Consider the following 576,716-nt stretch of genomic DNA (forward strand, 5'->3'; position numbering starts at 1 on the left):
AGGAAATATTTTCTTTCCTGCTATACAAGCAACCATATTAGATCTTAACCGACCCTCAGTGGCACCACTCAGGACTCAAACCTTTCATTGTCCTGAGCTTTTGTTTGATTTATAAAATTTATAAGCATTGCTGGCCTACCCGGTGAGATGTTCCTAATGGTGGTGGTGGTGGCAGCAGCGTGTCAATGTGTTGAGAGGAAGAGGTGGTCTGGGAAATTCTGCTGAGCAAACTTCGGGCCTATTTCCACCCCCTAATTAGTCCACTCCACTCAACTGGTTCACACACTGAGTGGGTCTTTGGGTGTTGTTCCTGGGTAGTTGTTTTGGGATCTCTTCCAGTGGTTTGTCAGTATCTCCTTCTGGTCCAAGGAAGGAAACTTTGTTAACCTTAGCATTGACCTTCAGAATATGTTTGTAACAGCGCTGCTTGTAATGTAATGTAATATATGAGGTTCAATTAAAAAAAATTTTCACTGCCTGTTTCTATTCTGACCATTTATTCAGTTTCATGGTCATTACAAAAAATATTTTTTTTACATGAGGGGGGTGTCAAAAAATGATGGGCCCCGGGTGCCACATACCCTAGGTATGCCACTGTACCATCCAACTCCATTGCTTTGTTCACCTTCAGTTTAACTAGCACAAACACAATCCTTTGAAAATCGAACAGGGTCTACCACACCTCTTTCACTATTTGTGTTTGTCTTCTGCAATCCTCCTCTCGGCACTTCAGCTGTGAACACAGAACAGAAATATTTGTTGAACAATTCAGCCTTATCTTTATTAGCTTCTACATATTTTTCCTTTTCACCTTTGAGTCTCACAATGCCACTTTTGCACTTCTTCCTATCACTAATATACCTTAAAAATGTCTTCCCCTCCCTCCCGTTTTAAAGTGTTGGCTATTTTTTCTTCCATTAATATCCATTTCTATCTTTGCTTTCCTGACTATTCAGCCAACTTCTCTTAATTTTTCCATTTTAGCCTGTCTTCCTCGTTCTACAATCTTTTGTAGTTTATGAAAGCTAGGCTATTTTTCATTACCTTTTCAGCTACTACTTTTGAGAACCAAAGCAACCTTTTTTCCCTTACTTTCCTTACAAAATGGTTTGCTGCCCTTAAAATAGCTCCTTTCAGTTTTGCCCATTGCTTTCCTATATCTTCCAGATGTTCCCATCCAGACAATTCCTTGATGTAATCCCCCATCTGATATTAATCCACACCATGAAGTGATCACTGGATGCCAGATAGTCACCCACTGTAACATCAGAAACACTTTCCCCATTTGTAAGCACTTAGTCCAGTAGGGCCCCATCCTGCATGGGTTCCATTACCAACTACCGGAGCAGTTCTTCTAGAACATCCAAGATTTCCCTACTTCTAGAGGACCCCCACAAAAGGGATACCCCAATCAACATCTGGCATGTTAAAATCATCTATTAGCAATACTTCTCCTTTTATAGCTATATTCTCAATGTCTTCTATTAAATCAATCTTCTATTAAATATTTGTCTATGAAGAAGGCCTGTATATTATACCAATGTAAATACATTTTCCATTCCCTCTTTCTAGATTGACCTATAATGCATCTTCCTGTCCCTATAAATCCTGCAATTGTGTGGCTTTAATATGATCTTTAACATGTCTCTGTGATAGTCACTAAATCCAACTCAACATTTTCCGTCACAGCCTTTAGATCCAGAACCTTGTTTCCCATACTTTGAGCATTGGTATTCAGACCTCTTTTCCCTTTTGTGTAGAGGTATTTAGTGATTCACTTACCTGAGGGTTTATACTCACCTGGGAGCTTTGAGCATTCTACCCCAACGATTCTAGTTTAAAGCCCTCCTCCGCAGGTTAGCCAGTATGCTGCTAAAGACACTTCTTCCATTTTTTCACCAATGCACACCATCCCTGCTCAGCCCTTGGTCTAGAATGCACACCATCCCTGATCAGCCCTGCTCATTCCTTGGTCTAGGAAGCCAAAATACTTTTGATGCCACACAGTCATCTCATGGATGCGAGCTTCTCTGCCTGGGCCTTTACCCTCAACAGGGAAGATAAATGAGAATTCCACCTGCACACCTGGCTTCACCTTCTCTCCCAGAGCCACAAATTCACTTTTGATACATTTGGAGGGGTACCTAGCACTGGGGAGTGGCCTAAGACCCAGTGTCATCACGGTAGGAGAAGGAGGTGATTTTAGTACCTCCTACTCCCAATTTCAAGGTACGGGGGCACGAGGGCCTCGAGGGGGAGGGGGAAGGGGAGGGTGGCATCCAGTGGCAGGAGGTAGTGGGCATCCTTCATACCTTTTTCTTTGGTGGGGGGAGGTCTTTCTGGGCATGAAGAAGTGGGCATCCCTCCTGCCATTTGTTTCGGGGGAGGGAGGGAGCGGGCAGGCACCTTTGGGATAGGAGGGAGTGGGCATCCCTCTTGCCTTTTTCTTTGGGGGGAGAGGGTGGTCTTCCTGGGCAGGAGGGAGTGGGCATCCCTCCTGCCATCTTTTTGAGGTTTGTGTGTGTGTGTTTGTGTGTGGCAGCTTTTTTAATAGGACAGATGGTGCCCAGAACATCTGTTCCATTAAAAAAGAAAGCAGAAGCCCTGACAGCAGTGACAGAAAAATTGGCCAACAGTGATTGAGTCGCTGTCTTTAGTGAATCTATCCCTATGTCACTTAGATGCTGCCATAAAGAATACGCCTAGTGCACATAAATTGTCAATCAGTGGTGCCATTGAAGCACTCATGTGCCATATACTTCTAGGCACCAGCTTATAGAATTGCCCCAAAAGCCCATGCTTGTATTGCATATACATACAAGTATACATATACTGTAATAGAAGTTTAGATTTGTAAGCAGTATGTACATTTTTAAAATAAATAACTGAAAAATCATGTCTTAAAATATCAGCTCCTTCATATTCTTATTTAAATGTATATATCCTGTTGTTACTGTATGTTTTATTGCATAATGTACCTTTCTAGATTATGTTGCTATTGAAAATACAGTAAATTAAATAATAGTAATAATCATAATAATGAAGAACAAATTCATTACATAATTGAAATCTTCCTTATTCCAAAAGGCACAGAAGTCTAGCTTTTATCTGCTAAAACCCCACCCCAAAAAACCCCCCCAACAAACAAACCTGCATTAACCAAGAAGGATCCCGGCGTAGATCTAAAATTCTCCACATAATTTTTGTTCCTACCTTGAATAGATTCTGAATGGCTGTTTGCCACATCCTTCAACAGAACAAGATTCAGAACTGGATGTGTGCCCATCTATTCAGATGCTGCTTACATACCCTGGGAGAAGAGCCTGTACTCTGTTTTTATGCTCATCTGAAAAGGAGGCCTGCTGTTTCACGTAGATTTACATTTCATTTCATATTCAGTTTCCAATGGAGTTTCATTCAGATCTTAATCTAATACTGCATTTGGTTTGTTTCTTGGCTTTAAGAAAATATCTGTTTTTGTAAGCTTTTCAATGCAGTACCTGCTTCTCCATCCCATATATCAGCATTTTTATCAAATCCGTTCATACTGTTTCTCTTATACCAATGTTGCCAGTAGTCATGTTTTGGTGCCTGAATTCATTCTGGGCTGAACAATTCACTTCAGGGTCCTTTTACTAAGGCGCGCTAGCAGTTTTAGCGTGCGCTAAATGCTAACGCATCTGTTATATCCTATGGACACGTTAGCATTTAGCATGCGCTAATATTTAGCGTGCGCTAAAATGGCTAGCACGCCTTAATAAAAGTATTCCTTAATAATAGGTCACATATGTGTGAACATAAGAATTGCCATACTGAGACAGACCAAAGATCCATCAAGTCCAGTATCCTGTTTCTAACAGTGGCTAATCAAGTTGCACGTACCTGGCAAGATCCCAAGGAGTAAAACAGATTTTATGCTGTTTATCCTAGGAATAACCAGTGGTATTCTCCAAGCCATCTCAATAATGGCTTATGGACTTTTGTTTTAGGAAATGATCCACACATTTTTAAATCTTGCTAAGCTAACTGCTTTCACCACATTCTCCAGGAACAAAGTCCAGAATTTAATTACACGTTGAGTGAAGAAATATTTTCTCTAGCTTGTTTTAAATCTATGTACTACTTAGAAACTTCATCACATCAGTCCTAGTATTTTTGGAAAAAGTAAACAAGCGACTTATATCTACCCATTCCCCTCCACCTAGCTTGCTAGATGTCCAGGAAAGGGTTTTGATTATCGGCACTTGGACGTCCCAGTGAAAAAGACATCCAAGTGCCGACTTAGGCAGTTTTTTGGGATGTTTTCAGGTTTTGGATTATGAGTACCATAGAGTCATAAAAGCAAGTAGAATGTTAGGAACTATTTGGAATGGGATGGAGAATGAAATGGAGGCTATTTAAATGCCTCTGTATTGGTCCATGGTGCAGTCACACTCTGAATACAACGTTCAACTCTTGGCTATCAAATCTTAAATAAAAATATAGTAGAAATAAGAAAAACACAGAGAAAACCAAAACAACCTAAATGATAATGGTGCTGAACTGTTATTTTAAAAAAGACTAAACAAGATATAGCTCTTCAGCTTGAAGAAGAAATGACTGAGAGGAGATCAGATCGAAATCTAAAATCATGAGTGGGGTGGAATGGATAAACCGAGCATAGTTATTTAACCTTTCAAATATTGCAAAGATAAGAGTGCACTTCATGAAACTAATAGGTCTGAATAGCACATTTGAAACAAACTGGAATTTTTTATTTTTATTTTTTTGTCTTTGCTAAATGTGCACTCAAGTTATGAAATTTATTATCAAATGTTGTCAAAGCAGTCAACAAGGCTGAGTTTAAAAAAGGGTTTAGATGAGTTCATGAATGAAATATCCATTAACTATTGTTAACCATGTAGGCGTGGGAAGGCCATTACTTACCTCTAAGTATACTGTACAGTAAACAATAAGAAATGAATCTGCTCTTTAAGATCCTGCCAGGTGCTTGTGATATGGATTAATCACTGGCAGAGAAACAATGTTGGACTTGATAAACCTCTGGTCTGACCCTGAATGGCACATCTTATGTTATGATGTTATTATGCCTTTAAACATACTACGTAAGTTATGGACTATATATTAAGTTGGGAATTTTTTTGTGTTTCAATGGTATTGATGGTATTTTTTCTAATTTTATTTTCAAAGTTAATTCTTTGTAATTAATTGATAATAAATTAAAAAACAAAAAAAACCCCAAAAAACATACTTCGTTTAGCATTCATCTGAAAAATAGTACAGTATTCTGTTAATTCTCACTGGTTGGGATAGATACTTCAAGTTATATTTCTCCTTACTCTAAGAAATTAGACTAAGGGCTCCTTTTACTAAGCTGCGTTAGGGCATTAACACGCGGAATAGCGCATGCTGAATTGCTGCGTTCGTTAGACCTTAACGCCAGCATTGAGCTGGCGATAGTTCTAGCCACGTAGCGTACGGTAATATCCTGCATGCGCTAAAAACGCTAGCACACCTTAGTAAAAGGAGCCCTAAGAAACTGAACCAAGAGCCTCTCTGCTTTATTATTTATTGAATAATAAAATGCTTTCAGTAAAATCATGCAGCTTACTGACTCAATAGCCAATTGCATTTATAGTCAAATTTGTACAGCTGTAGTGCTGTTTTCTTCAATAAATCTAAATTAGATATTTCTTAGACCTTTCCCTTGTTTCTCTGCGTACAAAAACTGATGACTCCTCTCCCCCTCGCAGTTTATGACTCCATAGTAGCTTTGAAGACATTCTAAGAAATTGTTTCAGGCAGCCGTTGAATTGGAAACAGCCCTCCATAACAGTGAGCAAATAACCTAGGAACCTCGGGTTCCTCCAATAAACAGATCTATCAACTTATGCTAATTCAGATCTGTCTACATTAGTTGTAGCAGATTTACTGCAAGATTGGGTATCAATACCTGCATTATCTACTGATGGCATCAATGATTTGGAATTAAAAGGAAAATAAGGAAATAAAAGCACTATACATGCACATATAGGACAGACAGCCCCTCTTCCATTATACTCATAGTTTGATCAAATCATATTATTTAGGAAGGATAGCTGTGGAAACAGTAGCAGAAAAAAAGGGAGGGATGACAATTTATGTTCCTGAGAGATCTAGAGTCAACAGCAGCATTAGAAAGAAGGAAAAGATAGGATGGTCTCAAATCTCCAGACATCTACCAGCCAATCTATTTCTTTAAGAGGAGAGCACCATCTACAGCAGTGCTTTTCAACCATTTTACACCCGTGGACTGGCAGAAATAAAAGAATTATTTTGTGGACCAGCAAACTACTAGGACTAAAATTTAAAAAACCCTTTTCCACCCCATCTCCGTGAGCTCGGTCATCTCAGCAACTATAGAAAAATAGACAAATATAGTGCAAAATATAGACAGCAGATATAAATTCTCAAAACTGACACGTTTTGATCACTAAATTGAAAATAAAGTCATTTTTCCTAACTTTGCTGTCTGGTGATATCATGAGTCTCTGGTTGCGTTTCCTTCTGTCTGTGTATCCTTTCTTTCTTTCTGCACTCAGGCCCAAGAATTGTCCCTTTCTATTCCCTCCCTCTTTCCTTCCTATGTCCTTAGTGCCCCCGGTGCCTCCTTCTCATGTCTTTAGTGCCCCCGGTGCCTCCTTCCCATGTCTTTAGTGCCCCCAGTGCCTTCTTCCCATGTTCTTAGTGCCCCTTCCTGTCTTTAGTGCCCCAGTGCCTCCTTCATATCTCTTTAGTGCCCCCAGTGCCTCCTTCCCATGTCCCTCTCACTGCCTTCCACTCTTTGTCCCACCCCCACCCACGAAGCCAGCCTGCCTGCCTGTCTACCTTTCTCCTTCCCTCCCTGGCCAAAGCCAGCCTGCTTGCCTGCCTACCTCCTTCCCTCTCTGCCCCGCAAAAAAAAAATTAAAAAAAACCTCCCTCCTTCCTTTCCCCTGCTCTTACCGTCCTGCTGCTGCTGCTAAAGCCTACAGAAAGTCTTCTTTCCGACAATTGGTTGGCCCAGAACATCCTCTCCGATGTCAGAATTGACGTAGGAAAGAAGACTTCCTGTTGGCTTTAGCAGCAGTGGCAGGGCGGTAAGAGAAGGGGACCCGAGGAAAGGAAGGAGAGAGGAACAGGAAATGATCGCCTGTCCCGTTGTCCCCAAGCACAGCTTCAGGATGCTGTCTCGAAGCTGTGTGTGGGGACAACGGGACAGGAGGTCTGAAGCTGTGCTCGGGGACAATGGGACAGGCGATCATTTCCTGTCCCTCACTTTAATCTTGCCGGCCCTGCGTGGACTGGCAGAAATTTCCTGCGGACCGACACCGGTCCGCAGACCTGCGATTGAAGAACAGTGATCTACAGCTTCCAGTGCAACTGTGAAAAACCTGTTGTATGCTCCCTTCTCCAGAAAGGTGCAAATTAAAAAAGGTGGAAGGGGGAGGAAGAAGAATAGCTGGCTGCACATAAAACCAGCTCTGCGGGAACTTTGTTCCCTGCCGAGAAGTATTTTCAGTAGCTTTTACAATTACAATTTACAATTGTTTAAACTTGATATACCGCTCTATCGAAAAGGTCTAAGCAGTTTATAACTAGTAAATAAAACACGAAAGAACTCCATTACTTATAGGAAAGTAGAATATACATCAAAGCACATAATCACAGAGACCTTCCCAGGAGCCTACATGGTTTATAATTTAATTTTAAAGATCTTATAAGACCTTTCCATATGAAGATCCTTTCCTGCCTGGTTAAATTTTTTTTGAATATTGGGCCTTTACCCCTAAATCAGGGGTGTCCAACCTGTGGCCCAAGGGCCGCATGTGGCCCCGTGAAGTATTTTGCCCTAGTCGAGGGCGATGCAGTGTTTTCCTCTGCTGTTCCGGTTGTTTACCGTCTTGCCGGCTCCCTCCTCTGTCTTGCTGCAGTGTTTGCGCTTTTGTGCGGTCCCAGAAACATTTTTTTCGGCCAATGCAGCCCAGGGAAGCCAAAAGGTCGGACACCCCTGCCCTAAATTCTATATAATGTGTCTGAAGTTGTGCATGTATATCAGTGAGCATAACTAATGTACACATATAACTTAATTGATAATTGGCCTCATCATCAATGATAATTGGCAATTACATCATAATTTATGCTAATTGGGTCTAATTTAAAGTTAAGTTCACAAACCTTTTCTCCAGTGTCAGAATTGATGGTGGGGGAAGGCGTGTGAGTTACTGCATGTACCGTTGTGGCCCGTCGTTGTGTGGAGTTGCTGCTGTTGTGGGGGGGGGGGGGGAATGGAGTGTGTCAGCTCCAGCTTAGTGGCAGGGTTGGCTTCGGGAGTGGGGATGGTACAGCGGGTTGGCAGACAGGAAGGCATCCCCGGCGGTGGTGGCTTCAGTTCCAGCTTGTGGCTTCTTTGGACAGGTCGGCTTCAGGGGAGGAGAAAGAGGTGGGGGCATAAACTCGACAAATGGGGGCATTAACTTGGGACATAGGAGGGAGGGAATGGAAAGGGAGAATTGATGGGCATGAGTGTGAATGAGAGATGGTGCACATGGGGAAAGGAAGAAAGGAAAATTGGGCATAGAGAGAGTGAAGTAGAGATGCGTGGGGAATAGAAAGAAGAGAGGGAGATATGTTTGATATGGTCATAGGCAGTGGAACTTTTTTTGTTTGGGGGGGCCCAAAAGCTCTGCCCAGACTCCACCAAAACCCCACTCCTGGCCTAACCCAAGCTCCGCCCCTGACCCCAACCTATAATAATGATAGTATTAATTGTGATACCATTTTTTCCATCCATTTTTCATATATACACACAATATAATCTTATTAACAACACATAATGGTTTGCTATACTTAATTTATCTATATTATTGAAATTAAATATGTACTTTTACTTTATTAGTTATGGGGAGGAGGGGAGAGAAAATAATTGTTTTCAAATTATTTGTGTATTTAAAGTGCGTTTGTCAAGCCCGGTCGGAACACCAACGGTGGCCAGCGTTTCACATAATGCTGCCTCAGGGTGTATTAAACAGATCGTTAGCTTTCAAAATGGGGCACGCTGAATCGTGTCTCCTAATAGAAACGCTGGCCACCGTTGGTGTTCCGACCGGGCTTGACAATCAACTACATAGAAAAGATAAGTTTGAGTCATCTTTGCATTTTAATTTATGACCACTGGCTATTTATTGATATTTATATTGCACAATATAGAGCTTTATTAAGCTTCATTGGAGGTTTTTGCCAATGAGGTTCTCCACCTGAAAACCTTATATCACTATTGTGGTGGTGGGAGGGCTTTGTCTGAGGCTTTTCCTCCTAACAGTGGCTCTGCTGGCTCATGTTCTAGCAATACACATTCTCTTACATTTCATGTGAACATGTCCTTAGATGTCAGACTCTACATGCATTATTACACCTGAGAAATAGAAAGAAATTCATTTATTCCTGAGCAATGCAAAATATAGACAGCAGATATAAATTTTCAAAACTGACACAGTTCAATCAGGAAATTGAAAATAAAATCATATTCCCTACCTTTGTTGTCTGGTGATCTAATCATCTTTTCCCAATCTCTGGTTGCACTTCTTTCTGTCTGTGTTCTTCTGCTTCCATGGCCTTCTTATCCATTTGCTGCTTTTCTTTCCTTCTTCACTTTCTGCCCTACATTCATCTTTGGCGTTAACCTTTAACATTCAACTTTCTTACATTTTTCTGCTTTCTTCTCAAAATCTACTTTTCCATGTCTTCCCTTCCTATCAAGTTTCAAGTTTATTAAAAAGTTTGTTATACTGCTTATACAAATTTCTAAGCGGTGTACAATAATAGTAAAAAAAGGGGAAAACGTTAAAAATTACAACCAAACGAAAGACCACTGAAGACAAAAAAATTAACTCCACACAAAAGGGGAAAAGGGAAGAACTACAATATTTAAAATAAAGTACATTTAAAAGGAAAAAAATAGTAGGAAGGGAAGGACTGACAATTTTCTCTTTCTTTTTCCCTATTCCCATCTATCCCATAAGAAGCATTTCTTCTCTCTCTGTTCCCTGCCACACCCATTGCACCTCTCTCTTCCCCCTTCCCCTTCATCCCTGTGCACCATCTTCTCCCTCCTTACACCCTGAAATGGTCTGGCATCTTTCTCCTCTCCCATGGTCTGGCATCTCTCTCCTTCGCTCCCTCTTCTTATGGTCTAACACCTCTCTCCTCTCCTTCCCGCAATCTAGTATCTTTCTTTTCTCCTTCCTTTCTCTGGTCTCGCATCTCTCTTTCCCCTTCCAGTGGTCTGACAACTTCCCTCCCTCTTCTTATGGTCTAACATCTCTCTCCTCTCCTTCCCACAGTCTGGTATCTTTCTTTTCTCCTTCCTTTTCCTTGACCGGCATCTCTCTTTCCCCTTCCAGTGGTCTGACAACCCTCTTCTTCCCGCAGTCTGGTATCTTTCTTCTCTCCTTTCTTTCTCTGGTCTGGCATCTCTCTTTCCCCTTCCAGTAATGTAATGTAATGTAATTTATTTCTTATATACCGCTACATCCGTTAGGTTCTAAGCGGTTTACAGAAAATATACATTAAGATTAGAAATAAGAAAGGTACTTGAAAAATTCCTTTACTGTCCCGAAGGCTCACAATCTAACTAAAGTACCTGGAGGGTAATAGAGAAGTGAAAAGTAGAGTTAGAGGAAAAATAAAAATAAAATAAACATTTTAACAAGACAGCATTGATCTAAATACTTTGGAAGGTAGAAGAGAGGAGAGAAAGGAATAGAAGCAGAAGGGGGAGCCGTTGAACAGTAGAATTCTGGAGAAATTTAAATGATAGAAATAGAACAAAACAAAGACAAAAGGCAAAACAATAGATAAGATTAAAGATAAATCATAAGCTGGAAAGAAAAATAAAATAAAACTTTGTCTTCAATCCACGGTTTCAGCGTCAGTGATTAAGTGGAGCAAGTAAGTTTAGGAGGAGCGATTGACGTTTCCAGAAAGGGCTTCTTCAGGGAAGAGACTTGGCAGACAGTCCCAGGATGCCTATGTCTCCTCCCCTGCGATGTTCTCTCATCCATGCATTCCCTCCCAGACACACTGCCCGTGCCCCAGCCGCTCCAAGGAGGCTGCCCCAGATGAGGCCCACGGTGAATGCAGGATTCTCTCCTCTGCGGGAAAGCCGCCCGGAGCCGAGAGTCGATCTTCTTAGCGGATTGCATGGGGGGAAGAGTTCACACTCTTGGTAGGATCGGGTCTGTGTGCTCTCGGTGGTTGTGGCTGGTCTCGTTGCTGCTTAGGTGTAAAAGCAGTTGATCTCCACTGCTGCTGATATTTAAAAGCAGGCAGATTGATCTCTCCAATGGACTGCAGGGGGAGGATCGGGTCTGTGGGCTCTTGGTGGTTGCGGTAGGTCTCGCTGCTGCTTGTATGTAAAAGCAGTTGTTTTTCTGACAACTCTCTCCTTCCATCACCCTTCTCCAGAATCTGACATCTCTCACTTCTTTGAGTCATCTATCCTCCTTCCCAGGGTAATATTTTTCTTTCCATCCTCTCCACTACTATCATGTCTAACAATTTTCCCTCTTCTTCATTTTCCCATGTATACCATCTCTTTTTCCCTCCCACTCCATGCACCTATGTACAACAATTTTATTTTTCTCTTCCATCCCCCACTGGCAGCATCTCTCACTCTTTCCCCCACTTCCCAGCACTCCTTCCATGCATCATATGTCCTTCCCAACCTCCTCCCAGCCCATGCAACATCTATCCTTTCCTGTCTCCACCCAGCCAGTGCAGACTCTGTCCTCTAACACCCTCCCAGCCCATAAATCTGTCCTTCCCTGTCTCCCCCAGCCCATGCAGAATCTGTCCTTCCCAACCCCCTCCCAGCCTGAGCAACTTATGTTCTTCCCTGCCTTCCCAACTGCCCTCCCATTCCATATTTCTCCCTTTTCAACTATCCTATCCTCCTATATATCTCCCTCCACCCCCAGGTCCATCATCTCTGTTTTTCTCTATCCTTTTTCCCTTCTGGTATATCATTCCCCTTTCCTTCACAGCACTCCACATTCAACTACTCTCTTTTTCTATCCCTCCAGACCATCACTAGTTCCCCCATGTTTCTGGCCCTATAAGTCCTTCCCCTTCACTTCCCACCTGGCACATCTTTGAAACCCATCCTCCATTCTACTTAGAAAAAAAAAAACAGCCTGATCTCCCCCTTCACCTCTGTTTGCATTTTTGTTATAGGGGAATGCTAGCTGTGGCAGCGATTCTGAAACGCAGCCTGCGGCCTTCCTCACCGCATTCCTTGTGCTGCAGTCTGTCCAGGCTAAAAAGGAAATTGTGTCATTGGGGTAGAACACAGCACAAGGAACGCAGGGAGGGAAGCCGCAGGCTGCATTTCAGAGGCACTGCTGCAGCCGGCATTCCTCTGTAACAAAAATGTCAGCGACTTAGGACCAATAGGCACTATTAATGTAAATTTCGAATGAAGACTATACTCATATACCAATATAGAACCAGCAAGAAGTTATCTTACAGTTTTGACAGACTTCATTCTGTCTAATTCAGCAGTACTTAGGACCGGCACGTTTAGCTGCACTGTTTGTACTCCCCCCTCCTAACACTGGCCCTGCAGCTCCAGACTTCCTGATTCCCACACCAGCTCTGCAGCTCCACCACCAACCAGCATCTCACACTTCCGTGATGTCAGCGAGTCGGCACAGCGTTCTCGAGAGACTACGGGAACTCCCCACAACCATTTCTTAATGGCTATCTGCACGGGGCAGGAGCGTAGGAAGATCGCTCCTGTCACGAAAACCAGCTAGACCACCAGGTAAGGCCAGGATGCCGGGGGGAAGACAAAAATATGGGGGTTTTTTTCCCTCCTCCCCCCTCCAAAAAAAAATCGCAATTATGTGAAATTGCGAGTAGGGAAACTGCAAATGGGGAGGGGGAAGTGTAGTTGTTACTGATTGCATATTTTAAAGTCATCTGCCTTGACTTCTTTGAAAAAAGACCACAACTATAAATGATAATTAACATTTTCTGTGCGTACAGTGTGCTTCGTGGTTTTTTTTCTGTATTATGTATTAATAAGATTATGGGCTCCTTTTACAAAGCCACGCTAGCGGTTTAACGCGCGTAATAGTGCACGCTAAACTGCCAGCCGTGCTAGCCGCTATCACCTCTTCTTGAGCAGGCAGTAGTTTATCGGCCAGCGCGGGGGTTAGTGCGTGATTAAAAGTTGCATGCATTAAAGCCGCTAGCGCGGCTTTGTAAAAGGAGCCCTATATTGTGTGTATATGAAAAATGGATGGAAGAAATTGTGTTACAATTAGTACTATTATTATGGAGGTGGGGATCAGGGGCAAGGGTACTCAGTTGGTATTTGTTAGGCTTAGCGGGTACTTGGCTTGAAGAAGTTGAGGAACACTGCAGTAAAGAACTTTTCCTCACAGTGTCTTTGTGTGAACATGCTGTGATTATTTTACATCTTCCTAGATGTGGTAAACTTACGTTCAGAATTAATATAAACATTCTTAATAATCTTTGAACAATCTAAATTCTTTTCCTGTCCCTTCCCCGAAGTGCTTGCTTTATTTTGATTTATTTTGTATGACTGATAAATGGCTTTAAGGATAGTTGTGAATACATTTTTTGGCATTAGAGGGCTTATTGCAAAGTTCATCTACAAATTAAATGTCTGAAAAAAGTGATTTCTGGCATGAGATTGTGTTTACAATATAAAAGTTCAAAAATGTGTTTTGCTTTTGAAAAAAGAACTCACAAAATGTTCCATCTAATAAGGATTAAAAACATACATGCCAGACATGTTGCATTTGCATTTTTAATTTTTGGAATTTAAAGAAGAGAGACATAAATTGATGTTTTTATACAGAGATTAATTTAATTATAGAAAGATATTAAACTAATTCACTACATCTAAAGAATTTACAGGGTTTTTTTTTTAAAAAAAATAATAATTTTTCATGCTTATTAGATATAACTAAAACCATTTTAATGCAGTTACCATGAAATAGTCAATATTTTCCTATTTAGAATTAGCATTTCTTCCATATTTTGGCAGTTTATAAGATTATAAAATGGATAGCACAGAGAGTTGTTACATTACTCTTATGGAGTTCAGAATCTAGGGCAGGGGTGTCAAAGTCCCTCCTCGAGGGCCGGAATCCAGTCGGGTTTTCTGGATTTCCCCAATGAATATACATTGAAAGCAGTGCATGCAAATAGATCTCATGCAGATTCATTGGGGAAATCCTGAAAACCCGACTGGATTCTGGCCCTCGAGGACCGACTTTGACACCTGTGATCTAGGGCATCCTAACTTGAAGTTTTGCTGTTTTGAATGAGATGCTATGACAAAAATAATGTTCAAGAACTAAAGCACATTACAAGACTGTGGTTGTTCAGTGGGTCCCAGTACAGGAATGACTGCACTTTAGAGAATGACACAGGGAAAAAAATTTGTCCCCGTCACCGCCCTGTCCCTGCGACCACTGTCCCCACCCTATCCCCGTCCCTGCGACAACTGTCTCTGCCATGCCCCCGCAACTGCTATCCCCGCAATATCTATACAAGCCTCAGTACTGTAATATTTAGCTTATTCCTTCCTTATAAATAAAAGTTCTGGCTGCTGAATTAGAGAAAGAGATGTTCAGCTGGCAGGGCTTTGTTTATAAATTTTTATCAACACAACTAATATACTACTTTATCCTAAAGCAAAAAAAAGAAAAATAAATAGAAAATTGTTTTTCTACCTTTGTTGCCTGGTTTCTGCTTTCCTCATCTTCTCATTCAATTCCTTCCATCCACTGTCTGTTTTCTCTCTGCGTCTTCCATTTGCTCTGTTACTGTGCTTCTCCTACTGTGCCTCTCCCTTCACCCCCCCCCCCCCAATTGGTCTAGCACACATCTTCTTCCCTCCATTCCCCCCATAGTCTGGCATCTCTGACTTCTTCCCTTCCAGTGTCTTCTCCCCACTCTCTGTTCGCCATTTCCCTTCAGCGTCTTTTCTCCACTCTGTCATCCCTATTTCTCTTCAGCATCTTCTCCAGACTCTTTCTTCCCCATTTCCCTTCATTGTTTTTTCATCACTGTCTTCCCCATTTCCCTTCAATGTCTTCTCCCCACTCTGTCTTCCCCATTTTTCCCTTCAGCGACTTTTCCCCACTCTCTGTACCCCATTTCCTTTCAGCATCTGTTCCTCTCCAGCCCCCTTCAGCATCTGTTCCTTTCTTTTCCACCACCTCACCACCCTTCAGCACCCCTCGTGCGGCCCGAGAATCTCCCTCCCTCACCCTTACCTTTTTGGCGCAGTTTAAGTTACTTTCCAGAGTAACTTGCTCAAACCGCCCAAGCCTGCCTGCAGGCACATGCGTCTGTGGGCAGAAGCTTCTCCTCAGGCACAACCGGAAGTTGCGTCAGAGGAGAAGCTTCCACCCACAGACACACGCGACTGCTGGCAGGCTCGGCTGGCTTGAGCAATTTACTTTGGAAACTAACGCACCGCGAAGGTAAGAGGAAGGGAGGGAGGGAAATAAATTTGGTAGGTAGGAAGGAGGGAGCAGGCCGCGCGCGATCGGTGACCGCGGGGAAAATGCCATTCACCGCACCGCGGGGCTATTTACTCCCAAGGGAGTTACATCTAACTCCAAACTTCCTCTACTTCAGGAAGCAGATGATAGCTTGGTTCTTCACCTAAGCCTTTAATACAGGACTGGCTTGCTATACACACTGTAAAATAAATCAGTTCCTTATATCTTGTTTTACTGTATAATCAATTTGCCTGAGTCTTGCCTTCCTTCTCTTTATCCCAACGGACCCTGTACCACCCATCTTGTCTCCTTCTAATAATTGCACTTGTCCTCTCATCTATAGGGCAAGCTGTATTGTAGAAACCTATTAGCGTTATACTATGTTATTTGAATGTTCTAATGTGCACTTATTAATTTCATAAGTATTATGCTGACATTGTATTATATCTCTCTTATCTTTCTTATTTGAATTTCAGTTCTATTATAAATATATTATTGAAACAGTTTAATATTATCTCAATCATACAGCAAATCTTATATCACGTTTCCCCAAGGGCACTAAAGGAGTTTTTTTAAATCTATCAACTCAGAAAATGTTTGAGATCTGAAAATGGTATAAAGTTGAATTTGGAGGGTAAGATGTTAATCTCTCATGTTAAGATTGGGGCAAAAATGCTGTCTGTAGCAGGTGCCAAGCTTTGAAATGCACTGCCTGGTATTCTGTGATTTTGTGATGGGAGACTGAATTTTAAGAAAATGTTGAAAACAAAATTATTTGTTAATGCCTTCATGTGCTAATGCTATTTGCTGCTGAAGCCTTACAGTCCTGTAAATGTTTTTAAGGCATTTTGTCTTTCCATCTTGTTGGATGAATTTGAAAAAAGGTTTTAATAATGATACTGTTAGTTAACATTTTATTGTGTTTGTTCTGTCGAAACATGTTTTAGTATTTTTAATATGTATGCATGTAATTTTGTAAACCGCATAGTTTTTATGCGGTATATAAATTTTTAAATAAATAAATAAATGGTAGTCCTATTATTAAGTTTCAATATGCTGATTTTGATTTTACTTCACTCATTGTATTTGTTTATATTTTGTTATGTTATTACTATTATGCTGTTAACAAAATCATTTTTGCTGTAAGCTGCCTTAGGTGAATCTCTTCATAAAGGTGGTTAATAAATCTAAATAAAGAAATAAAGAAATCAATCAACAATGACATTAATTGTTAGGCATCTGTCTAAGATAATGCCTTACTGCTATAGCGACTAACTACAAAGGGAGTTGAACATGTGGGTGGAGTATGGGTGGGTCAGCTATCCATGTATTTTATAGGATACCATAGAGAGAGGGTCCTACCTAGTGTCCCTTTGGTTAGGAGAAGTGGTGCTCCTATGAACCACCTTAGGCAGCAATGAAGATTTGTGGTAGCTTGACAGGGAGTGCCAATAGCAAGACCTTCAAGCACTGTAGCAGCCAGTCCCCTGTTCCATCGGGACTTTCCATCTGCAAATAAGAGTCAGCTGCCTCTCTGGCACAGGTGCATGGCCAAAGAGGCATGCCCTAAGGGGCATGCTTTACCCCTTGGAGTTCCAAGGATAATGACTTTTGGATTTTTTTTTCAATTTTTTCTTTGTTAAATAAAATAGAGAAACATAAAGGAGCTGTAAGATCGAAGGTGTCTACATCAACTGTTTTGGTGCCTATAGATAAACTTATGGTTCATTTTGGAATAAAAGCTGCATCTGGAATACAGGTACTCTCTCCACTTGAAGTCTCTTTGAGTCCTTCCAATAGAACTCCTCTCCCTCCATTATTTCTTCAAGAGGGAGGGATTTCCCAAGCAGTTTCCCTTCTTCTCAGGGGCCAATACTGAGTTCATGGCCTCGGCTTCAAAGTGAAACAACAGGGAACTGATCTCTTGGTCACTCCTGCAGTGGATCTAACAGTTTCCTTGGAGGATTTGCAAGATATTAATACTACTGGATCCGTTCTTCTAGTTACTTTTCTTCATGAAAGTGAGAAGTCACTAGAAATGAAAACATACTTGAGAAGAAAGGAATTGAGCTTCTGTAGTGCAAAAATAAATATATTTCCTGATGTAGCCAGGGCCACTCAGCTCAGACATAAGGCTTTTTAGCCTTGAAATCTCAGGTTGTGGTCAGGGCTGCAATGTTTTTCCTTAAATACTATTGTAAATGCCTTGTTACTTATCATGGGAAGAGATTTTCATTTTGGGAATCACTTCAGTTAGAAAATTGTATTGTAGAAATGTATGTAATAAAATCTTTAAATAAAAAAAGAATACTATAAATTACATGCATCAGGATATATCTATATATGAACAAACCCTTCTCTCCTAAATATTACAACTCACTTAAACTTGCAATAATCCTAATATGCAACACGTGTGGTGATTGCTATATGCTCAGAGACCCAGCGACTCCATGAGATATGGCTATCAAAAATAGTCCCACCGACCATTCATTTCATTTACACTTTGTGGGATCTTTTTAATGCATGCTGCATACGCTCTATTATTCTCAAAAAGCTTCCAAATGCTAAAACCTATCTCAAGCTTGTATGGACCATGTTTTGTTCACTGCTTCAGGGAACCCAATGTGAGATTCTCATACAAAAGTGCCAGATCCCTCTGTACTTAGGAAAAAAAAACCCAAAATCTTTGCAGTTCAAAGACATGCTAAATCACGCTATGGGCTCCTTTTACAAAAGTGCATTAGGGCCTTAACGTGCGGAATAGTGCACGCTAAAATGCCACATGCTAGCCGCTGCCGCCTCCTCTTGAGCAGGCGGTAGTTTTTCAGGTAGCGCACGCTATAGTGTGCGCTAATCCGGTGCGTGTGCTAAAAACGCTAGCACACCTTTGTAAAAGGAGCCCTATATCTAAGCATACCATCTTATGCTGCCATTGACATAGCATAAGAATGCATCTAAATATGGATGCAACAATGCTTACGCTAGTATTGTATAATGAAATCTTGTTTCCAAGATATTCCTATAGAATTGGTCAATTTATAGAATTGCCCTGATAGTCTCTCTCTGTCATTATTTTTCTCTGTTTCTACAAATTCCAGGAATTATATGAGTGCTGGAGTATTACCTCATTGGCCTGTGGTAAAAACCTCTATTGCTGCTTTTGTAAAATCCGGCATTAGTTACCTAAGGGGTCCTTTTACTAAGGCGTACTATCTGATTTAGCACACGTTAAAGATTAATGCGAGCTAAATGCTAAGAGGCTCATAATCGAAAGAGTAAAACATCCAAAAACTGGCCTAAGTTGGCACTTGGACGAACATTGTCAAAATACGTCCAAGTGCCGATAATAAAAATGGGTTTTGGATGTATTTCTAAACGACCTAGGCCTTCATAGTGCCACTGAATGACCAAACCTAAACGGGGCATTTCAGGAGGAGTGTCGAGGGCGGGAGTTGGGCGGGACGTGGACCGGCTTAGACTTAGTTGTACAGCATGTATAACCGAAAGTTATACAGCCCAGGATCGACGGAACTTGGACGTTGTGACTTAGACCTTTTAAAACATGGTCTAAATCACAAAAACCCACCTAAAGTCACCAGATAAGCACAGGAAACACATAATAAAGACACCCATACACTACCCCAGTGATCACCGACCCCCCAACCCCATAAAAATATTAATCACACCTTTAAAATTCAGCCTCCAGACCTGGCAGCCTGGCATAGGAAAGTCTAGTCGTCCAGCACAGAGGTGGCTTAAGCCATCTTGAGGGTGGGTTAGGGACCCATGGAGAGGAGGACCCATGCCCATAATCACTGCATTGATACTTAAACATGTGCACTCACCTATACACCCCCAAAACCCTTTTGTACTGGCATATAAGTGGCTCCTGCTGCCATAAGGGCTATTAGGGTGGTAGATAAGTGGGTCTAGGGGATTCAGGAGGTGGTTTGGGAGGCTCAGTGAGCTGTAGTGAGGAGAAGACATGGCACCCTTTTTGTGAAGTTCACAGCAGTGCCCTGTAAGGTACACCACTATATAGGTGCCATATCTGGGTGTTCAGTCCATCACTTTGTAGACCCCTCCCACATCCAACAGGGCTTGTTCCAGGCATTTTTTACTTGAATGAAAAGTTGGATGAAAATGTGATATAAAGATGGATGATTTAGCGACTTGGACGATCAGATCAGCAGGACGATTTTCAAAACAAAAAAAAATTTTGGACGTATTTTTTGAAAATGTGTCCTAGGCTGTTTTTTACTTTGGTCGACTTGTGACTTAGACGAAAACGGACTTAGACATTCCTTTCGATTATGCCCCTCCACGGCGCCTATTGCACGATGTAAAAGTGTTATGGCTTATAAAAAAAAATCAACGCACATGAGAAAATAGAGATATTATCGCTGTGGTCCCACTAAGAAAATAATAAGAATTATTGGGAAAAACACTACCACAAAAATGGATTCTAAAAATCCTAAGAACAAATCATGTGAGAAAACAGAGATCTTATCGCTGTTGTGCCAATAAAAAAAAAAGAAAACAAGAAGAAAATCCCAACACAAAAAGAATGCCAATCTAAAAAAAACAATATAGAGACATAAATAACTAATAGCATACAGGCATAAATGGGTCACAACTATGGGGGTCTTAAAAATATTTAAAAGACTGAAACAAATAAACTGCATAACAGATGCATAAAATAAATGTAAAATACTGAAAATGAGGTTCCACAAATAACTAAAGAAAGAAAATATATAGATATATGAGATATAAAGTAATTGAAGACAATGAAGAACAATAAAGAAACATTTTCTCTACTGTATTTTAATTTTCTTTTGGTTTGCAAGACAAGCAAGTCAGCAACAGTTTTTCTGTTTTTGGCAGTCTATCAGCCATTTTATTCAAGGCAGACACAGCCTCTGCATATTTAACTGACACTAATATTTCAAAGCTGATCTGTGAAGTATTTATTCAGCATGCTAAACAGATGGGTTTTCAGTTGTAAGATGATGCTACTATCAGAAGCCTTTTAAGCAAATTGCTTTTGCAACTTTATTTTCATAGCACCAGATGCAATGAAGGGTTTTTGTCAGTAGAGAGTCATTTTGTGGTCACATAAACCAGTTCCAAGACTTGAATGACATCAGCCAACAAGTCTTTGTTAATATCAGCCAGCAGGCAAAGAAAATTTCTGATAATGCCTGGCTCAGCAGCACTCAGTGTAGGGAAATCTGAAAAAAAATTGTTTCCGTTGATTTCAGTGTTAACAGCGCACTGGTACATTATTTACTGTGTATTGTTTAAGCATTATCAATCGATTGTTAATTTTCAATCATTTAGCCAATGCTACAAGTCTTTCTGAGGTGTCAGTAAGTTAGTAGTAAGCTAACACCATCCAAATTTGTCTGCTGTAGTTTGTGAGGCAAAACAAAATTCAAATTGTGACACAAACATTTATTTATGTGTATTCTTGAAAATCAGTTTTCATATTACTGGCATTGTCTATGGTGAATTCATTGTCTTGACATTGAATAACAAACTTGTCCAAGATAGGCTTTACTGTCAGTTTTATATTTTCAAAGGCACAATTTATATTCAATGGTCAAATAGCCAAGGTACATGATTTAATTATCAATGTACTATATAGTCACAGTTTAGCTATGGTTAAGAACTTAAGAATAGACTTTCTTGGTCAGACCAATGGCCCATCAATCCCAGTACCCCGTTCTCATGATGGCCAATCCAGGTCACTAGTACCTGGCCAAAACCCAAGGAGTAGCAATATTCCATACTACCAATCCAGGACATGCAGTGGCTTCCCCCCTGTCTTTGTCAATAACAGACTATGGACTTTTCCTCCAGGAACTTGTCCAAACTTTTCTTAAAACCAGCTACGCTATCCGCTCTTACTACAACCTCCAGAGCGTTCCAGAGCTTAACTATGTGCATAGTTCAAATAAATCAGTATTAGCCAACCTTGCTCACAGAAGTTTATTTTTCCTGGGGGAGAAGAGGATGAACCCACCCACCAACATTTTTTTTTTCCCAGGTGGAGGCACCAAGCACTAACCAACTGAGGGACCGATGGAGATTGCCTTTGGAGATTCCAGCCAGGTCAAGCCCTGAACTCAGAGCCATACTGAAGGGGAAATTACACATAGAAGTGCATAAAGAAAGCAAACCATCTACCTGGATATATGACTTTTGAACATCTCTCACCCTCTTTCTGGGTAAAAGTATGCATTGGTGGTTCTTTGAGTTTCACTACAGTTGCTCTCTGCCCCTTCTCCCCCTAAAAAAAAGGAATTTCAACCTAGGAGGTCACTTGGTCTGTTTAATGGTTAAACTTGACCTTGGAATTAACTATTTAATATTCACTAAAGCCAGCAGAACTCACTTAAGACAAATTTTACTGAGTTTCTGTACTCAAGAACAGTCTGATTTATTGTACTCCTCTGATCTGCCACTGTTTTATGACTTAATTTTTGCAACACCTTCTCTTGGCCATTTAATAAATGTTCTATTCTTCACAGCTTGTATTGGCCAGATTGCATTCCATTTTACTGTTCAGATAATTGACATTATAAAACAGGGCTCCATTTTATAGGATCTGGAATGTATCTCTTCTTTCCATTTCAGCTGATTGTCATTTCAAAACAATGCTCCAGGCATGCTATCATTTAAAGACATTACCTAGCACTAGCAGAAAACTAACTATGTTCCAACAGTGTTGAACCCAATTTTCTATAATTTGGTATACAAGAATAAGTGATTATGATGGCTGCTATAGTCCAAATAATGTTTTAACTCCCCTAAATCAATACAGCCCCAAGAAGGGAAAAATCAACACAATAGTCAAAGAATCTCCTCAATAAAAGCACTGGAATAGGTGAACAAATAATGCCTAATTATATATAAAAATACTGTTTCAATTTCTTATTTTTATATATGTAAAAATGGAAAACCATCAGCAATGTATAAGCAGTAAATTGAAAGCTCTCTGCTTAGGTGCCACTGCACTACCATTTCAGTGAAAAATCCATATTATCCATGTTTTTGAGCCAATCAAACATTATCGGTTTGCCTCGTTATTTGTTGAAGCTTTTTCCTGAATAGAGGTTGGTTTAATGTATTTAGTGCTGTTTTATAATCATGTGATTGGTGAAGCTTTTTTTTATTGAGGGGTGAAGTATGTTCATTTTTTTGTTTAAAATTTGGAGGAAAATATATAAGCAATATATTACTGTTTTATTGTGTTATGTTTATTATATATTTTTTTATGTTATCTGTATTTTGTGTTTGTGATTTTGTAATCTGCTTAGAATTTAAACAGGCTAGAATTTTTAGTGACATGTTTGCATTTGAGATCACAGAATGCTTTAAGCATCGTTTCCACCATTTGAACATAGTCTGGTGCCTTCCTTTTCCTAAGAAAATGCTCGATTACATTATTCAATGCTATCCATGCACTTTTCTCACTCTAGCATAAAAATCTAATTTGAGGCAAACTGTTTTAATATTTCAGAGATTGTGATAACATTCACTCCAAGCATTAGAAAATATAGCAAAAATATTAAATTTTGCATTATAATGCTCTTTTGCCAAAAATCAGGTTATACAAAAAAATTAAGGTCAGTTTTGAATTCAACGACCCCAAATCACTATAGAACACCCACTACAATTCATGCCCCCAAACCGCTGTTGCATAGTGTAATTAAAAAACACAAAAAGGCAACCTAGTCACATCAAGGTTTGTGTGGGGGACGCTCAAGACGCCAAAATTGGCTCGCAACTAACAAACCAAAATAGGGTAAATATAATATAGGGTGCTCTCAGTGTGAACCCTCAGTGATAGGAGCACAGCTCCGACACTTCACTTCTGGGTCAAGGCGGTAAGCCTCCACCCACACACCATCATTGAGCACCCTGAGTATGCTGAAATTAAAGGGACCTGAGTCCACTGAATCAAACAAATCAAACAATCAAAGTGAGTAAATTAAACTCAACACCAACAACCTGAGCGACCCCCAAACAAACCCTGCCAGCCAGACCCCCCGACTCACACAACAAAATCAAAAATCACCATGCAAAAATCAAATGAACACAATACTTATCTGAAACTATCTCACAAACTAATAAAAGCAAAAAACCGCGCCAGGAGGAGAGGTTCGACCGCGCTGGTTTCGGGAGGAGCCCTTCTTCAGGAACCTGACCACCGACGGAACACGAACAAAGAGGTCGGCTGGAGGGTGGGGTGCCCGGGCGGAAGAGCACGCCGCTTAAAACGGATCTGTAGGTGACGTTTAATTAAACGTGTAATTAAACATATTTTGAGCTTAATATTAACCTGGAGTCCTCTAAACCCCCAAAATAAAAGTCCCAATCACCTATAAACGGATGCCTAAGTGACGCCTAATTCATGTCCACCTAACTTACATCTATATAGCGTTCAGCTCACACTCAAAAACAGACCTGGTATTACAATGCCTACATTTTAGGCATTAGGCAGACGCATTAACCCGCTCAGTAGCATGAGATTCTGTAAATGGATGTCCAAATCAAAGCCACTCCCACAGCACAACTACACCTAATTTCTAGGACGCAGCAATTTCCAATGGGCATCCATGAAATTGTGGATGTCTATTTGTAGAATCGCACCCAGCATTTGGACATCTAAGTTCCAATTAATGCTTGTTAAAGTCGTTGATTGAACATAAGAACATAAGAATTGCCGCTGCTGGGTCAGACCAGTGGTCCATTGTGCCCAGCAGTCCACTCGTACGGCGGCCCTTAGGTCAGTGCCCTAACTGAGACTAGCCTTGCCTGCGTACGTTCTGGTTCAGCAGGAACTTGTCTAACTTTGTCTTGAATCCTTGGAGGGTGTTTTTCCCTATAACAGCCTCTGAAAGAGCGTTCCAGTTCTCTATCACTCTCTGGGTGAAGAACTTCTTTACGTTTGTACGGAATCTATCCCTTTTAACTTTAGAGAGTGCCCTCTCGTTCTCTTTACCTTGGAGAGGGCGAACAATCTGTCTTTATCTACTAAGTCTATTCCCTTCATTATCTTGAATGTTTGGATCATGTCCCCTCTCAGTCTCCTCTTTTCAAGGGAAAAGAGGCCCAGTTTCTCTAATCTCTCACTATACGTCAACTCCTCCAGCCCCTTAACCATTTTAGTCACTCTTCTCTGAACCCTTTCGAGTAATACTGTGTCCTTCTTCATGTACGGTGACCAGTGCTGGATGCAGTATTCCAGGTGAGGGCATACCATGGCCCGGTACAGCAGCATAATAACCTTCCCCGAACTGAGCAATCCACATTAAAAAAAAAAAATAATCCACATAAAAACCTTAAGGACCTAGTCCACTGAAAGCGTAGGACCCACATTATTTGGATGCCTACGTAAGTAGACGTTCACATTTTGAATGCCAAAGTTAAACATCCTTTAAAGAATTTAGGCCAGAATCCTGGCATTCTAACACTGGGCGTAAATATTTAACAAATAACAAAACACCTCGTTTGTGGAAGCCTCTTTGTGTTATATAATTATCTTATTAGAAGATGTAAACTCTAAATATTTAAATTGATTCTCAAAGAGAAATTCAATAGAGGGAACCCACCGTGAGATGAAATATCCCCGCAAAACCTTGTGTCACACCCTTGAGTGAAAATCTAAACAGGGCCACCGCTACATCATATTTTCTCCATGAGTTATTTTTAAATATACAAAAATTCATATATCATCTTTATAATAGATTTTGAATAATGTGTTTAAATCAAGGAGACTTCTGTTAAAATAATTGTTAAAGCTGAAAAATCAAATATTTATTTTTAACCTGTAGCTCTATTAATGTAATGAAAAACTTTCAGGAGTCAGCTGTTTTTTGGGGGGGGAAGCATGGCTTAGAAACTACCCAACAAGAGTTCTCCATTTCGTTTCTTCATAGGGGGTAGATGCCAATTCCATTATAGAAAGCATTAATGAATCAAAAATGTGCTCAACAATTAAGGGCCTGTTTTAGAAAGCCCAAAGCCCATAGAGATTTGAAGGGCTTCGGGGCTGTTGCTGCGTGGCTTTGTAAACAGGCCCTAAGTATTGTATCGAGTGCAAGAGAAACAGCTCCTGAACATTCTTTTAAAGAGGACAGTCCTTGGCAATGTACTCTCGAAAAAAAAGAAAATCTGTTGACGTCACTTATAGAATAACTTTATAGTTGAAAAACAAAAGACAACCCTGAAAAATGTGCAATACCACACTATAAAGAATAGCATCTGTTTTAGATATGATGTTGTTATTTTTGGTCGTACCAACCACTCAGCCTTTTCTTTTTTGGCCTTTTCCGAGTCTTTTGCTAACCTAAATATTTTAAAACACCCCTGACCCAGTCATACCCCTCCCATGGCCACATCCTCTTTTGTGTTGAGCACATGACATTTTAGGGGCATAGAAGAGCGCACAGGCAGATGCATGTACAAATTCAAACTAATGCCAACGAGGTGCCAATCAAATCCAATTAACACCAGTGATTGGTTGTTAGCACCCCATTAACTAATTAGTTTGTGTGCACATCTGGGCTCCATTCCCAAATTTAGGAACACAACTTTAGGTATCCCATATGAAACCTGGGGCTCAATTAGCAGCTTAGTACTGGCATGATTCTGGAAAAGCTCCCTGCTTCGTTCACTGCATCAGGGACATGGGAAGACTCACACACGACTGCCATAGCTGCAGTGCAAATGAGCATGCTTACGACCATTCAAAAGATGTCAGCATTAGCACTGGAGTTGCAAACAGAAACACCTCAAACCAATGATGTCATTGTATTGACAATAACTTTATATAAACTGAGAAAGTGATAACAATCCCTAGTAAAGAATGTAAAAGAAGCAGAAAAAGGATTGATACAAAAAGCTGATACAAATTTAAATACGTGGTCATTGAGTCTCATGGTAAGTGACCTGCTGTGGTCTATCACCTCTTTGTAGTGACGTAGGAACAACCTCAACTACAAACCATTTAGTTTGACCAAAATTGTACCCAGGACACAAAAGGAGCAATCAAAGCTTACTAGTACCTGGCCAAAACCCAAAGAGTAGCAACGTTCCATGCTACCGATCCATGGCAAGTGGCGGCTTGCCCCATATCTTTCTCAATAACAGACTATGGACTTTTCCTCCAGGAAATTGTCCAAACCCTTCTTAAAACCAGCTACGCTATTTGCTCTTACCACAACCTATTCTCTGAGTGAAAAAATATTTTCTCCTATTTGTTTTAAAAGTATTTCCTTATAACTTCATTGAGTGTCCCCTAGTCTTTGTAATTTTTGACTGAGTGAAAAATCGATCAACTTGTACCCAATCTACTCCACTCAGGATTTTGTAGACCAATCATTTCTTCCCTCAGCCGTCTCTTTTCCAAGCTGAAGAGCGAGACCTTTTTAGCCTTTCCACATATGAGAGGAGTTCCATCCCCTTTATCATCTTAGTTGCTCTTCTTTGAACCTTGCCTAGTGCTACATGTGGAACAGTGGAAAAATAAAGTAAAATACCAAAACATGCTATAAGTAATATAAAATTGGACCAGCTTTAAAGGACATAGTAGAATGGCTGACAATACAGAAATATGTAGCCATAATATCACTTAGAGTTTCTTACAACAATAGTTCACACTTGGAAAGCAATGATTTTTCAAAGCTCTTCAGCCAATAGTATTGCCAGGTTGCTGCAATAATTCACAACAGTTATTTTCTGAATGGAGATTGCACAGGGAAGGAGCTTAGGAGTATCATACTGCCCAGATTCACCGCTGGATCACTAGGTATACTTGGATGGGTCCGAGAGGGAGGCAAGAGGGGAGCAAAGGATGGGGTGGGGTGGAGCTAGCTGGGACAGGACGTGGGAGGTGATCTCTCCTGTTCTGGCTCACCAATGGACCACCAAGGCTTAAGGTAGACCAGGGAGAGGCCTACAGCACTCAAATATAAACTGAGCCCCCCCCCCATTTCTTGGCCCCAAAAATCTCAGTTTAAATTTGAATATATACAATATATTTTAATCTTATATACAATAAAAATACATTTAGCAGTGTGGATATAAAATATGAAAAGTAAGACACCAAATTCAATGATCAGTTTTGCCAGCAAATTTAAAACAGCATAATTTGAAAAACTTTGAGCATAACAAACACCTAATTCAAGTTTTTCTAGTTTTATCCCTAAACAACTCTTACTAAGAGGGTTTTACTTCCAGACTAATACGAGTTGGGACAGAGGGACTACAGTGCGGACATTGTTTAGCATTAGCAGAAGGAGATTAGAAGATTTATCAGTTTAGCTCCAGATGGTCCATTATTGCATGTGTTTCTGTGACTGTGTCCACCCCTTCGCATCTGTTAAACTCAGAATTCCTCTCAGGTCTGATTAATTCTCAAACCTAAGCTTTTACAAGATAGAATGAGAGGGAACAATTTAATCAAGCAGGTTGCAAACAGAAAAGAATGCGGTAGGGAGTCTGGTACCTGAATAACATGTGACATTTTGATGCATTCTGAACATATAATTATGAGATAATCTATCCTTACAGGTAGCCAACAAGACATACTTCACTTTGAACATTTTTTTCTGTTTCCAAGTTTTTCAAAGCACCCTGAAATGAAAGTCAAGCAGCCACTGAGCTTAACAGTCTTTGGTAATTCATCAGGAAAATTCATTTATTCAAAGTCTTAGTAAAATCTCAAGGCAGAATATTGAAGAGTGAACACCTTCAACAACATAAAAATACCATTCATTAATTCACACAATGTATGATCCTGTGTTATTGCTAAAACAGAGTGAATTAACAGGTTGTAACAAGCAGGGAAAGCATGTGTACTGTATACTGTATATATTTGTATGTATGTGTGACTGTTTGGGTGTGTCAACACATGTATGTTTCTATTGTGCTCCTTTTCAAAGCACATAGACTTACACAGTTACATTGAAACATATGTCTGTATAGAATGACACGGGGACAAAATTTGTCCCCCATCCCCGTCCCATCCTTGTGAGTTTTGTCTCTGTCCCTGCCCCATTCCTGTAAGCTCTGCCTCAACAACACAAGCCTCAACCACTTATGCTTTTAAAGTGTTTGAGGCTTGTGCAGATGAGGACAGAGCTTTCAGGAACGGGGCAGGGACGGGAAAAGAACTTGCCAAGATGGGAAGGGAAAATGAGTTTCCGTGGGGATGAGGAAAAATTTGTCCCATGTCATTCTGTACTGGTGTGTTTAAATATGAGTATGTGTGTGTTTATATCTGTGATGGTTCTCTAGGCCCGATATTCAACACTATTTAGCCAGCTGGCTAAATAGCATATAGCTGACTATCTGTTGATAATCAATGGGAGATCGCTAGTATGGCAGGGAAGCCCCTATCAGGCCCACAAACCCTGCTGCTAACTCTAGTTCAGCCAATCCAAGGCCTATGCCTACAGAGGGAAATAGGGTGGTAAAGCCTAGCAGACAGGTTTCGGGTCCTTCAGAAGGACAACTGATAGGGACCAGTGCATCAACAAAGCCATGCTGCACAAAAGAACCCTATTATTCCTTCCCTAAGATTACTGGTAAAGCTGTCTATAATTCCCTAGCAGTGGAAGAGAGTACTCAAAGGGTTAATGAAAAAGGAGGTGCCAGTAGAGCTGTTCTGCACCAAGACCTGCAGCAGCCCGGGGGGTGGGGGGGTGGTGAGAAAATAAATCCCTTCCACCTGAGAGTTGGGGAGGGACCAGTTTTCTCAGGCACAGAGGCAGAGAAACAGCACAAGCTGGGTAGAACAGGCTAGAGAATCCCAGATACCAACTCCTACTCCTCACAGGAGTGTTGTACAGGTTCCTGGAGAAAGGTTTTTCAGGAGAGGAGAGGGTTGGCAGAGGAATGATAGTAAAGCTGGCAGATGTAAAGTGATTTACCCACAGGTAGAAGGTAGGGGGTTGGGAAATGTTGAAGAGGAGCCAATTTAAATAGTGAGTGAAGAAGAATCTAGCGTGGAATGTGATTTTGAACCAGAACAAATTATGCCAGATGAAGAAGTGTTTGAATGATCCAGTAGAAGTTAGAAACGTATATGACAGGCAAGTCCAACAGGTAGATCATGATCTACTTGTAGATTGCGGAGGGGTCAGAGGTAGATCGCCAGTCCCAATTGGCTCCATCTCTCTAGCAGTTCACTCCGTCGCTAGGAGAGAGCTCGTGCTGGCAGGTCGTCTGTCGAGGGCTTGCCGCCACTGCTGATCCTTTGCCTGTCTTTTTCCCTGCCTGAGGGTGTATTGGGGGCACTTGTTGATTTTGTGCCAATAGTTTGTGGGTACCCCATGGGGCTGCTACTTACAATGATATGCCACAGGCTCAGTGTTATACCTGGTCTCCTGGCTCTCAGAATCACCCATTCCTGCCCCTGCCCCAACACCCCATAGAAGTGTGTTACATACCGGGCAATATCCATTTGCCTGGGCTTTACCTTAATACACTTACCGTATTAGTTGTGTCGTGTGCTGGTCTTTGGTCGCTTTATAGTTCGCTTTCATTAAATGTTTTTGGGCAGACACAGCAAAGTGTCAAGATGTTGGTGAGCTTTTCCAATTTTGTTCTAACTTGCCTTCAAATTGGTTCAAACCACTGTGACTTTTGCTTGCCTCTGCAATTTTATTTCACCTTGCCTTTGCGTTGATTCTGCACTGTGTGCAAAATTTATTTAATTATGTGTGGTGGTATTTGAACTTGTTTGGCGGTATTTGATTTTATCTGGTTTGCTGGACAGGTGTTTGAGCCTTTTTGATGATTGTTTGGTGGTATTTGATTATTGGTGCCAGTATGATGAATTCTTATTTTTACATTTGAACTGCATGTGTGATTTTGTCACCTCCAGTCCTTGTATTGCACATCATCGCAAAGTTCTGATTGTCGGTAAATTGTCATAGCTTGTGACAGATACCAAGAAATCCTATGGTAAATGGCTTTAAATATCAAAGTTAATGTTTTGAAAATGATGCGTAATCTCACAGGTAACCAGTGCAATTTCTTCAACCAAGGTGTTATATGGGAGGGGGAGAATACTGCTCCCAAATTTTCTAACTTCACAAATTAGCCTTGCAGGCCCATTTTAGACTATTTATAAAGCTTTGCACTAAACTGTTGGAAATCCTAAATATAGGACATTACAATAGTCTAACTTAGATAAGACTATCATCTGAACCACGATCTTGAAATCATATGTTGACATCATCTATTTTAAATGATTTAACAGTCATAACTGGAAAACAGTAGATTTGACAACCGACAAGATTTGATCCTTCATGCTGAGTGTTGAGTCTAACCAGATCCTTAGAATTTTCAGCTTCAGTATAAAAGCTGAGGGATTTAGATTTGTTAGAAACTGGGCAATCTTCTGGGAAAAGGGGAGCTTGTTCCGAAAGGATGGACTCCACCTTAACCGAGATGGAACCAGGCTGCTGGCACTAATGTTTAAAAAGGAGATAGAGCAGCTTTTAAACTGAGATGCGGGGGAACTCCGACAGTTGCCCAGGAGTGGATGGTTTGGTATGAGGTATTCTTGAAGGATACTATTGAAAGAAGATATTTAGGGAGTCCCAGTGCAGAGGTTTCAATAATGGTGAAAGAAAGCCAGGAGGGTTTAAGATGAAGGCTATTAAAAGACTCAAATTTTCCCTGTCTTCTCAGCAGCCTGTAGTTACAAGGAAAAAAACACAATTTTAAGTGTCTGTATACAAATGCCAGCAGCCTAAAAAATAAAATAGGAGAGTTAGAGTATATAGCATTGAATGATGAGGTAGATATAATACCTGGTAGAAGTAGGACAATCAATGGGACACTGTATTACATGGGTTCAAATTATATTGCAAGGATAGAGTAGATTAAATAGGAGGGGGTTGCTCTATATGTTAAAGAGGGAATTGAATCAAATAAAATAAACATTCTGCATGGCATAGATAGCAGTGTGGAATCCATATGGATTAAAATTTCATGTGTGAAGGGTAGGAATATAAAGGTAGAGTTATAGGACAAAATGAGCAGAGAGATTAAGAAATGTTTTCAGAGATTAGGAAAATTTTCTCTTTCTGGCTGCTCTGACTATCTTGTATGGATATGTGAGTGGAAGATTCCCGAGGAAGCCAGTTGGTGAAACAGGGATGACCCTGTTTAATCTCTGCTTTGCCTCTGCATGAGAAGTGGAATCACAGTTGAGATGACCCAGGAAACAGCCTTTGAATGACCAACAGAAGACTGTTTAGAGCCAGAGCAAGCTAAGTAGTTTTTGCATCATATTTTTGCAGTGTATGGTCTTGAGGATGACCTGCCTGCATTATGTTGCTCTGTGCACCTGCACCCTTTGAGCCTTTAGCAAATTGCATCTTGACTTGTGTTTTTTTTAATAATCACATGATTACAATTGAGAACATATTGGGAGATTTTTTTGATTTATGAAGCCCATCTGAGATCTTTTTTTCCCATTTTCTTGAGTCTCAAAGTTATGTATGGGTTTTGAGCAGGAGTGAAGCAGTATCACAATGCTAAACTAGTCTCCTGTTGTGTTGTATGTGGATAAGATTACAGATTATATTGATTTCAATTACCCCAACATTGTCTGGTTAAATGTTATGTCGGGGAGTGCTAAGGAGGTAAAATTCCTAGACAAGCCACTGCTTGCCCTGGATTGGTAGCATGGAATGTTGCTACTCTTTGGGTTTTGGCCAGGTACTAGTAACCTGGATTGACCACCGTGAGAACAGGCTACTGGGTTTGATGGACCCAGTAAGGCTATTCTTATGTTAAGCTAACTAGGGAAGCTGGGTGGATTGTGAGAATATATGTCTGCTGTCCTCGAAGAACACTTGCTACAGGTAAGTATCTTTGCTTTATCTGAGAACATGCAGGTATAATATTCATTCATGTGGGACATCCAAGCTTCCAGGAACATGATTCTGGAGAAAACATGATCCTGACAAAACACAAGAGGGTTGGAGAGAAAGTTGGTGCTGATTTTGCAGAACTGCTTGTCCAAACTGACTATGTCTTCTGGAGTTTTCTTCTAGACAGTAATGAGAAGTAAAAGTATGGATTGAGGACTAAGTACTCACTTTGCAAATGTCTTCAACAGATGCAGAGCCAAAATGAGCCGCTGGACATTGTGGATTGTTTTACTGCCCTGAAGCATCTGTCCAGCCTGAGTATACATGGAAGAGATAAAGTCTGCTAGCCAAGTAGAGATGATTTTCTTGGTAGCAGGAACTCCAAATCTATTAGGGCTAAAAATCACAAAAGCTAGGAGAATCCTCTATGAGATTTAGTCTGATCCAGGTAGTATGCCTTTTGAAAATCCAGATACACAATATTGATCAGCTCACCTTTATCCACATGTTTATTCAAATAAATCTAGTAGATTGGTGAGAAAGAAAATGCAGTAGATTGGTGAGACAAGATTTCCCTTGACTAAATCCATGTTGGCTTCTTCTCATTAATCCATGATCTGTAATTTTGTTCTTTATAATAGTCTCTATCATATTGCCCAGCACCAATGTCAGACGCACAGGTCTATAATTTAGTGGATCACCTCTGGAACCCTTTTAAAAATGTGGGTTATGTTGGCCATCCTCTAGTCTTTGGGTACCATGCTGCATTTTAAAGATAAATTACAAATTATTAACAATAGCTCTGCAAGTTCATTTTTCAGTTCTATCAGTACTCTGGGATGTACTGTATACTACAGCCCTCAGAATATCACATACAGATAACTAGGGCCTCTTTTACAAAGTTGTTGTAGTGATACTGCCACAGTAAACACACCAAAGCTCATAGGAAGTGAAGGGCTTTGGTGTGTTTACCATGACAGCATCACTTCCTTGGCTTTGCACAAGAGTGCTTTTCTCTCAGTCATTTCCAGGAACCTTGAAACCTATATAGGCAATCCTTAACATGTAATCCGCCTTGGTATAAGGTGGAATAGGAATAATAAACTATAAAAATGAAGCATGCCAACTTATGTCATATCAATGGCTGGTATAAGCTGGTTCACCTAAATGCACCATACAATGAATGCAACTGATATGGGCATATCACAATTTATAGAATAACAACACTTCCATGCTCCACCTATAATTATACCCCCTTGCAGTAATGCACTAATCCAGTGGTTCTTAAAGCTGTCCTGGGGTATCCCCAGCCAGTCAGGTTTTCAAGATATCCCTAATGAATATGCATGAGACAGATTTGCATGCCTGTCACCTCGACTGGCTGGGGGTCCTCCAGGAAAGCTTTAAGAACCACTGCACTAATCAATTCATGCACACCAGCAATGGAATAGCACTAAGTGTATAACTTTCAATTACTGGCAGCATCACATAGGTCATGCATGTAAGTTCTATTTGGTCTTAAATCTAGGCATCAGCTTATGGAATTGTCATATACACAGATTGGGAAATTTCTATAAATGACACCTAAAGTTAGATGCTAATTCCATACTCAATGTTCAGTGCAGAAATACAAAGTGACAAAATGGAGCTGAAACAGAAGATTGACATAGAAAAAAAACCTTACATACCCAGTTATCACCTAAGTGTATCTGCACACAACAACAAAGGGGTATTCCTTTTGGAAGGACAGGGGAGGGTCAGGGGTGTTCCATAAAACTGAATGCAATATTATAATATACCATAAAAGTGTACCCAGCTTGCATAGCAGGATTTACACCTAATTTCAGTTGATTTAAATCTTCATGCTCAAAGTTGGGTGCAGATTTTGGAGACCGATGCTATTGTATAAAGACCAAGCGTTCCAAAAATACTAGGGCTAGGGGGCATGCAATGAAGCTACTAAACTCTACATTTAAATGTTTCTTTAGTGTGTAATTAAAATCTGGAATTTGTCGCTAGAAAAAATGTTTCTTTAGTGTGTAATTAAACTCTGGAATTTGTCGCTAGAGAATGTGGTGAAAGCAGTTAGCTTAGCAGGGTTTCAGAAAGATTTGGGTAATTTCCTAAAAGAAACGTCCATAACCCATTATTAACAGGGCCTTTTGACAATCTGCTGCTTATTTTTAGGAAATGCAGAATAAAATCCCTTATTCCTTTGGGATCTTGCCAGGTACTTGTGACTTGGATTGGCCTCTGTTGGAAACAGGATGTGGACTTGATGTCCCAGTATTGCAACTCTTACGTTCTTATCTTGGTGTCCAGATGCCATTATGAATAGGCTGTCTCTGAGGATGCCTAAAAGGAGGCACTTATAGAACTGCATCCTTTGTAGTCTTGCCTATGCCTCAGCCAAACTCTTTTGCTAAACTTACAAATACCTACAGTGGCATAGTAAGGCGGGGGGTCTGCCCGGGCGCTGTCTTAGTGAGGGCACCAGTATCCTCATCTCCAACCCACTGCTCCTTCCTATTCCTTCCCCACTGTGCACACACCTTCACTCCCCTCCCCCCAACTATACCTTTACCTCATCACTGGAGAGAGCAGCAATTCCAAACTGCTGCTCACGCCAGCATCAGCTCACCCTCTGATGTCACTTCTAGGTCCCACACCTAAGAAGTGACGTTAGAGAGAGAGAGCTGATGCTGATAGTAAGTTGGTGATGTAGCTCACATTGGGAACGTTAAAGAGGTACGGGGAAAGGAAGGGTTACATGTGTGAATGGCACAGGGGCAGAGGAGGGGCACTACTGCCCCGATCGCCTCGCGCCCTCACTACACTACTGAGTACCTAAAGCTCAGTCATGAATAGAAAGTACTTATACATGAGGATCATTTTATAAGACGTATTGTATATTAAGGCCCTGATTCTACAAAGTGCATCCCGATTTTAGGCGGCTGTAGGCATCCTACAGCTGTCTAATCAGCCAATCGGGATGCACGTTTTTTTAAAAAATGCTCCCCAGGCAGGCCGCCTATATTTAAGGCGCCTCCGGGAGCCTAGGGAGGCCCGCAAGATGCCTAAGCTCGCCTCAGGGCCTTAGGCAAACCTAGGCAGCTCTACGCGTCTCCCTAGTAGAGGAAGAGACGCTTAAAATGTAGGCCAGCAAAATGCTGGTCTACATTGTAAGTAGACGCGGCTGCTATACTTATCGCGGCAAGAGATCTCCCTGCTGCAATAAGTATAGCGGCCGCGGTCTCCTGTCCCATCACCAGCAGGAGGATGCCCAACTCCTCCTTCCGGAACCCCCCGGGCCCCCCCTCCCTCCCAAACTGGTAATCACCGGCAGGAGGATGCCCAACTCCTCCTGCCGGAACTCCCCGGACCCCCCCTTCCCCCAAAACTGGTAATCGCTGGCAGGAGGATGCCCAACTCCTCCTTCCGGAACCCCCTGGACACCCCCTCCCCCCAAACTGGTAATCGCCTGCAGGAGGATGCCCAGCTCCTCCTGTCAGAAAGCCGGACCCCCTCCGGACTCCCCATGCTAACGACGACCCCCCCCCCCCAGCTAACCTCCCTCCCCCAACTAACCTTTAAATGTTGGTCGGCTGGACGGGTCTTGCTGCCGTCCAGCCGACAGGCCAGCCTCGTGGAAATGAGACGGGCCCGCCCATTCCCAGCCCATCCCCGCTAAATCTAAGGCCTGATCGGCCCAGGCTCTAGAAGCTTGGACCAATCAGGCCTTAGGCATAGCGGGTCTGCCCATCCCCACTAATCCTAAGGCCTGATTGGCCTTAGACTTAGCGGAGATGAGCCGGGAAGGGGCGGGCCCGTCTCATTTCCACGAGGCGGGCCTGTCGGCTGGACGGCAGCAAGACATGTCCAGCTGACCAACTTTTAAAAGTTAGTTGGGGGAGGGAGTTTAGTTGGGGGGGAGGGCGTTAGTATGGGGGGTCCGACTTTCCGGCAGGAGGAGTTGGGCATCCTCCTGCCGGCGATTACGAGTTTGGGGGGGTTCCGGGGTTCCGACAGGAGGAGTTGGGCATCCTCCTGTCGGCGATTACGAGTTTGGGGGGGTCCGGGGTTCCAGCAGGAGGAGTTGGGCATCCTCCTGCCGGCGATCAGACAGGCGGCCGCTATACATATCCCTTGCCGCGATAAGTGTAGCGGCCGTGTCTAATCTAACCTGATTTTCTAACTGGCGTCTGTACCATGGATGCCGGTTACAGAATCGGGGTTTAGTGTAGGCCCGATTCTGTATAGGACACCTCTTCCGGGCGTCCTATACAGAATCAGGGCCTAAATGTTTATTCTGGCATAAATGCAGGACAAATCCTTTAACTATTACCCCCATATTGACTTGTATGAACAAAATGTATCCATTCACAAAGGAGAAATAAAAAAAATAAAATGTATGTAATTAACACCCAATGCTGACCACACAAGAGCTGTTGTATATTGATCCATTAATTTTTAATTGCATTTGAGGAAAACAAATGAGGACAGTTCAATTTAATTGACCTTTCAGTCATGCAATGTATGCTTTGTAATTTGATATAGGAACTTTTAGAGAGAAGTCTGCTGGGAGACTCTCCGACATTGATGTGCGGGAGGTGGCTCTGGGAAGACTCCTGGGAGCCCATTAAATTATTAATCAAAGAAAACATTGTCTCACGGAGTGGACAGAGCTGGCAAGAGCCCCTTGCGATAAAATTGGTAGTACATCATTGCTCACTGAGGGCATGACTTTAAACAATTTAAAAAATGACCGACTGTGAGCTCATTTGATAAATCATTAAAGCTGCTCTTTTTGTACTAAGAGCCTAGAGAGGGTGCTGATGCATTCTGTAATCCTCTAGTCTACTTTATTGATGCCCTCCTTTTTTTCATCTCCAGGGTGTATAAAAAAAAGGTTTTAGAAACTTTGGAGTCTGATTAAGTGAAGAAAGCAGAGTGATTTTCTCATCAGGCGCGAGTTAGTTTCCCCATTGTAACAAAAACTCCTTGAACAATTTTGAAGCACTAGGCACTCCTGGGATTTCTACACCACAGATCTTAAGAACTACAAACTGAAAGTAATTAAAGGCTTTGTTGTATGGTTTCTTTTTCATATCATTAGGAATATTTTTTTTTTATAAGGCATCAGAGTTAAAGGCATCACAAAAACATTGTGGACTGAGGAAAACGTCTGGGACACTGTGCTACCGGGATACAAACTATACCACAGAGCAGAGTGGCTCAAAAAGATGGGAGTATTGCCATATACATCAAAGAGGGAATTGGATCTACTAGAGAGAACATGCCACAACAGACAGATAAGATAGAGTCTGTATGGGTCAAAATTCTGGGAACAAATGGTCTGGAAACGTAGATCGGCATCTACTACCGACTCCCAGGGCAGTCTGAAGAAATTGATGGAGAAATGACGGACGAGATTAAACGTAACTGCATTAGAGGCAACACAGTTATCATGAGTGACCTCAGCTATCCGGGGATAGACTGGAATGTAGCCTCGGGCTGCGCTAGGGAGACCAAGTTCCTGGATGCTTTAGGCGATTGCTTCCTGGAACTACTTATCAAGGAAAATACAAGAGTAAATGCAATTCTGGACTTAATTCTAAATGGACTGTGAGGACTGGCACAAGATGTAGAAGGGATGCTGGGAAACAGCGATCACAACATGATCCGCTTCGACCTGGACGCAGGGGAGAAACATCGGTCCAGAACGACGGCCACGGCACTGAACTTCCAAAAGAGGAATTACGAAGGGATGAGACTCATGGTGGGGAAGAATATTAAGACGAGGATAAGCACTGTAAAAATGCTAGAGCAAGCTTGGTCCCTTTTTAAGGACACAGTCACCGAGGTGCAAAATCTATATATACCGTGTATCAATAAGGGATCCAAGAGGAACCAGCGTGGCTCACTGTAGAGGAAGTGATCAGAGACAAGAAAACTTTATTTAAGGAATGGAAAAAGTCAAGAACGGATGAAAACTGGAATAAGCACAAACAACATCAACGCAGGTGCCATAAGGTGGTAAAAAGGGCCAAAAGAGACATCCAGGAAAAAATAGCCAAGGAGGCGAAAAACTTCAAGATGTTCTTTTGATATATTAAGGGGAAATGACCCATGAAGGAAGCAGTGGGACCATTGGATGACCATGGAATAAAGGGAGTGCTAATGGAGGACAAAGCAATCGCCGATGAACTGAACACATTTTTTGCATCTGTATTTACCAAAGAGGATATACACAGCATATCGGAACCCATCAGGCTATATGCTGGAAACAAAGACGGAAAGCTGACAGGATTGATGGTCAGTCTCTTAGCTGGTGAAGGGCTATAGACCTTCAACTGAGTTTCTCTGGGGTTCCATGGTTCCCCATACCACTATATAGTACCAGGCAGCAACTTTGTTAGTTCTGGTTTGGGTCCCAGGAATTCCTGAATCCTTGTTCCAAAAACAAGTGCTCTATTTTGCCATCATTTGGAAGTATAGGCAGGTTGATTCTTAAAACTGCAAAAACAGTAGAATGCTTGGCAGGGAAATAAAATCAGGGTCTCCCCCTGTGAAATGGAAGGCCAGAGGAGGGAGAGTATAAAAAACAATTTTGGCAGGAAAAGCAGGACCTCAAGCATAAACCCCTCCTTTACTTCCATAGACTTTGGAAGGCTTCCAGAAAATTCTGGTGTCAGGAAATCTGAGGCAGTTTCTAAGCAGGTATAGGAATCATAGAGAAAATATTCCACAGGTTAAAAGTTTACAAAAGGAAAACCTAGTAGCTCTAGAGTTGCTTTAAAAAATGGAAACAAGATGCAGGCATAAACTCCAGGCAGCCTGCTTTCATTTCCTGAGCACCTATGACAGACAGATTGTCACAGAAGATTGTTACCAGGTAAGACCTGGACTGGAGGCATGGAGGGTAGAGGGGTGTCTGCATCAAAATAAAAAGGTCCGGTACAGGTGTTTAGTTTAAATTTTAAGATGACTTTATTTTTTCATTTTATATTGTAGTGCAATTCAAAACATACAAACAAAAAAACTCTATTTGGTGGCTAAACAGCCTGTTAGCCCACCATGCTTATTCACTTTACAGTTCAAGAAAAGAAAAATATGACAACTTCAAATAGCTTGCCTCTGGAGCAATTCTCAGGGTGTAATTAGCCCTCTCACCTTAAGCATGAGCTTCTTAACTTTTCTGTTACCCTTAGTTAATCAGAAGCAGTCATTCTTAATTTCTTTGTTACTTTGTTTTGTGAGGCAACCCCACATTATCAGAAACAACTTTTACTTCCCCAAGACTTCTCTCTGTAACCATGCCCTCAAACATGCTTAATTTTTCAGGCTCCATTTCAATATCCTCCACTGACATTTATTCTGGCATTTTCATCTCATATTAAGTACCTTCAGAAGAAAGATTAGAGGCTTCAGTTCTGAGGTTTTATACCTGCTTGTTCTGGGAAGTGCTGATCTCTGCCTTCTGAATCCGGGTTTGCACAGGTCTGCTTTTCCTCCAGGATTCAGGCATGCTGTATGTTTGTGGCTGCCTCCTGGGCCTAGGGACCACACCCTTTTCTCTAGCATGGGGCTGATTGCCTCTCACAATACTTGTGGTAGTCTGGTGCTTTGCTAATGAGCCTGGATAGCTTCTCTTCTCACTAACCCTGCCCCAAACAGAGCTGAATGCAGGGGCTAACCCCTTTGTGGGTTTTGCTATCCTCTGCCTGGTACATGCTGGTACCTGTAGTTATTTGCCTTTAGCATTTCCTACACTAGAACTAGGCAAGTATAATTGGGTCACTTTTGGGTTGCCTTTCACTGGAGATAAATTCTGCAGGGCAGTTTCCCTAACTTTGGGGTGCGCTAACCGATTTAGCGTACACTAACCAATTTAGCAGACGCTAATTGATTTAGTGCATGCTAAAGATTAGCATATGCTAAATGCTAAGGCACCCGTTATATTCTATGGGCGCCTTAGCATTTCAAACACGCTATATTGACTAGCATGCGCTAAATTGGTTAGCATGCCTTAGAAAAAGGACCCCATAGGTAAGGTTCTTGTTCTTTGAATCAAAAAGACTAGTGATACTGTTGTATGTATGTTAAGAGTTTTTTTTTCAGGCTTTGTATTATTTTACATTGTGCCTGGTAGTGGAGAAATTTATATTGCCATTATTCAGATATTCCACAATAAAAAGAAAAAACGCAGCCCATCGTATAATAATATAAAACAGAAAAAGAGTGGGGAAGGTAAACACCTAACTTGAAGGACAATTAATTTATTGATAACATACAAATACCTAAGACATATAGAAAAGATGATGCAAGCGTACTTGTTCTGATCTGCAGCTGTTGCTTAGGGAAGGTATAGTTTTTGCAGCTGCAAAGCATGTTTACATTTAATTCATGAGTACTTCTATATACTGTGTTAGTCCAAAAGTCTGTGATGGTCATCAGATGTAGGTCACATCTTTGTGCATTATCCATCAAAGGTTTCCTGACTGAAGAATGGTTTGAGAACCATGTTTGATAGAATAGTAGCTTAAATGTGGCAGGTAAGAGCAAAACATACAGTATTTGATAGGTTATGTTTATTATTTACAGTATTATACATTTGATATCCCGCTTAATGCAATAGTTCAAAGCGGCTTACAAACCAAAATGAAATTAGGTACTTGAAAAAAACTACCCTATCTGTCCCGAAAGCTCACAATCTAGCTAAAGTACCTGATTCCGGTAGGGCGTTTTTTTCTGGATTGATGGATGTCCCTTTACTCTGTTATGTTCTGTGTGTACTGGTTTGCTCAATAAAGAAATATTATATATAAAAAAAATAAAAAATTAAAATATGTACAACATATAATACATTTCTAAGATTAAAAAAAATAGAAATAATGAAAGAAGATAAAAAATTAAAAAATAAAACAAATTTAAGAACCCTGCCATGCCTTCCCCATGTAACTAGCAGTGTGCCTCAGGGCTCGGTTCTTGGGCCTATCTTATTCAATATCTTCGTAAATGACCTGGAAGAAGGAACGACCAGTGTTATCGTCAAGTTTGTAGATGACACAAAGCCATGCCGGGCAATCAGGTCACAAAAAGACAGCGAGGAACTCCAGAGAGATTTGAAACGACTTGAGAGATGGGCAGAGAATTGGCAGATGAGTTTTAATGTAAAAAAATGCAAAGTGATGCACCTGGGCAGCAAAAACAAGGAGCATGAGTATAAACTGTTAGGTATAACATTGGGGAAGAGCGAACAAGAAAAAGACCTGGGGGTACTAATAGACAGGACCCTGAAGCCGTTGGCTCAATGCGCAGCGGCAGCAAAGAAAGCTAACAGGATGTTAGGCATGATAAAGAAGGGAATCACGAGTAGATCAAGGGAGGTCATAATGCCGCTTTATAGAGCAATGGTCAGACCACACTTGGAATACTGTGTCCAACACTGGTCTCCATACCTAAAGAAGGATATAACACTGCTGGAGAGGGTGCAGAGGCGAGCGGCAAAGCTAGTAAAAGGTATGGAGGACTTGAGCTACAAAGATCGCCTCAGAAAACTGGGATTATTCACCCTTGAGAAGAGAAGACTGAGAGGGGATCTGATAGAGACTTTTAAATTACATTACATTACATTACATTACATTAGGGATTTCTATTCCGCCTGTGCCTTGCGGTTCTAGGCAAATTACATTATGGAAGATATCTGGGCAGTTCCAGTAGAATTACATTTCAGGATAGGAGTATATTACAGTAACAGTAAAGAGTTATGATACTTCAAGTTCACAGAAGATAATACTTATCACAGACGTTATTACATATAACAGAAAATGCATTTTGCAGAGGTAATACATGGCAACTCGATCGTTTAAATCGGGTGTAAAGTAGAAGAGTTACAGTACATTTTAGGTCACAGACAAAGAGATAGTATAGATGGGTGTTTCCGAAGTCGTTGGTTGGGAACTCATTGGGTGGTGGTTAGAGTGATGGGAGATATTTTTTGAACAGTAGTGTTTTTATTTCTTTGCGGAACTCTTTTATGTCTGTTGTTTTGGTCAGTAATTTTGAGATGTCAGAGTCTATTTTAGCTGCCTGTGTCCCCAGGAGATTACTAAAAGGAATCTACAAAATGGAGCAAGCTCACTCACCAGCAGGGAGAAAGGATGGTGAGCATGAAACAGCGTTATTCACATTGGCAAATGTGACTCAGACTCGGACCAGAGGTCATGGCCTGAAGCTGAGAGGGGACATGGCCAGGACAAATGTCAGAAAGTTCTGCTTCACACAACGAGTGAACGCCTGGAACTCTCTCCTGGAAGAGATGGTGGAGGAAACCACCATTCTAGGATTTAAGAGAAAATTGGATGCACATTTTCTTGCAAGACACATTGAGGGATACGAGTGACTAAGGTATTCGCCAGGGTATGCCTGGCTGAGCCTTCGCTTGTGCGGATCACCGGACTAGATGGACCCCAGGTCTGATCCGGTGCAGTCATTTCTTATGTTCTTATAGCCCTTAGCAATTAGCATGCTGGAATATATGCACACAAGTGCACACATACTTGCTTTCTACATAGCCTAGAAAAATAAGTTTTCCAGTGTAATTTCTGAACACTAGCTCCATAGGGAGGATTTCTTTCAGCTATTTTTTTTTTGAGTGATAAAAGATTTGTATTGATCTGGTTCAAAATAGAGTTCTGGGATACAACACTAGAAAGTGAGCCTCATGGGAACTTAGAATGTCTGCTACTGTCAAGTGCCTGGAAAAAGCAAGTTTGTCCAGTTTCCCAGCAGTCATCCTATGGGGATCTCACAAGGTTAAATGGCAGGAAGAAGACTATGCAGTGGAAATGTGTTAACACTGTTGTGTAATCTTACACTTTCTCTAGGGACAGTTTAAACTTCCCTTTCTTCATGAAATAATCCCTCATAGAGGGCAAAATAAAATTGTCCCTTAGCAGTCTTAGGTAGGGTTACCAGAGGTCCGGGAAAACACAGATATGTCCTCTGTCTGGGCTCTCGGATGGACTTTCCAAAACCTGGCATTTGTCCGGGTTTTGGAAAGCCCCAATGAGCTCCAGCTGCATCTGGAGGGCCTCTAAGTATGTGCGGATGACATCACAAACATCCCTGCATGCTCCAGGCCCTCAAGATGTGGCTGGATCTCGTCCGGAAGAAGAGAGGAGGCTTTGTAGGGCTTGGGGTAGAATGGGGCGGGGCTATAGGCAGAACTGGGCTGGGCTAGAAGCAGAGGTAGATGGGGCTGGGCTGGAATGGGGTGGGAAAGGGCTGAAGGTGGAGTGGGGTGGGGTCATGTATCTGGGGTTTCCTGGAGAAAAATATGGTAACCCTAGTCTTAGGCAAGTTTCATTCTATGCAATTGTGCCTGCTGTCACATTTCTCTCTGTCTAGCTTATTCACCCATCTGTATGCATTCTGTAGGAAGTCTATGAGCGTCGGAGCATTTAATGTCACTGCCGGCGCTAAAACCGACGCTATGCCTTTGTAAAAGAGGGGGTTAGTCTAAATTCACAAAGTTGCATAAAGGTTCCTGAATTTTTTTTCAAACATGCTTATATTGCTGGATCTTACAGCTAAAATTTTCTCATATTTAGCATACAAGAATAACATAGTCCACCAATTATTATAATCTAATTTTGAAAAATCTTTCCAATTAGAAAGTATTATTTTAATATCAATCACTATTAAAGTTTTTAACAACTGCATCTTATAAATGTCTAACTCCTAAATAAATGTCCAAGACAGCGTTAATTGGAAAAATGACCTTAGCACCTATTGCATGGTTCTTAGTGGTGCCTAACATCTAAGTGGGCGTTTTTATGAGTGGAGAATGACTTAGGTGCTGCTAAGTGCGATTCTCCAAAAACTTAGGCACCTGACCTATATTTCTGGCACCTAAGTTTTTACAAAGGCACTGCTAGATGTGATTTTATAAACTGCTATGAAACTCAATAAAAATTATTAAAAACAAAACAAAATGGTGCCTAAACATGATTGACACACAGCTGGCCCTGTGACTAAAATGTAGGCACAACCATTTATATCAACTGAAACCTAGGGCCTGTTTTACAAAGCCGCGCGGCAACAACCCCAAAGCCTTTTAAATCTCTATGGGCTTCGGGGCTGTTACTGCACCGCAGCCGCTAGCACGGCTTTGTAGAAGAGGGGGCTAATGTAAATGCCTGTACCTAAATTCTGCATGGATCAGGCTATTGTGTAATAATGCATGTAATTTATAGGAACGCTCACAGTCTATCTACACCGCTCCTATGATCATGCTGCCTTTCAGATCCATGCATTAGGATTTGCATGCACTCCCCAAAAGTTCGGGGAATGTGAACAGCGCATGCGAACTGGATATAGTATGCCCTTCTGCCGCTAGAGGTGTCTAGCAGTATGCTTTGTGAATCAGTATGCCAACGGGTGTGCAGCTGAGTGGTCACGTTTTGTTCTGTGCGATTTTGTAAGGTTGTGTTTTAGTGACTCGGCGGATTTTGATATGATGCATTTTACTGAGCAAAGAATCTGCATCAAATTTTGTTTCAAACTTTAAAAAACTGCTGCAGAAACCCATCATATGTTCCAGGAAGCTTTTGAAGATAATGCCATGTGCCAAAGCAAAACCTTTCTTTGGTACAAACACTTCAAGGACAGGCGAACATCTGTCCACCAATGCTCCAGGCTATCGATTCGCAGAGTAAAACTCCTGCTTGCTACCAGGAGTTTAACTCTGCAAATTGATAGTCTGGAGCGTTGGTGTCATGGCCCTGAAGCAGTGGCTTAAATGCCATGAAACGATCATCGGCCTGGCTCTTTCTAACTAGTTTGACCTAAGGGCTGCCGCGGGAGCGGACTGCTGGGCAGGATGGACCACTGGTCTGACCCAGCTGCGGAAATTCTTATGTTCTTATATTCTTAGTTTGTTTTATTCTAGTTAATTTTGACTATTTTCAGGCTCCCAGCTGCCAGTAATAAGTTATATGCGAAAGTTTTTTTGCCAGTGATGCTTGAGTGGAAGAGTGTGAGAACACCTACCTCTCTGTGTCTTAGGCTTTTCTTTTGCCTTAAAATACTTTTTCTGGCATTGGTCTATACTGACCAAAAAGGAGTGATTTGTTTTCTAGTATATTTTCCCTCCATTCCTCATTTTTGCTATTTGTGGAACATTATTATAGAAATATGTCTTAACTGTATGAATTCTTACAATAATTCAACACAAATACATATGTCAAGCAAATATTTTAAAAAATGCATATTTTTCTATAACCCTACCTCTGACTGACATCGAAAAACCACAAGCTGTTCACCCCAACCAGACTGGATTCAGGCAGCACCACTCCACAGAACTATCACTGATTGGACTAACTACAAATATTTTGTACCACCTTGACCACCACAAGTCTGTGGCCCTCATCACTCTAGATCTTTACGCGACATTCAACACAATAGATCATAAACTTCTTTTTCAATGACTGTATAACATAGGAATCATAGATCAAATCTTAGAATGGTTTACATCTTATTTTTCCGACAGGACTTCCACAGTGATTTTCGATGGGTGGGTGGGGGTATGGCTATGGTATGTCTGGTGTGGGGGGGTATGCCTGTGTATGTTTGTGGGGTGTGTGGGGAGGGTGGGTGTGGGAGTGGGATGAGGTACCGGGGACATTGTGGTTGGTAGCACATACTCAATCTGCGGCAGAGTTTAGCTGGGCATCCAGATAGTCTGTGGTTATGGCTGATTTGAAAGTGACTACGCTTAATGTGGATGGAGTCAAGTCTCCCATTAAGCGTTCACAGAGTGGAGTTAGAAGTAATTCTAACTCCACTCCTTCAATGTTTGGTATCCCCCTGGGTTCTATCCTGCCACCCTTACTGTTTAACATTTTTTTGGCTCCTCTCTTAACACTTGCCCAATCTATAGGGTTTGCCATATTTGCACATGCTGATGATATTCAATTGGTTCATCCAATAGACCTTAATGACCCTAAAGAAGTACCTGTTAAAAACCAAAAACTCACAAAAATTCATGATTGGCTCAATGCTAATATGTTAGCCCTAAATGTCAGCAAAATAAAGGTCCCAGCAAAAGAGGGTCAATCCCTTACAAAGCCGATCTCAATCTCAACTACTCCTCTGCAAATAGTTCCCACCCTCAAACTTTTAGGTGTCACATTTGATACAAAACTAACATATTATAACCAAATTAGTACAGTTATTCGTAGCTGTTTTCAAAGATTGCGAATGATCCGCTCCCTCTCTAAATTACTTAACCCTCAATCCATTAATATCTTAATTCATTCATTGATAATTTCTCATCTAGTCTACTGTAATTCCCTCTATAAAGGAATAACACAAAAAGAAATTAGGTTCCTGCAGATCGTGCAGAATACAGCTATTAAGGTTATATTTAAGGCCAAAAAATATGACCACGTCACGCCGTTATTTACCAAGGCCCACTGGCTTCCTATGAAACACAGGATAGCATACAAAATCCTTCTGTTAACATTTAAAATCCATTCTCCTGATTTCTTGACTAGAGTACTGATTGCTCACAATCCCCAAAGAACCCTCCACTCCATTTCCCAAAACCTTCTTGCTGTACCTTCCCTGAGACATAGTAACACAATGCGGCCATACATTTTTTCAATTACCGCTCCCACTTTGTGGAACGCCACTCCAAAGTATTTAAGAGAAGATATGACTATTTTAGACTTCAAGTCTAATCTCAAAACCTATCTATTCAAGGACACTTTTAACGTTTAACCATCTCTGTAACACTGGGAGATGTAATGGGTCAATTTTGACAAATTGAAAGCAGCAAATTGCCTGGACCAGATGGTAAACATCCCAGAGTACTGATAGAATTGAAAAATGAACTTGTAGAGCCTATTGTTAGTAATTTGTAATTGTTCTTTAAAATCCAGCATAGCAATGGAAGAATGGAGGGTGGCCAATGTGACACCGGTTTTTCAAAAGAGTTCCAGAGGTGATCCAGGAAATTATAAACCAATGAGTATGATGTAAGTGCCGGGCAATATGGTAGACTATTATAAAGAACAAAAGGACAGAATACAGTATATACATAAGTATAGATTAATGAGAGAAGGTCAACGTGGATTGAAAATCCCTTTGGTTGTTATAGCGATTTCCAAGAGCTTACCAAAAAGGAAAACTCCTCAATACTTAGTTCTGCAATCAAATGGCAGTTTATTTAAGTCCATTAGCAAAACATGCTGCATATAACCAGTATGCAGAAGGGGAAAGACTGTCTCATAACAACAGTGTAAGAACAAGGCTTTTTCCAGATCTGTTTGCTATTACACTGATTTTTATAACATTTTCATATTTCCTTATACGCTTTACACAGAACCTCTACTTTGCATTCACTCCACCTGCTTACTACATATATCCAGACACATTTTCTTGGAATTACTTGTTTATTGCTCTTGTCCCACCAATTTGGGGAATTTTCAAGAGAACTCACAACTCTGCAGCTCAAGCTCGAGAGATTTCTGTTAAAGATTACTGACCATGGTCACCTTTTACAAGGCCCCAGGTGCATTCCACTGATAACTGGAGGCCCCTCCACCCCTTCCTAGAACTTGTTTTTCTCATCAGTCTTCTGATACATTGCTTCATGCTTTGATGATTTTCTGCACGTCTCTGTAACTGTGCTACTTCAAGTTTATGTTGTTTTCAAACTTCAATCTCCTATGCACCCCAACTACCAGTTCAGAGGTAACTGCAGCCATTTTTCTTTAAGGCAGATTTACATCTACCTCTTCAGGATTTAGTCAAGGGAAAGCTTGCCTCACCAATCTACTGTATTGCTTTGAAGGGGTGAATGAACATGTGGATAAAGGTGAGGTGGTTGATATTGTATATTTGGATTTTCAAAAGGCATTTGACATTGTGTATTTGAATTTTCAAAAGGCATTTGACAAAGTAGCTCATGAAGAAACTTTTGAGGCAATTAGAATATCATGGGATAGGAAGTAATGTCCTATTATGAATTAAAAACTGATTGAAAGACAGAAACAGAGTAGGTTTAAATGGTCAATATTCTCAATGGAGAAGGGTAAATAGTGGGGTTCCCCATGAGTCTGTGCTAGGACTGCTGGGAATAAGTAATGAGATAATGAAATTTGCTGATGACACTAAGTTATTCAAAGTTATTAAATCACAAGAAGATTGTGAAAAATTGCAAGAGGACCTTGTGAGACAGGGAGACTGGGCATCAAAATGGTAGATGACGTTTAAATATAAGCAAGTTCAAAGTGATACTTGTGGGAAAGAGGAACCCAAAATATAGCTAAGTGATGCAGGGTTCCACATTAGAAGTCACTGCCTAGGAAAAGGATCTAAGTGTCATCACTGAGGATACGTTGAAACCCTCAGCTTAACGTGCAGTGGTGGCTAAGAAAGCAAAGCAAATAGAATGTTAGGAATTATCAGGAAAGGAATGGAAAACAAAGATGAAAATGTGATAATGCCTTTGTATCATTCTATGGTTTGCCCATACCTCAAATATTGTGTGCAATTATTGTCACTGCATCTCAAAAAAGATATAGCAGAATTAGAAAAAGTGCAGAAAAGGGTGACAAAAATGATAAAAGGGATGTGGCGACTTCTTTATGAGGAAAGGCTAAAGCAGCTAAGGCTCTTCAGCTTGGAAAAGAGGCAGCTCAGGGATGATATGAAAGAAGTCTATAAAATACTGAGGGGAGTGAAAAGGGTAGATGTGAATCATTCATTTACTCTTTCCAAAAATGCTAGGACTAGGGGGCATGCGATAAACCTACTACCATATATACTTGAATATAAACCGAGGTATCATTTTTCTCTCCAAAACGGGGAAAAAAAGGTTGACTTGAATATAAACTGGAGGTTAGAAATTTGGATTATCATGGTGATCTAATCTATAACAAGCCAAAGAAATATCACCAAAATGTTTCACAGAAAGACAGGGAAAACCAAGCACAGGACTGTTGAATTGATGATCTTGATTAAAATTTTATTAAAAGTCTTCATAATGAAAGTGATTTGGATCAGTTATCATTCAAATTAAAGCACAGCAAAAATTTGTGGTATGGACCCAACAAGGCCCGTGTTTCAGTAATAAAAACCTTCTTCTGGGGTCCAATATTATGCCACAAAAAATAAGATTTGCTGAAAAGCATCCAAAGAACTGTGAGCTGGGGTACGGAACGCTGACAGTGCAAAAGAAACTCTGCATGGAGACCTCCTCTTTTCTCAGCTGATTTCCTTAGTGCACTTATATCGCTGCTAACTGCCTTTTTATCACAAGATATCCTGCAGCATCACATTTGGGCTGCTTTTACTCACAGCGTTCGTTTTGCACCATCAGGGCTCTGTACCCCAGCTCACAGTTGCGTAGAAACATAGAAACATTATGGCAGATAAAGGCCAAATGGCCCATCCAGTCTGCTCATCCACAGTAACCATTATCTCTTCCTCTCTCTGAGAGATCCCACGTGCCTATCCCAGGCCCTCTTGAATTCAGACACAGTCTCTGTCTCCACTACCTCTACCGGGAGACTGTTCCACGCATCTACCACCCTTTCTGTAAAGAAGTATTTCCTTAGATTACTCCTGAGCCTATTATCTCTTAACTTCATCTTATGCCCTCTCATTCCAGAGCTTCCTTTCAAATGAGAGACTCGACTCGAGCACATTTACATCACGTAGGTATGTAAACATCTCTATCATAACTCCCCTCTCCTGCCTTTCTTCCAAAGTATACAGATTGAGATCTTTAAGTTTGTCTCCATATGGCTTATGACGAAGACCACGCACCATTTTAGTAGCTTTCCTCTGGACCGACTCCATCCTTTTTATATCTTTTTGAAGATGAGGTCTCCAGAATTGTGCACAATATTCTAAATGAGTTCTCACCAGAGTCTTTATACAGGGGCATCAATACCTCCTTTTTCCTGCTGGCCATAACTCTCCCTATGCACCCTTAAGATCATCACATACAATCACACCCAAATCCTGCTCTTCTGTCGTGCATATAAGTTCTTCACCCCCTAAACTGTACCATTCTCTTGGGTTTTTTGCAGCCCAAATGCATGACCTTTCATTTCTTAGCATTAAATTATAGCTGCCAAATTTCAGACCATTCTTGCTGAACTCAGGACTTTCTTAAGAGATCAGACTCCACAGGTGACCCTTGAGGGGAGGAATGCTGGCCTAGTGCCTAACCCTGGTTCTAAGAGAGAGGTTATAGAGTTATTTGGATGCTTTTTCAGCACATCTTATTTTTTGTGGCATCATCATATCAAACCCCAGAAGAAGGTTTTCATTACTGAAACACAGCTCCACACCATAAATTTTTGATGTGCTATAATTGGAATGATCAACTGATCTGCATCACTTTCACTGTGAAGATTTTTTTATAAACTTTTTATCAAGATCATCGATTCCACAGTCTGGTGTTTTGAGTCAATCTATAAACACTGTTCACCTTCCTTCCCCATCAATTATCTTCTAAGTCACTAAACATAATATAAATATCTATGATGAATATATCCCAAAGCTAACATATTGACAACAAGGCCCCTCCATAGGAAAATGCAACTACAAGTAACCACAAATGTAAACAAATGTAGACAAAAAATCAAACTTAAACCTCAAGAAGCCATATGCAGTTCAACACCAGAGAAAGAGAAACAGCACTCTACACTTTGGAAAATAAAAAGAAAGCAGTGTAAATTTACAGTAAAATTGTGCTTTCAGTTCATTAAATTAAAAATAAAATTATTTTTTCTACCTTTGTTTTCTGGATATTTTATTCATATTTATCCCAGTTTCTGCTTTCTTCTGTTTTTTCTTAATTTTTTTCAGGGTCTTCAGTCTATCTGCCCTTTCCTTCCTCTCCTACATCCATCTCTGACTTTAACCTTTTCCTTTCAGTTTTCCTGCATTCATTTTTCTGCATCTCTATCTGCTTCTATTTCTAGCTTTCCATCTCCCTCATCCTTTTATTCTCCAGCATCTTCTCTTTCTCTCTCTTTCCCCCTTTATTTTCACTCTTCTAACCAGTATCTACTGTCTTGCCCCCCTCCATCTAGCATATCCTCTCCCCTCCTTCCTCCAACACATCATCTCTTCCTCCACCTCCATCCAAGATCTCTTCCCATCACCGTTTCCCTTTACCACTTCCAGCACTACCTACCTGGAGCTCTAGCTCTGGGAAACGGAGTTGTGGGTTTTGGGCAGGCTTGAAATGCAAGGCAGGCAGCTGATTCCTCCCGGCAGTAGACATGGCAGTTATCCATGCTGTTTGCCGGCCACCGGGAGAAGGGGGTAGTGAGGAGTCAGCATGCAGCTGGATTGCGATGAGCCCTGCCATCGGTCCCAGTCCCGCTAAACCATCTGGCAATGAAGAAACCAGACACCGCTGTGTCTTCCCCCTTGCCAAGTTACTATAGGCTTTGCCGGTTTCAACCCCACCCCTCAAAATCAGGAAATAACCAGAGGGGGAAGGGCAGAATCAAGACCAGCAGTGCCTATAGTGACTTGGCAAGGGAGAAGGCTCCATGGCGTCTGGATTCTTCATTGCCAGATGGTTTAGTGGGACCTGAACTGGTACCGGAACCAAAGGCAGAGCTCATCACAATCCAGATGCACTGCTAACTCCTCACTCCCCCCCTCCTTCCAGTGGTTGGCAAACAGCATGGACAACCGCCATGGCCGCTGCTGGGAGGAATGAGCTGCCTGCCTCACATTTCGGGCCTTCCCCGGACCCGTGACTCCGTTCTTCAAAGTCAGACTCCTGGTAGGTTTAAATTTTTATATACAATATATATATTTATTTTAGTTAAAATACTCATGTAGACTCAAATATAAACCGAGTCCCCCATTTCTGAGTCATTAATCTGGCACCAAAATCTCAATATATATGATAAGTAATAGATTTAAAACAAACTGGAGAAAATATTTCTTCATGGAATTAAATGCTGACATTTGTTGCTAGAAAATGTGGTGAAATGAGTTAGCTTAGCAGGGTTTGAAAAAGTTTGGATAATTTTATAAAAAAAAGAAGTCCATTATTGCGATGGCTTGGGGAAATCCACTGCTTGTTCCTAGGATGAGCAGCATAAAATCTGTTGTACTACTTGGGATCTAACTAGTTGCTTGGGACCTGAGTTGGCCACTGTTGGAAACAGGAAACTGGGCTTGATGCACCTTCAGTCTGTCCCGGTATGACAATTCTTATGTTCTTATGAGATTGTTTCACTGAATTTGAAAATGGAAATGTGGTTTATAAAAGTTTTAAAGTAAAATAAAAAGAACACTGTTAGTTTTGTAATGTATTTATTAGCTTCCCCCTGTTCCCTGTAATTGAACTGTAGTGCTTCCATTCACCATGCTGGTCTCAGATATAATGACCTAGCTTCTTTACTATTCCCTTGAATATAGCTCAAATAGCTTATGATGCAATTATGAAGAAGCTCAGGTCTCATAAAGAAAAACTGTAATTAGGTATCTGGCATACTTGCAGCAAGAATATGATTCCTCCTGACATGGATAGCCCAGATCAATTATGTTGTTTAGACTAATAAACAGGTTTTGTAATAAAGATGACTGTGAATTAATTAGAGATATAGCACGGTAGTTTTCATAGAGAATGATGACATCAGAAGGCAATTGTTCTACCATAAAATGAAAACACGTATATTAAAACTTACTAATGCAGAGAGAAATCATAGGGAGTTTTTCACTGAGTTTTGCTAGCTAGTTAATACATGTGAGGAATGGAACAGAGCATGCCTTGGACAGGTTGGGTGTGGTCAGTTTTGACAGCCAGTGCATTTTTATAATTGGCTCAATTCTCATACCTAAATTTCCAGCTTAACGAGCAAATCTTGTTGGTTTTTTTCCGAGGGGGGTGCTGAAAAGTTCTCAGTCCAACCAGGAAGAGAATGACAGAGAGTCATGAAACTTACAAGTTATTCCACATATTCACCCCTAAAGTTCAACATACTTGGCACATCGGGTCTGAAGTTTCTGTAACCCTTCCAAAAATATTCTGATATCTGGTCTCTGAAATATTGTTCCACTGCTGCAATCACCTCCAAATCACTTGAAAATTGTTACCCTTTCAAACTTTTTTTAAGATTTGGAAACAGAAAATAGTCAGATGGAGCTAGATCTGGTGAGTAGGGTGGATGGTCTATGCAACCCCAGCTGCATCAAAACATCTATCATTTTGCCAGCTTTGTGAGCAGCTGCATTGTCTTGCTAAAAGAGAACTCCTTTCCACAGCTTCCTTCTCCTTTTTTCTTTCAATGTCTCCTTTAATTGCCACAACAAATTCCAGTAATATTATACATTAATTGTTTGGCTCCTTGGAAAATAGCAAGTCCTTAAAGCACCCTCCCCAAAACATTGTGGCCATGACCTTTCCTGATGACTTTTGGGTCTTGAATTTTGTTGGTCTTAGAGAACCTGAGTGCTGCCATTGCATGGACTGTTATTTTGTCTCAGGATCATAGTGATGTAACCATGATTCATCAATAGTAACTAGTCATTCCAAAAGATTGGCACCAGCTCGCTCAATCTCCACTCAACGTCATTTCATGTCAGCATTCAAACATTTGGGCACCTACAGCTTCTGCAAACCCATCTGCTTGTAGATTATACACCCATGTTCCCTGGATATCTGTAGTATCTCAGCAATTGTTTTAGCCAATATTCACCAATCTGCCAAACTCAGGTCATAGACATGGTCAACAATTTCAGGAGTTGACACCATTTGTGGCCTCCCAGACTTTCCTGCATCTTCAGTTTGCATATCACTTCTTCACTGTGGAGTATGATGGGCATTTGTCTCTCAATGTTTGCATCCTACATTCATGGATTTCTTTTGGAGTTTTTTCTGCAAGAATAAGAACTTCATGACAACTCAGAGTTGCACACTTGAAAATTTCACACATAAAAACATAAGAATTGCCGCTCCCAGGCAATGATCTAAAACAATGTGAAAACAGCATTACGTTTCTGCAAATTGGCATTTTGCAAAATAAAATAGCACTCTTTTCAGCTACAGTGGCAAAATAACGTTCACAATCTAGGAAGTTGGTTGGACTGAGAACTTATCAGCACCCCCTTGCACATTTAACTGTATGTTATCTGTCCTCTTCTGAAGCAGTCTGCCCTTCATCTCCTAATTCATTAATTAATTATATCCAGAATGGATTACTATGCAGTACTCCCCCGAAATTCACAGGGGTTCCGTTCCAGGAACATTCACAAATTTCAAAAAACAGCGAATACAGTTTTTCAGCTGATTGAAGGCAGAAGAGGGCAGCTGGGGTGCCGGCAGGTGCTTAAATTGTACTTACGAAGCTGGGCACATTTTCCGATCACCTCTTCCTGGTACTAAAGTCATGGTTATACCAATCAGGAGCTGCTTTGATATGCCAGATGGCGTGTCAAACCAGCTCCTGATTGATGTAACCATGACTTTAGTACCAGGAAGAGGCGGTTGGAAAATACCACAAATTACTGAGTCTGCGATTTGCGAACCGTGAATTTGCCGGGGTTTACTGTAACTCTATGTATTAAAGCTTACTACAGATTCAACTTAGAAATTTGCAACTCATTCAAAATACTTCTTTCAAACTCCTTCACGGTGCCAAAATATTGAGTAAATGACCCCACTTCTCATTGGGGAGCACTGGCTTCCCATTTCCTATTGCCTCCTCTTTAAGATTTAGACATTAGTAAACTAATCTTTTTATTATGGGATCTTTTCTTTTCTTATAGTTTATTAGCTCCTTCCCATTCCCTTCAGTCTTCTCATCATAACCTACTATCCCTTCCCAACTTCAGATACGTTCAAACGAGTCCTGGTGTTTTAGAGTTACAGTTCTTACTCTATGGAATGGTGTCCTATTTCACATTAATGCAGAAAGATATATAGAACATCTATAAAGTTTTCTGAAAGCATATTATTTCTCTTCAACTTTTCTTTCAGATTCAAAGCTATTTGTTTTCTTTTCCGGTGCTCCGGTTGCAGCATCTTCACACCTAGTTAACCTCCTTCACTACTCTCACCCTTCTTTTGTACCTTAGGTTAAATGTTTCTCTTTATTTAATCATTATAGCCTAGTTTCCTTTTGTATCATTCCTGATCTTTATTTCCTGTATAGGTTTTAATTTGTTTGCTTGCTTATTTATTTTAATTCAGACTGCTTAGATAATTTATATTTATAGGCAGTATATAAAATAAATATAACTATAATATTTTAAAAAATCCTCATCATATCTCTTCTAAAACCTTTACTTTAAAGTCGCATTGTGCAGAGTCCATGACGCACTCCACTGCAGCCCCATTTCCATTGTTTCTCTTGAGGAGACCTTATGTTTCCATGGCAACACTAGGGGCTTTAAATCACTCTAGTTTTGGCACCATTTTTATATTTTTGCGAGCTGAAGGAATGCTTTGCTGCTGTCATTAATATTGTCCATGATACCTGAAAATTGGAAGGTGGCCAATGTGACACCGATGTTTAAAAAGAGTTCTTGGGTGATCCTGAAAATTATAGACCAGTATACCTGACGTCGCTGCCAGGCAAAATGACAGAAACTATTATAAGGAATAAAATTACCAAACACATAGACAAACATGGTTTAATGGGACAGAGTAAAAACAGGCTCAGCCACTGGAAATCTTGCCTCACTATTTGCTTAGCCCTTTATTAGGCATTGTTGCTCAGAAGCAATGTGTCTTCCATGGTTCCTATGGGAGATCTGCATCTCCAAATGCCTGTAACTTGGCACTGTTGCTCTCGTTCAACAGAATCTGACAAGAAGATTTGTAGAGTTAACATCAAGAAATATAATTTAGAAATTAGAATTGCAAGAAAAAATTACTACGGGGTTAGGATAGCTAGTTCAGATAATCAAAGTAATATCCTTTTTAAGCTCTGGCGTTCATTAACCTTAGTGAGCACAAATTTAAAAAAAAACTGTATTCCAACTGCAAAGGAGTTAGCAAATTTTTTTTTAATAGTAAAATTACACTCATTAGAGATAAATTTCCGGTTGTAAACCCTGATGACTTCCTTTTAAGCCCCAATAGGCCAACGGTAATTCCAGTGGATCATTTTTGGAACACCTTTGATCCTGTCTCAGAAACTTATGTTTCAAAATTATGTAAAAAGTTGAAAAAATGCAGTTGTAAATTGGATCCATTTTCTTCTTATCTATTCGGGGATACTCCTTTACAAGCTGTTATATGGCTGACTTCATTATTAAATCATTTTCTTGAAAATGATTACTTTTCATTGAGTATGGGGAACATAACTTTGACACCGTTATTGAAAAGCGCTGATCTGGACCCTACAGTTCCCTCTCATTATCGTCTGATCACAAGTATACCCCTTTTGACAAAAATGATGGAGTCAATTATTTCTGGCCAACTTTCCAACTACTTGGAGAAATTTTCTATTTTGTTACCATTTCAACATGGGTTTAGACCAAACTTTAGTACGGAGACTCAACTATTATCATTAATCTCAAATATTCAAAATTTACAGATACAAAATAAATGTGCAGTATTGTTGCAATTTGATCTGTCGGCTGCATTTGATGTCATTCATCATGACATCCTGATTCGTATGTTATCAGATATTGGTTTAAACCAAGTTGTACTGAATTGGTTTAGTAAATTCCTCTCATTGCGATCTTATGAAGTATATTTGGAGGGTGAGACTTCCTCCACTTGAAAATCCAGCTGTGGGGTGCCACAGGGCTCTCCACTGTCGGCAATCTTTTTTAATGTATATATGACTTCTCTGAAAATTTTTTACCTTTCATCAGCAGAGACTATATATATCTATGCAGACGATATTTGCATTTTAATAAAAGTTGATCCTGATCTTAACAACCTGGTCCCTTTCTAAACTTCAGTTGCTTTGGATTGGGCCAAAATTAGAAAACCTCCCTTCCTTTGTTACATTAAAAACAGGTATTGCATTACATACATATTTTTCATCTAGAGTCCTGGGTGTCATCTTGGACTCATCAGTTAAATTTCATGAACAGATAAATTCCTTGACAAAAAAGTGTTTTTTTTTAGTCTGTGCATGTTGAGGAAGGTCAGATCACTATTCCATCAATAACATTTCTCAGTATTGGTACAATCCACTGTGCTTTCTCAGCTAGATTATTGTGATTCAGTTTATTTAGGCATTAAGCAGACCAGTCTAAAACGACTTCAGTTAATACAGAATACTACAGCTAAGCTCATTTTTGGGAAACAAAAGTATGATCATGTTTCCCCTTTGTTGATAAAGCCTCACTGGCTCCTAGCTCGCTTTAGGATCCAGTTTAAATGTGCATGCATGATCTTCAAGCTTCTCTATGGAATATTTGATCCTTTTGTCCTCTTATGTTGGAATACCCTTAGACTTTGTCTTTTGAGAAACACACAAAGATATAAGTTAACCTTCCCTTCCTTTAAGGGAATTAAATCTGCTGGGAAGCTCAGTCGATCTTTTGTTTTCAAGTTTGTAGAGATCTGGAATGAACTTCCTGACTCCATTAGGCTTTTAGGCCAGCTGCAATTATTTTGTAAATTCCTGAAAACTTTGTTGTTCTCGCAATTTTTAATGGTTTAGCTATAGCCTCAACAAAATATTACAGTTATTTTTCTTATGCTTTTCTTATGTACTTTAGTTTTTAATTAGTACTTCCTTCTCCTATGTTTTTTGCTATGTACTCTAGTCTTAATTATATGTGAACTGAGTTGAGCTCCACTGGGAGATGTCCCGGTATATAAACCAAAGATTAGATTAGATCAAGTTATATAAAGCAGCCGTTTCACCATCTGCCAATTAAAGAATTAATTTCTTTGAAGGTGCAAAGAAGTATATGGATAAAGAAGAGCTGGTTAATGTAGTGAATCTAGGTTTTCAAAAAGCTCTTGAGAAAATTAAAAAGCAAAGGATAGGAGGAAGTGTTTTCTTGTGGATAGGAAACTGGTTAAAAGATAGAATGCAAAGGTTAGAAAGGTAAACAGTGGAGTGCCCCAGGAATCTGTACTGGGACTGGCGATATTTAGCATATATATAAATGATTTGAAAATGGAAAAAGTGAGTGAGATGATTAAATTTATAGATGACACAAAACGATTCACAAAACAGACTGTGAGAAATTGCAGGAATATCTTAGGAAATTTGAAGACTGGGTATTGAAATGACAGATGAAATTTATGTGAAAAAAGCAAAATGATGCATATTGGGAAGAACAATCCAAATGACATATATAGAGGTACTTTTACTAAGGCGCGCTAACTGTTTTAACGTGCGCTAAATATTAGCATGCGCTAAACGCTAACGCATCCATAGACTATAATCTAGGAAATAGGAATTATTAGGAAAATGTGAATTGTGCATTATATGAATTCTGATGTCTCCCCACCTCTATAATAACTATTGGTGTTCAATTTTTTCACATTTTTTAACGGGTTTCAGACATGCCATTATTGTACGCCCACATTTTTTGGCGATACAAAATCTTCCTTAGTGGCTATGGCTATTGGCTTCTTCATTCACCCATGTTTTTAATACATTTTTTTATATATACGTTTTTTTTAAAGTGCATGATATCTTCATAAATATTTGTGAATAAAAGTATTCTTGCTATAAAATTCAACTTATCTTAAGCATTCTTTAGTTCCTTTATAGGATCAAATATCGGGTAGGGGCTTGTCACATCGACATGTTTCGCCATGAAGGCTTTATCAAGATATATACCCCTATAAGAACAAAAGAAAACATAATAAATCCCATCGTTTTTCACACAAAACCTCATCTTTTCTTAACTTTAAAGGGGACCAGCTAGTATAATACTTTCAAAACTATGCGCTCACCCTTTTTTTGTTTGTTTTAACCGACCATCCCGATGTCAAAGTTTTTCTGCTCTACCAAAGATGGCCGCGGCGTCTTTTTTTACAACTTTATACCACCCCCACTCAATGACGTCACTCCTTCAACTAACGAATCAGGAGCATACATTATAACAGGGAATTCCATTCCACTTCTTGATTTAACCCTCCCGGTGTCACCGTGTTTAACCTATAGATCCATTTTTGTTCTAACCAGTTTAATCTTTTCCTGTAGTTTCCACCCTCCCACCCCTCCTTGATGTGAGCTATAATCCGCCATCTTATATCCGTGCTCCGATGCCCTACGGCCTCCCAATGTTCTACTAAAGGGGCCTCCATCACTTTATTCACTATTCTTGATTTATGCTCATTTAGTCTAATGTTCATCTGTCGGCTAGTTCTACCCACATATAGTAGATCACAAGGGCATAATATAATGTAAACTACATTATGGGTTTTACATGTGGTAGTCGTGGTCGCTGTGATCTTGATCTCCCTATGTGGGGGCCGCCATTCAAGCCCTTCTATGGTGCTCTTGCACCATTGACAATGTTGACAGCTTTGGTGACCCAAGACAGTTTGTGCTTCGTATGTTTCTGTAAAATATCTATGTCGTGCCAGGCATTCGCCAATATTTTTTCCCCAACGATAGGTTATTGTGGGAAAATCCTCAAAAACATTAGGAACAGTTTTCAAAATATACCAGTATTTCTTCATACTGTTGACTAAATAGTTCGATCCCGTATGGAAAGGCAGTACACACACCATTCTAGAGTTTTTTTCATCACATTTCTTTTGATCTTCTCCTTCCTCCATTTGGTTATTCAATGACGGTTGTAGTAGTAGCTCCCGGTTGGCGTATTTAGCTCTAAGGAAAGCTTTACGTATGGCTCGGTTTGGATACCCTCTTGCTTTAATACGATTCTCCAGCAATCTAGATTGGTAACAAAGTCCTGATCTTCTGAGCACAAACGCCGCAACCTAAGAAACTGCCCTACCGGTAGATTGTATTTCAGTTTATATGGATGGTGGCTGTGAAACTTTAGAAGAGTGTTTCTGGATACTGGTTTACGATATAATGACGTAATGAATCTTCCTTGTTCAAAACTTATTACAAGATCCAAAAAATTTATCTTTCCAAAACTATAATCTGCTGTAAACTTTATATATTGATTTAGACCATTCAGGGCTTGGACAAATGTTAGCAAGGCCTCCTCAGTATCTCTCCAGATGATGAAAACATCGTCTAAAAACCTCCTCCACATCAATACTTTATCAAAATTTTGCATAGTGTAAATCAAATTGTCCTCCATGCTGGCCAAATATAATGTTGCCACCGAGGGTGCCAGCGTCGCCCCCATTGCCACACCCTGAATTTGAAGATAATATTCTCCATTAAACCAAAAGTAATTGGCTGATATAACAAGTTCTGCTAAATCCAATAGAAAGCTGGTATGTATTCTAGGATTTTCAGTCCGTTTTTCCAAGACATCTTTAATGATGTCCAGCGCTGCTTGTTGTGGTATCATGGTGTACAAGGATGTTATATCCAAGGAGGCAAGCACGGGGATATCTTCAAATGATTCAACCTCATTTAACATAGTAATGAAATGAGAGGAGTCTTTAATAAAGGAAGGAACCTTGGTGACAAATGGTTGTAAAAAATAGTCCACAAATTGTGACAATGGCTCCAAAACTGAGCCTTTTGTGGAAACTATTGGTCTGCCCGGGGGAGATCTCAAATCCTTATGTACTTTCGGGACCAGATAGAGTTTTGGAGTAGTGGGCCATTGCTCCCTTAGGAAACTGGCCTCTTTATTAGTCAGCATACCATTTTTTAAGGCCAGCTCTACTATATCGTTTATCTTTTCCATAAGGGGGACCCTCGGATCGGCCTCCAATTTTCTATATGCCACATTATTACTCAACTGTTTATGAGCTTCCTGATTATATTTTTCTCTACTCTGTAATACCGTGGCCCCCCCCCTTATCCGCCTTCAAAATTATCAACTGTTTATTCTCCACCAATTCCCCCAAAGCCTGTCTCTGGTTTTTATCCATATTCCCCTGGACAAAACGGCCAACATTTTCTCGTTCTTGCTTTTCTAAATCCAATAATACCAATTGTTGGAAAGTAAGGATCATGTGAGGAATATTTCCCGGAGGTAACCATTTACTGGGAGGTTTTTTTATCGACCTATCAATACTGGGAGGGTTGTCCTGAAAATAAATACGGAGTTGTAATTTCCGTAGAAATTTAAAGAAAGCCACTCTCATACCAAAAGGGTCATAAAAGATGGTAGGAATGAAATTTAGACCCAATTGAAGAACTTCCTCTTGGTCTTTATTCAGGACAACTTCAGTTAAATTTATCACTGTTGGCTGTTCCGTGTCACCGGACCCACTTGGCCCCTCGTACTTACATTCCGCCCTCTTTTTCCCCCTCTCGATCTGCCTCTTGTCACCCCTAAAAAAGGTTTGGCTGTTTCATTATTTATATTAGATTGTCCAGCTTCATTCCCTCCTTCACTTGAATATTCAGAATCATCTGACGACTTGTCAAATGCTATCTTCTTCTGTTTAGTCTGACGAATATCCTTCCTATTCCACGTATAAACTTTTTCATTGATGTAATCAAATTCGTCTCTTCTGAATTTTTTTATTTTTGATTGTTTCAAAGAGTCTCTAAATGTAGTCAAAGATTGTTGGAAATCATTTAGATTCTTTTCAAATTCTTCAGTAGGGAATTTTACTTTTAGTTCTTGTTCCATCTTGTCTAGCTTAGTCCTTAACTCCTCCTCTACTTTAGTTGTAGTTTCGACTATTAATACCATTAAATCACGACTACAGCGATTTAAAATGGCAATCCATTTCTCCAAGAAGCTTTTATCGTTATTAAATAATCGCGGTTCTTTTAACATCCTCAACCCCCGGGGTATCATTGCTTTCTTCAAGTACTGTATGAGAGTACTCCCATGTAATTCAGCCCTTATTTTTCTTTTCTGGACACTCTCCCAGTCTTCCCAAAATGTATGTGATCCAGCTTCGCTATTGTCCTCAAGCAGGGCTGGTCTTAACAGTAAATTTTGAACATACTCCTCCGTATATCCTATAAACTCTGCCATATTTGGCTTCAAAATTTATAGTAACTAATTTGAAAATCTCTTTTAAACTAAAACTCACACCGCATAAGTAAATGTCCCAGTCTATTCTCTTTACATCAGTCACCTTTCTATATCCAACAGTTTAATGACTGATGTCTCCCCACCTCTATAATAACTATTGGTGTTCAATTTTTTCACATTTTTTAACGGGTTTCAGACATGCCATTATTGTACGCCCACATTTTTTGGCGATACAAAATCTTCCTTAGTGGCTATGGCTATTGGCTTCTTCATTCACCCATGTTTTTAATACATTTTTTTATATATACGTTTTTTTTAAAGTGCATGATATCTTCATAAATATTTGTGAATAAAAGTATTCTTGCTATAAAATTCAACTTATCTTAAGCATTCTTTAGTTCCTTTATAGGATCAAATATCGGGCAGGGGCTTGTCACATCGACATGTTTCGCCATGAAGGCTTTATCAAGATATATACCCCTATAAGAACAAAAGAAAACATAATAAATCCCATCGTTTTTCACACAAAACCTCATCTTTTCTTAACTTTAAAGGGGACCAGCTAGTATAATACTTTCAAAACTATGCGCTCACCCTTTTTTTGTTTGTTTTAACCGACCATCCCGATGTCAAAGTTTTTCTGCTCTACCAAAGATGGCCGCGGCGTCTTTTTTTACAACTTTATACCACCCCCCACTCAATGACGTCACTCCTTCAACTAACGAATCGTTTTCCTGTAGGAAAAGATTAAACTGGTTAGAACAAAAATGGATCTATAGGTTAAACACGGTGACACCGGGAGGGTTAAATCAAGAAGTGGAATGGAATTCCCTGTTATAATGTATGCTCCTGATTCGTTAGTTGAAGGAGTGACGTCATTGAGTGGGGGTGGTATAAAGTTGTAAAAAAAGACGCCGCGGCCATCTTTGGTAGAGCAGAAAAACTTTGACATCGGGATGGTCGGTTAAAACAAACAAAAAAAGGGTGAGCGCATAGTTTTGAAAGTATTATACTAGCTGGTCCCCTTTAAAGTTAAGAAAAGATGAGGTTTTGTGTGAAAAACGATGGGATTTATTATGTTTTCTTTTGTTCTTATAGGGGTATATGTCTTGATAAAGCCTTCATGGCGAAACATGTCGATGTGACAAGCCCCTGCCCGATATTTGATCCTATAAAGGAACTAAAGAATGCTTAAGATAAGTTGAATTTTATAGCAAGAATACTTTTATTCACAAATATTTATGAAGATATCATGCACTTTAAAAAAAACGTATATATAAAAAAATGTATTAAAAACATGGGTGAATGAAGAAGCCAATAGCCATAGCCACTAAGGAAGATTTTGTATCGCCAAAAAATGTGGGCGTACAATAATGGCATGTCTGAAACCCGTTAAAAAATGTGAAAAAATTGAACACCAATAGTTATTATAGAGGTGGGGAGACATCAGTCATTAAACTGTTGGATATAGAAAGGTGACTGATGTAAAGAGAATAGACTGGGACATTTACTTATGCGGTGTGAGTTTTAGTTTAAAAGAGATTTTCAAATTAGTTACTATAAATTTTGAAGCCAAATATGGCAGAGTTTATAGGATATACGGAGGAGTATGTTCAAAATTTACTGTTAAGACCAGCCCTGCTTGAGGACAATAGCGAAGCTGGATCACATACATTTTGGGAAGACTGGGAGAGTGTCCAGAAAAGAAAAATAAGGGCTGAATTACATGGGAGTACTCTCATACAGTACTTGAAGAAAGCAATGATACCCCGGGGGTTGAGGATGTTAAAATAACCGCGATTATTTAATAACGATAAAAGCTTCTTGGAGAAATGGATTGCCATTTTAAATCGCTGTAGTCGTGATTTAATGGTATTAATAGTCGAAACTACAACTAAAGTAGAGGAGGAGTTAAGGACTAAGCTAGACAAGATGGAACAAGAACTAAAAGTAAAATTCCCTACTGAAGAATTTGAAAAGAATCTAAATGATTTCCAACAATCTTTGACTACATTTAGAGACTCTTTGAAACAATCAAAAATAAAAAAATTCAGAAGAGACGAATTTGATTACATCAATGAAAAAGTTTATACGTGGAATAGGAAGGATATTCGTCAGACTAAACAGAAGAAGATAGCATTTGACAAGTCGTCAGATGATTCTGAATATTCAAGTGAAGGAGGGAATGAAGCTGGACAATCTAATATAAATAATGAAACAGCCAAACCTTTTTTAGGGGTGACAAGAGGCAGATCGAGAGGGGGAAAAAGAGGGCGGAATGTAAGTACGAGGGGCCAAGTGGGTCCGGTGACATGGAACAGCCAACAGTGATAAATTTAACTGAAGTTGTCCTGAATAAAGACCAAGAGGAAGTTCTTCAATTGGGTCTAAATTTCATTCCTACCATCTTTTATGACCCTTTTGGTATGAGAGTGGCTTTCTTTAAATTTCTACGGAAATTACAACTCCGTATTTATTTTCAGGACAACCCTCCCAGTATTGATAGGTCGATAAAAAAACCTCCCAGTAAATGGTTACCTCCGGGAAATATTCCTCACATGATCCTTACTTTCCAACAATTGGTATTATTGGATTTAGAAAAGCAAGAACGAGAAAATGTTGGCCGTTTTGTCCAGGGGAATATGGATAAAAACCAGAGACAGGCTTTGGGGGAATTGGTGGAGAATAAACAGTTGATAATTTTGAAGGCGGATAAGGGGGGGGCCACGGTATTACAGAGTAGAGAAAAATATAATCAGGAAGCTCATAAACAGTTGAGTAATAATGTGGCATATAGAAAATTGGAGGCCGATCCGAGGGTCCCCCTTATGGAAAAGATAAACGATATAGTAGAGCTGGCCTTAAAAAATGGTATGCTGACTAATAAAGAGGCCAGTTTCCTAAGGGAGCAATGGCCCACTACTCCAAAACTCTATCTGGTCCCGAAAGTACATAAGGATTTGAGATCTCCCCCGGGCAGACCAATAGTTTCCACAAAAGGCTCAGTTTTGGAGCCATTGTCACAATTTGTGGACTATTTTTTACAACCATTTGTCACCAAGGTTCCTTCCTTTATTAAAGACTCCTCTCATTTCATTACTATGTTAAATGAGGTTGAATCATTTGAAGATATCCCCGTGCTTGCCTCCTTGGATATAACATCCTTGTACACCATGATACCACAACAAGCAGCGCTGGACATCATTAAAGATGTCTTGGAAAAACGGACTGAAAATCCTAGAATACATACCAGCTTTCTATTGGATTTAGCAGAACTTGTTATATCAGCCAATTACTTTTGGTTTAATGGAGAATATTATCTTCAAATTCAGGGTGTGGCAATGGGGGCGACGCTGGCACCCTCGGTGGCAACATTATATTTGGCCAGCATGGAGGACAATTTGATTTACACTATGCAAAATTTTGATAAAGTATTGATGTGGAGGAGGTTTTTAGACGATGTTTTCATCATCTGGAGAGATACTGAGGAGGCCTTGCTAACATTTGTCCAAGCCCTGAATGGTCTAAATCAATATATAAAGTTTACAGCAGATTATAGTTTTGGAAAGATAAATTTTTTGGATCTTGAAATAAGTTTTGAACAAGGAAGATTCATTACGTCATTATATCGTAAACCAGTATCCAGAAACACTCTTCTAAAGTTTCACAGCCACCATCCATATAAACTGAAATACAATCTACCGGTAGGGCAGTTTCTTAGGTTGCGGCGTTTGTGCTCAGAAGATCAGGACTTTGTTTACCAATCTAGATTGCTGGAGAATCGTATTAAAGCAAGAGGGTATCCAAACCGAGCCATACGTAAAGCTTTCCTTAGAGCTAAATACGCCAACCGGGAGCTACTACTACAACCGTCATTGAATAACCAAATGGAGGAAGGAGAAGATCAAAAGAAATGTGATGAAAAAAACTCTAGAATGGTGTGTGTACTGCCTTTCCATACGGGATCGAACTATTTAGTCAACAGTATGAAGAAATACTGGTATATTTTGAAAACTGTTCCTAATGTTTTTGAGGATTTTCCCACAATAACCTATCGTCGGGGAAAAAATATTGGCGAATGCCTGGCACGACATAGATATTTTACAGAAACATACGAAGCACAAACTGTCTTGGGTCACCAAAGCTGTCAACATTGTCAATGGTGCAAGAGCACCATAGAAGGGCTTGAATGGCGGCCCCCACATAGGGAGATCAAGATCACAGCGACCACGACTACCACATGTAAAACCCATAATGTAGTTTACATTATATTATGCCCTTGTGATCTACTATATGTGGGTAGAACTAGCCGACAGATGAACATTAGACTAAATGAGCATAAATCAAGAATAGTGAATAAAGTGATGGAGGCCCCTTTAGTAGAACATTGGGAGGCCGTAGGGCATCGGAGCACGGATATAAGATGGCGGATTATAGCTCACATCAAGGAGGGGTGGGAGGGTGGAAACTACAGGAAAAGATTAAACTGGTTAGAACAAAAATGGATCTATAGGTTAAACACGGTGACACCGGGAGGGTTAAATCAAGAAGTGGAATGGAATTCCCTGTTATAATGTATGCTCCTGATTCGTTAGTTGAAGGAGTGACGTCATTGAGTGGGGGTGGTATAAAGTTGTAAAAAAAGACGCCGCGGCCATCTTTGGTAGAGCAGAAAAACTTTGACATCGGGATGGTCGGTTAAAACAAACAAAAAAAGGGTGAGCGCATAGTTTTGAAAGTATTATACTAGCTGGTCCCCTTTAAAGTTAAGAAAAGATGAGGTTTTGTGTGAAAAACGATGGGATTTATTATGTTTTCTTTTGTTCTTATAGGGGTATATATCTTGATAAAGCCTTCATGGCGAAACATGTCGATGTGACAAGCCCCTACCCGATATTTGATCCTATAAAGGAACTAAAGAATGCTTAAGATAAGTTGAATTTTATAGCAAGAATACTTTTATTCACAAATATTTATGAAGATATCATGCACTTTAAAAAAAACGTATATATAAAAAAATGTATTAAAAACATGGGTGAATGAAGAAGCCAATAGCCATAGCCACTAAGGAAGATTTTGTATCGCCAAAAAATGTGGGCGTACAATAATGGCATGTCTGAAACCCGTTAAAAAATGTGAAAAAATTGAACACCAATAGTTATTATAGAGGTGGGGAGACATCAGTCATTAAACTGTTGGATATAGAAAGGTGACTGATGTAAAGAGAATAGACTGGGACATTTACTTATATGAATTCTGGTCATTGTATCTCAAAAAAGATATTACTTTTTGACGTGACATTTAAATCCAAGTTTAGATGTTTTACAGAAGACGGACAAAAATCCAGTACCAAACATGCCCATTTTCAAAACCGTAAATATCTATCTTGTTTGGTTTTTTTAATGGATGTGTTTGTGCTCTGTGCATCAATCTTTTGAATCATTTTTGAAAAAAAAAATTGGGGGAGAAAGGTTAAGGTCCCCCATCAACCAAATCTTTTCAATGGCAGCTTTTCCATACTGAGAAGTAGCAACATTTCAAGCATCTAGTATTTTCACATTCATCTCCAATATACTCACATCAGTAGGGGTAGGGAGGTCGCCTGGGCCAGGAGGGTTTGGGCTCCCTCCTGGCCCGATCGTATCGGGGGGTCGCAGCTGCCGCGGGGCAAGAGGGCTTGGGCTCCCTCTTGCCCCGATCGTGTAGGGGGAGGTCGCGGTTGTCGCGGGGCAAGAGGGCTTGGGCTTCCTCTTGCCCCGATCATGTCGGAGGGGGGTGGTTTGACATGGCAGGAGGGCTTGGGCACCCTCCTGCCTGGATCGTTGTGGGGGGGGGGGGATTCTGTAACCGGTGTTGTTTTTGACAGAATCCAGCTTTTAGGCGAAGGACTGGCTCCTCCTTCGCCTAAAAGCCCTTCTGTTGGACGTTTGGGGCTTAGGCGTTTTTTTGTTTCATTATGGCTAAGAAGTGTAGACGTGCTGTGGGTGTACTTTTAGACATAGTGGAGATTGGGCGTTTAGGCAGAGGAAGGCCATAATCAAAACATGGACGTTTGTTTTGGTTATGGACACTTTCCCTGCTTCTGGGTTGAACGTTTAAGGACTTAGGCCAAAAGCGGACTTAGACGCTTTTTTTTGATTATGCCCCTCCACACGTTGAAAGTAGAAGCAGGGAAAATGTCCATTATAAAAAAAAAAAAATGCTACCATGAATTTTCTCAAATAGATAGAAATAAACCAGAAGTACAGAATATCAGCAATTGCTGAACTCAAGATTACAGTGATTCCCCCCCTCCAAAAAAAGAAAAAAGGATGCTACCATGTTTAAAACTCAAATAGCTCATGATGGTGCCTTACCTTAAAGTTTACTAACATCCTTCCTGACAATTTTTATGTTTTTTCTTTATAGTTATAGTTAGTTTATTTGATATACTGCTTTTCTTAACAATTATTGTCAGATCAATGCAGTTAACACTGGAGGCCTCTTCTATCAAACTGCGCTAGCAGTTTTTAGTGCAGAGAGCCACGCTGAATGGCCCGCACTGCTCCCGACACTCATATAAACTCTATGAGCATTGGGAGCAGCACGGGCCATTCAGCGAGGCTCACCGCACTATAAATTGTTAGCGCAGTTTGATAGAAGAGGCCCTAGGTGCTTAAAACTTCCCTATCTGTCCAAAAGGCTCACAATTTAACTAAAGCATCATATTAAACATTTAGGGGTCATTTACTAAGGCACGCTAAATGCTAATGCGACCATTATATTTTTTGGATGCGTAAGCATTTAGTGCATGCTAAATTAACTAGCATGCCTTAGTAAAAGACCCCATTATTAACATACTAACATATTAACATTTATATAATAATATATATTATAAATAAAATATATTATAAAAATCAGGAAACAGTTATAGTGGATCCATGGCAAGTCATTGGGTGGGAACAGTAACCAGTCAACAAAAAGACGGGTGGGGAAAATGGAGGGTGAGCGATAAACATATTTTGCTGACATTTGTTACTCATACAGTCCATTTGTTCCCCACCCGGTTATTTTAAGTTCAAATCTATTTTATTAAGCAACAGTAAATACAACAGCAATAACAACCATGGTATGCATTTTCATCAAACACCCGCGGAGGACTGGACTCTTATGTCCTCCCCGGACCCACCATACCCCCCCCAACAAAGAAGCCCCTACCCCCCCACCCACCCCTCCCCATCCCCCCACAGATACAGAAAAACTCGTAAGCAGGGAACAGCAGAGACACCCATAAGCACAGTTTCAGAGGTGGAGTCTATTCAACACCCGGCTACGACTCCACCCGGTTATTTTTAATGCATACACATATAGTTTAAACAAAATCTCAAAGGTAAACAAAACATGTTATTTTTCTTTGAAAATTCATATAAAGTATACACATCAAACACACTCTTGTAGCTTGCAACTATAAAAGTTATTTGAAAATTTCCCTTGAAAGCCTCATTATTTTTGACTAGATTTAGATATCCCTCCTCTTATTTCATTATAGGAAGTCAGTACATCTTAAGTCCTTACTGGCTTTTTGATATAAATTTAATATTCTAATGGGACATAAAAACACAAGATCATAAGAATAGCCTTACTGGATCAGAACAAAGGTCTGAGCCCAGTAGCCCGTTCTCACAGTGGCCAATCCAGGTCACTAGTACCTGGTAAAACCCAAAGAGTAGCAACGTTTCATGCTACTGATCCGGGCAAGCAGTGGCTTGCCTCATGTCTTTCTCAAAAACAGACTATGGACTTTTCCTCTAGGAAATTGTCCAAACCCTTCTTAAAACCAGCTATACTATCTGCTCTTACCACAACCTCTGGCAATGCGTTCAAGAGCTTAACTATTCTCTGAGTGAAAAAATATTTCCTCCTATTGGTTTTGAAAGTATTTCCCTGTAACTTTTGAGTGTCCCCTAGTCTTTGCAATTTTTGACGGAGTGAAAAATCGATTCACATCTCCCCTCAGCCATCTCTTTTCCAAGCTGAAGAACCCTAACCTTTTTAGTCCTTCCTCATGAGAGGATTTCCATCCCCTTTATCATCTTGATCACTCTTCTTTGAACCTTTTCTAGTGCCGCTATATCTTTCTTGAGATAAGGAGACCAGAATTGAACACAATACTCCAGGTGAGGACACACCATGGAGCAATACAGAGGCATTATAATATTCTTAGTTTTGTTAACACTTCGGGACTCCAAATATGAGATACAGTGTTCCCCTGCGAATTTGCGGTTCGCGAATCGTGGATCCAGTCTTACGCAGTTTGCTCCAACTGCCTCTTCCTTTAGTAAAGTCGGGCTACACCAATCAGGACAAGGTGGTTGGAGCAGACCACGAATGATTTCCTTTACCCGCCGGCACTCCAGCTGCCCTCTCCTGCCTCTCCAGCTTCCCGCTCCTATCTTCCCTGCCTAAAATTTGCAGGGGGTCTTAGAACGGAACCCCCACAAATTTCAGGGGAGTACTGTACTCATATTAATTCAAAATGCACTAACTGCTGAAGTTCCCGATATACCAAGCAAAAAGATTGAAATGATGATATATATCATTAATCATTTTACCAGGGTAGAAGAAAAATGTTTGGAATGGTACTATTCATTAACTACAATATGTAGAATATTTGAGTTCAAATGAAAGAACATACACTAATCTTTGTCAATGTAAGGTAATAGTATTAATGGCCTTTTGTTAAGAAGGTAGTAGGAATGTAGAAGAACTATTGTAGTTATTTATTGAGATAATAACTATTGATGTAAAAGCATAAAAATAGCATTAGCTGAATTTGAAAGCATTGAAGCTTTACATTTATCGAGTCCATTAAATGTGTTCTTGTAGATTAAGGCAACATTGGAACATTTTGTACACAGCTTTTATTCAGCAACTTTTTCTTCAAAGAAGCAAGTGCAAAAAGTTTAGTATGAGCTCACAAATTTCAGGGAAAACTTCATTCACAGTGACAAATTAGAAAGTATGAAAAAGGCAGCCTTAAGCCCCTTTTTTCTTACACAAATGTATATGCTGTGGTGAAATTCTAGAACACTGGAATTCGCACCATTGCTCAGATTGTCCAAATAAAAACATCAACTCACATATAGTGGCAAAAAATGATCCGAAGCTTTATTGGTGTTAACAACAAATCTTAATAAAATCAACATATCAACATTTTCCAATACAGTATAGCTTAGTCACAAAATTCTAGAGCTACTCGGTGTCGAACTAGCTCCTCTTCCAAAATTTTCACCCATATCTCAATTCCCTTTCAGCAAGACTTGTGGTTCTGCAGAGTCCGGCCGCCACCCATGGCGGTGTCGCACATGAGCAGTTAAACAAAATTAGTCACCAAATCTGTTAAATAGCCACACTGATCCACAATTGTTCTCCAACCATCAAAACTGCAACCAACCCCATCCCCCATACCCCACGCTACCCCAAAACCCTCCAACCAGCTAACCCCACAAAAAAAGGGGGAAGGGCAGGACAATTTTCCTCACCAACCTAACCTTCTCACACTCCCTTCAAACCCCTAATAATCAACTGCCTGCCAGTTCTCTTCACAAAGCCCTCCAATCGCTAAACCCTTTCCCCAGTCAATCCTAATCCACTCACCAACCTACCACCTATCCCTTCATCTCTTCCTTTCACTCCTCTTCCCCTTACTTAACCTGCCTAACAACCCACTATCCACTCCCTTCCCCACCTGCTATTATTTAATTAACCCTTTCCTTTCCTCCCAAACAATCTTCACTTGCTCATCCAGTGTTATAAGCCCGCAGATGAATCTGCAAGCCACTTAACTGGATGACTTCAAATCTTAAAACATCTCTCTTCAATAATGCTTATAACTAATTAAGGGGTCCTTTTACTATGGCAAAACATGACTCATATGGAATTGTTATACTCAATCTGACATTTAAGCCAAAAGGATATATTTGTCCACATTAAATTTCATCTGCCACTTGGACGCCCAGTCTTCCAATTTCTTTAGATCTGCCTACAATTTTTCACAATCTGCATGTGTTTTAACAACTTTGAACAGCTTAGTGACATCTACAAATTTAATCACCTCACTTATCATTCCAATTTCCAGATCATGTCTAAATAAATTAAATAGCACCGGTCCCAGCACAAAGCCCTGTGGAACTCCACTGTTTACTCTCCTCCACTGAGAAAAGTGACCATTTAACCCTACCCCCTGTTTTCTATCCAATAACCAATTCCTAATACACAACTGAACTTTGCCACCTATCCCATGACTCTTTAATTTTCTCAGGAGCCTCTCGTGAGGAAATTTGTCAAAAGCTTGCCTCCACATGTAAGTCCCACTATTCTGTGTACCTACGCATGCAAGAGGCTCAGAATGACCTCATCGACTTCCTATGAGGGTCAGAGCTGTTACTGCCACAGCCGGTGTTATAAAACACGCTACAGTTTTGTAAATGTGTGTGTGTGGGAAGGAAGGGGGGGTTAATCCTTATGTTACAATACATAAAATACTTCATATGCAGATTATGACAAAGGATTTCAGTTAGCTAAACATGGGAAAGCTAATTGAAAATAATTAGCCTTCAAATGTATTTTAAAATTTATTAAAGAGTCCTCCTTTCTCAACTCTAATGGTAGGCTGTTCCATAGAATTTGGACCAAATAAAAAAATACACAATTTCTAGTTGATAGTCTAAAACAAAAAGACAGATCTTTTACACAAAATTCTACCCAAACTTCAAAAATACTTAGTCAGTAGGGCTATAGGAAACAATTAAATTTACCTTATATTGTTTAAAATTAGTCACAAATTTACAAGAATAACAAGGGTGACTTTTGATGCCAGCACTAGTGAATCCAGTGGTGAGGATACTCAGATCTCAAGAGGTGCATCACATGACCCCCACACAACAATGCAACCTTTTGTAGGCAAACCCTTGGGACCAACTGTAGGTATAATAAACAAACGCATGTATCACTTACAAACACAAGGATCAACATATTACCCATCAGGACCAACATACCAGGCACAGCATACTCGCCCAATGACTCGTTCACGGAGGAGATGGAACTAGCAGTAATTAATATCTCTTCAAAGTCTCTAACATGTAAACAACTGAATCTTTTACAACGAGGCTTGTCATTTGTTCCAACAACGAGAATGGATATGTTTAATATCATGGAAAGTTTGAATCAGTTTTTCATACTCTTAGGTTAAAGGTATTTTTTTAAAGATCATGACACATATGATGATGACTCTCGAGTTAAGAATCCCAAACAATGGTTACTGCCTGGTACCATTGATCCAGTTATCGACATCTTTCAAAGATTAGTCATTCAAGATATACAAATAACTGTAAAATCACTGATATTCCACTCAAATCAATCTAGACAAGAACGTTTAGCCTTAAAAAAACTCCAGGAGGATACCACGCTGATAATTAAAGCAGCTGATAAGGGTAGGTCGGTGGTGGTGATGGATTGTGATACATATGTGAGGGAGGTTAATCATCAACTACTGAATATTACTTTTTATCAACCTTTAGAAGACAATCCAACTCCTCAATTTAAAAGAGAAATTGATGAGGTTCTTATGAAGGCTCTAACACTGGGTTATTTAACAAAAAAGGAACATAAATTTATTTTGGTCCTTTTTCCTGTCACACTTGTCTTCTATTTACTGCCAAAAATTCATAAGAGTCTTCAAGAACCCCCTGGTCGACCTATTATTTCCTCTAAAGGGTCATTATTAGAACCTCTGTCCATTTATGTAGACACTTTCTTGCAACTGTTTGTATCTCAAGCCCCCTCATACATACGGGATTCTACCGATTTTATGCTGAAATTAGATGCATGCAATATTAATAATGACACACAATTGTTGTTAGTTCCGGCTGATACTGAAGCACTCTATACTAACATTCCGCAGGATGATGCTCTTAAGATTGCAAAGAATGTATTAAATGCACAAATAACATCATGTGTTTCACCTACTGCATTTTTAGTTACCCTACTTCAGTTTCTCTTAAAGAAATTTTTTTTCTTTTTCAAGACAAATATTTTTTGCAAATAAAAGTTACGGCCATGGGAGCAAAGGTTGCTCCTGACATTGCTAATCTTTATGTCAGTAACTTTGAAAAACAGTTTTTACCCCTTAATCCATGGAAGACCAATGTTATATTTTGGAAGCGGTTCATTGATGATGTTTTTATAGTCTGGCAGGGTGACAGTGATCAACTAAAATATTTTTTTTTGTCTGTTTGAACCGATGTGATGGGAATTTGAAATTCACGTTTGATTTCCATGACAAACAGATTCATTTTCTGGATTTGAATATTAGACTGGAAGAAGGAATTTTCATGTATACAGTTTTTAGAAAACCCACAGATAGAAATACTTTATTACATTATGCAAGTCATCAACCGTTACATTTTCAATGAAACATTCCAGTTGGTCAGTTCTTGCAGTTATGCAGAATCTGTTCCACCATACAAAACAAGATTTCTATCACGGGGTTATCCATCTTCAGTGATAAAGAAAGAATACAAGCAGGCGAGATGGGCAGAAAGAATGTATCTGCTCCAACCACAACAAAAAAAAGACTACCACTCGAGTAACTTGTGTGCTTCCTTATGTTTCGGGAATTCAATATATCAGGAAAAGCATAACAAAATTTTGGCATATCATCCAATTGCATGATGTGTTTAAAGAGGCTCCACAATTTTCCTATACTAGAGGCAGAAACCTTAAAGAAATTTCTCTCTCTGTCTTATTTACCAAGCAGTGATAGGATGGTGTGGACATTGTAGTTTATGCAAATGTTCCTTCTCAGGCTCTACAATACAATTAAATACACGTACTATTAATTTGCGTCACAACTCTTCATGTTTGACATCTCAAATAATTTATGCAATTTGGTGTCCTTGCAATCTAGTATATGTAGGTGAGACCACTCGATCTGTAAAGTACCGTTTGATCGAACATCGTTCACATCTTAAACAAGGTGATATGGCCGCACTAATGGTGTCCCCATTGCCTTGAGCAAGGCCATAGTTTTGATATACTCAGGTTTGTTGTTTTAGAAAAGGTTCAAACATCAATTTGAGGAGGTAATACCAATGCTATTTTAATTAAGAAAGTAAAATGTTGGATTTATTACCTACAAAGCTTGGATTAAACAGAGAATGGGATATCTAATTTATTATTTAGTGTTGATTATTATTATTTTGATACCATCATTTTGATACTATCATTTTTTTACACAATCTTAGATGCAGTGTTCGTTTCTATTAAAATTGGGTAGTATGTGGATTGTTGGTAAAGCTGATTGACAGCTGAAATAATAAATATAAGCCTTAGGGCTTTAAATCACCATAGCGACTCAGATCAGAATGCACGTATAGTAAATAGCGCAGTGACGTTCTCTGTAAATGTCACATGTATATGACCAGCCATTCAAAAATGTCCAGTTCCCCTGACCTTGAGAAAGTTCAGCAAAACATGTATATGACGCCATGTTGCATGGAGGGGGAGCTAAAATAGCAGCAGCGGTTTTCCATCTCCTTCATTGTAAATCGCTGCAGCAGGTCGCACTATTAACGAAACAGGCTCTGTGAGTATAAACTAATATGAACGTTTTAGAAGTCTGATTGGGGAATTTTGATTGGTACGAAAGGAACCATAGACTGTTTGGTTAACAATTCATGAGGAGTTCAGTTGAGATAATGGAGCTGTGTTTATCACGGTTGGTGTGTTTTATGATTGGCATGCTGCTGTTGTAGTTTTTGCAGAGATATAACAATCATGCTGAGTGGTCTGTTTGGCGGTTTATGTCAGTAACTGATTGGTTACGTAAGTAGTTATTCTTGATTAAGAGTTCTCACATATAATGGTTAAGATGGGTGTTTATCACACTTGGGTAATGTGTAATTCACAACCACTCTTCAAACATGTAAAAGGTTTAGGTTTAAGGTATTTTATATAGTAATTTATTGTTTGTAATTATAGGTGACATGGATTACAGCAACTAGAACTTCACCCGATGAAGGGGGAAATGCTGATGACTGAAACGCTCATGTAAAAATGGAGCGTCAGGCAGTTATAATCTAATAAACCAACGTTGGATCAGTAAAAGATAAGTGTTGCTGATATTCATGAAGAAGTTTTAAGAAAGCAATTAAGAGGACAAATTGATGATGATATATCACTTTACTTAATAGATTAGGCACCCTATGAAATGTTATGTAAACATTACTATGCAATTATTTTTAATGAAATACTAAACTAAATTAAATTAAATAAAATAAAGACATCATATAATTAATTAAGGGTTGGGAAGGAGGTTCTTGGTATAGATGATTATTTACAACTGAAGAGAATACGGACCTGGGATAACATGTTATGGGAGGCCCTATGCATTGAAATCGGTTCATACAGTATGATATACCACCCTCCTAGTTTATGTATTATTTTTTTTTAATTAATTCAAAGATTTATGTATAAATGAGATATAGATGTAGAATGGTTGAATCTGATTATAAAAGAACAAATGAGATTCAAAAGTATGTTTGTGACTAATTTTAAACAATATAAGGTAAATTTAATTGTTTCCTATAGCCCTATTGACTAAGCAATTTCTAGTTGATGCCAGATGAGCCTTATAAATATGCGGTAAAGCTACTCTATTGTCATTCAGTGACCTTAATAATTGATGAGGAGCGTAAAATAATACTAACGACAAAAGATATGGAGGCTGCATCTCAAACAGTACTTTATGAGTTAGAATATAGAATTAATTTTAAGATTTTGATGCTATCGGCAACTAATGAAATTTTAAAAACAGAGGAGTTACAAGATCCCTAATATGTAAGTTACCTAATAGCTGAATGGCAGTATTCTGCAAAGTTTTTAAATGTTTCAATTGCCCTGCCATTATCCCTGCATAAATTAAATTACCATAATCCAATTTAGATAACATAAAAGCATGTATTAATCTATGTAAAGAATTCTCATTTTAAAAATTCCAAATAAGAGGGGAGGCAAGATGGTGTCTGAGAAACACACATAGTTGAGAACTCCTGATCTATAGGGGAGATTTTTTACCTTAAAAGTTGTGAAAAATGAACTTTTAATGCCCAAAAGAAGAGTGAAGCAGAGGGGTATCCATCCAACCGTCTCAGCTATCTCAACACCGTGTCAGACTGTAATAACAGCATTTATAGTCAATCCTTCCATTTCAGGCACATCTGCTGCTGTGTTGGGGGAAGAACACAGCTTAGACGGCAAATTTTCACTGAGCCCGCAAGGACCACACCCCCTCCAATGCCTGCAGAGGTTTCAGCGGATCAGATGCTGTTGGAGGGCCCCCAAAATCTCTTTGGTGAGGTGCGGTCTGAACCCAATTCTGACCCGGAAGTCAAACTTATAATGCCGACTCTGATGCTGGAGCCGTTGCATACTTGGACCTTTCTGCCTGTGAGAACGAGCGATGGTGAGAGAGAGGACCAGGCTGCTGTAGAAGCAGCTGAGGAAAATCAGGCATCTATTTCCCCCCTCAAGCCGCTTGAGAGACCACATGGAATCACAATGGATTTGATCTGGACTGAGATAGAAAATCGACATGCGGTATATACTAACTTTGTGATAATTACTCTAAACTTATCCTGCAAGATGAACCAACTAGAGTCATCAGTTCAACAGCAAAAATTGGATTTGGCTAGGTTGGAGAAGTTAACGAGCGAGACAATGGCCCTCTTTTACTAAGGTGCGCTAATCAATTTAGCACGCGCTAAATGCTAATGCGTGCATTTTAGTCTATGGATGTATTTGCATTTAGCGCACACTAATTCGATTAGCATGTGCTAATCGGTTAGCGCACCTTAGCAAAAGAGGGGGAAAGAGTTTAGTTACTCAACAAATAACAGATAAAATTATGATCCTCAGGAAGATTGAAAACTTAGAAAATAAAAATCTGAATTTGAAGGTTTTAAATTTTTCAATATCCAAGTTTATGAGCTCCTTTTATCAAGCAGTACTAGCGGTTTAACACACATAATAACGTGTGTTAAACTGCCAGCCGCACTAGCCGCTACCGCCTCCTCTTGAGCGGGCGGTAGTTTTTGGCCAGCGCGGGGGTTAGCGCATGATGAAATGTCGCATGCGTTAACCCCTCTAGCATGGCTTGATAAAAGGAGCCCTATGTTTCCTCAGGATCTCTTTAAGAACTTTATGATTAAAATTTTGAAAATCCCAGAGCCTAATCTTCCGCCTTTGCAGAGAATATATTTTTGAAAAAAATTAAAAAGAGATAAAGTTGAATTGAAAATATCGGCTATGTTGGAGTCATCTGAGATTGAAATAATAGGGTGAGCGACACTATTAGTCTCTCTCGTTTTTTATGAAGATAAAGAAATGTTGTTAAGTTATATTATAACTTAAAACAAGTCTCCTATTTAGGAGAGAGGATATATATATTCCCTGATGTCTCGAAGTGGACATAATCTAGGAGGAAATAATTTCAAACATACTGTGAAAAAGTGATTTCTTTGGGAGCGGTTTTTCAATTAAGATTTCCTTGCAAATGTTTTATTTCCTATCAGGGAAATAAATATATATTTTTGAACCTGCTCAATTAGGCTTTTTCCTAGACGGTAAAGGGATTTTATGGCAATCCAAAAAGAACCACGTTAGAGTAGTGTAGAATTTATATAATTGGTAGGATAAAATATGCTCTATTTTCCTGTAAATTTGAATGTATTGCACTTTCCCAATGAGTTTCTTCTTTTCTTGCTTCTGCCCTCCAAAGGTGGACTATAATAATAACTATATTTTCTGATTTGTTTATTGTTGCTTAAGTAAATAGTTTTACAAAATTTTTGTATTTCAGTATTTCTTGCACATGTGTTTTTTATTTATGGAAAAGATAAATAAATAAATAATAATTAAAAAAAATCAAAATAGCTATAATTTGCCTCAATGCTCCAAACCCTTTCCCAATCATTGTAGAAACCTGATCTTCAAATTTTAAAATGACAGTCAACTAATTCCCAAATATCTAAAATGGTTTACCAGTTTTACATGATGCTGATCCAATAATAAATTCAACTGTGGTGACTATCACCTGTAAGACAATGTGTCTTAGACACATTTAATACATGATTATTTTCACTCAACCTGTGTGTTTATTTATTTATTATAATTAATATTTCAGTAAACCATAAAAAATCCAAATAGAAGCAGAAAATTACTATTTACGAGGGGGTGCTGAAGAGTTCTCAGCCCAACCAAGAAGAGAATGACGTGGATATAGTTCTGAAACAATGTCAAAACAAAGAACTTCATTTTTGCAAATTGACACTTAACAAAACCACACTCATTTCAGCTACAGTGGCAAAATAACTCTCAGAATTTAGGAAGTTGGTCGATTGGGCTGAGAACCTTTCAACACCCCATCGTAACATTCATATGAATGGCCCCATAGCTGTTTTTGCATTCTTTGTTACTAAGGCTTTCTTCTAAAATAATACAGCTTCTTCCAGCTCTCCTTAGGCACACCTAAACAAATATTTATTAATCATTTACAGAATGGCTTTGTGAACTGGTTTTCCAGTCATTCTCTACTTATAGGTTTATTTGTGCCTCATGAAATATGAAAAGAACAGAACATCATAGTAAACTAGAATAAACAAAGTAATGATACTGCTGAATAGCCCATTCAGACACGGTTCAGTTTTTGTTTTCTTCCTTCATGGCATTTCTGGTTATTCATTCCCGTCTTTTGTTGTGGAATTGATTTGATTGTTAAAATATAGTACAATTATACCGTTAATTGCTCAGTCTCCATGCAGGAACAATCTTTAGGAGGACTGAAGAAGTCATTTAGATGTGGATATATAAAAATCAATACAAAAACACAAGTTTATATTGCTTCCAACTTTGCAATAGTATTAATAAGATAGTATACCACTTGATCACAAATTATTCTTATGATTCTCTGTGATATGCATTGAAAAATGTGTTCATTATGCTGTCACATGTAGAGCAGTTCAGGGAGGTGCTTTTCTCCTATTTTATTTCAATGTGGAAATAGCTTAGGGCTCATTTTACTAAACTGCGGTGGAACATTTTTACCATGGACTGACAAGGTAAATGATCAAATGCTTATTCAATTCCTTTAAGCATTAGAGCATTTACCTCACTGGCCCATGGTAAGTCCTACAACAGTTTAGTAAACGCCAGTGTCAGTTAAACAGGAGCTTAATATGTTGTACTCTTTAAAGAAAGGAAATAAAAACTATACTCTTCAAGAAATCCCTTAATAAAGCTTAATACCATGATAAAGTTTAACCCCCCTCTTACCATCCCCTCCCTAACCCCAGATCCTACTTTTCCCTCTCTTGGAAACCTTCTCTGATCTAACGTTGTAACCCTTCTTCCATAACTCTTTTTGTAATGCTTTGAACCGAAAGGTAATGGCGGAATAGAAATCTGTAAAGTAATGTAATGTAATGTAAAGAGGTCATATTTTAAATGTCTTCCCATGTGTAAAGTCTGTTTTGGACACCAGAGGTTGTGTACAAAATTATGCATCACTATCTTCTGGTTTGAAATAGCTAGACTCTTCAAAGGATGCTTTAGGCCATATATGACCCCTGACTGAGGCTCTACTTGCTGAAACACGGTCCCATGTCAAGTCTTTTGCATGCTGCTTTGCTGAGTTTCCTAATAAACCTGGATATTCTACTTTAAACTGTCCCTCTGGTGGTTTGTTGCAAGTCCTTCATCCCACCCCCATAACTCAAATGTCTGTGCAAATAAAACAGTATTTAACTAATTTCTGAAGAGCTGGTAGAGTGTTCCAGATCTGTGATCCTTCAACTTATAACATTGCAGTTCAATAGTAAACCAATCTAATCTCTTAACAAGAAGGAATATCCAACAACAGCTGATCAGAAACTGCCATGGAGAAGAGTCAAATGGGCTATTTGGAGCTTTGCAGTACAGGTCTTCTGATCTTCCTCCCCCTGGAACCCGATCTGTGGAGTCCCACAAGGCTCAAATCTCTCTCTTATCCTTTTCAACATTTATATGTCTTCCCTCAAACTCCTCCATTTCTCCCCCCTTGAAACACTTTACACTTACGCAGATGACATCTTTGTCCTCCTTGAGACCGACCGGAACCTCACCAACCTCTCTGCAAACATATCCTCATGTATTTCGAATCTTTAATCCTGGGCCCACATTGTGCAGATGAAACTGAACGAATCCAAAACAAAACTTCTCTGGCTCGGCCCAAAATTGGACCAACTGCCCACCTCCATCCCGCTGCTAAGCTTATCTTCGCAAAAAGCAAATTGGACCACATCTCACCGCTTTTGTCCAAGCTCCACTGGCTTCCGATAATCTCCAGAGTCCACTTCAAATGTACCTGCCTTACTTTCAAGATCCTACACGGCATCCTCCCCCCGTTTATTCCTCTTTCTTGGAACTCCTCTCACCCCAATTCCACCAGATCCACCCAAAAACTGAAACTTTCCTTTCCCTCTCTAAAAGGCATCTCCCTTGTAAGAAAACTAGGTTCCTCCCTCCCTTTTAGAATCACTGAGCTCTGGAACAACCTTACCTCCCCACTTAGGAATCTGAGCTCCCTCCAACTCTTCCGTAAACATCTGAAAACCTGGTTATTCTCAAAAATGTAACTCTTCCTCCCTCTCTGTTTACTCTAGTCCTCTAAATTTCCTCTTCATCTTTCCCTCCACTGGAGTTCCTTTCCACCCTAATTCTTGTTAACCGTATCGAGCTCTGCGAATGTTGAGATGATGCAGTATACAAACCTAAGGTTTAGTTTAGTTTAGGTCACTCAGTTTGCTTTCAATCTTCTGTGTAGGATCTGTCCTTCTATGCATGACCAGTTTGCTGGGTTCCTGGGTAATGGTTCACATTAGTGTTTCTCCAAGCTGAAGATCCCTTGCCACATTATAATCCTAACCTCGCTTTCACTCCCCAAGCAGACCTCCAAAGCCCCCATCCCCTGATCAACCTCCTGAATACCCAATCATACCCCTTGATCGGGTTCCAAAACTCACTCCCCACCCCCAAATAATCCTCCCATGCACTTTCACTTGTTATTTGGCAGCTTGACTCCCAGAAGTAATACCATAGGACTACCACTGAGGATTAGAGCTAGCATGTTGAACCAGAGCCAGTAACAAGCAGAAGCATCTGGTGATCACACCACCCCTTCTCCCCCACTAATCCAAGGACCCTCTAGAAAATGCAGGGGAGAAATCAGAACATTCGTAGAACATTGTTTCCAACTTGGACATTGAAAATGTCTGGTTAGCCCCAGGTAAGTGATTTAAACAGCTAAGAACCATTTCTGACTATTTAAATCTCTTTGAAGATTGACCCCTTTGTGTTCAGATTAGCCCTGCTTAGTACAGTTAAATACATGGTCTAACAACTTGGTCCAAAAATTGTGCCAAATGGCTCAAGCCAACTCTGGTTTTAGTGCTGTCAAGATGTTAGCAGTACAGTCAAGGATGACATTATAAATTTTGTTATCTTCTACATCATTGCCTTTACTGATTTACTTATTAAATTTATAAAGTTATAATCCCAGCCAATGCCTGAGGCAGAAAAGAGAACATACAAAAAAAAAAAACAAAAAAAAAAACCCCAATATAATTATTTACTTCAAGACAGATCAATTTGCTAACTACAACAAACATCATATTTTCAGGATGCATTTGAAACAAACATATTTTTAATTAGCTATTTGTACAATTTGGATGCTGCTTTAATTGCAAACTGTTAACAGAAAAACACAAGTAGGATCAGAATATTAGAGTTGGCCAAAAGTGGCCTAAATAAACAACCTACCTGCAGAAAGTGAGCTACTCCAGTGATAACACTCTTTTTAGCTACAGTGGCAAAATAATGCTCAGAATTTAGGAAGTTGGGTGGGTGGGCTGAGAACTTTTCGTCTCTGACTATTCATAAAAATGTTGATATTTCCAAACTTTCTCTGGATAACTTCTGGAATTATCCAGACAAATATTTGTGTTTAAAGAAAGACTTCCTCACAGTGCTATTATTTCATCTGGCCAATGGGCCAACAAGGCAGCGTTTGAAATGTACTGGGTGTATGGTTTGAGTTTAGCCAGGCAGTGCTGAAAACCAGCATTGTCTAATTAAACCTAGCCAGGCAAATATGGCCATTAGCAGAAGCTGTCCTAAGATTAATTAGATATCTTTATGCAGTTAAGTTTCTCTAGTTATATTCAACGGTGCCATATACTGTATATCTGGATATACTCGTAGTTAACCAGATGAACATACTACTACTACTTATCACTTATAAGGCGCTGAAAGGCATACACAGCACTGTACATTTTGACATTTATAGACAGTATCTGCTCGGAAGAGCTTACAATCTAACTTGGACAGACAGACATGACATATAGGGTTGGGGATGCAGAACCCAAGGTGAGAGGAGTTAGGTGTCAAAAGCACTCTCAAAGAAGTGGGCTTTTAACTGGGCCTTGAACACTGCCAGAGATGGAGCCCACCATTGGGATTTGGGTAGCTTGTTCCAAGCATATGGCGCAGCAAGTCAGAAGGGATGGAGTCTGGAGTTGGCAGTTGAAGAGAAGGGCACAGAAAGGAAGGACTTACCAGCTGAGTGGAGCTCACAGGGGGGGGGGAATCATAGGTGGAGATAAGTGAAGAGAGATAGTGAGGAGCAGCTGAGTAAGTACATTTGTAGGTAAGTAAGAGGAGTTTGAATTGTATTCGGAAATTGATGGGAAGCCAATTAGGAGACTTTAGGAGAGTGTTAACGGCGGCTCTCCCAGAATATGAGTCGTGCAGCTGAATTCTGGATGGATTGGAGGGGAGTGAGATGGCTAAGTGGAAGGCCTGAGAGTAGCAAGTTGCAGTAGTCTAAGCACGAGGTGATGAGGGCGTGGATAAGTGTTTTGGTAGTGTGCTCAGAGAGGAAAAATTCCTATGAGCGTCCAAGTAACTGCCGCATCTGGTGCTAAATATGCTAGCATGACTTTGTAAAGAAGGGGTTTAGCTAGTTAACTTTGTTTCTTGCCACACTGTACTCAACATAGCCTCTCAAGAAGATAGGTAGTGTCGGATTGGCTTTAAGTGAACTTAATGCTAAAATATTTATTTATTTATTTAAACATTTAAACTAAACTAAACTAAACCTTAGGTTTGTATACCGCACCATCTCCGCGTGCGCAGAGCTCGGCACGGTTTACAGAGGTTGAGAGGAAAGGAACTACAAAGAAAGGGTATAGGAGAGGGACTGAGAAGATAGAGAGGGGCAGGGAACTAGAGAACGGGAGGTGATTAGATTTTTGAGAAGAGCCAAGTTTTCAAGCGTTTACGGAAGGATTGGAAGGAGCTAGAATTTCTGAGCGGGGATGAGAGGTTGTTCCAGAGTTCCGTAGTTCTAAAGGGGAGGGATGTTCCGAGTTTTCCTGCGCGGGATATACCTTTTATAGATGGGAAAGATAGTTTCAGTTTTTGGGAGGGTCTAGAAGAGAGCGGGTTTGATGAGTTCCAGAAGAGTGGGATAACGGGAGGAAGGACGCCATGTAGAATCTTGAAGGCTAAGCAGGCACATCATTTCTACACCACCTGATCCTAGGTGGTTTCCAAAAAACGAACAACTAAAATCAAGCTGTGTTAACATTTACACTTTTGTCAAACTGATAGGCCTATTACATAAATGCATCAGCAAATAATTGTGTCTTCAATAGTCGTTTAAAGCTAGCACGTTCTACACAAAGATGTAATTGACCTGGCAAGGCATTCCATAGTTTCACCCCCAGCTATTGATAAAACAGAAGCTCTAGTATTTGCATAATGTGCTTTTAACTCACTATTCACTGCCAACCTCATCCCATTTTCTGATCTCTGGTCAATAATTAACAGTCTATCATTCAATTTATCTACAAATGTGATACTGTATGGACTGTAGGATACTTCTCTATCAGTATGTCTTAGATAGGGTTACTAGATTTTACAAACGTAAAATCCGGACCCATGGCCCTGTCCCTAGGCCCGCCATGTTCCACCCAAGTCGGACCCCATTCCACCCCATCCCTGCCCCCATCCTCTTCTCGTACTCAGAGCCAAGCTGGGATGACATCTGCACATGCGCAGATGTGACGTGATGATATCACATGCAGGCGCATGTGACATCACTGTGTTGCATCTGCGCATGCACGGATGCCCTCCTGATGCGGTCCTGAGCGGGAAGCTTTTCAGAACCCAGGAAAAGTGCTGGGTTTTGTAAAGCCATCCGGATGCCTGGACAGTCTTCTAAAAAGAGGACATGTCCGGGTAAATCCAGACATCTGATAACCCTAGCTTTGACCAGGGGTGGGCAACTCCAGTCCTCGAGGACCAGAATCCAGTCGGGTTTTCAGGATTTCCCCAATGAATATGCATTGAAAGCAGCGCATGCAAATAGATCTCATGCATATTCTTTGGGGAAATCCTGAAAACCCAACTGGATTCCTGCCCTCGAGGACCAGAGTTGCTCACCCCTGTCTTAGACTCATTATTGAGAGACCATCTTCAAGGACAAAAAGATGGTTTATTTTTCCTTTCAGTACTTCTTTTCTCTGTACTCTAATTCTGCCACCCAGTGGGTCATCAATGACAATGGTAGCTGAAGCATTATGGAGTCATGTTGGCTCAGAACAGCCCAAAGACGAGGAACCATTTCATTTACAGCAAGTCATCAACACAGTCAGCTCTAAAGATAAGAATTATAGGTCACAATTCATTGTGTGTTCCATGGGATCTGATGTCCCTGAGTGTTCCAAAGCCCACAAACCCTCATAGTTCATCTACAGTTTATTTTATAAATAAAGCAAATAGACAAAACAACTTTGAATCACATGCTTGGCAAACTTTGCACCCTCTGCCTTTGTTGATAGCGACTGAAAAGGGCCTAGGGGAAACTGGCAGCAATAAATCGGAAATACAGATAAATAATACCTAGCCAATGAAATCCAGTGATTTTTACTGGTAATGTGTTGCATCCGCAGTAATACATTGTGGTCCAGAAAGAGAGAAAACTGATAAATAATCACAAAGGAAGATTATTCTGAAATGACAACCTGAGTATTCCACTTAAAAATGATTTTCCTATAACATTTAGAAATCCAAGGCAACACATTCTCAGTTACTGTGCATTGTACTATGATTTATTAATGGCACTATTTCTTTAAAGCAAAAATACAAGTTAGGCTGGCATCTCACACTAAAAGGTTTATTGTTTTTTTTTCTCAGAGCTCGTAAGCACACATTGCATGTTTTCTTTTTTCCTCAACTACAGCATGACAATATCAGCCAAGCACAGCTAAATTAAATGTAATACAACTGTGCACTTTAATAATTCAACCGTAGCTTATCACTGAAACCAACTTGTGATGCTCAAATGCAGTCTTCTCAAGATTATTCCCTTCCATTATGTTACCCAGATTTTTAAAACCGTCATAAAGTAGCAAATTACCACATTGTGCATCTGCTGAGGCATTATCATAAATAAGCTGAAATAGACAGAAGCTTGCTCAGTTCTTTCTTTAGCTGGACCACAAATACGGTATGCTTTCCTTGGAACTGACTGCAGTGGGAAAAGGTACCTTGCAAACGTTGCTCCTTTGACTTACTGTCGATATGTCTTCTTTCATACTTTAAAATCAATTGCTTGCTTGTACAGTAAAAATAAAGTGTGTGCATCAGGTTCTATTTCCTGAGCAATCAATGTCCAGGAACGAGATCTGGGAAATAAATGAGTGCATGGGATAAAATTCCAGTGGTTTTGCACAGTATGAAACTAGGTTCATGGAGTTGTTTTCACTCCAAAATTTGTATCCACTGATCAACTTGGCTAATTTGGGCTTTTTTTTTTTTTTTCTTTTTTGGTGAATAAAGTGCTGATGTGATGCAACAAGATGTAGAGAGGTTAGTTAAACCAGATCCAGTGGTACTAAGCAATGGTGTAGATAACACTACAAAGACATAGGGAAGGCAATGCTTATAAAAAGGTCAGATCTAATATGCAATTTAGGGGCAAAGTTATTAAGCTTATTAGGCCCTTAACACATGTCAAAGGGCTCTATCATAATTTAAATTACTGTAATGCAGTGACAACTATGGAGCTTATTTCTGAATCATATGGACGTCTCAAACATCCAAATTTCAGTTTTACAAAGGCAGGAAAACATAAGAACATAAGAAATGCCTTCACCGGATCAGACCGAGGTCCATCCTGTCCGGTGATCCGCGCACACGGCGGCCCATTTAGGTACTCCTTTTTGGAGACCGGGATACCCCGTATTCCCCAATACAATTTACCATAAGGTGTGCATCCAACTTGCGCTTAAAACTCGGAACAGTAGTTTCCGCCACAACTTTCTCCGGGAGAGCATTCCAAGCTCCAACCACTCGCTGGGTGAAACAGAACTTACTAACATTTGTCCTAAACCTGCTGCCACTCAGTTTTAGGCTATGACCCCGTGTGCGTGTCACCTCCGAAAATGTTAGTAATGCTGTTTCCTGGTCTATTTTATCAAATCCTTTTAATAATTTAAAGGTCTCTATCAAATCCCCTCTCAATCTTCTCTTTTCGAGGGTGAATAGTCCCAGTTTTCTGAGGCGTTCTTCGTAACTCAAATTCTCCATACCTTTGACTAGTTTCGTGGCTCATCTCTGCACCTTCTCCAGCAGAGTTATATCCTTCTTAAGGTATGGAGACCAGTGTTGGACACTGTATTCCAAGTGAGGTCTGACCATTGGAAGGGCATGCTGTGGGTGTGTTTTGGGCAGGAATAGAGAGGGCCCAAAATCAGGACATTCAGCATTGATTAATGAACAGGAAGAAATGCCCAAGCTTATGAAGGACGCACTAAGTTAGACATGTTTCAGTCACATCCAGGGTACAAAAAGATGCTTGACTGAACAACAGACAGCTGGAGAGATTAAGGCATGACGCCTCCCCCAATGGTTGCTGTCTTCCTCCCTCACTCCTGAAAGTGACACTGCAAGGGGATATCAGGTTGTATGATGGCTTCAGGTGTTACAGACATTGGGGTCCTTTTACTAAGGTGTGTTAACCAATTTAGCGTGCGCTAAAGATTAGAACACACTAAATGCTAAGGCGCCCATTATATTCTATGGGTACCTTAGCATTTAGTGCATGCTAAATCGATTAGCACATGCTAAATCGGTTAGCGTGCCTTAGTAAAAGGACTCCATTGTTAGCAAAAAGGAAGCAAGACTGAGGAGTCTCCTAGTAGTTACTGCAGTGGATGTTGAACCAATAAAACCTAGGTTCAAGTCAGTGGCGTACCAAGGGGTGGGCGTGGGGGGCGATCCGCCCCGGGTGCCAAGCCCTGAGGGGGGTGCTCCTGGTCCGGTCCGGTTCTCCACCCCCTGCACTGGGTGTCGCGTCTGGAAACAGCCTGCAGCAAGATCGCGATGCCAGCGATCTTTGCCTGCTTCGACTGTTTCCTCCGCCACGGTCCCGCCCCTTCTCTGATGTCAGGGGGGGTGCAGGCATTCAAGGGGGACAGGCAGGCCTTCGGGGGGGGTGCAGGCCTTGGGGGGGGGACAGGCCTTCCAGGGAGGGCACAGGCCTTCAAGGGATGGACAGGCAGGCAGGCCTTCAAGGGGGGGTGCAGGCCTTCTGGGGGATGCAGGCCTTCAAGGGGGGGGCAGGCCTTCAGGAGGGGCAGGCCGTCAAGGGGAACAGGCAGGCAGGCCTTCAAGGGGGGGACAGGCCTTCAGGGGGGCAGGCCTTCAAGGAGAACAGGCAGGCAGGCCTTCAAGGGGGAGCAGGCCTTCGGGGGGGGGGTGCAGGCCTTCGGGGGGGTGCAGGCCTTCAAGGGGGGGGACAGGCCTTCAGGGGGACAAGGCCTTCAAGGAGAGCAGGCAGGCATGCCTTCAAGGGGGGGGACAGGCCTTCAGGGGTGGGATGCAGACCTTTAAGGCGGGGACAGGCCTTCAGGGGAGGGGGGCCCTGGTGTAGAAGTACACGGAGGGAAGGGGGAGGGGTTCAAAGAGACGTGCATATGCCGGACTTTGGGTGGGAAGAAATAATGGGTCTGAAAATAGAGGAGAGAGAGAGAGATGATGGACATGGATTTTAGGGAGGGAAGGAACAGAAAGGGAGAGAAGTTGGACACAAGGGATGGTGTGGAGGGGGGATAGAGATACTGGTTAGGAGGGTAGTTGGGAAAAGAAAGAGAGAGATGGTGGACCCTGGGGTGGTGGGGAAGGAGGGAGAGCTGCTGGATGAAAGGGTAGTTAAGAAAAGGTGGATCTGTGGAGGGAGACAAAAAAAGGTAAGATGCCAGACATCCGGGGGAGGGAAGGGAAACGGAAGGGGAGGACAGAAATGGCAGATGGAGAAAGAAGAAAGAAGGAGACCCTGGCAAGCAAGTTATCAGAAGACAACCAGAGCCTTGGACCAACAAGATTTGAAAAATAACCAGACAACAAAAAGGTAGAAAAACAAATTTTATTTTCTGTTTTGTGATTACAATATGTCAGATTTGAAATGTGTATCCTCCCAGAGCTGGTGTTAGACCGCAAACGTGAGCTAGGATTTAACAGAGAGAGGAAAAGTCCTTTTGTTTCTTTATTTTATGTACACCACAGCACCAGTGTGGTTAGGAGAAGCCAAAGGGGGGTGAAAAAGCTATAAAATAAACCCACCAGGATGTTTGAAAAAAACACCCAATTGGGCAGGAAAATCGAATCGATAAACCAATTCAATAGGCTGAATCGAATCGAAATTTTTTTTCCTGAATCTGGCAGCACTAGTTTGCGCTACTGTCTTAGACTTTAGGACCTGGGATTGGGGAGAGATGGCATCCTCAGTACTTTATAAAGCAAGTGAAATGAGGATTTGGTCGGATTTTTGAAGGGTCTGCACTCTGCAGAAGAAAAATATTGTATAGGCCGGGGACATGAGACAGCAGGAAATGGGAACTTTTCTTCCTTCTATTTTTGTGAATGGAAAGGCTGAGGATGTCAGAGAGTTCAGTTAAAATATGTGCTTTATAAGAAAATATAATAATGTGTTTTATAAAGTTTATAGCATTGCTGGCCTACCCGGTGAGGTGTTCCTAGTGGTGGTGGCGGCAGCGTGTCAATGTGTTGAGAGGAAGAGGTGATCTGGGAAATTCTGCTGAGCAAACTCCGGGCCCATTTCCACCCCCCAGTTAGTCCACTCCACTCAACTGGTTTACCCACTGAGTGGGTCTTTGGGTGTTGTTCCTGGGTAGTTGTTTTGGGATCTCTTCCAGTGGTTTGTCAGTATCTCCTTCTGGTCCAAGGAAGGAAACTTTGTTAACCTACAGAATATGTTTGTAACAGCGCTGCTTGTGTGGCATTAGTCTATGTAGTGATCGAAAGAAAAAAACAGACCTTTGCACATTTTTGCACTATATGATGGGTGTATGAGGAGATTCACATTTCCTGCACAGCTAAGTCCGTGTGAAGTTACCTTGTACTGTATTTGACATCTAGCAAAGTCTCTGTTTGGAAGGAAAGATCTCAGCTTAAAAATGAAGTGGGCAGAAGTTATGGTAAAAGCAGATAGCGTAGCTGGTTTTAAGAAAGGTTTGGACAAATTCCTGGAGGAAAAGTCCATAGTCTGTTATTAAGACATGGGGAAAACATCTGCTTGCCCTGGATCGGTAGCATGGAATGTTGCTACTCTTTGGGTTTTGACCAGATACTAGTGACCTGGATTGGCTTCCATGAGAACATGAGAATGGGTTACTGGGCATGATGGACCATTGGTCTGACCCAGTTAGGCTATTCTTATGTTATGTTCTCATCTGTAGGGGCCTTTGTTTTCACTTCTTATTTTAATGCATTTTTTTTCTGAGAACTTATCAGTGTTTTTTATAATGGGAACAAAAATGGAAGAGAATGTGTGTGGAATGGGGGGAGTAACTAATTTCTTCAGCTAAATAATTCAATCCACCTCAACCAGACATAGGAGAACTCATGCACCATTCACACACCCTCCAACCAAAAACGTCAAAAGAAAAAAACAGTTTGACAACCTCCTAGCCATTCGAGTTTGACCTCGACCACAAACTACAAAACCTTCAAAAAAGAAATAAACACCCTTCTATTCAAAAAACACATAAAAAAGAACTAACACAATCAGAACTGTCCCAAGCATCACCTGCAACTACTCCATATGTACTTCTGATATCATGACAATTCAGACATAATTTATGTTATGTTATGGTATGTTTGGAATAATGGTTACATATATGAGGTTCAATAAAAGAAAATTTTCACTGCCTGTTTCTATTATGACCATTTATTCAGTTTCATGGTTATTACAAAAAATATTTTTTTACATGGGGGGGGGGTGTCAAAAAATTATGGGCCCCGGGTGCCACATACCCTAGGTACGCCACTGGTTCAAGTTTCACTTTAACTTTTTTTTTAATGAACCCTCCAGAAACAGAAAAATATCTATTGTAGCTAAATATATAGCCACTTACAAGCCTGATAGCTAGCTATTTTTCTGTTCCTGTAGGGCTTACAATTATAAAAGTAAAGAGCTAAAGCAGGATTTAAACCTGGACCTCTTGAAGCAAAGTCCACTGTACTAACCACTAGGCTACCCCTCTACTCTATGGAAATGCCTATATGGCCATTCTTCTAAGAATGCTGCCAGACAGATGTCTGTCCCTGTTTTTTTGCCATTCATACCCTGTTTCCCTGATAATAAAACCTATCCCGAAAATAAGCTCTGGCGAGATTTTTAAAGATGCTCCTAGTATAAGCCCTACCCCCCAAATAAGTCCTATTTAAGATCGACCCCCCCCAAGCCCCCCCCCCAAATGTCCCCAACACTTTCTGACTCCATCCCTGACACTAGTGCTGCCTGATTTGCTGAAAAACATGGACTCATCGATTTAGCAACCCCCACCCCTGATGCTTTAGGAGGCCTCAGAGTGAAGGTATGTCAGTTTCATGGTGGGAGGGTCAGTAGGGTTCTGCTGCACAGGGGGATGGGAGGGAAGGATAGAAAGATGCTGCACAAGGGGATGGGTGAGAGGGGAGGAATGATGCTGCACATGGGATTGGGGTGGGGGGATAAAGGAAAGAGGAAGAATTGGGGTGGAGGAGATGAAGGGAGAGATGATTGTTATACATGAAAAAAATAAGACATCCCCATAAATAAGCCCTAGTGTGTTTTTTGGACCCAAAATTAATATAAGACCATGTCTTATTTTTGGGGAAACACGGTATGTTGAACATTCCAGTTTGCAAAATGGCTGTTCATGTTGGTTGTCTTCAGTACAAGGACTTTCAACTCATATTTTTGAACAGGAAATCCTGATGGAAAATACATGTGAGATGGAACTCCATGAGCTTGAAATCTCTATTTTCACTTTGGCATCCTTTTGAAAATGCTCCTCTAAGTCACCTGGGATAAATAATGAAATACAAAACATGCAAATGCAAATAAAGCAGCTCATTACTGTGTAAATTCTATAGTACAACTTGTGGTGAACATTGTTATAGTTGGAAAAATGTCCCAGCCAAAATCTTGGGCTATTTTATTAGGAACATTGGGCCTCAAAGACAAATCTTAAAGGGGCCATCAGAGCTGTTAAGCAATCAATGATCCCAACCCCTCTCAATATTCTATTCCCTTTGATCATCCCTCAAACCCTCTGATCAAAATTCCAACCCCTTCAATCATTCCTCAAACTTACCTACTCAGCATTCCAGCCTCAATCCAAAGCCCCACCTTGAACTAAAGCCCTACCCTCTGAGGCATATCCCGATCCCAAAGTAACTCTTCCCTCTTGAAACTTGGACCTCTCTGGAGCTATTGTTCCAAGTTCCTGGCTGTCTAGGGAGTTCAAGTACCATATAATGGCTTCTAATACTCCTTAAGAGAAAGGAAAAGGGATCTCAGAAACCTGCTCAGGAATTGACATGCAAGGAATGACTCCGAGACTTATAGGTTCCAGATTTCAATCATCAATCTACAATAACCTCTCTCATGTGTGATATGTCCAATGTGAACACATGTATACCTTATATTGTGAAATACACTGTGTTAAGGGTATTACAATGTTTGTGCAATAAATCAAAACAAAAATTCTAGTGCCTTGTCTATTATTTCATACTCTACTGTGGATTACCCATACTGAATTTTCTTTATTGTCAATTGAACATTATCTTGGTACCAACTCAATTATAATGTCTGCTTACTGACTTCACACTTGTCTAACAGTAGAATTCCAGTACCATCAAACTGATGCCCAGTAGCCTTGCAAGACTACCACTACAGATCACGTTTCCTTATGCATGCCAAAATATCTCCTTCCTAGAACTGGGAAACTTGGCAGGTCTGAATAATGGGCTGATGATCAGGCTAGTTGGGCAAGTAATTTTATCCCTCCATTGACTCTAGCACAAACTAGAAATTGGGGGCAATTATATAACTGGGCATCACAAGTTAATGTAGGCACCTAGATGTAGGGTGCTATTAATTCTATGACACAGCTGAGCACTTAGATTTCATTACAGAATATTAGCTAATTCAGCATCTCCATGCCTACATTTAGGCTCCTACTTATGCCATGTCAATAGGTGCTGCCTACTCATACTGAATTCAATGTGTAGTCTACTCTCAATCTCTGCATATACCCTACCCAGTCCTTGCCCCATCCTGTACTGAGCAGCTAGCACTCGACATTTACTGCAAAGACTGTTTTAGTGCATACTAAGCAATACTTTGAGCTACAGCTTATGACTAATGCATGTTAAAACCCATGCTGCTTGGTGCACCTATCCTATCATTTCATCAGTTTAGCATCACTTTCTTAACCCTTCCCTGTCATTTCTTGCACCCTTCCCTCATTTTTTGTGCCTTTTCTGTGTTGATTATTTCTAAGTGATATAAATGTATATAATAGATTCCACTAGATGTGACCCTGGACTATATAGTCAAATATGCAGTACCTTACAATTATCATTAGGGGACAGGCACCATCCTGACCTGCAGTGACTGCTTTCACTAAGGTCTACAATTATGGCATGTCGAAACCACAGATGAGCCCTGGGAGGTTAGGTGGGGTTTATGTGGCAGGAAGCAGAGGGTTTTTTTTTTTTGAAGAGGATAAGGTTTTCTTTACGGGATCAGGGATGTTGATGACAATGTCTGGTTTTTGATGGGGGATATTGGGGTATTTGATAGAGGTGTTGTTGGGTGTTTAATGGAGGTATCAGGTGAGTTGATGGTGGATCAGGTTTGTCATGGGGGTCTTGGTAGCTTGAGTTTGGAGTCAGATTGTGCATAGTTGGATGATTCAGTGTGGGGGATTGCAAAATGTATTTATTTATTCAATTTTCTATATTGTTCTCCCAAGGGAGCTCAGAATGGTTTACATGAATTTATTTGGGTACTCAAGCATTTTCCCTCTCTCTCCAAGTGGGCTTACAATCTATCTAATGTACCAGGGGCAATGGGGGATTAAGTGACTTGCCTAAGGTCACAAGGATCTAAGTGGGTTTGAACCCACAACCTTAGGCTGCAGCTTTAACCATTGTGCCACAGAGGAAGTAGGGTGTACTAATATGGTATGGTGTAATATTCTTTAAAGTTTGGACCAGTATTACATTACGTGTGATGCATGCAACATAGCGCCTCTGCTTAACTGTGTCTTAAATGCATTTCAGCTGGTAGCCACACCTTCCACATGTATAGCACTGCCTTTGCACTTACTGCACATTAATTTGTACGTTAAATGTGCGAGAAGTGCAAAGTTTACTGAACTTTAATAAAAGAGTCCCCTAATTTCATTTAGCCCCAGAATACATTTAATTTAAAGAAGGCTTAAAAATCAGGTATCCTACAGCAGAAGTGATTTGTAATCCAATATAAACATTTTTATTAGAAGAAATAAATATTATGGTTCTACTGCGGTATAAATGCTCAAAAGTCAGGAAATGTTGAGCTGTAGGCATCTCAACAGCTGTAAATCATAACCCTTTTGCTCTGGCTCTATATTACACTCACAAATGATTTTCCATAACATCATGCCGTAGATATATGAATCCATAAAGATGGAATTTTGCTTTTACTGACTCAAATTCATTTCACATTATCATATATCATAAATGAGATCCAGAATTGTTTTCTCATAGTAAATTAAAGTTAAAAGTTCAAGGCATTGAAAAATATTGAGGGATTTAGATTTCATATATAGTGAGAAAAGAAAAACATTTGAGTGATTCAAAAATTTGGGGCTAAAAAGTATAATAAAATGACCACAGGGATTATATATTGCCATGGGGAGGACTTGAATCACATTGCCAGTCAGGAGTCAGTACAGTGGCAGTTTCAAAGTCAAGATCTTAGAAAGCTGCTCAGAGGTAAGGATCTTTTATTTATTTAATTTTCTATACTGTTCTCCCAGGGGAGCTCAGAATGGTTTATGTGAATTTAATCAGGAATTTTCCCTGTCTGTCCTGGTAGGCTTACAATCTATCTAATGTACCTGGGGCAATGGGGGGATTAAGTGACTTGCCCAGGGTCATAAGGAGCACTGTGGGTTTCAATCCACAACCTCAGAGTGCTGAGGCTGTAGCTTTAACCACTGCACCACGCTCTCCCCCCTAATGACATGGCTTTCTGGTATGGTATGCTAGTAACCACCACCCCCTTCCCCAGCCTGGCATCCCATCTGGATATTCTACTTGTCCTTCTCATTCAACAGTGCTGAAGGCAATGTTCACAACCTTAGTGCTTCTCAATCCTGTTCTGGAGGTATACCTAGCCAGTTAGGTTTCTAGGATTACTACAATAAACATGTATGAGGGATATTTGCATACAGTGGAACTTCAACAAATGCACATTTATCTCATGTATATTCATCATGGCAATCCTGAAAACCTGACTGGCTAGGTATGCCTCCAGAAGAGGGTTGAGAAGCATTGGTGTAGGGGAAACCCATGCTATCGTTCAATGTTAATGTCTAGGGCCTAATTCTATATACTGTATGTCACCTAAAAAATCTACATCAACATGAGCTTTGACGGAGACTTCAGTAGTTGGAACTTAACAACAGTACCGGGCAGAGCTTTGGATTCTTGCCCAAAAATAGCTAAGGAGAAGAAGAAGAAAAAACAACAACAAATTTTTAGATTGAATCAGGTTGGGCAGACTAGATGGACCATTTGGGTCTTTACTGCCGTCATCAACTATGTTACTATGTAACTAGTGTAGCACAAAGCACAATTCTATTAAAAGTAGATGCCTATGATAGAATCATGCTTAGTGTCGCTTAAGCCTGCTTAGGCGGCGCTAAGCATTCTAACATTTAGGCACACCCTATTTATGCCAGAGTTTTCTTTGCCAAAATGCTTGTGCCTAAGTTATGTACCCAATGGCACCTAATTAAAAAAAATATGCCTACCCATAATCCACTCCTAACAATGCCCACTTTTAACTATGCACTTTGCACTAGGGCCCAGATTCTATAAAAGGTGCCAGATCAGGGCAGCTAACTTAATTTTTTTAAATGCATCATTAAAAAACAATTTTTAAAAAATTGTCATTTGTAACTAACTCAGTAGGCATCCACACCAGTGGTCCCCAACCCTGTCCTGGAGGACCACCAGGCCAATCGGGTTTTCAGGCTGGCCCTAATGAATATGCATGAGAGAGATTTGCATATAATAGAAGTGACAGGCATGCAAATCTGCTCCATGCATATTCATTAGGGCCAGTCTGAAAACACGATTGGCCTGGCTGTCCTCCAGGACAGGGTTGGGGACCACTGATTTACACCATGGCACCTACCTGAAAAGTAGACATGGTTAGGGGCAGAGTTTGGGTAAGGATTGAGTTGGGCGCCAATATTTGAGCCCATGAAAATCCTGGCACCTAACTCAACTTAGGCACTGCTAGGCATGATTCTACAAATGGCGCCTAGCTTTGAATGATATAAGGTTGGTGCTGTTTTCCTAGGTGCCTACTGAATTAGGTGCCATTTATAGAATCAGGACCTAGATGTCAATCCAATTAGTTCCGATTGGTTCCAAGTTAGTCTGTTACTCAATTGTTAGGTACCTACATCAGATAGGTGTGCTGCTATAGGTGTCTATCTTTAGGCACACTTTATTGAATTTGGAAGCTAGTACAGTGTATTTCAAACTGTGTGCTGCAGTACACTAGTGTGCCACGGCAGATTCTAGGTGTGTCGCAAGACAATGGTGAGGAGGAGAGGCACCAACACCAGCTGACTGCCTACAGGATGTGCCTCTCACCGTGAGAGGCATGCCCTGTGAGCAGTCAGCCGGTGCCAGCACCGCTCCTCTTTGCTGGTGCCTTTCCTCCTCTCCTTCTCCAGCAACCCCGCCAGCGGGAATTGGAGACACAGGACCACGGTTGAAGAACATCCACGCACGCGCGGATGTCAAAATGATATTGTCACACACGTGCAGGACATAATTGCTTCAATGTACGCACATTTTCGGATGCCCTCCAGCCACAGCCCTGCGTTCAGTATTCCGCAGCTTCAAAAAGTCTGCAGCGCACTGGGCTAGTGACTAGATTCAGGTTATATTTGACTGCATTTTATATGGCTTTGTTTGAGGATTATAGTTATACTTTTTTTAAGTTTCGTAAATTGTGAATAGGATATTGAAAAATGGGGAAACTTCAAGATCAGGCTTCTCCAAATTCAGTCCAAGTTCAGCCCAAATTCAGTCCAGACTTTCAGGATAATGAATGTGCATGAGAAAGATCTGCATGCCCATTACATCCGTTGTAAGCAGATCTCTCAGCCTTCGAGGATTGAACTTGGACAAGCCTGCTTTAGATGATTACAAATCAGGGCTCATAATGCTGTGACTGGATGTAAACCAGTTCTAACTGAGCTGCAGATCCAAAGGAGCAGCAGGAAAATAGCCCATACTTACGGAAATGTTTAGGAACAGCATGGCAATGAAATCCTTCCAAGTCAAATTTACACTTTCCTTTGACAAATATTTGAAGATGATCACCATCGTTAACATGAGGCTATTTCATTTCTAACAAATATCAAAGGCAGACAAGAGAAGTTTGTAGTAATTCACTTTACATTTACCAAAATCTAGATTTTAAAATGCAAATATATGTGATTATTAGGAAAGGGCATATTTATGTTTATAATTAAGCTTAAAAAAGTGTGACTGCAAAACTTGAATCTAGTCACTAGCCCCCAATTTCAGTATGCCTAAAGAAAGACACCTATGTTAGCGCACTTAGCTGATGTAGGTACCTAACAATTGAGTAATAATAATAATTATATTCTTATATACCGCCAAAGCTGTAGTAGTTCGAGGCGGTTTACAATAAAGAAAAGCTGGACAATCAGCGAATATAGTTACAGTGTAAAGTCATCAAAATACAGGAGCAGGACGCAGGTAAGGCATAAGAGATCTTGGGGGCACAAACAGAGTGAATGAAGAGGACAGCTAAGAAAAGGATCTAGATTTTAGAGTGAAGAACTTTAAATATTAGAACAGAATCTTAGCTTTGATTCTGAAGGAAATAGAGAGTCAGTGGTATTGTAAGAGAGGACTAACATGCTCATAAAAAGATATACATGTAAGAAGCCTAATGGATGTATTGTGCACTGACTGAAGCCTTTGAAGAAGAGACAAGGGAAGGACAGTGTAGACTATGTTGCAATAATCCAGGCATGATGCCACCAGGGAATGAAGCAGAGTCTCATAAGATCTCATGCAGTGGCATAGTAAGGATGGGGGAGGTCAGGGCCGCCATCAGAAATTTCTGGGCCCCTTACTGAGCAATCCTATTGGGCCCCCCACGCACCCCTTCCCCCCCCCCCACCAACCCCTCCCTTCTTCCATGGGCCGAATACACACATACTTTTCTCTGTCGCCGCACTCTTTGACCAAAAGATTTGTAAGCCTGCAACCACGTCAAGGTAGACTCTTTCAGCAGGGCCCTAACCTAAACTAAACTAAACTAATCTATACCTATCTATTCTAAACTAACATATGTCTAATACTGAACTAATAACAAACTAACAAACATCTGCATAATAAATAACTAATAAATAATAGTGCTAGTATCTATAATTCACTTTTGAATGTAAAATCTCAGTTAAGGATTTCTTTTGACCTTTGTAGGCCAGAAGTAGATCACAATTGCACAATATTTTTTGTAACAAGTATTAAATGTGTTTTTATAAATACTGTAAGCTTAATAAATATATCAGAAAAAACTACACATCTGAGCGCATATCTGAACATACACATCTGTATGATCCCATCCTCCTCTGCTTGCCTATAGCTGCATCATGCATGTTAAAAATGTATGATATGTTGATATGTTCACCTTCCTTCCTTCCCATCCATCCTCCTCAGCCTGTCCTTACACATCCACAGCTGCATGTTAATGATGATGTATATGTTATGATGATAAATAAGTGCATATGAGCACATCATTAACATGCAGCTATGGATGAATATAAAAAAGAAACAATATTCTGTACAATTGTCTATTTATAAATCAGCGTCTTCTCCCCATTCTTTCTTCCCCATTTCCCTTCAGCGTCCTCAGCCCACTCTCTCTCCACTTTCCTTCAGCACACGCACATAAAAACAAGCAAATAATTTATATCATTTTCATTCTATTCATTCATAGAAATTAAAGTCTAAATAATGCCAGTCACATAACAAAACATGATTTTACAAAAATAATTCCCTGCACAGTCAAGCCTTCAAGGATTACCGTATTTTCACGCAGATAACGCGCACCCGTGTAAAACGCGCACACGGGTATAGCGCGCAGAAACCACGATTTTATGTACAAAAACTTTTGTATACCGCGCTCACGGGTATACCGTGCATGCAGCCCGACTGTCCTTTCGCCCGCCCCGACTCTCCTCTGGCCACCCCGACTCTCCTTTCGCCCTCCCCGCCTCTCCGTGCGCTGTCCCAACTCTCCGTTCACCCTCCCTGACTTTCCATGCACTGCCCCGACTCTCCGTGCGCTGTCCCGACTCTCCGTTCACCCTCGCTGACTTTCCGTGCACTGCCCCGCCTCTCCGTGCACTGTCCCGACTCTCCGTTCACCCGCTCCGCCTACTGGTGGGGCCTAAGGTGCGTGGGCCAATCAGAATAGGCCCTGGAGCCTTAGGTCCCACCTGGGGGCGCGGCCTGAGGCACATGGTCGGGTTGGGCCCATGTGCCTCAGGCCACGCCCCTAGGTGGAACCTAAGGCTCCAGGGCCTATTCTGATTGGCCCACGCGCCTTAGGCCCCACCAGTAGGCGGAGCTTTGGGACGGATGGGCCAATCCGGCCTCATTCCGTCGTTGGCTGCCTGCCGGACAGGCGGGTTTGGCTCCCGTCTGTCCGGCCAACTACCAAAGGTACGGGGAAGGGGGGTGGGGGTGTCGTGGGGGTCGGCCAGGGGGGTCGCGGGTCGGCTGGGGGGGCGGTCGGAGGTTCTTGGGGGGGGCGGTCGTTGGAGGGAGGGGGGTTTGCGTCGAGGGCAGGAGGGCCTGGGATCCCTCCTGCCCGTAATGTAGTGCGGGGTGGGGGTAGGGGGTTGCCGTGGCCAGGAGGGTTTGGGCTCCCTCCTGGCCCGATATTGTCGGGGAGTTGGGGAGTCGGCCGGGCAAGAGGGCTTGGGCTCCCTCTTGCTCCGATCGTGGATGCGGGTGCGGGTGGGAGCGTGTGCGAGCGGTCGTTCGGGGTGGGGGTGCGAGCGGTCCTGCTGGGGGGGGGTGAATCGGGCGTCGGGCGGGGTGGGAACTATGTAAAAAAATTTTTGTATACCGCGCTCACGCGTATAACGCGCGAGGGGTATGCGTGGTAGGTAAAAACGCGTATAACGCGCGCGTTATATGCGTGAAAATACGGTACTAGATGTCTTTTAGCAGTTCCCCTCCCTCCCACCCCCTTACCTTCGTGGCCAAGTCAAAATGATCTACCAACAATAAAATTTAAAAAAAACAAAGCACGCTGTACGCAGAGAAAATGTTAATTATCATTTATATTTCGCGGGTTTTCAAAGAGGTCAAGGCAGATGACTTTATGCAATGTCACCTCAGTAACAACTATACAAAAATAGACAAATATTCCTCCTCCCTTTTTACTAAAACGCGATAGCGGTTTTTAGCGCAGGGAGCTGCGCTGAATGCCCCATGCTGCTCTCAACGCTCATAGGCTCCCTGCGCTAAAAAACGCTATTGTGGTTTAGTAAAAGGGGGCCATAGTGCAAAATATAGATAGCATATATAAATTCTCATAGCAGACACATTTTTGATCACTAAATTGAAAATAAAACCATTTTTCATACCTTTGGTAATTTCATCAGTCTCTGGTTGCACTTTATTCTTCTGACTGTGCATTCAATATTTCTTCCCTTCTTTCAGCCTCCTGTATGCTTCCTTTCCTCCAGACCTCATTCCCTCCCCAAACTTTTTCTTTGTTTCACCCTGCCCCTTCTTTCTTTTTCTCTCTCTCCATACCCCCTTTCTTTCTGTATGTCTGTTTTTCTCTCTCTCACCCTGCCCCCTTCTTTCTCTCTCCACACCCTCTTTCGTTCTGTATGTCTGTCTTTCTCTCTCTCTCTTTCCGTGCCCCATTTTTCTTTGTTTCACCCTGCCCCCTTTCTTTTTTTCTGGCTTCCTGTCCCCCCTTTCTTTCTTTCTCCCTGCCCTCCCCTATGCCACCACCATTGGGAAAATGCTGCCACCGCCACTGGGGAATAGGCTGCCACTGCTGCCATCGGGAACAGGCCGGCGCTGAGTTCGCCCTGATTCTCTTCCCCGCGGGGCCGACCAACTCTCGCCACCCGACGTCAATTCTAACGTCGGAGAGGACGTTCTAGGCCAGCCAGGCAGCAATTGGCTGGCCCAGAACGTCCTCTTCGACGTCAGAATTGACGCGAGTGGTGAGAGTTGGCCGGCCCCACAGGGAAAAGCAGAGAGAACTTGGCGCCGGGCTGTTCCCAATGGCGGCGGTGGCACTCAAGTGGCTAAAGAGCCGCATTTTGCCGGCCTAGGGAAAACACTGGAGGGTGGCCAGCTGTGCACCCCCTTGGGACGTAAACCCGGGGTGGGGCGGGGCAGGGCGGACCGCCCCCCCACCACCCTGGTATACCACTATCTGTACCTCACTCCCTCCTTATGACCAAAAATTCTCCTTTCTTCTATTCCCCGTGTACACAACCATCTCTTTCCCTCCTTTCCTCTCTCCCAAGTCCATGCCTTCTGTGTCCAAAAACCCATTCCCTCCCCCACCTCAGCATCTCTTTCCCTCCCTTCCTCTCTCCCAAGTCCATGCCTTCTGTGTTCAAAAACCCATTCCCTCCCCCACCTCAGCATCTCTTTCCCTCCCTTCCTCTCTCCCAAGTCCATGCTTTCTGTGTCCAAAAACCCATTCCCTCTCCCACCTCAGCATCTCTTTCCCTCCCTTCCTCTCTCCCAAGTCCATGCCTTCTGTGTCCAAAAACCCATTCCCTCCCCCACCTCAGCATCTCTTTCCCTCCCTTCCTCTCTCCCGTCCATGCTTTCTGTGTCCAAAAACCCATTCCCTCCCCCACCTCAGCATCTCTTTCCCTCCCTTCCTCTCTCCCAAGTCCATGCCTTCTGTGTCCAAAAACCCATTCCCTCCCCCACCTCAGCATCTCTTTCCCTCCCTTCCTCTCTCCCAAGTCCATGCCTTCTGTGTCCAAAAACCCATTCCCTCCCCCACCTCAGCATCTCTTTCCCTCCCTTCCTCTCTCCCAAGTTCATGCCTTGTGTCCAAAACGCCCTCTCTCCCCCTTTTTGTGTTTCGCGTTTGCCTCCCAGCCCATCTTTGCAACTTTCTCAGCAAAACGGAGCTCGAGCCGCGAGGCTTGTCTTCTGTTTCCTGCCTGCCCTACCGCGCACAAATAGCCGACCGGAAGTATTCTCCGACGTCAGCGCTGACGTCAACGGGCAGGCTTTGCTTAAGCCCTCCCTCCGACGTCAGCGCTGACATCGGGGAACACTTCAGATCGGCTATATGTGAGCGGCAGGGCAGGCAGGAACAGAAGACGAGCCTCGCGGCTCGAGATGTTTTGAACTCCGCGGGTCCCCCGTCCAGCTCTCTCCTGTCCACCTGGGGCAGACCGCTCCCCCCCTAGACTGTGGCCTAGGACCCTGGGGGAGCCCGGGCCTCCTGTCAGCTCCGGGCCCCTGAATGCAGGACTGGTGGTACTGCCCTGATGGCGGCCCTGGGGAAGGTGTCCCGCCCTGGGCGCCATGTTGTTGGGGGCGCCGGCACTCCTCCTCCTCTCTGCCCTCCCACCTCTTACCATTCCTCCCCTCCACTTCTTTTCCTCCATACCTCTCGTTTAAGTTTTTCGCGGCAGTCAACAACATGCTCTTCGTGACCCCATCGGCTCTCCCGCTGATGCCACTTTTGGGTGCCACGCGTAGGAAGTGACATCAGAGGGAGAGCTGATGGAGTCACGAGGAGCACGTTGTTGACCGCCAGGAGCAACAACTTCAACTAGAGGTACAAGGGGAAAGGAAAGGGGGCGGCATATTTGGCAGGTGGGATCAGGGAAGGATTGAGGGGCATTGGTGGCAGGCAGGATCGGGAACCTCTTACCCTCGCTACGCCACTGATCTCATGTCCAAATAATGGTGCACAAAGGGGACATAATGAAGGGATTGAAAGCACAATCTGACCACTGATTTTATCTGGGCTTCAAAAGGTAGATGAGAGTCAAAAACTATATCTTGCTATTTGTAGGATTCAACCAATGTAATGAGAGTTCCATAGAGAGCTAGAGTACGTGAAAGGGAGAAAGGACTGTGAGTGATAGTCAGTCCTTCCTACATAGATAATTTCTGGATAAAGTTAGAACAGCAGAAAGGTGCACTAAATGCTGCTGATGGCCAGATGTGAAATAATTCACTGATCTGAGTATTTTGCTCTGTTCATTATCCAGATACCAGTATTTGAATATCCATATTTATTTCAACTACAGTGGCTGGCATTTAAAAGAACTATTGAGCACCCCAGTTGAACACTGACCCTAGCATCTATTCTGTGATATGTACTGAAATGTGATATGTGATATGTACTGTTGTTTTGTGGAAAGTCTTAGGGCTCCCTTTATTAAGTCGCGCTAGCGGGGTTAACGCGCGTGACTTTTCATCACGTGCTAACCCCCGCGCTGGCCTAAAAGCCACCGCCTGCTCAAGAGGAGGCAGTAGCGGCTAGCACGGCCTGCGGTTTAGTGCGTGGTATTACGTGCATTAAACCGCTAGCGCGCCTTTGTAAAAGGAGCCCTAAATGTTATTTCATATTTTTTTAAGAAAAAAAATGACAGTTTTGAAATTAGTTATAATTTACAAGTTTATTTTATTATAGAGTTTTGTTTTTTGCACTTTTTCAATCATATGGTTAATTGGCATAATTCAAAGATTGGCATGCATTTTTGGGACTTTATTACTAGAGAATGTTTGATGTACTGTAAGAAATTGCATACAGCAACTGTTATTTAAGGACATGCCTACTGAAGAAAATAATCATAACTACTAATTTCCTTCCCTGAATTCTGGAAACAGGGTTTTTAATTATAATTATGATGGTGGTAATTTAAATTCATTTACAAAAATGGCTCGTAAAATCAAAAATTAATTTAAAAGTAAGAGATGCAATACTGAAAATAAAATCATTCACTCATTTCAGACATATCCCATAATGACATTTTTAAAGTTCCAGTTCTAGCCTGCTGTGTTAAAAGCTTAATAGTTCCTATGGCGACCACAGGGCCTCCTGGTGCAGATTACAGATACTGGTCACTTGAAAACAAATGTTTTCTATGGTGCCCTAGAGATGACTGAAATCTGTAATGAGCTTTCAGAACCATGAGGCAGTTCAGGAAGGATAGGAAAAGAAAGAGTGACTAAATTAGTCAAACCATGCAACGTTTTGATAATATCACAATTATAAATTGGTTAATTGGTGCTGATAATTGAAAGCTTCATTAAAAAAAACAAAGAAATAATAATTTGTCATTATTGTCTAACTCGGTAGGCATCTACACCATGGCACCTACCTGAAAAATAGTCATGATTAGGGGCAGAGTTTGGGCAAGGATTAAGTTAGGTATTTTAGGATACAAAAAGGATGGAGTCGGTCCAGAGGAAAGCTACTAAAATTGTATGTGGTCATCATCATAAGGTGTATGGGGACAGACTTAAAGAGCTCAATCTGTATACTTTGGAGGAAGGCGGGAGAGGGGAGAAATGATAGAGACGTTTAAATGCCTATGTAATGTAAGGAAACTCTTCAATGAGAGGGCATAGGATGAAGTTAAGAGTTGATAAGCTCCGGAGTAATCTAAGGAAATACTTTTTTATGGAAAGGGTGGTAGATGCATGAAACAGACTCCTGGAAAAGGTGGTGGAGACAGAGACTGTGTCTGAATTCAAAAGGGCCTGGGTTAGGCACGTGGGATCTCTCAGAGAGAGAGAAAGAGATAATGGTTACTGCGGATGGGCAGACTAGATGGGCCATTTGGCCTTTATCTGCCATCATGTTTCTATGTTTCTATGAAAATCTTGGTCTAATAATCTGGTGCCTACCATTATGATGCCTACTGGCACCTAACTCGATTCAGGCACCGCTAGGCATGATTCTACAAATAGTGTCTAGCTTTGAATGACATGAGGTAGGTGCTGTTTTCCTAGGTAGCTACTGAATTAGATGCCATTTATAGAATCAGGACCTAGATGTCTGTTGTAGAATAACGCCTACCAAGTTAGGCACATAACTTTCAATTCACTCCAATTAGTGCCGCAGTTGAGTGCCGATTATTATCAACATTATGGAAACTAAGAACCATCAGAAAGTACTTTGATGCAATCTCATTCCGCTTACTGGTCCAATCCTCCATTCTGAGCTTACTTGACTACTGTAACATCATTTATTTGGGAGTCCTTCAAAAAACCATTCAAAGACTCCGAATCATCCATAACTCGGCAATCCGACTGATTTTTGGGTTAAAAAAATGGGAACACATATCTCCCTACTACCAAAAACTCCACTGGCTGCCCCTTGAAGCAAGAGTGCTGTTCAAATTTGCCTGTCTCTGTTTCAAATCCATTCTTGGATCGGCCCCCATGTACTTGGTTCCCCATTTTAACTTAGATTGTTCATCCAGATCCACCCGCAGAGTATATCTGTTTAACCATCCAACACTAAAGACCTGCCGTTACTAAAGATACCTGAACAGAACACTTGCTTTCCAAGCAGGTCAACTGAACGATTGCCTGGGTAATATTATCACGCACTCCTCATCCTACCTAAGTTTCAGAAAATTAGTAAAAACAACCCCTCAGCTCAATGTGCAGAAGTGGCAGCTAAGAAAGCAAATAGAATGTTAGGAATTATCAGGAAAGGTATGGGAAACAAAGATGAAAATGTTATAATGCCATGGTATCGCTCTATGGTACGTCTGCACCTCGAATACTGTGTGCAGTTTTGATCGTCGTATCTCAAAAAAGAGGTAGAGGAATTAAAAAAGGTACAGAGCAGGGTGATGAAAATGATAAAAGGGGATAATTTCCCTTTGACAAAATGCTAAAGAATGCTAATGAAGCTACTAAGTAGTAGATTTGAAACAGACTGGAGAAAATATTTCTTCACACATCATGTGATTAAACTCTGGAATTTGTTGCCGGAGAATGTGGTGAAATCAGTTAGCTTAACGGGGTTTTAAAAAGTTTCAAGCTTAAGGGCTCCTTTTATGAAGGCGCATTAGGGCCTTAACACGGGGAATAGCACACGATAAAATGCCGAATGCGCTTGCTGCTACTGCCTCCTCTTGAGCAGGTGTAGTTTTTCGCCTAGCGCATGCTATAGCATGCGCTAATCCAGTGCATGCGGTAAAAACACTAGTGCACCTTTTTAAAGGAGCCCTAAGTTTCAAGTTTATTAAAAAAATTATTATACCGCCTAATCAGACTTCTAGGTGGTGTACATTAATCAATAAAACAGTCAAGTTAAACATATAGTGGCTTGCAGATTAATCTGCAGGCTTATAACACTGGATGAGCCAGCGAAGATTGTTTTGGGGGGGAAAGGGTTAATTAAATAGTAGTAGGTAGGTAAGAGGATGAGTAGTGGGTTGTTAGGCAGGTTAGGTAAGGGGAGGAGTGGAAGTAAGAAGGTAAAGATAGGTGTAGGTGAAACCGTGCAAGGATTGGCTAGAAAAAGGGGCTTAAGGATTGGTGGAGTTTTCTGAGGAGATTTGGCGGGCAGTGGAGAATTAGGGGTTTGGAGGGAGTGGGGAAGGTTAGGGTTGGAGGAGTAAATTGTCCCACCCTCCCCTTCCCTATTTTGGGGGCTCTCTCTTTGGTGGGTTTTTGTTTTGGGGGTGGGGTGGGTGGGTAGGGTTGGTCGCAGTTTGGTTGTGGAAAAAATTATATGTTGGGGAAACAATTTTGGATCAGTGTGGCTATGCAACAGATTTGGTGACTAAATTTTGTAACTGCTCATGTGCGATACCGCCATGGGTGGCGGCTGGACTCTGCGGCACCGCGTGTCTTGCTGTAAGGGAATTGGGGAATGGGGGAGAATTTTGGAAGAGGAGCTAGTTCGACACCGAGTAGCTCCAGAATTTTGAGTATAAGCTACACTGTTTTTTGAAAATGTTGATAAGTTGATTTGATTAAGGTTTGTTCTTAATGAAAATAAAGCTGCGGCCCATTTTTTGCCACCATATCTGAGTTGGTGTATTTTATTGTGAACAATCTGAGTGTGGTGCGAATTCCAGTGTTATTGAGGGAATAATTAACCAAACGGACAAACTTGTACAAAAGGAGAAAAGGGGTCGAACTACAATATTATAGGTTTGGATAATTTCCTAAATGTCCATAGGCTATCATTGAAATGGCTTGGGGAATCCACTGTTTATTCCTAGGATAAGCAGCATAAAATCTGTTTACTGTTTGGAACTATCTAGGTATTTAGGACTTAGGTTGGCCACTGTTGGAAACAGGATACTGGGCTTGATGGATCTTTGGTCTGTCCCAGTGGCAATTCTTATATTATGTTCTTACGCTCCTAAACCCACATGGATTCCCAAATTGAAAGCAATTCCAATTCAACCCCAGAAGTTCCATATTTATCAATGACACATTCTGATTTACCAGCAGAAGGTAGGCTTACCACAAGGAGCAGGGCACTATTATTATTATCTTTGAGCTTTGGAGTAGGTGAAAAGTGAGTTAGAGGTCTGAAGGATTCTATTAAAACTCCTAAAAATGCCTGATCTATGAGGTGCCAAGCAATATGATACCACTGGCAGTAGGATGCCTTTGAATTAAGACATCAAAAATGATAACTTTGGAGGAAACTAGAAGCAATCAAAGTCCCTCTTTGGCCAGGTATCATAGATCTGAAAGAATGCAGATCATAGAAAAGAAAACAAATACTTTTGAAAGTTAGATGATGTAATTTAGAGCTTGTAGGGAGAAACTTGATAGTGATTGGGAGAATCAAAAGTGGAATTCAGGAGCCAGTAATCAAGAATAATGCATATTTATGAAATGAAATGTAAAACGTGTGTAAAATCAAATCAGACACTAGAACACACAGTTTATTAATTTTCCATTAATTAAAATTATTTCTCTTTTGGGGTTGTTTAAAAGATAATTCCTTAAAGTCTCCAAGTAGCAGGTTTGTCTGGCCTGAAGGGCTTATTATCTTCCATTCTTTAAAAGAAATAGGTAGCTACATGGAACTATTGTCTGTTCCTCAGGAAAGCTTAGCATTTTGCTTTTCCTGCAATTCTCAGATGAGCAAGTAATTGTAACAGCACTTTACCACTAGCAATTACTTTCTCCTTCCTTTACAAAGCTGAACTAATGTTTTTAGCGCCGGCCGTGGTGGTAATACTTATATGCTCATAGGAATGCTATGGGCTTCGGAGCTGTTACCGTGGCGGCCGATGCTAAAAATGCTAGCGTGGCTTTGTAAAGGTGGGGGTTAGTCCTTACACAGAATAAAGACTTGCTTTTCTGCCTGCTTTTAAAAGAACAAATAGCTATTTGTTAAAATTAGGACCTATCCAGATGTGGCAAAAGCTACAATGAAGAATAGAATATTTCTCTTGAAAAGAATACATGTAATGTATTCTTTGGCCCTCTTTTGCAAAAGCGCTAAGCGTTTTAGCGTGGATTTAGCATGCACTAACCATTATCCATAGGATAAAATGCACACGTTAGCATTTAGTGTGTGCTAATATTTATATAAAGCTTAGCGCACCTTTGTAAAAGAGGGGGGTTTGTCTTTCCTGATATAAATATTTTGTAAAATATTGCATGGCTTTCTTTTTTTCTTTATACCTGTCACGCCACTTCGCCTTCCCAGGCTCTAACCGTACACGCAATGCCCACCTGTTTGCCTACCCCTCCCCAAAAGGATGCATCTACAAAAGATTCTTCGACAAAACCCTCTTTTTCCAAGCTGGCAAATGGAATGACTGCTTGTCCACCCTCATCTCTCTTGCCCCAACTTATCTATCCTTCAGGAAATCTCTCAAATCATACCTTTTTGATAAATTCCTCTAACCCCCGCCCTCCCAACCAAACTAATAATCCCAACCTCGCCTCCCTCCCTGCCCTTCTTCCCCGGTTGTTTTTCCTTTCCCCTTTCTGCACCCCCCTTGCAACAGTTATTGGATCATTTTGTAATTGCCACTGGCTTATACCATACACTTGATAACTAATTCTCTGTACCTTCATTGCATATGTACAGTTCTAATCTCCTTGTAAATTGCTCTGAACTGTTTTCTGATATTCTGTAACTTCGCTGTAAATGTACAGTCTCTTAACCTGTAAACCGCTCTGAACTGTTTTGTGGTATTTCGTCAGTCGTAAGGCGGAAGTCATTATGCCATTGTATAGATCCATGGTGAGGCCCCACCTGGAATACTGTGTGCAATTCTGGAGGCCGCATTATCGCAAGGATGTGCTGAGACTGGAGTCGGTGCAAAGAATGGCCACCCAGATGGTCTCGGGACTCAAGGATCTACCATACGAAAAACGGCTTGACAAATTACAGCTATACTCGCTCGAGGAGCGCAGAGAGAGGGGGGACATGATCGAGACGTTCAAGTATCTTACGGGCCGCATCGAGGCGGAGGAAGATATCTTCTTTTTCAAGGGTCCCACGACAACAAGAGGGCATCCGTTGAAAATCAGGGGCGGGAAACTACGAGGTGACACCAGGAAATTCTTTTTCACTGAAAGAGTGGTTGATCGCTGGAATAGTCTTCCACTACAGGTGATTGAGGCCAGCAGCGTGCCTGATTTTAAGGCCAAATGGGATCGGCACATGGGATCTATTCACAGGGCAAAGGTAGGGGAGGGACATTAAGGTGGGCAGACTGGATGGGCCGTGGGCCCTTATCTGTCGTCTATTTCTATGTTTCTATGTTTCTATTGCGGTATACAAAAATAAAGTTATTATTATTATTATTATTATCTTGGTCAGTCCTATGTGTTCTTAAGTGACAGACCCATATATCCAAGAGAGAGAGAGTTTTCAGACAGTCCTTACTTTTGTTTTCCATTCAGATCCCTCTATGCTGTGATTAAGTTGCAAAAGCATTCTACTGACCTACAGACAATTTTTCATGCACTCGTAACCTCCTGACTCGATTACTGTAATTCCATACTAGCCGATCTTTCACAGTTACTACAAAATATAGCCATACGCTTCCTATTTCATCTCAAGAAATCTGTGCAAATCTCATCATACTTGCTTCAACTTAACTGGCTTTCTGTGAAATATCACTTTCAATGTAAAATCCTCAAGTTGACTCGCAGTGCCATTTATACTGGACCCTCCTTATTTGGCTTCCACCATAGTTGCTTACAAACCGACTCATCATTTACAGCTCTCTTCAGAATTCCATCTCAGGCTTCCTTCACTTTCTCAAGCTCGGCATGAATCTACAGTACTTGCCAACCTGCTTTCTTGTATTGTGCTCTTTCTCTTTGGAATTCCCTCCCCTGAAACTCTGCATACTGAGCCCAGACAAAATAGAGTGCCCTTATAATTCATTTATTCAATCTCACTTTCAGTTCCAAGTCCTAAGGCTACATGGTTGTAGTTATCCTTATAGCTTATTGTTTATAGTGTGCCTTTGTCCAAGGTGGAGATAAAAAAAAAAACAAAAACAAAAAAAACCCCACACAATAACAACAATCAAAAACACATGCAAAGAATGTATAAGTTGCAAGGGTTCCAGAGTCCCGGGGTGAACCAGTTCAGTATAAATTTGATAAATGAACATAGCCTCAAATATATGTGAAAGCCTCATATAAATGCTATCAGATCTGACAATGATTTCATGAGCTTGGCCGCCATTTTTGAATAGAAGCGAAAAGAATCCTGATGTGAATGGTGTACATCCCTGTAGCAGCTGGGAGGTGAAACAGGCATTCCCTGTTGTGAATTATAAATATTACTAGTCGTTAAGCCTGTTACATTAACGGGTGCTAGAATATATGTGTGTCTGTCTGTCTGTGTTTTTTTATCTCTCTCTCCTTGGCCGCTGTCTGTGTCCTTCTGTCTCCACCCCCCCCCCCGAGCAAAGTTGTCTGCCTCCAGCACACCCCTCCCTCCAAAGCAGCCCCCTTTCCCTCTCCCTAACTGTCTCTCCATGGCCCTCTTCTGTCTTCCCCCCCAGAACAAAGCTGTTTGCCCTAAGCACACCCCTACCCCCAAAAGCAGCCCCCTTTCCTTCCTCCCTAACTGTCTCTCCATGGCCCCTTCTGTCTTCCCCCCAGTGCAAAACTGTCTGTCCCCAGCACACCTCCCCCCCCAAAGCAGCCCCCTTTCCCTCTCCCTATCTCTCCATGGCCCCTTTGTCTCCCCCCAGCACACCCCTCCCCCAAAGCAGTCCCCTTTCCCTCTCCCTGTCTCTCCATGGCCCCTTCTGTCTCCCCTCAGCACACCCCTCCCCCCAAAGCAGCCCCCTTTCCCTCTCCCTCTGGCCCCCTGTATTGATTCCCCTGCTTACCTTCCCTACATCCCGGCGTCTTCTGGCCTGCTCCAGGCCGCGATCGTGGTGGCCGGCCCCAGCGAACCTCACAGGCCTCTCCCCAACCCGGAAGCACGCTCCCTCCCGATGCGATCCCGTGCGTCAGAGGGAATGTGCCACCGAGGCCGGAAAGCGGCCCGCGAGGCCCGCCAAAGCCGGCCACGATCGCAGGCTGCCCCGAAGAAAAGGATCAGCGACAGCGGCAGCAGCAGCGGTGAGCGAGGGCGGGAGGTGAGGTGCTTGCTTCCGGTTGGTGAGGAGCTTGCTTCGGATTGGTGAGTGAGGAGGGGAGTGGCCAGAGTGATCCCTGGCCGCGTTCTAAAATGGAACGCATCCACGGATCAGAAAACACGTCGCCAGGGATCACAATTTTTCAAGAGCGCATGCGCGCTCTAGGGTTTTATTATATAGGATGGATTGTGTCCAAGCTTGAAGATGCAGGATTTGTGATAACAGCTAAGTATTTACAGGACTATAACGCATGTTTTTGCTAAAACTGCATTCATTGTTTGAACTCTTTGAGCTCCTTTTACAAAAGTTCACTAGGGTTTTTAGCACACGCACAAAATTACCGCACACTATAGTGCCAGGTTGCCGAAAATCTACCGCCTCCTAAAAAGGAGGCAGTAGTGGATAGCATGCTCTGGAATTTAACACATGCTATTGCGCGCGTTAAGGCCCTAGCGCACCTTTGTAAAAGGAGCCCTTTAAGTCATACATGGGACATGGTTAAAGCCTATTTTTTGACGATAAGGGAGTTTTTTTTTCTGACCTATGAGGTTGAACTGAGGTCTTTTTCTCCCTTTTATATAATTTTTTTTTTTTTTTTAATATTCTTTATTCATTTTCAAAATTACATTAAGTGTTAAAATATATTCATTCACATTAACCATAAATACATCACTTACAAACAATCATTGATACATTTCATAAATTCTTATCCCCTCCCCTATCCCCTTTTATATAATTTTTGATTAGGGATTTTTTGATTACCGTATTTTCGCGGATATAACGCGCGCGTTATACGCGTTTTTACGTACCGCGCATACCCTTCGCGCGTTATATGCCTGAGCGCGGTATACAAAATTTTTTTTACATATTTCACACCCCGCCCGATTCATCATCCGGAAGGACGCTCGCACCCCCACCCCGAAGGACCGCCGACTCCCCGACAATATCGGGCCAGGAGGGAGCCCAAACCCTCCTGGCCACGGCGACCCCCTACCCCCACCTCGCACTACATTACGGGCAGGAGGGATCCTAGGCCCTCCTGCCCTCGACGCAAACCCCCCTCCCCCCAACGACCGCCCCCCCCAAGAACCTCCGACCGCCCCCCCAGCCGACCCGCGATCCCCCTAGCGACCCCCACGACCCCCCCACCCCCCTTCCCCGTACCTTTGGTAGTTGGCCGGACAGACGGGAGCCAAACCCGCCTGTCCGGCAGGCAGCCAACGAAGGAATGAGGCCGGATTGGCCCATCCATCCTAAAGCTCCGCCTACTGGTGGGGCCTAAGGCGCGTGGGCCAATCAGAATAGGCCCTGGAGCCTTAGGTCCCACCTGGGGGCACGGCCTGAGGCACATGGGCCCAACCCGACCATGTGCCTCAGGCCACGCCCCCAGGTGGGACTTAAGGCTCCAGGGCCTATTCTGATTGGCCCATGCGCCTTAGGCCCCACCAGTAGGCGGAGCTTTAGGATGGATGGGCCAATCCGGCCTCATTCCTTCGTTGGCTGCCTGCCGGACAGGTGGGTTTGGCTCCCGTCTGTCCGGCCAACTACCAAAGGTACGGGGAAGGGGGGTGGGGGGGTCATGGGGGTCGCCAGGGGGATCGCGGGTCGGCTGGGGGGGCGGTCGGAGGTTCTTGGGGGGGCAGTCGTTGGGGGGAGGGGGGTTTGCGTCGAGGGCAGGAGGGCCTGGGATCCCTCCTGCCCGTAATGTAGTGTCGGGACAGCGCACGGAGAGGCGGGGCAGTGCACGGAAAGTCAGGGCAGGTGAACGGAGAGTCGGGACAGCGCACGGAGAGGCGGGGCAGTGCACCGAAAGTCAGGGCGGGTGAACGGTGAGTCGGGGCAACCAGAGGAGAGTCGGGGAGGGCGAAAGGAGAGTCGGGGTGGCCAGAGGAGAGTCGGGCAGCATGCGCGGTATACCCATGAGCGCTGTATACAAAAGTTTCCGTACATACAAGTGTGGTTTCTGCACGCTATACCCGTGTGCGCATTTTACACGGGTGCGCGTTATATCCGCGAAAATACGGTACTTTGTATTTTTCATGGAGTGTTTTGGTTTTTGGTGGTAGTGATTGCAAAAGGGCTTTCCTATCAACACTGGAGAGTACAATGAATTATAAGCTAGCAAAACTGCTTCTGTTCAAGTGCACCAATACCAATACCAATACCATGTGTAAGGTTCATCTCTAGATCTTTCTTCAATTTATATTTTGAAGGAGGCTCCACCGTCCTTCAAGATGGCTATTTATGATTGGATAAACGAGATGCCATTTAAGAGCCTCTTTCCTACTGATTTGAGAGAAATTGTTCTGACCCCCAATATTGAAAGATCGAAAGGGAAAATTAGATCAAGTTTCAAACTAAAGATCAGTGGTATCTATACCATTTTTGATAAAAATTCTGGAAGGACTTGCTAATAATTAACATCATATTTAGATGTTTGATATTTTGCATTCTCCACACTCTGGGTTTTGAGCAAGTTATAGTACAAAGACTCTCTTAGGAATAATGATGGATAATGTAAGATCTCAAGTATCAAGGGGGAATAGAATTTTGATCTTACAGTTTGATCTTTCCAGCATGTTGGATTTGGTTGATCATGTTTTACTATTAAGATTGTTAGATTATATTGGAATTAGGGGGGATGTTGTAACATGGTTTTTGTCGAGATCATATAATGTTAGGATGTATTCAATTCTGTTGGGAATTTGGCAGCCAGCATATAGGATCCCTCAAGGATTCTCATTGTCACCTTCACTCTTTAATGTATTTTTACATGTTTTAGGTATTGAATTAGAGAAGTTTAATTACTCTACATTCATATATGCTGATGATATTACAATACTGCTACTTTTTTTCAAGTAATACAGATCAGCTACTACAAAATTGGTTAGTAGTCTTTGTCATTAAGCATATGGGGTCAGACTTACCCCTCTCTTTTACTAAGGTGCCCTAACCGATTAGCGCACGCTAAACGCTAATGCGTCCATAGACTAACATGTGTTAGCATTTAGCATGCGCTAATTTGATTAGGGTGTGCTAATCAGTTAGCACACCTTAGTAAAAGAGGGCCTTAGAGACCTCAATGTGTATACTCTGGAAGAAAGGCTGAAGAGAGGAGATATGATAGAGATGTTTAAATATTGCTCCCACCTTCATTCATAGACTATTGATCCCCTATACTTCTCTGAGATTACTCAGGTCTACTGACCAACATCTTTTGATAGTTCCCTCACTTAAAACCATAAATACACGGTGGCAATTTATTTTATCCGTCACAGCACCCCAAATATGGAATTTACTCCCAATTCATGTACGGGAAGAATATAATTTAGATAGATTCAAGAGCAAGTTAAAATGCTTTCTTTTTAAAGATGCATTTGACAACTAGAAAATTAGATTAGGTGCATCAACTGAATTAGTTCTTAATTTCCTTGAAGCTCACTGCTTTCCTCTTTCCTATTGTTTTTTTCCCTTACTCATCTTATTTACTATCATTAACTTGTATTTCTTTCCCTATTTTTTTCCTTTTGTATCATGTTTTGTCAAGTCAGTCGTATTTATCTGGTCTGTTTCCCCTCAATAGTTATAATTTGCTATTTTATTGTTTTGTACATCATTTAGAATTTTGAATAAGCGATTAATCAAATCCATAATAAACTTGAAACTTGACAGAAATATAAAGGAGGTGAGCCTTTTTCAAATATAGGAAAACTCTGACATGAGAGGGCATAGGATACAGTTAAGAGGTCATAGTTTCAGGAGTAATCTAAGGAAATACTTTTTTACAGAAAGGGTGGTAGATGCATGGAATTGTCTCCCGATACAGGTGGTAGAGGCAAAAACTGTGTCTGAATTCAAAAAAGCATGGGACAGGCACATGGGATCTCATAGGGAGAGGAGATAGTGGATGCTGCAGATGGGCAGATTGGAAGGACCATTTGGCCTTTATCTGCCATCATGTTTCTAGGTTTCTAAGTAAGAACAAATACAAGTCATTGCATCAGTGTATGGTTGAATTTCAATTGAAATTAAATAAAGGAAAACTATGTGCTCCTTTTATGAAGCCGCGATAGCGGCTTTAACGCGCGTGACATTTAATCACGCGCTACCCCCCCGCTGGCTGAAAAACTATCGCCTGCTCAAGAGGAGGTGGTACCGGCTAGTGCGGCCGGCGGAAGTTGGGGAGAATTTGAAAGTACTTTGATCAACATCATTTTTGACTATTAGTCCAATCTTTGTTTTTGTCAATGATTCATTATTGTAACATCATTTATTTGGATTGCCCAAAATCTATTTTATGTAAATTGCAAACTCAACAAAATACTGCAATTCAGTTGCTTTTTGTATTGAAAAAGGAAATAGAATTACACCATATTTGTTGAAGCTCCATTGGCTTCCTGTAGAAGCCAAAACACAGTTTAATTTTTTTTCTATATGATGTTTAAAATTCTATGAGTGTTGGAGCAGCGTTTAGAAACCTCTACGATGGCTTAGTAAAAGGGGGTAAGTTAGGCACCTTCCGTTAGGTGCTTCTTACAGAATTTTCCTCTAAGTAACTAATGCCTCAATTTACCTGAAATATGAATTTAGAAAACAAAAATGCTTGAAGTTTATTCTTTGAATTCAGTTGGTATGAGACAATTGAATAAATCTCACTAAAATTTGTTTTTAGATTGACGATAGTCCATTATTACATAATGTAATGCAGGCTTTGTTGCAAAATTCATGAGGGTCATAATCCCCTTTGTTTAACTTAACATGCAAAGTCACCCTCTTAGGGGGTCTTTTGCAAAGCTATGGTAGTTTACTCTGCCATGGTACATGCACGAAAGTCTATTCAGTTCCTATGGACTTTGGTACATTTACCTGAGCAGCATCACTGCTGTGGCTTAGTAAAAGGGGTCCTTAATGTTGCCAGTGTTAATATTTGTAGATTTCTGTGTTGTTTGAAGTTGATAGTACTTTTAGATTTTATCGTGTCCTCTGGGAGATTTGGTGATTTCAACATTGCATTTTCCAAGTCACAGGATCTGATATTATTAATATATCATTGATATTATTTTTGTGTTTCAAATATTTATTAAGAAACTTTAGAAATTTTATAAGTATCAGAGCATTTACCATGCTGGCTCATGCTAAAAATCCCTAGCATAGCTTGATAAAAGGGGAGAATAATGAGCAACAAGGAACATGCTGTAACGTTGAATAACTTTTCCATTTTTTAACACAATTGCATTCTGGGTGGCCGCCGATAGCAGCGCCATTTACAGAATCCCACCCTAAATGCCAAGCCACCCATTCTAATCCTATGGACAGCTTAGTATTTAGCATGCACTGCTCGGCAGCACAGCTTTGCAAAAGGACCCAATTGAATCCTATCATCTGAGATCTCATAAATTAGGTGAATATATGCAAGCTTTAGGGAAGATCCATAGGTTCAAATACTCTGCATTGGACTTTTGGGGGAGAAAAAGCTTATTGATTCAATTCAACAGACCAAACTTTCACATACAATTAAATAATGAGTTTACAAATCCTTTTTTTTTTCCTTTAAGAGGAAAATAGATTTGGGATGAGATCTACATTTCCATAAGGTAAAAACCAGATATAAAGATAAAATACTATTCATTCATAAATCATAACAGAGAACTAAACCAAAAGAACACACAACATCATAAATCCTATTCAAATACCTTCAAGAAATACCTGATTCAGCAAAGACCTCCTGAGCATAATCTAGATTCTATGATTTAATAAAATTCTCAAGATGGACAGGTTCATTGAAAATAAAATATGTTCCATTTCAATTCACACTATAAATAGGGTTCTATTTACAAACTTGGCGGTCCTTTTACTAAGCTGTGGTAAATACTAACCCCCCACCTTTTACAAAAACTGTTGCACGGTTTTTAGCGCCAACTTTGGTGGTAACAGCTCCGATGCTCATGAGCGTTGGAATTGTTACCGCCGTGGCCAGCATTAAAAATGATGCTATGTTTTTTTAAAAGGGGGGAGACACATGCTTACTGCAGATTAAAAATCTACTCTTGGGGGGCACACTCAGGTGTCCCATGGTAGTTTTGAAATCTGCCTCCATTTCCCATATGCCTATGAGCATCAGAGCTGTTATCACCTCACCTGGCGCTAAAATCTATGCTATGGTTTTGTAAAAGTGTGTGTGTGTGTGGGGGGGGGGAGGGGTTAAATTAGGCCAAGAAGACCCTGGCTTAATATACCAGCACCTAACATTATGACGCCTACCAGTGCCAAAGTCATGTTAGGATCCGCTTGGCACGATTCTACAAATAATGCCTAACTTTGAATCACATGCCATAGGTGCCATTTCTAATGGTGCCAACTGATTTAGGCACTGTTTATAGCAGTGTCCCGGAAACTTTCTCAAGCTGTGGCACACTAAAGGTAGTGGCCACAGCTCAAGACACCAAGAAATGCATGAAGGCCCTTAAGACAGGCCCTGAGATGCCAGTGGGGGGTACCAGCAGGGAAGAAAGGAGAGAAGGAGAGGCACCGGCTGATTGCCCACAGGAGGTGCCTCGCGCTGAGAGAGGCGCTGGCATCTCTCCTCCTCCTCCCTGAAATCTGAGGGGGCACACAGTTTGCGATACACTGGTTTACCCTAACCTATTGTATTTTCCCTTTGTGTTGCACTTTTCTTTAACGACTGTAGTTCTTCCTCACTTTTCCATTGTTTGAAGTTGGTCCATACGTCTTATCTGTGCTTTATTATGACACTTGGATTTTGTCCAATAGCCCCAGTTTTAATATGTTTTTATGTAATTTTATTGTACACCGCTTAGAAACCTGATTAAGCGGTTTAAATTTTTTTTAAAATAAACTTGAAACTTTATAAAATCAGGGCTGTTCTGTGCAGCTACATTGCTGGGTGCCAACCAATTAGCACCTGATTAGAATGGGAACCTTATTGTCTAAAATAATTGGTGTAGGTAAGTGTTCCCATGGTAATGGCCATGTGCTAATGAGGAAATTAGTGCATGGCCATTAACTGAGAAAATGGAAAATTCGGCCTTTCTACAGCCACACCCAAAGTGTGCAGGAAAGCCACTCACTGGTTATAGTGCTGGTCACTTTTTATAAAATAGCAATCAGCATACATTTTATTGGGCAACCAAATTTGGATCCATTTACCGGAACTGATCTATTGAGGGTAATTTGTAATATTATTTAGCTTGGAAGTCAAAGCAGATACCTATTTCAGATCTATTTTATAAAGACAAGCAAGCATCTGTCTTTATAAAACAGCATCATAACTAAAATGTTCTTGCATTCATTTACACCTGATGGGCAGCAGGCTGGGCAGTAGGCATATGAGCACAATTCACTACAATTTGTCTGCTCATACTGTCTGATAAAGACAGTATGAGCACACAAATTGTAGCAAATTCTGCTCTTTAAATTGCTTGCTCCATTTCTTCAATTTTCAAGAAATACATTTGCTTTCTCTTTGAGATTTCATGTACATTAACATTGAAAACGTTTGTCAGGTCACCCTCAGAAATGTTTCAAGGACTTTTGGGACCAAAAGAAGAATTATTTTTAGAGCAACCTTCATTATCCTTTTCTATATAATTTTACTAACTCTATGACAGACTAAGAACAAGTGCTGCCATCAACAGCCTGAAAAATTATGTAGTTTAGAGCATTAGAAATGCATTTTAACTAGTATATTAACTTGCTCCATCTTCCTAATTACATACCTGGCATACATAATTAGATCTCCTTTGAAAAAAGAACACCTTCATTGCATTGTTATATGATGGGACAGCAAAAATGTTTTGAAGTGCTATTCTCTAAAGTGTTTCTTCTGTCCAATATGTACAGCAAGGTTCTTTACAAATTCATACTACTTTACCAAAAATTCCAGATGATTAGCAGTTCACCTGGGCCCCGGTTCTATAAGTGCGACTCCGTGCAGGTCATAGTCATTCATGGCAAAATGCCAATGACCTACAAGCCATTAAATATGATGCAGTCTTGGGACAAAATGGCACTCATTGTTGAAGCAGATTGCCTTCTCAAAAAGGACAAAAAAAAAGGTCCATCTGCCAATATTGTCCAAATCTCAATTTTTGAAAGGCAGAATTTGGATCTTTTACACTGCAGTGTGTCCAAATAACAGCATATATCCAAAAGGGGGTTACATTTTTTGTGAAATCACTAATTGCAAATGTACGAGGGCTTTTTGCAAGTTTAAGATGTGCATATGGATTATAAAATTACCTCCACAGTAACTTAAAAGGCCAAAAGGATATAGGGAAATTCAATAAATAGCACTCAAAAAGGGTGTTATAAAAATTGGCACCAAGCAACTATTCTATAAAGAGTATTCCCCCTCTTTTACTAAGGGGTCCTTTTATCAAGGCGCGGTAGCGGTTTAACATGTGGAATACCGCACGTTAAACCGCCTGACACACTATTACCTAACGCCTCCATTGACGAGGCATTAGGATTTTAGCCGGCTGCGGGGGTTAGCGCATGATGAAATGTCTAATGCGCTAACCCCACTAGCGCGGCTTGATAAAAGGACCCCTAAGTTGCACTATGCTTTTTAGCACGCAGTAAATATTAGTGTGCGCAAAGCTCTAATGTGCGCAAGTTATCCTATGGTCGCGTTAGCGGTTAGCGCACACGATTTAGTGCACGCTAAATGTGTGCAAAAATGCTTAGCACACCTTTGTAAAAGAGGTCCTATGTGTCCTTTGGAGGGTAGCACATTGTGCCAATTCTCATGTCTAACTTTAGGTGCGAGACTTATGCCTGCTGAAACTTTGGTGTAAATGCTGGCACCCAACCTAATATTCTATAACTGCACGCATAACTTTTCAGAATGCACCGACACACCTATGCCCCTCCTATCACCACACCCCTTTTTGAGAGCCAATGATTGGTTCCTGACATGCAGTTACCAATGGTCAAGAGCTTGTTATCCAATTAATCTGCATACAAATTTGTCAGCACATCAAATTGTGGGTACCATATACAGAATCTGATGGGATAGCCGGCATTTACTTCAATCATATAAATGTTTCTGAATATTAGTGTTGTAATTTTCATATATGAATAAAAAAAAAAAAAATACTTTACATTTTTCTTTACTTCTGCTGCAGAAATTTTGCTCTGCAGCTATGTATTGATGAATATATCACAATTTGTACTTACAGTGTTGACTGTAGACTTTCTCATCAATCACAGCAAAAAAAACAAACAAAACAAAACCCAAAACCCAGCTGGATCATAGAAATGGATTTGTCATGCTGTAACTTCACTAGATTAACATACTGCAATGTGCATCAAGTGTTGAAAGACCGACTGAACGGAAACAAAATTTCTAAAAAGTGCTGGTGGACCTATTTAATTTTAAATGTAACCATTCTCCATTTGTTTCCCCTGCACAAGTTATTAGCTGTCCTATATATCTCACCATCTCTTTTCTCCTGTTTTATTTTCCTGCATTTTTCTTCAATTTATCTTCTCTTTCTTAGTGTTCATTTTATCTCTCATCTTCTTTTACTTTGGGCTCCTTTTACAAAGCCGTGCTAGCGGTTTTAGCGGACGCACCAGATGGCTAAGCGCGCGCTAGCCGAAAATCTACCACCTACTCAAAAGGAGGCGGTAGCGGCTAGCGCGCACGGCAACTTAGCACGCGTTATTCCACGCATTAAGGCCCTAGCGCAGCTTTGTAAAAGGAACCCTTTGTTTCTGAACACATTTCTATCATTTTCTCCTACTTCATCCCAGTGATACGTATACTTTCTTTCATTCCTTTGTTATTATTCTTTCACGTGTTATAATGTTTTTCTTATTCTGTCTTATATACTTTGCATGCATATACTTAGTCACGGCAGACACATGCAGACACTTATTCACAGTTATGCAAAGTTAAATATGCAGACTATATATGTTCACTGAATTGCAAGCATCACACATGTGTTTAATTGTAGACACCCTAAGAGGTCAGAAGCACGGTTACTTAAGTGGTTTTATATTAGATACAAACGATGAGAATCCCTTTAATTTATAAATCTTACTTACGTCTCACCTCTGAACATCTCTGAGATGGCATATACAGTAAGTAGCAGTCAGAATCTTGAATGGGTTCTTTGATATCCAAAGGCATGAGATAATAAGGGGTTTCTTTTCATAAACAATAGATGTGCAAAAGGCAGCATAAATTGACACTTGGACATTTTAATCACCAAAACATTCAAGTGCCATTTTTTTTTTTTTTAAACTAACCCCCTCTTTTAATAAAGTGCGCTAACTGATTTAGCGTGCACAAACTGATTTAGAGCGCGATGAGTGGGTTGGTTGGGCTGAGAACTGTTCAGCACCCCCCCCCTCGTAAACAGTATTTCAGTCACCTCGTTTAGAAAAGTTGGATAGTTGCCTTTGAACTCTTTCATCTTTACTAGCAGATTTGTGACCTTCATCTTGCTACTTTGGTCAACATTGTGCATTGCCAATTCAGGCTTACAGTGGTATTAAGATAATGTGGAACAGTCTCAAAAAGCTATATGTCCCCTCACCTAACAAGATTGATAAAGAGCTTAGTGGTTTGGGCAAAGCAGCGAGCAGAAGAACCTAAAATAGCCCCATCTGTTATGAGTGTCTGCTGCTTCACTATACTTGCTTTGGGGCTCATTAAAAGCAGCTGGCTTGTCAACTTTCGAAATGGAAAATCTTTATTAAGAAAACATAATAATGAGATGCAGACCACTGTCTTTTTCTCTGCCGAGGTTGTAAACTCTGTTACTCATAATCAATAGGATCTTCCATTTCATTCTGGAAAATGTTGACATAATTGTCTCTTTCTAACTAGTAAGTTCTAACACAGAAATGAGAATGTATACCATTGTGAGATCCAAACCTCCAAACTAGCAGGGGCATGCAATTTGCAGTACAGTTGTATCATAGCACATCTTTCTCTCTTGCCTCCATCCTAATTTGATTTATTTATATATTTTTTTAAAAAAATTAATAAACTTTTAACACAGAAAATCTAAAAATCCTTGATGGCTCACAATATATTCAATATTTTAAAACTCATAAAGCGCACATATATAAAAATAAGATAATGACATCTCATTGTTCTTATAACTTAGTAAACATATATAATTGCTTCTAAATAAAACCAAAATATATAAATATCATATATTTTGCATTACTGCTCAAACTTCTTCCCCATTGTTATTGCAGTTGAGTTTAATGGAAATTAGGTACACAGATTATAGAATAGGGTTCAAGGCATTTCTGTGCATAACTACTAATTGACTCTAATTAACAGTTGTTAAGGCCAATTGATTGATTCCCTAGCACCAATTAAGGACCAATTAACCTATTAAGTTATCATATATTCTCAAATATAAAACGAGATTTTGAGGCCAAATAATAGCGCAAAAATGGGGGTTTTGGTTTATATTTGAGTCCACCAGATAGTCGGTGCTTTAATCCTCCCTTTCCTATAACAGGCGATGCTTTTCTGCAATTCCCCCTTCGATGCTCTCCTGCACACCCTCCCCCAATGACCGGTGCTCTTTTTTCCTATACACCCTCCCCACACATGATGATCCGTGCTGCTGCACTCCACTCCCCCACCCCACCACTACCACAGCATTATCCTTACCACTTCGGCACTGAAGAAAGCTAACATTGTTCTCTGAACTGGGCTGGTGCGGGGCCTTGAACATCTTTACATGCTCAAGGCTTGCCAACTTCCACCATCTCCAATAAGACAGAGAGGTCAGGCCACAACATTTTGAACTTAAAATTTTGTACCATAAATTTACAAAAATATTTAAATGGCAGGTCTATAAACTGGGTGTCTCTCTGCTTAGGGATACCTCCTATAAACCGAAAGGCTTGTGATTTGGCTAATTTCAGGCATTGCATAATAAATGCAGGGGGAGAGGAGAAAGGAGAGAGATCATTACCATACTTAGATATTTTTGAAACATTTCAATAATGATCATTTCTAGTTGTGTTAGCCCTTAGTGAGCCTATTTTTTTAATCACTTTTGAAAAAAGCCCAAATGAAAATTTCAAACAAACAAGCCATTAGCATATAAAGGCAGCCAGCATTCTTAGGAAACTGGCCACAAACATCTGAACAGAACAGAGGGACACTTTAGGGCAGGGGTAGGGAACTCCGGTCCTCGAGAGCCGTATTCCAGTCGGGTTTTCAGGATTTCCCCAATGAATATGCATGAGATCTATGTGCATGCACTGCTTTCAATGCATATTCATTGGGGAAATCCTAAAAACCCGACTGGAATACGGCTCTCGAGGACCGGAGTTCCCTACCCCTGCTTTAGGGGATACTGCAATGAACGTCACATTAAAAAGTTCCAGGTACACATCTCACCATAACCTTGTATGATGAGCCTTCCATAACCCGCTGTACCAAGTTGTATACCACAACAATAGCCCTTATGCTTGCAGGTGTCATCTTTATATAGGTACAGTAGGTTTTGAAGGGCGCACTATACAAGGGGGGATTGGAAGCCTTTTTGTAATTTTACAACCAAACTCAAAGCAGTTTACATACAGATACTTCAAGCATTTTCCCTATCTGTCCAGGTGAGTGAACAATCTATCTAATGTACCTAGAGCAAGGGAGGATTAAATGACTTACCCAAGGTTACAAGGAACAGCACAAGGTTTGAACCCAGCACCTCAGGGTGTTGAGGCTGTAGTTCTAACCACTACAATGCATGAAATGGCAGCAGATTACTATGGCAGAATATGCATTATTTTCTGTCAATACAATTTTTTAAAAAAACTCTGTAGTAATTTGCATCCTTTTTCTTTACTGTTTGAGGTATTGACGTTTGCACAGTTCTAACTGATAGCTTATTGCATTGACATAAGAACATAAGAATTGTCGCTGCTGGGTCAGACCAGTGGTCCATCATGCCCAGCAGTCCGCTCACGCGGCTGCCCCCAGGTCAAAGACCAGTGCTCTAAATGAGTCCAGCCTCACCTGCGTACGTTTCAGTCTGACCCTTAGTGATTTAAGGATATGTTTTTAAAAAGGCAAGATAATCCAAGGTGCAGAATTGTGTGACATGCACTATATTTAATAAACATAATAAAGAATAATCAATAATCACCTTACCTGCTGATCCAATTAGCTTGGCTTAATAAGAAGCATTTAGATTCATGCAATGGTGAAGAAAAACTTATTTGCCAATTTCACACAATCCCTATAGCAAATATCACTTTAATCTCATTATTTCCTTTTTAGAATATCTTTCTTTCTGTCACTGAAACAAGCTCTATCATGCTCCCAGAATACGCTTACAAACAAGAGAACAGAAGCAGAGAGTAGTTCTCTACTATTCAATAACAATAATATTGGCCTTCATTAGCAATCTATTGAGAGTGAAAGAATTATTTTGATTTCATTGCAAAGTTTCTTCAGCTCACATTGATAATTGCAGACTTGTGAAGACAATGACAGGTCATGTTGCTTGGTGAAGTGTTTTGATTCGGGATTCATTTCACAGCAAACCTTGACGGTGAGGCAGTGAAAACCATCGATAGTTCAATGTCCAAGCTTTTTTTAGGAAACATGCAAATGCATAAAAAGACAAGCCTGGACTGGATTTTCATAAACAACATCAGCTAGTGAGTTATTGGATCTTCACTCTCCTCTGTTTAGTTTTAGTCTGCAATCTTTGCCAACATTTTGCTTCTGAGAGTCATATTTCCTTGGAAAAGCTAAGGACATATCATCATCACAGTTGTCATACATCAATGGCAACAATATTTGAAGTATACCAATGAAATGACAAACCTCTTATCAGAAATGTCTACATGAATACAAAAAGAGCTATCAGGATAAAACACACTATGAAGAGGCCCATCATTCACAGCACGCGGCCCTTTAGGCAGGAGGGAGTGGGCTTCCCCCTTGCCAATTTTGCATTAGAAGGTACGAGGTATCAGATGATGTGGGGGGCGGTGTTGTTTGATAGGTGGGGTTGGGTGATGTGGTAGGGTGTTGTCTCATGTCAAGGGTATCGGATGATGGGGGCCAGGAATGTTGAGGGATGTGGGGAGGATGTGTGTGTGTGTGGGGGGGGGGGGGGGGTCAGGGGAAGGGTGTAAGGCTCCAGCCAGCAGGAATCCCCAAAACCGGCTCAGCTGATGTGGATTTCTCTGCCATAAGTTGATGGTAAGCCCTCAAAGTTTTTCTCCCTGTCTCTGGGTGATGGAAGGGAGTCATGACCACTGGGGGTGTATGGGGGGGAGGGGGTCATGCCTTAAATCCTCCAGTGGTCATCTTATCAGTTTGGTCACCTTTGAGGCACTTAGACTTGTTTTGCTTTGGTCTTAGACCTGGCATGTAAGTTCCACCTAGGATGTCCTTGAAAAGCTTTGATTATTGCTTCAGTACGTCCAGGTGGAAGTCCGCCTCATTCCCGCCCATAACACACCTCCGAACACAACCCTTTGAGCTCTGGTTGCACAGCAGCTTAGAAGTACTGCTGAACGTCCAGAAAGTTTGTTTTGATTATCGGCACTTGCTATTAGGATGTCCAAGTTACGACTTAGACAGGTTTTTGGATGTTTTAAAGTTTTGATTATGCTTCCCCATATTGTCTATCTTTCTCTGCAAACATTATTCCTTAATTCTATATATCTGTGCATGTGCAGATTGGAGCACACAGCCAAATTGTGTATGTAATTTAGGGCTAGATTCACTAAGCAAACCGATCGTGTACCGATCGATTTGTGAGCCCTTTGCGACCAAATTTCCCTCCAACTCCATTCACTAACACCTATAGCGATCCGATCCCGACCCTCCCTTGCAAATTAGCAAAACCCCATGCAAAATAGCCAAGCGATTGATTCACTAACAATTGCTTGGCTATTTCGAATCGGGTTTTACTATTGGCAAACCCAACTGCTGCAGACCTTTCAGCAACTGAGTTACCAACAGGTCTGCAGGTTTTTTTTAAAGGCTTGCCTGTCTTTTTTATTCATTTTTTTTACATGGCAAAGATATTTTGCGTGTGTTACACACACAAAATATCTGCCCCATAAAAAAAAGTTAATAAAAGACAGGCAGGCCTGTCAAAAAAATATACTCCCCGCAGACACAAATGTACCCCTCCCTGAAGAAAATACACCCCCTAAGAAGGAGGGATGCTAACTCCCCCCTCCATAAGCACTTAACCCCCCCCCGTCCTGCTGCAGCACGGCCTCCCCCAACCGGCACGGCTCAAGCCCTCCCTCTCCGCAACCAGCACAATATGGCATGGCATTGCATGACCCTCGCCCCCTCCCCCTCTCCTGGCATGGCTCACCCACCCTCGGCACCAAAAAGATGGGAGCAGGAGAGGTGCTCAGTCCCTCCTGCTCCATAGGACTCCACCCCAGGCCCACTACGAGCGGCCCACCCCTGGCCAGCCAGCCTGCCTGCACCCACCTCCCTCCAGGTACCTTTAAAATAGTTGGGAGCAGGAGGGATTCCCTTATGCTCCTAGACCAATCTTCGGGATCAGGAGGAATGTCCGCCCAATAGCGGCAGCTGGGGGAGAAAGAGCTGGAGGACTTTCCTCCTGCTCCAGAAGATTGGCCTAGGAGCAGGAGGGTCTGGGCACCCCTCCTGCTCCCGGATGGAGGGAGCCTTGTCCTAAGGAGCAGGAGGGACAGGGCACTCCTCCTGCTCCCAACCATTCAACAGGTATACGGGGAGGATGGGCTAGGTCCGATCGCCTGGGCTGATCTAGGGTGGGCCTGTCGTGAGTGAGGCGTTGGGGCAGGTGGGCCGGTCTTGCTTGATCGGGGGGGAGGGGATGTCAGGCAGGGCCGGTGTGTCGGGCCGGTGAGTGGGGCTAGTGTAGACTCTCCTGCCTGCCCTGCTCTGCCCCAATCTCTCCTGCCTGCTCACCAGACTGTCCTGCTCTCTGGTGCCGTTCCCCGCAGTGCAGGCCCGCTTTAAAACCATGGGCTTGCACTGCGGGGAACGGCAGCAGAGATCAGGAGAGTATGGTGAACAGGCAAGAAAGATTGGGGCAGGGCCCTGACAGCGGTGACAGGAGGCTGCTTCTTCTGTCACTACTGTCATGGTCTGCGCATTAGCAGGGATTGTGCATTTGCGATCCCTGCTCGCAAATGGGGGCATTCCTCCGATTGCCCCCATTTGAATATGATTGATTTGTGAATCAGTCGGACCTACCTGAATTGGAAACGGATTGTTCTGATTCAGGCACGTTAGTGAATCTAGCCCTTAATTGCTTAATGAGACAATTAGTGCCAGTGATTGGGTGCTAACAATTATTGGTGCTAATCAGCAACAATCCAAATTTACACTTGTATCTTTATAGTCACTATTGTTCGAAGATTATGCAAAAAGATTTCCCTGTAAATCCGAAAAGGGGGCATGGAACCGGTTGAAGATCCCAGCGCTTAAATGTTATTCTATAAACAACATTCAACTTGAGCACCTTTTTTAACACACATTTTTTAAGCCTAAATTTCGTGCCATTTATAGAATTGAATGTGCCCACACTAAATAAAGGCTGTTATCTTAAATCTTGGAACTAAACCAATTCCTTCTATAACGATTCCAAGAATATGATTCTTCCAATTGCTAATATTTCATTTCATTTCAGACATTCATGTTATTAATACACTTTTTTCCTTCCTTTTGGACCTCAGAAACACCCTCCTCCAGCCATTATTTTCATTTTTTGAAACGAGGAGCTTCACAGGTGTATTTCTCCTCACTGGTCCTTACTGGTTTTGTCAATATAAACTTTTTTTTGAAACTTTTTTGATTTTTTTCTAAACTTAAGTATGTACTTATCTTTTTTACTAGTGCAGCGGTAGGACCCGACATGCTTCGCATCCACTTCGTCAGGGATCCATACAAACCGCTAACATCCACCCCGCTCTAAATTTAAATCAAAAAAGTTTCAAAAAAAAGTTTATATTGACAAAACCAGTAAGGACCAGTGAGGAGAAATACACCTGTGAAGCTCTCCGTTTCCAAAAATGAAAATAATGGCTGGAGGAGGGTGTTTCTGAGGTCCAAAAGGAAGGAAAAAAGTGTATTAATAACATGAATGTCTGAAGTGAAATGAAATATTAGTAATTGGAAGAATCATATTCTTGGAATCGTTATAGAAGGTATTTATAGAATTGAGTCATCGTCATTTCAAACAACGAGTACTTAGATTAAGAGGTCCCCATTTCATCTGTCGCCAGATGCCAAATATATGAATTCTCAATAATTCTCAGAAATTCTCGATGCGCTCCACATTTTGATAAAATGCTGTACCTTCTCAATGTAAAACAGGCATCTTCAAAATAAAGCATTACTGCATCTTTGCGTTATAGTAAAGGAATCAACAGAATCACATGATATAGCTCGCTCATACAAAAACCTTTCCATTCAGTTCAGTATTTGAACCTAAAGGGGTTGTAACTTTAAGGGCCCCTTTATTAAGCTGTGGTAAAGCATTATACATAGCGCGGGCCAGCGAGATAAATATTCTGATGCTCATTCAATTCCTATAAGCGTCAGAGCGTTTATCTCTCTGTCCTCCGCAAAAATGCTCCACCGTGGCTTGATAAAAGGGGACCTTAAACAGAAGACCCAAAATTGCTCCCTCTGAAAATCTCCACTTTTGTCTCCAGACCTGCTCAGTAATGAGCCTTTGAAAATCAGAAAGTATGTTGGAATTGAATACAGCGAGCTATGATGAGTGCCTGTATAGCATGAGTGGAAAGGAAGCTACAATGCCCTGCTAGTCTGACCTTGTAAAGTCTATCCAACATAAATCTTAGGACAAGGGCATGTCGACACTTTGAGATTCAATGGGAATGATATATATGCTGGCTTGCCCTTGTCCTAAGATTTATATTGGATAGACTTCCCATCAGATTGAGGTCAGACTAGCAGACCATCATAGCTGCCTCTCCACTCATTCTATGTATGTTTGTCCATCATATCTCCTTGCACTGAATTTCAACATACTTTTTTTTTTTCTGATTTATGATGGCATATTGTTGAGCAGGCCCTGACTGGGGATGGAAGACAGGATTTTCAGGGGTTATTAACCCACTGGGTACAATTTTTGGATTGTCCATTTGAATATTGTAACCCAGTGCTCTCTAACCTTTTTCATGTAAAGGGCTGCAGTGTGAATATAAGAAAGCTCCGAGGGTCACCAAAAGATTTCAAGTCTACACATACTATTAATTTTGGGGTTCTTTTACTAAGGCGCGCTAGCTGATTTAGTGCACGCTAAATGCTAACGCATCCATTATATTCTATGGACGCGTTAGCATTTAGCGCGTGCTAAATCGGTTAGCACGCCTTAGTAAAAAGACCCCTTTGTAAATTGCCTTGACTTGCTTGTTCAGACTGGGCATTAAACATAAAAAATTAATACTAATATTGGACTTCTTTTACTAAGTTATGGTAGAGGTTTCATACCATAGCTAAATGTTCTATGAGCGTCAGAGCAGCATCAAAGCATTTAGCACTCCAGGCCATGGTGGAAACCTTTACTGTGGCTTAGTAATAGAGGGCCTTTGTTTCTACAATACCTCAAGGTTATATTTTACAAACTCACTTTATTTTGGATTGTCAACAGTAGAAAATACCATAAATGAGACACCTGAGTAACTCACTTAAGAGATTGTTTGCAGTTACTATATTATGTGAGTAAGCTTGACATTAATGCATTTACAGGATTTGAAGAGCTAACTCCTTGAGGGCCAAAATGGAGGAACTGGAAGCCACATGTGACCCGGTGGCCAAACATTGGAGACCATTGCTGTAACTCCTGCATATTTAAATGTAAAAAAATGAATGCAATTCATTGTTATGACAGTGATGGTTTTTTTGAATTAGGACTCTATGGGGCTCATGATCAAAAAAGGAAAAACGTCTAAAAAGTGGCATAAAAGGGCATATGGGCATTTTTCTTACCAAACCTTTCTAATTTGCTATTTTTGAAACCTATTTTCTTGATGGACTTCTATGCTGTTCCTCAGCAGTGTATCTAAAGCTCAAAGACACATATTAGAAGCGTGGTTTAGTCAGGACTATGGCAGGTGTAAGATTTGAATGTATTTTTTGCAATAATCACACATTTTAGAATATGTCCAGAGCACAATCCTGGACATTTGGGGCTAGCCCTGTTTTAACACTGAATAAGTGCCAAAAAGGTGGCCAAACTGACCAGATGATGGAGGGATGTTAGCACTACTGTTCTACATTTCCCCAGTGATCAACGACCCCCTCCAAACCCCCAAAGATGTTAATGAAACAGTACATACCTGCCTCTATGAGAACTTCAGATGTTATGACTAGTCCTAGTAGAACAGCAAGAAGGGTTCAGGAGTAGCCTGATGAGTGGTTAGCTCAAAACAAGAAGCAATGATAGACATTGAAACACAATTGAGGGCTTGTCCCCATTTGTGATTTCCATACCTTCAATGGTTCTGAGCTTCTTTGTTAGTTAATTGAAATAGATTGTGTGCTCCTTTATTGTTATATACTGAGTGGTTAGGTGAACCATAGAGATGGGGACTCAGGCCCATACCCCACTTTATCTACTATACTTATAGTGGAATATGTGAGACTTCTACAACACACCCGAATCCTACTGTTCCTATATATAGGTGACATAAGATCTATTGTTGTGGTGTACAGTTGGGTCCAGTAGGTTTGGGGTGGGATTTGGAGGGCTCACCATACAATATAAAGGAGTTATGGTGAGATCTATACCTGGGACTTTTTAAGTGACGTTTACTGCAGTGCCCCCTAGGATGCCCCACTGTTGTGTTGGGATGTCTGTGTGGCTAGCCTACTAAAATGCTGGCCCTTCCTACATTGCAATGGTTTGTTTTTCTGTGAATTTTTTTTGAACATTTAGGGCTCCTTTTACAAAGGTGCGCTAGCGTTTTTAGCGCACACACCGGATTAGCGCGCGCTACAGCACGCGCTAGTGAAAAATTACCACTTGTTTTGAAGGAGGCGGTAGCAGCTAGCGTGTGTGGCTAAAACTGCTAGTGCGCCTTTGTAAAAGGAGCCCTTAGTTTTTGAAAATAGTTCAAAAAGATAGTCGCACGGTGCCAGATTCTGTAAATGGCACCTAAATCAGCAGCCACCTACAAAAATGGTGCCAGCTCCATGTCAGTCATGTTTAAGCACTGTTTAAAGAATCACAACTAATGGTGCCTACTAAAGAATGACACGGTGGTTGTTACCTGCGTCTAGCCGCAGCTAGCCGCGGGTAACCCACCAAAACGGTGACCAAAAAAAAAAGGTCACCGAGAGTTCGGGGACAAGGTCATACACCACCCCGTGGAGCGGTAAATGGTAGCACGGGGTGATGAACAAGTAGAGAAAGCACGGTGAACGAGGGTTCGATCCGGCAGCAAACTCTCTCCCGCCGGCTGTCCATGCATCTCCCTCCCTCCTTTTCCCTTACCTTTTCTTCTTGAAACTGGCAATTTCTATAACGCTACGAGCTGTATTACAGCCGGAGCCTTGAAGTCGCGTTGCGTGCCTGCTGGAAAAAGTCTCCTCTGACGCAACTTCCTTTTTCCGGTTGCATTGGAGGAGACTTTTCTAGCAGGCAACCCGACGCGACTTCAAAGGCTCCGGCTGTAATACAGCTCGTAGCCTTATAGAAATCGCCAGTTTCAAGAAGAAAAGGTAAGGGAAAAGGAGGGAGGGAGGGAAATGCATGGCTGGCCGGCTGGAGGGAGCTGCTGCACCGCGTGAAGGGTGCTGGGGATGGGGGGATGGAGAGGAGAAGACGCTGAAGATGGGGACGGTGATGGGGCGGTGAAAGAGACAGCTGGGTTGGTGACGGGGTGATGAAGGGGACGGCAGAGACAGGGACGGGGTGGTGAAGGGGATGGCAGAGACAGGGATGGGGCGGTGCAGAGGATGGTGGTCCGGGGACAGGATGGTGACGGGGACAGAATTTTTCCTTGTGTCATTCTCTAGTGCCTACCACAAAATTAAGGCGTCTGCAATGTAGGCCAGGGTTTTACTGGCCTAAATTGCAGATGCCTAAGTTATTTTGGCAATTGTGTCTAATGTCACCTAAGGTCATCTCCAGCCCTAACCATTCCTATTTTGACCTTAAGCACCATTAGATGCATCCTTTGATGCGATTATGACATCTATCTTCGTAGGTATCTACCGACACATAGGGGTCCTTTTACTAAAACGCGCTAGCCGTTTTAGCGCACACTAAATATTAGCGTGCACTAAACGCTAATGCATCCATAGACTATAATGGCTGCGTTATCATTTATAGTGCATGCTAAAATGGCTAGCGTCTTAGTAAAAGGACCCCATACTTTTTTTAAACAAGTTTTTGTTTTTAACGGCATGGTAAATTACTGTGACAATTGAAATCAATTAAAGCAATTAAATTAGACGGTTTTCCTAGAATCAAGCCGGCTGCATAAACTCATCTAAGAAATAGCTATTTTCAAAACAAAAAGATAGACAATTTTCTGTTCTGAAAATACGTAGTTATGTTCACTCTTAAATTTATGTGCATGTTCCACATTAGATCAAAACTTGGATTTAGTTGCCATATTGAAACTGCCCCACCACGTGATGTATACTGTATAACGTTTTATTTTTATTTTTGGTGGAGTTGTTATCTTAACTTGAGCAACAAAGCAGTCAAGGCTTTGTTACCGTTTGGATCTTCTTTTCTTTGAGAACTTGGATTTTCAGCTCAGAAATTAAATTGAAAGAAAAAGAATGACTGCTGATGGTAGATGATGAAATGTGCGTTTGCTTGTTGACTATTGACACACATTTTGAGTTAATTTGCACTCAAAAAGAAACATATCCATCGCATTGATTAGCAATTCTATTCTATCTACTTTAGGGCCTCTTCGGTTAAACTGCGCTAGCAGTTTCTAGTGCGGGGAGCTGCTCCCGACACTCATAGAGTTCCTATGAGCATTGGGAGCCGCGCGGGCCTTTCAGCGCGGCTCCCCATGCTAGAAACTGCTAGCGCAGTTTAATAGAAGAGGGGGTTAGTTTCACCATTGTTAACAATTACCTATGCATAGCTTAAAGAACTTTAAATAAATAACTCTCAAATTTAATTTTTTTTTTTCAATTTTATAATTTCAATTATAATGTGCCACAAAAAAGCATTTCCTCTGTTTAGTGTGCCAGAGCTAAAAAGGTTTGAGTACATTTTATCCTAATACCCCTGTTTGCATTCATTACATTTGGCCGACTCTCTGGCCAATGTCTAGTACATAGATTCCTTAAAAATATTATAGCAACTTGAGTAAGGACAAAAATAGTGAGTAATATTATAAGTTGTAGTACATTGATTGAAAGCAAGAGCTTGTTAATAGTTGTAGTAATCTTTAACATGAAATATTGGTTGCAGTAATGCATGACCACCTCCACTAACAAATTTCCATACTTTCAGTTATGAATTGCACTATTCCAATTGTCTTGAATATTATGTTCCTCAAGCTTCAAATGGACTCCTTTGGGTGATTATGAAAGATGCCATATTGACAGCTCATAAACAAAAAGGACTAGGTTGGTGTATTTCAATGTAGGAATCTTAACCGAAAAACCTCAGCCCCACCACTCCACCGCTATCATGATTTCTAAAGCGGGAGATTTCTGTGGTGCCTCATCATAGGTAATTCGTTGTTCACTGCTGTGATTATATTCATATAAATGTTTTTTGTTTCTTTTTTTACAATGAATGAAATGGTATAAAAGTGTATAAGAGTCTTTCACAGACTTTCACAGACTTTGTACTTGCGAGTCGGATGACTACGGCGACCTCGGGAGACCCTTGAGACAGCACGGAATGTGCGAAACATGTCGGGTCAGACTCCCAGGTCCAGCTGTGTATAGAAGTTAAGTATACACTCTTATACACTTTTATACCATTTCATTCATTGTTAAAAAAAGAAAAAAAGAAACAAAAAACATTTATATGAATATAATCACAGCAGTGAACAACGAATTACCTATGATGAGGCACCACAGAAATCTCCCGCTTTAGAAATCATTATAGCGGTGGAGTGGTGGGGCTGAGGTTTTTCGGTTAAGATTCCTACATTGAAATACACCAACCTAGTCCTTTTTGTTTATGCATTCTATTAGAGAGGGTTGGTAGTACACATATTTAATTTACTGGTATTTGGGCTAAAGCTTATATTGACAGCTCATGCATTAATGCTTTTATAATGTTTTCAATTTATCCTTATAGCAGGTACAGAATGGCTAGTGGCTTCCAACATTAACACCATTGTGCTTCAACATTGTTTTGGAGAGAACAGCAAGTTCAGCTTCAGTGTTATTTTAATTACTGTACCCTATTTCATCTTAGCATTAATTAGTAGCATGCGTAATGATAAACACTTCCCAGCAAACCAAACTGAAACAGCATATTTCATGCTGCAACTACAGCCTGTAATAGACTTCCTGAACGAGCACTTCATGTTTCCTTTTTTACTAATTAAAATTCAGCTTAAAACTTCCGTTTTTGAGACTGCATTACAAATCTGAACCCAGAGACTGCGTAAGTTTTCATATGCATTAATAAAGTTTCATTTAAAAAAATATCAGAATCATGATTCTCTCTAAGTATTCAGTACTAAATGGGATAAAGATAGCATGAGACCAATACTCAAAGGGTTTATGCTACTAATTTTGAGTGTTAGGTATCTACCGTATTTTCACGTAGATAACGTGCACCCGTGTAAAACGCGCACACGGGTATAGCGTGCGGAAAACACAAATTTATGTACATAAATTTTTATATACCGCGCACACCCGTATACCGCGCATGCTGCCCGACTCTCCTTTCGCCCCCCCCCCGACTCTCCTCTGGAGACCCCGACTCTCTTTTCACCCGCCCCGACTCTCCTTTCCCCCTTGAAGTCCTGTCCCTACCCTGAAAGCCTGTTGCCCCCTCGACGTCCGATTCACCCCCCCGCAGGACCGCTCGCACCCCCACCCCAAAGGACCGCTCGCACGCACCCGCACCCCCATCCTGAAGGACCGCTCACACCCCCACCCCAAAGGAGCACTCCCAATCCCACCCCGAAGGACTGCTCGCACCCCCACCCGAAGGACTGCTTGCACCCCCACAGCCTCCCCCCCTCCCCCATGGAGAAGCTGTCTACCTTGTTTCCGGATGCCAGCAAGCCCAGCTGTTTCCTCTGCCGGTGGTCCCGCCCCTTCTCTGAGCCCTGCTGCGCTGCTTTTTCTTCCGGCAGTCCCGCATGGGCTCTTGAAAATTCATGATTCCTGGCACCGTGAGGTGTGCTTCTGTGGCAGTATTCTATTTGACAACTCACGGCGCTTGCAGGGGCTGGAGGCACGTGTGGTGGCTGAAGGCGCGCGACTGTGCTCTCTCCAAACCTCCCGGCTCCAGTGGTGTAGGCAGCACCAGTGGCAGCAACTGAGTGATGGACAGCAGCCCCGCTCTGGCTGTTGACCCTCCACAAACCTCCCGGCCCAAGCGGCGTAGGCAGCACTATAAACACGCTGCTTCGTGCCCTTCTACTGCAGATTTCCTCTGCTGCGTCTCTGATGACATCATCGGAGACAGACACGGCAGAGGAAATCGGCAGTAGAAGGCCGTGAAGCAGCATGTTTAAAGTGCTGCCTATGCGGCTGTAGCCCGGAGGTTTGTCGGCGGTGGGAGGGGCAGGAGCAGGCTAGATCGAGCAGAACAATGGCAGTAAAAGAAGGGGGAAGGGCCGAACGGAGCAGGGAAGGGTAAGGGAAGAGAAGGGGGTGGGGGGTGGGGGAAAATGCTGCTACTGCTACACAGGGACTTGGAGAGGAAGGGAAATACCCTGCTGCTTCTGCACAGGAAAGGGGGGGGGGATAGGAGGGAAATGCTGTTGCTGCTGCATAGGGAAGTGGGATGGAAATGCTGCTGCACAGGGAAATGGGGAAAAATGACAGACAGACAGCGGGAGGGAAGGAGGGAGACAGAAAGAAAGAAAGACACAGGGGCAGAGAGAGAGACAGAAAGACAGGCAGAGAAAGGGGGCAGGGAGAGAGAGAGTCAGTGGGAGAGGGAAAGGGAAAGGGGGCTGCTTTGGGGGGGAGGTGTGCTGGGGACAGACAGCTTTGCTCTGGGGGGAAGACAGAAGGGGCCCTGGAGAGACAGGGAGAGGGAAAGGGGGCTGTTTTAGGGGGAGGGGTGTTCTTGGGGCAAACAGCTTTGATCTGGGGAGGGAAGACAGAAGGGGCCATGGAGAGACAGGGAGAGGGAAAGGGGGCTGCTTTGGGGGGAGGTGTGCTGGGGACAGACAGCTTTGCTCTGGGGGGAAGACAGAAGGGGCCATGGAGCTACAGGGAGAGGGAAAGGGGGCTGCTTTGGGGGAGGGGTGTGCTGGGGGGGAGACAGAAGGGGCCATGGAGAGATAGGGAGAGGGAAAGGGGCTGCTTTGGGGGTAGGTGTGCTGGGGACAGACAGTTTTGCTCTGGGGGGAAGACAGAAGAGGGCCATGGAGAGACATTTGGGGGGGAGGTGTGTGCTGGAGGCAGACAGATTTGCTCGGGGGGAGGGGGAGACAGAAGGATACAGACAGCGGCCAAGGAGAGAGAGATAAAGAAACACAGACAGACAGACAGACACATCCATTCTAGCACCCGTTAATGTAACGGGCTTAAAGACTAGTTATATATATATATATATATGTATTATATATTATGTATTATATATGTGGAGGGGCATAATTGAGAGAGACGTCTAAGTCCATTTACGTCCATCTAGCAAGTCGTCTAAAGGAAAAATCAGATTAAGACACATTTTCGAAAGATACATCCAACTTTTTTTTTGTTTAGAAAATCATCTAATTATACGTCCTGTCGATCTGATCATCCAAGCCACTAAATTGTCCATTTTTATACCACATTTTCGTCCAACGTTCCATCCAAGTCCAAAACGCCTAGAACAAGCCCTGTTGGATGTGGGAGGGGTATGCAAAGTGATGGACTGTACACCCAGACATGCCACCTACAGGGGGTACCTTACAGGGCACTGCTGTGAACTTCACAAAAAGGGTGCCATGGCTCTCCTCCCTACAGATCCCTTATAGGTTATGGTGAGCCCCCCAAACCACCTCCAGAATCCCCTAGACCCACTTATCTACCATCCCAATAGCCCTTATGGCTGCAGGAGCCACTTATATGCCAGTACAAAAGGGTTTTGGGGGTATATAGGGGAGGGCACATGTTTAAGTATCAATGCAGTGATTATAGGGCTTATGGGCATGGGTTCTCATCTCTATGGGTCCTTAACCCACCCCCAAGATGACTTAAGCTGTCTCTGTGCTGGACAACTAGGCTTTCCTATGCCAGGCTGCCAGGTGATGATGGTCTGGAGGCTGAATTTTAAAGTTGTGATTAAAATTTTTATGGGGGGTCAGTGATCATTGGGGTAGTGTATGGGGCTTTGTTTTATGTGTTTTCAGTGCTTATCTGGTGACTTTAGGTTGGTTTTTGTGACTTAGACTATGTTTTACAACATCCAAGTTCCGTCTAGGCTCTGTTGTAAAACTTTTGGTTATACATGCTGTACGACTAAGCCTTAGCCGGCCTACATCCCGCCCATCTCCCGCCCTCGACACTCCTCCCGAAACGCCCTGTTTAGCTTTGGTCGTTCAGCGACACTATGAAGGCCTAGGTTGTTTAGAAAAACGTCCAAAACCCGGTTTTAATATCGGCACTTGATCGTTTTTGAGAAATGTTTGTCCAAGTGCCGACTTAGGCCAGTTTTTGGATGTTTTTCTCTTTCGATTATGAGCCCCATAATGTATTATAGCATGTTTTCCCTTCAGAATGTCAGTACGACCATGCGTCTCCTCTCCTCTGTCATCTTCATTGGCTATCTGTCCATTATAGGGCTAAGTTTAAGATGTTGTTGCTCACACACAAGACTTTTCACTCAGGTATTCCCTACTGTCTTTCTTCATTCGCTGTGCTCTATGTGCCATCTCCTTCTTTATGTTTGCTTGACTCAAATAGGATGGTTCTCCCCGTTCCAAGACAGGCACATATGGAGTCTATAAAAAGCCTCCCTATGGAATTCTCTTTCAAATCATAGGTAAAAACAATCATTCTCCCGCTTCAGGGATTTTCTGAAAACTCATTTTTTTTTTCCTCTTGCTTTCAGCTTGGCTAATCGAGACTTGGGGTGAGATGGTGTGGGGATGGCAGGCAGGTAATGAGCCTCTAATAATAAGGAATATTATATGTGCTGTTTGAGCACTTGGATGTGAACTGCTTCTTTCCTATTGGCTACTAGAGTTCATTTTGATTTTCTTATCTTTGTTTATAACAGTAACACACTTACCCCCCTCTTTTACGAAACTACGATAGCAGTTTCTAGCATGGGGAGCCGCATTGAATAGTCCGCACTACTCCTGACGCTCATAGGAACTCAATGAGCGTCGGAAGCAGCGCGGGCCTTTCAGCGCAGCTCCCCGCGCTAGAAACTGCTATCGCAGTTTCGTAAAAGGAATCCTTAGATCATTTGTTGGTATGTAATAATAATAAAGTGCAGATAATGTATTCAGTAGCTGCAATGACAGCTTTAGACATATTGTACACCTCAATCAGTTGTTCATAGGACCTGCATATATCCCCCCTTTTACAAAACCTTGGAGCACACAGCATTCAGCACACTAGCCTTTGCTAAAAACTGCTATCACAGTTTTGTAAAAGGGGGGTGGGAATAAAGCTTTAGATATCAGATTCCATTTTTCAAGTCTGTTCTTATTAACACAGTCTTTTGCCGTTTTTAAAGTCTATTCCTTTCATAGACAAGTTGAAATGGTCAGCCCTTAACTGACACTCAGGGCCTCTTTTACGAAGTCGTTTAGCGCGGGCCTCTGCGGTAACGGCCCCGAAGCCCATAGAAATTTAAAGGGCTTCAGGGCTGTTGCCATGCGGCAGCCGCTAGTGCAGCTTTGTAAAACAGGCCCTCAGTTTCTTTGCTTGTTCCTCGCTATCATTTCATCATAATCAGTATCATCCTTATACTCTTAAATATTACAAAAGGCTAGAATCAGAAGGTAAGCTATTTTTTATGTTGTGTTGACATTAAAGAGATCTACTGAAAAAAATATGGGAAAAAAGAGTGAAATAAAGAGAACATGACTGAACTATTATGATCTTTCACTTTGATTTATCATCTCAGAAAAGGAATATTTTAGGCCTGGTGGGAAAAGCTTTGCTCGAATAAAGATCTAAGTATAGTTAGGAAGGGAACGTTTTTGCACATTTATTCTTAAACTGATTTCCAGTTCTTTTCTGCAAAAATCACAAGAATATAGCAATTTTCATGCTCACAAAATCTTAGCGCCTCCACTACCAATGAAGACTAAACGGTGAGAACTGAATCTACAGAATGATCTGCAGCTACATCAGGTAAAACGTATTTTCTATACAGTATAGAGACTTCTTATGGCTGGTCCAGACATTGTGCAGCATATCCCAGTTTGGCCTGTGGAAGTTGGTCTTATACGTAGGTTTATCTCAGGCCCTCTAGTTTGAGAGGCCTTTTATAAGCCTATTTTTTTAAGGGCATGTGGAGGGGCATTTTTGCAAGAACGTCTTAGGCAGAATTGGGACATCTGCTTAAAATGTCCAAAATGCTGTCCATCTCATAGCCATTTTTGAACAGGAAAAATATCTAACTGGCATCATGTGAACAAATATGGCCACGTAGTAACATAAATAGTATATGACAGCAGATAAAGATTCAAATGGTCCATCCAGTCTGCCCAACCATACACTCTCTATAAATTAATGGAAACCATTAACAAAATATTGTCAGGATTAAGTAAAATTATTTCCCTTATGTTTATCAGTTTATGAGGTAGGGAGGGGGGTATTTTATTATTACATATATCATTCAATAATGAAGTATATGGTTGGGAGGGATAGGAGAGGGATAGGGATAAGAATCTATGTAATATACCAATGATTGTGTATAAGTGATGTATTTATTGTTACTGTGAATGAAAATATTAACACTTAATGTAATTTGTGAAAATGAATAAAGAATTATTAAAAAAAAAAAAAGATTTAAATTGACAGCAAATACGAGGGGGCACTTGGAGAAACTGAAGGGAGATAGGTTCAGAACAAATGAAAGGAAGTTTTTTTTCACCCAAAGGGTCGTGGACACTTGGAATGCGCTACCGGAGGAAGTGATCAGGCAGAGTACGATACAGGGATTCAAACAGGGATTGGACGGATTCCTGAAGGATAAAGGGATCGTGGGATACTGAGGGAGGAGCTGGGATGTAACACAAGTATAGAAAGCTAACCAAGTAATGAGTATAGAAACCAAACCAGGTCGTGCATGTGCAAGACCGGAAGGTTAGGACTTCGATAGGAAGACAGGATTTAAATGAGAAACCAAGGTGGCAAGGGAGCCTCTTCTGGTGATACAGACAGGTCGTGACCAGTCTGGGCCGCCGCGGGAGCGGACTGCCGGGCAGGATGGACCTGTGGTCTGACCCGGCAGAGGCACTGCTTATGTTCTTATGTTCTTATATTTCTGGGTTAGAAACTCAGAGCTGTGCCTGGTACCGCGCTTAGGTTCCATCTGCTGGAGTCTCTGTCAAAACTCATTCCAACCCATTTAGATCATCCCTGCCCTTGAAGTCCTCTCCAACTCATCCTCAGCTGAATGGCCACATACCGTGCAAGTCTGTCCAGTACTACACAGGCTTCCCTGCAGAGCAGAAGGGCACTCTAGTGGTCAGTGCAGTGGACTTTAAATAATAGAACCCAGGTACAAATCTCAACTTAATTTCTTTATATGTTATTGTCATTTTCTATTATATTATGAATTTTCACATTATCAGTGGTAAGTGGTATATTATAAAATCAAATCAAATCACTATTTATCCACATCAGTGAATTAAAGAATTGTCCTCCCTACATATAAGCTTCAGTGCTTTGGAAGGAAGGAGTGGTGTACTGGCTAGAGCACCAGCCTCAGCACCCTGAGGTTGGGGGTTCAAATCCCACACTGCTCCTTATGACGCTGGGCAAGTCACTCAATCCTCCATTACCCCAGGTACAGTAGATAGATTGTGAGCCCACTAGGACAGATAGGGAAAATGCTTGAGTACCTGATTTTAAACCACTTAGATAGGCATAATATAAATACCTAATATAAATAAATTTCTGATGTTTTTTTTTATGCTATTCAAGAAATTATTGAAGACAAACTGCAAGACTCATCCCAATTTCTCTGAAGCATCTCGCTCTTCTCTTCAATTCTTCAGGAAATGGCCAGATAACGTCTTTTGTAATCCGCCTTGAACCGCAAGGTATTGGCGGAATAGAAATCACTAATGCAATGTAATGATTTTGTGTTCTTTCTCCTTTTACCCTCTGACATGGATTTTGACAATTAAAATATCCAAAAATCTTGGTGTACGTTGACCATTGTTGCTGTTTCCACTTCCTTGTTCCGGCAATAAATGTATCTCATCTCTCTGCATGATTCACTCAGTCTGGGTGCATTTAAGCAAGAGCAGCTAAAATCAAACAAAAAACATTGCTATATTGTGAAAAATACACCCACCCCACTCCCCCACCCCCATTTTACTAAGCTTCAGTAGAGGTTTCTACCGTGGCCGTGGAACACTAAATGCTCCAACATTTATAGAATTCCTATGAACGTTGGAGCACTGTCAGAGCATTTAGCACTTGAGGCCATAGCAGAAGCCTCTACTGTAGCATAGTAAAGAGGGCTAGAGCCTGGTAACTTGACTATTGATGCATAATCTGCATCTGTCATGACTGTGAATTATTTAAAGGAATGTAGGGCCATGAATTTCCAAGAAAACTGTTTTATGCAGTGGCAGAACATTGGACCCCTTTAATCAAGCCGCAGTAGAGTGTTTTAGCGCTGGCCGGCGATGCAAATGGCCCAACGCTGGTGAGCGTCGGAACATTTACCTTGCCAGCTAGCGCTAAAATGCTCTACCGCTGCTTGATAAATGGGGCTATTATTGGTTAGCTTTGCAAATGGCGGTTAAGAGCTATGCAGTATAATTACTATCTGAGAGAATATTTTAATTCTCGTGGCAGTCTTGTCAAGGATAATATGTTGTCCAAAATTATGGAAGGTTTCAATTCATGCATCTCAGCTATGATATCTTCATTAAATACTCTGGGACAGTTTAGAATGATTAATCAGATTCCTGTAATTTGAATTGACTAAAATGTCAATTACAGTGTAGAAAGTTCCCAAGTTTATTTACTACTTGATATACCACATTGGCAAATGCATCTGTTTGGTTTACAAAATAACAAGTTAAAATAGAATAATATTAGAAAATACAGTCCAATAAAAGAAAATATGAAATTATATTATAAACAGATAAAAGGACAAATAAAATGTAGCAAGTGATGCTGCTCATATAACATTGCATGCAGTGTGCTAAAATACAGGAAAATAGCATTTATTTATCATTTCTATAGTGCTACGAAGAACCTGCTGGTTTATGTTTCCATCAGTGAAAGCATGTCGTAAGAAGAGATTCTTAGGAAACACCTTGGCATTTCAGGCTGGTGTAATGAATTTGTGTTGGAATGTTCTTATTCCCCAAATTCAGGGCTCCTCTTACTAAGCTGCGATAGGGTTTTAGCGCACACAGAATTTTAGCACACGCTAAAAACGCTATGCGGCTAGAACTAACACCAGCTCAATGCTGGCCTTAGGGTCTAGCGCACGCTAAGTGCGCACTAAAACCGCTATTGCAGCTTAGTAAAAGGAGCCCTCAATCTTATTCCCTATTCCGAAAAACTCTCAAAACTTATTTGTTTGAAAAATATTTGACTTAATTGCAATTTGTATTTTTTTTTTTTTTTTTTTAGAAACATCTGATACTTAAGATGGCTATTTACCGTTTGGCCAGCCTTTTCTTACGCTGAACCACCTTTGAGAAATATTTTGATCCAATTGCAATTTGTATTTTTCTGAGAAACTTTTGATATTTATATTGTAATTCGCTGCTAGTCCAGCCTTTTCTTATTGTAAACTGCCTTGAACCGACAGTTTGGCGTTATATAAGAATACATTATTATTATTATTATTACTGGACATACACAGCGCTGTACATAATATAGGCAGATACTTTGTCCCTAATAAGCTCACACTCAATTTGCATTTATGGCATATTACCTTTTTCCGGCACTTCACTTACACTCTCCGGTATTTTCTGTACTTTTCCTGCACTGCACGTTACGCTTTGTCTCCAGATATAACTATAGGCAATTTACCTTTCTTCAGCACTTCCATCAAAATCCAAGAGGTCTGGGCAGAAATCAACCATACTCAGTGCTTTTTAAATTTCACTTCTTCTCTTTCCCCAGTCTTTAGTTTTAGGGATTTTTTTCAAATTATAATCTACCCATTATCTTACTTTCCCTACTTTTTTCAATCTTGTTAATTTTTGTCTCTGTTTGTCTCCCTCCCCCTTTTCTTTTCTTTTTTTATATACATTTTTATATTGTAAACCACTGAGATTTTAACCTCGGTTCTATATGTGAAGTAAAGTGTTCCCCCGCGAATTCAGGGCTTCTTTAACTAAGGTGCGCTTGCGTTTTTAGTGTGCGCTGCTGATTCCTCCTCCTCTCCCCCCCCCCCAGAGCATACCGTGTATGATTTACTGTACCTGCCGGCGCCCCAGCTGCCCTATTCTGCCTTTTTACAGACTCTTCTAAAATCATTGAAGCGGCAGCTCGAGTGTATAATAATTTTCCCCAATGCAGCAAACAATTGCGAAACAGGGCCTGTGGGGAGTTCTATGAATTTTTTCTCCCGTGCATTAAAGTGACAATGGCACAGGGAGAAAAACAGTGTTAACTGCTCAGATTTGGATCACGCCTAGAGGATAGAGCACTGTTGAAGATAAGTTTTTTAAAATACTGATTTACTATATGAAATTTTGAATAATACACAGAGTTTTTGTGGACCAAGGATGTTTTTCCTATGCAGCTGTATAGTAGAACACAGCTAGTATAGAGTTTCTTCAGGTGATAATTATTCCTGGAAGAAACTGAGGTCTTTTCTCCGTTTAGGGTAGGAAAATATATTTTTGTACCTTTAAGGCAGTGAGTCTTTTTCTGGAATATATTTGTATGGTGAAGTAAATTATTTATATATTCAACTTGTATTTAGTATGTTGTTTGTCACTCCTTTTTCTGGAGCCATATGGTAACCCTAGGTAAAACCTACCAGGCTCCATTTTAAGGACCACATACTAATGAATGAAATTTGTCACATGTGGAATTGTTGGTCATTAAGAATACCATATACTGGAACAACTACTATTATTTTAGGCCTTTATGTACAAAGGGAAAAGGAACTTTCTTATCTAACTTACACCCACCCCTTTTAACTAAGCATTGGTACAAATTTCTACCATGACCCAGGGTGCTAAATGCCTCTACCATTGCTTCGTAAAAGAGGGGGTTAGTGACAAATTTTGGCTATGAATTGTGTTTATATAAAGACATTCCTTGGTAGTAGAGAAAGGGGGAGTTAGAAGGAATTCCTGTAACTCCTTCCTGTTCCCATTCTACAGAGGATAGCTAAATATCAAGAGGACATAATAGGCCAAGCACATTAGATGAAAGTGAGTCTGGAGTAGAGAGTTGCGTGGAGACAGAAATCCCACCCATCCCCGCCCGTCCCCGCCAGGATCCTCTCCATCTTCACCCGTCCCCGCCAGGATCCTCTCCATCCCCACCCATCCCCGCAAGGAATTACCTCCATCCCCGCCCATCCCCATAAAAAAGCAGCAATTACTTCTGACAGGATCATCAATTCCACAGTTTCTTTTGTGTTTGCGCTGCTGTTTTCCTCGTGGAATCTCTTTGGTGGAACCCTTTTTTTGTTTTCTATTCAGGTAATTAACTTATAATAATTAACTTATAAACCCCCTCTTTTACTAAGGCTGACGTGTCCATTATATTATATGGACGAACCCTGCTTCCAAAGTCCCATTGGCTAGAGAGGTGTCCCTGTGGGAGTCCTGTGGGCCAGAGGAGGGGTCCCTGTGGGAGTACCATGGGTTAGGGGGGGATTCCCGCAGGACCCGTGGGATTCCCGTGATCCCCGTTCCCGTGCAGACCTGTAGTCTGGAGAAGACAAAGAAATAGAATGAGATGGTTCATGCTCAGAATCTAAAGAGGATATTAAGGAAGCAATAGGATCCAAATAAGGTGCCCTCTTTGCAGGAGTAAGACAACACTTTATTTCATGGTGGAGAAGTAGTATCAGATATATCCTTGATATACCCCTTCAAAAAGTCTTCAAAACTATAACATTGGGACTCGTATCTGAGCCATTCCCTCACATACTTTTCTTAATCTTTATTAAATGATTAAAAGACTCCTTTGAATTGGCAAAAATTGGCCGCAGCTTTATTTAACATTCTTTTCCATATTAACTTCATAACTTCCTTGCAATACAACAAATATCAAACATTTACAACAGTTTTGCAGATTTATCTCCAGGAGCTATCCAGTATCAAAATTATCTCTATTATGCCCCCAACCTTTCCTCTTCTAACCTTCTGTGACTTACGGTGTCGTCAAGCCACCTCAACTCGTGGCGGTGCCGCCCACATGGATATATTAAACTTTACCAACCATTTATCTTAAACTTCATTCCACCTTCTGATAATAGCTTTTAGAAGGCCCCCATCCACAATCAGCTGCGACCGCCCCAACACCAATTCTCACCCTCCCTCAACATCACCCCAAACTCCCACAACCATCCCATAAACTTCCCCCAAATTCTAATTGGGATGGGAGGGAAGGAAGCACCAAACTTTCCTTCCCTTCACTTTGTCTCATTCCCACAGAATCTTTTGCCTGCCAATTTCTCTCATTTGCCCTGCTCTTTCCCAGACTCCTCCTACTTCCATTTTCCATCAATCGTCCTGATTCGATCCACCACCTACCCCTACCCATTCCTGTTGCTATCCAATTCTTTTCTCTTCCTCATTTCATCCCTCCCCCCATTTATTTACTATTCTTTGTCCTCAGCTCGCCCAATGTTATTAGCCTCCCAGTTGATGCTGGGTGGCCCTTTTTCTAATGAAAATGATTTGTTATATGTTCTTATACCTGTGTGTTGCACTGTTAATATTTGAAAATTAATAAAGATTTTTTTTTTTAAAAAAAAGAAAGAAATATGGGAAAATGGTCAGGGAGTTGAAAAGAAGGAATCATTCCAAGTTTATTTCTTATAGCACCCATGGACACAGCAATTCACTACATAATCAGGTACTGTACTGAGTATTTTCCCTAACAGGCTCACAATCTAACCATGTTACCTGGGGAAATAGATGATTTGCCCAGGGTCACAAGGAGTAGGGTTGGAATTCAACCTGCAACCTCAAGATGCTAAGGCAGCTGTTCTAATCACTAGGCCACTATTCCACTACTGTAAGCTTTACCAGTGTACTAGGAGTGGAGCATTGTGTAGAATAATTGTGAATTAGAAGGTTGGTCTGTGATGAAGAAGTTCTTCATAGTATCAGATTGTACTATAAAAAAGGTATTGGCACTGCCCTGATGTTTCTGTGCAGAGAGTGAATCCAAGCACCTGCTTTTGTCGGAAGGAAAATATGTTCAGGTCTCTTGCATTTGAGCAGTTATTTGGCAGAAGCTGAAGCAAGCAATCACTTCTCCAGCCTTTTACAAGAAAAAAAGGCATTTAAAACAAAAACAACATGGAACAGCTTTGTTTTACATCCATTTCAGCTGAGCAGAATGCATAAAGCTGAGGATCTGAGGAGACACTACATGCAGGAAGGGTCTCACTTGTTCATTACATTACTTTACACTAAATTTCTGAGCTCTGAAGAGCAGTTCAATCCCATTGCCATTTAATGATATCATTCACTAAAATGTCTTAACAAAAACCTCCTTATCAACAGCTACAAGATATTACACTTTTATGCAGTACAGAAACCTGGATGAGAGGACAGGTTGCCTTCTTCAGAATTATCTCCCCTGGATTTTCCTCTCTATTTTCAAGTAGGATTGGGGGTGGGGGGCGGGGTGGAGGAATAACTTTATATTTTAAAAAAGTATGGTTGTAGCTTTGGAACTTTGCTTGTTACTTGAAACGGGTAGATGTGAATCACTTGTTTACTCTTTTCAAAGATACTAGGACTGGGGGATGCAATAAAGCTACTAAGTAGTAAATGTAAAACAAACTGGAAAAAATATTTCTTCACTCAATGTGTAATTAATCTCTGAAAGCAATTAGCTTAGCAGGATTAAAAAAAATGTTTACAAGTCCCTAAGCCATTATACTAAAATAAACTTAAGAAAAATCACTGCATATATCTATATTAAGCAGCATAAAATCTGTTTTACTTTTTTGGTATCTTTCCAAGACATGGAATTAATCGAGGACATAGAGAACATCACACTACGCGGGGACACAGTAATGCTAAGAGACTTCAACATGCCCAATGCAGATTGGAACACACTCTCCGCGACTACAGGTAGCAGCAAAAGAATATTAACCTCCATAAAAGGTGCACATCTCAAGCAAATGGTATTAGAACCCACCAGGGACCAGGCGATACTAGACCTAGTACTCACCAATGGAGATAGCGTCTCTGAAGTCTCAGTAGGTGATACACTGGCCTCCAGCGACCATAATATGGTATGGCTCAACCTCAAGAAAGGTTTCTCTAAGTCAAACACAGCTACAAGGATTCTCAACTTTAGAGGCACAGACTTCAACCGCATGTGAGATTTTGTTCATCAGGAGCTACATAAACAAGCAAAATCTGACAATTTAGAGGATATGTGGTCGTCTCTGAAGTCCATCCTACATGAAGCAACAAACCGATACATAAAAACAGTAAGTAAATGCAGGAGAAACAAAAGACCCCAATGGTTCACTAAAGAAATTTCAGACCTAGTTAAAAAGAAAAAAGAAGCATTCATCACCTACAAACATTTAGGAAACCAGGGGGCGAAAGAGGACTATCTAGACAGATTTAAAGCTGTCAAAAAAGAAGTCAGAGAGGCCAAACTCCGAATGGAGGAAGAGCTAGCGCGGAATATTAAGAAAGGGGATAAATCTTTCTTTAGCTATGTTAGTGACAGGAAAAGAAACAAAGATGGGATAGAACGGCTGAAACAATCGGACGGTAACTTTGCGGAATCAGATTCTGCCAAGGCAGAGCTACTAAACGAATACTGTCACACCCACGCTCTCTGAGAACACCTTGAGCCGTCGGGTAGTGACATGAAGCTTGCTACTGGCGTGGTCCCTTTAGAATTAGGGTAACCTTTCAAGTTGGTAGTTGCTGGCAAATGCCCCACTAAGCTTATTCTCCAAGGATTTTGAAAAAGATCACACTTTGTCAGAATGGCCTTGGTGAAAACATAAGCTTTTATTCGGCCACCGGCCGTGGAATTACTGTGCCGCTCCAGGTTTTCCTGGTAGCATGAATCATCATACAAAAATAACAGAAAAAGTTAATTTCATTCCTGGTCACCAAGCAAGCAGCTCTGGGCTTGAAACAGTTAACACAAATAACTCTCTGGGCAGTGAAACAGTTAACACAAATAACTTTCTCCTGTAGCTTTGACAGAAGAGACATTCCTGTTCGTGACTGAGGAATATGTTGTGCTGTCCTGCAGTGCATTCACTCTCTCTAGCTGGGTTGAACTTTCTCCCTAGTCCCGAGCAGGCTTTTCCCTGAGAGGGTTAATTTCCTTATCCCTACGAGGCAGGCAGACTAATTGAATTAGTTAGTTGCTAAGGCACTATCTTTACAGCTGGGCCCTTTCAGGAGTGTGGAAGTCAGGAAATTCTGGGCTTTAAACTAGCCATCATTACACCCTGGCGTTTGGTTCAGCTTTGAACATAACCTGAAGAGAAGATTACTGTAGCCTTTCCAAACTCCAGCAAAACAGCATGTAAAATTGCAGTACAGGATTATTTCCCTAGTAACTCCCACAGTCATTAGTTCACAGAGCAAGCAGAGAAATACAGCCAAGAATAAACCTCTGTTCACAGACCTTTCCCAGGATATTCAGTTCTCCATTTCCTCTGAACAGCTTTCCTGTATAGCCCCACTTTCTTCCCATACCATGGGCTCTGGGGGAAGGAATTCAGTGGCCAAATTACCAGCCTGTTCCTCCGTCATTTCCCAGTCAGTGCTGAGGAACTGCTCAGCCCCGTCCTGCCTCTGCTCTACTGCCAAGCCTCGTTCTGCTCTTCCTCCTTCCTCCCTCTGCTCTCTAACGAGCCTGGCTTTAAGCTGAGGGGAAGAACCACTCCCCCTTGGCTTTGGATGGGGGAAGGGAATTCCTTCCTCAGCCCATGCCGTTTCTCTGAGGGGAAACTGCTTGTGAGCTTTCTGCCTTACAGGCAATGGCCAATAGCAAGGCAGCTTCTTCCTGCCTGGCTTTGGGACTGCTTCAGGTAAGTCTAAGCCTTCCTGCTCTATTTCCATTTCATTGTCACTCACCAGGTAGTCAGCTGGTTTATTGTCCTGGGCACTGACCTGTTCAGCCCTTCTGCACTGGGGTTTATATACAGCCAGACATATAAGATCTTCCCCCAGCATTCCATTGGATAGATCAATCTACCTGCTTTTAAATATCAGCAGCAGTGGGAGAACAACTGCTTTTACACCTAAGCAGCATTGGGACCAACCGCAACTACCAAGAGCCCATAGACCAGATCATGACAGGAGTGTGAGCTCCACACCTCCTGCAGTCCGCTAGGAAGATCAATTGCTTTAACACCTAAGTAGCAGCAAGACCAGCTGCCTATAATAGGAGCCCTTGCCCCGATCCAACCAGGCATGTGAGCTCCTCCCCCTATATCCCGTTTAAGAGATCAATCTACCTGCTTTAAATATCAGCAGCAGTAGAAAAACAACTGCTTTTACATACAAGCAGCAGCGAGACCTACCGCAACCACCAAGAGCCCACAGACCCGATCCTGCCAGGAGTGTGAACTCCTCCCCCTGCAGTCCATTGGAGAGATCAATCTGCCTGCTTTTAAATATCAGCAGCAGTGGAGATCAACTGCTTTTACACCTAAGCAGCAACGAGACCAGCCACAACCACCGAGAGCACACAGACCCGATCCTACCAAGAGTGTGAACTCTTCCCCCCATGCAATCCGCTAAGAAGATCGACTGTCGGCTCCGGGCGGCTTTCCCGCAGAGGAGAGAATCCTGCATTCACCGTGGGCCTCATCTGGGGCAGCCTCCTTGGAGCGGCTGGGGCACGGGCAGTGTGTCTGGGAGGGAATGCATGGATGGGAGAACATCGCAGGGGAGGAGACATAGGCATCCTGGGACTGTCTGCCAAGTCTCTTCCCTGAAGAAGCCCTTTCTGGAAACGTCAATCGCTCCTCCTAAACTTACTTGCTCCACTTCATCACTGACGCTGAAACCGTGGATTGAAGACAAAGTTTTATTTTATTTTTCTTTCCAGCTTATGATTTATCTTTAATCTTATCTATTGTTTTGCCTTTTGTCTTTTTTTTGTTCTATTTCTATCATTTAAATTTCTCCAGAATTATACTGTTCAACGGCTCCCCCTTCTGCTTCTATTCCTTTCTCTCCTCTCTTCTACCTTCCAAAGTATTTAGATCAATGCTGTCTTGTTAAAATGTTTATTTTATTTTTATTTTTCCTCTAACTCTACTTTTCACTTCTCTATTACCCTCCAGGTACTTTAGTTAGATTGTGAGCCTTCGGGACAGTAAGGGAATTTTTCAAGTACCTTTCTTATTTCTAATCTTAATGTATATTTTCTGTAAACCGCTTAGAACCTAACGGATGTAGCGGTATATAAGAAATAAATTACATTACATTACATTACTTTCCTTAATTTCCCTGTGGCAAACCTTGGGAAAGACGTCCGTTTGTCACAATACTTCTGTTCAGTCTTCACCTGTGAAGCGCCGGGAGCTGGTCCACAGCTTCAGACGGGAGATAACCTGAAAGACCCATTTCAAGATTTCGAGTTTACGCCCAGTAGCGTGTACGACGAACTATCAAGACTCAAAGTAAACAAAGCCATGGGACCGGACAACCTACACCCCATGGTGCTCAGGGAGTTAAGTGAAGTCCTGGCAGAACCATTATCTGTGCTTTTCAATCTTTCCCTACGCACAGGAAGAGTCCCCTTGGACTGGAAAACTGCCAACGTAATCCCACTCCACAAAAAGGGCTGCAGGACAGAGACAGCAAACTATAGACCAGTGAGTCTCACGTCTATAGTGTGCAAACTCATGGAAACGCTGATCAAACGGAACCTTGACACAATTCTAGACGAGGAAAACCTACGTGACCCCCACCAACATGGGTTCACCCAGGGTAGATCCTGCCAATCTAATCTGATTAGCTTTTTTGACTGGGTTACTAGACAACTGGATGCCGGAGAATCACTGGACATGGTATATTTGGACTTTAGTAAAGCATATGATAGCGTCCCACACCGAAGGCTTTTGAACATAGTAACATAGTAGATGATGGCAGATAAAGACCCGAATGGTCCATCCAGTCTGCCCAACCTGTTTCAATTTCAATTTTTTTTTTTTTCTTCTTAGCTATTTCTGGGCGAGAATCCAAAGCTTTACCTGGTACTGTGCTTGGGTTCCAACTGCCGAAATCTCTGTTAAGACTTACTCCAGCCCATCTACACCCTCCCAGCCAATGAAGCCCTCCCCTGCCCATCCTCCTCCAAACGGCCATACACAGACGCAGACCGTACAAGTCTGCCCAGTAACTGGCCTAGTTCAATCTTTAATATTATTTTCTGATTCTAAATCTTCTGTGTTCATCCCACGCTTCTTTGAACTCAGTCACAGTTTTACTCTCCACCACCTCTCTCGGGAGCGCATTCCAGGCATCCACCACCCTCTCCGTAAAGTAGAATTTCCTAACATTGCCCCTGAATCTACCACCCCTCAACCTCAAATTATGTCCTCTGGTTTTACCATTTTCCTTTCTCTGGAAAAGATTTAGTTCTACGTTAATACCCTTTAAGTATTTGAACGTCTGAATCATATCTCCCCTGTCTCTCCTTTCCTCTAGGGTATACATATTCAGGGCTTCCAGTCTCTCCTCATACGTCTTCTGGCGCAAGCCTCCTATCATTTTCGTCGCCCTCCTCTGGACCGCCTCAAGTCTTCTTACGTCTTTCGCCAGATACGGTCTCCAAAACTGAACACAATACTCCAAGTGGGGCCTCACCAATGACCTGTACAGGGGCATCAACACCTTCTTCCTTCTACTGACTACGCCTATCTTTATACAGCCCAGAATCCTTCTGGCAGCAGCCAAGTTTAAATCGATAGGATTAAGAGACACTCTAACTGCATGGGTTGGGGATTGGCTGAGCAGTAGACTTCAGAGGGTGGTGGTGAATGGTACCCCATCCGAGGCGTCGGATGTAATCAGTGGGGTGCCGCAGGGCTCAGTCCTGGGCCTGATTCTATTCAATTTATTCATAAGGGATATGACACAAGGACTTAAAGGAAGGATAGCACTGTTCGCTGATGACACCAAACTTTGAACATAGTAGGCAAAAACTTATTACCTGATAATATGACACACGATCTACTGCTGCTGGAAAGATGGTCAACTACTTGGCAGCTAGGCTTCAATGCTAAAAAATGCAAGTTAATGCACCTGGGTAGGAGAAACCCGCGTAGAACTTATGTACTGAATGGTGAGACCTTGGTTAAGACCACGGCAGAACGCGATCTAGGGGTGATCATTAGTGAGGACATGAAAGCTGCCAATCAAGTGGAGAAGGCTTCCTCCAGGGCAAGACAAATGATGGGTTGTATCCGTAGAGGTTTTGTCAGCAGGAGACCTGAAGTCATGCTACCTTTGTACAGATCCATGGTGAGGCCTCACTTGGAATACTGTGTTCAGTTCTGGAGACCACACTACCGTAAGGACATACGGAGGATCGAGTCAGTTCAGCGAATGGCGACCAGGATGGTCTTGGGGCTCAAGGATCTCACGTATGAAGAAAGACTAAAAAAATTGCGGCTGTACTCACTTGAAGAAAGAAGAGAACGGGGAGACATGATTGAAACGTATAAATACATCACGGGATGTATCGAGCCTGAAGATGATATCTTCTGTCTCATGGGACCCTCAACCACCAGAGGGCATCCGCTGAAAATCAGGGGAGGAAAATTTCATAGCGACTCCAGAAAGTACTTCTTCACCGAGAGAGTGGTGGATCAGTGGAATAGACTCCCACTGCAGGTGATTGAGGCCAACAGCGTGATGGATTTTAAGAGGAAATGGGATACTCACGTGGGATCTCTAAGGGAATGAACTCTAGGGGGCGGGCACTTGGAATCGGCAGAGTTGGTGGGCTATAGCCCTTTTCTGCCGTCATTTTCTATGTTTCTATGTTTCTATGTACTTGTGACCTGGTTTAGCCACCGTTGGAAACAGGATATTGGGCTGGGTAGACCTTCAACCTGTCTCAGTATAGCAACTCTTATGATCTTACTATTAAAACATCTATTTCACTAACTTTTTAATAAAATTGTTTTACTACCCACCTTCACCAAATAACAAGTACTGGGTGGGCCACGAAAAACTAGCCTGCCTCTAATACCGATGCCAGAAAGATGGCATTCTCTCTGGAATGGCAAATAGTGATTGTGGATGGCTATGTGCGAAGTGTATCAATTAAGGAAACACAAGAGGCCTTTGCCAACAAATACCCAGGAACAAAACTTCCAGCTAAACATTGTATTCAGAGTCTGATTTGGAAATGGCATCAAACTGGCTCTGTTGCAAACATGCAGAAATCGAGGCCTCCATCAGTCTGGATGCTAGAAGTCGTCTGTGACATTCAGTAGTGGATTGTAATTAACTCCTGAACATCAACTCAAGACTCTCTCAGCAATTTTGTGTATCACGAACAAAGTGTCGGTGAGTGGTGAAATCTCTGAACCTCAAACCATACTGAATAACATGTATACATGAACTGAAAGAGCCCGACAAAGCATGCAAATTACTGTACGTCGCTGCTGACTATGATTGCTGACGGATATTTGGAACCATTGCTGTATTTCATGATGGATGGAGCTTGGTTCCATTTATCAGGTCAAGTAAATTCCCAAAATATGATGTACTGGTCCATGGAAAATTCCCACTTAACTCACAATACACCACTTCACGACAAGAAAATTGGCATTTGGTGCATGGTGTCAGGAACACAAATTATGGGCCCAATTTTCTTCGAATCAGTTGTGAATGCTACGGTTTACCTTGACATCTTTGAACAATTTTATGACCAACACCAGAAGAAAAAATGTACTGCTTTTTGCCAACAAGATGGGGCACTCACTGGTACAGGTTCATGAACTGTTTACAGAGAAGAGAATTGTGAGCAACAGGTTATGGCCACCACGTTCCCCGGACTTGTAGACATGCAATTTTTATCTGTGGGGGAATTTAGGGCAGAAAGCGTATGCCAACAATCCACATACCCTGGATGAACTCAAGGAAAACATCACAAACACTATCTGCAGCATCACTGTTGAAGAGTTGTAAGAAGTATCAGCCAACATGATCCAACGTGCCCAACGTGCCCATAGACATGAACGGGAACCACTTTCACCATCTGTTGTAACTTGTGAATAAGTGAAAAAAACAATCCAATTGTTCGTTCATCATGTCATACTATCCCTGGAGGTGCCCTACTTTTCTGTGGCCCACCCTGTACCTACAGTAGATAATTTGTTTTCCCTTATTTTGCTGATGGTATTGAGGGATGTTAATATTCATTCTGTCTAACCTAGTGTGAGATAATTTTTTTTTTCTCCTTGTTGGATGATATTAGCTTTAGTCTCTGGATATGTCCAGAAAGTCAGTTTGATTATCGGCACTTGGACAACCATGAGACATGCTGGTTGATGAGTGACCTTTGGGACTGTAACCAAGTTTCAAGTTTATTTAAATTTTGATATACCGTTCATCAAATGTCTGAATGGTTTACATTAAAATAAGTAAATAGACTAAAAATTCAAATAGAAAGATATCCAGATAGACAATCAACAAGTAACATAAGGAATATGGGAAAGAAACACAATATATTAATAGTAAAGAATGCAAAGGTTAAACCCAGAAGGGTGGGATATTTAAAAGGTTAAGCACAGGAAGGAAGGAGATTTTTAAAAAATCTAATCTTTGTTAAAATAATACTGTTCTAATAATGGTGATAGAAAACTGTATGTTGGCAAAGGAAGCCTCTGTTTTTTTACATATCATTTACGTCTTTGAACAAAAAGGTTTTACAATTAGATTTAAACTTATCCAAAGAAGATTCATGATGAAGATGAGAAGGAGCTGCAACCCCAAAAAATGGATTTGCATGTGGTGTCATAAGTAATTTGATGAACAGAAGGAACAGTAAGAAGGTTTTGATGGCTAGATCACAGTGAGAGATTATATGGAAGAAGTATCTATCCATGAATGCTGGAGAATATTCTTGTCTAGTTTTGAAAGTAAGAAATAAAATTGTATATGCCAGTCAATGAGTGATCGGTAACTAATGAGTGTCAATAAGATGAGAAGTAACATGTTCAAATATTTTTGCCTTTGATAAAAGTTTAACAGTAGTGTTTTGTATTATTTGTAGCCGTCGAAGCTCCTTTTGGCAAACTCCCTGATACAGAGAGTTGAAATAATCAAGATGTGTAATGAATGACAAGAGAATGGATCAGAATATTGTGTGATGAAGGTTCTAAAAGAGATGAGACTGAACGTACCATTCGCAAGTTACAGAAACATTTTTGGACAACGGTACCTAATTTGTTGTCCAAAGTAATCTTATGGAACCAAACTTCCAAGGGGTGTGTGTATGTGACTCCGATTGTTCTGCAAAATGTCAAGTGATTATGCAGGTTAACTTTTGGAGAGGGGCTAGAGTACTGCTTCCCAAATGCTGGAGTTATAATTTTTGTCAAGAGAGCCCATTCTATGTTGATCATATGGATGGGTAGTAACAGACAAAGAAAGAGAAACATTGCTATACAAGGGGAGTCCACTTTCCTCAATAGTTGGGGTTTTTTTTCTCCCCTGCCTCTTACATTTACACTCATGCATGCTAAACACTGGCATATCCTTCCAGAATCTAAATTAGTGAAAAAGAGAGATATTCCTTTCTACCTATAAGTCACATGTACAAATTCAGCATAGTAAAGAATTCAAGTCAGATTTGCGGTTACATTGGATCCATTTCCCTAGCACCAATATTTATTCCAGAAAGCCTCTAACTCAGGGGTGGGGAAACTGCACCCTAAATGCAATCCACCATTGAATTTTATGTGGCTCCCAAGACGACGAGAAGTGTACACAGAAAATGTTATTAACTAGAGTTCTCACAATTTTGAAACACTGTACTTCAAAAATATTTTATAGAATAGTCACTCTGTTTATTTCCATTGTTTGTAGGTACAGTTTGACTTATTTATTTATCACAGAATGTCTATGGAGCACTGTTCATTTCCTGTTCTGGCATTACATGATAGTCTAGCCTGCTGAGGTTAGCACTGAAGTTCATGTGGCCCTCTATGAATAATGATTGCCCTCCACTGCTATAACTTATCCTCCTGTAGGATGATTTCAGGAATGACCTGCCTAAGCTAGCTCTGGCTGAACTCCGTGGCATCCTTGAAAGGCTTCATCCTCATCATGAGTAACCGATCTTGATCTATACTGGCAATCTAAATCTATACTGATTTCCTTTGAACTCTGTATCATGAGTTAAGTGAAATTCAACCTGGTGCCACTTCCTGAGTAAGGTGGTTCAAAGATATTCCAATTACTTTTGCTTTTTTCCCATACCTGCTGCCCAACCTTCACACTATAGCATAAATATCTCACTGTGTTCATGTACTTCTTTTATTTTGATATTTAGTCTGTCCTCTCAAAATGCACAGGTGGGTTCCATAAAAATATTCATTATATAACATATCATACCATAATAAACTTTGGTCTCAGTTATATTAGTTAAAAAAAAAATGCATACATTACAAATGTTGAAAGTTTTTGATAGTATAACCAACAAATTCTATGGTCTTAATCCATGGAAACCAGTGTGTTTTGAGAGCTTTCCTGAACTTACTCATGTCAACCATTTGAGACTGGCCTGATGAAAATGAATTTCCAAGAGATTCTTGATATGTTCTTGTGTTTATTAAAGCTTATCAACTCCAGACAGAAACTCCCTTTGGAACAATGCAAGTGGTGAAGCAAGCATTAGCAGTGAATCTGAGAGCAAGATATCAACTCCAACAGAATGATAGAGAAGTGACGTTAATTTATTCCATGGTATTTCTGTCATGGCATTTATACATAGGAACCCCTAGATTTTGGGTTGGTAGAGAGGTAAGTGAATCGGGACAGGATTGCTAAGGGGTCGCAAACCAATCGGTACACGATCGGTTTGCTTTGTGAATCTAGCTCTAAGTTGCACACAAATCAGCAATGTGTACAGATTTGCACATGCAGCTTTAGGTGCCATATCTAGAATCCTCAGGAAAGTGTGATAAGCGCAAAAACTACCACATTTCAGCAAACCTGGTCCCATGGTTTCTTTTTCCATTATACACATGAAAGATCTTCTTTTAGGCTATGATGAATATTTTATTTTTTTTCTTTTTTTTACTGGATATATCTTAAATGCTTTCTTTTATGGCAGCTCCTGCTTTACAAGATGAAGTAACACCCATTTTCTGCTCCAGAAGCCCTCCCAAAAGGGTGAACTGAGCCCTTTGATCTTTAATTTGTTGAAGTACATTTCAGTTTCTTGGAGGAACTTCTTCCCCTTTGACCATCTACATTTTTGGTTATAAGTTTACCTTCAATGTAATAGAAATATTTGTTTTTCTTTTCTTTTTTTTTAATGTTTGCCTTGTCTGTTTCTACATTATGAAGCTGCAAAACAAACTGACAAATATGCAAGAAAACCTAATGTGTTGAATTTCAAATCAATTTTAATATCTTGCTGAGCAATCATGTATCTCTCCACCCTCAGATTAAACAGTTCCACTATTATAGAATATTTTACCATACATTAGACTACATAAGAAACCATGCACTTCAGCATAAGGTTCACTTTAAAAAAAAAAAATTTGGGAAAAATCATGCAAAAATGATGCATAATAGAACTTTCATTTAGCCACAGGTTGTGCATTGGCGTATACTTTAAAAAAATTATGCTGCGTTTTTTTGCCAATGCATAACCATTTTCAGAAGTATTATAATCAGCCCAAATCTGATTTAAGAAAGAAATGTAAATGATTCACACCATTACCATCTTCATTCATATAACTGTTCTTGGACAAAGAAAAAAAAAAAAAAGATAGAGCAGACTTTTGTTCTATAAATATGGGCACAGGTCTATTATAGCAAATTGTTGAGCCTGGGTCAAATGAAAATTCCATCAACACCGAAGACTTTGAAATGCATTTTTAATGAAATAAGAAACAAGGACCTATTTACTTGTGAACATTTGTAGTGTACAACGCGTATTGTTTTTTTTCTGTATAATGTCTGGAAAAGTTAGAGATAAAGATATGCAATCCAGTAAACTATGTTAAAAAGCAAAAAAGCAGTAGGGAAGAACACACGGGAGTACGAGTCCAGGCGGGAAATATGAATGCGAATGCGTCCTTCCCTCCATGTCCCTGTTCGACAGTCTTCGATGCAACAGAAAAAGTTTTCGCATTCCTTTCCTTCCAAGCAGGATGACCCGGGCTCTTGCTCTACCTCTTGCCAGTGCATCACATTATTGATGGTGATGGTGGTAAAGGAAGACATCACACCGGGGTCACAGGGTGGCTGTAATAGAAAGGGAAAGGGAAATTTCAGTATAATACAAGCTCATTCTTATAAAATCAACCATTTATTTATTTAATTGAAAAAAAAATGTTGGAAAATCAGTCCTGGGCTCAATGCATAAAGATAAAGGGTAAAGAATGCAGGTTATTGCTCTAATGTGGCTTGATAACTTCCTCCCTAAATTACACCGAGGACTCAGGTAATGCTTCTGAATTTCCCTTCTGACCACTGTAACACTACATAGCCAGTGCTGGGGCAGTTTGTAGGCAGTCTGAGTGAAGCTGGGAGCTATGCAGGTATCAGCAATATTCAGTGCGACGCTCGCATAACTAACTGTGACAACAGGACCATTTAAATAGCAGCCTTGTTTTTGTCCTGTTAGCTATGTGAATAAGATACTGAATTTCTGCCACACCTGCATAATTTCTGGGCACTGCTGACCTAGATATCCACTGCTGGTGCCTGGATTACCGTATTTTCGCGGATATAACGCGCGCGTTATACGTGATTTTACGTACCGCGCATACCCCTCGCGCGTTATATGCCTGAGCGCGGTATACAAAAGTTTTTAAACATAGTTCCCACCCCGCCCGACGCCCGATTCACCCCCCCAGCAGGACCGCTCGCACCCCCACCCCGAACGACCGCTCGCACGCGCTCCCACCCGCACCCGCATCCACGATCGGAGCAAGAGGGAGCCCAAGCCCTCTTGCCCGGCCGACTCCCAGACGTCCGATACATCCCCCCCCCCCGGCAGGACCACTCGCACCCTCACCCCGAAGGACCGCCGACTCCCCAACAATATCGGGCCAGGAGGGAGCCCAAACCCTCCTGGCCACGGCGACCCCCTAACCCCACCCCGCACTACATTACGGGCAGGAGGGATCCCAGGCCCTCCTGCCCTCGACGCAAACCCCCTCCCCCCAACGACCGCCCCCCCCCAAGAACCTCCGCCCGTCCCCCAGCCGACCCGCGACCCCCCTGGCCGACCCCCACGACACCCCCACCCGCCTTCCCCGTACTTTGTGTAGTTGGGCCAGAAGGGAGCCCAAACCCTCCTGGCCACGGCGACCCCCTAACCCCACCCCGCACTACATTACGGGCAGGAGGGATCCCAGGCCCTCCTGCCCTCGACGCAAACCCCCCTCCCTCCAACGACCGCCCCCCCCAAGAACCTCCGACCGACCCGCGACCCCCCTGGCCGACCCCCCCACCCCCCTTCCCCGTACCTTTGGAAGTTGGCCGGACAGACGGGAGCCAAACCCGCCTGTCCGGCAGGCAGCCAACGAAGGAATGAGTCCGGATTGGCCCATCCGTCCTAAAGCTCCGCCTACTGGTGGGGCCTAAGGCGCGTGGGCCAATCAGAATAGGCCCTGGAGCCTTAGGTCCCACCTGGGGGCGCGGCCTGAGGCACATGGGCCAAACCCGACCATGTGTCTCAGGCCGCGCCCCCAGGTGGGACCTAAGGCTCCAGGGCCTATTCTGATTGGCCCACGCGCCTTAGGCCCCACCAGTAGGCGGAGCTTTAGGACGGATGGGCCAATCCGGACTCATTACTTCGTTGGCTGCCTGCCGGACAGGCGGGTTTGGCTCCCGTCTGTCCGGCCAACTTCCAAAGGTACGGGGAAGGGGGGTGGGGGGGTCGGCCAGGGGGGTCGCGGGTCGGTCGGAGGTTCTTGGGGGGGGGCGGTCGTTGGAGGGAGGGGGGTTTGCGTCGAGGGCAGGAGGGCCTGGGATCCCTCCTGCCCGTAATGTAGTGCGGGGTGGGGTTAGGGGGTCGCCGTGGCCAGGAGGGTTTGGGCTCCCTTCTGGCCCAACTACACAAAGTACGGGGAAGGCGGGTGGGGGTGTCGTGGGGGTCGGCCAGGGGGGTCGCGGGTCGGCTGGGGGACGGGCGGAGGTTCTTGGGGGGGGGCGGTCGTTGGGGGGAGGGGGTTTGCGTCGAGGGCAGGAGGGCCTGGGATCCCTCCTGCCCGTAATGTAGTGCGGGGTGGGGTTAGGGGGTCGCCGTGGCCAGGAGGATTTGGGCTCCCTCCTGGCCCGATATTGTCGGGGAGTCGGCGGTCCTTCGGGGTGGGGGTGCGAGTGGTCCTGCCGAGGGGGGAGAAGAATCGGACGTCGAGGGGGGGCATCAGGCTTTCAGGATGGGGACAGGACTTCAAGGGGGGACAGGCAGACCTTCAAGGGGGGACAGGACTTCAAGGGGGACAGGCACGGAGAGGCGGGGCAGTGCACCGAAAGTCAGGGCGGGTGAACGGTGAGTCGGGGCAACCAGAGGAGAGTCGGGGCAGTGCACCGAAAGTCAGGGTGAGTCGGGGCAACCAGATGAGAGTCGGGGAGGGCGAAAGGAGAGTCGGGGTGGCCAGAGGAGAGTCGGGCAGCATGCGCGTTATATGCCTGAGCGCGGTATAGAAAAGTTTTTGTACATATCATCGTGATTTCTGCGCGCTATACCCCTGTGCGCGTTTTACAATGGTGCGCGTTATATCCGCGAAAATACGGTATACCTGGTATTGAATATCTGGTCTTAATTAGCTGGCGGTGGTCAGTGTTTATAAAAACACTGCCCGTGGCCAGCTCAATATTGACCCACTTATGGTTAACTATGAACCGGATTCACTAACCTGCCCAATCGGGCTCGACAAATTCACAAAATACAAATATGCAGATGGGGGCGATTGGAGGAACGTCCTCATCTGCCTGCCCAGATCGCTGGTGTGCGATCCGCGTGCATGCGCAGACTATATGTAGATGGTCTGCGCATGCCCGTCCAAGCCGGGGTGTTTTTTTTTTTTAACTTTTCTGCACACGCCCTCCTGCTCTCCCCTTCCAATCCCTGCTCTTGCTGCCCAGACACTCCTGCTCTCTGCCGCCTTCCCTGCAGTGCGAGCCTCTGGGTTTAAAGCGGGGCTGCACTGCGGCATGCAGCCCTGCTTTAAACCCACGGGCTCGCACTGCAGGGAAGGAGGCAGAGAGTAGGAGCTCGGGGAAGAAAGCAGGGCTAGAAGATCAGGGAGCAGAGAGCAGAGACAGGCAGCACAGCAGACAGCAGGGACAGAGCAGGGAGCAGAGAGCATGGACAGGCGTTGCACGTTTCATTTTTGGGGCAGAAAGAAGGGCTGTAAGATCGGGGCGAGCAGGCAGGAGACACGGGGCAGAGTAACATAGAAACATAGAAATAGACGGCAGATAAGGGCCCATCTAGTCTGCCCACCTAAAGACCCTCCCCTACCTTTCTCTGTGAATAGATCCCACGTGTCTATCCCATTTGGCCTTAAAATCAGGCACGCTGCTGGCCTCAATCACCTGTAGTGGAAGACTATTCCAGCGATCAACCACTCTTTCAGTGAAAAAGAATTTCCTGGTGTCACCTCGCAGTTTCCCGCCCCTGATTTTCCACGGATGCCCTCTTGTTGTCGTGGGACCCTTGAAAAAGAAGATATCTTCCTCCGCCTCGATGCGGCCCGTAAGATACTTGAACGTCTCGATCATGTCTCCCCTCTCTCTGCGCTCCTCGAGCGAGTATAGCTGTAATTTGTCAAGCCGTTCTTCGTATGGAAGATCCTTGAGTCCCGAGACCATCCGGGTGGCCATTCTCTGCACCGACTCCAGTCTCAGCACATCCTTGCGATAATGTGGCCTCCAAAATTGCACACAGTATTCCAGGTGGGGCCTCACCATGGATCTATACAATGGCATAATGACTTCCTCCTTACGGCTGACGAAACCCCTTCATATGCAACCCATGATTTAGTCGGAAAGACGTTTTCGACTGGTTCCCAGCAGTCGCTTTTCAGGATGAGTGGAAAGTCCAGTCGAATTGCAAAATTTGTTTACTGAGTTGCGTCCCTGCCTTTGCATGCAGTTCCCCTCATTTACATGTGCGGATTGTAATCGAATCACTACACAGGTTAGTGAATAGTGCAGGAGGGAAATCTGGTCACAAAGTGCTCGCAAACCAATCGATACACGATCGGTTAACTACAACCAGGATGAAAGAAGTTATCCTGCCGCTGTATCGGGCGATGGTTCGCCCGCATCTGGAATACTGCGTCCAATATTGGTCGCCGTACCTTAAGAAGGATATGGCGTTACTCGAGAGGGTTCAGAGGAGAGTGACACGTCTGATAAAAGGGATGGAAAACCTTTCATACACTGAGAGATTGGAGAAACTGGGTCTCTTTTCCCTGGAGAAGAGGAGACTTAGAGGGGATATGATAGAGACATAAGATCATGAGGGGCATAGAGAGAATAGAGAGGGACAGATTCTTCAAACTTTCAAAAAATATAAGAACAAGAGGGCATTCGGAAAAACTGAAAGGGGACAGATTCAAAACGAATGCTAGGAAGTTCTTCTTTACCCAGCGTGTGGTGGACACCTGGAATGCACTTCCAGAGGATGTAATAGGGCAGAGTACGGTATTGGGATTTAAGAAAGGATTGGACAATTTCCTGCTGGAAATGGGGATAGAAGGGTATAAATAGAGGATCACTGCACAGGTCCTGGACCTGTTGGCAGTGGCGTACCAAGGGGGGGGCGGGGGGGGGGCGGTCCGCCCCGGGTACCAAGCCCTGAGGGGGTGCTCCCGGTCCTGTCCAGTTACCCCCCCTGCGCCGGGTGTCGCGTCTGGAAACAGCCTGCAGCAAGATCGCGATGCCAGAGATCTTTGCCTGCTTCGACTGTTTCCTCCGCCACGGTCCTGCCCCTCCTCTGATGTCAGAGGAGGGGCGGGACCGCGGCGGAGGAAACAGCCGAAGCAGGCAAAGATCTCTGGCATCGCGCGATCTTGTTGCAGGCTGTTTCCCCAGGGCAGTAGCGTACCAAGGGGGGCGAGGGGGAGGTCCATCCCGGGTGCCGCCTTAGGGGGGGGTGCACAGCTGGCCCGGTCCCTATCGCGCTCCTACCCTCCCAGCGAAAGCAGCATCGGCGCCATTATCGAAAAAGGTAATGGCGCCAGGCCTTGGAGCACCAAGGCAGACCGCTTCTCCCCCCTCCCAGCCGAAACCCCGCTGACCATCCTATCTCTCTCCCCCCCAAGTGAACCTTTCTGACCCTCCCAGCGAAAGCAGCAAACCTCCCTCCAGTAGCGTCGGCTTTATCCTCCCTCTGCCGCATCACTGATGACGTCATCAGTAACGCGGCAGAGGGAGGAGAAAGCCGCGAAGGAGGTTTGCTGCTCTCGCTGGGAAGGTCGGAAAGGTTCACGGGGGGGGGGAGATAGGAGGGTCAGCGGGGGTTCGGCTGGGAGGGGGGAGAAGCGGACTGCCTCGGTGCTCCATTACCTTCTTCGGGCAGCAGCAGCGTTTACAATTTGCTGCTGTTGCCGGCTTCAGGCCTTGTTCTCTGCCGGGTCCTGCCTACTTCCAGTTTTCATGAAGACAGGACCCGACAGAGAGGAAGGCCTGAAGCGGGCAACATCAGTGAATTGTGAATGCTGCTGCTGCCCGATGAAGTTCAGGACATCAGGACATCGGGGAAGGAGCAGGGAGAAATCGGCTGCTGGCTTGGGGGTGAGGGTAGGGAAAGAATCGTGGAAGTGGAGAAATCGGCACGATGGCTTTGTGCAGGCTAGGGGGAGAGAGAAAGAAAGGAAAAAATAAAGAGGGGGGGCCAGGGGGAGAGAGAAAGAAAGGCAGAAAGAAAGAGGGGGACCAAGGGGAGAGAAAGAAAGGCAGAAATAAAGAGGGGGACCAAGGGGAGAGAAAGAAAGGCAGAAATAAAGAGGGGGTCAAGGGGGAGAGAAAGAAAGGCAGAAAGAAAGAGGAGGGCCAGGGGGAGAGAGAAAGAAAGGCAGAAAGAAAGAGGGGGGCCAAGGGGAGAGAAAGAAAGGCAGAAATAAAGAGGGGGGTCAAGGGGGAGAGAAAGAAAGGCAGAAAGAAAGAGGGGGGCCAGGAGGAGAGAGAAAGAAAGGCAGAAATAAAGAGGGGAGCCAGGGGGAGAGAGAAAGAAGAAGGATCAGAAGAAGGACCAGAGACTCATGAAATCACCAGACAAAAAAGTAGGAAAAATGATTTTATTTTCAACTTAGTGATCAAAATGTGTCCGTTTTGAAAATTTATATCTGCTGTCTATATTTTGCACTATGGCCCCCCTTTTACTAAACCGCAATAGAGTTTTTTAGCGCAGGGAGCCTATGAGCGTCGAGAGCAGCGTGGGGCATTCAGCGCAGCTCCCTACGCTAAAAACCGCTATCGCAGTTTAGTAAAAAGGGAGGGGGAATATTTGTCTATTTTTGTATAGTTGTTACTGAGGTGACATTGCATAAAGTCATCTGCCTTGACCTCTTTGAAAACCCGCGGAATATAAATGATAATTAACATTTTCTCTGCGTACAGCGTGCTTTGTGTTTTTAAAATTTTATTGTTGGTAGATCATTTTGACTTGGCCACAAAGGTAAGGGGGAGGGAGGGAGGGGAACTGCTGAAAGACATCTAATAATCCTTGCAGGCTTGACTGCAGGGAATTATTTTTGTAAAATCATGTTTTGTTATGTGACTGGCATTATCTAGACTTTAATTTCTATGAATGAATAGAATGAAAATGATATAAAATTACTTGCTTGTTTTTATGTGCGTGCGCTGAAGGAAAGTGGAGAGAGAGTGGGCTGAGGATGCTGAAGGGAAATGGGGAAGAGAGTGGGGAGAAGACGCTGATTTATAAATTGACAATTGTACAGAATATTGTTTCTTTTTATACTTTAATATAAACAATTCAAGGCTTGTGTGGATGGAATCAGGTGGTTTGCGGGGATGGGGACCGAGCTTACGGGGATTAGTCCAATAAAATTGTATTTTTTTATATCTCATTATTTGTTTTATTTTTATTTGTTAATTTATAAAGTGGTGATTGTTATGTATCAGTTTTTTCAAATTTACATCTACTGTCTTTATATTTTGCACTGTATTAGAGGACATGTGTTACTGTTTTTTGTGGTGTTGCATTGTATCCAGGGTCTGGTTTCTTGGCGGATCAGTTTAACTTTTGTCTACATATTTCTATTTTTAGTTTGTGATTATTCCATTTTGGGCGAGGGTGTATCTCTGTTCTGTGTGTATGAAAAAGACATAGTTTTCAGTTGGCATTGACTACAGGACCAATTGACTGTGCGGGATCTGGCTTGTTTAGTTTTACAATGTATGTGTTGGTGTTCTAGTGCTCACTGCAGTGTTTAAGATGCAGCCTTTTCCTAGGTACACTCTTGTGGTGCGATATGTAGATTGGTACTAAAAATCATATTTTTCATATAGATGGGGGGGGTGTCAAAAAATGATGGGCCCTGGGTGCCACATACCCTAAGTACGCCACTGCCTGCAACTACTCCATATGTACTTCTAATGTCATGACAATTTAGACATAATTTATGTTTTGTTATGTTTGGAATAATGGTTACATATATGAGGTTCAATAAAAGAAAATTTTCACTGCCTGTTTCTATTCTGACCATTTATTCCATTTCATGGTTATTGCAAAAAAAAAAAAAAAAAAAAAAAATTTTTTACATGGGGGGGGGGGGGGGGTGTCAAAAAATGATGGGCCCCGGGTGCCACATACCCTAGGTACGCCACTGCCTGTTGGGGCTGCCGCTTAAGCGGGCTGCTGGGCACGATGGACCTCAGGTCTGGCCCAGCAGAGGCATTGCTTATGTTCTTATGTTCTTAGTGAATCTAGCCCTATGATCTTGTTGCAGGTAGAAAGCATATACCTTCAAATTCTTTAAAAAGCTCCTAATTTGCAGGTGCATTTTATATGAATAAAGAATCACTTGGCATCCATAATTGGGATCTTAACATCTAACTATTGGTGCTAATTGGTTTTAATTAAAGTTTATGCACCTAAATTTAGGTGTGGGAATTGTGCCTACATTCTTATGCACTAGTCAAAAAAGGGTATGTGGAAATGGGAGAGTCATGGGTGGATCAGGGGCATGCCTTGAATTTATATGTCTAGTTATGGAATAAGGGGGCTCTGCACCTAATTCATACCATATTTCAGTTGGTGTAAATGGCTATAGCTAAAGATAGGTTGTAATAACACAAAAATACTCCTAAAATAAGACCTAGCCCCTCTTCTAAGAAACTGCGCTAGCCGGAGAGCCGTGCTGAATGGCCCGCGCTGCTCCCGACGCTTATAGGAACTCTATGAGCCTTGGGAGCAGCGCAGCTCCCCACGAAAGAAACTGCTAGTATAGTTTAATAGAAGAGGCCCCTAGTAGTTCAAATCATACGATAATATCATAAACTGACCCACTATAGTTATGCTATCACTCAATAGGGAAAAAAGCCTCAGAGTCAGAGCCAATTAACCCATACAGGTCACAAAAGTGATATTTTACTCAGCTCACAATGCAGTCATCGGCAAAAACCCTTTGGGCTCCTTTTACTAAGGTGCGCTAGGGCTTTAACGCGCGGAATAGCACACGCTACATTGCCGCACGCGCTAGACCTTAATGCCAGCATTGAGCTGGCGTTAGTTCTAGAAGCGTAGCGCGTGGTCTAGTGCGCGGTAACTTCCTTCGTGCGCTAAAAACGCTAGCGCACCTTAGTAAAAGGAACCCTTTGATATATTCTTCTTTTCTTGCTGAAATATTTCATAATTATAAAACTACACTTACTCTGACCCGTACATATTTTTATTATTATTTAAAAAAAAAATTCCTTTAACATAACTATAGTGGGTCAGTTTATGATATTATTGTATACCTAAAGATAGGCACAGTTTCTAGTGCTGAGTGCTATTCTATAAATGGCGCCTAACTTTAAGTGCTGTTTATAGAATACGAAGGGCTATTGAAAAGTTCTCAGACCAAGTGAGGGCTAGTCCAGCAATTTTACACTTTTTCCATTCCGTATTTTTCCAATGAATGAAAAAAGTGGAAAAAATCAAAGGACTAAGGGCTCCTTTTACTAAACTTTGGTAGCGTTTTTAGTGCGTGCAGCAGATTAGCGCACGCTAACCCCCGTGCTAGTCAGAAAAACTAACGCCAGCTCTATGGAGGCATCAGCATCTAGCACGCACGGCACTGTAGCGTGCGCTAAGCGCACGCTAAAACCGCTAGCACAGCTTAGTAAAAGGAGCCCTAAGTATATAGCCCTCAATGCAGACTGCCCCAATTTTGTTGGCTGGTCCGAGAACTTTTCTGCGGACCCCATAGAGATGATTATTTTTTGGCATCAATTGTTTAGGTGGTCATTTATAGAATTCAGTCCATAATATGAAGAAATAATTTAATTCCTGGTCTCAATTTATTTTGTTTAACTCCCAGCCTTTCTTATTGTCTACTATGTTATGTTCACCCCACTTCCAAGAAAAGTGCTGGGTATCTCTCTGTGTTCATTGGTATTTGATATACTGCCTTATTTTGGAGAAGTTCTGAGCCGTATACATTTTTTAAAATCAGGAACTCTAAGCAATTTGCCTATCTGTCCCTGCAGCCTCACAATCTAGCTATGGTACCTGGGGTAATAGAGGGTTAAATAACTTTCCCGGGGTCACAAGAACCATTACTGGGATCAAACCTGCAAACTTAGAGTGCTGAGGCAACAGCTCTAACCACTGGGCCACTCCTCCACTCTATAATATTCAGTGTAGTTCCATGAAAATTACACTCCTCAACTCTATAATATATAATACTAGTTTTTTAGCCCGTTACATTAACGGGTGCTAGAATAGATGTGTAGCCTTAGGCATTTCTTTCTTTTTCTTTCTTTCTCCCTGGCCCCATCTGTCTGTCTTTCTTCCTTTCTGTCTCTTCCCCCATGACCAGCAGCACCCCTTCCCTGCTCTCCAGTCCTTTTACCACCATTCACACCCCTCCCCCCCCAAGGAAAGCAAGATTGCTCCCTGGGCCCCTTCCCCAGCACCCCCTCCCCCCCCCACACACACGCTGTCCTTTACCTAAATCAATGCACAATAGTTAACAGCTTCCCCAGCACACACCCTTCACCCAAAACAAAATGCAAGTATTTTTTTCCTGCCCAGAAAACTGCTTTTTAAAAAAAAGCAACAAACAACCTTTTCTTCAATGTCGGTGCCTTCAGCAGCAACCGCTGAATGCGCATGCTATTACCACAGAGGTGTTCCAACAGTAAGGGTATTTTGCTCGTTAGAGTACTGCAAGATCTTTGAATTAAGTGAGAGCGGGTATGTGATGCAGTAGCGGTATTTCCCTCTCCCTCCACGTCGTCCCTTCCCGGATTTTTTTTGTGTGTGTAAAAGTGCCCAGCGGCTTCTTTCAGGATCCCTGCCTGCCTCCCTTAGTCCCTTGCCGCCCCCTTCCCGTGGTCCCGACAAACGTCCTTACTCCAGCAGGGGCCGCAGCACTCTAAACACGCTGCTTCACGGCCTTCTACTGGCCTGATTTGCTCTGCCGTGTTGGGCAGAGCAAATCAGGGCAGTAGCAGGCCGCGAAGCAGCGTGTTTAGAGTGCCGCGGCCCCTGCTGGAGTAAGGACGTTTGTCGGGACCGCGGGGCGGGAAGAGAAGAGGAGCGGCGGCACGGGACTAAGGGAGCCAAAGGTAGGGTCGGATGAGAGGCTGAACGGGGGTTCGGGTGTGCCGGGGAGAGGAGCGAAGACGATGCCGACGACCGGCCAGAGAGAGAGATTCGCGCACATGCGCACTCCTACCTGAGATGCCCTACAGCTCACGGAAAACCGGCGCACGCAGATGGGAGTGCGCATGCGCGACTAGAGCTTTATTATATTAGATTCCATGCAAATTACACTCCTCAACTATATAATATTCAGTGTAGTTCCATGCAAATTACAAAAGACAAAGGATTCCTTTTATCAAGTCGCGCTAGCGGTTTAACGCGCGTAATAGCGCACGTTAAACCACCGGCCGTGCTAGCCGCTAACGCCTGCCTTGAGCAGGCGGTAGTTTTTTGGCCAGCGCGGGGGTTAGCGTGTGATTAAAAGTCGCGCACGCTAACCCCGCTAGCGCGGCTTGATAAAAGGAGCCCAAAGTATTAAGTTACAGGATATCAGGTTTGCAATATCTTAGGGAACCTGCATTCATTTTCAAACAAAATGGAAAATGCAACAAAATGGACATGTTTTATTTCCTTTCACTTCAAAATGAAGCAAGTACAACAACAAAATCAGAATGTTTTTGGTTTTTTTTGCTCCATATTTAATATGTATTATTTTGCAAAAAAAAAAAAAAAAAAAAAAAGGATAATAAAAATCAACCCTAACAAAATAAAAACAAATCTAATGTATTTGAAATTTGAGAAACTTCATTTTCACACCCTAAACAAAACAAAAAAGCAGGTGAAATATGCTCTCTTACAGATATATAACTGGTTACTTAGTACAGTCATGTCTGGAAAAAAATATAATTGCCTTAGTCTGAGACAGATACTTTAACTGAATAGCCATATCACAGCATTAAAGTAATCTTTAACCTTGTGATATCTTTATCTCAAATTTGATTAATCGGTGAACACTGGCAACAGATTTGTTTCTTTTATCACCGTATTATCAGATCTGTTTCTCTTGTATAATAAGAAACAGAAACGTTATTGTTTGATTTATGACACCATTATTAAGCTAGGAATTACTTATAGCTCATAATAAAGCCCTTGCTTGCATTTTCTGTATATGCTTAATACTATGGGATCTGCAATTTCTGCGCATTTGCAATTTAAAGTACAACCTTACTGATATACTATTTCCTGGCTACAAGTCAGACAATTTGGGAGCCACCCAGGTTTGGATGGGTGGCAGATAACATTGGGTGAAGTCAGCCAGAAAAGGTAAAGGAATTAATAAGAGGGTTAAAGGTCTAGGATAGGAGCAGGAATGGAGGGGAAAGGAGATTTGAGGGATGTGGATTGGTGGGAAGGAGAAAATGGGAATGGTCAGAGAGAATAGGAAAGAGGGAGTCAGAAGAGCTATAATGAGGAGAATTTGGCGGGCAAAAGGAATAATTTGAGGTGAACCAAGGAAGAGGGAGGTCGGGCTATACATGAAATAGAGTGCACAAAAAGAAAGGGAAGAGAAACTGCATCACAAGCTAAGCAAAAGCAACAGCAGACAAGTCCATCATTTTTCTAAAATCTCTTATAACAATGAGCATAAAGCAAAGTCTATAATTGCAGCAGAAAGCTAGAAATAAATATCAGCAAAAGGCATGCTAATGTTGGCCAATATTCTTAGTTTTTGCATTAGAGCAGATTAGCTTGTTGCAGCGTGTCTTTTGCTAATACAGTGGTACCTCGGTTTACGAGTGCACCAGTTTGCGAGTGTTTTGCAAGACGAGCAAAACATTTGCAAAATCGGTGCCTCGGAAACCGAGCATGGCTCAATTTACGAGCACACCCCCCCCCCCCCGCAATCCGGCACCCCCCCTGCGATCCGGCACCCCCCTGCCTCAAACCGGCACTCCCCCCGCCACGATCCTACCCCCCCGACACGATTGGGCACCCCCCCGCCACGATCCGACCCCCCCGCCACGATTGGGCACCCCCCCGACACGATCCAACCCCCCCCCGATACAATTGGGCACCCCCCCGCCGCTTCTTACCCTCATCTGGGCACTCTTGAAGATCGGCCCTCGTCTGCTGGGCCTTGAGCATCTGAGCATGCTCAAGGCCTGCGAGTTCACGTTCTGAACGTGAACGTGAACTCGCAGGCCTTGAGCATGCTCAGATGCTCAAGGCCCAGCAGACGAGGAGTCCGATCTTCTAGAATTCCCAGATGAGGGTAAGAAGCGGCAGGTGGGATCCCAATTGTGTCGGGGGGATGTCGGATCGTGTCGGGGGGGTGCCCAATCGTGTTGGGGGGGTCGGATCGTGTTGGGGGGGTGCCCAATCGTGGCGGGGGGGTCGGATCGTGGTGGGGGGGTGCCGGTTCGAGGCAGGGGGGTGCCGTATCGCAGGGGGAGTGCCTGATCGCAGGGGGGCCTTCGAGGGGAGCAATGCTGGTTCTCGGGGAAGGGGGAACGCATCAAAGCGAGTTTCCATTATTTCCTATGGGGAAACTCGCTTTGATAAACAAGCATTTTGGATTACGAGCATGCTCCTGGAACGGATTATACTCGTAATCCAAGGTACTACTGTATAAGACTTATTTCTAGCTTTATGCTGTAGCTATAGATGTTGCTTTTTACTCAATGTTTTCTGAGTTTTCAGATCAATTATGGACTCCTGATGCAGGCGGATATGCCGAAACACTGCCTGGGTTGAGTCTTTTTTTAAAACAATTTTATGTGAATTGTTATAGTATTAAATTATTTTGTTGCACTCTCTTTCATGCAAAGCAAAAACAGCAGCAGAGATGACCGGAAAACCCCCCAAAATAAACTGGCCCAGGTTATGTAAGCAGCACTTGCCACAGCAGGCAGCTACAAAACGGGTGCCTGTCGCCTGTCAATCGCTGACAGACGCTGCTTTCACAAACGTGGCTCCCAAGGACCCCAGGCAGGGGAAATGTTAGGCCAGGGTTTTACAAGCCTACATTTCCGGCACCCAGGGCCCTTCCTGAATCACAGCCAGCAGCGCTTAGCGACGCTGAAGTCTGGCGCTGCTCCTAATCATGCCCACTTCTGGGTTTCATTGCCACTATGTGCACTGGCCACTAGGGACTTAGGCTGCAAAGCAGGGGCAAATTTTTTTTAACGAGGGTATAATTGGGTTTTAATGGCACAACCAATTATTGCACCACTTAAACCCAATTAAATCATTTAAGTTAGGTCAGGGGTGTCCAATGTCGGTCCTTGAGGGCCGCAGTCCAGTCGGATTTTCAGGATTTCCCCAATGAATATACATGAGGTCTATTTGCATGCACTGCTTTCATTGTATGCTAATAGATCTCATGCATATTCATTGGGGAAATCCTGAAAACCCGACTGGATTGCGGCCCTCGAGGACTGACATTGGACACCCCTGAGTTAGGTGGAGGTACGGTGTCTACCACTGCCTAACCTTCGGTGGCTTTTGTAGAATCTGGCCCACTGAGTGTACTCGGTACAGAAACTAATAGACAATTAATGGTAAAGGGGGAAAAAAAAGAAACTAATTATTCAAGGGCTAGGAATAAGTACGACATATGCTATACTGTGGAAAAGTGTAGTTGAAGCCAGAAATCAAGAGAAGTTTGTGCAACATGTCTCTGATATTCCGAAAGGGACTCAGAATGGATTTCAGTAAGTCAGTGGGCCTTACCTGTTTAGGTTTCTTGCCATCCTGAGTTGGAGGTTTCTTGTTCCCCACAAGATAGTTGAGTGTGGCATATTCCATCAGAGCAGCAAAGACAAAGATAAAACAGACCGAGACGAAGAGGTCCATGGCAGTGATGTAGGAGACTCTGGGCAAGTGTTTCCTAGAAATGGTGCTCAGGGTAGTCATGGTGAGTACTGTGGTGATTCCTGAAGAGCAGAAAATTAAGACAGTGGAAGCAACAAGTGAGACCAAAATAAACTATTCATTTATATTCTTCATAATGGACTTTGCAGTATGTTCACAATAGGTGTATTCACAGTTAAAGTTTATTTCATCCTTGGGTTTTAAACATTTTTCATACGTTAGAACATTTCTTTTGGTCTTTTATTAAATACTGTCCGCCTGATATTCAGCCCAAGGTGATAAGTGGTATCTGAGTCACTCGCAGCTAAATGCTGAACTGAACCTGGATACTCAGTGTTGGAACATGTGCAACTCCCGACATTGAATATCCAGGTCTCAGCAGTCACCTAAAAGTTAATTGGGTGCCCTCTGATATGCAAGTCAGTGTCCAGTTAACTTTACCTCATAAAAGCCTTTTTTTTTCTAAGCCACAGTAGAGGTTTCTCCTGCAGCCTGGAGCACTAAATGCTCTGACATTGCTCCTATATCAAGTTTTACTTCCAAAGATGTTTCAACAATATTTCTCTTCAACCAATCTTATTTATATCAATTTAAGACATTTGTATGGACCTTCTGTTTGTAACTAGGCACCACACTGCCGGTTACTTTTTATTCTGCATCAGTCCAAATTTATTAAACAACTTTATTTTATTCTGTATTTTTTGCTGCTCAAAATTGCTCCCACAAACGTTTACCTCGCTCCTGAAGAAAAGTTTCTAGTTGAAACATGCATGTCGGGGGAGGTGCAGGAGGAACTGTCTACTGTTAAGATAAGTGACGGGTTCCTTTTAATCACAGCGCCAATAGGAATATGAAAACTATTAGGCTTGAGTTATATACAAAAATGATAGATACATCGTTTTTTTAAAAAAATTAAATATATGAAAAAATACAGAATAAAATAAAATTGTTTAATAAATTTGGACTGATGCAGAATAAAAAGTAACCGGCAGTGTGGTGCCTAGTTACAAACAGAAGGTCCATACAAATGTCTTAAATTGATATAAATAAGATTGGTTGAAGAGAAATATTGTTGAAACACCGTTGGAAGTAAAACTTGATATAAGATCAAATAATTGAGGAATCAACAGGTGATAATTATTGGGCTGACATTGCTCCGACACTCATAGGAATTCTATGAGCATTGGAGTATTTAGTGCTCCGGGACGCAGTAGAAACTTCTATTGCTACTTAATAAAAGTGTGTGTGTGTGGGGGGGGGGAGGGAAGTAAGAGTATTTTTGCTGTCTTAACTTTATGTACTTAGCCAGTTAGCAGGTAGAAAATTGCAGCTAACCTCCTAAGTCTGCACTCCACCCATGCCTTGTCATCAGCCTGCCTCCCTCCTAGGGGATAGCCATTTAGTGAGGATAGTCCTCGGCACTAACCAGCTAAGGGCTCCTTTTACGAAGCCAAGTTAGCGGCATTATCGCACGTGACTTTTTAATCACACGCTGACCCCCGCGCTAGCCAAAAAAAACTACCGCCTGCACAAGAGGAGGCGGTAGCGGCTAGCGCGGCCAGCAGTTTAACGCGCATTATTAAGCGTGTTAAACCACTAACGTGGCTTCGTAAAAGGAGCCCTAAGTGTCACTGAATATCCTGGGCAAGCCATTTAAAAGACCAAGAACTTGTCTATGCATGTAGATTAGTATATTTTATATTCTCACACCCACTTGCAAACTCTGCCCTAACTTTGCCTCTGTTCATGCGTAATGAGGCATAACACATTGTAATATTATAGCACAGTGTTTTTCAACCTTTTTACACCCGTGGACCTGCAGAAATAAAAGAATTATTTTGTGGACTGGCAAACTACTAAGACTGAAATTTTTTTTTTAAAAAACATTTCCGCCCCGTCTCCGCGAGCTCGGTCCCCGCAAACCATCTGATCCTATCTGCACAAGCCACAGTTATGATTTTATATTGAATGTATTTTATTAAAGTACAAAAAGAAACAATATTCTGTACAATTGTCATTTTATAAATACAAATAATACAGAGCAAGGATCAACAAAACCCCTATCTCCCCTCCCCTTTACATATATCCCCTCTACTATCAAGAAAACTGAATAAGCCAAATTATTACAGAATGCTACACAGAAATATCATGATAACAGAATACTGCAGTCACACATGACAGGAATAGTGTTAGGGGAGTGACCCCTGGCCCGAGAGAGCCCTAAGCCAGCTAGAAGCTAAAGAAGCACTGCTTGGGCTTTGCAGTCCTCAGTTATGTCTCTAGCAGGATATATATTTCAAATCTGATGTATTCTAATGACAAAATAGAAATAATTTTTTTTCTACCTTTTGTAGTCTCTGGTTTCTGCTTTCATCTTCTTTTCACTCTTTTCCTTCCAGCGTCTGCCCTGTCTCTTCAATCCAGCATCTGCCCATTCCATCCACTGTCTGCCCTCTCCCCCTTCCATATGTATCTGACTTCTTTCTATGCCCCTCTCCCCTTTCCATCCAGCCCGTGCCTCCTCTCTCCTTTTTACATGATTCATTCCAGGTTCACTGCTTTCTTCATTTTTATCTCTCCTACACCAGATCTAGCATCTTTATCCTTCTCTCATTTCTCTGCTGACCCCCTTTCCAGCATCAATCTCTCTCTACTTTCCATCCTTTTTTTCCTTCTTCCTTCCCTCCTCCCCCTATCCAACAGTAGCTCTCTTTCCATCCCTTTCCCTCTTCCCCTCCCAGCAGCATCTCTCCTTCTACCTCCCTCCAGGTCCAGTAGCAGCTCTCCATTTATCCAGCAGCTTCCCAGCCTCCAACAGTGGCTTCCTCCCCTTCCAGCAGTTATCAGTACTTGCCTGTAGCAGTGATTTACTTGGCAGCCTTGGGTCCGTTGTCGCCTCTGAGAAAGAGGAAGTTGCCGGTGAATCACTGCCCTGGCAAGTACGAGAGCTGCTGGGAGGGGAGACAGCCACTGTTGAAGGCTCCCCATGATGTTGCTCCCGCGCACGCTGACCATCTCCCTTCTACCTGCACCTTCCCCGCGGCCCTCTTTGGCGACTCGGCAGGGGTGGCGATCAAGAAAGGATGCCAACGTCGGGATCTTCCCTCTCTGAGTCCCGCCTATTTTGTTTCAACTTCCTGTTTCTGAACAGGCGAGACTCACAAAGGGAAGGCCCCAACGTCGGCAGCCTGTCTTCATTGCCTGAGACTGGGAGGAACAGCAGCTTTCCAACACTACCACAATCGGCAGGAAATTTAACTGCCGACTCGATCTCGCCGGCCCTGCGCAGACCGGGAGAAATTTTCTGCAGACCGGCACCGTCCACGGACCGGCGGTTGAAGAACAGTGTTATAGCAAACACATTTATGGTATTTTATGAGGCCATTTACACACTTATGTGGCAAAATACATGTGGAAATAACTATAAAATTACTTCCAAAGAAGATAATTTGTACTTCTAAGAATAAAAGAGTACATGATCCATGAAAATAAGCTTTTATGAAATTGCCAATTTTATATGCACATAAAAGCATTCAGCTAGGATCATTTTACTTGCATTCTTGACCTATTATGGAGGGGGTGGGGGGCAGAGATAAAGGAGGGAGACCATTGGGAGTTGGAGATTCATCAGGTGAGCAAGTGTCTGAACCATTATTATCATCTTAGTCGCTTTTCTTTGAACCTTTTTTAGTGCCGCTATATTTTTTTTGAGATAAGTAGACCAGAAATGAATGTAATACTCAAGGTGAAGTCGCACCATTGAGCAATACTGAGACATTATAATATTCTTAATCTTATTTACCATTCCTTTTCTAATAATTCCTAGCAACTTGTTTGCTTTCTTGGCCACCACCGCACATTGGGCGGAAGGTTTCAGCATATTGTCCATGATGACACCCAGATCTTTTTCTTGTGTGCTGACCCCCAAGGTGGACCCTATCATCTGGTAACTATGATTTGGATTATTCTTCCCAATGTGCATCACTTTGCATTTGTCCACATTAAATTTCATCTACCATTTGGAAGCCCAGTCTTCCAATTTCCTAAGGACTTCCTGCAGTTTTTCATAGACTGCATGCATTTTTACAACTTTGAACAGTTTAGTGTCATCTGCAATTTTAAGAAGAATAGAGTTTATTGCAGGGAATAAAGGATAAGAAGACCAACAAGAAATAATGGTTGACGTGAGTTCTTTATTTGGTGACTAAGAACTAAACCTTGTGTGGGGAGTCTATCTGGACTCCTTAACTCCTAGAGGGTGCAGTCTCCTGTTGAATCCTCTGGCTTAGCCGTGTTGAGGTTCTTGGCACTTTCTCCCGGGATCGGACACCGCGGTTCAAATTTTATTTTTTTTTTTCTGGTTCGTTGAGGGGGGGGATGGACTTTTCATTGGGTCTGCCGGGGGCCACCAGAGCACGGGCCTTTGGCAATTTGGAGTTACGTCTTTTAGCTTCTGTTTGCTTTTGGGGATGGGGTGGGGGGTTTGTACGGGGGAACGGGATGTTTGGGGGGGGAGTTCGGGGCTGGGGGGATGTTTCTTCTGTTTTGCCTCTACAACGCACTGACTTGTATATTCCTGGAAGTTTATTCATTGCCATTGTTGTATTTGTTGTTTGCTGTTGCCTATTCCTTCTAATAAAAAGATTTGAACGTAAATGGAATCCAGTAGGCCACTGGAATCCAGAGTTCAAAATACAGAAGTGATGAGACATGATGATTTTTTTTTTCTGTGGCTGAAAAGGAACTTCATAGCCATATTTTGAAAAAATTGAAGTCTATGGATTTGTATGGCTAGGAGACAAAATTGTAAACTTTATATCAAGCTGTACCTGCTATATACCACCTTGGGTATATCTCTTCATAGAATTGATTAAAACATCACAACAAATGAAAAATACATGTACAGTATGTTATTGGCTTACCGGAACATGCCTAGCTTTCTACATGAGCGGCGGCATTCTAAAATTGCCAGTTATACATGTAGCTAAGCCATGCATGCAAAAGCAGCTATCAACATATGTAGAAATTATGCAGGACTTCTAAAATGATCTCCAACATCTCGTTCTCTCCCCCTATCTTCTTATGCAGACACTGCAGTTTACAGGGATGTTTTATGCCCAGCATAATACCTCTTTCATACTGCAACACAAAGTCTATAGAGTCAATAGACTGAGAACAGTATGGCACAGTGGTTAGAACTACAGCCTCAGCACCCTGAGGTTGTAGGTTCAAATCCCATGCTGCTCCTTGTGACCCTGGGCAAGTCACTTAATCCCCCATTGCCCCAGGTACATTAGATAGAGTGTGAGCCCTCTGGGACAGACAGGGAAAAATACTTGAGTACCTGAATGTAAAACCATGTGAGGCTATAAGTGGTATATAAATGCTAAAATAAATAATACCCTTTACCTTCTCTTTGAGGCAGCCCTGGAAGAACAGACTGATCTTCAATAGAGAGGGATTTTTTTTTTTTTTTAATTTAAATTTTATTTCATTACCTTCTGGGGATATGAACTCTGCTCTGATTCACTTGAGAGATGCCACAAGTCTTTCTCTCTTAGGATAGAGAGCTGTTTACTACTTGTGCATGCTTCACTGATGCTTATAAATGGACCCTGGTGTCTTGGGGCTTCAGTGTTGGTGGCATCTGGCAAGAATTGTTAAGCAAACAGTTGGAGGGTGAAAGCAAGATAAAATATGCTCTCACAAATGCTCCTAATACTGTTTGCCATTTGCTATGATGATACTGCATAAAATCTACCTTCTGTTGAACTGGCAGTATTCAAAGGCAAACAGTAATATCAACTGAAAACAAGAGATTAAAAACAAACAAAATCAAAGCAAATGTTGAACTCATTCTGTAAATCAGGATATTCCATTAGAATGAGGGCAGCGATTTTCGCATAGTTGCCAGGAATTAATAGATTATATAACATTTTTCTGATAGGTCTTTGCTAGTAGACATGGTCGGTGTGACTACTTTTTTCCTAATGAGAGCGATGCAATCACCATGGTTAAGAAAAATTCTTCTTGCAGTTTAACCCAAAGGTTAGTAATACTAAGGTGCTCATTTTCAAAGCAGATGAATGCCCTCATAATGCCTACAAAGGTCTATCTGATAAAAAATAAATCCAGATCCTGATTTTAAAAAGTCTGAATTTAGATGCTTCACAGTGCAGTTTGTCTGAATAGGAAGGGGGCGTGTTGTAGGCATGTTTTGGGTAGGACTAGGCGGGGTCCAAAAGTAGCAAATTCAATAGCTAGTTTTGAATGAGAAGAAACATTCCTGACTAAAAAAGAAGGCTATTTTTTTATCAAAACCTATTTCAGTCACGTACAGTTACAAAAAAGTGCTCTGATTGAGCAGCTGACCACTAGAGAGATTAAAGCATGACCCTTTTTTAATTCCCCGTGGTTGCTGTCCCCTTCCTTCTTCCCTCAAAGTGAAACTAGAAAGGAAAACCAGACTCTATGTCAGCTGCGAGTTGAGCAGCTGACCACTAGAGAGATTAAAGCATGACCCTTTTTTAATTCCCCGTGGTTGCTGTCCCCTTCCTTCTTCCCTCAAAGTGAAACTAGAAAGGAAAACCAGACTCTATGTCAGCTGCGAGTATTACAACCAGTCTGCAGCAAGTAGGTCAAAGGAGTAGTCTAATGCTTAGTGCAGTGAACTGTAAGCTAGGAAACGTGGAGGAGCATAATAAAAAAAAAAACGTCTAAGTCCCCTTTTGGCCTAAGTCAGTAAATGCTGAAGTTGACAGCAGGGATACGTCCATTCTCCAAAAAAATGTCCAAATTGAGGGTTTTTTTGACAAAGGCCTACCTGCACGTGCAACAATCTACTGGCCCAGACTACCACTATGTCTATCCCTACACCACATTCCCGACTAAAAAATTACCCAAGTCCCAAACGCCCAAACCCAGACCTTTTTGGCGAAGAAGGGGCCAGTCTTTCACCTAAAAGCTGGATTCTGAAACAGGCGTCTGTCAAAAACAACACCGGTTCCAGAAATTCCCCCCTACCCCTTCACAACGATGGTGGCAGGAGAGATGCTTAATCTCTCCTGCCGTGATTGCAATCCCCCCCAATTGCCATGAATCGCAGCAGGAGAGATGCCCAATCTCTCCTGCCGGCACCCCAACCACCCCTTGAGTACCAACAGGAGGGAGCCCAAGCCCTCTTGCTGAAGATGGTGGTAACCCGACCCTCGAACTGGCAGGAGGGAGTCCAAGCCCTCCTGCTGGAAGGTGAGCCCCACCCCTTGAAACCCTCCTCCCAAACCAACAGGAGGAAGCCCAAGCCCTCCTGCCATAAGGCGAACCCCCCACCCCCTAAACAACTCCCCCCTCGAACAACCCGGATCTTCTCCCCCCTATTAACCTTAAGGTTGGCCGGCTGGCCCACCATCCTCGGAATGGCAGGCCTGCCCCTTCCTGGTGCATTGTGGGATGCACAGGGAGGGGCCTAGGGCCTGATTGGCTCAGGCTCCTAAGACCCACCCATAGGCTTGGCCTTAGGCAACTGGGCCAATAGGAATTGTATCTTCCCCATTTGATTTTCTCTTTGTTCCTGATCTTTCCTTTGTAATGTGAGAACCTCACTATTAGAGGGGCTGCTTTCTCCCCTCAAGTTTCTGATCTTAGTTAGTCATTGCCTCCAGTATCCTGTGGAACTCACAGACAGTGATTGAAAGGAAAATCAAATGCATTGGGAGGCCCGACCAGCCTTCAGATTTTCTTGCTCACAGTCAGAGGGAGAGCAGGAAGAAGTGGGTAATAAGAAGCTCCATTCATGTGAGCCTCTGAGTCAGTGTCAACCCGCAACAGACTGAGGTTTTAAAGCCACCATCAGGCACGGGCTGAATTAGACCTGGATACTCAATGCTAGTCCTAACCCTGGAACTGGCATTGAATATCCATGTCATGTGCATTAGCAGGCAGTTATCTGGATACTGACTGATATACGGATCGGTGTCCAGAATAATGAATGTTTTTGTTGTTTTTTTTTGCTTTTCTAACTTTGTGTATTTTCCTGGGTAACAAATTGAAAATCATCTCAAACCAGGTAAGTCCTTGCTTGACCCTAACTCTGTCTTTGAACCACTGTGGCAGCTGAGAATGGGTGGCAGTAGTACCCACTCTATTTTACATTATTTACAATGTAAAATAGTTGAGCTGGAGCCTGTAAAGTACCAATTCAGGCAATGACGTTTCCTCTGTTTCTTGTTATTGGCAAATAAAAATAATCAAGGTTTTCATGTGCCAGTGACTGGTTTGGCAACAACAGGCTCCCCCATAATCCTTGTTCTCTCCTCTCAATTCATGGTCCCTCCTTCCAGCTTGTGCCTCCTCCCTACTTCTTGTATGCCTCCTGGCCCTGCCTGAATCCCTGGTGGTCCAGCAGGAGTCCATTGGGGCAGAAGCAATGACCATTCTTTCTTGCCCAGGGCTGTGACCTCACCTCAGTTGAGTGAAAAGTTGCAGCCATGGGAGGAATGAATGGATATTGTTCTTGCCCCAATAGACTTCCATTGGATCACCAGCAATTCAGGTAGACCCAAGAAAAACAAATGTTTCCCTAAATGACCATGAATATGATACAAAATGAAATTTCTCTGGATATCTATCCCTAAACTAACAGTGTCAAAGGGCTTGCAAGCAAAGCTCTGATTTTAAAATTGACCCTGTTTGTTTGTATTGACTGTTAAGGCTGCACCCAAACATATCTGTTCAATTTCTTTGATTGGGTGACTAGAGAATTGAATAGGAGTATGCTAGATAAGGTATATTTAGATTTTAGCAAAGCCTTTGAAAGTGCCCTCAGGATGTGCCACAAAGTGATGGACTAGGTCAGGAACTGGTTGAGTGGAAGATGACAGAGGGTAATAGACAATGGAGATTGCTCTGAGGAAAAGGATGTTACCAGTAGTGTACCTCCAGGTTTGATTCTTGGGCCTGTTCTAGTTAACATTTTTGTATGCAATATTGCTGAAGAACTGTCTGGAAAGGCAGAAGAGGGGAGATATGATACCTAAGTGGCATAAATATGCATGAGGCCAGTCTCTTTCAGTTGAAAGAAAACTCGAGTGAGAGGGCATAGGATGAAGTTAAGAGGTGATAAGTTCAGGAGTATCCCAATTTTTAATATGTTTTTATGTAAATTTTAGATTGTACACTGCTTAGAAACCTGATTAAGCGGTTTAAAAAATGTTTTTAATAAACTTGAAACGAGACAAAGTCTATGTCTGAATTCAAGAAAGCATGGGACAGGCACGTGGAATCTCTTAAAGAGAGAAGGAGATAGTGGATCTTGCGAATAGACAAACTATATGGGCCATTTGGCTTTATCTGCCATCACGTTCTATGTTTATGTCTCAAATTCTTCTTCTTCCAGACTCAGATCAGTCAAAAGATTGCTATAGATGTTTAAAGTATCCAGTTTAATTAAGTTTGATTAAATCGCAGTTTTATATTTCAAAGCGATGTACAGTATTTAAAAAAAAACATAACAAAACAGTGAAAATGGACTGCATTGATTACAATAAGAGGTGGACCAAACAGACAAGTACAAAAGGGAAAAAGGGTGGAACTATAAACTAATTTAAAGAAAAGAGAGACAAAAAAGGTTAAAACAAATTAAAATTAAGCTAGCCTCATAGAAAATTCAAGTTTTGAATGCATCTTTAAAGAGTTAACATTTTGGTGCTCCCTTGCAGTACATAAAATAACGAATGCAAGTGTGCGGGAAGTCAAAGTTTGCGACAGGTTTTTAAAAAAATCTTATTTTTAACTGCTCAATATCGGTTCACAGTCATAAGCGCGCCGACATTACAGAGCAGACAATTGAGCGCAAGACTTAAAAGTTTATTTTAAAGAGCTCCAAGAGGGGTGTGAGGGGGAAACCCCCCCTAGTTTACTTAATGGTGTTCACGCTGCCGTTGGGGGCGAGGGTTGGGGGTTGGAACCTCCATTATAGAGGAAACTTAACTTTTTCCCTATTTTTTAGGGGAAAAGTTGTTTTCTGTATAATGTGGGGGGTTACACCCCCCATACCCCCCTCAACGGCAGCACAAATACTATTAAGTAAAGTGGGGGGAGGGTTCCCCCATACACCCCCTCGGAGCTCTTTAAAATAAAATTTTAGGGCGGTGCGCTGGAGTCTTGCACTCAATTGTCTGCTCTGTAATGGTGCGCCTTTGTCCGGCACGCTTTTGTCCCGTCACCCTCAATATCCATTTCCCTATCCCCACCCAACTAAGAAATAAAAAAAGTTGAAGCTGGAAATCTCATTTTAAACCCTCCCCCCCCCCAAAAAAAAAAACAAAACCCTGAGAGATTGCAGAGAGTTCATACAGTATTAATAAATCTGGTCTGGAAGTCCTGTGTTTAGAATTTATTCATGATTATGATTATGAAGGGCAACATGTCGAAGCTGAGGCAACACAGTACTTTTCAAACTGCTGAATGAACAGATGCCCTTAACAGAGAACATTGTACAATTTTTTTTTTTTTTATTTTAAATTCGCAGAACCCTCCTCATAAGGTTATCGCCATGGAGACCAAGGTTAGGGAGTTGATTGCATCATTGTGAGAAGAGCAGATTAATCCTGCTCCCACTACAAATGTGTCTAAAATCAGGGAGTTCACTACAATAGGTGGTTTGGATTACTTAATTTTAGTAACAGGAAAGAAGAGAATGAAATGGAGTCTGAAGGGAAAGGTGAGAGACAGGAAAGAGCTTCCTTAAAATGAAAAGAAACAGAAAAGTTATGCATATCTCGCACTGGAGGAGAAACTCTTTTCTCTAGCTTGTCATATTTCTCGGGATATCTGTAATGAATATGTATTTGCTAAATGTACATGCTTTGGAGGCAGTGTACGCAAATCTCTCTCTTAATACTCATTGAGGAAATCCCAAAAACACGACTGGCTGAGGCTTCCCTAGAACTTTAAATAATGTATGCAGCTATTTGTAACTCCGCTCTTTTGTGCAAAACGTCCACAAATCCAGCAGGAAAATGTCCATTTTCAAAACTGCCAAACGTCTATCTTTTATTTTTGAAAATGAGCTAGGTATAAGTTTTGGTCCTTAGGACGACTACCATTTTTGACCATTTTCAAAAATAAAAACATCCACGCGAAAAATGTACAAAAGCAAATTTTGTAGACATACCTTGTCTGATCGTGGCAGAAGGAATCCCCATCAGCTGAGCTGGTTTCGGGGGATTCCTGGCAGCTCAGCTGAGCCACGGAGCCCTATACCCCTCCCCCTGACATCCCCCACATCCTCCCAACATTCCCCACATCCTCCCGACATCCCAGATCTCCTGCTGACATCCCCCACATCCTCCTGACATCCCAGACCTCCCCTGACATGCCCTAACTTCTCCAACTCCCCATATCCCCCCAACATTCCTGGGCCCCCCTTCCACAAAAGGAGGCGGTAGCGGCTAGCGCGCGGGGCAATTTAGCGCACGCGGCAATTTAGCGTGCGCTATTCCGTGCGTTAAGGCCCTAGCGCGGCTTTGTAAAAGGAGCCCTTAGTGTCAGGTTATGTGCAGGCCCTGAATATCTAAGGCTAAATGATGCTTCATTGGCCTCCAGAGCTTATGTGAGTCCTAGCCAATATGCAGCTGGGATTCACATCAGACAGTTATGCAGGCCTTGGCTGAGTATCAGTTGGGATCGGCATAACCTTTTTAAACAATGTTTAAAAACAGTTTCCCCTCTTAAGCTCCCTGAGTTCTCCAAAGCACCCCAGCATATCCCATCCCCTCTCTCCCAACCCATTGCCATTCCTGTCCCCCCAAACATCCCCCAACCTCCCTGCAGTCTGGGCAGCCTACTCCCCCCCCCCCCCCCCCCCGGGCCTACTGTTGCTCTGGTGGTTCCAGTAAGGGGGGGAGGGGTGCAAATGGCTGCCACAATCTCTTGCAGCAGCTCATGGTACTTGTTAAGAATCAAAATAAACCTTGGTAAACTGGGTTGCTGGAAAACCGTAGCACACTTCGCAGTTTGTCAACCTTCTGCGTTTTCTTCTTTGCTCACTTTTCTCTCAGTGACTTCCTCACTTGTTATTAATCAGCTGCAGGCATCTTAAATTGGCAGGACCGCAGCACATGCATTTCATCTGGTTTAGGCCCATCTGTTCTCAGTGAAACTGAATATGCATTTGGGAGATTAAGACCATAATCTAGGAAGCGAGACAACATGTTCCAGGGCTAAGGCAGGAGCATTTCAAAGATATTCTGTGAAGGATGAGTCAAAACAATTTTCATTTTCCAGGAAAAATGTTTGTATCTTCCAGGTGACCCTGATTATAAATAGCAAGTTGAAAATTCACAAGACCACCCTTGGGTATAGAACCAAGAAAATAAAATTGTACTGCTCTGACCACAATCATTAGCCATGCAAATTACTAAATACATCAGTAATTCTTAGTAACTCTTTTGATCTCATGGGCTTACTGAAGGAATAATTATATAGCTCAATAGACATATTTATTTACTTTTTAAGAGCATGGCATGTCCCATGCTTTGCTTTCCCTAACACTGATGTAGTTTTGGTAAAACACAGTACCGTTTCAGAACTGTTCTCAAGTCTCAAAGCAATTTGCAAATGATCTGATCCATTAGTATTTTGGTCTTGGCAAGTAGAATTTTTCAGAGGATTATTATGAAAATGTGACCTGCTGAGAGAAAAGGTACTAAAAGTGGGGTTTTATTTTAAATAACAGAAACAGTGGTGTAGTAAGGGTAGAGGGGGGGGGGGGATAGGGTTACAGATTTTCCAAACAAAAAATCAGGACTCGCCCTCAGGCCCGCCCAGTTCCACACATCCCCTCCCCATTACACCCCAGCCCCACCTCCAATCCTGCCCTAGCCCCACCCCAATCACTCCCCCCACTACCTGCCTGACGCTGATTTATTGGAAGCTTTTCAAAACATGGATAAAGTGTTGGGTTTTGAAAAGCCGTCCGCCCCTCCCCCCCTGACATGTCCGGGGAAATCTGGACATCTGGTGACCCTAGGAGGGGGGAGCGGTCCGCCCCGGGCACCGTCTTGGTAGGGACACTGGCACCCGTCCTCATCTCTACCCCCCACTCCTTCCCCTTCCCCCCCACTACTGAACACACACACCCCTTCCCTTCCCTCGTACCTCTTTAATATTCCTGGCATGAGCAATAACCCCAACCTGCTGCTTATGCCAGCGTTGTCTCTTCCTCTGATGTCACTTCTTGGACCCGCACATAAGAAATGATGTTAGAGGAAGACCTGATGCTGGCGTGAGCAGCAGCTTGGTATGATTAAGAAGGGGATCACGAACAGATCAGAGAGGGTTATCATGCCACTGTACTGGGCAATGGTACACCCTCACCTGGAGTACTGCGTCCAGCACTGGTCGCCGTACATGAAGAAGGACACAATGCTACTCGAAAGGGTCCAGAGAAGTGCAACCAAAATGATTAAGTGGCTGGAGGAGTTGCCATACAGTGAGAGATTAGAGAAACTGGGCCTCTTCTCCCTTGAAAAGAGGAGACTGAGAGGGGACATGATCGAAACATTCATGATAATGAAGGGAATAGACTTAGTAGATAAAGACAGGTTGTTCACCCTCTCCAAGGTGGAGAGACCGAGAGGGCACTCTCTAAAGTTAAAAGGGGATAGATTTCATACAAACATAAGGAAGTTTTTCTTCACCCAGAGAGTGGTAGAAACTGGAATGCTCTTCCAGAGGCTGCTACATGGGAAAACACTCTCCAGGGATTCAAGACAAAGTTAGGCAAGTTCCTGCTAAACCAGAACTTACGCAGGTAAGGCTAGTCTCAGTTAGGGCACTGGTATTTGATCTAAGAGCCGCCGCGTAAGCGGACTGCTGGGCACGATGGACCACTGGTCTGACCCAGCAGCGGCAATTCTTATGTTCTTATGTACTTAATAATATATGCAATTGGTGTGCATTTCTAAGCACTTGTTTATAGAATTGCTTCCTTGGTGTACACTAATTTGGTAATGCACATTACTAACTCTAGCTCAGTATAATATAAAATTTGATATTGCTGGATGCTCAATTATGTTCTTACCTAGAGAAGTCCGTGCAGGTGTGGAGTCTCTTTTAATCCAAAATGATACCCAGGACAGAACCACTGTTAGAATGCAAGGGATATAGGTCTGAATTGCAAAATAGCCCATCCGTCTACTTAGGTCAAAGTAAACTGTCATGACCATGTATTCCCCTAAGAATTGATGAGGAATGGAAGAAAAAAGAAAATAAAAATAAACACGTCAAATGACCATAGAAGTCTTAGTCACCTGATTTTCTACAAGCATTTCAGTTTACAAGAAAATAATCTATATTTATACCTCTATTTTACTCACCTCAGCTTCCCCAGTTTCTGTGCATCTAGTTTGGAGGCCTTTTAAATAAAGTGTGTTACACATTTAATGCATACTTAATGCATGGAAACAGGGGTGACCTAGTGGTTAGAGTTGCTGCCTCACTCTGGTATACAATAAGGGCCTCATAATCAAAAGTTTAAAGCATCCCAAAACCAGCCTACGTCGGCACTTGGACGTATTAATAGCAGGGACATCCAAGTGACGATAATCAAAAGCAACTTTCTGAAGGTGCAGCAGCACTTCTAAGATGCTGTGCATCCAGACAGCAAAGGGGCATGTTAGGAGGTGTGTTATGGGCAGGAATCGGGTGAACTTCAATCTGACGTACCCCCAGTCATAATCAAAACTTTCCTAGAGGGAACTTAGATGCCGGCAGTTAGACCTGTTTGAATTGCGTCTAAGTTCCACAAAGGTGCCCAAACTGAGAAGAAGACCACTGGAGGATTGAAGGCATGACACCCCTTACTCCCCCAGTGGTCACTATAACCTCCTACCACCCCAAAGAGCAACCCACCCCAAAAAAAACCATAGGCTTCCCATCAGCTGATCATGGCAGAGGAATCCCCATCGGCTGAGCCACCAGGAATCCCCCAAAACTGTCTCAGCTGTTGGGGTTTCCTTCTGCTATGATCAGACAAGGTAGTTGATGGGTACATCTACAAAACTTGCTTTTCTACGTTTTATGCATGGACGTTTTTATTTTTGAAAATGGGCAAAAAAGGTAGACGTTCTAAGGACCAAAACTTTTACCTTGCTCATTTTCAAAAATAAAAGATAGATGTTTGGCAGCTTTGAAAATTGACTTTTTTCCTTGTGGGTTTTGGACATTTTGCACAAAACGTCCAGCCCCAGACACATTTTTGATTATGTTCCTCTAAGACAATGGTTTCCAACCCTGTCCTGGAAGACCACCAGCCAGTTGAGTTTTTGGGATAATTCTAATGAATATGCATAAGAGAGATTTGCATATAATGGAGGTGACAGACATGGAAATCTGTTCCATGCATATCATTAAGGCTATCCTGAAAACCTGACTGGCTGGTGGTCCTCCAGGATAGGGTTGGGAACCACTGCTTTAAGTGTTTCTGCCTACCTGCCAGAGTTTCTGCATAATTTATACCAATATATGTGTTTCATGTGTATAAATCCTGCCCAGACTTCACTTATCTGCTGAAAATTTTTTAAAAAGTGAGACACATAAAAGCCTAGGATTCTAATTAATTTTAATCCACAATTTTTAAAAAAGTCTGTTCATAAAGAGATGGCTCAGGGGTGATATGAGAGAGGTCTATAAAATATTGAGTGGAATGGAAAGGGTAGATGTGAATTGCTTGTTTACTCTTTCCAAAAATACTAGGATTAGGGAGACATATGATGAAGCTACTAAGTAGTATATTTAAAACAAATGGGAAAAAATATTTCTTCACGCAATGTGTAATTAAACTCTGGAATTCGTTACCGGAGAATGTGGTGAAATCAGTTAGCTTAGCGGTGTTTAAAAAAGTTTTGGATAATTTCCTAAAAGAGAAGAGATGGCTTGGGGAAATCCACTTCTTTTTCCTTGGATAAACAGCATAAAATCTGTTTTACTACTTGGCATCTAGCTAGGTACTTGAGACCTGAGTTGGCCACTTTTGAAAACAGGATGGACTTTCAGTCTGTCCCATTATAGCAACTCTTATATCCTTAGGACTTTATTTTATTGTGGATTAAAATTCTTTAGAATCCTCAACTTTTACGTGTCCCACTTTTTTTGTTTTCTGCTGCTTGCTATATAGGATATTGTTTCTCCTGCTTTATCTCCTTGAATGCTTATCCGCAAAATATGTGTTATGTAAGTTGCATATATTTACAGATGAGTATTTAGGCAGAATTTTAGCATTTATGCACATACAGGTATGTGTACACGTATGCTATATTTCAAGGCTAACTGGTCATTTTCAGGGGTGCTTTAGTTAGTTCTGCTGAAAATGTTCAGTTAGGGGGACATTTTACAAATGGTACCTTAACTTAGGCATCCTACTGGTGCCTAACTTAATAAGGAAACACCGTTTGAAATGGTAAATAACTTTAAAGCACCTACTGGTGCCTAAATAAAAGGCATCAGAATCACATCTCTGGAGGTGCCTAACACTACTATGGGTGTATCTAACATCAAAAGTGGCATTAGGCACTCCCATGGGAGTAGCTTAAAGGATCAAGCCAATCGGAATCTTAGGCCACTCTCAGTGCCTCCCAGAATGCACTGGGAGAGAAGCTTAAAATTCCGGTTGGCACCTGGGCCAATCAGGAGCTTAAGCCTCTTTCCAGTGCATCCCATGATGCATTGGGAAGGAAAGACTTGCCATTCTTTGAAGGCAGGCCTGTCGGCCAGAAGGAGTAAGCATCCCTCCAGCCGGCCAACAAAAATAAGTACTGGTAGGGTCCTGGTAGATTGGGGGTTGGGGTGCAGGCATGCTTTGGGGGAGTTCTAGCAGGAGGGACTGGGCCTCCCTCTTGTTGATGATCTGGGGGGATATCTCGGGGGGTGGGGGGGGGGTTCCAGCAGGAGGGATTAGGCATCCCTCCTGCCAAGGGATGTATCGGGGTGGTAGTGGCGGGAGGAATTCAGCACTCCTCCTACTGGCCATCTTCATGGGGAGGGGGGACACTGAACTGATCATAGCAGGGAGATTCCCTTGCCGCGGTCAGCTCAGTGGCCATGTCTGTTTGATATATAGACCAGCATTTTGCTGGCCTACATTTCAGGTGACTATCACAGCCCTAGGGAGACACCTAAGGCCAACTAAGCTCGCCTAAGGTTACTTCCACACACCATGCCTAGTGTTGGGCAAGCTTATGGAGCCCTACATGCCTCCCTAGGCTTGCAAATATGCCTACAATGTAGGCAGCCTACCTTTTTTATTTTAAACGTGCATCCCGATTAACTGGTTAGACAGCGGTAGGATGCCTACCACCGCCTATAATCGGGATGCCATTTATAGAATTTGACCCTAAATGCCCATCAAATCAGGTGGCATATTTCATCTGACAAAAAAGATGCCTCGTCAACAGTTTTTAAAATTGTCCCAGATCTTTCTGCTGTCGAACATACTGTACACTAGAAATTTGTTCCAATCCACAGGTTCAGCACAAGAAAAAACACTTTTTCTGATTACTTCATTTTGAAAGTTGATGTGATAGAATTATTAGATCAAAGGGACCTGCAGAGCACAAATGCCTGGCAAGTACATATGGTACAATACAGTTCTACAAGTATACAGGAGAGAGTTGATGTAAACTTAAATACAACATCAATAACAATTTATATTTTACTTGATATTCCACTGTCAGCCAATACATCGAAATGAAATATGCAGTTACATTCTTGAATCTACAAATCCCATACAATAGATGAGCAATTTAATTCTGAGCAACCTGCAGGGCTTGGAGACAATATGATGGAATCCAGAAAAGCACAGTTTTAGAAGTCCAAGCCCACAAGGACAGTAGCTTGCATCACCTGTTTAAATCCAAACTTGGAGAAATACATTTGTAACTTGCTAAGCATTCACAACTTAAAATAAATCTTCCTGATTACATTCTGCATATGAGAGTGAAAAGTTACTTGAGCATACAAAATCACCCCAAGATATTTAACTTCTGCAGAAAAACACTACATATTGTTTAGAATGGTCACACTTTTTGGACATTCCAACTGCACATTCTTTGCTACGATCATAAGTTTAGTTTTAACAATATTCAACATCATCTTATTAGCAGTTAACCAATTCCTCCCTTCCTCCAAAACAGCATTCAAGTGAACGACAGCTTGAGATAAGGAGTTTTCAATTGGAAAAAAAATAATAATTGCAAATCATCCATATAAAGATGATAAGAAATGCCTAACTTTTGCATTAATTTACACAAAGGAAGCACATACCAATTAAACACCACCTACAGAGAGCACAGATCCTTGTGGGACCCCTGTATTCATTTCTCTATATCTAGAATCCCCCCTCCCACACACACACACACACACACACTTCCTACATCCTATTTTTCCAGAAAGACTCGAACCATTGAAACACTGTTTTTCATAGCCCACATTCAGCAAGCCATACTTAACAAAATGCCATGATTTAATGTATCAAATGCTGTAGTGATATCATGAAAAAACATTAATTACTTAAGGGCTGATTCTTTATAGGATGCCGGTTTCAGCAGCTGCCTAAGAAGCGGTTGAGAATCACACACGGACATCCTATACTGAATTGTTTCTATCTTAAAAGAACAGATGCCTTACCCCTGATCCTCTAAACAGCAACCCTGCCACCAGCGCTGGTTACAGAATCACACCTGCCTGATCAAGGCTTCTCCTGCCATCAGCTGTTCACGGCAAGGGAATCCCAGATCAGCTGAGCTGGCAGGCCTCCCTGAAGTCCCTGAATACTCCCTGAATACCCCCGAAATCGGCAGGAGGGATGCCCATTCCCTCATGCCGCTGACCCATCTGAACCCCGATCCCCTCCTGAAGTAGCCTGGCAGGAGGGATGCCCACTCCCTCCTGTTGCCACCCCTCCAGAACCCCGGGAAAACCATACCCACACCCAGCCTTGGGCGAGCTTAAGTGCTCCTACCTGTCTCCCTAGACCTGCTACAAACTCTTAATATATGTCTTGATTGACTGTCAGATGGCAGATTGCTGCTTTCAATCGGGAAGTCCATTTATAGAATCCGCCCCTTACTACCTTGATCAAAACCAGCATAGAGTTCTATAGGGCACCATTGCATGATTGACATTCAATTGGCAGCCACCAATATCGGTACCCTAAAGAGAATCTGGGCCATAATGCTGGCATCAGTCAGCAAATTGCTGAATATTGACCCCCCATATAGCAGCAGTATAGAAATGATAAGAAGTAGTAGTGGGATAGGACTAGTATACTGCTTTTTTTCCATTTAGTTTGCATAGGTACTTATTTTATACCTGGGGCAATGAAGTGTTAAGTGACTTGCCCAGAGTCACAAGGAGCTGTGGTGGGAATTGAACTCACAACCTCAGGGTATTGAGGCAGCTGCTATAACCACTAGGCCACTCCTCTATTTCAGTAGCATGAATCAGCACATAAATGTTGGCACCCAGTTTATGCAAATTGTTTAATTTTTAATTTTTTTTTTTTATGTATCTGAACAGAAAGAAAGGTACATCTCTGTGCATATTTTATCCTTAGTTTGACAATGGCTGCAAACATTATGGACAAGCGTACTTGAGGATTCGATAGCTATGCAAGCAGTAAAGACCACTGTAAATAATATGTGTCATGTTTATAGCACTACTGGACATAATCAATGCTGCACAGGGGTGATAAGTATTCAGATACCATATGTCCTTGCTGAGGAGCTAACAAGCTAAGTAGGTATCTGGGGTAATGGGAGACAGCAACCTGCCCAAGGTCACAAGGACTGTGAATGACAAAGAGGTGTTCAGATTGGCTTCCCTGGTTCTCAGCCCATCTCTTGCGCCGCTAGACCACTTACAATAAGAGTTCCACATAGACCTCAGCATGCCATAGTGACAGCAATAAGTGCAATCAGCCAAACTACATTTTATAGGAAAACTCCACCTTTTTTAGGCTGCCTTTAACCTTTAGCCCCTTATTCTCTTGTTCAGTACCCTTGTTGTTTTTATCACTCCCATAATGAATGTAACTCTCGACTCTAATCCCTTATTTGTCCTTTATGACCGTGTTGAATAGATTGTAAACTTGTCGAGCAGGGATTGTTTCTTTTATATTTGTGCACAGCATTATACAAGTGGCACGTAGTCATAGTAGTTGACTTTTGACTTGCTGTTTCAATATTGTTTTGTTTAGAATACTGTACACTGGACTGTTACCTGCTGAGTGTGGATGTAGCTACAGAAAGAAACTATAAGGTTGGTAGCAGGAAGGCAGGCTTTTTTTTTTTTTTTTTGCTAAGCTTGACCCAGTGTTTATATAGCATAATGGATTATTGTAATCTGTTATGTTGATGGATTAAAAGGAGGCTGCCTGGTTATTTGAATTGTTTTGGGGACATGTTTTGGACTATGCTATCTTTTTTGAGTTGGACTTGTTATCTCCAGGTCATCTGGGGAGAACCTGACTCACCCTTGGAAGACCTTCATAAAGAGTAGAAGAAGAAGATAAGGTAAAGTCACCAAGACCAATCAAGAACAAAACTGTTTTATTTAGAGGACGGAGATTCTGTACCTTCGGGAGCCTGAAGAATTATGAAGAGAGATCTCATGATTACTTGCCCCATGCCAGTGGGTGGGCAGAACATTACACCATCCCATGAAAAAGAGCCTCTTATGTTCACCAACATGAACAGCTTCCATTCTGGCACAAACAACATCGCTTCTGACATAAGTAGACCCCCCCCCCCCCCCCACAAAGACTAATCACTCCAAAATTGGCTTGGAGCCACAAGTCCCCCTAATATATTCCCTCCAACACAGTGTCCCTGGGATTACTGGGGGTCCTTAATGTCTAGTGGGATGGCAGTGATACTTACTTGCTCCCGTCTTATGGACCTCCAGGATCCAAAATGGCCACTGAGGGCTTTAGAATTTAATATCCTGATATTACCACTAGAGGTTAGGCTTCCATATATGGGTGTTTCTCCTTTTGCATTTTGCTCATTTATGGATGCCTGACCTCTAGCAGTAATAATGCAGTATTACCACTAGGGCTCTCAGCAGCCCATTTGGATCTCAGAGACCCAGAAGACAGGAACAAGTGGGCAACACTCCCACCCCACTAGACATCAGTAGGCCCAATAAGGAAATTTGGCAATTTTAAATCTAGTTATTTTTATGATCACACTGCGTAGGGGGCTGCCTTTGCTGAGGGGGAAGCAATATTAGAAAGCTGCTCCTAAATCTAAGTGGCGAAGGGAATTACTTTTTCTCCCATGTCCAGCTTTCTAAACTCTTTGTAGAGCCTCTTGTAAAATACTATTGGAAATCCACACGTCCTGCTTTGGGAGCTGGAATTCTCCTCCACATGTTGTTGTTTTTAAATGCTACTCTTTATGTAAATCTCTATGCACCTGCAGACATGTAACCAATCATTCTGAAAACAAAAGTACAATATTGCTTTAGTGAATAGGTGATTTGTATGATTTGTATAGCTGTACAAATTATGTACCTTTGTATCATGATAGCAGAATAAGCAGCAGTATAATGATGCCAGAGCAAAAATAGAGCTCACCAAACATGGTACAGTTTTCACAGTTTGCTCATAATAGCACTAATTCTAATTATTTTTTCTGCTAAATGATACAACCAATTGGAGATAAAATGATCTGTGTATTCCATTGTAAATTAGCATGGGTAGCCGCTTACTTCTGCGTTCATTTCAGCTGTGGAAATATTCCCTCACCCCACCCATGTTCTGCCTTAGCTTCCTGCCATGTGTACACCTATCTTCAAATTATGCACTACCACACTGAGGTGCCATGTTATAGAATAGCCCATACATACCGTATGCATATGGTATTCTGGCCATGAGAGAAACAGGGGAAGAACCCTCATGGCAGATGCAACAAAAAGTCAAAAGCGTGAGGTGTAAAAACTCAAAAGGCCTCCAGAGAGTGGTAAAATCATATAAAAGAAACGTCTTTTATTCGCAAGGACAATAAATAACATGTACTACAAAATAGGGTGTGGCCATGGGAGGAGCAGGTGCATGTCAAGGGCATTCCAAAAATTGTGCACATAGGGGTAAATTCTATATATGTTGCCTAAAACATTGACGCTGAAAAGTTTGGTGCTTAGAACAATTTTATAAACAGCCTCCGGAGTTGGTTGTGGTTTATTGAATTATATGCAGCACCGTCTGCGTAACTAGGATTTAGGTGCAGGCATTTATGCCAATGAAAACCAGGCCTAAGTTGTACACAGATCAGGTGTATTCTATAACAATACTCTTAACTTTTAGGAATACCCATGACCCGCCCATGCTTCACCCCTAGTCATGCCCCCTTTTCAGATCCACGCGTTAGAATTTATGCCATTTTATCGAATATGCTTAGAAAATTGTGCGTGTAAATTCTAATTCGTTCCTGCAAATGACTGTTGATTGGCAATTATCGGCACTGATTGGCTTGCTAAACAAATACGCAGTGGGTGCAAGTTGGCAATGCACCCAGGTTAGTGCACGCAACTGTGGCCACAGTATACAGAATCCAGGGATCGGTTGTGAAATACTGGGTCAGCCCACCCAACTTGGGTGCCAGTATTTACACCAGACTTCAGCAGATGGAAGTTTGGCACCTAAAGTTAAGGCATGGGAATCGACACTAAGTGATATTCTAAAAAGGGCCATGACCGTGTAGAATTTTACTTTGTGTCGTCTTTATCCCACGCCTATTTTTGAGCACCAGTTATAGAATCTGGCCCTCGGTGTGTTGAGATTTCTTGGGGCATAGTGTTGATAGAGCAGGGGGTAGAGTTGCAACCTGTATTCATATTTATAGAGTGCACATGCAGACCCTTAGGGGCAGGTTCAGTATAAGATGCTGGTCTCAGCCGCCGCCTATGAAGTGGCTGAGAATCAAACACCAGCTTCCTATACAGAATTGTGTCTGCCCTAACGGACAGACATCTAACCCCATCTAACTGCCCCGATTCTCTAACCGGCACCCATATTACAGGTGTCGGTTTGAGAATAACGCCTGATTCCTTGCCATCAGCTGATTGTGGCAAGGGAATCCCCTTCCGTGATCAGTTGAGCGGCTGTGACAGGAAAAAACCCCTGCAAAGTTAGCCAGCAGGAGGGATGCCCACACCCTCCTGCCCCTGAACTCCAGAACCCCTCCCGAAGAAATCCCTCAGACAGGAGGGATTTTTACTCCCTCCTGTCCCTGAAGCCCCAACCCCCTCCTGAAGCATTGCCTCCTGCCCGACCAAAGCAGGCAGCGGGGGTGGGGGGGAGCTAGGGTAGGCCTTGGGCAGAGATGGGTGGGCCTGGGGCTGGTCTACGGTGTCCGGATTTTAAAATCGTAAAATCTGGCAACCCTACCCTGTGTCCAACTTTCTAAAATCTTTGTTCCCTCTAGACATGGAGGGGTTTGACCATACAGTTCTGCTCTTATTTTACAAGAGACTAAAGAAATGAAGAAAAAAATGATTATTAATTTTGTTTCCTTTTCAAAACATTGCGACATTGGGAATATTGTTGGCATTCCCTATTCAGTTTTAAACAAAAGTTCATCCCTACACCATTAAAATTTTCCTTTTGCACTGGGTCTTTAGTTAGTAACATAGGCCCTCTTTTCTAACCCACAGTAGAGGTTTCTACTGTGACTCAGGGCGCTAAATGTTCTGATTCTCATAGGAATTGTTTGAGCGTTGCAGCAGTGTCGGAGCATTTAGCTCTCCAGGCCACAGTAGAAACCTCTACCACGGTTTAGTAAAAAGGGAGGGGGGGGATAGCACATTTACTATTGTAACTCCTTATACCAGGGCATAGCACAGAAAGAAACACGCCTACTCCAAATCTTACAAAATACTGCTGTCAAACTCATTTAAACTCAAAAAAATTTGATGACGTCACCCCCCCTCCTCCGTGAAGCCCATTGATTGCCTGTCACACATCACACAACATACAAAATCCTTCTACTTACTTTCAAAACCAAATACACTAATACCCCTGCTTTCATTGACAAATATCTGATTCCTTACACCTCTCCCCAGGCACTCTGATCCAACAATCAAAACTTATTAGCAATTCCATCCATAAGGGAAATCTTCTATGACACATCCCTTAAAACCATTTTCTCAGTCACTGCCCCCCTCCTTATGGAATGCTCTCCTGTCAGATGTTAGAGCAGAACCCTCCCAGGACAAATTCAGATTCAAACTAAAAACCTTCCTTGAGAGGAGACCTTATACACTGCAAACATAATCCGCTCTGGTAAAGAATAACACATGCTTCTCTGAAGCGACCCTCTCCCTATGGTACTTTCCACTACCCCTTCCCTCCCTTTTTGCATTTATTTTTATCTCGATATATTTTTACTCTCTCGCCCCCACCCCTTTCCCTCTCGTTTCAGTCAAGTACTTCTGTTTTGTCAACTCCTAATTATTTTAATTTACAGTGTGTGGCGCAGTGGGAACCCTTCAGTCTTAAGGCCAGACAAGTAGGCTTTCTCTCTGCAGTGTGTGACGCAGTGATTAGAGCTACAGCCTTAGAATCCTGAGCTTGTGGGTTCAAATCCCTCACTGTTCCTTGTGACCCTGGGCAAGTCACTTAATCCCCTCATTGCTCAGGTACACTAGACAGAGTTTGAGCCTACCTGGACAGATAGGGAAATATGATAAAGTACCTGAATGTAAACCACTTAAGATATAAGTGGTATATAAATAAATAATTAGTATTGTAAACCGTCTAGGTATTTCTTGAGACAGTATATCAAGTGCTGAATATACTTACCCCCTCTTCTATTAAACTGTGCCAGCAGTTTTTAGCACAGAGAGCTGCACTGAATGGGCCATGCTGCTCCCAACACTCATAGAAACTCTATGAGCATCAGGAGCAGTGCGGGCCATTCAGCACAGCTCCCCACGCTAGAAACTGCTAGCGCAGTTTAATAGAAGAGGCCCTTATTAGAGGACAGCAGATAAAGACTTGGATGGTCCATCCAGTCTGTTCAACAGTCACACTCATTCTTATTTTCTTTAATATTTCTGGGCCATAGAAGTCTGCCCAGGACTGTCTTTAGATTCCCGCTGCTGGTGTGGCCATTGAAGCCCACTCCAGCCTATCCTAACCATCCTGTCACTGGAGTTTCTATCAAAGCCCTGCCCAACTCATCCTAAACCAAATCATTTGTACGGGACACAGATCGTGCAGGATTGCTCAATACTGGCCTTAATTTGTTTTATACCATTCATTTTTTCTAATTAGAGATCCTCTGTGCTAATCTCACACTTTTTTGAATTCCGGCACTGTTTTCATCTCCTCCACCTCCCTCATATGGCATGCAAAGCTAGTCATTTTTGTTTTCAGCATTAGATATGCCTCTACAGTCTTCTCTTTGATTAATGTAGCATACTATATAAAGGCCTTGGAGAATTATTATTCTCACCTACTTCCAGTGCCACAAAGTAGTCATGCTGGGTGTAGGTAAAGGAATTTTCAGTTTCCTGCTGAGCTGTATGAAATTAATATTTTCAGGTTGTCTAGTGACATGTAAATATAAAAGCAGAATGTTAGAACTACTATGCCTTCATCAGTATGAGTTTACACAATTTCAGATTAGTGCATCCAGTCCATTATTACAGACTCATGCATCGGGAGGAGTGTGTGGTGCAGTGGTTGGATCTACAGCCTCAGCACCCTGGGGTTGTGGGTTCAAACCCCGCGCTGCTCCTTGTGACCCTGGGCAAGTCACTTAATCCTCCATAGCCCCAGGTACGTTAGATAGATTGTGAGCCCACCGGGACAGAGAGGGAAAAATGTTTGAGTACCTGATTGTAAAAACTGCTTAGATAACCTTGATAGGCGGTATATAAAATCCTAATTAAAATGCTAATTTCAAGTTCTTATTTTGAGGATTCAATCACAAATTTTCTATATTCGTAAACTTGGACCTGGAATCAACTACTTCCATGCTTTTACCTCACAAATACATTTCAGAGTAATTCTTTCCCAGCATGTAATAGTCATGAAGCAATTTAAAATTCATTAAACAATGGATCACCATTCTTTCTAAGTTATTCAGCTTTAGCGCAGAGAGAGGGGGGACATGATCGAGACGTTCAAGTATCTTACGGGCCGCATCGAGGCGGAGGAAGATATCTTCTTTTTCAAGGGTCCCACGACAACAAGAGGGCATCCGTTGAAAATCAGGGGCGGGAAACTACGAGGTGACACCAGGAAATTCTTTTTCACTGAAAGAGTGGTTGATCGCTGGAATAGTCTTCCACTACAGGTGATTGAGGCCAGCAGCGTGCCTGATTTTAAGGCCAAATGGGATCGGCACATGGGATCTATTCACAGGGCAAAGGTAGGGGAGGGACATTAAGGTGGGCAGACTAGATGGGCCGTGGGCCCTTATCTGCCGTCTATTTCTATGTTTCTATGTATTAAGAAAATTAGCTCAACCGTCTTCACAAAATGAGAGCAATGAATAAAGTAGTGTAAATTTGAAGAGATGTAAATTCATTTGAAATAACATTTCCTTATAACTTTTAGTGCCACATGACACTAAAACAACCCCCAGAAGTCCAATTTATCCTGTGTGGAAAATACTGAGCATTTATCTTTGCAGACTCTTTGCAGGATATGCACTATTTTCAAATAGCACACACTCTTTGCATAGAGTACATTTGGAGGTACTTTTTCAATGTTAATCACAGTAGGAGTTTTCTTTAACTCCCCCAAATTTATCAGTTTACTGTATATTTTGGAGATTTCTCAGGCTATGGACCCCTTTCATGGTACCTGGTTAGAAGCTAATGCTTTCACCATTACCGGAAAAGTACAGGACAGTTTCCCAGCACATTCTTCTGTTGACATACAATATATTAAGGAAGAATTATATCCTAAGGGAATGCTTGTTGTGAAATACTGCCTCTTTGGAGACTGAATTATTTCTAGATGCAGCCTCAACATCTTTAAACAAACTGTTGAACACCAGAGTATGGAAACACACACCCTCTATGAGGTAATGACGGTTAAAGTACTTGGGGCTAAATTCACTAAGCCCACCTTTTGCAAAACCGTGAAAACTGTTTTTAGTGCTGGCTGGCACACTGAATGCTCTGCACTGCTTCCGAGACTCACAGAGTTCCTATGAGCATTGGGAGGTGCGCAGAGCATTCAGCGCACCGGCCTGTGCTAAAACCCACTTCCCCAGTTTCGCAAAAGTGTGTGTGTGGGGGGGGGGGGGGAGGGGGTATTGAGGAAATGTCATTTGCATTTTGCTTCTGCTTTTACTTTTAACTGCAAGCACCAGGGATCAGATTCTATAAACTGTGACTAGGTTAAGCGCTGCTATGCGCCCGAATTGGGGACACCTAGGTGAGTTCCGCACAGAACTCAAAACTGAATAAGGGAATTAATTGCTGTGATAATTGATCGCAGCATTAAAAGCTCATGAAAAAACGAAAATAAATAAATTAATTAAGAACTCCATGTGGAACCCAGAGCAGGGCCTAACGATATCAAAATTGAAGTGCCTATACACATCTACCAGCGCCTATCCACAAAGTAGGCATGATTAGGGACAGAGAAGAGGTATGGTAGAACTTGGGCATCAGGCATATGCATTAGGAGCCAGGAAATTAGGTCAGGAAAATCCTGATCTAATATACTTGACAATTAACATAAGGACGTCTACCGATGCTTAAGAACACTTAGGCACCACGAAGCGTGATTCTGTAATGGCAGCTAGTGGCTGACTGACGACTGTGCTGAGTGGTGCTTAGGAGTTAGGCACCATTTATAGAATCAGATTCCAGATGAAACTGAGGGCCTCTTCTATCAAACTACGCTAGCAGTTTTTGGCGTAGAGAGCCGCACTGAATGGCCCTCGCTGCTCCCGCTGCTTATAGGAACTCTATGAGCATTTGGAGCAACATGGGCCATTCAGCGCGGCTCTCTACGCTAAAAACTGCTAGCGTAGTTTGCTAGAAGAGGCCCTCAGTAAATGTAGTAACAATTGGTAAAATTATTATTTCATTAAAGGTAGAAGTAACAAATGTTATCCTTTACTTCTTTAGAAGTAAAAATGACAATCTATATAATAAAACCGTAGGCGGCGCATGCGCAGTCTTATCGGCGTGCTTCCGTGATCCGTATGTCCGTGGCCGCCAAGACTGCAGCATGCCCCGCTCTTTCTACGGCCCCACGCGGCACTTCACTCCATTTTCGCCAGAGCGGTTTGCCCAGATAGGGGAAGCTGAACAGCTCACTCCCGCCTCTGCTCGACTTCCTGTTCACAACCCCCCCCCCAAACAACCGCATAGGAAAAACTCACTCCCTACTCTCCTGCCACGGCGGTTTCTCCACATAGGGAAAAACTCAATCAATGCTTCCTCTACTCGGCACGGCGCTTTACCCGGCAGACATTGAATAAAAGGTTGCCTCCCCCTGCCGCTCTGAATACCTGACCGGCTAACTTTAAAACCGCGGCTGCAGCTGCTTTGAAGACCTGGCCTGGCCGCCTAACTTTAAAACCAATCTTGCGTCCGGCCGCAGCTTTGGACAGAGGGGCAGCATTTTTGTGGGAGCCGGCCTTCGGAGAGGCTTGCAACGTGGAGACGGATGCGAGAGGGGCTGCCGCCGGAAGGGCTTTGGTAGAGGAGCCAGCCAGACCGCGCACTCACAGTCTGCTTGTCAGTGGCGGCTCCTCAATCTCGCCTCTGCAGTCGGGCGGTGAGGGAGGCGGGGAAGGCAGCCGTTGCTCCCGGAATCCACTGTTGTTGCCATTGCCGCCACCTCCTCCTCCCCGGCCTAGGTGCGCAGCGTTGGGAGCGGGGCCCGGCGACGGATGCAGCAGTAGTGGCGGCTCAGGGGGGGCGGTGATGGCGGCGATTCCTCCCGCGCGGGGAGTCTCTGGGTAGGTTCAGGGATGCGCGGGGTATGTTCAATAATCACCCATACCCCTAAACTCACACGCAGCCGACCAGCACGGAAGCCCCGCCCCGACCGGCTCCTCCAGGCCAACGACGCTCACAGGCCTAAGTCGGCCAGCCAAAGCAACGGATCCGATGCAGCAAAAACGGCCGATCCCCTAGCAAGTAGCCTGCATGCTGCTCCCGAAGCTGTAACTCAGGTTATTTCAGTGAAAGTGTGAAGGGAAAAGGTGGAGAGATAGAAAGCAGAGAAGCTGCAGAAATCTCTCTCTCTATCAATTTCTCTATCATTAAACAACTTTCAAGATAGAAAGCAGGGAAGCTGCAGAATTTTATGACTTTTATTATGATTTAAAAATCCTGAACTTTACTTAAGTCCTTTCTTTGCAGTTTCCAAGTATCTGATCATTTTAAATGTATTATTTTAAAGTTTCCTTTTCAGTAGCAAAAGGGGGCCAGGGAGTGAACTTGCTTTGCTTTGGGGGGAGGGGTGTGCTGGGTGCAGGGAGCAATCTTTATTTGCTTTGGGGAGGATATAGAAGGGGGCCATAGAGAAAGACAAAGAAAGGCAGGCAAGTGGCCATGGAGACATAAAGCCAGACAGCGCACGAGAACGAAAGACAGTGGGCACGGAGAGACAGAAAGAAAGAAAGACAGACAGACAGGGGAGCAGATGGAGAGAGACAGACAGAAAAAAAGACCAACAGAGGGAAGGAAAGAGACAGAAAGAAAGGAAGAAAGAGACAGGGGCAGGGAGACACACAGAAAGAAAGACATATATTCTAGCACCCGTTAATTTAACGGGCTTAAACACTAGTACTGTATATTTACTTAAATATAGTAACTAGTTACATTTACTTATTTACTGTATAACACAGCTTGCATTTAGAACTTTAAAAAAAAATGTATATATGAGTCCTTTTATTAAGGCGTGCTAAATTTGAAGGCACCCATAGAATATAATGGATGCTGTAGCATTTAGAGCATGCTAATCTTTAGTGCACGCTAAATCGGTAAGTGCTCCTTAATAAAAAGGACCCAATAATTTGCAATTATACAACAAGCAATTTATTTGACTACAGAAAATCAGAGTTCAAACATATCAAAACATACAAAACTCTAAAGGTATAAAATTTAAGAGAAATTAAACGTTTATGTAAGAGGCTCTTCTTTAGACCACCATAATCCGAGAGAGGGGTCCATAATCAGGAGAAAAATGTTTGCATTTAGAACTTAAGCAGAACTCCTCAGCTGCACTCATAAGTCTCAGGCTCTTCTTTGAACTCCTTCTTGGATGAGATGCAGAAGGAAAAAATTAGGAATCTTCAGGGCTTCATGAGTATATTTGAAACTACACCTCTGATATTAGTCAATGTGGCTCTGGCGTAGAGATTAATTCCTGTCCCCTTCCCATCCCTACAGTATTAATTTTTTCCCCTGCATCTCCCTGCTCAAAGCAGAATAATGAAAGTACAACTTGTGATATTTTAGTCCAGCTCTCTCCAAAATATTTGTTCTTATTCAGTTCACAAAATTGCAATAAATAAAGGAAGAAGTGTTGTTGTTTTTATTGTGAGCAAAACAGACACAATTGCAAACATATCAAGAATAGCCCTCAGAATATCACACGCAAATAACTTTTTTTCAGTGTAAAAACAAATCAACAGCACATGGCTTAGTGCTTTTCTAAGCGCCAGTGTGAAGCGAAAACAAACAGTATAAACAGACAATTTCCACTTCCAAAAAACAAAATAAAGCCAGCAAATAAAGAAAATTAAATCAAGTACAGACTTTCGAATATCACATGCAAATAACTTAGGACCTCTTTTACAAAGCCGCGGTAGTAATGCAGCCATTATAATCACACTGAATCCCATAGGAAGTGAAGGGCTTTAGTGCGTTTACTTCGACAGCATCACTACCGCTGCTTTGAAAAAGAGTGTTTTTCTCTCAGTCATTTCCAGGAACCTTGAAACCTATACAGCCAATCCTTAACATTAATCTTTATGACATGGCTTATTGCCTTTTCAGTGAGAAACCAAATAGCTGAAATACTCTTGCTTCCAAGCTACTAACAAACGGGATTAGTATAGATTGATTCTACATAGACATTCAATGCTATCAGAATGATTGGCCTCTTTCACACACAGACTCTCACCAAGCATGGAATAAGTATCTACAAACTACAAACAGAAATATGTAGATAAAAGTTGAACTGAACCACCAAAAAGCTAGACTCTGCAAACAATACAATACTACAGAAATACTGTGAAAAATATAAATATAGCAGATGCAAATTTGAATAACAAGATGACATATAACAATCAACACTTTACAAATTAAGAAATAGAAATTTTTTAAAAAATTGAATATAAGATAATGCCATTTTATTGTAAGAATACATTTTCCAATAAACTTTCAGAAGCCAAAACCTCCTTCTTTAGGTCAGTATAGTATACTACTGTTACAGTATCCTGTTCTGACCTGACCTGATCACTAGCTCTCAGCTGATCATGGCTCTAGAGTCGCAATCAACTGGGCAGAGGGAAGGAGGACAGTGGCTGCAGGCAGGAGGAGGAGCTATGTCTAGCGATTGCTCTTCTGAGCAAGTGTCAGGCACAGTTCCTCCCCTCTTTTACCAGGCTACTCCACACAACTAACATGAATATAATTTGCATACTATTTATGTAAGCATAGCCCTGTAAAAGTAAATCACTCCCAACTTGACATTTTTTAATGGGTTGATGGAGCTTTGTGCATCCTGCCCTAACTGTTCTAAGTTATTAGGAAAGCAGACTGAATATTGCCACCACCTGGATAAGTTCTGGGTCTGCCCTAGCACCACTCATGCAGTGCTCCAGTATTATCCACAGAGTCCAGGTACAGTCTGTAACAATGATGTAGTCATGGCGAGGGGGGGGGGGCACAGGTCCACACACTTTGGACTCTGGCCCACCCTCAGCAGTGCAGCAGCAATATAGCTGGGGGGAGGAATCCCCCAAACCCTGCCAACCTGAAGACTCCTGGCATCGCTCCCTCCAGAAGATCAGGGAGGTGGTCACTTAACTCCACTTCCTCAGTACATTTAAATTCTTTAATTCTTTGCTGGCAGCAACACATTCTCCCTGTTCATGTTGGCTTGAACCCTCCCTCTGTTCACAGGACTAGGAAGTTGCAATGGAGGGGAATGAATTAATGCTTACTGCTGGTGAACACTTAAAGGATTTAAAGATATGGAAAGGGTTTGGGGAGTGGAGTTAAGTGATTCCCCAATCACCTGGAAGATAGGGTTTTCATGCTCACCCATTTTTGGCTCTAGCCCCCCAAAATCGGGTATGTGGCTTTGCCCCTGGTCTGTAGGACAGTGCACCTGAATATCTCGTTTAGCAAAACTTTGCCTGATAGCAGGTGCTGATATCTGGAAAAATCTTTTAAGGATTAACTTGACTAGGCCATAAAACTTTATAAGGCAAAGTAAAAAAAAAAAGCAAAATGAAATGGCATTTGGAATGCAAATGTTCTGCCTGCATATTTTTAGTGAGAAGTATAATCTAAACAGGATGGCAAGGCAATAGTTGAGGAGTCATTATTAATAGAGATCTTTTATATTTTTTTTCTTGAAAAAACACTATACTCCTGTTGAGTCAAAACAAGGCAGTAGGCGGCAACAAACGTGATGTGGCTTTGTTCAGACTCCTCAATGTCAGATGCCCCTTTGGGAATAGAGAGAATGAGGGTGGGTGGGATGAAGTTTTATTAGAGATGTCTGAATGAGATGTTTGAAAAGGTTCCAAAATTTTTCAATCGTGTCAGCTTGACTGCAGTTTTGAGGCTCCTCATATTATTACAGAAGGGGGAGGAAGCTTTCTTTGCTTTTGTTGTCCCTTGAAGCCTTTGATTTTGATGCTATTAAAGTTAGCCTTGAGTCTTCACTGAGGAAGTCAACTTAGAACATTGTCAAACTTTGATACAAAAGGGAATTAATTGTATTTTGAAAAGCTGCTTCCTGCTGCACTCAGAAAACAATTGGATTTATTCTGGAATTCAGTTCACAAAACTTAAAAGTCTGTCTTTGTTGAGGCAGAACTAGTGAAACTAAAGATTGGTTGATGGTTGTATGGTTTCCATATTGCTGGACTAATCCTCCCCTCCCCCTCTCCCTCTCCCCCCCTGGTAGAGGTTGCCATGCAACAAACACTCCAATACCTATTAAATCCCTATGGGAGTTGGAGCGATTACCACTGCAGCAGCTGCTACCATGACTTTATAAAAGGAGCCCTTTCTATATAGCTGACGTGAATGGATTATTATGAACGTTATTTTATCAAATATAGAGGAGACTGCATTTTAGTAGATATCAGTATAACCAATTATGGGTCTGATAAGAAATATTACTATTATTATTAAAATAGCAGATGCTACATGTGTTCCCATTAAACAAAAGTGAGAAATTAGGCAGTAAAAATGAAACCTGTTACAGTAGATTCTTAATACATTTTTAAATACAGCAATAAAATGCTAATCAACATGAATTTTTTATAATTGTAATTTCTTTAAAAGTGTCCTGAACTAGAGCATAATCTAAAGTCAAATATGTAAAATAAAATTGAAAAAAAAAAAAAAATTATGGGATTGTCAGAAATGATTTCAGGATAGTGCGACCTCTGGTGGCAGAATAAAGTGCTTGGTGGGGGTTGGGATTTCAAGTGGGAAAACAGAGGGGAGAGTGACTGCTTGGAGAAGAAAGAATAGAAGTGTGAGAAGATGAGGTAGATGAGGGGAAAGAAAGGGTGAGTCCAAGAAGGAGGGAAGAATGCAGAGGAAAGGGAGGGATTAAAGGCTGAGTGCAAGGAAGATGAAGAGCAAGAGGAGAAAAGAGAGAGATTGAATAGTGAGTGCAAAGAGCCAGAGAGTATAAATGGAAGGAAGAGTGGGAGAGGTTTTAAGATTGTAGGAATGGGGTGGGGAAGGAGAAGAAGAGGAGAGGGCATAATAACCAACTATAGATGATGTAAATGGGGGGGGGGGGGGCTCCAGACCTACTACTTTATTGGAGGGAATAGCCAAGAGGTTAGCTTGTATGGTGAACTTGGTCCTCAGGTTAGAACCAGCCTTCCAGAAAAATCAGCACTGCTAAATATTGACTTCAGTAATGTTATTGTTTGTTTGAAATAATCACCCTCTATTTTTCACTTATTGAATTCCAAGAGCAAAAAGTATTATATTAAATGCTGACCTTTTATAGCACTAAAGTACTTCTACACCTATTTTATTGAGGGATACCTTCTCTGGATACTTTGGCAATTCTGCAGCTGTTGCTCAGTCTGATGCTGAGGAGAGATGAGGAATGAAGAAACCCTAAGCATTATCCATGCTCACACTTGATCAGGCTGCCTACGTGTAGATGCTTCCTGTATTCTTACTGGGTTTTTTTCCCCAAACCTTTTGCAGTTACCAAGCTTTCAATAGCTCCCTTCTCCAGATCTTCAAGTCCCAAGCATGATTCTATAAAATAGATGGGGTCTAGAAAGATTTGATGTACATATAGAAACATAATGGCAGTTAAAGGCTAAATGGTCCATCCAGTCTGCCCATCCGAAGTAACCATTATCTTTTACTCTCTCTAAGAGATCCAACGTGCCTATCTCACGCTTTCTTGAATTCAGACACAGTCTCGGTCTCCACCACCTCTTCCAGGAGACTGTTCCATGCATCTGTAAAAAAGTATTTCCTTAGATTACTCCTGAGCCGATCACCTCTTAACTTCATCCTATGCCCTCTCATTCTACAGCTTCCTTTCAAATGAAAGATACTCGACTCGGGTGCATTTATGCCACGTAGATCTATCATATCTCCCCTCTCCTGCTTTTTCTCCAAAGTATACAGATTGAGATTTTTAAGTCTGTCCCCATACACCTTATGATAAAGACCACACACCATTTTAGTAGCCTTCCGCTGGACTGACTCCATGCTTTTTATTCTTTTTGAAGGTGCAGTCTCCAGTGGTGAAGATTAAGGCAGCTGGTTGCTTTTCAGTGAACTTTGAAGGTCTAGTTGCTAATTTCCCTCTTAAAACAAAGAAACAAACATGTTTGATCATAGCTGGAGTTCTGCTACTGAATCCTATGGTTACTTTTACCATCTTCACTCCTGCCATTTTTAGCCACCTCAGGTCTTGCTGGCACAACCTTCATGTTCAATTTTATTTGATATACTGCAAATTAAACATATGTCTAAGTATACAGAGAAATAAAAATAACAGGAGATTGTGACTGGACAAAGATAGGACAGTACAACAAACAAAGGGCAATCAAATCACAAACTTGGAGTCATCTTTGACTCCTTTCTCTCTTTTTCTTCACAGATTCAACAGACCACTAAAGCTTGTTGCTTCTTTATAATATCCTCAAAATTCAACCTTTCCTTTTTGAGCACACTACCAAAACCCTTATCCACTCTCTTATCACCTCTTGTCTAAATTGCTGCAACTTGATTCTCTCAGGTCTTCCACTAAATCATCTCTCTCCCCTTCAATCCATTAAAAATTCTGCTGCACATCTTATATTCCGCCATGCTATGCTCACTTTACCATTCTCCTCAAGTCACTTCATTGGCTCCCTATCCATTTCTGCATAAGTTCAAACTCCTCTAATTGACTTACAAGTGCATTCACTCTGCAGCTTCTCAGTATCTCCCCTTCTTGACCTAAATACTGGTGCCTAAGTCCAGTTTAGGGGCCTACATGCAAAACATGCCCAAGATATTCCCACTATCCACTCCTAACCATGTCTACTTTCTGGTAAGTGCCTTGGACTAGGTGTTCACCGGAACGTGGTAGGCACCTACCATCCAATTAATTTTAATTGGCAATTATGTGCTGCTGATTGCTCATTATCTGTACCTATTAAGCTTTTTAAATAATTAAGTTAGGTGCCTAGAACAACTAGGCACGCCAATCTAAGTGCCTAACTTTAGGTGTCTTTTATAGAATCTGGGCCTGTGGGCTGATTAGAATAGGGGGCTGGATAGTCAAAGGGCTACACTCCCCCTTTTTAAGCATGCCCCCTCTCTATACTACTAACCTAAGATACAGAGCATTAATTCTGCTGTGTACCATGTGTGACAAGAAAGCCTAATAAAATCAAATGATATCTTTTTAGTTGGCCTTGAAGTACAAAGGTGCTGTCATTAAAAAAGAAGAGAAAGGAGGAGAAGAAGAAGAGAAAGAAACACGCTGTCAAGTCCTGGCTGTAATAAATTGTGGAGGAAAGTTAATATAAGTTTGGAAATTAGAAGCTGAATATCAAAGATTAGAAATCCCTAGATTCAGCCCCGTGCATGGGATTTTCATCTTTAGATTAATTAATCAGTGAAAGCAGAACTAAGTAAGCATAATCAGTAGAAGTAGTTTCATAAGAATATATTATTGGTTGAAAAGTGCTCTTTTATTTGGAAAATGCCAATTTCCTCAGTTGTGGAGAAAAAACTTTGAAAGAGGGAATTGTCCTTTAAAAGAGAGTTATGGTTCTTCCAGAATTGCATAGAAGATACTTCTTTGATCATACCACTTTGTTCTAGCAGTCAAAATGTATCTAATGCATTTTTTTTGGGGAAAAAAAAAGCTTTTTGGCATTAATAACTGTTGACAGACTCTTGGCACATTATAGCCGCAAGTTTGTCTATAAAATAAGCAAGTTTCTAGGCATTAAAAACAATTCTACTTTGATCCCAGTGTTCCATTTATCAAGTTGTGCTAATGAAATTGTTAATCAATAGGCCCCATGAAGATTAATGGGGCCCACTGCCTGAAAATGTGTGTTAATGCATGAAAGGTCACACTGGTTTGTTAGTGCAACTAGATAAATAGGCCCCTAATTCCTGTACCTAGAATTGCCATGGTTACAGTAGGAGCTGAACAGGGTCATGTGAAAAGTCCAAATAGGACCTATTTTCTGCCCAGTTTTAAAGACAAAATAGGCAATTTTCATGCATGTACTTATTTGGATTAGATTCTATACATGGCATCTGAAAAAAATTAGTGCCAAAAAATGCTGAGAGCTATTCTATAATGGCACTTAAAGATAGGCATGGTTTATAGAATAGCACTTATGTCCAAGAATCATGCTTACATTTAGGCGCATTCAGTTGCACCAAACCTCGTGCAAAACCTCATACCTAAAGATAGGCAGGGATTCCCCTTAGTCTATAATTACCAAGTGTAACTTGCAAGGATGCCCCCAATTCACTCATGACCATCACATTTTTGCACTCCCGTTTTTGACTCATGCATAAAACTTAGGTGTCGATTCTGTGCTGCATTTACACGAGTATCTTTTAATTTTTAACTAATTAGCACCAATAATTGCTTGTTAAGATCTCTATTGACACTAATTGGCTTGTTATTTAATTAAATTGCAAAAGGCTTTATATCATTGGCCTCTTTAATCAAGCTGCGTTAGGATTATTTATTGCCGGCTGGTGCGGAAAGAGCCCCAATACTCATAGAATTTCCCGCAGTGATAGGTGATAAAAATTTCCTAATGTGGTTTGATAAAAGGGGCCATTATCTCTTAAAGTACAAATTGGAAGAGGGTTTGAAACATAAATTCTACTCTCCCCCCCCCCCCCCCCCCCCCTCGGACATTCAGACAATGACAGTGTATGCTTTACACTGCCATTGGCATTATTCCCAGATATTCAACAACAGACCCTGTTTGGGCTTTTGCATTGAATATCCAGTATTTTTTTTTTTTAGTTGGCTAGGTCAATATTCAGCCCTTGACCTCATAAGCTAAACCGCTTAAAGATAGGACGGATATTTAAGCAGCCCTATTTAAGCTGCTTTTGAATTCAGCACTAACTTGTCTTGTTCAGCAAAGATAAATGGTTAAGTGCCGCTGAAAATGACCAGATAGTCAAGTGCAAGTGATTTAACAGGTCAGCAACCGTTCCAGGCTGGTTAAATCGCACTGAATATTGGCCAAGATCTTTTGAAAGCAATTGTAGTGAAATTTGTGTGTGAGTTTGAGAATACTATTTTTTTTTTCTCTAGGGCAGACCCGGTGTAGGCAGCTTCCAGAATTTTACATTTTTTGCTTATTTCTAGAGACACAATTTAATAGAGAATTCCCCATCAGTATCTGTCTTTTATTATTTACTCTTTCCAATAGTGTTTTAATCCTTTTGACCTCCATGTTAAGTTGGTAATTTTAGCCTCTGATCTTTTCCTGTAAGAATTATTGCATTGATGATTTAACATTTGTTTAGGCTGTTCCAGCTAGCTGTTTTTAGTAGAACTACACAGTGATAAATGCTTTCATGTTCCAATTTTCATTAACACTTCACCTGCTGTATATGGTTTTTGTTTAAGTTTTGAAAGAAAGTGGATGTGATGATTCTTGTTAGAGAGAGCGATCCTGGAATAGAAACATTCAGTCTGCCCATTCACAGTATCCCACTACCACTATCTCCGCCTCTTTCTAAGACATCCCAAGTGCCTATCCCACACTTTCTTGAATTCAGACACAGTCTCTGTCTCCACCATCTCTACCGGAAGACTACTCCATGCAGCTACTACTCTTTCTGTATTTTCTTAGATTACTCCTGAGCCTATCACCTCTAAACTTCATCTTATGCCCTCTTATTCCACAGCTTCCTTTTAAATTAAAGGGACTTGCCTCGTGCATTTATGGCACTTAGATATTTAAACGTCTCTATCATATCTCCCCTCTCACGCCTTTCTTCCAAAGTATACTATACATCAATTATAATTTTTGGTGGAATTCTTTATGCCACATTTTTAAAATGGAGTGTGCAATAGCCATACAGCAGGGGCATTTTAAGAAATTTAAGGATGTTTGGAAGCCATTAACAAAATATTGTAAAGGATGAATATTACTTTTTCCCTTTGAACATACACTTCCAAGTTGTGGGTGGGGGTAGGGATACTTTATGTTTTCTTATGCTTAAGGACAATTGTTGGGTATGTGGGGGAGGGGGGAGGGGGGAGGGATATGTGATGTGAATTAGACTTTGGTAGAATATTAAGTGATGTTAAAGTATAAAATGATTTTTTTTTTCCAATTCTTTATTCATTTTCAAATTTACAATAAATGTAACAATATATTCAAGCAAATTAACAATAATTATATCACTTAATAATCATCAATGGTACAAATGATTTTATCTTATATTGCACTTATTGAAAGTTTTAAAAATGAATAAATATTTTTTTAAAAAACAAACTGTGCTATTGCAGAGTGGTGTGTGCCGAAGAGATTCCGGTTATGCCACAAGAGATTCTAGAATTTTAATTTATTTTTAAAAATTCCCTTCATATAAAATGGACAGATTTCTGGCAATACAGCAGGATAGTTTCAATAAATTTCAAGATGTTTGGGAGACATTAACAAAGTATTGTACTGATTAGATGAAATTTTCTTTTCCCTTAAATTTAAAAGTTCAATTGTGAGGGAAGCGGGGGGGGGGGGGGGATTTTATAGTTATGTATTGTATAAGTATTGATTATTTGATAGGAAAGGGGGGAAGGGTGGGAGTTAAGTATTTATCACTGTTACCATTGATGATTATTAAGTGATATAGATATTATTAATTTGTTTGAACATTTTATCACACTTATTGTAAGTTTGAAAATGAATAAAGAATTTAAAAAAAAATCCTCTTCATAAGTATGCACTAGAATAGATGACATGTACATCATGTATGCAAGAGTCTGTCAATGTTAAGAGCATCTGTGTGAATAAGGATATAACCACCTAGACAAGCATCATTCTTTGACATCATTGGTCCTTTAAAACTAACAGCAAGTAATTTTAGATTTTTTTTTTGTACTAGTTATTCTAACTTGAGAAACAAAGCAATAAAGGCTTTGTTAGCTTTTGGGTCTTCTTATCTTTGCAAACTTGGATTTTCAACTCTGACAGAAATTAAATTGAAAAAAGAGAACGACTGCAGATGGTAGATGATGAAATGTGTGTTTGCTTGTTGACTATCGAGCCACATTTTGAGTTAATTTACACTCAAAAACAAACATATCCACCACATTATTAGCAATTCTATTCTATCTACTTTAGTTTCACCATTGTTACAATTACCCATACATAGCTTAAAGAATTTTAAAGAAATAACTCTCAAATTTAATTTTTTGTTGGTTTTGCAATCTTATAATTTCAATAATAATGTGCTGCAAAAAACATATGCTCCGTTTAGTGTGCTGGTGCTAAAAATGTTTGAGAGACACTGCTGTATATATTGAGATCTTTTAAGTCTGTCCCCATATGCCTTATGACATAACACTACAAAAATCACTTAATACTGACAGGCTATATCCAAATCACACGTTTCAGAGTTGCAAAATCAAGAGTAAAGGAAGACCTGTAACGGGTATCAGACCACCCAACAAACACTCTATGTTTGTCGGAAAAATTCCTCATTTACCCAACGGTGCCTCCACCTCCTGTTTTGTTTTTTGTTTTTTGGTGAGTTTCTATAAAACTTACCTGATTTTTGTTTCAAATCGTTTCTATTAATTTTCATTTTGTTTGGTTTGTTTTTATCCATTTTTGTTTCGAGCCTCTTTTACTAAGGTGCACTAACCGATTAGCACACGCTAATCGATTTAGCGCGTACTAAACGCTAACACATGCATGTTAGTCTGTGGATGCGTTAGTGTTTAGCATGCGCTAATCGGTTAGCACACCTTAGTAAAAGAGGGGGTAAAAAATGTATGTGGCTGTTTCTCAAAGAAATTGAAAAAAAGCAAACAAACTTGTGGCAAAATCCCCTAACCCTTCTGATTGCAGGCCAAACCCCCAATGACAACTTACACCCTCTAACAGCATCACTCAACTGTGACGGAGTCTGTAAGAAATTACTGTTCCCCCCTTAATAGCACTCCCTCATAGTCACACAGCCACCTTAAAAGGCTGGCCATAGAAGAAGAAAAAAATGAGGTAGGAAGGGCAGAGCAGGGAAGGTGTGTTCAAGGCAGGATAAAAACTGTCTAAATTAGCCAGGTGAGGCACCTTCCATCTTAATTCCTCAAACACAGACCTGTGAGCTGTTGTAGAAGCCCTGCACTGTTAGACCCAGTTTATCCTGGACTCTGATGAACTCTATTGGAACTAAGGGCCAATCCTGGGCCCAAATATACTGAATATTGAGATACAGCACTTAACCCTGGGACTCTAGTTCAGAGACCAGGGCATGCTATGGCTTTCCAGTGAAGGACATCAGAAAGAGGAAAATAACTTTATATATTATTTATTTGCCCAGACCTGTGCCTATTTGTGTTTCCAAGGTTGTGTGCTCTTGCTGATGCAAGAAGAACATTAGGTGCTACATTTTTATTAGCATACCCATGCAAATGTGTTGTGAAATATGAAGATCTAAATAAAAGATGTTTTATTTGTCCCAGAACAATTGAGAACTTTTCTGTATTTCTACTCTGTGAATTGTAATTGATGATCTAAGGAAGGAAATTATTTTCTTTACTAGTCTTTAAGCCCGTTACATTAACGGGTGCTAGAATAGATGTGTGTCTCTGTATTTCTTTTTTTCTTTTTCTCTCCTTGGCTGCTTTCTGTCTTTCTTTCTTTCTGTCTCTCTCTTTCCTCGGCTGTCCACCACCACCCCTTGCCTGCTCCCCCTGTCCAGCAGTAGCCCTTCCCCTTCCTTTTACCTCACCCTTGCCCCTGTCCAGCAGTAGGCCTCCCTTCCTGTTACCTCCCCCCCTGTCTAACAGCACCTCTTCCCTGCTCCCCTTGTCCAGCAGTCTAGCAACACCTCTTTCCTGCTCCTCCTGTACTGCAGCACCATTTACCTGCTCCCCCTGTTCAGCATTTGGCTGTTTAGAAGAGGAGGGCAGACAGAACAGCAGCAGAAGGCCTTACACTGCTCCCTGGCTGTGGATAGGTCTGCCGCTGCCTGGGGTAGCTGAAGAGCAGGGAGGCCCACGCTTAGAGGGTGCTCGGGTGCATGGGAAGCTGTTTACTGCTGCCGCAGTTCCTCTCCTGATCCCTGCCTGCGTCGGAAGCCTTCTCCAATGCAGGTGCGGATAATGAGAGGAGCCGCAGCGGTGGCTTTGAACTTAAAAATAACTTCGGCCATAACTTACCGCTGAACTTAAAAATTACTTCGGTGAGAACATCCTTGGGGTCCTCGAGTGTGGTGCCATTTTTCCTCCCAAGCTCATAGAACCGTAAGCGCGCATGCGCACTCCTGCCTGCCACGGACATACAGATCATGGAACACGCAGATAGGAGTGCGTATGCGCGCTTAGCGTTTTATTATAGTAGATATGTCATTTTGATTCAAATATTTGTATACTAGTCTTTAAGCCCGTTACATTAATGGGTGCTAGAATAGATGTGTCTGTCTTTCTTTCTGTCTCTCTCTCTCCTTGGGCCGCTGTCTGTCTTTCTTTCTGTCTCTCTCTCCTTGGCCGCTGTCTGTCTTTCTGTCTCCCTATGTCGCTCTCTCTGTGTGTCTTTCTTTCTGTGTGTGTGTCTCTCGCTCTCCTTTGCTGCTGTCTGTCTTTCTGTCTCTCTCTCTCTCTCCCCTTGGCTGCTGTCTGTGTGTCTGTCTGTCTTTCTGTCTCTTTTTCTTCCTGGCCGCTGTCTGTGTGTCTTTCTGTCTCTTTCTCTCTCTCTCGTTGGCTGCTGCCTGTTAGTCTGTCTGTCTCTCTCTCTCCTTGGCCGCTGTCTGTGTGTCTTTCTGTCTCTTTATTGTGTTAATTTACTGAAATTTAATTTCCTTTCTTGATTCCAACAATGGTGGACTAAATAGTAGATTATATATTAGTTACTTGGAGGGGGGGGGGGGGTCCAGTATTAGAATTTATGCCATTACAATTTACCTGCATCCTTAGGATCAAGTGATCTGCCTGGAAACCAAGAAACCAAGTAAGATGCAATACCTAAGCCCCGCCCACTCCTTCCCCATTTCATCCGTCCTGATTACCTCAAACTGTCATCCTCTGCCCCTCCAGCTGTTTGCTCGCATCCAGAATGACACCTCCCCCTTAGCCTGTGGCGAGCGCCTTGCTGCCTCCTCACAGACGTGGGACGCAAGCATGACATGAGCGGCCGGAAGTAGATGCACGGCGTTGGTTGGCTCTGGGAAGGGAGAAGGCTGTGGCTGTTGTAGCGACGGATTGTGCGTGAGTCGTGTGAGGGTCTTGGTCATTCTTTCTCTCTCCTATTCCTCGATCCTTCTCAATCGCTTAGTATTAGAGATTGTCTGTGGTGGGTTTTTTTTGGAGGGGGGTCCTTTTGGATGCGCCTCCTTTTTGCCCCCAATCTTTAGCCTCAAGGAATTCTTGACCTTTCTCTATGTTATCACGTGCCCACGTGCCGCACCCTTTAACATTCTGCCAGCCACAGAGCTACAGATCATGGATCACGCAGGAAGGAGTGCGCATGCGCACTTAGGGCCTGATTCTCTAAAAGTGCGTCCCGATTTTAGGCAGCTGTAGGCGTCCTACAGCTGTCTAATCAGCCAATCGGGATGAACGTTTTTTTAAAAAAATGCTCCCTAGGCAGGCTGCCTATATTGAAGGCGAGGCCCGCAAGACACCTAGGCCCTGATTCTGAATAGGACGCCAGGGAAAGGCGTCCTATTCAGAATCGGCATAAACTAAACCCGATTCTGTAACCAGCGTCCATGTTACAGACGCGGGTTAGAGAAACGGGTTAGATTAGACACGGCCCGCTACACTTATCGCGGCAAGGGATCTCTCTGCCGCTATAAGTATAGCGGGCCACGGCCCCCTGACCAGGAGGGAGCCCAAACCCTCTGCCCGAAGACGCACCCCCCCACACACACTACCGACCGCCCCCCCGACACTACCGACCGCCCCCCCCCCGACATTACCGATCCCCCCACACAATATCTTTCGCTGGCAGGAGGGTATCCAATCCCTCCTGCCCAAAGACGCACCCCCCCCGGCGCTAACAACCCCCAAACATCCACTTCACCAAACCTGTTCTTAGATGGGTCTTGCACGTCTTGAGCCGGCAGGCACGCCTCGTCGAAATGAAGCGGGCCCGCCCCTTCCCGGCCCATCCCGCCGAAGCCTAAGGCCTGATTGGCCAATCAGGCCTATATTTTAAGCTTCTCCTCTACTAGGGAGACACGTAGGGCCGCCTAGGTTCAGCCTAAGGCCCGCCTAAGGCCCTTAGAAGAGCTTAGGCATCTTGCGGGCCTCCCTAGGCTCCCGGAGGCACCTTCAGGCTTGCCTGGGGAGCATTTTTTTTTTTTAAATGTGCATCCCGATTGGCTGATTAGACAGCTGTAGGACGCCTACAGCTGCCTAAAATCGGGATGCACTTTGGAGAATCAGGGCCTTAGGGTTTTATTATTAGTGATTATATTCTTGCTGTATTACTATAACAAGAGATTCTTGTAACTTTATGTTAAAATGATAAAGAAATAATAATTAAAAAAGAAATGATTAATAGTAGTAGTATTCTATAGAGGAAAGTAGGTATTTATGTTTGATGTGAGCACAGCCCTGGTGTAAAGGCTTATGCCTAGTTGCCAGAGATATATGAGTAACTTATAGTATTGTATAAGTTAAGTGCATATTTTGCCCACCCATGCTTCACCTAAACTCTGCTCATGTGACACCCACATGCCAAATACACACAATGTAGAATATGCACATATTTACAGAACAACACTTGGGCCCTGTTTTACTAAGGTGTGCTAACCGATTAGCTTGCGCTAATTGACTTAGCGCACGCTCAATGGTAACACGTGCATGTTAATCTATGGACATGTTAGCATTTAGCGTACGCTAATCGGTTAGCGCACCTTAGTAAGATTTTGGCATTTATGCATATATGTGCTCATTCCCAGAGCCAAATCTTAAGACCGTAACATAATAAATTACTTCCTAACTTTCTGTGTTGATGAAACTGTATCAGGAAAAGCAAAAATCCTATCTCCATGAAATAACTTAGATCTCCTCCTAAAAAATAATCTCAAACCCTTATCGCACTGTAGAAGATTCCATTAGGATCCAGAAGGCCATCTTGGAAAAATATATATATATATATATATATTCCTGTCCTCTTTACTTCCTCCTTCTGCTACTCACTGTCATTGTCCATCTTTTCTTCCTCTTTCTCTTTTCCAGCATTATACCTTCAACATGTGCTGCCTTATCTTTTACTTCTTCCACTTTCTCCATTCGAGAACTGTTTCTTCTCTTTTAGTTCTTCTACCTTCTCCATCTCCTCACTCTAATAACTCCTCACGATCTTCCAGAAAAAAAACAACAACCTGATTTGAAGCACACATATATTTATTCTATCTGTTTCCCACTGAGCATTCTCAGAGAAGGAATATCAGTGACCTAGAACTGGCAAGAGCCATCTCTTAATTAATGATGAAGTGGTGAGAATTCTGTAATATCAAACAGACTAAAAAGAATAAAAACAAACAGAGGAATGGATAGAATCATAAATACTGCTTTGGGTGAAAAGCGGTCTTTGTGCAAGCAGGAGAAACAGGAAGCAGGATCACCAAGGATACTGAAAGTAGGCATATAGAAAGTACTAATGAGATAAAGCATACACACGGTTAGCAAAAACTGGCTAGGGTTCCACAGCTGGAACATAGTTTCTGCTGCATACCTCGTATTCCACCAGTGTTATTATGCTCACGTTAAACCTCTTCTCAAATCCCCTCTTCACTGGCTCCCTATTCATTTCCACATACTTACTGATCTGCAAGTGTATTCATTCTGTAGCTCCTCAATGACTCATTTCTCTCCCTATACTCCACCACAGCGACTCCATTCATCAGGTGATCAATACCCTTCGCTATTGCCAACTCCTGATTCCTTCCCTTCTACCTTGCTGTGCCATATGCCTGGAACAACTTGCCTGACTCAGTGCATCGAGCCACTTCTCTGGTAGTCTTCAATTCCAGGCACAATACAAATCTTCAGAGTAGGGATGGACCTAAAGGTTTCCAAAAAGAAGAGGAGCTAGAGGACATAATCTGCCAACCCCAACACACTTTATTATTAAAAGTTTTGGGAGTTACATCTTCTAGTACCTCTTCTTTTTGGAAACCTTTTGGACCATCCCTACTCTGAAGATTTATATCTTTCTTTTCCATCTGAGACCATCATGTGAATGCAACTTAAATAGTGGTATATGCCACATAAAGCTTCTAAAATCATCTCCTTTAGTACATATACCCCTAAACAATATAAGCTAGCACCAGAGCTATACGGGTTTGCTATAGCCAACTTTTACTCTACCAAGTATACTGATTGAACAAAATTGCCATGGATATTTCCAGTGTCTAAATTGGCACATTGATAATGTAATAATTTGGGGGCTCTATACTTAATGTGCATTAAGCAATTGCCATGTAAATTAATGTGTGGCAACTGTTGCTGATCACATGACTGTGAGAACTGTTCCTGTGATGGTATGATAGTGATTGCATGCATCGTCATGCACTGACTGCATAGTCTGGGATACATAGGAAATGGGCAGAGAATGGGTGTAGCGTGCACATTGCAATTAATGCATAGTCACTTATCACACCTTTCTACCCATACAGATAGCAAAATCCAGACCCTAGACCCACCCCCGTGCCCGCCCCATTCTACCCATCCCCGCACAGTTACGCCCCAGCTCTGTCCTCAGCTCCACCTACAGCCCCACCCTCGCTGCCTGTTCATCAGACAGGAAGGCATCCGTCCATGCACGGATGCGACATGATGAATGACATCACGCGCCTGCGCGCGTGTGTGTGATGTCACCACGTTACATCCGCGCATGTGTGGATGCCCCCTCCCGACACAATTTCTTTTCAAAAACCAGATGTGCCGGATTTTGATAAGATGTCTGGACCCCCGGACATGTCCTCAAAAGGAGGACATGTCCAGGAAAATCCAGACATCTGGTAACCCTAACATGGATGCATGCACCCGCCTGTTGAGTAGGATGCAATAAGTGTATTTATGCTGTTGCACTTAAATTTTTTTTTTTTTTTCTGTGTGGTAACTGGGAAAATGATGGGAATTCCCCAAACTGTTGCTGCACAGACTTTCCACTTGTGATATCTGGTGAGTGGAAAACATTACTGGACTTCATCCAAAAAGACACCTTTGTTTACAGTCTTATACTCCATCTGGAGCAGAATAGAAAGGTAAAAAGAAAGACCTGAGAACAAGAAAATATATTTTGTTTCCAATGTTTTGCCTGCTTTTCCTAGAATCCATGTCTCATAATTATGAGCCAGGTCAGGACTGTAGGATGGATGGTTCACTTGCTAAAACCCAAATTCTCGTATGACAGCCTGTGATTGTTGTGACATATGCACCGGCACATTGTCATGAGGAAGCAGCATGCCTGCTGTGAATTTTCCTCTTTTTTTCTCCTTGACTGACTCCCACAAAGTGATTATTGTGTTGGTATAACTCACCTCGATTATGGTTGTCTTGTGTGGCATGAACTCCAGAAGTAAAAGTCCTTCATCATCCCAGAAGACAGTTGCCATGATTCTGCCTGCAGATTTTTCTGTCTTTTGAACTTTTTTGGGGTGGGGGATGACTTGTACTTCCGCTGCATTGACTCCATTTTGGACTCAGGATCTCTGTGATAGACCTAAGTCTCATCTTCAGTCACCAAACAATGGAAAAAATTCACTTGGTCTTCAAGGAGCTTCTCCAAATTCTCCTGACAGTATCTTGCCTGAGTCTGGTTGTGACCTTTTTCACTTGCAATAAAAATATGTTTCAAAAAAAAAAAAAAAAAGGAACACATTTTGTACTAACCTTGGATATGCCCAACTTTTCATAAATAATTTCTAAACTCACCTGCAGAGATGCCCATCTCTTCAATTATTCGGAAAACCTTAATTCATCTGTCGGACAAAATTAAATTCTTGACTTTCTTGCACATTTCTGTAGAAGTTGCTTCTATAGGCCATTCAGTGAGAGAATCTCTACCCCACTTAAACTTCTTGCTTCAAAATTTTACTTTGTAGGGTGATGGGGTAGACTCACCATAAACTGCAGTTGTTTGTTCATGGATCTTCTTTTGTTTTTTCCCTTCTTATGTGAGAAATTTTATCATTGAACGGTGCTCCAAATCTAGCAGTTTCTTGATTCACATGAGGACTCTCCTGACATGCTGTCTCATGGAATGTTAGACTGGCACTGACCTGCAAATGTGCATGAGTAACCTTGAGACATGTCACAACATGCACAGACTTGTTTCACCATGCTTACTATTTTCATTCATAATCAGATAGATAAATTATTGTACATAACACGTAATACTGAAGTCTATAAAAGGAAATAATATAGTTGAAATACTCACTGTTCCTACCACAGCATTTGTTTTGTAAATAAACAACACAAAATGCACCTTCAGAGTATGGTTTATGGCTTGGATGCACAAGTCACTGGCAGACTTTCATTAATATTGTTGCAAAAAAAAAAAAAAAAATCCACTTAGCAGAAATAAAGCTAACCACAGTATTAAGAAAAGTTTAGCTGGAAACACTGATGAGGTAGCTATTATTAACAGATTATGCCCTTCTCAAATATTTCCCTGGCCTGAGTTTTGAGCATTAGATTCTAGTATCACATTCTTGGGTAGCAGTACATTTCATTACAAAGCTATTCAAGTTTCACATTCTTTCCATGCGTTTTATTGTTCTCATGGGATGCAGTGTTCTACTCTATTAGTCTCTTAATATCTGCTTTTGAACAAGTTAAAACCATAAGTTTAATGAAAAGGCAGTGACCTAGGCAAGTTTTTGTTGTCTTACCAGCTCCTGTTCTGAGGACTTCCGAGGTATTTCTTAACCCTGTGAAGTCAAACTGATAAAGTCTCCAGGAACGTTGGTCTGCAACTTGAACAGAGTACGGTCTCCAGCGATATCTTATCTCTTCTTTTGGATACCCATCTATATAGGGAGAAGGTAATGTGACAAAGATAACGAAGCAGTCTAGAATTTTAGAGTAAAGACTTCGTTTTGTTTTTTTCTTATTGCACAGCTTTTCTGAAAAAAAAAAAACTAACAAAAAAAAAATAGCTCGTGTTTCATTGTGGATTTATCCCACTTTTACAAATCCGCGCAAGAGATTTTTAACGCTGTCCAGCATGCTGAATGCTCTGCACTGCTCTGATGGTCATGTTCCGACGCCAGCTGACACTATAAATCTCTTGTACGGTTTTGTAAAAAAAAAAAAAAGGGAGGGGGGTAATTTGTTGACCAATATTTGAAATGTTTTATAATATCAACCCCAAAATGTAATATGGTTAGGGATTCTGTTTTTAGATTTTAACTGATAAACACTGGTCAAACACCCTCAGCTGAATATAAATAAATTAATAAAATAGATATTTATTAGATACACACGAGAAAAACAGCATTTCTCCTAATGCTCTCTCACCCCTCCCTGATTTATTTTCTATCCTACACTTTTCTCATAAGTAACAGAAACATACATATTTGATTCCAGCACAGCAAGTACAGATTCCAGTAGAAAAGGTTCCCAGCAACAGTACCGTTGGCATGAAAATATCAATAAACACTGAGGCAAAAATTCAGCGTGCGGCAGTCAGCAGATTTTAAATGGATAACAGCCATGCACAGAATTATACTTGAATATTCAATGCTGGGCCAGGTTAGGGCACCAGCACTGAATGTCTTGCTGCTGACCCAGAAGCTACTATATGTGAGAGTCAACTAATACTGTGCTGGCACCCACATATACGGGGGTGCTGAAAAGCTATCAGCCCATCCAGGAAGCACAGATATGGTTCAATGAATGATCCGAAACAATGGCAACCTAGAATTTTGCTTCTGCAAATTGGCACGTAACAAAGTAAGATAAAACTCTTTTCAGCTACAGTGGCAAAATAACACTCGGAATTTAAGAAGTTGGTTGGTTGGGCTGAGAACTTTTCAGCACCCCCTCGTAACTAAGTGGCTAAAAAAAGGACTGCCTTTTGTGCAGTTCTATCTGCTTGCTTAGCTATGCAGGCACTAGCTCTGAATATGGCCTATGTCCGCATAACTCATGGCTCCTCCCCAACTCCGCCCCCAGTCTGCCCGACTGCTATCTGCACAGTGCTATGGAAGTAAGAATAGCCTTACTGGGTCAGACCAATGGTCCATCTAGCCCAGAAGCCTGTTCTCACAGTGGCCAATCCAGGTCACTAGTACCTGGCCAAAATGCAAGGAGTAGCAACATTCCATGCTACCGATCCAGGGCAAGCAGAGGCTTCCCCCATGTCTTTCTCAATAACAGGCTATGGAATTTTCCTCCAGGAAATTGTCCAAACCTTTCTTAATACAAGCTACGTTATCCACTCTTACTACAACCTCTGGCAATGCATTCCAGAGCTTAACTATTCTCTGAGTGAAAAATATTTCCTCCTATTGATTTTAAAAGTATTTCCCTGTAACTTCATTGAGTGTCCCCTAATCTTTGTAATTTTTGGTGGAGTGAAAAATCAATCCATTTCTACCCGTTCTACTCCACTCAGGATTTTGTAGACTTCAATCATATCTCCCCTCAGCCATCTCTTTTCCAAGCTGAAGAGCCCTAACCTTTAGAGTCTTTCCTCATACGAGAGGAGTTCCATCTCCTTTATCATCTTGGTTGTTCTTCTTTGAACCTTTATATTTTTCTTGAGAAAAGGAGACCAGAATTGAACGCAATACTCTAGATGAGGTTGAACCATGGAGCGATACAGGGGCATTATAACATTCTTAGTCTTTTTAACCATCTCTTTTTTAATAATTCCTAGTGTCCTGTTTGCTTTTTTGGCCGCCACCGCACATTGGACAAAAGGTTTCATCGTATTGTCTACGATGACACCCAGATCCTTTTCTTGGGCGCTAACCACTAAGGTGGACCCTTGCATCCGGTAACTGTGATTTAGGTTATTTGTCCCAATGTGCATCACTTTGCTTTTGTCCACGTTAAATTTCATCTGCCACATGGACGCCCAGTCTTCCAATTTCCTAAGGTCTGACTGCAATTTTTCACAATCCGCATGCGTCAGAGTACTGCCCAGAAAAGTGCCACTCAATAACACTGGCTGGCCCACTTAGCTTGTTTAAACAGGCAGACTCTTACTTGCTTAAACCATACTGAATATCGATCCCACTGATTTTTTGGGTACCCTAAAAGAACAGCTGATTAGCTAGAAAATATTAACAATTCATAAACACTTAATAGAAGGCCTCTGGTGAAAATGTGTTTTGAATCATAATATACAGATTAGTGTTATCATTATTCATCTAAATCAGTTATGATACTGCTCTTCTTTATATATCCAGTCAACTATGAATATTGCCATTTCATACAGAATGGGAGGTATGGATTTTAAGTAATGCATTTTATCATTAGAGATAAATTAATTTCACAGCAGTCCAAATCATGTGGGAGATAATTGCCTATAAACTGCCCAAAGTTAGGTACCAGGATGATGAGCTGTAAGTAAGCTCTAAGTGCATGCATCTGCCTTTGTAGAATACTACTTAAGTCCTCATTCAAGTGCCTAACTTTAGGTATGAGCACTTAGAACCTGATTCTTGAAAACATGTGTCCTGATACCAGGAGGTGGTAGATGTCCTACCACCATCGGACAGCCAATCGGGACACACTTTTTTTTAAAAAAAAAACCTCCCCAAGGCAGGCCTCTAGAGCATGTCTATGGAGATCCATAGTGATGCTTAAGCATGCCCAAGGCATGGCATGGGTGTGGCTTCACCTAGAAATGGCGCTGGGTGGTCTTAGCATCAGTACATGTCTCTGTAGACATGATACAAACACCTAAAATGTAGGCCTGCAAAATGCTGGCCTACATTTCAGGCATCTGTCCGGGGATGTGGGCACGATTTTTCATAGGACGCTTGTACGTGATTGACACACGATCAGTAGCCGCTTCTTAGGCGGCCACCGATACCGGCGTCTTATACAGAATCAGACTCTTACTGTACAGTATGCTAGCTCAATGGCTGGTGTAAATGTAACTGAGGCAGTTAGGTGTATAAATTCTCATATTCTAGAAGCCACACCAGAGATTTTATACCACATCTGCCCCTGGCCCATTCATGATCCTCCCAGGTTCATGCCCCCCTGAATTTTCGTGCTCTGGAATTTGAGTGAGCAAATTATTGAATAATGACCAAGAACAGTTAGGCGCTGATTCTCCAAAAGTGCGTCCCGATTTTAGGCAGCTGTAGGCGTCCTACAGCTGTCTAATCAGCCAATCGGGATGCACGTTTAAAAAAAAAAATGCTCCCCAGGCAGGCCTGAAAGCGCCTCCGGGAGCCTAGGGAGACCCGAAGACGCCTAAGCTTGCCTAAGGGCCTTAGGCGGGCCTTAGGCGAACCTAGGTGGCCCTACGCGTCTCCCTAGTAGAGGAAGAAACCTTAAAATGTAGGCCAGCAAAATGCTGGTCTACATTGTAAGTAGACGCAGCCGCTATACTTATCGCGGCAAGGGATCTCTCTGCCGCTATACGTATAGCGGGCCGCGGCCTGTCCGATCGGATGCCCCCCCTCTGACACTACCGACCGCCCCCCCGACACTACCAACCGCCCCCCCCCCGACATTACCGATCTCCCTCCCACCCCGACACTACCGATCGCTGGCAGGAGAGTGTCCAATCCCTCCTGCCCGAAGACGCACCCCCCCGGCGCTAACAACCCCCAAACCTCCAAACTAACCTGTTCTTCAGGCCAGACGGTTCTTGCCCGTCCAGCCGGTAAGCCGGCCTCGTAGAAATGAGGCGGGCTCGCCCCTTCCCGGCCCATCCCGCCGAAGCCTGGACCAATCAGGCCTTAGGCATAGCGGGTCCACCCATCCCCACTAAGTCTAAGGTCTGATTGGCCAATCAGGCCTTAGATTAAGTGGGGATGGGCGGACCCGCTATGCCTAAGGCCTGATTGGTCCAGGCTTCTAGAGCCTGGGCCAATCAGGCCTTAGGCTTCGGCGGGATGGGCCGGGAAGGGGCGAGCCCGCCTCATTTCGACGAGGCCGGCTTACCGGCTGGACGGGCAAGAACCGTCTGGCCTGAAGAACAGGTTAGTTTGGAGGTTTGAGGGTTGTTAGTGCCGGGGGGGTGCGTCTTCGGGCATGAGGGATTGGACACTCTCTTGCCAGCGATCGGTAGTGTCGGGGTGGGAGGGAGATCAGTAATGTCGGGGGGGGCGGGCGGTAGTGTGGGAGGGGGGGCATCCGATCAGACAGGCTGCGGCCCGCTATACTTATTGCGGCAGAGAGATCCCTTGCCGCGATAAGTATAGCGGGCCGTGTCTAATCTAACCCGATTCTCTAACCAGCGTCTGTAACAGAATCGGGGTTTTAGTGTAGGCCGATTCTGAATAGGACGCCTCTCCCGGGCGTCCTATACAGAATCAGGGCCTAGGTGTCTTGCGGGCCTCGCCTTCAATATAGGCGGCCTGCCTGGGGAGCATTTTTTAAAAAAAACGTGCATCCCGATTGGCTGATTAGACAGCTGTAGGACGCCTACAGCTGCCTAAAATCGGGACGCACTTTTGGAGAATCAGGGCCTTAATGTGTATAACTGGTAATTACTGCAAAATAAGGGCAATTTAAATTTAAAGTAATTTCTAAAGATCAAAGATTTATTATCGTCAGCAGATAGAACAGGGCAGCTGCCCTGGGCCCCATAGCTCCATGGTCCGGGCATCTCACTCAGCTGCCATCAGCTCTGCCTTCGGAACCGGTTTTGCTAAACGGGATGGCAATAACAAATACAGAAGTTGCGGGGCCTTCCCACTTGTCTACATTGCTATAGGCTCTGCCAGTCTCAATCCTGTCCCTTTCTGAAGAAGGAGTTGGTGGGGAGGGGGATATCCCTTGGGGTCTGCCCTTTCAGCATTGCTATTTAATATTTATATGAAGACCATTGGTAAAATGTTTGGAGTTGCTGGATATTAAATATAGGCTTTGTGAGGATGATATTTTGTTTTACTTTCCCATAGAAAATCAGTGTCATGGAGTGCAGATGTAATTAAATATTTGCATGCAGAATATGGTGGCGTGAATGAATTCATATAGACTGAAACTTAATGTCAGTAAAACAGAGGTAATGTTTGTAGAAAGAACTGATGAATCATGGCTAGAGTATTTGCATGTGATAGACGTTCGTTTGAAGTTTAATAGGGAAATACTTTTGTTAGATGTGAAGCTAGATTCTACCTTAAGCATGAAATATCAAGGGGTAAAACCTATACAATAAGGTTTTGCACAATTACATCTTTTACTTCAACTGAAGCCAATGTTGGTGCCCTATGATTTTCGTACTGTGGTTCAGAGGATGATACTGAATAGAGCAGATTATTGTAATGCATTATACCTGGATATGAATAAGATGAGATATAGAGCTTTATGGTTATTGATTAATGCTGCTGCAAAGTTGAGCACTGGTGTTCCTAGGTCAACACATATAACTCCCATCCTAAAGCAGTTATATTGGCTACCGGTATTGCAGAGAATATAATACAAAGTGAGGCCAATTATCTACCAAGCAATTTCCATCCCAGTCTGATATACTTTCAACAGGTGTTGGAAGAGTATTGTCCAGCAAGAAGTTTGAGGTCAAGAAATGGAGTGTTGTTATCAGTGAGCGATCACATAAAAACACACTATGCTGAGACAAGGGCCTCAAGGTTTTCTATTGGAGGTATTTCTTTGGAATGCCCTTCTGAGTCAGAGTCGAAGCAGAGTCATTTCAATAAATTATTGAAAACTCAGTTATTCATAACAGCATTTATGGGAATTGTTTGGATGGTAGATAGACTTATTTTAAGGAAAGAAGTGTTTTATGTATGGTAGAAGTTTGGAAGGTCTCTTTAATGTTATGTATGTTTGCATAGCACTTGGTTGCTCCTCAATGAAAAGTCTCAACAATGTATTCAATGGCAAGGAGGTAACACTCCAAATAAAGATCATACTTCTCCAAACACTCATTTTCTCAGTGGTCAGTTACAGATGCGAAAGCTGGACACAATGGAAACAAGACAGAAAGAAGATTGACTCATTTGAGCTTTGGTGCTGGAAAAGGATTTTAGGTGTACCATGGACCCCCAGAAGAACTATCAAATCGATTCTGGAAGAGATCAAACCAGTTATGTCATTTGAAGCCCAAACGAAGTTATGATTGTCTTATTTTGGTCACACCATTAAAGAGAGAGATCACTTGTTTGGGAAGATTGAAGGAACCAGGTGAAGAGGATGACCTGCAATCTGATGGCTGGTCATGTTGAAAACAACCATGGGGATGACGCTGGCGGACCTTTCTGGACTATCACAAAACCGATTTCTTTTTAGATTTGTAATTCATCAGGTTGCTAGGACTTGAGCACAAGTCGATGGCACCTAACAACAACAACATGTTTGTATGGAAACCACCTTGGTTCTAGGTGGTGTATAAAATTTAAAAATAAATAAATAAATTACCAAACCATTTAAGATAATTAACACAATTTGGGTTTTGCACTGATTTTAATTAGGTACCACTATGTGTCCAAATCAAGGCATCTAGCGATGCTTAACTTAGGTGCCATTTATAGAATCTGCTCTACGTGCCACTACATTAACCAGGAGTAGGTACCATGCATTGCTGCAAATGGTAAGCATGACCTGTAATGGAAAATGCAGGGAACACTTCCAAATAGGTGCCACATTAAATTTGCAGCTACCGTGCAGTAAAGTCCCTTGTTAAGCTGCAGTAACTGTAAATTTTACTATGGTCTAGTACAGTATATCGCAAACTGTTTGCCGTGGCACACCAGTGTGCCTCCTGAGATTTCTGGTGTGCCGCGACACACTGATGAGGAGAGAGTATTCCACACTGGCTACCTGCCTACAGGACGTGCCTCTCACGGTGAGAGGCACGTCCTGTAGGAAGTCAGCCAGCGCAGTTGACTCTCCTCCTGGCCGGCGTATCTCCTCTTCTCACCGCACCTCCCAGATCCCTTTAACAGTGGGGTCACAGCCAGACGGGCCTCCGCGCATGCGCAGATGTTGATGCTATGATGTCACACATGTCACACATGTGCATCACTGGTGTTCCTAGCTCAACACATATAACTCCCATCCTAAAGTAGTTATATTGGGAGAATATAATACAAAGCGACTTCCTGGTGCCTTCCAGCCGGGGCACTGGTTTTAGTGTGCCGCCGGCCGGAAAAGTTTGCGAGACACTGGTTTAGTAAAAAAAGCCCTTAGCGTACTCTATTATTAAATAGCAGATGACCCTTATCAATAGATTTTAAAAAAGAAATTAAAATAGAAACAAAACAAAATGAAATGCCACAACTATTTAGGGCTTCTTTTACTAAGCCACGTTAGCGGTTTTAATGCGCGTGGCTTTTCATCACGCGCTAACCCCCGCGCTAGCCGAAAAACTACCGCCTGCTCGCGCGGCCGGCAGTTTAGCGCATGCTATTATGCGCGTTAAACCACTAACGCGCCTTTGCAAAAGGAGCCCTTAAAGTCTGAAAACCTCTAAATGATATGAACATGTTAATGCTTTAGCCCAGGTTAGTAAATGTAGCTCTAAATCTAAAGGCAGTACACCTGTCCAGAATATGATTAACTATTTGCACTTGAAAGATGAGTGATGTTTCCTGCTATGACACATTTTTCCTTCAACAGATTAAATAAGCATCAGAAACTGAATGATTCATCTCCCAATGGAAACAATCTCTAGCAATCTAAGAACCCTCTTGAGGAATTATGGTTTCATCGTCCAGCAGATTAAACATGCATTATGGATTTACACACTGACAGATTGAATAGAAATAACTGGAGAATCTGATTCATTTCCCTATAGGTGAAATAGAACTGAAGAATGAAAAACGTGCCTTACTTTTATTTACATAGATGAGTAAGTATTCAACAAATATTCATTGCAAATGGGTTATTAAAGGATACAATCCTAGAGGATCAATATTTAAATTTGGACAGTTAAAAAATGTTCATTCTGTATTGTTTACCATGTCGTTTATGGGAATTTTCATTTTATTAATTTTTGCTTGTGAAGTGGCAATCAGAACAAAAAAGCACCACTAACAGCAGGATTCTCTAAATGGGGCCAATGTTGACAGCCATCTTAAAAGCTGCCACCGTGTCAATCATGCAACAGTGCTGTTTAGAGGATCATGCCTTTGGGAAAGATAGGCCATTGTTTTCACGGCCTACATCTCTGGCACCTGTCTTTGACGTGAATGATACCTAAGTAGGTGTTTAACTGCATCTAGCACCACTTCTGCCATTAGCCATGCTTATAGTAGTGTTAGGTGCTAGTAGGCATCTCTGGAGGTGTGATTCTGGTGCCGGTAGGTGCCTTGAATGTGAAATTAATTGGCATTTCAAATGGTAGTCCACATTAACTTGGGAACTGGATTAACCAATAGGCCCAGTAGGCACGTGCCTAGGGCCCGAAATGGTCAGCGGGGATCCGATGAAGGAGGTCATAAACATTGTTTTTTTCAAACAGCGAAGGGCCCCTCCAAGATCAATCAGCAATGCGGGCCCCCACCCCGATCGGCAACGGGGCCCCCCCATTCAGCAACGCACCCCCCCCTCCCATCGACAGAAAGTAAGACAAGCAAGCAACAGGTAAGAAAGGCAATGGGAACTGTAATTTTGCAAGCAGTGCTGCTTGCCCAAAGCTTCCCTCTGACGCAGCTTCCTGATTCTGTCTGGGCACATGGTGGGGTGGGGCGTGGCAGGTGGCCCAGTTATTTTGTGTGCCTAGGGGCCCTCGACGAATTAATCCTGCCCTGCTGGTAAGGCGCCTACCGACACCTAAGCATAAGCAGCGGAATGCTGTTTAGTTTTTTTGGGGGGCCCCAAGTGCTCTGCCCTAGCCTCAGTGGAATCCTGCAACACAGCCACTCAGCAGCTCCTGACTTCCCTCCAATCACCTCATCCCAGAAGTAGAATGAAAGGGCTCCAGGGCCAGGCCTGCTTGTTGATGCTGCACGGCAGCTGCCTGATGATTTAAGGTGCGATGCCAGAAAGTGGGTGGGAGGGCGGGCACCCACCATCAATTTGGGTGAAGCCATGGCCCCTGTGGCCTCCCCCGTTCCGACGCTTATGCCTAAGTTAAGGCACTATTTATAGAATTTCCCATTAAGGTCCCGAATCTAAAACTGTGGCACTCAGTGCAGTTGTCAATGAACTGCTAGGCGCCATTAATAGACTCAAGCCTAGCAGTGCCTAAGTGGACTTAGGTGCTGCTAGGCATCCTAAATGTAGGCACCACTTCATTAGGCCAAATTATCACTGACCTAATTTACTGGCACCTACATCGGATCCCTAACGATGTCTAATTCAACTATGCCTATTCTCAGCCCCTAACCATGCCTTAAGCATGAGAGGGGGGCCTCCACTTAGGCATCGCTAGGCGTCCTAAGAGTTTGGTACTGAATTCTTAAATTGTTTAATTAATGTTTTGGGCTTTTTTTTTTGATTGGTTGAAAACCAGTGCAATCAATTACGATGCTGATTACGCCGATTAAAAAAATGTTCTGAGTGTATCCCGAATTTAGGCATCGCTAAGTGGCTGCAATTAGTGTCTAACAGCTCCTAATTTAAGCATCCTATATAGAATCAGGGCCTAAGAGCCAACAAATAGGGGACAATCAGAGAAAAAAATCCTATCAATAAACCTTTCTATGATTGTTCCATATTTAAAAGGCCGTTGGTGCTTTTTGTTCCGATTCAATTTTACTTGACCATTTTATCATTTTCGTAGATGCCAACACTTTGGAAATAGTGCAAATTCCCCCCAATTTTGTACATAGCGCACAAGGTTGTTTGCGCACATTGGTGTGGATAGGCAATGTAAGTATGCACAACTGAATTTGCAATTAACGCCTCACAATTTACGTTAATTGGCACTACTTAAAAGTTACGTGCACAACTTGGATGCATGAATTTGAAAAGGGGGCAAGGCTAGGGGTGGATCGTGGGCAGATTATGGTTGTTCCCAAAAGTTATGCACATTGTTATAGAATATGCCCAGTCCACGCACAACTTAGGTGCAGGCATTTAGACCTGGTTTTAATTGGCTTAAAAGGTGTGCTTAAGTTAGTGTGATACACACAGGTGCCTGGCACAATTCTATAAAAAGGTATGCATACTTGTTAGAATCATGCTAAACGCCGCTCTAGTTGGTGCTGTTTTTTTTGGGAAGCTATACATAGAATCAAGCCGATTATGTGGAAATCGGGCACTATTTCAAAAAAAGGCCACACTCTTTTCCTAATGCTGTGAGCACCCGCAAAAGGTTACGGCAGCCATTTTAGAAGGCAGTTGTGAGGAGGCAGGAGTGAAAGGGATGCACTCTTGCCACGAAGACCTCAGTAGGTCTGGGGGGCCTTACTTATACAGGGCGGAGTGGAGGGAGGAGGGTAAATTGTAGGTTTGAGTTGCCATGAGAGGTCCATGTTCCTGCCCTGAAGATCCCTCCACTGGACTTGGTACCTAGGTATGTCCTAGGAGGGAGACTTGTGGGTTGGGAGGGAGATCAAAGGGTTGGGGCCGGGAGAGGGGAGAAAGCTTTGGCCATGGGTTTGAGAGAGGGCGGGGGAGGGAGGGATGAGAGGTGCAGAGACCTGTGAGAGTTTGGAAAGGAAAAAGAGGGAAGAGAAGCTAGACATTGGAGAGGGAAGAGAGAGAGAGACCTGGAATATCTCAAACCCCCTTCTCTACCCATTGCAGATCTTTGTAAATCTTGGGTCAAACATTTAGGATAAAATGGTTCTTTGCTTTAAAAAGGTTGCTAACCCCTGCTCTAAGCTAACATATGGATTTGTCAAAAACTTCTGGAGAAAACTTATTGGTAACCTGATCTGATGCAAATTGTGATGGGATTCCATTATTATTACTAGAGTTGGAATCACTTTTATTGTGATGATAATAAGCTTATGACAAAGTGTGCTAGCATTTTGAAGGTTCTATAAGTCTCATTAAACTACATCTGCTTCAAGTGTAATTAAGGATTTTCATTACCACAGCATGCATAAATACTGTCAGGGCTTCAAAGACATGAGGTGATGCTGTCAAACTCTGCTAATGAGAGACAGACAAGCCATGAGTCAGTCAGATCAGAGGGAAAGGTCAAACTCCAATTAACAGCTAAGGAATTTTTATATATATATTTAACTTCCAATGAGCAAAGCGCTTTCAACACTGGGCTCTGTGCCATATTATAGCCAGGTGCTCTTCTTTCCAAAGTCCCTTGTGGTTTCTCATACTTGCATTAAGCAATGAATGAAGTAATTGATTGAGAAGTGATGATGTGCAGCTAAAGGAAAGGCCTAATTATGACTAGCAAACAGGGCTTAAAGGTTTATGAAAAGTAATTTTAATCCCATGAGAGCAATAGAGTTTTGTGCATTACATTATGGATTGTTCATAATTTAGAATACGGGATTTGAAAGATCGCTTTCATATTTTTTAAAAGGCAGATTTTAATGAGAAGCTTATAATACACTTCAGGACAGATCTGAGAATACCCAGGGAGGAACAGGAAAGCTTTCCACACTGATCAGAAATTGGTATAGTGATCTGCACTGCGCTGTCATTTGAATGCTGCTGCTACGGAACTATGGATTTTCTTTGTCTATTTTATTCATCATTAACACAAAAGTGATAGAACATTAATCATCATAAAAGGCCAAGACAATTGAAATTTTTGCTCAGTTAATATTATATTTCTGCATTCAATGGATGACAACTTTCAATTCAAGATGAGTCTTTCTTTTTTATTTTAAATGTTTTGTTATGTTTTAGGCAAGTTGATTAGTCACGTGGGGATTGGATCGGCTCATTTTCAAGGTTCCATCACTCAGAGCTTGGACACCATTCATTTCAGTTGCAATGTACTTTAGACTCCTGAACTAGCTTGAAAATTCAGTAGGAATCTGTGGTCAACCTGTATGCCAACTCATATGAAAGTAACTATGGGCTAGATGCACTAAGGAGGATCAGTAAGACCGTGTGGGTCTACTCCCATCCGATTTTTGGTCGATTCAAAAAGAGCTATCGATACACTAAAAAGTTTGCATACAAATGATTTACACAAAGGTTCGTCATAATCCCCGTCTCTCCTGTCCAATTGATCACTGTGAGACACATGCGCACACATGCTCACACATGCTCACACATGCACAGAGCCAGCAGGAGAACCTCAAACAACTAAGAGGCAGGGGAAGCCCTGAAAGCAGCCTCCTGTCACTCAGCTGTTTGGAGCAGGAAACCTTTTTTGGGGGATTATTAATAGGCACAGATGCTGTGCATGTTACACACGCACAATATTTGCCCCATTAAAAAAAGTCCCCCCCTCCCAGCCAATGAAGGCCCTCCCTGATGACCCCCAACAAACACAGCACAGGAAATCCCCCCATGCACTAGCAAAAATCAGCAGGAAAGATTCCGATTCCCTCCTGCCATGCCACCCCCCACCCGAGAAAAAATGGCAGAAGGAATGCCCACTCCCTCCTGCCATGCTGAACTCTTCCACTGAAGCAGTGAAATGGCAGAAGGGATGCCCTCCATATCAGGTGCCTCCCCCAAACATCCCCTATCCTCCCCTTTCCCTACAAAAAAGGCAGGAGGGATGCCCACTCCCTCCTGCCACCAGAGGTTCCCCAAAACCCCCTGAACCTTTCAAGGAAGTTAGGAGTAGGAGGGATGCTCAGTCCCTCCTATTTCAAGGCCCACAATGGTGGGCCTTCCCCTTCCTGGTATATCATGTGATGAATGGGGAGGAGGCTAAGGCCCTGATTGGTTCATATGCCTCCCAAGAGGAGGGGCCTTAGCTGTCTGAGCCAATCAGGGCATTAGGCTCCTCCCTATATATCCTGGAATGCAAGGGGGAGGAGTCTAAGGCAAATCAGGCCAATCAGAGCCTCAGACTCCTCCCCCTTCTATCCTAGCTCATTTTCTTCTTGTTTCTGTAAGCACAGAGATCACCCTCAAACAGATGACTGCCTGGAAGTTTCTATACCAGTGATACAGTCATAGTAACTATGGGGTCCTTTCATTAAAGTGCGCTAACCGATTTAGTATGCACTAAAGATTAGAATATAATGGGTACCTTAGCATTTAGTGGGCACTAATCTTTAGCGCGCACTAAATTGGCTAGCGTGACTTAATAAAAGGACCCTTATATATACTAAGAGGGGCATAATCAAAAAATATGTTTAAGTCCATTTTGGGTCTAAATCGCTAGTCACCCAAAGTTGGACATGTCCAAAGTCCATTCTCAAAAAATATGTCCAAAATATTCTTTTTTTCAAGAATTGTCTACTTGTATGTCCAGCCGTTTGATTGTCCAGACTGCTAAGTCATCTATCTTTATACCCCATTCTCATCCAAAAATTTGTCAAAGTAAAAAGCACCTAGAACAAGACCTTTTGGACGTGGGAGGAGTCAGCAAAGTGATGGACTGGACACCCAGACATGGCAACAGAATAGTGGGGTACCTTACAGGGCACTGCTGCAAACTTCACAAAGAGGGTGCCACATAAATATCTCAACATAACTCCCTTAAGTCATTGTGAGCCCCCCAAAACCTACTATACCCACCTGTCTACCACCTCAATAACCCTTATGACTGCAGGTGCCACCTATATGGCAGTACAATAGGGTTTGGGGAGTTTTGGTGGGTGCAAATGTTTCACCATGAATGCAGTGCTTAGAGTGGATTATTGGCCTGGGTCCTCCTCTCTATGGTTCACTATCCCACCCCTAGACTACTTAAGCCACCTCTTTGCAGCTTAGTAGAGCTTTCCTTTGCCAGGTGCTGATGTTCTGGAGGCAGGTATGTACATTTTTATTCTGATTTTTATGGCAGTGTGTGTGGGGGGTGTCAGTGATCACTGGGGGAGTGTGTGGAGGTCTGAACTTTGTGTCTACAGTGGTTATCTGGTCACTTTGGATACCTTCTGGCCATTTAGACCTGTTTTTAGATCGCCTAAGTCACTACGTATAAGTTCTGTCTAGGCACTCTTGTTAAACTTCTGGATATACTTGCAGTACGACTAAGTCTAGGTCAGCCCACATCCCGCCCAAATCCCACCCTCACCACTCCTCCTAAAACACCCCTTTCAGCTTTGGGTGTATAAAAGCACCGAAAAGACCTAAGCTGTTTTTAGATACATCTAAAATTTGTTTCAATTTAAGGTCGTCCAAGTGCCGATTTGGGCAGGATTTTAGACGTATTTCTGTTTCGATTATGAGCCCCTAAGTATACTTGGAGCTAATCAAATTATACCATATGTATATTCCCCAAGTTGTTATAAATAATAGAAGGACTAGTTGCCAAATTCCTCTCCAATTACCTAGAAAAACATAACATACTCCATACCACACAATCTTGCTTCAGAAACAACTTCAGCATGGAAACACTACCAGGATCTCTCTTGGACACAGCCAGACATCTCAGCACAAGAAAAAAAATGATGCTCATACAACTAGACCTTACCGCTGCATTCGACTTGGTGGACCATAACATTCTACTACAAATCCTGGATACAATAGGTATCACAGATAAAGTATACACATGGTTTGAAGGATTCCTTAAATCAAGAACCTATAGAGTAAAATCAGACAAACAAAAATCTGAACCTTGGTCAAACCCCTGCGGAGTTCCCCAAGGATCCCCTCCATCCCCGACTCTCTTCAATCTATACAGCCTCCCTCAGCTCTCACCTGGACAAACAAGGCATAACCTCCTACAGCTATGCCGATGACATTACCATTCTCATACCTTTCGATCAACCTGAACTCTCCATGATGAACACAATATACCAAACACTAAAATCAATAGCAACCTGGATGAAAGATCACAAACTGAAATTGAACCCAGATAAAACGAAATTTATCCTCCTAGAAAACAACAAAATACCAACCATAACCAACATTGAAATCAACGCAATCAACTACCCCATACAAACCACCCTAAAACTGCTAGGAATAACTATCGACAGATGCTGCACCATGCAAACGCAAATCAATAAAACAATACAAAAGTCATTCTTAGTCATGAGAAATTTAAGACAAGTTCGGAAATTCTTTGAGAAAACTCAATTCCAGCTCATAGTTCAGTCCTTAATACCAGGCCTACTTGACTACTGTAATATCCTCTACCTCCCATGCCCTACAACCATAACAAAACAACTACAAACTATCCAAAACACAGCACTAAGACTCATCTACTCATTAAAGAAACATGATCACATTACAGAAGCATATCTCCAATCGCACTGGTTTCCGATCCCAGCAAGAATACAATTTAAATTCTATTACCTACTATTTAAGACTTTATACGGAGACAGTCCAAACTACCTGAATAACCGCCTCATCCACAACACTGCAGCCAGACATAGGAAAACTCACACCCCATTCTCATACCCCCCAATTAAGGAAGTCAAATGGAAAAAACTATATGATGGCCTCCTGGCCACTCAAGCAGCCAAACTAGACAACCAAATCGCCAATCTACTGATGGCATCCCTCGACTACAAGACTTTTAGAAAAGAAATAAAGACCATACTCTTCAAGAAAACTCTGAAAAAAGAAATAATACCGCAAGTCTCAAACTCCACCTCTCACTAAAGCCAACTACCCCAAACAAATAACCTTACCCATTTCTCATCTTTTTGAAAATGACCAATTTTTTTTTTTTTTTTGTAAGCTCTTGTTGTAATACATCTTGGATAATTCTTTTGTAATCCGCCTTGAACTGCAAGGTAATGGCGGAATAGAAATCCCTAATGTAATGTAATGTAATAAATCAGATTTTCTCAAATTGTTTCTTTTTCTTCCGGTCCTCGGTGACTCAACCACTCAACAATAGCACATAGTGGCGAGCTTTTTGTGTCCACTCGTCACTGGCCCACATTTTATATTTAGGGCTCCTTTTACTAAGCTGCAATAACGTTTTTAGCGCACGCAGGATTTTAACCACCAGCCGGCTCTGTTTAAACCGGCTGGCAGTTTGGATTTTTCTCTTAGCACTGCTGTATTGTACATCAGTAAGTTGCATTATGTTGAAAAATACCCCTGTCCCTGAAGAAAGCTTTTGAAATGCATCGGAAGGGGTGGAAAAGGTTTTGAAAAAGCTACTCAGCAATAGCAACAGAGAAGATAAGTAAATTACATTTAAAAAAAACATTAAAAAATATAATAAGATGGTGATGATAATATTATGATAAAAAGATAAAAATTAAAATAATTAAAGAATCTGTGAAGATGTCTGCTCGTGTGTGCTAAGCTACTGCGCAACATTCTGCGTTTCGAAGAGAGTCGGTTTGGACTCTGCAATTCCCAGATGATAAGTATCAACCTATGAAAATGTAGTTTCTGTTGGGTTTCAGCAAATTTTATAGTAGTGTAACTTTGGTGATAACTTTGAATTAGTAGGCATATAACATTTTCACTTACTGCAGGGGTGTCCAATGTCGGTCCTCGAGGGCCGCAATCCAGTCGGGTTTTCAGGATTTCCCCAATGAATATGCATGAGATCTATTAGCATACAATGAAAGCAGTGCATGCAAATAGATCTCATGCATATTCATTGGGGAAATCCTGAAAACCCGACTGGATTGCGGCCCTCGAGGACCGACATTGGACACCCCTGATTACTGTGAAGGGTCATTTTTCCAGGCCAGACAATCTTATAATCATGATACTAAGCAGAACTTTAATGCTCTTATGAAAGGAAAATATTTGACATTAAAATGATCAAACACTTTGAAAGAAACATTAAAAGACTTAACAAAAAACAATGGGCTCCTTTTACTAAACTGCGCTAGCGGTTTTAACGCACGCTTAACGTGCACTACAATGCTGCTATTTTGTTTACTTTAATTATTATTTTAATTCTATCTTTAAATTATTTATTCATTACTTGTTGGAATATTTCATTTCTATCTCTATCTCTACCTCTGTCTTTTTATTTTTATTTTCCATACTCTTTCTTCAGGTACTTTAGTTAGATTGTGAGCCTTTGGGACAGTAAGGGAATTTCCAAGTACCTATCTTATTTATTTAGTTTTTATTTATTGTATCTTTAATGCATCATTTTTGTAAACCGCTTAGAAACCTCACGGTTATTAGCGGTATATAAGAATTAAAATAAATTAAATTAAATTAGACGCTAACGCCTCCTTAGAGCTGGTGTTAGTTTTTCCACATAGCACGGGGGTTAAGAACATAAGAACATAAGAAGTTGCCTCCGCTGGGTCAGACCAGAGGTCCATCGCGCCCAGCGGTCCACTCCCGCGGCGGCCCATCAGGTCTATGACCTGTGAAGTGGTTCCTGACCATTTATATAACCTACCTCTGCTTCTATCTGTACCTCTCAATCCCCTTATCCTTCAGGAACTTATCCAAACCTTCCTCGAACCCCCGTACTGTGCTCTGGCCTTTCACAACCTCTGGGTTAGTGCGTGCTAATCTGCAGTGCGTGCTAAAAACGCTACCACAGCTTAGTAAAAGGAGCCCAATGATTCCTTCACTCATTGTTACACATATAACTTTTTTCAATACAGATTTATTTTTCTATTTGCACACAAATGAGAAAAAAAAATACTTTAAACCACGCGGTCATTAGTGTAAAGTTAACCTTGGAATTTCAGTTTTCAATTTTTAATTCTTGGTAAGTATTTACCTTATAAAGCTAAGATTTTTTGAAAAACTGTATCAGAAAAACTCAGGGCCCCTTTTATCAAGCCGTGGTAAAGCGTTTCATTGCAGGCCGTCAAGGTAAATGCACTGACACTCATTCAATTCCTATGAGCATTAGAGCATTTAGGGCTCCTTTTACGAAGGTGCGCTAGGGTTTTTAACGCACGCACAAAATCACCGCAAAAAGGAGGCAGTAATGGCTAGCGTGCTTGGGAATTTAACGCGCGCTATTGCGTGTGTTAAGGCCCTAGCGCACCTTTGTAAAAGGAGCCCTTAGTAAGTAATGCTTATTTAAACTTTGTGGAGTTAAAATAGTTATTGTATTTTAAAGGTGTTTTTTTTAGATCTAATTGTTCTCATGTACAGTATATAGATAAAAATAGATGCATTTTCCATTATTTATTCCTTGATGCAGGCAGTTTGCCCAAACATGGCCACATCGGATTTATTTTGACCACTTGCTCAAATAAAATATTCTGTGGTTTTCATATTGCCTTTTTGTCTTGTGCTGTGTGTGCTGGCACTCCTATCATTGATTCTTGGTAGAATATTGCCTCTTCTTGTTTCTGATTGATGTGGTGTGGCCATTATAAGTATTTTCTGGCAATGTTCTCAGCTTTAAAAGGGATTTAATCAGAGAGGAATCCTTCTTTGAAGAGGCTGAAGAAAGAGATGAGTTTCTTGAACAATGAGAGGATGTGGTAAAGCTCAGCAAAACACTCGTATGGGCTGAATTACATGCTGCCACATTTCTCAAATACGGTAGGATCCACAGAATCCCTAGGAGCCTCAGGATTCTTAAGAAACCCAAAACAATTCATTAATAGCTGGACTTCCACTTTGAATAACTACTCAATAGGCTTCATGCTGTTAATCGATACTTCTAAAAATAGGGCTGAGGCAGTCAGTCATGAACTTGGAATAGAAATGAGTGACTTAAAACGAAAGGATCAATTTTTTTGATATGCTGTTGATTGTAATAAAAATCTGGATAGAGTTAAAGAAAGCTAAACATGGGAAATTCAAAAGAAATGAAATTGAATACAGGGAAGTTTCCATCTACCCTTGGAGTACACGTGACAGTGGCAAAAACATTGATAATTAAAAGAAAAGAGTTCATTTAGAAAGATGTTTGCTAGTAGTGAATGAACAGATACCTAAAATTTTACATTCAATTTTGTAAAAGAAATAGAAAAAGGATATATAGGGGCCCTTTAACTAAAGCTTGGTCTGCACTAATGGATATTTTATTTATTCAATTTTCTATACCGTTCTCCCAGGAGAGCTCAGAATGGTTTACATTAATTTATTCAGGTACTCAAGCATTTTCCTCTGTCTGTCCCGGCGGGCTCACAATCTATCTAATGTAGAGGGGGCAATTGAGGGTTTAAGTGACTTGCCCAGGGTCACAAGAAGCAACATGGGTTTGCACCCCAACCCCAGGGTGTTGAGGCTGTAGCTTTAAACACTGCTCCACACTCTCTAAATGCTGTGTGTCCTATTTTATACCTATGGGCTGCATGATACTTGACACACAATCAAGTATCAAGTTTATTTAAAATTTATTATACCGCCCACTCGAGCCTTCTAGGCGGTGTACAAAAATGCCATAACAATCCTCATAATGTTCTTTAGTATGTACTAAACTTTAGCAAACATAAGAATTGCCACTGCTGGGTCAGACTAGTGGTCCATCATGCCCAGCAGTACGCTCACGCGGTGGCCCTCTGGTCAAAGACCAGCACCCTAACCGAGACTAGCCCTACCAGCGCACGTTCTTCTTCAGCAGGAACTTGTCTAACTTTGTCTTGAATCCCTGGAGGTCCCTTTCAGTTCCTTGATGACCCTCGAATGGATGCCATCCGGTCCCAGGGATTTATTGCTCTTAAGCCTATCAATCTGCCTACACACCTCCTCTAGACTGACCGTCAAACCTGTCAGCTTTCCGTCTTCGTTTCCAGCATATAGCCTGATGGGTTCCGGTATGCTGTATACATCTTCTTCGGTAAATACAGACGCAAAAAATGTGTTCAGTTTGTCAGCAATTGCTTTGTCCTCTTTTAGCACTCCCTTTATTCCATAGTCATCCAACTGTCCCACCGCTTTCTTGCGGGACATTTCCTCTTAATATATCAAAAGAACGGCTTGAAGTTTTTTGCCTCCTTAGCTATTTTTTCCTTGTAGTCTCTTTTGGCCCCTTTTATCTCCTTATGGCACCTGCGTTGATGTTGTTTGTGCTTGTTCCAGTTTTCGTCTGTTTTTGACCTTTTCCATTCCTTAAATGAAGTTTTCTTGTCTCTGATCGCTTCCTTCACCTCTACAGTGAGCCTCGACGGTTCTTTGTTCTTTTTCCTTTTCGTTCCCTTGTTGATACACGGTATATATAGATTTTGTGCCTCGGTGACTGTGTCCTTAAAAAGGGACCAAACTTGCTCTAGTGAATAGTGAATCAGAGGACATTTAGGACTCCTTTTATTAGGTGCACTAGGGCCTTAACGCACAGAATAGCACATGCTTATTGCTACGCGTGTTAGCCGCTACCGCCTCCTTTTAAGCAGGTGGTAATTTTTTGGCTATAGTGCGTGTTAATTCGGTGCGTGCGCTAAAAACGCTAGTGCACCTATGTAAAAGGAGCCCTTTTTTTCACATCTCCATTACCACATAAATAAGCAAAATTTAATTTTGTTTTGTAATGAGGTATTGTAGAGGGAGAGGGGGAGGGGAGAGGGAGAAGTCTAAGCAGAAAGATACCTTTGCCATACAGACTGTGGTCAGTTTGTCATCAAATTCTATGACATGGACTCAGACTAATGGTGCAGAAAAAGGCTGTGGTAATTTTCTAACTTTTCCCCCAGCCTAAATCCAATCCTGTTATCACTTACTGTATCCCTTTAGCATATACACATGTATACAAGCATATCAGAAATTTGCTTCAGGTTCACCCAAGTACGCCCCGGGAACCCCTGTATTCAAATCATATAAATTATATTTTCCCCATATGTATGCAGTCATACAATTTTATAGAAGCCTTTCTTCCCAGTTTAAAATAGGATTTACAAATGGAAAATGCTTTACAAGATTGTCTCCTTAATTTGCAATAAACTTTTGTGCAGGCATTCTTTTGGTATCTCAACTATGTCAATTTTGCAATTGCTATGACAAATTCCTGCAAACAAAAGTAGTGTTGCTCTGCTAATAAATTGTGATTTTAGTATTATAAAAAAAAATATGCTCTGGTCCCCTTCCTACCTCTGGCAGATTCTTTAGCTGTGTTGGCACATTTTGTATACACATTTTAAATCACATAGCTGAAAGGAAGTGTTATTCATGTTGACATGGAGAGAGCACTTGGAAATTATTGGTCATCCTGAATTACTAGCACTATTCCTTAGCCTATCCTCTGTGATAAATAGCAAATGGTAGAACTCTTTCTCTGGCGTGCAGAGTGTACCTTCACAACACACTTTTGCTCATAGATTTAAGAAACATATACTCACAGCTGGAAAACACAAGGGGGCAGGAGTGAGTGTCCATTGGAAAATTCTGCAACTGCAGTTGACATTCAGCCTCTATTGTCAGTCTAGAGGACAGACAAATGTATGATAATTAGAGCTTATCACAAAGATTTCAGGCTAGTCTGTTTCACCTCTGTTAAATTATAGTTTAAAATTTAGTGCTCTGACACCTGTTTGAATATGTAAATTAGAGCTTGACACCTAAACTATTGCACTAAGAAACAAATGCAGTACCTCCCCATAATCACAGCCCTCCATGAAAAGTATAGCTCTAAAATGGAACTGCTATTGCTTCAGCCTCAAAATGCCGCAATGTATTTCTAACAACTGCAAAAAGTTGTAAAATTGGACCGTTTTAGAGCAGTCATGAAATCTTCCATGTATGAAACAGGGAATCAATAAAAAGTGCAAATGCCAATAATAATTCGGATGGAGAGTATATCTTTAATTTGTAGAATATCTAGAGCAGGGCTGTCCAAGTCCAGTCCTCGAGATCTACTAGCAGGCCAGGTTTTCAGAATATCTACAATGAATATGCATGAGAGATTTGTCTGCACTGCCTTCTTGGTATGCAAATCTCTCTTATGCATGTTCATTGTGGATATCCTGAAAACCTGGCCTGCCAATAGATCTTGAGGACCGGACTTGGGCAGCCCTGATCTAGAGGAATAACAAAAATGGAAGGCTCTGAAAACATGTATGATGTTGCAAAGATCAAAACAGTGTCCCTAGGAACAAACATATAGAATAGCATAACAATGATAGTTTCCATCTAGACTAGGGACCAAAATAATTCATGTGGTAGTGTTTCAGACCTTTGCATCCTTCTTCTTAACAACTAAGGCCAATGAGGTGAGATCAAAATCAGAGTACAAATAGACAGCATTGCTATAACTTGAGAAATGGCAGTTGAAAAGAAACCCATATAACGTTGATCATTGGGTATTTTTATGGCATATGGATAGGTTTGGGTTTCTCGTTCTGCCCTCTCCACACATGGATAATGATTGAAATGTCAGACATATTTTCCAGTCTGCCAATATTGGTATTTGGGCTGAAAATCTGATGTTGGTGGAGTTTCACATTTTCCTGTTCCTGGGGGCGCGGCCTGAGGCACATGGGCCCAACCCGACCATGTGCCTCAGGCCGCGCCCCCAGGTGGGACCTAAGGCTCCAGGGCCTATTCTGATTGGCCCACGCGCCTTAGGCCCCACCAGTAGGCGGAGCTTTGGGACGGATGGGCCAATCCGGCCTCATTCCGTCGTTGGCTGCCTGCCGGACAGGCGGGTTTGGCTCCCGTCTGTCCGGCCAACTACCAAAGGTACGGGGAAGGGGGTGGGGGTGTCGTGGGGGTCGGCCAGGGGGGTCGTGGGTCGGCTGGGGGGGCGGTCGGAGGTTCTTGGGCGGGGCGGTCGTTGGAGGGAGGGGGGTTTGCGTCGAGGGCAGGAGGGCCTGGGATCCCTCCTGCCCGTAATGTAGTGCGGGGTGGGGGTAGGGGGTCGCCGTGGCCAGGAGGGTTTGGGCTCCCTTCTGGCCCGATATTGTCGGGGAGTCGGCGGTCCTTCGGGGTGGGGGTGCGAGTGGTCCTGCCGGGGGGGGGGATGTATCGGACGTCGGGGGGGGCATCAGGCTTTCAGGATGGGGACAGACCTTCAAGGGGGACAGGCAGACTTTCAAGGGGGGACAGGACTTCAAGGGGGACAGGCAGACCGAAGGGAGTGAAAAAGCTATAAAATAAACCCACTAGCGTGTCAATGTGTTGAGAGGAAGAGGTGGTCTGGGAAATTCTGCTGAGAAAACTCCGGGTCCATTTCCACCCCCCAGTTACCCTAGTCCACTCCACTCAACTGGTTCACATACTGAGTGGGTCTTTGGGTGTTGTTCCTTGGATCTCTTTCAGTGGTTTGTCAGTATCTCCTTGTGGTCCAAGGAAGGAAACTTTGTTAACCTTAGCATTGACCTTCAGAATATATTTGTAACAGCGCTGCTTGTGTGGCATTACCGTAGGCTATGTAGTGATGGAAAGAAAAAAACAGACGGAAAGTCAGGGAGGGTGAACGGATAGTCGGGACAGCGCACGGAGAGTCGGGGAGGGCGAAAGGAGAGTCGGGGTGGCCAGAGGAGAGTCGGGGCGGGCGAAAGGACAGTCGGGCTGCATGCGCGGTATACCCGTGAGCGCGGTATACAAAAGTTTTTGTACATAAAATCGTGGTTTCTGCGCGCTATACCCGTGTGCGCGTTTTACACGGGTGCGCGTTATCTGCGTGAAAATACGGTACTTGATCCTTTCCCTGCAGAATAGGGTAATACATTATTGACTTAGAAAACTGACTGTATGGCATTTTTTTGTAGCTCTTTCTAGTACAACATAGGCTTTGATGCAATGTTTTTTTCACAAAGCTCCAGTTGCCAACAAAGGCTTGATGGCAAGGGAGATCCATATCTTTCCTTGTGATGTTACTCTTCTTTATCATCAAGGTTCAAGTTTATTTAAAAATTTGATTTGAATGCAATATCATAATCCAATGTGATTTACAAATAGTAAAAAAATCAGGGTAAGAAAAGAAAAAACCAGCAAAAACTAAAACCACACAGTTGTTAAAACTATGACACTACAGGACACAAGAGGAAGATAGGTTTAATTACAATTTATAAACAAATAAAATGAACATAGGGGTTAAAACAATAGGATGGGAAATAGTTACCCATTTAATTTTCATTTAAAGGAATTTTAGTCCACTATAGGATGTTTGAGTTATACAGAATTCAAGCAGATCAATAGAAGGCATCCTTAAAGAGCCAGCTTTTCAAGAGGCCTTTGAACTTACTAAGTGATTTTTCTTCTCTAATATAAATTGGGAGCGAATTCCAGGTTTGAGGTGCCGTAACAAAGATCATGACAATTCTCTTTGCTTTTACTCCTCTACCAATTTTTCACAGCGAGGATCTAATGATAAATAGTAATAATAGTCCTTAACAGGACCTGAGTCTTCCACTCCTTAATCATAACCTTGGTGTTAGAAGGCAGGACACTATTAACCTTGCAATATCCTTCCTTTATTTTATGTCCTGGGATCAATTCTGTGCTTGAGACCCTATTGACTAACAATTTTAACAGTATTCCACACATATTTGCACAAATAAGGAGAGACAAAGATATGTTTCCAACCTATAATCTCTGACATTATACTATTCCCCTGGCTTTCCTTGTAGGGAGTCAGCTAGAAAAAAAATCCTTGAAAGTTATATTTTTAAGACAGGTGTTGGGCTAAACCACTATACCAGATTCATTATAAAAAAGGAACATTTTATAAAATACAACTTGAATATTATGGAACTTATAGAGTGATTCTACAATGAGCTGTATAATAGTAGGTAAGTACCTATGTAAATTCTAGTATTCTAGCTACATATGCATGGCTACATGTCCATCTTTGATGTACCATATATTACAGATGGGCATTCCTTAGACCTCAAGGGCTGTGACTCAGCCAGGTTTTCAGAATATCTGAAAAGAATATGCAATATACAAACACACGTCATGCATATTCATTGGGGAAATCCTGAAAACCTGACTGGGCCGATGTCCTCAAGGTTCGAGGCTGGCCACCCCCTGATCAAAATGGACCACAAATGGGGTGAACATTTGCATGGTAAATTATAGAACACAATAATTTACAAGTGCATTGCAGTCTAGGTATGAGCATTTACACCACTACTACTATTACATAATTACATAATAACATAGTAGATGATGGCAGATATAGACCCGAATAGTCCATCCAGTCTGCCCAAACTGATTCGATTTAATTTTTTTTTTCTTTTTCTTAGCTATTTCTGGACAAGAATCCAAAGCTCTGCTTGGTACTGTGCTTAGGTTCCAACTACTGAAGTCTCCGTTAAAGTTCATTCCAGCCCATCTACACCATCCCAGCCATTGAAACCCTCCCCGGCCCATCCTCAACTAAATAGCTATATACAGACACAGACTGTGCCCAGTACTGGTCTTAGTTTTTCAATATTTACTATTATTTTCTGATTCTAGATCCTCTGTGTTCATCCCACGCTTTTTTGAACTCTATCACCGTTTTCCTCTCCACCACCTCTCTCGGGAGCGCATTCTTGTGGATGCGGAGAAGAATGAGTCTTTGTATTTTTCTTTTCTAATGCATGCTTCTAATATGCTTAAGTTGACTCAGCATAGAAGACAACCATTTTAAATGCTCTCTAGATCAGTAATGTGGTATGCAAATGGTAATAAATATAATGCCCACCTTCACTACCATAGATAAGATCTCATTTCATAGATATAGAATTCAAGTTTAAAATTTAAAATCACATTGATCGATATATTGCAAAGAAGAACTTTTCTGACTGTAAATCTTTTTTCTAACAAAGCACCACAGATTCTAGGGTATAGATTTCATTTAAACACCTGCCTTAATTAGTCGGCGAAATATGAGTCATGCTGGTTTAAAGACTTTAAAATTAATTGCCTTCAGCCAACATGGAATGTGTATAAGGTCAGTATGAAATCTGCTGCAAATAAATCTTGGAGAATACAGCAAAGGCACTGTGTCATAACTGATCTGTCTTTGTAATTGGACAGAACCTCATACATTCAGCTGTTTTCAGTAAGATGCCGTTAGATTTCCTGCCACTCTCTGTCCCATTTGTAAGAAAAGAGTTATCATAGGGCTCCAGAAAAAGGAGGACGGATTGAAACATCCGAGTTTTACTTCCAGTGCTTTCAATGGAAGTAGAACCCAGGTGTCTCAATCTGTCCTCCTTTTCTGGAGCCATGTGGTAACCCTATGTAAGAACATCTTTTGGAAAACATGAAATATGTGGTGTGATTAGTGCTTCCCTCTGAGAAATGGGTTCTCATCCCAGTCCTTGGCAAACACCCAGCCTGTCAGGTTTCACCAAAAAATATACTGTACATGAGCATTCAATGGAGGTAGTGCACGTCAATTTATCGCATTCATATTTATCTTGAAAATCTGACTGACAGGTGTGTCCTAAGAACTAGCATGGGAATCACCGCTCTAAGGGAAGTGAGACTGGTATTACATTACATTACATTAGTGATTTCTATTCCGCCATTACCTTGCGGTTCAAGGCGGATTACATTCCAACTAAAAAAACAGGAATTACATACAAATTAAAAGGAGTTGAATAAGCGATGACATTGAATTTTTTAAGGTAATAAACATTGGATAAAGAGTTACCAAAGGGAATTGGAGGTCTTTAGGAGGTAAGAATATGGTGAGATTATGGGTTTTAGATAGCATTTGATAGGTAAAAGTGTTGTTAAGAGTAAGAGGTTTTAAGAGTGGGTGTGGTTAGGACTGTTTCAGGGCTTTCTTGAAGAGTATAGTTTTTATTTGTTTTCTGAAAATCTTGTAGTCTGGGGTGGTTAACAGTAGGTTGGAGATTTGGTTATCCATTCTTGCAGCTTGAGTGGCTAGGAGGCCGTCGTATTGTTTTGACCGTTTTACTTCCTTGATCGGGGGAGGTGTGAAAGGGGAGTGCGTTTTTCTATGTCTGGTTGAGGTTGCTTGGATGAGGCGATTGTTTAGGTAGGCTGGGCTGTTTCCATTTAGGGTTTTGAATATCATGCAGTATCAAGTAAGAAACAGGAGTGTGAATTCATTGGAAATAATATGGGAAATGCCATGTTTTTAACCTAAACAGGATAGAAACACAATTTCAATTTAATTCCTGTGCTATAAATAGGGAACATAACTGAATTGTGTGCACTACTCAGCAATAAGATACAAGTTTGTAGGGTTGGGATGAGTTGGAGGGGTGTCTTTAGAGAAGTGCTAGTGACATTTGGTGGTGGTGTGGGGGAGGGTTGGGGTTTGGGAGCCACCAGTGATTGGGTGTTGGGAATCAAGGAGACCGCTGGTGATGTTTGTGGGGCTGAGAGGGAGTAGAGGGCCAACTTGGGCCACCACTGTAGTTGTTTGTGAGTTAAGGTCAGTGGAAGGAGAGTATCTGAGGGAGGAAGGGAGTATAAAAGCAGACAGTTCAGCCGTGTGTGCATGTGTGCGTGTGTGTGCATTTATCTCCTTTCCTGTCAGTGTTGGCCAATCCCTGCTGACACGCTGATAGGAAGGGAGATGTCTACTTCTGATACAGCAAGTATCTGCATTTTACCACTATACCGTGCACTGTTTTTGGGTGGATTTTTTCATGAGCACACACTTTTTAATGCGGTGATAATTTGCATGCCTTTAATTTACTACATCAGAAATAAAAACATTTTATAGCTTGTGAGTTAGAATGTTGTTTATCGGAGCTTGGCACAACATTCAACCACCTGGCTTTCTGAATCAAGACCAACATGTGGAGAGTCACTACCATCCCAAAGGCCTCAAAATTTTTCACCCGCTTTGAAATGAACCACATCTATTAGTCCCATTTACAGTGAGATCATGAGAGGGACGTTACAGTTACTGCCGCTGCCGGCGCTAAAACCCACGCTATGTGTTCATAAATGATTTCCACAGTACCTGAGTGTGTAGAGCACCTTTCCATCATTCCAGATCCTGAGAAGCTGATTGGGTGTCGTTATCCAGTGTGAGTCAGCTCTTTTAGAGTTTCTGAAAAAGGTGTCTGGGATCCAGATACGGCTCACCATATTACTGTTGAGAGTCAGTGCTTTAAGGGTACTGTTAAAGCGAAGCCGTCTGTCATACCAGGTCTGGGCAAAGAAAATATCTATGGTGTATTCCTGTCAAGAAAAGAAAAATTGCATACATGATCTCATCTAGACTTTGGATTACAGTTTTGAGTAGTGTCCACTGCAATAATATTTTTAATTTAAAAAACTCACAAACCAAAAACAAGGTAATATTTTATTCTCCTGTATAACTTATACTGTATACTGTATAGTTTTATAATCTCAATTTTCCTTTAGAAATATCTTGCTTAGAGATGGTTGAAAAACAGATATGGGGATGATACTGGAGGACCTTACAGGACTAGCACAAAATCAATCTCTTTTTAGATTTGTAACTCAAGTTGCTAGGTCTAGCTTAACTTTGAAACGCAAGAAACACTGAACCCGCAGACTAAAGGGGGAATTTCCTTGAAACAGCCTTTGGCGAAACATAGTCCTATGTTGAAGTATGAACCCCTAGTCATGTTTGCAAAACAAGATGAGTACTTATTTAAGTTAAAGTAATTTAAGTAAGCTAATTAAGTGAAATAGTTAATATACTATAAAGCACTACTAAGCACTTTTGAAAAATGTGAGACCGATGATGAATTTGGTGTTAACAGTCTGTGTATATGAAACCTATATTATATGCAGCAACACCGCCGAGGTCTGTGAGAATGATATTTAAGGTATTACTATAGGAAGACTACATCTAAATTGATATTCAGCATTAAGTGGCCATGGGTTAGCACATAAAGATATGATGGACTTATGATGCAGCTTATGTGCTAACTAGCAGCACTTAAGCAATCTAGTATTGATTCCATCCTTGGAATACCTCAACATAGCCAGTTTTGAGTTAGGCATCAACCATGAATTTCAGCAGCATTTAGCTGATTAAGTGCCACTGAAAATAAGCAACTAGCCCTGACAAAGCCATTTAACCAGTCAGCTGCAGGCTGAATCATTTGAATTTTAGCTGGAATGGAATCTGTAGGGCTGAAAGGAAAGGTCGAATGGCAATATTTTTCTGAAAGAGCTATTTTTGAATGAAGTTAGATAATATTCATTGGATCGAGAAAGTGAAAGTTAAATTCTGATTGGATAGAGTACAAGATGGTGTCTAGTTTTTATAGTCACCATGTTTAGTGGTAGTGATCAAAGTGACTGAACCTTTTCAGCTGTAAGTGCCAGATATTTAAGTTAGGTATTAATAATGATGCAGACATTTTTTTTAATTAATAATGTTCTTTTCCTCAGAGGTTCATGACTCCCTGAAGCAATGAGGCAAAATGTTTCAGGTTTCAAGTTTGATATACTGCTTAAAGTACAGCCTAAGCGGTTTACATAAAACATAGCTGTTTAATGAGACATTAACTAGCAATTAATTGATGTTAACAATTAATGCAGTTAATTGGTGATAATTGGGATTTGCAAGCATATCTGACTGTGTGCTATTCAATAAGGACAGGTACTTAAATTCCCTAGTACACAACTCAAGAGGGTGTAGCCAGTGGAGGGAAAGGGGCATTCCTACAAGCTACATGTGGTTTTATAGTATAGCACCCTATCTGTGCTCAAAAACAATCAGTTGGCAAGGAATTGTATCTAAGCACTATTCTATAAATGGTGCTCATCCCAGAGTGGCCTTTATAGAATAGCACTTAGCATCAAATTTTTCCAGCGCAAATCTTGTAGCATCATTTATAGAATTTCCCTTAAATACTCCGATGCTGCTCCGATGCTCATAGGAAGTCTATGAGCACCGGAGCAGCATTGGAGCATTTAGCACTCTGGTCCATGGAACCTAGCAACACCTAAGTCAAGGTGCCCTCTGATGCCTAACAACACCTACTTGAAAGGTGGGCATGGTTAGAGGTGGAGAATAGAGATGCAGTGATGTAGTAAGGGGGTGGGGCTGAATTGGTAGAGGCGCTCGCACCCATCCCCCTCTGCTCCTTCCCCACCTCCCACTACCGCTCTCGCACCTTCCCTAACATTCCCGAAGCGGGCAGCAACCCCAACCTGCTGCTCGCTCCATTATCAGATCTTCATCTGTTGTTACTTCCTGGACCCGCACCTAGGAAGTGACATCAGAGAAAGAGCCAAAGCTGGCACAAGCAGCAGACTAATAATAATAATAATAATTTATTTTTGTATATCGCTATACCAAAAAAAGGTTCAAAGCAGTTCACAACAAAAAAAATTAATACATACAGTGTGAATAAAATAACATAAAATTAAACAGTCAAATAATTACTATAAAAATATGATACATCAGTTGGGAAGCCTAAAAAAATAAAATAGGAACACAATTAAAATGAAAATCTGTCCAACAGACGTGTCTTAAGTAATTTTCTAAAATCAGAATAGGAAGAAGCCTCTATCATTAATTTTCCAAGCCATGTATTCAATTTAGTGGCCTAGAATGAAAACATTCTGTCAAAGAATTTCTTATTTTGACTAGGGTTGCTGCTCGCACTGGGAATGTTAAAGAATTACATGGAAGGGGAGGGCTGTGGTATTCACCCTATGCCTGCTAGGTCTGTCCCTAGAACAGTGCACAAACCAGAAGCAAATGCACTAGAAAATGCACTAGAAACAGCTTACTTTAAACCTCAAGCTAACAATTTTGAGGACTTTTCATCTTTGGCCTCTATAGGGAGCAGGTGAGCAGTTTTGCCTGTTCCTCATCACACATTAGCTTGGTTCCCAGTAGTCATGTGCAGGCTGAAACTAGATCCAGCAGGAAAGCCTTTGCATCTGAGGGTTTGGGGCATGGCTGCAGGCTTTTACTCCAGAGAACAGAACAGCTAGAGAGGCAGAGCAAAAAGAAGGAGCAGTAAGGAAGGCAGGAATGCTCAGGGCAGAGAATTCTGGATGGGAGTGAACAGCCTGAATGCATGGAGCTGGTAGAGACTAATGTGTATGCCTTTGAGTCAAATCTAGTGCACCAAGATTTTCAAGCCATGGAGCTGGAGCTATATCTTGCACTGCCTAATGGGGCTCTGCCAATGGAAGTCTGCTGCACTAAAGGCAAGTAAACTAAACTGCCTAATTGTTTGAACTGGATATTTTTGGATAGGCTTACTGAATGTTTATTGCTGAGTAACCCTGAGAAAGGTGTGGTGCTTGTTGGCACCTGAAAGAACTTTAAAAAAAAAAAAATGTTTTTTGGGGTTTTTTTTAATCTTTCCCTCTGAGTAGGAGAAGGACAGTTAGTAGTCCCAGGAAGTGGGGACTGCTCTGTGTTTTTTCTGTGGTGGGTTTGAGGGCATATCTTTTGCAATATTGAGACCATACAAAGCACACTCCCTGGCTAGCATGTCATATGCTGGGGCCTAGTGCCGTAGCACTAGTTCGGGCTGAGTTAGCTGACAGCCCAAGAAACTGTTTTGAAAAATTCAAGTACCTTCTTTAAAGATAAGCTGGAGAGGCTGTGATGGCTTGGAGAAGCCAGAACTGTGGGTTTTGGGTTTATTTTAAGGGTTTTAAAGAACTTTATTGGATATCAGAAATGCAGTCTGTTTGAAAATACATTTCTTTTTGAGCACGGTGTGCACTAGTTGAAGGACTATATTTTAAGTACTTTGGAACATTCTGACACCTTTTTTTTTTGTTGTTGTTTTTTGAACTGTTTAAACTCTTTTGCAAAAAGGCTGGTTTAAATGTGTATGTGTGTGTAGGGGGGGGGTGAATAAACTAGGTCCTGGCTATATGAAACATACTTACCTGGTGCTGTGGTGTTTCCTTTTAGTTGCCTATTTTTTCCTTGTATAGCCTGTAGCGGCTCACAAGAGTTTTCTCTTGCCACTGGTACCCTAGGACCCATTGCTCTGAGGGTGCAGGTGACAGCACATGCTTGGCAAGAGGGGACAAAGAAGGAGTGGATAGGGGATGGAGGGGCATCAAAGAGGGGCAGGGAGCGGTGCTATCATCCTGGGTGTGTCTCACCCTCACTACACCACTGTAGGCATTGTAAACTTAGCATATTTACCAGCACCTATCTCACACGCCTATAGATGCCTGACGCCTACCTCTAGGATGCCTAGCAACACCTAAGCACACCTAGGTGCCACTTAGCAGGACTAATACATTTCTCGGTTAGCTTTTAGAGGCCAAAACCTCTTTCTTCAGGTCAGTAAAGTATACTGCTGTTATAGTATCCCTATCCTGACTTGAGAAAGGGGGTTTTGGTGCCCAATGGTTGATGATAACCATACAGAGTGGCACTTACAAGTTAGGCACCATTTATAGAATCTGGCTCTAAGTGTTCTCATATTAATTTTTTAAATGGCCGTGTATTGATATAAATAGTAACTCATGCCCAGAAACAAAACAAATAGAAAAAAGTTTTTTGTGATGGCCACACTAGAAATGGGCTTAATGCACATTAAAAGCTTGCTTAAGGACATGCTAATTCCATTTACTAATGTAGTTTAGTATAAGGGCCTCTTAACATGCAAATGCATTAACAGATTTTGCACAAGCATGTCACTGTTGCTTATGGTGGATTTTCAGTTTATGCATACTAATTCATTCAAGTGCTTTTTGCATTAGTGTGTGTATGTGGAGGAGGGAACTAGGTATGTGCGTAGAATGGGTATGAATAGCATACACAGCATGGGGCACATACCGCAATACTGCCATGCTAACTGCCTGTTGTGAAGTTAGTGTAGCCTCACTAGAGGGCTGATTCCATAAATGGCTGGTGCCTAGAAAAATGGCACTAGCCATGTATCAGTCACACATAGGTGCCATTTACAGAATTGTGTTGTAATCATATAAAGAAACTGGTATGGAATATTTTCAAATCGTTTCAATAGATTATGAGTACGCCTCAGCCCCACCACTCCGCCGCTGACACTAAATGAGTCGGATGACACGCTGCACCTCGGGAGACCCTTGACACAGCGCCTGTATGGTGCGAAACATGTTGGGTTAAACTCCCTGGCTTTGGCTGGATTTAGCTACGCTACTTAAAGCTAAGTACAATTAAGTACAATTGATTCTTACAGCTAAGATGGTTTTATAGGTACACTTAATAAAAGAATAAAAAAAAACTATATAAAAAAGAATTAAAAATAAATAAAACAAGCAGATTTAAAATGACTATGAGCGGCCAATGATGAAGTGCCACATAAATCTCACCACAGTCAAGAGCTAGCACAGCGGCGGAGTGGTTGGGCTGAGGCGTACTCATAATCTATTGAAACGATTTGAAAATATTCCATACCGGTTTCTTTATATGATTACAACACATTTAGAGATTTGATTCCGGTAAACTAATATAAAAGGATAGCCATTTCCTCACAGATTTACAGAATTGTGGCATTAGTGTTTCAAGCCACAGTAGAAACCTCTTAATTAACAATTTTTTTTAATGGTACTTTAATGGTTTTTAATGGCATGGTCAATTACCAGGCCATTTATTCAATTTAAAAACAATAATTTAGTTGCCTCCGGATTTAGGTTAGACATTTTTATTTATATGTGATTAGAGTGCCTAGCGGTGCCTAAACTAGGCACCATTTATAGAATCTATAGCCTCCTCCATTATGGATGCACTAAGCAGCTAGTGTTGTGAAAATGCCAGTCAGCATATCCATTCCCATTCTTTACCTGTGATGAGCCCACTGTCCCCACAAAAAAATAAAAATAAAATGCAATTGTGTGTGTATGCCTTTGAGTCAACCAATGAACCATGGCTGCATGCACAGTGAGGAATCTTCCCTGTGATGTTTCAAGGCAGAGTACAGGAGTGGTTTGCCATTGCCTTCGTCTATGCAGTTCTATTATGTTGCTGCTGCCCAACATAAGACCCTGCGGACTACAGCACCTGGTGGTCCCCAGTGGTTCCTCCTGCAGGTCAGACCCTGCTTAGCTTCTGATAGCAAGAATTGGCCTACCCAGGGCAGCCAGACCATAGGCACATTGCCCCATACTTAATGTAGAATGCTTTAGCGTATCTGTATTAGTAATTTTTTGCCCTATTGGTATCATATTAGCACCTAATTCAACTTAATATATAGGCCCCTAAGTGCTAAACACCATTTAGCAAAAAACAAAACAAAAACAAAACCCTTTCCTATATGAGGGCTTTCACTTTGAAAACTGCAACAGATACAAAGTATCTGCAGTGATCTGCACCTGTTTTAGCCTTCAGTACATCTTTCTGATTTCAAATATTCCTACAAATTTACATATTTCCCTTCCACAGTTTAGTGGTATATCAGCCTGAAATGCTGCAGTGTGTTATTGTTCTGTTGGGACTGCCTCTTTGAAAGTAATGAGATGGAACTTTTCTCCAAGTTTTTACAGAGCTGTTTTTTGTTGTGTTTTTTTTTTTTTTTTTTTTTGCTTCAGTTCCAGAACCAGAGGATAGAATAGGAAGTAGAATTTAAAAAAGTATGTGAGCGGCCATCTGCCAGAACTTTCTCTGACTGAAAAAGAACACCAAGCATTCAATTTTCCTTCTGTAGAACAGCAGATCACCTGGAATTACTTTTGTCCTATAAGAGTACATTAATTTGTAGCAAAAGACTTGTACAGGCAATTTAAAAAAAAATTTAATTTAATTTAAAAAAGAATGTTTACTTGCAGAGAGGGCAGGATTAATTTTCCGAGGGCCCCTAGGCACACAAGTACACTACTAGGCCCCCTGCCCACCTCACTCTATACTGTCCTCCCCCTGCCCCACCCTTATTTATTTACCTGTTTTCTTATTTACTTCTTTATTTCCACTTGATTGATTTATTTTATTTTTTTATTTTAAAATTCAAAACAACAAAGATTACCATATCAGTACCAGTGCACAGTTTTTCTTCTATGGAACCCCCAACCATCTTTGAAAAAATCCCGCCTTCCTTCCTAGAGGAAGAGATCTTCAGCTGGCAGAGCTTTGGGAAACTCACCAATTTATATGTTGCATTTGAGTGGGAGGCATGGGGCATGGCGGGAAGAAAATTTAATGCCCGCCATTTTATTGTACTAATACATTTCTCAATTAGCTTTCAGAGGTCAAAACCTCTTTCTTAAGATCAGTAAAGTATACTGCTGTTATAGTATCCCTATCCTGACTTGAGGAAGGAGGTTTTGGTCTCTGAATTAGTAAAAACTATATTAAAATTAGTCCAATAAAAAGGATCACCTTATTTCCATTTTCTATTTATAAACATTTATCAACACAGCTACAATCAAATAAAAGGAATATATATATATTTTTTCTACCTTTGTTGCTTGGTTTCTGCTTTCCTCATCTTCTCATCATTCACTTCCTTCCATTCACTATCTGCCCTTTCTCTGCCTCTTCCATATGGCATCAGCTCTTTCTATGCCTCTTCCAGAAACTGTCTGCCTGTCCCTTCCATCTCTTCCTCCTCCCCATTGGTCTAGCATCCATCTACTTCCCTCCACTCCCCCCATGGTATGACATATGTCTTCTTCTATTTCTCCCTCCCTCCCAGTCGATTTTAGCATCTTTCTCTCCTCCTTTACCCCCCAGATCTGGTATCTGTGTCCTCCCTTCACCCCATGCTCTGGTATCTCTATCTCCTCTCCTGGTCTTCCTTCTCAATTTATTTTCTGACTGTCTAAATTCTCTGACTCTGTCTAAATTCTTTCTTTCTATTCAGTCCTCAAATTTCCCTATTTCATTGTGTCTACCTACAGCTTGATATCTCTTTCCCTCATCCCTTCCAGTATCTAACTCTATCCTCTTCCCCCAATCCAGCATGTGCCCTTTTTTCTCTCTCCTCCCCACTTCCTCCAGCGTTTGCTCCCCTCTCTCATTCCCACATTTCCATTCAGCATCTGCTCCCCTCTCTCACCCCCACTCCTTCCATTCATTTCTATTATATCTCCTCTCTCATACCTTTCCTCCAAAGTATACATATTGAGATTTTTAAGTCACTTTTCATATGTTTGGAGGGGTACCTATCAGGGTGATGGCAAAAGCTAGAAGGATGCTAGGGTGCATAGGAAGAGGTATGGCCAATTGGAAAAAGGAGGTATTGATGCCCCTGAATAAGATTCTAATGAGACCTCATTTAGAATAGTATGTACAATTATGGAGACTGCACCTTCAAAAGGATGGAGTCGGTCCAGAGGAAAGCTACTAAAATGGTGCATGGTCTTCATTATAAGGTGTATGGGGACAGACTTTGGAGGAAAGGTGGGAGAGGGGAGATATGATAGAGACATTTTAATATCTACATGGCATAAATGTGCATGAGTCGAGTCTCTTTCATTTGAAATAAAGCTTTGGAAAGAGAGGGCATAGGATGAAGTTAAGAGGTCATAGGCTTAGGTGTAATCTAAGGAAATACATTTTTACAGAAAGGGTATTAGATGCCTGGAACATTCTTCTGGAAGAGGTAGTGGACACAGAGACTGTTTCTGAATTCAAGAAAGCATGGGATAGGCACATGGGAACTCTTAGAGAGAGGAAGAGATAATGGTTACTGCAGAAGGACAGACTAGATGGGTCATTTGGCCTTTATCTGCCATCATGTTTCTATGTTTCTATTAGTGCCAACATGGATGAGTAGTATTGGGCTTGATGAGTCTCGACAAGCTCTCCGTAACATGTTCTCTCATGGTTTTCGTAGCTGATATTGTATTTGTTGCAGGTTTCTGGGTCTCACTGTACCAACTAAGGCTACTTAAATAATTAAGCTTGGTACTCAGAATGGCTAGTATTGCCAATCTAAATGCTTAACTTTAGACGGCTTTATAGAATCAGGGTCTAACTTCACATTCATTTTTTACATTTAGTGAGCAGTAAGTACAAAGCTTTACCACATAGTAGCAAAAAGGGCCTTGTTATTTCAAATATGATATACTGATCTTTCTATAACCTGAGATTATAATAACAATATAAATTTAAAATGAAAACAATGCAGAAATCTTGCTTTACTTTGCAAATTTCCTTTCTGGGATACATGAAAATGAGAGGGAGACAGAAGAAGATTGTATGTGTGTATTTTCTGATAGAGGTGAAATGAGACATGCATTTATATTGACTTGCCTTACTAAATTAATACACATGCTGAATTTGCATATCTGTCAAAACAGTATTTATTAAAATGGAATCATTTCTCAGAGCAAAATGTACCCTGGAGGTGCTACGAAGCTTCTTTCAATCTCACAAAATGAATAACACTGTAAGTCCTTGGAAATAAAAGTATAATTAAATCTTCTCTTTTAAGGGGGACTCTTGAAATACCTCGTGTACATTGTACCTAGTGGCTGCAAGGAGCACAAAATAGAACCAACTATTAGTGCAGGCAGTGGAGGAGTAGCTTACTGGTTAGTACAGTGAGATGAGAATTTGGTGAGCTGAGTTCAAGTCCCACTACAGCTCCTTATGAACCTGGCAAAGTTATTTAACCCTCCATTACCTCAGGCATAAAAAGGTGCCTGCATATGTACGAGTATAATAAATGTAAACTTGTTTGATTGATCCACAGAAAGGCAATATATCAAAACCCCATCCTTTTACTATTGCTACTAATTAATTTCTCTAGCGCTGAAAAGCATACACAGCGCTGTAAATTTAACATTCAATAGACGGTCCCTTCTAAGAAGAGCTTACGATCTATTTTGGACAGATAGAACATCTCAGGGTTGGGGAGATTATAGTAGAGGAAATGATACAATGGGTATGGATGTCTGACAGCAGAGAGTGGAAGTTAAGAGTTGAAAGCAGTTTCAAAAAGTGGGCTTTTAGCTTGGATTTGAATACTGCTAGAGACGGAGCATGACATACTGATTCAGGCAGCCTGTTGGACATACCTATTTAGTTTCTTTTCACCCTCAATTGTTGTTTTTTTTTTTAAGTTGCAACAAATAAATGCAAATATTTAAATGTTTAATATCTGTGTTGGTGTGAATTGAAGGGTAAACCTATTGAAACATCTGACCAAGGTTATAACTCCTCATACATTCAACTGTAATAATTAAATTATAATGTAATTGCATCACATCATCACTAGGAGGGTATACATTTTAATTTGGCTAAAATTCTACATATTTTCTGCAAATCAAAAGAAAATAATTCTCAGCTAGCCTGATTTACCTGGATAAATCATTATCTATCTATAGAACACTGTAATCTAGATAAAACATTTATTATAACCAATAGCAATGAAACACAAAAAATCTCCACTTCTTTAATTACTCTTATGTAGACATTTGTCTTCAATGTTTCATGCAAGTTAGCAGTATAATGTAACAGAAACATTAGTAATCTATATATATAAAATCGGAGGTATGTATGTGTGTATGTATGTGTGTGTGTGTGTATGTGCCGCGATCACGCAAAAACGGCTTGACCGATTTGAACGAAACTTGGTATGCAGATCCCTCACTACCTGGGATGATATGTTCTGGGGGTCTCGCGGCCCACCTGCACACATGGGCGGAGCTACAAACAGAAAATCAGATTTCACCCATTCATGTCAATGGAAAAAATGTAAAAAGCTGCCATTCTCACAGTAATTCAAAAACGGCTTGACCGATTTGAACGAAACTTGGTATGCAGATCCCTCACTACCTGGGGTGATATGTTCTGGGGGTCTCACGGCCCACCTGCACACGTGGGCGGAGCTACAAACAGAAAATCAGATTTCACCCAGTCATGTCAATGGAAAAAATGTAAAAAGCTGCCATTCTCACAGTAATTCAAAAACGGCTTGACCGATTTGAATGAAACTTGGTATGCAGATCCCTCACTACCTGGGGTGATATGTTCTGGGGGTCTCGCGGCCCACCTGCACACGTGGGCGGAGCTACAAACAGAAAATCAGATTTCACCCATTCATGTCAATGGAAAAAATGTAAAAAGCTGCCATTCTCACTGTAATTCAAAAACGGCTTGACCAATTTGAACGAAACTTGGTATGCAGATCCCTCACTACCTGGGGTGATATGTTCTGGGGGTCTCGCGGTCCACTCATTGATACCATGTTGGTGACTGCCCTCATGCACATTCTAAAAAATTGGAAATCATCCTCGCTATTAGATTATACCTTTTGGTGGAACTCTCTGAGTATGTATCATAGATTTGAATCCTACGCATATGAGAAGAGAGTTACATTCCGAACCTGCATGAACTTGAAATACAACAAATCTCCATGGTCATTCTTAGATTCCTATGTACGCTCATCTTCTTAGACACTCCTGTTATCCTTTTCTTCTCCTCTCTTCTCTCTTTCATTTTTCTTTCCTTTTTCTTTACTGCTCTCTCTCATCTTTATCTTATATATCCCTTACATACATTTTTAATAATTGGAGCCTTTGCTCCTATACAGTTAAACATAGATTTATATATTTTATATACAGAAAGCTTTATTTTGTTTCTATGTACTTTAAATGATTCTTGTATCCTTTAAAATACTTAATAAAAATTATTGAACTTAAAAAAAAGAAAAAATGTAAAAAGCTGCCATTCTCACTGTAATTCAAAAACGGCTTGACCGATTTGAACGAAACTTGGTATGCAGATCCCTCACTACCTGGGGTGATATGTTCTGGGGGTCTCGCGGCCCACCTGCACACTTGGGCGGAGCTACAAACAGAAAATCAGATTTCACCCATTCATGTCAATGGAAAATATGTAAAAAGCTGCCATTCTCACAGTAATTCAAAAACGGCTTGACCGATTTGAACGAAACTTGGTATGCAGATCCCTCACTACCTGGGGTGATATGTTCTGGGGGTCTCGCGGCCCACAACTCTATGTTGCTTGCTCAAGGGTGGGTTCACCCAAGAATTTATATGTTCTTGCTCCAGGAGGTGAAACTAAAATTGTTGTTTATAATCACGTTTTGCGTTAGTTGTATTGTATTCATTTTGTCAAATATTTCACATTATAATTTGAATATTGTACTTTTTATTAAGCTGTAAAAAAATAATTTCATTCACCACTATAAAGTATCTTTATTTGAATCCATTTACAGTGTTATTGCTATAATTAAATACCCGTGCAACGCCGGGGCATCAGCTAGTCAGCATATAAAAAACTTCATGTGGAGGACAGCATACTATGCTATTGATCATGTACCTGCTAAAGGTTTGCTTACATATGAAATGCTTCACTTACATGTGTATCTACACTTCTGCCTTTTAGGTATGATTTAACAAGCACATTAAGCTTTAGCTAAATCATTTTTGGTTTTTAAACACAAACATGTATTCCTCAGTTTCCAGGCTGGAACAAAAAAAATGAAGAAGGGTCTGCAGTAATGTTAGTTTGTTGTTATTGTTAAATTTATTACTTTTGGTGCATCCTGCATTCCCAAAATTATATGTACATTTTCCTTATTCTTCTCTATAATGTTACTTCTGGTCTCTGTTTTCTCTTGGTTCAAAGCGGATTACAAAATTAAGAGAACCTCTGTCTGAGAAGTTACAAAAAAACTTGATTACTAAGACAAGAAAGACGTGGTGCTAGGCTAGCTTAACTGTCATCCCATGTAAGCAAATTTTCAATTTCTCTCATTATTCCAAGTTGGACTAATTTGTATTTGTAGACTGTGCAAAATTATTTTACAAATTGTGGTACTTGTTAGATTCTTTAAGAATACAGATACAGTAATCCCATTTATTTGTCTTGTATATTCAACATAAAGGAAGTAGTAATTATGCTTCCTGAATATTAAGTTCCTTTTTATTACATTTATTTGATTTTTTTAGCCCACCCTACCAAAAGAGCTCAGAACAGGTTACAAATCAGGAACTCAAGCATTTTCCCTTTCTGTCCCAGTGGGCTCATAGTCTATGTAATGTACCTGGATAGTGGAGGATTAAGTGGCTTGCCCAGGGTAACAAGGAACAGTGTGGGGTTTGAACCCACAACCTCAGGGTGCTGAGGCTGTAGCTCTAACCACTGCACCACACTCTCCCAACTCAACTGACGCTCCTAATATTCTCACTTTTAACCCCAAACCTAATTACCATTTCTATTTAATTTTAATAGTTTACAATTAAAGTATGAGCTAATTCTGAACTCAATTATGATACCAAATGGACTGATACCACCAAATAGTAGATTGTCTATTATTGCATTACATTCAAACAGTTTTTATTGAGATGACACAACGAAGAGCAATAACATTACACTCAAAGAACAGAACAGCATAAAATACAATAAAGCTCCACCAGATGACAAGATACGAGAAGAACAAAACAGTAATAAGAATAATACCCCGCCAAAAACCCTCACCCCTCAAATCCCAACTCAAAAAAGGCACAAAAAACAGGGATAGCCAGAGCAGAGCATACATAAGGAATCCCCCAAGGGTGAAAATCCAGGTCCTGGTATCTGATGACCCTGGGGCACCCAGTTATCCTTCACCATCCCACCAAGAGTACCCCCCTCCCCCCCCCCCCGGTTACAGCACCCAAAGAGATGTATACAGTATCAAGTGGGGAGGCATCCGGCCAACCACCAACGATCAAACCATGGTATTCAGAAGAAGACTACACCCCTTCGGAGCCAAAGAAACCCCAAATAAGCATAAAATTACATTGCCTTTTTTGGTAGCCCTCCACCTCCCGTGCCTCCCACAAAGCTAATGTATGAAGTTGGGCCCTCCACTGCCAAAAAGTAGGAGGGTCCGGGAAGGTCCACTGTTGCAAAATGCATCTACGAGCCAGGAGACACACCTTACAACAAAACAAGCTCCCCTCCCCCCTAGGTAAATCCCAAAAGGAACCCGGAACATCCAACACCAGCTGTGCCAAGGGAGCAGCCCAGGAGGAAACACAAATAGCTAACCACTTGGGACCAAAACAATTGTATATGCCAACAGTCCGTAAAGGAATGGGAAAGAGTGCTAGGGGCTCTACCACATTTAAGGCACAAAGAGGAGTCAACTCTGCCAATTTTATGGAGTTTAACCTGAGTAAAATATGCCCTATACAACACCCTAGCATGCCACTTCAGGAATATCGCTCCACTTGAGGAAGACCACCAAGGTTCAGTGTCATATGCCAATGGTCCAAATTAATTTGAAGTTCCTTCGTCCAGCAAGTCCAAAGGTAGTTACAAACTTTAGATGGTTCAAAGAGGAGCAAAGCTCAATATAAGGCCAACACGGAGGTCTGGGATAATGCAATCTTATCAAAGAACTCTCGGAGACGACAACCCACTGGATGGGAAAGCTTGTCCTGCGGTAGAGATAAGATACAATGTTTCACCTGACAATAGGTGAACAGATCATCCCAGCAACACCCCAACAACTCCTGAAGAGCAGCCAGGGGTCTCAAACTAACCTCCTCCATCAATAAATGTTCCATCAAAGTAACACCCAGCTCCCTCCAGCGGCAAAAACAGGCATTGTCAGTCCCCAGCTCAAAAGCAGGATTCCCCAAGAAAGATAATTGATTGGTGACTCTAGGATCTCCCCCCAAATGCATCATCAGTTCATCCCAAGCCCCCCCCCTGCATAGAAGACAATAGCACACTTCCTCAAAACTCGTTAGGTAAAGCTCCCTGAGGCAAATGAAGCAGGGCCTGAAAGGAATAAGGAATAAGGAGCAGAAAGAGCAGCCTCATGAGCAGTAGGGGTATACTGAAATTCCCCAACCGGTCTTTCAGGTGCTTCAAGAGACAAGCTAAGTTATACAGGCCAAAACTTAAGTCTACCATTGCATTAAATAATGAGCTTAATAAAATCTTAACCCAAAGGATTAGTATGTTACAAATCATACACTCATCATATCATATCATAACTAATCACTGGAAAAACTTGCACTGCATATGATAATGCAAAAAGGGTGAGCCAGTTCACCCTTTTTACATTATCATATGCAGTGCAAGTTTTTCTGAGGCATGGCATAATGACTAAACTAGGTTAGCCTGACCTCAGAAAACTGCTGACTTTTAAAATAAGAACTTTCCTGGGAGCATTATGGGTAATTCAGTGCAAGATGCTGTCAAGGCAACTAAAGTTAATGTCTCCAGGAGCCTTTGTGTAATATTATAGGAGCAATCAGATCATGGTTCCTTGTATTTCAGAACCTGCAGTTGATCATGTTTTGTATCATATATTAGGTGTTTTTTTTTTTTTCTTCTTCTTCTCTTCTTAGTATTTTATCATTTCTATCATTGGATGTAGTTTGGACAATCAGAGGAAAAGTGCAGTTTTAGGTTCTCTGTAGAATTTGTTATAAGAATGCCATTCTCATTTGCAAAGTCACTGTTGCATCTTCTTCAAGCTAATTCACTTTACGAGTGAAAGTATTTGCATAAGAAACATTTAGCACATTTGCTTGTGCAGCTTGTATTAATTGGGGCATATCACCCTGCATTTTCTGATAAGCTTTACATGTGATTAGACAGCAGCCATATGCTGCAAATCCAGAAGAAAGGCCAAAATTAGGAAAATGGATTATGGTAAGAATAACAAGCAGGGGGATTGCTATGCTTCCTGGCATTTCAGTGACCCAAATTTGTGGACTTTAATCTTTCATGACTGAAACAATTCCTGTTCCATGGCCTTTGATAATGTCTCCCATGCCAGCCATTATCCTATCCCAATGTACTGTATAACTGAGATTAAGTATAAAACCAAAAATATATTAAATCTGATTTCTGGCTCAAATGTGAAGATTTGGATGCCCCCTTTTCCCCCATGCCAAAGTCCGCACATAAGCAATTCTACATCATTCACTCCCTTCCCCTTCAGTTAATTTAAGGGGAATGGTTCTCAAGGTGAGCTTCTCAGGAGTCTCATGAATCCGATTGATGAGGTCAAATCCATGACAAGTACAGGAACTTGATGAATTATTCAGTGACTACATGCCCTGATCCTAAAATTTCTCTTTTTCCTTCATAATAAATCATAAACCAAAACATAAAACTAGTTTTTTTTTACCCCCTATGTTAAAGCTATGAGCAGGAGTATAAGAGAGCTTTAGCTTACATAAAGAATTTCAATTTTGATTTTTGACTCTAGACATGGTACAGAACAATTTACAGAAACTTATTTGGACAGTTTACATTGTTCTAATTGTTTCATGAATATGCACCAAATTCCAAATATGTCCTACTTGGCGTTTTTAGGGGGGCATTTTTGGAACTGGGTATACTGTATATTTTGAGGATCTTTAAGGGAGATTCTTTTTTTGTGTGTGCCATGAAATATGAATATACTAGGGTAGTGGTCTCCAATGTGTGGCCCCCAGGGCTGTATGCTGTCCCCCAAAGTCCTCCATTGAGTCTTCAGTTGGCTGAAATGCTCTTTGAATCCTATAAATGTGTTAACTCTTCAATTGGCAGATGTTGAAATGGATGTTTTATGTAACTTGATGTTGAACAAGAGCAACAGTGCCAAGTAACAGGCATTTGGAGATAAAAATCTCCCATATAAACCATAGAAGATACGTGTTGCTGCTGAGCAACAATTCCAAATAAAGGGTTAATTTCAATCTTACCCACTTAATATAGAAACTGCAAACAATCTCTTAAATGTTTTATTCATGTGTCTAATTTATGGAATTTTCTACTGTTGACAATTGCCCCAGGTAGATTAGATAGATCAGGGGTCTCCAAAGTCCCTCCTCGAGGGCCGAATCCAGTCAGGTTTTCGGGATTTCCCCAATGAATATGCATGAGATCTATGAGCATGCACTGCTTTCAATGCATATTCATTGGGGAAATCCAAAAACCTGATTGGATTCGGCCCTCGAGGAGGGATTTTGGAGACCCCTGAGATATATTGTGAGCCCACTGGGACAGACAGGGAAAAAAAAATGCTTGAATACCTGAATAAATTCATGTAAACCATTCTGAGCTCCCCTGGGAGACCAATATGGAAAATTGAATAAATAAATAGTGTGAAACATTTCAGCCTTTGATAACCAGAGCTGGTATTGTGATGTCATAATTCCATCAATATGAGCCAACCTCATCAGTTATGTCACAATGGCTTCATTGTCCTATACTTGGCTTACTTCTGCTACATTTTGATTTCTAGAGTGGTGCAATGGTTAAAACTACAGCCTCAGCACCCTGAGGTTGTGAGTTCAAGCCCATGCTGCTCCTTGTGACCCTGGGCAAATCACTTAACCCCAAGTTCACTAGATGGATTGTGACCCTACAGGGACAAACAGGGGAAAATGCTTGAGTACCTGAATAAATTAATGTAAAACAAAAAAAGCATAGACAGTACTTGATATTAGATTCTCATAGAGTGTTCATGGGCCAATTAGGATAATAAACAAATAAATGAATAATTATTAGACACCTCAGTATCGCTTGGCTTTTTGGGCCCCGGGCAGAGACTCATAGCTGACTAGCACCAGGTTTTGAACCTAAATAAGCTCTGCCCCGTACATCATTTGGTCTCAATTATCAGTAATGTGAGTACTAAGATAGTCAGTGAAAGGTTCTAAGAGAAAATAATAGGAGGACGAAAAAGGCAGCTCATAAGGCCCCGCCCATAAAGTGCAATGATCAAAAAATTGCAAAAGTGTAAAGTGCTTTCATATGTAAAAAGCAGAAAAATATAAAAAAATATATGTATATAAGTGCATGTATATTTAAAAATCTATATCATTCAAAAATCCATCCATAAGAAAATTTAAAGTGTAAATAACAAAGCTGCAAAGTCCCAATTCATAATAAATAGTTCATAAAAAACATTGATAGGAGTTCACTTAGGTTCAATATTACATTACATTGCATTATGTTAGCGATTTCTATTCCTCCATTACCTTGCGGTTCAAGGCGGATTACATCCAAACTAAAATAAAAATTACATTCAGAATCTGAAGGAATAGAATAAGCGAAGACATACAATTTTTAAGGTAATATATATTGGGTAAAGAGTTACCAAAGGGAAGTGGAGGTCTTTAGGACATAAGAATAGGGTGGAATTATGGGTTTTTGATAACGTTTGGTAGATAAAAGAGTATTAGAGAGATCTAAGGGTAAATTCTTCAATAGTTCGATGTATAATTCAATGTCCTAGAAGAAAACACAATTCAAATCAGATCAAAATTCATTAGTCCCTTTACAGCGATTCATTCAATGACGAGTAGCAGTCTCGGCTCGACAGAGCTCCGTTTCGTAACCTTCCTCAGGAGCTGAAACATTCAGTTAGATTGTAGTCGGAAAACGTATCTTAAAGGGAACTTCTTGAAAAATAACAAGCTTTCCAGTTTGGCATTATTTTGCCGGTGACTGGAGCGCTTGTTATTTTTCAAGAAGTTCCCTTTTAAGTATGGGGGTGGGGCGTGGGGTGGGTCCTTCCAGGCGGCCAATAGTTTGGGGATGGGTGTAAGAGATATGATGATATTGTATACTGTGTATATGCAATTCTCTTTTTCTTTTTTTGTAAACCACAGAGAATTGCCAGGTTGTTGCGGTATACGAGCACATTGTTATGTTGTGATATGTTATATTTTGCCTAGATATAAGCCTTGCAAAAATTGTCTGGCCTTGATATTTTTGAGAGGCTCATATTTAGGCATAGAAACGGCACCAATGTATGTTTTCACGTTCACTTTTGTTTGGACAAAAGAACATGTTTCTTGCTTACCATCTGCCTGTAAAAACTTTTACAGGCTACCTTCTGCTTGCATAACATGACAAAATCAGCACCGAAAAATGAAAGAGTGACAAAAAATCTGCTCTGCAAACCTACGCTAACTCAGACCCTTGCAGAAAATGTCTTATGTTGTGGACATGTCAAAAGTATGCGGTGTACTCTGCATCACACAGAATACTCCAATTAGCCTTTTAGCATACATTTTAATACAACCTGCACTGTGTCTTCCCATACAAGCTAGCAACTGTGCCCAACTTTTCTGTGCATCGCATGGTGCATACAACCCACATTCAGCCCATGGTAGCCCCATGCCTAAACTCGCAGTTGCTTTTAGCATCAGCTCCTGAAAGAGGGAGGAAACACCATCAACAGATGTTAATCTTCCTGTTTATCAGTTAATCTTGCATGCCCAGTTACTGATTTCCCTCTTCTCCTTGTAATCTTCTTGATAGTATGCTCAGGTTCTCTACTGTAAGTGTCCATTACAGCTCTTTCTCCTAGAACAGGGGTAGGCAATTCCGGTCCTCGAGAGCCGGAGCCAGGTCATGTTTTCAGTATATCCACAATAAATATGCATGAGATAGATTTGCATCTCTAGGAGGCAGTGCATGCAAATCCATCTCATACATATTCATTGTGGATATCCTGAAAACCTGACCTGGCTCCGGCTCTCGAGGACCGGAATTGCCTGCCCCTGTCCTACAATAACCTTCCTTTCCTTCTCCTACTCTTACCTCTTCCTCTTAACATACACAATATAGTAATCTGTTCTACAATTCTCTATCAAGGACTTTGTTTGATCTCAGACTTTAGCGGGCACCTTTTGTAGTATAAGCACTATTTCCTGAGGAAGTGGTATAAACGATTTAAGTATATCACAAGAATTAGGAGTTATTATTTATATAGCTGGATGTTATAATCAAATAATGTCTAAAATCACAGCTTTATTAATATATCTTCGTTAAAAAAATTCAAAAAAATTTTTCTTTTATAAATTAGTAAAGTGCTCAGTCCATGTAATCATTCATACATTGATAACATGCTACAGTGGTTAATCTGGGGCCATCATTGTCTTCATTGCCCTTTTACCAACCATCTGGGGGGTAGATGAAACCCAAAGGAGTCAAGTTTACAGCACTATAGCACTTTTGCACAAGTTCACTTTCACAAATCATGCAGTGGTTATGATCGAAATCCAACCCGTAGAGGTGTTCTTCATTATCAGATAGGAGGTTGGTAAAAGGGCAATGAAGACAATGATGGCCCCAGATTAACCACTGTAGCATGTTATCAATGTATGAATGATTACATGGACTGAGCACTTTACTAATTTATAAAAGAAAATTTTTTTAAAGAAGATATATTAATAAAGCTGTGATTTTAGACATTATATAAACGATTTAAGAACATTTGATTATTTTTGTTTTTTTGTTTTTTTACAAAAACAGTTGCTAATATTGACAGCAGCAACTTGTTATATTCCTAGCTATGAACAGGACTCCTTGATCTACATAACATTACGGATCTTGCAGTAAGGTAGATCATGGTCCCCATTAGCCAGGCAGCACACTTTTCTTGACACTGCCAGATAATGAACAAGATGCATGGAGTACTCTAAAAGAGAACTCACTGCATACATAGTGTGACCATATGGCTCCAGAAAAAAGGGGACGTTTTAAGACATCCGGGTTTTACTTCCATTGAAAGCAATGGAAGTAAGGAGAACAGATTGAGACATCTTGGTTGCTTTCAATGGAAGTAAAACCCGGATGTCTCAATCCGTCCCCTTTTTTCTGGAGCCATATGGTCACACTATGCCAGGGTTGTCCAATGTCGGTCCTCGAGGGCCGCAATCCAGTCGGGTTTTTAGGATTTCCCCAATGAATATGCATGAGATCTATTAGCATATATAGAGATCTCATGCATATTTATTGGGGAAATCCTGAAAACCCGACTGGATTGCGGCCCTCGAGGACCGGCATTGGACACCCCTGCACTATGCATACAGTTCTTCTGATAGCTTGAAAACATCTGAGGTCCAGGGTAGTAATTCAAGTTTCAAGTTTTATTAGTTTTTTATATACCACCTATCAAGGTTATCTAAGTGTTTTTTTTACAATCAGGTACTGAAGCATTTTCCCTATCTGTCCCGGTGGGCTCAAAATCTATCTAAAAGCATGCCCACTAAGGGCTCATTTTATGAAGGTGCACTAGGGGCTTAACGGGCGGAATAGCATGCGCTAAATTGCCGCGCGCGCTAGCCGCTATCGCCTCCTTTTGAGCAGGCGGTAGATTTTCAGCTAGCGTATGCTATAGCACGCGCTAATCCGGTGCATGCGATAAAAACGCTAGCGCACCTTCGTAAAAGGAGTGCTAAGGTGCTCATTTTCAAGGCTCATAGACTTACAGAGTTACATAGTAATATGTATCACTTTGTAAGTCTATGGACTAGATACACTAAAGTCAGCGATTGTTGCTAAACCTGTTTGCACAGCTTTAGCAATTATCGCTATTACCAACACGATTCACAAAACGGCTCACTGTGTGTTTTTCCCCTCAATCACCCTTTTTACGATCCAGCCATGCAAATTAGTTAAAACTTCATGCAAAGTAGCCAAGCGATTGAGTCACTAACATCATTTGGCTATGCAAAAAAAAAATAAAACGGCTTTTAGCTGTTGAAAAACTGACAATTTAGACTTGTCGGTAACTGTGTTGCCGACATGTCAGCCTGTTACACACGCAAAATATCTGTCCCATAAAAAAAGAAAAAAAGCACACACACCCCGCCAATGACAGCCCTCCCTTCCTGACAAATCGGCACCATGAAATGGCCCCCTGCACCAGCAAAAATGGCAGGAAGAATGCCCACTTTCTCCTGTCATGCCAACCCCCCTACCCCCATAAAAGAAAATTGGCAGGAGGCAAGTCACTCAGTCCTCCATAGCCCCAGGTACATTAGCTAGATTGTGAGCCCACCGGGACAGAGAGGGAAAATGCTTGAGTACCTGATTGTAAAACCGCTTAGATAACCTTGATAGGCGGTATATAAAATCCTAATAATAAAAATAATAATAATAATAATAAAAATGCTCACTCACTCCTGCCACGAAAGTCCCCCGCCATCCCCTCTACCTCTTCTACCCCCCCCCTTACCTTCTCAGAGATTTTGGAGCAGGATGTAAGTAGGGCGGAGCCAAATAGGACCTTAGGCCCCCTCCCCGTGCATCACATGATGCACCAAAGAGGGAAAGCTCCACCATTGTGGAGGTGCGAGCCTAAAAGTAGGACAGACTGAGCCTCCATTCTGCTCCATCTCTGAGAAGGTATGAGGGTTTGGGGGGTGGTAGGGGATGGTGAGGGACCTCCGGTAGCAGGAGGGAGTGGGCATCCTTCCTGCCTTTTTGAGAGGGGGGGAAGGGGAGGGATAGAGGATGTTTGGGGGGCATCTGGTGCAGGAGTAGGACTTTGGTGGCAGGAGGGAGTGGGCATTCCTCCTGCCACATTGCTTCTGGGGGGGGGGGGGGTGCCCTAACATTAGTGACAGGAGGCCGCTTCTCCTGTTACTGCTGTTAGGGCTTTTTGCATGTGTCAATCGCTCACTGAAAGACTGATTGATCGTGTTTGCATGCAAATCATTTGCATGCAAACTTAATAATACATTGATCGCTACTGGAGAATCGGCCAACAGCGATTGAGTCGGTATCTTTAGTGCATCTAGGGCTATATGCATTTTAAATGAGCCTCTAGATCTCTTTAAACTGCAGTAAGAACAATTCAATAAGCAGGGGCAGAATGAAAACTATACTGAACTGAAAAAAAAAAGATGTTAGCATGTATCTACTAAAGTTAGAAGGTCCAAACATGTTAAATGAAGGAACACCTGAAACAAATTAGGGGTGTGCAGACCTTAAACATTCTTTTTTGTGCACAATAGAGTACACCATTGATGCCAGAACACCCCTCCCCCCACGCATAAAATTTTGGGATTTTTCCTGTTATTTCACATTTAAAATGACACCCTTCATGTTGCTGCAGATGTATGCGCATTTTAATGCAAACAAGCCTTTGGCAGATGCGTCCCTTCAAACATTATTTTTAAAGGACTCATTTAGGGCTGATTAATACTGCCAGGCGTTTCACTAGATTTTTATGGAGTCTTCTCATTACCATTCTGGCTGTTTCTAACTGAAGTCTGACACCAATGCCCGCCTACATGCAGTGGTGCAGTAAGGGGGATGGGGGGTGATAACTGACACGACACAGGCAGCAAGTTCATGAAGTTGCTTGCGCCTAGAAAATTAGAAAGGTACAGGAGAAGGAAGGAAGCACACGCATGGTGGGGGGGGGCAGGAAGGTGCGGGAGCGGAGAAGAGGGTGGGGAGGGGGAGGGGCATACCATCTCAGGCACCACTCACCCTCACTACACCACTATCTACAAGTCTTTATAAAATAGTGCCTAAGTAGGTGCCCACTTGCCCTTTTAAACCAGGTGCCTAGTTATACTAGGACATTCAAGTTTCAAGTTTATTATATTATTTGATTAAACGCTTTTCAGAATACAAAGCGTTTTACAAAGAAATAAAATTAAATTTCTAAAATCGCAAATACATTGTAATTAAAATTAACTACTTTAAATTAAAAACAAACTGGGGTAAACAATCCACACGAAACAATGGGAAGGGGGAAGAAAGAAAAAAAATACAATTTATAAAAATGAGAACTAGAAAATCTAAAAAGAAGGGGAAAATAATCTGAATTTAATGAAGAAAGAAGAAATTCGGAATTAATCGGAAAATTAAACTTTTAGTTAAAGGCTTCTTTAAAAAGAAGACATTTTAAACTATTCTTGAATTTTTTCAAATCTTGTTCAAGCCGTAAATATAGAGGGAGTGAGTTCCAAATAGATGGGGCAGTAACTGAAAAGATCAGGTCACGGCGAGTACCAATGATTTTTAATGAGGGAACATAAAGGGTAGCTTGAGAGGAAGATCTAAGAACTCTTGACGAACTATAAGGAATCAGGAGCCTATCTATAAATGCAGGAGTATTATTTTTAATTGTCTTAAAGACTAAAAGAGCTATTTTATATGTTATCCTGTATGAAATAGGCAACCAATGAGCGTTTTGAAGCAGAGGCGTGACATGATCGAATTTATTTGAACCTGAAATAACCTTTATAGCAGTGTTTTGTATGATTTGGAGGACATTGATACGTATTATTTATTGTTATTCTGCACGGTGTAATTTGATCTTTTATGCCATTTTTTTTTTCTTTTTCTTTACCTAACAAAAAGTTGAATTTTAAAAGAAATAGACAGTTGCCAATTTCAATAGGTTAAATGACACTGGAGGTCATGAAATTTTAGTGGCAAAACCTACGAGGGGATGCTGCAAAGTTCTCATTCCAGCCAAGACGAGAATGATGGGGCTGTGGTTTCAATCAATGATCTGAAACAACGTCAAAACGATGAATGTAGAATTTTGCTTCTGCGAATCGGCACTTCACGAAATAAGATGATGCTCCTTTCAGCTACAGTGGCAAAATAAAGCTCGGAATGTAGGAAGTTGGTGGGTTGGGCTGAGAATTTTTCAGCACCTCCTCGTATGTTATGAGAGTACATTTCTTCTCCATTGCTGGCTGCTACCATGAGTTATAATTGCATAGAGCTAACCCACTGCATAACTTCATTCTGACAATATCGCTTATGGCCCAAGACACGTTGATCATAAGGGCATTACAATTTTGCCCAGACTAAATCATATAAAATACAAATGTGTGTGTGTGTGTGTATATATGTCTGAGCAAAATATTTCCAATTCCAAACAGGTGTGAAATAATAAGAAGGAATAAACATCTGGTTTATATACCTTAATACCTCATGTGCCTATAATGTAAGCCTTTAAAACTCTGGCCTGCATTACAGGCACCTAAGTTTTAAGTTACATGCAATTCTGCAATAGGTGCCTAAGTGTGATTGAGAAGAGATAGGCACCTGTAGTGTAGGGGCCAGATTCTGTAAAGGACGTCTAATTTTAGACATCTACAATGTGAATGTCCATTGACTTAGGGCTCCTTTTATCAAACCGCACTAGCGGGGTTAACGCACGCGACATTTCATCACGTGTTAACCCCTGCGCTGGCCCAAAACTATCACCTGATCAAGAGGAGGCGGTAGCGGCTGGTGCGGCCGGCGGTTTAGCGCATGCTATTACGTGCGTTAAACCGCTAGCGCGGCTTGATAAAAGGAGCCCTTAGGCATCCAACTAAAGTAGATAATAAGTTCAATTAATGACTTTAACAAGCATTAATTGGAACTTAGATGTCTAAACGTTTGATGTGATTCTTCAACTAGACGTCCACAATTTTGTAGATGCCTATCAGAAAAAGCTGCACCTATAAAATAGGCATAGGGGTGGTGTGCTTAAGTAATGCCCCGTTCACCTATATGCAGATGCCTCCAGCACACGTAAGTGATGCCTAAGTTGCATCCACCTAACTGAAGCCTATCTAGCACCCAGCTAATGCGCAAAAGTGGGAAGGGGTAAAACGCGGACCTTACGGACCTGACGGACCTCGCGGATCTAAACCCGTACGGCCTTAAAAATCTGAGGTCCGTGTCGGTCCGTGTCCGTGGCGCTTGTAGTTTCTGTCGCTGACAGACCTTGATGAGATTTTAGCGCTGACGGATCCGTCTCAGCATAGGGAGGGAAAAGTGTTAGGATCCGTCAGCGCTAAAAATCTCTTCGAGGTCTGTTAGAGCCAGAGACTCGTGCTGGAGTTTGGAGACTTCTTTTCCATAACGCACGTCCAAAACCTATGTCCCCGCTCTCTTGGCTTCTGCTCTGCCGCTCCAGCACTAGTCTCTGGCTCTGACAGACTTCGAAGAGATTTTAGCGCTGACGGATCCTAACACTTTTCCCTCCCTATGCTAAGACAGATCCGTCAGCGCTAAAATCTCATCAAGGTCTGTTAGCGACAGAAACTACAAGCGCCACTGACACGGACCGACATGGACCTCAGATTTTTAAGGCCGTACGGGCTTAGATCCGCGAGGTCCGTCAGGTCCGTGAGGTCCGCGTTTTACCCCTTCCCCGCAAAAGTAGACTTGCTTTGACAAACAGTCCTCTTACTAAAAAACAGAGTGATATGTATATGACATAGAGGCCAAATGAGGAATTGGACAAGTGTTTAAGGTAAATGTTTGATATTTATCCTAGAGAAATGACTGCTTGGAAATCAAGAGGATATAAGCTTGGCTTTGGAATTGATATGCAGTTTACTATTTAACTGTGTGTGGTGCAAAGGTTAAAGCTACAGCCTTAGCATCCTGACATTATTGGTTCAAATCCCACTCTGCTCCCTGTGACAGAAGCAAACTAAAAAAAAAAAAAAAAAGAAGGCTTTAAAGATAAAAAAAATATAACAGTGGTGCCAGCATTTCACTGCATACAATTTTAATGAAAAATAGCATAAAATCTCCATTCTAACGATGTCATAATAATGAGACGTCATAACGTCATAGACGTGTAGACATCTATGAGAAACCTAAAAGGCGATTCTGTAAAAGACGTCTAACTATTTAGACATGTCTAGACTTCTAGACTTGCTGAGCGGCGCTGAGCACGATTCTCTATAGTGTGTCTATACATTATAGAATCGCGCTCAGCATTTTCCTGCTAGACATCTACACGATGCCTAAATTTTAGATGTCCTTTACAGAATTTGACCCTAGGTGCCTATCTTTTTAGGCGCCATTTACAAAATTTTCCCCAAAGTGCACATTTATCATAGGTTGCCAGAGCCTGTCCTACAGTAAGCCTTTTTAACATCTGATAGCATGAACTAGTGCTAACCATAACTTAGTAAAAGGGTCCCATAGTTTGATCCATGGGAATAGCTTTGAAAGTTTTTCTCTTAAAGACTAATACCAGGTCCAGAAATAGGCAAAAGTACTGCAAATCAATTGGCTTGCATAACTTTGTAATAGCATCTCTTCTGTGCAAGGCTTTAGTTCTACAGAATGCAAAAAATATGATTTTAAAAAAAATGAATAGCTTCACTCGGCTTATAAAAATGCAAACTTTAATCATATGGGTTATGCAACAATAAAACTCAAAATCTCTTATCATGACTGAATAAAAACGTTAAAATCCTTAGAGCTGCAATCATCTTCTTTTCATGTAGGTACGCTATATTACTTTTTTGCATTAGCAAGCTTCCAGGGCAAAAGCTCAGTAAAGACTTTTTCAGAATATTTTGCTAGCATTACTTCTATGGTAGATATTTTTCCCTTCCAGGAAAAGCAGGAAATTAAAGCTGTGGACAAAAAGGTTGTACTTCAAAATTATAAGCTAACTGACCTACATGCTTTTGTGCATTGCTTTGTCCTGCTCTTGCCCAATTCCTAAGAGAATAAGTTAATAAAGTCTTTCATCAAGAAAACCATTTTATGGGCAAGCTTTGTCTTTTAATAAAGTTGTTTGGGGTATAGACACCTATACTTATGCTCACACATCATATCTGACCTGGTCAGAAACATCCCTTGGGGTAGATTTTGGGCAGGTTTCATAAACTCATGAAATAAACTGGCAAATGTGTAGATGCCTGAGAGGAGGTAAAAATGTGTATATGTACTTTTTATGAGATAATTATAAATATACCTACTTCCTCTTTAAAGTTGTTGAAACTTATGCATATTTATACTACAATAGCTAGGCAGTCTACTATAAAAAATTAACCTTAGGTGTCACAGAAATGTGCATAGGATGATGGAGAAGATTGTGGCATAGAGGTTAGAAAAAACACAGAGACGATGTACAAAGCGTCAAGCTACTTTATTAAAATTAATAAAATATAGGGCTTGCTATGAGGGAAATGGTGAGAAGGAAGCTCAGAAACATCTTTAGGATGGAGACTGTAGGAAGCGCCTGGACCCTATTCAGGGACACCCTACAGGAAACACAAAGAATGTACGTCCCCAGTTTCAGGAAAGGCTGCAAGAACAAGCGGTCAAAAGACCCGGTTTGGATGTCAACTGAAGTAAAGAGGGCAATAAATGACAAAAAAGCATCCTTCCGGAGATGGAAAAAGGACCCAACGGAGGAAAATCACCAGGCGCACAGGAAATGCCAAAAGGAATGCCACCGAGAGGTTAGAAAAGCAAAAGGGGAATACGAGGAGGGGCTGGCCAGGGAGGCAAAAAACTTCAAGGCATTCTTCAGTTACGTAAAGGGGAAGCGACCAGCGAGAGAGGAGGTGGGGCCGTTGGATGATGGGGATAGGAAGGGAGTGATTAAGGAGGATAAAGAGGTAGCTGAGAGGTTGAACACGTTCTTCTCGTCTGTTTTCACGAGTGAAGACACATCTAATATACCGGACTCAGAGGAGCTCATGAGTGGGGAACAGGCCGAAAAATTGGAGCACATAGAGGTAAGTAAGGAGGATGTCCTCAAACAGATAGACAGGTTAAAATGCGGCAAATCACCGGGCCCGGACGGGATCCACCCAAGGGTTCTGAAGGAATTAAGACAAGAAATAGCGGGCACAATCCAGCATGTTTGCAACCTTTCCTTGAAAACTGGAGAGGTACCAGAGGACTGGAAATTGGCGAATGTCACACCTATCTTCAAGAAGGGATCAAGGGGTGACCCCGGGAACTACAGGCCAGTGAGCCTGACTTCAATTATAGGGAAGATGGTGGAAGCTATGATCAAGGACGGCATTTGCGAACACATCGAGAAGAATGGCCTACTGAGAACTAGCCAGCACGGATTCTGTAAGGGAAGGTCGTGCCTAACGAACCTTCTGTACTTCTTTGAGGGAATAAGCAGTTGGGTGGACAATGGGGAACCCATAGACATCATTTACCTCGATTTTCAAAAGGCTTTCGACAAGGTGCCACATGAAAGGCTGCTTAGGAAGCTGTGGAACCACGGGGTGGGAGGGGATGTGCACAGATGGATCAAGCACTGGTTGTCGGGTAGACTGCAGAGGGTCGGAGTAAAGGGCCAATATTCTGACTGGCGGGGAGTCACAAGCGGTGTGCCACAGGGATCGGTGCTGGGGCCGTTACTCTTCAATATATTTATCAATGACCTGGAAAAGGAGGCGAAGTGCGAGGTTATAAAATTTGCAGACGATACCAAACTGTGCGGCAGAGTTAGGTCCAGGGAAGAGTGTGAGGACCTGCAAAGGGACCTGGACAAGCTGGAAGACTGGGCAAACAAATGGCAAATGTGCTTTAACGTGGAAAAATGCAAGGTCATGCATATAGGGAAAAAGAACCCGTTATTCAACTACAAATTGGGGGGGGCATTGTTGGAAGATAGCAGACTAGAGAGAGACTTGGGTGTGCTGGTGGATGCATCACTGAAGCCATCTGCACAGTGCGCAGCGGCCTCTAAAAAAGCCAACAGGATGCTGGGCATCATAAAGAGGGGCATAACAACCAGGACGCGGGAAGTCATCATGCCATTGTATCGAGCGATGGTGCGTCCACATCTGGAATACTGCGTTCAGTATTGGTCGCCGCACCTCAAGAAAGACATGGCGGTACTTGAGAGAGTCCAAAGGAGAGCAACGAAACTGGTAAAAGGGCTGGAACACTGCCCATACGCTGAGAGGTTGGATAGGCTGGGGCTCTTCTCTCTGGAAAAAAGGAGGCTCAGGGGAGATATGATAGAGACCTTCAAGATCATGAGGGGCATAGAGAGGGTGGATAGGGACAGATTCTTCAGACTGAGGGGGACAACAGGTATGAGGGGGCATTCGGAGAAACTGAAGGGAGATAGGTTCAAAACAAATGCAAGGAAGTTTTTTTTCACCCAAAGGGTCGTGAACACTTGGAATGCGCTACCGGAGGAAGTGATCAGGCAGAGTACGGTACATGGATTCAAACATGGATTGGATGGATTCCTGAGGGATAAAGGGATCGTGGGATACTGAGAGAGGTGCTGGGATGTAACACAAGTATAGAAAGCTAACCAGGTAATAAGTATAGAAAGCCAACCAGGTCGTGCATGGGCAAGACCAGAGGGTGAGGACTTTGATGGGAAGATAGGACTTAAATGAGAAACCAAGGTGGAAAGGGGCCCCTTCTGGTGATTCAGACGGGTCGTGCCCTGTTTGGGCCGCCGCGGGAGCGGACTGCTGGGCAGGATGGACCTATGGTCTGACCCGGCGGAGGCACTGCTTATGTTCTTATGTTCTTATGGCTCCTTTTACGAAGCCGCGGTAGCGGTTTAACGTGCATGCTAAACTGCCAGACACGCTAGCCGCTACCGCCTCTTCTTGAGAAGGCGGTAGTTTTACGGCTAGCATGAGGGCAGCGCGTGATTAAAAGTTGCGCGTGCTAAAGCCGCCAACGCGGCTTCGTAAAAGGAGCCCATAGTGATTTCAATAGTGGTTCTCATGTGTGAAAATGCGGAACCCAACACGGGCCATGTTTTGGAGAAACACTTCTTCATTAGGGGTCCAAATGCGATAAAGTCACAATTGTGAAAACTGTAGGTATCAAGGAAAAAGTAAAACAAATCGATGGGCAGAAAACACTGCAGGACACAAACCAGAAATGGCGATGGCAAAGAATGGAGGCATGATGACAAGTGGAAATAGCAAAATCTTTATTAGCTGACTCAACACAGCCTTAGAAACATGATGTCAGATAAAGGCCAAATGGCCCATCTAGTCTGCCCATCCGCAGTAACCATTATCTTTCTCTCTCTGAGAGATCCCACGTGCCTATCCCAGGCCCTTTTGAATTCAAACACAGTCTCTGTTTCCACCACCTCCAGGAGACTGTTCCATGCATCTACCATCCTTTCTGTAAAAAAGTATTTCCTTAGATTACTCCGGAGTCTATCACCTCTTAACTTCATCCTATGCCCTCTCATTGTAGAGTTTCCATTCCCAATAGGCGGTCGGGATAATAATGTTGAACAATCATTGTCTGTATACAAGTGTATGATTGAGGAGTGGATGGGAGAACAAAGTCTGAAATTAAGGGCTCCTTTTACTAAGCTGCGATAGCAGTTTTAGCGCGTGCTGAATTGCCGTGCGCGTTAGACCTTAACGCCAGCATTGAGCTAGCATTAATTCTAGCCGTGTAGCATGGGTTTAGTGCACGCGGCAATTCTGCGCATGCTAAAAACGCTATCGCAGCTTAGTAAAAGGAGCCCTTAGCTATTTCAAAATGAATTCATCCAACATATAATAGAGATACTAATGTGACCCTGGGCAAGTCTCTTAATCCCCCCATTGCCCCAAGTATATTAGATAGACTGTGAGCCCATGGGACAGAAAGGAAAAAAATGCTTGAGTACCTGAATAAATTCATGTAAACCATTCTGAGCTCCCCTAGAAGAACAGTATAGAAAATTGAATAAATAAATGAGACTGAACAGAATGCCTTAGAAATATGAACTATGCCAGAGAATTAAGATTCTCCTTTTTTACCTGAAGCTAGGTGCTAGGAATTGTGAAAATTGCTGCTTTCTTATCCATGTATGTACATAAGCATCACCATAAGTATCACTTGGAGAGACCAAAGGTCCATTAAGCCTATTATCCTTTTTCCAACAATGGCCAATTCAGGGCACAGGTACCTGTCAATATTCCAAATGGATTTTATGCTGCTTATTTTAGGAATAAGCAATGGATTATTCCAAATCTTTTTTTAAATCCTGCTATACTAACTGCTTTTAACTCATTCTCTGGCAAAGTATTCCAAAGCTTAATTACACATTGAAGGGGCAATTCTATAAAGGGCGCCAAAAATTAGGTACCCAGAATATAGGAAATAAGATAATATTCTGTAATAGCATCTGGGTGTTCAGATTTTGTTTATAGAATGCTTAACTTGGTATTTGGGCATCAACATTTAGGCACTGGAATAGCGCCTCTGGAGAAGCCTACTGGCACTTAATTTCACTGTAGGAATGGCTAACACCAGAAGTGGTGTTAGGCACTGGTAGGTGCCTCTGGAGGCATGATTCACATCAAAGGAAGATGCCGGAAACGTAGGCCTTGAAAACCCTGGCTTTCATTTCTGGTGCCTATCTTTGCTGGAGATGTGATTCATTAAACGGCGCTGTCATATGATTAACACACAACCGGTGACTACTGTTAAGATGGCCACCAACAACAGCACCATTCAGAAAATCCAGCCCTAATTTTAAAGAGTAGCAGCTAAGTGCAGTAGAGACCTAACTGATATTTACCCCCTTTTGGGCGCTGACCATGCTGCAAATGGACATTAAAAAAAGTGCTTCTCCCAATCAAGAATTTAGAAAAACTCTGAATTTTACTAAAAATAATACTTTTTTTTGTTGGTTAAATATGCATGGATACTTTTAAATCTCAGGGTAAATAATATATAAATGTTTCTTATAAAAATAAAGAAATTCTGAGGGAGTAGAGCAACTCACAGATTTAAAAGACTTTAACATGTCCCTGTTCTGCCCTACTCAAAGAAAATTAATTTTCCTCTCTGGTTAAACAATTGATTTGTCTTCTCTCTTAGCTTGGTATAGTCAGTGAAAATATCTGCAAATTCAAAGGTGACAGGTCCCATCATTAATTACCATGCTTTTTCACAGCACTGAAGTTTTAAAGTTTACCCTGTCACTAGACTGACTACACTGTCATAAATTCTCTTCAAAGCTGGTACTTTTGTTGCTGGGGGGTGTGGGGGGATTTTCATTCTTCAAATAAGCCTTGCAAATATTTTGCTATAATGAAAACTTCTAGGCCACCAAACAGATCTATTCTGGCCCTTTTTGGATCTCACTTCCACAGTACCATTTTTTTGATCACTTATTCCCTTCTTGGTCAGCCCCACGTGTACAGGCTGGACACTCAGGAAAGCATAGTACAGATTTCAAGTTTTTCAAATTATCTAGCAAAAGTTTCCAGCATTACAGAAGCACCTGTAGTTGTCTTGATTCTCCATAAGAAACAAGATTGTCCTAGTACAGAGGTAGGCAATTCCGATCCTCGAGAGCCGGAGCCAGGTCAGGTTTTCAAGATATCCACCATGAATATGCATGCACTGCTTCCTTGAGATGCAAATCTATCTCATGCATATTTATTGTGGATATCCTGAAAACCTGACCTAGCTCCGGTTCTCGAGGACCGGATTTGCCTACCCCTGTCCTAGTAGTACCTTGTCTTCTAAAGCTTGTGAAGGATAAACCTTAATCCATGTCTAATATCTAGCAATTTAAGAAAAACAATCACTTTAGGGTCAAAAAATGACCAAGATGCAAATAACCATTTTTTTAAAAAAGTGCTTTTCCCCATCAAGATTTTAGAAAAGCTCAGAATTTCACTAATAATAATAATTTGTATTTGTCCTTTTTTCCCCTTGGTTAAATATATTTGAACACTTAAAAAACTTAGGGTAAATAATACATAAATGTTTCTTATGAATATGAAGAAATTCTGAAAGATTAGAACAATTCACAATATTAAAACAGACTTGTACGATGTCCATGCTGTTATCACAGTGCTGAAGTTTGCTGTCACTAGCCAAGCTGTCACAAATTATCTTTAAAGCTGGTATTTTCAGTGCAGGGGAAGGGTCCTCATTCCTCAATTAAGACTTGCAAATATTTTGTTATAATGAAAACCTCTAGGCCACAAAACAGATCTATCCTGGTCCATTCTGGATCTCAGTTCCACAGTACCTTTTTTTTTTAATCATTCAATCTCTCGTCCATCTGTGTTCCTAACTGGTGCATAACATGGCAACTATATAGAACTATGGGGTGAATGAAGAAATATTTTCTCTGTTTTATATGTACTACTTGTTAGCTTCATTGTGTGTCCCTTAGAACTTGCGCTTTTGTAATGAGCAAACTAGCGATTTGCATCTACCCATTTCACTCCACTAAGATTTCTTTCATATCTTTCCTTAGCTGTCTCTTCTCCAAGCTGAAGATCCCTATCCTCTTTAGTCTTTTTTCATAAGAAAGTTATCCCATTCCCATCCTCATTTTGGTGACTTTCTCTGTACCTTTTCTAATTTCATTATAGTTTTTTTTAAGATACAGTGACCAGACTTGCATACACTATTTAAGGTGTGCTCACACCAAGGAGTGATACAAACGTGTTATAACATTTTCAGTTTTGTTCTGCTTTCCATTCCTAATGCCCAATACAGTAAAATCTTGGATTGCAAGTAACTTGGTTTGCAAGCGTTTTGCAAGACAAGCAAAAAATTTGATTAAATTTTAACATGATATACAAGCAATGTCTTGCAATACAAGTACATACAGAATACACACATCACAACTGAGCTGATGGCTCTTCTCTCTCTGATGCTGCAAGAGCGTAGTGACTGTTCTAAACAAGTAAAGTCTTGCAATACGAGTACATACAGTATACACGCATCACATAATTACAACTGAGCCGTTGGTTCTTCTCTGATGCTGCGGGAGTGTAGTGACTGTTCTAAATGATCGAGGTCTTGCAATACAAGTATGTATAGTATTTTATATTAAAGTTTTGAGGTTGTGGAACGAATCGTCTGAGTTTCCATTATTTCTTATGGGGAAATATGCTTTGATATATGAGTGTTTTGGATTACAAGCATGCTTCTGGAACTAATTATGCTCGCAAATCAAGGTTTTACTGTATTCTATTTGCTTTCTAAGCCACTGCTGCACACTTAGCAGAGGGTTTCAGTGTATCAACAACCACATCTAGACTCTTTTCCTGTGCAGTGACTCCTAATTTCCTAATAATATAGCTATAGTTTGGATTTTGTTTCTCTATATCTGGGGTAAGGAAGTCCGGTCCTCAAGAGCCATGAATGAATGAATATGCATGAGATCTATTTGCATTCACTGCTTTCAGTGCATATTCACTGGGGAAATCCTGAAAACCCGATTGGAATATGGCTCTCAAGGACCGGAGTTCCCTACCTCTGCTCTATATGCATCATTTTGCACTTGCTCACATAAAATGTCATCTGCCGTTTGGATGCCTCATAATCTCATCCTGCAATTTTTCACAGTCTTCTTCTGACATAGCAACCTTGAATAACGGTGTTGTCAGCAAATTCATTTACCTAACTCATTCTTGTTTCCAGGTTATTAATAAACATGTAAAAAGCACCAATTTCAGCACAGATCCCTGGTGAGCTCCACCGTGTACCCTTCTCCACTGAGAATATTAACAATTTAACCCTTACCTATCTTTTGACTAGCTATTAATTCACAATAGGAGACTGCGTTCTAACCCATCTCTTTTTAATTTCCTCAAGATTTTTTCATGTCTTCTGAAGATTTGTCAAATGTCTTCTGAAAATAAAGTACACAAACTGTCTCACCTTTAGCCACACATTTATTTATCCCTTCAAAGAAATGTACTGGTCAATTTTCTAAGCAAGTTGACTGGGCAGGAGAGCCTAACTGCTGATATTCAGTGGTGTTTAACCAGACAATGCCACTGAATATCAACTCTAACCACCCCTGCTCTGCCACTTAGTGCTGGGGTGGTCTGTGGTTATAGATTGGGAAGAACCTGGCTAGATCCGATACTGTGTGAAGCCTGGCCGAAACTGTTCTAACTTTTTCCTGCTTCAAGGCAGGTGCAATTACGAATGCTCAGGTACATTATCCTTTTTAATGAAGTGTGTGTGTACCTATCAAATGCACCCAGCTCTGCCCAAATATTTGCACCTCGCAATGCCTATGTGTGGATTATGTAGAGGTATACAGTATGTGTCTTTCACATAAAACATCATATTTTTTTCCTATATTCATTACACATTTTTTGTTTTCCACTTTTATTCAATATTAGTTTCTTCTGTTACACTTGTCCTTGCTTGACTAATATTCATTGGATGTGCCCATACAACATTTGGATCATTTAGATTTGGTCAATGGGTTTCTATTTCCACGGGCAAAATGAGCTGTTGAAGCATCGCCTGATTCTTTAGGAAAGAATTTGAGGAGAAAGGAAGAATATGCGCAGCAGATGAATCATGGGTATTTGGAGCTGCTAGAACAGAAGGTGCTACCCAATGTTCCATACCATTCACAAGATCATCACCATCACTGGAATGCAAACATGCAGAGCCTGCTGAGACCAAAGAGCAGCAGGATCCTGTTGTAACAGGCTCAGTAACTGCAGCGAGGGAAAGACAATCTGATTCAATGGAAAAGATGGGGGAAAGGAACAGCTTGGAAAGTGGCTTCTTCTTTGCCTTTTGAGAATAAAAATGCTAATAGCATTGCTGCTGCTGCTGCTGCTGTTGCTAGTACTGGTGAATTGAGAAAGTCAAATAATAAGGTATCATTTATAACTAGTTTTTTAGCCCATTATATTAACGGGTGCTAGCAGTCCTTCTTCCTTATTTTTACCTCCCCCCTGTCTAGCAGAACCCCTTCACTGCTCCCTCTATCCAACAGTAGCCATTATCCCTTCCTTTTACCTTCCTCCCGCCCAGCAGCACCATTTATTCCAAATTCCAGTGGTCTCTCCCTATCATCGGACCCTCTCCTCTTCTTCCCATTGCCGGGGTGCCTGCAGCGACGGCTTATGTGGAGCTATCTCCAACGCTCACACTCTTTCCATGTCCTCCTGCTCCAGGGTGCTTGATTTCCCCCAATTTCCCTAGATTTCAGGTCCTTCGCTTCCTGTTTGTCTCCGTGAGGAGCGTTTGGGTTTTTTTTTTTTTGTAGACTGGCACTGTTTATTTTTTTTCGTTGATGCCGGCTTCCAACCCACTGAAACCTCCGCGCGCTGCGTGCCACAAACAGCCGCATGTGTCGCAAATAGAATATAGCCACAGAAGCACACATCACAGTAACAGGGATAATGGCCTCCTAAGTGCGCATGCGCGCTTAGGGTTTTATTACAGAGGATGTATTTGTTGACTCTTAATTCTAGAGCCAATATTCTGTAAACACTGCCAATGAATAAGCTGCCAGCTTAATACAAAGCCAAAGGAAGATGGTGTGTCTGCAGAAAAGAACTCAGGTTTGTTTAAGTCATCTTCCATTTCTAAAGATCACTTTATGGGGGGATGAAGTATACAGGTAAAAAATGTTTTGTCTACATTAATCATCCATCTATTGTAAAAAAATGAGTCTACCATCCCTTGACTCAGGCTGTTTTTCTATTTTAGGTGTACTTTTGGCTGCACTGAGAAGAGGCATTTATAGGGCCATCTTTAATTAACAAGAGGAAAAGTACATTATCCCAGTGAGATCCTACCTACAGCAAAAGCAGCTGCATGTGATCAGATGTGCTTTGTAACCTCTGCAAGTTTCAAAAATATGAGTAGGAAGTTTTCAAGGTACAATAAAAGGCAAACTTTTATCACACCTTGATTTTTTTTTTTTTTTTTTTCTTTATCTGTTCTTTAAATATTGTTCTTTTCCTTTTCTAAACTTTGTTGTAAACCGCACTGATGTTATAATGAAGAGTGGTATATAAAAACTAATAAATATTTACCATGGGATTCAGCAACCTGCAGGATAACAGTCCTGCAGGTTGTTAAATCCCATGGTAAAACAATAACATTGCTTGTGAGCCACGTCACGTTATTCCAGCTGTCTAGGAGCATTGAGCCTCAAAGTTGTGACCAAGTTTTTTCAGAGCTTTCCCCTCCCCCAAAGCAGCCCCCCCCCCCACCAATCTAGCCTCCGTTTAAAACAGGGCCCCACAATTATGACCCCACCTACTCAAAACAAGCCCTACCCCCAAATGGTTTAGTGGTGATTAGAGGGTGTGATCTCCAGTCGTTCTTTCCCTGGATGGCACCATATCCAACATTGCACCCTTGATGTTTGGGGGAATAGACAGTTTGTTTCTAAGGTGGGATTGGAGATATGATGGGGTTGGGGGGTAATGGCACTGTCCCCCAGTCTCTGGCATGGGAGCATCAGACCATGGCTTTGGGGCCACATGTACCTGATATACATAATAAAATAACCACAGCTTTACTGTCATTCTGAGGGTACACCGACAAATGAGCGCAGGAGAATTGCGCCCTGTCAATCATGCCCCATCAAATGTGTGCACCGACAAGTACGCGCAGGACAATTGCGGCCCGTCAATTGCGCTAGTATTAGGGTAAGGTTTAGATGAGGATTAATTCCTAGATACCAAGTGAATATTTTAAGTGTATTGGGGGATTCCCCCCCCCTCAAAAAAGAGGGTTACTTTGTAACCCTCAAAAAGACAAAATAGTATCCGTGTGTGGACAGGGCGCCATTGTCCTGTACACATTTGATGGGGCACAATTTTCCTATGCACATTTTTCGGGCCACGCATTCTGATTGTTTCAATTTCTACATACTAATGAGCATCTGTACATCAGTTTCTATGTTTTGCATATCGTTACTATTTAACCCATAGCTACAATAACACAAATCAAGCAAGCATTGGGGCTCTAACATAGCCTGACAATTTCTCCCCTAAATGTACATACATACTTTAAACTTTCACTTTAAGTACTGGTGCAAAATTTACCAATAAAACATCTCAGCCATCTTCCTAAGGGGGACAGTTTAAATTGGTCCCTTTAAAGGAAAAAAAAAAAAAGTAGCCTTATAAGACCAGAAAAATATTCTTCACTATAGGTTTCCTAGGATGGGCTGACATTGCTCAGGCGAGTAATTACGATACTGATTCACTCAGAACCAAATCAGCTTTCCAATGCAGTTCTGCTAATCAAAGCAGTATAGAGAAACTGGACTCACATTTTAACCTGAACTTAAACTTCCTAATTTCACTTTAGGGTCAAATGGATAGTTGCCATATTAATTTTTATATGAAATCCATCGCCATACGTTTCAATCTATTCTAAGAGTCTATACTGCTGAGAAATGGCTGAAATCCACATGACACCTTTCCATCAAGTGTGAAATGTAGCAGCATTTCATTTCCTTAAGTAGTTTCCACTCCAAGGGGGGTGATGGGAATCAAAGGAGGTGGTGTGACATGTTCATAATTAAGGAAGAAAGGGGAGGGAGCTGGAGGAAAGAAGTCTTGGTGAAAATGAGAACAGAGTCTGTGCCAATCTGTCTCTAACCACTGTCAGTTTCCCAGAGCCATTACAGTTGATGATTAAATGCCAGAACCTCATTTAACAGGCTGCAGTTCCTAGAAATGAAATGCACGGAGCCATCGCAAGGATAGGATGAATGCAATGATCAGTAGGTAGACTGTGTGAAAAATACATGCTAATTCTGTTCCAATTGTGGGCATTTCAGCCAATGGGCTGTGCATTTGTCTGAATCATATTCAGTTCATCAGGACAGTTTTAATTTACCTGCGCTATTCTTTCCAGAACCGTTCCGATGAAGTGATGGAAAGAGAGCACAGCCTCTGTCCATAATTGGTTGAAAATGAATTATGACTTATTCAGTGATCTGTCAATGAAGAGTGGTCCTCCCATAAATGCATGAACTTCCTTTACTGGATGAAGATTATTACATTTCCAGTCACCCTATTCTTGTCCAGTTTCTCAGTGAAATTCCATGCAAAATGTCAAGCTTGACCTTAAATTTTGTGATATTATTGTTATATAATGTGAAAGTAAAATTAGGATTCCTGGAAAATTAAATTAATCTTCAGTTAAACATACCTAAAAATGCTTTACTGGAAAACACACATTTTGGTTTACTGGGCTTGCTTAACTCTTTAGTAACAGGTACAGTGCTAGTGATAGGGTTATCCCTGTCACAATATATATATATATATTTTTTACACACATATCTATATATTGCACATGGAGTTATAAAAGGTGCGCTTGTCATGCATTAAGGTCCTCTTTTACTAAGGTGCGCTAACTGAAATGCTAACGCGTGCATTTTAGTCTATGGATGCGTTAGCGTTTAGCGCATGCGCTAATAGGTTAGCACGCCTTAGTAAAAGAGGGGGTAAGTGAAGCCAATGTTAGTTCTTTTGTGTGTATGACTATCTAATTAGTTGTTTCGTCCATTAAAAACTTGGAAGAGGAGTTAGGTTTTACCTATTTCTAGAAGTTGAGATAGTCTTGTGTTAGGCAAAGCCTTTCAAGGAGTATATTTCAAAGTGTAGAGGCTACTCTGGTAATTTCTCAATTATCATTCATGGCATATAACATTTTTTTTATCTTTTTAATATTTTGTTCGTGTTTTTAATAGTAGAATGTCATATATGATTTCATATATTGACAGTGTTTTTTTATTGATGCTTGCTAAGTTATTTTCCCCGTTTTACTAAGGTGCGCTAAGCATTTTAGTGCGTGTTTAGCATGCACTAAATCTACACATGTGCTAACCGCTAACATGTCTGTAGACTAACATGCACACATTAGCGTTTAGCGTGTGGTTAGTTCATGCTAATATTTGGCGTGCGCTAAAAAGCATAAAGTACCTTAGTAAAAGGCGCCCTTTATGTTACTTAATACTCAAGATTGATGTTCTTTTTTAAGTTAATTTATGTTAATTATTTTTAGGCTCCTGAAGCAAGCTATTGGCCGAAACACATATGTGTCGAATATTGATTGATATAAAAAAGAAATTGAGCACTTTAGGTCGCCTTCACTGTTTTTCAGTGATGGATGTCACATTATGTGATTTCCTTTAGAGAGGGTTTGATTAGGGATATTCCTTGAGAGGACTTTAGTGATCACAGAAGGAGATCGTGGTCTTCAAATTCTGTGGCCTATTTCCTTAAGGGTCTTGAAGGTAAAATGTGGAGTGTTACATTTACAGCCTAATTCTATATTTGGCACTAAAAATTGCTCACGTAAATTTGGACATGTGTCAATATAAGTACACAATTTAATTTAATAACAAGCCAATTAACACCGATAATTGGGTACCAATAATTAATCAGTGATTGTGCTAATTGGCATTAATTAAAGTTTATATGTGCATGTTTAAGTACCAGGATCCATGCGTAAATTTTATGTTCAAATCTTTTTTTTATTGTGAATGCAAAAACAACTAAAATCCTCAAAAATTAGGCTGTAGCATGGGTCCAAATATAAGTTGTATATCAACCAAACAATTGGATTAAGAAATTATTAGGCAAAAATGTAAAATGAGACATATACTAAACGAGACACAAAGATAAGATATTTGAAGTAGATTTAACGTAGTTAAAATAAAAAATTCACAAAAGAAACAGTTTTTTAAATAACGTGATTATTCATAATAGTAAAATTAAGTGGCATTAGAGTAAAGTATAATAGAGTTTTACAACCTCAAGCGGTTCCATGGAGCCTTCTTTAATTGCAAGAGTCAAATATAAGATTTTTTAAACAGTAGATGATTATATAATTGTTTGTTATGCTTTATTGATAGTGCCGATAAACTGCACTGGTCCTGAAGAAGCTCTATCACTTTCAGTGAGAACGAAACGGAGATCTTCCGTCGTTCTGTTCTGTCTCCAGTTGACCGGTTTAAGAATCTACACCCGAGCTAAGTATTTGAATAACTTTATATATGCAGTAGCATAACAAATTGCATAATAAGATCGGAATAAACGAAAGAGAATAATATAATAAGAACCTAAAGGACCGATGATAGCTCACATGATAGTTATATGCTAAGATTTGTTTTACTGGCATATAACTGTGAGCGCTTGAGATCCTAATAATTTCTTAATCCAATTGTTTGGTTGATATACAACTTATATTTGGACTCATGCTACAGCCTAATTTTTGAGGATTTTAGTGTGTTCCACAAGTTTTTGAAGTGATTTTTAGTAATGCAAAAACAACTAACAACAAAGAATACAGCAAAGTCAAAAGAATCCACATCCATCATGCATAAATTTTAATTGTGCTTCCAGAAAGGGGTATGGGCATGGATAGATCAGGGGCTTTCGTGCAATTTTTGCACACTGATATAGAATAAGGGGGGGGGGTCAATGTCTAATTTAATCATGAGGAATTACATTTTACTGTTACAGTTTATAGTATCTAGGTTTCATTGCATAAAATGGGAGCTGTGCTAACATAGCACATGTTAACATTAACACTTGCTAGCAATTATTCCCCTTAGACAGTACTATTTAGTCCGGAAAATGAACAGAAACTGAGTGGATGATACAAGGTAAGCCATGGGAGAGGTGAGAGAGTACTAAGGAAAGTGTTTTAATTTTTCTGATTCAATAAACACATATTTATTCATTTTTTTGCCTTAAGGGTTTTTTATCTCTGTGTATCTGTTAAACCCTAAACTCAGAAACTATCTTTTATTTTAAGTCACCTGAAAAGCTTGCTTTTTCCTAAGACAGACAGAGGGGCATAATCAAAAAAAGCGTCTAAGTCCCCTTTTGGCCTAAGTCCCTAAACGTTCAACCCAGAAGCAGGGAAAGTGTCCATAACCAAAACAAACATCCATGTTTTGATTATGGCCTTCCTCTGCCTAAACGCCCAATCACCACTACGTCTACAAGTACCCCCATAGCACGTCTACACTTTTTAGCCATAATGAAACAAAAACACGCCTAGGCCACAAATGTCCAACAGAAGGGCTTTTAGGCGAAGGAGGAGTCTGTCCTTCGCCTAAAAGCTGGATTCTGTAACCGGTGTCCGTCAAAAACAACACCGGTTACAGAATCCCCCCCCCCCAACGACCCAGACAGGAGGGTGCCCAAGCCCTCCTGCCATGTCAAACCGCGACCCCTCCCCCTCCCGACAACATCGGGGCAAGAGGGAGCTCAAACCCTCTTGCCCCCCCGACTCCCCAACACGATCGGGGCAAGAGGGAGCCCAAGCCCTCTTGCCCCGCCGACTCCCCAACTCCCCAACAATATCGGGCCAGGAGAGAGCCCAAGTCCTCCTGGCCCTGGCGACCCCCCCCCCCCCGCTAGTTGTTCGGGCCAGGAGGGAGCCCAAACTCTCCTGACCCAGCCGATCCTGCCCCCCTCCGGCAACATCGGGCCAGGAGGGAGACCAAACCCTCCTGGTCACGGCGACCCCCTACACCCACCCCGCACTACATTACGGGCAGGAGGGATCTCAGGCCCTCCTGCCCTCGACGCAAACCCCCCTCCCCCCAACGACCGCCCCCCAGAACCTCCGACCGCCCCCCCAGCCGTCCCATGACCCCCCCTGGCCGACCCCCACGACATCCCCACCCCCCTTCCCCGTACCTTTGTTTAGTTGGCCGGACAGACGGGAGCCAAACCTGCCTGTCCGGCAGGCAGCCAACGACGGAATGAGGCCAGATTGGCCCATCTGTCCCAAAGCCCCGCATACTGGTGGGGCCTAAGGTGCCTGGGACAATCAGAATAGGCCAGGGAGCCTTAGGCCCCTCCTGGGGGCGGGGCCTGAGGCATGTGCCCAAGCGGGTGGGGGGGGGTCACCAGGGCCAGGAGGACTTGGACTCCCTCCTGGCCCGAACAACTAGCAGGGGGGTTGCCAGGGCCAGGAGGGCTTGGGCTCCCTCCTGGCCTGATATTGTCAGGGAGTTGGGGAGTCGGCGGGGCAAGAGGGCTTGAGCTTCCTCTTGCCCCGATCATGTCGGGGGTGCCACGGTTGGCTGGGGCAAGAGGGCTTGAGCTCCCTCTTGCCCCGATGTTGTGTGTGGGGAGGGGAGTGATGCATTGCGGCAGGAGAGATGCCTCATCTCCCCTACCGCGATGCCATCACTCCTCTACCCGAACTGCCGCGGGTCGCGGCAGTTCAGGTAGAAGAGTGATAGCATCGCGGTAGGGGAGATGAGGCATCTCTCCTGCCGCGATGGTTAGGTTGCCGGGCCGCTGAACTGATGGCGCCAGCGGCCATCAGCTCAGCGGCCCCTTTTTCGGCACTTAGACCTGGTTTTATTTTGTCTAAGTGAGAAAGGTCTAAGTGCTGACTAAACTGTATTGGTTATACCTGTTGTACGGCTAGGTGTAGGTCGGCCCACCTCCCGCCCACTGCCCGCCCTTTCCCCTCCTCTAAACACACCTCTTTTCTCTCTGTGCGTTTAGAGGCAGGGGAAAGGCCTAAGCTGTTTTTAGATACATCTAAAAACCAGCTTTGGTTATGGGTACTTGGACGATCAGGCATTTTGATTGTCCAAGTAGCCACTTAGGACACTTTTTAGACTTTTTTTTTATTATTATTACCCCCACAATGAATAAAACAAATCTTTAGGAAAATATTCCTAAAAACATATTGTAGCATTATTGATGTAGCAGATTATGTTGGTCTTTTTCATAACAATATGAATAATACAAGGGTGTTAATATGTGACATGAATGCAGGGGTGAAAAAGTGCATTGATAAAATATAATCTACTTAGTAGTACAAAATTCATCTTGCCTGCCTCTGTCCTGATTTACATATCCAATAAGTTCAACTTTTCCACAGATTGATTATATACACTGTGGCATTGACTACTGTAAGTACTGTAATTTGAATCAATATGATTGGATCTCAGACTAAATTTAGAACATGAAAAAATATCTTTCATATAATTTCCAATTCCAAACACTTCTCTGGTGTGCACTAAATTATTACCATACCAGTAGCTACTGAAAAACTAATCTTGTGAAAAACTGTTCAATCTATTAAACATTTTTTTTTTTTTATTTTGCTGTTTGAAATATAAATATGAAGCTGTTACAGCTGAAACAATGTAATTGACTTAGAAAATATCAAGCAACATGGAAATCTGTACATTAGGGGCTCATAATCGAAATGGAAATAAGTCTAACATCCTGTCTAAATCAGCACTTGGACGATTAATAAGACAAGTCGTCCAAGTGCCGATAACTGAAACAAGTTTTAGACCTATTTAAAAACAGCTTAGGCCTCTTCAGTGCTGCTGTACGCGCAGAGCTGAAAGGGGCATTTTAGGAGGAGTAGTCATGGCAGGATCTGGGCGGGATGTGGGCTGACCTAGACTTAGTCGTACTCGAAATATATTACATTACATTACATTAGTGATTTCTATTCCACTTGTACCTTGCGGTTCTAAGCGGATTACATTAGAAGATGGCTGGTCATTTCCAGGCGATGACAATACAATACTTTACATTACTTTACAAACTTTGTATACCTTACTTTATATAACTTTTCATACATTACTTTACATAGCTTTACGTAGATTTACTTTGCATTACTTTACATTACCTTACAGTACTTACATAACTTTACATTACATTATTTTACATAGCATAACTTTACATTACAGAAAGCTAGATTCAGTTTATAAGTAGAGGTATCGGACGTTTTGATATATAACCGAAAGTGTAATGAGGCTGCCTGGACAGAACTTGTACGTTGTTACTTAGTAAATTTAAAAGCAGGTCTAAGTGCCCAGAAGGTATCCAAAGTGACCAGATAAGCACTGCAGACACAAAGTACAGACCCCCACACACTCCCCCAGTGATCACTGACCCCCCTACCCCCACAACATCATAAAAATTACAATAAAAACATATATTCCTGCCTCTAGAACATCAGCACCTGGCATAGGAAAGCCTAGTAGAGTTGCACAGAGGTGGCTTAAGTAGTCTGGGGCTATTGGGGTTGTAGACAGGTGGGACTAGTAGGTTTTGGGGGGCTCACCATGACCTATAAGGGAGTTCTGGTGAGATGTTTATATGGCACCCTTTTTTGTGAAGTTTGCAACAGTGCCCTATAAGGTGTCCCACTACTGTGTTGCCATGTCTGGGTGTCCAGTCTATCACTTTGCTGACCCTTCCCAAGTTCAAAAGGTCTTATTCTAGACGTTTTTGACTTGAACAAATTTTTGGACGAGAAAGGGGTATAAAGATAGACGACTTAGTGGTCTGGTCAATCAAACGGCTGGACATATAATTAGACGATTTTCGAAAAAAGAAATATTTTGGATGTATTTTTCAGAAATGGACTTTAGACACTCCTGACTTTGTGTGCCTAGTGACTTAGGCCCCAAACAGATTTAGACATATCTTTTGATTATGCCCCTCCACGTATACCAGATGTTGTATTTGCAATTTTTTAAATATTAGATAAGAACATTGTATTAAAATATGGTTGTAACCTGTGACCAGTCAGACTCTTTGCCTGACATGTTCCCAGGAGAATCCCCAGGAGAGGCAGAAATAAGGCTAGGAAAGTTGTTCCCAAGCCCCATAGAACCCAGCAACCTAGGTTCCCTGAGTACACTATGGAAAATTTCACTGAAGAGGAGGCCCTTTCTGACCATTCAGAAGCTAAGGAGATGGAAACTCAGCCCAGCTCTGCAAGAATTGTCTCCAAACCTGTGAATATTAGGTTTAGGCAAAATGCCCCTGTGAGGAAACCCTGCATTTATCCTTCCATCCAAAGGGGGAGCACAAGAGAGCCTCAGAGCAATGCAGGTACACTGAGAGCAGGATGTGGCTCTCACACTGAAAAGCCATCAGCTTTCTCTCCAGAGTTAGAGGACAAGGAATGGAAAGGGTCCTCTCTCCAGTGCTCAGGAGCCAGCCAGACAAGAGCAACTGAATAATCTGGAGCCCATGGAAGTGGATAATTTAGCTCCATGCCAGGAAGATGAGGCCTTACCTCAGGTGGAAGAAATGGAGGTTTTCGACCAGGTGTTTCCAGAACAAGAAGTTATGGAAATAGGTATTGCCTGCAAGGCTCATTAACTGGAAAGCTGTAAGTAGTTTCTAAAGCTATCCATTGAACTGTCAGAATGCTTCTTTGGTTTATTTTTGTGTGAACAGTTATTGAGACTTATGCTACAGCCTGTGACTTAATTAGCAATAAGTTGGTTTTTTGTTTGTTTTTTTTTTGCTACTGGGGCTCACAGCTTTTGCTGAGGCCCAAGGCAAGGCCCAGGCGGGGACAGGGCTCTTTAGTTGAGATTGTCTAAAGGACTATGGCTGATGTTTTCTCAGGTTTTTTTGTTGGAGAAAGTTTGTTTTCCTTTTTTTTTAACTGCTTTATTTCAAGTTTGAGTGCAGTAAAACCTAGGAACTGAGAACTGTTTTATGTGGGAGAAGTTTGTCAAGATCTCGGGTAGGTTATATGAATGCTGTGTTTTGCTTGAAGCCAAACTTGACAATTCTCCTGCTCCAGATCAGGAGCAGAGTTGAGGGCCTCCTGAACATTTTCTGTTACAACTGATGTTTTGGGAAAACAAGGCCATGTACATTAATGCACTATGATAAGTAGATTTAAAGTTCCTTTTTTGAGCAAGGCCCGATTCTAGGGTCAGAGTAAGGCCTAGGCCCAGGTGAGGCCTAGCTTCAGAAAGTTGTACTGAACTTACTAAAGCACAGGGACTTTGGGATATCCTGATTTGCTGTGCAGAATTTATACTTTGAGATTTTTTTAATTGCTTTTTTCTTGTTTGCCATTCTGATTTTTGCACCAGTGAGGAATAAAGAATCCTGAACCATTATCTGTCCAGAAGTGAATGCACCACATTGTGTTTATGATTAATGGTCTGGTTTTCTTTTTGACTGTTTTTGTTTGAGAATTTGCCTGTGGGGACTGTCTCCATTTTGAGCAGCACACCAGAGCAGTTTGTCTGTGGGTCATCCAGGACGCTATCAGCGTTGGCGAGGGCCTGGTGGCCACAACCTCAAAACAGGAACACAGAAAACAACAGCAGAGAAAAAACATGCGGCCTACTACTCTGCCAACCACTAAATTTTACAACCTCTTCCTCAGAGATCCTCTGTGCTTATTTCATACTTTCTTGAATCCTCTTCTCCATCATCTTCAACTGGGAGACTATTCCATGTGCTCACTGCTCTTTTTGTAAAGAAATCTTGTCTTAGATTATTTCTGAGTCCATCTTCTTTCACTTCATCAAACGACGCCTCATTCTGGAGCTTCTTTTTATTCAAACTTATGTGTTTATATGCTGCAGTTATTTAAATGTCTTTATCAAATCTCAACTATTGCCGTTCAGTATGCTTGCTTTGTTTTTTTATCCCATTTCTCCCCAAAAGCTCAGAACGGGTTACAGGTTAAACATACATAATATACAGTTAATAGGTTACAATTTGCACTGGGTTTGCATTAATTAAAGTTCTTATTGCATGTTAACATGGGAATTACCTGTGCAGTAAACCAATTTTTAGTGCAGCAATACTGGGGCTATTTTAAATACATATTTTTTTCAGGACTTGCAAAAAAAAACAACAACAAAAAACTTTGCTGAAAAGGGAAGATTGGAGATAGGTCGAAAATTAGAGGGCAAATATGGGTCTAGATTAAATTTATTTCTTAGAGGAAGAATGACAGCGTATTTCCAACGTGCAAGAAAAAGACCCAGAGAAAGGCTAGCGTATATAATAGCAAGTGAGGAAGTAATAGTGCCGAAAAGTGTTTAAGGACAGCTGGCCAAGTGTCCAGACATGAAGAGGATGGATTTAATGATGTGAGAGCTTTTGACATTGTAAAAACTTGAGAAATTTGTTGTGTATAATAGAGAAGAATATTCTGAGAAAGGTAGATTACGCTTGTGTTAATTCAGTGTTACTCAGTTAGCAGATGCACTAACCAGATAATAATTTCATGCCAGTTCCCCAATCATGATACCTATCCTCCTAAAATATAGTTTCAAAATTAAATAGTGCACTATTAGACAAATTACAAAATGTTTTTCACATGTCTTGTGCTAAGCCTTTCCCCCCATGTTAAGCCTAACACTTAAGGCTCCTTTTACTAAACCGTGGTAGATTTCTTACTGTGGGCCAGTGAAGTGATTGTTCCAACACTCATTCTGTTCCTATGAGCATTGGAGCATTTACCTTGCTGGCCCATTGTAGAAGCTCTACCGCGGTTCAGTAAAAGCCAGCGTTAATGTGGTTTAGTAAAAGGAACCCATAGATCTCTAAGTGGGTCCCCATATGCTCTATGATGAAGATCATTGGCCATTGTAGTAGCTAAATCAAGAAGGACATGGCAGTACTTGAGGGGGTCCAGAGAAGAGCGACTAAATTGATAAAAGGTATGGAAAACTTTTCATACGCTGACAGGTTGAAAATGCTGGGGCTTTTCTCCCTAGAAAAGAGAAGACTTAGAGGAGACATGATAGAAACCTTCAAAATCCTGAAGGGCATAGAGAAGGTAGACAGGGACAGATTCTTCAGACTGTGGGGAACCACAAGTACTAGGGGTCACTCGGAGAAATTGAAAGGGGACAGGTTTAGGACAAATGCTAGGAAGTTCTTTTTTACCCAGAGAGTGGTGGACACATGGAACACGCTTCCAGAGGTTGTGATAGGCCAGAGAACAGTACAGGGGTTCAAGGAAGGTTTGGATAAGTTCCTGAAAGATAAGGGGATTGAGGGGTACAGATAGAAGCAGAGGTAGGTTATATAAATGGTCAGGAACCACTTCACAGGTCATAGACCTGATGGGCCACCGCGGGAGCGGACCGCTGGGCGCGATGGACCTCTGGTCTGACCCAGTGGAGGCAACTTCTTATGTTCTTATATATTTTCAAAGATACAATCTCCAGAATTGTACACAGTATTCCAAATGAGGTCTCACCTGAGACTTTATAGTCACTATTATGTCCTTTATTCTTCTGACCATTTCTCTCCCTGAGAAGTATGAATCTGATTTTTGTTGTCACCTTTTCCACTTGGCCATCTCCAAATCAGATATGATCACTCCCAGATTGTATTCACTTTCATGCACAGAAGTACTTCACCCCTTATCCTGACAGATGAGCTATTATGTTCACTAAATGGAAACTAAATTAACATTTGAGATTCACACAAGGTTGCTTTGTTCCCTACATTATAAAAATCCATCCATGTGACTCAACAGATGTGTATTTTTATGACCAGACACACAGAGACTGTAAAAAAGAAGGTAGCATTATAACTAAGCCTTAGTCAAATTGCCTATGTCTATTCTGTAACTCTGTTTGGAAGTATGATCCACTGTGAGTGTAATTCCCCAAGGAAAGTATACTGTACATACATCCTTCTTAATACTGGCAAGGAAAAGTAGACCATCCAACTTCATCACTTGTAATATACTCACATAGACTGGGTACAGCTCCATGAAAAGGACAGACCTAGTGTAATACATGGCTGAACAGCCAGAGAGAGGAAAACCTATCTTGGAATATGTTAAGTGTCATGTACTTTCTTCCCAGGATACCCTCTTCACATAAGAAGTGAGTATCAGCTTCTTCCTGTCATTTATCCTGTTCTTAACCTCTATTGTACCAAATTCAGGCCCCCTTATACAAAGCCTTGGTGAGATTTCTACTGTAGGCTCATGTTGCTTGGCAGTGCAGCTTCAAAAAAGGGGGAGTTAGATTGTAAACTGCTTAGACATATATATTTTGATGAGCGAGATGGTAAATCCTATAATAAACTTGGAAACCTTGATGATGTGGTTTGCTCCACCTGGGTCTCTGATAATGCACTTTTGCTCAATTGATCCTCTCAGAATGTATCTGTTCTGACTAGTTCCCTGTACCTAGTTTAATCTGGGAGCTCCCACTATATCTCACCCTTGGATAGGTCTCACTTACAAATTCCTAAGTAGCCTAACTTCTTGGCCTTTCTTTTGTTGGTGGCTTTTGCTTGCTTTTCATTTCTGATCCTGTTCCATCTTATCTGTACCTTTTTTATGATCATGTCCCTGCCTGCTGATTTGGTATTGTTTCTGTCTGTTGGTACTGCCCTGCTGAGTCTGACCACATTTAGGTACAGTTATCCTGTATGTATCCAGCCTCTTTCTCTACCTGGGGACTAGAGCCTACACTAACTTTGTGAGGAACACTTTTACCTCATGCTTGGCAACTTCTGCATACCAGAAGACTCAACCCAAAGGAAAAGGAGGCTACATATGTAAATATACAGGATGAGATTCTATAAACGGTGCCTAAGTATGCCTACATTGTAGGTGCCACTTGGTTCGATTGTCAATCAACTGCTAGGTGCCACTTATAGAATCCTGCCTAGGCATGCTTACGTATTACTAGGCATCTTAGAGGTAGGCGCCAATATATTAGGCCAGGTTTTACTTGGTGTTAAAAACCTCTTCTGTGCTTATGTAAAAGTGGAGGTTAGTTACGTATTGTGTCCTTACTTTTTAAATGGCTTAAAAAAAAATCCATAACCTGATTTACTGAAGTGTACGAGTGAATGAGCTAATACATGTTAATGCACATTTACACAAATCAATTCAAGAAGAATAATGGGGATTACATTATTTAGCAAGCCTTAAACTGCATTGATCTACTTTAATGTAAATTAATATATTAACACACTAATATATATTAGTACATGGGGCTTCCAATCTATTTTCCCTCAGGGTTCATGTTTCTTTCTTTCTCAAGAGCATTAGATCTTCCTCAACATGTCAAATTGTAACCCACATAAGGGAGTTCTAATGCAAAGACAGTGCAAGTTATTTTTCTTCTTCTTTTTTTGGGGGGGATGATTCTTTCTTACAGAACAGGTATAAGTATATGGCCATTACTAATTGGTACAATGTTTCAGACAATGTCACATAGAAGAGCAACAATGGATAATTTTCCAGTTTTGATTTTCTTATGAAAGGGAGGAGTAGACTAAGGGACTCATAACCAAAACTTAAAAACGTCTAAAAATCCACTTGTGAACCATAGAGAGGAGGACCAAGGCACATAAGCCACTCTAACCACTACATTTATACCCACCAAAACCCTACTCTTCTGCTATATAGGTGCCATCTTTAGCCATAAGGGCTTATGAGGTTGCAGACAGGAAAGTATAGTGGATTTTGGGGGTGTTTTGGGGGCTCACCATAACCTATCAGGTAGTTCTGGTGAGATGTTTATGTGGCACCCTTTCTGTGAAGTTCATAGCAGTGCCTTCTAAGGTGCCCCACTGCTCTGTTGCCCTGTCCATTACAAGATTGGCCCCTCCCACATCCATATGGTCTTGTTCTTGGATGTAATTTTGGTGGAAAATGTGGTATAAAGATGGACATTCTGGCGGTCTGGACGAACAATAGCCTGGACGTCCAGATAGACCATTTTCAGGAAAAAAAAATATATTCTAGATGTGTTTTTTCAAAATGGGCATTTTCCCACTGTAGACTTTGAGCGTCTAGTGCCATACATCCAAATCGGACTTAGACGTTTGTTTTGATTATGCCCTCAAAGGATTCTTATTACTAAGCTGCAGTAAACACTAACACTTGCTTACCACCGGTTAAAAAAGACACTACAAAGGGACGTGATCAGGTGTCCCGCGCTAGATTTGGAATCGGCAAGTGCTTCCCAGGTGCTAAAAAACAGGTTTCATTTTTTTTTTTTAGCCCGGGGCTTGTTTGGAAGCACAGAGAAGGTGTGCCCTGTGCTAATCAGTTAGTACAGCTACAACACTAGACGCAAACCAGTTAGCGCATGGTTAGTGCGTGAGCACTTGCTTCCTAGTAAATAAAACTGTTGGAGAGGGTGCAGAGACGAGCAACGAAGTTAATAAGAGGTATGGAGAACTTGGAATATGAGGAACGACTCAAGAAACTGGGACTGTTCTCCCTTGAGAAGAGGAGGCTGCGAGGGGACATGATCGAGACGTTCAAAATGCTGAAAGGCATCGATAATATAGAGCAGGAAAATAAATTATTTACATTGTCCAACGCGACACGGACAAGAGGACATGGTTTGAAGCTAAGGGGGGACAAGTCCAGGACAAATGTCAGGAAGTACTGTTTTACGCAGCGAGTGGTAGACGCCTGGAATGCTCTCCCAAAGGAAGTTATTAAGGAATCCACTGTGCTGGGATTCAAAGGCAAATTAGATGCACATCTCCTTATGAGAGGCATAGAGGGATATGGGTGACTAAAACTACATCAGGTGTATACCTGACTGGGCCTCCGCGTGTGCGGATCGCCGGACTCGATGGACCATGGGTCTGATCCGGAGATGGCAGTTCTTATGTTCTTATGTTCATGCAGTAATGGCCTGTGCTAATTGTGAAATTAACGTGTGACCATAAATAGGAAAAATGGGAAATGCAGCCACTTTACAGTCATACTAAAAGTAGCCTCAGGGCTTGAGAAACTCACCTGCTAATAATGATGAAGACCATATTTTAGTGCAGCTTAGTAAAAGGGCTCCTAACTTATGTAGGACAGTGCCAAAGAAGGCTGGAAAAGGCAACATATTAATAGAATAATATTTCATATTGAGACTGGATTATAGAGTCCTGCTGCTAAACTGTAAATGCAAAGGCAAGCTCAAGGCTTTTTATGGACAATAAATGATGAGGCAAATACAAGACATTTATTCACATAGCAGGAGACCATTTTTCTGCCGCAACTGCTTACCCTTCCACTGATATTATTTTCTATTGTAGCCAACTGATCAGAAACAGAGATACAATGAAACAGCTTGAAATCCACAAATCGTTCAGAAACCAGCTTATTTCTCTGGGACGCCGCTGCTGTTGTGTACGCTGCAATTATCCAAAATTTGCTTTCCGACTACCTCAAAACATCACAACGCAGTGGAACATTATCAAAGGAAACGCTTTTCTTAATAGTCTAGTTTCTTGCTCTTTAGTTCTGCATTGGCAATTGGATATGCTGTATGCTGGCTTTTGTCTAACTTTTATTTTACTGGGAGAAATAGTGATCGACTTCAAGTGAGGAAGCTTTTCCAGCTGCCAGCTGGGATATATGTTTAGCAGTGCAGAAAGGGGGGGGAAAAAAAAAAATAGGCAGGCTAGATGGACCAGTTGGTCTTTAACTATGGTACTGCTATTTGTTATGTTGCTATGTTCATTTATGAGACAGCTGCTATACCATTAGTTGAAAGTAAACCAATACGATCCAGAAAACTTTGAAGTAATTGCATAGATATAGCACAGTTTGAATCTTGCTGTGCCAGTGCTTGCATAGATTCCCAGTGCCACTACTGTAGGCAGTGTAAGTTTACTGTTTTCTGACCTCAGTAGTTGCTGGGCAAAGCACTAGACAACACTTAAGACTTCCCAGCTTCTTTCAGTATAGTGCCACTCTAACATAACGTTTTCCATGAGATGACTAGCAGTCTGTTGTGGTAGGGACAGTTTACCAATTCAACAAAAATATGTCTACAATCAGCTTCACCTCTACTTCAAAGTGACCCAACAAATAAGGGGGGAGGGGCCAAGATGACGGCAGCCAGCGTTTGCGTTCTGTCTTACTTTACCATTTTCTTGCTTCTGAAATTATTTCCTTTTCTAGCGCAAATGCCACATACTAACCCCCTCTTTTACTAAGGTGCACTATGCTTTTTAGGGTGTGGTAAATATTAGCCTGTGCTAAAGGCTAACACGTGCATGTTATCTTATGGACGCATTAGCGGTTAGCACACACATTGATTTAGCACATGTGTTAAAATGCTTAGCACACCTTAGTAAAAGAGGGCCTAAGCATAAGGGCTTGGTCTGGTTGAACCCCTCATCAGCCAGACATGAGACGATAGATCGCTTCATGGCTAGATCACTTCATGGCAAGCTAACCATTGATAGCTGGAGTAGAGTTTCCCACATTTGCTTCTGAGGAAAGAACCTCCAGAGATCTGGGATTGGAATTATCTTCTCCGATTACCCAGTATCGGGGTCCAATGGAAGCACTGGGGCCGAAGCCCAGAAGATGTTGATACAGCCACATGATGAGGGGGCTCAAGCAGACCAGGATACGGAGAGTGAATATCCATGGGGCTGGAGATAGCAGCTCCTCTATGGTGGTGACACTGGACAACATTTGGAGAATGCTTCAAAGGCTTGAAGCTGAGATGACTAAATCAATTGGAGAACTTTCAGCCATTGTGAGTAAAATAGATTGTTTATCTTCATCTGTGGAGTCAATTAAAAATGAAACCGCTATCAAATTTGATCAGATAAATAGATATCATCTCTGCAAAACTTATCAAGGGGCTTTGTTAAAGATAAACTGTTTCTTCAAAGAAAAATTGAACAAATTGAGAATTTCAACAGAAGATTAATCTTAGGATATTGAATTTTCCTAAGTTTATAGGGATTACGCCTGGAGATATGTTTAAAAAATATTTGACTGGAATTTTAACTTTTATCACTAAATCATTACCTCATATTAATCGGATATATCATTTGCCTGTTAAAAAAGAAACCAGGTAACTCCTCTGGAGTTGATAATGCACAAGCCATGGATATGAATAATTCATCTGAATTTTTGGAAAGTTCTGCTGTAGAAATTGAATCTCGTTCTACATTGCTTGTCTCATATTCGAACAAGATTTGAATGCAGGAATGCAAATATTATTTTGTTTCTTACAAGCTTTGTTTCATGGTCAAAGAGCTTGGGTTTTCCCCGATGTTAAAAAGATAACTCAAGAATGCAGGAATCTATTTTTGAACATGAGACAAGAAATTAAAACATTGGGGGCTACTTTTCTGTTGAGTTTTCCTTGTAGATGTCTGGTCAGATATGCTGGGATAAAATATGTCTTTTTTGCTCCTGATCAGCTTCAAATTTTTTGTGATACTATGATGTTGATCCAGAATGTATAGGGTTGTTATAAAATTGGATTATGTTGTAATGCGATAAGCCTTATATTTGTTCTACTATTAACATTTCCTCTCGAGATCTCTTTATTTCTCCCACTCTTCTATAGTAGTCTGAGGAAGTGTATTGAATTTGAGTTTCTTTTTTTTAATTTTTTTTTCTTGATCTGTATATTTGATCTCTATATTACTTAAACAGGTGGATGCTTGTTAATTTATTTTGATAAAGCATTAAAACAAAACTGACCCAACTCATCACTGTTCTGTTTCGCTAGAGACCATTGCCATTAACCAATTCAACAAAAACAAGCACCTCAATTATCCCCACAGAGTATATTCACTGAACAGCCAAATGTAAAATGAGATGATCCACTCTTTGTATGATGGGGTATGCAATAGTTTTGCTGTTTTATTTGGTTAACTGAGGAATTATCATTTATATCTCACTTTCACTTTCTACTTTTAACTGCAAACATCAGATGTAACGAGTAAAAGTAGCAAAAAATTGTAAAACTATTGCTTCAGTAAAAATAACAGCTGTTTACTGTACTTATTTACAAGTAGAGAAATTAGAGACTGAACAGTTGTAGAAGAAAAGGTCAAGACAGTGGCCATGCTGGTCAATAGGGGGAGTGGAGCATAGCTGAATACTGAATAAGAATGTTAAACCAAGAAATATAGAGACATAAGAGTCAGAGGGATAATTAGCATGAATGTTAAAGTCCCAAAGAATGAGGAAAGGGGAGGCTGTTTCAAAAAAAGAATGAAAGTCAGGAGTTACAGTTAATGAGAAAGGAAGAGAGAAATATAGAAACATAGAAACATAGAATATGACGGCAGAAAAGAGCCGTCAGCCCAACAAGTCTGCCCACTCGAAGAATCCTCCCTCAACAAGAACCCTCTTTTTAAGCATTTCCCTGGAGCGAGCCTACATGTTTACCCCATCGTCCCTTGAAGTCGAGTGCATTACTGGCCTCAAACTAAACTAAACTAAACCTTAAGTTTGTATACCGCATCATCTCCACAGAAGTAGAGCTCGACACGGTTTACAGGAGTTGGTATAGAAAGGAACTACAATGAAAAGTAGAAGGACTTAGAGAGAGAAGTTTAGAGGGACTTCGTATATCGATGAGGGAGGGGTCATTGCATTTTAGAGAAAAGCCAAGTTTTCAAATGTTTTCGGAAGAGTTGGAGGGAGGTCAGGTTTCGAAGCTGTTCCAGTAAAGCTGTTCCAGAATTCGGTGATCCTGAAGAAGAGGGAAGTCCCTAATTTTCCTGCATGGGATATGCCTTTTAATGAGGGGAAGGATAGTTTGAATTTTTGAGTGGATCTGGTGGTGTTGGGATTAGAGGAGTTCCAGGATAATGGAAAAAGGGGAGGCAGAATACTGTGTAGAGACTTGAAGGTTAGGCAGGCACATTTGAAGTGAACCCTAAGGATTACTGGGAGCCAGTGAAGCTTAGACAGAAGCGGGGAAACGTGGTCAAATTTGCTTTTTGAGAAGATTAGTTTAGCCTCAACTACCTGACATGGAAGACCATTCCATCGATCAACCACTCTTTCGGTGAAGAAGTATTTCCTGGTGTCACCATGAAATCTCCCACCCTTGAGTTTGAGCGGATGCCCTCTGGTTGCCGTGGGCCCCGTAAGGAAGAAGATATCTTCCTCCACCTCAATACGGCCCATAGGATATTTGAATGTCTCTATCATGTCACCCCTTTCTCTGCGTTCTTCGAGAGAATATAACTGCAGCCTGCTTAGACGTTCTTCATATGGGAGATCCTTAAGTCCTGAGACCATCTTGGTGGCTATACGCTGAACCGACTCCATTGTCTTCACATCCTTTTGATAATGTGGCCTCCAAAACTGAACACAGTACTCCAAATGAGGTCTCACCATCGACCTGTACAACAGCATTATGACTTCAGGGACTCAATAAATGGCTACTATCTAGAGAGGTGGTATAGGAGTCCTTTTACTAAGGCGCACTAACTAATTCAGGACACGCTAATTGTTAGCACATGCTAAATCGATTAGCACACGCTAAATCGGCTAGCACACCTTAGTGAATAAGCAGATTGAATGGACTTCAAAGAAATAAAAGCAGTAGACTGAAGTGGAAGAAAATGTTGAAAGGCACACTCTAATACTACCACAGTTAACTGAACAAGGTGTATGGAGAAAAAAAGGTAACCTCTGTGACAGAGGGCATCAACTGAAGATATGTTTTCAGGGATGTCAAGTCTCAGAGCAAGCAAGATGGAGAGTATGAGAGACAAAGAGGTCATGAATGTAGGTACACTTGCTGGAGAGAGAACAAACTTTCCACCGGGAAGATGAGAAAGGAGAGGAACAGAATAAGGAAAAAAAGTAGAAGAACAGAAATAAGATTGGAAACATTGTGTTGTGACCTGCACAACTAGAGTGAGAGTTTATTCGCAGGGCTAGGTTTGGGACTGATATCCCCATCGGAGAGCAGGAGATGGAACAATAGAGTATGGAGGAGAGTAGAGGAGCCATGTGACAGTGAAAAAGAAGAAATGTACTAAGACAGAAAGGAACTGATTGAATAAAAATAAAAACATGTTGAATGTTGAGAGCTGAGAAGACGATGGAAGACAAAATGGATGGTGAGGGGATGAAAACAGAAAGTGACCAATGCAATTATGGGGTATGCAGCAGTTTAAAAGAGGAATAAGATTGGGAAGAGTCAGTATCAAGAAAAAGTAGAGTGTAGCCATTATAAATAGGATAAATAAAAATACAAACCACCAGCTTCTGGGAGTGCTGCATAGCAGGAATGGAAGCCTGAACCAATCAAGGAGAAACCTGGCAAGAATACACATATGTGATGCAAGACATCCCCAGTACCTGACAGGTAGCCAGTGAGAGTGCTAGGTAGCAAGTATGGAGGTCTGAATAATTTTGGGAGGACTTGGGAGTCATCCCAGAGAATACTTAAAGAAATATGCAGTTGGACTAGAAGATCTCCCCAGCAAGTGAAATTCCATTTCAGAATCTGATGGCCAGTTCCTATTGTGCAATCTCTTACTCTGCATATATTGAAGATGCAAAGTGAGAAGAATACAGTATGGGGCTCATAATCAAAATTTTAAAATGTCCAAAAACCAGCCTAAGTCAGTGATTCGACGTCCTAATAGCAAGGATGTCCAAGTGCCAATAATCAAAACTAATTTTCTGGATGTGCAGCAGCACTTCCATGCTGCTGTACACCCAGACATCAAAGAAGTGTGTTGGGAAGTGTGCTATGCGCAGGAATCAAGCGGGCATCAACTTGGACATACTGCAGCCATAATCAAAGCTTTCCTAGAGGGAACTTACGGTAGATGCTGGCAATTAGACCTGTTTGAGTTGTGTCTAAGTTCCATAAAGGTGCCCAAAACTGATAAGAAGACCACTGGAGGATTTAAGGCATGACCCCCCCCCCTTATTCCCCCAGTGGTCACAACCACCTCCCACCACCCAAAGAGTGAAAAAAAATACCCCAAACCCTTAGGCTTCCCATCAGCTGATTGTGGCAGAGGAATCCCCATCAGCTGAGTCAGTTTTGGGGATTCCTGGTGGCTCAGCTGATGGGGATTCCCCCTGCCAGAATCAGCTGAGCTGCAGAGCCCTACACCCATCCCCCTGACATCCCTGGACCTTTCCAGACATCCCCTGACATTCTGACATCCCACTAACATCTCCACCCCCCTGCCATATCCTCCCAGCATCCCTGGACCCCCTCCAACATTCCCAGACCGCCCCGTACCTTCGGATGAAAAAATCAGCAGGAGGGAAGCCCACTCCCTCCTGCCTACAGGGCCGTGTGCTATAAATTATGAGGCTTCCCCCTCCAAATGCATCTTGGGATGTAGTGGGAGGAGCTGAAGGCCCTGATTGACTCAAAATGGCAATTCGGGCTATCAGGGGGATGTCCGGTGATGGAGAAGATCCAGCGATGTCAGGGGGATATCAGAGGATGTTAGGAAAGGTCCAGGGATGTCATGGGGAGGTTGTAGGGCTCTGTGGCTCAGTTCATCCTGGCAGGGGGAATCCCCATCAGCTGAACCACTAGGAATCCCTGAAACTGGTTCAACTGATGGGGATTCCTTCTGCTACGATCAGACAAGGTAGTTGGTGGTACATCTTCAAAACCTGCATTTGTACGTTTTTCACTTGGACACTTTTATTTTTGAAAATGAGCAAAAAAGGTAGACGTCCTAAGGACCAAAACTTATACCTAGCTCATTTTCAAAAATAAAAGATAGACGTTTGGCAACTTTGAAAATGGACATTTTTCCTACTGGGTTTGTGGATGTCTTGAACAAAATGTCCAACCTCAGACTTAGGTACACTTTTGATTATGCCCCTCCACATGCTGAAATTTCAAAATCAAACACTGGTGCATACCTCTGCTAGACTATCCTGACTTTGCTTCTGCTTCTTAACCTTTTCTATTAGACAGGTACAGTCTGAAAGGATAATTCACCTGCAGGTAAAACATTTATCTTTTGAAATTCACTGCTATTATTTCTTGTGAGGACTCCACATGCCTATCAATCTATATGGGTCTGCTCATTATCTTCACTGATAGTTACAATTTAGCTTTACAATAGTTACAATTTATATCTTTTACCCCTCCCCTTTTATGAAACCGCATTAGGCTTTTCTATCGCCGACTATGGCGGTATTATCTCCAATGATCATAGGAATTCTAAGAGCGTCAGAGCTAAAACTGCTGCAGCCACCAATAAAAAAGCCTAATGTGGCTTTGTAAAAGGAGCCCTTAATGATAAATACAAAAAAATTATAGAACATTTTAATAGTCTTATCTTTAGGATATTTAACTCTTTTGCCATAAATTATGTCAGGACAGAAAAATTGGTCTCATGTTGATTTGTGTTTGAGCTTTGAAAATATTTCTATGGGTGATGCAAAAATAATAATAAATTTAAACACAGAAAGCAATAATAATAATAAATTTAAACATTATTTTCCATGTGTCATGAACATTATGTTGCCTGATGTTACACTACTAACATCAGTAGATCAGATTTAATTGATTAATTAGCCCTAATGCTTTAGTTAATGTAATCTGATTAAATTACAGGAATTTTTTTTTTCTTTTCTCTGGATATATTCATGAGATATGCCAACGATGGGCATTTATTAGATTTTAAATAGATCCAGCGGTAGATCTCAAGAGGAAATAATTTGTTTTAAGGTCATGTGAAATTTCCAAATTTGTTTAATGTTGATGACTATCTTTTTTTACCCACTCAACTAAATGGAATTCAACATGGTTTTTTGAATACTTTGAGTTACAATATGGTTGTAAATCAATTTAAAGCTATACTGATAATTATTTGCTGGCAGAATATAATTGCTTCAGAAAATCAAAGCACTTAACTGCAAACTACAGCAGCTGTAACACTGTGTATGCTTGGAAAGGAAGCGTGAAAGTGAGAAAAATTAAGTCATAAGAAAAGTTAAACTGCAAGAAGGTTAATCTTAGTGAGAAAGATAGGGAATCTTAATGAAGATAACCCCCCCCCCAATGATTTCACAACTATGGGCCTAGGAAATAGCAATAGCACATAACATTGTTTAGTATGCATGTGTTTAAAACTGCAACTTAGGGGTTATTTAATAAAGACTTTCAAATATATACCAGATAATGTGCATAAAAATTCCTTATAAATTACTTCATGTATATAAAATACAAAACAACAAGAACATGTGTACTTTTATGCAATTTGGTATGCAAATCTACCTCATGCATATTCATCACGGATATCCTGAAAACTTGTCCTGCCTGGGGTTCTCAAGGACTAGAACTGCCTATCCCTGGATTACAGGACATTTCATGAAATTATTGATAGAGAAATTATTGCTAGGGAATGTGGTAAAAATATGTTCCCCTTTGAGCCCCTGCCTGACCCCCTAAACCAACCCCCTTCCTCCAATACACCAAATCCCCAACCCCTCCCCCTAGAATATCCCTATTCCCACTGGTCTAGATAGACCCCCCCCCCCCCATGGTCTACCTCTTAACCCTGGGTGTGATAAGACATGCTCCATGTGGTTGCCATTGGAAAATGGCTGCTGCAACCTTTCACAGTGGCTCATGGTACTTGTTTAGAGCTCTGTTCCCTTTCTCTAAGCAAGTATATTTTCTCTTCTGGGATACAACTCAGGAGCCCTTCATAGCTAGGGTTACCACCAGGCTGATATTCAGCCATAAATCAGACAACAAAAAATAATGTTTTTTTTCTTTGCCTCAGGCTCCTTGCCCCACTGTCCAGCAGCTTACACTCCCTCGTCATCCTCCCATAAGTTTGGGACCTCTCCATCTGATAAGAGCAGGCAGGATAAATAACAAATGGATAGTGGCTGCTGGAAACAGAGTTAGCAGACAGGAAAGCAGATGATAAACTAGGAACAAAATGATGAAAAAATAAAATGCCCAATCACGTAAAGGTAGAAAAAAAATATATTTTGAGTGTATTGATTAGAATATGTCAGCTGTTAGAAATGTGCATCTTTGATATCTTGAATTTCAGTTTCTGTTCCTCTAATATTGCTATATTTGCAGAATCTGACTTCTTGACGTTTTCAGTTACTGATCTGTGGTCCCTTGTTTCATATTTATTAATCCCTCTGTGTTTTATGTGTATGACTAGGGTTACCATATGGCTCTGGAAAAAGGAGCCTGTAAATATATGCCACTGTTGTGTACTCAGTCAGATTGTATCACACCTTATCTTGACTTATATCTCTCAACAAGGTTGAAGACAGATGAAATCACCTTATACTTAGTTGTATGGACCTTCAGACCGCAGCCAGCACTAAATGCTACTGATTGCTAACCTCTTCGTCGGTTCAACTTTTATTGTGTATTCATAATATTTTCTTTTTAATTTAATTTTCAATTTAATTTAGTATAATTCTTTATCCATATCTTTATCATTATTTTTCATATTATTCAATATAAAAACGGAAGGACGCCACTTAACTTTATAGAGAACTATCCTTCATTGTTCATGCATCTCTCCCGACATGCATGTTTCAGATGAAACTTTTCTTCAGGTGGTCAGTGGCACAGTAAAGGGGGTGGGGGGAGCAGTCCGCCCGGGTGTCACCTTGGTGGGAGTGCTGGTACCCATCCTCCTCTCTGCCCCTGCTCCTTCTTGACCTCCCCCTCACACTGCCCATCCACCACTTCCCTCGTTCCTCTTTAATTTTCCCAGTGCGAGCAGCATTATGAACTTGCTGTGGGTGTCGGCTTTCTCCGACATCACTTCCGGGTCATGCGTCTAGGAAGTGACATTAGAGGGAGAGCCGACACGACACGGGCAGTGAGTTTGTGATGCTGCTTGTGCTGGGAAAATTAAAGAGGTAGGGGGGAAAGGAAAGGGGTCACGCATGCGGCAGGAGGGTGGATTCAGGAAGGAGTAAGGGAGGGACGCCACTGCCCTAAGCGCCACCTAACACAACTTAGTAAAAGGGCCCCTATGCTAATTAATATAGCATACAATTTCTTACAGGAAATGCAAAAATTGTTCTGCTATTTAAATGCTGACAGTGCTGCAGAGATTCCAAAAAGATACTTGTTACTTCTATTTGATATGTTTAGATATCTATATATATCTATATATATAAAATCTGATGTATCTGTATGTGTGTATGTATGTTTCAGAAAACAAAAAAGTGGAATTGTCCAAGGAAGAAAGATGTGCACTAAAAAAGTGTCCACAGGCTAATCTGTAGATGTAGAAATCTTTATTCTTCCAATATCATCATGGTACAATCAATGATTCAGTGACTCGACACGTACATATTTCGGCCAACAAGCTTGCCTCAGGAGTCGATAAATATATATATATAAACAATGTAAACAACTTAATGTACACATAAAAAGAACAATGGAAATGGAGACAGCAATGAATAAAAGGAATTATATAAATAAAAACCATAAATGGTTCATGTGAAAATACATTTACAAACAATAAAATTACTGCAATAAAATCAATATAGATCTAGTTCAATAATGTCAATAAATAAAACAACAATTTTAATAATGTGTATTTAATCCAAATAATGTGTATTTAATCCAAAAAACATAATAACATATCTATATATATAAAATCGGAGGTATGTATGTGTGTATGTGTGTATGTGCTGCGATCACGCAAAAACGGCTTGACCAATTTGAACGAAACTTGGTATGCAGATCCCTCACTACCTGGGATGATATGTTCTGGGGGTCTCGCGGCCCACCTGCACACGTGGGCGGAGCTACAAACAGAAAATCAGATTTCACCCATTCATGTCAATGGAAAAAATGTAAAAAGCTGCCAACGCAAAAAAGGCTTGCCCGATTTGAACGAAACTTGGTATGCAGATCCCTCACTACCTGGGGTGATATGTTCTGGGGGACTCGCGGCCCACCTGCACACGTGGCCGGAGCTACAAACAGAAAATCAGATTTCACCCATTCATGTCAATGGAAAAAATGTAAAAAGCTGCCAACGCAAAAACGGCTTGCCCGATTTGAACGAAACTTGCTATGCTGATCCCTCACTACCTGGGGTGATATGTTCTGTGGGTCTCGCAGCCCACCTGCACATGTGGGCGGAGCTACAAACAGAAAATCTGATTTCACCCATTCAAGTGAATGGAAAAAATGTAAAAAGCTGTAATTGGTATGCAGATCCCTCACTACCTGGGATGATATGTTCTGGGGGTCTCGTGGCCCACCTGCACACATGGGCGGAGCTACAAACAGAAAATCTGATTTCACCCATTCAAGTCAATGGGAAAAATGTAAAAAGCTGTGGGACCGATTTGAACGAAACTTGATATGCAGATCCCTCACTACCTGGGGTGATATGTTCTGGGGGTCTCGCGGCCCACCTGCACACATGGGCGGAGCTACAAACAGAAAATCAGATTTCACCCATTCATGTCAATGGAAAAAAATGTAAAGAGCTGCCATTCTCACAGTAATTCAAAAACGGCTTGACCGATTTGACCGAAACTTGGTATGCAGATCCCTCACTACCTGGGGTGATATGTTCTGGGGGTCTCGCGGCCCACCTGCACACGTGGGCGGAGCTACAAACAGAAAATCAGATTTCACCCATTCATGTCAAAGGAAAAAATGTAAAAAGCTGCCATTCTCACAGTAATTCCAACTACCTGGGGTGATATGTTCTGGGGGTCTCACGGCCCATCTGCACACGTGGGCGGAGCTACAAACAGAACATCAGATTTCACCCATTCATGTCAATGGAAAAAAAGTAAAACGCTGCCATTCTCACAGTAATTCAAAAACGGCTTGACCAATTTGAACGAAACTTGGTATGCAGATCCCTCACTACCTGGGGTGATATATTCTGGGGGTCTCGTGGCCCACCTGCACACGTGGGCGGAGCTACAAACATAAAATCAGATTTCACCCATTCATGTCAATGGAAAAAATGTAAAAAGCTGCCATTCTCACAGTAATTCCAACTACCTGGGGTGATATGTCCTGGGGGTCTCGCGGCCCACCTGCACACATGGGCGGAGCTACAAACAGAACATCAGATTTCACCCATTCATGTCAATGGAAAAAATGTAAACAGCTGCCATTCTCACAGTAAATCTAAAACGGCTTGACCGATTTGAACGAAACTTGGTATGCAGATCCCTCACTAACTGGGGTGATATGTTCTGGGGGTCTCTTCACCCAAGAATTTATATGTTCTTGCTCCTGGAGGTGAAACTAAAAATGTTGTTTATAATCAAGTTTTGTGTTAGTTGTATTGTATTCATTTTGTCAAATATTTCACATTATAATTTGAATATTGTACTTTTTATAAAGCTGTAAAAAAAATAATTTCATTCACCACTATAAAGTATCTTTATTTGAATCCATTTACAGTGTTATTGCTATAATTAAATACCCGTGCAACGCCGGGGCATCAGCTAGTAACTTATATAATACAAGACTAAAAAGTGCATTAAATAAAATGTAGACACCAATTTAAAAATTAGGGGTATAATTATATACTATAAAACACCCAGTGATCATAATAGTAGATAAACAATAAAAACATACTTTAAGAATCACAAAGCAAAAAATAAACTTGGTGGCAAAACACATGGACGCTGCATAACTCTGAAATGCATGGAGAGATTTCAACCAAACTTGGTGCACATATGACTTACTATCTTGGAAAAAGGGAAGGGGATGACTTACTATCTTGGGAAGGGGGTGACATGTAAAAATGATTGAAAACCACAGATTTTACTGTCTAACCCCGTGTATTGCAAACTGAGTGTCAGAGGAGAGGTGCCGGCACCAGATGACTGTCTACAGGACGTGCCTCTCGCGAAGAGAGGCACGTCCTGTAAGCAATCTCCCGATGCCGGCACCTCTTCTATCTGCTGGCCCTTCTCTCCCGCACGTGTTTTTCTGCCAATCATCTCTCCAGTGGGTCTTTCTGCCACCTTCTCTCCAGCCGAGGTCTTTCTGGGCAAGGCCTGTTAGAAGGGCCTTTGCACATGCACCGATGCCAGCGCACTTCCGGGTGTCTCAACACTAGGGGCCTGTTTTACAAAGCCATGCTAGCGGCTGCGCTGCGGTAACAGCCCCGAAGCCCATAGAGATTTAAAGGGCTTTGGGGCCATTGCTGAGCGGCTTTGTAAAACAGGGGGTAGGTTTAGTGTGCCCCGGCTCAAAAAAGTTTGCAAGACACTGGTCTAACCCATAGTTTTCGGGCTCGCTGAGATGAATATTCACCATAACTCTGAAACGCATGAAGAGATTTCAAACAAACTTGGTACACATATGACTTACTATCTGAGGAAAAAATACTATGGGGGTGGGAAATGGGTTACATGTAAAATTGATTTTAAAAAAATACAGATATTAGTGTCTAATCCATAATTTTCGGGCTCGCTGAGATGAATACTGATACTCCCAATGCCGTTTAAGTCCAAATTCAGCCCCATAGACAGGGCCATTCTTGCTGCTATACTTCCCATTTTACCAGGCTTAAACACTGAATATAAGTTTAACTACCTCAACCAGATGCAGGAAAACTCACAAACCGTGCACACATCCCCTAATCAGAGGCGTCAAAAGAAAAAAACTGTACGATGGCCTTCTAACCACACAAGCAGCAAAACTAGATTACCAACTCTCCAATTTACTGACTACGACTCCAGACTACAAATCGTTCAGAAAAGAAATAAAAACCATCCTATTCAAGACATCCTTGAAGACAAACTAACATCGCAAGACTCATCCCAATTCTCAGAAGTAACTCGCCCTACTCTTCAATCCCTCTGGAAATGGCCAGATAACTTCTTTTGTAATCCACCTTGAACCGCAAGGAATAGAAATCACTAATGTAATGTAATGTTTATTAAAATTTGATTAAACACTTTGCATAAAATTTAAAGCGTTGTACAATAAAAGTTGTTTAAAATATAATTAGGGAACAAACTACAAATAATAAAACATAGGACTCCTTTTACTAAGCTGCGATAGTGTTTTTAACGTGCGCAGAATTGCCATGCACGCTAAACCTGCGCTAAGTGGCTAGAACTAATGCCAGCTCAATGCTGGCATTAGCGTCTAGCATGTGTGGCAATTCTGTGCATGCTAAGCACGCGATAAAAACGCTATCACAGCTTAGTAAAAGGAGCCCATAGTCGTACAAGACAAATCAATTTGAGGGGCAGGAGGTTTGGAAAACAAAAGGGCAAAAAGGGAAGAACTACAATATGTGAGAAAAGAAAACATAAACAGGAAGAAACAGTAGGGTATGATAGGGTAGGGATTGGTAGAGAGAGAGAAAAAAAAAAGTGAAAAAAATCCTATATAGAGATTGTTTAAAAAGATAAATCAGTTGTAGGCGTCTTTAAAAAGAAAGCATTTTAAACTACTTTTGAATTTATCCATATTATGTTCTGTTCTGATGTTTAGAGGAAGAGAGTTCCAAATTGAAGGAGCAGTGACCGAAAAAATAGAACGGGTGCCAATAATTTTTAGTGATGGGACATTAAGAGTGTTTTGTGAGGCGGATCTAAGGGTTTGGGGGGATCATATGGAATTAGAAGTCTGTCTATGAAGGTGGGAATGTTAGTCTGTAGAGTTTTGAAAGTTAAAAGAACAATTTTATAAGTGATCCGATGAGGGATGGGTAACCAGTGTGCATTCTTCAGCAAAGGGGTGACATGATCAAATTTTTTTGAGCTAGTAATGATTTTTATTGCCTTGTTTTGGATAAGTTGAAGTCTTCTTATATCTTTTTGACATATCCCTTTATATAATGAATTACAGTAGTCAATTTTTGATATGATGAGCGAGTGAATTAGGATATTAAGGGAATTAATGGCAAGGAGAGGGACCAAAGATCTTATCATCCTGCTTATAATAGCAGGTTTTAACCAGAACGCTGATTTGTGGTCGAAATACGAGTCTGTTGTCAATGATAATACACTTCTCCCTCCGTATTCGCTGTGATAGGGGATTAACAGAACCGCAAATACTGATAAACCACGAATAACTTTTTTATATGTTATTTGCTGTTTTCTATTAAAAATCATTGTGAATATGGTGAAACCGCGAATAACATGGTGCGAGACTTGGCCTGTTTCTGAAGGAGAGGCAAAACATGGTGAACAAAGTGCTGGGAATTTCTTTATAAACGCTTGGAAACAGCAATTTCTCTATGCAAGCTGATGTAATTTGGGGGGAGGAGCCAGCAAGATAAAAACCGTGAATAATTGAAGCCGCAAATGCTGAAACTGCGAATACGGAGGGAGAAGTGTACCTAAGATTTTTGATGTTAAAGCGGATTCAAGAGGAGTACTATCAATGTTAATCGGTGAGACCAGATGTAATAAATAAGCCCAAGAGCTAGTCTCGACGGGCGACCTTAACGCGGGGCTGGGTGGCCCGCTGAGTCGCCCGTGGGCTAGTTAGTCTAGAGGTAAGGTCGGGGTAGGTTGAGAGATAGGAGAGAGTGCGGCCGGGGCGGTCCGGGGTCGAGGGATCTCCCCCAATTGGTTAGTCGTGGCCGAGGGGGATTGTGGGTGGGAGGGGTTAAAGATGTGCTCTCGGAGGACTCTAACGGTTTTAGGTCCTCCGAGGCAGCTTTCCCACCCGCCCGCCCTTTGGGTTCAGGGGTGTGTGGGGTTGGTTGGGTTGCGGTATCCCGAGCTACTGGCTACTGGGCTCATCAAGGGATGAGCGGTGGGCCGGCTGGGAGCTGTGCCTGGTGGGTCGGATGACCCTGGATAATGGGGCATGTGTGGGACATGCCTCGGACCCTTGCTTAGATGGCGGGGTCGGGGGCCAATTACATCTGATGGTAGCTCGGGATCAGGTCACAATGGTGATACCATTGTTCTGGGGTTATTGTTAATGTATTATTTATGGCTGTTAATTTATATATATTTAATTATGTTAAAATGTTATATGAATATGTTTACTGTTCAATAAACAGGGCTGCGGCCAGGTGTTTTACCAACTAAGGTGTATTTGTCTCCTTGAGATAGGGAAAGGGGATGTTGGGAGGGGGGTAAAGCGTTATAAGGAAGCGGGTCACTCCAGGTACCGCTGTTAACCTTCTTTCCGGGGAAAAAGAACCGTACTTGTTTTCGTAAGGCTTAGAGAGAGCATATTTGAATTTAGCCAAGTCTATCGATACTAGAAGATTGGGATAAATAAATATCCGGGCAATGCCAGTTAATCAGCTAGTACGGTATGTAATAGGCACACAATAAGATCAGTTCCTGGTTAGCTTATTTATGTCATGAGGGGTAGGTTAGTGATAGTTCCATCGGTTGTAACTTCTTTCCAATTACATTCTAAGATTTGTAATTCTTATCCTCTCTCTTAACCCCCCCCCAATCCTACTATTCACAATACAAATAGAGCTACAAGCTTTTGAATATATTGGAGTGGGAGTTAAAAAGCAACAACAACAAAACCCCACAAAACACAGAAATGGAAAAATAAGATGTAGTGCGTTTCTAATAACTTTATACCATCTGGCATTTCTAGCAATTCATAACTCCTTAAAATTCTGGAAATATGAATATTTAACCAAATGCGAGGCAATTTTTGGATACCTTGATTAGGCTTTGCCCACTGTGCACAGCTGGTACTTCAGAGTAGAGGGTGGAATATCTTGTTACCTCTCAGAGGGAGACACCTGTTCATTAGTAATAACACATTTTGAAAACATGGAGTGCTCTTTGCTGCCAGTGTAAATTGCTCATCACATTGAATTTCCTGTTTGATAAAATTGCTTTTGCCAGTTATAAAGCATCTGATCCCCTCTTGTTCTTTCTCCGATCCATTGTATAGCTGCTCCTGATTCTCTGCTGTATTCCTTCCACTCTTGCCTTACTCTCCACCTATTGTGGAATGATTACCTTTGCCATTAAGCACTGTTCTTGCACCTGGGCTCTGTTCTTTCAACTCGGCAATTGCAGCTAAGTCCTCAGCAGGAACATTATATTTTGCATATTCACCGGTTGCAAAAGTATAACCTGCTCTATTATAAAGAATTGCAAATGACTTCATTTTCACAGCTGTAAGCTGCCGTTACTGCCCTAATTGTCTGCATTTACTAAATTTCACATCCATGACTGAAATGACCCTTGGAACCATTTGTATCAAGTGCTTGCTACCTATTTTTTTTTTTTTAAAGCAAAGGTTGCCACTTATAATGGACATGTTTTGGCAGGTCAGGATGCTACTAGACGTCATTCATGATTGAGTTGTTCAACTTTTAGATGATAAAAAATCTGAGGTATAGTAATTTAAATATTTTTTAATCTGATATGACTGAGCAATGAATGATCACAATTTTTTTGCTTTGTATTAAAAGGATTATGTTATTTTTTTAATTAACTTTTTAAATATTAATTTATATATACAGTAACAAAGTAGACTTTGTTAAAGAAATGCTGGGAAGGAAAAAAAAACAATCGCTCAGAAAAAAATGTTAAAGTTCACCAACTATGTAGTCTTTGCATGCAGTCTTGCATAGCAAGACAACCAAATGCATAAGAAGATGATCTACAAAGCATAGAAAACTGGAGAAGTACCCCAAACCTCTACCCTATAATCCCCACACAACTTCACATTGAAGTACTATGAAGGGGTGCTGAAAATTTCTCAACCCAACTAAGAAGAGAATGACATGGTTAGGTCTCAATCAATGAACTGAAACAATGTTTAAAACATAAAATAAAATGCTCGGAAGTACTTCTTCACTCAGAGGGTGGTGGACACCTGGAATGCGCTTCCAGGAGAGGTGATAGGACAAAGTACAATAATGGGTTTCAAAAAGGGCTTGGATGACTTCTTGAAGGAGAAAGGGATGACAGGGAATGGATAGAGCGGTACTTTACATGGTACTTCAGGATTAGGGCATAAACAATTCAGGTGGAGGGAACTTACAGGTCAAGGACCTGGAGGGCCGCCGTGGGAGCGGACTGCTGGGCGCGATGGACCCCTGGTCTGACCCAGCAGAGGCAATTCTTATGTTCTTATGTTTTTAAAATAAAACATAAAATTTTGTTTCTGCAAATTGGCACTCAACAAAATAACTCTTTTCAGCTACTGTACAGTGGCAAAATAATTCTCAGAATTTAGGAAGTTGGCTGGTTGGGCTGAGAATTTTTCAGCGCCTTCCCCCCCCCCCCCCCTTGTAGTATCAGATTGATTAATTCCCCCAGATTCCAAGAAAAACCTGACTTAGGAGGGTTCATAAAAATGTGTAGCATATTTTTATATATAATATATTCCCATATATCTGAAAAAGTGTATCCTATTTTACTTAAAAGGAGGAGGCCTCAGTAACAGAGCCCTCGTTCAGTCGTATTCACAGACTGAAAATTTTGACGTGGTTATACTGCTCTTTAGCTCTAATCATTGGCCAGCTCCTGTATTTAACTTTAATATCTTCTATCAATTTAAATAAGAATTCAATATTCTAGTTAATATCCTATTCTATAAATATTTTTTTAACACGTTTTTACTTTAAATTTTTCCCCAAATAACTTATTAATATCTACACTTCTTCATCTGGTTTGAGACTAAACTGACAAGATTTAGAGAACTCTTCAGTTCTATTTCAAAAAGGACCTTGCTAGCATTCAATTTCTTGCAAGTTTCACTTTGATATTGCTAAGCAGTCTAATACCACATTACTTAGCTTTTTAACAGCGCTTGTATGTCAAAGACAGCCAACGAGGCCAGCGTTTCGTGGACTTCCACTTCTGTCCACTGCTTCAGGGCTACAGATTATATGCACCAAGCCATTTTCTGTAACTTATTGACAGCAGTCTCTACAGTCTCAAGCAGTCTCAGCAGTCTCAAGTTACAGAAAATGGCTTGGTGCATATAATCTGTAGCCCTGAAGCAGTGGACAGAAGTGGAAGTCCACGAAACGCTGGCCTCGTTGGCTGTCTTTGACATACAAGCGCTGTTAAAAAGCTAAGTAATGTGGTATTAGACTGCTTAGCAATATCAAAGTGAAACTTGCAAGAAATTGAATGCTAGCAAGGTCCTTTTTGAAATAGAACTGAAGAGTTCTCTAAATCTTGTCAGTTTAGTCTCAAACCAGATGAAGAAGTGTAGATATTAATAAGTTATTTGGGGAAAAATTTAAAGTAAAAACGTGTTAAAAAAATATTTATAGAATAGGATATTAACTAGAATATTGAATTCTTATTTAAATTGATAGAAGATATTAAAGTTAAATACAGGAGCTGGCCAATGATTAGAGCTAAAGAGCAGTATAACCACGTCAAAATTTTCAGTCTGTGAATACGACTGAATGTGGGCTCTGTTACTGAGGCCTCCTCCTTTTAAGTAAAATAGGATACACTTTTTCAGATATATGGGAATATATTATATATTAATATTGTGACATAGTTTCCCATTAGGGGATTATATTGTTGTTGGTGTGTTAGCATATTTTTATACCATATTTTACATTTACAGGAGACGTGTAACATAAACACAACTCCCAGACCCTCCAAATCCTAGCAAAGGAGTTAGGAATTGCATCCTCCTATTCAGGGTCCATTTACAGAAATCGGGATAAATCTGCACTTTCCCACTGCAAAAGGCAACTTTCCAGTGGTGAAAATAAAGTTTCGGAACCAGGCCAAAAGTACCTATGTTCTACAATACACATTCAGAACAGGTGATCTTGTGGTATGTTTAGGTAGAGGGAGAAGAGGAAATTATGAAAAGGATGAGACTCATGGTGGGGAAAAAGATCAAGAAGAGGATGAGCACTGTTAAAACGCTAGAGCAGGCATGGTCCCTTTTTAAGGACTCAGTCACCGAGGCGCGATGGGCTGGGCGTGATGGACCACTGGTCTGACCCAGCAGCGGCAATTCTTATGTTCTTATGTACATAGACTTTTTTTTAAATTCTACTTGAATTATTTTCCATTAAACATTATCAAAGGCACATTTTAGAGTGACATTATAAGCTTTTAAACTTGGTGTACCAATACCAAAATTGTCCCATTAAGTGTATTTTTCAGGTGATGATGGCATTAAGCCTTTGACTTTGTGCCTTGAAACATTTCAGGGACAAGCAATGAAAAGGTCGAAAAACATCAAGTGTTGTGCTTCATCTAATAGCATCATGCAGCCATGCTTCAAAATCCTTTTAATGCAGAGTCCACACATCATTAGAAGCTTTAAAACTACCTAATGATAACATAATGTGATCCATTAAAATTTTAGCTGAGTCAAACGAGCACGTGATAATAAAAGCTTAAAACCAAGAAACTGAGGATTTTTTTTTTTTCAGTATTAAAATGTTGCAAGACCATGCAACGGTAAATGGCTTATATACTAAAATTCATGCAAAAAAAGTTAGATGTGTTAAAAAAAAGTGTTTGCTAAAGAATAGTTTCAATGTTATGCAAACTTTATTATCATTCCTGTTAATTCATTAACCCTCTCTCCCTTTTACAAAACCGTAGCGTGTTTTTTAGTGCCGGCCGTGGCAGTAACAGCTCCAACACTCATAAAACAGGTAGTGGGGGTGGGATTCCGCTTAGGGCACGGTCTTCCTAAGGGCATGACACCCCTCCTCCTCTCTGCCCCCCTCCGCTCCTCTCCTTGCCATGTGCATGTACCCTTTGCCTTCCCCCATACCTTTTTGACTTCCCTGGTGCGAGGTTGCTGCCCGCATCAGCGCTCTCTCTGATGTCATTTCCGGGACCCACACCTAGAAAGTGATGTCAAAGGGCGAGCAGACACTAATGTGGACATGCTGTTCATGCTGGAGAAGTTAATAAGGTATGGGGAAAGGGAAGGGAGCATGCGTGCAGCATGTGGGGGGGGGGGGGGGCACTGGCCATGGGTGGTCCTGGGTAGGCAGGAGGCCACCCATATTGGGCTCAAAATTTCATCTCTTTCAGTGCGGCTGGCAGATAACCACTAGAACTGATATGTTGGGTACCATCCGGCATTGTCCCAGAGCCACCACTGCTCTTATCTACAGGCCGTCCCCTTTATCAGGAGTGTGTGGCGCAGTGGTTGGATCTACAGCCTCAGCACTCTGGGGTTGTGGATTCAAACCCCGCGCTGCTCCTTGTGACCCTGGGCAAGTCACTTAGTCCTCCATAGCCCCAGGTACATTAGATAGATTGTGAGCCCACCGGGACAGATAGGGAAAATGCTTGAGTACCTGATTGTTAAACTGCTTAGATAACCTTGATATATATAAAAAACCTTGGTATATAAAAAACCTAATAAACTTGAAACTAAACTTAGCATAGGCACATGGAGGCTGGTGGATGATGGCTGGTAACATCAGCTCTAGGACAGTGCCATCCAACATGTAAATTATTTTGGTAAGAAGGAGGTCTTTAGCTGGCAGGGCTTTGGAATCTCTTCCAGCACAGGTATACTGTTAACCCTTAGGGGTGCTGGGGAGGGAGGGAGAGAGCAGATATTAAAATTGGATTAACTTTAGAGCTGAGATTAAATTTTTGACCCACCCACTTTGATCTCAAAGCCACCTTAAATCAGCTGCCTGGCTAAACTACTGATAAGTTGTGGCCATTAATGGGGTATAATAGAAAACAAAACTATTTTACTGTTATACTAAAAGAACATAAGAACATAAGATCTGAGCAGGAGAGAGCAGAAGAAAAGCAGCTACAGAGAGAGGCAGAGGGAGAGAGAAGCCAAAGGGGGGAAAAAGCAGATAAAAGAGCAGGAGAGAGAAGCAGAGGCAGGAGACCAAGAGGGGAATCGGTGAGAGTTAGCTTCGCCCACCCCCCCAACTTCGACCACCGAAGCTCTGCCTTAAAAGGGGAGGGGCCAACAGAGCAGAGTTGATCTGAGCAGGAGAAAAGCAGCTACAGCGAGAGGCAGAGGGAGAGAGAAGCCAAAGGGAGAAAAAAGCAGATAAAAGAGCAGGCGCAACCACAGCAGACACAGAAGGCATCCGCAGCAGACCGGCAAGCAGGCAGCAATGGAAGCAGCAGACCGAAGCAAGATGTTGAGCTACCCAGTTTTCTGCATCGTCTGCCATATGTATGACTATGGAGAACTGGAGAGCCTGAAGAAACAAGTCAGACTCCTGGAGGGTAGAATACTGGAACTGGAGGCACTTCAAGCAGCGGAGGAGGGAGACAGAGATGCAGAGAATGTCCAGACAGAGGAAGCAAAGAACAAGACAGAGGACACCATTGAGGAAAAAGTCCAAGAGCTGGAGAAGTTCATAGAGGAGGCATACAGGGAGGCCGTGGAAAATCACCAGCAACAGTAGAACTGCCGAAAGACACCTACAGAGAGTGTGGACCACCTGACGGACAACCACCAGGAAGAAATGTGTGACACAGCAGCGAGAACGAAGAACATGGACCTGCAGCAGGAGAAATGGACATACACCAGGGACACGGACCTGCGGCTGAAGAATCAGGAGAAGATAGAAAAGACAGCAATCATCATGGGGGACTCCATCATCAGACAAGTTGACAGCCACATAGCGGGAGGAAGACTTGATCGGCTGGTGACCTGCCTACCAGGAGCCAAGGTAGAAGACATAGTGAGCCGCATCGACAGGATCCTCAACAGTGTGGAAGAAGAAGATACGGTGGTAGTGATCCATGTGGGGACGAACAACGTGAGCAACAGGAACTACAACAGGGAAGTACTGAAGGACCAGTTCTGGATGCTAGGAAGGAAGCTGAAGACCAGAACGCAGAAGATAGCATTCTCGGAGATCCTGTTGGTACCCAGGGCAGATGAGAAGAGGCAGATGGAGCTGCAAGCAGTCAACGTGTGGATGCTGCGCTGGTGTGAGGAAGAAGGATTCCACTTCGTGCGCAACTGGACGATGTTCTGGGGGAAGAGCAAGCTTTACAGGAAGGATGGACTCCACCTCAGCAGAGACAGAACGAGGCTACTTGCAAGCAACATCAAGAGAGAAGTGGACAAGTTTTTAAACTAGGAAGAAGGGGAAAACCGACAGTCAACCGAAAGAGAGAGAGTCGATGGTTCGGGAACTGGTATACCAGGAGGATACCGTGCAAGAAGATAGAGGGAAAGGCTCACTGGATTACAGGCAAGATAGATTGAAAAGGACACAAGAGGGAAGGAAATGCAAGAAAGGAACAGGCTGCAAACTCAAATGTATGTACACGAACGCAAGGAGCCTTAGAAATAAGATGGGTGAATTAGAAACCATGGCACAAAAAGATAACGTTGACATCATAGGCATCACGGAAACATGGTGGACTGAGGAAAATGTCTGGGACACTGTGCTACCAGGATACAAACTATACCACAGAGACAGAGTGGTTCAAAAAGGTGGGGGCGTTGCCATATACGTCAAAGAGGAAATTGAATCTACTGAAGAGAACATGCCACAACTGATGGATAAGTTAGTCTCTATGGGTCAAAATTCCAGGAACAAATGTCCTGGAAACGAAGCTCAGCATCTACTATCGACCCCCAGGGCAGTCCGAAGAAATTGACGGAGAAATGATAGACTAGATTAAACACAACTGCAAGGGAGGCAACACAGTTATCATGGGTGACTTCAACTATCCGGGAATAGACTGGAAGCCAGGCACCTCCGGCTGCATTAGAGAGACCAAGTTCTTGGATGCTGTAGGCGATTGCTTCCTGGAACAATTTGTCAAGAAAAATACTAGAGGAAATGCAATTCTGGACTTAATTCTAAATGGCCTTCGAGGACCGGCACAAGATGTAGAAGTAAAAGGGATGCTGGGAAGCAGCGATCACAATATGATGCACTTTGATCTGGATGCAGGGGAGAAACATCGGTCCAAAACGACAGCCATGGCACTGAACTTCTGAAAAGGAAATTACGAAGGGATGAGACTCATGGTAGGGAAGAAGATTAAGAAGAGGATAAGCACTATAAAAACACTTAGAGCAAGCTTGGTCCCTTTTTAAGGACAGAGTCACCGAGGTGCAAAATCTATATATACCGCGTATCAACAAGGGATCCAAGAGGAAAAAAAACAAAGAACCGGCGTGGATCACTGTAGAGGTGAAGGAAGCGATCAGAGACAAGAAAACTTCATTTAAAGAATGGAAAAGGTCAAAAACGGATGAAAACTGGAACAATCACAAACAACATCAACGCAGGTGCCATAAGGTGGTAAAAGGGGCCAAAAGAGACTACAAGGAAAAAATAGCTAAGGAGGCGAAGAACTTCAAGCTATTCTTTTGATATATTAAGGGGAAATGACCCGTGAAGGAAGCAGTGGGACCGTTGGATGACCATGGAATAAAGGGAGCGCTAAAAGAGGACAAAGCAATTGCCAACAAACATTTTTTGCATCTGTATTTACCGAAGGACATGTACACTGCATACCGGAACACATCAGGCTATATGCTGGAAACGAAGATGGAAAGTTGACAGGATTGATGGTCAGTCTAGAGGAGGTGTGTAGGCAGATTGATAGGCTTAAGAACAATAAATCCCTGGGACCGGATGGCATCCATTCGAGGGTCATCAAGGAACTGAAAGGGACCATAGCTGAACTGCTTCAACTAATAGCCAATCTGTCGATCAAATCGGGAAAGATTCCAGAAGACTGGAAGGTGGTGAATGTTACGCCGATCTTCAAGAAAGGTTTGAGGGGAGATCTGGGAAACTACAGACCTGTGAGTCTGACCTCGGTACCGGGAAAGATGGTAGAGTCACTGATAAAGGACACCATCATTGATCATCTTATGGACATGGGCTGATGAGGACCAATCAGCACGGTTTTAGCAAATACAGATCGTGCTTGATGAACTTGCTGCACTTCTTTGAGGGAGTAAACAGACAGATAGACAAGGTCGACACTGTATATCTGGATTTTCAGAAGGCGTTCGACAAGGTTCCACATGAACGACTACTTCGGAAAATTGTGAGTCATGGAATCAAGGGTGAAATACTCACGTGGATTCAAAACTGGCTGGAGCATAAGAAACAGAGAGGGGGATAAATGGACAATACTCATACTGGAAGTGCGTTACCAGTGGGGTGCCGCAGGGCTCGGTGCTTGGACTCATGCTCTTTAACATCTTTATAAATGATCTGGACATAGGTACGACGAGTGAGGTGATTAAATTTGCGGACGATACGAAGCTATTCAGAGTAGTGAAGATGCAGGGGGATTGCAAAGATCTGCAACGTGACATAATCAGGCTCAAGGAATGGGCATCGACATGGTAGATGAGGTTCAACGTGGATAAGTGTAAGGTGATGCATGTCGGTAACAAAAATCTCATGCACGAATACAGGATGTCCGGGACGGTACTTGGAGAGACCTCCCAGGAAAGGGACTTGAGAGTTCTGATCAACAAGTCAAAGAAGCCGTACACGCAATGTGCGGCAGCAGCAAAAAGGGCAAACAGAATGCTAGGAATGATAAAGAAAGGGATCATGAACAGATCAGAGAAGGTTATCATGCCGTTGTACCGGGCCATGGTGCGCCCTCACCTGGAGTACTGCGTTCAGCACTGGTCGCCATATAAGAAGAAGGACACGGTACTACTCGAAAGGGTCCAGAGAAGAGCGACTAAGATGGTTAAGGGGTTGAAGGAGCTGCCGTACAGCGAAAGATTAGAGAAACTGGGCCTCTTCTCCCTTGAACAGAGGAGATTGAGAGGGGGCTTGATCGAAACATTCAAGGTACTAAAGGGGATAGACTTAGTAGATAAGGACAGGTTGTTCACCCTCTCCAATGCAGGGAGAATGAGAGGGCACTCTCTAAAGTTGAAAGGGGATAGATTCCGTACAAACGTAAGGAAGTTCTTCTTCACCCAGAGTGGTAGAAAGCTGGAACGCTCTTCTGGAGGCTGTTATAGGGGAAAACACCCTCCAGGGATTCAATACAAAGTTAGACAAGTTCCTGCTGAACAAGAACGTGCGCTGTTAGGGCTAGTCTCGGTTAGGGTGCTGGTTTTTGACCAGAGGGCCGCCGCGTGAGCAGACTGCTGGGCATGATGAACCACTGGTCTTCTGTTCTTATAAAAGTGGCTTCAGCATGTGGGAACAACCTGTGTTGGGGACAGCACTGGCCACTTTTTAGCACAGCTTAGTAAAAGCTTCCCTTAGTGCACACTAACTTGATTAAGAAACACACAGAGGAGTTGTAATGAATTCTATTGGTCACATTCCACATGCATTCCCACTTGTTTATTATGTATGTTTTGTTGTATTCCACTTTGGAAAAAAGCGGATTGTAAGCAAATAGACTATAAACTATAACTCCTATGCCATGTGGAGGGGCATTTTTCAATTTGACATTTAAGTCCAGGTTTGGACATTTTGTGAAGTGCGTCCAAAAACTGGGTAGAGAAAATGGTCATTTTTGTAACTGAAAAATGTCTCTATGAAACATAGAAACATATGTTATTTTTTAATGACCTTCCTAGACCTGTTCTCCCTTAGTGTAGCTATCTTTTATGACCATTTTCAAAAAATTAAACATCCAAATGAAAAACACACAAAACAAGCCATTGGCATGTAGGAAGGGCCAGCATTTGTAGTAGCCACAAAGACATCCCAGGACATCAGTGGGGCACCTTAGGGGGCACTTTAGTGAATTTCACCTAAAAAGTCCCAGAAACACATAACCCCCTTATGGTGTAGGGTGAGCCCTCTAAAACATACCAAAAACCTACCGGATCCAACTATATATCAGAATAGTAGCCCTTATTCCTCCACTAGTGCTGCCCGATTTCCGATTCAAATTGATTCACCAATTCACTTCAGGTGAATCGATTTTTTTTTTTTTTTTTTAAATCATCCTGGCTGATTTGGTGACTGACCCTCCTCCCTGTGCCATCAGATTGCAAGGGTGCTTTTCTCCTTCTTTTGTTGTCGCTGGTTTTTGGATTACATTTTTTAAAAATGTACCCTCCCACTGCTCGTTAGGCTTCTGCCTAGACCAGGAACAGACTGTTGTTCACCGCCACCGGCCTGGAGTAACCAAAACAAGTGATTTCTGTGCGCGCCCTGCTTCCATTTGTTTTTGCCATCACCGTGGTTCGCTACGGCCCCTGCTGTGGCCTGGATGTGGTGGAGATTATCACTCCAGTGCTCTGTCCTGCTAAGAGCCCAGGATGTGTCAAGATGAAACGCCGCTGGAATTTCAGCAACAGTGACAGCTCAGCGCTGTGCCTCCTTTTACTAAACCGTGGTTGTGGTTTTTAGTTCCGGGAGCTGCGCTGAATGCCCTGCACTGCTCCTGATGCTCATAGGAACTCTATGAGCGGGAGCAGGGGAAGCATTTAGCGCAGTATAGTAAAAAAGGAACATTTATTTTTCTTCCTGCGCTAAATACAGGAGCAAGTCAAAACCCTCAGCACATTAATCTTGATGACTTTATTATCATTTTGTGGACACATGGAAGCCAGAATGGGAGAAGGGTGTTTAAGTCCCAGCCAGTTTAGATATAATCCTGAAACCTTTTCTCCGGGTGATTGCTGAAAAAGTAAAGAAAGTATTGTATTTTAGACACAGAAAGTACATTCATTGATCCAGTCCAGAGCCTGCAGAATATGGCTACATCAACATTTTGGAAATGGCAGAGAACACATGTCGGTATAACTTAGATGATATGGATATGTTTTGGTTACAGCAACTCAATGATGAGCTTGCAGAAATGGGATGTTGGGCAGTGGGTGAAAATATGATGGAGAAGACCATTGAGGTGTAGGAGCGGTAGTGCTATAAGAATACGAACCATGCTATAGAAACTGAGGAAGGGCTAGGTATAGAGTATGATGAAGATGTGATCTATGATGTGTGTTGTTCACCTGACAGTGAGGAAGGAACCAACATGATTCGAACAATAACCAAACAACAAAAGGTAGAAAAAATAATTTTATTTTCTGTTTTGTGATTACAATATGTCAGATTTGAAATGTGTATCCTGACAGAGCTGGTGTTAGACCACGAATGTGAGCTAGGATTTAACAGGAGAGAGGAAAAGTATTTTTTGTTTGTTTAAATCACAGTGTCAGTATGGGTAGGAGAGGGAAAAGTACTATCCTCCACCACAAGTGTAGTAATTAGAGTGGAATATGGGCCTGGGTTCCCTTCTCTGGAATCCATTACACTGATCACCAAACTACTCCAGAGATCTGATTGCTGCTTTAGTAGGATTGGCCATAACATCTACAGCTGACATACAGACAGGTATGTACTGTTTCATTCACATCTCTGGGGAGTGTGGGGGGGATCATGCTTCCATCCTTCCAGTGGTTATCTGGTCAGTTTGGACACCTTTTTTGCACTTATTCATTTTTAAAACAGGTCTAACCCCCAAATGTGAGCGGACTGCTGGGCAGGATGGACCACTGGTCTGACCCAGCAGCGGCAATTCTTATGTTCTTATGTTCTAATGTCCAAATTGTGCCCTGGATCTTTTCTAAAACGTTTGATTATGGCAGAAAAACATCCAAATCATAAACCCACCCTAGTCCCACCTTTACCACACCTCTAACACCCCATGTTGAGGTTTAGATGCACTGCAGATGAACAGCATAGAGCCTATCTACTTAAATCCAGATTTTGATGCCATCATGAAAGTGATGCTAAATATTTGAAAATGAATAAATAGTGCTGTGCAAAGATGTGTAGACCTTAGGGTTCCATTTTATAACAGACTAGCTGATGCCCCGGCATTGCACGGGTATTTAATTATAGCAATAACACTGTAAATGGATTCAAATAAAGATACTTTATAGTGGTGAATGAAATTATTTTTTTACAGCTTTATAAAAAGTACAATATTCAAATTATAATGTGAAATATTTGACAAAATGAATACAATACAACTAACGCAAAACGTGATTATAAACAACATTTTTAGTTTCACCTCCAGGAGCAAGAACATATAAATTCTTGGGTGAAGAGACCCCCAGAACATATCACCCCAGTTAGTAAGGGATCTGCATACCAAGTTTCGTTCAAATCGGTTAAGCCGTTTTAGATTTACTGTGAGAATGGTAGCTATTTACATTTTTTCCATTGACATGAATGGGTGAAATCTGATGTTCTGTTTGTAGCTCCGCCCACGTGTGCAGATGGGCTGCGATACCCCCAGAACATATCACCCCAGGTAGTGAGGGATCAGCATAGCAAGTTTCGTTCAAATCGGGCAAGCCATTTTTCCGTTGGCAGCTTTTTACATTTTTTCCATTGACATGAATGGGTGAAATCTGATTTTCTGTTTGTAGCTCCGCCCACGTGTGCAGGTGGGCCGCGAGACCCCCAGAACATATCACCCCAGGTAGTGAGGGATCTGCATACCAAGTTTTGTTCAAATCGGTCAAGCTGTTTTTGCGTGATCGCGGCACATACACACATACACACACACATACACACATACATACCTCCGATTTTATATATATAGATGAAGGTGATATGAATATTTTCATTCTCTGAGGTCATATGCCAGAAAGTCCCAAATTAGGGTGAAACAAGATATCAATATCTTTATTTTCATCCTCATAATGAATCCTCATAAACACCTCTATGCATCAATGAACTTAATCACCCCATCCAGCCCACCATAAAGATACTAGGTGTAACTCTAGATCAATGCCTAACCATGAAAGACCAGGTGGACTCCTTAATCAGAAAGGGTTTTTTTCACTCTCTGGAAACTCAGATCCATTAAAGCTTATTTCGATACGTCGGCATTCAGAACCCTGGTCCAATCCCTCGTACTAAGTCAACTTGACTACTGTAACATCGCCTACTTAGCCGTTTCCCAAAAAAATATGCGACGTGTACAACTAATGCAAAATGCAGCGGTCAGATTAATCTTCGGACTAAAGAAATTCGATCATGTATCACCCTACTACTGGCAGTTACATTGGCTACCGATAGAAGCTCGCATAAAGTTTACATTCGCCTGCTTCTGCTTTAAAGCGTTAAACGGACTTGCCCCTAAATACATAATTGACCTTTTCTCCTTCTCTGCCAACAGACACAAGAGAAGCTCTCATTCCTACTTCGTTTCCCCCCCCCCCCAGTTAGAGGTTGTAAACTGAAAAAACACCATGAACACTTTCTTTCACATCAAGCAGCATTGTGGGGTAAAGACCTAGATCAACTGCTTTCGCCCACTACTTATGAGGAATTCAGAAAATGTCTAAAAACTCAACTGTTCCTAAAGTATCTAGACAACTGACCCACTCTTCTTCTTTCTCCTCCATAGTGATTCCTCTGTCCTATTAATCTCTTTCTCCTCAACAACGCATTTCCGGTCCTATTAACTCTCCTCTTCCCCCCTCTTAAATTCAATCAATTTGTACCTCGCTTAATCTATTGTAAACCGCATAGAACTTAACGATATTGCGATATATAAACTGTTATTATTATTATTATTATAATGAGGACGTGTTACAGCATTTGAGGCTTTTTTTCTTAATCTCCATTATACATTGGCATGCATTAAATGTGAGTTAAATTGCATTGTTTACTATTAACCTGACTTTATGCAATGGGACCATTTCATTAAATTATCAGACATTAACCAGAGTTAAGGTTAACATGGATTACTGATTAGGGTCCTTCATGCTTTTAATTATTTTGTGTGCAAAACTAACCATTCAGCATTCACTGACAATATTGTTATATAAAGAATCTTATAGTGCATGTCAAATAGCCGAGAAGGAGATAAGAATGAGAACAATAATAAACAAGCACAAAAGCAGAGAGAAAAGTTAGAAATAGAAAATATATGGATATATTTTTTTCAAAAAGAACTACTAAGATTATGAACAGTATGGGGGAGGAGGGGGAGGGGTGCTGAAAAGTTCTTAGTCTAACTAACCAACTTTCTAAATTCTGAGCATTATTTTGCCACTGTAACTGAATATAAAGAATTACAAAGCCAGACTTACCCCCTCTTTTACTAAGGTGTGCTAACTGATTAGCACACGCTAATCAAATTAGCACGCACTAAACACTAACGCGTCCACAGACTAACATCCACGCGTTAGCGTTTAGCGCATGCTAAATCGATTAGCACTGTTTAGTAAAAGAGGGCCGTAGTCATTAACAACAATATCCAAATAATAATATCAATATTGTTATTCTAAAAACTTCTTAAAGAGGTAAGCTTTAAAAAGGTTCCTAAATTGATTTTTCCAGATCTGGCTCGAGATACGCAAAAAATATGTGAATTTCTTCTTTTAAAACCAGGAGTTATAGCTTTGGCGGGCGACCTTTTTTCTCCGACATCCTTGTAAATGGGTAATACAATATCATATGGAAAAATATGTTTTCTTTGACCCAAGCCAGCTGACAACATTCTTGTCTACAGCACCTCAGGCTTAAGGGGAATTATGAGGGCTATATTGATTATTTGTTATCCTGTCTCAGTCTAAAGGGTCTGTTTTTCCTTCACATAGTAACTTAGGGCTCCTTTTATCATGCCGCGCTAGTGATTTAACGCACGTAATACTGCGCGCTAAAACGCTGGCCGCGCTAGCCACTGCCACCTCCTCTTGAGCAGGCGGTAGTTTTTAGCCAGTGCAGGGGTTAAAGCATGATGAAAATTCGTGTGCGTTAACCCCGCTAGTGTGGCTTGATAAAAGGAGCCCTAACTTTGTTAAATTTCTTTTAATTTTTCGCTATGTATACCTTGGATCCTAATTGTGGATTTGAGCTGAAGTTAAACTGTAATGAGTTTCCTCTTTATTTTGATGTTTGAGATGTTAGAATGAATACTTTATTAGCTTATCTTTATCTTTCTGTACAAATGGATATTTGATTTGTAATTTGAAAATGATAAATAAAAAAAAGGTTCCTAAAATGTAGATAAGAAACATTATTAAAGAATGTAACTCTAGTTTCCAATAAACAGCCTGATATGACAATGTTTACTCTGTCTATTTTTATGTGTACTGTCGTTTACTGAAAGATTCCCCAAACAAGTGAAATTACATAAAGAACACTGGGAATTAAAAGTGAAAATATCTACTAAATATTCTGGAACTTGACCATGGAACACCTTGTGACATTAGCAACCACATATAAAAACAATCCTCGCTTCAAATGGAAGCCAATGTAATTTGCGGTAATAAGGAGTTACATGGTCAATTTTTATTAAATGAAAAATCAAACGTACTGCTGTATTCTGAATTAAACAAAGTCTGTGGAGATGTTTTTGATAACATCCAAGATAAATAATATTACAATAATCTAAAACTGATAAAACTAATGAGTGTACTAAGAGCTGAAATGATAAATCATTAAAATAAGATCTAATAAAATGCAGCTGCAAAAGTGTAAAGAAGTTTTTACGAGCTACAATATTTACTTGTGCACTCAATGGCAAGTTCCTATCTAAATACACTCCTAAAATTTGTATGGTAGAATGTACAGTAAGGCATACATGAAAAGCTTCAATATATGGTCATTTGCATCCCATGGAACGCTCTTCCAGAGGCTGTTATAGGGGAAAGCACCCTACAGGGATTCAAGAAAGGGTTAGATAAGTTCCTGCTGGACCAGAACATACACAGGTAAGGCTAGACTCTAGTAGAGCACTGGTCTTTGACCTAAGGGCTGCCACGTGAGCGGACTGCTGGGCACGATGGACCACTGGTCTGACCCAGCAGTGGCAAATCTTATGTTCTTATTTACAAATGAAAATGACATCCACATGTAAATGGTGACTGTACATAGAGTCAGAATATAATATAAATAGCAGTGGACATCAAATAAAACAGAAAACATATAAAGTACCAGTGGACTACCTAGGTGTAAAATCTTTAATGCAAAGACAAATTCTTAAAAGCATATCACATTTATCAAGCACTATTTATTCAACAGCATCAACTTGTTCGCAAATAAGAAATACGAGGGCTGTTCAAAAAGTATCAGACCATTATTCATTAAAAAAATATTCGTATTCAGATACAATAATCTTATACTAATTTCCTTCAAAGTAGTCCCCTTGGGCTGCCACACACTTCTTCCAATGCTTCTGCCACTGTCGGAAGCAATGCTGGAACACCTCTTTTGAGATTGCTCGCAACTGGTGAGCGCATTCTGCATGATGTCTTCTCTTGAATGAAATCTGGTCCCTTTCAGGGGCATTTTCAACTTGGGGAAAAGCCAGAAGTCACATGGAGCCATGTCAGGAGAGTAGGGAGCCTGAGGAATCACAGGTGTGTTGTGTTTGGCCAGGAAACTCCGTATCAAATGTGAAGAATGGATAGGTTCATTAGCAGCTTTGGCACAAACTTTGCTGAAATTCTTCTGAAGGCCAAATCCTCAGTCAAAATGGAATGAACGGATCCACGCTGATGCTTGCCTTGTCTGCAAGTTCTCTGATCGTGATTTGACTATCCTGCATCACCAGGGTCCTCACTTGGTCAATGACAATCTCATTTCTGGATGTTGTTTTGGAGGAGTGTGTGGCACAGTGGTTGGATCTACAGCCTCAGCACCCTGGAGTTGTGGATTCAAACCCCGCGCTGCTCCTTGTGACCCTGGGCAAGTCACTCAGTCCTCCATAGCCCCAGGTACGTTAGATAGATTGTGAGCCCACCGGGACAGATAGGGAAAATGCTTGAGTAACTAATTGTAAAAACCGCTTAGATAACCTTGATAGGTGGTATATAAAATTCTAATAAAATTCTAATAAACTTGAAACTTGAGGGCCTACCAGAACGTGCTTCACTCTTCACTGATGTGCGGCCATCTCTGAAGCAGTTGAAACACTCCTTTATCTGTGTGGTGCCCATTGCTTCATCCCCAAAGGCCTGTTGAAGTTTGCAGATTGTTTCTACTTGGGAATCGCCAAGCTTTACACAAAATTTAACGCAGTAGCGTTGTTCAACTTTTTTGGTCATTTTGTAAAAAAAAGAAGATCTGACAACTCTCACTTACACTTCCTCACTCATCGGCGGTCTGCCGGCGACTGACAGCTTCTGTAGGCAGAAAATAATTCAAGCATGCGCATTAGGGTCACCTACATATGTGCACCAAATCACGCCTCCCTAGTTTTATTGGTTTATGCAAGAAAAATTAAGGTCTGATATTTTTTGAACAGCCCTCATATATCAATAAGCAGCAAATTTTCCTTGCTCTCTGTATCTTCAAGCAGACATCAACTAAGAGTACATCAAAAGAGGAATTCTATCACAGGGCACCACATGCACATATAAAACTATAATAAGCCAATATATTATATCCTGTGAGAGCCACTATCCAACACAACTTATGACTCACAGAATGGTAATGAAAGCCATTTGAACACTTACCTGCTGTGAATCATAAGTTGTGTTGTATAATTGTATATAAGTGGCAGTCTCACCTATGGCTGTGTCAATGCACTATGTGTACACCCCTTGCAGTCATATACTATACCATTTACAAGCATCCTTACTGAATAGTTGCATTATTCATTGAAAGCTTCTATACCGCTACTAATGACTGAGGAGTCAATTCAGAGTGGTTTATATGAGCTTCTGTAAAGGTGTTACAATACAGAGTTTGTGTTTTCTGAGATGGTAGGGAACTTACATGCATAAGGACCACTTTTATGTGCACTGATGTAGCAAGGTGTGCGTTACTGTATGCACACAATTATAGAATTGACTTTATAGAGTATAAAAGCAAATGGGCATATTGTGACCGGGCAAGGCTCAGACTGGAGGTCAGAGCCTTGACCCGGATCACCCAAACTTTGGCTGAGCGACAAGGCAAGGTATGGAGGGTATCTGGGTATGCAAATAAAAATAAATGACAATAAAAAACTGTCCAGTATGAACTTTATTTTGCTGCTCTGTGCCACAGTGCACGTTTTCTTGAGGTGGTAACCAAAACCCCTCAGTATTTGCATAAATGCCAAAAAACAAAACAGAAAAACCCTTCTTAATTCCACACAGCTTGTTGGATCACAGTGCTTACCATTAGTATAGCTCAAAAAAATATTGCAGTCAACAGCAGCTTGCCTCTAAAGTAGCTCCTTGGGGTGAAAGCATAATTTACTCTCCAAGGCATGGGATTCTTCCTAACCCTTTTAGATCCGGCTTTTACAGATCCCGTGCCCAACAATCCCAACTAGTTGGCACAAAAAAGAAAACCTTCAGAGGACAATTTTGCCATGTCTGTGCTCTGCAGGATTCCAATTTAAAAAAAAAAAAAAAAATAGCATTTCACTTTAAACAAATTCCTAAATTGACTGCCCAAATTTTTAGCGTTGACTTTAACTTTTTTCACTTCAAAACTTTGTGAGGCGTCACCACTTTGCTAGAAATAATACTTTGTTTTCACAGGATTCATTACATTTCCATGTCATCTACAACTATTAATTCATCAGGTTAAATTTCCATTTCTTCATAAGAACATAAGCAATGCCTCCACTGGGTCAGACCTGAGGTCCATCGTGCCAGCAGTCCGCTCACACGGCGGCCCAACAGGTCCAGGACCTTTGCAGTAGCCCTCTATCTATACCCCTCTATCCCTTTTTCCAGCAGGAAATTGTCCAATCCTTTCTTGAACTCCAGTACCGTACTCTGTCCTATTACGCTCTCTGGAAGCGCATTCCAGGTGTCCACCACACGCTGGGTAAAGAAAAACTTCCTAGCATTCGTTTTAAATCTGTCCCCTTCCAACTTTTCCGAATGTCCTCTTGTTCTTTTATGTTTTGAAAGTTTGAAGAATCTGTCCCTCTCTACTCTCTCTATAGTTCCTCTGGCATTTCCACTTCATTAGAATTAGCCTCAAAAGAACTATTAGAAGTCTCACTCCTGAGGTCTCCTGCCTGATCTTCCTGTGAAGTAACTGTTCCTTGCCTTTTGATTCTTAGGTGTTGAGGTCTGTTCCCTCCAGAGGTTAGAGTTAATTTGAGGGTCTATGGCTGCTCCCATTGCCTGGAAGACACACCCTTTTCAGTTGCTCTGGGTTGATTACCTCCAGATTCAGCTGAGACCCTAGATCTTTCTGCTCTTGAACTCTGGTAGTTACCATGCTGATTAGCTCTGATTACAGCTGGGCTAACTGCAGGCACTAATCCATCTCTGCATTTGTCCTTTACCTGCCTGGTGCCTGCTGGGACTTGTAGTTTCTTTTCCCCGGCTGTTCCTAGGCTATTATTAGGCAAGGATAATCAGTTCACTGCAGTGCTGTCATTCTTTTGGTGTTCACTAAGCAAAGGTGTTTTCGTTCCCTGTCTGGTTCTAGGAGCAGGTTTAGGAGTAACAACTGGTGACATTTGCTCAAAATCCCTTGCTTTGGTTTTAGACTCTGGGCACTACAAGCAGGGCCGGATTTAGATGAAAAGAGGCCCTAGGCTATTCCACTTATGAGGCCCTTTCACCTCCCATTTTTAAGTTTGTAAATTACTGAGATAATAAAATACATCATTACTGTGATATATATCAATATGTTAAATGAAACATGTTGACTTTGGTACTAACCTTTATAAAAAATGTGACACGGATAATAAATAAAAAAAAGTCGAGAACACTTATTTAGACATTTATTCTCAGCACCATATATAGTACTTGTAACAATAACTAATCAAACATAACATACAACATTGCCCCCAGTGCGTCCTTCCTCACCTCACCCCCCCTCCGATGCCCGCCTGCCTCCCATCCCCCTTCCATTGAACACCCCCCATGCCATCCTGCCTGCCTGCCTTCCATTAAAACCCCCCACCCCCCCCTCCGATGCCAGCCTGCCTGCCTCCCATCCCCCTTCCACTGAACCCCCCCCCCCCCCCCGATGCCAGTCTGGGCCGCCCTGTCCTCACGGATCCATGATTTGCCTCTCTCCCCGCGGGGCTGGGCTTTGCCCAGCTATTTCTGGACTGACGTCTTTCCCTTCCCGATCCTCTTCCCAGGGCGAGAAAAAGAAAGGGAGAAGCCGAGTTGGCGCCCCATTGCGTAGAATTTCTCGTTATTTTCGGTTCAGTGTTTTAGTGTTCACTGTTAATTTTAATTTTGCTAACAATTTGAATGTAGGCCCCTCTTGATCTTGAGGCCCTATGCTGAAGCCTAGTTAGCCTATAGGAAAATCCGGCCCTGACTACAGGGTTTCCTTACTCATCACAGGGCTCTCCCTGTGACAATATACATAGGTGGAACACATGTGGGCAGTGGGCAATGCTCCCACTTACGAGTTAATTTACAGAATGCAGTAAGCCATGCATGCCCTTGCCAAACATATGTTGTGCAGTTACACTAGGACTATGACCACATAAACGATAATTGTGCCAATGCTGCCAATTCACTGATCTTCATCAACCTCAAACCCCTTCCCATTTCTGCCAAAGCATTTCTCCCAAACACCCCAACTGAACCCCCTCATTAATCCAGGGAGGGTGGGCAGATGCAACTTTTTTTACCCACTACCCTTCACCACCAACACTCTTCCTCCCTCCCACCTTCCCTCACAACAAAACTCCTGCCAAAATCCTCACTCCCAACACCCACACCAAACTCCTCCCATCCTCCCTTGCCCACCAATCCATATTTTTAAGCCCTCCCCTCTACCAACGAATCCTTCTTCAATTAGCCCTTCACACCATACCTCCTATCCCTCATGCCCTCATGCCATGAGCGTTTTGATTTTGGTTGTGTGCTGATTCTACACGATGTGGAGACCATGAACTTAAGCATTTCTGTTTTGAGTGCTAAGGGACTACTTTCAAATAGGGCCAAACACTTTGCAAAATAACACAAAACCCTGCAAAAAAAGACACTCAGGGCCAGATTCTGCAAACGGCGCTGTAATCAGCGACTGCCTAAAAAAAAGGCCACTGATCGCAAGCCCTTCACACTACTGTGTCATTTTCAGAATCACCGCTAATGTCAAAGGTAGGCACTGGAAATGTGGGCCAGGGTTTTGTAGACCTGCACTTCTGGCGCCAACCTTTGACAAGGGTTGCGTATACAGCAGGGGTGTCCAACCTTTTGGTTTCGCTGGGCCGCATTGGCCGAAAAAAATGTTTCTGGGGCCGCACAAACATGCAAACGCTGCAGCAAGACAGAGGAAGGAGCCAGCAAGACGGTAAACACCCAGGGACAGCAGAGGAAAACACTGCATCGCCCTCAACCGGAGCCACACAAAATACTTCACTGGGCCGCATGAGGCCCTCAGGCCACAGGTTGGACACCCCTGGTGTACAGAGACATCTAATGGCACTTAATGTTATTTCTGTCGTAAACCACGCCATTAGGCATCTCTATAAAAGCGATTATGGCATCCTTTTATGCAGGTGCCTCCGAGTACTTACATTTTTTAAAATCATTTTTTAATTGGTTTTAAATGATGTGGTCAATTACCACATCATTTAACACCAATTAAAAAGATTAAGTTACATGGCAGTAGGGTGCCTACCACCATCTAACTTATGGCACACTTTAGAGAATTTGGCCCTCAGTCTATGTATATAGCAGACTTACCAAACCATGATATCCTTAAACCATCTATGAAAAGATAGTGCTTTAAATATTACACTGAGTCCTATAGTCTAGGTCTCTGTCTGTCTTTTTTTCTCCCTATGGATCAAGTGTCCCTCCCCCTCTGTTCCCTCTTTTTTCCCTCTGCCACTTCATCTCCCTGCTCAGCATCTCTCTCCCTCCTTCCGTAGGTTTAGTGTCATTAGTGTCTGTCTTCCTCACCGCTCATCCAATCTCTCTCTTCCCTCTGCTCCTCCCCCATAAGTCTAGTACCCCTTTCCCTCACCCTACTGCATTCAAGGATCTCTCTTCCTCTTCCCTCCTCCCTTTCCACTAGTCATCTTTTCCACTGGGTCATCAGCGGCATCAGCGATGGAAGCAGGCTGCCTCAGTTGCGCCTGAAGACTTATCTCAGCCATGTCCCACCTCCACTGATACAACTTCATGTTTCCACAAGAGTGGGATGGAGCTGAGGAACGATTCTTGGGGCTGGCCAAGGCATTCTGCATACACCACCGACCCAGGGCAAGTATAATGGATTGCTGGGAGGGAAGGATGAAGGGAGAGAGAAATGCTGGACTTCACAAGGGGAGAGGATGAGACAGGTGTTTGAGGGAGAGGGTATGATACAATGCTGAACTGCACGGATGCAGTAGGGGGAGGGAAAGAGATGCTATACCCACACAATTACTATTCTTAATCGCTTGAATTAGACCCTGATATTCAGTTCCAAGCCCTATCAAAGTATTGGCACCAAATATCCATTTACATTGCAGATACTAGAATTTACTGAGGTACTGCCAAATTTCAACAGCAGTATCCAGATAGCTGCTCAATTAACTTAGGACAGCCTTTCTGGCCTAAGTTAACTGGATAGTAATCTACATACTGCTGTATGTGTCTAGGCAATTTCCGGCTTCACCTTAATCCTGCCCCTGCATCACCCCAGCTCTAACCAGATATTGGTCAAAACAGAAATTCAGTGGTTCTTTCTGATTAACTAATGCTGAATATCTGCTATAGGGCCAGTCAGCATGATCTAACCAGGCAGGGACTTTTCTTACAAGGTTAAATTGCTTTCATTATTTGCTCACCATGATACAGGCAATGCTCTATTTTCCAGATCATATGAATTATTATTACTTTTAAGTGTTTTATAAAATGAGTGTTTCTTATGAAGGAGAATTTTAGAGCTTATCAATCAGTTCCCAGAACTTTAAGGAAGTTAAGAAGAGGTTGATGTACCTACCTGAGCTATTTATAACATAATGAAGGAACACAGTACATTCTCTGCCTTCCTCCAGCTGTTCCCTTCCATTTAATTAATAATCTCCATATTTCAATGTTTGAATTTACATAAATGGTCTAATGCATTCTGTTTAGAATAAGCAGATGGCATATCATGAATTATTACATACACACATTATGATATATCGACCTGTAAACTATTTAGAAATATTAAATCAACAGTTTTGAAGCAAATGTCTTGTGACAATATACCAGTAAGACATATTCATTATTTTTAACCATTGCTATAATGCATGTAAGACGGCTAGATTAGTCTGTTGGCAAGGCAGCCTTGTAATTGTTCAGCTAGGACATTATAACCAAAGAGTAAGCCAAAAGCTCAGATTTCCTCAGCACTTATCTGGATTTTCAGATCTTTATTCCCAGAGTATAGGTTATGAATTTCTCCAAAGACCTTCAATGGTGATTTAATATTCTATAGTCAGAGACAAATCATTTATAATGTTTTACTCACATCTAATATTTATTAGATTAGCACGGTGTAATCCTCCTAGGAGGACTGTGTGTCTGGAGTCTCAGAAGTGGCATTATGCTGTTTTGAAGGTTTTTGTTTGTGGTCCTGCAAAACTAGAGAAGCGGGTTATTCGTTTTTAACAGAAACTCTTATTGACTGTTAACTTCGAGTATATGATTCAAGTGGCAATGCTGCTGTATGATGAGTAGATAAGTGGTCCCCTTTTCTTAAATAAAGTGGATTTATTGAATTATTTTGAATACATGTATTTTTTAATAATGGCATTATTATATTTGGTTTAGACAAGTGATGGAAACTTTTCTCTTGGTCTCTGGATCTGGAACAACTGTGTGTTATAGAAGATCCTATTACCTATTTAAATTATTTATGTTATGTTAAATTAATCAGGTTTTCTATTCTGCCTTTCCCTATTCAGTTGAAGGTCAGATTACATTACAAGAGGTTGGGTCAGTTACCCAGGAAATTACAATGGACAGTTTGACACGGACATTCAATAGAGTTTCTAGTACAGGCACTGATGTCTTTCCTGCTATTTTTTTACTACATATAATGATAGTTTTATATACAGTTTTATATACCCCCTCCTTTTACGAAGCTGTGTTAGGCTTTTTATCGTTGGCCATAGCAATATTTGCTCTGTTGCTTATAGAATTCCTAAGAGCATCGGAGCTAATAATGCTGCAGCTAATGATAAAATACCCTAACACGGCTTCGTAAAAGGGGGGCATTGAAAATTATCAGAACCAGACGTCACGATATTTATTCAGTAATGGCCCCGTTAACCTGGAATGCCCTGCCTTTATATATAAGAGAAGTTAATGATCTCAATAGATTTAAAATCAATTTAAAAACTTTTCTCTTTAAAGACGCATTTAATCCTTAAACAATTCTTTTTCAATAATCTTGAACCCAGTCCTCATGTCCTTTCCCTATTTGGCTTTTCCTTTCTCCTCTTTTGAATAATAGTAATTTTGTAACTTCCTCCCCCTCTTTTTTTCCTTCCCTTATGTTTCTGAGTTTGTCTGTTGTGTCAGTCTGTTTTTATCCCCTTTTAAAGCTGTACAACGTATTTTAGATTTATTTTATATTTTATTGTTACTCGCTTAGTATGTAATAAGCGATTTATCGAATTTAAATAAACTTGAAACTTGAACTTGAAACTTGATTTGTATGCAACAGGATATTTCTTTTTCTTTTCTTTTTGGGGTTGCATGTGTTATAAAGTCACCTTTGGCCAAGCTCCACTTTACATAACTGGCAGATTCTTCATTGCATCTCACAAGAATATTAGAAAATCACATGTCCTTTTTGTTTTCCCCTTGTTAAAGGTCGCAAAAGCAAGAACTATCATGACCATATGATTTCATTCCAAGCTGCTCTTTACGATAAGGATTTTCGTTCACTGCTATTGATATCTTATTGTTACGAACATTTCAGAAAACAACTGAAGTCTTATCTTTTCTCTAAATATCTGGTCGACTAGTTGTTTTCTGATCTTTTCTTTGTTAATTATGGGGTCCTTTTACGAAGGTGCGCTAACCGATTTAGCGCATGCAAACGATTAGCGCACAGTAAATGCTAACATGTCCATAGAATATAATGGTTACGCTAGCATTTAGCGTGTGATAATTGTTTACACGTACTAAATTGATTAGCATGCACTAAATCAGTTAGTGCGCGCTAAATCAGTTAATGTGCCTTAGTAAAAGGACCTCTGTAATTTTTGTAAACCGCATTGAACTCATGGTTATGCGGTAAAGAAGCATGATGTCATGTTATGTTTTGTATGTTTGTTTTTGAGAAAGGTAATGGTAGCACTGTTCATATTATTAGTCGACCTACAATGGCAGAACTGGGGAGGGAGGTATTAGCATAGATTTTTTTAAAAAATATTTATGATATTTACTATATATAAACAATAAACACATACAGAAAGATAAGAACCACAATATTGAAAAAAATAAAATAAATAAATAGTGGGGTAAATATTCAACTGGTGGTGGCCAGTGTTTTTTTGACTACCACCAATATTATACCCAGATATTCAATGCAAAGCCACATCCCATAAATATTTTTTCTCTGTACTTAAAAATGCAACTTGAACAATCATTCTCTTTTGGAACTAGTAGCCAGAGCCACCAATAATGTCGCTTAAGACTGAAAGCCAGCCCCAGATGTCACATTTGAAGACTCCAATGAATCCACATAAAATTTGAAGCTGCTATGAGCTCATCTTGGAGTCTTTCAGCAAAGGTTCATACTCAAGGTTCATATCCAACCCCTTTCATCAAGAACTTTGTGTTGGAGGGAACAGGACTTGGCAGCAGTTATTTATGGGCCTATGCTGAACAGCCAAATACTGTACTTTCATTTTGATGAGGACAGTCTTGAGCCCAAGAACAAATAAGGTAGTAATGGTGGCAGGCCTAGCAGGAAAAAAACTTGAGTGGGGATATGCTGGACATGAAGGGAACAGGAAGGAGAAAAGGAGGTGTTGGCCACTATGGGTAAAGTTGGAAAAGGAAGAGCAGGGTAGATGCTGAACTATTTGAGGAATATAGGTCCTTGAACTGCCCCTGGATGGGTGGGTGGGGGCATAGCCCTAAGTAAAAACATTGGGTGAATATTGAAAATCACTTTCTGCAGTTGGCAGCAAGTCCCAACTACATAAATGGTTTTGTCTCATATTCACAGGCCACATAATTCACTATCACCCTAATTCTATAAAATGTTGCCTTACTGTATTTTAAGCGTATTTGCACACAGAAAACTGCTATCCACTTGTAAAAATATATATTTACATGTTTAAATGGCAGCAGTGTACTTATCAATTCTTGACATGCAGATGTCTACAAGGGGACTATTTACAGTGGAGAGGCATGGGCTAGATATAGGCAACAGAAAACTGTTATTTTAGCATGAAAATGTCACATTTAGATGCTCACATTTATACTGGCCACAAAGTATAAAAAGTATGCTCCAGCTTACATAAAGTGGGCAACTATATTGTGATGTCCATTTATAGAATTGTGCTTGGTATATAGGTTTAGTTGGTATATTGAGTTTAGTTTAGTTTAGTATGTACACACATAGGCACATAAATCCCAACATTTTTCCTAAACGTTAGTCTCTAAATATGTACACCAATTTGTAAAGCATCACATTTGTTTGTCATTCCCTCTGTAGCTCCCTACCCTCTCTGCCTCTTCTCCTTTTGTATTTCTCTACATAAGTAGCATATCACCATTTTTTTGTCCAATGTGTCTTTCATAATTAAATTGTAAAATCTTTCGAGCAGGGACCATCTCTTGTGCATTTTATGTACAGTGTTGGAAGCGCTATAGAAATAATAGACAATAGTAGTAGTAGGATGGGTGGGATTCATACTTAGTCATGTAACTTACAGAATACTAGGGCTGGTGTTGATAATCTGGCTTCCCACTTGCATTAATGCATGCTACTGAGTAATAGTGAGAATGGTTTGAACAACTGGGTACACTAGGACCTGTCAGAAAATCACAGAGGCCTGGGTTAGTGCAAATTTGGAGACCTCAACTCCTGTATCTCATAATAAGAATGTATATCATTTGAAAAAGTGTGCACCATTGTGCAATAGTGCATATTATTAATGATCTTCCCCCTCAAAAAAGAAACAAAAAATAAAACCCAGATAAAACAAAAACCAATTCCATAAATAACACAATGAACTACACAAAATGACAACCTTTGGCATCTATACCCTTAGCCACTAGAGGTCTCTACAGTTATAAATATGTTCATGCTACAGTGATTATTAATAATAATAATAAATAAGGGGGAAATTCTAAAACAGTACAAGTAAATGTCCTTCCAGTGCCTAAGTTAATTGAGAAACGTAAGGGAGCTTACAGTTTAGCTGTAAGCTGATAACAGTGGCTGAGCGAATTCTTATACCATAATTACAGTGGGCTGGGGATGGGGGGAAGGGGGGGTGTTGGAATGTGAGAGTTGGTAGTGGGAATTAGAGGTTGGCAGGGATTGGTGGTTGGGGTGCTAGGACAGGAGGATTGGTTGTGAGGAAGGGTGAAGGGTGATTGGTGGAGGACTTGTGGGGATTAAGGGTAAATTTGGCGGGCAAAATCAGTTTGGGAAGGGTGGGAGTGTGGGAAGAGGTGGGTAGGCAGGATTAACTTTGTTCTGGTTTAAATTTGTTTTGTGTTGTTGTTGAGCAAATTACTGGTAGCTTTACCTTTCCTTCTTGGTTTCCTGATGTGGTTGCTGCTTTGGAGTGTTTTTGGGCTGGTTTGCGGTGTGCGGTGGTTTTGTGGAGAACGAACCGTTGCTTTTGTTCTTTGGGTAGTGCCGGTATTTGTGAAACGCGTTGGAACTGAGCTGGAGTTCTTGTCAAGGTTTTTAGCGGCTCCATTACCGAGTGTCCTTTTTGCTACTCGTGTTGTTGACACGCGTTGGTGGGGCGCCGGACTTGATAGGTCCTCATTTTGTGTCTTCCTGCTTGTTTCCGGCTGTTCCGGGCACCGCGTTTCCTGGGGGCCGGCTCTACACAACGCGCGGCATTAGCGTCTTTTTCCTGCTTGGTTTGACTGGGGTGCCGCGTGTCTTTGTGAGTCTGCTTTGCCTGCCGGCCTGTCTAGGTCGGCCTCGTGCATTTTTCCTGCTCATTCCAGTGGAGGGGAGCTGCCAGTGTGAGCACCAAGCTGGTCGGGTAAGCCTTTTCTTCTGATTCTGTTGTTATCTGGAGCACCGGGTGTCGGTGAGCTGTGGTGTCAGTGCACAGCTGAAGTCTTTTTGTTCCTTTGTGTGTGTCAGTTTTTTGCTGCCCGTGGTTCTTGCCTGCTTCTTTATTTGTTCAGGCTCTTTGGGTGTGTATTCTTGGGGGCTGTTGTGGGGGGAGGTGTTGGGTTCGTGGTATGGGGGTTGGGTTATTGTGTGGTTGAGCTGTGTGTGGTGTGAGTGCTTTGGGTGGGAGTGGGCTAGTTTGGGGCTTAGTTCTTGCACAGTAGTGGGAGCAGGTTTTTCTATTTTGTTTGTTATGGCTCCTAGGAAGCCGCACAATGCTAGCAGGGGCTCTTCAGCTAAAGGGGGTTCTTCTGCTATACGGGGCTCTTTGGCATCAAGGGGCTCTTCAGCTAGGGAGGCCCGTAGGGGGTCAATCTACCGTGGTGGGTGCTTTCCCCGTGATGCTGCGGCTGGGACGCCGAGGCATGGTTCCTGTGCAGCTGTTCGGAGGGGTGTTGGGCCTCGCAGAAGTGGGGCTCATGGTGTCAGGACCCCTGTTACACGGACATCTGTGGTGCCAGCTTCCTCTCAGCCTGGTCCATCTGTGGTGGCTCCTGCTCCTGTTGATCATTCTGGTGAGTCTCTTGGGGCTTTGATGGATGTTTTGTCTGGTGTGGGTGCTGCCGAGTCTGGGAGTGGGGTGGCACAACGGGGGCACTCGGGGGTGCGTCCGGCGGCTCTATCTGTGGCGAAGCGTTTGCGGGATAAAAATTTTTTGAAACGTCTTCAGCATGTTGTGAAGAGGTTAGATGTGGACAAGAGGCAGCGTAGGAGGGTTCCTGCGGATCCTATGGCTGTTTGGCAGTTGTTGGATTCCTGGGATTCCTTGGAAGTTTCTTCTGGTGCCTCTTCCTCATCTGAGAGTGGTGATGCAGCTGGACCTTCGGCTCCGTCAGTGGATTTGGGTGTGTGTGTCCCGCCGTCCATGCCTGTGTTGAGTGGTTCTGCTGGTGCAGCTGCTCAGATGATGCGTCGTGGACATACCTTATGCGAAATTGCGCCCTTAGACTGTAGTATTTCTAAGAAATTGTGGGAAAAAATATTGAAGGGCAAGTATGTAGATGTTTTTTCTTTGTTGGAAAAGGAGCAGGGTACATTGGATAAGAAAAAAGATACTAGTAAGGCTGATGGGCAGCGTAGTCGTTTTCGTGTGCCTAGAACCATTATGAATTGGTTGTTGGGTTTTAATATTTATGCTTCTGTGGTTGGGGCAGCACGGCCTGGGTTGTATGCAGGTTTGTTGAAATATTCTGATCTCATTTTGCGGGCGTTTAGGATTTATGGTGGATGGTCATGGTTAAACTATGATGAGCAATTTCGTAAAAGTTTGGCTACTGACAAATCATGGGTGTGGGGGTATAGGGATGTGGATTTATGGCTTTCAGAGATGACACAGGCTCGTGCTGGTTCCTTTCGTTTTTGGGGGGAGTTGGCTCTGCTGTCTCGGAAGGGCCCTCCGTTAGTGGGGTCTCCACCTCTTTTGGTTCCCGGGTGCCCCTTGGTAATTCCAGACGGGGTGAGACCTTTGGGTTGCCTGGGGGGGAGCGGTGACTTGCGAGGCAGTCACCGCTTGTGGCGGAAATGTGTTATGGGGTGAATTGTGCACAGTGTGGCTCATGAAGTTATATATTTTATGTGCTTATTCTGCTCATGTGCGGAACCGCCATGGGTGGCCAGCATGATTGTGCGATACCGCGAGTCTTGCTGGGGGAAGTGGGGTTTCATGGAATGTGATGAATTTGTTGAGCTGTGCTAATTCGACACCGATTAGCATCAAGGGGTTTGAGTTTTGTGAGTGAGCTAGTTCGACACCGAATAGCTCCAAGGTTTATGGTTGTTAAGCTACACTGAATTATTTATGTATCAAATGTTATGTTTTTACAAGTTCATTGATGGATAAGTTTAATAAGCTGCGGCCCATGCTTTGCCATTACTAAGTGTTTTGTGTCTTTATTCAGTGATGTGAGTATAAGGAGTGATGCGAATGCCAGTGTTAGGGAGCTTACAGTTTAGCTGTAAGCTGATAACAGTGGCTGAGCGAATTCTTATACCATAATTACAGTGGGCTGGGGATGGGGGGGGGGTGTTGGAATGTGAGGGTTGGTAGTGGGAATTAGAGGTTGGCAGGGATTGGTGGTTGGGGTGCTAGGACAGGAGGATTGGTTGTGAGGAAGGGTGAAGGGTGATTGGTGGAGGACTTGTGGGGATTAAGGGTGAATTTGGCGGGCAAAATCAGTTTGGGAAGGGTGGGAGTGTGGGAAGAGGTGGGTAGGCAGGATTAACTTTGTTCCCTTCCCGCCCTCCCAGTTTTTTGGGTGATTTGGTTTTGGTGGGTGGTGGTTGGGTTGGTCGCAGCTTTTGTGGAAATGTGTTGTGGGGTGAATTGTGCACAGTGTGGCTTATGAAGTTATATATTTTATGTGCTTATTCTGCTCATGTGCGGAACCGCCATGGGTGGCCGGCATGATTGTGCGATACCACAAGTCTTGCTGGAGGAAGTGGGGTTTCATGGAATGTGATGAATTTGTTGAGCTGTGCTAATTCGACACCGATTAGCATCAAGGGGTTTGAGTTTTGTGAGTGAGCTAGTTCGACACCGAATAGCTCCAAGGTTTATGGTTGTTAAGCTACACCAAATTATTTATGTATCAAATGTTATGTTTTTACAAGTTCATTGATGGATAAGTTTAATAAATCTGCGGCCCATGCTTTGCCATTACTAAGTGTTTTGTGTCTTTATTCAGTGATGTGAGTATAAGGAGTGATGTGAATGCCAGTGTTATTTAAAACTGCAAAAAACCTTAAAGTTAAAGTGCCTACCATCACCTAAATAAAAGGCACCGGAATCATGCCTTTATATGTCCTTTACGGCATTTAATGCCACTATAGGCATGGCTAATGCTGGAAGTAGCATTAGGTGTTGTAAAGCAAAGACAGGCACCAGAAAAGCAGGCTTGTAAAACCCTCTCCTATATTTCCAGCACCTATCTTACCTGGAGGCGTGATTCTCTATACGGCACCGTTGCATGATTGACACACGATCGGTGGCTGCTTTTCAGGTGGCCGCCAATATCAATGCCATATTGAAAATCCGAATCTGCCTTAATTTTTAAGAGAGAAAACTTATCTTGATTTGATTTTGCTCAGCCACTACAACACAGCTGGACTATCATTTAATAATACAGCAAGTTCAATCCATCACTATGGAGGGGATATTATAATTGAAACCTGGCAATTGAATGGCATCATTTCTGCATGCAGTTTATATTTTATAGTGGATCAGTCAATGCCCCCAGAGTTTTTCCCTTTATTAGCCTTCCATCTGATTCATAATTCAGCAAAGAGAGTATAGCTTAGATCCCCTTCATGGTCTCTGCTCCCCAGACAAAATACTTTTCTACAAAGAGACATAAAGAGAGAGAGAGGCTCAGTAGCAAATGTTCATATATACATATATATACGTAAATCTTGATTCCTTGATAATGTGGCAACTTTTTTTCTTTAATTTTAGTTGCTGTCAGGCAATGTTTATGCCTGAGGACTTACCGATCGTGCAGAATTTTTCTAGTTCTCTCTCACTTATTATACTGAATGCTACAATGCTTTTCAACACTTTTCATCACCTTTCAAGTAAGAACACTACACAGTTTCCTCTTCTTTGCAATCAATCCTGTCTGAAGTTCAGCTGAATTATGGCAAGGCGCTTTCAACAAAAATTCTTCCACCAAACCAATTAAAAGGATCAATGCCTTGAATTCTAGGTTTGCAAATCACTGCAGCAATATCTATAGAGCAAACACCACAAATGGATACTAGTCTTGGAATAGAATTAAAGTGTATAAAAGAAAAAGAAAAAAAAAAGACTTGTGGGGAAGTTAAAAAAAAAATATTGCTTGGTAAACTACAGTACTGAAGAGTTATATTCAGATTTCATAATTTTAAGGAAGGTGTGGAAGGTACTATAGAAAAGTGGTTGCCTATTGATCTGTATGGCATGGGGTTCATATTTGCCAAGCACATCTTTGTTCATAAAAACAATTTTTTAGATTTGTAGTAATATTAATTGGTTTCATTGAACCTTTTGCTGTATTCAGATTAAAAGATGACCAGAGATTCAGATAAGCCATGCCTTTGGACATTTGTTGACTGGAAGTGTAGCCTAGTGATTAAAGACTAAGAACCATAGTAATGCAGAGCTTAAATTCTCCCAATGTACTTTGCGATATTGCTCAAGTCACGTTACCCGCTATTGCCTATGGTTACTAATATGAGTAGATGTGATGCTCAATTAGGGAGCTCTGATGTCATTAACACATGTAGATCCTAATACATAAACCCCCAAATTCTTTATATGGCAACCAAAATTGCACATGATCCTGAGCTCCACACACAAATAATCTAGTTAGCAAGCTATTAATGATCAATAGTTGGCTTTTAACAATCTATTACTGAGGTTATTTGGCTCAAATTTGGATTTGCACATGGGTCTGGCTAAGTGTAATTCAATAAAGACCTGCACCCAAATCTTCTCATGTGTAACTAGTGACATACCTAGCATATGTGACACCTGGAACCCATCATTTTTGACCCCCAATCTATATGAAAAACATGATTTTTGTAACAATCCACATGTTGCACAACAAGAGTGTACTTAGGAAAAGGCAACATCTTACATACCGCAGTGAGAAGTAGAACGTCAATACACTGTAAAACTAAACAAGCTAACAGTCAATGCTAACAGAGAACCATGTTTTTTGTACCCACAGAACACAGAAAACACCTTCATCCAGTATGGAATATGTAATCACAAACTAACCACTCTCCCTCTTTAACAAAATGGTTTTTTAACACCGACCACAGCAATAACAGTTTCGATGCTCATAAAATTCCTGTGAGTGTTGGAGCTGTTACCGCTGTGGCCGGCACAAACTACCGGTGGGTAGTTTGTGATTACATATTCCATACTGGGTGAAGGTGTTTTCTGTGTTCTATGAGGAACAAAAAAAACATGGTTCTCTGTTCCCTTCTGTGTTTTTAATTTTTTGATCAAGTCCCCTCTCAGTCTCCTCTTTTCAAGGGAGAAGAGGCCCAGTTTCTCCAATCTCTCACTGTGCGGCAACTCCTCCAGCCCCTTAACCATTTTAGTTGCTCTTCTCTGGACCCTTTTGAGGAGTACCGTGTCCTTCTTCGGGTACGGCGACCAGTGCTGGATGCAGTACTCCAAGTGAGGGCGCACCATGGCCCGGTACAGCGGCATGATAAACTTCTCCGATCTGTTAGTGATCCCCTTCTTAATTATTCCTCTTTTCTGATTCATACAAAAAGTGGCTGTAAGGAGAACTTTGTTTGTGATAAATCTTTTCCAAGCATCATCAGCCGGTGTGGCTGTATTAGAACCAGTGCAAACTGAATTAGATAATAAAACTTGGAACTGGAAATTATTGGTGGAAAGTTTGTTTGTTTGTTTTTCTTTTCCTCTACTGTGCTTATTCCAGAGTGGTCCTCCAAAGAGCGCTAATACTTGTGCCTGGGGCTGGAGCCGGGTTGCCAGCACTAGGCTTATCCCTAGTCCCGTCACAATACATACACACACAATATAATATTACTAGTCTTTAAGCCCATTACATTAACGGGTGCTAGAAAGCAGCCCCCTTTCCCTCTCCCCCTCCAGTTCCTCCCTAACTGTCTCTCCGTAGCCCCCCTTCTGTCTTCCCCCCTAAGCAAAATGATCTGCCTCCCAGCACACCCCACCCCCGAAGCAGCCCCCTTTCCCTCTACCCCTCCAATTCCTTCCTGACAGTGTCTCCGTGGTCCCCTTTCTGTCTCCCCTCCCAAGCAAAGCTGTCTGCCTCCCAGCACACACCTCCCCCCCAAAGCAGACCCCTTTCCCTCTACCCCTCCAATTCTTCCCTGACTGTCTCTCTGTGGCCCCCCATTTTGTCTCCCCCCCAAGCAAAGCTATCTACCTCCCAGCACACCCCTCCCCTAAAGCAGACCCCTTTCCCTCTGCCCCTACAGTTCCTCCCTGACTGTGTCTCCGTGGCCCCCCTTCTGTCTCCCCCCCCAAGCAAAGCTGTCTGCCTCCAAACACACCCCTCCCCCAAAGCAGGCCCCTTTCCCTCTCCCGCTCCAGTTCCTCCCTATCTCCCTGTGGCCCCCCTTCTGTCTCCCCCCCAAGCAAAGCTGTCTGCCTCCAAGCACAGCCCTTCCCCAAAGCAGGCCCCTTTCCCTCTCCATCTCCAGTTCCTCCCTGTCTCTCCGTGGCCCCCCTTCTGTCTCCCCCCCAAGCAAAGCTATGTGCCTCCAAGCACACCCCTCCCCCAAAGCAGGCCCCTTTCCCTCTTCCTTCTTCCCAGTTCCTCCCTGTCTCTTTGTGGCCCACCCGATTTTCTCTTCTCGAGGTCTGGCCAGCTCCCCTAGTCCCTTGCCGCCGTCGCCACCCCCTTCCCTTCCCGCGGTCGACAAACCTCTTGGCTCCAGCAGTGGCCGCAGCACTGTAAACACGCTGCTTCGCGGCCTCTACTGCTCCAATTTGCTCTTCCGTGTCCCTGATGACATCATCAGAGAAACGGAAGAGCAAATCAAGGCAGTAGAGGCTGCGAAGCAGCGTGTTTACAGTGCTGCGGCCGCTGCTGGAGCCAAGAGGTTTGTCGACCGCGGGAAGGGAAGGGAAGGGGATGGCGGCGGCGGCAAGGGACTAAGGTAGCCGGCCAGACCGCGAGAAGAGAAAATCGGGTGGGAGGCTCAACAGGGATTGGGGGGGAGGGGCAAAGACGACGACGAAGACTGAGCCCATGCTTTCTCCCTGCTCCCAGTGCCCTACCGGTCTGTACACCGCGATCTGGAGAGCAGGGAGTGCAACGGTTGTGGCTGGCAAGCAATGTGGCTGGCAAGCAGTAAGGCTCGGGACTCATGCATGCGCACATCTGCAAAGCCACGGACATACATCTCACGGAACAGGGATTTCAGATCACGCAGATATGAGTGCGCATGCGCGTCTAGCGTTTTATTATATTAGATTACAACACATAATGGTTAACCTCAAAATTAAACTACACAAAGCACACTGTATACTTCTCAACATTCATTCCTACTAGAAAACAGTTAACCCCATGCAAATACAGGACCAAAAACTAAAAGTACTAATATATACAAATGAAACCCTAAGATTCAAGACTCTGCATGCAGTACAACCCCAGAGAAAAAGAAACAAATGCATTGCTTCCTGAACAGTACAAAGTACAGACAGCAGATGTAAATTCTCAAAATTGACACAATTCAATCACTAAATTTAAAACTAAAATAATTCCCCCTACCTTTGTTGTCTCCCTCCCTCCATGCTCTGCCTTACCTTCTGGCCTACTCCCACCTGGCCATTTTATGCTTCCCTCGGTGTTAACTTCGGGCCAGATCCCTCTTCCTCAGTGCTGCAGTGCACAAAGACGCGGGCAGCGGCTCCTCGTTTGTCCCATGCCTCATCTGGAAGCCTTCCCTCTGACATTGCGATGTTAGAGAGAAGGCTTCTGGTTCAGGCGGCAGGACGCGCATAGGAGCCTCTGCCTATGTCTTTGGGCACTGCAGCACTGAGGAAGAGGGAGCCGGCCCAAAAATAACGTTGTATCGATTGCACCGCGGACTTGCAGCTGAAGAACACTGTCTTGGGGTCGATGCAGGTGCCGGCCCTGTGGTCCAGCAGGAAATTTCTGCGGACTGGCACCAGTCCATGGACCTGTAGTTGAAGAGCACTGCAGTTGACTTTGTGCTTCACTCTCAGACACGACGACGCGCTTGTCTTTCAGTGCCCTAAATTGTTCCAAAAGGTTCCATTCCTTTTTTTTTTTTAGGACATTACAACTTTCATTTGCTTTGGAAAATTGATCAGTGGTTTTGTCCTCTGAAGAAGGCAGGTGTCCTGTCAAAACCAGGATCCTTGTTGGGACTATTAATAAAGGGGTCCTTTTAATAAGATTAACGTGCGCTAAATGCTAAGACGCCCATTATATTCTATGGGGGCCTTAGCATTTAGCACGCACTAATCTTTAGCGTGCACTAAATCGATTAATGCGCCTTAATAAAAGGATCCCAAAGTTTACCTTTGGTTGAACTAAGACATCTACTTTGCCTCTTTTGTTGTTTGCTTTTTGCTATATTGGACAAAGGTATTCTTCCTTCATTTCTGGCACACCAAGACATATCAACCACACCTGCCATTGATATGCCATATGGTTTATGGTTTACTTAGTTTAACAAGGTGGGTTACAATACCAAGTTTCAAGTTTTATTTTAATTTGATGAGTTGCTTAATTTAATTTTTACTAAGTGAATTACAACATAGAGAAGGAAAAAAAACACATTTATTTTAATATAAAGCTTAAAATTTTTTAAAACAAAAGTTAAGACCAACAGACATACAAACCAACCAAGACACTAGGTAAAAAAAACAACACCACAACAGTCATAAGACACACATGTATAAATTTCATCAACATATACAAATTACCCAGTGAAAATGTGCAGCACCCAAGCATCATTCACAAAAAAAGGATGTCTCTTCAAAAGCCTCTTAAAAACAATCACATCTTTTTGCTTTTTAATATATAATGGAATATCATTCCACGCTTCTGGGCCAGCACAAGAAAAGGCTCCCATTCTTGTGACTTTCATCCTTGCCTCCTGTATAATAGGAACATATGAGGGCAAGCCTAAACATGGGAATAACAATACTGACTTACACCAGTATTCTATAACAGAATATTGGCACCAAGGTACCATTACAGAATTGGAGCTAAGCACGGGGCATTTGGGCACCTAGCCTGAGGTGCCTAATTACAGAATTATGTCTCCTCTATAATAATAAGTGAAAGTAATTATAATGTGAAAACGTTTCAATACACTTTCCTCATTTAGCGAATGTGAGTTTCTTAAAAACTGCTGTCTTCAGTTTTCTATCGCTGCTCAAACCAAAAAACACAAAAAATTAAGGGCTCCTTTTACAAAGCCGTGCTAGCGGGTTTAACGCGCGTGACTTTTCATCACGCGCTAACCCCCGTGCTGGCCGAAAAACTACCGCCTGCTCAAGAGGAGACGGTAGCAGCTAGCGCGGCCGGTGGTTTAGCATGCGCTATTACGCGCGTTAAACCGCTAGCTTGGTTTTTTAAAAGGAGCCCTAAGTGCCAAAAACAGGAAGAGGTGGTTGGAGCAGACCGCGAGTGACTTTCTTTACCCGCCGTGAATTTCGAGGGAGTACTGTATGTGAAAATCCAAACTTATTTGAGTCCAAAGGCAGTGAATAATTTCCTTTGCACTCAGATAAGTTTGGATTTTCACTGTGAGAAAGAATTTCACAGTTTTTGGCACTTGATTTTTGGTATATTTTTGGTTTGAGCGGCAAAAGAAAACTAAAGACAGCAGTTTTTAAGAAACTCACATTCACTAAATGAGGAGAGTGTATTGAAAAGTTTTCACATTATTATTACTTTCACTTATTATTAAAGATCAGTCAAATATGAGTTGTCTGCCCAGGGTTTTGATGCTAGTTGATAGACCGATTGCAGTTCCCCCGTACTGAGGTCTCTTTCATCATTGCTATTTGTTGCATTTCACTCATTCACTAAAACTTTCAAGTACTCTCCCCATTTTGGCTTATATAGTGAGGGGCTATGGTCCTTTCTATAGCTATTGCTGAAATATTTTTTAAATTATTTTTTTGAATTGTTTTTGGCAATTTTAAGCTTAGTTTTTAGGCCTTTTAATTACAGAATTGCCATCTATGTGCTGTGGTTTTCAAGATGCAAGGAAGCCAGAGACCGAGAAACAGACAGACTCAAAAGTTATTCTTTGTACAAAGAACTCCTAGAAAGCTAACCAACACTAATTCATCCAATTCTCCTTCTTTCACTGTTTTATATTTGCTTCCACTTTGCTGTCTTTCAGTTTCATAATAATAATGATTTTCTTTCCATTTCTGAGTATTCTGTACCTGAGATATTGGAGGCACAGGGAAGGCATATGTTTATGGAGGAAGATAAGGACAAGGGATTTGCAGTAAGCACACTTAGTTCTTCTGATAGATCGTTATGCTATTCTGTTAGTAAAGTAGACGTTATCTTTCTATTTTGACAAGTTGTTGTATTATTTTCTGCAAATGGCAGTGCTTGGCTTTCCCTAACACAGTATATTAGCTATCTGGGGCCATAATTTTGAAAAAAAAAATAAAAAATGCTGTGTGCATGGAGTGTGAAAAACAATTTCCCAAGCAAATCCAGAATGAAGTATGCAGTATACTATATAGTATGAAGTATACAGTATACAGTATACTATATAGTATAAAGTTCTTATGGGTCATAATGATAGGAATAAACTGCCATAAAAGTCATAGGTGTCATGTTTTTATTGCCTGGCAACCAAACTGCTATATTGTCCATAAGTACTGCATTTATTGAAAAATAAATGCATATTGACAAGAGACGTGCTTTATAACTCAAACAGATATGACATATAATAAACTGAATCAGACTCACCGCAATAACAGAAAGAATTACTGGAATTTGGTGAAATTATATCGCAATGAATTTCATTCTGGTACAGCTCCTACATCTGGGCTAACATATTTGCTTAAGTCTCTTTTTCTGCCACTTCACATTATTCTCCTAAGTCTCTCTGCCTCTCATCTTCTAGAATGTTCTAGAATTTTGCCCGAGTAAGACCTGGGCTTAGTATCTCTCTCATACTTTTAAGTTTTTAGTTCTATTTAGTTTTATTTTGTTGCTTTCTACTTTATTTTGTTCATTTAATCTACCTTATTCATAGTTTTACAGCAGCGGTCTCAAACACGTGGCCCACGGGCCGCATGCGGCCCCCCAGGGACTATTTTGTGGCCTGCAATCTGTCCTCAACTAAAGCAGGGGTCTCCAATCTACTTCCCTTCCAACTGCCCTCCCCCAAGCCACCGCAATTGGGGAACAGGCCAGCGCCCGAGGTCTTACTTCTCCCTGCCTTCCCCCAAGCCACTACCATCGGGGAACAGTCCGCCACCGCCGCAATCGGGGAACAGGCCGCACCGAGGTCTTAACTCTCCCTGTTTATCTTCCCCAGCTCGGAGCCGACCAATTCTCGCCACTCGACGTCAATTCTAACATCAGGGAGGAAGTTCCGGGCCAGCCAATCGCTGCCTGGCTGGCCCGGAAGTCCCTCCCTGACGTTAGAATTGACATCGGGTGGTGAGAATTGGTCGGCCCCGAGCTGGGGAAGATAAGCAGGGAGAGTTAAGACCTCGGCGTGGCCTGTTCCACTTATTGCGGCGGTGGCGGCCTGTTCCCTGATGGTAGTGGCTTGGGGGAGGGCAGGGAGAAGTAAGACCTCGGGCGCTGGCCTGTTCCCCAATTGCGGCGGTGGCGCCTGTTCCCCGATGGTAGTGGCTTGGGGGAGGGCAGGGAGAAGTAAAGAAAGAAAGGGGGGACAGGGAGACAGAAAGAAAGAAGGGAGACGGGACACAGACAGAAAGAGGCATGGAGAGAGAAAGACATAAAGAAAGGAGGCACGGAGAGAGAGAGAAAGAAAGAAGGGGGCAGGGTGAAAGAAATAAAAAGTTGGGGGAGGGAAGGAGACAGATGCCAGACCAGGGGAAAGGAAGGAAGGAGGGAGAGAAAGGAAAGAAAGAGATGTCAGACCATGGAAATAGGGACAGAAGAAGAGAGAGACAGAAGGGAAGGTAAGACATGGAAACGTAGATTTTGAAAAGAGAGCAGTTAATGCCAAAGATGGATGCAATAATAAATAGGAGACTGACTATGTAGATACTATGTACCAGTGGGAAGAGAGCAAATGACTCCTAAAAACGCTCAGAGAAGTGAAACTCTGAAGGGGAGGTGGATACCTTCCCTTGGGGCAAGAGTTTACCGTCCAGTCATTGCATTTTACTTTACAGAACTTCACTTTCTAGCCACTGGTAAAATTGTGAACAGTTTAAATAATTTATAAATTGACAAAAAATTGTTCAAAAAATTATACAAAAAGACTCTTGCTCATTGGAAACTATACACTTATCTGTGCAAGCTTTTTAAAGTTTGTGGTTGTACAGGCTCTTAGGGGTCTCAACGCGGCCCCGTTTCGAATATTCTGCTTCAGGAGACCCGATGCTACACACTGTGACACCTCTGTTGTAACCACATTATTCCAAGAGATGATCGTTTTTTAACTTCAAAACCTCCAAACGAAGTTAAAAAACGATCATCTCTTGGAATAATGTGGTTACAACAGAGGTGTCACAGTGTGTAGCATCGGGTCTCCTGAAGCAGAATATTCGAAACGGGGCCGCGTTGAGACCCCTAAGAGCCTGTACAACCACAAACTTTAAAAAGCTTGCACAGATAAGTGTATAGTTTCCAATGAGCAAGAGTCTTTTTGTATAATTTTTTGAACAATTTTTTGTCAATTTATAAATTATTTAAACTGTTCACAATTTTACCAGTGGCTAGAAAGTGAAGTTCTGTAAAGTAAAATGCAATGACTGGACGGTAAACTCTTGCCCCAAGGGAAGGTATCCACCTCCCCTTCAGAGTTTCACTTCTCTGAGCGTTTTTAGGAGTCATTTGCTCTCTTCCCACTGGTACATAGTATCTACATAGTCAGTCTCCTATTTATTATTTCATTCAATTTACTGACTAGTATTCACATATGAGTCCCTGTATGTTTTTCTAACGAAAGATGGATGCAAGGCAGAAAGTGAAGATGGAGTGAAAACCAGTCAAAGGACAAGAAGACCCTGGAAACATAGTTAAATGCACAGAAAAATAGTCACCAGACAACAAAGGTAGGGAAAATGATTTTATTTTCAATATAGTGATTGAAATGTGTCAGTTTTGAGAAAGGAAAGATATTAAACTTTAAATGTGAGGGCTGCAGAAAAAATAGTTAATGACAATTTTACATAAAGTAAAACTCTTTATAGTTTATAAATCTTTCCTTTAACTGTTAAAGGAAAGATTTATAAACTATAAAGAGTTTTACCTCATGCAAAGTTGTCATTTCTTTAATAAGACATTAACTATTTTTTTCTGCGGCCCTCCAAGTACTACAAATCCAAAATGTGGCCCCACTAAGGGTTTGAGTTTGAGACCACTGTTTTACAGGGTTCTGTACTTTTTTCTTGAAATTTTCATTCAGGAAAGTCAAAAAACATTTTGGATAGGAGGAGTTTGACAGTTATAGAATTACAGTATAACGGTCTATTAACCTAAAGGCCTGGAATGTTTAATTTTCAGCATAGGCCCTTCCTACCTGTGTATGGTGACTGGAGATCACCATACACAACTACGAGGAGATCATTGCTGGAGGCGGGACCAGTGGAGGCATGGTTGATTGCTGCTGGTTGTTGCTCTCTCATTGGGGAGGAGCTGGTAGTGTCTCTGGATCCATGGAGTGAGGCCGTGCCATGGACTCCTCCTCCTAGTTGTCTGCCGATAGAGGCAGAGTGCTGTATTCTTCGGGAGTTGCTCATGAGCATCCGCTGCCCAACGAGAGCAGTGCAGCCCAGTGCTGGATTGTTCTATCTCTGTGCATCTTCTTCCTGGAAGCGATGAGTCAGGTATATAGCAGCTGGAAAGTGTGAGCTGATATCTGTCCCGTCTGGACTTTTGCCATTGGGATTATTTAAAATATGCTGAGGCAACAGAGCTGCTTCAGGAAATTGGACTTCTGTCAGACTTATTTGATTTTGTTTTTCAATTTTTTCCCCACTTTATAAATTATTTAAAATTTTATTCCATTGTTTTTACCCCTATTGTTTTTATTTTATTAATTTAATTTCCCTGAATTCTATTGTTTAACGGTTCCTCCCTTATATTCCTTTTTACAAATTACTTTAATTCATTTAGATATCATTTACACAGATGGTGCTCCTATCTGTAAAGTTAGGAATTTCTATGAAATATTCTACATGCTTCTCTCCTCCTTAATCCTTCCTGCCCTCCATAGTCCTCCCTACCCTCATCTAACCCCTTCCTCTGTTATGTTGCCTAGAGCTTGTATAGGTATGTGCAACACACAAATGGAAGAAATAAATCTTCTATTTCCCTTTACATTATGCCATATCATCTTATGGGAACTGTGAGGGTCATAAAAAGAAGGTCTATTGAATGAAAAACAATGATAGTGAGTTTATCCTGCTATGTATGATTCCACCCTAGGTTCCATCTGCTCTCCAACCACAAACATGGTGTTTACTTACCTGCTATTCTAGTTACCAACCAGATATCATCATGACATGCCCTGGCCCTTCAGAGGGATTGCATCAGGCCATAAAGGGGAGGCCTATAGGTGGGCTATTATCCAGATCAAAGAGCCATGTGAAAGGGCCCTTTCTGTGGTATGAGTGTGACTTGGATTGATTCAGATTTACTCTATATGCTGTTTACCTCTGTACTTAATTTTTAGCATTTTTTAAACCATGTATTGGCTTCTACTATGTCTGGTATGCTCTGTGACAGGGGTATGGTCACATCAGAGTAGATCCCTTATCCCTATTGTATTTGGCTCTAATTATTCTCTCAGGCACAGTCCTAGAGTTTCCCCTATAAATAGTTGGGGGACCTTTGAATAAACTGCAATAAGCAGCAATCCTTAAGGGGCTCAGCATCATTTTGGATCCCAGCATAGTCCTGGGTGGAAACGTTGCATTGGAGAGTGATAGTTCCTTTCATGAATGGTTCACAGAAAGTAGCTAACAACCTCCTCAGTGAAGGGTTTCAACCTTGTTTTTAATTCAGCAGGAAAGAATTCTACCAGCATCTAACCCTTCTGCTATCATTCTCTAAATTCATCTCTAGAATACTCAGTACTGGGATAACAAGACTCGGGAAAAAACTTTATTGAACTCAGTTTCTCCATGATGGCCTTATATAATAATAAGAGAATAATTAGGCCTAGGGCAGGGGTAGGCAATTCTGGTCCTAGAGAACCGGAGCCAGGCCAGGTTTTCAGGATATCCACAATGAATATGTATGAGATGGATTTGCATGCACCGCCTCCTTGAGATGCAAATCTATCTCATACATATTTATTGTGGCTATCCTTAAAACCTGACCTGGCTCCGGCTCTCTAGGAACGGAATTGTCTACCCCTGCCATAGGCCTAATTATTCTCTTATTATTATGTAGTGCAAGTGTGCAGAGCATTTGATGCCATGAAAGCCCCCTCTTTCATGGATTTAACCATGTTTATCTAATCACCTGTTACAAAATAAATAAAGAAGTAATCTGTCTCTGGCCTAGCTGTCAGTCCTCTATCATTCCCATTTTCATGTTAAGATATGGTTGCAGATATTATTATTACATATCACAGTGGTGTGCAGTACAGGCACTGGTATCTTACTTCTGGAGCACTCCTTCTCCCCAATACCTCCAGCCTGACCCTATCTCATCAATTTGCTATCATTGTGTCATCAGAGAGAGGTAGGCATGTTCTGTCTAGTCTAGAGGTCATTGCTAAAATGCATGCTACTACTTTTTGCCAAATCTGTCAGTGACTAATAATACAGGGCAGGGATCACCAACCTACTAAACATTGTCCTGAAGGACACTTGATAATTTGGACCAAGTGATGCAACTACTGTATTTTTTGCTCCATAAGACACACTTTTTTCCCCAAAAAAGTGGGTGGAAATAAGGGTGCGTCTTATGTAGCGAATACTGTGCCTCCCCCCGCCCCGGTACCTTTATGTAATCCTGGCGGTCCAGCGCTGCATTAGCAGGCTCCCCTGCTGGATGGCTGCCTGAGTCCTCATCTGCCATGGCAGTGAGAGGCAGGCATGAGCCCTGAGCGCGCCTGCCTGGTCCCGTGCCACCGCCGCCCAAATGGCGTTGTCAGCTCGGTCCAGCGCTGCATCGGCAGGCTCCCCATCTGCCGCAGAAGTGAAAGGCAAGCACGAGCCCTGAGTGTGCCAGCCTGATCCTGCGCCATCATCCAAATGGCACCATTCGAGCAGCGGCGCAGGACCAGACAGGCGTGCTCGGGCTCACGTCTGCCTTTCACTTTGGCGGCAGATGGGGGAGCCTGCTGATGCAGCGCTGGACATTCGGGCGGTGGCGCAGGACCAGGTTTTACAAATTTTGCACTTTATTTCTGTTTCAGTTAATGTGTGAAACCTGGCACCATCCATAAGCAGAACTATCAAAATTTTGAGTGAAATCAAACAAAGAAGCTTACGGTAATGAGATTTCTCTTCATGAAGATTTAGGTTGGCTCTCTCAGAATGCTTTTATAAAACCCCTCTGCATTTTCTCCACCCGTGGAAACAAAAATCCCCCAAAATTCTTCAAGGGCCAGTTCATAGAGCTTAAGAACTTTTCTTAAATGTGTAAACTAGAAGAAATACTCTTGATAAATCAGTTTCAAGTATTTCAGTGTTGAATTTGAAGTTGATATACAGTATAATTTAATTTTATTGTTATTCAAAATTGTGTTCATAGAAATGCAGAGAAATAATGGCAGATAAAGATTATATAATATTCTATTTAGTCTTTCCAATCACATGGAGTGGATGGAGGAGTAACCTCATGGTTAATGCTGTAGTAGCTCCTTATGACCCTGGGCAAGTCATTTAAATCTCCTCTACTTCTAGGCTATATAATCCCTTTCATAGCCATGGTTTCTTGAATTCAGTTACTATCCTCGTCTTTGCATGTCCACTAGAGATGTGCATTTTCCAAAGCTGAGCAGGAAACAGAAAGAGTTCCCTGCCTGCCCTGTGCCCTGTCCCTACCTGCCTGCCAGCCACTAGGCACTGCCCTATGCCGTGTCCCAGCATACCACTAGACCACAAGAGGGGGGGACAGGGTACAGAGCCTGGCAGGGAGGGAGGGCAAGGTGTAGAGCCTGGCAAGGAGTGTGGGGTTGGGTGCAGAGCCTGGTCGGGAGAATTTGGTTCAGAATGTTTTTTTTTCTTGTTTTTCTCCTCTAAATCTTGTTTTTCTCCTCTAAGTCTTATGGTCAGGTGCATCTTATGGAGTAAAAATTACGGTATCTCTTAAAATTCAGTAGATGGAACCTAAGCACAGTACTGGGCAGAGCTTTGGGTTCTAGCCCAGAAATAGCTAAGAAGGAAATTTTAAATTAAATCAGTAATTTAAAGAGAGGGTTAGGTTGGGCAGACTGGATAGACCATTTGGGTCTTTATCTGCTGTCATCTACTATGTTGTCATGTTACTATCTGTGGAAGCTGGTCATACAGGGCAATTTCCCCATAGCACAGTGTCAACACTAGCCTGCCTCTTCCCCTGGGATAGTGCCGTGAACAGCACTTCATGTTTTCCATGGTGATTTGCCTTGATGCAGGTCAGAGTTGCTAGTTTGCTGTCTCGGCGAGGGAAGATGCTGGGGGCATTATTCTGTGCTGCCAACTTTGAACTGGATTTTTCAATTTTATTTCATAAGAGAATTATGCACTGACTTTACTTTATTATAAAGGCCTGATTTATGTGCTTACCAGTCGTGTGAACTTAGGCTACTTATAATCAAATTCCCTTCCCTACATATAGAATGTCTTTTAAGATTATTTTCTTTCAGTTTTTTGATCTGTGCAATTGGAGGGTTTTCTGAAATCCAAAGAAGATGTTAATATTAATGTGTAAACTTGCATTAAGGTAGGCTGAAGTAGTGACTCGGGTACTGGAATTCTGGATGTCCTTTGCCTCATACCTAACTTAAGTCATGGAATTTATCTTTTCTGTTACTGCTCCACAAATGTGGAACTCCTTAGAAAAGAGCATGATATTGATAAATTCAAGATTAATTTAAAAACGTTACTTTTTAAAGACGCTTTTGATTAATAACTTATAATCTGGAACACAATAATTCAATAATTAAAAAAAAATAAAAATTCCTACCTTATGTTTTTCCCCAACCTTCTTTTTATTATATTTTGTAGTTCTTATCCCCTTTTCCTTTTACTCATGTTTTGTCAAATATGTATTTAGGGTTTTTTTTTTTTTCTTTTAAATTAATTTTTAAGGTCATGTATAATTAATGTTTTAATTTCTATTTTAATATTGTAATATTAACTATTTCTATTTATATATATGTATGTACATCGCTTTGAAAAAAAAGACAAAGCGATTAATCAAAAATTTTAATAAACTTGAAACTTGAATTTTATTTCCTCGTTTGTGGATGAAAATAAAGAGTTTTCCCTTCCTTCCCTTTTATGAAGCCGGGTTAGGGGTTTTTTTTATCGCAGGCTACGGTGGTAACAGCTTTAACACTTATAGGAATTCCATGAGCAGCACAGCTTTTACTGCTGCGGCCAGTGATAAAAAAGCACAATAAAGCTTCATAAGAGGGGGGTGGGGGATAATTTTAGATGATTGATACATATTCTTTACTTGTTTTCTGTAGTCCAAGGAGTTGACTTTACTTTATGTATTCTAAGTAAATATAAAATTTTAAAATATGATTATCTTCTATGTGTAAACAGTAAAGCAGTAAATCTTGGAAGCATTAGGAACAATTTATTGACATCCTCAACTCAGTTCAGAAGCAGCCAATAAAGCAAATAGAATGTGAGAGAAAGTAAATGAAAATAATACTGAGAATATCACAATATAGATATACACTTTTCCCTCCAAATCCGCAGTTTCAGCATCCGCGGATTCGGTTATTTGCAATTTTTTTTTTGAGGGGGGGGGAGCGAGTTTAATTTTTTGGGCTATTTTTAAGCCTTACCTGGTGGTCTAGCAGGTTTTCGAGGCAGGAGCGATCTTCCTATGCTCCTGCCCCCTGAAAATCACTCATAGGAAATGGCTGCCATGAGCTCCCGTAGTCTCTCGAGATTACGACGGGAACTCCCTGCAGCCATTTCCTATGAGTGATCTGCAATGGGCAGGAGCATAGGAAGATCGCTCCTGCCCCGAAACCCCGCTAGACCACCGGATAAGGTTCAGGATGGTTTGTTTGAGTGAGAGTTTGTATTTAAAGCACGGGAGGAAGACGGGAGGAAGGCGGGAGGGAGGCGGAGTGGGTCAGAACGGGCCGAGAAGTTATTTGCAGTTTTTCACACTTTGCGGTCTGGCTCTGCACCTAACCCCCATGGATACGGAGGGAGAAGTGTAGTGTGATTGCAACTGTATAGATATAGTTTGCAACTGTATAGATATAGATTGCAACTGTATAGATATACAGTAGTGTGATTGCAACTTCAGTACTAAAACTAGATATGATTAAAAAAGATGGAGAGGCTGAACAACTTAGGCATTTTCAGATTGCAGATGTGATTAGGAATTCTAAACTAATCAATAGGATGGGATGAGAAAAAAAAATATAGAGGTACTTATCCACTCCTACCCTCGCTGAAATCATATTCACATGCGACTTTGCTAGTCCCCATATTTTCTAACTCTTGTTATTTTATCACATCTGTCTATGTTTCACTTCCAGATATATGTCTTACATTATTTATTAACGTTTTATTCTGCATTGTATTGCGACTTGTAAGCAGCACACAATGCCATATAATGTACTGTTATTTGCATTTTTTTTCCTGCTGAAATTGTCTTATGCCTATGCCCAGATTGTTCTTGCTTTAAACCACACTGAGTGAATGTCTTAAAAAAAAAAAAAAGTGGTCAATTAATCGTAATAAACAAACTAGGAAATACCCTATCAACCTAAGACAGCAGATTTAAAGCATAGCATGAAAACATATTGTTACAGCTATTCTTAAAATGGATTTAGACAAGTTCCTGAAGGGAAAGCTCATACATAATTTTCAACAAAATAGGTGGAGAAATCATTGTTTATCCTTGGGATTGCGCTGCAGGAATGAACAGGCTGGATACTTCTTGGTGATTCAAATTGACTACCTTAGTACGAGTCTTGTGTTCCTACTTTGTAATCTTTTTTTTAGAGACATATTTTACCACTGTCATTTTGTGCAGATCTATACTTACCATGCTGAAATATAATTGCTTACTCAGTGAGAGTGAGTCCCCTCACCCCCCTCGCCCCCTAATTGAGTAGTGCACCTTCACAGAAGCCTGAGCCAATGGCTTCACAGAAGCCTGGAATTATGAGATACCCCTGAAAATTTCTCATCCCAACCAAGAAGATAATGATGTGGAGCCATGAAACTTAACAAGTTATTCTTGACACTTTACATTTCAATGAGGCAAATGTAACTAGTAAAAGGGCACAAGTATAGAGAAACTAAGCCATTGTGACATCACCAATGAGGTTGGCTCTTAGGTACTGGCGGAATGAGGCATTATGACATCACAATATGAGGAGCTGCTGAAAAGTTCTGAGCCCAACCAAAAAGAGAATGATGTGGACTCTGGTGGAGCCATGAAACTGACAAATAAATTCCATACTTTTCTTGACACTTTTCATTTCGATGATATGAAATGAAATTGAAAGTGTAGAATAACTTGTCAGTTTCATGGCTCCCCGTCATTCTTTTCTTGGTTGGGTTCAGAACTTTTCAGTGGTCCCTTGTATTTCTCCAGATATACCCTTTTTTTCATTTTGTTTGTTTTTTTTTTCTGTTCATTTTTGGCAGTTTGTTTTTCTTTAACAAAGAACAGTGCTCATCAAATATCTTATTCAGTGGAAGGATGCAGTAGTGCATATCAAAATAATTTTCTCCTTATGAATTCTACAGGGTATCTATAGAAAGTGGAACATTGAAATCCAACTCGACTTCAGCTCTGTGTTCATAATTTCATTTTAAGACAATTACTCTGTTTCTCTGCATCATTTGCTTCTGTACACTTTAATAACATCATCCTTATTCATATCAGAATGAACATCATAATAAAGATGAAGTTTCATCTTTCTGCCTGAAGGGCTCACAAAATTATTCTCATTACTAAACCAATAGATTAGAAGGTTTGCAGACTTGGTAAGCAGATCTTGTGTTTATGATATAAGATAAGCATCTTTATGACATGAAGGATATGACAGATTACTATGCTTTATTATAAATATATAAAGTAACTCTACCGTCTCTTAAGATACATTACACAGATGTGCAATGTACAAATATTGTTTATACTCATATAACATTAGAAATTACAGTTTACCTGAAAAATCTAATTTGTTTTAATGACTTTGTTTTACCATATTTATCCTTCTTTTTTTTTTTTTAACAATTATTCAATAATTTGTGCTTCTTTCTTCTCACTCCCAAACATCCTTCCCACTTTAATCATGAAGCCTCTGTATAGAATTTAAGTACTTACCATATGAATAACAGAAACTGGGCCAATGCTGTTAACATAGATATCCACGTCTATATATGTTGGTTTAACTAGAATTAGGCAAAAAAATAGAACAATGATCAGATAGGATGGAAATATACATAACATTGTGCAGCCTGAAAAAAATGTTCAGTGACACTTTTTACGAAGCCGCGTTAGCGGTTTAATGCACGTAATAGCGCGTGCTAATTTGCCAGCTTTGCTAGCCGCTACTGCCTCCTCGTGAGCAGGCGGTAGTTTTTTGGCTAGCGCAGGGGTTAGCACGCACTAAAAAGTTGCGTGCGATAAAGCCACTAACGTGGCTTCGTAAAAGGAGCCCTTAAATCAGATCTTTTGCATTTTCATACATATAAATATTATGATTTGCTTTGGACATCATTTGTGCTTATTTTCTGAATACATAAAGAAATGTCACTTGATCTGGGAGGGGGAGGGGAAAGGTATTCTGTTGATTAATGTAATTCTTTTATTCTGCAGACAACTTCATTATCACGCTCATCATAATAACCATAGCCTTCAACTTCATCACACCAACATACATTTCTCATCACCGTTCTTACCTTATTCACAGTATTGTTATCATTATAATTATCTTTCTCACCATGAACATCTTCACGATCATATTTTTATCCCAATTATAAACACTATCACTTTACTTTATTTAATTATTTATCTACCACTTATATCCTAAGTGGTTTACATTCAGGTACTTTATCCTATGTTCCTATCTGTCCCAGCAGGCTCAAACTCTATCTAGTGCAGTGGTTCCCAACCCTGTCCTGGAGGACCACCAGGCCAGGTCAGGATAGCCGTAATGAATATGCATGGAGCAGGTTTGCATGCCTGGCACCTCCATTATATGCAGATCTCTCTCATGTATATTCATTGGGGCTATCCTGAAAACCCGACTGGCCTGGTGGTCCTCCAGGACAGGGTTGGGAACCACTGGTCTAGTGTAGCTTAGCCTACATGTAAAACTTTTACCATTATTATACTACTGTCAACATTGCTTCCTTTTTGTTTTCTTTGTATCAAATTTTTGTTTTTTGAACAAGTTCCAAAGATAAACTACAGTGAAGTGAGGTGGCAGTCAAAAATGTAGGGGACATAACTGTTTGAGAAAGTTTTTAACTAGAGCCAGAACAGAGCCAGGATCCTGCCAGCTGTTTCAGCTCACCTGACTGAGTAATAAGTCCAGTGAAGCAGACTTGAAAAGCCAACCTGGTGTGGAGAGTGGGCATATAGCTGCCAGGCATACCTCTGAAGGATGTTCAGACAAAGGGGGAATGCCCCATGTCATGTCCTTTAGTGGGTTAATTATTACTATTTTGGTATCTATGTATCAGTAGTGCTATAAAAGTCAATAGGGAGATTAACTATTTATGTAGATACTGAGATGGTGAGGGTTTGGGTAATAGGTTACTGTGACTTTGTGTTTGGAAATTGTGGTAGGAACTTGGCATATTTGTAGTGTATTGAGAGTAGGAGGGGTGGTCAGTTGTGTGGTGATGAATCTGGAGGGGTACCAATTATTATTGGTGAAGGATGATAACACAGGTGGAAGAATATGAAGAATAAATGAAGGCGAGTTGATAATGTTTCTGCTTTGATCCTATTGGTAGTAGGTTTAACAATTTCTGTACTAAAAGGGATGAATAGGTTTGATGCACATGAAGGAGGACCACAATACCGGGCAACCAGTAGGCCGCATAAGACTATGGCCCTTCAGGGTTCCTGCTCCCGAGGAAGTAGGCTGATACCTCTGAAACGGACTTCCGTAGAGCTATTGATTTCTTAGGATGAAAGACAAATTATTTTTTGACATCTATCTTGTCCATTTGGAGGTAAGTAATCTTATTTTTGTGTTTATTGCTGGGTATTTTTTCACCTAATGAACTGATGTTTATGATCAAGGGGAGAAAATTGGTTGGACAGTTGAACCTCTAGTTTGATTGTGAACATTAGTGTGCTCATTGCAGTCAGAGCACACTGGGAAGTATTTCACTATACACACGACTGATTTTAGATTGTGATTTTCACTATTTATAATTTATTACACTGAGCACACCAGGTCCAGGGATGTTACACGCTTATTAACCCCCCTTTGGGTTAACACAGCTCACAACTTTTGAGAACAGGCTCATCCTGGCTCACACATTATACAAATATTTGATTTAAAAATATTTGATTTGAATGTATACATTGTTGTTGTTATTGAAGTGTGATAACTCCCAGTGTACTCTTCAACACAAGAAAGAATTCTTGTTTTTTTTTTAAAAACCAAAAAAACATTTCTATGTATATCACTTACATGTATAAATACCAATTTCAGAAAGTCACTAATGTGGGGATCTACATTGCATAGAGATTTCAAGCAAGTGTAGTTTGAATATGGTTTGGGTGTGACTTAGGTAGGATAAAAATGCACCCATGTATCCCCAATTTTACAAAGACTGTTCAAGTGTGTGGAGATAAACCTCCACGTCAAGTTTTACACCAACTCAGTATCAGATGTTGGTTTTAAAAGAGTGCTCACATTTTTCAGAATTACTCCCCTTAGAGCAGTGTATCGCAAGATTCCAGGTGTGCCGCAACACGCCAGGGAGGAGGAAAGGCATCGGCGCTGGCTGACTGCCTACACGATGTGCCTCTCAAAGCGAGAGGCACATCCTGTAGGCAGTCAGCCTGTGTCAGAGCCTCTTCTCTCCACGTGTCTTCCCTTCTGGCACTCCCCACTTGCAGCTCAGGGCCCCATCTAGAGGGCCTTCACGTATGCTGGCGGGACAGATAGGGAAAATGCTTGAGTACCTGAATGTACAAACCGCTTAGATAAACCTTGATAGGCGGTATATAAAAAACTAATAACTTGAAACTTATTCTATTTAATGCATATTAAGGGCTAAATTCTATAGATTGAGCCTAAAAAATCAGCAATGAAATAAGCTATATTCTATAAGCCGCACTTAAAGGCCCCCTTTATCAAGCTGCGTTAGGGGTTTTTATCACTGGCCACTGTGGTAAGAACATAAGAATTGCGCTACTGGGTCAGACCAGTGGTCCATCATGCCCAGCAATCCGCTCTCGTGGCGGCCCCTAGGTCAAAGACCAGTGCCCTAACTGAGACCAGCCTTACCTGCGTACGTTCCGATTCAGCAGGAACTTGTCTAACTTTGTCTTGAATCCCTGGAGGATGTTTTCCCCTATAACAGCCTCTGGAAGAGCGTTCCAGTTTTCCACCACTCTGGGTGAAGAAAAACTTCCTTACATTTGTACGGAATCAATCCCCTTTTAACTTTAGAGAGTGCCCTCTCACTCTCTCTACCTTGGAGAGGATGAACAGATTTTAATGCAGAGATTTTAATGCAGCAGACAGCGATAAAAAACCCTAATGTAGCTTGATAAAAGGGAGCCTACCATAGGCACAATTTATAGAATAGCGCTTATGCCTGGGGACCGTGACTAAATTTACCCCCTTTTTTACAAAGGTGAGCTATGCATGTTTTCCTAAAAGAGGGCCTTAGACATGGCTATTTGCACCAAGGAAAACATGGTGCAAATATCTGCACCTAATTTTGGGCACACATAACCTTATTCAATAATTATACACGCAACTCAAAGTAAGGTCCCTGATGTGCCAATGACCCTCCCATTTCCGTGCCCTCTTTTTTGACTTGCGTGTAAAATTTAGGCATGGATTCCATGCAAAAATCTATGCACATAACTCGCAATAGATTTTAATTAGCTTCATAATTACTTGTTAAAAGGCCAATTATTGACATTAATTAGTTTTTTATTCAATCAAATTGCACTTGCAATTTGGATTCGTGACCAAAAATACGTACAATTATTAGTACTTTTATAGAAATTGGGGTTTATAGTGTTATTATCCCATAGCATCTTGTTGGAACATAAATAATAACATATGTTAAAATGCATAAAGTAAAAACTGACTGATTAAATCAAATAAAGTTTTGCTACACCTCAGAGAAATGTATTTTTTTCTGAAATCATCCACATTAGTATGCTAACTTTGATATTTGAAAATTAAAGCAAATCTATTTGCAAGCAATTAATAGAAGACATTGACATGAGGTAATTAAAATTCATTAATGGTCAGTGTTAAAGAACTTAAAAGTAATTTTACTAAGCTGCATTATTAAGTGGCCTTAGCACACTCTTATGCGGGGTTTGCCCTATACACTAAAGCCATTTTAACGCAGCAGTAAAATGGCTGGTTTCCTATTTTTTTGCATTAATGTTCCTCATCTGGTATTTTTATATTTTAGGCCCTGTTTTACTAAGGTGCGCTAATCGAATTAGCGCACTAAATGCTAACGCGTGCATGTTAGTCTATGGATGCGTTAGCCTTTAGTGCACACTAATTCGATTAGCGCACATTAATAGGTTAGCGCACCTTGGTAAAACAGGAGGGTTAATGTTCTCGTAAGGTCTCTAACTCCTGACGAAGGCTGTCTTGCCGTAACATGGCCCTATCAAGTCCATTTTGTATGAGTGATTGAAACTGTGTCCATCTCGTATGTCCAAGTGAGATAGATTTTTTGCAACTAGATCTGAATAAAACTGGTTATGCCTCACCCATCCTTGTACCTTTGTGCTCATATATCCATGAGGTTGTCATCTCCTTCTTGTTGCCATCTACTAATCGCAACCTTAGAATTACAGGGTTCTAAGTGACAATTTTCAGTATTTTTAACTCCAATGACTTCCGGGTTCTATCTGACATGTAGATGTTACAACACTCACGAAGATTTATTGCAACTTAACCATTCCTTCATTTCATAAAAAATTACATAGTAAATCCGCACATGTCATTGAACACCAAAATGCCCCACAAACCTCCACTTCAATTTCCTGAGAATGACTTTCGGTACAGTTAGAACCATGTAATTCTAAGGTCGTGTAATATCAACATTAGTCTTTGGTCATTAATCAAAATTACCAAGTTAGCACATACCAACACCTATTTGGTATGAAGGGGAAAATTCTATAAGGGATGCTTAAAGTTAGACACCTAACCCACTTAGCAAATTGTCTTCAATAATGAGCTTTAATATGCTTATAAGTGAAAAATAATAATAATAGGGAGATAGGCACCTATGAGGGGGAGCTGAAAAGTTCTTAGCCCAACCAACCAATTTTCTAAATTCTGAACGTTATTTTGCCACTGTAGCTGAAAAGAGTATTATCTTATTCCATTAAGTGTCAGTTTGCAGAAACAAAATCCTCTGTTTTGACAATGTTTCAGTTCATTGATTGAACCATTGACTGAACCACGTTAGTCCCTTCTTGTTTGGGCTGAGAACTTTTCAGCGCCCCCTTGTATCTTTTTTTAAGCATGAAGAGAAAGACTTTAGTGCCACTAGGCGTGATTCTCTAAAGGACTTAGGTGTCCATAATATAAGCCTTTAAAACCCTGGTGCCACTAAGTGTGATTCTGTAATGGGCGTTTAAGTGTGACTGGCATGCAATGGGCACCTAAGGGGTCCTTTTACTAAGGTACGCTAGCCGTTTTAGCGCATGCTAAATGCTAACATGTGCAAACGCATCCATTATACCCTATGGATGTCTTGGCAAATGTTAGCATTTAGCACGCGTTAAATTGGCTACCACACCTTAGTAAAAGGACTACTTAAAGTGCCTATCTTATTTTAGGCACCATTTAAAAAGTCTGGCCCCAAGAGCTCATGCAATAATCCTAGGCTAATCAGTTGGTGCATGGTAATATAGCTGCACTAACTGATTAGCACAGAAACATATTTAAAATGCACAGATTCAATATTTACCACAGGATATTTGGGCACATCCTGTGATATGCCAATTTAAGCTGCAGTAAGCATGTGCAAGTACTTACCACAGTTTAATAAAAGGACCCCTTAATACATTGTCCTGTTTATTGTGGTGTGTATCCTATCCTTTAACTCCTCGAGTCCTGACTCCACCAGACCCGCCCAAAGATATAAACTGTCCTTCCCCTCTCTACGCGGTATTCTCTATGCAGGTAAACTGGGAAAATCTCTTCTCTTCAAAATCACAGGTCTCTGGGCTCTCTCCAACTATTCTGCAAGCAACTGAAAACTTGGCTCTTCTCTAACATGTAATTCTATTTTCCCCCCTTACTCTTCCATTCTATATATAAGCTCATGTGAACCTTTTTCTTTCTCTTCTTATATTTTAAGTTCTTGTAAACCGTGCCGAGCTCCACTTCCGTGGAGAGGATGCGGTATATAAACTTAAGGTTTAGTTTAGTTTAGTGCACAGTAGTTTTTATGTCATTACGAGATATCTACAATTTTGAATCCAGAAAATAGCAAAGCACTCATTTTGATTAATAGAATTACAATAGGTATGCTCTGTTTTATATTGTACTGCTGTTCAGCTCTTAAAGCATATTGCTATTTGGTATATGAAGAATTCTATAGTACTCTTAACATTCAGAAAGCATTGTCCTATGAAATCATATTATGGAAATTTTTTGAGTTAATAACGGGATTTAACACCTCAAGAACACAAATTGATGGTCTTGTAAAAGTGATGCTGAGTAATTGATAGAATTTGCCAGGATTGGGTCTGAATGCATGATTGAACACTGCCTTTTCTATAAGTACTCAAACAGTAACAATTGAAAAGTACAATACAGACTGTCAGTTTGAAGAGATACTGACTAGATTTACTAAAAAAAAAAAACAAAAAAACCCCAAACTCACCAAGAGAGACTTATGATCTGTGAACACCATGCAGAAATGTGCAGCAAATAAATACATGAAATACATTTACTTCATTAAAAAATATATATGTTAAAAGTAGATCAAGGAAAAATGTAAATCAGTTCACTCCAAAACCATAAAGGATTTACATAATTTAAAAGTACCTAGAACTGAAATGGGTAAAAACGTGCCCTTGCAGCAGGGCAGTGTAATACACAGGTGTCAGCATCAGGATCTGACTAACTTGTTAATCATCAGGTTTGTATACACTTTATATGCTTACATCACCATCATCAACCTGAGATACTGAAAAAGCATTTTTTAAAAATTATCCGAAAGTTGATTCAAACAATTCCTTAAGAAACTTTTTAACTCAACTTAGAGGAAAAGTCTGCTACTGAGTAATTTAAAAAAAAGGGTTGGGCAATAGTAATGAGCACAAATTATTATATCAAAGAAATCGAAAAAGAAGACCTTTTATCAAGTACTGGCTGGAGACCCTACATCAAAAATTAAGAAATATATTGAGTCATTATTTCTGACAAGTAGACAAAATGGCTCACAAGCAGTATTATTCTCATAGCCCTCCCTTGGCCACACCCCTTTTGAGTTTTACACAAGAAAATTTGGATATGCAGTGTTTAATTATATTGCATTTTTGTTACTGATTTGAGCAGCAAAAAAGAAAATTGAAGACATCATTTGTCAGATGAGGAGAGTACATTTTCACATTATTATTATGTTTTTACTTATTTAATATTTTCTTCACTATAGAGGAGACCTTATGATGTATAGGGGAAACTCATTTAGGTTACAACTTTTAAGACAAATATGAGTTTTAGCGATTTCATTCATTGCAATTCCCCAGTACTGAGGTCTTCCTCTCAGTTTATAGTTGATAGATTTTACTTTTTTGGTGTATTATTGTACTCTCCCCATTCTTGACTTAAATAGGTGGGGGTTTTTGCTCTTTCTATAATCATTGCTGGTTTCTCTTGAAATTCTATTGAATTTGGGTTTGGCAATTTAGGCTTTGTTTTTAGCCCTAATTAGTGCCAGTTTACATCAATAGTTGATTGCTAACAGCTCTCAGTGACCTTTGTAGAATCCGGGGGATAAAACATATATAAACCTGATGACTGGCAAGTTAGTCAGATCCTCATGCTCTGCACTGTATGCTGCCACTTGTGTTACATGACATTTTGCTGGGTGAGTTTTTACCCATTCTTAGTTCTGTCTTTATATGAGTGATCCTAGCTAATGAAATACTGATTCATTTGACTTCTGTTCCTATTTTTAGCTTCTGCATATTTTATTATTGTAAGGAAATACCATATCTGACTATTTTATTGCTGTTGGGTATGTAACTTTGCATTTAGTTTCCTGAAGTAATACAAATTTAGATGTGTATTTGTTTTACTTGTTTATCATTCATGGTGTGCATGGATTTTGTTTATTTTTTATGACTGCATTTTCATTAGAAATATTTAATGTAACTATCTGTACTGTAATTTTAAATTAAGGCCCTCTTTTACTAAGGTGCGCTAACCGATTAGCGTGCGATAAACGCTAATGTGTGCATGTTAGTCTATGGACGTATTAGCGTTTAGCGCGTGCTAATTCGATTAGCATATAATAATTGGTTAGTGCACCTTAGTAAAAGAGGGGGTAAGTTATTTATGCTTTAGGAGTGATACAATTAAGCCCAATTTCTATAAATGGTGCCTGAAGATAGTGCCTAGATTGGTGGGCCTAGGCACCTATCTTTATTACTGGATCTCCCAGAGGAACCTAGTCAGCATAAACTCATTGGTTCTGTAGCCCAATAATATTATCAGACTGGACTCTGAATCTTTGCTACTATAAAACTCAAAACAAAGAAATAAATAAATAAACTTATAGTTCAGTTGCTCATAAGGAATCTTACCTTCTACAAAAGTCCACTCACTACCACCACATCCCAGAGACAGGGAACCAGAAGTGTATTCCACATACTTTATGGAGGATAATATTATAGTTCAGAACTGTGCTAACTGATTAGCGTATGCTAATCAAATTAGCGTGCGCTAAATGCGTCCATAGACTAACATACACGCGTTAGTGTTTAGCGTGCGCTAAATCGATTAGCGCGCGCTAATAAGTTAGCGCACCTTAGTAAAATAGATGGTTAGTCTCTAAATAGCTTAGCAATGCTATCAGCTCCAAAGGTAAAAATTAGGTGGAAAATAATACTTACAGACATAAGGGAACAGAAAGGAGGGGGGGGGCTCAACCCACAATGTATGAAGCAAAGAACACTGTTTGTTTATTTATATCAAGGCGGAGCACAAAGCAAATTTCACAATACATAACCAAATCATCAAATCCTGCCAGAACTGATTTATTATACTGGTAGCTTGCCTTAAAGCTGCAAACATTATTTAAATTCTTCAATATAAGCAATCTGCTCTCAGGAATGTGGGGAGCCAAACAAACTTAATTTTCTTAATTGGCTTCATCAGTGCTGATAATTGAAAACACCATTAAAAAACAATTAAAAATAATTAGCCAGTTGGCACCTATCATGGTAGGCACTGACTGCTTTGAAGTAGGTGTCTACACTGAGATGCCTACCCAGCAAGTAGATATGGTTAGGGGTGTATTTGGGGTGTGATTTGACTTAAGCACATTCATTTAGGCCAATAAGACACTGGCCGGAATAGCAGTACACCTAAGCTTTCAATGCCTACTGATGTCTAAGACCTCTTAGGTGCCATAAGGCATGATTCTATAAAAGGTGCCTTGCAGATGAATGACAATCACACTCCATGGCACCTAGCAGCTAGGTGCTGTTTATAGTATCAGGGTCTTAGAGCCTTCTTAGTGGACATACTACATGCATATGTCCTATTTCATATCTACAGGCCACAGGATAGCACACACTAATGTCTGTTAGTGCATGTTACATTCCCTAATATAAACATCCTATAATGTGTGAATTAGGTAAAAACACTGCAAAAGCAGTTACCATGTTTATGAAGTAGCAGTAAATGTATATCAATTTGTGTCTTAAGATGGGATTCTTTATAGGTCAACCAAAGTTGGGCGCTCAGTATTGCAGCCATTTTGAAAATGATGCTAAGGGCAGGAATGAGTGGATCAATGAGAGATCAAAGGTAGGCCCAGGAGGACCTACCCAAACAGGGTGGGGGGGGGTGTTGGAGGGATATTCAGTGGGGGAGGGGATTCTAAATATCACAGGCTGGGGGAGGGGGAGTTAAAGGGAAGGAGGGGACTATTTCACTGAGAGTCCCCTGTTTTTTGTACTTTTTTAAAGGTTAAAAAAATTGATTCAGTCTTACCTGTTCTACATCTGCTCATATCTACAAAATTCTGAGTGGTAGAGAATGGGTAAGATTGAATCAATTTTTCACCCTTTCAAAAAAATATAAAAACCAGGGGACACACGATGAAATTACATGGAAATACTTTCAAAACAAATAGGAGGAAATATTTTTTCACTGAAAGAATAGCTAAGCTCTGGAATTCGTTGCCAGAGGATGTTGTAACAGCGGTTATCATAGCTGGGTTTAAGAAAGGTTTGGACAAATACCTGGAGGAAAAGTCCATAGTCTGCTATTGAGACAGACATAGGGGAAGCCACTGCTTGCCCTGGATTGGTAGTATCGAATATTGTTACTGTTTGGGTTTCTGCCAGGGGATTGGCCACTGTTGGAAACAGGAGATTAGGCTAAACACGCCAGTGGTCTGACCCAGTATGGCTTTTCTTATGTTCAGGGTGAGAAATAGCTGGGAAGTCTCCAGAAAGCTTTTAAACAGGTATGCAGGTCCCGGTCAATATTCAGTGCCAGCACCTACATAACTACCAGTTCCTCCCCAATGCTACCCCTTGTAGCATACATTTTTTGTGGCCATTCAAAGCCAATATTCATGTTGAATTTTAATACAGGCTAAAACAGCCAGCACAGAAAAAAATCTACAGTAGATGCTTAATGTGATGACTGGGCATGACGGGGCAGAACACAGACATAACATTAGGTGAGGGCTAACACACAGGTCGTTATCATGTGCTACCGGTAGTCCAGTAGCATGACCATAGCCCTTTCAGCAGTCTCTTGACTCCCTACCACCACCATTCAATCCCCCAACATCCAATTCTGCATCACAACACACCATTTATCCAATTCTCCAACCCCTTCAAATTCCTTGATTACATCCCTTATACCTCCTAATCCTCCCTGATAGCATTCCCCCCTCTTATATTCTTAATCCCCTGATTGTAAAGGTCTATAGGTCCCACACTGACCCAAATCCCCACGCCCCTGTGTATATCTAAGCCATCCTTCCTGCTCCTATCCCACCAGTATTTATCTGGAAGTGATTGTTGATAGTACAGTGGACCAGAGCAGAAATGCTTCCCCTCCATTCCAGGCCATTTGGTTCCAGGTCTCAAAATGGTCATCATGACCCTAATAGCAGTCCTGCAATATTATTGCTAGGGTCAGTTTTCCATAAGTCTACAAGACTACTGCTAGTGGTCACACTGGCCACTTTGATACCCAGAGATCGAAAAACAGGAGCAGAGGGAGAGCACTCATACCCCAGCCAACTATACCACTAGCTATCATTTCTGGGTAAGTTCCATTGAGAATAGGGGAGCCAGAGGACTGGGGGCCTGGGAGAAGGTTTGAATGTGCACATTTGGGTGAGGCTTTGGGTCAGAGTGGGGTTTATAAACTTCTTTTCTAAATGGAAGGGTTAAGGGGATTAGAGGAGGAATGCAGTCATGGACATTGGGGGATGTAATAAGGCAGGTTGAAGGATATCTGGAGAGGTTTGTTGATTAGATTGGGGAATGTCAGTGAGGAACATGATGTTGAGTGAATCAGATAGGAGGATCTGCTGGAGCTATCAGATGGGAGTTGAGGGATATGCATAGTGGGAATGCCACCATGCCATTTGTATTTCACATTATTTAGTAGCAGCATTCCATGCCACCAAAGCCACTGCTTGCCCTGGATCAGTGGCATGGAATGCTGCTACTATTTGGGGTTTTGCCAGCTACTTGTGACTTGCACTGGCCTCTGTGAAGATGAGATACTGGGCTAGATGGATCCTTGGTGTGATCTAGTAAGGCTATTCTTATTTATTTCAGCAAGGACCGCACAGTGGTCTAGCATTGCATAGGTATGCTTCCTGTATTTACCATACTGGCTTTGCACTTACTAACGCATTCATTTTTCTTATTAACACATGGTAAGTGTAATACCATATCTCCCTTTAGTAAAAAGGCCCCTATATGATAGGCAGTAATAATAAGGCTAAATATATAGAAACATGGAAACAGGATGGCAGATAAAGGCCAAATGGCCCATCTAGTCTGCCCATCTGCAGTAACCATTATCTCTTTCTCTCTCCGAGAGATCTCACGTGCCTATCCCAGTCCCTTTTGAATTCAGACACAGTCTCTTGTCTCCACCACCTCTTCTGGGAGCCTGTTTCTTACATCTACCACCCTTTCTGTAAAAAAGTATTTCCTTAGTTTACTCCGGAGCCTATCACCTTAAACTCATTCTATGCTTTATCCTATTATCCAACCTTGTCACTTTTTTATTATAATCCACTTCAAATGTTATTGGATAAATTAAATGTACCTAACATAAGAAATGAGACATGTACAGGGCAAGATAAAGCCTTTATATAATTAAGAAGTATTACTATTACTATTTCTGAATAGAAAAATAATGTGGAAAGTTTGAAAATAGAGCAGCCCATTTTATTATGGGCCTCATTACTAAAGTATGGTAAGTTTTACACTTACAGCAAAAGCCAACACACCGTATTTGCAAAGGCTGTGCTGTGAATGTGGAGGTCAGTGTTATTACAGCTGTGAAATATTCTTAACCATGCATTCAAAACTGTTTGCAATTGGCATGGATGCACTTACCTACTCTTGAGGTAACATACTAATGGGCCCTTTGATTAAGCTGCATTATAAAATGGGTGGCAGTATGTGCACACATGGTTACTGGAGCCTGAGACGGAGTAGAACATTTATGTCAATTAAGATCAATTTTCTGTTTTTTTCTACTATGAATATTGTAACTTGAGCCATTTTAGTAAGCTGTGCTGAGAAACAGGCTTAGCATAGCTTTACGTGGTACTTTCTCAGACACTAAGGCCATTTTTATTGCTGTCATCAAATAGGGCTTTCCTCCATTTCTTGAATATATGGCTCTGTGCTAATGTTGTGGCAGCCATTTTGGAGACTGCTGCTGGGCAGGAGTGAGTGGGTATTGTTCCTGCCCAGTTTCTCCCTAGACAATCAGTGACTTCTTCACGTACACCCAGAGGGACCTATAGAAATATGTAGCTAGGTGGGTGAGGATTGGGACAGTCATACGTTCTTTGCAGATTGGAAGGAGGTATCACCAGGGGGGGCCTACGGAGGTGAGTGGGGGGCTGGGGCAGCCCTCTATTTTTGGGGGGTGGATCAGAATTGAAGTGAAGGGGAGTGCCTGACCAGATTTTAAATGTGTATGAGTCCCAGGCAACATTCAGCTGGGATCTTCATAATTCCCGGCGGCCAGAGCATCCATAATTAGCCATCCATATTCAGTACCAGTGTCCAGGTATGGCCTGGCACTGAATATTCTGGGATCATTTAGCTAGCAACAGTCAGTGTTTAAAAAAAATGTTGCCGGCTGAATATCTGGTAGATAGTGAATTTTTGAATCAGGTAACTATCACTGAGTATCAGTTAAAAATGTATACCTGCAAACATGACTGAGAAACCCATAAACTTATACATTTGGAAACAATCTAAGACCCTCTTTTACTAAGCCATGGTAGAGGTTTCTACTGTGGTCCAGGATGACACTGCTCCAGTGTTCAAAGGAATTCTATGAGCGTTGGAGACGCGTCAGCACATTTAGCGTTCCAGGCCGTGGTAAAAACTTCTACTGCAGATTAGTAATAGGAAGGGGGGAGGGAGGTTAAATTGCATCTCTAAAGTAAAACATAATATTTCAGTTTTGCAATTAATAACCTGACTCACTCAACATAAATTTAAGAGTAAAGCCATACCAATGGAACTGTGGTTAATATTTGAAGGGCAAAAAAGTTTTTATTAAAATGGTTTTACATATCATTTAGGGGTCCTTTTACAAAGGCGTGGTAGCGGTTTAACGCGTGGAATACTGCACGTTAAACTGCCTGCCGCGCTAGTATCTAATGCCTCCATTGATGAGGCATTAGGATTTTAGGCTGCTGCTGGGGTTAGCGCGTGATGAAAAAAGGAGCCCTTAAATGAACAAACAAACTAAAAAAAATAAAGCAAGGCGGTAGTCACAAAGACTTAAAAAAAAAAAGATCTAATTTATTAAATTCAGCAACCAGTAACACCTATGAAGAGACCCAATGCAGCTGTGTTTTGGAATGGAATTGCCTGCATGAGGGGTCACTGCAACTACAATTAAAAACAGACACAAAAATTTGACTAAAACAAAATGGATAAAAAAATTTGTGTAAAAAAGATGTTAGCCTAAAAAACATCTATATAGCCATATCCACTAATGTAAATATTATTATAACTCAAAACCTAAACAAGTAAACAAGATAAGTGCATCAATGATTAATTAAATAAATAACATTTAAAAGGACATTCATTATCTGGCCATCACCCTGAACTTCACAAACTCTTACCCCCTCTTTTAATAAGGTGCGCTATGCTTTTTAGCATGTGGTAAATATTAGCGCATGCTAAACGCTAATGCGTACATGTTATCCTATGGACAAGTTAGCGATTAGCGCATGCGTTGATTTAGCATGTGCTAAATACACGCTAAACCGCTTAGCGCACCTTAGTAAAAGAGGGCCTTAAATATGCAACCAACGGAGGGGGGGGAAAAAAAACACACTGCAGGGAAAAGCTTATATTGCAGCAATTCACTGATGAAAAAAAAAAGCAAAAAACGCTACAGAATTCACCCCATTGTTGTACTTCCCCCAGTTCTCTATTTGATAACACAAGGTTTTAAACACAGGAACAAAAGACACAGAGAAAACTGATGACAAAAATCCAAAGGGAACTTACTGCCAATGTCAGGCCTCAGTTTGTTGTCATAGTTTTTCAGCAGAGAGTTCAGGATCTGTGTAGCATCTGTCTCCTGTGTTTTAGGAGCCAGAACCCAGGTTTTGTTCACACTCACATAATCATAGTCATACTCCTCCGTGCTTTCTGTGCTGAAGAAAACATGGAAAAAATCATAAAACCATCCTCTGTACACTAATAATCTCTCTCTCTCCCTTCCTCTCGTTTTGTCTATCTCATACAGAAGTGTAATATTTCACAAAATTGCTTGGGATCTATAACTTTGATTCCTGCCATTACAACAGGGTAAATTATTACAATAATCCTGGACATGCAGTAAAAAAAGGGAACAGGGCAACAGTTGAAATGAAACCTATTCTATTTGTAATAAATTGCACTGAACAGCACTGAATACTGTACCTGAATGTAACTTCCTTTTAGCTATAACTGAAAAAGACCTGAGCTAAGTTCAAAATCTTTCCCTTCCCTTCTCTAGCATATGATAATATACAGTAAATGCTAATATCTGATCTTGCAAAATGCTGAATATTTCTCGATATCTCATGGTACATTAAACACTTTGATTTCTCATAATATAGACAAACATGTAATGTGCCACAATGTAATAAACCTTTCTTGAAACATAATATAACTTAAATTATTTTACAAAGGGCCACTGAAAAGTTCTTAGTCCAATCCACAAAGTTGGGGCAGTCTCCATTGAGGGCTATACTGTATATGCAGCCCAGTGATTTTCCACTTTTTCCATTTTGTCAGAAAAATATGGAACAAAAAAATGTGGAAAATCACTGGATTAAATGTATAGCCCTCAATGGAAACTACCCCAGATTTGTAGGTTGGGCTAAAAACTTTTCAGCGGCTCCTCATACATCACATGAAACTATGAACGTTTTTAAACATATATCATAGCAGAGTATAATTTGCATTTCTTCTCACTGTATAGTCTTGACACTGCAGGCTAGCCTGTGCATTTTCTGAAGCTCTGTTACTAATAAAAGCAAAATCAAATACATAAACCAATTATTAATTAAACAGTAGCATTTACTGGATATTCAGTAATGGATATTCAGTGATGGGTTGACTATTTATCTTTAAATGATTAAGTTATCATTTTTAAGCCAGAAAAATAATGATTACCTAAAATGAAAAAAAGTTTGTTTTATATGAATCACTTCAATTAGAAGTCTTCTGTTAGATAAAGAGAATGGAAAATATTTTGGTGGTAATTAAGTCTTGGTTTTTTGGATCGTATACTGTGGACAAGTTTGACTCTGTTTTTTGTCTTAGGTTTCTTTACTTGTTATGTCCCCATTGATGTGGGCTAATTTATTCTTGTTTATATGTAAGTATTTGCATAGATAATAAAAGTTATGTAAAAATAAAGCAAGAAAATAAATTGTATAACTGGTGATCCACATATTTGTGTCCCTTGTGTGTATAACTGTAGCGAATACTAGTCCTTACATTTATAAATGCCAACTGGTCACCTTAGCGCTATTCTGTAAATGTGAATAAGTAACATAGGAGGTAAATGATGTTCAAAATTCCATTCCATAAGTACATTTGAATAGCCTTACTGGGTCAGACCAATAGTCCATTAAGCCCACTAGCCCGTACTCATGTTGGCCAATCCAGGTCACTAGTACTGGCAAAAAACCAAAGAGCAGCAACTTTCCATGCTACCAATCCAGGGCAAACGGTGGCTTCCCCCATGTCTTTCTTAATAACAGACTATGGACTTTTCCTCCGGGAAATCTTTCTTAAAACCTGCTATGCTAAATGGGGTGTTTCAGGAGGAGTGTCGAGGGCGGGAGTTGGGCGGGACATGGGCCAGCTTAGACTTAGTCGTACAGCATGTATAACCGAACAGCCCAGAATCGACGGAACTTGGACGTTGCGACTTAGACCATGTAAAACAAGGTCTAAGTCACAAAAACCCACTTAAAGTCACCAGATAAGCACTGCAAACACATAAAACAGACCCCCCACACACTACCCCAGTGATCACCGACCCCCTTCACCCCCCATAAAAATATTAATCACACCTTTAAAATTCAGCCTCCAGACCACTATCACCTGGCAGCCTGGCATAGGAAAGCCTAGTTGTCCAGCACAGAGATGGCTTAAGCCATCTTGAGGGTGCATTAGGGACTCATGGAGAGGAGGACCCATGCCCATAAGCCCCTGTAATCGCTGTATTGATACTTAAACATGTGCACTCCCCTATACACCCCCAAAACCCTTTTTTACTGGTATATAAGTGGCTCCTGCAGCCATAAGGGCTTTTAGGGTGGTAGATAAGTGGGTCTAAGGGATTCTGGAGGTGGTTTGGGGGGCTCACCATGACCTATAAGGGAGCTGTAGTAAGGAGAAGACATGGCACCCTTTTTGTGAAGTTCACAGCAGTGCCCTGTAAGGTACCCCACTATTTAGGTGCCATGTCTGGGTCCATCACTTTGCAGACCCCTCCCACGTCTAACAGGGATTGTTCCAGGTGTTTTTGACTTCGACGAAAAGTTGGACGAAAATGTAGTATAAAGATGGATGATTTAGCGGCTTGGACGATCAGATTGGCAGGACATATAGTTAGACGATTTTCAAAACAAAAAAAATTTTGAATGTATTTTTCGAAAATATGTCCTAGGCTGTTTTTTACTTCGGATAACTTGCGACTTAGACAAAAACGGACTTAGACGTCCCTTTCGATTATGCCCCTCCATGTGTTTTGTTTGCTTTGGGGCTTGGAACTTAAAAGAATAGATACTCTTTGGCTTGGATAGCTATATGGTCAAGTTGGAGTGTTTCATTTAATTGGGATGCAGCTCAGCTGTATTATTAATGAGCTGGTTGCATGCTCCGTTGAGCACTTAGTTTCCCCACCCCCCCAAAAAAAAAAAATTATATATGAGATTAGATTATCTGTAATTTCTCGCATTTAATCTATTTGTACGTGACAGGGTTAGTCCGGCTGTGAAATTCATTTCATTTATTTATTAGTTGATTCATCTAGTTAATGGGTTCACAAAGATGGAACTTAGGAATGATATAAGTTAATTAATCCCTGCCTTTGTGTTAATTAAAGGAAGTAGTTTAATTATGTGTACAAAAAAAAAAAGTCATGGCATACATATGCCTTGCATTAATTAATCATAATGGATGGAATTCATTATGGATGAGGAAATGGAGGAAATGGATGGAGGAAATGGGTCACAAATTAGTCAAGCCATTTTAACTTTAAGCAAGCATTTAATCCCTCCCCATAGATGTAAATTAATTAGCAAGTCCAGTGTTTTAATTAATGCAGATGTAATTTAGTTGTGGGTCAGTATGATCAAAGTAGTAATGGGGTTTAAGTCAGAATGTCCTCTATTCATGATTCAGACTAGGTTGTGATATCTGTTTTTGAGTATTTGTTCAGGTATGTATATATATATATCTATATATATAAAATCGGAGGTATGTGTGTATGTATGTGTGTGTGTATGTGCCGCGATCACGCAAAAACGGCTTGACCGATTTGAACGAAACTTGGTATGCAGATCCCTCACTACCTGGGATGATATGTTCTGGGGGTCTCGCGGCCCACCTGCACACGTGGGCGGAGCTACAAACAGAAAATCAGATTTCACCCATTCATGTCAATGGAAAAAATGTAAAAAGCTGCCATTCTCACAGTAATTCAAAAACGGCTTGACCGATTTGAACACAACTTGGTATGCAGATCCCTCACTACCTGGGGTGATATGTTATGGGGGTCTCGCGGCCCACCTGCACACGTGGGCGGAGCTACAAACAGAAAATCAGATTTCAACCATTCATGTCAATGAAAAAATGTAAAAAGCTGCCATTCTCACTGTAATTCAAAAACGGCTTGACCGATTTGAACGAAACTTGGTATGCAGATCCCTCACTACCTGGGGTGATATGTTCTGGGGATCACGTGGCCCACCTGCACACGTGGGCGGAGCTACAAACAGAAAATCAGATTTCACCCATTCATGTCAATGGAAAAAATGTAAAAAGCTGCCATTCTCACAGTAATTCAAAAACGGCTTGACCGATTTGAACGAAACTTGGTATGCAGATCCCTCACTACCTGGGGTGATATGTTCTGGGGATCACGCGGCCCACCTGCACACGTGGGCGGAGCTACAAACAGAAAATCAGATTTCACCCATTCATGTCAATGGAAAAAATGTAAAAAGCTGCCATTCTCACAGTAATTCAAAAACGGCTTGACCGATTTGAACGAAACTTGGTATGCAGATCCCTCACTACCTGGGGTGATATGTTCTGGGGGTCTCGCGGCCCACAACTCTATGTTGCTTGCTCAAGGGTGGGTTCACCCAAGAATTTATATGTTCTTGGTCCAGGAGGTGAAACTAAAATTGTTGTTTATAATCACGTTTTGCATTAGTTGTATTGTATTCATTTTGTCAAATATTTCACATTATAATTTGAATATTGTACTTTTTATTAAGCTGTAAAAAAATAATTTCATTCACCACTATAAAGTATCTTTATTTGAATCCATTTACAGTGTTATTGCTATAATTAAATACCCGTGCAACGCCGGGGCATCAGCTAGTATATATATATATATATTGTCACAAACCCGGCACTGAAGTTAGGTTTGTGCCATGAAAAAGACAAAAACCCCTAAACTTTAGGAGTGCGGATCAATGTGGCAGCCCTTCTAACAGCAGACAGCAAGACTCTAGACCTTGTGAGAGTGTCCAAGAGCAGGAGCCCTGGGAGGAGGGGAGGCATAATGAGTTTAGTAACTTTTCTAAGCCTAGAGCAGCCCCTAGCAAAATGCACCCTAGTAGGCAGGCTCTTAATCAGGCTAGCACTCAGCTGCTGAAGCTAATTGAGCAGCAGCAGAAGGCTCAGCAAAAGCCAGCCCATCCCCCACTCAGGTTAGGGCGTGGCTTTCTCAGGTCTGGTCAAAGCCAGCAGAGCAAGCTTGGAAGAGTCAGTCTGGATCCGGCCGTGGAAGGAGACTCTTGGCCAACAAATGAGATCGAGATGGAAGACTTGGAAGCTGTTCCCTTGGTGAACCAGCCGGTCTGCTCTCAGTCTGAAGAAGAGATGGACACTTACCTGGAACCTGAGGAAGCGCCCATGGAACTAAGCTAAGTTTGATTTTGGCTTTTTGGATTGCTGACTGTGTTTTGTTTTTTGAATGCTGAGACTTGTGCTGGGAGAGTGAGCATTATCAAGCTCACTACTGAAGGACTGTGCAATATTTCAGAGGAAGTATGTTTTGTTTTTCTTTCCTCTGTTTGGAGAACTGTGCCACTGAATGTTAGTGGGAATTGTGGGGAGAATCCACAGAAGATCCTTGGGCTGGGATTGTGGGGCCAGTATTGGCAGCTTTAATTGTGGATTCAACAATTCCCCGTCTCCACCTGTTTACTGAAGCTGGGTGGAGAGGCCTGATTGCAGCTAGGCAATTACAGTGTGCTTTGAGAGCAATGAACTTTTAGGATTGACTGTTATAAGGACTGTGCTAGTGAATCAGCTCCTGTTTTTGCAGTTTTTCTTTTCTTATGTGAAAAGCTGATTGAGGACTGTTGTACTTACCTGAGGGAAGGCTGAGTGCAGTCTCAGGCAAGACCAAGCTCTATTTATATTTGTTTCTTGTGTTTTTGCCTTAAACTTTTGAGTGTTAAGCACATGGCTGAATGAAGCTAGGTTGTGCATTAAAGACTTATTATTTTGAGGAGAACAAAGCTGTCCTGAACTTTATTTTTGCTCCTCATATTAACACCAGCAGGGCCTTCAACCCGTGAAGGCACGCCAGGGACTGTGTTTTGCACACCTCCCGGTAGCCATTCTGACTACCCGGTACCGGGGGTGTGACAATATATATATACCTGTATGTATGTATACCTGTATGTGTATATATATACATATATATATTGTGACTAGGCAGGCTCCGTGCCTACCTTGGTCATGGTGGTTTCCCGGCTGTCCACCAGGGAGAGCCAGAATGAGATGAGATCCCTCAGAGAAACTTGGATCCAGGTCACCACCAGGGGAGCCAGAGAGAGGTTTGGTTCCCTGCTGACTCAGGCAGAGCAGGGAGTGTCCCTCCCCTAGATAAACCAGAGTCTGGAACAAGCAGTTAGGCAGGATAGGGAGAAGGTTGAAGTCTCTCTCCCATGATGACCTCCCTGGCTTAAGCAGGTGTGATGGCTGTACACCCATGGAGGTAGAAGAAGCTGGGACACCTCCAGAACTAACAGTGCCTGAAGATGAATCTCCCATGGAACTTCAGGGATAACTACCTGATGAGGAGTTAGCTGAGTTTCCTGAATCCATAGAAGTAAGCTTATCAACCAGGTGCAAGGACTAAGCCTAAACTGTGAGTTTTTGTTTTTGGACTCTTTTGGACTCTTTGCATTGAGTTTGTTTAAGAAGCTGAAGGTGCCTTTTTCTGGGGAGAGGTTTGCAAACACCCAGGAGGGATTTTGAAGGCTGTTTTGGAGCTTTTGACAGGCAAACCTAAAGCACTCTCCTTTTCCCAACAATGTTCTAAAAGCTGCTGGAGGCTTTGCTATTTGGAACTGTGAATATTGTGCAGCAAAGTAGAGGACTGTATTTTCTATTACAACCTGCTAAGGAGCAGGCTGTGAAGGCCCCGAGAGAAAGAAGCTCTGAGGAGAGCAGTATCTCAGAGCAAATTACTGACTTGGCTGAAGGAAAAAAATCCTGAACTTTGTCTCTGAGTTTTTCCTTGGGAGTATTTTTCCTGCGGATTTTGCAAGTTGCATTATTTACTTTGTTTTGGCCATTGGTCACTCTGACAATTAAATTTTCATTATTGCCAGGCTACCACAGCGTTTGTGGTTTTGTTTGATTTCAGTTCCTTCTTTGTAAATCCTGCAGGGTGACTCCAGTCCGGGTCACACGCCGGTGCACTTTTTGTGTATAGCCACTGAGAGCGCTGCTGAGCCTCGACCTAGGGCTGCAGTGTGGCTATACAGTTTGGTATCAGGAGTGGGATATAGCACCTCCTGCAGTTGGAACTGTGGAACTGAACTGGAAAAAAAAAATTTGTTTTGGACTTTATTTTTTCTGTGTTTTGGATACATGGCTGAGCTTTTCAATTGTTATTGATTGCTTATTTGATCCTGGGAGACTGTTCGACTGATCCTGTGACCTATCCATGGGAGGAGTCTGAGTGACCGGAACCGGAAGGAGGACAGATCGACAAGGAGCGGCATTCCAGTTCGAGTTGTGGATCGAGCAGGAGCTGTGTTCCAGTTCCGAGGGAGGATCGAACCAAGACCAGTTCCAGACTGGTGACAGCACGGGCGGTGCACCCAATCAGCATGCAGTCGAAGTCTCACCAGTACTTCGGTTAAGAGTAGCTGGGAGGTAGCTGGTGAGGATAAAGTGGTGCTGGTTGGGGAGGATTGGAAACTGGGGGAGGTTATAAAGAGGGGAACGCTCTCTCTATACAGCCACACTTGGGTTGTTTTTCTTTTTCGTTTGCTTTTCTAGGTCTTTGCTAGGAAGCAGGCCCAGATATTAGCAACGCTGGCCGGTGAGCACCAGAGACAGGCCGAGGAACTAAGAGGAATCTTGAGAACCAGCGAGGAACGTTGGTAAGCCAGCCAGGACGTTATGTTACGGCAGCAAAGGGAACTAATGGCAACCATGCAGGAGCAGGCGAAAGTGTTCACGCAGATTTTACAACAGACTACTGCACAACCTTCAAGTCAAGCGCTACCGAGTGTTACATCTCCAGCTCCGGTAGGACTTAATACGCTTACTCATTTGAACCTGTGTAAGATTGCGCCTGGACACGCTCCTGATGACTTTCTTAGTTCCTTTGAACGGATTGCTGTGGCTGCAGGTTGGCCTCCTGAGCTTAGCGGCCTTTCAGACCCTAAGTCCCGAGCAGGCTAATAGTTGCCCTACAGTTAAGGCCCATATTCTAGATTACCTTGGTTTCACTGCAGAGCACTATAGGCAAAAGTTTAGGGCAACCCAGATGCTACATTCAGAAAGGCCCAAGGCTTTACTTCAGTGAATTACCAAGCTGGCTGAAAAATGGCTACAGCCATTTCTGAATGATGCAGGGCCCTGGAAGGAACAGTTAGTGGAAGCTGTCCCGAGGAACATAAGATCCTGGATAAAAAGACAAAATTGTAGGACATTAGGACAGGTCCTAGAAGTGGCAGAAGCCTACATAGACGCCCAGGAACCCGTAGGGGAGGGCCTAGGTCCAGTGCAAGGACACACACCTAAGCACAGCCCCGAGGATTCAAGCAAGGGGTGAACTAGGAAGCCCCCTTCCAAGGATTCATGTGCTCCTTTACCCAGGCCTAACACCCAGGGAAGTGAGAGGAAATGTTATAGGTGCGGGAAGGCAGGGCATACGCAAAGGTTCTGTCGGGAGAGAAGAGATTTTGTGATCTCCCGAGGCCTTGGAGTAAAGGCTAGGCAGGAGGGTCAAATTCCCGTCCTGTTAGCTGGGGAAAAGGTACAGGCCCTGATTGATACAGGGGCCGAACAGTCCGTTATGTCTCGGCAGGTATGGGACCAAATTCGTAAGTCTCCCTTAGTTAAGGAAGGCACGGATAAGGTATCTGTAGTCTGTGTTCATGGGGATAGGAATGAGTACCCCCAAGCCACGGTGATCCTGAAACATAAGGGCAAGCCGTATGTTATGCGATTGGCTATCTTGGAGGCTTCACCTTTCCCTTTGATTTTGGGCAGAGATTGGCCAGGCTTATGTCAAGTAGTCGCACAGACAAGCAAACTGGTGATCAAAGAGCAGGGGGAACACATGTCCCCAGATAAGCGGGTCTTAGGTGCCCAGGTGAGGAACAAATGGGGGTTGGCAAAGAAGGCGACCCAGGCATAGAAATCCCCGTCAACAGTGGTATCCCACAATTAGGTGGGTGCCGTTGTCTGAGAACGCCCGGGCCCCTACTCAGGCATATTCTAAAGCAGCTGGGTATGATCTGTATGCTGCTCATGAACAGTTGATCCCCGCAAAAGGTAGAGCTCTATTGCAAAGCAATTTGCAAGTTTCACCACCTCCAGGGTCATATCTCAGGATTAGGAGCTAGGTCAGGTTTAGCTTCGTGACACTCTGGATGTTTCTGCAGGAGTGATTGATCCTGATTACAGGGGGAACCTTTGTTATTAGTTAACCATGGGGATAGTGACTATCAGGTCCAGCCTGGAGATAAGGTGGCGCAGATGGTATGCGAGCGCATATGGCATGCCAGGTTAGAGCGCTGGGTATGGTTCCCAAATACCAATAGGGGAACAAAAGGGTTTGGCTCTACTGAGTCAAGCCACGGTCATGTAAACCCGGAGGGGAATGCACATGTTGAAGCTCAGGGAAAGGAGCTTAGTAAAAAGGAACCAGCTAGCCAGACTACGGGTGGTTCTTTCAGGGATGAAAGTATTGAACACATCCGTCAGGAGATGGCATCCCTCAGTAAGGAACTGCGGGACATAACAGACCAGCAGGCTGCCCAATGGAAAGGGGACCTTGAGACACTTTCCCGGAAATTTATTGAATTAAAGCAGACACTGAATAGAGAGTCTTCTCCTGGGGATACCCCGACTGATTGGAGAGAGACTTGGAAGCAAGAGCTGGTAACCCAGGGTCAACAGGTTGACACCTTAGCAAAAGTAATGTCCCGGATCCAAGGGATAGAAAACAAAATAGCTGTTAGTCAAGCGCAGCAGCAGGAGATGTTGCAATAGCTTACTAGCATACAGGCAACGCAGAAACTCTGTGCTGCTGAAGGAACGGAGCTTGTCGGTTTGGTTAAGCAGAGCCAGACCAATAAGGCTCAGTTGGAGCAGCAAACTCTGCAGACAAGGACCTTCAAGGATTCAGTGAAAGGGGTGGGGGTAATGTCAGCCACCTACAAGACCAGCTGCAGGAGCGACTGGAGGATATAGCCCAGGTTCTTACTGTAATCATGGAGAGGATAGAAGGGTTAGAAGGTGTAGAACCCCATACCAAGCCTGAGAACTCAAGAACCCCTGAACCTCCGGTTCTTCATTGGCCGGAAGATTTTGAAAATCTTTGTCCTGACTCAGTCCCAGAGGAGAGGAAGTATAGGAACAGGTGTAACCGTTAGCATATAGGTTCCTACTTTTTCATGCTTAGCTGGATAAGCATTCTTTTAATTGTGGGAGTATGTGACCAGGCAAGCTCTGTGCCTACCTTGTTCACGGTGATTTCCAGGCTGTCCACCAGGGGGAGCCAGAATGAATTGAGATCCCTCAGAGAAACCTGGAGCCAAGTCACCACCAGGGGAGCCAGAGAGAGGTTTGGCTCCCTCCTGACTCAGGCAGAGCAGGGCGTGTCCCTCCCCTAGATAAACCAGCAGTCTGGAACAAGCAGTTAGGCAGGATAGGGAGAAAGTTGAAGTATACCCATGGAGGTAGAAGAAGCTGGGACACCTCCAGAACTAACAGTGCCTGAAGATGAAACTCCCATGGAACTTCAGGGAGAACTACCTGATGAGGAGTTAGCTGAGTTTCCTGAACCCATGGAAGTAGGCTTGTCAACCAGGTGCAAGGACTAAGCCTAAACTGTGAGTTTTTGTTTTTGGACTCTTTGCACTGAGTTTGTTTAAGAAGCTGAAGGTGCCTTTTTCTGGGGAGAGGTTTGCAAACACCCGGGAGGGATTTTGAAGGCTGTTTTGAAGCTTTTGACAGGCAAACCTAAGGCACTCTCATTTTCCCAGCAGTGCTCTAAAAGCTGCTGGAGGCTTTGCTATTTGGAACTGTGAATATTGTGCAGCAAAGTAGAGGACTGTATTTTCTATTACAACCTGCTAAGGAGCAGGCTGTGAAGGCCCCGAGAGAAAGAAGCTCTGAGGAGAGCAGTATCTCAGAGCAAATTACTGACTTTTAGCTGAAGGAAAAAAAATCCTGAACTTTGTCTCTGAGTTTTTCCTTGGGGGTATTTTTCCTGCAGATTTTGCAAGTTGCATTATTTACTTTGTTTTGGCCATTGTTCATTCTGACAATTAAATTTTTATTATTGCCAGGCTACCACGGTGTTTGTGGTTTTGTTTGATTTCAGTTCCTTCTTTGTAAATCCTGCAGGGTGACTTCAGTCTGGGTCACACGCCGGTGCACTTTTTGTGTATAGCCACTGAGAGCGCTGCTGAGCCCCGGCCTAGGGCTGCAGTGTGGCTACAATATATATATAGACAACCAAGTCTCCAACCTATTGACAACAGCCCCAGACTACAAGATGTTCAGAAAGGAAATAAAAACTATACTCTTCAAGAAATCCCTTAATAAAGCTTAATACCATGATAAAGCTTAACCCCCCTCTTACCATCCCCTCCCTAACCCCAGATCCTACTTTTCTCTCTCTTGGAAACCTTCTCTGATCTAACGTTGTAACCCTTCTTCCATAACTCTTTTTGTAATTCGCTTTGAACCGAAAGGTAATGGCGGAATAGAAATCTGTAATGTAATATATATATATATATATAGATATATAGATATATAGATATATAGATAGATATATATAGATATATAGATAGATATATATAGATATATAGATAGATATATATAGATATATATATAGATATGTCTGTTGTCCTTTGCAACATGGGTAGGAGCCAGCCCCAATTAATTGAACAGTGCTTATCGGGCATGGTGTCACTCTCAGTCCATAGGGCATGGGTAGGTGACATATATATATATATATAAATAGAGAGAGAGAGAGTACCCTACTACTTAGGAGGCTGTTCCACAATGTAGGTGACCATTTTTGTTTCCTTTAATGCTTTGAGTATAGATATGCCACCCACGAAGCAGCTTTGCCTTAGACATGCCTGCAGCAGCCACGGAGAAGCCACTGTGAGCTTTGATAGAGAAGTTGCAAACGCAAGTAGGGTTGAGTTGGCTATGGCCAGTGTAGGGCAAGCATGCCCAAAATGTTAAGAGGGGATAGCCAACGCAGGAAAGGTGCCTGAATAATATTTGAAGTATAGCAAGGACTGACCACAAAAATAATTAGACTTGATAAAGTATATGAGAACATTTATGTTACAATCCCTAAGCCTGCGAGGAAACAGGCTCAGTTCATGTAAAAGAATAAAAAATTTTTGTACCTTTTAAAGTGCTCGCGTTTGTGTGCTGGGTGAATGTGCACAGGATTCCAGGAAAGCCCAAACTGGACTCAATCACATAGGACTACCATGAAACAGTTTCAAAAATATTCTTATAACTTTAGTTGTCAATTTTCAAAAGGAAACTATTTCATTGTTTACTTTTGAAAACTAATTACATGGTCCATGGATACAAAAATACCCGTATATTTTGCAAGATACTAAAAATCCAGCCAAAAATGGATGCTTTCATATGCACTTGTTTTGTGAGTGATGTCACTCTTTGCATGATGAGAAACAAAACTAAAGAAAACAAGTGAACTAAAGCTGATTGAAAAGATCTTTTGAGCTTTACTGTTTGGTATCTAGGCTCCCTTAAAGCACTTCCAAATTAACATTCCTTAGTGTCCTAGAGGGCAGTTTTCTTGTTCTGATAGTTGAATGATGATCAAATAGTACGTGATTAACATGTTGATATTGCTCTAAAAAAACCCAATGTTTAAGAAGAGAATTGGGAAACAGTTTAAGAAGAGAATTGGGAAAGCACTGCAACAAAACTGAACTATAATCAACTTCTAAACTTAAAGTGTTTACTGTTCACAGATATTCAACTTTATCCCATGCTTGTAAAACTGATTACTTGCTTATCTGAAAGTCTGATGTCAATGGCAGCTAAGAAAGCGAATAGAATGTTAGGAATTATTAGGAAAGGAATGGAATGGAAAACAAAGATGAGAATTTTATAATGCTTTAGTATCACACTATGGTATGTCCACACCTTGAATACTGTGTGCAATTCTGATTGCCAAATCTAAAAAAAAAAAGATATAGCAGAATTAAAAAAGGTACAGAGAAGGGCGACAAAAATGATAAAAGGAATGGGATGACTTCCGTATGAGGAAAGGCTAAAGCAGTCAGCACTCTTCAGCTTGGAGTGAAAAGGGTAGATGTGAATCACATGTTTACTCTTTCCAAAAATACTAGTACTAGGGGGCATGCAATGAAGCTACTAAGTAGTAGATTTAAAACAAACCGGAGAAAATATTTCTTCAAGTACAAGGGGGCACTCGGAGAAATTAAAAGGGGACAGATTTAAAACAAACGCTAGGAAGTTCTTTTTCACCCAGAGAGTGGTGGATACATGGAACGCGCTTCCGGAGGCTGTGATAGGCAGAAGCACGTTGCAGGGCTTCAAAGAAGGTTTGGATAGGTTCCTAGAGGACAAAGGGATTGAGGGGTACAGATAGGAGTAGAGGAAGGTTATAGGGATAGGAGTGAGAGGCAAGTTATAGGAATAGTCGGGGACCACTGATCAGGCAAATGGGCCTGATGGGCCGCCGCGGGAGCAGACCGCTGGGCGAGATGGACCTCTGGTCTGCCTCAGCGGAAGCAACTTCTTATGTTCTTATGTTCTTCACACAATGTGTAATTAAACTGGAATTCATTGTCTGAGAATGTGGTAAAATTGGTGAGCATAGAGGGTTTAAAAAAGGTTTGGATAAATTCCTAAAAGGGAAATCCACTGCTTATTCTTAGGAACAGCAGCATAAAATGTGGGATCTAGTTAGGTACTTGGAAACAGGATACTGGACTTGATGGACCTTCGGTCTGTTCCAGAATGACAATTCTTATGTTCTTATATGTTTTGCATTTAGGTGTGAGCATCTTTCATTTTTGCTTTCTCTGTGTCTTCTGAGTCTGCTCCTGACAAACAACAGCTGAGGCTCTGTTTCCTCAATTTTTAAATTCACCAGTGCTTTATGGCTGTAAACTATTTTCAGCACTTCCACTTTATCAGTTCTGACAGCGTAACTTTAACGTTAAGTGTCTTTAATTTCAAGTAATGAAAGTAAAAGACACACACAATGTATTGCATATATAAATACTTGTTAGCTATAATTATAATGCAACTCTCTTTTTACTTCTTAACATGAGATAGATGCAAGGTTTCCTATGTCTTTTGAGAAGATAATCTCCAGCACCCACTGGTTGAGGAACACACTGACTCAATTCCAGTTAATGTCACGGTTAAAACATAGCATCCTAGAATGATGCTCCCAAAGACTTCTCCCTTTATTTAGAAGAATATAGGTAATTATTTACAAATGAGCAAACTTTTTTATGGGGGGGAGGGGTTCTTTATGCTAGATGAAAATTTTTAAAACGAAGATACATTATGAAATGTGTCAAAAAAAAAAAAAGTAGGGATAGTGAGATGTATACACTGGGATCTTTTATTTAAATTCTGCCACAGCCAGTGTTTTGGCACCTATGTGGTACCTTCTTCAGGAGTCTACAAGCAAACAAATATATTTGACATAAGTATACAAATAATAAGTGCACATGACAAGGTGTGTCCAGACAATTATGGTACATAAAATATATAGTACAGAATACATCCAGATAAAATATAAAACACACAAAAATCATATCAATTTATAATACCATCAATTTTGTTCTTAATAGCAAGGGTAGGATCTTGGTCCAAGGGGGTATAATAATTCAAATCTGACAGTTGTTGATAAGCTTCCCTTTGATACTTTACATAATCTTGTATGACTATACCCCCTCCCTTGTCCGCCCGATTAATGATAATTGAACAGTCACTTTGAAGATCTTGAATGATTTGACGTTGAGAGTTAGACAAATTAGATCTTATTTTCATGGATTTAGACTCCAATATCGCTATATCTCTCATGACTAATCTCTCAAAGGCTGTTACTGACGCATCTGGCGCTCCTGGAGATATCCATGTTGAATGATATTATAACCCCACTGGTAAGTTTGAATCTGATTGCTGATTTTCTTGATCTTGAAAATAGGCTCGTAATTTTAATGTCCTAAAAAACTTCTGTAAACTGACTCGAGTACTAAATATGGAAGTAGAATGGACAGCTTTGTAAAGGTTTAGTTTAGTTTCCGGTTCAGAGGGAGCCCTTCCGGTTAGAGGAACTAGATAATGTATTTAAAGCCCGGTCTTGTACAGAGTGAGGTGCCGGTATTGCTCGTTCTCCCCAATTGAGAGAGCCGATTAACAGGTATGAAAGATTTCAAAATTTTGATATGACAAATTTAACAAATATAATAATTTGAGTGCTAATATTTAAATATTATTAGAGTAGTTAACTTGAGTTTTAAATTAGTTAGTAATTTACTTTATGTATTGCTTTTATGCTCCTAGTACCCCTCCTGATGACGACAACCTCGAAACTCGAGTCGGGGGGTAAATGAAATTTAAAGGAGTCAAGTTTACAGCACTACAGCACTTTGGCACAAGTTCACCTTAATTATTTAGTGGTTATGGAAGAAATCCAACCTAAAGAGAGATTATTAATGAAAGTGGCATTTATTGATGGTAGGTAAAAAGGCAATGAAGACCAAGACAGCCTAAGATTAACCACTAAGCAAGTTATTAATGCACGAATGATTACACTGAGCACTTTATTAAATTAATAAAAAAGAAAAAAAAGGATTTTAAATAAATTATATCAATAAAGCTGAGATTTTAGATATTTTTTGATTATAACATCCAGCTATATAAGCAACAACTCCCAAATTTTGTGATATATTTAGTACTATTGGGAGCAATGGCTGTATTCCCTACTTCTTCCTTACTTACACTTTTGTGGAGAGGGACCACATCCGCCCTTCTCCAGTCCTCCAGTACCACTCCCGACTCTAGAGACTCATTGAAAAGGTCAGTCAGTGGAGCAACCAGAACTTCCCTAAGTTGCTTCATCACTTTCAAATGTACATCATCCGGCCCCATCGCTTTGTGTACCTTTATTTTAGCTAGTTCCTCACAAACACAACCCTCTGAAAATTGATCAGGGTCCATTACTCCTCCATCCCTATTCATGTTTGTCTTCTGCGGTCCCGCTTCTGGTGCTTCAGCCGTGAACACCAAATAGAAATATTTGTTAAGCATTTGGCCTTTTCTTTATCAGCTTCTACATATGCCTCCCCTTCACCTTTGAGTCTCACTATGTCACTTTTGTACTTCTTCCTATCACTAATATTTTCCCCCCTTTTACCATGTCAAGCTATTTTTTCTTTCATTTGCATCTTTGCTTTCCTGACTACACGATCAGCATCTCAACTTTTCTAGATATTTTTGCCTGTCTTCCTCTTTCGGCGATCTTTTGTAGTTTATGAAAGCTAACCTCTTATTCCTTACCTTCTCAGCTACTACTTTTGAGAACCAAAGCGGCCTTCTTTTCCTCTTACTTTTACTTACTTGCCTCACAAAAAGGTTTGTCGCCCTTACAATTGCTCCTTTCAGTTTTGCCTACTGCATTTCCACTCTTTCCAGACATTCCCATCCAGACAATAATTCCCTGACATAAACCCCCATCCAAACAAAGTTAGTTTTTTTTTAAGTCTAGAACTTTTGCTTTTGAATGAACCCTCTCTATACCCATCTTAATATTAAACCATACCATGCAGTGATCACTGGATGCCAGATGATCACCCACTGTAACATCAGAAACACTTTCCCCGTTTGTAAGCACTAAGTCCAGTATGACCCCATCCCATATGAGTTCCATTACCAACTGCTGGAACAGTTCTCCTTGTAGAGAATCCAGAATCTCCCTACTTCTAGAAGACCCCACAATGGGGATACCCCTTTTAAAGACCAAGTTGGGCTTTTAGGTTCAATTCAAATAAAACCAGAAAGGAAGCATGATACACTGATTCAGTATGCCTATACCAGACACAGCAGAGTAGAATGAAATGAGTTGGTGGTTGAGAAAAGCACAGATCAAAGTAATTTGCCCAAAAAATTGGAGTTCCCCAGAAGGGATTTTATTACTTAACCTTTCCAAAACTGAGCTCAAACTGATTTATATTAACCTACATGACTTATTTCCCTCCCCAAGTGGGCTCACAATCTAAGTTGCAGCTGAGACAATGGAGGGTGAAATGACTTGCCTAGGCTCACAAAGGGTACCAGAGGGAAAAACAGAATCTGAGCCCTGGATTGCCTTGTTTGCAGTTTGTTATCTAAACTGCTCTTCCACTCTGGAGAAATGCAGCCACCCCCTTTCCACCACACACAAACTGAGAGGAGAGATAAGGAGGAGTGAATTCATTTATAGAAGGAGTAAGAAAAGACTGAAATGTCTGTAGGAAAAGACGGGAAGCCAGTGAAGTAACTAGAATTTATAATATGCAATATGCATAGGAAAATGCTTTTAATGGGACCTATGGCATCCAGAATGATGGAAAATATTTCTTTATCTTCTTGCCACATGTTCTTATTCTCTGCATTTCTTGGTTCTTGAGAATTTTGTCTCTTTGTGTGATGCACAGAATAAGCACTTGGCACAGACATTTCTATTATCAATGCTGTTCTTCTGTTTTTCTTCTTTACCACTATGCCTTCTTACATGGAGTTTTTTTATTGGTTGGGATCGCAATGTCCCAGGTGATCGTAATCTCTTCATTCTCCAGATTTCTCTTAGGGCCATGATTCCAATGCTTTTCTCATACAGTGAGTTATAGCACTAACATAATCTCCAGTCAGAGTGGTGCCACATTATTATTCCTCTCAGTTTATAGTCTTTTTTTCTGATATCAACATGTCACAGCCAGCCAAAAGATGAACAATTGTTTCCGTTCTGTTGTACAGATTCTTACAGAATCTGCATTCATTTGTCTTCCTATTTTTTTTTTCCTGTGATTGTTGTGAACCATTTTGTCCATTGTTCACGGTTCTGAGCCTCAACTATAAATCTCTCATCCTTAAGTTTAAATTCAGCACTCCTTAACCATTCATCTGTCTAGTTTTGATTGATGCATGGTTTCTGAAATAATATTTTGTACTTTCCTCTTTATTTTTGCACGTGGTACTTTTCTTTCCTTATTGATCTGATTTTTTAAAGTTTTTTTTTTCTTTCTATTTTATACATTCTGTTGCTTCCTTTCTAAAAGTGCTCATGGATTATCCCCCATCCCTTCTATCTTTCAGAATACTAGTCCAATTTAAGAATGGGGACCAATTGTGGAGACTCACTTTTATACTTCAGCACCTTCTGGATTCATTGGTGTTTTTACATTTACCCCCTCTTTTACTAAGATGCACAAACCAATTAGCGCATGCTAATCAAATTAGAGTGTGCAAAATGCTAACGTGTCCAAAGACTAACATGCATGTGTTAGTGTTTAGTGCACACTAAATTGATTAGTGCACGCTAATTAGTTAGCACACCTTAGTAAAAGAGGGGGATAGTAATAAAATACCATAGTAAACCCACCCCTCTTTTTTTTTTTACAAAACTGTAGCGTGTTTGTTAGTGCCGGCCACGGTGATAACAGCTCCGATACTCATAGAATTCCTATGAGCGTCGGAGCTGTTACCACCGTGGCCAGCACTAAAAAATACATTATGGTTTTGGAAAGGGGGATGGAGGTCGGGGGGGGGGGGGCTAAATGACAGCAGATAAAAACTTGAGAGGTTTGACAGAGATTTTGGCAGTTTGAACCCAAGCACAGTACAGGGTAGAGCAGGAGTGTCCAACCTGCGGCCCAAGGGCCGCATGCAGCCCTATGAAATATTTTGTGCGGCCCAGATCGAGGGCGACGTAGTGTTTTCCTCTGCTGCCCCCGGGTGTTTACTGTCTTGAAGCAGCATTTGCGCATTTGTGTGGCCCCAGAAACATTTTTTCGGCCTGTGCGGCCCAGGGAAGCCAAAAGGTTGGACACCCCTGGGATAGAGCTTTGGATTCTTGCCCAGAAATAGTTAAGAAGGAAAAATTAAAAAATTTAAATTGAATCAAGTTGAGCAGACTGGATGGACCATTTGGATTTTTATCTGCCGTCATCTACTATGTTACTATGTTCCTTTTGGAATGAAGGCTGACATACCTGCCAGGTTTAAAGAAGTTTCTAGCAGATTAGGCCAAAGGAACCATGCCCTGAAGCAGTGACTGGGGTCACGAAACGTGCACGTTGGCGGCGGTACTTTTAAAGCACTGCAGGCGGCAAAACAAAGTTTCTCATTTGCTGTGCTGCTCAGATAAGTTATAAGTTATTTATTTACCTAAACAGTAGGCACTTTAAAAACAAAAAACTAAGCACTTTTTGAAAAGTTTAATAATTTATTGCTGGAGCCGATGAGGAATCCCAGCGACATTAAGCCTCCATTAAACCAATTCTTTGTTGGGTTGCTTCTGATGGCTCTAGTGTTTAAAATGTAATGAAGACGTATGATATTTGAGGGTTACGAGTGGAACGGAAGATTATTAACCCCTATACAAGTGCTTATGAGATTATGCTGAGTCTGTATTGTTGATGTGATTTGGAATATACAGACTCATTTTCAAGTATTGTGACCGAAGTGAGCAGATAAAGGCCAGCATGGCCCACCTAGTCTGCCCAATAAAGTTACTAGAGTTGTACCCGCTGCTCTGTGAGGGCTACTGCCGTCTTCGCCTTTTTTGAAGTTTGAAAGTAATTTTATTTATTTTTTAATTGGTTTTCTATCCCATTGTCGCCAAAGAGCTCAGAACGGGTTACAGGTTAAACATACATAGTATACAGTTAATGGGTTACAATTTACATTGCGTTTGCCATAATTTCAGTACAAGTTTACGATACAAGTTTTTATCCTAACTAGACACATACTAGGTGTCTACTACTAATATACATAATATACAGTTTACCAGTAACAATTTACCCTAGTTACAGTGCAAGTTGTCCAGTGCAAGTTTTTTCCTAATTGGCACATATAGACAGTTTACAGGTTAGATTTGCCATAGTTACAGTACAAGATTTTACAATACAAGTTTTCCTTATGTGACACGTACTGGGTTCTGTTATCAATATACATTTCTTTGTAATCCATCAGTCAAGGGCAGGAGGGTTAGGCGAAGAGGTATATTGCTTTCCTAAAGTTGAGAAGTCCTTCAAGGGATCTGATCTGCAGGGGCAGCCAATTCCAGTGGCTCAGTATGAAGAGGGAGTAGGAATTTTGTTTGGCGATTTGCAGTTGCATGGCATGACCGGGGGTGTTTTGAGGTGTATTTCATCCTGGGAGTGGAGGGACCAGTTTACCACATTTGGAGGAAGCTTAGCCATCATGTAGCCTGGCGATATGTCATGCAAGGATTTGAACACTAGCATCAGGCCCTTGAGGACATAATGTTTGGCTACGAGAAGCCAGTGAGCCAACGCTAGAGCCGGAAAGACAGGGTCACAGGCACAGAGGTTTTTTAGAAGCCTGATCATTGCTTTTTGAACGGAATGGAGATGATGTACGTTCTTCGCCATGTAGGAGTGTACTAAAGTATAGAGTAGTTGGATGAAGTTGGATTCTGAAAAGTAGTTCCTTATTTTTTGGAGTTGTAGGTAGTAAAATAAGGAAGATACCACCTGAGAGATATGGTCAGAAAGCGTACTTGGTCTTTTGCTTATAGGTTGAGTCTCAGCACAGCGAGGGATGGGCGCGGTCACAGTATTCTTTGCGTATCCATCTTGTAGGCATTTAGTTTAAATTTGTTGATGGACATCCAGTTTTTGATTTCCGAGAGGCAGTTTGAGTTTTATAATCTGGACGTCACAGGCTTCTTCTAGAACTGTTGGATGTCATCGGCAAAGGAGTGAATCTGTATTTGATATTTGTGGGCAATGTCTAAGACAGGTCCAATATAGAAATAAAATAATAGGGGGGATAGCAAAGTCCACTGCAGAACACCATATTTTATCGGTTTCAGTTTTGATAGCACGTTGTTGAGCAGAATGCTTTGGGATATATTATTTAGGAAAGAGGTGAACCATTGTAGTATAATGTCTTGTATTCCAATTTTGGAGAGCTGTTCAATGAGTTAATGATGTTGAATGCCGCAGCACAAGAAGGACATCATTGCCCTTATCCATGAGTTTCCAGCAGTCAACAATGATGTCAAGAAAGACGGTTTTAGTACTGTGGAATTTTCTGAATCCAGATTGGAAGGCGGATAGGGCTCCTTGTTTGTTGATGAAGGAGTGCAATTGGCTTAATACTGTTTTCTCCCTTCATCTTGGAGATGAAGGGTAGGTTAGGGACAGGTCTAGAGTTGCTGGTCACATTAGGGTTGAGCATATTTTTTTGCAGAATCAGGCTGATGACCAATGACTTCCAGTTTGTGAACACTATGCCTGTTTGTATAGAGGTATTGACGAGAGGAAGGATGGAGTCTACAAAGCAGTCTTTCACTGCCACAAGGAGGTGAGGTGGACAGAAGTCCAGGCTGGAGCCAGAAGGGCGAATAGTGTCTAATATCTTGGTGATGTCATCATGGGAGACAGTTTTGAAGTGAGTTAGGTTCCCAATTCTTCCCTTCTTTGATACATACCATCCCTGCTATGCAGTCCTTGGAAAATCATCCCATGGTCCATGAAGCTGAAATGCTCTTAAAGACACCATCCACACAGTCATGCATTCTTCTCCAGGATATGAGCTTCTCTGCCATGTTCTATAACCTCGACAGGGAGGATCAATGAGAATACCACCTGTGTACCTGTCTACTTTGCCTAATTGGTAAGGCTTTGGCTCGACTGTGATAGATGTGTTTGTTAGTCTCCCTAGAATAAATTATATGTATTGTTGTTTAGTTTGCAGTTATGGCACTTTCCTCGTCCTGAAGAAGATCCAAAACACGTTGGTGGGGTGTAGTGTAACAGCGACATTAAATAAGCTAAGTTGCTTAATTCGTTGAAGGAGATAGGAACTATACAATTAATTATATAATGAATGATACAATGAATTGAAAGAGCAATGCAATGAAATGCTAATATATCGAAATAGTGGAGAATATTTATGAAGAGATATTTTATTATATTTAACTAATTTATTGGATTATCAGCAGTCTATTAGATTACCAGCAGAAAAAAGTAATATATAAGAAAAAAAATACAAAAGATAGAAAAGACAAAAAAAAATAATTAATACCAGCACGATTGGGTGAGACAGTGAAGTGTGAAACCACACTGCACTGCATCAGTCTGGTGGTATTCTGAGACTCCCTACGTGTAGTCTAAGTATTTTTTCATTAGAAGGTGGCATGATACAGTGAAATAATTTATACTTTAAATGATTTTTACACAGTTTTGAGTGCCTAAGTTTTGAGGGAATAAAACATGACATCACATTCTGCATAGTTGTACTATGTGGAAAATATGATATCCGTGTTGTGATGTTCATATATCCCCGAGCACTTTACAAAAGGCTTTGCTGAATGTGAAGCTATTTGTAAAATGCATGTAAGTATGCCTTTAACTGCCAGAACTAACAAATCAATTCTGGAAGAGATCAAACTGGCTATGTCACTAGAAGTCCAAACTGTCTTATTTTGGTCATACTGTCAGAAAAGAAATATCTTTGGAGAAGGACATCATGTTTGGAAAGATTGAAGGAACCAGGCAAAGAAGATGACATGCAATCAGATGACTGGACACTTTGAAAACAACCATGGGGATGGCGCTGGAAGACCTTACTGGACTAGCACAAAATCGCTTTCTTTTTAGATCTGTAATTCATCAAGTCACTAGGACTCGAGGATGAGTCAATAGCATCTAAGAAGAAAAATGCCTGCCATAGATGACTATTTGCCAGCACATAGAGCATGAACTGTGATTTCCTTAACTCGTACTTGTGCAGAAAATAGAGCAGCATCACTCAGTATATAAGTAAAGGTGAATATGCAAGAAGGGAAGATTTTCACCACTTCTTATAAATGCTGGCATTTATATGATTAATAATCATATTCCAGACAATTATGGATGCAGCCAATTTAAAAGTGAATCTCTAGAGGTTTATTTTTTATAGTGTAATGTTCTACTGTATAAGTACTTGAGGGCTAAGAACAATTACCTCCTCGATCACTCCTTTCAAGCTGTGTCAGAAACGTGCACATTGCTGAAGCTTGTGCATAACTCGATGGTGTACAAAAGCAAGGAGAGAAAAAAATAAAATTGATCTTTTGTAAATTAGAAAATAAGCATAATTTTTGGCTTACCTAATTTATGTCTGTGGAGTTATGCATTCTGTGCTTCTACACATACCAATAGTGGCATTCTGAATTCTCTATATCTACATTGGTTACCTATCAGCATACATATTGAATATAAGGTTCTCTGTGTAATTTTCAGGTTGATGAATGATGATTGCCCAATAGCTTTGCAATCATTGTTACAGTTTCATAAGTCATAGAAACATGATGGCAGATAAAGGCCAAATGGCCCATCTAGTCTGCCTATCCACAGTAACCATTATCTCTTTCTCTCTCTGAGAGATCCCACTCCCCTATCCTAGGTCCTCTTGAATTCAGAAACAGTCTGTCTCCACCATCTCTTCTGAGAGACTGTTCCATGCATCTACCACCCTTTCTGTAAAAAAGTATTTCCTCAGATTACTCCGGAGCCTATCACATCTTAACTTCATCCTATGCCCTCTCATTGCAGAGTTTCCTTTCAAATGAAAGGGACTCGACTCATGTGCATTTACATTACGTAGGTATTTAAACGTCTCTGTCACACAAGAAAATAATAACAAAAATTCAATCTCAAAAGTATACCATAATATTGAAAGCATTTTTGAATGCAGTTGAGGCTTTTTCTCCACTGTTAGTAAATGTGATTCATTGAGTAGCTTCACCACTAGGCTAATAACATTGTGGTATATTTTTGAGTTTTAAACCTCTCTATCATGTCTCCCCTCTCCTGTCTTTCCTCCAAAGTATACAGATTGAGATCTTTAAGTCTGTCCCCATACCCCTCATGATGAAGACCACACACCATTTTAGTAGCCTTCCTCTGGATCGACTCAATCTTTTTTATATCATTTTGAAAGTGTGGCCTCCAGAATTGTACATGCAATTTATCTTCGATAATAGGATGTGTTTGGATGTACCACCTTTTGCAATTTACCTTCCATGGATAGGATGTGTTTGGATGTACCACCTTTGAGTATGGTGAGGTTATCTGGGTATCGTAAAACCATATTAACAATACAGGGACCAATATGTTAAAACATGTTGCTCTTGGAAATAAGGTAAGTTTTGAGTGTTCTTCAGTTTAGGAAGATGTTAAAAACTGTATGGTTTGAATGGACATTTGCATTATGAGTTTGAGTATTTAGACATCTATCTGTTTAGAGTCTGTTGGTTGACTTAATACTTAGGGCTCCTAATGACGTCTGACTTTTTATTTTGGTGGTGAATTTTAAAAGTAAGAGAAATGTTATTGCTAGTTTTGTAGTAAAATTGGGTTCAATCCCACGCTGCTCCTTGTGATCCTGGGCAAGTCACTTAATCCTCCATAGCCCCAGGTACGTTAGATAGATTATGATCCCACTGGGACAGATAGGGAAAATGCTTGAGTACCTGATTGTAAAACCACTTAGAAACCTTGATAGGCGGTATATAAAATCCTAATAATAAATAAATATCATTAATGTTTGTTTTGTTATATTGTTTTGTTTGTATGTCCATCATGTCAATTATTGTAATTTTATTATGTGTGTTACATTGTTACCTGCATAGAATTGTTGGATATGTGGACTATAATTTTTTTTTAATAAATATATATATGTACCCTCAAATTCTATAAGGTCTACTTAAAGTTAGATGACTATATTGGTACACCTAGCCAATGTAGGCTTACCCCCTTTCCCAAAAAGTGGTTGCTGCATGGCAAAAGACCTGAGCCCTTTAAATACCTATGGGTTTTGGCCAGTTACCGCAGTGGCAGGCAGCCGCTAGCATAGCTTTGTAAAAGAGGGGGTTAATTAATAGGCTTTTCAAAGATATGAAATGAAACAAAAAGTGTCAAGGAAAGTGTGAAATAACTTGTAAGTTTCATGGCTCCATATCATCCTCTTCTTGGCTGGGCTGAGAACTTTACAGCAGCCCCTCGTATGTTGAATTGGGGCCATATAAATGCCTCTACTAACATGTATAGAAGCCATTCAGAACCTCTAGAACAGGGGTGCCCACACTTTTTTGGCTTGCAAACCACTTTTAAAATGACCAAGTTAAAATGATCTACCAACAATAAAATGTAAAAAAGCACACTGTACATAGAGAAAATGTTAATTATCATTTATATTCTGTTTTTTTTTTTTTTTTTTAAAAAGAGGTCAAGGCAGATGACTTGATGCAATGCCACCTCGGTAACAACTATACAAAAAAAGACAAATATATCCCTTCCCTTTTTACTAAACTGCAAGTGTTTTTTAGCGCAGGGAGCTGCGCTGAATGGGGCTGCTCTCGCCGCTCATAGGCTCCCTGCACTAAAAACCACTATTGCGGTTTAGTAAAAGGGGGCCATAGTGCAAAATATAGACAGCAGATATAAATTCTCAAAACAGACACATTTTGAACACTTAATTGAAAATAAACTAATTTTTCCTAATCTTGTTGTCTGGTGATTTCATAAGTCTCTGATTGCACTTTCTTCTTCTGACTGTGCATCCAATATATCTTCCCTTCTTTCAGCCTGCTGTATGCTTCCAGACCTCATTCCATCTGCCAATTTTTTCTTCCTCTCTCCCTGCCCCCTTCTTTCTTTCTCCCTGCCCAATTTCTTTCTTTCTCTTTCTTTCTCCCTGCCCTCCCCCAAGCCATCACTGCCGCCGCCATCGGGGAGCAGGCCCCCAAGCCGCCCGCCATCAAGTTGTGAGCTCTCCATGCTTCCTGACACAGTAAACAGAAGCTCCAGGCCGACCAGCCTTCCACCCAATGTCAATTCTGACTTCGGAGAGGAAGTTCCAGGCCAGCCAGGCAGTGATTGGCTGTCCTGGAACTTCCTCTCTGATGTCAGAATTGATGTGGGGGGGAGGGGAGGGGAAAATGGTCAGCCCGGCCCTTCTGTTTACCGTTTTGGGAAGCAGATAGAATGTGAAGGCAATGTGGGTTTATCACAGAGCCAGGGATGGGCTCCGCGATCGACTCGCCTTGCCTTCACGATCGACCTTTTGGACACCCCTGCTCTAGAATAACCTCCTACATCTTCTGAACAAGAGAAAGTACAGAAATATTTATTTACCCCCCACATACTCAACTAGGAGAAGCTCATATAAGGAACTATAGTCCCAGTGATCACTTAGTGGAAAAATTACATGGAATCAAAAGTTATTCATGATGACTAATAAAACTGCTTTTTAATCTGTATTGGTCCTCCCCTACTTTCGTTTTTTGCTTTGTACTCTGTTTTGCATTGTTTTTATCTTCTTATTTTTTTTTTTAAAGGAATTTGGACCATAGACTTGAAATACTCATGTACCACTTCTTAATACATTTTTATCATGAAAAGATTTTAATGTAGATTCTACATACGAGGGGGTGCTGGAAAGTTCTCAGCCCAACCAACCAACTTTCTAAATTCTGAACGTTACTTTCCCACAGAAGCTGGAGTGTTATCTTATTTTGTTAAGTGTCAATTTGCAGAAACAGAATTCTATGTTTTGACATTATTTCAGATCATTGATTGAACCATATCCATATCATTCTCTTCTTGTTTGGGCTGAGAATTTTTCAGCACCCCCTTAGATGTTTCATATTAAATGAAGAGACAAACAGCAGCATGTGTATGCAGCTATTAGCAAATTAAATCAGCAGTTAAATCATTATACTGAGAACCTTGACGAAGTACTAGACAGATTGCAATTATCATGCATAAATTAATCACAATTATTTGTAACTAACATTTGCATTCATTATGTCTACACTGTGTTATATTTAAAGGAATAACACAGTCTTCACATTTGTGAATCATTCTAGAAATCAAATTGGTCCTGGAGAAAGCTTTTTTTTTTTTTTTTTTTTAAAGAAGTTTTAATTCTTTTATTGGACCTACTGAAAGATTTTGTAGATGAACTTTCAGAGGCAGATAAAATCCCTTCTTCAAATATATAATAATAACAGTTTATATACCACAGGACCGTGAAGTTCTATGCGGTTTACAATAATTATAAATGTTACAGATTGAGTAGAATTAACAGCTCTAGAGATCAGTTATTGTGGGAGAGATTGTGCAAATCAGTTTCCTATGTACTTTAAGAGCAGATATGTTTTCAGGTGTCTCCTAAATTCCCCATAGGTATTGGCTAGTGTAATTGTTTCAGATCATTGCCCCATAATGCTGCTTGATAAGAGAGAAGATGTTGGTGATGTCTTTTAAATTTACATCATCTAATCGGGGGAGAAACAAAATTCAAGTTTGAGCTTCTCTTATATCTATTGGTTAAAAAGGAGAATAGGTTGGTTATGTATTTGGGGGCTAGGCCAAATAGTATCTTAAAGCAAAAGCAGCCAAATTTAAATTTCACGCATGCCTCCATCGGCAGACAAAGCAGAAGTCGGTTGGAGGGAGTTATATGATCGAACTTCTTCAACCCAAAGATCAGCCTAACTGCCGCATTCTGCACTAGTTGTAATTGCTGCATATTCTTCTGGGAAATTGCCAGATGGGCGATATTGCAGTAATCCAGTTAGCTCAGAATGAGGGATTGTACCAAGATTGTAAATGATGATGCATTAAAATATGCTCTAATGGACCGAAGCTACCAGAGAGTTTAAAAAAAAAACCTTTTTAACCAAAGAGTCTACCTGGTCTTTCATGGTTAGGGCCTGGTCCAGTGTTACGCCCAGAACCTTCCTTGAATAGGATAACTAAGTTTGTTGATGCACAGTGGTGTTTTAGTATCTAGTGAGTGTGACAAAGGTAAAAAGAATTTTGTTTTTTCTGAATTAAGCTTCAGTCTAAATTCAGTCATCCATCTTTCCATCGAATTTAGTACTTGTATTGCCATGGGAGTAACTTCTGAGGATGGGATGATGATCGTAAAGTCGTCTGCGTAAGGAACTGTTTGATCTCCAAAGTACATACACAATGCTCTTTTGATGATCCAACAAAAATGTCAGTATCTCCATTAAAATGAATGTTTATAGCATAGGTTAGGTTCATATCACTTAAATATTGTTATTACACCCCTGCCTACAAAGCAGGACACCTCAATAAGCTATTCTGGATGTCTAATTTTCAAGTAGAAAACTGCAAATAAGATCAAGAATTTTATACCGAACATTGATCTATCAATAAACGCTGTCTTTATATAGCTTTGTTAAAACCTCTCACAATAGATTTGGACTAACACCTCTGAGTTCTTTCATTCTCATGGCAAAAGAAATACATTTTGCTACATATTCCATATTATATAGGATACTAGCTGATGCCCCGGCGTTGCACGGGTATTTAATTATAGCAATAACACTGTAAATGGATTCAAATAAAGATACTTTATAGTGGTGAAAGAAATTATTTTTTTACAACTTTATAAAAAAGTACAATATTCAAATTATAATGTGAAATATTTGACAAAATGAATACAATACAACTAACACAAAACTTGATTATAAACAACATTTTTAGTTTCACCTCCAGGAGCAAGAACATATAAATTCTTGGGTGAAGAGACCCACAGAACATATCACCCCAGTTAGTGAGGGATCTGCATACCAAGTTTCGTTCAAATCGGTCAAGCCGTTTTAGATTTACTGTGAGAATGGCAGCTGTTTACATTTTTTCCATTGACATGAATGGGTGAAATCTGATTTTCTGTTTGTAGCTCCGCCCACGTGTGCAGGTGGGCCGCGAGACCCCCAGAACATATCACCCCAGGTAGTGAGGGATCTGCATACCAAGTTTCGTTCAAATCGGTCAAGCCGTTTTTGCGTGATCGCGGCACATACAATACACACACACACATACATACCTCCGATTTTATATATATATATAGATAAGCTGTCTGGTTCAGTGGCTATTCACTGATAAATTATATCAAGATACAAATACGTAGCTTGAATGTGGGCCACTTTATTTCACAGCAGGCTTGCTTCCACTTCACAAATTCTTTATTACCTTGTATCTTGTAAATTGCCCTGCTATCACAGCTGAAATTTTAGAGGGACACTTTTCAGAAGATAAAACAGTTCCTCTGATTTCCCAGGATATCTCTTTTATCAGCCCACTTCAATAATTCTGTGACTTTGAGTTACTAGGGTTTTAACTAGTTGGATGTTTTGAGGACAATGTTCTTACTGACTGCAAATTCTACCTGTACTTTGTAAAGTGGAGGCACACTCATAGTTCACTTTGAAGTAGCAAAAAGGGAAACAATACATTAACCAAAGGAGGAGGTACACAAGGAAAAAAAAAGTGTAGGTTGTTTGACTTTTATCCTGATTTTCAGATGTTTTGTTGTTTGATTCACTCATTCATGTTTATTAAAAAAAAACCATACATTAGAACTGTTTAGGGGGGAAGTTGTCAATGTGGGCTACTGTTAAATTAGGCTATTTTAACACATAAGAACATAAGAATAGCCTTACTGGGTCAGACAAATGGTCCATCTAGCCCAGTAGTCCATCTTCACGGTGGCCAATCCAAGTTACTAGTACCTGGCAAAAACCCCAAAATAATTAGTAACATTCCAGGACAAGCAGTGTTTTTTCCCATGTCTGTCTCAGTAACTTTTTCTCCAGGAAGTTATCCAAAACTTTTCTTAAAACTAATGTGTTCCAGAGCATAACTATTCTCTGAGTGAAAAAATATTTCCTCCTATTGGTTTTAAAAGTATTTCCATGTAACTTCCTCGAGTGTAATGTAATGTAATGTAATGTAATTTATTTCTTATATACCGCTACATCCGTTAGGTTCTAAGCGGTTTGAAGAAAATATACATTAAGATTATAAATGAGAAGTAAGAAGGTACTTAAAAATTCCCTTACTGTCCCGAAGGCTCACAATCTAACTAAAGTACCTGGAAATTAATAAAGAAGAGAAAATAAAGATGGTTGAAAAAAGAAAAATTCTATGTGAACTTATAGGATGGAAATTAAACTGACAGTGAAGAACTGTATGAAAAATACATATGGAATGCAGTTAGAGAGGGTAGTCTTTGTAATTTTTGATGGAGTAAAGAATCAATCCACTTGCATCTGTTCCACATTTGATGCAATGAGTCCCTGTGCAAAAATAACCCAACTTCTGGTAAAATAACCTGACCTAACAGTAACCCCACATTGATAACTTCCCCCCCCTTAGAATGAGCAAATTGTGTTTATGCATGTTCATTTGTAGATCAATATGTGTTAACATTGATTTTGTTTGCATTTTTAAAAAATAAATATGCATCCCTATCACCAGAGCAGCATGCATAATTTTGACAATGCAAAACCGCACCTGCTTTAGACTTAGGGGTCCTTTTACTAATGCGTGCTAATCATTAGCATGAACTAATCACTAGCACACGCTAAATCGATTAGTAACATAGTAACATAGTAATATAGTAGATGATGGCAGATAAAGACCCGAAGGGTCCATCCATTCTGCCCAACCTGATCCAATTTACATTTTTTTATTTTTTTCTTCTTAGCTATTTCTGGGCAAGAATCCAAAGCTTCTGCAAGTGGTAAATCGATTAGCTCGCCTTAGTAAAAGGACTCCTTAGACCTGTTCTGGGAACTCCTGTGCTACAAGGCTAGAATGGTAGAATTAAGTTAACTCCCCCTCTCATTCTGGCATGAATGGGGGGTGAGGTGAGTGAGGGAACACAATTTTTTTCCCCTTTTTCAACTCTTTCTGTCTTCCTAGGTTCAATGTCAACTTCTTACTTGACCAGCAGGACAATTCAATAAAATATTTTCAAAGCGCTGTATTTCTTAATCGTCTATTATTCTCATTTCCTTTCTGTATACTTTCTTCTTAATCCTTCCTCAATTTTTCCCTGTTTTTACTATTTCTTTATTTTTATTTAGGCTCCTATTTTCAGTTATCACTTTCTTAGTCATTCAGTTTTCTTTTTTTCCTCTTTACTTTTAGGGTTCCTTTTACAAAGCAGGCGGTAATTTTAACGCGCACTAATATTGTGCATGCGCTAAAAATGCTAGCGCACCTTAGTAAAAGGAGCCTTTAATTTATAAGTCTTCTATTCTCACAACCTCTTCTCTAAGGGCCCAATATTTAAAGAATATGCAAGGTCTGACAATTAAGTTTACAAACTTGCTTGTGTGCGCTTACATTGCCAGCACTGTACAAACAACTCGGTAAGGTTTCATAACCTTGGTATATCAATGTCTCACAGCTGTGTTTATGTCGACGTGTGTTGGTGTGAGCGGCATTCATTATTGTTCTTGCGTGTTTTTGTGTGCCATCACAAGAATGTCAGAGCTTGAATTAGAGCAATGAACAAACATTAAGGCCCTGATTCTCCAAAGTGCCGTCCCAATTTTAGGCAGCTGTAGGCGTCTAATCAGCCAATCGGGATGCACGTTTAAAAAAAAAAATGCTCCCCAGGCAGGCCTGAAACCATCTCCGGGAGCCTAGGGAGATCCACAAGATGCCTAAGCTCGTCAAAGGGCCTTAGGCGAACCTAGGCGGCCCTACGCGTCTCCCTAGTAGAGAAGAAGCTTAAAATGTAGGCCAGCAAAATGCTGGTCTACATTGTAAGTAGACGCGGCCGCTATACTTATCGCGGCAAGGGATCTCTCTGCCGCTATAAGTATAGCAGGCCGCAGCCTGTCCGATCGCTGGCAGGAGGGTGCCCAATCCCTCCTGCCCAAAGACGCACCCCCCCCGACACTACAGACCACCCCCCCCCAACACTACTGACCGCCCCCCCCGGCGCTAACAACCCCCAAACCTCCACTCCACCAAACCTGTTCTTACAGCCAGATGGGTCTTTCACATCCAGCCAGCAGACACCGCCTCGTCGAAATGAGAGGGAGGGGGGGGGTGCGTCTTCGGGCAGGAGGGATTGGGCACCCTCCTGCCAGCGATCGATATTGTCGGGGGGGGGATTGGTAGTGTCGGGGGGGCGGTCGGTAGCGTCGGGGGGGGGCATCTTCTGGCAGGAGGGTTTGGGCACCCTCCTGCTAGCGATCGATCAGGGGGCTGCGGCCCGCTATACTTATAGTGGCAGAGAGATCCCTTGCCGCGATAAGTGTAGCGGGCCGTGTCTAATCTAACCTGATTCTCTAACCAGCGTCTGTAACATGGACGCCGGTTACAGAATCGGGGTTTAGTTTAGGCCGATTCTGAATAGGACGCCTCTCCCGGGCATCCTATATAGAATCAGGGCCTAGGTGTCTTGCGGGCCTCGCCTTCAATATAGGCGGCCTGCCTGGGGAGCATTTTTTTTTAAAAAATGTGCATCCCGATTGGCTGATTAGACAGCTGTAGGACGCCTACAGCTGCCTAAAATTGGGACGCACTTTTGGAGAATCAGGGCCTAAATTTCTTGTTAAACTTGGCAAGAGTCGAAGTGAAATCAGGGACTTGTTAGTCCAAGTTTATGGGGATAATGCCATGAAGAAAACAGCAGTGTACAAATGGATTAAACATTTTTCTGAGGGAAGAGAAAGTGTCACTGATGAAGAAAGGTCAGGGAAGCAAGTTATGAGCAGAACTGACAAAAACATTGCAAAAATTTGTTGAATTGTGCATCAAAATTATCAGCTGACTGTGAAAAGCACAGTAGGCCAAGTAAATGTTGATTGAGAAATAGGAAAACCTTGGCATGAGAAAGGTGTGTGCAAAAAAATGGTCCCAAAAAAGCTTACCGATGAACAAAAGCAAAGGAGAGTCAAAATTTGCCAAGACATATTGGAGAGGCAAGACAATGTTTTGGCCGTGTTATCACTGGTGATGAAACATGGGTGTACCAATACGACCCTGAAACAAAGCGTCAAAGTGCACGTTGGAAGTCAGCCAATTCTCCATGACCAAAAAAGTTCTGCCAGTCCAAATCAAGAGTCAAAACAAACATCATTTTGATACTAGTCTTTAAGCCCGTTACATTAACGGGTGCTAGAACATATGTGTGTGTCTGTCTTTATTTCTTTCTCTCTCTCTCCTTAGCCGCTTTTTTTCTTTCTGCCTTTCTTTTTCCTTGGCTGTCCATCACCACCCCTTGCCTGCTCCCCCTGTCCATTTTCCCTTCCTTTTACCTCCCCTGTGTCCACCACCATCCCTTCACTGCTCTCCTTATGCAGCAGCAGCCCTTCTCCCTTTGTTTTACCTCCCCCCTGTCCAGCAGCACCTCATTCCTTCTCCCCCTGTCCAACATTAGTCCTCCGTTCCTTTTCTTCAACCCCCTGTCCATCAGCATCTCTTTCGTTCTCCCCCTGTCCAACGGGTGCTAGAGAAGACGACTGGTTTTTTTTTTCCTTTCTCTCTCTGTGCTTGGATGCTGTCTGTCTGTCTGTCATTCTTTCTGTCTGTGTCTCTGTCTTGCGCCCTGCCTGCCTGTATTTCTCCATTGCGCCATGCCTGCCTATCTCTCTGTGGCCACCTTCTCTTCCCCGGCATGATTGGTGTGTGCCCCCAGCACACCCTTCCCCCCAAAGCAGCCCCGTTTCCCAATGCCCCTGCCCCCTTTTGTGCCATGCCTGCCTGCTCCGTGGCCCCCTTCTGTTTCCCCCCTATGATTGCTGTCTGGCCCAGCAAACCCCTCACCCCAAAGCAGCCCCCTTTCCCTCTCCCCTTGTTGAGCCATGGCTGCCTGCTCTGTGATTCCCTGCCCATGATTGCTGTGTTCCCCCAGCACACCCCTACCCCCAAAGCAGCCCCTTTCCCTCTCCCCCTGCTTGCCTGCCATGCCTGCTTGCTCCCTGTGCATCAGCATCAGCATTTCCCTCCCCCTCACCTGTTCCTTCATAGCAGCATGGAGATAAAACGGCTCCCTTATTTCTTTGCTGGATTTTTTTTTAAGTTTAAAGATGCCGACGCGGCTCCTCTCACGATCCGGCCTGTGTCAGAAGCCTTCTCTGACACAGGCCGGGATTGTGAGAGGAGCCACGGCGGCAGTTTTAAACTTAAAAAAAAAATCCAGCGAAGAACTAAGGGAGCCATTTTCAAAGCCGCCGCCGCAGCTCCTCTCATGAGCTGCACTTATATTATGTCGGAAGATGAGAGAGGAGCCGCGGCGGAGGCGGCGGCAGATTTGAAATGAAAATAATTTATGCGGCCAGCCGGCTCCCTCGAAACCCTCCTCCCCCCTTTCCTTTCCCGTGGTCCGTGTGGCTGCGGTGCGGCCTGTGGAGGCGATCGGCTGGTGACGTATTAGTGCGCATGCGCACTCCTTCGGCCACAGACCTACACGCACGGAACACGCAAATAGCAATGCGCATGCGCGGCTAGCTCTTTATTATATTAGATAATTGACTATAATATTTGAAAGAAGGTGGGTGGGACGGGATATAATTTTTATGTTTTTAGAATTATATGAGAATTATATGTGTTGTTGTTACTAATGATATATTCCTGTATGCTTGCTGTAAGTTTTCAAAATGAATAAAGAATTTAAAAAAAAAAAAAAAAAGAGTCAAAATAAATTTGCTAACCTTTTTTTGATGTCAGAGGGATTGTTCTTTATGAATTTGTACTAACTGGACAAACAGTTATCCAAGTTTACTGTTTGGAAGTGCTGAAAAGGCTGCATGAAAAAGTTAGATGAAAATGACCTGAACTTTTCACCACCAACTCATGGCTCCAGTTCACATGGCACTGTCTGTGAGGGTGTTTTTAGCCAGAAAACTAATAACTGTATTGGAACACTCTCCCTACGCACCTGATCTGCCCCCCAATGACTTTTTTCTTTATCCAAATATAAAGGAAATGTTGAAAGAAATACATTTTGATGGCATTCAGAACATCAAGGGTAACATGATGACAGGTCTGATAAGCATTCCAGAAAAAGAGTTCCAAAATTGCTTTGAAGGGTAGTGTCAGTGCATAGCTTCCCAAGGGGAGTACTTCGAAGATGACCATAGTGATATTCAGCAAAAAGGTATGTAGCACTTTTTCTAGGATGAGTTAGCAAACTTAATTGTCAGACCTCGTATGCTCCTAACTTTGAGGCCTTTCTATTAAACTGTGGTAACTTTTGATTTACTACGTTAGCAATACAAAAATTACCATGCAGTAAATGCAATGCCTGTGTTAAATGCAGTCCCTGTGGCCACCATCAGCCCTCTATTTACCCCGAAGCAGATGGCTATCGCAGAAACATCATATTGCATGCAGTGCTTGATAGTGTGAATACTCCCATGCTATCAGGCACTGCATTATAACATGGTACAGGCCAAAAGCATAAATTAATAAAACAAAAACACTAAGCCACAGTAATAATACAGCAAGACAACTGCCAGGGGGTCAGGCATCATTTAGGAGGTGACGCAGACCTCAGCAGCAGCAAAAAAGGATCTTAAATGTTTCTATAGCACTGAAAGGCATACATAGTGCTGTACATTTAACATGTAAATACACGGTCCCTGCTAAGAAGAGCTTACAATCTAATTTGGACAGACAGACAGGGTATGAGGATTTTCTTGCAAAGAGGATGATAGGATGGACACAGGTAATTTTATGGTAAGTATGAATGACTCAGGCAGTCTGTTCCATGCCTACGGTGCATCAAGATAGAAGGGATGGAGTCTGGAGTTAGCAGTGGAGGAGAAGGGAATGGATAGGAGGGACTTGCCCAATGAACAGAGTTCACAGGGGGAACATAGAGGGAGATAAGTGAAGAGAAATACTGAGGGGTTGCAGAGTGAATGAACTTGTAGGTCAACTTCCCGCAGAACCATCAATAGGATACAACTAAATCTCCCAACTACAAAAAAACTCCTGTACAAGCTCATTTTTCAATCCATGCTAACCTTCCTAGGAGTAAAAACTTGGAATGACCTTGCAAAAACAATCAGAGTGGAACCTAGCCACACCGCATCCAGAAGAAACTGAAAACCCTTCTCTTTGATACCTGAATCTTACATTAATCTCTTGGTTCTCCCTTCCAGTTAGTGTCTGTCACTTTCCCTTATTTCTCCTCTTTTTCCCCTACCTCCTTGAATCTGTTCTGATCTTTTTCTACCTTCTTCTCTCTGTAAGTCGCCATGAGCCTGCTTAGATATGTGCAATGCACAAATGGAAGGTTAGACTAGAAAGAGGAGTTTGAATTGTATTTGGAAATGGATGGGGAGTAAGTGACTTGAGGAGAGGGGTAATATGAGTATGACAGCTCTCATGAAATATAAGTTGTGCAACAGAATTTTGCACTGATTAAAGGGGAGAGAGATGGTTCAGAAAAGACCGAACACCTGAGAGAAGCAAGTTGCAATAATCTAAGCAAGAGATGATGAGAGTGTAGATAAAGGTTTTGGTAGTGGGCTCAGAAAGGAGATGTCAGATTTTAGCAGTTTGTTGGATATGAGTGGAGAAGGAGAAAGAGGTGTCAAAGATGACCCTGAGCTAATGAGACAGGGTCAAACCCAGCATTTATGTAGTACAATAGCAACATAAACATCTAAGGAGTCCTTTTATTAAGCTGCAGTAAAAAGTGCCTTTAGTGCATCCTTATGCAGGTTTTCCCCACGCGCCAAGGCCATTTTTACTGTGGCTGTAAAATGGCTGATTTTCTGTTTTATGTATTAATGGCCATGAGCTAAACATGCGCTACAATGCATAGCGTACCTTAGTAAAACAAGGGGTTAAAGATCTAAATCTGTATACTTTGGAGGAAAGGCAGGAGAGGGGTGATATGATAAAGACGTTTAAATACCTACGTAATGTAAATGTGCATGAGTCGAGTCTCTTTCATTTGAAAGAAAACTCTGCAATGAGAGGGCATAGGATGAAGTTAAGAGGTGGTAGGCTCCGGAGTAATCTGAGGAAATACTTTTTAACAGATGCGTGGAACATTCTCCCGGAAGAGGTGGTGGAAACAGAGACTGTGTCTGAATTGAAGAGGGCCTGGGATAGGCATGTGGGATCTCTCGGAGAGAGAAAGAGATAATGGTTACTGCGGATGGGCAGCTCTATGACCTCACAATGCAGGTGCACAGAGCCTTAGCCTATAGGAAGAGGAGATGCAAATGTTAAGAGCCTTAGCCAATAGGGAGAGAAAAAGATAATGGTTACTGTGGATGGGCAGACTAGATGGGTCATTTGGCCTTTATCTGTTGTCATGTTTCTATGTATCTCTTTCTACCCTCTTCCACTTTGAAAAAACAATGTGTATAATATAGGTAGTGTGAGTAGGAGGACCAAATGAGTCAGCAGCTGTTTGCAAGCTCTGAGTCTTCTTGGCCTGCAGTATAGTGAAGAAAAGCAGTACAGATCAGTGTTTCTCCCGATTGCTGCCTGCATCCTGCCTCTTCATTATGCAGTTTTCTTTCTGGAGCCTGCATGGACAGAATCTGTACAGGATTGTTTGGCGAGGTCATTGCTTTCTCTCTCTCACTAACTGCATCTACAGTGTAAAGGTACAGATGTTCTAGATCAGTGGTTTTCAACCCAATCATCAGGAACCACCTAGCTAGTTGGATTTTTAGGATTCCTACAATGAATATGCATGAGATAGATAAGCCTACACTTTCTCCATGCAAATATCTCTCATGCAAATTCTTTCTGGGTATCCTGAAAACCTGACCAGACAGGTGGTCCCTGAGGACTGGGTTGACAACTACTGTTCAAGATCAAGATGTATACCTCTATCTACACACAGGGTGTGGAATTTGTTATACTCCAACAGTACTCTTACTAAACAGAAAATATATTTTTAAAGCCATTTTCATTTCTAAAATAACAATTTACCTACAAAATGGACTATTTGCAAACTGTGTCACATTGCAACTGTGATTTGTAAAAGAAATATGATGCAATAAAACACCACATTTTGTATTCACTGAGCAGCAATCATGGATCATTTCCTTTTCCTTTTCTTTGCAAATGTATGCAATTTTATTTAACCATCAGTAAATGTGTGCCTACAAGTACATTCCTAAAACTCAACTGAGCATTCTTGTTACTATATTACAATAAAATTAAGTTTTACTACAGCTGGTTGACTTTTAGTGACTTTTTTTGACTATTAGTGACTTTTATCATAAACTCAGTTTGTATTGTTGCATCTGGAAACATCATGTTTTCCAGGCAAAGACAGAAGACTAGTTTGCTAAGATTTAAAGGAAACAACTTTCCCATGCCTTGATTTTCCCCTTCCCCACCCACGTAAATCCCTCATAAATATGAACTTTTCCACCCCACTATCTTCCAAGAGGAAGTTTCCTAAAAGGATTCCTTCCACCCCCTACCACTGACACCTGTTAGGGGTTTCCCTGGTGGCTAGTGGGAGATCAGGAATTATCCACCATAGTTCCTGTCTCTTTGGCACCCAGATTCAAATTGGCATCCAAATCCTCTTAGCTGTAGTTTTATGGAACTTCCACTAGGGGTCAACCTGCTAAAAATATACTACTATGTTAGGGATGCAGGTGTCATTTTGAACCTGAGAGCTAATGGGATGGGAACAACTGGAGATGCTCTGCTCCTTCCATCAGGTAGGTGTTGGAGAGGATTAGGGGAGTTGTTGTTGGGAGGGAGGCTATTAGGGTAAAGTAATTTATGTTTGTGAATTTCTCATGAGGAAATTGAAAGAGGGAGATTTCTTTTGAGGCTCTTTCCTGGTGGATAGGGATCAGGGAATGGAAGGGTTCATGTTTGATGGGGATCAATGGGTGCTCAGATGGAGAAATTGGGGATGGGCAGTTTATTTCCTGTACCACGGGCTCTTTAAAGGCCACCAGGAGCATCCGGCTGAGCTCTAGTGACCTAGTACTTCTGGGGAGGAAAGATAACATCATCTCAAAACTGGAATTATCGTTGAATGAATAAAGCAAGGTTAAATAAAAGCTACATTGCTTATTTTGTATTCAGGTTTACAACCCTGCTGAATATCCACCTCTCATGCTACAGGTAAACATTTCTGCTCTTTTACTTTTGTCAAAAATGATAAAGAAGGAGCAAGTTTGAGTCAGGGAGGGAAAGTTTCAAATGACTTTCATTTTGAAATTCTTTATATATTATTATTTTTTTTTTTTTTTTTTGCAAGGTTCAAATCTTCCTTCACCCACAGATAATCCTTTTGACCTTGGGAAAGTCACTTAACCCTTCATTCTTCTCAGGTTCAGCTGAGATGAAAAGCTGTCCTGGAGATGAAAGAAATAATAAAATCTGAAATCCAAGTTACACATGTTAGTTGAGAGATGCAGAAGCTCCCTAGAGCTTCAATAGCCTGAAAAAAATCTGTTAATTGGACAAATTGTGAACAAATTTGACAACCAATACTCCCACATCAATCTTTTACTTGGGAAACTTGCTTGCAATTGATATACAGTGGTCTTCTATGAAATTAGAATATTATATTAGAGTCACACATGAACATGAATACAAATATTCCTTATAGTACGCTGAAGAGACTACAAAGGAGGTTAGAAATCAGAAAATTCAGTTTAAGTGAGCATACAGATATAGTTTATATGAATAATTTTTGGCCAAGACTATTTCAAGTCATTGAATCAATTAGATGCATTGTTAGCTTGTGCTTAAGCTTCATTATTCCTTTTCTACATGTAATTTCAGCAGTGCCAACTCCTTAAAGAAAAAAAAGGTATTGACACCACAGTTACTATAGTATGGAAACCACAGCCTGATTGCCGCGGTGATTACACATATGGTGTAACGGCTCCTTACACCTGCACCTAGTTTTAAATTAAACCGTGCTATTATATCTTATATTTTTATACAATCGGAGAGAACTTGATGCAAAGAACTTTAATTTGTATCTGAAACCGAATATCTCGGAGTTATTGAACTCGTCTGCCTAATAAACAAAACAAATCAGATCGCCACAACTGGGGTCCCTGTCGACGCTTGTTGATAAGTGAGCCCTCTTTTAGTGCGCAACAATCCGTCATGCCAATAAAATCGTCGAAAACGCCGAAACACAAAATTGACTACTCCATGCTCAAAATGGCGGCATCACCAATTCCCACTCCAACCTCGATACACTGGAGTGAATGGGCACAGGAAATTTCAAAAATGGTCACTAAATCCTTGGAAGATAAACTTCATAAATTACAATCAGCAGTTGACTGCATTAATGACCGCTTTGAAACACAGGCTGGCCGTATTACAGCAGTAGAACAGAGGATATCTGAAAATGAGGACGCAGTACTACATGAACGGGAGAGTGTGATTAGTTTACAGACCCAGGTGACAGCACTGACAGAACGTTTAGATGCTCAGGAGAACCGTCAGCGTCGTAATAATATACGAGTAGTGGGGCTACCTGAGCTCCAAGCAGACCAAGACCTCTATCACTTCTTCCAAGTTTGGCTACCAAAGCAACTTGGCCTGGTGACCCCAACGTCTGGTTTTCTATGCGAACGGGCACACCGTTTGGGCCAACGTACAAGTGATAACAACCACCCGCGAACAACGATTGCTAGATACATCAACTGGAAAGAAAAGGAGCTTATCATGCAAGCTTTTCGGAAATCTGGCCGGCTTGAATATAAAGGACAAAAATTGCTACTATTCAATGACTACTCTTTACATGTATCCTCCCTTCGTAAGGCGATGACACCACTATGCTCCATACTTCATCATCGAGGAGTGCGATTTGCACTTATATATCCTGCATCCTTACGCATTTGGCATGATGGGAAATCACACACCTTCACAGACACAATAACTGCTCAACAATTTATAGATTCTATACCTGTGACAGTAGCTGGCGGCGCCCTGGCGATGGATCCAATGGTCTAACTCCTCTTATTTTTGCATCTTTTAAACCTACCTTAGATTGATCAATATAGAGATATGACATCCTGCTTAGATAGCTCCAAATTCACTGTCTATTTTGTCTATTCATCTTCTTATAATTCATAATGAATTGTATATACTATATCATATATTCTGCTAAATCAAGCACACTAATCTCAAATTTTCTATTATTGAATAGGTGTGGAATTTATTAGTTGTTCCATATGTGTTATTATTCCGTGGTCACAGGATCACATTTAAAATGTTTTAAAATATGTAGAATAGTGTGGTCCATTCTTTTTCTGACCATATACCATGCTGATTTCTTTTCTTTTACTTTCACACTTTTTTTTATCTCTCTTCTTCTTAGACAGGAGTGTCTGCCCGAGCTTACAATTATATCAATTATTTTTCTGGACAGAGGAGATATAATCTATGATTCAACAATATATATCATATATTATGGCTGATTTACATGTTTTTTCCTTTAATGTGAATGGTCTTAACCATCCCATTAAAAGGAAAAAGATAGCTAATTATGTATCCAATAAACATCCTGATATAATTTATTTGCAGGAAACCCACCTCCTACCCGCTGCTGCCTCGAAATTTCAACTAAAGGGATTTTCAACTCACTTATATTCCCCTGCAACTCATCAAAAGAAAAATGGTGTGTCAATATTTTTCAATGATAAACTATTTCCCGTTATTCACAATTTTAAAATAGACACTGAAGGAAGATGGTGTCTAGTACATGCTGCGATACACTCAACTAATTTTATTTTTCTTAATATATACGGCCCGGTCAAAGACCACCCAAACTTTTTCAAAGAGCTTCAGCTGGCGATAGTTGAATTTGATACTTGTTCTCTGATATTGGGAGGGGACTTTAATCAAATTCAAGATCTATATATTGACAGATCTTCTTCTTGTAAACCCTCCAAATCCAAGTCTTTCACAGCTCTTCATGCTTTAAAGGATGCCTTTTCTCTTGTGGATCCTTGGCGCTTGCTTTACCCGAAAGGTAGAGAATAAACACATTTTTCACCTCCACATAATACATACTCGAGAATCGATTATTTTCTCTTATCCCCTTCTCTTATTCAAGATCTCACCAATACCATTATACATCCAATCTCTCTCACTGATCATGCTGCCATCTCTTTATATATATCCATCTCAGCCCCACATAAGGAATCCCCCTCATGGCGGCTAAACAACGCCTTACTGCTAGACGAGGAAATTATTGAAAAAATCAATTCTTTCACTGCGGAGTTTTTTGAAAATAATTCTAAAGATCCTGAAATTTGTCCTTCCATTGTCTGGGAAGCATACAAAGTAACCCTTAGAGGTGAATTGATTAAAATTGCCTCTTGGAAAAAGAAACAGTCCATGAGAAAGGAAAAAGATTTAGAAAACTCCATCAAAACCTTAGAATTACAACATATGTCTAATCACATACATGACCCAAATACTTTCCAACGTATTCAAAATCTTAAATATGAATATAATACTTTAGTTTCATATATAGCTAGGCGTGATATTTTTATCTCTAACTCTGGACATTACATGGGAGATAATATAATGGGTCGTCCTTTGGCCAGATACCTTAAAAATAAATCTAAAAGACTACATATAACGGCTATTCAAAATTCATCAGGTCAATTAGTCAAAACCAGATCTCTAATTTCCTCTCAATTTGAAAAATTCTATACTTCTTTATACCAATCCGAATCTACCACTCCTGAAGCAGATATAGACTCATTTCTTACCTCCTTAACTCATCCGACCATTCCAGAATCTGTTAAATTGGAACTTGATTCTCCAATAACTATATTAGAAATTGAAACTGCCATATCTTCCTTACCTGCTGGGAAAGCCCCTGGCCCAGACGACTTCACGAACGAATTCTTTAAGCAATTTCGCACCCTACTAGCTCCTCATCTCCTTAAATATTATGACTTCCTCCACTCCACTCCGGACAAGCAATTCAATTTCACCGAGGCCACCATTGTAGTAATCCCTAAACCTGACAGAGATGACACTTTAGTTAAAAACTTTCGCCCCATCTCTCTCCTCAATTTAGACTACAAGATAATGGCAAAATTACTTGCATTAAGACTTACCAAAATAATCCCATTGCTTATACATAAAGATCAAACAGGGTTCATTAAACAAAGATATATAGGAGACAACCTGCGCCTATTTCACTATATTAACGCTCATGCTAAAACAATGTCAGACCCTGTAATAGGCCTAGCTATTGATGCTGAAAAAGCCTTTGACCGAGTGGAGTGGCCTTTCCTTTTCCATGTCCTGAAGTGGTATAATTTTGGCCCATTTTTTACAAACTGGATAAAAACGCTATATCATCAACCCACAGCTCGTATTAGGATTAACAATTCTTTATCCAATAAATTTCCCCTCCATAGAGGTACTCGACAAGGCTGTCCTCTCTCACCATTACTATTTAATCTAGTGTTAGAGCCACTCCTTTCAGCTATACGACAAAGTCCCTCAATTAAAGGTATTCCCTCCTCTGATCGAGATTTCAAATTAGCAGCTTATGCTGATGATGTTTTACTTTTTCTGAGAGACCCTTTACTCTCCCTTCCCAATCTTATTCACATTATCACTCAATACTCCCTCCTTTCCGGATACTCTGTTAATTGGGAGAAATCAGAGATCTTCCCTCTAAATGATAATATACTTCCATCAGATTTGGCTCATTTTCCTTTCTCATGGTCACATGAAGCTGTGAAATACTTGGGGATTTTAATACATAAAGATTCGGTTCATGCTCAAGATCTTAATATATCTAAAGTCAAAAATCTAGTTCTAAACACTACATCTCGATGGACTCCACTCTTTTTATCCTGGTGGGGTAGAATTGCATCCATCAAAATGACTCTGGCCCCTCAAATTAATTATATCCTTTCTATGCTCCCTCTGTTATGCCGGAAATCATTATTTAATTGGCTAAATATGAAAATATCTGAATTCATTTGGAACAAGAAAAAACCTCGAATTGCTCTCGCCAAACTGAAAGCCTCTAAGATCAACGGTGGTCTCAACTTTCCTGATTTCTATCACTATTATATTGCTTCATTAGCCAAATATGGAGCTTACTGGCTCACTAACTCCTCCACTCAAAATCTTCCCCCTCAAGATCTTCCTGCCTGGTTTGAAATGGAATGTTTTTTATGTACGCCTTTACACATCTCATGCTTACTAACGGTGTCAATACCAAGGCACTTAAAGAGATACTCTTTATTGGGTGCAACGCAGCATGCTCTTTATCTTATAGATACATTGACTGAAATCTCAGTTAATGTTAGTCCACTCATGTCCCTTTGGAACAATCCCAAAATTCAAAATCACGACAAATCTCTATCATGGAAAAGGTGGCAGCGGGCAGGTATATGGTTTGTCCATCAATTGTCTACCCTCAACTCGTTAGTTCCATTCGATATACTGTGCTCTACATACTCGCTGCCTCCTTCTACTTATTCACAATGGCGTTCTCTCACTGGAGTGTTGCCTTCTTTGCATATACGATTTGACTATATGACTTCCAAAAATACTATTTACAACTGGTCTTCTCTGTCTCTATTAAAAGGCAAGGCGATATCATCCTTCTACAATATTTTAAGAGATCACTCCTTCACTTTTTCACCTCACTCTATGAAGCACTGGGACGCTATACTTACCACTCCGCTTTCTGACATTGATTGGGAGCTTTTCTGGTCATCGACAAATCGCCCGCTTTTATCTTCTAGAGTATCACAATCAATGTACTTTCTTATGTGGCAGGCAATATGGACCCCACTTCGCATGTGGAAAGCTAACTTAAAGCAAGACTCTGTTTGCTGGAACTGCTTGAAAGAGGAAGGAACTCTTGATCATATGTTATTTCATTGTACTCTAGTCCGCTCTTTTTGGACCTATGTCTGGAACACCATACAATCTATTACTAACTGCTCAGAAGAAATCTCTATAGACATTGTAATCCTTCGCTCTCAACACCCATGTTTCACACAATCAAATTGTCCACCTAAACTCATTGATACCATGTTGGTGACTGCTCTCATGCACATTCTTAAAAATTGGAAATCACCCTCGCTATTAGATTATACCTTTTGGTGGAACTCTCTGAGTATGTATCATAGATTTGAATCCTATGCATATGAGAAGAGAGTTACATTCCGAACCTGCATGAACTTGAAATACAACAAATCTCCATGGTCATTCTTAGACTCCTATGTACGCTCATCCTCTTAGACACTCCTGTTATCCTTTTCTTCTCCTCTCTTCTCTCTTTCATTCTTCTTTCCTTTTTCTTTACTGCTCTCTCTCATCTTTATCTTATATATCCCTTACATACATTTTTAATAACTGGAGCCTTTGCTCCTATACAGTTAAACATAGATTTATATATTTTATATACAGAAAGCTTTATTTTGTTTCTATGTACTTTAAATGATTCTTGTATCTTTTAAAATACTTAATAAAAATTATTGAACTTAAAAAAAAAAAAGGAAACCACAGTTACCACAGTGAAAGCCACACTGTGCAGTACAAAAGGCAAGAAGCCAAATTTATCTACCTACATTTAGGACCAGATTCTCAACAAAATACAAAATTACAAAGAAACCAATGAACTTATCTAGAGATGCACTCAGCTGTCCATAGCTGTCATGCAACTTGAAGATGTGATGATTTATCAGCAGCGGGTTGTGCTCCTCTGTTTGCCACTGATGAAGTTCACAAAACGGGGTGCTCTATAGGGCGATCAGCCAAGGTACCCCTTTCATGAGCTATGGACAACTGCATGCATCTCTAGATAAGTTCATTGGTTTCTTTGTGATTTTGTATTTTGTTGAGAATTTATCTTTTTTTAAAAAAATTTAAATATAACAATTATAATACATACAGAATTCTAAAGCAATATGAGTCCACATCAAGGAAGAGAAAGAGGTCATTCTTAAACATACATAACCAACAAAAAAAAGAAAAAAAAGCCTGTATAACTGTATTTTAAATTTTAGTTTGAACACCCGTTTCCCTATCTATCAGGAATATTTCCAACTGATCAGGTTCAAAAAAGGCATATGACATATTTAAATAAGTAATCATACATTTAGCAGGAAATTTTAAGAAAAAAGTTGCTCCCAATGATAATACATGAGATTTGTATTGACAGAATTGTTTCCGCCTGTACTGGGTAGCTCTACAAACGTCTGGAAACATTTGCAGTTTCTGCCCACAAAAGAGGAAATCTTTTTTCAATAAATAATTTTTCAACACCATACTTTTACAATTCTCTGAGGCAAAGGTAAACAAGAGGGTGGCATGATCTGAAATATCATCATAACTTGTTTCAAGGAATAATGTTAAATTTTTCAATGGATCTTTCCTCTGGTTAGATTCATCGGATGTACCATCCTCTTGGTTAATCGATCCCCTCATTGGGAGATAGAAACATCTATTCAACATAATAGTTTCAGCATTGCCCAACTGTAGAACCTCTTGAGAATTTATCTTTTTGACACAATTGTGGGAACAAGTGGCATTTTGGGCTCCTTTTATCAAGGTGCGCTACGGGGGTTAGCGCGTCGGACATTTCATCACGCGCTAACCCCGGCGGCACACCAAAAAACTAACGCCTCGTCAATGGAGGCATTAGTGACTAGTGCTGCAGGCGGTTGAACGTGCGGTACTCCGTGCGTTAACTGCCTACTGCAGCTTGGTAAAAGGAGCCATTTGACTTTTAACACCTGAAGTTTCCTATTCCCACAGCACCTTATATAGATAATAAAAACTTGGGTGAATATAAATGATGTTTTGGGGTGCACATATTCTGTGGGATATACCTAGGTGGAGATTTAAATTACTAAGTGAAAAGGTTGTCTCCCCAAAACTGATTATTCACCATAAACAAAATATCACGAGTTTTTTTAAGCTAATTTACAGAGTTTTCGGTGCTGTGTGTTAATTTGGAAACCCGGAGCAGGTTTATCTTTTTTGCAATTTGAAAAGAACCCATTTCTTTAAATAATTCTCTGTCTATTACTTTTACAATTACCTTTTAATATCTATGGAAATTATAAGTAGCATGATTTGCTGTGATGATTATTATGTTATGGTATCAGAAGGAACAGTATATTTTAAGTCACCATAAACCAACTTTACTGCCGCTATGATAATTCAGCTGAATTGTGCCAATGGTATAGAAAATTTGCTAGAGCAAAAGGAGATTGGAGGGGATGCTAATATAAAGTTTGAAAATAAATGTGCTCTGGGACGAATGCCAGATATAGTGAGTAAATTGTTCCAGTGTTTCAATTGAGCATGGAACAAAAACTTTTTTGTTCCCCATCTCAGCTAGCAACCATTTAGTTGTAATTCTAAGCTCTCAAACATTTACTTAACCAAAAGAAAATCAAAGAAACAGTCTTTCATTCTCTCTCCAACTCTGTTTATGTCAGTGGTTCCCAACCCTACCTGGAGGACCACCAGCCAATTGAGTTTTCGGGATTGCCCTAATGAATATGCATGAGAGAGATTTGCATTTAATGGAGGTGACAGACATGCAAATCTGCCCCATGCATATTCATTAGGGCTATCATGAAAACCTGACTGGTTGGTGGTCTTCCAGGACAGGGTTGGAAACTACTGATCTATATGGTGTTTTATTATACATAAATTATATTGAATTTGTTCTCAGGTGGTTTGGGCTTCAGGACAGCTCAAAAGACTACAGGGTTTATTTTTTGTGGGTCCTGAGGAATGGGTGGAAAGAAGTACTCTTTGAGGCCCAGTTTATAAGGTGACATCTCAATTCTTCACTCTCTTCTGTTTTACCACTTACTTTCACAAACTCATAAGTTTCCAATTTAAAAGGCATTAGATATACTGCACAGCTGTCACTAGTGCTGTTTAGCACTGCTACCATCGGGACAGGCAGTCCCGCTGCTGCCCGACTTGTTCCAGCTGAGAGGGTCCTTCGGAATCCTACAAACAGCGGTCCAGCCGCCGAGGGAGCCTGTCACTAGTGCTGTTTAGCACTGCTACCATCGGGACAGGCAGTCCCGCTGCTGCCCGACTTGTTCCAGCTGAGAGGGTCCTTCGGAATCCTACAAACAGCGGTCCAGCCGCCGAGGGAGCCTGTCACTAGTGCTGTTTAGCACTGCTACCAGCGGGACAGGCAGTCCCGCTGCTGCCCGACTTGTTCCAGCTGAGAGGGTCCTTCGGAATCCTACAAACAGCGGTCCAGCCGCCGAGGGAGCCTGTCACTAGTGCTGTTTAGCACTGCTACCATCGGGACAGGCAGTCCCGCTGCTGCCCGACTTGTTCCAGCTGAGAGGGTCCTTCGGAATCCTACAAACAGCGGTCCAGCCGCCGAGGGAGCCTGTCACTAGTTCTGTTTAGCACTGCTACCATCGGGACAGGCAGTCCCGCTGCTGCCCGACTTGTTCCAGCTGAGAGGGTCCTTCGGAATCCTACAAACAGCGGTCCAGCCGCCCGAGGGAGCCTGTCACTAGTGCTGTTTAGCACTGCTACCATCGGGACAGGCAGTCCCGCTGCTGCCCGACTTGTTCCAGCTGAGAGGGTCCTTCGGAATCCTACAAACAGCGGTCCAGCCGCCGAGGGAGCCTGTCACTAGTGCTGTTTAGCACTGCTACCATCGGGACAGGCAGTCCCGCTGCTGCCCGACTTGTTCCAGCTGAGAGGGTCCTTCGGAATCCTACAAACAGCGGTCCAGCCGTGGTACGCGGCCCGCGGTTGCGAGCCCCGGGTCGCGAGCTGAAGGGGCGTGGCTAAAGGGGCCTGCCCCTTTTGAGCCCCTTCGGAGCCTAAGAGGAGCAGGGAGCAGGATTACCGACTCTTCAACATGGGTAAGAGGAAAGCTAAAGCAATACCATCTGCTGTAACAACAGGCCCGATGGATCGCCATCTTGTGGTTCCTATCTTGCCTCCTGTTGAGGAACAGGTAACTTTTAATATTCAAGCTGTCTCCTTATCCTCTGGGGAACCAACACCACCTCCTCAACCATCATATTCCCTACGGTTAGAAGAATCTCCTTCCCCTTTTAAGGAAGGAATAATTTCTTCTTCCCCTCAATCATTGTCATTATCTGGTCTGGAGGTTTCAGGACAGTCCCTGGGACAGGCTAAAGAACTAACCCCAGTGCAGATGAGTACTGGGCAAAGCTCGGATGCTCTCCCCAGGGATAAAGTGATCACTCTAAATGATGTTTGGCTTAGTATTAACAGAATAGAGTCATCTTTACAAAAAACCGTTTTGAATTTATGTCAATTTTCATCTGATGTAACTGTGAAAATTAAAGAACAAAATGATAAAATAGGAGAAACAGCTGTAAAGGTTGAAAAGTTAGATCAGGTAGTAGGTAATTTGCAAGCTAGCGCTGTTTCTAATATAAAGGATAGTATGATGCTACATGCTAAATTAGAAAAAATGGAGAATGCTATTAGAGTTAAGAACCTTCGTTTGTTAAATTTTCCTACCACACACTACCTTTCTTCAATGGAACTCTTGAAAATGTATTTGAGGGAGATATTACATTATAGTAAAGTGGAGACCTTTGAGGTCGATAATTTATATTACATTTCAAGAGATTCCAAAGAAAAGGTAGAGGAAGGTGGAATGGATAGAATAGTATCACCTGAGAGTTTGAATGTGTCACAGTTTTTGGAGTCATCTAAAGACATAATTGAAAAACGAGCAACTCTTCTCGTGACCTTCAAGACAGAACTTGAGAAACAAGAAATTTTGAAATTATATTTCCTGAAAAAACAAGAGATGTTTTGTGGTCAACGGGTAGTTATTTTTCCAGATGTCTCTAGACAAACCCAGTTTAAGAGGAAACAGTTCCTTCAGCTAAAGCCTAAGGTTTTGGCAGTCGGAGCTACTTTCTTTTTAAAATTTCCATGTAAATGCCTGATTTCATATGGAAATTATAAATATGTGTTTTTTGATCCAGCCCAGGTGGAAGATTTTATCAAAGAAAAACCTTTATTGAAAGTTTAATTCCCTATATTTAGTTTATTTTTGGAGGATGATGTATAATGCATATAAATAGCCACTTGCCTGTTCCTAGATAGTAGATAGAAAGATTTGCTTTGATGTTTTATTTGTACTGGCGATCAGCTTTAATGTGGACTAGGATATGGTTGAATTAGTTTCCTTATATACTATGTTAATTCCCATTTGGGAATTTACAATTTGTATTTTTTGTGTTCATTCATGTATGTTTGTTATAAAGATATTGTAATGAATAATCCAATAAATAAAGAATTCAAAAAAAAAAAGATATACTGCACAATACAAGGGGGTGCTGAAAAGTTCTCAGTTCAACTGAGAAGAGAATGACGTGGATGTGGTTCAGTCAATGATCTGAAACAATCTGAAAACATAGAAATTTTTGTTTCTGGAAACTTATTGTGACAACCAAAATGTAATTAAAAACCTTTTTACCAAACAAGGGACCCAACACGGTCCGTGTTTTGGACAACCTTCATCAGGGGTCCATGGTAGAAAAGGGAAAAAAACATATGTCACAAAAAAATACAGTGAAACATACTGTAGAACCAAACAGATAAAATGTAACGCCGATATCTAGTGACCTTCGGCGTTACATTTTATCTGTTTGGTTCTACTGTATGTTTCACTGTATTTTTTTGTGACATATGTTTTTTTCCCTTTTCTACCATGGACCCCTGATGAAGGTTGTCCGAAACACGGACCGTGTTGGGTCCCTTGTTTGGTAAAAAGGTTTTTAATTACATTTTGGTTGTCACAATAAATTTTGCCTACATCGTTGTACATATCTGCAGTTTTGGTTTGTTTGCTCCTGGTTGGTTTTTTCACTGCAGACAAGGTTGGACCCCCCCTTTTTCCCTTTGGTTTTGGTGCTTTGTTTCTGGAAACTGGCACTTAACACTCTTTTCAGCTACAGTTGCAAAATAATGCTCAGAATTTAGGAAGTTGGCTGGTTGGGCTGAGAATATTTCAGCACCGCCCCCCCCCCCCTATAAATTACTGTTTGAGCAGTTTACAATATAAAATAATTTAATATACAGAGAAAAAGAGATTGCAATAAGTTAGAGGAAACAGTTTACATTGTCAAAACTCTTTCCATACACAGTCCAGTACCCACAAAGGCCTCAGCAACATCAAGCTCAGGATGGCTTTAGTTAAAAATAAATATTAAATATAGAAATCATTTGACTGATCCAGCTCCCTCTACCTCTACTTAGACATAACTAGACTTGCTACCTTTTCATACTTTGGTTCCCGATTATGGAATTTACTTCCTAAAAAAAGAGGGGAACTATATCAAACATCATTCAGAAACTTTAAGTCACAGTTAAAGGCCTACTTTTTCACAATGGCTTGAGTCAACATCTTTATAACCTTAATGTTATTTATAAACCAGAGCAATCTTTTTTAACTTTTATCTTTTTTTTTTCCATCCCCTTTTAACCTATAACATTTTGTCATCTTTCTCTTTTGTGTTGGTTTGGTTTTATGGGGTCCACACAAGGTTAATCAAATGGAGATTACATAATTAATTAAATGAAGGAAAGAATCTCAGAATTGCCTCTCCAGGGATCTTTTATCGATCCAAAGCCTTCATATGTTAAAAGTGACTTTTATTATCAATTTAATGAATTTAATAATCACTACGCAAACATTATTTAAGTTATTACTTCTTTTTTTTCTATTTTTTTTTAAGAAAACTTATTACTGAGACAAATCAGCTTGTGCATATAACACCAGAGATACTTTCCTTCATTTAATTAATTATTTAATCTTCATTTGATTAACCTTGTGTGGATCTAATTGTTTTCGGTTAATCTTTTCTCATTCTTTCACTGTTTTGGTTTTATGGGGCTCATAATCAAGAAAATAAACATACAAAAAGTGTTCTAAATTGGCACTTGGATGTCTTAATCGCCAGAACCTCCAAGTGCCGATAATCAAAACCATATTTTTGGATGTCTTGTAAGGTGTCCTGACCTCTGTGTGTCCCCAAGTTTGAGATGGGTTTGGTGGAGGCATGTTACAGGCAGGCTTTGGGCATGTATAAGAGTAGGTTAGACTTGGACGTTTTGAGCGATAAAGGAACATTTTGCAAGATGTCCTGGACAGAACTTAGACGTTCTTTAATAGACCTGTTTTAGAAGCATCTAAGTGCCACAAAGGTACCTAAACTAACCAGATGATCACTGCATGCATCAAGGTAAGACACGCCTATACTCCCCTAGTGCTCACTGACTCCCTTCCACCACACAAAAATGAGAACAAAAAGGTACATACCTGGCTATAAAACAGCAGCATCTGGTATGGGGAAGCTTAGTAGAGCATCAGGTATGTAGAGTTACCTGGTGGGTGGGCTAGTAAACCATAGAGAGGGGGACTGAGACCCATAAGACACATCTATGGTATTAAGTATGAGCCCATCAGAACTCATCCAAACCCTACTGTACTGCCATATAAGTGCCACCTGTAGCAATAAGGGCTACAGGGATGGTACACAGGTGGGTATAGTAGTTTTTAGGGGAGTTTGTGGGGGCTAATCATAAATTATAAGGATGTTATGGTGAGATATATAACTGGCACCCTTTATGTGAAGTTAACAGCAGTGCCCTCTAAGGTAGCCCTCTACAATATTGCGAATGTTACTGTTGTAATCCGCTTAGGTTTTTAAGTGGAGTGGAAATTTTAAAAATAAATAAATAAATGTCTTTATGGCCAATCCATTACTATGCTGGCCCATCCCATGTCCAAATGGTATGGATTATGGTGTTTTGAACATGGCCAAAAAATTAGACGCCCTAAAGGCCAAGATGTCCAAATAGGTCATTAAAAAAATTAATTGGATGTCTAGCAGTTTCGATAATGGATGCTGCCCCGCCCCAATATTTGGAATTATTGCGGGATACATCCAAAACCAGACTTAGAAGTGCTATCTAACATGCCCCCTCCATATCTGTTTCAGAAATGTCCCCTCCCTTGCTTTTATATTGTAAAACACTTAGATCTCTTTTTTTTTTGTTAATATATGTGGTATATCAAATAAACTGAACTGAACTTAAGGTGGCATTAAACATACATCTTTTTATCTTGACCTTTGGAGATGCATGAGGCTGTGGTCGCGTTGTGGTCAGAGAAACTGGATAAATGGTAGCAATATCCATCTCCTTTTCCTTTTCTAATGAAACACTATTTATTTTCTCTCGTTTATACTTATATTTGTTGTAAACTATTTTGCTGTGTCATTTCCTCAGTTTGAAAGATGGCAAATGAGGAAATAAACTAAACTAAACTACATATCCCTTAAAAAGCAATTATCAGTAACATTTGAATATTAAGCTGATTATTTACCAGGCCAGTGAAAGGAATATAGGAGTCCTTTTACTAAGGTGTGTTAACTGATTTAGCGTGTGCTAATCGATTTAGCGCGTGCTACAGATTAGCGCTTGCTAAATGCTAAGGCGCCCATTATATTCTATGGGTGCCTTAGCATTTAGCGCATGCTAATCTTTAGCGCGCACTAAATCAGTTAGCGTGCCTTAGTAAAACGACCTCATAATGTCAACTGTTCCTTCACTGTTCCTTCATAAAGGAAACAGAAACAATGTTCTGGCAATTGATATTACTTCCAGTTTAAATGTTTCCTTCCCTATTTTCTTTCCTTCTGATATTAATTTGACTCCTAGGGCTCCTTTTACGAAGGTGCGCTAGCGGTTTTATCGCACGCACCGGATTAGTGCGAGCTATAGCGTGCACTAGCCTGAAAATCTACCACCTGCTCAAAAGGAGGCGGTAGTGGCTAGCGCACGTGGAATTTTAGCGCGCGCTATTCCGCGCGTTAAGGCCCTAGCGCACCTTCATAAAAGGAGCCCTTAGATTCATATCTTCTTTGCTTTCTGGACTCCTTTCTCTGAAAGACACTCCGCTCAGGGCTCCTTTTACGAAGGTGTGCTAGGGCTTTAACGTGCGGAATAGCGCGCGCTAGACCTTAACGCCAGCATTGAGCTAGCATTAGTTCTAGAAGCATAGCGCGTGGTAGTTTCCTGCATGCGCTAAAAACGCTAGCACACCTTAGTAAAAAGGAGCCCTCAGTCTCTCGCCTTTTGTGCAAGCACCCATCTCCTTTGTATCATCAAAACTCATTCTGTAGGGATGTGCATGGAAAACATTTTTGGTTCTTTTTATTTTCACATAATAAATGATTTGTTTCCACTAAAGTCAATGGTGAAAAAAAATTGTATTGTGACAGTTGGGTTTTTTATCCATTTTTAATCAAATACAAATGTTCTTATATTCTGCTAATCTCATAGGTAGTTTTAAGTGAATCAGAAAGTGAAAGAGAGAGTGATTATATCATTGGGAACCAACAATAAATTGTATATATAACAGGTAACAGGAATTTGGTGGTTGCGTTGTGGGTAACTTATTTCATATAAGGGATTGTAGCCCTGAAGAAACCCCCCTCAGGGTGAAACATGTTGGTGCATTTATCCCTTAGAATTGATCACCTAAGTTAAGTATAAACTATAAATAATTTATTAGGTTTTACTAAATAATTATGAATTTCTAAGATGTCCACTACATTCAATTTACAATTTAAAATATGAAAAATTGATTTAAGTGACTCGGTGAAGTTTAAATGCATAAAACCAGATACTATGAAATGTACTTGAGTATTCTGGTGGCATTTCTGAGGGTCTGAAGATTAACGATATATGTGAGAGTGATTAAGAAGTGGTCAAAGTTAGACCATTCTCCAAGTATAACTTAATAGTACTACTCTGTGCCCCAGACCTGTCCTAGCACTAAAAATTAATTTCTATTTTTGGCACATAGGTAGTGCTAAATACCAAACTACTATGGGACTTCTGAGCATGCCTGTCAGTAGAGCCTTTTACCTTGTGGTAACTCTTATTCCTGCTTTCCATAGTTTAGCAAAAGGGCCACAAAATAGCTATTCTTTCTAGCATTAAGAGGAACAGCATTCCATGAGGTAGCTGTTTGGATGATATTACTTAGGCTGTGGATCATGGAGAGACATTGGGGTCCTTTTACTAAGGGGCTCCTTTTACAAAGCTGCGCTAATGGTTTTAATGCATACTAAATTGCTGCGCACGCTAGACGCTCATGCCAGCATTGAGCTGGCGTTAGTTCTAGCCGCGTAGCGCGGGTTTAGTGCGTGCTAAAATTATGCGTGCGCTAAAAATGCTATCGTAGCTTAGTAAAAGGAGCCTTAAAGCACGCTAGCCAATTTAACACATGCTAAATATTAGCACGTCCATTATAGTTTATGGACGCCTTAGAGTTTAACGTGTTCTAAAACAGCTAGCGTGACTTAGTAAGAGGATCCCATAGTGACATGAAATATTCAAAATTTAATTGTAGAAGGAATAAAAATCATACCTAATATACTCCCCCCCCCTCTTTTACTAAACCGCGGCAGTGCTTATTAGCAAAGGGAGATGCGCTGAATGCTCCGCACTGCTCCTGATGTTCATAGAGTTCCTATAAGCATCGGGAGCAGCGTAGAGCATTCAGTACAGCTCCATGAGCTAATAACTGCTATCACGGTTTAGTAAAAGGGGGGGTTATACATATATAAAGGAATTCCTCCCAAAATAATATTGTAGACTACGATACAGAATTTAAAATACAGTATATACGTACCTCAATTGGAAGCCAATGAAGGGATTTTAACATAGATATAGGTATAGTTTTTCTGGCTGGAAAAAAAGTCAAATGCATGGACACATCTTGAATTATATCTGTAATTTTCTATTAAAATGTTTTTGACCACCTACAAAAATGATATTACAATAGTGAAATTTTGATAGAAGTAGGCTTTGTGTTATCTTTTGAAATATGGATGGTTCTTAATATGCCTTAATTCTGCAAAGTTATTTTATCAGAAAAAATGATGATTTCATTACGGCATTCATTTGTAACTCGGGCATCACGGTGTTGTTAAAGATGAATCTCAGAAGTTTCAGACATCTCTCAAATGTAAAACCTAGCCTTCATTTTACCTTTGTGTAACTTTAAAAAATGATTTCCAATTCAGTTATCTAATAGATTCATACATTTAGCAATGTTATTGGAAGTTTCTATTCCTGTGGATGAAATGGGTAATAAAAATAAATAAATAAAAACTTTAGCCAGCATCAACATGATATTAAACATTGTAGGGGATAAGGGGGGGGGGGGGGGGGCTGAGGAACTCCTCGTTGGGCTATCCACGAAGAAGAGAACACATTTTGGATTTTCATTTTATAGATCTATGACACAAACTTTCCTGAACACTGAAAGAATATTACCCTGGTTCCCAGTGGAGTTCAAGTTGATAATATCAAATTATGGTTAATCAGATCAAAAGTGCAAGATCAAATTGTAATAAAATGGCTCTTTGTCCTTTTGCCACAAGGATCTTCCTTATGCTAAGACAGAACCCAAATTTTTGTTGCGTCTCCACATAAAATTTCACGAGTCATCAATTACTATAGACGCAACACTGTATATAATCAATCCAATGATCAAAATACTGGCAGTTGTTATTGATTAACATTTGACCATGAAAAAGCAAGTAGATGCTGAGGTACAAAAGGGTTATTATACACATAAAACCATATTTTGAGTTTTCTGCCTTTAAACTTTTAGTTCAATCATTATTACTGAGTCTTCTTGACTATTGAAATATAGTCTACTTAATATGTACCAAGAAAGAGATGGCTAGGCTTAAACTAATTCAGAACATGGCTGTAAAATTTATTTATGGTCTAAAGAAATATGACATCCTTTTACCGTGAATTGCACTGGCTTCCGGTGAAGGCTCGCGTTTTGTTTAAGTTGGGTTGTCTCTGTTTCAAAGTTGTGTATGGCATTGCTCCAATCTATTTGACTGATAGATTCCTCATAGCATCCAATAAATATAGAAGAGTATCACATGCTTTGTTTATTTTTCCATCGGCTCAAGGATATAAGAGTATGAAATCTTTGGAACATACATTAGCATTTCAAGCTGCTTCTTACGATAGGGAATTTTGACCATTATTGTGTAGTGCTTTTTCTTATAAACACTTTAGAACTCAATTAAAAACTTATCTTTTTTTTTCAAAGTATCTGGCAAATTAAACTAAATGATTCCTATGCTATTTTATTATTAATCTTTTGTTAACCGCATTGAACTTACAGTTATGCGGTTTATAAGTATGATGTTATGTTATGTTATTACTATAGAATTTTTGAAATCCTGATTGTGAGTGATAAAAGTATCCTGAAGTGTGAATAAAGACACAGCCTAGTGATTAGAGCAGTGGGCTAAAAACAAAGGGTGCCAGAGTTCAAAATCCCATTGATACCCTATTGATTCAGGGCAAAACCCGGAGTTGTTTTTATTCTAAGACACTAGAAAGGCTTTTACCAAGTAACAGACATTAGCACAGTACTGCACTAACATTTACCAGTCGTTAAAAACAGCAGTCTGCTGGTACACCCACATTAGCTGCTTAGAGTCAGTAAGAGTAAGGAATCAGGTGTGACATGGGCAGGTCAGAGGAATGGCTAATTATACAGTAGAGAAACAGAAACATGATGGCAGATAAAGGCCAATTATCCCATCCAGTCTGCTCATCCACAGTAACCATAATATGAAGTCAATATTGACATGCAAAATTAGTGCAGTAGCAATATTTCAGACTAAATCCCATTACTTCAAAGTTTTGATCTAAGAACTAAAAGACGAGCAAGATGATATGGGGAGCAGATGAGAGGATACTATATTCATAGACTGGATTTGACTGGGCACATAAAGATTTTATCAATTCCTCTCAATAAAAATGATCACTAAGCACCATTCTATGACCAGCGTTCAGAGTTGGTTGCCATATATAGAATCACGTTTGGTACAAGGATTTACACCAAGAAAATCCTGCTATAATTTCTCACACCTAAATTAGGCATGGAAATCTCTTATTCTGTAAAACTGTGCATAAATTCCGGAAATACCCCTGATCCACCCAGGCCCCTCCTATAGCCATGCCCACTTTTCATATCCACGTGTAAAATTTATGTGTGGATCCAAGCGCCTAAAAGATGTTGGTGCAAATTTTAATTAATTCTAATTAGCACTGATAAGTCATATCCTAATCTGTAGACTAGAAAACAACAGGAAAAGAGGGACTGAATTAAGGAGTAAAGTGACTGTTCTATGGTTCTCCACGCTCACTCCATCATCTCCTCCATGCAAGCTTTTTGAAAGGAAGGTACTGGAACAGAACACTTCAGCTGTTTTAGAGTCTGAAAAGAAATGGTAGAACTGTGTTCCAAGCCATTTCCTCAGAAATTAAGCCTTGTGAAAATTGGTTATTATCATCACTAATGGGCTTGTTAATTAAATTTCACATGCCAATTAGGTATGTGCCCATATTGCATTTGTGCATGCAATTTTGAGCACCATATATAGAATTAGTGCGTTACTGTGTTCCTAATGCCATCTTAGACCCTCTTTTACTAACCCCCTTTTTTACAAAGGTGCGCTAAGCTTTTTAGTGTGCGTTAAACATGCGCTAAATGCTACCGCGTGCATGTTATCCTATGTACATGTTAGCAGTTAGCGCATGCGTTGATTTAGCGTGTGTTAAATCTGCGTAAATATGCTTAGCATGCCTTTGTAAAAGAGGGCCTAAGGTGCGCCAAGCGTTTTAGCGCACATTTAGTGCACGTTAAATCAATGCATGCACTAACCGCTAACACGTCCATAGGATAATATGCACACGTTAGCGATTAGCGTGTGATCAGCACACACTAAATAGTGTACCTTAGCGCACCTTAGTAAAAGAGGGGGTTAATGGTAGCCCATAGTGGTATGGGACTGTGATATGGCTGAATGGAGGTATGGGTGTATCTGATTCGGTTCTTAAGTATTGTTGTGCTGTGTTTGGATGACTGCTATAATAGAGAACTTTTTACAAGGTCATGGTTTTCCTTTTTTTCCTCCTGTGGGAACTAAAGTGAGCAGAAATAGATCATACCATTTGTGCCCCATGATATATGTCTTTTAAATCACATACAGTTATAATACAGTTGTTGCATTTGCAGTGACTTTTTGGATTTTGTTCTGGGATTGACAGGAGAAATTGAGGGATGATTGTAGGGCATTGGGTGTGTATTAAAAATATGGGTATTGAGGAAGGGGTGACACATTTTCTATTAGTTTCAATTAGCATCATCCCGATTTGTACTCTGGAATGCACATGAATAATCCCTAGTCCTTATTTGTCTTCAAAAACTGAGAGCCATAGCAGTCTTTCTACAAGACTCATTTGCTCTTTGCAAAACATCTGAAAATGAAGGGTAATTAGGTAGCTAAAATTATTCTTAGTGGCCCAGCATATAGTCTCTGAACTAAAGGGTAGATGTACTGGGAAATTAAACAGTGTGGCCTAACCTTTTCTAATGCATACACACCATGTATAAATGATCTAGAAATTGGAATGAGTGAGTTGATGAAATTTTCAGAAGACAAAAAAACTATTCACATTTGTTAAATTACATATGGACAATGAGAAATTATATGAAGACATTTGAAATTGGAAAACTTGCTATTGAAATGGCAGATAAAATTTAATTTGGATGCGACCACAAAGCTAAGTTTACTCTGCTACTAGATCACATAAGTCTACCTGGATATTTGAAAAAACTGTTCAGCTATAGAGAAACAAAATCATATGAATTTATAAGTTAATTGTTTGTATCAAGAATTTCCAAGCACTTTATTGCACTTTATATATATAAAAATGTATTTAAAAAAAAAAAACGGGACTAGTTATGAGACATGGTGGAATAGCACTCTAGCCAATTTGGTCCAAGTGTCACCTCTGAAGTCCTACAAAAAAATATTGCAATGATATGAATTTACTTGTTAACTAGTCTATATAAGCAATGTTTATATATTATTATAAACTGACAAATATAAAGTGATACATATTGGGAAAAAGGAGAAAAAAGTGGCCTAGTGGTTAGAGCTACAGCCTCAGCACCCTAGGTTGTGGGTTCAAACTCCAAGCTTCTCCTTGTGACCCTGGGCAAGTCACTCAATCCTCCATTGCCCCAGGTATGTTAGATAGATTGTGAGCCCCAGGGATAGATAGGGAAAATGCTTGAGAAACTGGCTGTAAACTGTTTAGATAGCCCTGATAGGCAGTATATAAATATCTAATAAAATAAAGAATAATCCAAATCATAGTTACATACTGCTAGGTTCCACATTTAGGAGTTGGCACCCCCCAAAAAACTCTAGATGTCATCAAGAAAAATACATTAAAATATTTGACTCAGTGTGTAGCAGTGTTCAAAATAGAATGTTAGCAATTATTTGGAAAGGTACAAAAAATAAAGCAAAGAATGTTATAATGCCTCTGAATCACGCCATAGTACAATCTTACCTTAAATATTGTGTGCAATTATGTTCACCTTATCTCAAAAAAGAAATGAAAAGGTTCAAAGAAGGGCAACCAAACTGATTAAGGGGATGAAACTCATCTCACACAAGGAAAAACTTAAGAGATTAGTGCTCTTCAGCTTGGAGAAGAGATGGTTGAGGGAGGATATGATAGAGGTTAAAAAAATCCTTAGTGGATGTGAAATGATTGTTTACTCTTCAAAAAGTGTAAAGATGGGGGCACACTACATGAAGTTACATGCAGAGTGGAGATAAGCAGAGGGGCCAGAGGACCATATGCGGCCCGCCAGATACTATTTTGAGGCCCTCAGTATGTTTATCATCATCACAAAAATAAAATAAAACAGTTTCTTGATCATGTATCTCTTTAGCTATAACTGACAATATTATTATTAAGACTTAGCCAAAAGGAAAGATTTATCAACTATAAAGAGTTTTACCTCATGCAAAATTGTAATTTCTTTAATAAGACATTAGCTATTTTTTTCTGAGGCCCTCCAAGTACCTACAAATCCAAAATGTGGCCCTGCAAAGGGTTTAAGTTTGAGACCACTGATCTATGACATATCTGTATACTGAGCACATCAGGGAAGCAGTACAAACAAATGAACATTTTGGTGAAAAAGTGCATGAGCTATGTCCCATCAAGTAGACTGAGAGAGATCCTGCAAAAGGGACCCCAGTTGTTATTTCTATCCTGAAAAATAGAACAGAATTGCCAGCTTTTTTTTTTTTTTTTTTTTTTGGGGGGGGGTGTTACAAAGAGGTAAAAGAGATGGCCTAGGAATTATTGCAGGTGGACCTTGCACAACCTTTTATAGGCCTTGTGATAATCAGGTGAGGTCATACCTGTTCTTCAGGAATCCTAAACAAGAAAGAACTTTTAATGAGACATTGAGACATTTCTGTTGAATTCTGGACCACGCAACTTTCTGGAATATAGACCTTATATTTATCTCTTGAGAAACAACTTCTAGCTACCAACTGGACCCTCCTCCAAACATATTATGTAACTGGAAACCAACCAAAACAAGTAAAGGCAGGTGTACCCATAGTCATATGAGTAAAGGACACAGACCTGGGTACCAAGACAGGAGTTGCCCAGACCCAAGTCTTAATAAAGTAGAAATAGTTTCCCAGAAGAGGGCACAATTCAAGTCCAAAGAGCTATCAAAGTTACAAGACGAGATGACATAACAGTAACTGTTATAGAAACAGAGACTTTGCCATGGACCTGGGGTAACTTAGACCTCTCCATACACAAAGGTCCTACCATATGAAAAATTTCCTGCAGAACAACAAAATGATAGCTCAGCAACAGCTAACAAAAAAGGCAGTGTGGGGTAGCTGCAGTATGCTGAAGGCTGTGGTGATGGTCATCCGGTACATAGTACTTGATAGTCTTCTATACCAATTAAGGCCTGAGACCATGGTCTCCAGACTGGAAAACAAAGAGGTGTAAGAGCCCCTTGTGGTGGGCAAGAATTATGGAATCCTATTTGGCAGCTGGGAATGCAAATAGCCATTGCCACAGAGTGCAAGAAACACTGATTACCTTCTTAATCTAGGTCAGCCACCAAACTGATTAACTGACAGAAGTGCATTAAGTGCACTAAGTGCATTAAGTGCATCTCCTATAGACAAATAGATCTGAACATGGTGGCTAAGCGAGCCCATGAATAAGCTGGATATAGATAAAAAGAAAACTTACCAATGGACATTCAAAGAAACATGTTCCTCACAAAAACACAGGCTAAAGCAATAGTACAAGAATGTAATATCTGTTTCTATAATGACTCCTAAATCATTGTCATATTCAACAGGGAACACAAGCAAATTATATCTGGCAGATAGACTATATTGACCCTCTGCCAAATGATCAGAAGAAGAAATATACCTTAATAGCTGTGGATGCATAACCTAGATTATCTGTTATGTTGCCTGTAGGCACATTTGACCAGAAGAGCACCCTGCAAGCAGTGACAAAGCTAACCACAATGTATAGAGTTCCAAGAGAAATTCACTCTGATAACATAAGTCATTTCACTGGACAAGCTGTGTAATAAAGAATCATTAATCTTTAGATCATCTGTATCTTCTACCTTGCCTATCATCTCAGAGCTGTAGAACTGACTGAATGTGTGAACAGGCTTGTCAAAGAGGGCATACACAGGAATACATGCTATCATATTTTGAAAGACTGCAGTGAAACAATTGTCCATTTGGGGCAACCATACCATATTTGAGACAGAACCTGAAATCAAGGCTCTGGAGATAGGGGTAATGTCTGCTTATGGCATTGGATCATGACTGGTTACTCTATGTTGATCATATTGTCACATTTATTGTAAGTTTGAAAATGAATAAAGATTTAAAAAGAAAAAGAAACCACACTAGACCAGAGGCAAGAAGGGAATAGTGCCAATAAAGATAGTTTTATACAACACCAGTGCATACACTTTTTGATAAAGTGAAATGAATATCAGATACATACTGCATCACAGGGGTGGACATTTTGGAGTGTGTATATACATATGTTCACTTGGAGGCAAGACAGGCTTTTTGTACACTGGAAATCTTATGTGTAGTTACAGTGATTAATTTTGAAGCTTTCTCTGTACCTATTCAGAGGTTGTTAGATCTGTGAAACATGAAAACTGTCCTGCAAGCATGCAGTTTTTAGCCTCCTGCTAGCATCTTGATGGTCTGGGCCAACAATACCCTAACCAGCTGAATCATGCTACCACAGAAGAGATAAATCATAACATAACACTAAATTTTATTTGTATACCACTATACACCCGGTAGTTTGATGAGGTTAACAGAATTATCTAAGGCCTGGACAGAATCAGCACATAGTATTACAGTGATCTAAAAGCAAAACAGAATAGGAGAGATATACAGGAACATTCATACAGAGCTCTGTCAATCATACAGGAACATTTTATACCAGTGGTCTCAAACTCACGGTCCTGGGGCCACATGCAGCCCGCCATGTACTATTTTGAGGCCCTTGGTATATTTATCATAATCACAAAATAAAATAAAACAGTTTCTTGATCATATGTCTCTTTAGCTATAAATTACAATATTATTATTAAGACTTAGCCAAAAGGAAAGATTTATAAACTATAACGAGTTTTACCTCATGCAAAATTGTCATTTATTTAATAAGACATTAACTATTTTTTCTGAGGCCCTCCAAGTACCTACAAATAAAAAATGTGGCCCTGCAAAGGGTTTGAGTTTGAGGCCACTGTTCTATACAGAGCTCTGTATATCAATGCTCTGTCAAGAACGTTAGTGTAGTAATGGGTTTTCAATTTACATCTAAATGTGATCGCAGAATATGTTTGCATACTTCCTCATGTACATAAGGAACGGATTTCTACACAAAATCATTACCATGAGCTGAACTAAAGACTGATACTTGGAGGGGCAAATTTTTTTTAAAAAAAGTCTAAGTCTGTTTTGGGCCTAAGTCTCTAGTCACCCAAAATCAGAAACATCTAAAGTCCATTCTCAAAAAATATGTTCTAAATATTTTTTTTTGAGAATCGTCTACTTGCATGTCCAGCCTTTTGACCATACAAACTGCTAAGTTTATAACCCATTCTCACCCAAAAAATTGTCCAAGTCAAAAACACCTAGAACAAGACATTTTGGACGTGGGAGGGGCCAGCAAAATGATGGACTGGACACCCAGACAATGCAACAGAATAATGGGGCACCTTTCAGGGCACTGCTGTGAATTTCACAAAAAGGGTGCCACATAAACATCTCACCACAACTCCCTTATAGGTCATGGTGAGCCCCCCCAAACACCCCCAAAACCAACTACACCCACCTGTCTACCACCCCAATAGCGCTTATGATTGCAGGTACCATCTGTATGGCAGTACAGTAGGGTTTGGTGGGGGAGTTGGTGGGTGCATATGTTTCACCACGAATGCAGTGGTTAGAGTGGCTTATGGGCCTGGGTCCTCTTCTCTATGGTTCACTAGCCCACCTCCCAGACTACATAAGACACCTCTGTGCAGCTCTACTAGGTTTTTCTTATGCCAGGTGTTAATGTTCTGGAGGCAGGTATGTACGTTTTTATTTTGATTTTTATGGCTGTGTGATGAGTGATCACTGGAGGAGTGTGTTGGGGTCTGTACTTTGTGTCTACAGTGGTTATCTGGTCACTTTTGATACCTTCTGGGCACTTAGACCTATTTTTAGATCGCCTAAGTCACAATGTATAAGTTCCATGTAGGAAGTCTCCTTGAACTTTCAATTATCACTGCAGGACAACTAAGTCTAGGTCGGCCCACATCCCGCCTTCCTCCTGTCCTAACCACTCCTTCAAAAATGCCCCTTTTCACTCTGGGCATACAGCAGCGCTAAAAAGGCCTAAGTTGTTTTTATATACATCTAAATCCCGTTTCGATTTTTGGCACTTGGACGACCTGTCTTTTTGATCATCCAAGTGCCAATTTAAGCGGTTTTTTTAGACAAATTTCTGTTTTGATTATGTACCTTTATCTCTTCACATAACACCATTGATGCCACATATGGCAAAATAAAATCATTTGAATAACGCTCATACAGAAATACACATTGCAATAAAATAAATGTTTATAATGATATAATGAAAAAGCTATTCAATGTAACCAAAGTGCTGTGTAGAGCAAATATATTCTCAGATTAGAAAAGTAACATTATAGAATTATTTAGAAATATGCCCACCAGCCTAAATTTCAAGAGCTGAAATAGTGCAAGCCAGAAAATTATGGTTATTTTAATGAAAGTTAGGCTTGGAGCCTAGGTTGAAAAGGGTAGCATGGTTTAACTTAAAAAAAAAAAAATATATATATATATATATATTTTTTTTTTTCCCCCCTTTGGTTTGCTTATTTTTACCCCTGAGAGATATTTCCCAGACTGTGTGAGAAAAATACACTTTCCCTTGCATATTTTACTTATCAGTAATGGATAGATCAGTTGCTGTTAAACAAATGACACCTTTCTTTCCTCCCCTAGGAAAAAAAAACAACTTGTGTACCCAACTTGTGATACATATAATAATAATAATTTATTTTGTATACCGCCATACCCAGGGAGTTCTAGGTGGTTCACAACAAATAGATGAGTTACATACAGCGCAGTTGAAAAAGAAGAACATAACAAGTCAATCGAAGGGTCAAACTAGTTTACATTGACAATTTAAGTAAGGAAGGACTAATACAGAGCATATACGGTATTTACTGTAAAAGAGTACAATTGAATTTGTGAGAAGGGGGAGCAAAGCATATTGTATGAGAGGAGGGGGCAGGGATCATTGGGAGGGGGGGATGAGGGGGAAAAAGTAAGGAAAGGTGGGCCGTGTTGAGGGGAGGGGGAGAGAAGTATTTGGTCTGATGCAGAGAAGAGAGTTCAATCTGTTTTCTAATGAGGAGAGGGGGAGCGTTAAGGCGGAAGAGGGGAGCATTAAGGATTTGGTCCATTGAAAAGTAGAGTTTTGAGCTGTTTTCTAAAGTGGAGGTATGAAGAGGCGTCAAGTATAATTTGGGCGAGCCATGAGTTTAGTTTGGCCGCTTGATAAGAGAAGGTTCGTTCAAGGAATCTTTTAAGATGACATGCTTTCAGTGAGGGGAAAGCGAACATAGTTATTCTGCGGGAGCTCTTATTATTATAGTTCAGGTTGAAGTGGGGGGTAAAGATAGTCAGGTGACATACCCAATACGGTTTTGTAGCAGATGCAAGAGAACTTAAATAGGACCCTGGATTCGAATGGCAGCCAGTGCAACTTGTGGTAGAAGGGGGATATGTGTTCCTATTTCTTCAGGCCGAAGATAAGGCAGATGGCGGTGTTTTGGACCAATCTCAGCTTCTTGGTGACTTTCTTGAAGGCGCCTAGATAAATGATGTTACAGTAGTCCAGGACGCTAAGAATAGAAGCTTGGACCAGCAGACTAAAGGAGGTTTCGTTAAAGTATTTTTTAATGGTGCGGAGTTTCCAGAGTATCGAGATGCATTTTTTAAACACTAGGTCAATATGTTTCTCTAGTGAGAGATGTTTGTCTAAGGTGACTCCTAGAATTTTTAAGGATTGCTCGATACAGTAGTCTAGGCCATTGATATGTATCGCAGTTTCCTTGATTTTGTCGTTTGGGGATGCTAAGAAGAATTTAGTTTTTTCTGGGTTTAGCTTTAGCCTAAACGCTGTCATCCAAAGTTCGATCTGATTTAGGGTGAGAGATAGCGAGTTGAGTAGCTCTGAGGTAAGGTAGGAGAGCGGAATGATTATGGTGATGTCATCTGCATAGATGAAGAATTTGAGTTTCAAACTCTGCAGGAAGTTTCCTAGGGAGGCAAGGTAGATGTTAAATAGGGTGGGGGACAAGGGGGAGCCTTGTGGGACCCCACAGGGGTTGACCCAGCTGTAAGAGATAGTGTCGTCCTTGAACACCTTGTAGGTTCTTGTTGTCAGGAATTCGTGGAACCAGTTGAGAACATGACCTGAGATTCCAATAGATGTTAGGCAGTCTAGTAGAGTGGCGTGGTCAACCAAGTCAAATGCGCTACTCAGATCGAGTTGCAATATAAGAGCGCTTGAGCCTTGGCTGAATAGTTGATGAAGGTAATCAAGCAGAGAGGCTATAATTGTTTCAGTACTGTGGCCTGACCAGAAACCGGATTGATTGTCATGTAAGATATTGTGTTTTTCTAAGTATGTGGTGAGTTTGGTGTTTACTATCCCTTCTGCTATTTTGGTGACCAGGGGGATATTGGCGATTGGTCTAAAGTTGGATGCATTGTTAGATGGCTCTTTAGTATTTTTCTTAATTGGCAAAATCATAATGTGCCCTTGTTCAACTGGGAACTTCCCAGAGGTTAGTAGAGAGTTGATCCAAGTCAGCATTTTGGCCTTAAAAAAGACTGGGGCCGATTTCATGACATATGTTTTTGTGTTTCCTGATTGGCTACAGCAATCAGCACCCCTTGAATGCAGAAAGTATATTGCTCATGTTTTCATAGTTTGGTGCATTTTGTGTTTGGGATTCTTGCATACAGACACACCTACATCCAGATTATGTGCAGATGGGATCTTGGGGATTTCAGAGCCTATGTTAATAATCCTCTGCCACTCCAGCAATTCTCCTAAAGCTGTATAGAGTTGGGGTCCCCACTGTTTTTGTACTCTCTGATTGCTCGCTGATTGTTCTTTGATTGCCAACAGCTGCATCATATTGCTGTGATTATCTACCTTACCTGACCTATCACCTGCAAATAATAAAAAGATAAGTATCATAATTATAAATGTCCCAGGTGTCTCAATGAATTTATTTGCGTCTAGCAGTTGATTTATGCAAGGAACAATATGCTCCTGGCCATAGAATAGATCACATGAATCTCCAATATATGGTAGCAACACAAATACCACAAGGTCTACAGTAAAAACTAATGCTCATATCTGCTAAAGAGTCTTTGATGTACTTAGATAATACCATGGACAGTCTCTATGACAACTTATTTTTCTTTCCGACTCAACTTCTGTTTCAGGTTAACAATTATAAAATAATATTAAGAAACTTGAAAGCAAAAAGACATGTGAACAATTGGCGATATCTTTCAAGACAGGCAACTGAAGACCTTTGCCCAATTATGAAACAAATATGGCATGCACCTTTCAAAATATAAGTGGCTCCCATTGAAACACATATTCAATTCTAGCATAGAGACTTTACAGACCTGGTGGATACATATGATATTATTTTCTTCTGTCAATTCATATTAACCAAGGGTCATACTTCCTTAGACATTTGTGTGGGGGGGTGGAGGGGGGGCGTGGCTTGCCTGTGAACAAGATGGTCAGTTGACTCCACAGCTCCTCCTTCATCTGCACCACTAAGCTGATTGCTCAGTGCAAATAGGGAAATTTTTCCTCAAAAACAGGTGAATTTTCATGCCAACTATAAAAAATAAGTAATGAAATGTTGCTACTTTGGGGGGTTTTGCCAGGTACTGGTAACCTGGACAGGCTACTGAGCTAGATGAACCATTGGTCTGACACCATAAGGCTATTCTTATGTTATAAAATCTGGAAAAAGGAATTAGGTCTACAACTATCCCCTTTGCAATGGTGTTGTCATTGGAAAATTATTACCTGACTAGTGTACCTGACTGTCCCGTTACATTAACGAGTGATAGAGTAGATGTCTGTCTGTCTGGTTTTTATTTCTTTCTCTCTTTCTCTTCTTAGACGCTGTCTGTCTGTCATTCTTTCTGTCTGTGTCTCTCTCTGGCCCCCTGCCTGCCTGTATTTCTTTGTTGTGCCATGCCTGCCTGTCTCTCCGTGGCCCCCTTCCTATGTCCATAGTGTCCCATCCTATGTCCCTAGTGCCCTCATTGCCTCCTATGTACTTAGTGCCCTCAGTGCCCCTTCCTATGTCCTTAGTGCCCCTTCCTTTGTCCTTAGTGCCCCCAGTTCTGCCTTCCTATGTTCTTAGTGTCCCATCCTATGTCCTTAGTGCCCTCAGTGCCTCCTTCCAATGTCCTTAGTGCCCTCAGTGCCTCCTATGTCCTTAGTGCCTCCTTCCTATGTCCTTAGTGCCCTCAGTGCCTCCTATGTCCTTAGTGCCCCTTCCTATGTCCTTAGTGCCCTCAGTGCCTCCTATGTCCTTAGTGCCCTCAGTGCCCCTTCCTATGTCCTTAGTGCCCCCCAGTGCCTCCTTCCTATGTCCCCCTCACTGCCTTCCAGACTATCCCACCCCACCCTCCAAAGCCAGCCTGCCTCCCTCCTATCCCCATATGCAGTATAATCCTTGAGAAGCATGTTTCCATTCCCCCTACCACTACAGCCGCTGTGCAGCCAACCCCACTGACCCTGCCATTGCGAGTTGACTGATGGGCCTCCTGGCTCCGGCAGCGTCCGCAGCACTCTGGGAATGCTTCGCGGCCTTCTGCTGCGCTGATTTCCTCTGCCGCATGTCTGATGATGTCATCAGGGACACAGCAGAGGAAATCAGGGCGGTGGAGGGCTGCGAGGCAGCATGTTTGTAGTGCTGCGGACGCTGCTGGAGGCGGGAGGTTTGTGGTCGTCTCGCAGTGGGAGGGTCGGGTGGGAGGGTCAACCGGGGTTCGGGTGTGATGACGACAAACTGGCTTAGAGGAAAACAGAACCCTAGGCGCGCATTCACTCTCCTACCTGCCAGGAACTTACTGATCATGGAACACGCAAGTGGGAATGTGCATGCGTGCTTAGGGTTTTATTATTATAGATACTCCAGATTGTCTAGCAAAACAGAGTCCCTCTGCATTTTGATCCACCATATTTTCTGGATGCTCACCAAAGTACATAGAGTAACCATGACTCATTACAATATATGCTGATCAAGCCAGATAGAGGTAAACAAAATGGATCCCTGACATTTGTTTATTGTGGAAATATACAAATGTCCTGGTCTAAAGCCTAATCCAAAAAAAACCAAACTGTTCTTTCTGTATCATCTTCCTCTACCTATTCTCAGATATTATTCATATCACTTCAAAATAAGGACATGATCCATAAAGAATACCAATGATTATTACATTTCTTAATCAATATAGCAATGGAATGGATCATAAAAAAATTGGAATGATTTTGTTTAGCTGAACAAACATATCTGGTGGAATCAGTCTGTCTGTTATATTAATGCAAAACTGCAACAGATGAGAAACTAGGCCACCATGACCACTTTGTTCAATCGTGGAGGGGCATAATCAAAAGAAATGTCTAAGTCCCCTTTTGGCCTAAGTCCCTAGGTGCAGAAAGTAGGCAGCAGGGAAATGTCCATTCTCAAAAAAAAGTCCAAAATGAAGGTTTGTTTTTTTTAGAATGGCCTACCTCTACGTTCAGCAATTTAATCGCCCAGACTGCCACTATGTCTATCCTTACAACACATTCCCGACCACACAGTCGCCCAAGTCCCAAACGCCCAAAACAATACCTTTTAGACGAAGGAGGGGCCAGTCCTTTGCCTAAAAGCAGGATTCTATAACCAGTGTCTGTCATAAACAACGCCGGTTACAGAATCCTGGAATTGCCCCTCCCCCCCCCCCCCCCCCCACACACATACACACAATGATTGCAGCAGGAGAGATGCCCAATCTCTCTTGCAGGATACAACCCCCCACCTCCCACCCTCAAACACCAATGTGATTATCGGCAGGAGGGTGCTCAATACCTCCTGCTGGACAAAACACCTCCCGAACCCCCTTCCCCCCAAAACCATGCTGGATTGCACCCCCCTCCACCCCACCCTCACCCCCACCTTGTGCGACGGCTAGACAGACAGTTTTTTTCTCCAGCCGGCCGGCAGGCCTGCCTTCCTCTGAATGGCAGGCCTTCCCGGTTCATTGTGAAATGCAGAAGGGAGGGGCGTTAGGCACCTGGGCCTCAAATAAATTAACAACTTTTACTATGTTTTCCAACAATAAATTTCATAATTTGCATAAGTACGTATTGTCACAAGCCCGATTCCAATGCCGGCCTTGTGCCAGTAAAGACCCTTAAAAAACAGCCCCTGAAACTAGTCCGGGCTAACAACTTTGTCCCTGTCTATAAATCCTGAATGGAGTGGATGGGCTGACGTGAATTGATTGGTTACTCTTTCCAAAACTACAAGGACAAGCTCAATGAAGCTACTAAGTGGTACATTTAAAACAAATTGGAGAAAATATTTCTTCACTCAACATATAGTGAGCTCTGGAATTCATTTCCAGAGAATGTAGTAGAAGTAGTTGGTTTGCAGGGTTAAAAAAAAAAAGGTTGTCAACATGAACAGAGATGGATCTTCAGCTTGAACACTGTGGTACCTTATGCCTGATTGTGGCCATTGAATGGAAAGCATTTCTATGATGGGTTTGAAAGGGGGTTGATGTAACAGTTGTTGTGGTGTGGGTGGTTAAGATGTATGACAGTGGTAGTGCCACTATATAGGTCTAGATGTCTTTATTATTTTATTTATTATATTCGTTATTTAGCAAGCATGTGTGTTTATTTTCTCCTTTTTGTTTGTATTGTGTTGTGTTTTTTCCTCTCTTTTGATTTTGTATTAATTAATATTTAATCCATAATTCTAATCTGTGGGATATTCTAATGAAATAATTCCATTCCATAGCTAGCTGTCATCAAAGTGGCAAAACATTTTTTCCAATATTTTGGCAAGAAGAGAGATGGTTGGACTTTTGAGCAGCCTGTAGTTGAGATCGGGACATCAACACATTGATGACATCAAGCAGAATTATATTTGAATGGGCTGCTCTGTCGATGCAATGGCTTTATTTGATGCAGCCAGTGAAAGACTTATAGAAGGCTTTTGGGTTCTCTCCCTTGATGCAGCAGGTGGATCCGTGAAATGTGAGCCCCATCGGGAGTTGTATGCAGCAGCCTATGCCAGAAGGAGTGCCTGTTTGAAGTTGAGTACGGCAGTTTGTATGTCTGGCGGTGCTTAGAGCTGAATTTATTTTGCTTGCTTTGCCCAACGCTTTCAGGATTTAATTATTGGGATGACAAGAACCTCATTACTGGAATGTTTACTGACTTATGCCTCTCTTGGATCTATTGCCTCTCTTGAAGGGGTATCTCTTGAGACATTTATTTATTTTATTTTGATGCTCCATCAAGTATTTATATGTAACATCGTGCTGAATGGTGGCTCTGTCGCCAGGTGGTTGTGAGCGAGTCAGGTGGCAAGTGGATTTTTTCTGCCTATGATTGAAGGTGAGTCATCCTATTTTATGCACTAGGTTGGGTTCAACGGGGTTTTGCTCTTTAAAACTTGAGGTTTTTTTCTCCACTTGCATTGAATGTGTATTGTAATGAGAGATTCTTTATTGACTGGAGTATTTGTGTCATTGTGTGAGTGTAATTTCAATCTCCTCTTGGTATGAGTGAACAAATCAGAAAGGGTAACAGTCAGGAAGTAGTACAGATAATAAAAAAACAGTCCTGGGATGATGGGGACTCATAATAAAAATATTTTTTTAAAAACTTTCAAAAAGTGGCCTAAATAGTACTTGGATGATCAAGAAGCCAGATCGTCCAATTACTGATAATCAAAGCTGGTTTTAGATGTATCTAAAACCAGCTTAGGCCTTTACCCTGCCAACCTGCCCACCCCCCACTGCAATGATCATGGCAGGAGAGATGGCTCATCGCGGAAGGGTAGATGAGATTGGGCATCTCTCCTGCCATGGGTCGCAGTAGTTCGGTGGAGGGTGATCGTGTTCATAGCAGGGGAGAAGAGCCATCTCTCCTGCCACGATCGTTGCCGGGGAGGGGGGGATTCTGTAACCGGTGTTGTTTTTGACAGACACATGTTACAGAATCCAGCTTTTAGGCAAAGGACTGTCCCCTCCTTCGCCTAAAAGGTCTTATTTTAGGCGTTTGGGACTTGGGCAATTTTTTGGTTGATAAATTGTTCTAAGTTTAGACATAGTGGTGGTCTGGGCAATTAAACTGCTGAACGTAGAGGTAGGCCATTCTAAAAAAAAAATATCATTTTGGATGGTTTTTTTTTGAGAATGGACATTTTCCCTGCTGCTACTTTCAGCATTTGGGCCTTAGGCCAAAAGGGGACTTAGACTTTTTTTTATTATTATTATGCCCCTCTACATGTAAGTGCATGGGCCACACTTTCATATATGGTGATAGAAGTTGGAAGTTGGATCGTATAATTGCCTTTGAACACAGGATCAGATGGGGGCTATCAGAAAAGCTTTTTTTTCCTTTTTAGAGAGGAAGGAATAAAATAAGGCAAAAATAATGAGATGGATATGAGCAGCAGGGTTACCAATTTTGTTTCCAATTTTCAGTAAAATTATAGTCAGTAAGGGCCTGATTTTATAAAGGCGCCTAACTGCACCTAATGTTTAGGTCCTTTATAGAATCATGCCTAGTGGCACCTAAGTGGACTTGGGCATCGCTAGACGTCCTAAATTAAGTTGGGTTTTTCCTAGCCTAATTTACCATTGCCTATCTCGCATGCCTATTGATACCTAATTTTAAAATGCCTAGGGCTCCTTTTACTAAAGTGCGCTAGTGGTTTTAGCATGCGCTATATTGCCACGCGCTACACGCTAACGCCTCCATAGAGCTTGCGTTAGTATTTTTTGTGTAGCATGGGGTTAGCGCGTGCTAAAAACTCTAGCGCACCTATCCTAACTATGGGGTCCTTTTACAAAGGCGCAGTAGCGGTTTAACACGCGGAATACCACACGTTAAACCATCTGCCGCGCTAGTACCTAACGTCTCCATTGACGAGGCGTTAGGAGTTTAGGCTGCCGCCGGGGTTAACGCGTGATGAAATGTCCGACGCGCTAACCCCCATAGCGCACCTTGATAAAAGGAGCCCTATGCCTCCTTTTCAGGTAGGCGTCATTAGATATTGGAGGGTGCCTCAACTTAAGTGTTGATAGATGCCACGCTGATATCCATTCATAAGTTCAGTTATCAATTAAAATATATATTTTTTAATTGGTTTATAATGGTGTGGTCAATTACCATACCATTTAACCATTTAAAAGAAAATTAACTTTTGCACAGATGTAAGTTAGGAGTTGCTAGGAGTCCACAATTAGGACAGCACAAGCAGCACCTAAAAACTTGTCAGTAAAATTGTTATGAACAATGGGGCCAATTTCCAATGGTCCTGCTCTAGCTTTCTGAGATTATGCTATTCAGCAATTAGAAAACATGAACTATTAAAGATGAATTTTTGTATACAACGGGGTTCTGAAACTTTCGCAGCCCAACAAAAAAAGAGAATGTGGTGGATATGGTTCAATCAATGATCTGAAACAATGTCAAAACATAATTTTGTTTCTGAAAATTGGTACTTAATGAAATAAGATAACACTCTTTTCAGCTACTTTGGCAAAATAACACTCAGAATTTAGGAAGTTGGTTGGTTGGACTGAGAACTTTTCAGCACCCCCTTATAACACTGGGATTTTTATTATTATTATTTTCTACATATTAAGCATGTCTCACATGTAGAAAGGGCCTTTTATAGAATTGTTTGGCTTAAAAGAGTATTAGGGCCATGGGCAGACATTACCTGGGGTATATTTTGGGTGAAGTAGGGCAAAGCTGCAATATGCTTGCATATTCTATATACAATGGGGCTCATAATCAAAACTTAGGGCTCCTTTTACAAAGGTGCGCTTGCGTTTTTAGCACAAGCACAAGATTAGCACACGCTAGCTGAAAAATTACCACCTGTTTAAAAGGAGGGGTAGCGGCCAGCGCGTGCTAAAACCTCTAGTGCACCTTTGTAAAAGGAGCCCTTAAACACGTCTAAAAACCTGCCCAAGTCGGCACTTGGATGATCTAAAAGAGAGCTCATCCAAGTGCCAATAAACCAATTTTCTGGATGTATCAAGGGACTTTTCAGGCCTTTGAATCCCGCTGTGCGCCCAGAGCTAAAAGGGGCTTGTCTGCAGGAGTGGTTAGGGTGGGATGTGGGCTGACCCAGACTTAGGGCTCCTTTTACTAAGCTGCGCTAGCGGTTTTAGCACACGCTACACGCTAATGCCTCCATTGAGCTGGCGTTAGTACTTTCCGTGTAGCATGTGCTAATCTTCAGCGCACGCTAAAAATGCTAGTGCAGCTTAGTAAAAGGAGCCCTTAGTCATCCTGCAGGGATAATCAAAGGTTATACTAGACATCCTGGATGGAACTTAAACATTGTGAGTTAGATGATGTAAAAACAGGTATAAGTACCAGAAAAGTATCCAAAGTTATCAGATAAAAAGACAAAATAAAAAACCCACATACTCACCCAGTGTTCGCTGACCCCGTCACACACCCACAAAGATTGGAATAGAAACATATATACCTGTCTCCAGAACATCAGCACCTGATATAGGAAAACCTAGTAGAGCTGAACAAGTGTCTTAAATAGGCTGGGGGGTGGGCTAGTGAACCATAAAGAGGAAGACCCAAGCCCATAAGCCATTCTAACCACTTCATTTATTGTGGAAATGTGCACCCAAATCCCTCCCCCCCCAAAAGAAATCCCTACTCTACTGCCATATAGGTGCCACCTATAGCCATAAGAGCTATTGGGATTGTAGATAGGTGGGTATAGTGGATTGGGAGGGGCTCACCATAACATATAAGGGAATTCTGGTGAGATGTTTATGTGACACCCTTTTTGTGAAGTTCACAGCAGTGCCCTGTAAGGTGCCCTACTGCTCTGTTGCCATGTCTGGGTGGACAGTACATTACAAGATTAGCCACTCCTATGTCTAAATTGTCTTATTCTGGGTGTTTGAGACTTCAACAAAATTTTGGTCGAAAATGTGGTATAAAGATGGACATACTGGCGGTCTGGACGAACAATAGCCTGGACATCCAGATAGACAATTTTTTGGGGAAAAAATATTTTAGATGTGTTTTTTGAGAATGGACATTTTCTCATTGCTGACTTTTGAGATGCTTTCTTAGGCTTCCATAGCTGGCATAAAATAAATAAATGTCATTTTTTTTTATTGCTTGCTTTGATGGTTTATAATTTATTCTGTATATTTTATATGTAAGCCACCATGAACAATTTGGATTGTGTGGTTATAAGTATTTAAAATAAATTAAATATATTATTATTGCAGACGTCTAGGTCTTTTCACGTTTCATAAGTGGAACTGAAGTTTCAGCCATAATGGTATGTCTTTCTTCAGATATTCTTCAGCCACAACATGATGGCTGAAATGTCTGTTCCACTTACTCATCAGAACCTAAAACAAAAGAAACATGTCTATGCCTCATATTAGCACTTACTAGAAAGTTACTGAAATAGATCATGGGCCACAGACAATCACCTGTAAACTCCAAGCATGTCTATTGATATCAAAGAGCTACAACAGCTTCCCTGTAACCAGTACTGGTAAATCCACATATAGGAACCCCGCAAACCTATAGTCTATGGCACAAAATGATATATAAATTGATGCAACATGCATTTAACATTATAGTAATTAATTAGCATTTGCTATGATCCAGCATTTGCTGGAATGAAATTCTTATTTTTATGGCATCGGATTCATGAACCCTGATGCAAAAAATGTGTTACACAGGATCCATTGACCAAGTTTACTGCATTACTTCAAGAATTCAGTTCCCAGTCACTGAATATAGTCAATTCTCTGCACCAATGCACAGGGCCAAGACAGATTCAGACCCTCAACGTCATGTAAACATTGATAAAGGGATTGATGTACTTTGCATGTCTTATTCCACCATTCACTTTCAATCAGAGAAATCCTCCCCTTCCCTCTTGGCTTTCAGGGTAATGATCTGTTGAAGGAAAGCTTTTTCTGTGTGATATAGCCATTAGCCTCATCAGGAGGGTCAAAAACACTGCAAACCGAACATCTCAATGAACCTGGCTATCAATATCTACATCTATGCCAGTGCTTGTCAATCTTTTTGTGACTGTGACATCATGAATGCAGCCATATAAAATTGTGTGACCACTTAAGATGCAGAACAATGATGAACTTTTGGAAAGCCCACCCACGTCATCACCCCAGATACAGGTTTGGGATCCCAACCCACAGTTTGGGAAGCTCTGATCTATACATATGTGTATATGAATGAAAACTGGAGCACAAATACTCGTATATACAGTAAGTATATATTCATACATACTTAAAAGAATTGAGGCTGGTTCAAATAACTACACTAGAAGTTTACAAGTCTTATAAGTACATATGGAGCATCAGAGAAAAAATATCTGAGAAAGATAGATAATTCCCCATAATCATATTTCTGTCTGCCGTCACACTACTTAGAAAACACACACATTGCAGGAAGTTAACGTGCAATTCTGATTCTATGTAAAAAGACCCATAGATAAAATGGTTTAGGTACACACTGATGCTACCATCACAACAAAGCATTTGTGTCCAAAAGTGCACAAAAAATAAGCACAGTTTATATGTAACTTGAAAAGTCACTTTGAGACAGGGTTACTGTGTGTACAAGTGAATCCCAAAACTCATGAATAGGTTTCCTATGAATGTGTGAAATTATGGGCTCCTTTTACTAAGCTGCGATAGCATTTTTAGCACACGCAGGATTTTAGCGCGTGCTAAACCCGCGCTACATGGCTAGAACTAACGCCACCTCAATGCCGGCGTTAAGGTCTAGCATGCGCGGCATTTCAGCGCGCGCTAAGTGTGCGCTAAAACCGCTATCGCAGCTTAGTAAAAGGAGCCCTATGTCTTTGTGGGTTTTATACACTGCAAATGACCCCAAAATTATAACCATGAAAATGACATTGTCCTGAATAAAGGCTGTTGGTTTAAATTCTAGTCATCATAACAACTTTGCATGAGAACAAACCAAATAAAATGGATTACATAGAAATAAGGGCTAGAGAAGAAAAGACAAACACGAAAGAGAGAAAGAGAGAGAGAGAGAAATGAATACTGTTTAAAGCAAGCCACAGGCCCTTAGCAATAATCATAAGAGGTGAAATGCAGCAAATTCCAAAATAATAGCAATGTAGCATGCACTCTAGAGCATAATACCTAAAACTTAGAAATCATTTCCCTGCACAGATATATGATTTTAAATGCTACACAGTAGGACGCTGCATGTTCATAGCACCGTAGTTTAAAAATTCTTTAAAATGTGTATGAAGACTTCTAACTGCTGGGATGTATTTGCCAGATAATTGAACTTGGGATCACTGGGTTGTTATGAGAGGGAAACACTTGACATTTTCATTTAAAAAAAAAAAAAAAAAGACAAATGAAAATAGGAATTTCTTGTTGAAATAATCAGTTCTCAGTTGTTGTTTTTTTAAAAACTAATGATTTAATGGCCATTTTAATGTGGCTAATAGTAAAGAACTTCTATATCTCTGATTGTCTACAGTATCTGCCTATCTTTTTGCTATCTAGTATCTCTCATAACCAGCTATACCTGCACCGTGCTTGCCTTCTCTTTGCCTTTTTTATACCTATATTTCTAGATCTAATAACTGAGCTTTTGTTAACCAAAACTTTTATCCCAACTCCCTCGTCTCTATGAGTACCAAGGTTTCCCTCTAGTCACATTATTCATCCCCGACTCCAGTACTATATCCATCGAGGCACTTAAAATGCAACAGGCACACATACTGCCGGCAAGTGTCCACTTTCACTGTCTGCTGCACGCTGCATGATTTCAGAGAAACAAACATTAATTTTTAGAGTCACACCGCTGCTGCTGTTCTCGGTTATCTAATTGTGTCGATACATTCATTAACAAAGGGCCCTATTGGAGGTTTCCTCACCTTATCCGGAGGGTCGGACAGATGGTCAAATAGAACAGCAGAACTTTTCCAGACATCTTGAATGTAAAATCCAGATCTTCTCTCTCAGAGTTGCCACATCGCATATACAGATAGAGCAGATGTTTGTTTGGTTTTTTTTGCTGCTTTTCTGTTGTACGTCTCTCTTTCCCCCTCTCTCTCCTATTTTATATATACATAAATAGAAAGCTATCCAGACACAAACCTACAGTGCAAGCACTCACACTCGCAATGTGTTTAGATTTCTCAACTACAGAAGCTTCACCTCCTAATTGTCCTTAACCAGTCTGTCAGTGTAAGAGTGACCTCAAACCAGATATAGTGCTGGAGCTGGAATATTTTGACATCAGCAAGACGGTGATAAAAAATGAACACTTATATCATCCCTTAAAAAGGGATCAGAGAACCCAGATTAAATCCATGTACAAAAGGGAAAAATGTTTCTTCATATCCTTCTTTTCCTTGCAAATTAAAAAAAAAAAAAAAAATAGCCATTCACTGCTTCTGTAAATGCTGCGTTGTGCTATTATTTTGCTGATGAATTCATGCTATTAAGAGTCTTTATTCCATTCAGTTCCTCTTCCACACACAATCCAGTTTTCTCTGTATGAAACAGACAGGTGCAGAAATGCAGCACCAAAAGCTCCACTGGTTTATACTGTAGTCTGGGACACTGAATCACCCCTCTTGTCTTTCCTCTTTCGAGTTCTTCTTTCTATGTTTTTCCACTCCTTTTCCCCCTCTTCAGATTCCTTGTTTTTTATTCTGATGTCCCTTTTTGGATCCCTCTGGAAATAGGGATTAAAGTTGGACATTTCTTAATCTACTCCTAGATAGAAAGGAGACAAATTAGAGAGAGAGGGAGATAGAGACAGACAGAGAGGGCGAGAGGGAGAGAGAGAGAGAGAAAACAATGCTAAGAGATAAAACCCAGGGTCCTAAATTCCTCCCTCTCATTGATCCCTGTGCAAATCTCTCTGTTTCATATTTCAGGTAAGCATAAAAATGTAACAGGATGTTGTCCTTTCATAGGATCAAGGTGATCAGCCTTGAAATAAATTTATGCTGGAGTTGACAGCAATGCAACCACTGAAGCTTAAAGAAATACTGTAGTTTTCTTAAAATACGTAAGACAGATAGAACTTATTTTCAGAGTTAAAAATATAAACCCCCTTTTTACAAAGGCGATTATCAGGGTGGGCCACAGTAATCGCTCCAACGTCCATAGGGATTGAAAGGGCATCAATGCGTTTGCCACGTGTCAGCCACTACCGTGCCTTTGAAAAAGGGGTGGTGTGGTTTAGTTCTGGAAAGGAAGACAGTAAAGAATGTGGAATAATAGAACAAGATTCCAAATGGCATGCATGGTGCTATGATATCACAAGAGCACCAAAATCAAGTTGCAACAACATTATAACTTTTCATCATAACTAACAAAGTGAATTGGGCAAGAATATAAAGTGGCACCAAATGTAAGGATGACAAAAACGCATGCTTAGGGACAGATTCAGTAAATAGTGCTAAAAGTTAAGCATTAGGAAAAACCCACACTCAGCTCTATTTTATGAAGCACCCTCCAGGCTGAGTCTTCTTTATGAAATAGTACTGTACATGGAGCCCAGCTTTGGGTGTGAGGACTTATGCCAGATGAAGTTGTGGTAAGAATGGTTAACGTAGCTGGTTATAAGGAAGGATTGGACAATTTCCCGGAAGAAAAGTCCATAGTTTATTATTAGGACAGACATGGGGGATGCCACTGCTTGCCCTTGATCAGTAGCAAGGAATGTTACTACTATTTGGTTTTTTGCCAATTACTAGTGACCTGGATTGGCCACTGTGAAGACAGGCTACTGGGCTATACTGACCACTGGTCAGACCCAGTAAGGCTATTCTTATATTCTTATGTTCTTTTATATATATATCTTTATTCATTTTCATTCTAAAAACAGTGCATACAAAAATTGCATAACAAGTTGCCTGAAAAAACAGCACTTATATCCATCAGTAAAATACATAAGAATAATTTTCACCCCTCCCCCCCAATTTCAATATATTCAAGATACCCATACAATAGTACTAACAACTCATAAATAAACCAGCTCTTATACATTATCCTTCTCCCTCCCACCCACCCCCCTTCCCTGGAAAAAGTATAACCAAAAGTAAAGGGAAAAACCATTCAATTAGAATCAATAAAATTGGTCAATGGACCCCACGTCAGATTAAACCACTTAATATTACCTCTTTGTTCGGACATCATTTTCTCGTGACACTAACACAAGCACATCAAATTCCACCGAAAAGTGAAATTTAAGCGGTCACAATTCTTCCAGGTTTTCATAATCATTTGGATGGCTACCCCAGTCATTATACCTAATAACCTGTTTTTATGCCTGTCTATTGGAGATGTAGGAGATAACAGCGTCCCACATAATACCACTTCATATGACAGCGGAACCACAGTCTTCAGAATCAGAGTAATATGTCCCATATAGATCTCAAAAAGCTGAGTATCAAAGGACAATAGAACAATAGATGATCCAGTGTCCCTATATCGAGATGACAGTGCCAGCATCTATATTCTTATGTTCTTAAACCTGGTATAAATCCTAATGAACAAGTTGGATGTGCATTCCCGGTAATTTCTAGCACTGTGCCCAATTTTTCAGAATGAGCCTAGCCCACACATGTCCCTCCCATGACTATACCCCTTTATGGGTTATGTGAAATAGGATTTGAGCACCGAGTGTTATAGAATAACATGCAGCCAGATGTGCAGCTAAATTCTAATTGCCAATAGTTTCATAGTTTATTAAAATTTGGTTTGAACGCTACTCCTAGAATTCAAAGCATTGTACAATAAAAATTGTTTAAATATAAATAATAGAGGATAGAGGAAAAAGTCTGGGAATCCCATGCCGCCATTTTCTTTGGAGGATTTTAGTATTTTAATAGTAATTCTGGGATTTTTTTACACCACAGATATTCAGTAAGCTTACTTTCAATAGATTTATAGAAATCACGTGGAGCTAATTTAGGTAGCATGGATAAATAATTGTTGACAATTGGGGTGATGGTCATCTTAATTGCCTCAATTCGTCCCCACCATGACAAAGATAGAGGAGACCAGCGTTGTAATAGGGATTCAACTTTAGAAGAAATGGCAGTTAGGTTAAGAGACATCATAACGTTCTTGTCACGATGGAAAAGGATACTCAAATATTTCAGTGAAGAATGTGACCAGTCCCCCATCTGTACTTATTGACTGAGCAAGGTACTATTCTCTCCTCCCTCTCCAGGATTTTCTTCCAACTCCATTGGAGTTGCTGTGTGTGTTTACAAAATTCTTATTACATGCTTACTATTTGAAAACCTTATTTGTCCATTTATGTTCTTGAACATCGGCAACTACCGGACTGCGAGGAATTACAAAAGGACCTGAACAAGCTAGAAGAGTGGGCGATGAGATGACAGATGAAGTTTAATGTAGAGAAATGTAAAGTCTTGCATGTAGGAAACAGAAACCCGAAGTACAGCTATACGATGGAAGGGCTGGTAATGGGTGAAAGTACCCAAGAAAAGGACTTGGGGGTAATAGTGGACAACACAATGAAGCCGTCGGCACAGTGCACAGCGGCCTCTAAAAAGGCAAAATAGATGGGTATTATCAAAAAAGGCATTACAACATGATCGAAAGAGGTCATCCTGCTGTTGTATTGGACAATGGTGTACCCACATCTGGAGTACTGCGTTCAATATTGGTCGTTGTACTAGAGAATGACACGGTGAAAAAAATTGGTCCCCGTCACCGCCCCGTCCCCGTCTCACCATCCCCGTCACCGCCCCGTCCCCGTCTCACCATCCCCGTCACCGCCCCGTCCCCGTCTCACCATCCTCTTCACCGCCCCGTCACCGCCACTGCCACCCCATTCACCGCCCCGTCACCGCCACTGCAATCCCATTCACTTTTCTTTATTTACGTATAAAGGAAACATTCTTTAAAACTTTAAAACTTAGTTAAATATATTAGTTAATAACTATACAAAAACAAAACACGCAGAGAAAAAATTAATTAATATAAATTCCCTGACTTCCCTGCACTGTCCCCCCTTGAAGGTCTGTCCCCATCCTGAAAGCCTGATGCCCCCCCCCCCCGACGTCCGATACATCCCTCCCCCCGAAGGACCGCCGACTCCCCAACAATATCGGGCCAGGAGGGAGCCCAAATCCTCCTGGCCACGGCGACCCCCTAACCCCACCCCGCACTACATTACGGGCAGGAGGGATCCCAGGCCCTCCTGCCCTCGACGCAAACCCCCCTCCCCCCAACGACCGCCCCCCCCAGCTTCAAAATGATGCCTGAAGTTACCTTGGGGGTTCTGAGCACTATTAATTTTAATTTATTACAGCACTCCAGAAATATTTTTCTAATTGTTTTAACTTGGAAAAGCGAACCAGGATTGTCTTAATGAAAGGCTTATGTTCTGCACTGCAGCCCTCCTGCCCTCGACGCAAACCCCCCTCCCCCCAACGACCGCCCCCCCCAGCCGACCCGCGACCCCCCTGGCGACCCCCACGACCCCCCCACCCCCCTTCCCCGTACCTTTGGTAGTTGGCCGGACAGACGGGAGCCAAAACCCGCCTGTCCGGCAGGCAGCCAACGAAGGAATGAGGCCGGATTGGCCCATCCATCCTAAAGCTCCGCCTACTGGTGGGGCCTAAGGCGCGTGGGCCAATCAGAATAGGCCCTGGAGCCTTAGGTCCCACCTGGGGGCGCAGCCTAAGGCACACGGTCGGGTTGGGCCCATGTGCCTCAGGCCGCGCCCCCAGGTGGGACCTAAGGCTCCAGGGCCTATTCTGATTGGCCCACGCGCCTTAGGCCCCACCAGTAGGCGGAGCTTTAGGATGGATGGGCCAATCCGGCCTCATTCCTTCGTTGGCTGCCTGCCGGACAGGCGGGTTTGGCTCCCGTCTGTCCGGCCAACTACCAAAGGTACGGGGAAGGGGGGTGGGGGGGTCGTGGGGGTCGCCAGGGGGGTCGCGGGTCGGCTGGGGGGGCGGTCGGAGGTTCTTGGGGGGGCGGTCGTTGGGGGGGAGGGGGGTTTGCGTCGAGGGCAGGAGGGCCTGGGATCCCTCCTGCCCGTAATGTAGTGCGGGGTGGGGTTAGGGGGTCGCCGTGGCCAGGAGGGTTTGGGCTCCCTTCTGGCCCGATATTGTCGGAAGTCGGCGGTCCTTCGGGGTGGGGGTGCGAGTGGTCCTGCCGGGGGGGGGATGTATTGGACGTCGGGGAGTCGGCCGGGCAAGAGGGCTTGGGCTCCCTCTTGCTCCGATCGCGGGTGCGGGTGGGAGCGCGTGCGAGCGGTCGTTCGGGGTGGGGGTGCGAGCGGGTCCTGCTGGGGGGGTGAATCGGGCGTCGGGCGGTAAATAGCGGTTCCTAGAAGGGGGTACATTGGCCCGCGGGGACAAACCTGTTCACCGTTTCCGCGGTCGGTGAATGGCCTTGTCCCCGTCACCGCAGCGACTGCTAGTTTTCTTCCCCGTTTTCGGCGGTGACCCGCGGCTTAAATGCGGTGGCCGCGGGTAAACCGTCACCGTGTCATTCTCTACGTTGTACCTTAAGAAGGATATGGCGATACTCAAGAGGGTTCAGAAAAGAGCGACGCGATTGATAAGAGGTATGGAAAACCTTTCATATGCTGAAAGATTAGAGAAACTGGGGCTCTTTTCCCTGGAAAAGCGGAGACTTAGAGGGGACATGATAGAGACTTACAAGATCATGAAGGGCATAGAGAAAGTGGAGAGGGAAAGATTCTTCAAACGTTCGAAAACTACAAGAACGAGAGGGCATAGGAAAAATTAAGAGGGGACAGATTCAGAACCAATGCTAGGAAGTTCTTCTTCACCCAAAGAGTGGTGGTTGCCTGGAATGCACTTCCAGAGGGTGTGATAGGACAGGGTATGGTATCAGGGTTCAAGAAGGGATTGGATGAATTCCTGAAGAAAAAAGGGATAGAAGGGTATAGATAGAGATCACTATCCTGGACCTGATGGGCCGTTGCGTGAGTGGACTGTTGGGCAAGATAGATCCCTGGTCTGACCCAGCAGAGGCACTGCTTATGTTCTTATGTTATGTTATGTTCCACTTGTTTAAAAATTTCAATAAAAATATTGAAATCTTAAATATAAATAGGGAACAAACAACACATAATAAACCTAAACCTTACAAGACAGACAAACTTAATTGGGGAGAGGAAGCGAAAACAAGAGGAAATCTGGTGTAGATCTCTTTAAGGCAATAAAGGGGGAGGAGGATGATAATTAGCTTTCTTATTCCACTCATAAGAAGCAAATGTCTGATTCATTTCCCAGAGCATGAAATCAAGACAGTAGAGCAGTTTTATACAGTACATAACAATGTCCAGATTTTTTTGGAGCTTTACAAACTTAAGTATAATTATAACCTTCTTTTAAATAAAGTCTGGAATTATGTTTGTTACCCAAGGCAGAACAAAAAAACAAGTGGACCCAACACAGTCCGTGTTTCAGCTTCCAATAGAAAGCCTTCCTCAGGGGTGGATGTGTGAACCAGTAGATGGTTTTCTCAAGCTTGGGAGTGCATTAGTTGTATTACAAGCCTAGAGCCTGTCTTTCAGTTACGTTACCTCAGCGCCATCTACTGGATTACACATTCAACCCGAGGAAGGCTTTCTATTGGAAAAAAAAAATCAGAAAATCCAAAAGTTAGCATAGTTGCCTCAAATCCAAACCAGGTAAACCTTAAAACAAATAAGATGATACAAGGTAACTGAACTCCTTTTTGGTCACTTGTTAAAAAGTGTTGTCTAAATGCCAAGGTAGTGCTATATCAGAAGGCTATCTATCAAAAATTCATTCCCTGAAGAAAGCCACAGCATGACGGCTGAAATGTCAGTTCTACCTACCCAGATGCGGTGAGGCCTGGACAACTGCAACAATCATGATGCCAGCCACAGAAGCCTAAGCAAACATAAATTAAGACTGTTCTTGGTAAATAATTAAATCTCATAACAGATTTTGATCTCAATGTATGAGTGGAATAGGTCTAAAATTGTACCAGCTTTAGATATAACCACAATTTCAACTTCTGGGAAGATACCATCAGCTCTCCCCAATTGAATAAATAAGTGAATACCTTAAAAAAAAGTTAGGAATCAATTTCCTATGATGCATAACAACAATGTCATGATATGTGTGTTCTTCTTTCTCCTGGGTATCACACTGAGAAGGTTCTATAAAATTCCACTGAATAGCCATCAGGACTGAGGCTTTATTTAAAAGTAAAGACCATATGACTAAAAGATTCTCAGAGACCAGTTAATATAGCAGAGTTTAAAAAGGTTTGGATAATTTCCTAAAAGAAAACTCCATAAGCCATTATTAAGATCGACTTGGGATAATCCACTGCTTATTTCTACTGTAGAATAAGCTACATAAAGTCTGTTTTACCCTTTTGTGACCTAGATTGGCCACAGTTGGAAAGAGGATACTGGGCTTTATGGATCTTTGGTCTATCACGTTATGGCAAGTCCTGGGGCAATGGGAGATTAAGTGACTTACTCAAGTCACAAGGAGCAGTGTGGGATTTGAACCTTTTACATCAGGGTGCTGAGGCTGTAGTTCTAACCACTGCACCACACACTCCCCCATCACTCAAAGTTTACCACCTTTCAACCTCAATTCACCACATAGGACCCTTATATGGAAGCAAGAACTCTAGATCCCCATTTCTCACTGGATAACTTGCAATATCTTTTCCCTAATCCATAAAACACTTCATCCCAGGATCCCACTTTATCTCTTCTGATAATTCCATCCTCACCCAGCAGAACCTTGAGAATGTCACAATCAAATATTCTCCATATACCATCCCTTTGTCAAATATAACTTGACTCTACCCACTGTTGGACTGACACTTCGGAACTCCTTGCCTCTTGAAATCAAATCTCTTCAAACATCTGCAGATTTTCATAATTTGCCCAAAACTTTTCTATCTCTTGATGCCTACCGAGACTAATTCCCTCTCACGATTTTTTCCATACTTCTTGGACAGCAGTGGCAGCCCAGATGGTGGAATGCTGACACAAGCATCTTCTCTTACTCTAACTCTCAACTTTCCTATCATATAGTAGAGTTCCAAACCTTCTCTCATACTTCTTCTGAACTGCTTCTTAACCTCACTTTTACTTTATAAACATATAAATTGTCCACTCTGGGGCATAATTGTATTTGTGAACTTCTTTGATGGCTTCAGCCCTGAGCGGTATAGCAAACCATTTAGTAATCTGGAAACTTGAAGGTTAACCTATAGCAGTAGTCTGTGACATTTCCATCCCTAGGGATGGACCTGTCAGAGTTAGGTCAGGTACTAAACCAGTTCCCCGAGGCAAGAAACCAGGAGAATGTAGAACCTCAGAGGCTGTTGAGAACAGAGCTGCCTATTCTGAGGAGAATGAACCTGACCCTGCCTCAGGACCCATTCCAGAGCCAGAGCCTGTTAGGAGAGTAAGCTCCCTTAGGAAGTTCAATCAGTTCCCCAACAGCAATATTCCTAGTGAACTGAGAGGGAGCCAGAGAGCACTCAAACCTGTGCCCAAGCCACGTAAGCTAAGGAATGGCTTTAACAAAACAGCTCTCAAAGTCTGTGAAGTAGGCAACCCAGGAGGACCTGGCAGATAGGGCTCTTCTGGCCAGGCAAAGGCAAGGCACAAGCCAGGAGCCCATGGAATGGGAAGGCTCTGCACCCCAGGAGACTACAGAGCTGGAGGCTTCAAAGGAATGTATGGACATAACAGAGGTTGCAATGCCTGTAGCTAAATCCTTGGAACCGATAGATGTGAGTGTGGCAGTTTCTTGCCAGTAACTTATTTTGCTCTTTTTCTTTTTTTTTTTTTTGGTGTGTTGGGGGACACTTTACTGAAGGAAGTAGCTTCCAAGGAACTGTTTTGAAAGGTTTTATTTTTTGATTGCACAGCAGTGGGGGCTGGGTTGATACTGGACTTGGATTGTGTAGAGCCTTAATTAAGTGGCTGTACTTCAGCTGGGGCTGAGCCAGAAGGAAACTGGTATGGGTATTTTTTGTGTGTTTGCTGCATTAAGAGCCAGTGACTTGCAGAATTGGGGAGGGTTCCCAGAAGACCTAGGGTTGGGATTTTTGCGGGTGCTTGTAAAAGCCAATAGTAAAAGGTGGACCCGGCAATTCTGTTCCCAGTCTCTCGAGACTGGAGAGTTGCTGCAGCCTAGAGAGGCAAAATTTACAAACTGCATTGCTCTGAAGTTTTATTTTGTGGTTTATTATACAGGAGCCTGGTGAAGAGCAGGACTGTTTCACAGAAAGCCCAGGTCTCCAGGAAGAAAAGTAAAAGTGTTTTTTTGTTTTGTTTTCTGGTTTGAAGCTGTGTGAAGCTGCCAGGATATTGCCTTGAACTTATGATTACTTACCGGGGACAAAGCTTAAGTTTGTTCGCTGGACTGCAAACTGACTATTACAAACTGTTTGCTTGAGGAGGAAAAGCCAGTGGAATGTTTTTTTTTGTTTTTGTTCTTTTGACGCATTAAACTAAATGCAATAGTCTGAGAACTGTTTGGCTTATTATTATTATCATTGGTGAGCCAGAGAACTTTAGCACAGTGTAGGGTCTCCCCCTTTGGGAGCCACACCAGGGTTGTGCTGCCACCAGTCGGCGGTGCCCCGCCATTTCCTCACGGGCCCGGCTGGTGACAAGTCTCACTGGACTACAACTAGAGCTTATGAGCACCATTTCCTCTGCTGGTACTAGATGGGGGTAACAGGAGGGCACTGCTCCCATTCCCACACCTTAGTCCACCAGAATAATCTCTGGATAAGTTCTAGGGGCTGGTGGGGGAGGTATACAGCATGGAAGGGAAGTGTTTGAGGAGCAGGCCCTGAGGCTTGTTCCCAGGGGTATGCTACTCATGGGAGGGAGGGAGGCTGCATGCCAATCGGAGTGTTCTGAGGGGGGCATGCCAATTGAGGGGGATGGTTTGAGGAGCATGCTGATGGAATGGGGGTTGCCTGTTGATGGAGACTAATACCAAGGTGGGGGGGGGAATGGGAGATGCATTCACATCTATGGCAGACATTCACATCTATGCTGCCATGCGACTGCTATTTTGTAACCTACACGTGTAAGTGGCAGCACATACATGTTTAAGCACTGGTGCCATTCTTGTCTATTTTTAAATGCTTAAGTTTCTAAAATAACTCCTCCCTCAATATGTTAATAGCACCTTAGCCTCCATGTGTCTCAACTCACCTAAATATTTTTCCAATTTTAGTTGGGAGCTACACATGCAACCCTACTTGTACAATATAAACACATTGTCTGCACATTTTCACTTCCACCCATAACTGAACTACCTAAAATGGTGCTACATACTTCTTAAAATATATGCATCCTGCAATATATGCACATGTAAACAGAGGTACTTTAGAATCAGTATTTATATGTGCATGCCATTACATGGGTACATGTAGCAGCTTTGCAACCATTTTAAAAAGACTTCCAAAATGACAGGCATATAGGCCAAAATTCTGTAACCAGCGCCTAAAGTTAGGCACCTATTTCAGAGGCGCCTACCTAGATAAGCGCCTATCTAAATTAAATAACAAGCTCAATTAGGCTTTTTAATTTGATTGAATTAGGCTGATTGAATTAGGCTGATTGAAACAGAGGCGCCTATCAAGAAAGTAGAATTCTGTAACAAAGCGCCTCTAAAAATTTAGGCGGTCTTCAAAAAAATAGGCGCTATGCATGTTAGGCATGGGCGTGGCTATGTGTTAGGCGCCTTCTTACAGAATCGCTGCTCTTGAGCGTGCTTAAGCGCTCACATGGGCGCCTAACTTTTAGTTGTGCCTAGAGCTGGCCTATTTATTGGGCGCCTCCAAAACGGTTCATAGACAATGGCGCGAAAGACAAAAGCGCACGCCGACAATTGAGCGCAGCGCATGCTGCCGCGCCACTCTAAATTACAGTTTTTAGGGGCTCCGACGGGGGGTTTTGTTGGGGAACCCCCCCCCAGTTTACTTAATAGACATCGCGCCGGCGTTATGGGGGGTTGTAACCCTCCACATTTTACTGTAAACTGAACTTTTTCCCTAAAAACAGGGAAAAAGTTAAGTTTTCAGTAAAATGTGGGGGGTTACAACCCCCCACACCCACCACAACGCCCTCACAACGTGGCGCAATGTCTATTAAGTAAAGTGGGGGGTTCCCTCCTACGCCCCCCCGTCGGAGCACTAAAAACAGTAATTTAGAGCGGCGCGCTGCGCTCAATTGTCTGGGCGCGCCTTTGTCCCGGCGCGCTTTTGACCTGACACCCTCCAAAACAGGTATCCAAATAGGTGCTGCTGAGCGCGATTCACTAAACAGCACCCAATTTTACTTGAATCACGCTGAATAGTGCCTAAGTAGGTGCCTAACTTTTGGGCGCTTCTTATAGAATTTGCCCTATAGTTTCCAGAAATGAGAGTATCCTGACCGATCAGCCATTCACTTATCTTATACAGTCTCCATTGCTGGTGGTTTGAAGAGTTGCTAAGTTATTTGTGCAGTGCTTTAAAAGGGAAACGGGAATCTGCCCTTTCTCTGTGCTCATGGTCACATTCCTGTTTTAGAACATTTACAGTCATAGGATTTTGGAATGCCACTCAGATGGGTTATGACCACTTTGATTGATTTTACTGATTACTGTTTTTGGCTTATCTTTTTGTTCTTTGATTTATGATCTGGTAGCTGTTGTAGACTGCCAAGTATTCATTATAGATCAAAGTGTTTCCGTTCAGAATCTAGCTATATTCTGGTTTTATGAGCTTGCTTTCATATGTCATTAATCATGCATTTTTTGTACTTGTACCAACTCCGGAGAACAATTCTGCGTTAACAACTGCTCTGAGGAAAGGTGACAAGGTCATAAGCATGCTGACAGTTTATATAGCAATTGATACCACCCAGTAGAAATATAGGGGTCAAGAATCAAAGCAATTGAACCAGTCAGGAAAGGCTCCTGCCTGGTTAAATCCCAATGAGCTGACCAGCTGCAAAACATTCAGCAACAGTTAACAGGGTAGTTCCAATGAATATTTCTACTTACTGGCTAGGTTAGTGGTGGTCCGGGGCCGAGTTTGGGTACAGCAATATCTTATCCAATTAGCAGCGATATTCAGCTAAATATCTGGATAAAGATAGGACAGCAAAACAGCTGTCATAACTTTATCCAGTGAATTAACCAGACATCAGTCTGAATATTGGCTGATGCCTGGTTTACTTTCATGCCTTGGCATGCTCTAGCATTGAATATCCTTGGTTACTTCAGCCCACATCTGTGAATGGCTTACAAACTGCTTATCACCATGGGCTGAATATTGGGTTCATTCTATAAGATTTGTTCTTATATTGATATAACCTGTTGTGAGTCTTTCATTTATGCTCTGCTCACCTCTAAGATAGACTATTGTAACATTGCTTAAACTGGGCTTCCATCAGTAGTGCTCAAAAAAATGACAACCTGTGCAAAATACTGCTATCAGAATTCATACTAATGCTCACAGAAATGACCATGTGTCTCCTCTTTTTAAAGTTTCATTGGCATCCTATGAAATTTTGTTTAACGTTATAAGGCCCTAACTTTAGCGTTCAAGGCTTTACATTTGGGTCAACATGATTACTTGGTGAAACTTCTAGTACCATATGAACCAACTAAAAACTTATGCTCATCTACTGCACATCAACTGATTTTTCCTTCGGTTCACCTGATTAAGTTAGTATCAGTCCACAATTCTGCTTTTTTTTTTTTGCTTTCATTCTGTTTCTATGGAACTCCCTAACCAGTGAACTATGATGTGAACTCTCTTATCCTAGGTTTAGAACTCTTTTGGAAACCTATCTTTTTGACTTAACATTCCCTTAGGCATCCTAATCAAGGGCGGATAATGATTTCACAGCAATTATGAGACCTGTAACTTTTTTTTTTTTTCTTTACTGGTCTGTATGAACAATAGTGTTCCTTTCCTAATTAACTTTTTGCAAACCACACTGATGTTAATGCAAAAAGCAGTATATAAATACTAATAAACATAAACATTAGCATAAGAGATAGAAATGAATACTGGAACATCATCAACTGTTTCCTGGCAGATAGTTTATTGCATTTCCACTAACCATTTTGACATTAATGACCTTAACCTTTGTCTCCAGGAAGTATCCTACTGTCTAAAAAAAAATCACTATTTTATCGTAACATTAAGAAATGTAAGACTATCTGCTTCTCTAGTCCTACGTTGCCTTCCCAATCTACACCTTTTTTGACTCAACATGCACTAACTCTATAAAGATTCAGTCAAAATTATTGGTGTTATTTTCAATAATCATCTCTCTTTCAAGGCTCAGATAGATGCTGTCATCCATTCCTCCTTTTATGCTCTTCATTGTATCCACTCGGTTCATTCTTTCCTTCCCTTAGCTTCTGATTGTTCCCTTATTTTAATGTCAGCGATCTCTCATCTTGCAATTCTTTGTATGCTAGTTTACCACTTTATTCTCTTAAACTTTTACAGTTACTGTAGTTCAGTCAACCGCTATTCATCTTCTTCATAAGGCTCATCTATTTGACAGCATCACCCTTCTTCTCAAAAGTGAACACTGCTTACTTCTTTGTTCCTGCATTCAGTTTAAAATGTTGGTTCTTGTATTTAAAGGCTGCCTAATACATGCCCCCTCTTACTTTCACTGCCTTCTGATTCCTTATAACCTACTGCGCTCATCTACTGCAGGTTTGCTTTCTCTTCCCCCCCACCATCTGCAATCTGAAAGGATATCACTCGTGAATCAGCCTTCAACTACATTTCCCCCAAACTGTGGAATACTCTTCCCATCCATTTCCATCATGAAATCTCCACTTTTAAGATAGCTCTCATAGCATCTATTTAGACTTGCCTTTTCCTGATTCCCTTTCTCCTCCCTTTCTTTTATTTTTCTCCTGTCTCTTCTCCATTAATCCATTCCCATTCCTCCTCTCCTCTTTTATATCTGTTTTATTGTACACTGCAAAGAAACACTTTTGTGACATCCTGTGTATATCAAGCTAGTAAATGACGGTGATAATAATAATAATAATAACTTTATTTTTCTATACCGCCATAGTTGAAAGACTTCTAGGCGGTTCACATTGAAGAAGGCTGGACAATCAGTGAATTATAGAATGCAAGAAGTGAAAAGTTACATAAGAAATAGGTAAAGGGTAGTGGAATACATCAAAGTTGGCAAAGGGAAAAAATCCCGAATTACAGTGTGCAAGAAGTGAAAGGTTACATGAGAAGTAGGTAAAGGGCAGCGGATTTCATCTAAGATTAGCAGACGGAGAAAAAATCCGTGTGAGAGAGGAGCATCTCTTTAGGAGATGAATTGGTTAAATAGGGCGGTTTTAATTGATTTTCGGAATGTGCCATAGGTCTGACCGGCTCTATTAATGTATTCCCAGCCAGGGTTGTTGTCTGTTTGTTTGGAACATGAAGGTCCTGTCTAAAAAGGATTTGTATTTGCAGCCTGTGATTTTTGGGTAAGTAAAGATGTTTTTGTTTCTGGTTGGTCGTGTGGGGTTTTATAGTATGAAGTGTGGTTGCAGGTATGATGAAACTTTGTGCTCTGTCTACAGAGATAGAAAATGTGCAGTATTACCGTATTTTCACGCATATAACGCACGCGTTATACACGATTTTTACAAACCGTGCATAACCTTGCGCGTTATACGCATGAGCGCGTTTTACAATGTTTTTATTACATAGTTTCCCCCCCGACGTCCGATTCACCTCGCAGGACCGCTCGCACCATCCCCCCGACATCCGATTCCCCCCCCCCCCCCCGCAGGACCGATCGCACCCCCACCCCGAAGGACCAATCGCACCCCCACAGCCTCCCCCCCCCATCATGGACAAGCTCCTACAGTTCTCCTGCTGCTTCCTCTGCCGGCGGTCCCGGCCCTTCTGTGAGCCCTGCTCTGAAATGCTTCCTCTTCCGGCGGTCCCGCCCTTTCTCTGGTTGGGTGTGATGTGAGGTATGGTGCAGAGTCATGATTTGTTGACTTCGGACTGTCCAGGTCTGTATAGGCCAGATGGTGTCAACTTATTGGATATTGGGTTAGATATTTTTCTCTCTACTGTTCAGGATTTGTTGGAGTCTCTTTATGGGAATTCTTCTAGCTGCAGCTAAATTTCTATATGGGGGGAACGGTGACAAGCTTTAGCTATCACTGCTTTGGCGGTAAAATGGGGTTCTTCCATGCGGCCTCTAGTTGGGTCAGGGGGTGTAATAAGTATCTAAGTTTATTATTCTATGTGCGGCACCGCCACAGATAATTGTGAGGCCTGGTGACACCGCAGGTCTCGCAAATGGGATTTGTGAAAGTGAACATGATTACGGGAATTGGGGGTTGAGCAGCTAGGTCGTGACCGACTAGCTGAAGGGAGGGAAAGAAGAGTTGGAAGGGGGGGGGGAAGTGGTTGCCTAGGAAGAAAGGTGATAAATTGTAGAACATGGTTATTAAGACTTGTTGAATTTAAATAAAGCTGCGGCCAAATTATTGCCAATAATTGAGTGGGATTATTTATTTATTTATCAATCATTATATTTGGTTGATTGTTGTAGAGTGCAGTTGTGCGAATGTCGAATGTTAAGTGAATCACCTTGAGTGACACCTATTTTGGAGGCGCCCAATAAATAGGCCAACTCTAGGCACAACTAAAAGTTAGGAGGTCATGCTAGCACTTAAGCAAACTTAAGAGCAGCGATTCTGTAACAAGGCACCTAACACGAAGCCAGGCCCACGCCTAACATGCATAGCGCCTATATTTTTGAAGGCCGCCTAACTTATTAGAGGTACCTTGTTACAGAATCGCTCTTTCTTGATAGGTGTTTAAATTTCAATTATTGCTGATTAAAAAGCTTAATTGAGCTTTTTATTCAATTTAGAAAGGCACTTATCTAGTTGGGTACCTAACATTAGACGCCGGTTACAGAATCCGAGCCTTAATGTGGACAAATGCAAAGTGATGCACATTGGGAAGAAAAATCCAAATCATTGTTACCAGATGCTAGGGTCCACCTTGGGGGTTAGCACTCAAGAAGAAGATCTGGGTGACATTGAAGACAATATGATGAAACCAATGTGCAGCAGTGGTCAATAATGCAAACAAGATACTAGGGATTAATAAATGAGGGATGGTTAACAAGACTAAGAATGTTATAATGTCTCTGTATCTCTCCATGGTGCAACCTCACCTTGAATATTACGTTCAATTCTGGTCGCATTATCTCAACAAAGATATAGCAGAACTAGAAAAGATTCAAAGAAGAGTGACCTAAGAACATAAGAATTGCCACTGCTGGGTCCATCGTGCCCAGTAGTCCTCTCCCGTGGCAGCCCCTAGGTCAAAGACCAGCCTGCCTGCATACGTTCCAGTTCATCAGGAACTTGTCTAACTTCGTCTTGAATCCCTGGAGGGTGTTTTCCCCTATAACAGCCTCCGGAAGAGCTTTCCAGTTTTCCACTACTCTCTGAGTGAAGAAGAACTTCATTACATTTGTACGGAATCTATCCACTTTTAACTTTAAAGAGTGCCCTCTTGTTCTCACTACCTTGGAGAAGGTGAACAACCTGTCTTTATCTACTAAGTCTATTCCCTTCAGTATCTTGAATGTTTCGATCATGTCCCCTCTCAGTCTCCTCTTTTCAAAGGAGAAGAGGCCCAGTTTCTCTAATCTCTTGCTGTACTGCAATTCCTCCAGCCCCTTAACCATTTTAGTTGCTCTTCTCTGGACCCTTTTGAGTAGTACCGTGTCCTTCTTCATATATGGCGACCAGTGCTGGAAGCAGTATTCCAGGTGAGGGCGTACCACGGCCCGGTAAAGCGGCATGATAATCTTCTCTGATCTGCTCGTGATCCCCTTCTTAATCATTCCTAGCATCCTATTCAGCCTTTTTACCGCCATCGCGCATTGCGTGGATGGCTTCATTGACCTGTTGACCAGCACTCCCAAGTCTCTTTCCTGGGGGGGTCTCTCCAAGTACCACCCTGGACATCCTGTATTCATGTATAAAATTTTTGTTACCGAAATGCATCACCTTACACTTATCCACGTTGAACCTCATTTGCCATGTTGCGGCCCATTTCTCAAGCATGTTTATATCATGTTGCAGATCTTTGCGATCCTCCTGCGTCTTCACTACTCTGAATAACTTAGTATCGTCTGCAAATTTAATCACCTCACTCATCGTACCAATTCCCAGATCATTTATAAATAAGTTGAAGAGCACGGGTCCAAACACCAACCCTGAGGAACTCCACTGGTGACGCTTTTCTAGTCTGAGTATTGTCCATTTACTCCCACTCTCTGTTTCCTATCCGCCAGCCAGTTTTTAATCCATGTGAGTATTTCACCCTCAATTCCATGGCTTGCAATTTTTCAAAGTAGTCGTTCATGCAGAACCTTGTCAAATGCCTTCTGAAAATCCAGATATACAAAGTCGACCAGGTCGCCTTTGTCTCTCTGCTTGTTTACTCCCTCGAAGAAGTACAGCAAGTTCGTCAAGCAAGATCGTCCTTTGCTGAAGCCGTGCTAGCTAGTCCTCAAAAGATCATGTCTGTCAAGGTCTATCAGTGCCTCTACCATCTCTCCTGGTACCGAGGTCAGACTCACCGGTCTGTATTTTCCCGGATCACCCCTCGAACTGTTCTTGAAGATCGGTGTAACATTCTCCACCTTCCAGTCTTCTGGAATCCTTCCCGATTTGATCGACAGATTGGCTATTAGTTGAAGCAGTTCAGCTATAGCCCCTTTCAATTCCTTGATTACCCTCGGATGGATGCCATCCGGTCCCGGGGATTTATTATTTTTAAGCCTTTCAATCTGCTTGCATATCTCTTCTAGACTGACCGTCAAACCTGTCAGTTTCCCCTAGATGATAAAGGTGATGGATCTCCTCTGATATGAGTAAAGACTAAAATGTTAGGGTTCTTCAGCTTGGAAAACAAACAACAAAGGGGAGATATGATTGAAGTCTACAAAATCCTGAGTGGTGTAGAAAGGGTATAAGTTGATTGATTTTTTTTACTCTGTCAAAAATTACAAAAACTAGGGGACACTCAATGAAGTTACAGAGAAATACTTTTAAAACCAGTAGGATAAAATATATTTTTTTCACTCAGTGAATAGTTAAGCTCTGGAACATGTTGCCAGAGGCTGTGGTAAGAGCCATTAACATAGTTGTTTTTAAAAATGGTTTCTCATGAAGTTTCAAATTTATGATGGTCCTGTGGGAAATCTATGGGTACATTACCTCATATGATATATCAATGTTCACATCTTATGGTATACTGGGATAAATTTTGAAATACCATCTCTACCATATTAAATAACCATGAACCTTTACATCTCAAAATTATTGTTCTTGGACAACAGGACCTTGCACATTCTCTGTCTGAATCCAATGCTCATTTGCTCAATATTTTAAAGTTTTTGGCTATCAAAAACATCTTGCATTGCTGGAAGGATTTATCCAAGGTTGAGTTTAATGTATGGTAGAATACTGTATGTATAACTATCAAATTTGAGAGTGTTTTTGCAGAAAAACATAATTCTACTAGTACTTTCTGTAGAGCATGGCACCCTGTCCAATCTTATTGTGCTTTGGTTCGTTTAATTAAGCATTCAGAGATGCTCGTTGGGAATTCTCTTCCATGCTTCATATGCATATTCTCTACTGAAATAGTATGTACTGGCCAGTCGTATATGTTTGACATGAGATACTGGTTGTATTGCCTTATAATCATTACTCTTTTCCTGTATATTACTTATGGTCTGTACAACTGGATTGTTTCATGTAGTTAATATTTGTATATTTTGTTTATTTATTTTGTAAAACTAATACAATATTTGAACTTTTAAAAATGGTTTGGTAAAGTCCATTGTCTGTTATTGAGACAGACATGGGGGAAGCTGCTGATTGCTTTGGATTGGTAGCATGGAATGTTGCTACTTTTGGGAGTTTTGCCAGGTACTAGTGACTTAGATTGCCCACTGTGAGGACAGGCTACTGGGCTAGATGGACCACTGTTCTGACCAAGTAAGGCTAGTCTTACATTCTTATGTGCTTCCCAAACCCCTGTATTATGACCCCCAAAAAGACTCTACCAGAAAGACCAACTTCTTACCTGCAGCAATATATATCAGGGTGAGGGACCCTGTTTGGCTCTGCAGGCTAGAGAGGAGTTAGTTCCTCCAACCAGAGGGTAAAGGTATGTGGATCTGTCACAATGTAAATGGTATCTTCCATAAAAACAGAGATGCTAAGACATCAAGAAAAAAATAAGAGAGTTGAGGCAAAATGTGATGGGCAAGTTCAGTGGCAGATATCAACCTGGCCACCTACAGGCACTAGTCAATGGTCCTGAGATAATAGATAGGGACATCTTAGAGGGGAGGGGGGAGAGGAGCCAGCAGAACAAGCTCCCTTGAAATTTGAATCCTCCCCTATTAAAACTGTTCCAACTTTAAAGCTTTTGGACGTTACCCTTGACAGTAAATTTTCGTATCATTCTCATATTAGCACAGTCGTCCAGAAATGTTTCCATCGATTGAGAATGATTCGTTCTCTTTATAAGTTACTGGAACCTGCCGCACTGAAAACTTTAATTCACTCATTGGTAATTTCCTGTTTAGATTACTGTAATGCCCTTTATAAGGAGATCAGACGACTACAGATCGTCCAAAATACCGCTATTAAGATCATTAGCGGGGCAAAGAAATATGATCACGTCTCCCCCTTCTAATCAACGCTCATTGGTTGCCAATCGAATACAGGATTAATTATAAAATTTTACTTTTAACATTTACAACCAGAATGAATAACCAACCCGTATGTTACGTCTAAATCCATCCGCTCAACTTCTCAAAATCTTTTAGTTATACCTTCATTAAAATCAATTAATACTTTACGCACCAACATCTTTGCTGTTACTACTCCTTCTCTCTGGAATTTATTGCCTATATATCTTCGTAACAAATCAGAAATAAAACAACTTAAAACAGGATTAAAGACATTTTTATTCCGAGACGCTTTTTGTTAAAATGCCCTTTTAAGGGCCAAGTTTATAATCAAATCTTAATCTTTCTTAATAATTTTTTACCTAACCTATTGTTTTAGCCATTTATGTTCTGCCTATCCTATATCAATTGTAGTTCTTCCCCATCCGTCCTTTTGTTGCCGTATGTCTGTGCAAGTCACTTGTTTTCCCTGTTTTAATATACGTCTCAATGTAACTGTTTAACTTGTTTTTATGTAATTTTATTATGTTAACCGCTTAGAAATTAGATTAAGCGGTCAAACAAATATTTTAATAAACTTGAAAACTTGATCATACCCTACAGAAGCAACCAGTAAATATTTATAATATACCTCTGCTCAAATGTCCCCTACCTCTGACTCCTCTGAGTCTATCAAAATTCTATACTCTTTATCTAGAAGTACCACTGTGCCAAGCTCACATGGAAAATGGAATTCCATATCTGTAGAACATAGATGTAGCCATTGCCCTGATTTTATATATGGTGCTAAAACATGTGTGCACAAATTTGGGTGTGTGAACAATTTAATTACCAAACAAGCCAATTAGTGCTGATAATTGGGCACTAATAATCAATTGCCAGTGCTAATTTGCATTAATTTAAATTTACACATACCTCTTTAGGAACTGGAATTTCTACATAGATTTTGGGGCTCATAATAAAAAAAAAGTCTAAAACGTGGCCTAAATGAGTACTTGGACGTTCAAAAAGCCTGATCGTCCAAGTACCCATAACCAAAGCTGGTTTTAGACATATCTAAAACCAGCTTAGGCCTTTCCCCTGCCTCTAAACGCATAGAGCGAAAAGAGGTGTTTTTAGAGGAGGGGAAAGGGTGGAAGGTGGGCCATTTTGACAGGTTGCCTAGTCGGCACTTATACGTTTTGACTTAGACCAAATCAAAACAGGTATAAGTGCCAAAAAAGGGCCCGCTGAGCTGACGGTGGCTGCCGTGACAAGCTCAGCGGCCCAGCAACCTACCCACCCCCCACAGCAACCATCGCGGCAGGAGAGATGGCTCATCTCCCCTGCTGCGATGGCGATCACCCCTTTACTTGGATTGCTGTGACCTGCAGCAGGAAAGATGCCCAATCTCTCCTGCCGCGATAACGATCCCGAAGTGCCGTCAACCACGGCACTTTGGATCTTTATCGCGGCAGGAGTGATTGGCTATCTCCCCTGACGCAATGCGATTACACCCCCCTCGACAAGATCAGGTAGGAGGGAGCCCAAGCCCTCCTGCCCGGCGAGCTGCGACCCCCCCCCCCTGACAACATCGGGGCAAGAGGGAGCCCAAGCCCAGGCACATCAAACCCCACCCACATGTGGGACCTGAGGCGCCTGTGCCAACCGGAATCGGCACAGTAGCCTTAGGCCCCTCCTGTGGGTGGGGCCTTAGGCACATGGGCCCAACCTAGCCTATCTATCCCGGTGGGCTCAAACTCAAACTGTGGCAAAGAGGGGATTAAGTGACTTGCCCAGAGTAACAAGGAACAGCAACCTCAGGGTACTAAGTCTGTAGCTCAAACCACTAGCTTTACACACTCCCACAATGATAGAAAAGACCTAAAAATTGCATTCATACCTAAAGAAAACATACCAAGTGTGGGGAGTTCCTGATAACCTTTCAAAATTAGTGAATCAGTTCCAAAAGCTACGTAAATGTCTTAAAAGCTTTAAAATTCACTTTGGACCAAATATAATTTGAGAGTTGATTTCAAAGACTAGGTATCAAAATAAGAGAAAGCCTTGTGTCATGTAAATTCCCATCTAACAACTGCTGGCAGAACAAGTCTATTATCTTGTAAAGATCTTAAAGTACATTTTGGCATATAATGGATAGTCAATGAGTTTAAGTAACCGGGTTCCAAATTTTCTTTTATGCCCTAATAACTTATTGATAGCATTTTGTAATGTTTGAAGCCACCTGATTTCACATTTTGAAAGATTGGCATAGGCAATATTGAAATAGTTAAGTCCTGACATTAAAAAATGTGTATAGGAATCGCCAGTGGCGTACCAAGGGTGCCAGCCCTGAGGGGGTGCTCCCGGCCTTGCCGTTCAGTCCCCTCCCACCCCCGAAGGACCGCTCGCCCCACTGACCTTCCTGCACCACCTGTGAAGCAGCCCGCAGCAGGTTCGCGACGTCAGCGATCCCTGAGCTGCTTGGGCGCTGCTTCCTGCGCCGCGGTCCCGCCCCTCCTCTGACGTCAGAGGAGGGGCGGGACCGCGGCGCAAGAAGCAGCGCCTAAGCAGCGCAGGGATAGCTGACGTCGCGATCCTGCTGCGGCTGGGGCGAGCGGTCCTTTGGGGGTGGTGGGGGGGGACTGAACGGCAAGGCCGGGAGCATAGGTAGTGCTGCTTCATAGGTGGTGCGGGGAGGCCAGGGGGGCGAGCGGTCCTTCGGGGTGGGGCGGGCGGGCAGGCAGGCTTTCAAGGGGTAGGGGGGTGAAAGGCAGGCAGGCAGGCCTTCAAGGGGGGACAGGCCTTCAAGGGGGGGGGGACAGGCTTTCGGGGGGGTGTGCAGACCTTCAAGGGGGAGGGACAGGCTTTCAAGGGGGGGCAGGCAGGCCTTCAAGGGGGGGCAGGCAGGCCTTCAAGAGGGTGACAGGTCTACAAGGGGGTGGGACAGGCCTTTGGGGGCTGCAGGCCTTCAGGGGAGGTGCAGGCCTTCGGGGGGTGTGCAGGGCTTCGGGGGGGTGCAGACCTTCAAGGGGGGGGACAGGCCTTCAAGGGGGGGACAGGCCTTCAAGGGGGGGACAGGCAGGCAGGCCTTCAAGGGGGGACAGGCAGGCAGGCCTTCAAGGGGGGGACAGGCCTACAAGGGGGGGTGCAGGCCTTCGGGGGGTGCAGACCTTCAAGGGGGTGCAGGCCTTCAGGGGGGGGACAGGCCTTCAAGGGGGGGACAAGCCTTCAAGGGGGGGGACAGGCAGGCAGGCCTTCAAGGGGGGGACAGGCCTTCAAAGGGGGGACAGACAGGCAGGCCTTCAAGGGGGGACAGGCCTACAAGGGGATGGGACAGGCCTTCAGGGGGGTGCAGACCTTCAAAGGGGTGCAGGCCTTCGGGGGGGTGCAGACCTTCAAGGGGGGACACAGGCCTTCAAGGGGGGGACAGGCAGGCAGGCCTTCAAGGGGGGGACCGGTCTACAAGGGGGAGGGACAGGCCTTCAAGGGGGGGGGACAGGCCTACAAGGGGGTGGGACAGGCCTTCAAGGGGGGTGCAGGCCTTCAAGGGGGGACAGGCAGACCTTTAAGGGGGGACAGGCCTTTGAGGGGGGACCCTGGTTTAGAAGTACACGGAGGGAAGGGGGTATTCAAAGAGACGTGCATATGCCAAACATTTGGGGGGGAGGAAGAAATAATGCGTCTGAAAATAGAGGAGAGGGAGAGAGATGATGGACCATGCAATTTAGAGAGGGAAGGAACAGAAAGGGAGAGAAATTGGACACAAGGGATGGTGTGGAGGAGGGATAGAGATACTGGATAGGAGGGTAATTGGGAAAAGAAAGGGAGAGATGGTGGACTCTGAGGTGGTGGAGAAGGAGGAAGAGATGCCGGATGAAAGGGTAGTTAAGAAAAGGTGGATCTGTGTAGGGAGATGAAAAAAAGGAAAGATACCAGACTTCCTGGGGAGGGGAGGGAAATGGAAAGGGAGGACAGAGTTGGCAGATGGATGGTTAGCACGCAGAAAGAAGAAAGAAGGAGACCCTGGCAAGCAAGTTATCAGAAGAAAACCAGAGCCTTGGACCAACAAGATTTGAAATATAACCAGACAACAAAAGGTAGAAAAATTAATTTTATTTTCTGTTTTGTGATTATAATATGTCAGATTTGAAATGTGTATCCTACCAGAGCTGGTGTTGGACTGCAAACATGAGCTAGGATTTAACAGAGAGAGGAAAAGTCCTTTTTGTTTCTTTATTTTATTTACACCACAGCGCCAGTGTGGTTAGGAGAAGCCAAAGGGGGTGAAAAAGCTATAAAACCCACCAGGAGTTTTGAAAAAAATCACCCAACTGGGCAGGAAAATCGAATTGAAAAACCAATTCAATAGGCTGAATTGAATCAAAATTTTTTTTTCCTGAATCTGGCAGCATTAGTTTGTGCTATTGTCTTAGACTTTAGGACCTGGGATTGGGGAGAGATGGCATCCTCAGTACTTTATAATGCAAGTGAAACGAGGATTTGGTCAGACTTTTGAAGGGTCTGCAGAAAAAAAATATTGTATAGGCCGGGGACATGAGACAGCAGGAAATGGGAACTTTTCTTCCTTCTATTTTTGTGAATGGAAAGGCTGAGGATGTCAGAGAGTTCAGTTAAAATATGTGCTTTATAAGAAAATATAATAATGTGTTTTATAAAGTTTATAGCATAGCTGGCCTACCCAGTGAGGTGTTCCTAGTGGTGGTGGTGGCAGCGTGTCAATGTGTTGAGAGGAAGAGGTGGTCTGGGAAATTCTGCTGAGCAAACTCCGGACCCATTTCCACCCCCCAGTTAGTCCACTCCACTCAACTGGTTCACACACTGAGTGGGTCTTTGGGTGTTGTTTTGGGATCTCTTCCAGTGGTTTATCAGTATCTCCTTCTGGTCCAAGGAAGGAAACTTTGTTATCCTTAGCATTGACCTACAGAATATGTTTGTAACAGCGCTGCTTGTGTGGCATTAGGCTATGTAGTGATCGAAAGAAAAAAAACAGACCTTTGCACATTTTTGCACTATATGGTGGGTGTATGAGGAGATTCACATTTCCTGCACAGCTAAGTCCATGTGAAGTTACCTTGTGCTATATTTGACATCTAGCAAGGTCTCTGTTTGAAAGGAAAGATCTAAACTTAAAAATGAAGTGGCCAGAAGTTATGGTAAAAGCAGATAGTGTAGCTGGTTTTAAGAAAGATTTGGACAAATTCCTGGAAGAAAAGTCCATAATCTGTTATTAAGACATGGGGGAAGTGTCTGCTTGCCCTGGATCGGTAGCATGGAATGTTGCTACTCTTTGGGTTTTGACCAGGTATTAGTGTCCTGGATTGGCTACCATGAGAATGGGCTACTGGGCATGATGGACCATTGGTCTGACCCAGTTAGGCTATTCTTATGTTATGTTCTCATCTGTAGGGGCCTTTCTTTTCACTTCTTATTTTAATGTATTTTTTTTTGGGAACTTATTAGTGTTTTTTATAATGGGAACAAAAATGGAAGAGAATTAATGTGTGTGGGATGAGGGGGTAACTAATTTCTTCAACTAAATAATTCAATCCACTTCAAACAGACATAGGAGAACTCACGCACCATTCACACACCTTCCAACCAAAAATGTCAAAAGAAAAAAACTGTTCGACAACCTCCTAGCCATTTGAGCTGCAATACTCGTCCCCCAACTCTACAACCAATTGACATCGACCACAGACTGCAAAACCTTCAAAAAGAAATAAAAACCCTTCTATTCAAAAAACACATAAAACCGAACTAACACAATCAGAACTGTCCCAAGCATCACCTGCAACTACTCCATATGTACTGATGTCATGACAATTCAGACATAATTTATGTTATGTTATGTTTGGAATATAAGAAAATTTTCACTGCCTGTTTCTATTCTGACCATTTATTCCGTTTCATGGTCATTACAAAAAATATTTTTTTACATGGGAGGGGTGTCAAAAAATGATGGGCCCTGGGTGCCACATACCCTAGGTACGCCCTTTTTTTAATGATAATCGAGATCCGATCGAAAATGTAAGTTGAGAATCAACAATTACACCGAGATATTTCAATTTTTTGTCTAATGGCGTATCTTTTCCATCAAAATGTAGTACTAGATCTGGTACCAGTAGATGTTCTGTAAGCTAGCATGAATGACTTTTATTGAAGTTTATTATCAATTTATTCTTAATTAACCATGTTTGAATTTGAATAAGACAGTCTTGGAGTGAATTTAACAACAAGGAGATGGGGGTCAACTCTTGCTAATAAAATATAATCCATATAACAATAGACTTTAATGCCATATTCTTCTATTAGTAATAAACAGATCCCAACTCTGAGTGCCATTTATAGAACAGTGCTTAGCACCAGTGGTGTAGAAAGGGAGGGTGGGGGCTGACCTCCCTAGATGCTATCTTGGTGGGGGGCACTGGCACCTTTCCACCTCTCCACCACCATACCATTTTAACTCTTCGTCAGCATGGGCAGCATCTCCAACCTCCTTTTCATGCCCACCTCATCTCTCCCTCTGAAGTCACACGTGTAGGTGGGTTGTGCTGTCATGATATCTCTAGAGTTTCAACCATTAGGTCAGTGTCTCACAAACTTTCCAGCCAGTGACACACTAAATCCAGTGCCCTGGCCGGAAGGCACCCGGAAGTGCGCGGAGGCCCATCTGTCCGTGACCTGCTTTAGTGGAGGAGGAGAGATGCCGGCCAGGAGGAGAGTCATCTGCCTTGAAAGCACATCCTGTAGGCAGTCAGCAGGCGTGGATGACTCTCCTCATCGCCAGTATGTCGCGGCACACCTGAAATCTCAGGAGGCCCACTGATGTGCCACGGTATACAGTTTGCGATACTCTGCATTAAATTATTCCTCCACACGAAATACCATGTAATCAATTTATAATATGGATATTTCTATATTTATTTATTTATGGGATTGTGTGTTTAAATCCTTCAGTGCTCTTTGTGACTCTGGGCAAGTCACTTAATCCCCCATTGCCCCAGGTACATTAGTTTGAGCCCACTGGGACAGATAGAGAAATATGATAAAGTACCTGAATGTAAAGCCACAGGATATAAGTGGTATATAAAAAAATAGAATAAAATAATTTATTCATTTTTCTTTACCATTCTCCCAAGGGAGCGCAGAATGGTTTACATGAATTTACTGCCCTAAAGATGTTCACATACACCCCTTGCTTTGCTCATTTCATAATTTGAACGTTTCAGTTTGTAAAATGGATGTTCATTCTGGGCCTATCCGGCACTTGGACCTCCATGTCTCGTGTATTTTACAACAGGCTCAACGTTAACAGATCCTGTTCTAAAATACATGAGGAATGGACGTCCATATTTCCAGTTGTATGTCCTTTCTAAAATGTCGCTCTAAGTCAGTGTTCTTCAACCACCGGTCCATGGACCAGTGCCGGTCCACAGAAATTTCCTGCCGGTCCACAGGGCCAGTACATGCATCAGGCCCAAAACAGTGTTCTTCAACCGCCGGTCCACGGTGCGATCAATGCGGCGTTATCTTTGAGCCAGCTCCCTCTTCCTAACTGATTCAGTGTACAAAGCCACGGGCAGTGGCTCCTACGGGCATCCTGCGCCTGAACCGGAAGCCTTCTCTCTGACGTTGCAGCGTCAGAGGGAAGGCTTCCAGATGAGGTACGGGACGCACAAGGTGCAATTAGTACTATTATGGGGGCGGGGTCTGGGGTGGAGATTGGGTAGAGATGGGCGGGGTCTGGCCCACGACTTAGCCCAGTGTTCTTCAACCGCCGGTCCACAGACCGATGCTGGTCCACAGAATAATTCTTTTATTTCTGCCGGTCCATAGGTGTAAAAAGGTTGAAAAACACTGCTCTAAGTAACTGTAGATGTTGCCATTATCATAAGCATGATTTTTCATCTCTGGAAAGGAATAAGCACAATAATGTTATAATGATGCAGATAGTGAATTCTGCCTCTTGAAGAGGATCCTGCTTACAAATCTTCATTATATTGTACATTCTTAATCAGTTTGTTCAGTTCTATGTGATTCAGTGGAGTAGCTTCTCAAACACATGATAAAATACAGTATAAGATGTTTACCTTCTGTTCTGAATAGTTATTAACTTCAACATAGCTCGTTTGCTACCCCCCCCCCCCCCCATCCCTCCACAGTCATTTATATGGCACAGGAACTTTTAATAAAATACAAATCTTTATGCACAGATATAAAATAATTTCCATTTCCCTTTGGTACACTAAAATGCACTGCATAGGAAGCTGACAATTTATCATGACGTTAATTAGAAATGGTGCAACAGGCTCTCTTCTCTCACTCTTCTTCCACCGAAAATCTGGAATGGAAGAGTCCAGTCATTTTTCAGTTGATTTCCATTTTTATTTCATATTTTGTGAAAAACCATGTCAATAATTTAGTGATTTATATGTAGTAATTGTGCCAAATTATAATAAATACGATGGTAGACTGCAGTGCAACAGCAAAATACCACAAATAAGAAATGCAGATTACACTATGTTCTAGAAATATTTCTGATTATAAAAAGGCAAGGTTTAGAGAATGACACGGGGACACAATTTCTCTGTCCCTGTGGGATCTCTCTACCCCTGTCCCATTTCCACAAGCTCTGTCCCTGTCCCTGCCCCATTCCTGCAAGTTCTGTCCTCATCTGCACAAGTCTCAAACACTTTAAAATCATGTGTTTGAGGCTTGTATAGTTAAGGAAGAGCTTGCAGGAATGGGACAGTGACAGAACTCATGGGGATGGGACAGGCATATTAAGATCCCATAAGAACATAGTCAGATCAAAGGATCAACCATCTAAGCAGTGAGGCTGCAACTAACTTGGTTTCATTTTGGAGCCAGAAATAAACAATAGAAGATTTAGGCAAATGATTCAATTACCCCTCCTTTTATCAAACTACACTAGAGGTTTTTAGCACGGGCCAGCGAGGTAAGTGCTCCGATGCTCACAAAAAGGGTGGTAGATGCATGGAACAATCTCCCGGTACAGGTGGTGGAGACAGAGACTTTGTCTGAATTCAAGAAAGCCTGGGATAGGAATTTGAGATGTCTTAGAGAGAGGAAGAGATAGTGGTTACTGCGGATGGGCAGACTGGATGGGCCATTTGGCCTTTATCTGCCATCATGTTTCTATGTTACTGTGCCGGCTCATACTAAAAAACTCTAGTGCAGCTCAATAATAGGGGCCCTTACTTTGGATGGAGGCAGGCCTGCTGGCCAGCCAGTGCAAAAATCCATCCATTTGGCCAACTTGCTAGGTTAGCCCGGAGGTGTATTTCGTTGGAGGGGTCCGGGGAGGGGGGTTGGGGCTTTTTGTTGTGGGGGGTCATTGGGGGTGGTTTGGCAGGAGGGATTGGGCACCATCCTTCCGGTGATCTTCGGAAAAGGGTGGGCGGTCATCGGGCAAGAGGGGTTGGGCACTCTCCTGCCGGCAATCGTTGGGTGGGGAGACTGGCAGCCACAGTCGCAGCCGCTATATTAATCGCGGCAGGGAGATACCTTGCTGCAATTAAGTATAATAGCTGTGTCTACTTAGAATGTAGGCCAACATTTTGCTGGCCTACATTGTAAGCATCTCCCGCTCTGCTAGGAAGACGCGTAGGCCACCTAGGTTCACCTAAGGCCTAGCCTTAGGCAAGCTTAGGCAGGCTTACAGGCCTCCCTAGGCTCCCGGAGGTGCCTTCAATATAGGCGGTATGCCTGGGGAGCATTTTTTTTAGAAAATGTGCTGATTAGACAGCTGTAGGATGCCTACCGCTACCTACAATCGGGACACAGTTTACCGAATCCAGGCCCAAATGTCACTTAAATGATCAAATCAAGACACAGCAAAAGCAGGTCTAAATTTAACGGCCAATCCTCTTTTCAGCTTTGAATCCTCTTTCTTTCTCTCAGAATTAACAAAGCTAACTATGGAGCATCAACTCTCCCTGCAATCCTCTTGTTCTTAAAAAAAAAAAAAAAAAAAAAAAGCAAAGGAAGTGTAGTCACCTTGCACAGCCTTCCCCTTTCCCCTTCCCCACCTAGAATAAACCTAAATATGATGTCCAAATCCACCTGAACATCTAAAAAAATGCAAACTACATGAGCTTCAGGAGGCCATGGTTTTGCTCCTTTCAATTTCTGCAGAATGCTAAGTACCTGTGGTGTTAACAGCAGACATTATCTAGTAACCATTTGTTCAATGCACTCTCAACAAAGAGACTAATCCACATTTATTGCATTGCTCAAGAAGCCTTACAATTCACTGTCTGTTGTTATAGCATCTTTATCATATGATATGCATTTTGAGAGTAATTTCATAATAGAATGCTTACACGTGAAGGCCTTGGCAGTGCTTATTTTTATTCTTATTATAAAGATAGATGCCTATGAGAACCATTTTCAAAGCATATGGATATTTCAAAAGGCCAAAATGGATGCCCATGTGCTTGGAAAGTCCAAATATCAATTTTGCTAAGGCAGCACTCTGATATCCAACACTGCAATACATTCAAATAGCAGGAGGACATGTTCTGGGTAAGTTCTGTGCATGACTAGAGAAAGCCTGAAATCCTTATTTAGACCTGTTCATGGTCATCCAGGTTACAGAAAAATGCTCTGAGCAGCTGTCCTCTGTAGGGATTAAAGCTTGACACCTCTTTAATCTTCCAGTGGTAACCCTTGCTTAGGGTTACCATATGGCTTAAGAAAAAGGAGGACAGATTGAGACATCCATGTTTTACTTCCAATGGAAGTAAAACTCGGATGTCTCAATCTGTCTTCCTTTATCTGGAGCCATATGGTAATCCTACCCTCCTTCTCCCTTGAAAGTAAGACAAGAAAGGGATACCAGGCTCTATGACAGCCTGAGGTATTATAAACTTTCTTAAGAAAGCAGGTGGTAGATCTGAGGAGTAGCCTAGTGCTTAGTGCAGTGGCCCATAAACCAAGAGATCCAGGTTCAAATGCTACATCACTGATAATTTTTTAAAATTGTAAACCCTCAAGGAAAAGAAAAATGTCTTTATATTTAGGCATAGTAGGCATTTTCTGTTCTAAGAGGGGATTTGAACCTGGGTCCATTGATTTGCAGTCCATTGCAGTAATCATTAGGCTGCCCTTGTTCTCTGCATGGATCCCTGTGTGGCCTTTTTCTAAGAATGCTGCTATGGAGACATCCATGTCCCTAGTTATACATTTTTTTCTACTGCAACTATTGAAGCTGTTAAAAAGGGGACAATAAACTTATTTTACATATTCTAAACATAAATCTAGTTGCATCCTTTCCACTAATTCAGTGTCTCGCAAACTTTATCAAGCCCCGGCACACTAAACTCAGGGCATGCGCAGAGGCCCTCCAGACGGGGCCCTGATCTTGCTGACCCTGAAATTACTATGCCAGTGTGTGGAGGGGGGGGGGGGGGGAGAGGTACCAGCTTACTGCCTACAGGACGTGCCTCTCGCAGCACACCCGGAATCTCGCCTTGGCACAGTTTGTGATATATTGCAGCAATCCAATGATCTAATAATCCCAACATGGAATAATAATAGTCTGCACTCTCAATCATCAAAGGAAAGATTAGTGTTAAACCACTTCAAAATATTCAATCTATATAAAGTTCCCTTTAAAACCAATTTAATTTGAGTTTTCATAGCTTATCTGGAATCAGTTATAACACCACATAAATACCTAACTAGCACATACAGTATACAGTAAATATCTCAGCATCATTCATCCACACATGGGCAAGCAGAAAGACAAGATAATCACAATTCACCAGCAAAAACTAATTTCCTTAAATTCAGTGCAAGATTATTGGAAACAAGCCAATGCGAAATTTCATGCATACCTCAGGTCATTAGTCACTGTTAAAAAAAAAAATTAAAATATCATCTGCATAAATGTGAAAATGAAAACCTACATCTGCAATCATTTTTCAAAGATGGGTAAGAGATATGTTAAAAAGCATTGCAGACAGCATAAAACCTTGTGGCATCTCCCTCTACCTTTATCCCATCAGACTTACCACTATTAAAATAAATTCTGTGTATAGCTCAAGACGTCCCACACATGTGTAGATCTCACTGATGGAAAGCTCAGCAGACTTAGGGCCCCTTTTACAAAGTTGCAATAGCTATTCTCTCACAGCAAATGCACCGAAGCCAATGGGAATTGCATTTGTAAAAGGGGCCTTTAAAGAATTTGCCCCTGTCAGATTGTTTATTGAAAGCTTCTATACCGCTGCTAATGACTGGGGGGAATCAATTCAGAGTGGATTATATGAGCTTTGCAATGGTATTACAATATATGAGCTTCTGTAAAGGTGTTACAATAAAGAGTTTGTGTTTCCTGGTTTGGTTTCAGATGTTGCTATCCCTCAGTTGTTCACTTTTAAATGTGAAGGTTCACAGTTTGCACTTTGGTGTTATGTGTAGATGCATCAACAGTGTTCAAAGTTTTGTATCATACAGATGGATCATAATCTACATGCAGAGAAATCAAGTGCCTTGAGATAAATTTCTGCCAACTGATCAATGAAAACTGGCTTTCCTCTGTTATGCTTTACTAATCTTAAAGAAAATAATGCTGTTTATTTTTAGCATTCTTCTACATGTTAATGCAACTATGTTCCCAAAGTTCCAGGATTGATTTGTTAGAAACAAAAACAATAGCTGTGAATTCCTATTGAAAAGAAATAGTCAAATGGAATATAGGGGGATGGAAGCTGTGGAAAGAAAGTGACTTAATCTTGTATGCACTGTTGCATATCGGTTCCAGTGTGGCAGTTTTTGACACCTCTGGAGTACTTACTGCAAAAGAGAAATGCACCGCAATTGAAAAGTCACCAATGGTACTGGCTACAACTGACCTTTTGTCTTTGGACTAGAATAAATAGGCCGCCTCCATGACTCCAAGACCCGTGTGATCTAAAATGACATCTGTGGAAGCAATTCTTAAACAGGGGTTATTCTCCTTGATAGTACAAGTTGTTTAAAACCACTGAGCCATGAATTTGCACACCATCTATCTACCTTAGAACTATGTTTCTTCGGGTCAGGATGTCCTTAAAGTCCTTGCCTGAATCCAAATGTTCTATCACACAGTATTTCTTTTCTAAATGGGTGTAAAGCTGATTTTTGCTTCACGTAGACCTGACCAACATTCTGTGGCATGCTGGAAGAATACCTCACAGCTAAAAGCCTCATTTCTTGTATCACTCCAAACACTTCCAGCTGTTTCATTTTTCATAGACTTATTTTTCCTATTTCCTGTCCTCACTCCACTGTTTTGAATGAGAGAATCTAATCTAGGATTTATGGATCGCTCTATGCCTTTAAAGGGTCAAGGCGATTTACAATTTCATTTGAGTACAGTCCAACTAAGGAATGGTTACAATTGCATATGATCATAATCAGGAATGGAAAGCTACAGAAGTAGTTATGGTAGTGCAATCAAACAAGAAATGATTACCCTTACTTATGAGCATTTTCAGGCATGGAGAACTAAAGTAGAAGTAGAAGATTGCAATAAGAGGGGCTCGTGAGAGAAGAGCCGAACATGCAAGGGCAATATAAGACTGGGCAATGTATGTAAACCCCTCTTCTCTTTCTTCAGTGTCACACCAATTTTTCGAGTGATGACTTGTAGTGTATGTAATACTGGATTTAATGTATTTAGGAAACAAATGTTGAATAACTAAGCCCCATCCCCTCTCCCACCACCATCTTTTACAAAACTGTGCAAGAGGTTTATAGCTCCAGCTGGCGTACTGAATGCTCTGCGCTGTTCTGATGCTCATAGATTCCTATGAGTGTCAGAGCAGCGCAGAGGAATTCAGCACCCCAGTCATGCTAAAAACCACTTGTGCATTTTTGTGAAAAGGGGGGAGGGACGGGAGGTAAATGCATGCAAATTATTGTCCAGTGATCAACAACTTCTAAGTTTAAAAATGTATACCAATTGCGGAGGGTGGGGTAAATTTCCCAAATTTTTATAGGTACCATCAAGCTCATATAATGTGCCAGGGTATGTATTGGGTCCTCCCCGAGCTTGTGGAAAATCTTCCGGATTGGCTGTACTTAGAGTGGCAAATTATATCCCCATTACAATTGTTTCATATGCTGAGTATCAAGTTACCCAGATATGTTAAGGACAATAGTATTTTATTTGATACTTGGAAAACTATGAAATTTATTAATAAATTAACAGATGTTCCAGTAGAGAAATCTACATATCAATCATTATGGCTAAACTCCAAGGTTCAAATGTATACTATCGGTGTCTCAAAAAAAAGTATTAAAAAACCTCAGAGGGCATAATAATAAAAAAATCCATCTAAGTCCCCTTTTGGCCTAAGCCCCTAAACGATAAAAGTAGCAGCAGGGAAATGTCCATTTAAAAAAAAAAAACCATCCAAACTGAGTTTTGTTTTTAATGAGAATGGCCTACCTCTACGTTAAGCTGTTTAATCGCCCAGACCACCACAGCATCTAACTTTAAAACACATCCCCAACCAAAAAATTGCTCAAATCCCAAATGCCCAAAACAAGACCTTTTAGGCGAATGAGGGGCCAGTCCTTTGCCTAAAAGCTAGATTTTGTAACCGGCGTATGTGAAAAACAACACCGGTTACAGAATCCGCACCCCCCTTCCCCCCCGCAACAATCGCGGTAGGAGAGATGCCCAATCTTTCCTGCCGAGGTGTACCCATGACACCCCCATCCCCAACACACCGGCAGGAAGGATCCCATATCTTCATGCAGAGGCACACCCCTTATACCCCCACCCCCAACAACACGGGCAGGAGGGATCCCAGGTCCTCCTGTGGAAGACAGCGCCCCCCCCCCCGAAACACCTCAAACAACCCCACTAGCACCCCAGACCCTGGACCCCCTCCACACCACCCTAAACTCCCCCCCCCACACATTAACCTTTAATATTGGCTGGCCGGACAGGTCCCCGGTCTATCAATCTGGCAGGCCCACCATCTTCGGAATGGTGGGCCTGCCCCTTCCCGGTGCATTGTGGGATGCACCGGGAAGGAGCCTATGGCCTGATTGGCCCATGTGCCTAAGGCCCACCAATAGAGGGACCTTAGACACATGGGCCAACCCATCCCATGTGCCTAAGGCTCCACCCATAGGATGGGACTAAGGCAACTGGGCCAACCCATCCCATGTGCCAATCAGGCCCTAGGCCCCTCCCCGGGAAGGGGAGGGGCTGCCATTCTGAGGTTAAAGGTTAGTGTGTATGTGGGTGTCCGTGGTGATAGGGAGGGGAGTATGGGGTCTGTGGGTGGGGGGTTGTTCAGGGGGGTGGGGGTTCACAGGGGGATAGGGGCCATCTTTGGCAGGAGGGTCTGGGATCCTTCCTGCTGGTGTTGTTGGGGGTTGGGGGTTTCCAGCGGTGCACCTCGGCAGGAGGGCCTGGGATCTCTCTTGCCAGTGTTGTCGGGGTGGGGGTGTCAGAGGTGCGCCTCGGCAGGAAAGATTGGACATCTCTTATGCTGGTGTTCATGGCAGTTCGGGGGGGGGGGGATTTTGATCGTGGCAGGGGGTGGGCAGGTTGCCGGGGCTGCCGAGCTGATCAATTCAGCAGCTCCTATTCAGAATTTATACCTGTTTTGACTTGGTCTAATTCAAAATGTATAAGTTCCGACTGGGAAACCTCATTAAACTTTTGGTTACTTGCTGTACGACTAACCCCCTCTTTTACTAAGGTGCGCTAATCGAATTAGCACACGCTAAACACTAATGCATCCATTGACTAAAATGCATGTGTTAGCGTTTAGCATGCGTTAATCGGTTAGCACACCTTAGTAAAAGAGGGGGGTAAGTCTAGGTCCGCCCACCTCCCGCCCTTTCCCCTCCTCTAAAAATGCCTCTTTTCGCTCTAGGCGTTCAGAGGTAGGGTAAACGCTTAAGCTGGTTTTAGATACATCTAAAACCAGCTTTGATTATCGGTACTTGGATAATCTGTCTTTTTGATTGTCCAAGTACCGATTTAGGCCACTTTTTGGACTTTTATTTTTATTATGAGCCCCTCAGTGTTTTGAGTGAGCCCTTCAAGTTTGCTTTTTTACATAAACCAAGCAGCTGCAATAGGTTCTACACAATCAAAACCCTTATCAGCATTAAAAAAAATTATTCATATCCTTCTTCTTAATAGTATGTAAATATTTTAATCTGAAAAATCGATGAATAACTGGGTACAATTAAATAATGTTCTACCTTTGAAGTGCTGTTGCTATGCTCAACAGCGCGAAACGTGCGCCTCGTATTTTTGTTTATTGACTGCTGTTCGCACAAAGTGAAAGTGAAATACTGTTGGCTTTTTCACCTGTTGTGTTAGCAAATTTGCTTGAACTGGAGGTTGGATGAGTGACTGAAGAGGCGATTATAGTAACCTCTGAGACATTTACAATCTCTTCAAAAACCCAAATATTTGAGTTTTGAATTTTGACACCTTAGATGGCATTCCTGGGATGTGCAGTAGAGGTCTGCACGGGAACGAGGATCGCGGGAATCCCGCGGGTCCCGCGGGGGTCCCACAGGAATCTCCTCCTAACCCACGGAACTCCCATGGGGACCCCCCCTCTGGCCAATGGGACTCCTACGGGGATGAAAGGTTTTGAAAGCAGGGTTCGTCCATGTAATATAATGGACACGTCAGCCTTAGTAAAAGAGGGGGTTTACAAGTTAATTACCTGAACAGAAAACAAAAAAAGGGTTCCACCAAAGAGATTCCACAAGGAAAACAGCAAAAGAAACTGTGGAATTGATGATCCTGTAAGAAGTAATTGCTGCTTTTTATGGGACGGGCGGGGATGGAGGTAATTCCTTGCGGGGATGGGTGGGGACGGAGAGGATCCTGGCGGGGACGGGTGGGGATGGAGAGGATCCTGGTGGGGATGGACGGGATGGGTGTGATTTCTGTCCCCGCCCAACTCTCTAATGTGCAGCTTTGTAAAATCTGTCACTTAACACATGTAAATGCCAGCACTGACATATGCAAGTTGCAGATTCCATCATGTGCACATTTAAATGTCAATGCTTACATATGCAAAGGTCCAGATGATGTGTCTAATTTTTTTACATGTATCTTTGAGAAATGGCTGTTCTTGTTGTATTTGTCTCCAATACATACGTTTTCCCTGTGGCTGTATAGATATTTTACAAAAGGCTCCTAAGTAACATACAGTGTAAATTGGGAATTTCATTTTCCTAACCTATACAAAATCAAGCTTAAATCAATCTAATTTCAGGATTAGGGTTGAAGAATAGCCTAATGGTTAGAGCAACAGACTGCAAACCAAGGGACCTTTTTTCAAATTCCACTGCAACTCCTTGTGATCTTTGTCAAGTCACTTAACCCTTCATTGCCTCAGGTGCAAGCTTAGGGATCCTTTTATGAACCGCGGTAGAGGTTTCTACCAGCATTTGATTTTAAGCCTTCCAGAGACAGAAAAATGCCAACTGTACCTGAATGTTCACTGCTTCAATAGATTTAGGGCATACAGGTGGCATATAGGAAATTAAATACATACAATTTTTAAATAGGGATCTTTAAAGCACTGATGCTTGATTCCCTATTTGAAGCAGTGTCTACTCCAATTAATATTCACATGTAAATGAAAGGCTTATAGAAGACAGCATGAAAGTGGGACATAAGGGACCGATTGAAGCTTTTACAGCTTCTGATATTATTACATTCAGCAGAAACTGTGAAGCTTCAGAAATCAGCATCCCTTGAAGAGGTCATTCTGCAGGTCAAACTTTGAAATAAAGCAGAATCAGAGCAGTTTGAAAACTGTTACCGTTGCAAAACTGTGCATCTTTTTCATCATTTTTGGTCGGAGGTGTATGCCCCACAGAGGATGTATGATTACAAACAGCAGTAATATTGCATCTTCTGCAAGTGGCCAGTTATAAAGATTGGCCTTCAAGTGACTCATGCATTTGCAGAACCTTGAGGCAAGATCCTAGAGCATTCCTTCATGCTTCTTGGCATACCGTATTTGTGGATAATACAGACTATGAATATTTTGCCTTCGTGATGTGATGATTATTTTTACCCCTGCTTCATTGCTGCAGATTCTTGACATAATAAGTATCTTCAGCCAGACAATTTTGACCTGTAGTGGTAAGTAATAATAATGAATTTCTTTTATATTCTCTCCAAAGGTTCTTGAAGCATGTTATAACAAATGTTTCTTTAGAATAAACTAAGGTAACTTAAAGGAGCAGTAAATATTAGTGCATGATGGAAGGTGGTTTCTTATTCGATAATTTAAATTTATGGTTAGTAAATGTGTTATTCTGCTTTAGATCAAGCAGTCCTTCATGCCCTGAAGCAGAGTACCGATATCCCTTGACATTGTCAGAAGAGGACATGCAGCTTTGAACGGAAAGATGTGTGCATATCTAATAATGAAACTGAAGAGAAATAATGGGGTTTTCAAGTTGCCTTTTAGTGAAGAAAGCTATGCAGCTGCTTTTGGCATAGAATGTTGCATAACTGACATTCTTTTAGTAGTTTTGAATAAAGGATGTTTAAGTGAGCAAATAACCTGAGAAATTTTTTAATGCATGATTCTCTGTAATCGAAGGATAACAACATCTTCCATTAAAAACACCGAAAACACCCTTTCCATTCCTGGGGGAAGAGACAGCATTTTTCAGTTATTCTCAAATATATTTTTACTACGTTAACTTAAATTCTATTATATAATCAAATAAAAATAAATGTTGATGAAAAGATGTGTCCACATCTACAGTAGTATGGATATTGAAGATAAATAATGGAGTTTTCACGTTGCGTCTCAATTAAGAAAGCTTTGCAACTGTTTTTGGCGTTGGATGTTTCATAAGATAAGTGAAACTTTTAGTAGACAGTTTTGAATGAAAGATGATAAGTGAGCGCATATACTGAGAAGATATGAATGCATGGATGGGCCGCCACGGGGACTGCTGGGCGCGATGGACCTCTGGTCTGACCCAGCGGAGGCAAATTCTTATGTTCTTATGTTCATGATTCTCTCTAACTCAAGTACTTTCAAGAAAGATGTTTTTGTTTTGTTGCTTTTTATCAATGATAAAGAATGGGTAAGGACTGCAATATAAAATGGTACAGAATCTGATTTTCTTGGACTTTTTTCCTTCCAAATTGACCCTTTCACTAAACTGTGGCAAAAGCTGGCCTTAGCATGCTTTGCATGGGGTTTTCACATGTGCTAAGAGCATTTTTGCAGCAGCTATAAATTGGCCTATTTTTCATATTTTTCTTTTTGTATTTGTGACCATGCAGTAATGTTACTATTAGTGTGCTTTCATTAAAAAAAAACTTAGGGACGTGCACAAACTTCCACCCGTTTTGTAGGTGGTATGGATTCAAGTGCGATTCCTGTGCTAATCAGTTAATACATGCTAATGTAGCTGCGGTAACTGATTACTGCAAACATGCCCACTCTAGCCCGGATTCTATAAACAGCGTCCCAGTTTAGGTGGCAGTAGATGTCCTACTGCTGTCTAACCAGCCAATTGGGACACATTTTTTTTTTTTTTAAATAAAAAGCTCCTGAGGCAGGCCACCTACATCGCAGGCACCTCTGGGAGCCTAGGAAGACACACAAGCTTGCCTAAGTTCACCCAAGGCTAGGCATGGGCATGGTTTAGCCCAGAAGTAACCTTAGGTGGACCTAGGTGGCCATAAGCATCTCCCTAGGCCAGCAGAGAGACGCGTACAATGTAGGCCACCAAATGCTGGCCTACATTGTAAGTAGACGTGGCCACTGAGCTTATCGAGCAAGGGATATTCCTGCCACAATAGGTTTAGTGGCCATGGCTGCCCATCCCCCCCGAACGATCACCGGCATGAGGAATGCTCAATGTTGCCGGTTAGGGGTGTTGGAGGTTTGAGGGGGTTTAGCAGTAAGAGGGAAAAGGCATACCTCCTGTCAGGCAACAGGCAACTTCATGTGGGGGGGGGGGAGGAGGGGGCTCTGGGGGTGTGGCAGAAAAAGGGAGTGGGCAGTGATCTTCATGATAAGGTGTATGGGAACAGACTCAAAGATCTCTTGGAGGAAATTTAGGAGAGGGGAGAGATGAGAGAGGGGAGGTGGCCATAAGCATCTCCCTAGGCCAGCAGAGAGATGTGTACAATGTAGGCCAGCAAATGCTGGCCTACATTGTAAGTAGACGTGGCCGCTGAGCTTATTGCAGCAAGGGATATTCCTGCCACAATAGGTTTAGTGGCCATGGCTGCCCATCCCCCGAACGATCACAGGCAGTTGGGGGTGTTGGGAGTTGTTGGGGTTTGAGGGGGTTTAGCAGTAAGAGGGAATAGGCATCCCTCCTGCCAGGCAACAGGCAACTTGGGGGTGTGTGGCTCTGGGGGTGTGGCAGCAAGAGGGAGTGGGCAGTGGTCTTCATGATAAGGTGTACCGGAACAGACTCAAAGATCTCAATACGTATGTCTTGGAGGAAATGCAGGAGAGGGGAGAGATGAAAGAGATGTTTAAATACACATGAAGAAACTCTCTTTTCAACTGAAAGGAAATTCCAGAGTGAGAGGGCATGTGATGAAGTCAAGAGGTGATAGTCTCAGGAGAAATCTAAGGAAATACATTTTTACAAAAAAGATGGCTGATAGATAGACTAGTCTCCCGGTCGATGTAGTGGAGATAAAGACCAATCCTGAATTCAAGAAAACATGGGATAGGCATGTGGGATCTCTTAGAAAGAGGAGGAGATAGTGGATGCTGCAGATGGACAGACCGGTTGAGCCATTGGACCTTTATCTACTGTCATGTTTCTGTTTTTCTACGTTTCACTTAAGAGTAACTGACACTTAATTTAACAATTAACCTCCTCTTTTATCAAGCTGTGCTAGAGGTTTTTAGCGTGGGCTGGTGAGGTAAATGTTCCGAAGCTCATAAGAATTCTATGAGTGTCTGAGCATTTACCGCGCTGGCCTGTGCTAAAAACCTCTAGCTCAGCTTGATAAAAAAGGGCCCTAAGTTAGGCACACAACTGGCACTGATCTGCAACTTAGATGCCCAAATTTGTGCACTAGTCAAAAATTTGGGTGTACAACAGTACAGAATCTGAGGATAAAGAGAACAATAAGAAAGACAATTTCTGTGTTGGGCCATATTTTGCTGTTGTACCTATTTTTTCTCTCAGTGTCACCTATAAGACCATAAGGGTGACGGGACTAAATCGCGCGAGACAACGGCGCGCCGACAACTGAGCGCAAGGTTGACGGCGCGCTGAAGAAAAGCACTATTTTAAAGGGCTCCGACGGGGGGTGTGGGGGGGAACCCTCCCACTTTACTTAACAGACATTGCGCTGGCATTGTGGGGGGTTTAGGCGGTTGTAACCCCCCACATTATACTTAAAACTGAACTTTTTCCCTAAAAAACAGACAAAAAGTTCAGTTTCAAGTATGAGGGGGGTTACAACCCCCCAAACCCCCCACAACGCCAGCGCAATGTCTGTTAAGTAAAATAGAGGGGTTCCCCACCAACACCCCCCGTCGGAACCCTTTAAAATAGTGCTTTTCTTCGGCGCGCCATCAACCTTGCGCTCAGTTGTCTGCGTTCAGTTGTCGGCACGATTTTGTATATGAACCGACCATAAGAAAAGCCATGCTGAGTGAAACCGAAGTCCATCAATTCCAGCATTCTGTCTCCAACCGTGTGCACACCTGGTCATTAGTCCCTGTTGGATTCAGAAAGTAAATCTATTTCTCATAGCTAATTTCCAGGACAGACAATGGATCTCCCCAAGTGTACCTGGCTAATAAATTTTATGGACTTTCTTCTAGGAATGTGTCCAAACCTCTTATGAATTCTGCTATGGGTGTCTCCTTGACCCCATCCTCTGGTAGCAGATTCTACAGTTTAATTATGCACTGCATTTCCTCTGCTCATTCTCATGAAAGAGAATGCTCTTGGGACTTTAATCAGACTTCTGATAGAGCATTTGAGGGTAAACAGCTCAACGGTAAGAGCTGGCTCTGTTGTGGCAGTCATCCAAAGTATAAACAGTCACTGAATAGCTAATTATAAAGGATAACAGTTTTAAAGGAACAGGGAGTGATTAAATAGTAATAGTATTTTGATACATTACTCTGCATTGCAAATACAGTATTGGGATATTGTTGCTATTAGTAATGAACAATAAAAAGCTATAGGACATTAGAGAGATTTCTGGAATAAGGGAGGAAGGGTTCAAAGGGTTGTTTGTTTTTTTGAGACATACAGTCCCAAACTTTATAAAAAGCGCTAAAAATTGTGCATGCAAATTTGGGTACACATCCAATTTTTGCATGCTGATTAGTGTTGATAATTGGAATCTTAAGAACTTATTGACATTAATTGGATTTAATTAATGTGTACAGTATGCACGTAAATTTGGAGCTCCTTTTACTAAGATGCGCTAGCGTTTTTAGCGCACACACAGGCGTGCGCTAGCTGAAAAATTACCGCCTACTTAAAAGGAGGCGGTAGCATCTAGCTTGCACTAAAACCGTTAGCGTGCCATTGTAAAAGGAGCCCTTAGATGTGAGATGTCAGAATTCTAAAATCATCAATAAATACATATAAGTGCCATCACTGAAAAACAGAAATCCGTATGAATATATGACTGAAAGAGGGAACAACCAAAAGGTGTTGCTTAGTTGAGCGAAGTAACCTTTGGGGAGAAAAAGGAACAAGAAAACTAGATAGAAATAAAGGAAGACCATAGGACTGAATCTGAAAAGAAAAAATATTGAATTTATAAGAAATTCTATAGTATATTGGAAGTATATGTTCAGACGGAAAGAGCTACATTGGCTCCCGATTGAAAGTAGAGAAAAATTCAAGATCTCATCGCTGACATATAAAACCGTCCATCTCTCGGAACCACAATATCTTGCAGACAGACTTCATAACTATACTCCTCCATGTACCCTAAACTCAGGACAAGAGTCTCTACTACAAATACCCTCCTTCAAAGACATCAAATACAAAAGCACAAGAAAGGGATAAAGACTATCCTTTTCTCAGACTACTTCAATTGAACAGAGGAAAATAGCAAGCTCCTACCCTTCCACCAGGAACACGATAGGTCATGACATGAATGCACATAGGAGATCTTTCCAGAAATGTTTAAGGAATATAGTAACGGTTCTAAAATAAGTTAAGATGAGAGTAACTAGAATTATCTAGGAGGAGTGCAAATAAAGCAAATATGGTACACTTTGCTAGAGCAATTAGGATACATGGTTAACCTATTTAAGAGGGTGTAAATATAGTATACTTAGAATAGTTAATAGTAATCTTGTGTAAACATAGTACCCATATATGATAGTATACTAATGCAAATGCATATAATATAATAAATTCAATGGAGCAAACTTAGGGGTCCTTTTCCTAAGGCGCGCTAACCAATTTAGCATGCGCTAATCTTTAGCATGCGCTAAATCGATTAGCGCACACTAAATCAGTTAGCGCATGCTAAATCGGTTAGCATGCTTTAGTAAAAGGACCCCGTAGTGAAACCTCTACTGAAAGTACCAAAATTGAAAAAAAATAAGCAGTTTGCTGCTATGCTCAGAAAAGCAAAATCATCAATATTAATCAAGTGAAATCTCAGACTTGGGTGCAGACCATTGGAATCACTGCTGCCCTCATAAGCTTCATTCAGCTATAATCACTATCATTGGCTCCTCTTAAAGTTGGAGAAAACAGCACAGTAAAAAAAAACTCTGAGAAAAACCTGTGCTTCAAAAACCCAGACTTTAGAGAAACAAATAAAACAGCTTATTTGTACATACGCAGCAACACTGGACGTAGTTGTCAAAAACGCAGCCTCCAAATATTCTTCCATTATAGATGGCTATGTAAACTGCTCTGAATTGACTCCCCAGTCATTAGTAGCGGTATAGAAGCTTCCAATATAGATAAAGATGTGAGAATCAAATAAATGGAATGGTAAAGAGAGTCTTTTTTGGTTTGTGCCAGTTACGGGCAATATGGTCTGTTTTATCTTTAGAGAGTTTTCAAATGGTGCTAAAAACTGTGCTATGGTTTTGTAAAAAGGGTCCGGGGGGGGGGGGGGGGAGAGAGGTAAATGCCTTAAGGTGTCCTGGCTGGACTCTGCTCTCAGTAAAACTGCCTGCTTTAAAGTGTCGTTCTCGTGTCATTTCATTCAAATGAATTCTACTCCTTCCCCACTGTGTAAATAGAAAAAGAGCTCTGTAAACTTGAAGGCTTAAGGTTCAGTTCTGGTGCCATGTCTGACAGAAATATATTCTGTGGAAAAACAAAACAGTGCTTCTCAGCAATTATTATACTACATGAATGCTGGATGTTCGGTACATCTAAACAGACAATAAAAGTTAATTCATTCTCATGAAGTTAATTGTTCCACAGAAAGTGTTTTATAAAAAAAAAAAGGAATCCTCAGACTACACCACTGAGAGAAATGTCAGCAAATCATAAAAAAGCATGAAGGTCAGATACACGTTGGCACTGTACCATTTAGAATATGTTCTGGCAGTAAAAACAAATTCTTGCCGTATTAGTGCCATTTCAATTTTCTAGATCTTTTATAATATTAAATGATCTTCTAGAGACATGTTAAATCATAGTACACTTGCTTATCGGCATCAGCTTCATAATGTCACAGTCATTAGCTTCCAGTGTGAGAAAGCACAAGTGAAATGTTGCCAAAAGGAAGCAATTTCAACTGTGAAGCATTTATACAGAAGTTTAAAAAAGTGTCTCGGCTTGAGAAAAGTAGAGCATCGTTTTAGCAATTATTGTCTCATCTTTGCTGAAGGTAAAGAGAGAACCTGAGTTATGTGGCCATCTTGTCAGGTTCACAAGCTCCACCCACCCCTATGTCTTATTTAAAAATGTATTTAAAATATTTTCTGAAATACAACAAGAATCTTACATACATATGGAATAAAGTTTGCATTTGTAGAAAATTACAAATAGAAAACAAAATAAAAAGGAGAGGCAACCAAGGTCATATTCTATAAATGGTGCCTACGTTAGGCACTGCTAGGCACCCTAATTGCAGCCGCCTAGTGACACCTAAGTTTGGGATCTGCAACTAACTTTTATTTTTTAATTGGCTTAATCATGCGGGTTTTCAGAAAATCAAAAAAAAAACATAAAAAAAAACAAACAACATTAAAAAAAAAAAATTTAAGAGTTTAAGAGTTTGACACCGAACGCTTCGGATGCTTAGCGATGTCTAAGTGGAAGTACCCTCCCACACATAAGGATGCCTAATGATGCCTATCTCAAACAGTAGGCATAGTTTGGGCGGAGAATAGATATGGTTGAGTTAGGCACTGTTAGGTCTCTGACATAGGCGCTGCCAAATTAGATGAGTGAAAAGCTGGTTTAATGGAACGGTGCCTATGTCTAGGTTGCCTAGTGATTGTTAAGTTTACTTAGGCACTGATAGGCATGATTCTATAAATGGCACCTAGCGGTTGATTGACAATCGTGCCAAATGGCACCCACAAACTCTAGAGAGAAACCCAATTAAGAAAATATATGGGCTAATGTTCAACGCTAACAAGTTTACCTAGGAAAAAGAAAATTAAATAAATAAAAAGGAGAAAACTGTCCACAAAACCAGTAAAAAAAAATGTCCATTTTCAAACACTATGGCCATAATCTTTCCTGCTGACTTTTGGACCTTAAATTTCCTTAGCCTTGGAGAATCTGAATGCAACCCTTGCATGGACTGTTATTTTATCTCAGGATCATAGTGGTGTAACCATGTTTCATCCACAGTAACTTGCCGTTCTAAAAAGTTAGCATCAGCTCACTGAAAATGCTGCAAAATCAAATTGAAAGTGTCTACTCAATGTTGTTTCTGCTCAGCATTCAAGCATATGGGCACCCACTTGGCTAGCAGCTTCTGTATATCCAGTTGCTCGTGGATTTTACACCTAACACATTCTCTGGATATTTGCGGGAGCCAGTAAGGATACCTCTCAGTACTGAGCAGCAGCGCCAAATCGCGCTCATTCTCGAGTCGCTCAGCGGCCGAAGGAACTCACGGCAGCTGATTAGCAGCAGGGCAGGAACTTGGAAAGTTTGCTCCTGCCCGCTGCACCTCCACCGCGGATTGCCAAGATGAGGTACCATATGAGGCTTGGGCAGGGAGGGAGGTGGAGGCAGAGCCTGGGAGGGTGCAGAGTCTGACGGGGAAAGGAAGGAAAGGTGCTGGGTGCAGAGTCTGATAGGGAAGGGGGAAGGAAGGAAGGAGGCTGGTGCAATGCTTGACAGGGGAGAGAGGGAAGGGTGCTGGGTGCAGAGCCTGACAGGTAAGGGGAGGATGGAAGGATGCTGGGTGCAGAGCCTGACAGGGGAGGAGAGGGGAGGATGGAAGGGTGCTGGGCGCAGAGCTTGACAGGGGAAGGGAGGATGGAAGGGTGCTGGGCACAGACCCTGACAGGGGAGGGGAGGGAAGGATGGAAGGGTGCTTGGTGCAGAGCCTGACAGGGGAGGGGTGGAAGGAAGGGGGCTGGGTGCAGAGCCTGACGGGGAGCGAGAGAAGGGTGCTTTATTGCATGTCCCCTTGTCCTATTATTTTTAGAAAGAGAAAACAAGTGATTCAGGTCCACCATTTCTACTCCACTCAGCATTCTATAGATTTCTAGCCTATCTCTCCTCAGCTGTCTCTTCTCCAAGCTGAAGAACCCTAGCCTCTTTGGCCTTTCTTCATAGGGAAGTCTACCCATCCCCTTTATCATGTCCATTGCCCTTCTCTGTATATTTTCTAATCCTGATATATCTTTTTTGAGATGCAATGACCAAAATTAGACATAATATTCAAGGTGCAATTGCACCATGGGGCAATACAAAGGCATTATAATATTTTACATTTGTTATCCATTTTTTCCTAATAATTTCTAACATTCTATCTGCTTTCTAGCAACTTCTTTACACTGAACAATGAATTTCAATGTATCATCAGCAATGACACCTACAGTAAATCCTTTTCCTGGGCAGTGACTCCTAAAGTGGAACCCACGTAGGTATAGTTTGAGTTCCTCTTTCTTACATGCATCACTTTGCACTTTTTCCATGTTAAATGTCTGCTATTTGGATGCCCAGTGTCTCAGTCTTGCAATTTTTAACAATCCTCTTATGATTTAACAACTTTGGCCCTCTTTTATCAAGCCACACTATGAGCATCGGAGCTTTAACTACAGCAGCTGACATTGAAAAAAACCCTAAGGCAGCTTGATATAAGAATGCCTTTGTGTCATCAGCAGATATAATTACCTCCCAAGTTATTCCTATCTCTAGATCATTTATAAATATGTTAAAAAGCAGAAGTCACAACACAGACCCTTTGGGAAACCCCACTATCTATCCTTCTCCATTAAAAATACTGACCATTTAACCGTGTTCTCTATTTTCTATCTTTTAACCAGTTTCTAATCTGCAATAGGACACTGCCTCATATTCCGTGATGTTCTAATTTCCTCAGGAATCATTCGTGAGGCACTTTGTCAAACACCTTTTGAAAATCCAGATACACAATTTCAACCAGCTTACCTTTATCCACATGCTTATTCACCCCTTCAATGAAATGTAGCAGATTAGTGAGGCAAGATTTCCCTTGGCTAAATCCATCTCTATGTAAGTGTTCAGTAATTTTGTTCTTTCTAATAATCTCTATAATTTTTCTCCGCACCAATGTCAGGCTCACTGGACTATAATTTCCCAGGTCACCTCTAGAACCCTTTTAAAAAATGGACTTTTAATTTGCATACTGGTGGCATACTTGATTATTAAAAACAAATTAAATATTACTAGCATTACCTATGCAAATTCATTTTTTAGTTCTATTAGTAATCTGGGATGTATATCATCTGGGCCAGGAGATTTTCTATTCTTTAATTTATCAAATTGCACCATTAAATCTTACAGGTTTACAGAACTCCATTCGTATTGCAGATAGGAAAGGAAAGCAAGTCAAAAGCATATACAATAAAAGATATATCAAATCAGAATACAGTAAAACCTTGGTTTGCAAGCATAATTCATTCCAAAAGCATGCTTGCAATCGAAACCACTCATATATCAAAGTGAATTTCCCCATAAGAAATAATGGAAACTCAGGCGATTCGTTCCACAGCCCAAAAACTTTAATACAAAATACTATACATATGGTACTTTGTATTGCAAGACCTCGCTCATTTAGAACAGTTACTACACTCCCACAGCGTCCGAGAGAGAGAAAAACCATCGGCTCAGTTGTGATGATGTGACATGTGTATACTGCATGTACTCGTATTGCAAGACTTTGCTTGTTTAGAACAGTCACTACGCTCCCACAGCGTCAGAGAGAGAAGAACCATCTGTTCAGTTGTGATGATATGATGCATATATACTGTTATGTACTTGTATTGCAAGACTTTGCTTGTTTAGAACATTCATACACTCTTGCAGTGTGAGAGAGAGAAGAACCATTGGCTCAGTTGTAATGTGTGTATACTGTTAAGTACTTGTATTGCAAGTACTTGTATTGCAAGTATTGCAAGTACTTGTATTGCAAGCTTGTATATCAAGTTAAAATTTAATCAAATCTTTTGCTTGTCTTATAAACCAAGTTACTTGTAATCCAAGGTTTTACTGTATTAAAATCGATACCGGGGCGTCACGTGCCTGCAAATAAGATGGCCGCTTAGTGCTTCGTCTCCACTGCAGCCTCGCCGATTTAACATTTTTTCAGCCCGAAAAAGCGCACGTTAAAACTGCAAATCACTACCGGTGCTTTCGGAGATGGCCAGCAAATCTGGTAAGACCGACTCCACTCCCACCACAAGCTCAGCCACGACGCACCCGGCTCCCAAACGGTCCAAGCATGAGCCGCCGTCTCCCGGTAAGGCCCCGACCTCTGACACCGCTGATAATGGAGCCTCGATCGCGCGCGACTTGCAAGTCCTGCGCGAACTTATGCAGGAGAATTTGGCCGCAACCGCAGACATCAAGTCTGAAATGAGCACTATAGTTGTGCAGTTAAAACAACACAATGCCCGCTTAGAGCTCGTGGAAGAACGCTTGGCGGCCCATGATTCCCAGTACAGGGACATTAACCACGACCTGCAAAAACTCACTGTTCTTCAATCTGATATGGAGGATTTATCTAATCGTATGCGCCGGAGCAATGTGCGCCTCATAGGCCTTCCTGAATCCAAAGAGGGGAAAGATATGCTTCAATTTCTACATTCTTTCATTCCTGACATCCTTAACCTCCATTTCTCTCCCCCTTTGGAAATTGAAAGAGCGCACAGGGTCCCATCGGGTCCTCCATCACTCTCTAAACCTCCACGTCCCATTGTTTTCAAGCTTCTACGGTACCCACAAGCCCTTCAAATATTACAAGCTGCAAAATCTGCTCAGAATCTTTCAGTGGATGGTAAAAGGATCCTATTTGTCCCTGATGTCTCCAAAGCCACTGCTCAAAAAAGAAAGGCCTTCCTATCCATGCGACCTCAGCTCAAGAGCATTGGAGCACAATATGGGCTCTATTACCCCGCCAGGATGCGTATAACCTACCATAACACTACTAAAAATTTTGATTCTCCGATGGATCTCCAAAAATACCTTGATGACTCAGTGGGAGCTATGTCTTGACTCATAAGCTCTGCCTTTCTCCGTATGCGCAGGCTCTGAAAGGGCTGAATCTTACTCTTTTCATAGTTTCTCTAGGGGCGAGCGATGGAGCGGTTCACTGAGCTCCTCTTAACAGCATGCGACCCCATTTCTTGTGCTTTGTTTGTTTTATCATATTAGTTCATTGCAAACATGAGTCCGTCATTTTCCCCCTACACTTTCTCCCTCACTTGGCTCGTTGGTGTGGATATCCCTCTCCTTTTCTGCATTTATTGAATTTGACCGTTTTCAGCTTATTATGGTCTACACTCAGGTCCTTTTCTACACATGGCTAAACTGAATATTATATCTCTGAATGTTAAAGGGATAAATAACCCAATTAAAAGGAAGAAAATTCTCCACTACCTTAAGCATCTCAATGCTGATATTTGTATGCTCCAAGAAACTCATCTCTCCTCCGAAGAGGCACAGAAGATGTCTGGTGGCTGGGTCCAACATTGCTTTTCTGCTCCGGCTCAAGGAAAGAAAAATGGTGTTATTACCCTCTTGAAAAGATCTCTAAATTTCCAGCTATCCTCCCATAAATATGATCCTGCTGGCAGATGGTCCTATGTTGAGGGCTCTATAGCAGGTCAACCTCTGAATCTCTTCAACATCTACGCCCCCAACACTGATGACTCCGCTTTCTTCCAATCATTTCATACGATCAGCACAACTTCACTGTCATCCCACACCATATTTGCAGGGGATTTCAATTTCCCCATCGACCCCTTCATTGACAGATCCTCCACCTGCCGCCCAGCTAAACTGGGAGTCCGCTCTGCACTTCGCCGACTAATGGATTCATTTGGATGGATTGACTTCTGGAGAATTTTACATCCTACTACTAGGGACTATACCTTTTATTCTGCTCCTCATAAATCTCACTCAAGGATTGATTATATATTGGGCTCTAAAGACCTGATGAGTCTAGTTTCTTCTGCAAAAATACATGACATCACTATATCGGATCATGCAGCTGTATCCTGTACTATTCAATGGTCTGCTTATCCTACTTCTCGTCACTGGCGCCTCAACAATTTTCTTTTGCATGACGAGACTTTCCTCTCTCACATCAGGACTGAATCGCAAGCTTTCTTCGACACAAATACTTCTTCAGTTTCGGACTTTTCCCTTGTTTGGGAATCCTATAAAGCCTGGCTCAGAGGGGAAGTCATCAGCTACTCAGCCTATCAACTCAAACAACGCAAATCTACTTTGAACCAATTGGAATCGGACATTCATATATACGAGACACAGCTTTACCGTCGTCATGATCCTTCCCTATACAAAACACTGCAATCACTGAAGTTCCAGTACAACGAAATTTTCAGCTCAATGGCCTCAGCATCCATATTTAGAAGATCTGCTACTTACTATTCTTCTTCTAATAAATCGGGCCATCTCCTTGCTAATTATCTCAAAGGTCGGCGCTCCAAACAAAGGATCTCTCACATCAAATCCTCTAACGGTCTCCTGCGCACCTCTACCCAAGATATCCTTGAGGAATTCCGCATTTTCTACAATCAACTCTACTCCTCTGAGTCTTCCTCTGATGATAACTCCATATCGGACTTTCTTTGCTCTCTCAAATTACCCACCCTGTCAGCTCTTCAACAACAACCCTTACAACAGCCATTATCTACGGAAGAAATTCTTCATGCCATCTCCTCCATGCCCTCTGCTAAGACTCCCGGTCCTGATGGCTTGACTTCTGAATTCTTCAAATTGTTCTCCTCCTTCCTGTCACCACATCTACTATCATACTATCAAGGTCTGATGTCCACCTCAGCTAACCTTCATCGATTTCTTGAAGCCAACATTATTGTTCTGCCCAAACCAGACAGAGACCCCCAGCTTGTTAAGAACTATCGTCCTATTTCCCTACTCAACCTGGACTATAAAATCTTTACCAAAATATTAGTGTTTCGACTGGAGAAAGTTATGCCTGCTCTGATTCACAGGGACCAAGTTGGTTTTATGAAGGGTCGATATGGGGCAGATAATACCAGATTGTTATGTCATATGCTCCATTCCACCTCGTCGAACCCCGAACCAACCATTCTTGTTTCTCTTGATGCCGAGAAGGCGTTCGACAGGGTGGAATGGAAATACTTATTTGCTGTTCTGTCTGCATTTGGATTACCTCCTATGTTTATCCACATGATCTCCCTTCTCTACAATAACCCTACTGCTAGGCTAATTGTTAATGATACTGCCTCCTCCCCCTTTACACTACACAGAGGCACAAGACAAGGATGTCCCATATCCCCTTTATTGTTTAATCTAGCCTTAGAGCCCCTTCTTGTAGCTATTAGGCAATCCTTAGATATCAAGGGAGTATCTATATCCAACAACGAATTCAAAATCTCTGCTTATGCTGACGACGTCCTATTATATCTCTCCGACCCAGAACCCTCCTTAACTTCCCTAATCCGCTTGATCTCCTCCTTCTCTCTGATCTCGGGATACAAAATCAACTGGGACAAAACGGAAATTATGCCTCTTAATGATTCGTGTATCCCTTTCAATATCTCCTCTCAGCCCTTCAAATGGGTCTCCTCTGGAATTAAATACTTAGGTTTACCATTTGATAGAGATCTTCGATCATCCATGCAACTAATCTCCTCTAAACTATTTACACAACTAACCACCACTCTCTCTAAATGGTCTCCCCTACACCTCTCATGGTGGGGTCGATTGGACACCTTAAAAATGATGGTGGTCCCTAAAATTACTTATATTTTCAACATGTTCCCATTACTGTTCCCACCGTCTACATACAAACATCTGGAATCAAAAATGTCTCACTTCCTGTGGAATAACAAACCCCACAGGATCTCACTTCAAAAATTAAAAGCTTCTACTCAACAGGGTGGTGTTAACTTCCCAGATCTTTACTGCTACCATAAGGCCTTTATCTTGAGACAGGGTGCTGAGTGGCTTTCCTCCCCTCTATCTTCGGACATACCCAACTGGTTAAGACTTGAATCCTCTGTCATGAGCCCCTTCCCTCTTTTACGCTTGATGGGCACTAGGAACATACCCAACCTTCTCAACCATCCCATCATATCTACGACCCACAAAGTTCTTGCTGACCTTGACGCACGACTCGATATCCCCTGGAATCAATCCTCACTTTGCCCTATTTGGCATAATAAGTTGCTTTTAATAGATAAGAAGCATATATCATGGCCCTCCTGGTTTCATCTAGGTATCTGGGACATTGGATCCTTATGTCAACCAAATGGGACCTTTCTCACGTTCCAAGAGCTGATGAGTTCCTTCTCTGTCAATGCTTCCCACTTTTATAGATGGCTTCAACTTCGATCCTCACTCAAAAAATCAGGTCTATATCCGATCTTACACACTACTGCTCCTTCCCTATTTACTCTCTCACACCAATTTCTATCCCTAGGTCACTCTGCCTCACACTTTTACAAATTACTTAAATCGCTCCTACCTGTCCCCCTAACTCAATTACAATCCTCATGGGAGAATGACCTGGGTACCCCCATATCCGAAGAAGCTTGGTCTCACATCTATTTTTCCACTTTTCACACATCTCGTTCAGCCTCGAATCTTCAACATATGGTCTTCCTACTTCATAGAGCGCCCTGGACTCCACTCAAATCCCATAAGATTAACCCCGCTTATTCTAACCAATGTTGGACTTGCCACTCAGAGGTGGGCTCTCTCAAGCATCTTCTCTTCTCCTGTCCAACTATTTCCTCATTTTGGTCCACCCTCTGGGATACTGTCTGTTCCATCTTCCACATAAATATCCCTCTGACATATCAAATGTTACTTTTGAAATCCTTTTCTGTTTCCACCCTAATCTCTGATTCAGATGCTTTTCTATTTGACTTGTTGCTATCCCTAGCCTTGAAAGTCCTTCTTACATGCTGGAAGGACTTGTCTCAAGCCTCTTGCTCTCAATGGTGGAACCTAGTATGTCTTACGTACCGAACTGAAGCCTATTTGGCCAAAACTTCTAACAAATCTCTGAAATTTCAGCTGAAATGGTCCTTATTAAGGTCCTATTTACATACCACTTCTCACCAATAGGACAGCTACTTGCTTCCACCATTCACACCATCCACACATACTTTCCTGTTTCTCACTTCTTACTCCTCCTCCTTCCCTCTACCCCTTGTCATTACATTCTTTTCCACTGTTCTCATGCTTGCACACACATGGATGGACATCCAATTTTGTTATATACAATTTGTTTGGATGATTGATATTATTAATTGTTTAATTGCGCTCACTATTTGAACCACTTAGAAAGCTAATTGTTTAACGTTGAGCATATCTAATGCTATTCACTTCATGTGTTTGTTCCTTCCTTGTTCTGTATTTTACAAAAAACTAATAAACAAACCTTGACTAAAAAAAAAAAAAAAAAAAAATCGATACCTAGAAAGTTAAATATCTTTTGTTGTAGTCTTCTGACTATTGGAAGAAGAAACTTATATAACCCCCTCCCCCCTTTTACAAAACAGTGCTGGTGATTTTAGCACTGGCCGTAGCGGTAACAGCTCCTATGCTCATAGAATTCTAGTGCAGTTTTGTAAAAAGAGAGGATAGTGAGAGGCTGGAGAAGAAAAAGAAAGAAATAGTGAAAGGAGATAATCTATATATATAAAATCGGAGGTATGTATGTGTGTGTGTATGTGTGTATGTGCCGCGATCACGCAAAAACGGCTTGAACGATTTGAATGAAACTTGGTATGCAGATCCCTCACTACCTGGGGTGATATGTTCTGGGGGTCTCGCTGCCCACCTGCACACATGGGCGGAGCTACAAACAGAAAATCAGATTTCACCCATTCAAGTCAATGGAAAAAATGTAAAAAGCTGTGGGACCGATTTGAACGAAACTTGGTATGCAGATCCCTCACTACCTGGGGTGATATGTTCTGGGGGTCTCACGGCCCACCTGCACACATGGGCGGAGCTACAAACAGAAAATCTGATTTCACCCATTCAAGTCAATGGGAAAAATGTAAAAAGCTGTGGGACCGATTTGAACGAAACTTGATATGCAGATCCCTCACTACCTGGGGTGATATGTTCTGGGGGTCTCGCGGCCCACCTGCACACTTGGGTGGAGCTACAAACAGAAAATCAGATTTCACCCATTCATGTCAATGGAAAAAATGTAAAAAGCTGCCATTCTCACAGTAATTCAAAAACGGCTTGACCGCTTTGACCGAAACTTGGTATGCAGATCCCTCACTACCTGGGGTGATATGTTCTGGGGGTCTCGCGGCCCACCTGCACACGTGGGCGGAGCTACAAACAGAAAATCAGATTTCACCCATTCATGTCAATGAAAAAAATGTAAAAAGCTGCCAACGCAAAAACGGCTTACCCGATTTGAACGAAACTTGCAACACATCTTCTTTTTCAGTTTAAGAGATTGCAAATTCCAGTGATACTTGCATTCTCTATCACAATCAACAAATCACAGGGACAGACTATTACATACTGTGGAGTGGATTTAAGATCCCCCTGTTTTTCCCATGGTCAACTCTATGCTTGCTCAAGGGTGGGTTCACCCAAGAATTTATATGTTCTTGCTCCTGGAGGTGAAACTAAAAATGTTGTTTATAATCAAGTTTTGTGTTAGTTGTATTGTATTCATTTTGTCAAATATTTCACATTATTATTTGAATATTGTACTTTTTATAAAGCTGTAAAAATATAATTTCATTCACCACTATAAAGTATCTTTATTTGAATCCATTTACAGTGTTATTCCTATAATTAAATACCCGTGCAACGCCAGGGCATCAGCTAGTGAACTAATAGTGTGGCTCCTGTGACTTTCTTGTGCTCTTTGACCATTTCTGTCTTGTCTTGACCTATGTACATGTACAGTTTTATAACATAAAAAGGGAGGAACTGGGAATCTAATTGCCTCCTTTTTCTTTTTACCCCTTGTGCTAAAAATAATTCTTATAAGTCACTAATTTACCCCCCTTTTATGAAGCCACGTTAGTTTTTTTCATCACCAGCCGTAGCAGTATTAGCTCTGATGCTCATAGTAATTCTAGATTACGTTTTTTCATGTGTCTTTATTATGTTAACATAAAGACCATTATACAACCAATCAAAAATGAATGTTGACATCTAGGTCGTAGGATTAGAAAAGTTCCCAGTTGGTGCTGAAATGTATTAGACTGAAGAAATAAAGTATTGCATTTTTATATAAGCCCTAAGAAAAGCAATAATGCTGCTTCAAATCTCCAATGATTCCCTAGAACAAGGCAAAACTATCAAGTCACCATTTTATCTCAGCTATATTTCTATACCTGCATTTCCCATTTATTGCAGTTATTTTTCTTTCATTCTTTTCATTTTGATTAAATGTTTACAGCATTGATCTATGTTCTTCATGCTATCATTTTGCCTTTATACTCAAAAGCCTCATTGGAGTAGAAAACTCCAAATAGCAGCATACAACTGAAGCCGCAGGCTCCACAGATGTCGAGGTGAGCTGAGTGAATAACGTAGGGCCCAGTAATCAACAGGGACCTGCTCATCGGATCACACCCAGACTTTCAACAGCCTTTCCCTGGCAAATTCACTCAGACTACCTCGAGACTACCTGAACAGTGCCGGAATGGCCATGGGAGGCTGTCCTAAATTTGATGACCCGTCAAAAGCGCACTAGATTTTGGCGCGCTGACAATCCCGCAGTGACCTTTGCATGCAGGACATATGTGTGCCGCCACTTCCACCACTTTTAAGCCTTTCCGTTGGTACTGTGAGGGGGTCCTGAGTGCGTGTGTGTGGTGAAACCCCCCCACTACACTGACAACTCCCGGACAGCGAAAACAGAAAAGAAAACGGGAGTTTTCATTGTAATAGGGGGGGTCTTTCCCCAACACCCCTCCCAACAGGAGCGCGAGAACTTGTAAATGTAGTGGGGAGGTTCCCGGGGGATTCCCACACACCCCTCCTCGCAGCGCTAATTGAAAGGCTTAAAAGCAGCGGAAGCGGTGGTGCGCATATGTCCTGCATGCAAATGTCGCCGTGGGATTGTCGGCACACCAAAGTCTGGCATGCTTTTGACGGTGTACCCTAAATTTAGGGCCCTTTAAGTAAGCAGCAAAAATGGCCTAATGTGGGATGCGTTAAAGCATTTTTCCACCTGCGCATGCTAAGCGCACGGTATTTATTTTTGTATTTATTTTAGGGGGGGGCTGGGAAAGGAGCATGTCAGGGTCAGAGATTGGTCATGGACATGCTAACCTGCTAGCCCACTGACATTATGGGCTCCTTTTACTAAGCTGCGGTAGCATTTTTAGCGCGCACTAACCCCCGCTCTATGCAGAAAAACTAACGCCAGCTCAATAGAGGTGTTAGCGTTTAGCGCGTACGGCATTGTAAAAGGAGCCCTATGTTTATTAAAATTTGATAAACTGCCCAATCTTAACATACTTCTCAGTGGTTTATATCAATAAAATTATAAAATAAATTTTTTAAAAAAGGAACGCCATAAGAAATAGTATAGCACACAAACAAGAAACATAATATACAAATATTAATTCCATTGTACATTTAGGGAAAGCCTGCTGAATTCTCTAGATATGATCAACTGGTAGGGAATCTGCCCCAAATAATGACTGAAAGTAAGGTCTCCTTTTATAAGCCGCGTTAGGGCTTTAACGCGCAGAATAGCGCATACTACATTGCCGCTCGCACTAGACCTTAACACCAGCATCAAAAAGCCTGGTCGTCCAATTACCCATAATCAAAGCTGGTTTTAGACGTATCAAAAACCAGCTTAGGCCTTTCCCCTGCCTCTAAACGCACAGAGAGAAAAGAGGCATTTTTAGAGGCGGGGAAAGGGCAGGCGGTGGGCGGGAGTTGGGCCGACCTAGACCTAGGTGTGCAGCAGGTATAATCAAAACTTTAGGCAGGTTGCCTAGTCGGCACTTATACGTTTTGACTTAGACCAAGTCAAAACAGGTATAAATGCCGAAAAAGGTGCCGCTGAGCTGATTGTGGCTGCTGCGATCAGCTCAGCGGCCCCAGCAACCTGCCTACCCCCTACAGCAATGATCGCGGCAGGAGAGATGCCTCATCTCCCCTACCACAATGCCATCACTCCTCTACCCAAACTGCCGCGACCCACGGCAGGAGAGATGCCCTGTCTCTTCTGCCATGGGATGGGGCAATTCGGGTAGAGGAGTGATGGCATCACGGTAGGGGAGATGAGGCATCTCTCCTGCCGCGATACATCACCCCCACGGACAACATCGGGCAGGAGGGAGCCCAACCCCTCCTGCCCCGCGATCCCCAACCCCCCTGATTACGTTCAGGTCAGGAGGGAACCCAAGCTCTCCTGCCCCGTGATCTCTAATCTCCCCTGAGTCTGATGGGGCCAGGAGGGAGCCCAAGCCCTCCTGGCTTCTCGCCCCCCACCCATACAAGATCAGGCAGGAGGGAGCCCAACCCCTCCTGCCCAGATGGACCCCTACCCCCACCCCCCACTACAATACATAGAAACATAGAAAGATGATGGCAGAAAAGGCCCTCCTGCCCTCGACACAACCCCCACGCTGACCGCCCCCCCGAACCTCCGATCATCCCCCCGCTGAACCGCGACCCCCCCCCATGGGCCAGTGCGGCAAATGCTCCAAAGCTCATAGAATTCCTATGAGCATCAGATCACCTACCTCACCGGCCTGCACTGAAAACCTCTAGCACAGCTTGATAAAAGAGGCGGTACATTTCCTAATGCTAAACTGATGATTCATACCAACTGAGAATGTTGCTCTGTGTTTTACAAAATCTTTGTGTTACTTTTGGATTTTTTTTTTTTTTTTTTTGCGCTGTTGAGCCTGACGCTTTCCCTGATCGCCGCTTGTCTCTTCTTTAGAGCACAAAGGAAAATAAAAGGCATTTCAAAAGCAACACACTTACTCTCAGGCTATGAACTGTGATGCTGGAAACAGCTGACTTTCCTTAAAGGCTGATGTGACAGTGTCACTGGTGCCCTAGAGGGCTGTGTAATGTTCAGAAAACTGGGACACTATCTAAAGGGGAAAAGATATAAAAATCAAATAAAACCTAGAATAAATGAATCAGGTGAAAGGAGTTGAGAGGGAAAAGTACAAAGTAACATAGCAAATAATGGCAGATAAAGTTTCAAGTTTTTATTGAATTTAATATACCGACCTGGCCGGTTTACAATACTAAAAAAAAAAAAAGAGATAAAAAATAAAATAATAATTATATATATATGGGGAGGAGTGAACATCAAAAGACAATAGACAAGGACTTACATGAATTTGAGGGTATTAAGGGGATGGAAAGGTCAATAAATACATAATTAAAATAAAAGTTAAAAGAAAGGGAAGAGGGGGGGGGAGGATATAACATCAGGGATAGGGTCGCTTCGTAAAAGCGGTTGAGATGATTTGGCTGGTTTTGTGGAAGGAAGTATTTAGAGATTATGATATGCATTTTGAAAAGGAAATGTTTTTAGTTTGGTTCCCTTTTATGAAATCGCGTTAGGCTTTTTGATCACCAGCCATGGCGGTATTAGCTCTGATGCTCATAGAAATTCTATGAACGTTGAAGCTTTTACTGCCATGGCCAGCGATAAAAAAAGGCCTAATGCTATTTCATAAAAGGGGTGGGGGGTTAGTCTGCCGAGTAAGACGATTAATGTCATAACTGCTGTTCCATGCGAGTTACTCCCCTCTGCTTTTTTTTTTTTTTTTTAATGTGAGTGCTTCATATTTTGATTTGAACAGAAATGTTCTGTTCTTTGATTCCATTCTCTTGCTAAATGGGTATCCTCTGTTTTTATCTCATGCCTTTTTGAATTGCATTATTATTTTTGTTCTTAAAAAAAGTGATTTAATAGTGTGGGCTCGTGATAGTTATACATCAAAATCATGCAAACCATTCAACAAAAACAGAGGAATGGAGGGATGAACATTTGGGGACTTTAAAAAGAAAGAGAGGCTTCTTTATTAAAGAGTGTTAAGCTTTTTGCATTTATCTCACCTTAAATGCAAAAGTTAAGATACAGCAATTACAAATACAGCGGATATGTCAAAGATTTGCCCAGCATTTAGCACAAAGGGCACACATTACATGCATTGGCAGATAATGTGGGTGCACCTGTGCTATATGCAGGGCTGGATTTTCCTATAGGCTAACTAGGCTTCAGCCTAGGGCCTCAAGATCAAGAGGGGCCTACATTCAAATTGTTAGCAAAATTAAAATTACACTATTCTAAAAACAGTGAACACTAAAACACTGAACCAAAAATAAGGAGAAATTCTACACTTCGGGATCGGAACCGGCTCCGGCCGCAACGGAGCGCCGACTCGACTTCTTCCTTTCTTTTTCTTGCCCTAGGAGGAGGATCGGGGAGGGAAAGACGTCAGTCCGGAAACAGCTGGACAAAGCCCAGGCCCGCGGGGAGAGAGGCAAAACATGGATCCGTCAGGACAGGGCGGCCCAGACTGGCATCGGGGGTGGGGTGGGGTGGGGGGTTTCAGTGGAAGGGGGATGGGAGGCAGGCAGGCTGGCATCGGAGGGGGGTGGGGGGGTTTAATGGAAGGCAGGCAGGCAGGATGGCATTGGGGAGTGTTCAATGGAAGGGGGATGGGAGGCAGGCGGGCATCGGAGGGGGGGGTGAGGTGAGGAAGGACGCACTGGGGGCACTATGGACATAGGAAGGGGCAATGTTGTGTGTTATGTTTGATTAGTTATTGTTACAAGTACTATATATGGTGCTGAGAATAAATGTCCAAATAAGTGTTCTCGACTTTTTTTTATTTATTATCCGTGTCACATTTTTTATAAAGGTTAGTACCGATAACAACATGTTTCATTTAACATATTGATATATATCACAGTAATGATGCATTTTATTATCTCTCATGTAATTTACAAACTTAAAAATGGGAGGTGAAAGGGCCTCATAAGTGGAATAGCCTAATGCCTCTTTTCATCTAAATCCGGCCCTGGCTATATGTTAATACATATGGGATAAATTCTATAAATGGCATCCCAATTATAGGCGGCCTACAGCTGTCTAACCACCAATCTGGACACACGCTTTAAAAAAAAAAAAATTCATCCCGGGCAGGCCACCTACATTGTAAGCGCCTCCGTGATCTAGGGAGGCACATAGGGCTGTCTAAGCTCTCCTAAGGCTAGGTGTGGGTGTGGTTTTGTCTGGAAGTGGCACAATAAATTTAGCAGCCATGGCAATCCATCCCCCCATGAAGACTACCAGCAGGAGGGATGCCCAGTCCCACCTACCGGACACTCCCACCTCCCTACGAAGATCGCTGACAGGAGGAATTCCCAGTCCCTCCTGCCGGAACCCTCCCACCCCCAGCCAAATATCATCAGCAGGACGGATGCCCAATCTCTCCTGCCGGAACCCCCCCAAAAAATATCATCTGCAGAAGGGATGCCCAGTCCCTCCTGCCAGAACCCCCACCCCAAAAAGTAGCCCACCCGGACCCCCCAGCCCATTCAGACCCCCACCTCCAAGCCCATACCCCTACCTTATTGAGATGCCTGGCCGGAGGAATCCTTCCTGCCTCCAGCTGGCTGGCCTGACTTCACTAAAATGCACCGGGGAGGGGCCAAAGGCCCTGATTGGCCAAGGCACTTAAGGCTCCTCTTGTAGGAGGGGCCTTAGGCACTTGGGACACCTGGAATCTTAGGCCTCTCTCGTAGAGCATTCTGGGATGCACTGGGAGTGGCCTAAGATTACAATTGGCCAGATCCCTTAGGCCAACCCCATGGGAGATGGGTCTATGATTGTGGTTGGCCCAGGTGCCACATGGATGTCCTGTTATAAAAAAATATCTCATGTTAACTATAGTACAACAGCGTCTTGGCACAGATGGTCTTGACTAGGATTCTGTAGAACTAAAGCCTTAAAGAAAATAAATCCTATATACTGCAAGTGTAATATCAATCTTTTCTGTAATACATTTACAAAGAAAACTAATTATGATGCAACAGAAATACAAGGAATTTATAATCATGTATTTGCACTTGTAATTAGATCTACAGCACTAATTTATGATGGAATAAGAAAAGTCTCTTAAGTATTTCACATTTCATGACAGATGTTATTGTTAATTTGAATATATTTAAAAATTAGTTTGTTTTCCAACAATTTTATCATATTTTATTTTGTAGTTGTATTGATTTTTCCTATCTGCTTGTTCAATATGGTACATTCATTTGGACCATAGATGTGCCCTAACAGTATGTGAAATCATAGCCAGTAGATATGTTTGGGTAGTCCAGTCCTTAGGGCCTGATTTTATAAATGCTGCTTAGGTTAGGTGTCGCTAAGTGCCCTAATCACAGACGCTTAGTGATGCTTAACTAACATTTGTGCACATTTTTTAAATTGGCATAATTGGTATATTAACTGACCACATCATTAAAAACTGATTTAAAAACTTAAAAAAAAAAAAAATACGGTTGTGTGTGGAATACTGTGCAGTACCTTGCACGCTTAAGTTGAGGCACTTAACACCTACCTAAATAGTAGGCATGGTTAGGGGGTGGAGAATAGGCATCGTTGACTTAGGCATCACTGTGCATTTGTATTAGGCACCGGTAAATTAGGCCTAATATACTAGCGCCTACCGCAAGGATGCCTAGTGATGCCTAAGCTCACCTAGGTGCTGCTAAGCATTAGAGGTTGACTGACAACCGTGCTAACCGGCGCTTACAAGTTACATGCAGTTAGATGCCATTTATAGAATCAGGCCCTTTCAAGCACAAAATAGGTGGCAGTAGGAACTCATGTGTTAACAAGAAAATTAGTGTGTGACCATTAATTCAAAACAGATAAGGTGGCCATTTTATCCATGCTGCAAAACTGTCCTTAGAGTGCAGGAATGAACCGAGTAAGGACATGTTAAGACCACTTTTCACCATGGTCGGTGCAGCTGCACAGGGAGCAAGAGAGACACAGGTGCCAAAATTGCATCCTGTCTATTGGCTTTCCTTGCTTGGCTGGGATGAATGTGTGGGTGCATAGGAAATTTCCAGTTTGGGATGCACCTGGTTCTGTAAAATACTTTGTAGAAACGTCAAGTTATTAGAGGCATGCAGTCATTCGAAACAATCCAGGAAATGTCAATGGCATTTCCTCTATTGTCTCTTTCCCTTCAGAAACAATAAAAACCTTGAAATTTGGTTGCGTTTCAGCTCTTTCTGAAATGAGTGCAAGCTACTGAAATATAGTAAGCACTCTTTGGAAACAAAGTGTACACTTCATAAAAAGTGCTCACTATTTGGTGGGAGAGCTCACTCTACGAGGGGGTTCTGAAAAGTTCTCAGTTTTACGATGAGGTGTTGTAAGGAAGTAGAGCTGAGGTTTTCTTAAGTGGATGGGGAGGGGCTGGCCACGTGCATGGCCGCATGCTGCTGCACAGGGAAGTGTGTGTGTGGGGGGGATGCTGCTTCTGCACAGGGAAGGGTGGGAAATGCTGCTGCTGCACAGGGTAGTGTGTGTGGGGGGGGGGCGGGACTGCGGGAAGGGGGTAAGGGAAATGCTACTGCTGCACAGGGAAGTGGTGGGGGGGGAGGGAATGCTGCTGCTGTGGCTGCTGCACAGGGAAGTGGAGGAGGGGATCGAAATGCTTATGTACAGGGAAGTAGGGTGGGGGGAAATGCTGCTGCACAGGGACATGGAGGGGGAGGGAATGCTGCTGTGGCTGCTGCACAGGGAAGGGGGGGAAAGAAAGACAGACAGCTAGCTCCCGTTAATGTAACGGGCTAAAATACTAGTATATATATATATATATATATATATATATATATATATATATATATATATATATATATAGGATAGGTTAAATTATAGTTTTTGGTGGGAATCCTTGAGCCAAACTTATAAATTTAAATGTATGAGTGTAATACAATTGGGACATTATAAGAAATTCAAGGAGGTTTGGGACCCATTGACAAAATTATATATATATATATGGGATAAGTTTTATATATATATATGTGTGGAGCCCATTGACTGCATTTATTGAGTCACAATAACTGTCATGTACGTTTCCTTTTATTTGACTTCCTTAACATCCAGGGTGGGTGGGGAGACGTGAATATATTATTGTTGCTATACTTAATTATCTATATTATTGAAATTAAATATGTACTTATTCTTCTATTAATTATGGGGAAGGGGGGAGAAAATGATTGTTTTTTTAATTGTGTATTTAAAGTGTGTTCTGTGTAGTGTTTATGCCTAAATTCATTGTATGGCACTGTTAACATTTGAAAATTAATAAATATTTATTAAAAAAAAAATAACCTATCCCAAATTTTCTAATTTTTCAAACTAAGCTGTATGGCAACTCCCGTCATAATGAAAAGTAGTCTATTGTTATATGGAGTTATTGAGTTCTTGGCCCTCAATAATGTACCAAACAGCACTATGTCGTACGTCAATGCCAATGGAAGTTCCAGTATTCTATTTATTTGACCCCAAATGGATCACCAAAATGTAAGTATCAAGGGACAAAATAAGAGCAGATGATCCAATGTCCCTATATCGAGATGACAATGCCAGCATCTATTTGACTTTGAACTATCTAATTTTTGTAATCTAACAGGGGTCCAAAAACTCCTATGCAACAAAAAAAGCCATGTTTGTTTCATAGACGCTGACACCATATATCTCATCCTCCAAGTTCAAATCCGTAGCCATTGAGTAGCAGAAATTTGCTGCTTTGTCTCAATGCTCCAAATGTCTTTTAGACTAGTTTTTGGTTTTTTATTCAGTAAATTCAGATATTAATTTATACCACTTGGCTGCCTGATGCCCCAGAAAATCTGTCTGGAAGCACAGGCCCGGCAAGCTATACTGAGTTTTCAAGTTTTGCCAATCAGGGAACCCTTTCTGAATGGCCTGCTTCAACTGCAACCACTTATATATTTGAGACTAAACAGTTAAAAAGGCTTGACTGGCAGGAACACAAAATATCTATCGTACCAGATCTGGCGAAGGTAACTGCTACGAGGAGATAATTTTTGTTGATGAGACCTCAATTTTTTTTTTTGTTTTAAATCTGTTCAATTTGTATTGAGCTGATGATAAATTGTATTTCAGTATTTCTTGCACAGTGGTGTATGTCTAATTGAAAAATGATAAATTAAAAAATACAATTAAAAAAAGAATATTGCAACTCACGTATTAAGGGCCACATTTAAGCCTGCTCATTCATACCTGTTATTGATATGACATAAGTGGCCACACCTAAATGTCCGGATCTCAGAATTTAGAACATTTTAGGATGTGTGCCCTAATAATAGGTTGCGTTTCTTGTTAGGGACCCAGCCTTGAGAAAGCGTTTCATCGCGAAACATGTCGGCAAAAGAAGTCCCTACAATGACCACAAACTAAAAGATAAGTTCACCTTACAATGATTCTCTAAATTATTTAACACTTGTGAAATGGAAAATGTTATAAAATTAAAAGTGATAGATGTATAGCTAAACATATAGATGAGATTGATCCAGGGAAGATTTTGCACATCCAGCTTAACGTTGTGATAAAGTTTGAACAAGGAGTGGTGCATCTGAGGATCAATATAGCATTCCAGTGAGCTAGATTCTGAGATCCAGATCTAACTTTGTTATATTATAGATATTGAATGCTATATAACAATTGAGTGCCACAAATCGATTGAATCACACCTAAATGTCGGCACATAAATGTCAACTTACACTAGTATTCTATAATACTGTAAAATCTGGATGCTCAGATGCCATTGAAAAACATTACTTAGCCTGCTGCTTTTTGATGCTCAGCTTGAGTCATATGTTATCGACTTGCCCTCAGCACATACTAAGTAGATTTAAAGCATGTTAATCTGTGAATTAATATATATTATGACTCCAAATGTACATTAAAAAGTTGAAACACACAGTAAAAAAATGTTTATTGAACTTCCTTTAATGTAGTGAGCTTGAAAGGACATGTTTTCCTCATGCTGTGAGGGACACTCCTTGTTCCTAAGAGTGTTAATTGGAATTGTAACTCATGGCTTCTCTACACTGCTATATTAAGGCCAAGAATAAATGGACAATTTATCATGAAATAATGAGCACAGAAGGCAGCTAAAAGAATAAAAAAATGAGAAAGAAAAAAATCCTGGCCAGCAGAAGACAAACTAGCAGTGATGCTGATTGCTGGGTCTTCTCTTATGATAGGAGAGACTTTGATGAAGGAGTTTACAATTCAATGGTCAGAATTCTAGACATTAAATTTGGAAAAAAAAAAAAAGAAAGGGAAATTGGAAGTCAGTTCAGCTCCTGATGCCATAGCTAAGCAAATAGTTTCAATAGATGCTGGTGATGTTTGATGAGCCCTGTTGGAACTTACTAAACTGCAAGCAACACTTGCTTCCTATGAGGAAACAGAGATTTAGGGTCTGATTCTCTAAAGCAGTGGTTCCCAACCCTGTCCTGGAGGACCACCAGCTGGGTGTTTGGGATAACCCTAATGAATATGCATGAGAGAGATTTGCATACAGTGACAGGCAAGCAAATCTGTTCTATGCATATTCATTAGGGCTATCCTGAAAACCTGACTGGCTGGTGGTCCTCCAGGACAGAGTTGGGAACCACTGCTCTAAAGGATGCTGATCACGGCAGCCACCTAAAAAACAGCAGCTGATCGCATGTCAATCATGCATCAGCGTCTTTAGAGAATCATATCTTATTTTTCTAACAGACGCCTTAAATGTAGACCAGCAATTTTTTTTTAAAATCTTTATTCATTTTTAAAACTTTCAACAAGTGTAACATAAGATACAATCACATAATATACCATCAAAGTTTAACTCACATCAAATATCCCTCTCCCCCCTAATACCCAACAATTGTACTTAAGCATAATAAATCACAAAATATTCCAGCATTTTACAGGCCTACATTTAAGGCATCTGTCTTGCACCTACAGAGACACTAGCCTTGGGCGTCCATAAGCATCCCTATGTATCTATGGAGGCATGAGACAGACACTTACAATATAGGTGTCATTCATCGCATCCATTTATTTTTTTTAATGTGCATCCCAATTGGCTGGTGAGACGTGGTAGAACACCTACCGCTGCCTACAATTGGGATGCCATTTGTTGAATCAGCTCCTTACTGTCCAATATGTATTCAAAGCAATTTAAGCAGCCAAGAACTTCTCACAACAAAAAAGCAGGGAGGTCAGGGACGGTACTGATAGTGACATTAGACAGCACCCAGGGTTATGCATATGCCAGAAATATTCAGTACCAGGATCTGCATAGCGAATGGGTTGATTTAAGACTGCTCAAAAACTGTCCTTAATTAACCCACCAGCTATATGGGCCACAGCACTGAATATTGGCCGTGACTCGCATAACTATAATCTAACATGAAAATACCCCCCATGATCACCTTCCCAGCCTAATTATGGGAGGGGGAGGGAATGGCCTTGGATTCTTATGGGCTGGGATGAAGGGGGTAGGAGGTAGGGGGCTATTTTGGAGGCTGGGAAGGAGATGGGGGGAAAATTGTTATGCAGGCCCTGTCCGATATTCAGTCAGGGCCACATAACTGTTTTATGCAGGCCTTGGATGAATATCAAATAGGACCCGTAGAGTATTCAGTGGCCACCCCTACAGAAATCCCCCAATATTAGAAGTTAATCTAGCTAATAACAGTAACCATTTTAATAAAATACTGACCACTGCTGGCTGAACATCAGGAGGTTAAAAATACAGGTCAAGGACAATTAACTTGCAATTTGTGGGTATCTCTAAAACAACTGCAGATGCAATAATGAGTTTCAAGGCTTTCTGGAGAGGTAGCCTGTGAACAAACTGCAGGTGGATGCAGGGCAGGATTAATTTGTCGAGGGCCCCTAGGCACACAAGTACACTGGACCCCCCTGCCCCGCCCCACCCCACCATGCGCCCAGGCGGAAACAGGAAACTGCGTCAGAGGTAAGCTTTGGGCAAGCAGCACCGCTTGCACAATTACAGTTCCCGTTGCCTTTCTTACCCGCGTTGCATGCTTGTCTTACTTTCCGTTGATGGGGGCCGCGTTGCCGATTGGGGTGGGACCCACGTTGCTGATCGATGCTGGAGGGGCCCATCACCGTTTGGAAAAAACAATGTTGATGCCCTCCTTCATCGGGCCCCCCTGACCATTTCGGGCCCTAGGCACATGCCTACTTGGCGTATTGGTTAATCCTGCCCTGGGTGAATGAGTACCTTGGGAAAATGAAGATCTAGCAGGTGCACAAGTTGGGTCAAAGAAGCCTGGATTGTGTAAAGTCATGTACTGTTACTATACAATTTCTCAATTTTACTTACAAAACAACTCTGCTTCAGGCTTGTAAGAAGAAAATAGAATTGTTTATGGAAACAAACACGTGCTATTCTTTCAGAACTATCTGGCCATGGTAGCAGCTAACAAAAGGAATTCACAGCAATATGCACAAGACTTATAGATAAATGCATTCAATTTGCTTGAATATCTGACAGTAACTTTCTGTCCAGTGAACAGTTTGTGGCAGTGCTGCAGAGACTAATACATTCATGGGCCAACTTAAAAATTGTGCAGGCCTGACAGGATGAAGGCTATAGGATGTGAACATTCTGTTAGCATGAAATTGCACAAATCAAAGCACACACCGAGACGCTGGAGACTTTCTTTATGATTGCCTCCCATATATAGAATAGGGGAAATTGTATAAATAGTGCCTATGTTAGGTGCCACTAGATGGCCTTATTGGCAGTTCCTAGCTATACCTAACTGAAATCGACATCAAACTAAATTGTCTTAATTGCCATTGACCATGCCATTAAAATTAAATTTAAAATTTAAAAAGAGATTAATTAAGGTTGCACCTGGAATTCAGTACAGCACCTATTAACACCTATTAGAAAGTAGGTCTAGTTAAGGGTAGAGAGTAGTTGTGGTTTGACTTAGGCATAATTAGATGTCTTTGTTAGGCACCGGCAAATTAGACCTAATATACTAGCGCCTACCACTAGGATGCCTAGTGACACCTAAGCTCACTTAAGTACTGCTAAGCGTGATTCTGTAAATAGCACCTAATGGTTGATTGACAACTGTGCTGAGCGGTGCCTAAGAGTTAGAATCAGGCCTTTAATGCAATCTTAAAGCCCAGAAACATGCTATTGTATGACCATGTTAATGGATTTTGGTGTAGTTTTCCTGTTATTATGCATTAAATCATGTATTAATGAATTAATTAATTTTTTTGTCAGAAGGTATGACATGGGTAGAGAGTTGGTATGGTCTGGGTCGGCATTAGGGGGGAGCAAAAAGGGCAGCTTCTCTGGGCCTCAAGGCTCTGTGGGGTCCCCATGGGCCAGCATGTCTTCCCCCTTCTCTCCGCGCTGGTCAGATGTTACCCTCACCTTTTGTCTCACTGAAAAATCTGCTGGCCTTGGCAGTGATTCAGAAACATTGTCCGTGGTTCCCCTTCCCACTTTCTATCCTGCGGTCCACCCAGAAAGTTTCTATCTGCTGCAGTCCACCCAGAAAGTTGCATAATTGGGGAACAGACCAAGGCCATCAGTTGGTGAGTTGGTGGCTGTCTGTTGATGAGGCTTGGGGGTCCCCACCAGCTACAGCAAGGGAGATGTTCATTTTGAGGTGGCCTAAACTCAAAGTGGAAGGTCTAGGCCCCTCTCGAGGTTATTCCACCGATTGTGTTAAAAATGAATTACAGTACTTGCCGAGTATAACTTTTTGGGATTTCCAGTTCAGCTTTGGTATTCATATTTCTATTTCTAATTTGTGATCCATTGTTCTATATATAATGAAGGTCTGTCTGTTTTGCATGTGAAGAAGTCATTTAAAGGTGGGTGGGGAAATTGGGAGACAGGCAGGTAGAAGGGGGGCACCCTCTTTAATTTCTGGGCCCCAGCATCTCTAAATCCGGCCCCGGGTATGGTATGTTACACTTATCGCACTGGCTAGCAGAATTATTGTGGGAGAACTTAGTGTTTCCTAAATAGGAGGCATTAAGTGGTCCCATGCTAACTTTGAACAGGCACCAACCCAAAAATTCTGCATAATACTGACTGTGCACAAGAATGATTCCCTTGCTGCAAAAGCAGGATCTCAGATTTTTAAAAAATAGTTCACTGGAAGGAAAAGTAGGCTCTCAGGTCAAACAGTGTTGCCTTTGTAGAGCAGCAGCATGTCAGCTCCAACAATTGCTGCCACGCTGTTAAAGCAAGGTCTCAGCTCAAACCATTTTTAATGTTCAATTGCTTTAGCACTTCCTTTACCTTCATCCAGTGCCAAAGCAAGCACTGCTAGAAGCAGTGTTTCAGATCAAAAATGGTTCCCTTGCTGCAAAAATGACTGCACATACTGGAAAAGCATGATCTCAACTCAACTCAAAAAATCCCCCCCCCCAAAAAAAAAAAAAAAAAAACCCACAATGACTTTGCAGTGTGTGTGAAACCAGAAAACTGGAAAAGAACATGTGCTTTTCTTTATGATGATGCAATGAGAGATGTATGGAGTATCAACTGCAAAGCATGGCTTTCTTGCAGAGAAGCATGGTCTCAGATCAAAAATGGATTTCTTGCAGCAAAAGCAGGGATCCAGGTCCAAACAATTGCTGCACATACTAGAAAAGCATTATCTCAGCTCAAAAAATCAAGGCTTCTTTGCAACATGTGAAGCTGGAAAACAGGAAGAGAATCTGCGTACTTCTTAATGGTAATATAAACAACTGGGTATGTTTCAAACAAATGTTCCTGAAGAGCTATAACTATTAACACATAGAGGAACAAACACTACTTCAAACGTCTTTTAACTTTCAATGGTGCTCAGATTCCAAGATGGAGGTTCAAAGTACTCAATAGGGGCATACAGCCCGTGAGAAACTTTATATGGTATCAATCATTGCACCTAGTTGTAAAAGATGTTTCAAAGTCCTTAATCAGTAATAATTTGTGGCCCGTAACATCAGAGGTGGCAATTCTCAAGCATGGCTTTGGAAACATGAGCAGAGTTGGATTTACTATTGGCAGACAGTAGCTCCCTCCGGTTTGAATAAAGAAGTCGAGTGGTGGGCGTTCCTCCACTGAATGATTGACATCTTCTTCAGTGCATAAAAAGTCGGGTGCTCAGCTGAGCATTCACGTCATAGGACATTAAAAGATTACAGAAGCAACAGCAGGTATTCCGTCGACAGCGCTGAGAGTTTGGTAAAGTTTTTCGGTGTAGTTATAAGCATAGCTTTTGAATATTTATAACTTTTCTGCACCTCGTTTTCTTTATGTTGCAGGATTTATATTGAAACTTTGAAAACACTACTATAGTTTGAATATAAGGGATTGCAAGCGGGTTCTCTGAGGAAGCCTGTGTGGCGAAACGCGTCAGGACCCAGCTATATCACCGCATTCTCTACATTTCAGCTAAGTGATTTACTTTGGAAGCTCTTAATACACACAGTTAAAAATTTGGATTATCAGTGTTTTCACTTTATGGACTTTCAAGCATTACAAATTATTACTGATTAAGGACTTTGAAACATCTTTTACAACTAGGTGCAATGATTGATACCATATAAAGTTTCTCACGGGCTGTATGCCCCTATTGAGTACTTTGAACCTCCATCTTGGAATCTGAGCACCATTGAAAGTTAAAAGACGTTTGAAGTAGTGTTTGTTCCTCTATGTGTTAATACTTCTTAATGGTGACACAATCACCTGGGGGTGACTGTAGGAAATGCTGGATAGCAAGATTAGAGAAGGTCAGATAATCAAGATTGTACTGTAATTGATAAATATTTTTTTTTCCACACTACAAATGTTCCTTTGCATAATATAAAAAGATCTCTTGCTTTGATAGATATGAGGGGGGAGGGGGGGGTGCTAAAATGTTCTCAACCCAACCAATAAAAGAATGATATGGCGCCAAGCAACTTATAAGTTATTCCACACTTTTTGTTTCAGTGGTATGCAATGAAATGAAGTGTCAAGAAAAGTGTGGAATAACTTGTAAGTTTCATGGCTAACATCATTCTCTTCTTGGTTGGGCTAACAGCTTTTCAGCAGCCCCTTGTAAGGTTTAAAAAAATATTTTATTTGGGAAGAGGAAAAAAATCTAGAATATTTTAGTGTTTCAATGGACTAAAGAGAAAAAGGAGGCTTGATCCTTTTTGAACTAAATTTGTACAATATGGCTTGTACTGTGTGACATTTAAAAGACACATTCCATTAAACTTCTTAGAGACACTGAGGGGCATAATCAAAAAAAAATCTAAGTCCCCTTTTGGCCTAAGGCCTTAAACGTTGAAAGTAGAAGCAGGGAAAATGTCCATTATCAAAAAAAAGTCCAAAAGGAGGTATTTTTTTGATAATGGCCTGCCTCTACGTTCAGCTGTTTAAATGTTCAGACCACCACTATGTCTAAACTTATACCTTATAATCAACCTAAAAAAAGCCTAAGCCCCAAACGTCCAAAACAAGGGCTTTTAGGCGAAGGAGGAGCCAGTCCTTCGCCTAAAAGCTGGATTCTGTAACCGGTGTCTGTCAAACACAACACCGGTTATAGAATCCACCCCCCCCCCCCCCCCCGACGACATCAGAGCAAGAGGGAGCCCAAGCCCTCTTGCCTTGCGATCCCCAAACCCCCCCCCCCCCGATGACATCGAGCAAGAGGGAGCCCAAGCCGTCTTGCCCCATAGCACCCCCGACCTCCCCGACACTATCGGGGCAGGAGGGAGCCCAAACCCTCCTGCCCCGCAATCTCCAAACCCACCCCAGGCCGAATTCGTTGGGGCCAGGAGGGAGCCCAAGCCCTCTTGGCCTGGTGACACCCCCTACCCCCACTAAAATACGAAGCCCCCATCGAACCCATGACCCCCCAACCCCCCTACCTTTAAATCATTGGTCGGATGGATGGGTACCAAGCCCGTCCATCCGACAGGCCAGCCATCCATTGAATGGCTGGCCTTAGGGCCTGACTGGCCCAGGTGGCTCAAATCCCGCCCACAGGTGGGGCCTGAGATGCATGGGCCAACTGGAATAGGCCCAGTAAGCTTAGGCCCCTTCTATGGGTGGGGCCTTAGGCATATGGGCCAGGTTGGACACATACCTGTTTTGACTTGGACATAGATCTCATGCATATTCATTGGGGAAATCCTGAAAACCCGACTGGATTACGGCCCTCAAGGAGGGACTTTGAGACCCCTGATCTACAGGGAATCTTGAATATTGGCTAGGGACTTTTTTTTTGCCTATTTACAGCTTAGTCATTACAAATTAGACTAAATAGAGACAAATTAGGCTAAATAGAGAAAGCTTAAATTCTGCAGTGAAGGAAGCACTATTTAGGGTCATGGGTTGAAGGATGTTTTAAGAAAGACGGTTTTAAGAAAGGTTTGGACAAGTTCCTGGAGGAAAAGGCCATAGTCTGTTATTGAGAAAGTCATGGGGGAAGCCACTGCTTGCCCTTTATTGGTAGCATGGAATATTGCTACTCCTTGGGTTTTAGCCAGGTAATAGTGACCTGGATTGGCCACCGTGAGAACAGGCTACTGGGCTTGATGGACTATTGGTCTGACCCAGTAAGGCTATTCTTATGTACTTATGATGTGGATAGATTCTCAGGGCCTGATTCTATAAACAGCACCTAGCGGAGTGGTTATCAATCAACTGTTTATAGAGCCACGCCTAGCAGCGCATACGCGAACTTAGACATCACTAGGGGATAGGGAAAATGTGTCCCTATGTTATTCTTTAGCCAGTAGTGAACAAATCTATTCAAATAATGTATACATTTGTACTCTTTGAGTATACATGAGTACAAATGTACACCTTCTTTGGAGCAAGTCTAAATTTGTGTGATAGATTTGTTCACTACTGGATTGTATTATATAAAATCATCTCTACCACCATTCTACCCAAACTTTACTCTCCGGAATTGGTACACATGGTGGGCATAAAAACACACGCCATCTCACAATATGCTTCTTGTTTACCAACATGCAGTTTTATAACAACCCTTTCCTGCCTGTAAAATATACTTTACATGTGAAAAATGCTTTAAAGAATTACCCCTCCTCCCAAAATGTGACAAACACTTTAGTACATTTTGTTCAATAAGAATTTATTGCTTGTAATTACAGGGGAATTAAAATCATTATTTCAACTCTTGAAGTACCATAATTCAGCATTGATGCAACAATTTTGTCGCTAGACCAATCAATGCGAAAGTAAAAAGCAGAATACAGTGCTGTCTGCATAAAAGTATTAGTTAGTCACATTCATGACAGTAGTACTTACTTTAAAGGGCTTTCTTTCAGATACCCAAACTACATTTTCTGTGCTGCCACTTTTAAAAAATATATACTTTCAGATTTGTAATAATAAAAATTTGGGGCCCTTTTACTAGTGCGACTTAGTGCGCGCTAAATTCTACCGCGTCCATTTTATACTATGGATGTGTTGCCATGCATTAACATTTAGCATGCACTAAGATGTGCTAGCATGCCTTAGTAAAAGGATCCCTTAGTAATGTGAACTATTGAAGAAATGTATAACTTTTACTAACTGAGCTTCTGTTTCATGGACTTAAGTGCTATCTTTAGTAAATATTTCATGTGATAATTCTATTATCCTTTGAGAAATTGATAAAAAGGGCTGAGGCCTAGCTCAACCAAATCCCACCCCTCCACCGTGATAGTAACATAGCACAAGTCAGCAGGTAAAAACCTGCATGGTCCATCCAGTCTACACATCAAGATGGCCAGAGTTGAATCTGGCACTCTGCATAAGTTCTACTTCTTCATGATTGAATATTAGTACCGTATTTGCCGGCGTATAAGACGACTTTTCAGTACCTTAAAATCCTCCCCAAAGTCGGGGGTCGTCTTATACGCCGGGTACTGTTTACATGCCCTTACTTTACATGCCCTAACATCTCCTTCCTTACCTCCTTACGGTGCTTACGGTACTAGTAAACCTGCCGGGACATCAGCGGGGCCATGGCGGGACATCAGTGTGACAAGGGTGCCAGCTCCTTCATCCTGCGCAGCGGGAAGCAGCGGCGCTCTGGCCCCACCCCTTTTCTCTTTACTACGTCTCTCGCACATGCGGACGTGTGTGGAGTCTAGCCCTTAAGGAAGTTGCGGGGGCGAACAGGAGGCTTTTGAAGGCTTTTAAAGGGAAACTGTCATGCCAGTAAACTTGCTAGGGACTTGCCCGGCACTTGCTCTCTCCCTCTATGTGTTATCTTCCTTCTATCATTGACAGTTTCAGTTTGGTTAACAGTTTAGAAAACAAATAGCATGGCAGCTCCCATGGGTTTATTGTTCTATTCAGCTTTAGTGAATTAATTAAAATTGTTGAAATAAATTCTGATGTTCTTTTAAGTTTTATTTGTTGTGCAGAAGGTGTGCGGAAGAAGGGGTAGTCTTATATGGCGAGTATATAACAAACTCTATATTTTAACTGTAAAAGTTGGGGGGTCGTCTTATACGCCCAGCAAATACGGTATATTTTATCTCCATTCTTCCCTGCACCGATCCTACTTCCCAAAAGTGCTAATTGTGCATATATCTCTAGGATCCTTGTCTAAAGGCCTCATTTGGAGACATTATAGTGTGAATTAGTTGTTGTTGTTTTTTCCTAATTTGCATAGTGTGGAATGGGCAGGTAACAGGGGTGTTTTGTGCCTGTAATATACAAAACCAAAATAAAATGTTTGTTTCAGGTATTTTTTCAGTTTGTTACACACATTCATTGCTAATGCATTGCATGCATGCTAAAACTTCTTACATGTCAAATCAATTAAGTGCATAATAATTCATAGGTATGCAAACATACAGGCATATTTGCATTCACTTAAACCTTTAGGCACCCAAATTAACTGAATACATGTTCATGAATGCACATCTCTAAAGGTAACTTACTGAGTGTTAATTGGGATATGAACTGCACTAGGAATATGAACCTACAAAGATTTGCATAGGCCTTGTCTGCAGGAAATTTTTTACAGTCAAACAATTTGCAAGGTGTTGAAAATGCTAAACTTCATGCACAAGACATCCACAATAATATAGGTTGATGAATGTCTATTGCGGGACAATGCAAGGACTTCTAATTGCATAGGGCCTGATATTAAAAACTATCTAACCAGGTCGAAAAGGTTCATATCATTACAAATCTTACTCCTTCATATTCAATAAGCAGTTCCAAATCTTTTTAAATTTCTTCATATCGCCACACTCAATTGCATATATTTTCTCATATTTGCTATACAAACAGACCATGTTCCACCATATGTTATATTCCAGTTTAGAGGAGTCTTTCCAATTAATTAAAATTGTTTTGGTTGTAATCACTATTAAGTTCTTAAGTAACTTTTTTATATGTGTTTTAACATAGATTTAAGACCATATTCTCCCAGAATAATTATCTGATAAGTTAGTGGTTCTGTTATGGCTAATAAATTTGACACTGTTCTTATTCCAATATGACACAACATATGGACATTTAAATAACATATGTTCTAAAGTTCCAATTCCTACTTTACAAGACCAACAAAAATTTCCTTTAGAATTATCTAATTTAGCAAGTTTAACAGGAGTCCAAAAATGCCTTGTGGAAAAAAAAAAAAAATGAAGGATGATTGCATAAGATTTGCTGAGTGTAATGATGACATAGCTGATTGCCAAACTATTTTCCACTGAGTTTCATGCAGTTTGATATCTAATTCAGACTCCCAAATACCTTGAATCCCCCTAGGCAAGCCACATATATTTTTCTTAAGACGTTTGTACTTAGCCACTGCTCCTCTACAGTTTACTAAAGAAAAACCCAGTGTCACAAGATCTGGTTGTACATCTTGAATCCTATTTTGCAAATGAGCAGCTTTTTATACAGTGTAACAATTGAATCCATCTATAATACTTTTGGTTAGGTAATTTATATTCCTCCACTAAAACAGAAAAGGTTTTCCACTCCTGTTGATGTCTCAACTGTCTAACTTGCCAAATGCCCGCCCTTTTCCAGATTTTCCAATCAACAATTGTTCCTTGAATTTTATATCTTGAGTTAATCCAAATTGGAGCCCGTATAGAATCATTCCATTTAATATCAACAGTTCTTTCTATTTGGTGAATTGCTTCCTTGGTAGCTAATACAGGATTATTACTCTGAAATAAGACTGCATAAAGAGTGGCCCTATCTTTGTCTGGTTTAACTTACCCATTGGCACTTCAGGATAAGTGCTGGTTGTCTGTACATACCTGGGTATTAAATGCTAGTATCTGGATATAACCCGCCATTGAGTTTCCAGGTAGATTTCTGTCAATTTAAAGAAACAAACAAAAATACTGACTGCATCTAGTTACCGGTAACTATTGCCCCTATAGAGGTTAGGTAATTTTGTTAAAACCTTTTAGCAGGCTAAATAATCATTAATATTCATAAATGTCTCTTGAAAAGTATGCTCCCTGTATGATTATAGTTCTTTCCCCCCCATATCTACAAAAGAAGACAATTTAAAATAGCCGGCCATAGTAGCAGCCGGGTGGGGAAGAGGGGGGCTTCTTTTCTTACTCTTGACACTCTCTGCTGCTTCTCCAGCTTTGCCACTGGCATTAGAAAAAACTTTCCAATATGAGAACGGGCATTTCCAGTTATTGTGCTTTAAAGTCTCTCACAGTGCTGGCTACAGAGCTGGTGAAGCAGTAGAGGCATAAGAACATAAGCAGTGCCTCCGCCGGGTCAGACCACAGGTCCATCCCGCCCAGCAGTCCGCTCCCGCGGCGGCCCAAACAGGTCACGACCTGTCTGTATCACCAGAAGGGGCTCCCTTGCCACCTTGGTTTCTCATTTAAGTCCTGTCTTCCTATCGAAGTGCTAACCCTCCGGTCTTGCACATGCACGACCTGGTTTGGTTTCTATACTTGTGTTACATCCCAGCTCCTCCCTCAGTATCCTATGATCCCTTTATCCTTCAGGAATCCGTCCAATCCAAGCTACACCTGGTGCTGTAGCTTGGAGAAAAGAAATGACTGATGCAGGAGGCTGGGAAAGGGAGGGAAGAACAAATAAGTTGTTTCTAATGGTGGGAGGGTGAGGAGGATTGGGCTAGTGCTAATGCAAGGGGCTGAGAAAGAGGGGGCTATTACCGATGCAGGGATTTAGGGAATGTTGCTTATATGGATGGGGGGGGGGGGGGGGGTACTGGAAACAGGAAGCTGTGGCTGATGTGGGGAGGCTGGGAGAGGGCTGAAAAAGGAAGGGGGCTGATGTTTCTGGGGCTTGGAGAAGGCTACAAGTGGAAAATTGTGTCCTGGAATCCATTTTATTTCATGAAGCGAATGCACTAATAAACTCACTTTTTTGACCCTAGGAAAACATCTAATTGCCTCAAAAATAATCTCCTAATATTCCAAACTACAAGCACATATAATAGTCAAAGCCCAACATATAGAACTATCCAAATATATAAAGGGCACGTTTAAAATAAAGGCTTGGTTTGGTAGAAAGGAAAGATCTGCATTTATTAGAACCTTCCTCTTCATGTTGATATCCTACATCTTCCATTTGTCTTTCCAATAGAAATTTGTTTTTGAAAGATTCAGGGCTGCTTTATCAGTGGTTTTGTTTGGTTCACCCCACATTGCATTATGGACAGTTCACTTCAAATACAAGCTAGTTTTTAGTGGACACAATAATCTCACTATGAGTTTTACCACCTAAAGTTCTGTTCAATTCTTTCTGAAATGGCAGCTTGTGAAGACAGAGTGGAGACACAGGAGATAAACTAAGGGGCATTTCTGAATCTGTGCCATGGTAAACAGACTCCACGTCTTGCAAAAACAGACATGAGTAATACCAAACAATCAATGAAAGATTCAGTCTGAAATGATCATGTTGGTTAGTACAAATTAATAGAGGATAATCTATCTATAATAGCAGCAAATCTCAGTAATTGCATTTTAAGTTATCACAAAATACATCCATACAGCCAAGTTGAGATCTAGCTCCCAAGGCATCTGCATGCTTTTAAAGAAGATACTGAAAACAAAACTCTTCTCTATATTATAATCAATTAGAATGAGTCCTGTTTTTATGCAATTTATTAAACCTCTGTGTCACAGTAAAAAGATCAATTTGTGTCTCTCTGGTGCCAAATATCTCTTAGTTAATGACAACTTGTTTCATTAAGGACCTTGCTACTGGGCTTGAAATCGGCCTTCTTCATTAATTTCATTCTGTAATGGATCGCTTGATGACCCTTTCGTCTCTGCAAGCTCCTGGTTGCGCATTAGATAAATTGTTAATTTGCTTGCACTTCATCAAGTATGCTTTCTGAACCAGACACAAAAACACTGTACCTTCTTGTTTGTTTTTTCTTAGAGTTTATTTTTTTTTAAATATATAGCTACATTACCAGCTATTAAAGTCAAGAACAGGGTTGACTTCAAAGTTTGATTCAAAGGGAAGATGAGAACTTAAAGATTACAACCGGTTGATTATACAGAATGCATTAACAAAAACAAAAACCCATAAAATAGCTATCAGGAGAATGAAGTAGTGATAAGAGAAACCAAGATAAGAAATTGTTTTTGAAAATAATATGACAATGGCAGTATCCCCCTTATTCTATAATCTTCGGTGCACATTTTGGTGTTAGCTCACAAACTGATATGTGCAGGTTATAGAACACAGCCAATTTCACAAGTAACTTAATTGATAAATTGGGTCCAAATTGGCTCTACTAATAATCAACTTTAACTGGAGTCAATTGATATTAACTGCATTTAGGGCTCCTTTTACTAAAGTGTGCTAGGAGCTTTAACGCACAGAATAGCGCGTGCTACATTGCTGCACGCGCTAGACCTTAATGCCAGCATTGAGCTGGCATTATTTCTAGAAGCTGTCACCAGCGGGGTTAAGGCAATGCGTCCTGTGCCGCTGGGACATAGAAGTTTTTGGCTCCTGTGTGCTGTGGCTAGCAACACAGGGATAATTAATGTCAGGATTCAACACGACCAAAAAAAAACACACTGCAAACTGGTAAGTATGGAAACAAACAAAAACTGGACTGGATTTAATGGAGCGATTCCCCACACAAAATGGTTACTTTACAAAACAACTTGATATCAGTCTTCAAAAATAAAGTAATCAAGCACATTAAACTTTGTCAGGTCATAGCCGCTCATCGGTAAGTCCTTGAACCTCCAGTTTAAGTAACTTTAAGAGTCTTATTGCAAACCAGTATTTCTCCAAACAGCAAAGAGGTTTTAAAACTCAAAAAGAAAAAAAACAACAAATTTCTTCTTCCTTTTTTTCCCAGTAAAGGATTACTGCACATCCAAAATAAAGTCCTGGCCTAAGTCTTTATTTTCTTTCACCAAACAATCAGACTTAAGCTTGAACCAGTGCACCCGCACTGATTCCTCCAGCTGCAGTAGTGCTGGAGAAGGTAGTGTGCTCCACGTGCTGGAATATTGCCAAGATATGGCCCTCTATCCCTCCACAATTAACGTGGGGCTAATCCCCCACCACCTTTCAACAAACACTGTCAGACTTGCTCAAGAATAGTCCATACTGAAAAACTGTTACATTTGTAATCCACAGTGACCACTTGCCTTTGGTTAGCAAACTTCCATGGGCTGTGGGTTGGCAGGTACCTCTGTGCAGGACTCCGGTACAAAGTCTAGTTCCATTTCCTGGAACTCTGAGAAAGGCTCTTCAGATGGCTCTGCCCCGGCCTCCACCAGTTCCATCTGCTCTGGAACATAACAGCCTTGCAGAGCCCTCAGCCCTGAGCTTGGAGACTGTTTGCCTTCACTGCCTGCTTCCTTCTCCCCTTCCAGCCAGGCAGCCTTGAGGTTTAGGAACTTGGGACCACGCCCCAAACTCTCAGGTGTGCCGGATATCCTCCCTTCCTTTCCCTGACTAGGTGGGGGAAGGGAAATCTGCCCTCTGACACCTGCACTCCCTCTGCTGGACACAGGAGTAATAGTAGGCACAGGGATATCTGCTCTAACAGTGGGATTTCTACTATGCACAGCCCTAGCAGGCATACCTTGCATATCACATACCCCCCCACTTAAATGGCTGCTAGGGGTGGGCCTATGCTTAGGTGTATCTTTCTCCCCAATCCGAGATAGAGCGTCAGCATTGTTATGTAATCGCCCTGGTCTATGTATGGTCTTATACCGAAAGGTTTGCAGAGCTAGATACCACCTAGTGAGCCTGGCATTATTATTTCTCAAGTTAAGCCAATTTAATGCTGCGTGATCAATCACTAATGTGAACTCCTGTCCATCCAAATAGTGTTCTAAACTCTGCATGGCCCATTTGGCAGCTAGGCACTCCAGTTCTACCGTCGCGTAATGCTTTCTGCTCGGCCTGAAAGGTAGTAAAAGTTTGTATCACCCTATCGGGTATAGAGGGAACCTCCCTCTGGTGAGCAGTGTGAGCGAGGGCCTGTCTTCTTTGCCACTTTTGCCGCTTCAATTGTGCCTTAGATGGCCGTGGCCCCCGGGAGGTGCCTTCCTGGAAGATCTCCCCCAGGAAAGGAAAAGTCTGACCCAAGTCCTCTTCTGGAGTGCCCTCCTTCTGACATTGGGCCCGCGTATTAACTAGCACTTGCTCCGTGTTCCAAACGCCTGACCAGCCTTCCCAATCACGTCCCAGGATCATGTCATAAGGGGCTCCTGGGACCACCGCTACTAGAAGAGAGTCCTCCCGGGCTCCAAACTGAACCCGGGTCCAGTGAGTTTCATATTCATGGATATCTCCATGGATACACCGTATAGAGACCTTAGGTCCTTCCAAACTCACCCCCTCTTTCCCTATCTGGATAGTGTCCCAAACTTGAGTCTTTATCATCGATTGGGAAGCTCCACTATCCAGAAAGGCCACTACCGGTTGTCCCTCAACCTGTACTGTAACCCGATATCCCTCATGGGTATGGTTCAAGGGAAACTGGTCTCCTAATAGGTTCACCTGCCTTTCTCCCCTGCTTTGCTGAGGGCCGGATTTCCCCCCTATGGGGCTGATCATGGTTTTTTTACAGCCTCCCATGGGGTCCGGAACCTTCCTCCCCCTTTGAGGAACTCTTTCCTGGTGTCCACTATGGGATCTTGCCGGAGTCGCTTGGCCCCTATTGTGCCACCCATTCCCCTGTCTGTCTCCTACAGGTAGAGTAGTGGTCTGGGAGTCTAAATAGGCTTCAGCCAGGTCTATTACCTGGGCTAATGAGCGACTACCCTGTCTTTGGATCCAGGACTTTAGATTTTTGGGCACGGCCTCCAAAAACTGCTCATGTAAAATCTCAGCGAGCAAAGCCTGGGCATCCCCAAGACAGGGTTGTAGCCATCTTTCGGCCAACTTCCTGAGCCGATGCAAGAGTGCTTTAGGTCTTTCTTTGTCCCCCATGTGGGCACCCCTAAACTCTTGCCTATAATGCTCTCTAGTGAAGCCTAGGTAGTCGAGAATGTGGTTTTTTATGGCCCTATAGTTGTTGGCAAGCTCAGGACTGAGAGTCTGATACGCCGTGAGCGCTGTTCCTGCGAGGCACGGGATCAGTCTCGTCGCCCACTGTTGCTCTGGCCAACCGGCTGCCACCGCCATTCTCTCAAAAGCAACAAGAAAGTCATCTGGAGCATCATTGGGACCCATCTTACACACCTGCATATTACTGATCAAAGATGGTCCTACCAGAGCTCCCATGGGTGATGTTGACCCAGTGCCGGTCCCACCAGTCCCCTGGAATAGCTGGGCTAGTGTCCGCGTCTGGTCCCCCATTGCTTGTACCAATTCCGCATGCCTGCGTCCAGTTTCTGCCTGACTGGCACGCCAAAGGTCCTGGTTGCTTTGTAGCACCGCCTTAAGGTCCTCTGTCTGCTTCTGCCTTTCAGAGGCCAGAAGAGTAAACAGCTGCTGTACATCCATCCTGAAGCCTGAAAGAAAAACAAGAGAAAGGAAACCCAAGTGCGGCCTTTTTTATTTTTTTTTCTGGCCCACTCCCGCAAGCTACCCAACCACAGCTATCCCAAAGCCTTATACCAAACCCAAATCCTCTATCAGCCGTCCCCAGGGTACTCTTACCCGACAGACTGATGAGTCTCAGCCTTTGGGTTTGTATATCTTGACTTTGCTTCCAGGAATACTGCTGGGCTCACTCCGGTCTGGTTCCTCAGTCACTTTCCCACGACTTCACAGGTCTGGTCACACTCCCACAGCTGCTTTCCTTCCTCCACTGCAGTCCCGGTCCCGGTCCACTCCAACGGATGAAGTCTCCTCCAACAAACTTTGGCTCTTCAAAAAAACAAAACTTTAATTCTGTCCCAAAATTTTTTTTTTTTTTTTATCAGTCTCCCATGTGGCAATGTATATTACATCCCATGAATGATACCACGTTATGTCACCAGCGGGGTTAAGGCAATGCGTCCTGTGCCGCTGGACATAGAAGTTTTTGGCTCCTGTGTGCTGTGGCTAGCAACACAGGGATAATTAATGTCAGGATTCAACACGACCAAAAAAAAACACACTGCAAACTGGTAAGTATGGAAACAAACAAAAACTGGACTGGATTTAATGGAGCGATTCCCCACACAAAATGGTTACTTTACAAAACAACTTGATATCAGTCTTCAAAAATAAAGTAATCAAGCACATTAAACTTTGTCAGGTCATAGCCGCTCATCGGTAAGTCCTTGAACCTCCAGTTTAAGTAACTTTAAGAGTCTTATTGCAAACCAGTATTTCTCCAAACAGCAAAGAGGTTTTAAAACTCAAAAAGAAAAAAAACAACAAATTTCTTCTTCCTTTTTTTCCCAGTAAAGGATTACTGCACATCCAAAATAAAGTCCTGGCCTAAGTCTTTATTTTCTTTCACCAAACAATCAGACTTAAGCTTGAACCAGTGCACCCGCACTGATTCCTCCAGCTGCAGTAGTGCTGGAGAAGGTGGTGTGCTCCACGTGCTGGAATATTGCCAAGATATGGCCCTCTATCCCTCCACAATTAACGTGGGGCTAATCCCCCACCACCTTTCAACAAACACTGTCAGACTTGCTCAAGAATAGTCCATACTGAAAAACTGTTACATTTGTAATCCACAGTGACCACTTGCCTTTGGTTAGCAAACTTCCATGGGCTGTGGGTTGGCAGGTACCTCTGTGCAGGACTCCGGTACAAAGTCTAGTTCCATTTCCTGGAACTCTGAGAAAGGCTCTTCAGATGGCTCTGCCCCGGCCTCCACCAGTTCCATCTGCTCTGGAACATAACAGCCTTGCAGAGCCCTCAGCCCTGAGCTTGGAGACTGTTTGCCTTCACTGCCTGCTTCCTTCTCCCCTTCCAGCCAGGCAGCCTTGAGGTTTAGGAACTTGGGACCACGCCCCAAACTCTCAGGTGTGCCGGATATCCTCCCTTCCTTTCCCTGACTAGGTGGGGGAAGGGAAATCTGCCCTCTGACACCTGCACTCCCTCTGCTGGACACAGGAGTAATAGTAGGCACAGGGATATCTGCTCTAACAGTGGGATTTCTACTATGCACAGCCCTAGCAGGCATACCTTGCATATCACAAAGCGTAGCGTGCGGCGTAGCACAAGGTAATTTCCTGGGGGTGCAGGCCTTCAAGGGGGGACAGGTAGACCTTTAAGGGGGGACAGGCCTTTGGGGGGGACCCTGGTTTAGAAGTACATGGAGGGAAGGGGGTGTTCAAAGAGACGTGCATATGCCAAACTTTGGGGGGGGAGGAAGAAATAATGGGTCTGAAAATAGAGAAGAGGGAGAGAGATGATGGACCATGGGATTTAGGGAGGGAAGGAACAGAAAGGGAGAGAAATTGGACACAAGGGATGGTGTGGAGGAGGGATAGAGATACTGGATATGAGGGTAATTGGGAAAAGAAAGGGAGAGACGGTGGACTCTGGGGTGGTGGGGAAGGAGGGGGAGTTGCCGGATGAAAGGGTAGTTAAGAAAAGGTGGATCTGTGGAGGGAGATGAAAAAAAGGAAAGATACCAGACTTCCTGGGGAGGGAAGGGAAATGGAAAGGGAGGACAGAGTTGGCAGATGGATGGTTAGCATGCAGAAAGAAGAAAGAAGGAGACCCTGGCAAGCAAGTTATCAGAAGAAAACCAGAGCCTTGGACCAACAAGATTTGAAATATAACCAGACAACAAAAGGTAGAAAAATTAATTTTATTTTCTGTTTTGTGATTATAATATGTCAGATTTGAAATGTGTATCCTGCCAGAGCTGGTGTTGGACTGCAAACGTGAGCTAGGATTTAACAGAGAGAGGAAAAGTCCTTTTTGTTTCTTTATTTTATTTACACCACAGCGCCAGTTTGGTTAGGAGAAGCCAAAGGGGGTGAAAAAGCTATAAAACCCACCAGGAGTTTTGAAAAAAATCACCCAACTGGGCAGGAAAATCTAATTGAAAAGCCAATTCAATAGGCTGAATCGAATCGAAATTTTTTTTCCTGAATCTGGCAGTATTAGTTTGCGCTACTGTCTTAGACTTTAGGACCTGGGATTGGGGAGAGATGGCATCCTCAGTACTTTATAATGCAAGTGAAACGAGGTTTTGGTCAGACTTTTGAAGGGTCTGCAGAAAAAAAATATTGTATAGGCCGGGGACATGAGACAGCAGGAAATGGGAACTTTTCTTCCTTCTATTTTTGTGAATGGAAAGGCTGAGGATGTCAGAGAGTTCAGTTAAAATATGTGCTTTATAAGAAAATATAATAATGTGTTTTATAAAGTTTATAGTATAGCTGGCCTACCCAGTGAGGTGTTCCTAGTGTTGATGGTGGCAGCGTGTCAATGTGTTGAGAGGAAGAGGTGGTCTGGGAAATTCTGCTGAGCAAACTCCGGGTCAATTTCCACCCCCCAGTTAGTCCACTCCACTCAACTGGTTCACACACTGAGTGGGTATTTGTTTTTTTGGGGGGATCTCTTCCAGTGGTTTATCAATATCTCCTTCTGGTCCAAGGAAGGAAACTTTGTTATCCTTAGCATTGACCTACAGAGTGCCAGAGTGCGTATGAGGCGGACAGATCGGGAAAGCACAGCACAGCCAGCGACTCCCCCTCCTCCCGCCCTCACTCACTGCCAAAACCACCACCTCCTCCTTCTCGCCGTCTCACCCGCTTCTAAAAATAAAGAGAAAAGCGCTGCACTGCGCTAACGCTGGCTTTGCTGTCTTCTGTCCACTGCGGCCCGCCCTCTCTGACTACTTCCTGTTTCCGCTAGGGTTGGCCGCAGTGGATAGAAGACGCCGAAGCCAGCGGCTGTAGCCGCCGATCTCCGTTCCTCCGGGGGGAGGGGGGGGGTCTGGGAGGAGAGGGATCACGGCCACTCAGCGCCCCCACCAAGGAGCCCTGCAACTTTCCGCTGCCCGGGACCCGACTCATTTGCCACCCCCCCTCTTCCCTTCCCGCGGGCCCGACTGGCGATTTAAGCAGCGTGTCAGCAGTCTTCACACGCTGCTTCGGGCCCTTCTACTGCCCTGATTTGCTCCGGACGTGCCAGAGTAAATCAGGGCAGTAGAAGGACCCGAAGCAGCGTGTGAAGAGTGCTGACACGCTGCTTAAATCGCCAGTCGGGCCCGCGGGAAGGGAAGGGAAGGGGGGGGGGCCGCATTTGTAGTCGCGACTGTGGGAAAGGAAAGGGGGTAGAGGAAACGCTACATGAAGAAACACACAGGGGAAGGTGCATAGGGTACTGGTGTGGGGAAGGGAAATGGAGGGGGAAGGGATGCTGCTTTGGACAGACAGACAAAGGGAGGAAGGGAGACAGAAAAACAAGAAGAAAGACACAGGGGCAGATGCACAGGGAACTGGTGTGGGGGGAGGGAAATGGAGGGGGAGGGAATGCTGCTTCGGACAGACAGACAAAGGGAGGAAGAACACAGAAAGAAAAGAAGAAAGACACAGGGGTAGGGAGATATACAGAAAGACAAACAGACAAAGGGGGCCAGGAACAGAGACAGACAGAAAGAAAGACAGCGGGAGTCGCGTCAGGAGGGGTGCGGGATGCCGCAGTGGGAACTTTTCCAATGGGTGCAACTGGGTGGCTGTCGGGAGCCTCTGATCAGAGGCAGAGCAAGGTAAGTGTATCATAGGGATAAGAAGGAGGAGGGGGGGAGAAAAAGGAAGGGACGCCTACTGCTGGACAGGGGGAGAAGGAAAGAGGTGCTGATGGACAGGGGGGGGTGAAGAAAAAGGAACGGAGGCCTAATGTTGGACAGGGGGAGAAGGAAGGTGCTGCTGGACAGGGGGGAGGTAAAACAAAGGGAGAAGGGCTGCTGCTGCATAAGGAGAGCTGTGAAGGGGTGGTGGTGGACACAGGGGAGGTAAAAGGAAGGGAGAATGGACAGGGTGATCAGGCAAGGGGTGGTGATGGACAGCCAAGGAAAAAGAAAGACAGAAAGAAAGAAAGAAAGCGGCTAAGGAGAGAGAGAGAAAAAAATAGAGAGACACACACACATATATTCTAGCACCCGTTAATGTAACGGGCTATAAGACTAGTTTACAATATATGAATGGGCATAAATGTTATAGCACATCAATTTCTAGGAATACCTTAGTCCTTCCTCAGAAGATATCTGAAAGGGGAACCTAGAAGAAGTTTTTGTGGTTTCAGAGGCACAAGTTTTACGAGAGGGTGCTGAGAAGTTCTCAGCCCAACCAAGAAGAGAATGACGTGGATATGGTTCAACCAATGATTTGAAACATGTCAAAACACAGAATTTCATTTCTGAAAATTGGCACTTAATGAAATAAGATAACACTCTTTTCAGCTACAGTGGCAAAATAATGCTCAGAATTTAGGAAGATGGTTGCTTGGGCTGAGAACTTTTCAGCACCCTCTCGTACAAGTAGGATTGTCAACCAACTCCAAATCTTCCAAACGGAATTTGATTTACTGCACTGTATCCCTCTTTTACTAACACATAGCGTGGGTTTTAGCGCCAGCAGTGGTGGTAACTACTTTGACGCTCATAATTCTTATGAGCGTCGGAGCAGTTACCACTGATGCCAGCGCTAAAACCCGAGCTACAAGTTAGTAAAAGAGAGGCTGAATGTTAGGACTTATAGTCTTACATTTCTTAGGAAATACAATTAAAAAATATGACTATAGGTCCCAGGATGCAGTGGAGTTGTGAGAAGGATCACATAAACCTGGCTGAGAAAATTTGGAACCTATTTACAATAAAAACAACATATTTGCAATTGTTATTTAAAAATGTACTATAGCTACTAAGGGCCCTATTTACTCCAATGTCTATTAGAACTGTCTAATAGGTGCTTATTGTTAACATTGTTCCATGATATTTTTTTCTTAATTAAATATTTCCTTTTTTTTTTATCTTGGGGCATCACAAGTCAAGCCTTTCTAATTTTATTCAAAATATCAACTTAAATTCTTTTCCTACACCTTCCCTGGTTTTATAGATTATTGTTTTTCATTCTGTGTAAGTCCTTTTTAAAGGCCAGGGGCTCATTTCGATGCTGCTTTATTGATGCTTGCATTTTAAAAATCACTTTACTTCTCCTTAAGGACATAATAAATGTGTTATATTTGAAAGTCTCTCCGTATTTCTCTTGACTTTTCTTTCCTTTCACAAAAGGTCCCCATTACCACTGATGACCTGAGAATTCAAGCTCTTCATGCTTTCTGAATCGACATAACCCTGTCCATTCCTCTAATATACTATCAATATATATATTGTACATGTGTCTACATGATAAAATATCCTTTACAATTGGAGGTTTTTGTGGGGGTTTTTTTGTGGACACTATGCTACAATAATCAGCATACAGTATAATCATCTAACAATGTCGTAATTCTGATAGGAGGGATCAGAATCAGAGGAGAGGGATTTTGTAATGGTGTCCAATGCAGGTTCTGACTGAATATCGGCATACATTTGGGTGACAAACTCTTGGCTAGTCAGCCCCAAATACTGAGTACTGGCGTACATGCCTGATATGTATTAGCACTACCCAGTTAAATGCTGCTGAATATCAGTGGTTGTCCTGCTAAGCATGATTAAGCATGCAGAAATGTCTCCTGAGTGTTTAAATCATTTTGAATATCAACTGGAGTGAATAGTGGCATAGGTGCCTGTCTTATGGGTGCCTGGCAACCCCCAATATTTTTTTGATATACAGTGGAACCTTGGTTTACGAGCATAATTCGTTCCAGAAGCATGCTCATAAACCAAATTACTCGTATATCAAAGCGAGTTTCCCCATAGGAAGTAAGGGAATCTCGCTTGATTGGTTCCACCTCCCCTCCCCCCCCAGCCACCGGCACTGCTCCACCCCACCACATCCCCAAAAGACCCACCCACACCCCCGAGGCCACTGATGCGCTTCCACATCCCCCCACAAACCGGCATCACCCCCCCATCCGCAAACGCCGCCCCCCCCACGCCAACTGGCATCGCCCCCTCACAAATGCATGCCACCCCTGCGTGAACCGGCATCCCCCTGCCCACCCAAACTGAAGGCTTACCCCCAATCCGGAACCGGCACGCAGCACCAACCCACAGGGAGTGCCGGTGCCAGTGCCCGAAGATCATGCTGCTTGCCAGACTGGGCCTTGAGCATCTGCGCATGCTCAAGGCCTTCTGGCTCTCATTCTCTCCGAGAATCTCGGAGAGAGGGGGAACCAGAATGCCTTGAGCATGCGCAGATGCTCAAGGCCCAGTCCGGCAAGCAGCACGATCTTCGGGTACCGGCACCTCCTTTGGGATGGTGCTGCGTGCTGGTGCCAAATTGGGGGCAAGCCTTCAGTTTGGGCGGGTGGGGGATGCCGGTTCATGCGGGGGAGGCGAGCATTCGTGAGGGGGGCGATGCTGTTTCACGGGAGGGAGGGGTGGAGTTTGCAGGCGGGGGTGATACCGATTTGGTGTGGGGAGACTCGCAAATCGAGTCAATGCTCGGTTTGTGAGTCACGATTTGCGAAAATGTTTTGCTCGTCTTGCAAAACACTCACAAACCGCGCTACTCACAAACAGAGGTTTGACTGTATTAAATTTGAAACAGAAATCTCTATGATGCATGGCAGCAAATGGAGGCAGGAGGAAATAGTTTGTGCCTCCTACCTCCCCCTGTAGAATATCTAACCAATGGGCTACAGGAAAAAAGAGAGACCTGTTTTATATCCTACTGGCTGGCTGTGTCTGACAGATATTCTTCACGGGGGGGGGGGGGGGGGGGGAAGAGGGGGGAGGTAGGGAGCAGCTGTAAGCAAGAACAGAAGCACTTCCTGTTATGATTGCCAATGGGAGGGGAAGAGCAACAAATAAGACTTTGAGGCTCCAATGCACAGAAGCTTTCTTGGAAGTACGAGTCATTAAAGCACTCTTACTGGCATGGAAAGTGTCCTCCCGCTGCAGCCACTGAGAACCCTATGCAAATGCATCACTAGGAGCTATGATAGCAATGCATAAAAGGGCTCCCCCAGCACCAAATAATCATGCAGAAATTTTCCAGCAGCTCTGTAGCTGCCGGTAGCTTTTGTGTGTATGTTGTGTGAGCACACAACAGCTGAGCCCATTAAAAGGAAAGGCGCCCATTATGTTCTATGGGTGCCTTAGCATTTATCGGGCGCTAATCTTTAGCGTGCACTAAATCGATTAGCTTGCACTAAATCAGTTAGCGTGCCTTAGTAAAAAGACCCCCCTAGTTTTACAATAATACATCTTTGCAGAATGATCAAGAGAGCTAACCTGCATATATACATATAAACACAGAAAAGAACAAAGCTGAAATCCATGGCACCATGTAAAATTTTATTGAAAAGTTTTAAAGAGTTTGATCGGAAATGACAAAATACTAGCAACTAAGACAATAATCATGACAGCCCCACATCAGCCAGTCATACAACAAAACATCCCAAAGGGCAGAAGATTGGGAGCAAAGCAAACCATGGGCACAGTGCACTAGATATTATGCTAAATGAAAAGGATATGGTATGACATTCAAAAACATGGGGCTCCTTTTACGAAGCCGCGTTAGCGGTTTTAGCATACGTAGCTTTTTAGCGTGCACTAAACCCACGCTACTTGGCTAGAACTAACACCAGCTCAATGCTGGCGTTAGCGTCTAGTGCGGCCGGCAGTTTAGCACACGCTATTATGCGCGTTAAACCGCTAACGCGGCTTCGTAAAAGGAACCCATAGACTTTATTCGATCAACATCGGTTTAGCATCATTACAATGCATGTTTCCATATTGTATTTACATACTATAAAACAATTGTTAATGCAGTTACAGCTCAGGCTTTTTCCCTAAATTGATTATTAATTTGTTTTTCCAAGCACCCTGTACTCACCTCTACAATCGATGATAAAACATAAATTTAATCGTGCTTCAGGATTCTGTGGGACTCAGGATTTCATTCAAACTTCACTCTTCTAATTCAATAATGTTTATAAAAACACTCGGAATGGTTGCCCACCCATTCATTATTTTCTCGCTTAGTTACAAAGGATATTTATGCATAGAAGATACAAAAGTCTATTTAGGCTTCTGACATGTTATTATCACAGTAACCATATCATCAGCCTATTATTATCACAGTATGTTTACAGCATGTTATTTTCACAGCTGTCAAGTCATCTGTATGCCTTTATCATACTAGTTATATCACCAATGACCAGCTCTATTTTACAATGAAAATGTTGTCCCTCCCCCCCCGCCCACAAAACCAACGTGGTTTTCCTTGAATATATACTAGAATCACAATGCTCACTATCATCATCTAATATAATAAAACGGTAAGCCGCGCATGCGCACTTCCTAAGCGTGAGTCCGTTTTCCGTGAGCTGTAGCTAGGAAGTGCGCATGCGCGGCTCACCCCCTGCCCTCTCCGTCGCCTCCCGGCTCCAGCGGCGTGACAGTTTTCAAAGAGGCGCGCAATTGTTTCAATGCGGAACCACCAGCCGTTAAAGCTCCTGGCGCTGACTCCCGACTGTGGAGGAGAGCCAAGGTAGAAGAAGATTTCCACTGCCTGGCACCCGAGTCCTTTGCCGCCCCCCCCTTCCCTTACCGCAGCCCCGACTGGCGATTTAAGCAGCGTGTCCAGCAGTCTTCACACGCTGCTTTGGGCCCTTCTACTGCCCTGATTTGCTCCGGACGTGCCAGAGTAAATCAGGCCAGTAGAAGGACCCGAAGCAGCGTGTGAAGACTGCTGGACACGCTGCTTGAATCGCCATGTGTAGTCGGACCCGCGGGAAGGGAAGGGAAGGGGGGGCGGCAAAGGACTCGGGCCCGCGTTTGTAGTCGCGACTGTGGGAAGGGAAAGGGGGTAGAGTAAACAATAATGCTGCTGCACAGGGAACTGGTGTGGGGGGAGGGAAATGGAAGGGGGAGGGAATGCTGCTTTGGACAGACAAACAGAGGGAGGAAGGGAGACAGAAAGACACAGGGGCAGGTGCACAGGGAACTGGTGTGGGGGGAGGGAAATGGAGGGGGAGGGAATGCTGCTTTGGACAGACAGACAGAGGGAGGAAGGGGGACAGAAAGACAAGAAGAAAAACACAGGTACAGGGAGATATACAGAAAGACAAACAGACAAAGGGGGCCAGGGACAGAGACAGACAGAAAGAAAGACAGCGGGAGTCGCGTCAGGAGGGGTGCGGGATGCTGCAGAGGGAACTTTTCCAATGGGTGCAACTGGGTGGCTGTCAGGAACCTCTGATCAGGGGCAGAGCAAGGTAACTGTATCATAGGGTAAGAAGGAGGAGGGGGGATAAAAAGGAAGGGACGCCTACTGCTGGACAGGGGGAGAAGGAAAGAGGTGCTGATGGTCAGGGGGTGGGTGAAGAAAAAGGAACGGAGGCCTAATGTTGGACAGGGGAAGAAGGAAGGTGCTGCTGGACAGAGGGGAGGTAAAACAAAGGGAGAAGGGCTGCTGCTTCATAAGGAGACCTGTAAAGGGGTGGTGGTGGACACAGGGGAGGTAAAAGGAAGGGAGAATGGACAGGGGGAGCAGGCAAGGGGTGGTGATAGACAGCCAAGGAAAAAGAAAGACAGAAAGAAAGAATGAATAAAGAGAGACACACACACATATATTCTAGCACCCGTTAATGTAACGGGCTATAAGACTAGTAAATAATAATATTCTATGATACAAATCAAAATATATCATGACATTCCTGTAAATGTTGGATTAATGTGTCTTTGGTTCATTTTATTCTACTTTATCCATTTAACTCTACTTCACTTTACCCTTATGTGTAATATTTCTGGTACAACACTGCATGAATTTCATTTTTCATAGAAGTTATTAAGCCTAACAGCGATGAATAAATAATTGTTGTATGAGAATTCTATGTTTTAAAGACATTTTCCCAACTTCATCAATTCAAGTACCCATTATGGTAAGTTGAAAAAAAAAATCATCAGAATAAGAGTACCTCTGAATTTTGATCAGCTTCAGCAAGTACATATTTCAAAAATTAATATTTTTCTAGTCATGAAATAGAAAATAAATAAAATTGTCTCTTTTTTTCTCTGGTCATTTTTAATCTTGTTGGTCCCAGTATCAAATTTCTGCTTTCCTCAGTCTTCCTGCTAATTATCTTGTCATGATCTCCTCAGTGACACACTCTCTTGATGTCTCTTTCCCCCTGCCATGGCACCATATCCTATGTGTCACATACACATTCTTTCCTCTAGCTATGCAACCATCTCCTCTGACAAAAGTTATCTCCCCCTGCCATGAAGCCATCTCCTCTATGACACATATTGTCTGTTTCTCACCTCTTGCCATGCAGCCATCTCTTCTGTCTGTCTTTCCCCTGCCATAAGCATCAAAGAAGAGTGATCAAGATGATAAAGGGGATGGAACTCCTCTCGTATGAGGAATGACTAAAAAGGAAGGGTTCTTCAGCTTGGAAAAGAGACAGCTGAGGAGAGATATGATTGAAGTCTACAAAATCCCGAGTGGAGTAGAAGGGGTAAAAGTGTATCGATTTTTCACTTTGTTAAAAATGACAAAGACTAGGGAACACTCAATGAAGTTATAGAGAAATACTTTTAAAACCAATAGGAGGCCCTTCAGTACTACTCTAGCTTCTTTACTTAGAGACAAACTTTGGAATTATGGTTGCTGACTTTGTGTATTCATGATCATTTCACAGTGGACCGCTGTGGTTAGTTGTAATGCGCTGATCCCAGGGTGGGTGGTTGGGTGGGTGAGGGGGGATTGGGGGCAGGGGAACTAGGTTGGGTTGATAGATGTTGTTCCAGTTTAGCACTGAGGATGTACAAATGATGCACAGCATTGTTGTTTCTTGTTTGTGTGGAAACCTCAATAAAAATGATTTAAATATAAAACCAATAGGAGGAAATATTTTTTTCACTCAGAAAATGGTTAAACTCTGGAACGCATTGCCAGAGGTTGTAGGAAGAGTGGATAGTGTAGCTGGTTTTAAGAAAAGTTTGGACAATTTCCTGGAGGAAAAGTCCATAGTCTGTTATTTAGAAAGACATGGGGGAAGCCACTGCTTGCCCTGGATCAGTAGCATGGTATATTGCTACTCCTTGGGTTTTGGCCAGGTATTAGGGACCTGGATTGGCCACTGTAGAACAGGCTACTGGGCTTGATGGACCATTGGTCTGATCCAGTAATGCTATTCTTATGTTCTTATGTTCATATCATAATGGGGAGGGCCATGGGTGCAGAAGGGGAAGGAGCAAGAAGGCACCAATCATTCACAGATGCTTAAGACCCTACACCTGCCAACCTCAATACTTTTGGTGTCAGTGCTAGTTAGAATATCACTGCCCCAAGGGAGGGAGTAAAGGTATTACCTACATCACAGTGATGAGGAAGTGGAGTGAAGTGCTGGAGATCACAGAGCGGGAGAAGGTTAGGGAATGAGAGAAGTGCTAGTGAAGGCATGGGAAGGAATGAGAGGTAAGGAAAGAAAGAAATGCTAGACAACTTGAGAGGAACAGAAGGAGATAAAATGCTGGACACCATGGGAAGGGGAACTGAGAAAAAGAGAAGGGATGGTGGTGGAATGCTAGATACCATGATGAGGGTTCAAAGGTAGGAATTTTGGATACAATAGGGAGACTATGAGATGATAGGTAAGGGAAGTGAAGGGGAGATGCTCCCAAGAAAAAGGTGCTCTGTCCCAGTCATGGATCCATTTCCTCTCTGGCTTTCTCCCTCTCCCCCTTAAGTCAGTGTCACTTAGACTTTCTCTGTATCACTCCCTCCCCCCAAGGTCAGTATCACCTGGTCTCTCTCTCTCTCTCTCTCTCTCTGTCTTCCACCCCAGCCAATATCAGCCTGTCTCTCTTCCCTATTCCACATCCAGCATCACCCCCTTTCTCTCTCTTACCCTCTCTCCCCAGCTCACCTTGCTACCGTATCAAGTCATTGGATACAGCTGTCATGGTAGCAGCAGAAATAATGTGAAGACACATGGGATCATTTCCCTGGGTATGTCCCTGCCTGCTCAGACACTCATGCCACAGGAAGTTAAATCAGAAGGAAGCATATTTGGAAGCAGCACACCAAGTTTCAAGTTTATTAAAAATTTGATTAATCGCTTATTCAAAATTCTAAGCGATGTACAAAAAATTAAAATTGCAAAATTTCTGGAGGAAACAAAACAAACGAATAAGACTAGCCTGACAAAACATATTAAACAAAAGGAAGAAATAGGGAAAGAAATACAAGTTGTTGATACTAAATAAGACAAGTAGGGGAAAAAACAATAGGAAGGGTAAGAGCAGTGGGCTTCAAATAAGCTGGGAAATACGATTCAATTGAGGCTCCTAATTTAGCTTTCTAACAGTCAAATGCATCTTTAAAAAGAAAGCATTTTAACTTGCTCTTGAATCTGTCTAGGTTGCATTCTTCCCTTAAAATAATAGAGAGGGGGGCCGTGACAGAAAATATCAATTGTGTTAATGAAGTGTGTTAATGTTTATGAGAGAGGGAACAATTAATAAATGTTGGTCGTTTGACCTAAACTAAACCTTAAGTTTGTATACCGCATCATCTCCATAAAGATAGAGCTCGGCACAGTTTACAGGTAATTCAATAAATGAGGGAAGGACATAATAAGAAATTAGAGGTTATGAAGAGGATAGATAGCTTTACATTTGAAATAGATAGCTTTACGATTTGGAGAAAAGCCAGGTTTTCAGATGCTTTCGGAATAATTGGAATGAGCCTAGGTTCCGCAGCAGGGCAGGGAGGTTATTCCAAAGCTCAGTGAATTTGAAGAAAAGGGATTTCCCTAATTTACCTGCATTTATGACGCCTTTTAACGAGGGGAAAGATAGTTTGAGTATAGAAACATAGAAACATAGAAGATGACGGCAGAAAAGGGCTACAGCCCATCAAGTCTGCCCACTCTGCTTACCCACCCCCTGTCTATGCCCTAATGACCCAATTTCCTTATCTTGACCCTCGTAGGGATCCCACATGGGTATCCCATTTATTCTTAAAGTCTGGCACGCTGTCTGCCTCGATCACCTGCATGTATGTGGGCGGATCTGGTAGTGTCCGGTCTCGAAGAATTCCTGTTGGAGTGTGGGGAATCAATAATCTATGACTGAAGGCGGGAGTTTTATAAAGAAGAGATTTGAGAGTTAGCAGACTTATTTTATATGTTTTGCAGTGAGCAACTGGAAGCCAATGTGCTTTCTTAAGGAGGGGTGTCACATGGTCAAATTTCTTAGCTTTCATTATGAGTATAATTGAAGCGTTTTGGATAATCGGTACACGTCTGGTTTCTTTTTGGGCTATTCCCTTAAATAGAGCATTACAATAATTGATTTTTGAGATTATCAGTGAGTGAATTAATGTGTTAAGTGACTTAGGACATAAGAATTTCGAAACTGAATGAATTTGATGTAGTCTGAAGAAAGTTGATTTGACAATACTACTAATGTGGTCGTGATAAGATAGTTTATGTTCTAAAATAACCCGTTGGATCTTAATGCTACTGATCGACGGTAGTGTGGTACCCTTGATAGTGATTGGGAAATTGAGCTTAGGACCATCTTTCCAGGGAAAGAGCATAACATTTGATTTATTAACATTGAGATCTAATCTGTTAGCATCACGCCAATTCCGTGCTTCTTCATGTTGTTTCTGCTACTGGTACGGCAGTCACAGCTGATTACCTGGGAATGTAGCAGAGTCAGTAACAAGGTTTGAAGAAAGAGAGGGAAGTGACAAAGTTTGAGCTATATGGACACTTCTGTTGCCAGTTTGCAGGTGGGAGGAACAGGGAACTCCAGCAGCAGAAAACCAGCATTTACATTGGTCAGTTTTTTGGGCACTGTGGACCGTCTACTTATGTGTCATGTACCCATTAGAGTACATGTACTGAATGTTGAGAACCTCTGTTTTAAGGAAATGCATAACTGATCATTTTAAGGGTTTTTTTCCCCCTTCATTATTTGTGCCTGAAGGGTACTAGTCATTTTAAATAAAGAAATCATTATGGTTTAGTACCTGAGATAGATTTTAAAATACTGTATATTATTACTAAACATCATATAATATTCTCCTGGTTTTTTTTTTCTTTATGAGGGACTACATGCTACATTTTTTTCTTCATTAAGGCCCCTTTTTTTCAGTGCTATGTGGCAAATGCTCCAATGCCCATTCAATTTCTACAGACGTTAGAGCATTTACCGCATCAGCCTGTGATGCTGGCTTTTGTAAAGTTTTTCTAATAAACCAATTATACAGTCTATTATTTGATGAATTTCCTTTTACTTGGATGGAGGATGGTATTAAATACTTAGGTATATGGATTAAAAATACATTGGCAGGAACGATGAAAATAAATGAAAAATCATTATTATTAAAGGTCATGGAGATCTTGGTGGGGGAGAGTTCAAATGGTCAAAATGATGATCTTGCCAGTAATTTGTTACCAACTGGGTATGTTACCAATCACTGTTCCCTCTAAGCTGTGCGCACGCACACAACTTGCTGAACCCGCGCACACAAATTAAAATAGTGCGCACAAAAAAATAAATTTTTGCCTAAAATGATTTTCACTGCTAAAATGAAATGTTGCAGAAGACCAGCTGTTCCGATTTCCCATTTATCACATTTATTAAAGCACTATAATATAAATTTTAAGTCATTCACGTGATTCTGTTATCTTTGGCAGTTGAACTTGACACGTCATGTGCCCCATAGAGCCTTAGCCTATGGCCCATAGGATATGAAACACTTCTGATTCTTTGACTTCCTGAACTTCCGCCATATTGTTTATTTCATGGAATCGTAGTGTGCAGCATGGTACTGTGGTTGCATAACTGTATTCGTTTATTAAATTGCAACCAGATATAACTCTTAAAATGTCTAAACCGCGAATGGTGAAAAGTGTAAAACGCAAGAGAGCTGCAACAGCTTTTAGGTCTGAATGGCTTGAAGAAATTGTTGAAACGGAGACACCGGAATCTCGAAATACAATGCGTGTTCGACTGTGTAAACTATTTACCTATGACGAAGACGATGGAGTTGTGTGTTGTTATTGTCAAGATGCCAAAGCAACTGGAAAATTCTCTACTAGAAAAATATGGGATGATGTTTGGAAACTGGACTTTCTGATACACCATCTATCAAGAAAATCTCATATCGACAGTATTAGGAAACTCAGAAATAAAAATCCGAATTTAAGAGGGGGACTGGTTAACATGTTGTTTGAAAGCCCAACCAAAAAAGAAAACAGGCAAATTATTAATGAACGGAAGCGTTCCAGTCCTGTTGAAATTAAGGCTCTTGTCGACAGTGTTGTGCTGGCCATTAAGATGAATATCTCAATGCTCTCTGTTCAAGATATCAATGAGCACATGGCAAAGTATGTTAATATACCTGATAGCTGGAGAAGCAAAAACTATGCATTTGAAGTTATTGGAATTATCAATGGCATCATGCGAGATGATCGTATGGCAGACATTGAATTAGCAACATTACATTAACTGTTGATGAAAGCACAGACATTTCTGTCAACAAGTACTTAATACTCTACTTTAAGTATCGGCCAGTCAATTCAAATGAGTATAGGACATCATTTGGTGGGATGCTACAGTTGGAAGCATGTGATGCTACATCAATAGTAACAGCAATTAGGGAATTCTATAGGAAACATGAACTTGACCTGAATAAAATGGTTATGTTTGCCTCTGATGGTGCCTCTGTTATGTTGGGCAAAATAGATGGTGTTGCAGCACAGTTGAGAAAAGACATTCCACATTTAGTGCAGCAACATTGTGTTGCACATCGGGAAGATTTGGGACTTTCTGATTCATGGAAAGAAGTAAAATTGATGAAAGAAGTAGAAACTGTAATGAGAACTGTGTACACGGTGTTCTGTCGGTCTAAGTTTCCAAGTTTATTAGTTTTTAATATCCCGACCATCAAGCAAATGTCTGGCCGGTTAACAATGTTTTATAAAGGCTAAAAATTTTATGAAATAAAGTGAACGTAAATGACATAGACTAGACAAACTGGAAGGTGAGGAAAATAGGGGAAGGAGGGGAGAAATTACATAATTTAGTAAAGAAGGAGAAAGTGGGGAGAGGATAGAACGAGAGGGATGGGGTAGCATTGTTGAGGCAGGTACATACTCGCGGTAAGAGGCAGGAAAAAAGAAAGAGAAAGAAAAAATAAAAGAGGAAGACATGAGAAATGAGAAAGGATGATTTATGTTCAATCGAAAGCGTCTTGAAATAAGAAAGTCTTTAAGCCGGTCTTGAATTTGATTAAATTTTGTTCGTCCCGTAGATATTGTGGGAGAGAGTTCCATAGTGTGGGTGCAGTTACTGCAAAATTGGTTTTTCGGGTGTAATAGAATTCTTTTAGAGAAGGAATAAAAAGGAGTTTTTGGTCAGTGGATCTTAACGTACGTATCCAGTTTGGTAATCTTTTTCATCCCTTTGATATTTTTTAAGTTTATTAGTTCTAATTTCCCTCCGTAGCTTATCCATTTTACAATTGGAATCGGCCAATTTATTTTCAAAGTCAGTATTTTTACATGCCTCTTCTAATAATCCTTCATTTTATTCTCATTGATCTTAGTTTGTAAAGTTTTAATTAATAAAAGCATTAAATCTAAAGAACAACGGTTCAGGATCTGATTCCAAATTGTAATGAAATCATTGTTATCAGTAAACATTTGTGGAGCTGTTCTCATTCTAAGGCCCCTCTAATACCTGCCAGAGTAGACAACATCCTCTCTCTCCCCCATTTATGTTGTAGTTTTCCCCACAATCACACCAAATGACTGACAAAGGGGTCTGACACCTCTCTCAATCTGTCCCTCTGGATTTATGAGGCCCATAACCAGTATCTCAAAGGCTGCTCACCTAAGAAAAACTCTTCTAATTGCACCACCTGATTTTGTTCAGAACCATCCCAATCTAATAACCATAATTGGGTTGCTTGATAGTGCCAATGTAACATGGGAACTGCCCTGCCCTTCTGCTCTCTAGAAACCCATGACACTTTTCTAGCAAGATTTCAGTAAATGATTTTCCTCCCCAAATAAATCTGAAACATTCCCTGTGCAGACTCTGTAATATCCCCCTCGGGACCTGGATGGTCAATACTTGAAATATAAAACCACCCTGTATAGCCATCTAACCCTGGTGATTTCCCTTGCTTCAGAAATTTGTATAACTTCTTCTATCTCAGAAGATGATAAAGGTTCAAACATTATACTAGCTTCCTGAGAAGTTGGGGCAGGAATGTGTCCAGAAAAGCCTCAATTTGTGCCTTTGAGACATTGGTCCTTCCCTGATAAAGATTTGTATAAAAATCCAAAAAACAAGGTTGAATATTAGAATCCATATATTTACTACCTCACCCCAGTTCTCAAACCTCCTGAATAGTGTATTATGAATGCTTCACCTAAAGTACCTGGCCAGCATGGACTTAGACATTGCCAAATTCAAATAGAGCAGACCGCTGGGCGAGATAGACCTCTGGTCTGCCTCAGCGGAGGCAACTTCTTATGTTCTTATGTTCTTAATAGCCTTACTGAGTCAGACCAATGGCCAATATACCCAGTAGCCAGTCCTCATGGTAGCCAATCCAAGTCATTAGTACCTGGTCAAAACCCAGAGAGTAGCAACATTCCATGCTACCGATCCAAGGCAAGCAATGTCTTCCCCCATGTCTTTCTCAATAACAGACTATGGACTTTTCCTCCAGGAAACCTTTTTTAAAACCAGCTATGTTAACTGCTTTTACCACAACCTCTGCCAATGCGTTCCAGAGCTTAACCATTCTCCGAGTGAAAAAAATATTTCCTCCTATTGGTTTTAAAAGTATTTCCCTGTAACTTCGAGTGTCCCCTAGTCTTTGCTATTTTTAACGGAGTGAAAAATTGATCCACTTGTACCTGTTCTACTCCACTCAGGATTTTGTAGACTTCAGTCAGATCTCCCCTCAGCCATCATATTTCCAAGCTGAAGAGCCCTAACCTTTTCAGTCTTTCCTCATATGAGAGGAGTTCCATCCCCTTGTTCTATGAAAATCCACCTTCTGGTATTTCTGAAACTCTGATCTTATTTGTCATTATTGGCCTTCTACCAGGTGATCCACCTGCCACTTATGTTGAAGGTCCATACTAATCAATCACTCCTTCAAATATAGCAACCTGCTATCCCTGGTTCTCTTTTCCTGGGTCCCCCCCCCCCATTCTACTTTTCTAGCAAAGTACTACTTCCTTCTTACTAAGCTTCAACTGGTTTGAAAGGGTTGCCTGTCTTTGAGCTTCAGCTCTTGGTGTTAGGTATGCATATTTGGTCATGCATGCTTCCTCAATAGTATTCTATGTTACTGTATATTGTATGTACCACGCAGAAGACATCAAGTATTATATATTCAGTTACAATAGAGGACTCGGAATCTACCTGAAGCAACTTACCCAAGATCACAAGCAGCTGAAGTAGGATTTGAATTGGGCCCTCCTGGTTCTCAGCCTGCTGCCCTAACCATTAGGATACCCTTGTACACTTGTGCCATAGGGTCACTTCTGCAACCCTCCTGAGCTCCCAATTTCAGAGCTTTAAAGAGAGACAGAAGAGGTAAGTGAACAGGCAACTGTCTCTCTGTAATGTGTGTAGGACTTTTGTTTTCCTGTACTAAACATTTCTATTAGTCCTTTGTTAATATTTGGTGTCTTTGAAATAAGTTCACAGAGTGCAGCATTCTGAATCCAAATTGTGAGAGCAATTTTCTAATCGAGAGCCTCTAAGTAGGTGCCCAGAAGGCACTAAGTCGGAGTCTATTCTATAAAAGATTGTAAGTGCTACTCTCTTTTATAGAATACTAGTCTAACTGGGTATATATGTGATTAACATTTAGGCCAATCATAGAGCTGGGTTAAGTGCTAGCTTTTAATTGCTGCAGATATACATGCAACTTACCAAATTCTATGTTATATACATGCATTTAAACTCCACCCCTGAGTACACCTACTACTACTATTTTTTATTTCTATAGCACTACCAGACACACGCACCTTGCAAACATGCACTATGTAAGTTAGATGAGTAATATGCAGAATAGCACTTGGGCAGAATTTTAGTATTTGCATGCATATATGTGAACACATACACATAAATGACATTATTCCAAATATTTAAACACTTACCCTAGGATTTGATATATGGTGTGGATCTAAGATGCATGCAGGGAAAACCATTAAATATGAATTAATTGACCTTTTCAGTTACTGAAGTTATTTGGCACTAATTTCAATTTGCACATACATCTGCCCGCGTCCTATTCTGTAACGCCGGGAGCCTCGATCCCATAGCATGCAACTCCAAAAGGGGCATGCATGGCCAGGGGAGGGGATAGGCGGGTTGGGGCATTCAAAAATTTGCACCACGTGTTATAAAATAGTGCCATTCACATGCTGAAATGACATGGTTTGGGTGCATGCAAGTTTCAGCTGGCATAAAGAACGGTACTCAGCTTTAGCCATGGAAATCAGCTCTAATTGCTATTCTATTAAAGGGTGCTTCTCCCAATTTTTCCTGGTGCCCAAGAGCACCATTTATAGCCGTCCCCCCTGTATGTTGGCATCTGTGTTACAGAATTGCCCCCATGATACTTAGTCAACTTGAACTTCATGGGCTCTTGGATTAAATAATTTTTGTTCGTATTTCAAAAATCCAAGACCTTTCTATTCAATGATCTCACTGCTATATGAGCCCTTTTCTCTAAACAGTGTGAATTTCCTTCCTATATCTTACCTCCTTCCCCCAGGTGCAATCATATATTTAGCCAATCTCCAACAGATCCATTTTAGATTAACCTACTATGCATCTTCCAATCAAGTGCCAATCATAACCTACAGAAACTAATTATATGTACACACTGCCATGTTTAATTAATTGCTTAATCAGGCATACCTACAATGCCATTTTGTGAAAAGCTATCCTGTCATGCATAGCATTTTTTTTTTGTAATTCATTGCAAGAATTTACAAGTAAGAAAAAGCATCATAAAAGTATAAACAATTATATGACGATGGAAAATGGTCTTACTCAGAATGAATGCTTTTACCATTCTACATCTAAGCATATTCCATTCTATACCTATCAAACAGTGCCCATTATCGGAGGCACAGGAAGAGTGGTAATAACCATAGCTTAGTGTGCATAATCAATCTAGCCTCTGTAGTCATCCATAATTAATTACTGTAATAAAAATTAAATTAAAATATCTATTTATTTTAGGCTTGCAGTTTTATAACCATGTGTTACGTTTTAGACACTTACTTCTAGTGGACAGGGAGCACATTCTAATGTCATCCTATAACGACATTTAGGCCCATATTCACTAAACGGTGCCTTAACTTAGACACTGGTAGGTGCCCTACTCTCGCCTAAGTTAAATCCAAAATGCCATTTAAAAAAGGATTTAAAAGGAAATTCAAGGAGCCTACTGGCGTGTAATAAAAACAGTACAGGAATCACACTTCTGGAGGTTCTTTACAGCGCCTAATGCCACTGTAGATGTGGCTAATGCTGGAAGTAGCATTAGGTGTCATAAAGTGCCCCCGTAGGTGCAATTCACGTCAAAGTTAGGTGCCGGAAATGTGCATCGGGCCCCAGACAGTGCTCTTCAGCCGCCGGTCCACAGTGCAATCGATGCAGTGTTGTCTTTGGGCCGACTCCATCTTCCTTAGTGCTGCAGTGCACAAAGCCACAGGCAGCGGCTCCTGCGCGCATCCTGCGCCTGAACCAGAAGCCTTCTCTCTGACATCGCAACGTCAGAGAGAAGGCTTCCAGATGAGGTATGAGGAGCTGCTGTCCACGGCTTTGTGCACTGCAGCACTGAGAAAGAGGGAGCCGGCCCAAAGATAACACCGGGGGGGGGAGGGGCAGGCCAGAAGGCAAGGCACAGCATGGAGGCAGGAAGACACCAACGGTAGGGGGAATGATTTTATTTTTTAATTTAGTGATTGATTTACATCTTCTGTCTGTACAGGAAGAAATGCATTTGTTTCTATTCCTCTGGGGTTGTACTGTATGCAGAGTCTTGCATTTTAGGGTTTGTTTATATATATTGGTACTTTTAATTTTTGGTCCCGTATTTGCATGGGGTTATCTGTGTTCTGGTAGGAATGAATATTGAGAAGTATGCAGTGTGCTTTGTATAGTTTAATGTTGTGGTTGCCATTATGTGTTGTTAATACGATTATATTGTGTGTGTGTGTGTGTGTGTGTGTATATATATATGAAAAATGAATGGAAAAAAATGGTGTTACAATTAGTACTATTATGGGGGCGGGGTCTGGGGCAGAGATTGGGTGGAGATGGGCGGGGTCTAGCCCACAACTTAGCCCAGTGTTCTTCAACTGCCGGTCCACGGACAGGTGCCAGTCCACAAAATAATTATTTTATTTCCGCCGGTCCATAGGTTTCAAAAGGTTGAAGAACACTGATTTAGAGAATCTGGAGCTTACGGCAGTGGCACACCTCAATGCCATATTCACATATGTAAAGTAAGCACATAAATGTCAACCAAACCTATTCCCCATTCATGCTGTTTCCCGCTGAATGTCTACCTTGTATTTACATGCTAAGCAAGATGCACACTTAAATGACAGAATATTGCTCAGCACACTGATGCCATTTATATGGGTAAAGTGTGCACTTACATACATGGATGGCAGTGCTTTATACATTTAGTCATGCAAATGACACTTACATTTAAGCAACCTGTTACAGAATGAGGAGGATAGTGCTTTGTGAGACTGGATAAAGTGTAACAAATTTGTGATATAATTCAGCCTATTAATACCCTACTTTGTTTTGAATTGTTTTAATATTTTATGGATGTAACTCTTTGTAAATCGTTTTGGAAAAAAAAAAACGGTATAGAAATTAAAAAAATGAATGAATGAATTAATTAAAAGGCTGCAGCTATGTGAACCAACTTTAACCACACCTTAGTTCTTTAACTACCCAAACTTAAACAGGTAAACAACTTGTAAATCTATATGTGTAAAGTGTAATTATTTTGCTAACACTTAAGGGGGAATCCGTCAAGCAACATTAGAGTTTAACATATCTTTAATGCACGTTAAAGGAATTAGCATACACTAAAACTTGTTTTATACCTTTGGAGGGGCATAATCAAAAAATCGTCTAAGTCCCCTTTTGGCCTAAGGCCTTAAACGTTGAAAGTAGAAGCAGGGAAAATGTCCATTATCAAAAAAATGTCCAAAAGGAGGTTTTTTGATAATGGCCTGCCTCTACGTTCAGCTGTTTAAACGCCCAGACCACCACTACGTCTAAACTTATACCTTATAATCAACCTAAAAAAAGCCTAAGCCCCAAACGTCCAAAACAAGGGCTTTTAGGCAAAGGAGCAGCCAGTCCTTCGCCTAAAAGCTGGATTCTGTAACCGGTGTCTGTCAAAAACAACACTGGTTACAGAATCCACCCCCCCCCCCTCCCGACGACATCAGGGCAAAAAGGAACCCAAGCCCTCTTGCCCCGCGATCTCCAACCCCCCTCCTTCTAATGACTTCAGGGCAAGAGGAAGCCCAAGCCCTCATGCCCCGTGGCACCCCCGACCTCCCCGACATTATCGGGGCAGGAGGGAGCCCAAGCCCTCCTGCCTCGCGGCACCCCCGAACCCCCGATGAAGATCAGGGCAAGAGGGAGCCCAAGCCCTCTTGCCCTACGATCCCCAACCCCCCCCCCCCGCTGAGTCAGATGGGGCTAGGAGGGAGCCCAAGCCCTCCTGGCCCTGCTATTTCCAACCACCTCCCCGCCATGATCCTGCCAGGAGGGAGTCCAAGCTCTCCTGGCCTAGCAACACCCCCTAACCCCCACCCCCCACTAAAATATGGGCAGGAGGGATCCCAGGCCTTCCTGCCCTTGACGCAACCTCCCCATTACCGGCCCCCTGAACCCCTGATCACCCCCCCGCCGACCTGCGACCCCCCTGCTGACCACACAACCCCCCCACCCCCAATCCCACCCCCCATACCTTGAAATCGTTGGCTAGGCAGATGGGTGCCAAGCTCGTCCGTCCAGCAGGCCAGCCATTTCAGGAATGGGGCCGGATTGGCCCAGGTGGCTCAAACCCCGCCCACAGAGCCACCAGAATAGGCCCAGGAGCCTTAGGCCTTAAGCACATAGGCCGGGTTGGGTCCATGTATCTAAGACCCCACCCACAGGAGGGGCCTAAGGCTCCTGGGCCTATTCTGGTCCCACCTTTGGGCAGGGTTTAAGCCACCTGGGCTAATCTGGTCCCATTCCCGAGATGGCCTGCCAGACGGGCGGGCTTTGCACCCGTCCATCCAGCCAGTGATTTCAAGGTATGGGGGTTGGATTGGGGGTGGGGTGGGGTCGTGGGGTCAGCGGGGGGCATCACGGGTCAGTGGGGGGTCAATCAGGGGTTCAAGGGGCCGGTCTAGGGGGGTTATGTAGAGGGCAGAAGGGCCTGGGATCCCTCCTGTCTGTATTTTAGTGGGGGGTGGGGGTCAGGGGGTGTCACAGGGCCAGGAGGGCTTGGGCTTCTTACTGGCCCCATCAGACTCAGCGGGTGGGGGGGGAGTTTGGGAGTGCCGCGGGGCAGGAGGGCCTGGGCTCCCTCCTATCCTGAACGTAATCAGGGGTTCAGGGGTGCTACGGGGCAGGAGGGCTTGGGCTTCCTCTTGCCCCGATGTAGTCGGAGGGGGGTAAAGGCCTAAGCTGGTTTTAGATAATGAATCATATTATTTTTACAGAAGCTCATGTAGTGTAGCACCTGTGCAGAGGCTCATATAGACAGCTCTGAATTGACTTCCCAGTCATTAATAGCGGTATAGAAACTCTCAATAATCATAATCATAAATTTGGCACTAAGTTATAGAATTCCTCTTAAAGTGACCAGCAGCAAGAAAACACCTCCAAAGTTTCCTGTTTTCTCTTATGTCCAGGACAATATATATCTGAAGCTGAAGAAAAGCTATCTTAAAGAGTATTCTCTTAGGCTTCTACGGCTGACGTTATGATTGTTGCTGTTGTCCGGGTCTCACCACGTCTAGGCAGGTAGAACAAATGTTTCAGCCATCATGCAGTGGCTTTCTTAAGGGTATTAAGAAAGTCACAACATTATGGTTAAAAACATCAATACTACCTACCCAACAATCACTATCTTAAGGCTGTTGAAAGAAGAAAACACGCCCCAAAATTAACACATGATAAGGGCAATTCTATACCATAGTCACTCACATTTACATGTGTATTACATGTGAAAATGTCTAGAATATTAGTGCTAATAAATTACCATGGGAGTACTTAGGGACAGATTCTGTATAGGAAGCTTACAATAGGCACCGCTAGGCACCCTATTCAAGGATGCCTAGCGATGCCTAACTTCAGAATCTGCACACAACATAATTGACTTGGTAAATGACCATGCCAGTTTTCAGCTAATCAAAAAAAAAAAAAAAATTAAAAAATTACAAATTAAGAATTCCATGTGGAACTCTTGGGACACCTAGTGATGTCTAAGTTGAGGTACCCAGCGATGCCTAACAATGCCTACCTGAAAAGTAAGCATGGATAGGAGCAGAGAATAGACATGGTAAACATAGGCATCACTAGGCATGTGAGATAGGTACCAGTAAATTAGGTCAGATAAAGCCTGGCCTAATGTACAGGCATCTACCTCTACGGTGTCTAGCGAAGCCTAAGTCCACTTAGATGCCACTAGGCATGATTCTTTAAGTGGCACCTAGTGGGTGATTGACAGCTGTGTGGAGTGTCTGCTTACAATATAGGCATGCTTAGGCACCATTTATAGAATCTGGCCCTTACTGCTTCCTATTTAGAAGGCATTAAGAACCCTCATGTTATGGACATGCCCATTCCCCCCCCCAAAAAAAAAAATGTCCCCGCCCCCAAAATAATACTGTGCAAAACGTAATGGAGAATGTGATTTAGCATGTCCTGTGTTATGTCATTTTTGCTGCTTTAGGCAAGCATTAGTGTTTAATTGATATTAATAAAAGTTTTTCTTTTCTCCCGTTTTTATTCTTATACATTTTGACCAGAATAAGTGATTTTGTACATATTTACATGAGCGCAGTGTGATGACTGAGGAATGAGCAAGTGTTCTTAGCTTCTTGCCTTTAGCCCAAACTGACATAGTGATGTAATTATGTTCAGTATGTATTCTCTCACCGGTTCAGAGGTTCTGATGTAGAGGTCTGCATGGGAACGGGGATCGCGGGAATCCCCCCTAACCCACGGGAGTCCCATGGGGACCCCCCTTTGGCCCACGGGACTCCCACGGGGACCCCCCTCTAGCCAACGGGATTCCCACGGGGCTGGAAGGCTTTGGAAGCAGGGTTCGTCCATATAATAAAATTGACACGTCAGCCTTAGTAAAAGAGGGGGTTTATAAGATAATTACCTGAACAGAAAACAAAAAAAGGGTTCCACCAAAGAGATTCCACAAGGAAAACAGCAGCGCAAACACAAAAGAAACTGTGGAATTAATGATCCTGTCAGAAGTAATTGCTGCTTTTTATGGGGACGGGTGGGGATGGAGGTAATTCCTTGTGGGGATGGGTGGGGATGGAGAGGATCCTGACGGGGATGGGTGGGAACGGAGAGGATCCTGGTGGGGACAGGTGGGGACGGAGAGGATCCTGGCGGGGACGGGCGGGTATGGGTGGGATTTCTGTCCCGGCGCAACTCTCTATTCTGATGCTTTCTGCAGAATAATTCTACATATTATGAAAGAAATAAAGAGACTCATGAACATGGCACCAGCCTAAAATCTTGCATTAAATAGGTTTACTTAGAATCTCTCTCTCTCTCTCTTTTAATTAGAACATGGTTATTTTATTGTCAAGCTTAAGGAATATCTTTCTACTGGAAATGTTTCTCTAAGTCACAAATTTGGGTCAATTGAGCCCACAGGATACAAAGTAAATGAAACATATTTCTCTTTTAATAGAAATTCCAATGAGATTGGAACAGATGATATTAACAGATCTCTTGAATTTATTTCTGTTGTTCTTAGTATCAATGCACAATATTTACTTTATCTTGCAGGATTCAAATCCCAAATCCATTAGCAATCTAATCTCCATATACTTTACTATGAAACAGTACTGAAAAAATGTCCATCAGATGGGAGCTCTGTGTGAACATATAGGCAGGAAACATCACATTCTCATAGAAAACCTAATGGAAATGTATATGCTTCTATCAATGTTTTAGGAATCACATTTTCCACACTGGAAAATATAATGTGACAGGGACCCCACTAGACCAGTCCCAGAGCCCTTTGAAGGTTTAGAGAGGGTACTGTGCCTTTAAAATGCCCCAAGTCCCAGCCTTGTAACAGTAGTGTTTGACCCTTTAAGAATAGCCCTGGCTTTGCTAGAGGGGGCAGGGGTGTTGTAACCCGAATACCTCATGTACAGTCTTCCTCATCCGAAAGGGAGAGATATCAACTGGTACCAGGAAGCACGCCACAGCCCAGAAGGAAACCAGTCTTTCCTTTGGAGGAGTTTTCCAAGGAAGAAAAGCTGAATGTTGAAGCACCTGACTAGGAAATGGACGATGTGAAATCCATTGGAGCCAGCAGTGACACAGAGGAACAAGGTGGAGAAGCCTCCATGGAGTGGGAGCCAGATATTAGCTCATCAGAGTCATTGGAACAAGGAATGGAATGTGAGCAAAACCTTTTAGTTATCAAGTTTGTTTTTGCCTTTTTGCTGTTCTGTATTTTTGGGTACAAGGATTTATCTCAGCATGAAGTGTTTTTTGTTTTTTTTAATTTTTTTTTCTCTCTATGAGGCATGGCAGGCCTAGCACAGGGACTGTGTAAGAAGAAATGCTGGTTTGTTTCTGAAAGTTTGTATTTTGTATTTTTGTGCTTTTGAATCTGGACTTTCTACCAAAGCTGCCGGCTGGGCTATGGAAGAGCTAGTTGCCTTTTATTTGGGTGAGTGGCTGAAGATCAGTAAGGTCAAGGTAAACCTTCCCACCTGCTGGGGAACCCTGGTCTTTCCCCAAGCTACGCAATAGTCTGGACTAGTGCTACCCGATTCAGCCTATTGAATCAATTTTTTGATTCGATTCGATTTTCCTGCCCAATTGGGTGCTTTTTTCCAAACATCCTAGTGGGTTTATTTTATAGCCTCTTCACCCCCTTTGTCCTCTCCTACCCACACTGGTCCTGTGGTGTAAACAAAATAAACAAACAAAAAATACTTTTCCTCTCTCTGATAAATCCTAGCTCACGTTCGTGGTCCAACACCAGCTCTGGAAGGATACACATTTCAAATCTGACATATTGTAATCACAAAACAGAAAATAAAATTATTTTTCCTACCTTTTCTTGTCTGGCTATTTTTCAAATCATGTTGGTCCCATGTTGGTTTGGTTGTCTTCTGATCAAGCTCTCCATCCATCTTCCATCTCTATCCTCCCCTTCTGTTTCCCTTTCCTCCCCCTGAGGTCTGGTATCTTTCTTTTTTTTCATCTTCATCCCCCCGCAGCTGCAGCAATGGACCTCACCATCCGAAGATCCACCATCTCTCCTTTTCTCAACTACCCTTTCATCCAGTATCTCTCTTCTGTGTCCCTCTCCCTATTCTCCTCTCCAGTACTGTCCCCCTTGTGTCTCTCCATGCTCAGCATCTTATCTCTCCCCATATCCAGCTTCTTCTTTCTCTCTTCCTTACCTCCTGTATCCCTTTCCCCAGGTACAGGCTTTATTCTACTATCTCTCCTGCCATCCTGCACCCTGCCCACCTACTTTGGAGCAGTACCTGTCCCTCTAGTACCCTTCCCCTTGTGGTCTTGCATTTCTTCTCCTTCTCTTCTTTAGTCCAGCACCTTTCATTTGCTTTCCTCCCCCTCTTTTTGGTTTGGTCTCTCTCTTCCCTTCACCCCAGGTCTGGCATCTCCCCTCCCCTCTCTTACTCTTACTCCTCCTCCCTCTGCAGAGGCCTGCCTCCCCACCATGAAGGAACTCTTCCTCCTCTTCCCTCTGCACAGGCCTGCCTCCCTGCCATGAAGTCACTCTTTGGCCTGTTCCCTGCCCTCCCCCCGCAAAGGCCTGCCCCCATGCTATGAAGGCATTCTTCAGCCTGCTCCCCACTGCGAATGCCTGTTCACCCCCTCTCCCCCCCGCAAGCCTGTATCTTCCCCCAGCTTCCCCGCTCTTACCTTTAGGCTAACACGGCAGCCTGCAGGCTTGTTGGTGTTATAGCGATCCCTGCTGCTGACCATTGTCCTCAGCAGCATGTTCTCTCTGCCACAATCCTGTCCCTGATGTCAGAGCAGGGGCAGAATGTAGCAGAGAGAACGTGCCGCTGAGGATGACAGGTAGCTGCAGGGATCGCTATAACACCAACGAGCCTGCAAGCTGCTGTATTAGCCTTAAGGAGGTAAGAGCAGGGAAGCTGGGGGAGGCCTTTCTGACTGACTCTTCCCCCTCAATCAGGAGCAGCAGCGGATGGCCAGCAAGAGGCAGCACTGCAGCTCCTACTTTAGGAAGGCATGGTCGGTCATTGAATCGGGAGGCCAATTTTTTTGAAAATTGAATCGATTCGAATCTTGAATCGGGCAGCACTAGTCTGGACCAGAGAAATGCATTGAAAGTGGAAAGCAAAGTGTTCCTTTTTTTTATGATTGTGTTTTATTTGTGTGTGTGCTAGAGCTGAAGACATAAGAATTGCCATTGCCAGTGGTCCATCGTGCCCAGTAGTCCGCTCACGCGGCGGCCCTTAAGTCAAAGACCAATGCCCTAACTGAGACTAATCTTACCTGCGTACGTTCTGGTTCAGCAGGAACTTGTCTAACTTTGTCTTGAATCCCTGGAGGGTGTTTTCTCCTATAATAGCTTCCGGAAGAGTGTTCCAGTTTTCCACCATTCTGAGTGAAGAAGAACTTCATTACATTTGTATGGAATCTATCCCCTTTTAACTTTACAGAGTGCCCTCTCGTTCTCTCTACCTTGGAGAGGGTGAACAACCTGTCTTTATCTACTAAGTCTATTCCCTTCATTATCTTCATTTTTTTATCTTCTCTCTTTTCAAGGGAGAAGAGGCCCAGTTTCTCTCCTCCAGCCCCTTAATAATTTTAGTTGCTCTTCTCTGGACTCTTTCGAGGAGTACTGTGTCCTAGAGAATGACACGGGGAAAAAAATCTGTCCCCGTCACTGCACCGTCCCCAGCCCACCATCCTCTGCACCGCCCCGTCACCGCCGTTCCCTTCACCGCCCCGTCACCGTCACCGCCATCCCT

The 576,716-nt window shown here is 41.7% G+C and overlaps 2 protein-coding genes across 3 annotated transcripts; both read right to left on the bottom strand.

The window, feature by feature from the left end:
- Nucleotides 1–159,312: 159,312 nt before the first annotated feature.
- Nucleotides 159,313–465,142, bottom strand: LOC117361260 (gamma-aminobutyric acid receptor subunit gamma-4-like). 2 transcript variants are annotated; one of them, XM_033946354.1, is made up of 9 exons: nt 464,291–465,142; nt 385,685–385,833; nt 370,847–370,914; nt 251,971–252,191; nt 245,432–245,514; nt 224,006–224,143; nt 189,261–189,413; nt 175,037–175,239; nt 159,314–160,872 (listed from the first exon to the last, which is right to left on the bottom strand). In XM_033946354.1, exons 1-9 carry the CDS (start codon nt 464,392–464,394, stop codon nt 160,594–160,596), a joined length of 1,398 nt encoding a protein of 465 aa, XP_033802245.1. In that variant the 5' UTR covers nt 464,395–465,142; the 3' UTR covers nt 159,314–160,593. The 2 variants fall into 2 exon arrangements, with proteins under 2 accessions (XP_033802246.1, XP_033802245.1); XM_033946355.1 differs by lacking the exon at nt 189,261–189,413 and having other exon boundaries at nt 159,313–160,872.
- Nucleotides 465,143–545,207: 80,065 nt separating this feature from the next.
- On the bottom strand, nt 545,208–547,102 carry LOC117360304. The gene is made up of 2 exons (XM_033943999.1): nt 547,023–547,102; nt 545,208–546,874 (listed from the first exon to the last, which is right to left on the bottom strand). Exon 2 carries the CDS (start codon nt 546,864–546,866, stop codon nt 545,208–545,210), a length of 1,659 nt encoding a protein of 552 aa, XP_033799890.1. The 5' UTR covers nt 546,867–546,874; nt 547,023–547,102.
- Nucleotides 547,103–576,716: the final 29,614 nt, after the last annotated feature.

The sequence above is a fragment of the Geotrypetes seraphini genome, chromosome 5, assembly GCF_902459505.1.
Source record: "Geotrypetes seraphini chromosome 5, aGeoSer1.1, whole genome shotgun sequence".
Taxonomy (NCBI): Eukaryota; Metazoa; Chordata; class Amphibia; order Gymnophiona; family Dermophiidae; genus Geotrypetes; species Geotrypetes seraphini.

What these genes read in the sequence shown, in the direction of transcription:
- LOC117361260 (XM_033946354.1), bottom strand. Translation starts at nt 464,394, where the DNA reads ATGCGATGTGGCAACTCTGAGAGAGAAGATCTGGATTTTACATTCAAG. An exon ending in TGTCCGACCCTCCGGATAAG is followed by an intron (nt 385,834 to 464,290) that starts GTGAGGAAACCT and finishes TGTTTTCTTCAG; the next exon opens with CACAGAAAGCACGGAGGAGT. An exon ending in ACTGAGGCCTGACATTGGCA is followed by an intron (nt 370,915 to 385,684) that starts GTAAGTTCCCTT and finishes GCCTAATTCTAG; the next exon opens with TTAAACCAACATATATAGAC.
- LOC117360304 (XM_033943999.1), bottom strand. Translation starts at nt 546,866, where the DNA reads ATGGATGTACAGCAGCTGTTTACTCTTCTGGCCTCTGAAAGGCAGAAG.